Here is a 517324-nt window from a genome sequence, read left to right as displayed (position 1 = left end):
GATCTGAGGAACATCGACGGCGTCGGAAGCGTACATCTCCAACAAGCGAGTCGCTTTCTCGACGAGCTTGAGGTTCGTATTGTATAAGTTGGAGTTCCGCGAAAGGGCCCCTGAATAGACTCGAACGTAGACTAGGACGCCGCGCTTTGCATCATTGACGACTTTGAACGCCAAGGATAAGCTCTCCATGGATTGAACCAGCGCCATGGGGCGTCGTGTTGCCAGGTTTTTTGCCTTTCTCGAGCGGGATTTCTGTGCTTCAAGGTAGGCCTTGATTGCTTCCCCCGAAAGCACGTCGTCAAGGATCGGTTGGGCTTGGTCGAGCTGCACTTTCGGACTTGGTCGATCCGACGGCGCCGGAAGAAATCGATTCACGCAGTCAAGGAGAGGCTGCACTCCGATGTTTTTCAAGCTCGCGCCGATAACGACCGGCACGACGCGCTGGGGGTCATGCAACGTGCATCGTCGGAGCGCATGAAGCATGTCGTGCTCCGATATTGCCAGGTGATTCTGGTCATTGTCGAGGAAGCTCTCGACCAGCTGATCATCGAACTCGCTGAGTATTTCCACTAGCGCTTCTCTTGCTTTTGCGATCTCCATCGCAAGCACCGTATCATGTGATTTTAACGACTGCAACGGAATCGATTCGATCACACGCCCATCCGACCCTGCGACCCACTTCAATGCCCTCAGACCAACGACATCGGCCAGGCCGATGAGTTTGCCCGCACCGTCAAACCAAGGGATCTGACACACCGCTGGCCACACATGGAGTCGAGATGCAATATCGCGTACGGTACGACGAAATGAGGCGCCGTTGCGATCCAGCTTGTTGACATACAGCAGCCTCGGGATCTGGTGATGGTCCGCCTGGATCCAGACTTTCTCGGTCTGGGCTTCGACGCCCGCCACTCCGTCTAAAATGCAGATGGCACCGTCTAGTACACGAAGAGAGCGGACGACTTCAAAGGTGAAGTCGGCGTGACCTGGAGTGTCAATAAGGTTGATCCGGTGCGACTGGTTATTAAGAGAAGGAACCGAGTCGCCAGCGACCGAGTCATCGGTGGCCCGAGGAGGCCAATGCAACGTTATCGCAGCGGACTGGATGGTGATTCCACGGGCTCGCTCGGCGGGTAGGAAGTCCGTCACCGTCGAACCCTCATCAACGTCTGGTCAGGAGAAAGTAAGTAAATCGAGGAAGTATGATAGATAACAATAAAAAGACGGAAAATGCAATAATCAAGACTTGAGCCTTTTAGCCGATTAAAGAAGTTGAATCTTTGCTTTACTGACTTCCAATACGTCGCGTGTGTCCACTATAATAGAGCATGCGCTCCGTGGTTGTGGTTTTGCCCTGTCATTGTCAGCACCCACATGCATCCCAAATCCCAGATCGGTCATCCATACAGCATCGATATGGGCTATGATCCCAATATTCCTCGTCCGAGAAAGCTCCACGCCATTTTCCTGGCGACCAACTGCTCGGGAGGCATGGAAGTTCCGCACCTGGCGCAACCTGAGAAAGCCATGAAACGCCTTTCGCGGCGCGCCAGCTCTCATACCCAGAATCCCCAATGTCGCTTTCGTTTTCCTACAGTCCGACAAATTCCAAAAGCAGGTAAAGGAGTGTTGATAATAATTGGGAAAGCTGGGGGAAAAAGTCGTAAGTTCCTCCTGAATTGTTTGATACTGTCGTATTTGACCTATCAGTCACATAGGACGCTGATTGGTCGAGCAGCTCCATACCCAAGCTCTCTTCCACTCCGCCCAGCAGCACTCCGACTTCAACTACACCAACTGCCGTGTCAGTTGACCTTCACTCTGATTGGGAGTAATAGTAATTCATACCATTTCCTGCTGCTAATTTACAATTTGCACGGAGTACTTAATCGGGATTCTCCCTCCAATATCCCGTCCTCGTCATTTGATCCACGGATCTTCCGGACCTTCCGCTATCAATACCATACCGCTGACCCGCTCTGAACGGCTCCAAGCGCACTCTTCTCCAAAATGGACTATTCCTCCATAGGCCAGGATCCAGATCATCCCGCAGAGGGATCCCCGTGGGCAACCTCACCACAACATAATAAAACCGAGTTCGGCGCCCCGTCCGCCGCCGACGTCCCTTCCGCTCCTCTCCCCCCGTCACCCTACAATGCCGACGACGATACCCACCCAGGGCTTCCCCAAAGTCCGTTCCGCGGAGGCGCAAATGGCCAACATCAACGTCAGGACTCGGATGATTTGGGGGCATCCGGTATGACCGATTCAGGCCATGGGGTACCAACGCCTTCGACTGCCCCTCGCGCAGAGCAGCATTTTCATGGAGGGGATATAGCGACGACCGAGCAACAACGGCCACAGTCCTCTCGCGCACGGCCGAGCGCGCCGCACTATAAGCTACAGGCCAAGATCACCGGCCTAGAGCGGACAAGCAAAAAGGATCCGATACTTAAGTTTGACGTCTATGTAGGTGCCTGTCGTGGTGCGTGGAGCAAGTGTGATAGTTGGCTAACATCGACATAAGACCAACCTCCCGAAATTCAGGACGACCCAATTCCGAGACGTCCGTCGCACCCATTCCGAGTTTGTCAAGCTAGCCGAGCACCTCATCTCTGCGAACCCAGAAGCATTGGTCCCTGCGGTTCCCACGTCGGTCACGTCCGCGGGCGTGGGAACGGACGAGGATGAAGTGCGGATCAAAACCGCCATTCAGCGCTGGCTCAACACCGTGTGCTCCAACGAGGTGCTGAAGCGGGATGAAGAGATGGTCTTTTTCGTGGAGAGCGATTTTGGTTATAGTCCGGTCGTCCGACGCAAACAGCCCGCAACCGGGGTGCGGCGGAAGATGCTGAAGCAGTTCGCTCCGCCGCCCGACGATACCCCCGAATTGGCGGAGGCAAGACCCGTCGTGAAGCTCTTCTACCTAGGTACCATGGATGCTAGCCAGAAATTAGAACGAGTCGTCAAGGCTAGACGCGGTATGTCATGTTGCGCGACAACACCTCATACAAGGATGCTAATATTTGACAGCACTCGGTTTAGCCGAAGCCGAACTCGGCGTGAAGATGGCCCAGATGCACGCCCAGGAAATCCATCAAGGGCTCTCGAACGCGTATAAAAAGCTAGGAAGGATTATCCAAATGGCTGGGGACTTCCATGCGGCCCAGGGAACGTCCGAAGCCACGACACTCGGCGACCCCCTTGCTTATCATTCCTCCGACGCTTTCATCGTCAAGGAGACTCTCACCAACCGGCACATCCTCCTCCGCGAACTTCTCCAGGCGCAGCAGTCTGCTCGGGCCAAGACCACCGCCGCCGACCGACTCCGATCCTCGTCCAGCGTCCGACGCGACAAGGTCGACGAGGCTATCGCCGCCCTCGACGAAGCCCTCTCGCACGAGACGCACCTCGGGCAAAAAGCCCAACGCGTCACCGCGAACCTCGTCCAGGAGCGCCGGAAGTGGTTCACCCGCACCGCAGCCGACATGCGGCAGAGCATCCGCGAGTACGTGGTCCGCCAGATCGAAGCCGAGCGCCGCACCCTCGCCACCCTCGAGACCGTGCGCCCTGACATCCGCGCCATCGATGCGTCGGGCGGCCTCTCCCGCCTGGGGAGGGAAGCGCATCCGTCTCAGCGACGGGTGAGCTTGGCAAGCAGTCAGGGGCCGAAAGGGGACGCCTGGAGTGGTGTGCCGAGGCGTCAGGATGGGCTCAATCGGAGCGTCAGCGGTGGGTTCGTGCATCCGGTTCCGGAGGAGGACGAGGCGGCGGAGGCGACGCCGAAGGGGAAACACGGCTCTAAAGATTCGGTGGACGAGGCTGATCAGGATCGGGTGGACGCGCGGAATGCGGCGAGCAGATTGGCGACCATGCTATAGTAGTCGAGTAGAGTAGCCTTGGAGCACTCTGGCGTATTGCGGGAATGAAATGATTGCCTACGGAATGGAAGGACGAGATTGTATCGGATGAGATTGTATCGCTAGCGAGCCGACTCTTAGACATGGCAATGAAATCAGTAATCCGAATCATATCTTAATTACGGTACCTAGGCACCTACCTCCGTACCTACCTGTAGGTACCTACCTGCTACCATGATCACAACTTATCGAATGCCGTCCATGTGTTGTGCAGGCAAGGGGATATGATATTGTGACCTTATTGCCTTATCCCACGCCCTGGCCGAATAGATAGCACGTGACCATTGCAATCCCCTGGAGTCTGCAGTGTCGGCAAGTTCCACTCAAACTCTTTCCTCTTTCGCATTCGAACACTTCCCGTTCCTCTTTCTTTCATTCTTCTACTGCATCGATAACACGTCTTTCATTCTCCGTCTCACCCTCTCCCACTCGAACTCGTTGCATTTCACTTGTCAGCCACAGCGCACAATAGCGATCAATTTCAAGCCGCCACTCCGCCGCTCGTTTCCTGAGTGTTGCGCAATTCCAACCGTTCACCCCATTTGACCGCAGACATGGCGGGACAGCCGGATATATCGTCCATCCTGGCCGCACTTGGTAAGTTATTGTGCCACTGCTTTGTCAAAAATTTTCCCAGTACTGGTACTGATGAATTCAATAGCGGCTCAACAGCCTTCGGCCCCGCAAGGACAACCAGGCCAACCTGGCCAACCTCTTCAAAACCCGCAGACGCAGCAACCTGGGCCATCGGGTTATGGTTTACCTAACCCCGGTGCTGGTGGCTATGGGCTTCCGCCGCCGACCAATACAGGTGCCCTTGACTTGAGTGCTATCAAACCTGTCAACTCCGGCTCTGTGTCCATTGCGGATGCGATTGCGAAGGCCCGTGGCATCGCTGCAGAAAAGGGTCTCGCTTATGACTCAGGACGCGCTTCGACGGGTAAGTTATTTTCAGATGCACTTCACCCAAGCACCAGGATACTGACATTCCTCTCAGGGCCTCGGTCATACCGACGCTCACGATCCAGATCCCGGACCCCTCCTCGTCAAAGCTTCCGGGACAACTACAATCCTTACCGAGACGAACGGCGCGGCGGTGATCGTCGCGACCCTTACCCCCGCCGTGATCGCTCGAGGTCCCCCCCCGGACGTGGCCGCGAAAATTTCTCGCCTCCCGGAAGAAGCTATGGCCATCGCGATCGGGATGATGGACGCGCTGACGACAATTCGGAGGTGATCGTCATTGATTCCACCTTGGTCGGCCTCGTCATTGGCAGACAAGGGGAAAATCTGCGACGAGTGGAAGCCGAGACTGGAGCCCGAATTCAATTTCTCACCGGACCCGAATCCGCGGGACCCAGGAGACAGTGCAGGATCTCGGGAACGCCTCGCCAGCGCCAAGACGCCACACGGGAAATCGATCGCATCATTGAAGAAAGCCCGCAGGGTGGTGGAAAGCCTCGAGAGCCCAGAGGGGAGCCCGCGAGAGAGATGCCACGTGCGCAACCGCAAGTCTCCAAGGGCCTCCCGCAGCCTCTTCGAGAGGGAGAAAAGAGCATCCAGATCATGGTTCCCGATCGTACCGTGGGCCTCATTATTGGACGGGGAGGGGAAACCATCCGCGACTTGCAGGATCGCAGCGCCTGCCACGTGAATATCCTAGGAGAAGACAAGAGTGTGAACGGCCTTCGACCCGTCAATCTTATTGGGAACGCAGAATCCGCTCAAAAGGCCCAGGACCTGATTATGGAGATCGTCGACAGCGACACGCGCAATCTGTCCCAGGGTGGTCAGCCTCCCAGAGACACGGGTCGAATCGGTCATGACCTTCAAGACTCGACGGGAAAGGTGAACGAAACCATCCAAATCCCATCCGAGGCTGTCGGCATGGTCATCGGCAAGGGTGGTGAGACGATCAAAGAGATGCAGAACTCCACCGGATGCAAGATCAACGTGACGCAGCCGTCCGGTGCGGACATTGAACGTGAAATCGGCCTGGTAGGTTCAATGCAAGCTATCGAAGCCGCGAAAAATGCTATTTGGGAAAAAGTCGATGCAGTGGTAAGTTTGTTTGATCCTCACTTGTGTTGGTCCAATTCTAACACCAGCTAGCGTGAAAAGAACGGTGGTGGAGGTGGAGGTGGTCGCCGCAGCGGAAGACCGCCCAGTGATCACTTCGATGCATACTCACAACCGCAGCAATCACAACAGCAGTCATATGCGCAGCCCGAAGCCGGCTACATGATGCCGCAACAAGCACAGGCCGCTCCTGCCGGGATGCCTAGTGCCGACCCTGCTAGTGATCCGTATGCTGCGTGGGGTGGCATTCAGAACTACTACCAGATGTACTACGCCTACCAAGCGCAAGCCGCTCAACAGGGTCAGTTGCCCGGTCAGACCCCCGGTCAGGATCAGACAAAACCGCCCGGCACCGCTTAGGGCGCCTGGCTGACCGTTGCGTCTCTGGTGAGATCGTGAATGCTCCCGTCACGACGTTGAACCTTCTCGATTCGCCTGATCATACTGCCGCCCATATCCGCGCACAAGCGGACTTCTTTGATGCTATGCTATGCTCGCGACACTGACGCCGTATCATCTTCTGGTCGTAACATCGCCTTGACTACCGGACTGATGACGTTTGCGACTCCTCTCACCTGACTCGACATTCAGCTTGCCTGATGCATCTCACCTGCTTGATGAATTGTTCTCGACTCTCACGATTCTCCTTGATGGACCTCAACCACCCTTTATTTTCTGTTACCGTCACACCCCGCTCTTGATACTGCGCGATGAAATCACTGCAACGCATGGCCGTGTCCGCATCGCAACAGTCCACCAACAACGGATCGTCCGGGCCGTGTTCCGAGCCTGATTTCACTGTCATCGGACACCTATTCGCACGACACTAAATCACAGCGCAACGTTTGAGACCTCGGCTGCTCTACTATTCATTGATCGGCGCGCCCCGCCAATCACTTTCGCGTATCGCAGGCATGATCGACAAAGGAGTGACCCTGGTTGACGTCCTGTTCATTCTCGAAATCGCGGACGCCCGACGTGATCTTGACATCGGGATTTTGCATGACATGGCTCAAAATGGTTGATGGGATCGCACCTGGACACTAATCGGCAGGATTCAGCGCGTTCGCTAGTTGAGGCTTCTGCACCCGTGTGGATATGTTCAGTGTGACACTGATGAGAATGTTGCAACGTTCCTCGTTAGGCAAGGATGGCGCAGTCGACCCCTTGTCGAGCGGTTTCGGATCGGATTCATGTAATGGGCACGGTTTGGCTTCGACGCGTGCTTTCATTGATCTTCCCCCCCTTCACTGTGTGTGTATGATAAAAGTTTGGCTGTTGACGTCCGGATTGCGATTGCCCGAATGAGACATCGGTATGAGTTTAGTCGCCCACCTTAATTAGCTGGACGGACGCTGGATGCAAAGGAGCAGATATCCCCTTTTTTTATGCTATCGGAATGAAATACACGTCTTTTGTTCAATGTACGTGACTCGCTAATCCAGTCGATCATCCATCATGCCATCCATTCCATCGCTATCGTTGCTTCGTTCATAAACCTCTGAAACAAACGTGAATATATCCAACCCCCCATCGATCGCCTCCGATCCTCACTCCCACTCCTTCCACTCCCTCAAAACCTCCTTCCACTCCCTCTCAAACCGCTCCTCCGCCAATCTCGGACTCACCGCCTCCCTCCCCCTTTGCTCCATCAACCTCACCAACGACGCATGCTGCCCCTGCACCGCTGCCTCCACCTTCCTCCTCTCTCTCGCTCGCCGCGCCAGGTACTCAAAATCATCCCCCCCGGCCACCGCCTTCGCCCACACGCGGCGCATGCGCGGAGAGTACAGCTGGCACGAGGCGCCCTGGGTAGAGGACGGCGGGCGGAAGAAGACGGAGCTGGAGAGGGAGGGGTCGGGGAGGAGGAGGGGCGTGCGGGTGAAGGAGGACGCGAGGCGGGAGCCGGAGTGCAGGGCGGGGCGGATGACGTCGGCGTAGCAGGTGGGGCAGACGGTGAGTTCGGGGAGGGAGGGGATGATGTGCCAGTGGCGATTAAGGACGAGGGTGTCGCGGGCGCATTTGGGGGAGGGGTCGGGGGTTTGCGGGGGGTGGTTGGTAGAGGAGGAGGCGGAGGAGGAACTGGTGCTGCTGGCAGAGGTGGTGCGGAGGAGCTCGAGGAGCGGCTTCAGATCCACTTTTCCGCTGCGGCTTCCCGCTTTGCTGTCCATTTCGACGAAGGCATCAAGCAGCGCCGCGTACCACCGGCTGCCGACACGAGTGGCGCATCGACGACGGCGCGGATCGCTCGTCGAAAGGCGGGTGAATTGCCCTTTGAGCGAAGGGAACAGTGTCTCCAGCACCTTGCGGTCGACCGGACAGACGGCGAAGTCCCCGATCAGCCGATCCCCATCCAGCAGGCCGTACCACGATCCAGAAACCTCCGACTCGCCCGGACAGCGCTCCCCGCTCGCGTAGATATGCGCAACGTCGTCGAGGAGGTCGATCTTTGGTCGGCTGTTCTGCAGCGTCAGCAGCCACGCAAGGCGGACCCACGGGTTGTTGAAGTCGCAGCGCGTCGCGGTGCCGGAGGGGCGGCGCGGCGCGCGCTTGAAGTAGCGGCAGAGTTCGGGCATGGTGCGGTCGATGATTTGGTCCAGGCAGCTGGGGCAGACATCGAACTCGGGGAAGCTGTCGAGGATGTACCAGTCGTCGTAGCGCGAGCTGAATTCGCCGCGTGGACAGCGTGGGAGGGAGGTGGTGGCCGGACGGGCTGGGGAGCGTGACTCGGTTCGTCGGACCTCGGTGGGTAAGAGCCCTTGGGAGTCTAAGTTGGGCGACGGCGGTGCCATCCCCGCAGGAACCAGCGCGGGTGGTCGAGTGGCGGGGTCGGATAGGTACTGGTTGCTCGCATTACTCGGCGTCGGCATATTTATCGCGGGTGCGACTATGAACGGTGCCGCCGTGGGTTCGATAGGGGAGGTGAAGCTTTCGTGCGCGGGCATCAAGGATGACATATGGTCATCGGGGTATGGAAGTGGGGTTGTTCCTGAGCCTGAAGGGTATGGGGGCACTTCGTTCCGCGGAACCGCGATTGCAGGCGGTATATCAGCACGCGATGGGATGGATGATCCCAGGGATACGTTCGGTCGTTGATTCAGCGCATTCGTATCAAGTTGCGGTACCAATGTCGGTGTATTGACCGGTCTACCCTCGAGATTGGATGAAGGCGATGATGGCCTTGGGCTTGGGCGTTGGTTAAAGGAGGGATCCCAGTGCTCATCTTTGGTAACCGGAGAGGCGAGCGGGCTGTTTTGTCGGCTGTTGCTTCGTAAGTGACTAGTCGCGGTCTTGAGATTGCTCGAAGCCCTTGGACGCGCGGGGAAGAACTCTTTGGTGGTCAACGAAGGGCTTGCCGCTGGCGAGCCGGTCGGAGATGGTACCGGCGACGCTTTCTGTCGTATATATGCAGGCTCGGAGCTGGAGGCGTCATCGTACGTCGCTCTGCGGCCGCTCGTCGATTTCTCGGTCGCCGGACGGCTCTGGGTTAGGCGGGTACTTGTCTGAACGTTGGCGTAGTCAGACGAGAAGCGAACACCTCGTGGCTGCTTGCCATCCCGAGACTCATATTTGTCCTCGGTACCCAACGACTCTCTGGACGGGGCTTCGGCTGGGGTACGTATGCCTGAGCTCTTGGTGGACGAAGCACTCGACCATGTGGAACTCTTGAACGGAGCTTGGGACGAGGTGCGCCCGGGTGAGGATGAAAGGACATGCTCCGCGAGAACATACTCACCCGAGAGGCGATTTTGGGGGTTCGAAATTGTATATGGAGAGGGCTGACGCCGCGTGTAAATGGGCACATCATCGTCTTCCGGATCCAGTCGTGCATTGTGCTTTGTCCCACCTCGCCAGTTTCCTCTTGCATCGCGCCCGTTCGCGTTAGACGAGGCCGTGCCTTTCAGGTTGTTCACCAGCACAAACCGACGCTCGGGGTTCTGGTTGTCGGAGTCGGTGTCCACGTCCAGCATCAGCGGTTCCTGGTCGATCTCGCCGCGCATGCAGGCCTCGCTACCCTCCGACGTCCAGCCCTGCGGGCTGAAACCGCCAAACTCCTTCGCCAGCGACGAGGCCTCATCTTCGACGCTGGGCGACGGCGGCCATCGTCGGCGCGAGGACCTCATCCTTCTGGGGCTGTCTGCAGCTGACGATGACCAGGATGCGGGGGGGTTGGAGGCGTAGGACGAGGATCGTGGGGGGGGCCGCAGCGACGGCCTGGTGTTGCGGGAGAAGGAGGACCGCTCCTCGTGGTCTTGTCGCCTCATGTTGGACGAATAAGCGGTTCGTAGAGGATGACCCCACGACGGTGGAATAACATCGCGTGTCTGAGTGTGAAGATGCTTGGGGGAATGGGGGAGGATTGATACATAATAATGATGAGTCGCCAAAGCTTCCAGTGACTGCGGCTCAGGGAACGGGAACCCATGCACGGGGCCAACATAAGCTAGCTAACTGTCCAGACACGGAATAATGGGGATAAGTATTGAAACAGAACGCGACAGCATGCAGGTACATGAAATCCATTGCAAAATCATCTTGAACGCTGGATATGAATGCATAGGTCTGATTGAAGCATTTATGTCGGTATACGGTACGGATATGTAGTATATCGGACCATATTCTATGGGCCACTGCTTCTAACTGGAATCCGGTCACACCATTGGTGGTCTACCGTACAAGTGTTCATGATAACTAATGAGGCTGTCCAAGGAGGTGAGGGATACCGATTCTAAATGCTGACTACAATCGGGACATCGCATTCCTACCTATCAAAGGACGTCCTCGACAAGTTGTCCAACCCTTCTTTTCCAGGTCTCATGCCTACCCACTGTGGAGGCAACAGTAGAAGAAGCCGTCCATGGGACCCGCTACAGCCGGCTTGGTGCCACAACCTGCGAGATGGATGAGGTGTTCAGGTGCATGACGAGGATGACGGCATCCCATCGTTGCGCTTCAGTTCTGCCGTCAGGTGCTGTGGAGCATCCGATGAGCCAACCTAATGTGGCCGGATAGAGCCGCACTGCGTAGACTGATTGTGCCGGGCAAGAATTCCAAAATGGAAACTCGGAGTGGAAATATTGACACTGCGAACCTTGGAATAGAGAATAAAATAGAGAGTAAAAGCAAACCGAAGTGAGTGGAATCTATGTGAGTCATACATCGACGGCGAACTCGCTGATCGAAGGCTTACTATGAAAATCCATAGGTCAACTCATTGTGTCATAGCCACGGTTTTAGGATCTTAGTAGCATTGAAGAATGCGTGTATCACAGGGTAAGTACCTATAATTAGAGAGTATTGGGCTTGAGCCTTGAGGTCACATTATCTATCGGTTCTCCAAGGCAGGAGTCTCTGCTTGTCTCAGGGGTAAGGTACCGTTCAACCACCCTCGAAAAAATTCAACACACACATTTAAGTGAAGTGATCCATGTCGCTGTTCGTGATTCATTATTGTAGCTATGCTAATGTACAGGCTTCATCATTGATTTGATTCTCGCCACAAAAGATGCAACAAGCTGTATGCGATGTAGATCCATGAGGCACATGGTGGACTTGCAGTCTTCAAGTCCCACCAACTAGTGCAGAATCCCAAACCCAGTTTGGCCCGGGAGCGACCGAGACTGAGAATTAAAGAAAAGTCCTCAAGCGAGCGCTGTCAGAGCTTGGACGCCGGTATACGCAGTAGGGCCGCCAAATGAATCTCGGTTCGGCCTGTATTCTCCGCCAACAGACCCCCATGTCAGCGCATCGCCTCTTTCATTCTTCATCTTCATCCGAATCACTTGCCCGATGAGACGACTCGAGCCCTGACTCGCCCCAATACTTCTTGTATTCATGCAGCATGGCCCAGAGGTACTTTCGAAGCAGGAGATGGGAAGGTCGCGCCGTGCGAGGGAGCAACACGCCACTGGATCGGTCTAGGGGTCCGCGAAGGAACTTGTAGGTGAAGTCGAGCTCGTTGCTGTAGAAATAATGCAGGTAATTGTTCAGAGGCACTGTCTTCCACGCGTCTCGATCGATTTCTGAAGCCCAAGTCGGCCAGATCATATCTCCCTTCCCAAGCCCTGGGTCGTGTGTTAGATAAACAATCAACAAAACTAGAAGAATTAGGAGAGCTTGGTTACTTACTATCACAGATGACGTTGCCGATGAAATCGTAGGCCATGGTAACGAACATTTGGTTAGAACGGCTTTGTGCATCGAAGAAACAAGAGACATTCCCATGGCAGAAACGCGGAGGTCCTCTTGATCGATTCACGGTGTACATCGTGCTGATGCATTGGATATGATAGAATGCCCGATAGACCGCCTTGACGAACTCATCGCGGCTCAATTTAGCCACAAACTTGTAGTCGTCGGCGCTGAGAGACCAAGTCGTAGCAGCTCGTTCCTTTCCATCAGGATTACGGACGAGAAATTTCTGGCTGAAGAAGTCGACCATTCGAAAGACGGAGAGAATCCGCTCTCGGGAGTTTTGTGCTGCTAGGGATCCATCGGAATCCCAGTCGGCGGGGATAGGCACGGCAGTTCCGTACACTTGGTGGAGGCACATCTGCCATACGGCGTAGTCATTCTTGCGGTCCTTCCACGCACCGTGCGAGACTTCGAACAGAACGGACTCGCGGTAGACATCTTCCTCGAGTCTGAGGCGGGAGATTTCGCCCTTGAAGATTTGATACTGCCAGGGAATGCGATGCTTGATCGACTCATATGCATCGCGGAGCGCAGGACAAGAGAGAGTTGCGGATCGGATGGCGGCAAGATCGGGGCAGTGGCGTATAATTTCGACTCGGATCTCGAGAGGGAGTCCTTCGATGGGCGATCCTCGCATATGGCGTTGAACAGCCAGTGTTGCTTCCTCGAGCGGGCCCGACATGATGCAGAGGTCGCCCGGACTGTGTGTTGATGGAGACCTGAAGTGCAACCAGGTTTCAGAAGCTATCAGTATTGTACTGTTGTACCATTAGCTTGGAGATGATGGAGATGATGGAGATGATGGAAATCTGATGAGAGTCATAAGAGTCATGAAAGTGTGAAATGACGGGAAGAGGAGGATGCTGGGACCCGAGTTTGGCAGGCACGCGGAACAGGCAACAAAAGCGGAATCCTGCTCGCTCCTGCCGCTCGGTGGTTATGTAGTTGACACGATCCACATTCACAACAATCCTCAATGTCACGCGTGTGAGCACGTGTTCAGGATATACCTGGTTATTAGTACCGACCGTTGGTGATGTGACCGGTGCAGTGAGTGAGTGATATCCAGCTTGTGTATATCACTCCTGGTGCAGCAATATCCAAGTTGTGCGTACCACTCCTCGTCCATCAAGGTGCTCGAGATGAGGCTGGATTGGCTCCTGCACAGGCAGCTTAGGATACGGTGATTAACCCAGTATTTTTCAATCGTCGACTTTGCATTGCCTTTGATCAATAGTAACAGGCCACCTGGGAAAGGTTGTTAGGTTGCAATGTATCGGTAGAGAGCCGTCCACTTCAAAGGGAAAGAGCGCGTGTTGCATTCGAAGTCCTTGCCACAAGGTCAAATACCGCTCCAAGTATTTCCAAGGACGAATACGCCTCAAACACAATTGAAAACGACGAGTTTTCCGCAGGACGAATGGCACATCGCCGCCATCGAGGATTGCGATCAAATCTTCGAGGTGTGAGGTGTATAGATGCACGACGGTACACCTTGCATCGATCGTGGACAAGCTTTGAAATCAGACTGAAGCAACCAACTAGGATAGATAGTATTCCAGAATACGTCGTGGAGGACCTCGCACCGCTATATGCTCGAGGAGAGTTGAAGTCGGGCACCTCGTAAGCTGGCGGATATACTCCTGCTCGGATTCGACAGAGTCGGTGTGATCGCTCTCCAACAGTCAATTCGCCCAGGGCAGCTCATAACAACACCCGCGCAACCATAACTCTCTTCTCGGCAACAAAGGGATCTTGAATAGAATTGGTTGTGCCAATACGGATGCCGTCGCAGGTCAAGAGATGTCGACAAGGAGAATCTGAACGCAGCCTGTGCTCAAGTATTGGGGAAAGAGTCGGAACAGTCCAGTGGAATGCTATCCCCACTTCGCTCATGTATTCGGCTAAGCGGCGCATAGAAATGACCAAGAGGATTCGTTGCGTGTCATTGTTCCGCAAGGTAGAACAGCTTCTCTCGGCCACTCGAATGTTCTGGCTGGTTGATTTGTTTTTTTCCCGGACAATCTTCCAAACAAGATTGCATGGATGGTGAAGGTCGAGAAGGGAACCTATTTCTCGGCGCAAGCATGCACGACTCTGCCACTGCGCATCTCGAGCTCTTGCGCGGTCCATAACGCTTTCGATATGGACGCCTACATAGGTCCTTCATAGGCCGCTTTTTCGGCGAGCAGAAGTGTTGACGTGCAGAGTCCAACTAGTTCTGCTCTCACAAAGCTTCTAGGGCGATGAAAGCTTCCTGGAATTATGGGCCACTGTCCACGAGCCAGTCGTGAACGGGGAAGACGGAGCCATATATCTTCTGCGGAATACGTTTTTCTTCTCCTTCATTTTTTCGGTTGATGTTGGTTGATAGGCAGAGTGCCTGCCCAAAGCATGGCACTTTTACTCGGTGCACGGCGCCGTAGCAAGGCGGGATGGATGTTGTAATTGATCTGAACACGGCAATGTTGGTGATGATTTCACCATCCTGGGGACCTTCACCCAGGTGTATGAAGAGGCTTCACAGGGTGGACACTTGGTCAAATGGGCGTCAACCATATGGTTTTTCAGAAATGGATAGACCGTATGACCTCCAACCCCGGCAGATAGGTCTCTTCCTTGACTTGTGCCTGATACGAGGATGGATCCCACTGGGTTCTACGGCTTCGACCCAGAGTGTCAATTCGTAGCCCTTTGATTGTCCGGTCAAGGCACAACGAGGCACGAAGCAACGGTATCTCCAAGGTGCATGCAGCCCAGTTGGAATGTCAGGCATTCCTGGAGCCCTTTGATGCCCCCGACTCTCCCGAGATTGGACTCGCGACCCGTAATGAAAATTGGCAATGTCGAGCGCGACTCTTCACAGGCAGGCAAATGGAATACATTTTGAGGAATAAGACTCACTGATAAAAAGTCAAAATGATTGACCACACTCTTACGCGGTAATGATGACGGTTCTGTTTTCACTTCGGTTTTTAAGTAGTAATATCAAAGCCTGGCGAAAGGGGTACAATATATGCGGCTATGGCGCTTACGGTCCGCAACATGGGGTAGTAACTGATGGCACCATCCAATCAGCGTCATTGCGGAGATGTACTGGGAAACGTCAGATGCAATTGACACAGTTGACCAACTAATGAATTCCGAATATCCTCGCTATCAACCATGTCAAATCCACAGGATGCGTCTCCGCGAGCTTCATCTTCGCAGCCCGCCTCTTCGCGGACTTCCACCGATACTCTGTCCGCATCAGGTCCCGCTCCGCGAGCTCCCACCACCCGCCGAAATCGCGCTGCTCTCCGCGACTATTACAAGATCAAGCCAAGCGAGTCTCCGTTGAAGAATGGGACCGACCAGGCGAATCGAGATGGCGGACCAGATGACGAGGAAAGCGAGCTTGATCGGCCGGGATTCGATTCCGAGAAATATGTCAAGGACTTACTGGAAACGAAGGGGCTCCAGGACATATTACGCGTGGAAGCTGGGTTGCTGAGTGGTTCGTAGGCTAGGGTTCCGAACATATATGACGACTGTTGGTTGATCATGAAGCAGAGATCCGTGGTTTGGACGGGGAGCGGAAAGCTCTGGTATATGACAATTACTCGAAATTGATCGCTGCCACGGATACCATTCTCAAGGTGCGACCTCATACACGAACTCGACCCGACACGCACTAATGAGCTGTACAGATGCGAACGAACATGGATCCGATGACGCCTGCGACATCCACCTTATCTCCTGCCATATCGCACATCGCGGAGACAGCTTCTACGTTGTCAAACAATTTACGTTCTCGTGCAGGACAGCATCAGAGAGACGCAGCCGGAGGAGACACTCAACCGTCCGAGAAAGAGATGCAACGACAAACTGTCCAATGGGCGCTGGATACTCCTCGCCGACTGCGCCAGTTTCAGGAGCAAGGCGACATCGACGCTGCAGCGGCAGACTGGGACGAAATCCAGGCCCTCCTAGATAACTGGACCGGTGTTCAGGGAGTCGAGGAGCTCCGCGCCGAGTGCGTGTCAATCCTCGAGGCCAAAACATAAATTGCGGTCTTTCTATCCATACAACTCCCCGTCATCGTCCAGCTCGGCCTCCTCTTCGACCTCCATTTTCTCGGCTGATGGTCGGTCCGGGTCACCCGCCTGCTTCCGGTACAATTCTGCCAAAAATTCGCTGGTACTGGCCTCCTCGATACTCTTATCTTCACGGACGCGAAGAAATCGCGGAAATCGCAGACTCAGGCCGCGTTCGTCGCTGACGAGGCCGATCGCGGCGGTATAGGTCGGAGACAAGGTCACATCTGCGAAGACACATTCCCATACCTCTTGCGGTTCGAACCAGATGTCTGGTTCCGGGCCATTGTACTCAACGTACATGGGTTTGGAAGCCAGCGTATTTTTCCCAATACGTTCCACTGCTTCCAAATCATCGCTGTCATCGTCCTCCTCGTTCTCTGGGGGCCCTCCCGCCTGACCATCTGGGTCGTATTTGGCTCGATTCTCTTTGTAGAACTTATCAGTGAAGCCGCTCATGCACTTCGTCACCGCTTCGAGCAAGCCGGTCGATTCGTTGCGGACCGCGAGGAGAATCGGGCTCCACCATTTGGATTTTCGGCCTTGGCCGTGCCAGGCACCGATTGGGATCATGTCGATCGTATCAGCGGACTGTGCATAATCCTTCTTCACCTTGAGCCAGGACTCGAGTCGTTTGTCCGGGGTATAAGTCGCAAGCAGAGGTTTTCGGCGAGACGGTCTCGCTTCTGAAGCATTTTCTGCGCTTTCATCGGCCGCTTTCGATGGCTTTGAGGCTTCTTTGCCTTTGGCAGGCTTGGCCTTCTTGCGGGTGGGAATACTTGGCACATCGCCATCGATAAGATCCTCTTGCTCAGCCAGCTTAATATCCTCGTCAAGGTTATCCAAGACCTTCACCATAATCCCTTCGCACTTATTATTCGTGGCTTCTTGGAAAAACTCTCGCACTGACTCCACGTCTTCGCTTGTGGCGTCGAGATTTCGGACCCATTCAAACCGTCGAGGTATCGAATTAAACAGGCTTTTCAAAATATTTCGCCTCTCTCGCAATGGTCGTCCAAGTAGTTCGCTCCCATTCAGATACATCAAATCAAAAGCATATAAGCACACCTGAACCTTAACGTCCTCTTGTTTAACATCCTTCCTGGCACGGTTTGAGAGCGTCTGGAACGGGAGTAACTGTCCTGTTTCCGGATTCACGGCAACGACCTCACCCTCCAAGATGAAGCTGCTCACACCTTCACCTCGGAATTGGGGCACAAGGGAGACCAGGTCCGGATACTTATCCGTCATATTCTCCAGGTGCCGACTGAATATGCTCACCGTTCCAGCGTCATCGCAGTGAACTTGGGCACGCTGCCCATCATACTTCCATTCAGCCGTGAACGCTCTCCCGGCTAACTGGGCGAGCATCGAAGGAAGATCCCGAGTGATGGCACCAAGCATAGGCCGCAGTGGTACATGCAGAGAGAGCCCGCAGCGCAACAGCAGTTCCGGGGAGATGCCGACCTCCAGAAGCGCGGGCACAAGGGTAGCGTACGATGGATGGCGGGCGTATGACGCCTTCAAAAGCTCCTCTGCACGGAGGAAGAGCTCTTGGCGAGCATCTTTGGACATGCGCGCAACAGATGTTGGGTCATAAGCAGAAGTGAAGGATTCGGGGGGGTGGGGAGGTGCAGTGAGGAGGAATGCTCGCGACAGGGCTATGAGCGTCGTAGTCTTAACCGCGCCAATCCGCAAATTCTGAACCAATGTTCGAACCAGGTATCGTGATTCTTCGCCGGTGCCAGCATCTCTGATCATCCTCTCCACTGTCCCCTGCTTCATCTCGGCGCTTCCCTTCCCTGTAGATTTTGCGATCTTCCCCAGATCGTCGTAAACCCCCTGAACGGTCAATGGCTTCGGCTTCCGCAATGTCAAGCTTGCCCGCTTCTTGGCCTCGAATGCCACGTCCCCGCCGTCTCCGTACTTGTTATACAGGGTCCGCAAGGTGGCCGGAGTCAGGCTATACACTTTGCAGAGCGCCTTGCTGATGGTGCTTCCGCCTAGGTTCAGTTCCATAGGGTCATGGGGGGCGCTTATGGAGTTCGTACTGAGCCATACAGCGGGGAGAAGAGAGTCTGGGTCGGCGGCGATCAGGAGTCGGAAGGTGTTAATGAGCGTGTTCGTAGTCTTGATCCGCCCAGTAGTGCTGCCTGCAATGGTGAAGCAATGGGTCAATAGAGCATATGTCGCATTCCCACCGGTGGAGCTCCATTGGGCTTGGAGGGGGGATATATATGTCGAGAGGTCGAAAGTCAATGGATCTTCGTCGAGTGGGATGGCGAAGGTGACTTTGTCTGCAGCGGTTGTTCCGTGTTGAAGCGATAGCGTACGGATCGTCGGCTCCAATGGTTTCCTCTCGGAGCTACCAGCCTTGGGGACTTCGACTGATTTTAGACGAGACGTGGTTCCATTGGGTATTCCATCTTCCGCTTCAGAACGTGATATCCCAAGCCCTTGCTCTTCCTTGTCGTATTGCTCCTGTAGCCTTCGCGCATACTCCTCGTCTGTCTCCTGCGTGACCTCATTCCGTTCCGCACAGGTAGGTTTCTCTTCCCCCGTACCATGTGAACTAGGCGTGCCTTTATTGGCCTGCTGCTTCGCGAAGAAGTAGTCGAGACCTCGAACCGATTGATCCGCCGACTTGAAGTCATTCTTTTTGCGGCGCTTTGCCGGGCTCGGCATTGTGAACGACTTGCTCAAAGTTACGATACGGTAAGTGTTTCATCGGGAGCTTTCAGATCCTTGATCCTAGGCCGAATTCATTTCTCACTTCCGGTCACTGCGACAGTCGAAGATGGTGGCATGAAGACTGAGGTTCGTTTAGATCAGATGGCTCCGTATCGTATCAGAAGGACCAGGGCAAGCCCCACGCGTGATGTAATCACCCTGACGCGTCTCGACTCCGAAGTCCGAACACGCGAATCAATTTCTTTTAACTTAATCGTAACTTGTGAATAATACTACAAACATACTACGTTTTCGTCAGCTTGAAATTTCAACCCGCCTTAGGGATCATCATGCCGTCTTCTAAACGGTAATAAATGTAGTTACCAGTCATAAATTTCTCCGCTAAAGGCCTGCATTCGCTGTAGCCACCGCCAGCTCAAATCATCGATCTAGTACCAATTCATTTGGGGGAAGTACAATACAAAAGATGCGATGTATTGCTAGAATAACGGTATCGTAATTCCGCGATTCTAAGAATACCCAGAATATTGCTCAAAGCGTGTCTCTTAACTTTATCACCATCCCCCTATTTCTACTCCGGTATGCACAATGTCCCATCGATGTCAGAATTCTAGCACTGGTCCAAACAACTAGGCCTACAGCTTCACTTCCGCATCAGTGCTAAACCGCACCAACCCATCCTGCATTGTGGTTGCCAGATGGCAACCAGTATCCGGATCATAGTGCCGGCTCACATGCAGACAGCGCCCACCACTTGCCCTTTCCATCCAAGATTCCTGCATGAACCACTTCCGCTCGCCGGTCGAGAGACCTTCGTCCCCTTCGATCGTGTTCTGCTGGGTCTGTGCCGCATTCGGCGCGTGCGTCCGCGGTTCGTTCGGCATGAAGAACGTTTCCGGCGATGAATGGAAGATCACGGTATGGGACAGGCTAGCCATCCGCGTATATTTGCGGCTGAGGTCGAGGTGGTTGGGAATGACGTAGAGGGAGTTGCGGTCCGAGGCGTAGATATGGGTGAGGGCGTGCAGATTCGCCGCGCGAGTGAACGACAGTCCTTTATATTTTGGGGTGCGCGATTTCGTCGGGGTGGCATCGGCTGCTGGGGTTGCCGGTGATGGTAGGGAACCGCGGAGGGAGTAGAGGATGAGTTTCCGTCGGCGATGAGGTGCCAAACGGGTGTTGAATGAACTCATATCAACACTCCGGATATGCATCCCTGCCAGTGGGTTGAAATGCTCCGGATGTGCCGGTATGTACGTTTCACGGAACCAGTCTGAATCCAGACTGGGGGCGTCTGGGTGATCAAAGGGTTGTTTTCCGGCTAGTACGGCCTTGTACTTCCCATGAAGATCCAAGTTCGATTGATAGTCCACCGAGGAAAACTCTGCCCTTTTGAACGAACAGGTGCAGGTAAACGTCGCTCCTTTCTCAGCAATTTGCGTGGCTGTAACCATTCGCGTACAATAGTTACCGCCGTCTCTTACGATTTGGACGGAGTACACATAATGCTCCGAGGGTATCCCCCCTAGAACAAAATATCCTGTTATGCTCTGCTCACGTTAGTTTATATTTAGATGCATGGCATTGGATCATTCCGTACATGAATAACGAATCCTTCTTCCACGGTTTGTGCCGCAGCCCAAGCGGCTTGTGAATAGACATGACCTCCATATGTACCATTCTCACCTCCGGTCGGTGAGTATGCCTTAGTAACTGATCGATATGTCGTTTCGTCTATCTTTTCGAGTCGCATACTCTCGTAAAAAGATACCACCTCTTTTGCTTGGTTGAAATAGGGACGGGGAGCCATGACGAACTGCGCTCCGCCTGGATCTTGCTGTATAATAATAAAAAGGAGCAAGCAACCGCTTTCTGATGTTGCCCACAAATTCTATGAGGAACCTAATCCGAGGAAGGGCACAAAACAGGGCCTAGTAAATGGACGGAGAAGGAAATGATTCGTTGATTTTCAGTGGGAAAATTGATAGGCCATCTCAAACGTTGTCGATGCCAGTTAAGAAATACCAATTAAGAGATGCCAAAGAATAGATAACCTACTGATAAACATGCGAAGTCGAATTTAGCTCTCACCTTAAGACCTCGGATATTTCTAATGACCAATGATGTCGGGTTGTGGAGGCGTAAGCTATCTCGGCACTTCTGGATACGGAGAGTTACTTGTGGGGATTACTTACCTACCTAATTCCTACGATCTTCTGGTTTTGGGTCTGTTCATCGTGAGAGAATGTTGATGTCGACGAGAGGTGTAGTAACAGGCGTCGGTTTCCCGAACAGAAGCAGTGACGTCCGAACTCCGATATTGGGACGAAAATGTCTCGGCTACCTGTACCATGGATGGCTGTGGATCTTCACCATGGCGATTTCGGCTCCTTCGAAGTATTCCAACCGGCATGCAAATATGGAAGGTAACTAACCCATATGGGCGGATTCTCCAGCATCTCCCTGAATGCAAAGTCGTGTGCTCCTGCTATGGCCATCAGATCAAATGCCAGCAGCGCTTCCGTGAAAAGTCAGTAGAGATGGACGGGCAGTGGTGGGCATGCAAATCGATGTCAGCACAGCCAGAGGGACAGATGCCAGACGGACACCACTGCAGACTGAACTGCAGACTACCTGCAGTGTTCTCTCTCTTCCTGCACCCCGCAGACAAGGAAACGTTACTTCATGAAGCGACGAAGTTGTGCAATATGAACGCAGAAGCCTAACTCGGCTTAGTTCGTGTCACCGTCCCCGTATGGATATTCCGTACACGGAACCCCGCAGTCAACATAATCTCCTCTACTAAACGACGTGACAAGCTCCTTGCATATTATTTCATCGTCGTACCTCAGGAAATTAACTGCCGGAGGCTTGGTTATTCAACCTTCCTGAACACGTAGTGTTAGAATTCATTTCGACATTTCTTCTCAGGTATGCGCCTCCAGCCTTCCCCTTTTGGTCTTGCGATTCGAACTTCACTAGTCTAGACGAGAATGCTGTGTAACTGTCGCTCCGACCGAAGCATGGTGCTTGGTCTATTGTTATATGTTAATTAAAAACACCTGATCGTTTGAAATCATCCGAGAATGGGATTTCTGGTCTTCCTTATTCCCATAGCTAACCGGTCGCCATGTTAGCCCACTTAGCCGTCTTCCTCGTCTTACTGTTCAGCATGACGGTCCGGGCAGCGAAGTTCACCCCTGAGGTGATGCTGAGCGCCCCTCGTCGAAGTTCAGGCGTGCCAAACTCGGACGGATCGCGGATTTTATATAGTGTGTCCACGTACAGCTTTGAGAATCACGGGAAGAAGTCCGAGATTCGCGTCCTTGATGCCAAGAGTAACGAGTCGAAACTGGTGACCGATGCTGCCGGCGCCAGCGAACCGCAATGGCTGAACGATGAAGATGTTTTGCTCCTTCTTCCCGGCCAAACTAATTCGACCGACATTGCTGTCGGCAAGGCGGATGCTTTCGAAGCCACGTGAGTGTCTCCGGTCTCCTCCCTGGAGATGATTGTGACAATCCATCTTACCGTTCGCAGGAAAGCGATCGCTGGCAACTTTGATGGCTCGGGAACGAGCATCCGTGTTAAAAAGATATCAGATGACAAATGGACATTTGCCATCACCGGTCTTGCCAAACCAGATGGTACTCCATACAGTGCGGGGAAAGCTCCAAAGAAGCTCTCTTCTGGAAAACTCTACAAGCAAACGTTTGTCCGACACTGGGATTCCTATATTGCCCCTGAGAGAAATGCTATCTTCGTTGGAACCATCACGAAACCGTCTAGCAGCGCTGAGAGCGGAAAGCTGTCCTACGCTTTGTCACCACTTCGAAATGTGCTCGCCGGAACCGGACTGGAGTCACCCGTGCCGACATTCGGCGGGATTGACCACTATGATATCGGCGAAGACCACATAATATTCGTCGCGAAGGAGCCCACCCTCAAGGCCGGCTTCAGCACGAAAGTCAACGTGTACGTGGCAAATCTTTACGGAACGCTGGCCGCATCCGATTTGATATACCAAGTGTTGGTCCCAGGCTTCGGTGGAGCCACCACTTCGCCGGTCTTCTCCAAAGACGGGAAGAAAGCCGCGTTCCTAATGATGCAGGAAGACGGATACGAAGCCGATAAGAACCAGTTGTTTGTGATCCCGGATGTCCGAAGACCGAATTGGCTTCTGCATCTGCTCAACTCCACCAATGGCAAAGGCAGTTGGCCCTTGAGTCCGGGCGGTGTGTCGTTTAGCAATAACGGCGACGACCTCTATCTCGTTGCGGAAGATAGAGGCCGGACGAGCATTTTCACCACCCCAGTCAACCAGCCCGCGGAGTCGTCCCCCCCCAAGAAGATTTACAGTGACGGGAATGTTTCAGGTTCGTAAGCCCTGTCAACTTTTGGGATTTGATCTTTGACCCTATTATAGACCTGCGGGTTCTCGCCGATGGCAATATTTTCATCAGCGGAACCAACATTGTCGACAATTCGTTCTATTCCATTCTGTTCCCAAACCTAGGCACGGCGAAGCTCATCTCATCCAATACCGAGAATGGCAAGCTTGTGTCTCTCTCACGGTCTCAGGTCGCAGACGTCTATTTCAAAGGTGCCGAACGCGACGTCCAAGCCTTCCTTCTGAAGCCATCCAACTTCGACAGCGACAAGAAATACCCGCTTGCGTTCCTTGTACACGGTGGCCCACAAGGTGCATGGGAAGACGCTTGGTCCTCCCGGTGGAATATGGCTGTCTTCGCCGAAGCTGGATACGTTGTGTTCGCACCCAATCCCACCGGCAGCACTGGGTTTGGCCAAGACTTCACTGATGCGATCCAGGGGCAGTGGGGCGGCTTACCTTACAAAGATCTCGTGGCCGGCTATCAATGGATCGAGGAGAACCTCGACTACGTCGACCTCGACAAGACCGTGGCACTGGGCGCAAGCTACGGCGGCTACATGATGAACTGGATCCAAGGCCACGAGCTCGGCCGCAAGTTCAAGGCGATCGTCTGCCACGACGGGGTGTTCAGCATGGTGTCGCAGCTCGCTAGCGAGGAGCAGTGGTTCCCCACCCACGATCTGGAAGGGTTCTATTGGAACAACGAGGAGAAATGGTTGCGCTGGGACCCGGCGCGGTTCACGGGGAACTGGAGCACACCGCAGCTGGTCATCCATTCCGAGCTAGATTACCGGTTGACCATCGCGGAAGGTCTGGCGGCGTTTAATGTGCTGCAGGCGCGGGGAGTGGAGAGCCAGTTCTTGACGTTTCCGGATGAGAATCACTGGGTGCAAAAGGAAGAGAACAGTCTGATGTGGCATACGGCGGTGTTGAACTGGATTAATAAGTTCGTGGGATATCCGCCGTACAAAGCCGAGGATGAGGCGCCAGGGACGGTAATCAACCACTAGTAGGGAATGCAACGGAGAAGTCATGGGCTATGAGATATATGATCATCTGGTCATTTTTAGCGCAGTTATAGCGTCGAGTAACGGTCTTTCGTTCATTCCTCGGAAAATCGTTTTTGGGATAACTCTCATGGCTCCCTAGGTATCTCTTCATCATCTTAATCGAACGCCCCTCAGGTGCGCAAGAAGCCCCTCCTGACCTCTCTCCTCACCAACTGCTTTCCCCCTTTCAACCGCTTGCCCCCCTTCCCACCATTCAGATCCAGCGACCTCCCCTGTAACCATTTCTCCCGGATACTCCGACTCGCACCATTCGATTTCGGCGGCAACAGCTGGTTTCGCTTGCTCAGCACCCGTACATTCAACGGGCCCTTCTTTACATCCTTTGGCGACTTCTCCGACGCGAACACGGTCCGCTTGCTCTTCCGGATCGCCAGATCGAATCTCTTGGAGGGGTCCTCAGTCGGGGGTGTGGGCTCTCGTTCGGCCTCAAGAAGGGATTGGGGAAGGAGACGAGAAGGACGACCTCTGCTGCCACCGACGTCGAGTTCCGATGTAGCGTCGGATTCGACGTCGGATTCCGGTGATTTCGAAGTTCGCTTCCGCCGTGAAGATGTCTGCACTTGCAGACGGAGTCGGTCATCGTGAGCGCGACGCTTCTCTCGTAGCTTCGCTACACGGCTGCGGGAAATATCAGTATAGGCCTCACTGGTGAAATCCTGCGCATCGACTTACCTTCCTATCGCCTTGCTTTTCTCCGCTTCTTGTGCGTGGAGCGCTTGGGTTGCGGTTGACTTGGAGACTTCCTCCGGAGCGTCGTCGCTGTCGGATGAACTTTCCGATCCGTCTGAATCTACCATGTGTGCGTTTTCCGTCTCTTCAACTTCGGATGTGTTTTCCTCCTCGAATCCTGCGGTGCCTCCCATATTCTGGTCCTCGTCACGGTCCACGATTGGCTTCGAGGATGTCTCGTTCTTGTGTTCGCTCACTTGAGTGACCGATCTGCGCCTTTTGCTCGAGCTCGACTGGACAGCAGCATCCGCTCGCCGCTTGTTGGCTGCCATGGTAGTGGGTGGTGTAGGAATGAAACGGGTGGGGGACCGGTGGAGGGTGGCAATCGATCGTGCCTTTGATTCCGAGGGTGCTGCAAATAGTGAAGGGATAAATCTAAAACCGTGGCTCTATGGATTTATAAACTTAATTGAAGGAAATATCCGTACGGATGAATTCTTTCTGTGCTGGAAATCTTCCAAGACAAATGTTGCCCTCAGGGCAACTTAGTGGACGATGGAAAATATTTTGGCTAGCCGAGGATTTTCCGAATGGCTTCACGACTGGGCATCGAGGTTCGCTGATGAATTTATGTCAACTACCCAACTGGGTTGTCATTTCTTTTATGATGAACCACCCTCTTTTCCTGGTAGCCATGGAGTTAAGCTAACCAACCTTCACTCGCTCCCTGTTCATAACATGTTATATTGCTCTCATTGCTCTCCGAGTCGCTGCGACCATTCGATCTACGAATACCTTCCTGATACGAACCGAAATCGTACATATTTTCACAATGCCTAACCTCAGAACAATAGCTGCCTGGTCATACAATGACATCCGTACCTATCCATTGTCAGCTTTTGCTTCAATCGGAAGCCAAACCTACACCACATGCCGTCCAGTCCTCATGCAGTCGCTACCATGCACACGAAGCGGATTCTCTTCCTCCGCGAAACATCACGGCGGATATTGGAAAACAGCAAGAAGTACGCATGCACGACGTGGTCCAGACCCATCTCGGCGACCTCTCCCAGAGCTCGCAGAGAAGTTAGAGATTTGGATGCCCCATCCCGACGAATTCCAAAAATTCGGCTTGCTTCAGGAGAAGCGCGAAACCGCCCGGATACTTCAGACAATCATGGGCGCCAAAGATCGAACTGCGATCAACTTGGAGGAGCTCTGCCGGAAGGCGAGCGTCGATATCGATAAATTCGCGACGTTCGCCCATTACTTGAAGTTTAAAGATGGAGACGGGTCCGCTGGTTGGTCGGTGCAAGGGCGGCTGGGGCAGAAAGCGCTGCAAGCTGCCGCGGATGTAGGAAATCGGACGGCGGTACATGCATTCATCCATATCGGGCTCCGATCCCATGATATTCATAATGAGGTGGTTAAGCCCTACATCCCGATTCTTAAGGGACTAGCGGAGGATAACGTTGGTTCCATGATCCTTTATGGCAAGGTATTGGAAGAGCAAGGGGATCTACCGGCAGCCGAATCCGTGTTCAAGCAAGCAACCAAAGCGCTTCAAGGATGGATGAAGAAGAGAAATTACAACAAAGAGGTGACGAAAGAGATGAAGGCGGAGAAAGATATGGCGCGAATGGGAGCCCAGTGGGTTTATCACCGCCGCATCTCAGCATGGACGTCGCTGGCACTAGTCCAATTCGACCTGGGAAAAACAGAGGAGGCGAAGATCTCCCTCAAGCGCGGCGCAGATGTGGACGGGGACCCGTACGCCTGCTACTTCTATGCGAACCTGATCGCGTCCATCAAGGACGGAAAGTTTCTGCAGCCTGCCAATGCGGAGTGGCACTATTACATGACCCGCGCGGCAATGGCCGGGGACCCGCAAGCGGCGTATGCTTTGGGGATGTTCTATTACGAGCACACGTCGGACACGGTGGCGGATAAGGAGACCCAGAAGATCTTAGAACTCCCTGCCACTGCCCTTATTTCTTGGTGGCAGGTTGCTCTCAAAAAATTGCGCTCTCGCCGGGGGAAAGAGCTTACCTTTGCTACTGTTGGGCATCAGTCCGCTAGGAACCGATTATGTCGAAGTGTCGGATTCTATTGGCTCGATGTCGCGGCGCAGTCGAAATACTGGCCTGCCGTAGTGCGTTCCTTCGAGGTCTGTGATGAGGAGCCCGAAAGGATAGTCAGGCAGTTGCAGCTCCTAGTCGATTCGGTGCAGCCCGATGAACTCGCGAAGTTTCCGGATGAAATCCGTCAGGCGAAACTGATGATCAAAAACCTCAGTGCTAATCCGACCCGATAAGTCCGTTTTCCTAGATTAACACATCGATCGATGCAACAGCAGGGAAAGCGGCGCTGCGAAATAGGACGGTCCGCATACCAACCGATGCACAATATCACTAATGGCCGCCGAGTTCAAGACGTTGCAATACTATAGGAATGTTTCATCATCCTTATTTGCGAATGTTGGGACCAGACCCCGTCTTTCACTACGGAACTCTCGCCGTTATCATCCCCCTGACCGGGAACTGCGACATCCAGCTTTCGCCGGTCCGGATTTTCACTCATGCTGGTTCTATGCTGTCTTCTCGTTGGCAAAAAGATGATCCCTTAACAGGTCTGGTGCCCTCACTCCAGTCGTCGTACACGAACAGATAAGCATCTGCGTGTCCAGATGTGTGTTCGGCGACCATCCTGTATCCTCCTCATCTCGCTCAGCCTGGTGAACTTCATCCGAATTCCGGCGCTCACGACGTCCTCGATGTTGATTGCATCAACGCATACTTTGGAACCCAATGGATCCACGAAAGCACTTCAGCGATTCATCTCCATCGAGATCGGCAACTTTGGGAAAGCTCATAAGGGTTCCTTGAGAACGCAATGAGGCAGGACTGTGAATATAGTCACCTCAATGGCAAATGCCATGGATGAAGTCCCGATCTTTTCCTCGGTGAGGCGATACGCTTTGACAACGGGAAGGAGGCAAGGAGATCACGAACTTGGCTAGGTCAGTCCGGGTCCAAGACGTACTAGCACTTCATGGGATGAAGGAGACGAGAGGATCGCCGGGGGTCAAGAATACGGCCGAGATGAAGCCGTCGGTCTCTCAGCCACCGATGCTTCATCCGGGACGGTTAGAATGTTGGGCAGGATGGGGCCGCTTCCTCTTGTTCCGCATGCGCTGGACGACCCAATGTCGCCCATGTTGTATGATGAGAAAAGTCCGTTCAGGTCAATCCGATGCGACAAGGTCGGACAAGGCTCGAGCTCCGAGACGCTGGTCAGGTGTTCGGTTCAAATTTGATTCCAACAGAATGCATAAACAGCAAGGAACTGCTCTCGTCGCGCAATCCATGATTCGCAACAACATCAGGATGAAGACAGGACGAAATACAAAATTTCGTCTGGCAACCTGTTGAGCTTACGGTCTCTCCTACCCTACCTAGCTGCTTATGTGCTCAGTACTGTGCTCACTGCTCAGGCTGTTCTCAGGTTGTTCTCAGATATAGTCACATGACTATTGTCCGACTTGCTGACCGAATGACTGAGCATGCATGTGAGATTGCAACGTCTTAGTAAGACATAGATCAACCCTCCGAGTCGAAGTCAAGGCCCTAGGCTGTAAATGATTCACTATAGACCCTATAAGCATTTCACTAGACCCTATAACATTTCACTAGCTCCTGTATTAAACAATTCGCTGCCCTACTACGTACTAGACATAAATTCAGAATTGAGGACCCTGCCAAGACCATATGGAATTAAGCTTTCGGGAGCTCCCGTAGTCCCCGCGATTTTGGTATACCACACAGGCCCAACAGGGCACAGGGCGCTAATGTGGGACTTCCAGTGGGAGGCACACTCTCAACTTAAGTCTATAACATCAACTAATACACTACTACCGTAGCCAGTAATAAAAATTTCAGGTTCTATTCATATTTGTACTCAATCAAAAGTCTATGGCATTCTTGCAAATCCTTTATACCACTCTGTATTCCACCTTTCAACTCTGCCACTCGCAATAGTAGTCACAAATACAAACAGGTCAACACACACCACTATTGTCTAATTACTGCTTCTTCTGGGATTAGTTTTATTCATGCATCTGCTTAGTTATAAAGTCCATAGCCGATTGGTCCTGAGACTTTTTCCTTAAGTATTACGAGGCTGCATAGAGATGACGCGCTTTGTTGCATCATTCCGTATGGGTCTTGGGGCGGCCACCTTCAGCCCTACCATTATCTGGACCTCAACATCCTAAGGCTGAAGGCTGAACCCCTGAACCACTATACCGTATCATTACCACTTGTACCTGGTGAGTCAAGTGTTAGAGATTCACTTCAGCCCTATTGATTTATTGTATCCTGGGGAAATTCAACCTGGAAATGTCGGAAGTTCCCCTAGTGCACCAGTCACATCATACACTCCCCCAGAAAGTCCAGTGTTAACGGCTCCTTGCATCATTGAGATTTATCTAATAGAGTCTAGTTTATCAGTATTTTTCTATTATTTGTCTGTGCTTGCTCGCCTCGATAGGGGCATAGGGCGGATATCTTCAAAAGTAGCAAAGTACCATAGCATGCACATTTAGTCACTTCAGTCATCACCTCGAAGCATAAACTAGCAAGACATCATAGCTGAACGTATAGTGGAGATGAGGTCATCTGACCGCAGCATAATTGGATATTGCGAACCAACTCCATATTCTCGAGACTCCCAGTCATTCTTTGCGGAGTCCTTGGTTGGTCCCCCCGCTGGGAGAGTCCATACCATGGAAACGTATAAATTAGGTCAGCCCTACGGCCAACTCCATGGTTGATACTCGTCATGGGAGGGTCTGTACCGAGGAAACGTATAAAATTGTTCAGCCCTACAGCCAACTTGATGGTTGATACCCTTGATGGGGAGAATCTGTACCATGGAATCGAAGAAACTAACCCTCTCTCTGCCATCTGACTCATGATACCCGCTCAGCTTCCTGGTCCCTTGGGGATCTCACCAACATGGGGAACCCCGAGTAGCGAAAGCTCTCCACAGCGGCCCTGGCATCTCGGACACAAATGGCTCACCATGTATGCCTTTGATCCCGATCGTTTCCTTCACATTTCACACATGCTATGAGCTGAGATATTAAATATCGACTCTATGAACTGTGGCCATACTCTGTCATAACTCTATCCTGAAGCACAAAGCATCCTGAAACACCCACATGCACGCCCATCACACACCTCAACACACCTCGAAATGGCATTTCTTAACTTTGCCAAGGCCTTTATTGGTCGCATCCTCTCCCGGAACAAAGTTCCACGAACCAAGGAGCAGAAAGAAGTTGTTTCACTCCAAAACTTTCTCTTCTGCATCCTTGCCGTCGACTACAACGTGCACAACAACATCAAAGCACGAGTCGACGTCCAGGACTGCCACAGATACCGCTCTTTTTCTCAAAAATGGAGCGTCCTCAAATCGGCTACCCTTGAAGGCAAAGCCAAAAACAAAGACCTCGCGAGGGCTCGCAAAGAGTTCCTCAAAATCATCTACCGTCCGGCGACTGCACTGGGAATCAACCCAGCAAACATCATCACCCGCCTCCTGAACTACGACACCATCACATCCCACTATGGGGAGTACCAGAGTTGTAATGAGGTGTATAACAAGGTGCTCGGCGTCGTGGCGAGGGATTCACAGGTGAGAATGGATCAAACGTGGGTTGCCAAAGTCGCACCCAACGAAAATTCGGCCCAGATTCTGGCCGAAGCGGTCGAGAAGCAGCTAGATGAGTGCAGCATCACAAGCGAGGCAGAGCTGCTGATGACCCGTGTTCAACCGGGTATGAACGCACTCCTGGTAAAGCAGATGGTTCCGGAGGATGGGAACCTGGCCGACGAGCGTGCCCCCATGGAGATGTGGATGGACCACCATGGACGGGAACTTCGGAGGTGGATTGAGTGCATCCCCCATGATTTCTGAGGACATGGACGCACCCCACCCCAGCGCACCACCAATCGGGTGCACACCCAAAGCTGGTGCACAGATATGTCGAGTGTACACACACACAAACCGATGAGAGCAATGCTCACTGGGGAGAAGTCTTGGCTCCCCCACACCACAAACGGCGTACACGGCCTGAGAGCACCGCAAGTCGGACACCTACACAAACCGATGAGCAATACTCACTGGGGAGGAGTGCCTCCCCAACACAATCTGAGTTCACACCGCAATCGGGTGTACACATACACCCCTAAATCGAGTTCAAGGTTCACTGGAGATTCGAGGTGGATCTCGGGATATCCATCTGCAGTTTCGGAGTTCGCATGGTCACCTTTGTCATATGGAGTTTGGATTTGGGTCAGGGACTTTGTCGGCGTTTGGATCGGGTTTCATGTACTGCAATCTTCATGTGCTTTAGTCTTCATATTCTGAATCGCCATATCATCAGAATTATTCCTCTCATGCAGTGATGTCGTGTACTTCGTGTGATCTTGTGTATCGAGACTTGATGAGTGGGAAATATTCCCTTGAGAAAATTTTCGCTGCTGGTCATGGACACAGTGTGAAGTTGAATCACATTGCCAAATGAAACCAGCGTAGTAAATCTTCTAACGATCTTGTTTGGAGAGATAGAGTAGGAGATTGCCACGTTGTGATCTTCCAATCGGCCCCTGCTCCAGGCTCGCGTTAAGCTGATCTGTCGGAGTTGGGGTTGCCGATAGAAGGCCGTTGCCACATTGGGCCAGTCAACACAGCTGTAGACGCCTGGAAACAGGGACATTGGATGGAATGTTAATCCAGAGGTGAGTGAGCGGAAGCCTTGGACATGGCAGGAACAGGAAAGTGTGGACGAGAGGCCGAAGGCAATTATATTTTAAGAGAATAAGAATAACACATGATTATCATCAAAATGCTTACAACAACCCAGTCGTTGAAATATTTTCATTATTCAGACCTGCCAAGTTATCCGTGTCTAGTCAGCTTAACACTAGCTTCCGACGAGGATGAAGACACTGGCACGACTTCAGGCATCGGTGGTGTTCGTGAAATGCTTGACCCCGGAAAGTATGTAGCCTGCGCGAGTGGTCGCGCATCGACGGATCTGATATGTCGCATTTCATGCGTTGGCACCGGGACACGAGGATATTCAACGGAGGCGTTGTTATGCGCCCGGACCTGCGCTGAATCGACTTGAACGGTCATTGGACTGTAAAATCGGTCATGAGAGAGGTTAGAAAAGTGACCGGGTTGGAAGGCCATTGGCGGGCCTCGAGAAGATCGGGTAATCATGGCTGAACGTGCTTGTGGCGTTGACATTGACGCATGATAACCATCGCCTGTAATATCTGATCCATCAGGTGCGGATGATCCTAGATTGGATCTAGAAAAGGGAGAACTGGGCGCTGTGGGGACGGAGGTAGGGTGTGACAGAATGTTCTTCTCGCAGCTAGATGACACTGTTTGACTGTGACTCGTATCCCGAAATAGGTTCTTCGCAAAGGAAGTAAAAGCCCGACGTAAGGGTTCAGCCAGAGTTAGAATGAACACCACAAGTGATAGGACCAGGAATGCGACCAGTGGGTACCAATATGCCGGGACTGACATCGTGTTGATACTGAATAGCGTCTAAGATAGTTAGGAGCTGGGACATCCACCTAGGAGAGACGGACTGACCGAGACAAATATTAGCGGGACGAATACTAGCAGGAGCCAGTGCAGATGCTCTGCCCTCTGAGAATTCCATATCCCAACACTCTGACCGAGCAAGCCAAGGAGTATCCTTAGCTGCTTCAAAACGACCTCGGATGTATCAAGATGGTGATTCAGGTCAGAAAGGTAATCCTCGATACGGATCTCCAGCGCTTCTCGACATGAGCTCGTTCTACGACCTGAGATCTGTTGGAACTTGCGCAGTGCGCTGATGTGCAATCGCAAGTGCTCCTGTAAGACATAGGTGCCCGATATTTCCTTATGAAGTGTCTTGTTCAATTCCTGTGCTGTCGAAATAGAGGAACAGTAGGCTTCTTGGTCATGTGCTGTGAGCCTACAGCGTGCGGAGTCCCAGACCTCTTTCCACTCGGAGAAGAGAAATGCGAGATCCATATAGATCCACAGGGGATTGCGGTTGATTCGTTCTTGTCGGTATTCAAACGGTGCACGAAGGTGCTGCTCGATGCGGTGGGCGACATGGGAGCTGGTGCAGAACAAAAGAATAACATCATCTGGTGAATGCGCCTCGATATCCGCGCGTGGCTCTTGGAGCATGGTTGTAGAACAGATGATCGTGCCGATGGACACTGATTCAAGGTGCGAGAATTTCATCTCCTCGCCACTGGAAGCGTCCACCACAAAAGAGTGACCGCTCACCATAGGATGGGTCACGACATAGCTGAAATCTACCGTCGGTCAGTACAATAGAGACCATTTTCATAGGAAACACAGACCATTGCTGCGATGACTGTCGGGGAGCACAAGCGACCCTTTGCCTATGGCCTGCGAACAGATATGTTGAAGAACATCCGTATCAAAACCTGGCACGGTTTTGGAGAGGGCCGCAACTAGCCAGCTTCCACCCGGTTCGACTTCAAAGATTCTGGGTTACCCAACTGCCATCAGCACGATATGGAGATGGCGATACGTGGGACAAACTCACGCGATTAGGGTCCTGCCTAGCGAAGTAGCCGTATCCAAACACTCTTTCAAGTACACAGGTAGTCTGTTGGCATCGCCTATAGTGAATATCTTTGCAACGAATTGCGGGCCGGATGCAGTAAGCGGCGCATTGGTTCCGGCTCCGATATTGGCCCATAGGGCGACTTTTCCTCCACTCATTCCCACGAACAGTTCAATCCTCTGGAGCTTCTCCTTACCTTGTCATGCCAAAACACAATGCCAGGTGGTCGACGAAGAACCCAAACGACGATGGCTTCGTGTTGCTGTACCCTCACACTGTTCACGCCAGGTTAGGGTTAGGTATATATTCCATCACGGAATCCTAGAAGTTCAGTGTGGGATAGGTGTGTCAGATCATCCGAACGGAACCATGGTCATCTGCTGCAGTCTGCCTTGGCAGAAGAAAAACATTGCAAAGTAAGACCATCGTATTGAAGAGATGTTGACCATCGAGATCCAGAGCCGCTCGTCTTCCGAGACGAGTCCAACCGAGTGATGAAACTCGTGGCGTTATCGCATGTTTCCCAACGGATAAGCCTTCCACCATGCACGTCGGCGAAGTCAGTTCGGCACCTCTGCTAAACCCATTCGGAAATCGAAGTTGCTCGATTAATTTACTTATTGGCTGAGGCGCCTGTGTTTTCGTTCGGAGGCAGGATATAATTAGCAGGGTGCTGTAGTGGTGATCCCAGTCGTCGTATTCTGCCGTGCGTTGGACCACCGAAAGACAGCCTTGCCCGCGACAATCTCCACTGCTATCACAATAATAGCTCGGCTCTCGAACCGTTTCATTCGACACATTCCTTTCATCGATATGATGGAAGATGCAATCCGACAAAAGCCATGCGATGCTCGGGAAAGGATTTCGGTACGCCATGTTGAATGAACTGTCCTCGCAACTTGGAGTTTTGGTCGGGTAAGTTCCCAACATTGGGCAAAATAATTCCGGATGATTTCAAGATTGTGCACTGCAAGGTCGTCGTTGGTGCCCGGATCAGAAAGCCAGAATCTCAAAACACCTCGTCGATCTCATCCGCGCCAACCGGCTCGGGTCGATTCGAGAAAACGATCTTCCACTTCACGATCTCCATCACCTCCAACTCCTCCACAGCATCATCCCCCTCTCCATCCTCCCCACTCCCCTCTCTCCTTCTAACCACCCCCAACGGCTTCTCCAACTTCTTCACCTCCCCCGCGACCCGCTGATGCTTCCCCACGTACAGCCAGACCTTCTTCATCCACGATGCATCTTGGGCGTCGACGGGCTTGCTGGGATCATAGAGCGGGAAGGCGAGGCGTCCGAGACGCTTGTTGGAGGCGGAGGGACGGGGCGGGAAGGCGAAGGAGGATTGGAGCTCGAGGATCGCGAGGCCGGTGGGCGTGTGGAGGAGTTCGGGGAGGGGGTTGGGGACGTCGGATTGTGCATCGCGAGGTCGCGGATGGATATTAATCGTAGGCATTTTGGATTGGAAGGCAAAGATTGTCTAGTTGGTCAGTCGCATCATTGGTGTGCAAGCATACAAAAATTCGACGCGTTGGTAACAAAATTTGATCATCTTCCAGAAACGAATTGGATCCTGGAACGGGCTCGAAACGCGTAACACGTGACGTCACCATGCACTGCACTCATTGAGAGGTCGGTTTTGGACGATTCAATCATCTTTCATTAAAACCGATTGGAACTAGCAGGTATTACTATTTCGCCTGGGAGTGATCCACTCCTAAAATACATGACCCTCCACGCATTTCCTGAGCAATCATTGGGATATCATATGCTGAGATTGAAGAAACTCGGCCGTAATCCTGTCTATAGTAATGTCCTTCCCATGTTGACCGAAAGCCCGAGCGACGCTGATATGACAAATTGGATGGGAAATTCAAATGGAGAATTCATTAATAGTTGGTAGCAGGCGTCCGGTTGTATTCGTAAGGGTTGCCAGTGCTAGTACCAGTCGGGGCAGTGTGATATCCAGTCCCGTAGCTGGCGTTGGTGCCGTTGGTGCTGCCTTCAGGGAGAACATCGCGGGGCCCGCCAGTGAGACCTGATTCAGAAGCCGGAGCGTATTCCGGCTCGGCGGCGTATGCCTCCTTGGTGGTGCGAGGACCACGGTTGCGACGCCACCAGTGAGATCCAGTGCCGGAGGTGTAGTTGTTCGCGGGCGATGGGCCATATCGCTTCTCCTTCTGGTAATTACGGCCGAGCGCGAGCTGTATGAGCGCTGAGATGAGGAAGAGGCCACTGCCACACATTAGCAAATAATCAGGGGAAAGGAAAGTGATTCTACCTACGCTCCGATGATCGAGACCGCGAATGCCACCTTGTTCAATCGGCATGCGGTGGCGTAGTCGCCAGCGCCAGGAGCTTCTTTTTCGCCAGGACCGTCTCCGAACGGCGTCTTGACGTCGCCCGTGCAACTGTTTGCGCCATCGCGGGTCAAGATCGCAATGGCGATGAAGCCGCCGCAGAATAGGACGTCCAGGGCAATGGCAAGGAATGCGAAGAAGGGCTTTCCGCCTAGGAAGCAGGTGAGGAGGACGGCGAAGATCAAGTACAGAGCTGCTGCCCCCGAGATACCCTCGACGGCCTGCTGCCAGCGAGGAATATCCAGATCATTCTTGGCGAGGACGGCGAGGAAATATGAAAAGATGCCTAGAATGATTGCTGCGCAACAGAATTCGATGGCATACAGGACGGTCTGTAGGAGCTTGAGTAGACTACGACCGAGCGCCATGGTTAGAATTGTTGTGGGATTAAAGCTAAATGAAGCAAGTGGGATTGGGAGCGAGGTTGAGGAAACGAATGAGGTTTTGCTGGCAAGAAAGTTGGAGGAAAAGTGAAGGAGAGGACTATCTTATGGGTAAAAGCGAAAAGGAGGTAAGGAAAGGTCCCTGATATCTCTTGAGAGAGGCGGTGATGAGATATGAAGGGTTCACAGGCGGCACAGGAGTTTTGGCCATCGTCGCATGACGCATTTTTGGGAGACTTTCCCTGTTGCTACCAAAGGTGAAGCGTCACCAACCCCCGCTATTTGGCGCCACAGCACCTGCCAGGCCTGTACCACGACGTCATTGCTCCTTCGATGGCACGTGATGTATGGTCTGATCAGCCCCGTGCTCGAACGGCGCAGGCTGCCAGGCTGCAACAAATCTCGCCCATCAATCATCAATCATATCAATTGATCTGTGACCGCATCAGCGAACAAATCCCAGCCACCGCTCAGGCTGGCTCTATTCCTCCGCTCGCCCTGGCTGAGTATTTGGTCGGGAGGTATTTCGGATTGGCGAAAAAAAAGCTAACCTTGCTTTTTGTTAACGGGTTGAATTTCAGGAGCCAGAGCCAGCTAACAGATGGCACCCTTTATGACCTCTTGTTTGAACCAGACAGGTCGTGATGCGGTGCTTCACCCATAGTCATCATGACTTTTAGAACCATCTTCTGGCTGTCATCCTGACTTCTCGCAGCCATCTCGAATGCGTCCTTGATACTGTCGAGGCCTTCGAACCGGTGCGTGATCAACTTGGAAATATCGGGGAGATTCGGGTTGGAGATCGTTTGTTGGACCAAGGTGATGCCCTCTGGATATGTATCCGCATATCGGAAAACGCCCACGAGATCGATTTCACGAAGCGCGGCGGCGGAGATCGGGAGGGTCTGGACTGGATTCCCCATTCCTATCAACATGACTTTCCCGCCTGGTCGTGTCGCCTTGGTAGGAAAATCGCCCGTTAGTTCGAATCTTTCGGACGAGTAGAGGTGAGAGACGTACAAAGATAGCAGTCTGAAGACAAGATGGAACTCCAGTGCATTCAAACACAATATCCGGGGCGCCTAGCTCGGACCCTGAGGCCAGGATTTTGCTTTTGATGCTTTCCGCTGTTTCCTGGGCAAGAACAAGGCTCTCCTCATTTGAATTTGGCCGCCGAAGGGGTATGGGGAACCCGGCGTGAGCAAATCCATTATTCGTAGCGAACGACACTCGACCCGCATCGATGTCTGCAATCACAACGGACTCGGCTCCACGAATAATGGCCATCGTAGCTACCAGCAAGCCGACGGTTCCCGCTCCTAGCACCAGAGCCTTTTCTCCTCCTTTCAACTTGGCCCTTTTCGAGGCATGAACCGCGACGCTGAGAGGTTCAAGCAATGCCGCATGCTCTAGGGAGACATCGTGTGGAAGCCTACTTCTGATCAGCCCTGGTCCCGAGGCGTACCGTTAGAAACGCGAACGGAGCTTCCACTTACTTGTGACACCACCGCGCCGGATGATTGATTCGTTCCTGTAAGGTGCCTTGCGCGTGCGGAAACACCCGCGCGCTGCTACGGAACCTCATCGCTTCACAGATGTTATATCTCCCCTCCTGGCACCGGGCACACGTCTCACATGGCATCCCGACTTCAAGCGCCACCTGATCTCCGACCTCGAAGCCATCGACATCGCTGCCGACTGCCTCGACAATACCAGCAGACTCATGACCCAATGAGAGGGGCTCGCGGACGAGGATATCTCCATTCCGAAAATGATGGTAGTAATGGAGGTCCGACCCACATAGCCCAGTTGTTCGAACGGAGATTTGCAGGTCATTTGGTTCGGGAGGAGGTAGCTGATGCGTCTCCTATATCATCCCCACAATAGGTATATGGTAAGCAAAGCGGATGATGCGAGCGGAACTTGGTTAAAAATTGCGAAGATCAAGACTCACAATCCTCAAGTCCTTCACACCATGCAAGACAGAGGAGCGTATCGATGTCATATTGGAAGTCGGTTGAGAAAAGCAAGGTAGGATATGAGGAAAGCTTTCAGCGATATTACAGCTAGAATCTGAGGACCTGCGAAATTGCCGCCGAAAAGAGCGGTTTGAGACGCCGTTTTTGACGGAATCCCACAGAGTCTGAGAGTCGAGAGTCATGTATCGAAGTACCCAGGCCCCTCTAATGCCTGCTAATTACGTAGTCTCATTTCTGTAGGCTATTTTAGTTCTGGGGTGCCTAAAACTCGTCCTAACGTTTTCTAATTAAGTAAAATAATAATTACATGTCCATGAAGACCTATACGACTGGAAGCTGACTTACAATGCCATTTTTCTTCTGTACAACGAAAAGGGCAGTATTCCCCGAAGTAGTCGCGAATAATAGATGGTTCCGCATTCCATTCCCGGACAGCCGAAATTGCATAACTCCAGGTCGTAACCGCAGCGTATTCTACAAACCAAGGTGAAACGATCCTGCCATCCGCCCGCATTATTTGCATTTCTATCAAAATTTGCTCCCCAAAGACGATACCGTTGGCCGTCGACACAGGCAAGAAACCGAGATGACCCTGATAGGTGGGTGGATTATAGTTCGGCTGGGTCAAATCCGATGAGGAAATGGTCCGCGTATTCGAGCGGTGTCGTTCGCAATAGAACCGACGAGGGTGATTCCGGTACCACCGAGGGTTCCTCTGAGTCGGGACCTTGCAAAGATCTAGTGAAGATTAGAAGAGAGTTTATACCTGTACCTCATGCATATTCGATAGCACACCAAGCCCGTAGGACGCCGATTGTCCCATTTGCACAGCTACAGCCTATAATGACGGTTAGACCATGGGTTCTCACAATATCTATTACTACCATAAGCCTCCACCAGTGGTGTTTGAGCCGTCTGCATAAACTGAAAAGCCATTCCCTAAGCGTCGAGTAAGTAAAGTAATAAGATAAATGAGGGTAAGATATACCTCGACCCAAAGTACCGCACCTTTCGGGAACTCTTCAGGCGCAAGTTGGACCATCAATAATTTTCCCGTCCATAATCCAAACGTCCTGTCCTGGAGCCGGAGGTAGTTGGCCACTCTCATATAACTGTATGAGGAATGAGATATTCTTGTGCTGGAACGCAAGTGACTCGTCCAAAAGCATTTCTCGTAGCTGGAGTAGCCTACTCTCTGCGTTGATTATGGGGGTTTCTGTGAAGGCAGGGAGGAATGTAGGTTTTTTGGTCGGCATAATGAGGAGAGGATACAGCTATTGACTTGACTAACTAATATACGCTCTTGAGTTTTTGGCGGTGAATGGTATGAAGTCGGGGAGCACGGATATTAAATGACGGAACGGAATAGATGCGCTGGCGCTAAACCCAAAGTAGATAGACTAACCACAAGCGGTAATTAACAAGTCCATTTTTATAATTTGGAAGGAATTGTTCAATCAATAGGAAAACAAGTCGTTGACCGGACAATAATGAGGAGAGATAGGAATTATGGTTCCCGTGTAGCACCGTAACTTTTTGAAGCGTAATAGTACTTTACAGGTGTTGCTACTGACGCATGAACATACCTTTTTTAGCGACTTGAGGCTCGGCTGAGTCAGTAGTTCCTCAAAATAATGCCTGAAGAGAGAAGATGGTAAGCACATGGGAGCTCGATGGCAAGCTGGGGCCCCTGCAAGTTGGTTTCTGGGATTCATCACCAAGAATATAGGTAGTATCAGATAGGAAAGGAAAGTTGTTGCACTGAAGATGCACTGCAGCATGTTTACAGATGGACCTCTCGGTGATATTGGCATGAGGCTTGGGCAATTTCGGGTTAAGAGTCATGGTGCACATGTTGCGTTACAGTCATCTCCATTCGCTCATATTCGTCACTTAATGGACATTTCCACTTGTATGACGCTATGCGCCTTTCAGGCGTCACCGGAAGCCTCTAGCAGCTCCCATAGGACGCCTATCTGTTTGCTATTCTCCTTGACTGTGATGAGTTGCATTTCACAATATTCTGCAAATCCATCATGTGAAACAGGGCCAGAGAAGTCAGCCCTGCCGTTCGGCGACTTGAAGTCCATCTATTCAACTCTTGTGTGCATCCACGTATCCAGCCCATCACAGTATGGCCTCTCCTGCACGCTCGCCTTCGAAACCATACGCTTGTAGCCGGGTCTGCTTCCGCTTTTCTCGTTTCTTGGTTTTCTCCTCCTCGGCCTTCTGCATCAGGAAGACCTTCTCAACCGGGGCTTGTTCGTATCCGTCCGGGATGTCGTCGTCTTTATCGAGGTCCTGAATATTGTCAGCATGAGCCGATCGAAGGAGCAGTGAGTGCCGTACTATTTCACCCAAGAGTAGAATGTTTTCGCCGCGAACGAGGAATATGCCGCGCTTGATATCGGCGAAGAACTTGGGGACGAATAATCGCTCAACCGTATCTTGTAGAACAATATTGCCTGAACCGCCATTCCAATAAGCCTATGACCTCTCCGATGGCCTGCGACGAACTTACCATACTGATCCCAGCTTCTCAGCACGCCGATCAATTTCCGTCCATCGCGAAGAACGACCATAAGTTTCTCTGAAATGGCGCGTATTGCAGTCAGCCTTCCAACAATCAACACCAGTCCGTCTGCCAGGAGGGTTAGGGTCGCATCTTACTGTCGGTCAGGTCCAATAGCTGCGCTGCGGTCGTGAACATTTGCGGTGGAAGCTGAGGAGCTAGCGGTGGTGCCATCGCCGGTGGGGGTGCATTTTGCTGGGTGGAAGGACCGCCCCCTGGCGGCGGTGGATCATTCAGCGACAGATCCTCCATTGATTGCTCGGGTATTAATTGCTTTGCTTGTTCTGCCGGTCCATGATAGTAGAGAGCGCAGCGAGGATGGACTCAGCAATCGGAGCAAGATTCGATGAGGGTTGTGGAATGGTGATGCACGTGACCTGTATGTGATTGAAATGGCCAATCAGATGGCGCTAAAGGAGCCAGCCGATTTCCCTCACTTCGATGACGAACCTCTCAGCCTCTCTCTTACTTCAGTTGTAATACAGATTCTTTCTTGATGCCACAGATCCGGGTATCACTAACTCAAGCCAGGTCGATCCTATTGTTTATAGGGAGAAATATGGGAATTTGAGGAAGCTGCCATGGCATGAAGCGGTCGATGCTCCTCAAGAAGTCCTTGAGGTCTTGAAGCGTCAATGCAACCACTGAGCATGATGAGTTTCAATCTACGGCTAGAAAGTATAAATCATATCTTTTCGTTATCGTCTTTGAGGTCTACCTTAAAGTGTAATTAGTGGTATGCTAAATCAGTACTGTCGATGCTGGGAACTGATTTCTATTCTGAGTCCCATTTCTTCTTTCTTTTCTCCAGGCGAACACATAAACTTGGATATATCCTGACATATCATCACTGGGGCGCCTGATGCTATTGTTTAAGGAGCATGGAATATTGAGCTAAGTATTTTCCTGACGGCCTTATCTTTCGGCCGTGGCATCTGCCTGGACACAGTTGAAATGCGTTCACCCCGTGAAGATAGTAGGTCCTGGAGCATTATATTCGATCTTGTCCTGATATATGTTGATGTCGATGCCCGGATCACTGTTTCAAATTAGCGAGCATCCATCATTTATTGTCTGCGCCCTCATACCTTTGGGAATAGGCCCCTGGAAAGCGCACACCAGGAGGATTGGCAGACCCTCCGCCGGTCACCTTGACTGTGCTTAGAGTTAGCTTGATATTTTCCTTGGAATGGCGGGTTGCGGACCTTGGTAACAGCCGGGATAAACTTGTGCCGGCATCGAGTGCAGCGCAATTGCCTCCGCACGGACAAGATAGTCGCCTGATGCGATACTCTTCGGGACTAGGAGTCATCAGTCGCCGTCACCCATATCTCTGCCAATGGATGGTCTCACCAGCGAATTCCATTTTTCCGCAGTTCTCGTTCAGAATTTCCTTCGCACCTTGTCAGCGGATCGAGGCTGCCCGAGCCATTGTCGGACGTACTGTTCCCCACGATGCATCGGTGCCCGCATACGAATTCGAAGCCACCTTGAACCAATTACAGCCGCCGGTTGATGATGCTGCATCTGCAACCTTGCACATGTAGACCTGCACTGGACCGAAATGGCGGCCGCCTATCGCGGTTAGCGAAATAACCCAAAGTGGAAGTACCAATGCTTGAATTCCAATATCCAATATCCAAGAATTATGGGGGTTTACCAATCGCTTCTTCAGTGCACCCTCGGGTATCGTGTTGGTGCATCTCGACTGTAAGCTTGCCTCCGGCTGAATTGAGAAGTTAGGTCAGCGTTTCTGGTACTAAAAGAGCAATTGGAAGATTCCACAGTATCGTTCATACCTTGGACATCACAGACTGACTGAGCGGGTCCGCTGTTTGCATTGCATTCGATCTCGGGGGCAGTGACATCCGTCAGGGGGGAGTTATTATTCGTGATACGTGTGCATTTCGTTTCTACCCGCATTGTTAGACCATATCACGAACTCTCGTTTGCTAGTTCTACTTGCCCATATCCTGGCCATTCACCCAAAGTTGCTGCCATGTCGCGTGGGCAGAAGCGAATCCAACTAGGGACAGAATTGTTGGTAGACTGGCGTAATGCATTATGAGGCTATTGAAGACTTCAACCCAAGTGAAGAAAAATACTTATGCAAGTCGGCCTGCGCTTCCAAGATATTGATATGGTTTTATTGCCCTCACCCCTTCCACGCCTCGTCAGCGCTGGACTGGTCGCCCGCATCATAGTCTGAATTAGAGTACTACGTAGTAGCAGCACATTTATCCTCCGCTCATTTCATTTCTTATTTAGGCTCGCACACCTCGTTCGTGTTGATCGTGCAGTCCCAAATTAATGATGGCGTCGGATAATGACCAATAACGGCACGGAGGGCGTCGAGGGAGTGGTCAGGTTTTTTGAAACACGCCAATTGGATTGCAAGGTGGAAACCACCATATGAGCGAAACAGGAATAAACTCGAATATATCCCGGTTTCGACGATTAATTTATTTAACTTAGGCCCAAGGGACCTGAAAATGAGGGGAAGATCATTTTACGTGGATAAAAGTGTCATTTTCTGCCATGTGCATGCACTGTATTTCGCGTGTCCAGACAATCCCCGGTTGATCCTTCGAGGCGATCCTACATACTAGTAATCAAGTACTTAGCCGATGGCTTTTACATGATTTGTAACGAGACATGTCCAGTCGCTTGAGCCGTGATAGAGGGTGTGACCATCATCGTGCGTTTTCCCCGAGCTGAGGGTCTCCCCAAACTGCCAGAAAAGATCCCCAGCTATGCCATTCGTGCTCCTTGAGGTTTTCTGCCACGGAGCCTCAACACCACAGTGATCTTTGGTCACACCATATTCCTCCAACAGGCATGGCTTCTTCGCTGCCGCACAAGCTTTTGCATGGCTCTGGACCCAACCGTTCCCAAAATCGTTACTTACACCCCCTAGACGATGGATTAGTGACGATCGGCGAGAAGATGTACTAAAACACTTACAGCCCTCTGGATAGAGGTGAAAAGTACCGAAATCGAGCGTCGGAATGGCGAGATTCTTTACGAAATCCACCCCTTCGCCAAATTGATACGGGTAAGAGCCATCGCCCGGCAACCCGAACCCTTCATCTCCCAGCGTGACCAGGTGCTCGGAGTCCAAAGATTTAACGTATTTCGACGTCTCCGTCGCCCACTTTGTGATAACCGACGTGTCGCAGCCTTTGCACCGCGGCTCGTTCGCTAGCTCCCACGCGAACACCGCCGAGGAAGCTTTGTAGCGATTCACCACGGTGCGGATGTAAGTGCGGTATTGATTCTGCGCCGCCTCGTGCGTATACCATCCCGTATTGTCCGCGCCGTTGGCGAAGAATTTCATGTATGATTTGAAGCCACCGTAGTCGTCCCAGTTGTTAACGAAGTTGATGATCAGTTTGACTCCGCGCGCTTCGGCGGCTTTGACGATGTAATCGAGGCGTTGCAAGCCGTCGGCGCCGGTGTTGATCTGAGCTGGCTTGCCAGGCACCAGCGCTTGGAAGTAGACGGTTCCTGCCGCTACCCGTTGGCACTGCTCGAACTTGGAGAACGGGTGTCAAGACATACCTGATCTTGGTATGGCATTTACGTCGTTAAACCCCCAAATCCGCAAGATTTTTAGCCCGCTGCTCTTGAAGTCATCCAACGACTTGTCAACGTCGGCATTGTTTGTGAGGAAGCTAATCCAGTACGAATTGGTTCCTGCAAAATACTTGGTTACGCCATCGATATTGAACTTCAGTCCATTAACACTGGAAATACCCTGCGCAGAGGCAAGACCTAAAATCGAAAAGAGCGGGAGCCACCTCATTGTCAAAAACTGGGAGACGAGAGCATGAAAATTGCGTCTCGGACTCACAGGCTAGGAGGGGCATCTTTAGACAACTATATAATGTCTGGACGATTCATAAAAATGACCAGTGAACGTCGCCAGGTTTCTAAAGTCGCAGATTGGCACCGTGCAATTTTGGAGCATGATGCCGTACAAAGTACGGAGCACCGTAATGAGTAAATCTGTGAAATCGCATGAAACCGATACCCTGGTCGGCCTGGCCTAGTTGTCTAGGATAATTAAGGTATTTGATTCTCGGGCCAATGTCGGTTGATCGAATTTCTCTCCAGGCAAACGATTAAATGAAATTCTATATAACGAAGGCTAAAGAAATGCCAGGTTCATGGAAAGTCAGGAATCGAAATATCAACTGACCACAATCTTGTTCGAGAAACGGAGCACATCGAGTCCGTGCCCCATTAAGCCTAGTAGAGGTTGCAACTCAGACCATAATTGGAGCGGCGTTTCTGCGCATTGGAGGAACCGGAGGTTCCGGAGCATGCCAGCCTTGAACAAGATGATGAAACGAAAGGAATTCCACCGAGCGACTGGCCAAAGCGAGAGTAGAAAATTGAAGCCGTGTGCCCGATCTGGGGGCTGTACTGCTGCCCACATTCATGTTCACGAAACATGACTTGAGCATAGAAGAGACTTGACTGTAGGACGCAGAAATAACAGAGAAACCCGATTCGGGCCATGGCGCTGATCACCTGCAAATATATACTGTATAACGGCCAAAGAGGGCGTCAAGAAAGGTGAACGAAACAAACCAATCAGAGAAGATGGCTTGGGTATGGGAGCTCATGGTCTCATGCAGGGACAGCTCTAAGGTTTCGGGAAGCGACACAACCAGCAGGATACAACCGTACCGGCAAGAAACTGATATAAACCATATAACTCCCCTCATTTTGACGACATCTGCATCAATATGTCCTCACCGCAAGACGAAGAGCGCAGAGTCGCCGAGGCGCGGGCAGCCGTGACGGCATCGCTCGCAGCGGTGGGCAGCTCCATCGACAACGACATGAAGACTCGAGCGGCCGACCTTCACGCGAACGCGGCATCGATCGAGAAGCAAGAAAAGCAAGTCGCCAAAGCCACGGCCGCGTTGACCAAAGAGACGGCCAAATTGCAGAAAATGGCGGACACCAGCACGAAAAAGCTGAAAGAAATGGGCGACTTGCAGACATGGGCGGAGACGATCGAGCGAGACATGCTGGTTATCGAGGAGACTATGAGGCTGGTAGAGGGGAAAGAAGATGCGAATAATGCGAGCGGAACCAATATCACGTCTTCGTGAGCCAATTTTTGTCGGGCGCAATGGCATGGGAGTCTTACGCTTCGAGCCAAGTGCATGCCGCCTAGACAGTGACGGGACAAGCGATTCCGACGAATATCAGATTGAGTACAACTGTATAATCAGCACCAGAGTAGGATCAACATTTCTTCGAGGATGGGTTATCTCGGAGTTCGGCGGAGGGATTGTAGGTAGGCTGCAGGAATTCATCAATAGGCACCTGGGTCCATGATCCATCGGATTCTGGTGGTAGGTGACGCAAGGGAGCGGTATACTTGTATCTTAAGTTAGAGCGACAGAAAATGAGTTCAGTTGAATGGTCCCGGATGATGTACTCGAGTTGCCGAGCGATGTATTGAATCGTTGATATATACAACCCGATCCTCTTATAGAGTCGAATATAATGTTATAATCGAACTCTGACCGGTACGGTGTGTGTCAAACCGTTGGAGAGCGTAACTGTTGGACGTGGTTTAACTCAGGTACGACCCGTCCGCTCAGGTTCCGATGGCCCGAGCGTCTCAGTATTCCATCATTCAATCAATTGCGGCGGCAGCTTTGAAGCCTTGCAGAGGTGATGATTTCACTTCCACCCCGTTCACACAATTATCAACACAAACTCCTCCCACAAACCTTTCTCCGCACTCCTCCATCTAACCTTTTCTCCAATCTGACCTGGACACCATCTTCAGAAAACTTTGAGCACGATTTGATGAAGGAAGTTGCCTGCACCTTCGCCCTTCACCATCTCGACGTCTCCCGACCCACCTTCTGAACGGTTTCCGATATTCGCCATCCCCTTCACATTTCCCCTTCTCCAGCTATTACCTGAGTCCGTTCACACGATCTTAGAACACGGAGGAGGCTTCATTGTGATATTTGCCATCTCCAGATCTTGGAGTTTACATTAAAGACTACTTTCATCCGCCGACGCCGCGATTAGCAATCCGACCTGGAGCTTCCAGCCCTGCTATCAGTCAGGACCACGAACCCACGACTGGTGACAAAATCAACACTATTCCGGGGACTTGTTCCCTAGGTAGTTGTGAGCATGGGGAGGATCGAGAAGTCGTCGACGGCGCGCCACGATGCAACCCTGGTATGTCAAGTGTGATCGATCATGGTATGGTGTCTATATGCTAACCTCCTCCAGTCTCCGATCATAAGCAATTTCATCAGTGATATCCAAAAGTGTCCCGTCCATCAGATACCGGCGAAAATCGCCACATTCCCAGGTTTATGGCCTTTCCCGAGAGGCGATCTCTACCACTGGATTCCTGCCCTCGACCAGTTCGACTCGATCTTGGAGCGATGTGTTAAGGAATATGGCCTGGATAAAGGACCTCAATCTCAACCTTTTAGCAATCGAGTTTCATGTGGGGCAGATGAAGAAGCATCGGATAAAAAAGAGCACAATGAAATCCCCGAGGATGCCGATTTCCGCCTGCTTCACACCATCTTGCGGTTCACAACGCTGCTGCTTGAAAACTGTGGAAACCGAAGCATCTATAACAGCAGCAGCCATCTGAACAACCTCCTCAACACCACCGACCTTCGAATTCTCACCGGAACACTCGAAGTCGCCGTCCGTCTTTCTATGCGATATTTCTCATCACGACAGCGGTCAGCGAACAACTCACTTGTCCCGCCTCTTCACAACCTGGTTGCGTTCAACTTGGATAATATCCACAAACTTGCATCACCGTTTTCTACCGGTACACCGACTAGCGCGCACAGCTCGTTGCTAAGCTTTAAAGGCAAGGAATCTAGCGATCCCGTGCCCGGAACGTCGACGAAGCAAGCCAAGGTCAGCGGATCGGATCTGTCAGCTTTCGTCGGGCCAGATAGCACGGAACAACTGCGTCAACAAGATTGGACTACTGTTAGTTTGAGCTATTATGCAGAGTCGAAGTCCCACGCGGATTCGTCATCTGAACAGAGAAGGCGATCCAGAGATGATGTGGCATCACCTTCTGCTTCTCCCACGGCCCAACGAGCTTCAAACATCGCTGCACGGCAGAGTGGCACCAACGAACAAGCAATTGCCTTTGCGAATGAACACGAGGAGCGGAAACGATCTGATCAGCAGTCCATAGAGATCTCTCGCGATGAAATCTCCTCTTTACAGGTCGAAGAGCTAGTTGCCAAGCATGTCGACAATCTTCCTACCGCCAACAAATACGACTTGCTCCACAAGATCCGCATCGCCAAGGCCATATCATCCGGCCATGAAGCTCGAGAATTGCTCATAGGTGTTCGACTACTTGCCGTGGCGAATCTTGCCTACATTTGCGGAGAGTCCGTCTTCCAGCAGAAGGTTGGCCAGAATGACTCAGATGAGCAACGCCGGCTACAGTTGGCTTATCAGACCAGCGAATTACTGCAGCCCTCGGTAGATGGAAAGGAGGTCGTCTCTCGCCGCCTTCAGACTATTGCGATCCAGACCCTGGAAGCACTGACGAAGCAGCCAAAGAAGAGCCCCGAGGTCAACAATGCCTTGATGAGCAGCCAGAATCACGGCGTTCTCTTCTACATGGTCCGTAAAGTGGTCGCTCAATTAGCCGTGGAGGATGGCGAGGAACCAGATTACGAAGAAGAAGACTGGCGGGAGGCACTTCTTGCTTTGCTCGTCGCTCTTCCAACTTCTGCACATAGACAGGCTGATCATATGGTCCAAGCTGGCATGCTTCAGATCCTCGTGGACGTGCTGCAGCTTCGGACGGCAAAAGCCGATCGGTTTCACGCAAGAGTCCTGGGCTTCTTGGACTCGTTCATATACAATGTCCGCGATGCGTTCCAGACATGGGCCTCTGCGAAAGGTTTGGATGCCATTGCCGAGTTGACGCTCTTTGAAGTGGAGACAGCATTTGACGCTGCTCAACGGGGCGAAGGCATTCCAGAGAACCACAAAACTTCTCTTACCGACTATTCAATCCCCTTTTTCAAGCAGCAGACGATTCGGATGAACTTCAAATTCATCAACCACATGATGACGCATACCGGCACCAACATCGACCGACTGCTCCGGAATTTGATCGACTCACCTCCGCTTCTGAGCGCCTTGCGCACCGTCCTGCGGAACGCCTCGACCTATGGGTCAAATGCGTGGAGCAGTGCGGCCACGATCCTGAGCAACTTCATCCATAACGAACCAACCAGCTACGCTGTCATTGCCGAAGCTGGGCTCAGCAAGGAACTGCTAGAGGCAGTGACTCGTCAACCGATTGGTGACGACCCAGAATCCACAGGCGAGGTCGAATCATCGGCTGTCTCGGCTGGAGCTGCAGGTGACCGTAAAACCGAAGCGACTGGCATACTTCCGGTCGCGGAAGCAATCACAGCAGTGCCTCAGGCTTTTGGCGCCATCTGTCTGACCGAAGCTGGCATGAAGCTGTTCAAGCGGTCTGGTGCGCTCGATGCATTCTTCGATATCTTCGAGAGCGCCGTTCACGTCAAGGCGATGGGCTCGAACGATCGGGACGTTGCAAGCGAGCTAGGCCATGCATTTGACGAGCTTGTTCGACATCATCCTTCTCTTCGAACAATGACTCTAGTCGCGGTCCGGCGAATGCTTGAGAATTCGCTGCGATTGTGTTCGAAGAAAGCACGCGACGAGGGCTCGGGCATCAAGCTGTGGGTCTTGGATGAAGAACAGAAACTAGTCGTCTCTGGTGGTCGACACGCTCTTGATCTTGTTCAAGACCAGGACTCGATTGATGTCGAAATGGCCAATGCGGACGATGCGGGATCAGAGAGCGCCAAAGAGCCCGTCTCATCTGATGAGGTCGAGAAGTTTGCTGGGCGGAAAGACAATGTTGATGCATCCGAGATAATTTCGGTTGTCTCTCGCTTCCTGGTTGGCTTCTTCTCCAACTCCACCATCTGCACCAACTTTATCGACAACGGCGGCATGGAATATATCCTGGATCTCGCTACTCACCCAGGACTTGAACATGACTTCAAGAAGCCACCATTTCCCCTGCAGCCGAGCATTTCGCATCAAGCTTACGATGTCATCCGCCTCCTGCAGATGATCATGGAACAGAAACCACATTTGGGCCTTCCCCCTCTCCTGAATCGCATCCAGCGTGTCATGCAATCGCTCGCTCCTTTCACCGACTCAGCGGATCCATCCTCGTTTTTCAGCACCTTTGCCTATCCATCCATTTCCGGCAAGGCACCCGCAGATTTCACGCTGAACCAAGGTACCCTTTACGTCAAGCGTCTGCAGACAATCTATGTCCTCTGCTCCGCGTTGATGTCTGCATTGATGCAAAACAAGACCTACACGCATCGGGCGTCATCGACCATCGCCAATCAAGTAAACCTGACGGATGTGTATATCACGATCCTTGAAGGGCTCGGCAAACTCCAAAGCGCTTGTGAATGGGAATGGACGATCCTTATGAGGCGCTCCATCGAGACTCTGAAGGAAAGGAAGCCAAAGGATCCTGATAGTATACCAGGTCAGGACAGTGAGCCAAGCAATGCTGCCGCAGGCTCTAGCTCGGAAAACCCTCAAGTCGAAGTGACCGGAACAAACGGCCAACCTGAACGGCCAGAGATTCATTCTGTACCCGAGAAGAAACGGGGTCCGGCATTCAACAAGAACATCCCATTGATTGAGAGCCTTCTTGACAACGTTTCGCAAGTAATCACACCTCTACGTCTTGCGTTCGGAAAGATTCTCTTGCTTCGACCGCGAATTGAATCATATCCGAAACAAAATGCGATCAAGGTCGCCGAGAAGCTGGCTCAATGCGCAATCTCTCAGCTCCAGTACAGCAAGCCGACTTCTCAGGACGATATGGAGTTTAGGTTCAAATATTTCATCACCGTCGTTCGGTCATTAGAGGATGCCATGATTGAGGGATCTGCGACCGATGCTTCGGGCTCGCCCACGCAAATCCTTACCCTCGTCATCCAGTCGTTCAAGAACCAAGGTGGATTTGATGTTCTGCGCTCGATCCTCGAATCTTGCGCCGAGTACGCCCGGTCCAATGTGCCCGAGGGGAATAATGAAGAGGGCAAAGTCGACGGGCCGCACTTCATCCACGGTCTCTCTTTGGCCGCGATCCAAGCTATCGTCGCGTTTTATGCGCAGGTGATCAACTCGAAGAACGTCAATGATGCCACCCAAAGTCAGGCACTGCTCTCACGGGAGCGCAACCGCGACCGCGAACGACCAGATTATTTTTCACCATCCCAGTTCTTGGTGGAGCTTCGAACATTGACAGCAAAGCCGGTGATGGGTTTATGGGAGTCTGATTTCATGAATCTTGAGATTCGGGAGACCGCTCGATACATTCTTGACATCCTGCGGATCGTCCTTGAGGGCGACTCTGAGAATGGCGCATGGGAGCGATCGAACAAGATTCCAAAGAAGAGAGAGTTGACTCCTAGGACATGGTCCCCTCGAGATCAGGAAAACCTTAGACTTCTCGAGAACGACTATGGGGCCGACCTTGCAAGAGAAGCTCTATTCCGATGCAACGATAACTATGCGAACGCTCGGGAATATTGTTCGGTACGCAGGACCGACCCGAGGTCAATCAGGAACCGAATCCCCCAGGAGGAGCTCACAACTCCGACGCGAACCCGCTCCCCGGCGCAGCAGCCCGCGAACGGTGATGCCCAGCAGCCAGAGTCTCGACTAAACGAACCTGCGGCAGACAATCCACTGAGCTCATCGGTCATCATGCAGGATGTACTGGATAGCAACGACATCCACGGATCAAACGTCTCGCCACCCCAGCTGCCCGCCTTGGCTATCACTGACGATCAGATTCCGAGACTGCTCGACTTTACCGGGGCTCCTATGCCACCGCCGCTTGAACGCGATACTTCCACCCCTGAGAGTCGAAACTCGGGGGTGGAAGCTGCGAAGCAACCTGATGTCATCACCGTGGATGATCTTGATGAACTGCGTGCAAGTCTACGGACGAATATGATCGATCGCATTCTTGATGTTCTGAACGTGCATCCGGATCTTACGTTCGAACTGGCAGATCTCATCAACGCAACTATATCCAAGGCTGCGGATCAGACGTCGCTGCGTCAAGAGATTGGCACCATTCTGGTTCAGTCGCTCATTTCGCTGAAGATGGATGATGATGAGAAACCGGAGGATTGGCGTGCTCAAGGAAAGAAGATTGCGTCCTGCGCACATCTCTTGGCTCTTACGCTTCAAGACCGACAGTTCTACAATGCCGCCCTTTCCGATCTCAAGGACAACTTCGAGGCCCTTATTGGTTTCATCCGAATCTATCCTGTTGGTGCAGACGAGGAGTCGGTGACTTGGGTTGGACAGGTGCTCCTTATCCTGGAGAAGCTGCTTTCCCACGACCTTCAACCCAACCAAATCAAATGGACCGCTCCGAGCGAAGATACCGAGGATTTCGATATTGCTCCAATTTCTCCCCCGGAACAATTTCTACCGCTGGAAGAGAAGCAGAAACTTCTTCAGTCGCTCATCAAGATCCTTCCGAAGATTGGCAAAGATGCAACGCTTGCTCTGTCAGTGATCCGTGCCTTAGTCATGCTGACGAGAACTCATAAGCTTGCAAAGCAGCTTGGGGAAAAACAGAATATCCGAAGCTTGTTCCTCATGGTTCGGCAGTTGAACGGGTTGGGTAGTAACAAGCTGCAAAATGGTTTCATGCTGATTCTGCGCCACATTGTGGAAGACGACGAGATCATCCGGAACATCATGCGAAACGAGATTCAACAAGCTTTTGAGTCACGGTCGCAGCGACCGAACGATGTTGCCACATATGTTCGCCAGATGTCCCATCTTGTACTCCGATCGCCGGATATTTTTGTCGAGGTGACCACCGAGAAGCTGCGATTCACGCGGTGGGATACGCGGATGTCTTCCCTCACCCTGAAGAAGGACGAGAACACCGAAAGCGGCGAAGGCGAGAACTCCGAGAACAAGGAAGAGCCCAAGGAGCAAGCAAAGCCCGATGCATCTGCAGGGAAGTCCCAAGAGATCAAGGCCCCAGTTGTTGGGCATCCGGATGGTGTGATTCACTATCTGCTTTGCGAACTTCTCGCGTACAAAGATGTCAAGGATGCCGAGCAGAAAGAAAAGCCAGAACAGGAAGAACGACCTGCCGGGGACGAGACCGCTACGAATTCTCAACTCCTCTCTGTTGACACCGGCACTTCAGACGATGCTGCATCGGTTGCATCGGCGGATGTTACTCCGCCACGGACCGACCAGAAGTTCAAACCGGAAGATCACACGATTTACATGTACCGTTGCTTCCTTCTTCAATGCCTTGCGGAGCTCCTGTCCAGCTACAACCGGACCAAGATCGAGTTCATCAACTTCTCGCGGAAGTCCGATCCCCAAAATTCCACTCCCTCAAAACCGCGAGCGGGCATTCTCAACTATCTTCTCAATTCCCTAGTTCCCACGGGATCGATCGCTCATCCCAATGATATTGAATCAAAGAAGAACTCCTCTACATCGGGATGGGCCGTTTCTGTCCTCGTGGCTCTATGCTCAGAGACAGGCGAGACCGGGACGACACGAAAAGCAAAAGATGAAGCAGAACCCGACTCTGACCTGATATTCGTTCGGAAGTTCGTGCTGGACCATGCTATCAGAGCCTTCAAGGATGCCCAAGGTTCTTCGGACCCTCTTGAGATGAAGTACTCACGACTCCTTGGCCTTAGCGACCTCTTCCATCGAATGCTCGTGCGGCCACCACAGGGATCGAGCGCGCCTGGTGTGATTCCAGACCCATCGTCGCCAAAACAGTTGGCGAAGATGATGTACGAGAAGAACTTTGTGGCGACCTTGACGAATGCCACAACTGAGATCGACTTGAATTTCCCCAACGCGAAGCGTGCCATCAAGTACATCCTCAAGCCTCTCAAATACCTGCTTCATCTGTCTATCCAGCTCAGCCAGAGCTCGGAACTCCCACTCACCCCAGGGTCAATGGAAGACGATGCGATATCGTCCGCGTCTTCTTCTGTCTCGGAAATGAGCCATGATCGCGAAGAGACTCCGGATCTCTACCGCAACTCGACATTAGGCTTTCTTGAACCCAACCATGATGAGTTCGACGAGGCTGAAGACATGGATGAAGACGTCGAGCTCTATGATGACGGCTACCCTGACGATATGGAGTTCGATGAAGAGCAAGAAGATGAAGACGATGTTGTCAGCGATGACGAAGATGACGGCGTTGGTCCCATTGAAGGCATGCCAGGCGAGGGCCCAATCGATGTCGAAGTTGTTATGGATGATGGAGCCGGCATGAGTTCCGATGATTCGGACGACGACGACGACATGGATGAAGATGACGACATGGACGATGAGGACGACGATGAAGATGATGAGGATGACGAGGGTCCAAATGAACACATCGAAGAAGACTTCATCGATGACAATGGTAGCCTCGACGACCACGACGCGGGTTGGGAGGAAGAGGAGGCGGAATATGGCGATTTCCATGACTTCCAGGACGAGAACGGCGAGAACGGCGTCCACGGAAATGGACTCGATAACATCGTGTCATTGCTGCAAGGAGATCAACCCCCTGTCCAACTTCTTCAACAGCTCGGTGGCGATGGCGACATCGGAATCGATATGGGTGGTGATAACTACCTAGACGAGGAAGACATGGATGACATGGAAGGTGACGAGGAAGACGAGGAAGACGACTATGATGAGGACGATGATCTGGTGTATCGTCCAGATTTCGATGACGATGACTCCAATCTTCCCCCCGGCGCCATGTGGGGTACATTCCCTCCGGCTGGCATGCGTCTCGGCCACCCACATCACCACCACCATCACCATGGTGACCCTATGCGCCTCGACCATTTCCGTTCCCACGGTCGCGATCCTATCCGAAACATATACGGCGCTCCGCATCGCAGTCACCGACCTGGAGCGGATCGTGGTGCGACCGATGGAACCAATCCTCTACTGGCTCGTCCTGGCCCGGTCTCCCCGACTGGAGGGCGCAATATCCCCCATCCCGTTGCCGTGGACTTGTTGAGCGACTTCCCTTTCGACTTCGACCCCCTGCGACTTGGAGGCCGCGGGCCTAGTGGCATGGGTGGCGAGATGCCGTTTGCCCTGATCAATCAGATCCTTTCCGCCGTCCAACAGAACACGATGCTTCATGGGCGCACTGGGCCAATCCGTTTCTCTATTACAGGAACGGGACTCCCAGGCCAACGAATGCCAAACGCCTTGGAGGGAGCCTTCCGGATTTCTGGATCTCGCTCTGACCCGACCTCTCAACAGCCAACTCCGTTCACAGCAGTTTACTTTGTCCCAGGTACTACGATCGTTCGTTGGCAGGAAGAAGCCGCACTCTTGTTTGGAACCAGCTCCAACGAGAAAGCCAACAATGTGATCAACTCCATCCTTCGCTTGATGGTTCCTCCTGCTATCAAAGCCCAACGGATCGAGGCTGAGAAGGCCCGGAAGAGGGCGGAGGAAGAAGCCGCGCGATTGGCTAAAGAGGAAGCCGAGAAGAAAGAACGCGAGGCTAAGGAAAAGAAAGAGCAGGAAGAGCGAGAGGCCGCAGAAGCGGCTCAGCGAGAGGCCGAAGAACGAGCACGTGCTGAAGAAGCTGCCCAGCACGAAGAGGAACACGAGGATGAAGACGAAGCGGAAGAGTCTGATCAGGAAATGGAGGACATGGAGGCGACCGAACCTTCCGGTGTGGACCAGGCAGCGGCGGCGGACGATCAGCCTCGCGTTACCATCAATCTTCGTGGCCGCGAATTCGATATCACCGGCATGGGGATTGATCGAGAATACCTTGAAGCCCTTCCCGAGGAATTCCGCGAGGAAGCCATCATGACACACGTCGCATCGCAACGATCTCAGGCAGTTGCCCAGGGTGAAGAGCCTAGCAGTATCAGCCGAGAATTCCTTGAAGCTCTTCCACCTGGGATCCGACAAGAGATCCTGGAGCAGGAGGCACAGGACCGACGACGTCGTGAGCAGGAAGAGGAACGTCGCCGTAGAGCTACTGAAGGTGGTCCTGCCGCGCCTGGTGCTGAGGAGATGGACACAAGCAGTTTCCTGGCTACACTTGATCCCCAGTTCCGCCAAGTGCTCTTGATGGAACAAGACGATGCCACCATTGCCCAACTGCCGGCTCATATCGCTGAAGAGGCCCGATTGCTTAACGGAGAACGCCGACTCAACCAATACAACGATTTCCCACGACTCAGTCGCACCCGTGCGGCCTTGCAATTACCTACTGGTCGAGATGAGCCACAGGCCAAGCCAAAACCCCGTCCATATCCTCAGATGTTGGACAAATCCGGCGTCGCGGGATTGCTTCGGCTGATGTTTGTCCCAATGCAAGGGAGCGCGCGGCAGAGCTTGAACGACATCCTGCGAGACATTTGTATGAACAAGCAAAATCGTGCGGAAGTCATCAGCATTCTCCTTTCGATCCTCCAGGATGGCAGTACGGATATTGGAGCGGTGGAGAGGAGCTTCGCTCAGCTGTCCCTCCGGGCTAAACAGGGCGCTGCCGGTCCCAAGTCACCTCATCCTTTGAGGCGTACCTTAACTGGACAACTTCCAAATGGGAATGATCTTTCTCCATTGACTGTTGTTCAGCAATGCTTGGGGACCCTGTCATACCTCACAAGTGGTTCCAATTCAAGCATGGCATTGTTTTTCCTCACCGAACACGAGACCAGCGGTGGGATCCGTCATCGTACACCCAAGAAGGGCAAGGGGAAAGAGGTCAAGGCCATCAAGTTCCCACTCAACGCACTCTTGAGCCTCTTGGATCGCAAGGTCATCATGGACAGTTCGCAGGTGATGGAACAGCTCGCTTCTTTGCTCCAGATTATCACCAACCCCCTGAATCATCTCCTCAGGAAGGAAAAGGAGGCAGCTCAGCAAGAGAAGCCAGATGAAGGAGAAGAAGCTCAGACCAGCGGACAAACCGAAACCGAGACCGCCCCTGCGGCAGGAGATTCTGATGTGGTGATGACTGCCAATGACCAGACTGCTGCTGGAGCCGAAGCTGCAACCAATGACGGACAACAGCCAGCTGAGACCACCGCCGAACAGGGAGCTGCGTCCACATCTACGCCAGAAGAAAAGCCAGAAGACAAGCCCGAAGAGAAAGAAGCGGAGAAGGAAAAGAAGACGAAAACCTTTTCCCCACCTGAAGTTCCAGAAGCCAACCTTCGTCTTGTCGTCAACATCTTCGCGACGCGAGAATGTGGTCCAAAGGCGTTCAGAGACACTCTTGCACTGATCACCAATCTCTCAGCTATACCTGACGCGAAAGAAGTCTTTGGACAGGAACTTGTCCGTCATGCTCATGACCTTGGGATCGTCATACTTCAGGATCTCGAGGAGTTGCTGGTTAAGATCGAGAATGCCAAATCTGGTACCGACCTTCAGGGTGTTGCGTTAGCCAAATTCTCCCCGGCGACCTCCGACCAAGCGAAACTTCTTCGCATCTTCCTTGCGCTAGATTACTTGTTCGACCCCAAGCGTGCGGAAACGCCAGACAAGCCATCCAATTCCACAGCGGCCGAACTCAACTCTCAGCAAAAGGAACACATTCTGGCATCGATCTACGACAATTCAACCTTTGGTCCGCTCTGGACAAAGCTCAGCGAGTGCTTGACATCCATTCGCGTCCGTGGCGACATGTTCAACGTTGCTGCAGTCCTGCAACCCCTCATTGAGGTCTTGATGGTTGTTTGCAAAAACACTACCTTGAAAGATGCGCCTCTCAACCGACAGGTGTCGAAGGAGTTCGCAGTGTCAAGCCCCCAACCGGAAGCCGCTGGAATGGAGAATTTGTTCTTCACTTTCACGGAGGAGCATCGCAAGATCTTGAACGATCTTGTACGACAAAACCCCAAGCTCATGAGCGGATCGTTCTCATTGATGGTCAAGAATTCCAAGGTGCTTGAATTTGACAACAAGCGGAACTTCTTTAGCCGTGAGCTGCACCGTCGTACAGACGCCCGACACCCTCACTCGACCTTGCAACTCCAGGTCCGTAGAGACCAGGTCTTCTTGGATTCGTTTAAGTCGCTATATTTCAAATCCGGAGACGAAATGAAATATGGCAAGCTCAACATTCGTTTCCATGGCGAAGAGGGTGTTGACGCAGGCGGCGTTACCCGAGAATGGTTCCAGGTTCTGTCCAAGCAGATGTTCAACCCCGACTACGCGCTGTTTAATCCTGTGGCGTCTGACCGGACGACGTTCCACCCAAATGCGCACAGCATGATCAATCCCGAGCATTTGATGTACTTCAAGTTCATTGGCCGCATCATCGGCAAAGCCCTATACGAAGGCCGTGTACTTGACTGCCACTTTAGCAGGGCGGTCTACAAGCGCATGCTAGGCAAGGCAGTCAACGTCAAGGACATGGAATCTCTGGATCTGGACTATTACAAGTCGTTGCTCTGGATGCTTGAGAATGACATCACCGACATCATCACGGAGACGTTCAGCGTTCAAAGTGAGGTGTTCGGAGAGACCAAGGTTCATGACTTGAAGGAGAACGGCCGCAATATCCCGGTTACAGAGGCGAACAAGCACGAGTATGTCCGTCTGGTGGTGGAAAATCGATTGACGGGTGCTGTGACTGAGCAATTGGAGCACTTCCTGAAGGGTGAGTTCCATCAACCCCTACCCATCTACCAGCTCATGACTAATGATTGATTAGGATTCCATGAAATTGTCCCCGCAGAGCTCATCTCCATTTTCAATGAGCAGGAACTCGAGCTGTTGATCTCCGGTCTTCCGGACATTGATGTCGACGACTGGAAGAACAATAGCTCGTACCAGAACTACACTCCTACTTCCCCTCAGATCCAGTGGTTCTGGCGAGCCGTCCGATCCTTCGACAAGGAAGAACGAGCTAAGCTTCTCCAGTTCGTTACGGGCACCAGCAAAGTGCCTCTCAACGGCTTCAAGGAGCTTGAGGGCATGAATGGATTCTCCAAGTTTACCATTCACCGTGACTACGGGAACACCGATAGATTGCCCAGCTCACACACTTGCTTCAACCGTAAGTCTCGTGCATCCCAAATGTATCTACTGCAACTAACACATTTTTCAGAGCTCGATTTGCCGGAATATGACTCTTACGAAACCCTCCGTCACCAGCTCTACACGGCAATGACTGCTGGCAACGAGTATTTTGCCCTTGCGTAAATTTGAGCTCTTGCTCTTTTCTCAAATTGAAACCCGAATACCTTTAGCATTGCCCGGCGCTTGGGGTCTGCATGCTTTCTCATGGGCCTACGACACGGATGACGGAAGCGGCATGACTAGCAGCCGCACGGATGGGAAGTTCTCGTTCGGTGCTAGCGGTTCGACACGAGTTGCCCTTTTTTTCGTTTCGGAATGTATGCTTTACCTTATTATGCGCTTTGGTTTGAGATTTCCGCCGCCATGCCTACCACGCCTACACTCGAGATACAAGCGGTGGAGGCGAAGTGCAGATTGGCTCCACTGGGCGTTCTCGATGGGCTGGACCGTTGGGGACATGGGCAAAGGCAGTCTCGGCAGCGGCTAGATGGCAAAAACTATGGGATCTGGGCTGCACTGTACATAATTTTACTACATCAGATAATCGAGTGCTTCAGGTTCATGTTTCGTTGTCTTTAATTGCAGCGAATTACCTTTTCCACGTGATGTAATCCAATCAACGTCGATGGCTTGGCGTGCTTGGGCAGCCACCAGGTTGCATAATTCTATGGTCTACCATCTTACAAGCTTTCCATCCTTCATGCAAGCTTCGCCATTGAAGTCGAGGATAACCCAATCAACGTAGGCAGGAATTACGGAACCAATCACTAATCATAAGACGCACCATGCAAGGCATGCTGCATGGCCATTATTTGACAGTTAGTGATTGGCTGGATCTTACCAGTTACCCGTTTACAACGCTTCTCGCTGCAACTAATTTCATCCGACTCTTCCTACCAAAGGCGGACAGGCAGTATCCAAGCTTAGGCTCGGACCGGTGTCCAAGACAGCACTCGGGCTTATGGTTGTAATGTCGTCCGGAGAATCGCGGTGAGAATTCAAATCAAGCAGTTCCACTTTCCTTCCTGAATGTGAGTCTTGCTAGTATCAAAGTATGACCGCATTCTAACAAAGGTATGTACTAACTAAGTTAGTTATCACTAACTAGTTAACTAATTCATTATTTACTACTACGCCATGGACTTTAGCCTCTGCCGTAAGCTTATTTTACCGGCGATATATCGAATCCGGCCTTGGACGTCGAGGACAACTGACGCTAAAAGTGTTGGAAATCGGTGGACCATTCATCTGACCCACTTGGGCCACTGTGATCCGATTGAAGCAAGCCCCTCTGCGGCTCCGCCCCCAGACCACTAGCATGGAAGTTGGATGCCCGCCCAATGCCCATGCCTGGTCTGAGATAATCCTCCACAATTGAAGGAACTTGTTTCATGCACTAATATCCATGCTAACAATAGATCTCTTCGGCACCTACGGAGTATGGATTTTGTGTTCACTGGGACATACCGGCGGCACGGTTGAACCGATTAAGATCATTAAGAGGTTTGGTCCCTTTCGAGCAAATGGGTTGGTCTCTTCATGTTACACAGTCACATTGAGTCCTTCCAATTCCTGACTCCAATCATTTATGATATATGATACATATCCCAATGGCGCCATACGCGTGAAAGCGGTCGGAACATACACCAGTACACTAGCGCGTTCGCCTTATTCCACCCGTTTGGCTCTCGCAGGTCTCTAGACAGTGGCTGCACTTGAGCACCTTAGTTCCAACATTCTTACTTCTTAGTTATAACTTATATGCCGTCTTGCTCTATTTTCGGCCTTGGTCGAGCTCCTATGTCCGTGCTGACCCAAGCTGTTTCGTCGCTTCTAGCAAACCGCAAACATAATGGTGTGCGATCATTACAATTGTGTAACTCAGTTCTCCAACCGCATTGGCCTGCTTTCCTGTCCTTCAAGTTATACTTTGCGAGAGTTTGCTGTCAAAACTCCCAATCTATCTGAATGTGGTGCGGGAAGTCAACGTTTCTTTCCTGGAGATGGCCTCGCCCGGATCGAGTTCCCGTCACTCGCGCAACCGATCAAGATTCGTTGAGGAGTTTGGCGATGCGGTACCTCCCGCCGAAAATGACGGTACCTGGATGCCTTCTCCGCGACGTACTTTAATCGACAGCAGAAGAGTCTCCATGTCTTCACCAGACATTGGAGGGAACGGCTGTGCGAAGCTGAAAAGCAGGTATGAACGAAACGACCGCGAAGAGACCTAGCCTTACTTACAGCTTCAAAGGGACAAATCCAGCGCAGCGTATAGTCAGCCAGCCTTATCATATACGGAGCAAACGGCCGGTCTGGGAATTGAAGGAACGGAGAACATATCTCCAGTAGATACATTCGCCAGGGAAGGACAACCCCGACCTAGCTTTTCTGCACAATCTCCAGTCAGTCCGGTCAGGCCGGCTAGTCGACTCCAAACACCACGAAACAGCACGGATCAATTAACAGGAGTGCCCATTGTAACGAGGCGATCGACGATGGATACAGACCATCAATCATTATTACGGGCATCGGATGGGTTCATGTCAATCTCTGGCTCTCCAAACATAACATCCCCCGATACCGAAAGATCCAATACAACTCCACCGTCTCCAGGGCCCGCCAGTCCTCTCTTATTACCTCTATCCTTTAATCCTAATGACGACACATTCTCTGACAGGAGCAAGCATGACTCGCAAAACATGGAGTCAGGGCCGAATCCCCACGACAGGTCGACCCCAAGCTGGCATTTCAGCATCCCTTACGATGGAAGCGGCTATCAAGTGCCACCCGACCAGGCATTCGACGATCACTCCAGAGGTGACAACATCCAGAGCATTGGCACAACCGGCTCAGCGAATGATGGTAAGTGAAGTCACGCCTTTATAGTACGTGGGATCTAGCGGATATGTATCTGATTCCAGTACATTAGTCGACCGTAAAACCACCGATTCTTCCCAGGCCAAAAGCCCAGGTGCCGTCCAAAGTTCTAGATGGCTCTCAATAACGATCATCGTCCTTTGCGTAATCTCAACCATCCTCTCCGCAATGTACTTCATCATCGCAGCAAAGGGGCCGCGATACGGATGGATACGGACCAAGGGATCGTTGACATTCTCCAGTGCGTCCATCATCACTACTTTATTTGCGAAATTGATTGAGCTGTCGTTCGTCGCAATTTTCGTGACTTTCCTTGGGCAAGTGTTAAGCCGCAGGGCGTTTAGTCGTGGGGGTAAAGGGGTTAGTTTGGCTGAGATCGGAATGAGGGGCTGGATACTGCAGCCTGGGACAATGATTACCCATCCAAAGACCGTGCGATACGCCGGATGGTCCATCTTGGGGGTACTAAGTCTGGTTGCAGCACTCTTGAGCACATTCTATACCACTGCCGCGAACGCTCTAGGTCAGAAGACTTCCCATTAAAAGGCGGGATCATTACAGCTGACATGACACAGTTGCACCTCAACTTAAGTTTTCGGACTGGGAGTCCAAGGTGATGAAAGGTGCGATTCGGACCTCGTTCGGAAATGCACACTATCTAGCACAGACCTGCGAATCCCCACCGGCTATTCGATTGACGAGCGGAAAAGACGAAGACGTGGAGGCTAACACTTGCATGGAAATATCGTATGCCTCTCAGTGCTACCATAATTTCATCACGTATCTTTCCGAATGGTCACATTTTTCAGCCACAGGCGTCGGCAGGGTGGACCAGGGGAAGCGGCCAACGGGAGTTGGATCTCTCTACGAGGACACCACCATAAAGGCTCAATGGATCGATAACCGTAACCTCACATCCGATAGCGAGGCCTTTGGTCGCGTTTTGAACAATGTGAGCCTGGCATTCCCTCATGTCGGAGTAGTTCAATCCGCGCGAGACCAAGTCAATCAGATTCTACAACCGGAGGTCAGTGGATTTGGCAGTCATGATTGCCCTTCAAATGAAAGCTAAATTACAGCAGGATCTTGATGGAATAGGGTCGTATTTTCTGCAAGCCTCGGTCCTGTCTCCCGTCATTAATGTTCTTTGCGCGAATATGAAAGAGCGCGAGCTGGAGCCAATCGTATATGAGGCCTGGCCGAATGCGAATATATCGGGTCTTGCTCAAGGTTGGCATGAATCCAAACTGGCCAATATCACAGACTGGCCTCAGATTAATCGGACGGTTGTGGACGAAGTGTTCGGGTGGGGCCCTGAGAATGGCCAGTATCCTCCAAGTCAGTCTTGATAGCCGTCATGTGCAGCATTCAAGAGTCTAATATGGCACAGTTTTCCCAAAATATCCAGAAGATTACAACACTGTGAGTATAAGTAGCCGGCAAAATTGCTGTAGGATTGCAGAAGCTCATGGACACAGGTTCTGAATAACACCTTCCGTTACGGGCGTGACTCGATCTATTTGCTGGGACGAGGCTCTCCATCGTTCGCGACGAACCAGTCTTACGTCCTTTGTCAGTTGCGTACTTATCAGACTGCTAAATGCAGCACTACCTTCTCTGCTGCTTCCAGTGGCACCAAATTGGAGGCCGAATGTGCGGATGATAATGAGCGTGCCTATAAGCACTTCAACCCCCTTTTCCCGGCCGGTAACGCAACGGCCAGTAAAGATTGGCCGTGGGTTGCTTCAGGGATCGGAAGCGCTTTAGCTCTGAATGCAGGTATTTCGGATGCGAACGCCGCAACCGCTCGGCTCCTGATGCAACTCGCGATGTCTGATTCCATGACTACACTTGATCCCGCTCGACCGAGCCTCGCTGAATCCTTGGCTGTACTCACTGGCGCAAGCGTATTGATGGGTGCTAAAGATACCCCGTTTCACCCTGGCTTTGTACGTGCACTTTCAATCCCAACCCTCCGTCTATCACCTTCGAGCTGACATAACTAGGAATATACCCTTCCCCCGGACCTACACAACATCCTGCCGTCACCCATATACCAGGAGTTCATGGCCTTGATTCGATCCCAGCAATACGCCTCCGGTGGAACGCTTTCGGGCCAGCAAGCATTCCATGTCGTCCTCCTGCTGGTCTTTCTTTCAAACTTCACCATTCTCATCTACTTCCTCTTCCACCGTGGCCGCCTGATAAAAGATTTCTTCGATCCGACGAACCTCTTCGCCGTTGCTGTAAACTCACAACCGCCCAAGACGATGAGTGGTACCAGTGGTGACGGACCGAGTGGGGAGCAGATGAGGGCGCCTTGGTACATTAGCGAAGAAGAGAAGCATTGGTATGCCATTTCGGACGAACCAAAGGACGCGAAGCATGCATGGAGTGATGAACTTCAGGGGCGGGAACTTGAAAACGGTACTAATAAACGTAGATGGCAAGTGCCAAGCAGCAAAAGCTTAAAATGAAAAGCACGCCGTTGGATGACATTTTCCGCAGTGTTGGTATGGTTGAGGCGCTGCCGTCGTTGAGTCGGCGTAAGCCGTAACTAATATTAATAATAATTGCCAGTCATGGACATTTTCCCCTTAGTTTTGAGCACTTACCCGTATAAGTAGTTCAATTTGAAGAGATGGCACACATTTGTACAAAACTTCTAACCGAGCTTGACCAGCTTGATGTCTCATTATAACCCTTAAATGTTGTTGTTGACTCCGATATGGATGGATGGTACCAACTACCACTGAGTACATAAGACCACTATACGGAATGCATATAATAACCACCCCTACAATTACTCAGGTGCTTCGGAGCGATGAACCTACCATAAGTTCGGGCCTACTAATCAGTATTACCACATTTCGGAAGGATGGATTCCTCTTCCTAACATAGGCCCCGAGAACGCCTGAGGGCCGAAATATGCACGAGTTGGACCTCCTCCCATAGATTCCCCATAGGTCCAAAAGGCACCTCTCCACCAGGACTCATCTGTCTCAGATGAGGCGTGGGCATAATTTGGGGTCTACCTCCTGAAGGAAATACAACTGGATCATCGAAGTAACCCAACGCAGGAGGGCATACCGAACCCTATCTGCCGTCCAAGGGGAGCGCCGGTCCGATAATCAAGAGGGCCCGGATGTCTCATTCCAGGGGGGACTCCCATTGATGTCATTGGACCATTCATCCTCATACTTCCCTCTCGCGGCATGCGATCCAGTGGATGGCTGAAGGCCCTTCCGAAACTAGCCCTATTTCCGGCCATGGGATTCAACATTCGGTGGTAATGCGGCTTGAAAAAATGGTCCCCTAGTACCACAGTTTTTCTCTCTGTCGATACAATAATTTAAGAGTGATCAAGTCGTTGTTTAGAGCCCTTGCAATTCATATAGCTAAGAACAAAATCTCCAAGTGCCTGGGTACTTAGATGGGTGGGTGACAGGTATATAGTCCCCCTCGTTGCCCCTGACCCACTCTGGAGAGCGAAAATACTCGAACCAGTCATTTCAGCAACGAAATTGTGCGTAAACAAAGTTCACTTGCAAGTGTCATATATGGCATGACGCTGAATAACGTTCAATGACATTGGTGCTTCGAAAGGCACCATTAACGGGTATACTGTTTCCCATCACCTAACTCCAGCCCATGCATGATTCATACAGAAGCATCGTAACCTCAGCCCAGCTTGTCCAGCAGCTTGCGCCGTTTCCTGTCCACAATCTCCTCTTGGACTTCTTCTAGTGTGGGCAACCGCCATGCCGCTCCGTCACCAGCATCGCCTGGAATATCCTCCCAGTCGGTCTTTTTGTCGGCATCGGCCTGGGCCATGACCGCACCAAATGCCTCCTTCTCTTTCTCCGACTCATACGCCAACAGCGTTCCATCTTCCTCATCGAGATTATACCCATAATATGCCGCATCCACATTCCGCCTCAATTCCGCCCTGGTGGTCTGCTTCTCCTCGGTCTGCTCCGGTCTCGACACCGCTTCGAAAAGCTCCTTGACCCCCGGCAACTCCCTTGCCCGTCCAAAATATCTGTACCCCTTCGCCCCCGCCCCGACGATCTCCCTCCCCTGATCGTCAACCACCCTCCCCCCCCGCATATAATTTGGGCCCCCCAGATTCCGAATCTGCAGCTCCCACACGTGCTTCTCCCGCATCAGCTTGTTGATTTCGTCGTTCAGGTCGCGGATCTGGAAGTCGCTGAGCGAGTCCTCCTGGATCTTCGACACCTTGCGGGAGATCTCCTTGAGCACCTGGCCGCGCCATTTCTCGCAGACGGGGATCGACTCGATGGTGGTGATGGCCTTCGGGCGGCGGGAGCGGCCGACGTCGAGGATGCCTAGGTCGGCGGCTTCTTGCGCTCGGAAGCGGAAGAGCATGGATTGCGCCTTCTCGGCATTTCGGGCCTGGATGGTGGGAACAGGTGAGCATTTGACGTCGGAGTACTATGGGGAGCCATACCATGATGCGAGACTTGTAAGAGATGGAAACGGGTCAACGCTGGCCGGTCGCTCCAGCAATGGGTGTTATTCTTTCTGGAAAGTATCTCGAGAGTGGAAGATATGTGAATATGTATCAATTTCAGAGGAAGCTAGAGTTGCCTGCCGTCGAAAGTCCACAGCGGAGCCTAAACAAATGGATGTTCCAACTTCCAAGCAGTTCTGAAAGTCGAACCTTGCCTGGCTTGAAACCAAAATTGTTGCCTTAATTATGTTGTTTCATGTTATTCGGAGGGTTTTTGCTGCGTCGCACTGGCAAGATGTCAAGGCTGCAAGGCTGACATGGGGTATTGAGGTTGGCGCCTGAACCACTGCCCCAGTCCCAGCTCCAGCCCTGAATAATATGATCAGATACAGATGCATTGAATATATGATATTACGATATCGTCAAGCACTCACTCCATACAGGGGTAAAATAATACAGGGTCACGAGTACATATATCGTAGAGAACATTTGTAACTCCAAAATTCTGTTGGGTATTACCGTAATTGATGTTCGCTGCTATTCGCTCAGGAGTTAGATATCAGAGTATATCAGTTGCACAAAATGGATCATCCGCAATTGCATTTCATTTTGGAACACCAGAGCTATTCGTGCAGCTTCATAGACAGTCGAACCGACTTCAATCAGGCAGAAATTCGACCATCCCTTCCAAATATCACGTTGAATACCCATCAAAACTCCAGTTCAGCAGAAATCAACCCACACGCCAATCACTCATTGTAGCTAACATGGACATGATCCCTATTGTTGTAAGCAAACACGCAGAAATTATTATGCAGGGGGAACTCACCAATGGTTTGCAGTAACCGATCCGCGGTCCTCCATATCGCGCCATCCCGACCACGGCCCCTGATCATCGCGAGACGGACTCCAGATCTTCTGACCCCAGATGACATACATGACATTCATCGACGCGTGGTTCTCCATGACCCATTCCGCGATGGGTTCGCCTGCCTCAGTGCGGACACCGCCACCATCGGAGCACATGAAGTCCATGGCGCGCCCGCAGCAGTGCTCGCTCGTCCCAGGGCACGTGCAGTCGCGGGTGCAGAAGAGCTCTCGCACCTTGCCCGGGAACGCCTCGATGACTTTTTCGGCGCTAGTAACAGTCACCTGCTTGCACGACCCGGTCGCATCGCCCACCGCGGGATACTCCGGGGTAGGGTAGCCATCCTCGCCACCGGTATCGCCACCGGGTTGGCAACATTTGAAAGCGGCGGGCCCAGGGCACTGGTTGGCGACAGGCGTGCCGGTGCAAGAATCGGTCCAGCGGCAGTCGCCGTCAGTTCCACAGGCGGCCTTGGTGCAACATTTGATGTCTTCCGCGAGGTTGGGGCACGCGCCGGTGATGGATTTCCCGCCCGCCTTGCTGCAAGAGGACGTAGAAACACACACGCCTGGAGCGCCGCCTGCGCCTGTGCAAGCTCCGTTGAGCTCAGAGGCGTATGTCGCAGAGGCGAGGAGGAGGGTGTAGTTGACGAAGCTAAGGAGGTGCATTTTGAAAAGCGGATCAAAGACTGGACAGGGTTTGATGGAGTTGATAGTGGTCAAACAGAAAAGCGATGGTCTAGAGTAACATTACCTTCATACTTATACTTCGATGAAGCCTTGAGTACTGGATAGTGTAATGAGGGCATTTGAAATCCGGAATAGCAGCCATGAGCGGTTAGGCACACTCGGGACGCTAAAATGAACAATGTTTCAAGAGATCGACAAACACGACGGCGGGTAGCTGTGTGGAGGCTGGCAGATCGTAGATCGCGATTAGCACCACCTCAAATCGCATCCCTACGGTTCAAATGGAGTTCAACAGGAAGCAAGAAATTAGGTAGTAATGGACACGAAAATCCGCGGAATCAGCCACTCGTATGCTGTGAAAGGAGCTATTTCGCAGTGATCCGGACTGGAGAGTCGAGAGGCATCACAGGCGAGACGCATTCGGAGACTTCATGTTTGAGTCTTATCCCCTGATCTCCCATCTCCTGAGAAGCAAAAGAGTTGTGAGAGTAAGATGAAAGTTGTGGCATGTGGAGAGGTTATTACCTAGTGCCTACACAGGTACCATTACCTCTGGTCAATTGAAGGAAAGGGGAGTAGGGATGGGATTCGGTCGTAATGAACATAGCAAAGCAGGAGAATGGAGATGGATGTTTGGCCGCGGGACTTGGCGACGGGATCCTGAAACGCGACTGAGGCTCACCCCTGGTCTATCACGTGTCACTCCTTGGCTCCTTCCCTAACAATTGGGTCCCAGCGCCAAGGTTTCCGCTCCCTCCATTGTGTCCCGCAACTTTAAAACATCCTCATTCCCTCCCATATCATGCAAGATGATAGCTTTGATCGCCGCTGAATCGATGTTTGCTAAACCTGGGTTCTAATTCCCCGTGGTTGACTTCCCATTTCCCGGTATCCTTCATCGTCGAGTGGGACATACAGACTGCGCCACCATGCGATACCAGGTACCCTGACTGGATTTCCGGGAGACGACCTGATTTCTTTCCTTCTCGGCACCTTTAATACGAATGTCGCGTTTCAAGTGACCTTCAAGCGGCTTCAACGCCTTGAATGATCTTCACTCTTAGGCGGGTTTCTTGCCGATCTCGTGTCCTCACCTCTGAGCATGGCGTTGGGTATGCCCCTCTGTCGTGACTGCCTTCGGGCTTCAGCCTTTGAAACCGACATTTGAAACTCTCAGATCCAAATTCGTTAGTTGGTCGTCGTATTTCGTCCTTTAATTGGTGTTGATTCGATTCCAGATATTTGAACATAGAAGTAGCTCATACATGGCTGGCCCCGCCGGCATTCTCAAAGCGAGAGCCCAGAGTTTGGAACTGGTGTAACACAGGCGCCCCTACTTCATTGTGTTTCCAAATAATGCCTTGAATATTGTACAACCATATCAGACATCTCCTCCGTTCCCAGGAACTCCTTCCGAAAGAATGACCCTGCAGGGCCGCCTCCTTCACATGGCCTCCGATACCGACGTCAACGCTACCGATCAATCGGCCGACATCTCGACCTCACATAGCAACGGATCTCAGTCTCCTATGGCAGCGCGGAGTCATATTGCAAGCTAAGCGCCCGTGGGAGCCGGTGCGCTGCTAGATGACGGTGGTGCCGGCAGTGTTGTAGTGGTAATGGAAGCAGTTATTACCGGCGGAGTTGGAACTTCGGCAGAGGTCGTTGTGGAGTCATCAGGGGGGCAAGGCTATAGAGGGTGTCAGCGTCTTCTCTCAATCAGCTGGTCTCGTCGAACATACCTCAATGCCCAGAGGTAGCCCCCCGCAAGAGATCATGCATGCAAGAGCTTCCTTGGTACTACAATCGCAACTCTGAAGGCAACATTAGTCCTATGGATTCGACCAGACTGCCTTCAACACTAACCAGTTCCAATCCAGGAAACGGTCCGGCGATAAAGGGACACCGATCCGGCAAGCATGCACAAACTTGCCGCTCGTCTAACGAAGGCCGAGCAGTCACAAGAAGAGGTACAAAGGCAAGCAAGGCAAGAAGCGACTTCATGTTGATAGTATGGCGCTGCGAATAACTGTCGGCTGATGTCTGTTCGTCCTGCTTGGCAACATGATCAGCGGTTCATCCTTTTTATATCCAGAAATCTCCATATCACCCCGTATTATCCCCACAGCAACCGCATTTAAAACCTTGTTGCATAATAAAAATCCTGGGTCAGGTATCTTGGGAGAACAGTAAGCATTTTTATATATCATGATCCTCTATACCTGGTTGGGGAATCGCTATCACATGGATGCGGTTCATTAAACACCACTTGGTTCATCCATCTAGGCAGTTCGCTGATGGCCATGATCTGAACCAACAATTTTACTCCTTTGAAAGTGACCATATTCGTAAGTCGTACTGCTGTAATTTAAGTGTTCAATCCCGCAGCAAGAATAAAGGAATGCTGCTCCGTATTATTATTCTAATTTCTATAATGTGGGCCGCTTCCGATCATTTCCATATGTAGAAGCAGTGCTAATATCAAGCATTCTGCTCGGTTTCATCTCAACAGCAAAAGATGCACTAAAGCATCTCCACATCTCATATCAGCCCAATGTTCCCGAAATAAAGACTACAGTTGGTTTGCTTATGTAAAGAGCAGATCTTCCGGATATTCAGCTTTAACCAGGGTGGAGGAACGGTGAACCGGGAAAGATGCTCACGAACGAAACAATCCCTAATCCAAAAGTGCGTCTTACTCCACATTCACCGTTGCTTTCTTTAGATATCCTCAAAGGCGATTCCAGGTTTTGAAAATGTTTCTTGAATTACTATTTTGCCTAATACGTATTCCCATAAACCTCGTAAACCTCGAACTAGCACCATCATTCACTTTTTGCACTATCTTATGTGGTGAGATCGTGAAACTGAGGTACCTGTATGCTGAACTGCTAGTAAGCATACGTTGCAAATATCCTCGTCCGTAGAGTGCATAGTCCTTCATTTATCCCTTACTGCAATAACCGTAACTGAACCTTCGTGATGCCTGTTTGATAAGGCACTTATTACGAAATCGGAAATGCACCGCGTCCATTCTCAATCGGTCCATCACTCATCGGACTCTGCAGGCTCCTCCGCAGGCTCCTCTGTATCCGACATCCCTTCAGGCACATCCGACAACTCCGATTCGCTCCCATCATCCTCTTCTTTCTTCGGCTTCTTCTGCTTTGGGGGCTTCGGGCCCTTCCTCACCCCGGTCCTCGTGAGAAGGTGATCAATCGCACAGCCTTCCTCCCAGCCTTTCGCACCCTCAGATGTCGCAGCACGGCAGCGAGGGCACGTCTTTCCATGCTTGATGAACAACTGATGAAGCGGGTACTTGAGTTCATCAGGGATCTTCACTTCGCAATGCGAAAAGGTGTTGTTGCGGTTTGCTTTGCCCGGAGGCACCCAGCCAAGCCACTTGCAAAGGCGGAATACGTGCGTGTCGACAGCGAAGGACGGTCGCTGGAGGCAAAATAGGAGAACGCAAGACGCGGTCTTAGGGCCGATGCCGGGGTACTTGACCATCTCGGTGAACGCTTCTTCCGAAGGGAGGCTATGAAGATGGTCGAGGGAAAGCACGTTGGAGTTGGCACGGTCAATGTCTCTCTGTTTCTGTCCGTTGTTCAGGTACTCTGCACCAGCAGGTCCTTGGTCCGAATCTCCGGTCTGTTGCGCGACGACAAGAGCGTCCCTGCGTGCCTGACCTTCATCGTACACCATCTCGAGGATCGCTTTGATGTCCTTGCTCTTCGTCTCCGCCAGTCCACCACTCTTGATGGCTTGTTCAATCTCCTTCACGTCCGATCGACGAACATTGTCCCAGTCCACACTTCCTTTGCCGATGCCTTCGTCCAGAATGCCGAAGGTAGTAACAAGCCCTTGGAATGCACGAGAAGAATTTGTTCCAGTTGTTGCGGCGCTCAATCGCGTGCGAATAAGAGCATCAAGGACAGAGGGAACCTCGCCACATCCTGAAACAGTAGTCGAAGGTGCTGGGATTACCTTTGGAGGCACCACTTCACCGTGGACATCAGAAAGTAGCCTCGCCACTTCATAGCATTGCTCATGGCTAGGTGCCGGCCACTCAGGGAACGGAGTCTCGCCAGGCGTAAGACCGTAGTTAACCTTCTTCACTTTCTTCACTTTCGACGCTTCGTCCTGTTCCGCCTCGACTTTGGCTGCAAGATCTGCTGTGGTCTCTGGAAGAGCATCTTCGATTTGTGCTGACGCAGATTTCTTGGATTTCCGTACCCTCTTTTTCTTTGGAGCCTCGACATACTCATCTGCAGAATCGTCCTCGGCCTTCACATCATCTTCCACATCCTTGATCCCATTTATGACGGTATCTGCATCAGAAGCCTTAGATCGTCGGGTCCGCTTCTTTACTGGCGCAGCCTCGATCAGCTCCGTTGGCTCAATTGAAGCTTTCTCGGCATGTTCTTCACTCGTATCCCCACTATTAGCTTTGACAACTCTGCGGTTGTTGCTACGGGCTGACTTTTTCTTAGATGCCTCATCTATTTCTTCATCCTTCAAGGTGCTAGCATCATTCTTGCTCGGCTTCGTGGCATTCTCGGTGGCCGTAGCCCTGTCTCGACGGGGTCGTTTCTTCGGTTCTGAGAGCGGCTTGGCCACAACGTCTACTTTGACAGTTGATATGTTGCTGTTCACACTGGGCTCCGTCGTTGCAGTCTTTTTACCCTTTCTCACGCGTATCTTGGCCGGTTGGACAGTAGGAGACGCAGATGTTGAAGGCGAAGGCAAGGGTCCAAGATTATGCGGAAGCTCGTCCAGGACTTTACGCTTCTGCCCAGTGGCGGCCGGTTGGGCCTCAACAGACGCAGATGTTGAAGGTGAAGGCAAGGGTCCAAGATTATCCGGAAGCTCATCCATGACTTCACCCTTCTCTCTAGTGACGGTCGCAAGGGTGACGGGGGTGATCAGCATTGATGCCGCGGGTTCATCGACGGTGTTTGGCACAGCTTCCTTGATGGCCTCCTGAGATTCTGGAGTAATGGGAATTATGAGGTTCTTGGTGATGTGGAACCCTAGTTTGGAGACATCGTTCTGTTCGCTTGGAACTAGAGCCTTCGCTCGGCTTCGCGTTACACGTATTGTCATGATGGTTAGTTTTTGCGCTGGCGTCAACACCACGATAGGAAAGTTTAAGGCCAGTCGAGTTGCGTGAGGACGTGAAGAGTGAGAACGTGGAAAGGAATCGAAGTATGAGATAAGTCAAAGTGGCAAATCAAGGAAAGCGGGTTAAGTAGATGGCTCAATTTATGGGCCCAGAAGGTTCATTCACAAGGCAACAATGGTTGAATAATGAGCCGTTGTGAATAGAAGTTCACTCGAGGGCTCAATATATCTCAGATGAGGTATTGGCCCGAGTATTACCACGTTCTCGCAGGCCCTCAGATGAAGGCCCTCCAACAACGGGCTTTGTGAGAGATGTCTTTTCTCGGTGGGTTAATGAAAGGTCCCAAATCTCAATGCAAAGCTGCCTGTCACGCATTCATCACACACAGATTATGAGTACCTGTACCTGTGTCTGTACGTGTAGGAAGTCGGCAAAGATAGGATCTGTACGCCTCTGGTTGAAATAAAGTTTCGAAGACCTCTCCAACTCAAGGAAAGAGCGATACATCATACAGGCCTTTCGGCTTAATAAGCATATGCAGGACAGCAGGAACACCTCCACACCGGCAGGAACGACAAGGATTCCACATCCCAGTCATAATAGTCCGTGCATGGATGTCACGTGGATAAGGCTCGGTCCGCTAACTCTAAATGAACCATCATATCCTGTAGAATAAGCCTTTAGAGTGCATACTGTCATTGATGATTTCTGGAGCCCTTACATCGGCTATTTACCAAAGCCGATGCCTTTTCCATCTGATGGCGGTTGGGGCAGTGGAAACGATATCTGAATCATCGGCAGATCGGAGAGAAACCAGCGGGGACGGGAAGCCCCACTCGGCTAAACCTCGGTCCGGCATTCTCACTTCCATGTCCAGGGCCCACAGTCTGTTGTAATTGCATCTCTTGCAAGGTGCATCTTCGCTCATATCAACCCTTTGAAACTTGCTGTGGACCTTTTGGACTGCACCCTACCGCCATCCAAGGAGGCCTTGTCGTTAACCAATCGGTCTTTGGGACAATTCCACAATGTCGAAAGCCCTCGTGGTCCCCGCCCTCAAGCGGCATACTGCAACTGTACGTGTTGATTGAGGACCCTTGCCTTCAAATAGGAAGAAACTCACAAAGAATAGGTGATAGTTGCTCATGGCCTAGGTGACAGGTGAGCAGAAATACTCTGGCACAATTCTGAAGCTTCAATAACTGATATTGTGCGGCTAGTGGCGTTGGCTGGTAAGAGAAGTACGACCCTCACGCCATAGTGTGGACACTGACCCCATAGGGTTTGGCTGGCGGAGAACTGGAGAATGCGGAATAAGTTCGAGGAAGTGTCGTTCATCTTCCCCAGCGCGCCGAATATTCCCATCACCCTTGTAAGCTTCTGATGCATGTTTTTCGTGGACTCTGCTGACTGAGGATATAGAACATGGGCATGCGGATGCCTGGATGGTACGACATCGTATGTTGATAGCAACCCTCGTGATCCCTTTGATCATAGGTTGACCGCTCTCAGGCATCACTGGACGAATTGAAACGTGCGGAAGATGAGACAGGCATCAACCGCTCAAGGGCCTATTTTCACGAGCTCATCAACGCTGAGATCAAAAAGGGGATTCCATCGAACCGCATCGTACTCGGCGGTTTCTCCCAAGGGGGTGCCATGTCCCTACTGAGCGGTTTAACCTCTCCTCACAAACTTGGGGGGATATTCGGGTTGAGCTGTTACTTGTTGTTGAAAGACAAAGCGCAAGCCATGATTGCGGATGCGAACAATGCGAACAAAGAGACGAAAATCTTTATAGGCCACGGTGATGAAGATCAAGTGGTCAAACATGCGGCTGGAAAAACGTCTGCAGAAGTGTTGAAGCAGTGGGGATATGATGTTGACTTCAGAACATATGCGTACGTCTTTGACTTGGAGCTTTCAGAGGCATATCAGACTAACACTTCATGTAGGGGGTTGGTGCATTCTGCTGACCCAGAAGAGATAGATGACCTTGAGTCCTATCTCAATGACCGTATACCGCCGCTTGGAGCGTCAGGGAGTCTGTGACTATACCCGTCGACAATCGGGTTAAGTACATACTCTTTGCCCCTTGTTACCGGCCTCTTAGCTTTTCTGATTCTTGTTCTCGCTCTTTGGCGGAGACAAGTGCGCTGATCTTTGCTAGAGATATACCGATATGGCGTTCATAGTATCCATAGCCTGTTGACCAATACAGTCTGCTATGGTTAATTGTCGAACGAATTTCCTGCTTGTGATCCCCTTACCATCCTGAGAACAAAGAAGGGACAATGGGTGGAGGAAATATGTCTGCCCCTCGGGTTCGTACTGTGCGTACTGTACTGTATCGAATTGCTTCAATGTCCCCGTCCCTGAGATGCTGCTCAACATCGCGACACTGGCGCAACCGGGCGACCGGACTCTACCGCCACCCCTCATTCGTCTAGACTGGACAGTAAGTATCGCGATGATTGAATCGTGATTTATTTGTCGCTATCACTTACATCCCCTCCCACGCAGCCCACCTTCCATTTTACTCTCATCAGCAGATTTCGATCGTTTCAACTAGCATCGCATTACGTCAACTTTTGTTACTCCCAGGAAGAACATCATCAGGTTTAGCATCATATCCCCCCATCAAGCATCGTCTAAGCCCACTCGGAATGTCAGGAGAGCAACCTGGGGGAGGCAGCGCGGCCGCACCAAACTGGGTGACCGCACACTGGAATCCGAAATTCCGTCCCAGTGAGTTGATCCACTATAACTCTCCACAAACAGCATGTATGCCGTCGATGACCCGTTATGGGATTCGCCTACTTCCAAAGTCCCTACTCAAGAAATTACTAAAAATGTTTCGGTTGTCGTCGTCAATCACTGACCTGGGCCATAGACTCAATGACCGCGATCTTGGAGCTCGATGCCACCACCCCTGAAGCAACCATTGCATCTGGGGTGGCCATCTTCAATAATATCAATCTCGATGGAAATGCTACTGAGAAGATAGTTGGGCCTCATGCGTCAATCTTCAATAATGGCAAGGTCGATACCAATATCTCCAAGGGACATGTTTCGCGTCCAGTGTCAATCTTCGATAATTTCAACCTTGATGACACTACCATCGGAGACCTCCGACCTACAATGTCACCTAATAAAGGCAAGGGCAAACAGGGAGCAGATGTCCCTTTCACGGTCGAACCTCAAGGCCATGAGTTGCGTATCGACGATGCCGCCCCCATCCTTACTCATTCTAAAGGCAAGGGGAGAGCCGACGACGCCCCCGTCCCTACTCAGTCTAAGGGCAAGGGCCAAACCGGTGACGACAGCATCATCATCCGCGTCGTCCAGCGAGATCGTCCCGACAACGACGACCTGCACAAGGCATTCCAGCTGCTGCCGGTAAAGGACATGGACACCTATGACGTCGTTGCCCGCATCCTCGAGGAAGAGCGCCCCATCCCGAAGTACACTCGATTCAAGGAAACGCTGCCGGAGCCCGAAGAACTGGTGGAAGAATATGAGGATTTCTGGGCAATCATCAAGGAAGCGGAAAGCAAGCCGATGGTTCTTGGTCGTGAGTGCATGGACGACAACTACCAGTGTTGCGAACGTGCCCCGGTTGAAGGCCTGCCTGTGCCTGATGTGTTGCTCTCTGCGGCTCCGCCTCCTGCAGGGGCTTCCAACTCTGTGGATATGTCTTCTACCCAGGGTTCTTCTGCGGAGGCATCTAGCTCTGTGGGGGTATCCACCTCTACGGAAGCATCTAGCTCTGCGGACTCATTCGATCTTCCATCTTCATCCGTGAAAGACGAAGAGTGGACTGCGGACGATTGGAGCCCTGACTCTACGATTGAATGGACTGTTGACGGAGGACCTCTTGGCCCTTTCGAAGGGGAGTGTCTTCGAAAGGCGAGGGAGCGCAGGGTGACTCGCATGGAGTTGGGCCTTCACCAGGACTTCAAGGTGTCTAAGAAGCTTCTCACCACCACCCCCGGTGCCGAGTTCTTCGACATTTTGCTCAACGGACCGTTTGCCGAAGGCCAGGATCATTCTCACCCCATCATGATCTATTCGCAGGATATCTTCTGCATGAAGATCGTGTTCCTCTCAATCCACAATGCGGATTTCGAGGGGACGTTTGATTGCCCGCTCGACAAAATCTATGAGGTCTTGAGCACGTTCGATTCTCTCACCATGGAACTTTCTATTGGATCTACCTGGTTCGACCATTGGTATGCCTGGCGTCTGGGCCACGTTCCGCTTATCCCACCCCAATCCCGAGAATTGCTTGCACCGGCATTCCATTTCGACGCGGCGAGATCTTTCGCGAGATTGACCCGATATATCGTGTACTACCACGATACCTACGCCCAACAGGGCTACCAGAGGACGCGTCCCATTACCAATGAACGACTCGAATTGCCTGCTCGTATCATGCGTAAGTTCCTCCTCAGTGTCTTGGTTCAATTGATAATCCTAACGTTACTCAACAGAGCAACTTGACTTTGCCAGAGGCCGTGTCCGCAACCAGATCGTGAAAGGCCTGGAGTACCCTATGTTTATGCTTCTGACCTACGCGTGGAGTCCTGCTCGCAAGTTGACCGGTGCCGCCTCGCATGTTTACCTGCCTGATCATCGCGGAAACGACGCCAACTGCATCTACAAGAGCCAGACCGTCGGCTGCTACGTCGAAGCCTTGATCCAACACGGTGTCTTCCCGGTGCACGAAGCCACCCAGCGCATGTCGATCAGTGAGATCCTTCAGAAGCTCCGGACCTTCCGAATGCCCGCACTTGCGGGTTGCCGCACGTGTGCAAGGATGCTCGAAGACATGGTTCACCTTCTCGCCAGCCATGCCCATCGATATTTCGACGGCCTCTGCATCGATTGCATGGAAAAGGATCATGCTATCCATCCTTTTGTGGAAGATCTCAACCTTCGGGATATCTGGGTCAGGCCCACGAAGCGCATCAGGAAACTGCAGGCCAAGGTGCGCACGCATAATGATTGCAGCCTTGAATGCTCGTTCGAGCATGGAAACGCGTCTTGGTATTACTCCTACATGTGCCGTGAGGACGCTCAGTACCGTCGCCTAGCGAACTCTACGCTCCGCAGGAAGTTTAGGAGGCAGAAGACTGCTGCTACCTTATCCGCATTCCCTCCTCAGCAGCCCACTGGCTCTACGCAACCGGGCCCTTCCTCTGCCCAGCAGGCCTCTTTCTCCACCCAGCAGGCCACTTCCTCTACTCAGCAGGCCACTGCCTCTGCACAGCTGGGCCTCTCCTCTGCTCAGCAGCCGTAGGGTGTTGACGAATTGGCCGACCCATTGCTTGGGGATCTTTTCAAGAACTTTGTCTCTTGACGGCGGTGATGATCGATGAGGATCATATCAAAAAGCACACTGAGTGCACTATCACAAAAATGGGGTTTAAATGACTGGTCCAATCCTTTCCTTTGCTTTTCTTTTTCGAATAATGTACTCCTGCTTTCAACACCCTGTGGTACCACAATGGATGGCACTGCGATAGTTCTTCTTGTCCTAATTGTCTGGCGTATTGGGTGAAAGTTGGTTTGTGACCCAGCACCTGGTGGACTTTGCTCGTTTTCCCTGTTTCTTTCTGTTTTCCATTGCTGGATGAAAGTCGGTTTGCGACCCCCAAAAAGTGATTTCACTAAGTGATCTCACCCCTGCCGCTTGCTCCCTGGTGCCCCTGCGTGCTTTTCTTGTTTTTCCCTTTTAATTACTGTAGTCCATATCGCCCGCAGGTGGTGATACACAGGCTGGCTTCTCTTCCTATTTTGTCGGTTTGGCTCCGTTGAGTGAGAGTCGCCTTGCGACCCCCACAGCACTCGGAGCCAACCGGCCGTATCAACGTGATACATAAAAGTGCGATTCATTCTCTGCTTTCCCTTCCCCTTTCATGTGACTAAAATCAATTAAGGGCAGTTACCCCACACATGCGCCATCATTGACCGGTGATTGATTTGGTGGTAGTGGAGCCCATGGCGACTCCGCGATGGAGCGTTCAAAAAGGCAGGACTAGAACTAATGATGGAGAACTCAGGCACGTCGAGATGATCGCAACGATTTCATTCAATTGCTTCAGGCGCAGCATCAGATGAGCAATGTGCTTATATAAAGCGTATGGGGCCGCGAGGCCGTCGCATCTAATTGGATTATCCTGTGACCTAAATATATCCCGCCAATCATAACTTTTATCCACATGAGCCTTCGTCCCGGACGATATTCTCTCCAACAACAAGCAATCCGACAAATAGAAGCGTAAATAATATTACCACTGCCATCTAATTTTCCCCTCTCACTATTCCTGGCTGCAGGGGAAACTCGTCAAAAATCTCCCTGTCCTCAATCATAAATCCCCCTCTTCGTAGGAGACGAGGTGCCACCGACCGGCGTCGGCCCCGCCTGCATCTGCTGGAAGCTAAACAGCTGCTTCAAGCTCCCCGCACCCGCCGAGGCCTCATTTCTCCCCGTTCGCAGCGGTACCCGCTGATAGAAGATCTCTGCGTCGTCGTCGATCCCGGTTGTCGTGCTCGTGAGCGGTGCGGTCTTGAGGCTTGGGAGCAGCGCGTGGGAAACCGAGCGGGATGGGGGGGTTTGGGAAGGGGGTCGACCAGGTGTAATCGTGGTAGTCGATGAGTAGGATTTCGAAGCGGCGGAGGCGGAGTGGCGGGTGGTGAGAGCGGGTGCGGTGGAGGAGGTGAGGGAGAGAGAGGGTTGCACGAGGAGGTCAGATCGTGGATAGCTGGGTGTATGCGGGGATAAGAGGGGGTTCACGCGCGGGGGTAGCGGCCGAGCGGAGGGGCTAAAGGCTGATGTTGTCTGGTAGGGGAAGGAGAAGGCCACATTGGTTCCGGGGGTCGAAGAAGGAGAGTCGGAGAGGGATGGCGTCAGAGATGCGGACGTGGTTGAGCGATTGGGCTGAGGTCTAGCTATTGAACTGGATGATTGGAACTGCCGGAGATATCGCGCTGCTTCCGAGTCCTGACGGGAGACGGATTTTCTTGGAGACCGGCTCTTGCGTTCTTGTTCATGCGACTGCTCTTGTTCATCGGATGAGATCGATGTCTCGGAGACGCGGGAAACCAACCCAGGAGCGCGAGGTGACCGCTGAGGGACGATGTCACGGACTGGAGCCATATCCTCGAATTCGGTGGTAGAAAAAGGCGAGGCTGGGGGGGACTGGTGAACGTACGACATCCATGTCGAGTTGCAGTCCTGTTTTCGGCACCTGGATTCGCAATTGTATTAGCATGGATTCCACGGCGGTTGATTAAATGCGACTAACTTTTCTGAGCAGTACAGATAGCTGTGGTCAGGATGGACGATCTGATTTCCGCATATTGCACTACACGCCCATCTCGTTAGCAACGAACACTTTTCCGATGGTTTCATAATAATTCGGTATGTAGTAAGGAACATACCAAAAATTCAGAAAACTCATCACCATTTCGTCGTCGTCGTCGTCGTCAGGTTCGGACTGTTCTTGCTTCCGTGACGCCTTGGGTTTCCTCCCCGACTGTGCACCTCTCTGCTTCAGATGCGATGAAACTCGCGAGTGCTTCGGCAGGGCAGTCGCACCAGGGGTCGTAGATGCCGTCAGGGGATAGGGAGGCCTTTTATTTGACGAAGAGCGGTGGGTGGAAGTCATGCTGCCTACCAAATCTCGGGTACTCGCTTACAGATCGCGAATGTATGATAAAGGTCCGTATGATCGACGCAAACAAGAAGGCACGGACGGATTCGGCGTACATGCAGTCCACTGCGTCTTCACCGCGATTGTCTCACGACGGATGGTCGATTCGAGGCTCCGTACGATTGTCTAGAACCATGCGTATGTCGTAGCCCGGGATGGGTGGAGCGGTTTCGGAGATATGCAGTGGCGACGGCGCTATCGAAGCGGTGCGAATGAGGAATCAGGGAAGCCGTATCCGTAGTTCCGTCAAAGAAACGGCTTCGAGATGATAGCGAATGGCGGGGGTACGACGTCGGTGGTCGTGCAAAAGAGCGGTCGGTAGCAGGAAGGAGTCTTTGATGGGCGATGACTCGATGAGGGAGGGGATCCCTTTTCAGAAGTGGGAATGCAAGGTAAGCACCTGTCGGTACGATATCTCGAGACTGATAGGGATTCCTGGAGCGAATGTGGCGGCCGATAAGGTAACGGACACGGAGATTGATGGCTTGATCAGGAGGGGTGTTCACTCTGCAGCTGGGGATGCAGTTGACGTTGCTCACTCGACCGAGCTTATCAGATTGCGGAGGACAGAGTCCAATTGCGCCAATTGCCCCGCGTCTCTTCCAAGTTCCAAGTTCCAGCCCTGAGTTGCTCGCCGAATCGGGTTTAGCCAGGGGATTCAGATCGAGTCTTTGAGAGGGGTAATAAATGGCCTTTGTGCTTAATCAACGTCGTAGCAGCAATTCCCTTCGATTCTAAATTTACGGTCTTTGGTCTGATATCTTGACGCGTTCCTGAATCGGAGTCACACGCGGACTGATAGCAGAAGGTGTGTGCCCTGATGACAGCCGATCTGGTGGTGGTGGGGGGCGCCGATGAACCAGGATGGATTGATAAAGGGTCGAGCGAATGAAGAGCGGACAATGGGTGGTATTGGTTGATATCGATGTTGCACGAATGCTCAACAAGAAAGAACCTGGTAATATGTCGATAGGGTACTGTAGGAAGGTATAGGACTTAATGGAAGTATATATATGCCAGGCTATTGCTAGGCTTAACTGGGGGCTGAGGATAGGTGATGACTCGAAAGAATGCTTTGGAGCTGTAACCAAAGGAAGGAAACAGGAGAAGATGCGCGGTCAGGATGATTCATTATTATAACTCATCGGTATCCTCAAAAGCTAGATATATCTGTCCCCTAATCGTGATGAAGGCCTGTAAGCACGTCAAATGCCCTTTCACGGACCAGCCAGTCAGCCACATGGCATAAGGTGGGAAATCCCTCAGACTTCTCCAGTCTTCCAACTCACCACCTCATGCGGTGGAAGGTCGACCATCGACCCAATCAAAGCCGCACGCGCGTCATTTGGGGTTCTGATTACGAGACGGGCAACATATCCAGCAATAAACCACTCATCAGGCCCAGGGGTTCCACCATGACAACACCCGGTGAAAGTTTTGTTGAATGGCCCACCAAGGTACAACGGTTCTAGAACAAATCAACCTAGAACGGGCAGAAACGTGTTAGCGTCAGCTTGGGGAACAGAGAAGATTTTGTGCCCTTGGTTGTCATTTGTCAATTATTGAACTACCTTCCCAACTACCATGCATATAAGCTCAACATATGAGTCCATTGCTGGCCAATAAATGAATCTAACGACGCCCGATTTGATTATACTGGTTGCGATGTGGACGAAACCTCCTCTCCAGCTTGTTTGGAATGCTTGGACAGAAATCCCGCAGCTGTGCCATCAGGGTACGGAAATTTGCAACAGTACGCAATCCCAGCCTGAAATTAGCTACCGATATATTTAGTAGCCTACGGATTGAAATGGCGCAGTTTGTTCTCAAACGTTTGCAACCACACCTAGCTCGGTGAACCCAATTGCCCGGATTTTATCCCTGAACAAATCTACATCGATCATTATATCTCTCAATCGTACACCAGGATCATATGCTAGGTCCGCCTTGAGCGTTGCGCAATCTATTCCCATAAAAATATCCCCGATGAACAGAGGCATTTTTTTAATGTCATACGGGGCGAACGAAATCTGATGGCTATCAGATATGAACCCGTAGTTCCTTGAAACCTTCACGACGGAGCGGGGTTGCTCGTTACCAGGTTTCTCATAGCATAGTTGGATGTGGGAGCCTGGACTGCTTCAAGAATCCCCTTCACAATGTAGATGGGCTACATCTGATAATAAGGGAATCAATTGCTCCGATCTAATGGCCTGGAGCAATACGCCCCGCCCCTATTCGCTTAGTACGCGATTACCGAGGCTCTGGTGATGTGGATGATTCGGAAGGGAGCAGTCGTTGAATAGAATGGACCTTGTTGCAGATGCTCAGGCTCCGGAGTGTATGGGACGTCGGTCAACTGGTAACCCCCTTGTTCTACGCCAGAATACCAAAGTCAATGGACATAGACAAAATGCGAGCGAAATACTTCCGCGGTGACGGGGAGTACCTACCGCATCGCGCCACGAACTTCTCCAACGTTCGTTTGTTTCGAACCGACGCAGCAACTAGGAATTCCACTGTCGGTCGGAGGCGAGTCAGCTCGCGGAAGCCGTTGACTAAAGGAGTGATGATTGCATCGTCATACGTCTACATCGCATGAGCCCTACCCAAAGCAAATTGTTCGGAAACCCACAATGTCCGCCCCGATGACGAGATCGACTGGGTCATCTGCCATAATCCGCTTCTCTAGTAGAGTACCGACCAGTGACCGTCCCCATCTAAATGGGAATGATTTGATCGTGTCCGATTCCGGCATATTGAGAAACGCATTGTTCTCCAACGTTTCTAATACTCGCTCATCCCCATCCGTCGCAGTCACGGTCCTCGTGGCCAAATGCTTGGCGCACAGGATGGACAGCAGCCCGGTGCCCGCTCCGAGTTCTAGGACATGCTTGCCACGGACCCAGAGCTTCCCCGACTCTTGCCCGTTCGATGATAAATACGCGCCAAGATGAAGAGCCGCTTCCCAGGTTCGCAGCCCTGTGGTGCCAGAGGATGAGAGAATATGGCGCGACTCGAGCGTCGTGACGGCACCCCATGATGGTGACATGCTGGTTTTGGCCGCCGATCCCGAGGAACACGGCACGGGAAAGTGATAGGTGACATAAGACGGTTGCTGTGCAGCTGTAGACTCGAGAGGTGGAGGAGAAGAAACAAGGGAGACAAGCGAGGACATGAGAGACTCGGATAGTTCCTAGACACCTCCTTCAGCATTGAAGGAGCGATTGGAAAAAATCATAGAGATGAAAGTGATTCTAAGAGAGAGAAAGGCATACATCCTCGTCCGGGTCATCCATAGCCGCTTCAATGCTAGCAATCAACTTCTTCAAAACGAGCAGTCTGTATGGCTCCTGTGGCAAAAATGTGATATTCTGGTTATCGAAACAGCTCGCATGCAGCCATTCCTGTACATCGATCTTTTTCAATAACTCTTCTGACGGCCACGAAAGACTGGACAGCGGAACTCGCTGGAGATACTGTCGGCGAAGCAGTTCCAAGTCTCCAGCCATCATCCTGGCGGTTCGTGGCACCCGGAAAGGAAGCTGTAGATCGATTTCATCGGATACGCAGGCGCCACTGATTGAAACGGATTGAATTTAAATGTTATGCTTCGCTTCCAGGTGAATATATCTGAACAGAAGCAAACCTTCCCACTCGTGCCACCACATCAATTGAAGGTGACTCTGTCAGGTCTGTTCGGCCCGCTTCGTGTGGCTTGACCCCTGCATTGAACGCCACAGCCAACGCTGCAACACTAAGCCAATCAGAAGCGAGCACACGAATCTTCGCACCACTCACAGCAAAATTCGCGTGACTAAGCGCACAACCGAACTCTCTCCCCCAAGACCCTCCACATCTGCCATCACGAGTTTCACGACACTCCTCCATTCTCTCGACTTCACTGCCATCCTCGCGCACCGACCGTAATCTCCTTTACTGACTTTTTAGATTCGGGTATGCTTCCTTGCGCGTCCAGATAAATGGACAATTGATGGGAGGGCACGGGCTAACGAGCGAAAACCTTTGAAGGCATCATCCACGATCATCACGATGGCCGACTCACAAGTCACCCTCCGCACCCGGAAATTCATCCGCAACCCGCTCCTGGGGCGACGACAGATGGTCGTGTACGTCTTCTCCCTCTATCCCACCGAATCCCCCTTCCGAAATCCCCTCCAACCCCAGTCCACCATCCTGTGATCGTCCAACTAACCCGTGCCATTTTCACCCAGCGACGTCCTCCACCCCAACCGCGCGAACGTTTCCAAGGATGAGCTCCGCGACAAGCTGTCCGAGCTGTACAAGGCCGGCAAGGACCAGATCTCCGTCTTCGGCTTCAAGACGCAATTCGGCGGCGGCAAGAGCACTGGCTTCGCCCTCATCTACGACAGCAACGACTCGATGAAGAAGTTCGAGCCGCAGTATCGGCTCGTCCGGTTCGGCATGGCTACCAAGCGCGAGCGCGCGAGCAGGCAGCAGCGTACGTTTTGGATTGTTATTTTCCTTTTCGCCATTGAGCCACGATAGGGTGGAATTTCGATGGGAGCCAATGGGTTTGATTGAGAGGAAGCAATGACTGACACTGTCGTTACACAGGCAAACAACGAAAGAACCGATCCAAGGAGTTCCGCGGCACGGCGAAGACGAAGGGCGCCACCAAGAAGAAGGACAAATAGGCGCATCGCTTCTAGCACGGGGATGGGGACGGTGGCTGCAGTGGTGGTGGTCTGCGGTCACAGGGTTGGCGCAGAATGGATCATCCAAGCACACACGATATCAGGCGGTTTTCTCTACCTCTGATACGGTCATGACCGATGAAAAGGTTCATTCACCGGGGCGATGGCGGTGGGGATAGGTGTATCGTAGTTGCATCTGGACATACTGGAGTCGGGGCTAGTTCAACTCGGTGCTCTTCTCCTGGTATCGGGATCAAAATATATTGATTACACGCATTCGAATACCTTGTTTTGTCTGTTACGATTGTCCCACTATTTGGTTGACGAGTGATCTGGTCCACGGCTTGGCAGGTCACTCACTCACGCAGCGTGCAATCGTTCGTACTTTTTTGATTTGCTACGGAAGGAGAGAAATCAAAAAACCACAATGAATTGAGAGCCCTCACGCCATCCCAACCCAACACCGGTTCCGGAATCTCTCTCCCATTGCATCAGATCAAAGTCGTTATGTCCATGATGGAATTGGGTTCGGTCGTCGTCGCGAATGGAAATGAAGAAGTTACATGAAGACAAAACAAAGTGACGAGCGGCCCGGAAACCACGGCGGGGGCGGACGGATTCGTAAGAGCGAGAGAGTCTCGTAAAAACCGCGGACTAGTGGACACATGTGCCCGATGCGTTGCGGAAAAAGGCACCCTCGATGGCGAGGGAGCCGTCATGAGAAAGTAGAAAAAAACAAAAAAAACGAAGGGTACAGTCGTCCACCCACCGCCCTCCGCCCATTTCATGAATTTTGCAATCCCTTTTGTAGTATCGCCGAAGAAACCCAAAGCACCCAATCCGACAAGGAGAAACCCCCCGTGCCATGGCCCCGTCCGTCAACGCCGCCCGAGCAACCGGCGCCCGCGCGGGTAGCGAAACGGGGAACCACGCGATCGGAGGCGGGAAACAGCCGTGGGCACCGATACGATGGCGAGGTGCGTGAGAAAGGAAAGGTGAGAAAGTTCGAGACAGAACGCCACCCTGTTGCAGGGACCAGTGGTGGATGCAACATGCATCACGCGGAGAGGCGGGTACACGAGCGCGCCAGAAACATGCAAGTAGCTATCGGGAAAGGCCGTCACTTAGCGCTGGAGAAGCAGTCAGTCACCATCCTCAACTCACAGTATAGGATTCATCGACTCACCCGTCCTCTCCTCGCACCTCCCGCCTGCTGGGCCTGCTGCCCCGGCATATACTGCATCTGATACCCCGCATACATCCCCGGGCTCCCTATCATATTCCCCCCATACCCTCCCGGGGGGAATCCCGTCTGCGGTAGCATCGGGCTCCCCCCCATCGGCATCCCAGGTGCCCCGGCGGGGCTGCCAGACAGGCCGCGGAACTGGTGGGGATTCATGGGGGTAGTGGGCGTGGGGTAGCCGTTGAGGTCGACGGTGGGGTAGTAAGGCGCCCCGGGGCCTGGGCGGGGGGAGTGGGACATGTTGGGCATCATGGCGGGGGGGTAGGGCATGCCGGACTGGGGGGTCATGGCAGCGAGGGGGAGGTTGGCGGCGTTGGAGTACATTGGTCCGTTCATCGTGTTGACGGTGAGGGGGAAGGTCGCTTCGAATTGGTTGGAGTCCATGCTGCCCGTGCGTTCGAGGCCCATGGGGGCGTACCCATTCGGCGGCGCGTACATGGATCGGGTGTCCGGTGGGTGCGGGTTGACGTGCGCGCCATGGTTGGATCCCGGGCGGGTGTGCTCGGCGGGCTCGCGGAGGGGGGCGTCGCGAGCAGGGCCACCCGTGCGGGTGGACAGGCCGACTTCGTCCATGAGGCGCTTGTACCCCTGTTGCGGCTGGGCCTTGATGCGCAGCAGGACGTTGCGCACGTTGGCGACGACGTCGGCGCGGATCTTCTCGTCGAAGAACGGGGTGGTGAGGACCTTGAAGATGAGGGTGGCGCCGCACGCCTGGTCGCTGAGGATGTCGTCGAGGACCTTGTCGTTGGGGGAGAAGAACAGCGCTTGGAGGATCGTGTCGCGCGCGTCGGGCTCGTTCCGCTGGTTGATGAGTTTCAGGACCGTGAGATAGGCTACCTTGTGGGTGCAGAGGTGGACGAGATGCGGGACTAGGCGCGGAGCGAGGACGGTGCGTCGACGGGGGAACGTGCAGGTGTCCAAGAACCAGGTGAGCAGCAACGCGCCGTTCGCGTTCGTCGCCAGCTGCACGCTATGAACGGCGATGGCCGCCGCGACCATCCGCTGCTGGTCCTTGCTGGCATGGTGGCTCTCCAAGCAGGCACGCATCGCACGCGCACCGTACCGGCCTTGCGCTAGATCCCACAGCCGGCTCACCATCGCCTCGAAGATGAAGTCATTCAGTGGGGTCTGATAACGCAAGCAGCCCTGCATGACATAGTTCCCAAACTGGTCGAGGAACAACGCCACGCTGGCAGTCCGCAGCGAGTCGACGATCATGCCCATCAGGTTGGATGTACGCGCCACGTCGATGATCTTCTGCGCCGCCCAGGTGCCGTTCTTGTGCACGCCGATCTCTGCGAGGTGCGGCGCGATCTCGCGCAGCATCGCTTCCTTGACGCTGTCCGAGCAGAACTCGAAGAGCCGCTGCACCACCGTGTTACCCAGGTAGTCGGAGGCCAGTTCCGCGATCTCCGGGAGCATGGCGAGCGCAATCTCTTCCACCTCGACCTGGGAGCACGCGTTGTTGCCGATCCGCTTGCGGATCTCGCGCAGGCGCGGGGCGTCGTGGACACGGCTGTGGCTCGGTTCCGGGATCGGGGGGATCTCGCTCACGTAATGATCGTTCTGGATCGCATGCTCGACGAGCGCGGCAACGCGCATTTGCTCCTCGTCATTGGCACCGAGGTCCTTGACGATGCTAACAATGTCGCCTCGGATGTCAACCAGCGCAGGCGTGATGGGGGCGCCAGATACCGTCTCGCCAGCCCCAGAAGATTGAGTAGCGAGCGTGTCAGCGGCAACATAATCCTCGCCTTTCGCATACGGATCTGGGCTCGGGGAAGGATAGAGTCCATTCTTCCCAGGCGTGCCCGACGTACTCGGCGCTTTGGCATATCCGATCCGGATCGGGCCCGCACCGGGGAAGATTTCCTTCCCGTTCAGCTGCGACTTCGCGCGGACTGCGTTCTCCAACGTCTCGAAATTGACGAACCCGCAGTTCTTGTGCGTCAGGACGCGCGCCGACTCGATGGTGCCGAAGTTTCCGAAAATCACGTTCAACGACGACACCGTGGTGGACGACGGGATGTTGCCCAGCCACAGCGCGCGCGTTGGGCTCTCCGCGCTGAGTTGCTCCTCGCCGGGGATGTCCAGCGGCTTCATGTTGAGCTGGAGTCCTTGCACGGCCTCGGCCAGGCCCGCGTACTCCGAATGTTCGGAGATATCCAGCTCGGCCGCCGTCATGCTCGAGTCGAGTCGGGATGGAGTGGGGATATAGGAGCGCATCAACCGTGAGGACGGGGAATCTAGGACGCCAGCGGTCCTTGCACGGGGACGGTTCTGACTGGCGAAGTTGGCGAACGCTTGGACTTCGAGATTGTGTTGGCGGACGGCTTCGTGGATTGCAAACGCGGCAGCGGAGCTGGGATCGGGCGTGTTGAGGGCGCTGCCGTAGCTAGGAGTATAAGCCCCCATTTCTTCCTCGTCCGCGTATTTTTCTTTGGCGTTCACGGAATAAGAGCGGAACCGATTGGCGTTCTTGTCTCCGATGCTGCCCAGACCGATATGGTTGCGCTGGCCCTCCAGCAGCATTTCAATATCGGAAGGAGCCAGCGTCGCGCGGCTTTGTTGAGGGGTATCCACCAGTCCGAGATAGTCGAGGGTCTTGACATCTGTGTCCGCAAGCGAGTCTCGAGAAAACGCGGATTGCGGAGAGGCCGGGCCATCGGAGGATCGGATGCTCGCGAGCGTGCTGCCCCTCAGTCGGGATTGGCCACCGCCCCATTGAGAGAAGGGGGACGGGGCCCACAGCGAACCGATGGGGTTGCCTAGCCCACGCTGCGGCATGGATTCCGCACGGAGGCGCGACAGTTGGGCGAGTTTGGCCGCATTGGGGTTTATCGAGGCGGAAAACCCGAGGGGTTCGGAAGGGGTGCTGGATCCGGGCTGGAACGGGCTGGTGGATGGGGTGGGTCGCGACGTGCGAGGAAGCAGGCTCGGTTGAGAGAGGAAGCTGTTCGAAAGGCTACCGGCCGATGGGATTCGTGATGGCAATGTCCCCGCCCGTCCTCGCTTTGTTACTTGGGGTGCAGACCCGATGGGAGTGGTTTCGGCGCCGAAGGGTTGGTTGAAATCGGGGAAGCTTTCCCCGTTCGGCGACTCGGGGATCGTCTCACGGAGGGGCGTGGAGTTTCCGCTGGTCGGGGGACCCCATGGTTGGGGGTTAAGACCTTCTTGAGCCTGGATCTCGCGGGCGCTGGGGATGGTTAGTCGATGGCACAGAAATGCGTGGATACAACCTACCGCTTAGGGAAAAGACGGCCGCTGAACTCGTGAGATGGGGATCCGGAACCCAGCCGGTTCGGCGCTGGGACGGATCCCAGTGAGCTTCCAGAACCGATGGGGAATCGCAGCGATCCTCCCGAGGGCGGCTCGATGGGCGATGTCGAAGCGGTGGACGAGCCGGAGCGCGATTTGTTGGAGGACAGCTGAGGGAGGTAGTTGAGGTTGAGGTGGTGTTCAGGTCGAGTGGATGGTCCCATTATGAATTATATATTCGGGCTTATTCAAGCCAGGCGTCGTTGGGTGCGTGGTATCTCGCGCCAATAGCGCACTGGGGAATGACCCTCGACGGACGTTGGAAATGGCAATGAAACCGGCCAAAGGAGTGAACGGCAATGCGGGGAAATGCCCAGGTCGAGCGATGAAGCGCAATATTGAGGACCGAGGGATTCGAATTTCCGACCGTTGATGCCAGGGCGTCAAAACTTGCGGATCGGAGTTCGAGGGTTGTTTTCGGTCGATGCAACGTGATCAACTCGAGAATCGACGATCCGGAATCTCGCGTCAATCGGCTCGGATTATTTGAAGACCAGTTCTGCAAGGGAGATATGAACCGAAATGGGCGCCTCAGGAAAGGAGTGACGACGAAGCGATGGATGCAGCCAATGTGCCGAAACGAAGTGTTCTCGTTGCTCCGAATGTCGTTGGTCGAAGACGAGACAGGAACGATGGCGTACAGGCGGACTGCGGCGACGAGATGGTCGGAAGATGGGTCGGATAGCTACCAGGGAGCAGTCGAGTGAATCTTGGAATCGACGGATCGCAAGGGGTGAGCTGGAGAAGAAATGGAAGCTGAAAAGGTGGTGGGAATGACAGAGGAGGACGCCTCGGTGATGTAGAGCGTTGAAGTCTGAAGAGAGAAAAAGGAGAAGAAGTATAGGGAAATGAAGATGTGGAGGAGGAGAGAGAGGGAATGGGGTGTGAGAATGGAGAGAGAAGAGGGATGATGGTGATGAAGGTGAAGTTGGAGTTGAAGATGGAGATGGAGACGTTGGCGTTGGCGTTAGCGTTGGCGTTGAACGGATGGCGCAGTAGTTGGTCGATGTCAATGTCGTCCACCAGAGAGCAGTCCAAGTGAAAGTGAACTGTGCAGTAGTGAAGTTAAAGGCTAAAAGGCGTAAAGGCGAGTTTTGCAACGGGGATCCTGTCCACTCCGTATTTGGTAGATCCGCAGAACACTCCAATAGAAAGTCCTTAGTCCAGCTTCAATGAACTGTGCTGTATGGCTGTATCTGTGGACCGTCTCTCGATCTCTGGATCTTTTGATCTCTTGATCTTTTGATCGCTCCCTGCTTCTGTAGTCTATGATCTTTTCAGGAACTTCCGTCTCACTCTCAAAGCGAGCAATCGCAATCCCAATCCACCCTGAAGGAATTCGTAAACGTCGTGTGACAGGGCCGTCCAGGACGTCTAGCGTCACGCCGTGTCAAGTTCTTTTCGATTTGATTCAGTGTCGAGGGGACATCAAGTCCTAACCATCAATGGGATCTGTCTACGACAAAGGCGTGCATCTATCCGCTATAAACCCACCAACTTCCCTCATGCAACTCTTCGGCGTTTCCCACCACTGCCTCGACCCGACCGAGGCCTAGGTAACTCCGCGTCCAGACCCTCGATATATACGACCTACTCTATATTTATCTCCCCGTCTGATCACCTTGTAGGGCAGTGCCCGCGACCTCAATCTACCCTCTTCGCCCTTCCGCCCCATCGCTGAGGCCCAGATTACCTACGTTGCGCATCCCAGGTCCCATCTCCGCTCGTCTCGACTTAACCACCCCCCTCATCATTCCGATATCTCATGTCTGCCCCGTCATCCAGTACCTGACCCAATGGCCTGGTTGACAAGATTCGCCATCACCCACTGGTCCATACGCCCCCCTTCGCCAGCGCTTGTCGAGGTTCGTCACACAAACCCGTCGGCGCCCAGCTTTCATGCGTGCCTGGGTGGTGCCGGTGCTACGAGCTCGTTGGGCGTGGATGATGCACCCCCTATTTACTCTCAAACACTGGCGCTTCACTCCTTCCGTATAAACCATCCAGGGGTTCCTCCCAGCCTCGTCAGTCGTCGGTCGTCAAGTGACCAGTCTCAGCACTTCGGAAATATTGTGGGATCTAAACCATTAAGAAACGGTTTACAGTCGAGAGAATGTAGATTGCCCCGCTTTTGATGTGACGGGGTTGCTAATGTTCTGCTTGATTTGAAACCAGAGCGCTTGATTGCCGCATATATCGAGTTTTATGACGGACAGGATAGTCGATATTCCGATCTCCCATTCCGATCCTCTGATGTCTAGAGAACAATTATTCCGCCATTTGCTCTGTAGTACCACTAGCCAAAGTTAAAATGCCCGGGATCCTTACGACTGGTGGAAACACACTCCATGACTTCCCTCCCAGATAAATTTTTACGCTGGACCAACCTCGCGACCCAAAGCTGAGAGTTGCCTCAATCAATCCGGCGCACGCAGCGGGGTCTGCTGTTCACGTCGGACAGGGACCTGCACTCCTCCCTGGATTCGGCATCATTACCGAGCCATCGACGATGCTGATCCAGGCTGTGTGGTTCACCGACGTGCCTCGCTTATGGTAATCTCGAATGATGGCCTGCATGTCAACGCGAAGGCAATCAATGTGATTCGCGCCGTGACAAAGAAGGTTGAAACTTGACGATGTGGCTTTCCCGCGCCATGCTGACAACCCCGAGCTAGGCGGCCCCGGCGGGATTTAGCCGGTGTTTCGGAGAATATCCTGGATTGCTAGTGGTCCTCCATTCAATGCGTTGGAACTTGAGGACTCCGACCTCCGTAGTTAGCGTCAACTGTCAACTCTGTCTCTGTCAAGCGTGCAATGATTTAGGATTGTCTAATATGTGTGGATCTTGAGTTTTTGGCGGAGACCAGATGACGTGCCATCAATATTAGACTGGACTTAGTGGGCGCATATCGTAGATGTCAGATATGTGATATGTCCCTTGCATGAACATCGAAATGGAGGACACGGCCCAATTACCCAGGAATATTGGGAATTCAGGATGCATTCCCCCGCGATCGGTACTGATCATGGTCCAGTCGAACCGCGGAAACCTGGTGGACATGGAAGAGCATGAGCCATGAACTGATGAATCATAAACGAGTTGGACTGCTGGAGAGATGGAAACTGGGGAGCAAGAGCCGTGTTTCATGTTTCAGCCACTCTGAAACGGTCTAGTGTAGATTCTAGAATATCACGTGCAGAGGGGATCTAGCAGAGGCGCAGAGCTGGCTGAGCTGCAGAGGTGGCGTGGCTATTTACGCCTTGGTGCCTTGATGCCTTGATTCCTCGGCGCCTCAATATCGCTCCAGTTCCAGTTCCAGTTCCAGTTCCAGTTCCAGTTCCAGTCCGCGTCCAACGGACGCATTTGAACGACTTGGAGATGGCAAGCTCCCCTTCGCCTTCGATCAACTCATCCACGTTTCAATCCATTTCGGATCCACGTCACCCTCGAGCCATTTCCGAGGACGTCAACAACCTCGAACTAAAAATGCAACCGCTTCAGCGATAATTCTCCAACACAACAACTCCATTCCCTCCACATCCACCATTCACCATGTCCGACGACGACGACCGCTCCGCCTCTTCCTCTTCGGAGGAAGACAACGGCCCCTCCATGGTCGTCTCCCGCTCGCGCCGCTCCAATGCTGGCAACCTCATGTCCCGCCTCCTCGCGCTCGAAGAGTCCGAACAAGCCGCGCAGACCGAGTACGATTCCATGTGGCAAGAGGAGGCTGATGACCAGGAGTTCGGCGGCGAAGCGGCCGAAGACCAAGGCGACATCTCGCTCGAGTCGTCGAGCGATGAGGACGAGGACGAGGGCGAGGGCGACGAGGAGGCGGGGGAGCGTGAGTTGAAGAAGCAGGAGCGCGCGGAGGGGACGGGGAAAAAGCGGAAGAGGGGGACCGTGTTTCAGCAGGTGGTGCCACGAAAGAAGGTGAAAGCCGCCATGCCGCCGGGTACGGGGCCCGCGAGCGAGGGACCCGTTGAAGCGGCCGACGCGCCGCCGAAGAAGAAGCCGGAGCGCGTCTCCTGGCTGCCGACGGATGCGGACGGACCCAAGCGCGTGTCCTCGCGCAAACTCGCGCAGATGAACCGCGTCGAGACGCAGGAACGCCTCCAAGAAAAGGAGAAGCACCGTCTGCGCACCCTCGCGATCATGCAAGCGGCCGAAGCGCGGCGCGACCGGGAGAAGCCCAAAGCGATGACGCAGGCCGAGCACCTGGCGGAGGCGGCGGCTGTGGAGCGGCAGAACAGCAACAGTCTGAACCGGTGGGAGGAGGCGGAGAAGATGCGGATGGAGGAGCAGGCGGCGAAGTTGGAAGCGATGAAGAATCGGAAGTTGGAGGGGGCGTTTGTGAGGTATTGGAGCGGGCCGGCGGTATGGATGGGGGAGGAGATAAAGCATGTGGGGAAAGATGGGGATGTGAAGGCGATTGAGGAGGCGGAGATCAAGAAGCAGGAGGCGGAGATCAAGAAGCAGCAGACTGCTGTGACAGTACCGTCGGCTCCACCGGTTGCGCAACATCCGTTGGAATCCGGATCCGTCGTCGCAGGACCTATGGACATCGACGAGAATCCAGTACAACCATCCCACACGGATATCGAGCAAGCTACGACCGGGGCAGATCACGGCGCGACTGGCCCCACGCAGATTACAGCCGCCGATGAATTTCTCGAGGGGATCGAGTATTGGGCCTCACTTCCAGATAAGCAAGGACCTGTCCAACCGGTCATCGATCCTCCGCCAAAACCAGACTCGCCAAAACCAGACTCGCCAAAACCAGACTCGCCAAAGCCAGATTCGCCAAAGCCAGACCCGCCGCAACCTATGTCTCAGCCACAGAGTATCGAACGAGATCAAAACACTTTGGACGTACAGCAGCAGATGTCAAGCGCTTCTCCAATTGCTCCTCAAGCTCCCGAAGGACTGCCAGACGTATCTCTACAACCGCCTCAAGTCACGGAAGAACAGCCAGTTCCCTCCCAACCGCCAGCTCAAATCCCACAAGAGCCTTCCGCATCGACCCTACCATCCCCTCCACCCAAACAAGAGCTTCCAATCCCTCCCCCCCCACCCGCCATTCTCGCAACCCGCAACCTCATTACCGTCGTCACCCCCGACCTCCCCACACCTCCCACCCCCCCCTCCAAAACTTCCAAACCCTCCAAACACGAACCCCGCGACACCCTTGCCCTCCTCAAGCTACTCCTCTCCTACGACCCCTCCAACCCGCGCGCCCTCCCCCCCCCGACCAAACCCCCCAAACGCCCCAAAGCCACCGCCACCGCTGCCACCGCCCTCTCCGCCGCCGCCACCGACGCGTCCCATATATCAATGGAACCCTGCATCATCACCGGCACGCCCGCGCACTTCCGCGACCCGGGCACCGGGCTGCCGTATGCGGATGCGCGCGCGTATCGGCTGTTGAAGAGCGTGTTGGCGGGGGGGTGTCGGTGGAGTGCGTTGTTAGGGTGTTATGTGGGGACGGTAGTGACGGGAGGGAGGGGTGCGCCAGCGGCGGGGGTGCCGGGATGGTTTGCGGATGGGACGGTAGCGGAGGAGGGGGAGGATGGGACGGGAGGGGGGGCGGTTGGGGCGAAGGATGGGAAGAAGGAGGTAGTGGTGGCGTAGGGCTGGTTGATCTGGATAGAGAGAATACCCGAGTCGAGTGGGCTGGTGGATTGGAGTTGATGAACGCGAGCAAATGGTTGAGTTGAGACTATATCAAGTCACATGTGAAAGTTGTATAGCATGTATGGCGTTAATCATATATCATTGACGGTCGACGATCGACGATGGCTCTTGCACTATTCTTGGACACGTCGGAATCATCCTGGCAGCGATCCGAGTCCGCGGGCGCTGGGACAGCCGAAACACGATTTCCGTCGATCACCAAGCCCTAAGGTCCATGGCCCGCCCACCACCTCCACCGATCGGCGATTCGGGGCGTCGGTTGGAGGTTGATTGTTCGCCAAATTCGGAGCCGCGATGGTTTGAGAGCGCCGATTTTGGAGACTTGCGCCGATGGAAGCGGTCGTGGTGGAGGACCTCGGCCCCGAACGTGCGGATGCACGCCATCTGCCTCAAACCGGTCCTGTATCAAAAAATGCAGAACATGAGCCGGCTGGGGAGTTCGGGTGGAAGCCGAATCATGATGCGCGAGGCCAGGATGATACTTTGGGGCCACAAAGTTGTAGGGTTCTTGAAAATATGTTTTTGAAACCTGGGTAAGCGTCCGTGCGGTCTGATGTTCATGCGATTAGAGTATTCTAGAATCAACTCTTGGTCTCGAAATATTCTTCAACCGCGGCTACGATATCTGCTTTCTTGCCGGAGACTTTGATGCCTTTCTCAGCTGCGAACTCTTTCAAGGTTGCGACGGTGAGCTGCGGAGTATCACGTTAGCGGTTGTCCACCCTCGCTGTTGCGATGACACTCACGGACGCCAACGTTCCCTTCTGGAAATGTTTCGCCATGGCAGAGCTAGTCGTCCCACCGTCCTCCGCCTTGATCTTCTTCGCCGGTCCTTTCTCCGCGGTTCGATCCGCAATTCGCTTCCCCGGTGGCTTGACCTGCCCATAGCCCTGACTTGCCATCCATCCTTGATACTGTATCTCCAGCTCTCTCCCCCATTCCAGAACGTAGTCCCCTGCTCGTTTGTTGATCTGCTTGTATTTCGGGATGGTTTTGTCTTCCGGGGTTTCAGGGATGTCTTCGTCGAGTGCGAGGCATTGGAGGATCTTGTAAAACCACTGAAGCGATGGGTTGGGGTACTTCTTCTGGTCATACTTTGCGCCCGGAAGCTGAAGTTGTCGAATCACATCTCGCATGAGATCAATCAGTTTGTTGGGCGCGCGGATGAGATGCGTGTCTGGATTTTGCCGGATGTCATCGGCGAATGGGAGAGGCACTGCCCAGAGGCCAGGGGGCATGACCTGCTCCCCATCTTCATCTAGCCGTTCTTCTCCAGCGATGATCGCCGCAAGTCGAGGATGCGAGTTTCGTATGGGGATGAACCAAGCGAGACCGAATTTCTTGTCCCTGGCGAGCTTCTGGTGCAACGCGGAGAAGACTCGAGTGGAGCCGATAAAATCTTCTTCAGTCGGGTAGAGGAAATACGGGGCGCGCGTGATCGCCCAGAACGGAAGACTGTCGAGCGATTTGAAGCCGATGATTCGGATGATTGGGTCGCCAAAGTTCTTGAGCGCAGCCAGCTCCTCGGGCGTAAAAGACACAACCTCGCCACCAAACCGGAAACCTTTCCGGATCTCACTTTTATCAACAGCACGTGCCGTATCTTCTGCAATCTTCGTAGTAGACGACGTGACGATTTGCGGCTTCTCACCGCTCAACCAAATGTAGCATGATCGAACCGGCTCTTGACGTTTGATTAATGTGAATCCTTTCACTCCAATCCGGAGCCCAGGCCCCAGTTCGAGAGGTATGGTAAATTGGGCGCGTCTCGGTGCTGCTTTGGAGTTGATATTGGAGAGAAGGGACTGCAACAATGTGATCCCGTCTCCACTGACAGAAACCCTCGATTCGCCAGCAATGGGCGCAGGTGCTTCCGGATCTGCAGAAACTGGGCGATATACGATGTCCTATGTGAGTCAGCAACAGGTTCAGATCGGGCTTACGGGATGAATACATCGTAAAACTTGGTACGGTCGAACGTATGGTCCCCCCGGGATATGGGGAATAGCTCAATCACCACCCCAAGGTCGTAGAGGTCCTTCGCTCGGACCGCAGCGGACGCACGAAGTGCCTTGTCGTTCAGATGTGGATCGTCGTTATCCGTTACTAGGAATAACCGCCTCGACGCGAAGTTCGCGGCTTTGGTTGTAAATAGATTATTAGAGCAAAAGAGCACAGTGGACATAGAAACAGGCTCCGAGGATGGCTTCAGAAATTTCTCCGCCTCTTCCTCGTCCTCAACCAGGCTTTTAAGCTTCTTCACATCTGCCGCAGCCGGGACATCCAGATCGGTCAAAACATAGCAATGAGGGTAGTTCAGGGTGCTGGCGGACCCGGAATCTACAGTTTCCGTGAAACGGGATTCTTCGGTGCCAAACAGCAGCACGCCCATCATATCATGCGGATGGGATATGATCCGCTGCTGCATCAGCTGGTACGCGCATTTCAGAGCGGCGGACGCTGCGGTATCCCGGTCGGCTTTCCGGTCGCTGGAATTCGGTGGTTTCTTCAGCATGGACGGACTGACATCTATCGCGAAGATGACGGCGTCTTTGACGGCTTTGTATCCCGAATCATCCACCTCTTCATCCTCCTCCTCGTCCCCGTCTCTTTTCTCGGAGTCGTTGGTCCACCCGGGCATTTTATTGACTGAACTTCTAGACGGGTGTCCAATCCGAACGAATCTAAACGAGTGGTGTAAATCTTCCCTGTGTTATTTTCAAGGACGGTGGTATGTTTTTGACGACGACCTCGTTCCATGTCCGATGTCTGATATGCGATGTGATATGTCCTAGAGCGCGATCGACACGCGTGGCTGCCTGGCCCCTGGGCGATGATGACGCGCTATCACGTGCTCCCTTTAGAAATTGGTAAGTTCAGTAGTTCACGTGCTCTAAAGTTTGGATGAGCGAAATGCCCGAGATGGCCGATGACGCCGGACTCGCCTACACTCCGCCTCCGAGGACGAATCTTTACAAAGTCTACAACTGAACACTTCTTCCCTTCATTGCCAGTTCTGGAAACAATGGAATTGTTATAGCGTCTGGAACATATATCACTTATAATCCATCATGTCCTGTCGACTTCCGCCCGCCCTCAATTCCCTTCCGCGAGCTGCTGCTCGAGCGGCCAATCACAAGTCATCGAAAGTCAGCGCGGGACTATCATTGTCACGATGGATACCATCGCGGCATTATGCTGCTGTGGTACCGCCTGTGACGCAGGATAAGTCGGGGTCGAAAGGGCCGACGGCTATGGTCTTTCTGAACATGGGCGGTCCCTCCACGACAGGGGAAGTGGGCGACTTCTTAAGCCGATTATTCGTACGCCTTCCCTCTCTCGGACCAAGGACTACCAACTGACCGATATTGCACAGGCCGATGGCGATTTAATCCCACTGGGCCGGTTACAAGGCTACCTAGGTCCATTAATATCCCGAAGAAGAACCCCGAAGATCAAGAAGCAATACGCAGATATCGGGGGCGGCTCACCGATTCGAAAATGGTCCGAATACCAGGCCGCGGAGATGTGCAAGCTCCTCGACCGGATGTCTCCTGAAACCGCACCGCATAAGCCGTATGTCGCCTTTCGATACGCGGACCCGCTCACGGAAGATATGTATGCCAAACTGCTAGCCGACGGCTTCGGCAACGGCAAGGGCGGCCGCGCCGTGGCGTTTACACAATACCCCCAGTACTCCTGCTCCACCACGGGCAGCTCGTTGAACGAGCTCTGGAAATGGAGACACCGGCTCGAGGGGAAGAAATCGGACGATATGTCACCGGGGGGCGGATCAATAACGTGGAGTGCGATCGACCGATGGCCGGTCCACCCCGGGCTCGTCGAGGCCTTCGCACAGAATATCGAAGCGACGCTGCGGACGTACCCCGAGGACCGAAGGGATAAGGCGGTCCTGGTATTCTCCGCGCACAGTCTACCGATGAGCGTCGTCAACCGTGGCGACACCTACCCGGCCGAAGTGGGGGCGACCGTGTACGCGGTGATGCAGCGGCTCGGGTTCAAGAATCCGTACCGACTAGCCTGGCAGTCGCAAGTCGGCCCATCCGCGTGGCTGGGTCCGCAGACGAGCATGACGGTGTCTGAGTACGTGAAAAAGGGGCAGACGGATCTCGTGCTCATCCCGATCGCATTCACGTCGGATCATATCGAGACGTTGTTCGAGCTGGACAAGGAGGTCATCGCGGAAGCCGAACACGAGGGCGCGAAGGGCGTGAAGCGGGTGGAGAGCTTGAACGGGAGTCCGGTCTTCATTCGAGCTCTGGCGGAAATCGCGCTTGATCACTTGAAAAGCGGGCTAAGTTGCTCGCCGCAGATGCTCCTGCGGTGCCCCGCATGCACGAGCGAGCGATGTCTGGAGCAAAAGCGATTTTTCCAAGCACAGCAGCAGCAATTAACGGCTCCCGCGTAATATGGGAAGCGCCGCTCAATCGCAGCACCTGTAAATTAGATTCTTATATCCCAGCTCCCTAGCCAACCCTACTTTTACGATACCAATAGCTGGATCATGACATGATACTATCCCGGGGTATCGATTCAAACCAGCGCGTTTCCATCGCTACGCCGTGACCAAACTCCCAGGAACCATTCCTACCAATAAATCACCCCGTTTATCGCAGTGCTACCGCCGTAGCTCTTCCGGATGCCGCTGTTTCCACGCCTTGTACACCGCCCCTGCGACCTGCAGCAAGTCCTGCTCCGAGACCGCGTCGTCGATGCTCTGCATCACCTTGTGCACGGTGGAGATATGGTTCGCGTCCGACTTGTCGTCGCGGAATCGCGGCGATCCGTCCGACTCGCGCTTGAATCGCCACCGACCCTGCTCGGCTTTGTAGCACTCGATGATCCGGCCGTCGATCGGCTCGTCGATTCGCTTCATGCTCTCCCAATCGTCGTCCGTCACGAACAGAGGTGCGTAGCTCTGGTAGTCCTTCCCGCCATGGTACACATATAGCTCAAATGTAGGCTTTGCATCGTAGTCGGGGATCCGTCCCTCCCTCGGGTCGCTGGAGCTCATCAGTGGGAACTCGCCGAGCCGTAACCGGAAATCGATCGAGTTCTCGTGTGCGGGTTTCCATTTCAGGATGTGGTCGTCCGTGCCCATCACGTACGGAGTCTCTTTGCAGGTGAACACCAGGCCATCGTTTCCGTGCGGGAGGTTCGGTAGCTTATCGCGAAACATCATCTCGATGCCGTACGGTTTCTCCATCGTCTTGAACTTGACTTCGAACGGCATGGTCCCCAGGGCGTCGGTGTAGCGTTTGAGGAATTTCTGGTACGGTTTGAAGACGAACTCGCCAAATCGGCCGATCCGTTTGTCCAGCGGCTTTTGCAACAGCAGCTCGCCATCTAGCACGATGCAGTCGAAAACAAGGTACCGGAGCTGCTTCCGTCCATTCTCGAGCGTATCGTTCACCAGCTCGCCGTCAATCAAAGTCCCTCGGTGAAACTCCCGGAATTCCGGATCGTCCTGGTGTGGGAAGTGCAGGGTTTGTAGGAAATAGTAGTCGTTTTTCCGATCGATCAGATAATGGATCTCGTTCCCTCGTTCGTCCTCAGTGCAATACAGTAGGCAACGAATGCCATCGGTTTTCTCACACAGGTAATAGCTATTGCGCGATCAGCCACCGCACATCCCAGGAGCGATCTCGCGCGCGATTCACGCGCCTACCTACTCTCGCTTCTGCAGCTCGTCGAGGTGATGCCGCGCGAAACTCACGGGCTGCGCACCGGGGAACGAGCTCTGTCGTCGATGCAGCAGCTCCGCGACCTCCTTGCGGAACTCCTCGGCGAGCGCGGGCTCGCATTTGATCCCGGGGATTTGGGGGACCGGGCCGCTCATCGCGAGGGAAATCCGGGTTCATAGAGATGGGCCGGGGGGGAGACGCATGGTTCGCGCGGTTGGAGGGTCGCAAGAATGAATGAATGTGGTTTAAGGTGGTGCTCGGAGGAACTTCAGCTGTTGTATGTCAGATACGGGATTTGGGATCGTAAAGCTGCTGATGCTTAGTCAGAAATCAGAACAGAGGACCAAATGCACTGAATTAGCCACGAAGATCATTCATGTTATGGGAATCGGGCAATACTGAATAGAGTCAGGGAATATAATCAGGGCATGGAATTAGGTCTCCAGTGAATACTGCATCCGAGCATTGATCTCGTGAATCGTACCAGACCAACGTATGCCGCTGATAAAGGGCCAGGTCTTATATATCCCCTGGCAGCTACAAGTACACATTCCATGACAGTTACATGTAAGACTCGCTCGTCAGGCACACAAACGAGATGCAGATACCCAACTAGAGATATTGACGAAACCCGTATTGGACAAAGACCATCGTATAGTCCGAGTACATAAAGATCGAATGAGGACGAAAGGCCCAAATCCCCCATTCAACGCCATGCCTCACTCCGTTGCAGTTGCTCGAACGCTCCTACACTGTATCACATGAAACACGCTCTAGAATCATCCTGTTCACTTGACTCTGTCCTTCTATCTTCGCCTCGCTGCCCTTGCTGAGCGCCTCACATTTGCGGGTGAAACTTCTTCCACTTTCTCGGCTGCGACCACCTCCTCCTCCTCGACCACATCCTCATCTACGACCTCCTCCTCACTCTCCTGAGAATCAGCCTGGTTATCCTGGTCCTCCGCCTCTCCCTCATGAACATCATCTCCATCATCTTCATCCTCTTCATCCTCCATGGCAACATCCTCCCCTGGTCCTACACCCTTCCCCTCTCCATCCTCGTCACCAGATGACTCAGCGTAGTTCTTCGTGCCCGTGTGACGGCCGCTCCGCCGCCGCTCCGCCCCTTCCAAATCATCAGATTTTAACGCCGGACTGCTTCGAACGTGACGCGACTTGACTGATTTCTTTGCGGATTTCGCCCGTGGCGCGCCGGCGGCGGTCTGGCTCGCCCGTGACCGCTTGGCCGGTGGTTGAGCCGTTCGGTCGTGTTTGCGCTGTACAGGTCAGTCGAGTCGCTGGAGCGGGGATGTGCGGAGTTACCTTCTTCGGGCGGAGACCGGCCCGGACCACGTCCTCCATTTCCTCGTCGAGTTCTTCGGGGATGTACTGCTTGTTGGCAATGTCCTGCGCGACTTGGTGACTCGGGAGAACCGCGAACAAGGCGGCCGGCAAGCTGGGCTTCACTGGTAACGCTTGGATCGACCAACCCTTGATGTCTTCGAATCGGCGGATCACGGATTGCGCGAGGTCGGACAGCTGATAGATGTTCTCGCTCTTCGGATTGATCGCGTCGCGAACGGTCTTGATACGCTGGGCGATGGCGTATATCAGGGAGAGATTGTCCTCGTTCGCAACGCATTCCAGGTAGAACAGGATGTATTTGACGAAGTCACGAAGTGTTTCGATGCTCGGTTCGAAATCGGGGTGGTGCGCAAGGAGACTGATTATTCGTGCAATGGTGCCCTCCATCGACGTGTCTTTGGCTTTGGCAAAAGCAGCGGCACGAGACCGGATCCATGTTGTCGCGGTGTCCTTGATCTCTCTATCGGGTTCATATGCGAGCAAGAAGGTATAGGTGTAGTAGCGCTGGGGAAGTTTCGTTTGGCCCAAATATTGCATCAACTTGTTGGCGAAGCCGCTGCGCACCTGCGGAAGAGGGTCTTGAATCACGAGAGCCAGTCGGTTAAACTCGCGCAGCCCTTGGTAAGCATCAAACCGTCGGTCCGTGGTGAGTTTCAACAGGAGTTGAGCGGCTAAAAGTCGCATTCTCGATTGGTGCGCCTTTGGCGACGGTCCTGTCTTGGGGAGGTGGCCCTGAGATATGAGGGTATGCAGGACTTTGAATCCGCGGTCAGCAATGTCCTTGATGGTTTTCTCATCTTCACACGATTGCAACTGATTGACGAGGATCTTCAACGCCCACATCTTTGCCTCGCACGCTTCGTCGGGTACGTCTCGCCAATCTGGATCTGGACCAGGATCTGCGTCGGCCGCCTCGGCCGATTCTGGGTTTTGCAACACGTCTTTGATCGCGATACTGATTATCTGGTCGACCTCACTGGAGTCCAATTTATCGGAAGCAAGAAGCATCAGTTGGCTTAATGCTGCGAGTCGCGACAGAGAATGCTTCGAGCCATATTGGAAACCTGACGTGCACTTCTGGAAGATATCCCTGGCTAGCAGCTCCTTCTTATCCGTGGTCGTGAGAATGATCGTGACAGCGTGCTTCGCCGCTTTTGGCGGCGTGCCATACGTCGCATAGGCAAGGAGACATTGCATAAATTTCCGGTCCTTTGGGACCTCGTCTGCGAAATGCCGTGCAAATCCAGAACAGGCTTTGAGATTGTCGACGGCTCCCGGCTTCACCGGTGAATCGGTCGAAGGAACGTCGCTTTCAAGGGCTTGGCACAGCTCCTTCACATGTGCCTTGAAGATACTGGGAGTGTGGGACGATATCTCTTTGAGGATGTCGTGAGCGGTTTGTCCAAGACCTTTGCCGTTGCTCCGGGAGTAGTCGATAATCGAAGGGACGTGGCTCTTGTTGTAGACAAGCACGCTGACCCGATAGAGAAGGATGGTAAGGACATCGAGAAGAGAGGAATTCGGACCAGCCGCTTCGGTGATTCGTTTCGTGATCTCACGAATGGACCGAGACACCTTCAAGTAGTCGCTTTCCGGATCCATGCAGAATTTGATTAGCGCGTAACACCGCCGATCATGGATCTCGGCGAATTTCCACAGGTCGTCTGTGACTCGGGACGGTTCCGGGAGTGTCTTCGCGTAGAACTGAATGATCATTTGCAACTGGGTCTTGATCGCGGTATCGTCTCCGTCAGTCACACCACCGTTGTACTGCTCGCATCGCTGGATAAAGGCATTCATGTATTTGGCCGCGCTCCCCTGTGACGCTAGTTTTTTCAGAAGCACACTCTTTGCTCTGGATTCCAGGCCTTTGACCAGTACTAAGAAGCGCTCGGTACGTATTTGGTCGGGGCTCTCCTCTGTCGATCCGTTCGCTTGGTCGTTCTTCGCCTTTGATTTGCCGTTTTGTGCGGCTGAACTTTTGGACTTGATCGAAGGATATCCCAGCGGTAGTAAATAGTTATACGTCAACCGATCGACATTGGCTATGATATCAGGGTCATTGATGTAGTAGGTCTCGAAGAGTTTGGACGGCATCAATCCGAAGAGCTTGGCCATTCGCTCGCTCCCCTCTGCAATTGCGCCCTCGGCGACACCCCAGATCTTTGCAACCAGAACCATAGCTTCGGATCGAACATTGGGTTTCTTGTCCTTCAGTCGATCAGCCAAACGGTTGAGGATCGACCCAGGCTCATCAACCGGGCCGCTATTGCCCAGCCTCTGCACGATGGTCTTGAAATCGAACGTCTCAATTGCCCGAATCGCGCTGAGGCGAACCTTATCGTCTCCATCAACGAGCATATCGGAAAAGCACTTGAGCAACTGCCGCTCATCATCTGGAGCAAGGCCAACGCCGCCCGCTGAAGTGAGCAGAATCCGTCCAATACCCGTGATAGCTGCAGCGCGAATCGAAGGTATTTTGTCATTCCTTCGGCCGAGGAAATTTTGAAATGCTTGATAGTGATGGGACATAAAAGACTGCGGTGACGTCGGGGTGGTAAGGAAGTTGTACTCCTCTGGGCCATCCGCAGCGCTGGCAAGGCTCTGTGAGGGATAGGCTTGAGGGTTTAGGAGCGATATCGTCGGTGGCCCAGCGGCTCCGATGCCCGCCACCATATCGCCTATCGTCTCCGTCGCATAAAGGCGGAGGTGCATGTCTTCCGTCTGAAGCTCAGCATCAAGTTGCGGAATGATTTCGACGAGCGCATCTGGACAGGCTCGCCATAGCTCGCGCGCTAGGCCATGGGCCTTGCGAACCTCCTGAAGATCTTCCTCCGAAACGTGCTTGCCACCTGCTCCGTCTATGTCGTCCGAGTCTGGCGCCCTTTTGCTGGACTTGGATCTTGACGCGCTATTGGAACCTAGGTGCAACGAACTCAAGGCGTTATCGGCAATGATGGTGCTGAAATACGTCCCAACACACCGAGCCATGGGCCCAGCGCAACTGTTGCAGAGGTTCTTGGCCATGTTGTAGGCTGCGGGCGCATCTTTGATCAGTAACGTCGACTGCGTGGTATCCACTACCGAGCCCTTCTTTCCTTTAGCAGGCGCATTGTTAGATATCGTGGATGGATCGGCTCGGAGAAATTGGGCGAGGATGATCTCCACCACTTCCGTCGGGAGGGACCCGGACGTCTCATTTACCAAGGCAATGAGAATATCAGTCATATAATTCTGGACGTTGATGGACAGCTCCTCTCCAGAATCGGACTTCGACGGCCCAGACAAGACATCGAAGCAGGCACGGAAGCATGCTTCAAGAAGGTTATTAGAAGGATCGGCATCGATAAGAAGGACAATGGTCTGGTATTCGGCGAGGGATTTGAGGACGTATGCATGCTGTTCGTTATAGGAGTTGCTTGGATTGGCGAGTTCGGGGAGGATGGACGAAATGATGGCATTGAAGAGTGTCTGCGACTGTTTAGCATGTCAACTTCCCGCATAGTTCGAGCCGTCGAACCTTCAGTTGGGTTCCGCTATACGGCGCATCAGGGGCACATAGACTCAAGATGTCGACCACACAGCACAACGTCCACGCTCTTATTCCGCGATCTTTGTGGTTTAGCAGATTGGTACTCGCTAACGACTTCGCGACCGGGAGTAGAGAATCGCGGTTGATCTCGTGTTGTTCGACCGCCCGGAGCTCCGCAGAGAGAGCTTTGAGGCGCGTGAAGAGGTCGCGAACTGGAATTGTTCGGCCGGCGCGCCATGACAACTCGTCGTTGAAACGTAGATCCCGCTGGCCCTCCCATTGCTGAGAATCCATTTGCGCGTCGCTTCCTTGCGCGTCCCCACGAGCCATCTCGAACGATCGTCTGATGTATTCCTGATGTGGGGGGTCGAAAGCGAGTGAGCAGGTGAAATCCAAAGATCAGTGCATGGCATGGGCCGAAATCGGTTTCAAGTCGTAAGTTGTCACGTCCCACAAAGTACAACGCGTCCTGGGAGTCGGAGGTGGATTTGCTCGTGAAAAGCCGTGGAGTGCGCCGAGCCAGTTAACGCGACAGGACAATGAGATCACCTCGTGTTAAGCATTGGTTCGGAGAGGGCAAGTGACGTATGAATATGTCGCGATGAGATGTCAGGTTCGGAACAGACCTCCGGATTCTGGGCATGAAAAATGAATTTCGACCCCTCTTTCGAAGAGATCCAGTAAGATATCTGGACAGAGTAAGATGTCGCCAGACGTGGGATTGATTAACACGATAATCGACACTTAAGATTCAAGGGTTCACGACACGACAAGCTCTCACGGACACTCACGCTATTCCAAATCCGACATCCTTCTCCATAACGTATGGATTTTGGCATCAAGCCATCAATAGACCACTAAGACCAGTCCAACACCCCGACACGTTAAACATGCATTCGGGTATTTCTAATCCTGTTCATGGCCACTTTCTAGGCATAGGAATTGCTTAAATATACGGAGCTTACTTGTCATCCAAGAGGAATCCACATGGCTTCAAGGAACCCTCCAACATGCCCTTTAAGAGCCCACTCGATCTGAGACCGGGAATATATAAATAAATCCCACAGTATGGAACGCACAAGAGCTGTCTTTCAGCGGGTATGTGTCCTCCGCCGTTCCTTAAACTATTTCACTGATGGAACCGTGTATCAGTTACGTCCCTCATGCGTGTCATTAAGTCAGGCCGCCTTAGAGTTACGTGCCTCTGCCAGCTCGAAAGCGATACAGGATGCAGTCGTCTCTTCCTTAACTGCAGTACACCGCGAACTTGTAGAAATCATCTCCAAGGACCCACAGGCAGTCGACGACAAGATTGCCGATTATGTCTATTTTCCAATCGACCATGTTTTAGACCAGTTCCGCAAGGTTTCGGGTCGAGCCCTCGAGTTGGCATGTGCATCCGTCTTTGCGCTGCTCCAGTCGGCATGGCGGGTGAATATCCCCCCCGTACTGGCGATCCGGCTGCTTGATCGTCTGTCTCCTTTGATGGACAAGGAAAATGCCGACAAAATCACAGAGGAGCTGGTCTGTCAGACCTTGAAATGCGTCAACCTCACGTTCTCGGCCCTGGGAAGCAGCCCGGTTGGCTCAAGCATCGCGGAATCCAAGAATATTCCTCATGTTGGGCAAGCGGTATTTGAAGTGCTCCAGCAGATTGAGGATGGTCCGTCGGTTGAGATACAGAGGTTAGCTTTGACAGCTATCAATACTTTCGTTCAGATGTACCCGGATCGCGTCACCCTGGGCACGAAGTTCTTGCCTGGTATAGTCTCAACACTCAGCAAGGTACTTGCCCCAAAGGCCACCGGACGGCGGACTACGTCCGTCATTGTGGCGTCAATCCAGTTGCTTAGTCTTGTCCTTGTCCGGATGTTTGGAGAGACTGTGGAGCTCGCAGCGGCCTCGAATCATACGGAGATGACAACGTCCAAGGCACCAAACACCAAACGAGAACTGTCCCCTGAATGGACTACCAAGGCCGTATCGCAGATCAAGGTTGTCATCGGGAACGTTGTAAAATTCCGTAGTCATGAGCGTCGCGAGGTCAGAAGCGCGGTGGCAGAACTCTGTGCGGACCTGATCGAAAACTGCAGATCAGCACTGCAAGACTCGTTGCGGTTGCTGCTCGAGACCTGCCTGGCATCCATCGACACCGATGACAGTACCGTGCTGGTCAGTCGACTCAAGGGCAACCTATTACTCGACGACAAATTGTCAGGACTTTTGGAAGAGATCGCCCACGATTGGGTTCTCGCGCTTCCGAGGCTCTCACAGACATCAGACCCAGTATCACGGCTACGCTCTCTTGAAGCTATTAAGCTCACTATCGGTCTCTTTTCTGATTCAGACTCTGGAATAAGCATTCTGCAGCAGTCACTCATTACCAACCTCCTCGAGAGCACTTTACTATCAATTCCGAAGGCGCTGCCAAAGGCATCAATTTCAGAAGGAGTCTTTGGTCATGCTGCATTAGACAGCATCCCAACCAGTCATATTCGGGGCTCGACAGTGTTTAGCCCTGTATTCAGAGACTCCTCAAACGATCAAGATGCCCTCACGACGATATCAAGCTTCGTCAGCGGTTTCCCTTCATCAGAACTACTGCAAAACAACTTGGACGGTCTTCTAGCTTCAGTTGAGTATGGATCTGGGGAGGAGCAGATGGCTTCGTTCTGGCTCTCACTCAATATTCTGCGTGCGGCAATCGAATCCGATACAACCCAGTTCCTGAATATTGAATCTGAGTCTTCTCCTTTCGAGTCATTAGAGCAGTTATACGCTTTGTCTCTAGCTATCCTGGAGGAATCCGATGCAAATTCCTCCCCCTGGCAGCTCCAGGCGCTCGCGCTTGAGTGTATCGCCGAACAGGCCCACCAGGCAGGCGAGGACTTCTCCCTCGACCTGGTGGATGCGCTGTTCCCCGTGCTTCAATTGATCGGATCACCGGTCAAAGGGCTCCGAGACCACGCCGCAGCATGCCTCAACATCATCGCCGAGGCATGCAACTACACCGACGTCCGCGAGCTGATCGTCTCCAACGCGGACTATCTAGTCAACGCGGTCGGCCTCAAACTGAACGCGTTCGAGACCTCGGCAGGCGCGCCGATGGTGCTTCTGATGATGGTGCGACTGTGCGGGCCGTCGATACTTCCGTTTATCGACGATGTCGTCGACACGATATTTGCAGCGCTGGAGTCTTTCCATGGCTTTCCGGACGTCGTGGAGTTGCTGTTCGCGGTAATCAAGGTCATTGCTGATGAAGGGGTCAAGGCACCGCAGCTGGAGATTACCGCAGGCGGGGAGGATCACCGTGGTCATCCGATCGATGATTGCACGTTTGAAGATGTGCTGCTGAGTATTAAGAAGGCGGCCAGGCTGGCATCAGAAGAAGAGGATGCTATAGTCGAGACGAAGGGAAAGGATCTTTCAGCCTCCAATATAGACCACAGCGATGACGAGAACGATCCAACTTCCCTCGGGACAGAAGACGACGCCGGGAAATCAATTTCAGAGACCAAGACCTACCGCCTACTATTCAACATATCAGAGCTGACGCAACACTATCTCCCATACCAGTCCGCGCCCTTCCGACGATCGATCCTGTCACTCCTCACCATCACATTGCCTGCAATCTCAAAGCACGAGGATACTCTCCTGCCTCTGATCAACACGCTCTGGCCGGTTGTGGTCGTGCGCATCGGCGATCAAGAACCATATGTTGCCGCCGCGGCGCTTGATGTCGTGCGGACGATGTGCGAGTATGCCGGGAAGTTTGTGAAGTCGCGGATACAGGACGAGTGGCATCGGATTATTGGAGTCCTCAGGACCAAGACGCAAGGAGCCGTCGTGGGAGCCAACTCTGGAGTTGGGAAAGGTACAGACAGAAGTGGAAGAGACGACAAAAGCCTTGCGGCACTGCCGAGGGGTACATCGGATTTGTCAGCCCCCGAACCATATGTTGACCAGTCGATGAAGTCATTCAAGGATAGCGCTTCGAAGCTCATATTGAGCATTATTGAGAATGTTCGGGTCAACGACGATATCTTTGATGAGGCCCTAGCACTCTTCTCGCACCAATTGATGGACCTAGATATTCGAAGTGTTTTCGAGCAACGGAATGCCGATGCTGTGTGGCTAGCCATGATACAATTGGGGCAGAGATCGGAGAACAGTCATATATATGAGGTGTTCAAGCCGGAACTGGAGCGGGTTCAAGAGCCACCGGGTGATGGACGGTGGAACTTTATCAGAGTCGTGTAAAATGGGTCATTGTAAAAGAATCAAAATCGACGGGGTCAAGGAAAAGCGACAGCCAACTTGCTGTTGGAGTCAGAGGTCGATCTGTCATGTGGTCTATTTTCTAGTATCTTTAGGTAAATTGTAAACATGACTAGTCTGTTGACAACACCTCCCACCTCCCAGCCTTCATCTCCGTCTCCCCATAAACAAGCAAACCCAGACGCTCCAATCCATACGAAAATATAACTCTGGATACCGTATCATTGTTATCACTTGGCTTCATAAACATAGTTATCCACCCTTAACTCGGAGAACACAACCCAATTTCCCAAAGCCCCTGAACCCCTCACTATCACCATGTGCGGACAAATCTGGATCAAGCACGAGTACTGCCAATGCGAGCAAAATTCATACGGCCGATGCTCCGGCGCGTCTCGGCACATCATGAACTCCTCCACGAACCCGTGTCCGCATTTCGGTACGGGCCGGTTCCTCGTCAAGAACTTCTGCCCGGAGCATCGCACGTATTCGTCAGCCGATATCAGCCCGCCCCGAGAGCTGTTTCGTCCCGTGTGGGTGGGTCCGCCGCCGCCGCCTTGGGTCTGGGATTGGTATCATGACCGGTTGGCGGGATACGGACGTTGCGCGTCGCATGCGATTGGTAGGACTGGAGGGTGGTTGGCGGGATGTGGGCTGACATTGATGACAGCAGCGGCGCGGATGGAAGTGAATAGTCGATTACTCAATACTTTTCAGGGCGAGAGGACGAGCCGATCGAACCGCCGTTTTAATCCGAGACCGAACTGCAAACTGGGCAACAGACGTGAGTCGGAACTGAGGGATAGGGGTTTGGGATTTGCTGGGTCGAGCAAGCATTTTTTGAAGTGCAATACATGGAAGGACTTTGATAGGACAATGGCTGGGTTGGACAAGCAAGGTGGATGGAGCACTCGAAGAGATTCTGAAGGTTTGTTTGGTGTCCTAAAGAAGGTTGGTCGTAAGAGGCGACGTGACGAAGATCTCCTATATTAAGCCAATGGGCTTGCGAGATGGCTGTCATCGGATGAACGGTATGCCAACCAGAGTGCTGGCTTTGTACGCGGTGTAGTCCTTTCCAAAAAAGTTCGTCAGGAATTTCTCCTCTTCTATGTACTATTAGTGAACTGAATGAGAGGAATGTGGCAGGCGAACTCACGCTTGATCCGGTGGTTGAAAAACGCCCACAAGACCCCCGAAAACGCGATGGTGCAGAGCAGGTTTCCCAAGACCAGTTGCGTACCCACCGCATACCAAAAGAATCCGAAGTAACTCGGGTGTCGAAGCCATGCATAAACGCCGTAGGTGACCAACATATGGGTTTCTTTCTTTTTGGACTGGACAATATGGTTGAAATTGGTTCCCGCTTGAACCATGGCGACGCTGCGAACCGTCTGGCCAATTATCACGCAAGCAAGACCAAGTATCTGCAGCGCTGGTCTCGAAAAGTGGTCCTGCCAGTCCGGAAAGAACCACGCCGTAATGACCGTCTCCAGGAACGCCGACAGATGGCTGGCCTGGTACGCCTTCCCGTTGGTGAAGAGCAAGAAGCTGCTGACTTCGGCGTTCGGAACATTGGCGTAGGCATGCGTCCAGAATTCCAGGTAATGGAAACTCGAGAGTGTCGAGAGGAAGAAGAACGGGCGCCAAAACCGGTTCGATGGGGACTGAGTGAAAAGAATGATGCACGATAAGAGGCTGCAGCCAAAGACGAGACCTAGGATGAAGGCATTACGAGCAATAGCTGAGAGAGATCGTTTGCCGTTTGGAAGCAAATCAGAGTAGATAGCCAAAGGGCCTCCGGGCCCTAGTTGGTCGCTGCTACTGAGTTCGGTGTCTTCGGAATCGGTCTCCATTTGCGGCACGGCTCGGGTTCTACTCGAGTTCGAAAGTCCAGGGGCAGCGGATGTGGAGGGAGTCTGTTGTGGCCGCATCATCCTTGGATCTTTGCGTTGATGATTCCCTCTCTTCACCAATCTAGACAGCCAAGGGAAGGATGGAAGTGAGAGAAGGTGGTTAAAAGTCGGGGAGGATTGTGGAAGTTTATGTTCCACAGTGTTTGCTCACACCGGCCATATTACAAGATCCAGATTCAGATTAAGACACAAAGCGCAAACGGAACATATTGGACAACCTTGAACACCGGAATGCAGCCCTTTCATGGAAGAACAATACTAATATTTCCTTACGATTGTTCTATTTACTCAAAGAGAGGTTAAGGTTGAGGCTGTGGTATAGGAATACCGAAGTTATGCCGGTGCCCCCACGCAACCGTTGGGGTCCTCACTGCAGGCTCCTGGTAAGTTGTAATAGTACGAAGACCAGGAACGATCACCAACAATCTCACGATGCCACTGGAATTTTCATTCCTGAATCATTAATATGATAGTGGGGTTCCTGGTGAAACACATCGCATGGTACGTATAGGGATGGTGATGTGCCAATAAGATGGGTCAACCTCAGCGTGATGGTTCAGATGCTGGAACCTGGAACTCTTCGCCTTCCTTACTGTAAGCAACTCATGTAAGACTGGGTATGGATAGTTGGTTGTTGGACATGGTAGTGACTAGTCAGAAGGTCATTTTTTGAATATCGACTTCTTCACCCGGTGATAGCCAGGGAGCCTTGACGAGCACCAGTTGGCAATGAAATAGTATGCATTTTGAGATGTTTTTATGTATGTATGCATACCATACACCATTGGCAAGGCAACCTCAATATTTATTTGCATGTGGATAATTTAAAATTGGAGATCTTTGGGTTTTAAATATTCAAAATTATATAGTTAGCTAACTTTGAGAGCATATTTATTAATATTGGAGATTTCGCCCTGATACCAACTCACGTGCAAATATAATTTACGATGATGCAAGATTCTCATCCGAACGACCACTGCAATCTTCCGTCTGTATTAATCCAACAAATACAACCCGTCCGTTAGAGGAGATGTCATCATGGATATCCCATTCCGTATCAAGCCATAAGGCGCAGCTCATAACCACCGCCGTGGTCAGCGGAGCGTTTTTCTCATGCGCGATCCTCACATTTCAGAGCATTCGGCGACGACAGCGCGTGGAGGATCTAAAAGCATCCATTCCATCGATTTCGGATGAACATCTGGCGACAAAAGTAACCGCTCCCCCGTTGTCCGCATTGATTCGATGACTAATTTCGGTTTAGTTGACCGAGTTCGGCGCCGCATCGGAGGTCTTTGCGCCCAGCAAAGAAGATGAGCACAGTCGAGCGCTTGCCATCCGCGCCCAGCAAGGGGATTACGACGATGAGCTGATCCTCGAGCAATTGGCTCGCAACCGCGTCTTCTTGAACGATGAAGGACTCTCTGCGCTCCGCTCATCGTTTATCGTCGTCATCGGCCTGGGTGGCGTTGGCTCGCATGCTTGTGCTGCCCTGGCCCGGTCCGGCGTCAGCAATATCCGGCTGATTGATTTTGACCAGGTGACGCTGTCGTCGCTGAACCGACATGCTGTAGCGACGCTGGCGGATGTAGGCACACCCAAGGTGCATACCCTCCGTCGTCGCTTGGAGCAAGTCGCCCCGTGGGTGCACTTCGATTGTTGCAATGAGATGCTCACCGCTCAATCGGTAGAGCGGTTGCTGGGTAGTCTGCCGGATGGGAGGAAACCCGACTTTGTCATCGATGCGATTGACAATATTGAAACGAAGGTCGACCTGCTGCATTACTGCCATAAGAATGACATCCCCGTGATCTCTTCGATGGGCGCGGGCTGCAAGTCCGATCCGACGCGCATCTTCATCGGTGATATCTCCGCGAGTACCGATGATCCACTCTCGCGCTCTGTGCGGCGACGACTTCGACTCCTCGGCGTTGCGGATGGCGTCCCCGTGGTATTCTCATCGGAGAAGTTCGTTCCCGGAAAGGCCAAATTACTGCCGCTACCGGACGACGAGTTCGAGAAGGGAAAAGTGGGCGAGCTGGGCGTCATGCCGGACTTTCGTGTTCGGATCCTCCCCGTGCTGGGGACCATGCCAGCAATGTTCGGGCTCACGATCGCAAACCATGTCATACTAGAGATCACCGGCTATCCGCACGAGTACATCGCGAGTAAAGGGAGGGAGAAACTATACGAAGGAGTTCACGGTGGGCTCCTTGGGTATGAACAGAAGCTCGCGAGGCATTGGGGCTTTGACCAAGAGGGATTGCGAATGCCTCTCAGCGCCGCGGATGTTGGATATCTCATTGAGGAGGTGTTCCGCGGCAAGAGCGTGGTGAGCGGTCTACATACCAAACTCGCGCTGGTCAGATGGCGTCCACCACCGGCCGACTTTGTGGATACGAGCATTCCGGGGCAAAAAGTGACGAAGTTGAACATACAGGATGTCGTCTGCATGACGCGGGATGAAGTAGCAGTACATGAGAAGGAAGTCCTGAAGCCAGGCAAAAACCCAGAAGACTACTACGATGCATCGATTGTTGCACTGGTCAAGAGGAGGCATGCAGAGGAGGCGGAATTCGCGAAATTCCGATATTAAACCTTGTCGCTCATGAGACTCCATGTAATTGTACCAAAGAAACCGCTATATACCCTGTCCATGCAAGATTTTGCGAACGTGTACATCGGGGGCCTACAGGTTGGTGAGGTAGTCTTCGACTTCTTGAGAGGTGAGGGTGCGGAATCGGGGCCCAGTGGCACCGGCAACGCCTTCGTAACCGAGTAATCGCTCCTCGGGTGGACCAACGATACCTATGGCGACTAGTTAGCTTGGGGTATTGGTATGCGCGAGCGTTCCTTACCAATCTCGACGGTATCGCCGTTCATCTCGCCCTCGATGGTCTCCTTCAACGTCAACAGCGCGATGTGAATCGCGTCCTCCAGTTCCAGACTCTCATTGTATCGCTTCTCCAAGAACGTTTTCGCGCTCGTGGCACTCTTCCCGATCGCCGTTGCCTTCCACGGGAAGTAGCTGCCGCTTGGATCGACTTGATACAGACTGGGCCCGCCTTTCAGGATGCCACCCGTCTTGCCCGACTTCGCCTTCTTCTCCTCACCGGTCTCGCCTGCCTCGCCATCGTCTTCCTGCTCCGGTTCGATACCGTCGTCCCATCCTGCGACCAGCAAACTCACACCGTAAGGTCGGACACCGCCAGATTGGGTCGCCTCTTGCATGACGCGCGCAACGTCCTGCACTAATATCCGCGTCGGAGGGTATTCATTGTAGATGCGCTTGTATCCGGTATGGGAGACCTTGCGGGCCTTGTCGACTAATATCCTGTAGTCCGGACCCATGCCAGAGTAGACCATACCGATGTTCGGGGTGATGAGGCTGACTTTGGAGGAGGATTCGGAGTCGATGAGGGGAGACGAGAATTTCTTCTCGGTGGCTAAGACGATGCCATTTGTTGCTGGGAGAAGTTAGATCAACTGCAAGGGCCGTGAGTCGGATAGCAGTACCTTTGATACCCAGGGACGTAACTCCTTGGTTGACGGCATTGAGGGCGTACTCTGTGGTCGATCAGCATGAGTTCAGGTGCAAAATGGATGAGCTTGTAACCGACCGATCTGAACCAGTTTACCACTTGGGAGAAGTCAGTACATTTGTCGCCATTTTATCGGGGAAACATGTTTACCTGGGAGAGAAGGTAGTCAATGAGAAGGAATAGCGGTCCGCCATGGCCTCTTGATTGTAGCAAAGGCGTGGGTGGGAATGGCCAAGTAGTGCGAAGACAGTACCGGAATTCTGGGTATCGAAAAGTTGCTGAAGAGAGGTCTCGAGGAGTTTGAGATGTGAATACTTCTCGGGAACAAAGATGTCGGTGGTATCTTCAACGGTGTAACTGAAGCTCCATCGTCCAGGCAGAGCTCCAGCTTGACGCGGCTCCTTGATGTTCCTGCGCGCTGAGGCGTCAAGGCCGATACTGCACGTGACCCCTCTCCATACTCAAATCTTTCGACTTCATTCTTTGGAGCTCTTCGGTAAACATACCACGTTCAACATTCACTTCACCATTTGGTCTCCTTGTTTCTTTTAGACTCGCTTGATCCAATGCCGGTCCAAGGCGAAGATGTATCTATCCAGTGGCTCATGACAGCTGCTAGTTTGATTACTTGACAAAGGGAATCCCTGCGTTTGGGACGAATACACTAAAAGAGCTTGACCTACAGGTTTACAATGAGCGCATCTGCATTTGGAAGGGATCTTGGCAGCTGGGAGTGGTTAGATGACACCCCCCGACCTGCTAACAACGACTCCCGTCATCGAGCTTCTGGAGCACCCGGTCCATCCTCCAGCTCACCGGCGGACAGCGGCAACCGTGCACCACCGGAAGCTTCGGCTTCACCAAAGACGAATATCCCCCCCAAGCAACGCCAGTGGAAACCCAGGACGTGTCGGATATGTTTAGATACCGTCCATCCCACATACCATCCTCCGTCGGAGTCGCTGCCCGGCATCTTTCAAGCAGGACCGTCGGTAACCTACGACTCTGAGGAAGGGCGTCTCCTGCGCCCCTGCAAATGCAAAGGCTCGTCGAAATATGTTCATGAGAATTGCTTGCAGAAGTGGCGGCATGTGGACCCTGCATATGGTAGGAGGAATTATTGGCAGTGTCCAACGTGTGGGTTTCGGTACCACCTGCAGCGGATGTCGTGGGCGAGGATTATCAGCAGTGCTGGTTAGTATCTATGCTACAGTGCATCTCTCTGGCATGGTCTGACGATCACAGTCGCTCAAGTAGCGCTCACCATTGCGATCCTGCTGCTGGCCGTGTTCTTATTGGGCTTCATTGCGGATCCAATCATTAACCTTTACGTTGACCCGTTGGGAACTTTGTCTCAAATTAGCCGCACAGAACCCGATTGGCACGAAGTGGAGGAGCCATTCACTTGGACAGACCATTTCCTCAAAGGCATGGCCTCTTTGGGCCTGCTCGGATTCCTCAAGGTGTTTCTCAGCTCGCCTTGGAACTGGTTCAATATCCGCGTTGGGGGTGGTCGTGCGCGAGGTACCACAGGGCGGCAGAGGCTTGCTAATCTTAGCTGGATTGCTGTGATGGTCGGCATTGGTACAGTTTTATATGTGAGTCTTCTGGACCAACTGGTTGACGTCGTCTGACTTCCCACCTAGGCCATCTGGCGCGGTGTTCGTACGTTCAGCAAAAGAACCCTTAAGAAAATTGGGGAGCGTGTGATGGACGTGCAAGGTGATGATGATGACGAGGCGGATGAAGCTGAAATACCACCGCAATCGAATCCTTGACTTTTGGTCCCATTCCGACTTGCCCCTCGAGCTCTTATCGAGAACCCCGCACTACTTGAGTTGTCACGGCCTATTTCAATGCTGTGCCGATTAGTCAATGTGCGAAGAATCAGCATGTTCTGGATGTTGTTTGACTTTTGACATTCTGTCATGTCAGGCGATATACCAGGACTGACCGCGTCATACAGCGAGCCGGACCACATTGGGGCGAAGGAACTCGTTTAAAGCGAATTCGTTTACTCGGATTTGTTTACAGCGCGCGGGAAATACATTCAACGTATCTGACTTGAATTGACCAAGACAAGGTCCTTCTACACGTGGTGGTATGGTCGTCACCTGAGCAGTTGAGGTGTCGAGTATCACCTCCGAAATCATATGTATAGACCAGGCCCATGAATTCCTGTTATTGAGAGCTGTTTTGTAGAAATTCCAATTCCCCTTTACTCACCAACAGTCCTCTGATGATTTTCTAGATTGAGCAAATACGTATGTTGAATGCCCGATGAAGGCGGCACGGTGATTGGTAGATCCACAGAGTATGTATCATGCCATGAAAACCGTCTGAGATTGTCAAGAAGGAAGATAATAACTTGAAAGCCAATATCAAGCAACCTTTTTAAGACTTAACCAAACCTATAGTTTACTTCCATCGCCGCTCTTCAATACGTCAATCACCTCACTGGCAGCTCGCTTCCCAGACGTAACGGCACCTTCCAGATATCCTTTCCATTCAAATGCCAGTTCCCCACCAGCGAAATGCAAATCTCTAAACGGTGTCCTCAACTCCGCGCCGTACTTACGGAGCAGTCCCGGGCCAATTGTGCTCGTCGGTGCCCCTCCAATATACTCCTCCTTGGTCCACTCTACCTCATTCACCTCGAGCACATCTCTCACCTTATCAGCTAGCTCGGGTCCAACCAGGGTCGCGAGATGCTCGATCACCGCTTCTTCACGACGGAGCGCATTAAGCGCATGCCATTTGGCGGCGCGCTCGCCGGCGATGAAGAAGGCAAGGCTATATTGCTGATCGGGGACACTGCTAGTATCCCAGCTGAAGCAGATAGGCCCCAGCAGGGAGGAGAACTTGCCGACCAGTCCGGCGGTTCGCCACCACGGGGAGGTGTAAGAAATTACCATTTTGGCATATACGCCGGGCTTCGTGCGCGAGACGAGGGTTCGCTTTGCGGCGGGCAGCGGGGGTGAGAACTGGATGTTGCTGTAGGTGTTGGTCGGATTGGCGAGGATCACTTTCTTCGCGGTGAACGTTTGGCCGCCGGTGGTGGTGACGGTGGCTCCTTTTCTGTACTGGACGATGGTGTTGATGGGGCTATGGACGAAGACATTGCCAGGGCCAATTTCGGAAGCAAGAGCCATTGCGATGGACGATGTTCCTATGGGTCATTGTAAGAGCGTTCCACATGGCCGATTCACTCACTACTCGTACCTTTTTTGACTTTCAGGGACTGCGCGCCGAATTCACCCTCGCTAATGATGCTGGTGAGGCCACAGCCGGACTTGATATAGTCCAGGAAGTATTGCGCTCCGGTTTCGTGCGGCTCGCGTCCGACAATGGCACTCGTCAAATGTTGGCATTGTGCTCGAACGGTGGCATTATCGTACAGTCGCTTTTGCGTAACCCATTCTGCCACAGTGACGTCTTCGTGCTCTGGGAAACTGTCCCATTTTCGAATGTCCTGCTGGTTGGCCGCCTCTTCAATCAGATGGAAGAGCTTCTGTACTTTCTCGGTGGTCTCTGGGTCTGAGTCCTATGATGAATACTGTTAGCTGCGCAAGACGGTGAATGAATTGACAAGGCTATGGGTAGGATTCACATACGCTTATTCGACGCGACTGGGGATCTGGAACTTTCGTTACGCATCCGTCTAATCCTTGGAAGATTTCCTGACCCGTGGTGTACTGCTCGGCTGTCTCCAGACCGAACTTCTCGGTGAGAGCGTAGACGGCTGGCTGAGTCGTGCGGTTGATCCAGGTGGCGCCCAGCTCAATGACGCCAGGGCCACTCTTCAGAGCCAACGAGCAGCTTCGACCGCCAACGCGATGCCGAGCCTCGAGCAAGACAGTCTTTAGACCCGCTTGCTGACACTCATATGCTGCCATCAGACCCGAGAAACCTCCCCCGACCACCAGAACATCCACCTCTGCCGCAGGCACAGGGAATCGGTTGGCAACGAGAGTTTGAGCTCCGTTGGGAAGATGACCGTCTGCCAACACCCATGGCCGCGATAACCCGCCCACGCTTGCCACGGCCTCGATCTCGAATTTGGCTTCCGGGAACGCCAACTTCGGAACTGGGACGAGAGTCGTGAGTGGGCGATACGTTACCCCGTAGGTCTCGGTGAGCAGAGCGAGCACAGGAGTGACCAGATCGCCTCCGATATCCATGGACCAGTCGACGCAATAGAAGCGCAGTTGGACAACGTCGCGAGGCGCTGCGCCCGCCGCCCGTAATACATCGGCGAGGTTGGCGACAGCCTGCTTCACTTGATCGCCGAAGCTGAGTGGGAAGCTTCCATCTTTGTGCTGGCCGACCTGGCCGGAGGTGAAGATTAGGCGGCCCGCTCCGTTTATGGAGGCGGCGTGGGAGTACCACTGCGGATCCGGCAATGCGGGAGAGTCGACGAAGGTGATGTCTGGTGGAGGTATCCTAGGAGACATATTGCAAAGCAAGATACGGACTTAGGTGTAATGTTCGGACTGAAGTGCGTAGGGGAAGGCGCAGCGGGGATAGCAGAGGGGTGCAGAGAAAGATGGCAGGGTCGAGAAAAGAAAAGGTAAAGGCCACAGGCGCCTGAAGAGCATGGCCTACCTACCTACTTAATTTCAGCATCCGTGAGGATCCAGTTTTGAAATCTCCACGCCAGGGGAGAGCGGTGGCCGTCCAGGCCGGGCTTCCAACAACGCCCCAGGGGGCATCACTGACTTGTTGCACTAGACCGTAGCGCGGCAAGACGACTGCCAGATCAATAACAAAACATGAAGTAATACAAACCCTTTTGTAGCGCGGAGGTCGAGAGGAGTTGTCTGCTAGAGGGAGGTCGTATATCTAGCCGCGGTGTGATGTAAATCAAGCCGTCGACTGTACCATACCATGGTCCTGGGTCCGGATTAGCCGCCCGAATCCCTGCTACCGGGACGTGGCGACGTGCTGGCAAATGGCAATGCAAGGCACTACAACCCAATGCAGATACGCAGAGACGGATACGGGATCTGTACCTATGGTGGGCTATGGATATCGCTGCGACATGGAGACGCCACTCGTAAGTTTCTTTTAGATCAACTCTCGAGATGCTTTTATTTTGGCACTTAACCAACCCTCCATAAGCTAACTTAGTTAACTTAAAGTTCACTAACTAAGTTAGTTAACTAATTAAGTTAACTTAACTAACTAGTTAGTTAGGACACACACTAAAGTTAGAGTGTGGATCTCCACATGCCATTTCATTCGCTGTCACCACTGGGATTCCCCTTTCCCCGCGCCAGTGCTTCTCAACGCATGCCGTCGATGCCGACCTTTATGTTTGTCCCCTCTTAAACTCTTTGTTATCACCTCTCCATCGCCCGATCACCTATTTCCACGGAATGTAGACCATATACTCTTCTGTGGGCACTGATTGATCCCAAACCACCGCGTGCAGACCCCATTGTACGATGCTTGAGGATTCCGATACGAGCACAATCTTCGTTCATTTCGACATCGACCCCGCGCCTGCGGCCGCTCCACCTCCACGCGTCGATCTGTGCAGACGTGACAAAACCGAAACCGTGCGGCTTACCCACGCCAGTTCAACACCGCGTCTAATCAGCCGGCCGCTCCTGCGACCAAACTATCCCCGGGTTAAGACGGGCTGCTTTACGTGTCGTCGGAGGAAGAAGAAATGCGATGAGACGAAACCGCGTTGCGCTGGTTGTCGGCGGAATCATGAAAACTGCCAGTGGCCGTTGCCGGTAGCAGGCAGCGCATCTCACGACCAGCCCGAGAAGTCGACATCTTGCTCGGACCGGCCGCTTCAGCAACGCGAGGTTCCTGTCGAAAGCACATTAAGGGATGTAATTTCTGGAGGAGGCGAACTGATACCCACCAATACGCCCCCAATGCTTCCGCCAGGTTTGACTAACGGATTTGGACGAGCTTGCATCCTTACCCCGGACTCTAGCATGTTGCTTAGCCATTACTTGGTTCAGACGGGGCCGATGTTGGCGACAGCCCCAGTTCAGAAGAACCCCTTTGTCACGCACATTGTGCCGCTCGCCTATACGGACGATTTGCTCATGCATAGCGTGCTCGCCCTCAGTGGAACACATCTGGCCTTCCAAAGGGATTCGGATGTTCGGATCCAAACCGCAACATGGCAGCATTATTCAGTCGTTGTCCGCGGCTTGCGATCCGAATTGGGCAGCCTGGGCTCGGACGACTTTCAGAAGACGTTGAGCTTGCTTCTGGTCTTGATAGTGCTGTGCCACTACGAGGTTGGTCCCATCTGAAAATTCTTCAGTATCGCCCTAATTATATGCGTAGCTTATATCTGGAGACATTAAAGGCACAATCTTTCAACACCTGCGTGCAAGTCGGGAACTAATCCACCCGCTTTTGGCACACTTACATAACCATGGCCATCTTGGATCCAGCAACAATACTGCCTCACTAGGCCTGTGTCTAGAGCTCTACGCTTACATTCTGATAACCAACTCCTGCAAGCCTCATGGAACTGGATCAGGGTGTGCCGTTCATTATGATTCCTTTGTCACATGTCTGAGCAATCTCAGCTCGTATTCGACATTTGGCACCATGTTCGGTGACTGTCATGGACTGTTTGAGCTGATCCCTCAAGTTACGCTGCTAGCTGCTAGACGATTGGCGGAGGAGGAAGCCCGAGTTGCATCACCATCCCTGGATTCGGTGCGGATTTATGAAAGCCTAGAGAACCGGATCGACTCTTGGGTGCTCCCAACACCATTTCCAAATGACGATCCTGCCGACTACGAGGAGGCAGGATTGGCTGCCGAGGCTTTTCGATACGGCTTGCGTATTTATCTTGCAGCGGCGCTTGCGGGCTCACTAATCTCTGATCCAGAGACTCGGCACGCGATTCAATCGCACATTGATGCAATAATCGAGATTTCGCACTCCCTAGGTCCATCTCGATGGCAAACCATTATGCTGTGGCCTCTCGTCATGGCTGGATCGTGCATGACCAACATTACGGAGCGCTGCGAGTTGGTTGGAAGCTTGAGGGCGTCCAGATACCGCATGAAACATGTTTTTGCAATTTGCAACGTACTGGAGCTGCTTTGGGAGACGGATTGTGCACAAGCATTTGGACCATACGGTTTGTACTTAATGGAAAAGAAAGGATTCTGGATTCCAATGTTATAACACTATCTTGGGTCACTCCAATATACCCGACATACTAGGACAACTTTGCCCTTTCCAGGGTCCGACTCGACAGCTTCTGGATTACTTCTTGTGCTCCCCTTATGCCAGATCGAACAGCTCCCTCCATATATCCTTTCCATACCAGTGCTGTCTCCGTCCCGACGAAATGCACATTCCTCAACGGCTCTCGAATGGATTTGCCTGCATCTCCCGTCAAGGTGCCCGGCATCATCACCGCGGACGGCGCTCCACAGGCCCAAGGATCTTTGATCCATTCCTTTTCAATAATGTTGACCGCCGCCGGGACCGTCACTCCTACATCCCTTGCGGCCTGCCCGAAGTGGGCATCGAACTGTTCCGCTACTCGTCTTCGGCGCTCGGCCGCAGACCATTTCGACCATCGCCTTCCAGGATCGCCAACGATAAAGCAGGTGATGCTATACTGGCCATCCGCCTCAACACAGCTGTCTCGTGAAAAGCTTATCGGGCCTTCGTCGGACTCCATGATTCCACTCAGACCAGCTTCACGCCACCAGGGACGATCAAAGATGAAAATTGCCTTGGCGTAATAGCCCAATTGTGTGTTCTGAGAAAGAGACATCCGGGCCGGTGGTAGAGGTGGATCAAATGTGATAGAGGGCAGAACGCAGGTGGGCACCGAAACGATGACGGTTTTTGCGTAATAGGTTGATCCCGAGGTTGTTGTAACCTCACAGATATTGTACCCCGACTGCGTGATTTTGGACACAGCTGTCGATGTCTGGAGGGAGTTCTGAGGGAGCTTGGCTGCCATGCGGGCAGAGAATGCCTGGTTCCCTTCGCAGAATTAGCTTTGGTATCCGAAGAAAACGGGGGAGAATATTATCTTACCTTGTCGGTTCCGCAGGTACTGTCCTCCATCCTTCAGATCCGATGACATATTTTCAAGACCGGTTCCACTTTGGATATAATCCACCATAAATAATGCACTCACTTCTTCGGCATCCACACCGAGAAGCGCGGCTGACATCCTATTTGCGACATTGACACCGACCTCACTCTTCGATTCCGCCCTGGCGAATTCTTCAAAGGTCATCGAGTCCAATTTCAGTGCGTCCGGGCACAAATGCGGACTCTCATGATTCGCCACAGAGACGTGTTCCACCAGTGCTCCGTAAAAGGCATCCCGGGCAGCCTCATCTTGCGGTGACGCCGGGCCCGACGAGTTAAACGGAAACTTAACCAGGTTTCCGTCCAATCCCTTGGTCAGATTGAACCCGGAGGAGCGTTGTTCGACGAGGTCGAAGCCGAATTCGCGAGCGAGTTTGTACATCTCACTCTGGTTGGTGTCGTTGATCCAGGCAGCCCCGAGGTCGACCTTCCCACCTAGATGCGAGGCGGCGACGCTCAGTGTCTTGCCGCCGACGCGGTCCCGTGCTTCGAGCACGACGACCGAAAGTCCAGCGCGATGAACATCGACGGCGGCTCGGAGACCGGACAAACCGGCGCCCACCACTAGAACGTCGACGGATTCAGCGGCTGCAACCATTGTGAGAAGTCTGGGTTTGCGTCCGGATGAGAAGGGTGTTATGACGGCTCGTCGGTTCGACAGAGAAGTGCGAATCAATGTCTTTCCCGAACGGAGCATGAGGAGCGTCGGTCTTATACGCCCAAGCCGCCAGCGGCCATCCGTGGCAGCGAACAAATTAATTAGATAACTGACGTTATCCCGTATCCGATGGTTCATGAAGTCCTTCTCCGCATTTTCGGCATGCAGGGGTCGACGCTTAGTCGTAGCTGATCTGCCCTGATGGGGTTATCTACCCGCTAGTGAGCCGCGGTGTGTGCTAGCGCATTAATCGACGCGTGGTATCGTACAGGGTCTAGCAACCCCTACCTAGCGTATCGAATTAGCCGCGGTGACAGCTAGACTGACTGACGATGTAGTTTCCATGATTCCTTTATAACTAACTCGCACTCTCCAGTCCGGGATCGCCCAATTCCCCGCATTGTGAGGGGTATGGGCCCGTTGACTGGACGGTTCCCGGGACATCGCTGAAGCTTCACTGGCTGGATTGGCTGAAGGCCCAGGCGGATATTACCTCAGTATCTTCCCCTTGGGCTGTAGCGCAGACTTGACTCGCTTCGGGAGCCGTCTTCTGAGCAAGTCCACTGTCGACGTATCTTGTTCGATTGCGAACGCCCAACTACACTTGATAAGACTTGATAAGTGCCCCCCGGGCGGACGAAATTGAATAGCCTTCGCTCTATCAGTCCAACCAGTGGAAGGGATATTCACTTTCGTTCCCGAGAGGCTACATATGTATAAAAGCGGTACCTCTATGGGAACTTGCAAATTGTATTTGATCCTCCTTGAACATCCTTTTGTACAGTTTGATTCTCGGGATATCAAATCTCTTCCAGAACCATGGGGTCCAACACGCATATTGAGTTTTCTTCGTTGGGTCAGTATCCGTTATCTATGGCATCAAGTTCCCACACTAATGTCCCTGCAGAATCCGGCCAAATTGAGAAGAACAATGACGCCGCCGGACCAACCACCAGCAATGCCTCCGGGGATATTGTGCAGACGACGATGGCTGGTGGCCAGGGCCAGATGAAGAAGAGCATCGGTGCCGTGACCATGATCTCTCTATGCTTCAACATCTGCAACAGCTGGGCTGGTCTGTCCGCCAGCTCTCAAATCGCACTGATCCAAGGCGGCCCTGCAACGCTCCTCTACGGTATGATGATCACTGCCAGTGCCTACATGGCCATCGCCCTGAGCATGGGCGAGCTCGCCAGTGTCTATCCCACTGCGGGAGGCCAGTACCACTTCGTCTCGATCCTGGCGCCGAAACGGTTCAATCGCGGTCTCTCGTACACCTGTGGGATTCTCGCGAACCTTTCATGGATAGCCATCGGCGCTGCGATCATCGTTATCCCGAGCCAGCAGATCCCGGCTATAGTAACATATTACCACCCGGAGTTTGTGCTGCAGAAATGGCATGCCTTCTTGATCTATGAATCATTTGGTTTCATAGTCGTGCTTTACAACGTGCTGGCGCTGAAGAAGCTGCCGAGAACCCATGACATTGGATGTGAGCGCTTTCCTGACCCGCAACCTTTTAAAAGACTAACCTGGCCCCTTTGTTTAGTTGCAACGACCATCATCATGTTCATTATCTCGACTCTGGGGTTATTCATTCGCTCGTCGCCGAAAGCCTCACATACATTTGTATGGACGACCTTCTCGAACAGTACTGGTTGGCCTGATGGTGTATGCTTCCTCACTGCACTCCTAACGACATCCTTTATTTTCGCTGGGCTGGATGCTGCACTACATATGGCTGAGGAGGCTCCCAACCCCCGGACTTCTGTTCCCTTAGCAGGCGTCAGCGCCATTGGTATCGGCTTCATCACCGCTTTCACCTTTGGCATCGCGATACTGTATAGTATATCTGATTTTGACGAGGTTCTTGCCATTGAAGGGTAAGGCTGCCACACACTCCAAGGCGGATATGCGTTGACCATATTGTCTCTAGTTACCTGCCCTTCGAGATCAACCGCGTTGGACTGCGCTCAGACGCCGGAGCTGTTGGCCTGCTGATTGCCGGTGTCATCATGACCTTTTTCGTTCTAAATGCAGTGATTCAAACTGCATCGAGAATCACTTGGGCGTTGGCGCGGGACAATGCACTCGTCTTTTCGGGACTGTTTCGTCAGATCCATCCTACCCTCGAGGTCCCGGTATCGTCCATCCTCGTCGTTTGGGGGGTTCTTGCTGCCTGTGGGCTGCTCATTCTCGCATCGGACACTGGTAAGCCGAGTTTCCCGGGACGAATGGAACCGCATTTGTGCTGACTTTCGCATCCAGCTTTCAATGCTCTTGTGTCTTCATGCGTGACACTCCAGTTGCTATCCTTCATCATGCCAACGGCATTGGTTCTGTATCAGAGAAGATCCACGACGTACCTGCCGAGGAACCGAGCATTCGGCTTGCCGAACTGGGCTGGATGGATAATCAACGTCTGGGCTGTTTGCATGCCTTCGATATTGTGCATATTTTTCCTGTTTCCGGCGTTTGTACCGGTCACCGCAGAATCCATGAGTAAGTCCAGCGCAGCACCCACCACGAAGATCTATCTAACAGAATAGATTACAACGTTGTCATCTTAGGGATTGCAGCGTTTTTTGGAACGGTGAATTGGTTCTGTTATGCCCGGAAGCACTATCAGGGTCCAAGAATCGTCTTCCATGATTGAGGTCCTCGTTCCGGGATACTGGGGGACATGTTATACCATTTCAATAAAAATAACAATAACCCCGCCGACTGCAATTCCACTTTCGAATTATTGGCCTCCACGCTTTGGTAAACGTCAAATTTTAATATATGTCCTTGGCCGTGGAGCAGTGTTTGCTGGGGCACGGGTTGAAGCTTAAAAAAATTCGCACAATGACCAAACCCCTCAGACACGGACAGGTTTCGTGTACTTCAGGTTTCAAGGCTTCAGCAGAACATGGAGTATTAATGAGAACGAATTATGGCGCATCGCGACTCTCCTCAATTCGCAAGTAGTCAAGTCCTCAGTCCTGGCGGATATCATTACCGAGTTAGTGAATACGATGGAACCAGGGGAAACGTGCGCCCGAAGGATTCGATTATAAATTATTCGATTAATCGAGTTCCGAAGGGCTGAACCCTGGGCCTGGGGCCTTGGGGCTTCGACCCCTGAGCTACCAGCGGTCGACGTGATCGATTCTCAGGCGCGTGCTTCATCCTATTTTCCGCAGTCCGCTTCTCCAACGGCAATAAATGTTTCAATTGCTTGATATTGGATTTGGATTGCTTGCATATACACGGTGCTATTAGCTGTTTCGTTGTGTGTCTCGGTTGCCCGTGTCCTGCCCCTCACTTAACACGACGTCCCTGAGCGGTCTGCAACCCCAAACGCGCTTGTCCCTGAAGGGCTCGCCTAACGTTGGCTGTGAACCCCAACGCCAGCAGATCCATCTGTACGGAATAGCCTGGTGGAATTTCCCAGGCGACCTGGATTTAAGAGACAGATGTAATCAAATGAATAGCAAAGATGCCGATTGAGATCCCCAAACGATCCTCGAGCTACGGCTTGGGAACCCTTCACCAATCCATGGGAACCATTATCGCCGCTGATACGGCACCGACGTTGATGACGGCACCGCGGTCCCCTTCCCCACTTGCTGATCAAGATCTGGCTTATCAGAGTCAGAAAGAGAATCGATTGATTGTGGGGGTTGATTTCGGCACGACTTATTCTGCGTGAGTGCTGGTCCGATCGCGCGCCCAAATGATCTGCGTCCCCTCTTCTGACCGCCGATACGAGGTAGGGTGGCCGCCGTGTATAGCGGGTGTCCGGATGAAATTGACATAATAAAAACGTAGGTAATCATTCATGCAAACTTATTGAGTCAAAAATCTAAGTCGCTACCTTGCAGATGGCCTGGAGGGAACGGAATCACATCGGACAAAGTGCCGACGGAGATTGGATACTATGACCTCCTAGACGCCCCAGACACACCGCTATCACTGAATGATGATGGTACCGAACCACCTCGCCCACAAGGCATCAAATGGGGCTTCCAATTCAAGCCTGAGGAAACGCGCCTCCGCTGCATCAAGCTGTTTCTCGACCACAACCAGAAGCTCCCGCACTTCGTCTCGCCCTTGGAGACAGCCGCACAGCTGCGGAAATACGAGCGGACCGTTGGCGATGCCGTGTCGGACTATCTCACCCAGATCTACAAGCACACGGTCGAAACGTTGACCATGCGCTACGGCGAGAGCTTCATGGCGCGGACGAAGGTCGAGTTCGTGTTGACGGTGCCGGCAGTCTGGTCGGATGCAGCGAAAGCAGGCACACTATCAGCGGCAGAAAGAGCTGGGATGGGGAGTCGGCATGATTTGAAGTTGATTTCGGAGCCCGAGGCGGCGGCGGTGTATACGCTGAAAGCGATCCAGCCAAATCATCTCAGTATTGGCGACAACTTCATCGTTTGTGACGCTGGTAAGTAAACCTTGCCTCAGATTTGCTGCTACTACGCGGCATCTTGTCTGCGGTGGATGTTGAGTTGACTTTGTGATAGGGGGTGGGACTGTCGACCTAATAGCCTATCAGATCACCCAGCTTAATCCGCTACGAGTTGAAGAATCAGCAGTCGGCAATGGTGGACTCTGTGGATCTGCATTCCTTAATTATAGGTTTGAAGAGCATGTGAAGCAGCGCATCGGCGAAGAGCACTACAGTCGCATGCGGGAAAAGAAGCCCAAGACCTGGAACATGGGCCTCAAGTACTTCGACGAATTCGTCAAACGGACCTACAGCGAAGAAGAGCACCAGGAAGTCAACATCCCGTTCCCGGGATTGCCCGACGATGAAGACGCAGGGGTCATGGACGGGTTCATGACCATGTCGCCCTCCCAAATCAAAGAGATTTTCGAGCCCGTGGTGAAGGAGGTGGTGGAGCTCGTGGAGGGACAGGTGAGCAGTATCAGGGGGAAAGGGGGTGTCGTCTCCGGCATTGTGCTAGTTGGTGGCTTTGGGCAGTCAAATTATCTCTATCGATGTATGAAGGCCAATTTCAACGCCACACCTCCACCGCCGTACACGGAGAAACCCACGCATGCCGCCTGTACGGATTCCTCGAGCGCCATCGAGGTCATGCACCCGATGTATGCGTGGACGGCGGTTGTTCGGGGGGCGGTGCTGAGGGGGTTGGAAGGGAGTATGGTGATTTCTAGAAGAAGCAGATGGCATTATGGGACGAGTTACGCGACAGTTTTCGATGCCACGAGGCATCCAATGGAAGATCGATACTGGAGTCCGCTGTGGGAGCGGTGGATGGTCAGTGACAGGATGCAATGGCACATTGCCAAGGTATACTCATTCATTTCAGCCTGGGGAATCAAGTGCTCATTCAGCCATAGGATCAGCAAGTGTCAGAGCATAACCCCATCTCCTTCCACTACACTCGCAATTTCCGCCCCGGCCAATCCCTCATCGTCGAGGATGAGCTCATCGGCTGCAACGACGACGACGCGCCGGACGCGTACCACAAGGAGTTGACCACCGTCTGCACCCTGCGGACAGACCTCAACGCCGTCCCACGGTCCCTGTTCACGCGACTGACTACGACTAAAGGCGTGGAATTTGATAATCTGGATTTCACGCTCGATATGCGGATTGAAAGCGCTGGTTTGACCTTTGAGTTGAAGGTCGATGGCGTCCGTTACGGGGTCGTCGCGGCGAAATTCCACTGAGTCTAAGCGGCTGGGCTGCCTCTGCTTTGGTTTAGCATCGGCGTTTGAGAGACCTGGTGGAGAGTGCCTGCACAGGATTGGTATGGCCGGGCAATGAGACCGTGGAGGATTGAACCATATTGTGACGAGGTTCATGGTATTTGGATATCATTTGCATATCAACAAAAGCTCTGTCTACCAAGGTATATAGGATAAGGAAATAACACAAGCTGTAGTTACCACGAGGTCAATGGCCTCGCTAATTAGTCTTTGATAATAAAGCAGCTACATTCAGATCGAGACTTGTAAGGCACCAAGGCACTAGGGCATTAAATGCGATCCAGCCCTGTGGATCGGTGGGTCCATGTTTCAGTTCGGCCTTCGGAAGTTCACGTTGGCGCCTTCCCCATCCAGGTTGAGCCACGACTGACGTCTGCAGTCTGCAGGCTTTCCTTTGATCCATAGTGTAAATCATCATCACTCCAACTATTCAATCGGTTCCTGCTTTGTCTTCGCTCCCATTCACGTCGCTCTCTCTCCGAAGAAAAGAGACCGTTCCGGGACATCAGATGTAGCACACTCCCCGCCTACATGCCCTCCAGGATCGCCCTCTTGGTGGAGTCGAGCAACCATCTGAGCAATTCTAGATTCCGCCGATCGCGAGGTTCGAAATAACGACATGCGAACAATATACCTCACTGCTCTTCCTTCCCGATAGCGTTCTTGTGCCGCACCCACGACAAACACACCATGTCCAGTCCTTTGGGTCCCTGGGATCTTACCGACCCGACGCGTCTGTCCCCGTCCTTATACGAATCCGGCGTCACTCCTCAAGTGGTCATATCGCCTGCAAAATCCCGAGACCGAACGAATTCGGCGCAGAATGCCGACCCGGCTGTCAATGGATTAAGAAGAGTGTCACCAGGACAGGCACTGCTGGCTATACAGGCCGTGGAGTTTCGTGACCGCGATGTTGATCAAATACAAGAGAAAGAACCGGTGATAGCCGATGAGAGATTACTTGTAGCGATTCGGACAGCTACCGCGGCGGAGAAGGAGCTGGCTATTCGCGTTGCACAGGCCGCGGAGAGGTTGAGGGGATGGTGCAATGAAATCCAGAAATGGGGCTGGAGTGGCTCATTTAAGATGAGAGACGAGACGGATGACGAACATGCCAGAGAGGAAGGCATAAACAAGGCGGGCAACTTCGATACGGTCCTAAACGACAATGGTCCCTTTACCCTTACCCGGATAAATCTGCATCAAACGCGCCTCGATGACATACAAGGCTCACTTTCCGGCCTCGAGCTGGAAGACTTGAAAGATCGCGTCTTGGGCTACTATTCAAGCCGATCACGCCCAACCTCCAGTTACTCCCATGCAAGTCGAACGGAGAGTCAACTCGCGCGCCTCGAATTGATGGATGACATGCCTCTTTTGACGACACATCTTCTCATGCAATGCTTACCCGACCTCTACTCACTCCGATCATCCTTAGATACATGGTCTGTCCGATTGCGCGTGTTAAGAGGCCTGCCACAGTTCCTAGAGTCCCTCGACCATGCGACGAAAGCCATGGAGCTTGGCTGGGAAGCTATCAAGCCAGTTGCCAGCTCTGGCCTCACGGATACATCCATTACCCAACATGCCGAAGCGTTGACGGTTATCAAGGGCGTTCTAGAGCAGAAGATCACCTCGCTAGGCCGAAAGCTGGATGACATGCTCGATGCCCTGGAAGGGTTGGAGGACTCCCTGCCGGACCAGTGGATCGATGATTTTGAAGATCTTGAAACTGAATATGGACGGTGGGCCGTTGAGAGTCGGAATGGTGTGCTCGATCTGCAGATGCGGTTAGTAAAACAGCAGGGACAAGACGTTGAGCAGAGCTCTGTGCCGGATGAAACTCTGTCCCCGACCGATATACAACACCACGATATGCTGGCTGGAGGCCCTGCTATTCTGCCGGACGAAATAGCGGTAACGCAAGTACAAGACGGCGCCAAAGAGTTGATCGAGAGTGCGACCACCCAAGACGTTAATCGTGCATCATCCCTAGAACAACCTGCCGCGTCGAAAATCCATAGTGCGACAGACACTGACCAAGAAGCTGCCGATATTCCAGCGTCACCCGAACCTATTGGTGAATCCAGTACTCGGCTACCTGAGCATGAGCCAGTTAGGGAGCCATCAGGTGATGACGACGGCGGTAAAGCCGATTCTAGGCCTCCGTTTCCACTTAAGAGGGCTTCGGTAACATCTATTGGGTCCCTTCCCCGTGCTCAGGTACTGTTGATTCCCCCTTCCGGCCTATATCCACCTCTAACGTCCTATCTAGGTCAAGAGCATCAATATCCGTCGCAACAGCTCTGGCTCGATATTAGGCATGCCTCAACACACCTCTTCACAAGGAGCCTCCACGGCAACTTCACCTTCCGCTCTTTCAAACGGTCAAAGTCGCCGTACATCCGAGTCTGACCCCATCGGAGGTCCTACTACCCAACAAGAGGGCGCTCCACCTCCGGCCCCGGATCGATCTGAAGAAGAAGGGGCGCCTAGCAATGATCTGAGGCCCACCGAAGGTAGCCGATATCGAGCAGGCAGCATCTCATCTATTGCCAGCTCAGCAGCTTCTGACCCAGTCGGTGCATCATTCGCTACAGTAGAAGATTCTCCTCTACGCCAAAAGACAGATTCCCAGGCGCCACCGTTAGCACTCCGGATTAATAAAGCTCGACAACATAACGAAGGAATGCGGAACGGCTCCAATTCCAATACGGCTATATCCAATCCTAGTGATGTGGCCTCTCCGCAAGCGTCGCCAACGGAGACAGTATTTTCTAAAGCGGATCTGAACGCGCAGATATCAGATATCCTCAGCAGTGTATCTGGTAATATTAAACTACAACCCGTCCCTACCTCCGACAGAATATCCACAACACCTACCACTCCAATCGGACCTAAATCCAACGCCAAAGTTTCTACAATCAATATCGCTAAGCGACCTCCAGGACCACGCACCAGTGGTTCGAGGTCGGCTTCCACCCCGCTCAAACCCCCAATTACCCCATCACATTTACGATCTGGTAGAGCTTCCCCGTCGTTAATGCCAGAATCAGGTCGAAACTCCCCAGCACCAGATTCCGAGCCATCTTCAAAGCTCCGACCGGTCGGCGCTCCCAGCGATTCGCATCGCCGACCTGCTTTCCGCTCCGTATCCGCCGCTCCATCCACGCTAGTTCAAGTCCCCAACGCTTCCGGTTCCTCGGACTCCGACATTCGCCTCTATCACCTCCATCGGCCGGGAACCTCCGCTCCTCCGCTCAAGCTCCACATCCGTCGTATCGGCGATCGGGTGATGGTCCGCGTCGGCGGCGGCTGGGCGGACCTCGGGGCGTATCTTCAGAACTACATCGAACACCATGGTCGGCGGACGAGAGTCGACAATGCGGAGGGGTCAGTCGGTGGCGGGGTGGGGTTCGAGGTGTTGACTTCCAGCCCGAAATCCCGAGAGCCGAGTATGGCTGGCACGCCACTTAGCAAGGAGCTCGGTACCTCCACGGAGGTCTTCCCGGGGGGTGGAACGGATGATCATGGGTCACGTGAGACGACCCCGTCCGTCGGACCGCAGTCCGCCAACTCTAGAAGGAGCGCCAGCACTCCGTTCACATCTGCACAAGAAGTGGGGTTGGCGGGTCCGGCTGTGAAGAAGCTGGAATTGAGCGGGGAGAAGAAGGAATGGGTGGAGGGGATGGTGGAGCGGGCGAAGATGGCGAGTTTGGGTGGCGAGTTTGGAAGTTTAGGGAATGTGGGCGGGGTCAAGCGACTGTTTAGGAAAGGGTTGGAGTGAGATGCTGTGGGCTTTTGTGGCATGGAGATATCGGACGTCCGGTCTGGTCTGTACTTTGATGGGAGAACACATCAAATCATATTTGCAGCGGGGCGTTATGCGACGCAATGCATGGGTCGGGTCTGTTGGGCTTACGTGCAGGAGACATATACCGATTAGTGCCCATGGTGAATTCCGGGAAAATACCTATGAATATAACAGAACATTTCTTCGTTTGCCTTACTACGTAGTACGGCTCATTCTCGCTTTGCTGAACTTCACCAGACCAAACAGGGACTTTGTTCTGTGGCACGTGACATGGACCTCTTACATCAGGCATCAAGGAATCAACCGCTAGAGGCAGCTAAGCCCAGCCATCCATGTCATATCTTATGCGATTCCATATTATCCCGCCGGGTTCGTCGTGACTTTACTGTATACGCCTCTTGAAGATGTCGCGGTGATACCCTTTGGTTGGCACTACAGGTTAACCGTTTCGTACCCACCCTCATTTGTATCTCAACTCAGAACGAGAGGGACCCGCCCACAACACTTTCGCAGTCATGCAAACCATCCGCTCATTCGTGTTTGGGCCGACTCCAGAGGAGCAGCGGCAGAAGTGCAGTGCGTCATGGTCCTGAGTACTGACTCGACATGTTATGGTTGCTTACGACACGACAGATGCCCTCGTACGGAAGAACGCGCGGAAAGTACGCATTCACCCTTCCAAACGCGCCGCCAGTGGTTGACATTCACGCCAGCTAGATCGGGACATACAGAACTTAGGCCTCCTCGAGTACGTCCACACAGCTCGGGCTACCATCTTAAAGTCGACCTTTCTCACAACCAACACTAGATCGAAAACCAAGACCTTCATCCTCCAATCCTCCAAACGCGCCGAACGCAATCCCTCTCAAGCCGCCCAAGCCCAACGCGAAACCCGTACCTTCGCCAAAGAAATGGTGCGCATCCGCCGGCAGAAAGCGCGCCTCGCCACCTCCAAAGCGCAGCTCCACTCGGTCCAAATGCAAGTCAACGAAGCGTTCGCCCTCCGGCGGATCGAGGGGTCGATCAAGAAATCGACGGGGATCATGAAGGACGTCAACCAGCTGATCAGCCTCGGGCAGCTGACGGGGACGATGCGGGAGCTCAGTCAGGAGCTAGTGAAGGCGGGGATCATCGAGGAGATGGTAGGGGATTCGCTGCCGGAGGAGGACGAGTTCGAGGAGGAGGAGGCAGAGACGGAGGTGGATAAGGTGTTGACGGAGGTGCTGAAGGGGCGGTTGCCGGCGAAGGCGACGCCAGAGGAGGTGCCGAGCGTGCCGGTGCGGGAGGAGCCGGTAGAGGAGGAGGGGGAGGAGGAGGATCAGGAGGAGATGTTGGCGCAGATGAGGGGGCGACTGGAGGCGTTGAAGAGTTGAGAGGGGGGGGTTCGAGGATGGAGCGACGTGGATCTTACGAGGCATATGCGTTTGGCGTTAGGGGACCACGGGTGTTCGGTTTGGTGTGGCGTTTAGTGGTTGGATACAGCTCTTGCAGTGAAGTCTAAATGCTGGTGGGATTTATTGGTTGTGATAAGGGAGGTTGTTGGTGGCATCCATGCCATAGTATTCTCGGCACAATATCTCCCCGTCAGTACAACATTAGAATAGGTCTATGGGACATGATATTCTGCTTAGATCGTGGTATCGCACAGGACCCCAAGACTGCAACTAAACCATATCGTAGACGCGGAAACGACTATACAGTCAAGGTTGACTCAAGGCTCACCTTGCCCCAGGGCATCTAGTGCGTCTGGTGCAAGGTCAAACCAAGAGCAGCTTCAACTATTGGCCACTTTCATTTGCCAACATGATTGGGCGCTGAAACAACAACGGAGAGTAAAAGGAGAATCAGCATCGCCTCGGATTTCAAGCCACAGCCAACAAGTTGGTTGATGTGAACAGAACCCTTGTGGAAATGTGATGTGATAGTGACTGGACAACCTGTTAAGCATGGGTTGGTAAAACAGGGCGAGGGCATAGTGCTTCTCGGACAGCAACCTATGAGACCAGACCTGAGCTGGGCGGACCAGTGAAGAACTGGTGCACGTCACCAAATGTGTTTGGGTTCGTGGACGTCGAGCATTGGGCAATAATAGCAGATAAGGTGCTTGAAGGAGACGAAGTGATGCCTAACTAGCTCTGGCTTGCTGATAATCCAATTCTCCAGCTGGTTGTGAGATTTATTTTACTCATGTACATAGCCTAGACTGTAACTCATTGGTAAATCTACGCCAGACAATAAGGCTGGAACGGTGGATACGCCCGGGTTCGGAGGGAACGTAATGGCAGAACTGCATGCTCTTTGCGGAATATAGGGCGTGATAAATGAAACGATGTCCAGCAACATGGTCCACACCGGCACAAGAATACCACATGACCTGGATCCGTTACCTTGCTTCCTGAGAAGACGCGACGAAACCTGCGGAGCTCCCAAGGCATTCATAGAATAAACAGCTGTCTCCCGGGAGATAAGGGCGTGGATGCCATCTTGAATGCCCCGTGGAGATATAAGACACGTTCGTTATGGCTCTGTCAATAATCCCCGATATTTCTTCGTCTAGCCAGCGCGGAACTCTTCTTTGACTTTATGAAGAGGGGATTTGAAACGCAACTCGCAACCTGAAGAAAGAAAGACTGTTTAAAAGAATGGAACGCCTGACGAAGGATTGAAGTTGAGATGTTAGAGCCCAAACGCCAGTTGCATCGAAAGATTTAGATTCTCGTTTTATACCTATTATCCATGCGGCCTAAGAGGCGGCCACCACCCGTCGAGTGGTATATCTTCGAAGGATACGAAGTGTGATATGTCGCTTGTGGGGGCGTGTTCGTTGATTGTGATGGCAAAGAGTTATTGATTTTTTCTTCTTTCAGGTTACAGTCAGGGGACGCGAGTCAGTGTGTTTGATATTTTTCGCCTCCGACGATCTACCCGGAGATTCCAGACTTTCGGTGTCATCCTTGATTCTCTCATGTTGCACACACCTGTGATGACACCATTATTTTGCTACGGGTGAGGCGATACTGAAAGGTATAACTAGAGAAATCTGATGTCCTAACTTCCAAAAAGGCGAAATACATTCTAATATCGTCAATACATTTTCTGCCCATTGTCGGTTATAACCCCAATCTCCACATTCCTCATCCCTTTCCTACCTCTTACACGATCCCTCGACTCCCTACGGCACATTGCTGCACAATATTGACAGCATCCACCCTAAACTCTCCTGGAGCAGCTCGTTTTCCGAAATTTCCAACTGTATGCATTCTGGAGACCCGTCGAGATGCTCCGCAACATGGAATACCGACCACCTCATGCTACCGATATGAAAGGCGGCTCCCCAAAGCGGCCGGATATCTTTCAGCATTCAACGAGTGGACCTTGACCGGCCAAATGTGTCTTAATGTTCTTTTTTAAGATGGGGTGAAGCGTGGGGGACACCGGGAACCGCAGTCCCTTCATGATTCCGACAACGGTGCGGAACCGCCACGAGTGAACGAAATCGAACCTGAATTTTGTTTACTACAAACAATATACAAGCAATATGAAACTACACACACGAATAGAGAAGGAAGCAGCATTCTGCCTGCTAAGAGCATCAAGGATTTTTGAGAGGAGAAGGGAACGGCACCATAACCGCAACGAGTGAACGGAATCGAGTCTGAATTTTATTTTACAAATATACAAACCACATGAAACCACACACGAACAGAGGAAGGAAGGAAGCAGCATGCTGCCTACTAAGAGCATCAGGGATTCCAGAGAAGAGAAGGGAAAAGCACCATATATCGAAAGCAGGGAATCGGAAGAAAGAAGATCTTTTTGGACGCAAGACCTTCCGAGCGAATTGGTGTGGACATCGCTGAAAAAGTTTGGATCGGTTTCAGTCTAGATACTGGTGGTCTTGGGAAATTTCGCGGCCATGCTCATAACATTCATATGGCTGCCGAGGTTCGAAAAGATCGTCGGATATCAGGCATCGCCTGTTTAGTGGTGATAGGGGACAAAAACACGGGTTCGATTCTGACTCCAATTCTTTGGCGATGAGTTGGGTCCGTTTGTCTGAAAATCCAGCAGGTTGGTTTAGACGAACACAACTGAAGGGTGGGAGGGGAAAGCGCGTCGACCCGGTGGCACTAATTTGGTTCGGTCCCACCGAATCCGGAACTCTATTTCAATCTCCTGGTGACCTTGAAAATGCCATGACCATCGGTTATGGGAACAGAAAGTTGATGTCTTGGTTAAAGGGGAACGCCGACGAAACGCCCAACAGGCGCCTTCAAAATGTGTCTTTCAAGAGTCTGCGAAACTTGACCTGAATCGACAGTGCACATTTCCGAAGTTCGAGATGCCGTACCATCCAGGTCGCAACCTAAGCCGTATACTTCGAAGCATGATGAGGTATACGGCGCCTTCTTTTATTGCGGCACGGTTTCCCTCCCTCTGCGGCGGAGTCTCTTTTCCGCCTCACCACCGTGGACTCGAACATTAGACTGCATCGAGGGGGATCGAGTCATGTTCCAGTCCTCGTATAAGTCGCGGAACTTGACGCGAGTGATCAAGTTGTTGTTGTGGAGGAAGTGAGCGAGATCATACTCGGGTTTGCCATTCAGCTGCAGGTTGTTCCCATTCCTCAAGTGAGCTTCGATGTGCTCCAATCTGGCTCGCCAATGAGCCCAGTCGTCTTCGACCGAGAGGTTGTTCGACTCATCGCCATAAATCCTGCTTTCTGTCCAGTTGCAGTCTCGAAAAGGGCAGGATACTCGGTTGGGGGGTTGGACGAGGTGCATGGTGTGTGGATTACACTCGATGTTTTCCATATAGACGTGTCTGGTGTCCGGACTGGGATTTAATGTCCCTGGCTCGCGGAAGTGCACTAGTGAATGCAAGAAGCACTGCAAGAGGTTGTCAAATTGGCACCGCAAGCAGCCCAGGAACCAAAATGGGCAGATTGAAAGGACTTCAGCGTCTGAAGCCGGCTCTGAAATAGCTGAAGCCGACCCCCAAATGTCTGTAGTCGGAGCGGTATCTTGATCGGAAGCAGACAGCACTGCAGACATGTTCGACGAGTCCGTTTGCGACGGTGCGGACGGATCTGTGCTCGAACTGGTGGGGGTTCTCACTAGGAGCGGGCCTTCCCGTTCGTGATCGGGTGGTCTGTCGATCCCGGCTAGATCATTCTCATCAAAATGTACGATGAGTGATTCAGAATCGTCTAGCTCGCGGTTCCGCAAGTAAGCCTCATGCGGTAAAGAGCTTGGATAAATGTCAAGCCTTCGGTTTTGTCGACGCTGGCGGAGCTGGTGGTCGGACAAGGAATCGTCGATCCTGTCTGAAGAGCTGGGATTCCTGGGTGCCATGGTTTTGATCACGATTTCCCAAATACGAGTCTCAATGGGGGAGGTGGTAGGTTCGCTGGTTGGCACGTCCGCGGCCCCGCTCGATCACCAAGCTCCATGAAACCACGACAATCCCGTGCGCCTTGTTCTGTCGAAAGGAATGGACTGCACGTGATCGCGACGGTATTCAAAGCGTCAACTGGGGCTTTGGGATACCCTGTTCGGATGGTTCCTGGTGCTTGAGTTAGAGCCAATATCGTCACCGGGGGAGCGCTGCTCATGAGATTCGAAATCTTACCAAGATGGCCACGACCGGGAACAAGCGACTCTTTAATATTACGAAACACTCTCACGTTGTCAACCAGGGACGTGCAACAGTTGAGGATATTGCCGATGCTAATTCTCTCCGGCGGTTCCGTGGTGTTTCGAGGCGCCGACGTGGACCAAGGATAGCGAGCGATCGCCCACCATCCCCGAGGAAATGTTGCCCCTTGCGGCTCCAATAGGACACTTCCTGCGAGAGACGTTCAAGTAATGGAGCCGAGGAAAATGTTAGCGGCGTTCCTAGTTGAAACTGCGGACGGCCACAACTTTGCTTGCAAGAGGGAGAAGAGGATGGGTGTAAAGAGGAGTTAGGAGACAAATGATTCATGTTATAGATTTCATTGGGTGCGTCGATCGGTCTGAACAAGGCCCGTTCGGACGTATTAACTACCACACCAATGCAACAAGGCTCATAGGCAAACCCGGCACCGTGGTTAACAAGCAGCAGCATGGCATCGATGTCACTTGTCTCACTAGTGACAAAGGCTCAGTTCAACTTTGCCGCTCTATGGCCAGTCCCGAATACCAACACAAGATCCTGTCGACCGTTCGACGCCCAAGGCCGGCGGTAAGACATTTTCCAGAACTGCGGAGATTTCCACTAGACTTTTCCCACCCGTTTTGGGCCCGCGTGCTTTTTCCGAGTCAATCACACAGCTCCATTCTCTGGATTGACCGTTCTCCCAGCGGAATACTATTCTCTTACCGGTGCTACGCGTCAGGATGCGAAGATATCCGCCCATGCTGTGGTCCATCCACCGGCCGCTTTCTTAACCGAAGAAATTGGCATCGATTTATGCAATCGAAACAAACATTTCAGGGGAATAATTAGAGCCAGCAGTTTTCACTTTCTACATTCACTCAGGTAGGACATTCGGTCAGTGTGGAAATGACTGCAGCATCCTTAGGGTAGAGCCTCAACATCACACCCTCGATTCTTGTCTCTTGAGGGCGGCAAGGGTCCACTTCTAGACATGCAAGCGAAAACGGTCCCCCGTCACCATCTATTCTTAACCAAATGGTTCCTGCCGCCTCATTCTTCATAGCCCAGCGATCATGCCTGCGTCTTTGGCGCTATGATCACAGCTACTTGACCGCCTGTCCCCGTTTGAACCAAACGACACGTCTCCTTTCGTCACCTCTGTTAGACTCGATTTATTTCTCTTCTGGCCCGACATGTAGCAAGTCTCAGTCCAGCGAAGTCAGTCATACAAGGCCAGTTTTGTAATTCTATGCCGTCCAATCCTTCATTCTGTTGTCATTAAGTCCCCTTCTCACCCACATACTTGTCCGGTGGAAACATCCGATATACATCAGCGACAACCCCCCAGTTCTAATTAGTATGTCGTGTCACGCAATTTGCATCATCGGATTCAAATGGAAGTTCAACGCTCACACTCCATTTGTCGAGGCTATGATTGCGTTCAATGTCATGTGAAGCCGGTGTTTGAGACGGTATCACTCAATATGTCAAGTCTTTCACCGCAACTTGGTCTTCGATCTGATCCAGACATCCACGAGTGGAACTGCTAGGGAGTGTTTAGCTGTTCAAAGATCCGCGCTCGCATTGATGCAATATGATGCCATAATACAGTGTCAGACAAATGAGCTAGAGACACGAGATTTCTGTCAACTTTAACCGTATCATGAAGGTCAAATTCCAGGGACCCTTGATATAGGGCTCCCTGCACGTAGCAGTCCGCGGGTACATGTACCTACCCGCTATGAAGCGATTCCGCCAAGCAGTAATTCAGCTATTGTCACCCCTCTCAGATTTTATGCTCTCCGGTCCCCCTCACTTCGCAGCTACAGCAGTGACGCGAAGTCTCGACCGATGTCACCAAGATAACCCACCACAACGGCACCTATTTTCACCAGCACCAATCTCTTTCAACTATTATACCCACCCGCCGGAGCGAAAGCCGCGTGGATCAAAGCCTCGTCCAGAAAATATTTCCGTAAATGAATATGCCGTCGACTTTACGGCTAAAGTTTATCGTATGGAAGGGGAGCTTTCAAGTAACGTACGACTTCGTAGCAGAACGGCCGCTGAGAAACGAGGAAACAAAGGGGGCGACGGCAGAGAACACTGCGACCTCTCCAACACCCTGACCGAGTCGAGGTCGGGGGATGAACAGCACGGTAAAGATAATAACGGGAACGAACAATAAGCCTCCAAAAGTAACTTTCCAGTCCGGCATGGATGAATGAGACCCCTGGGCCAATTTCTACCTGCGACACCAATCGTTCTCGAGGAGAGCGAAGCCAATGATTATGGTTCTGATTCGGATGACTATCTGCCTTCGCACCAGGAGCTGTTGAAGCGCAACACGCCAGCAGTTAAGAATCCCGACCAGGGTGCAATGCGAGCCAAGACTACGGACCAAGCCAAAGGCAATCTAGGTGCGCTGTCGAAGCCTATTATATCAACGTCCGTGAGCGGCTTAGATGGTAGGAATCCAGGTGATGGTATCAAAACAGCTGGCGCAGGTAAGTCACCAAAATCTAGCATCCCTGGACAAAAGCTTATTGTAGGTATAGGACGATCTGCTTCAAGCAAGCCAGATGACTGAACCGAATACCCCCCTCAACAGTTGTGCAGATCGGACATCCACTGCAAACAACTCCCCTGATCCACCACCGCCCGGAAAGAGATCTGCTTCAGTCGAAGACGGTCCAGCCGAGCAGCTTTCGGAATCCCGTCATTAAGGCGGCACTAGTCGACTAGTCATGACGATTCATCACCAGCCTAGATGCAATGAAGCGTGTCGGTTCAAGTCTTCCACGACAGAAAGAGCAACGAAGATGTCGGTGATGATGGCAGCAGCAGTCGATCTATTCAGTTTCGTCGCTCTTCGCCTACTGACAGGCTCGACACTGAGGATTTTGGCGAGCAAGAGTTGAGTGGTTACAGCAGCAGCGGCAATGATAGCGACAGCGGATTCGGCCAAGACGAACGCCCCGCATTCTGATTCGCGACATCGCTCGCGGGCAAACGGCATGCCCGCTCATGTGGCATTCTAAAGGCGGCGACAAAGTCCAAGCCACGAAGGCGTTTCGTCAACAAGACTACAATCTCAGCCTCAACCTCCACCCCAGCCTCTATCTCCAAACTCAAGGCTTCCACTGCAATTCCCCATTCCATAGGACATGGAGAGCAAGCCCACTCCACCACGTCCGACACTCCGAACCAGTCAGCGGACATATCGGTTCGTCTCGAACCGATGGGGGTTCCGTCGGCTACCATCCAAATCGAAGTCCGGGGCCCGCTTCAACTACCTCGCAATACCGCGACGACTCCGAGGAATAATGTCATGGGCACTCTGGGAGAGTATCTACGGTACTATCGTAAAATCTGTCCAGGACTTTAGGTACGCTGCCTCTTTGGGTTTAGGGGGCTCGTCGAACCGCCTCTGACTTAGCGCTATCTCTGCGCCATCGTTTCTCAGCTGCCCATCCCCCGTCGACCCCACCTCGTTCTAGTCATTTTCCTACATAAATGCGCCGTCCTCCCTACCGCTCCCACACCCTTCTTTTCCAGATCTATCACCACTTCCTGGCCTAACTGGAACCGCCGGCTTCAACCCCGCTTTTCGAAGGCATTATGGGACCCTCCAGAGCCAACCGTCGGTACAATAGTCGGCTTCGCCTTTGGATACGAATGTCTTGTTCGGAGCCAGCCCACGCATTTCCCTTTCCCCGATTTCTCTCACGATACCGCTGCTCCTTTAGCACGGACTCGAGGGGAGGCGCTTGACGAATGCTGAAATGGCCTGGGTGGCCGCAAATACTCACTCTCTTACTGACTACCTTTTTGACCACGCACGGCACCCTCAACGCTGGAGCTGTCCTCCCCTTCGGCAACACGATCAGCGCAATCTGGCCTGGTTTACCGGTTCTCCTTGATACAGGGCAATTCCACGTCGGGCTTGCGTTTTGTCCCTCAGATATCCGGCTGCTCTGCCACGCCACGGTCCACCGCTGTGGTCCATTCACGTATTATCAACATATCCGATCTTCTCTACCCTGGATTCTGGAGGCGCAATGTTATATGAACTGGCCGCAACTGAACATATGACCTCCATCCGGATTCATGTTGGGCCACGTCGGGCTCCAATTACTAAAATTAATGCATGCCGCATCCTGCCGCACCCCCTTATCGCCAGCGACAGTACGTCTCATGAGTCGCAATCAAACCACGGTCCACGGCGAAACGGAAATAAAGGCTGTGTATTGTGCGAAGTCTCCAGCTGCCCCTTTGGAAGGCGCCTCGCTCGTCATTGCGGCAGTCGTGAGACCTGTCCATTATACGACGTGGCTGCCCTTCCAATAAAAAAATCAGTGGATATGACTGGATCCTGCAAGATTCCGCTCTATCCGGATGCTGCGCGTATCTGGATCGCCAGAATATTCGGATGAAGAAGCTGCCTGAATCAGGATGGTTATATCAGTACCCTATCCACGACTCTTCGAGCGGACTCCGCTCCAGATTCGAAGTGAATCCTCTCAGTACAACTGTCAATGAGCACTTCTTTCTAGCGCTAGGCCGTTCTAGATTACAGACACTCAGATGGTAGTAGCCAGCAATGCGACCCGAAGATTGCATGACACGGCACCCAGCTTGCGCCACTGTCGACTACCCAACTCTTCCTACATGAGGTACAACGTCTCGATGACGCGGCTCCTTATTCGGTGATTAAGCGAAGATATGAATGGGCGGTGCACAGTCACCGATCCATGTCTTTAGCCCATTTACACCGCATAGAGAGATCTTGTCTCTTCGACAATTCGGCTGGCGAATTTGCTGATGATGTATTCCTTCACGGAGTGTCATGTGATGACCAGGCTCCACCCGCGTCTTCTTATCTAAGCCCCTTTTCAGGAGGGATTTCTGTGAGAAGTCCTGCGTCACGAATAGAACTTTGTTTGAGCTGCGCTGCTCGTGAATCTGGCACGGCGCTTCATCCCACGGGAATACCAGCGTTTCGTTTATGCGGCGTGGGATTTTGGTACTCGCCCTTTATCCTCGGATACCACAGCCTTTGCCGTAAGCCGTGTCCCTGGGACGATGGTGGAATGGTAACTGGAGTGATAGGTGCACAGAAAGACTCAGAGGAACTAAGTTCGAATCTGTGCAAAGTCACTAGTTACAGGAAATCTTCTGTCACACCGCCCAGGGATGCCCCCCGGAACACTTTTCCACAAGCCCTCACGACGACTCCTCAATTGACCAAAAACAAATACAGTCAACCTTTGCTATAACGATTGAATCTGTACAGGTGAATCCAATCGGAATAACGCGGATATCGCTAAAACGAATTTTATTAGCAGCATTGATTGAGAATCCGTGCAGGGTTTCTTATCGCTATAACGCGAATATCGCTGTAGCGGTAATCGTTATAGCGGTGTTTGACTGTACAACGGACATTTTCGGCAACAGACATTTTCCAAAAACGAAAAAACCAAAGCGGAGTGAGGGATAATAACCCCAACGGACAAAAAGGGCTCAGCCAGCCCAAAAATCAACCAAGAGATAACTTGCGACGGGGAGCAATATTGCTGTATTGCTCCACCACGCCGCGGAAGCACCGACCAAGAAGGAGAGCCACGAAGGCAAAAACGAAAGGACAATTACTACCACAAAGGAGGAGGTGGGGTTTTACGTACCCATAGCCCTGGCAATGGGGAAACTTTTACCCGCGACATACTAAATAGTCAAATGTCCGTGTTCATAGACCATAACGGGAACCGGATAGCACGTTAAATTGAATTATTATTATTATTTGCCGTAAGCCGTAATTCGCCAGCAACTCAATTCAGCTGCCAGATCCGGGGTCATCAACGCGAAATTCTGTGCGCCCAAACACGGGAAAGGGATTGCAAGTGCTCGGAGAATGTCCCAAGGTCGGGCACTGCTGCATAATGATTCTCCCAACTCGTCTACAAACAGCTATAGATCATACACAGTTGCATGTTCCAAAGTCAAAACTCGCGAACGAGTTTCGGCCTCTACCATCTTCGCTGCTGCCTCGGTTTCCACGCGGAATGGTTTGATTGGAGCCTTATCGTGCAGACACCATATAATTTTTTCCGGCTCACCCAGCCACTTGATGATGTTCGTCGCACACTGTGCAGCTGAGCCATCAAAAGGCCGGCCATTGATATTGCCGCGCCCAGCGATGCCCATAACAAGAATGTCGGGTTGTGGTTCGAGCTCTTTCAGGATACCCGAATATCCGCCTAGATGTGACATATATAATAGTGTCTTTTCGCCGAGAAAAAAGTTATACATCATTTGGCCTCCGTCAAAGTTAGAGAACTTGTTTCTCTCATCCGCTATGTATTCGACAAATGGCCTGAAATCTGGAGGCATTTGAGCACGGGCGCTCAGAGGAGCTTTCGCAGCAGCCAGCAAGCCATATCGCATCCCCATAGTAATGTCGATTGTGCCAGCATATGGATCAGAGCCGCCAATGTACTCAGTTGCTGTGTCGATGAAATCGAGATGTTGACCTGGCGGCCCAGGCATGAGGCAGTGAAGACTGGGGTATACATGCACCGACAGTGAAGCTTTGGATACATCTGGCCTAGGCGGACCTGGGGGCCCGCGACTTCTTGGAAACTCCCTGAACTGCGATCGCACTTCGTCCCTGATAGACTTTGAGAAAAGAGGTATCCTTTCTCCGCCGGCAACGGGCAGAAGCTGTTCTTCTGGTACGCCAGCCGCACGCATGACACTCACGGCCTCGCCGTTTCCAACTATAGTTGCGCCGGTCTTTTTCGCTAGGCGATCAGCGCCAGGGAGACTGCAAAGAGTCAGTTCAGGGCGTCTTGCGTCAGTTCATAATTCATACTGATCGAAATGCGCATGGCTGATAAAGATGTAATCGCATTCATCAATATCGTCAATGGAGGCATATGTTGGTATGTTTGACGGCCTCTCCAACCACGTGTCAAGAAAGATTGTCAAGCCTTTAGCTCTAAGTCGAAAAGTGGTGGCGCCTTGGTTTCATCAGCAATGACGGCGATATAATCAACCCATATCAGCCATACCAAACCATTCGATTGTTTGCTTTTCGACCATTTTTTCCGAACCTGGGGGACGGACTGATGTCTATCTTCTCGAATGGTGAGCAGGATGCAACAATTTGTTCGTGTGAAGCCGACCGTCCAGGAGTTAAGAGCTCAAGATAGCGCACGAGCGCATGACATATAACTAGTAGAAGCGGTAGGGTGCTCCACTCTTGCTTGTGACAATTAACCCCAGCTAATGCAGAGTGCACAGTAAACACCAGCACGTCGGATTTTGGTGGCGTATGAACGCGAGCAATAAAGATCATACTCCCCGCCAGATATCGGCTGTGCGGGGACAGTGAGTATGCCCACAATGCCGACTTCGATATCCGACCTCGCCCCAATTCAAGGCCATCTCTTCTCGGAAATCAACCCTGGCCTATTGCCTGAGACAATGTGGATCTTGGATAGAGTAATTTGTGCTTAATCGACCGGCTCATTGCCTCCGTATGGCACCAAGTTAAGTGAGGTACGGATGATAGCTGATCGCTATGATATGAAGCGCCACAAATATTGCCCTTTTTCTATCCTTTGGCCCATAGGAATACAGAGGTGAACCTTGTGTCAGGTTAGAAGAACGTCATTAACACCTTGTACATAAACATGATATGTACCCCGCAAAGGCCGATCGCTCAGTGCTGCGGACTTGGGTCATAGAGAACATCGCATATAACTCTCGTTGGTATTTTGGCTCATTCATTCTCTTTTACCGTGGTGGACAACTTTGACTTGCCGTTACAATGGACCCCGAGAAAGAACCCAGTGTGGTCCACCAAGAGGAAAGAACTGCATCGGCAGGAAGAGATATGACCACGCGAGGCGATAGGGAGGAAGTTGCTGATGGCACTATCAACCTCTATGACTCCACGGGAACCATCCAGTTGATTCCAGTTCCATCATCGGATCCCAATGGTACTACAGCGCGGAGATACCACGATAGAATTTCAGCGACCACCATGCTGACAAAGTCTTCAGATCCATTGAGAATCCCAGAGAGGCGCAAGTGGGCGGTTCTATTCACGATTTGCCTTTGTAAGAGTATCATCATCTCTTGGGGCGCCTTTCTAATAGTCTCAGTTGCTGCTGCTGGATTGACAGCTGTGCAATCTATTGCAGCCATCTTACCAACCGTTAGTCTCTATTATCAAGACTTAGATCCGAACATGATGTCCATGGGTTCCGCTGGCATGCCGCCAGGTGGTCTTCCTCCTAATGGTCTGCCCCCTGGTGGTCTGCCTCCTGGTGTTCTGCCATCGGATGGTCTTCCTCCGAGCGGTCTACCCCCTGGTGGCATTCCGCCCAGTGGTGCACTCATTCGCCGCGAGACTCATTACGAAGGCATATCCTTTCCATCTGTGCCTGGAAAGCCGAGTCAACAGACCATTAGTCAGCTTGGGACACTTCCATCGCTATTTGTTGGCCTGGGCGGAATATTGTCGATCCTCGGGGCACAATTAACTGGTACAAGGTTGATGATGGTCCTCGATGCGGCTATCGTAGTCGTATGCCTGTGCTGGGCAGCAGCATCCAATGGCAAAGATCACGGACTCTACTCTCATATTGGAGCACGTTGTGTACTAGGTCTCGGTGTGGGAGCAGTCGAGTCACTGGCGCCGCTCATTATTCAAGACATCAACTACGTTCACAATCGTAATTCTAAACTCGCCGTCCTATGGTCCACCGGTGGGATTGTTGGGACAGGACTTGGTATTGCGTCCACGTATATCGTTTCCGCTCTATCTTGGAGGTGGTATTACTGGATTCTGGCTTTCATCGGAGCCACTGCATTAGTGTTGATAGGCCTTGTTATACCCGAGACTAGCTGGGCTCGAACGGAAGCCGACCTTGGTGAGTTACTGCAATTTATCGGCATATTCCGAAGAGCTAACATATCCAGCGGGCCTATCTCCTAAAGGAACGGATGGCTTCGTTGAGCCTGTACGTCCGAGCGGTCGGGATCGGTCCTACCTCTACAGCCTTCGACTTACTTCGAGCGAAACTGGCGCCCAGAAAATGTGGGAGACTTGCACGGACCTTCTCCGGTGTGCTCTCTTCCCGAACATCATATGGGTAGGCGCTCCTTTCGGCTTTGTACATGTACTTATCTAACAACATCGTAAGCTTGTATGCCTAAATGCATGCTTCATTGGCGTGGTTCTGTCGTCTGGTCTTGTCCTAGGCAATGTTCTTGTCATCAACTATGGCTGGAGTCCGGATAAAATTGGGCTGTCCACTATCCCCCTTGCTGTTTCTAGCTTGGTCGCGATCCCTGTTATAGGTTTTGGTGGGGATAGGGTTATCCAATTCCTAGCCAAGAGGAATAACGGGGTACACGAGGTCAGTACTTAACCTAGCCAGTTGGTCTAAATACTCCATGCTGACATTTTTAACGACAGCCCGAGCATCAACTTCCAAACTTGATCCTCCCCGTCATTTGTGGCGCTGTTGGCACGCTCATCTTCGGAATATCATGCAGTCACGCTGATCGATTCCATTGGGCTGTTCCGCTAGTCATGACAGGGGTCCAGCAGTTCGGATTCATAGCAGCTAACGTAATATCTACCACGTACGGTATCGAGTGCTTTCCAGACTTGGCTGGTCCAATAGTTATTGCCGTCGGTGCTTACCGTAACATCGTCGGGTTTGGTATCAGTTATGGCGTTGTCGACTTTGTCACCAGAGCTGGGTTCGATGGATGTTTTGGTACATATGCTGGTATTATGAGCCTTTTGGGCCTCCTTGGAATTCCATTCTATATCAAAGGCAAAGCTCTTCGCCAGTCGATGAGCACTTGGCGGTTTCGGCGCTCGCGAGGTGCGAGATTTGAATCAGGTCATGGGCAAACCAGGCGCTAGTTATGTCCTCGGTGAGACGGTTTGATCGCAGAAGTTACGAGAACCACTTTCATTTACTGCAAAGCTAAAGAAGAAGAGCTATCTACGACGCGTGCGCGATGTCGAAGACTTCGACAGTTGACTTAGTCACGTGACTACCATTCAGGAGACAAGCCACAGGCCTGGAACCATAACACTCGGAGATAATTGTAATAATAGCTTGCGCAAACATTCAAGAACTCTCTAGAGAGTTCCATCGAGTTTCATTTTCATATAACACGATATTAGTCAACTTGGTTTCCACTTCAATATAATGTTAGCGAAATGCTGCTATCGTAATGACCGCCTACCAAGGCAGCAGAATATCGGTCCAGTATTACCGTCTATATACGTACATATATTTCGCGATTCTTCCTATATTAATACTTGTTGAGATTGGAAACTAGACATCTAATTCAGTCAGATCAGTGGGCTTAAAGACTTTATGCACAAGGAAAAAAGGGATAAAGAAAATAACTAGAGGAAGACGAAAGAATAATAAGTTAGTTAGTTCCCCAAGTGGGCTAGCCGATGTTGGCCCGAACGGGTGCAGGAATCAATCAATCAATCAATAGTTAACTAAGTTATCTGAATATTATAATTAAATATATATACCGGGTTATCTGCATCTACACTCTATTCTCTTGTCTCTTCTTTAAAGATGGGAGTGTCCTTCCGTTTTACTCCACTGCGGCGAGCTCTTTGTTGCTTCCTACACACCACCCCACACAACCGAGGCACTATTTTGGAGCATGTTTCATGCTGGTTTCCAGCAGCGGATACAAATGTGTATGTTTCTTCTTCACAAAGAGGCGTGAAAATATATCTTTGTTCAATCTTTCTGAGCCATGGCGCCTCTCAAGGTAATAGTCATTGGTGGCGGTCTTTCAGGATCTCTTATTGCGAACGGCCTTATCAATCACAGCAAAGCCCCGATAGATGTCGTGGTTTATGAACGCGACGAGTACGACGCCAATCGAGGGGGATATCAAATCCGGTTAGGTGCTGCTGCTTTAACTGGCTTTCGAGCATGCCTTACTAAGGAGCAGTACAATTCTGTGCTTCAGCGTTTCGGAAGATCGGGAGGTGTCGTGCCATCCGCACCTGTGTTCTATGACTCGCAGCTCAGTCTCGTTCTCGACCTCCGCAAGTATTCGGCGTACACGAAGTCAGCCCCTATCAATCGAGCACTTCTCCGAGACTTGTTGCAACAGCTGTTGAGAGAAAGAAACATCCTACAGTACGGCAAAAAGTTTGTTCGCTACGAGGCCCTCGATAGCGTTACGCAAGGTCTATCGGGAGTTAGGGCACACTTTGCGGACGGAACGACGGATGATGCGGATATTCTCATTGCAGCTGATGGCAACCGGAGCAGCTCCAATACACAGATCGGAGCGTCAAATCTTGTCGAGTTGACTGATAGACAAGGCTTTCTATCGAAAGGAGCCCTGCCGCCGTCGTTGTTGAGCACCCTGCCCCAGCAATTGATCGAATCTGGGAGCATTGCATGCGCTTCCAAAGGCGTTATGGCATTCATGTCCGGTACGAATATACCTCACACTTACCCAAGCCCCTTAATCTGTTGCCAGCGTCTTACTGACTGCGTAGTCTATATGCCTGACAAACAAGTGAACATGGATGACCGGGGGAACGACACTGACACCTTGAAGAAGCAGTCAATTTACAATGAAGAAGAAGCCTCTATCATGGTAGGGTTCAACTGGGCATCTACACCAGACATCCCCAACCTAGAGGCAGTCGTGGATAGAAAGTCTCTGATGCTCGAAAAAGTCAAAAATTGGCATCCAGGTTTCACCGATATCGTTAACGTCGTGAGCGAAGACGACATCTACATTGTCAAACCCCGTGTGTCCACTCCTATCTCTCTAGGGTGGAGAAAGAAAGCTAAAGCTGCTTCACCGGGAAATTTCGAGGTCGGGCATCCTCAAGTGTGGCTGCTTGGTGATGCAATCCATCCAATGCTACCATCTCGTGGCATGGGTGCAAATCAGGCTTTACATGACTGCGCAGATGCTCTGGAGCCCCTTTTACAATTGGCAGAACTTAAATCGACTAGAGCACTAGAATATGAGGACTATGAGAGGGCTGTCACAGATTACGAGGATAAGATGGTTCCCCGTGCTTTCGAGTGGGTTAAAAAAAGCGGAGGGACATCTCAAAGTGTAAGTAGCAGAGCTTCATCTGTGATGAATTTGCTGACTTCATATAGTTCCCAGACACAGACTCAGTCTGCGGGAAGCTATTTCTGTACTTTATGGCGGCGGCATTGAATGTTGGAGGTGCATTCACCACGATATCAAAAGCAGTGGGCTGGTCCAAGGAGTATGATGCACCCGAGCTTCGCTGAGGACGACTGTTAGTCACTCACATAATATAGTTAGTTATAACTTAGTTAACAACAACCACTAGTTAACTTAACGTTATAGTATGAATATGCGCGCACAAGCAAACTGTAATCCCCGGCTCTACATGAATTATCCGATAAGGTACCCAGTAGGTCGCTCTGCTGTGTGCTTCACTGAGTAGCCAATTCAATAACATTGTACCTTCTCCACTCAATCCAAAATAATCTGCATATATGTAATATACTATGAAATCGTACAGCTTGAGCACGCTACCTGGTACAAAGCTAAATTCGTCCATTGCGGCACCTAACGAGAGCAGGTAGGTCGTAGCGTTCCGATCCGATGGGTTTCCGTCGCCAATGTTGGCAACTGAGGTAAGGTCGCGAGACTATTGATGTCTATGCAGCTAACTGTTCAACTCTTGGATCGAATCATGGAAGTTTGATGAATCTGTAATAGCAAGCCTTTAGCTCAAGTAGTGCTTCCGATCCTACACTAGTCTATTGGGTGACCATCTTGTTCTTGATGAAACCTATACCCGAGATAGCACACTCGACCACGTCGCCATTCCTTAGCCAAACAGGGGGTGATGTTTTGAAGGCTGCAACTCCTGCTGGAGTACCAGTCATAATCAGGGCTCCTGCTGGAATTGTGGTTCCCTGAGATAAGAATGATATAATCTTCGCAACGCTGAAAATCATATTACATGTAGAACCATCTTGCACAACCTCTCCGTTAACCCTAGTTACGAGAGCCAGATTTTGAGGATCCGGGACGAGACGAGCCGAGACGATTGCTGGACCAAATGGCAGGAAACCATCGCACGACTTCGCAAACGAAAACTGACCACCACTACGCTCCTGTTGCTGCCATTCCCGGGATGACACGTCATTGCCAACAGTATAGCCCAAGATATAGTCAATGGCGTCACTCTCAGCGACATCTTTTGCATCTCGTGCCATCACAACGCAAAGCTCATTTTCGTAGTCCAGGCTCTTACAGTGTTGTGGAACCACAACATCAGAGAAAGGTCCATTCACGGTGAGTTTCGGCTTGTAGAATAGGACTGGATAGCTGGGTATAGGGCGGTTCTATTGCCAGAGGTTACCAGACATTCAGTTGTTGGGTGTTGGGAACAAGAGCCTTACGCATTCTTTTGCATGATCTAGGTAGTTGAGGCCTATGCAAAGGATCGAATCGGGTTGATAAGGCGGCAAAAGCTTGGTACAGTGAGAAAACTGGTCATTGTGTAATTGCTTTGGGAACCTACAGCTGCAATCCTTTCGACCCGGTCAGTTCTTGCAAGGCTGAAGAGCGAAATTCCTTCCCAGACTTTGGCGTGACTGAAGTCATCTGTCGGCTCTCCAAAATGGATATTGCCTGCTAAATCCGTGAAACGAACTAGCTTTGACCAACTTGCCATCGCGTAGGTTTGAACAAGAGCAAGATTTTGTTCAGAGTGATTTCCGAAACTAGAATGTGATTGATGACTGCCAGTATGGGTCGAAGCTGGAAAGGAGCACCGAGCAGTGAAGAGCAGTTAGTAAACAATGTGCCACCCCACCACTTCCGATAGGCCGGCCCCACGCTTCCGATCCTGATTTGCTCATGGCTTACCATATTCCTACATTAGTATCTAGCCATTAGGGTCTAGTTCAAAAGGTTTGTTTTAGCTAGCATTTCTCAGTCTGATTATTTCCCTCTACTTCGGCTTAAATATAACTGATTTTTCATTCAAGATCCACAAGAATGGACAAGATCGGTGAGATTGATATTATTCTGAAAGAGTCCCCCTCAACTACTCAAGGCCATGCCCTCTATCTGGGGTTCAAACAAGAGACTGAACTCCTTACAAAGGGTTCTATTCTGAAAGATGGAGCATTGGCGCTGCCTTGCGATATCCTCTGGGAAAAGGATGTCGAGTTGAGGCTTCGAGACGGGACCACGATATACACAGACGTCTTTCGGCCACCCAATGGCGGCAAAATAATTCCTGCGATCATATCGAGTGCTGGTTTTGGAAAGCAGGGTGGCTTGAACCGCATGGGGACCGACCGCGCTCCGTGGCGCAATGGAATCCCTCAAAAGACTGTCAGTTCATTGGAGAAGTTCGAAGCCCTAGATCCGGCATACTGGTGTTTGCATGGCTATGCTTTGGTTCACCCAGGTAAGTTGCTATCCTACTCAAACAGATCAGATTCGTATTAAGTCTCAAGTAAAGATACCCGGGGTACGTGGATGTCCGAAGGTGATGTATACATCAATTCCACATTAGACGGCAAGGATGGATACGACATTGTTGAATGGATTGCTGAGCAGCCGTGGTCCAATAAGCGGTTAGTAATGACAATTCCATCATATTTAACAAAGAACTTACGACATGTCAGAGTGACTATGGCTGGCAACTCATATCTCGCACAAACCCAGTGGTGGGTCGGTGCGGAATCGCCTCCTCATCTGACCTGTCTGGCTCCGTGGGAAGGATGGAATGATTTGTACAATGACACCGTCCAACGTGGTGGCATTCCAGATGCGGAGTTTCAACAAAATCTTCTGGATAATTGCTTTGTAGGGTTAGGTCGCACGGAAGACGTGTCCGCAATGACTGCGAAGTACCCAACTTGGAACGATTATTGGGAAGACCGTCGAGCTAAGGTGGAAAACATTAAGATACCACTGTACGTTGTTGCAAGCTGGACTAATATGTTGCACACACGGGGTACATTCCGCGGATGGTCCGAATCGAGTAGCCCGAAGAAGTGGTTGAGGGTTCACAATAGTCATGAATGGCCGGGTAGATCCGCATGCTCTAACCAAGTTTAGCTTGACGCTAACGATCTTAGATCTGTACTACCCTCAAAATGTTGAAGATCTTCGAAAGTTCTACGACCACTTCATGAAGGACAAATCCAACGGCTGGGAATTTACACCCAAGGTCCGCTTGTCCATCCTCAACCCAGGGAATCAGGACATTGTCAATCGGCCGGAGCTTGAATTTCCTCTCACGAGGCAACAATCAATACCTCTCTACCTGAATGCATCGACATCCTGTCTGGAATGGGGGAATAAACCAACGAACCCGGATACAGTTAACCTAGACAGCAGGAAGGACATTGCCAAGTTTACTTACACCTTTCCCTGCAAGGCTGAGCTGACAGGTTATTTCAAACTGAAGCTTTGGGTCCAGGCCATCGGAAACGACGACATTGATCTTTTCACGAAGTTCTCGAAGTTGGACGCCAATGGCGGCCTTGTTGAAACTGAGTGTGTTGATGTTGGATATCTCCAAGATAATCCCGAGGTTGCCAAGGAGAAACTTCGAGAGATGCATGCAGCAGGAGATCCGCGTGTAAATGTATTCTTCTCTGAAGGTGCACATGGTCGCCTCCGGGTCAGCCATAGGGAACTGGACATCGAGCGATCAACGCCGCACCAGCCCCACTACACTCATCGCAATATCCAAACCTTAAAGAGCGAGGGTGAGATTGTGCCAGTGGAGATAGAAATGTGGCCACATGGAATGATCTGGGAGCGAGGCGAGAAAATGCAACTCTCGGTTGCTGGCTTCAACCTGCGACCTGAGTTGTTACCCTGGGTGGATGCTCCCAAAACACTGAACAACGGCAGAATCTTAATTCATGCTGGCGGCGAATATGACAGCCTTTTACTTGTACCATTCATTCCTCAGGGCTGATAAAGTCAAGCAGTAGGTGGCATTTTGGTCCAGGCTCAAAGGCATAGGGCAGTTACAGCAGTTGGATAGCAAAAGGGTATTGGCATATTCAATGTACGCAAGAAATTGCATTCCGTTTTTGCCAGTACAGATTTTTAAGGTTCAAGAACAAAGTTCTTATAGGATTGTTTATCTATCTCGTTACTTTGCAGCTTGGGCTGCTTCCATTTGTCGATTCAATTCTCCGGCATCAATGTCGCTGATTTCGACACCGTTCCACTCATTTAGTCTCTTCGCAGCCTTCAATATAGCCTTGGCTGCAGCCACTGAAAGCCCGAGGCCCAATGCACCTGTCATATGCGACCTCGCTTGCCTTGTCGCTCCGCTTGAGGCAATGGACGCGGCAAGAATCAACTGCGACTGGTGGGCTTCGAAAATGCCTCTATTCGTCGTCTCTGCAAGCGAATAGCCGAACACGACCCCCCAAGTCGTTAATGTAAAGTCTGCAAAACAGTTCTGGAGCATGGCTTGCACTTCGGAATTCTGCACATTTGCGTAGGTGCGCTGTTGAAGCTCCTGGCCCATGGCGATGTGTGCATCGCTCAACGGAGGCTGGGCGCGACCGTACGCAATTGAAAGCAGGTTATACTTTTCTAGGACATTTACCATGCCCAAACAGGCCGGGACACACCATGGAATGCCAATGAATGGCCAGCATATCATGACCACGGCCCTGAACTGCTCAAAGCACACCTTTGATTTCTCGATATCTTGGTGAATGGTCTGGAGTGCGGCATCAAGCAATCGTGGCACGAAATCCGCTCGATGCGCCCCAATAGCGCAAGATGACTGATACAGGATGTAATCAGCACAATTTCAATGGATGTCTCGTGGCTTGTCAAGAACATACCAGGACCGCGTCGGCTATTAGCGCTAGGTCTGGTGCCTCCGATAGCATATCTTCTTTCAACGAATTGACGAATGCATCATCATACTGCGGTGCACCTGGCCGGTTATTGGTAGTGACGTACTTGGAGTCGAAATCGGACATGGTGCTGGATGTACTTGGAGGTGGGAGCTGCTTTCAGTGCTATTTCGATTTTCGAATCGCCTGAAGAGCAACGTATCAGTACTCTACCAGTCTACCAGTCATACAAATACCTGTGTAGAGTCAATGCTAGCATCCCATCGGAAATGAACGGATAGCTGCTTCGCTCGTTCTCGTTCTTGATTGCCGACATGGCTCGCCGTTGTCGGCTCTGTGGGGGTTTGATCAAACCTTGAAGCCGGTACAACCTACGACTTGCGGCGCAGCGGGGGCCGACCTCCCCCAGACAACCGGAAATGGCCAACATGCTAATCATGACACCTCATACCTGTTTCTGAGGCAGTTTCTCAAAGGGATCCTCTGGCCTACCCTTGTCATCTATAATTCGGCTATGATTCCCGGCATCAAGGCCCTTCGGATTGTGACTGTCTTGTGGTTCCAATAGCGTTGCTAAAATTGCTCTAATCTGTTCCGTACACAACTCTCATTTTCCCAAATCTGGCTCAAAGCGGACCAGTTGCGAAGCAACGCAACCAGGCGAGCATAGTTTACTACACCACTGCATCTGGTACACGCGCGAAGTCCGCTGTGCACGCAGCTACTTGTTATCAAAAGATGAAGGATGAAAGTGTTGATACACGCCCAACGGGCAAATACCGTGCTTACTTACCTGACCTGACGAGCGGAAAATTCGAAGCGTTGCCGCATCATGACGCTCATACGTGGGCAGACGAGTTCTACAAGAACCCCTTTGCGAAGAAGCTTACTGAGACGTGGCTGAAATTATGGGAAGAACCCTACAAAGGCCTGACTTCTGACGGTATAAGTTACCCGAGTTCCATGTGTTCGCGCTAAGCAAAGCGGCTAACACCCTATTGAAGGAAACCTCGTCCCAAACTTGTACGAATATGAAGATCAAGGTGTCCAATCGGAGACCATTGTCACGGCTGCGGAGCAAGCTCTTACGTTGTGCACCCCCGCTGAGTCAAAGGCATTGACATATCCTGTCAATGCTCGACAGTGGAGGAGCTGGTCGAATCCAGAGATATATATCTCGAAGTACGGGCTTCGTTTGGACGAAGTTTCGGAGCAGCTTAGCGATGCAATCCTTGGAATTATCAAAGCTACCTTGTCACCTGCGGGATATGCCAAGCTAGTTAACGCGATGCGAGCCAACCACTTCCTCGGACAACTGACCCATGGTCCAAAAGTACTTAATCAACGATCTTACAACTTTATCCTTTTCGGAGAGCCATCCGCCGATAAAGCTTGGGGATGGAACTTCTGGGGCCACCATGTTTGCATGTGTGTTTATCTGGACCGACGTTGGATGATGGCTGCACCCGTCTTCATAGGGGCGGAACCCAACGAGATTGATGAGGGTATATGGGAGGGCACTACCATGATGCGTCCAGAAGAGCAGCTTGGGCTTGCTCTGATGCAGAGTCTTCCTGATTCCCTAAAGCGCACAGCGCAAGTGTACAAAGATCCACGCATGGAAGGTTGTGAGCCAGGGCGTTGGAACGAAGCTGATCAGCGCCACTTATGCGGTGCCTTCCAGGACAACCGCATTGTTCCATATGAGGGTATCCGGCTAACAGCGATGTCTGAGTCACAGATCTCGCTCGTGTTCTCTATCTTGCGCGAAATGCTCATCTACCTACCCGATACGGTTTGGGAGAAGAGAAAAGAGCAGATACAAAAACATCTCCAGGACACATGGTTTAGCTGGGTCGGAGGCTACGGTGATGAGGATCCTTTTTACTACCGAATTCAGAGTCCGGTAGTAGTTGTCGAGTTTGACCACCACTCTGGAGTTTTCTTGAATAACAAGAATCCGGAAAAGTATCACATTCACTCCATCCAAAGAGCTCCCAATGCTGGCGACTACGGCAACGCGTTGCGACCACGCGAAGCTAGACTGACGTAATTTTTGGGTGAGCAGTAAAGAGGTGACGCTCTATAACCCTATTTTACATCAGGGGGCCCGGAAACCAGATTGAAAGTGTGTTATTTTATGTTCGAGATATAGAACTGTTTAGAAGCATCATCGCGTTCAAATTCAAATGCTCAGACTGTCTGGTTGATAAGCATATGATGGCCAATAGGGATTGCGTGCTCAAATTTTCTGGTGATATTTCAAGGGGATAGTCCACTATCTATGTCTCCGATGACCTAAGTTAGGGAACGCTACCTATTGTAGAAAAGCTGATTGAGATAGCGTGGTGATATTCCGTACTCCGTACCATATAGGGCGTTCATTTCTCGGTCCGCCTTTGCCCTTGCCGAATGACGTCCTTCCACGCCACTCTACCGACGGTGCTCTCCCGGCACGCACCTACCGGGCGCTTTTACCCCTAGCCAAGCGGCCCGCCGCGCTGCCTCGAAGCTCCGCTCTTGCTCTCTGCCCCGTTTTGCCGAAGCTAGCCCAGTCGCTGGTGCCGCGAAGGCGGAAGGCTAAAGGTAGCCCGCGAGAGTGCACAAGCCAACAGGGGTTTATATAGTAATTCCTCGCCCTTGTCATCGAATGCATGTTACCGCCCTGCGATACCTCCAAACAAGAAATCATGGCCTACTTTGATCCACTTCCCACGCGGGATGAAAGGCTCTTCAGCAAATCGCCACTGTCTACACCTGTGCTGGTGGTGGGACTGGGTCCTGTTGGATTGGTCACTGCACTACTGCTGGCGAGACAAGGAATCAATAGTACCATTGTTGAACGGCATGCCCTTCGACTTGGGCAGCCTAAGGCACATGCTATCAACGCGCGATCACTCGAGATATTACGGCAGGCTGGCATTGACCTGGACGAATTGAGACAGAAGGGCGTTCCTGTGGAGGAAGGCGATCGTGTCAGGTTTTTAACACACCTAACGGGAGATGAAATAGGGTGTTTGCCCTATGAGAGGCAAGATAAAGCCGTGGAGGAATTGACTCCGGAACCTCTTTTCAATCTTTCACAGCCGATTCTGGAGCAAGCACTGCAAGAAGAGGTCCTTGGAACTGGCCGCGTTACGATTCATCGATCTCACGATTGGCAAAGCTATGAATACGACGCAGAAAGACAGATTGTGAGGTCCAGAATCAAGCAACGAGGGCATAACGAGGTGTTGGAAGTGGAGTCGAAGTTTGTCGTTGGAGCAGATGGCACGAATTCCACTGTTAGGTCACGAATCCCTGGAGTCCAGCTGGAGGCGATCGACGACGATAGAGGTCTGATGAACTACGTTTCCGTACATTGCACGATGGACCTCTCTTCATATACCAATGGACGAGTGGCTCAGTTGTACTTCTTTTGTTCGCCAGATACGAGGCATGGCGGTTTCATCGGATACAAAAATCCGGAATGGGTATATGCTCGGCCAGTTCCTGATATAACTCAGGAACCTTTGGGCTACTTTACCGTCGAGAGGTGCAAAAAAGAGATTAAAACTGCCATCGGTCCGGGCGTTCTGAGCGATATCAAGATTCATTCTGTGCAAATCTGGTCAACGTGGCCGAGAACGGCGAGCTCCTACTCTGATAGTCATCAACGAATTTTCCTAGCGGGAGACGCAGCGCACACATTTCCACCGATGGGAGGGCTCGGAGTCAACACCGGCATTGCCGACGCACATAACCTCGTCTGGAAGATGAGATTTGTTTTGGATGGCTTGACAGCTACTCCTCAACGTCTTCTTAAAACTTACACCACCGAACGGAGACCCGTCGCGGTGGCCAACTCTATTCAATCTGCCGTAAACGAACAACATATGCGGCAGCTGGATGCGGTGGTTCTGGAGACGGTCTCAAATATGTCAGCGGCATTACCCGAGCTTATGCTCCAATCTCAGGTCAAGAACGATATCACCACGGCGATTGAGCGGAATCGAGATCATTTTGACAGTCTTGGTCTTCAATTGGGATACGTATACAATGATGTCGAGGCTTCGAAGTCTCCGCAAGAGCTTCTTCGCAAAGATTGCTCCCTATACGAACCGAGTTTCGAGTGTGGTGCACGATTACCCCACGCGTGGCTGCTTCAGATCGATGGCGTTGGAAGGAAGGCGTCAACGCTTGACTTAGTATCCGAAAGGAAACTGACGCTTTTTGCAGTTAAATTCCACTCCTCTTGGATTGAAGATCTGAAGGATCTTGTGGTAGTTGTCGATGTGAAGGAGCGGCGAATTCCTGCGGCTTGGATAAGGGCCGCACATTTGTCTCCATCGGCGGCGCTCTTAGTGAGACCAGATCAACACATCATGGGATTCATTGGATCGAAAGAGGACCTTGTAGAGTGCTTGAGTCTCTGCGTCTAAAAATTTGTATCAATAGATTTGCTTGCCGCAAGAGAAAATCCTTTCCCGAAGTTGCTTGAACCAGTGACAAGTGCGATAGGACCCTGCCGAGTCCCAAACATGTCACTTCAATACGGCATCAACTCGACTTTACTATTTAAGACGACTCATTGAGTCATTTCATGAATTGCCAGTTATCATTTTATCTGTCTACTCTCTCTCTATCATGGGCCCAACTTGGTTTATGTATCTGGTTCAGCTACTACCAGAGCTTTTGATAAGCTAGGAAGCTGTCACGAGAAGGAAGGAGGATTGGGGACTTCGAGGTTGATAGACCTGAAAGCTTGAACCATAGATGATGTAGAATCAAGAAGGCTGGCGATATGCTGATCTGGACGTACGAGCACTGCCCGATTCCTTTGCGTGGTAAAAAGCATATCGAGCCAGTCGGTATTGTTGGTGGTAAAATGACTACCGAGAATCTTGATTTGTACCAATTCTCGTACATTTGCGGAAAGTCGGGACTCTAGCTCATGGGCAAGCACGAGGTCGGGGCATAGTAGAGTGAGGTCCGAATAGCCCACAAGGTCCAGGGATGAAGCATCAACCTTTCCACCAAATTCGACCCAAGCATGAGGCAATCGGGCTCCAGGAACTGCTTTTTGAACAAATTTGGAAACATTCTGGTCCGTCGGTCGCGGCAGCTTGTTGTAAATCATGCCAAGTTGCAGATCAAGCGAGTCAAAGTGGTCGGCATTGTGCTGGATCGCTTCTCGAACTTTGTACTGAAAGTCTTCATTCTCCCATTCTTGGCTACCATGGCCGCGTTCGCTCGCCGGATTGATAGTCTGTCCTAAAACATCCATTTTGGCTTCATTGACGGTGCTTTGACGTGCGTTCGCAACTGCTACTGTTATGCGCTCTTCGTCATATGAGTCCATCAGGATATCCAAAGCATGGCCGTTCATGACCATCAGAAGCTTCCATACCAGGTTATGGACATCGCCGAAGCCTGTGTTTTGACCCAGTCCACCGGTTGGAGAGAATGTGTGCGCCGAGTCGCCAGCAAGGAACGCATTTTTGACCAGGGAGGAGCGGTAGGACTCCACGATGCGAGGCGTGGTGGACCAGATAGTGATGCTCAAGATCTCAAACTCAACGTCTTTTCCTAGAGCTGCCTGAATGTGGCGGGAACACTCTTCTTCAGTGAATGTCGAAGGCTGAACTTTTTCGGGATTGAACCTGTAGACGAGCACCCAGTCAACCGCACCATAGCGGATAAATGTTCTCAAGCCATCGGGCTGCATTATAAAGAAGAGAATACCGGAGCGCCCACCCGACAGGTCGGCTTTGAAATGAGTAGTGACATAGTCCGTTGTTTTGCACTCGACATCGGGAAGAGGGTTGAGCTTGAACTTCAAAACTTCTCGTGCGGTAGAGCGCGATCCATCGCAAGCAATAATGTAGCGTGATTGGACTTCAAAAGACTTGTCCGTTTGTCGGTCGTACAAGGTTGAAATTACATCGCCGTTTGCGATGCTTCGAGCCGCCCTCCACTCGACTGGCTTTTGAATTATGACATACGGGGACTCGAGAGCTTCCGAAAGCAGGTACTCTTCCAGACTGGGCTGATCAATGTTGAACAGCGGCTCAGGGGTAACATCCTTGACGTCGTCCAACTGTCGCTCGTACGGAAGATTACCGAACTCCCACCCGTAAAAGGAAGAAACAAAGCGGACCAAGTCGACATCTTGTGGATGAAGTCCGGCACGACGTAAACAAGGAACGTCCAGGCCGGTCTGACGAAAAATCTCCAACGAACGTGGATTTATAGCATGGGCTTTGGGTTGACCCCTTCTTGTTACGTGTTTGTCGATAATCAAGGTTTGAACTCCGCGCTGTCCCAGAAGATATGCTGCAAAAAGGCCAACTGGACCGCATCCTATAACGAGGACATCGAAAGAGGGAATATAAGGATCCATTTGGATGGAAGCAGTCGTGATGAGCGGCAAATGACAGCTGCTCTGAAGGTTAATTTTCCTCGCCTGAGATCTGAATCGTACTACGCACCTCCTGCTGTATTTCAGCCTCACGGTGCCACACCTAGTACTTAACTCGAACTGACCGCTTATTTGCTCATGCTTTTTACTCTGCTCCACCGTGAGCCAACAATGGAATCGCCCATGCATGAGACCCCCGTTCTTCCGTAGCACAAACCGGGTCCGCTCCCCGCACTTCCGTAGCCCAGACTCACTCACTCACTAGGTCTACGTCCCACTCCGCGAGAATAAGGGACCGCCTCTCAAAGAGAAAGAGTGCACTCTCAAATATGCGCCAAATCATCCCACTAGCCTAGCTACTACGGGATATTTTCTGGCCTTTCCCATGTACATTTAGTCGAATTCCTCGAGCTGCCACATCTCCACCACTGCAACAATTAGCAAGGCATAAAATTGTATGCTACTTTTTCAACATGGCACAATCAAAGCCAACTGGCGATGAGCAAGCGGAATTTGAAGCGCGGTATGTTTCGGCGAATATCAGACCCGGGGCACCTGGTTTTTCATCGGAATTGGTGACGTCGCTAAGGAAGCGTCTGCTCTCATTTGGAGAGGACGAATGGAAGTATTACAGCTATGCTGTCTTGGTACGTTTTCACCAAAGACAAGACAACCTGCGGTGATATGCATCCCACTGACAAGGAGATATAGGCCGCGGTCTTTGTCGGCACGCATAGAGGAGACTGTGCGTCCAAGCTTTTTGAAGAAGCAATTGAAGGTACGACAGATATTGAAGAAATCAAGGCGATATTCTACAAAATAAGAGAATGTATCACGGTTATCTGGCCATTCGTTGGCATTCCATGGACAGTACCTGCGGGCCTGGGCATTGTAAATGTCCTCCAGCGAAGAAATATTGAATTTATTGGGGCTCAGAAAGTGCGGTATGTTGAAACGAAAGGCTAGGAGCCGGACTATCGTTCAACGATTCCCTGGAAAAGTGTTAATTCAATTAGGGGCGACTTGGATGCGGGGGTACATCTAGAAGAAGGAAAAGCCATGATTGCTAGGACATACGAAAAGGTCAACAATCCTGAAGTGCGGGAACTGCTTTCGATCGGGTTTCCTGAGATGAGGCTGGCTACAAACACAGTGGTATGGGGCTACAGCGTTGCAGGCGCAAATAAATCGGGTGTGCTCGCCGAACATCAAACGCAGCTATTAATTGCAACAGCTATTACTGCGAGTGGCTCCACCAGACAAGCAAGAAGCCATCTTAAAGCTAGCCTTGCAATGGGAAACGGAGAGGGTGTTGTGACCGAGGTGGCCAAAATCTGTACTGAGGTTGCGGAGTGGGCAGGCAATCCACTTCCTCACCCTCTAGACGTTGGTGCTCTATCAAATCAACTGAAGGCTTAACTAGTTAGTGGAACGAAACAAGCCTTAGTCTCATTAGACTTTAGTACTATTGTAAGGGCAATGACCGCTCGCGCTTGGACGATCAGGGTTAGGTCTTTTCATTCAATGCTGTTTGCACCTTTGCAGTCTTATCTAGAATCTGTCACACTGAGCACTATTCATACAATGAAATGGGAAGCATTACATCCGCACCCTATCATGTAACATAGAAATCCTACCCCTGGTTAGTTCGTTTATGAATTAGTGATTAAAATGACTTTGCTTTTAGCCCACTGTAAAGAGTAACGTATTCCACAAGCGAGTGGCCCGTACAAGCGAGTGGCCCAGCTCATTTTACTAGTAAATTCGACAAAATTCGACATCAATATCTCAACAACCACTGGGTAATATAGTCTGAAAACTTAGAATTAGGTTTTCCTATCGATTTCTAGCTTATTATTAGAATCTTAGAGCTTTATCTTTTATAGTTATAAAGATATAGAGATTTGGTCTCTAAATCTTGCCAAGAAGTAGGTATCTCTATACCTGTAAAAGCTAGGGTTTTAAGATTTCAATAGTAAGCTAGAAATGGCTAGGAAAACCTAATTCTAAGTTTTCAGACTATATTATCCAGTGGTTGTTGAGATATTGATATCGAATTTTATCGAATTTACTAGTAAAATGGGGTGGGCCGCTCGCCTGTATGGGCCGCTCGCTTGTGGAATACGTTAACTAATTAGTTATACATTGATAGTTAGTTGCTTGGCTTAGTGTAGGCCCCTGCGTGAGCCTCCGTGATTGCCCGGTCTGTGCCTCCCTTACCACCTGCAAGCCCCCGAACAGTCCCCCTCATCGCCTGTTCTACAGATGCCCTCATAGCCTGCATCTCCGTGACTAGTAGCCCTGCTGTCTGTATTTTTCTAGGTCCATGCCCGCATATATGTTCTACCCGTTCGGAATATGATGGTTTTCGGGTGCCTAGATCTGCAAAGGTATTTGTTGGGATTGGAATATCTGGTCATTTTTTATAAGAGGAAATATTAAATTGGGCAATCCTCGATCATTTTAGTGACGAATACTGTATGGCCACATAAAGAACTTGTAATGGCCTATTGAAGGATAGGATTGCTCAGTGTTATTTAAGGTTCTTGAAGTGTTAAAGTCCAGTTTTATTTTCCCAATCATCCTCATTCGATGGCTTTCAGCCTCGACATTGCTACCTGTAATTAGTGTTCGAAATTAAAGGTTCTAGCCCAATTAACACAGAAGTTCACCTCCTAGGTGCTTTTTAAACCATTTTGAGTAGGTTATTATTCAACACTTGCTGATTAAATCACAATAAATGGCGTCAAGTTTCATTATTCTCATATTTCAAGTTGTGAATCTGAGATTTTCCCGTTAGTTGCAACGCCTTCGTTACCAGATCGATGTTATCAACAGATTTCCAGCACCAACATGGCTAACTTAGTGTTGCATCCTTCTCTCTTCTTTCCTCCATCTCCTAGGCTATCCCAATCGGTTACATCCGACCCTGATTTACAATTCTACATTGATCCTGCCAGAGTCCACAGTCTCGACGTTTGTGCCCTCCTCCCAGTCCATCATGCTCAAGGGACCTCTCTTGACCATAATGGTCATAACCTCGTAAAGCACATCCGCAGCAGCCATGGTGGTCAGCTCTGCGTTTGTGTCATACGCGGGCGCTACCTCGACGATATCCGCACCGATGAGGTTGATGCCCTCCAAACCCCGGACGATGGTCCTTAACTCCCTCGTGCTCCAGCCCCCGGTTTCCGGGGTACCCGTGGCCGGGGCGAAAGCGGGATCGAGGGTGTCGATGTCGATGCTCAGATAAACCGGGTTCTTGGTGCCAACGCGCTCGCGGATCTTCTGGATGATGCCTTCGGTGCCGATCTTATCGATCTCGCGAGCCTCGACGATCTGGAAACCACAGTAGCCATCGTTTTCGTAATCGGACGGGCCAGAGAGTGTGGTTCGGATACCAGCGTGGATATTGGAGTCATTACGGAGAAGACCCTCCTGAGCGGCGTGGAAGAAGTAAGTACCATGGTTGATGGAGGCTTGAGACGAGGGTGCTCCACCGAAGACAGTTGGCTTCCACGTGTCGCTATTTTAAGCGCTCGGTCAGCCACAATGCAATCACATCCGGATTCAATTAGCAGGTCACTTACAGATGGCTGTCGAAGTGAATAACGCTAACAGGACCGTACTCCTTGTTGATGCTCCTCAGCAGGGGCAAAGTGATAGTATGGTCACCACCCAGGGTGATCACACGAGGAAGAGTCTTTCCATGCTTGGATGGTCCCATCTCGTTCGCATGTGTAGCTGGAGCGCGGGAGAGGATAGAGTGATGGCCCTCTTCAATCTGCTTGAGCGCATATGCGTTGTCGTACCTTCGCCAACACTGTCAGTCGATACGCTACAAGGATCATGGCCATATATCCTGGTCTAACAAGTGAACTTACGAGGTCACAGGAATGTCTCCGCAATCCAAAACCTTGGCCCAGCTGTTGAATGGGTTGGCTTCCATTGGGACATTGTAGCCTCCGCTAAACCCGAGTTTTCGTGAGCCTTCATATTCAAACATTTGTAAGCAACTTCCTCGAGCGTCCAAACGTACTAAAGATTGAGGCGCCGAGAACCTTGCCTGATTCCAGATGGGCCAAAGCGAGCACCAGGACGGTACGAAGTGCCAGTGTCGAAGGGAGCGCCTGGCTACATTAGCTTATTACCCGAAGCTTTGGGAGGGTAGTGGTACCGATGAATGCTATGTCGTACTTGGCCCTGTCGGTATTCAGGCAGGGTTGGTAGTCGAGGCGGCCGAAAGTTGAGATTCCAGAGAAGACTGAATCTGCCTATTGTTCATCACGTTAGAGCCACCGCCTACCAAGACTTCCAGCTCGCCGAGTCTAGGGTATGTCTGGCTACCTATACTCCCCAACGCCAGTCTACAGAAGCCTCATGGGAGAAATTTATCACCAGGGGGCTGTCCGCGATCATCGTTTGGTGTTGGACTTAGGTGCGGCAATGCGCCCACTGCCCCGCGCCACTGGGTTTTATTCACGTACCTGTTTGCCGCCATCACCCGGCAAGGTATTATACCACAAACCCTTGTGCGGTCCCTCCATTGGAAGTTCATGATCATCACCGTGGCCATGAGCAGCAGCAAAAGCAATCAAGCTCCCAGCGACTGCGAAAACCTTCATGATTGCTCAAAGTTCTGTTCGGAAAGAAAACGGAGCGGTTCAGTAAGACTCAGAAGAGATTGATATGGCGACGGTATCTGCGCAATCAATTGGAACAATCAAATATTTCAATAGATAGTGAGATTCTCATAAGTAGGAATGAAGAAGGAGGAAAGCAAGACAGCGAAAGCGAAGTGTCGACAACCTGTGGGTCCTAGATCAGCGCATGTGCTTACTACGTATGAGGGGCATTCCCAGCCAGTACTGGAGAGATCGAATTGTCTGGATCTTGTGTCTCGCCGGCTACGGCATGGCATGACTCTGATCACTCTGATGGCTTGCCGCAATCATCGTAGCGTTTCCTGTTATGTAAAATCGCTGCTGTAGCTCCTTCGGACCATGCTCGGCGAAGTTCTACTGACACCATTCAAAAGAACTCTCCGCAGTAGTCTTGTTGACGGCCGCGTTCTCTAGGTTACCAGATCCGAGCTTTTCTCTTTTGAATCGGAGCCGAGCGCATTAGGCATGAGTATGGCGACTCAGACCGGGTATTTCAATTGCCACAGCCTGACTCCGAACGTTCAATCTTTTCCGAGTGTCGATAGCATTCAAACGGTGCGATATCGGGGGGGGGGGTAGGAGAGGGCGAAGTTGACACGCAGCGGAGATGCGTCTTCACATTGTTTTATCCGACCACGATGCAGGCAGATACGGATTCACCTTACACTGCTGACTGCAGTCCACTTACCACGAGTACCAACCCGGAGTAGCGTACCCCACACTGAGTCGAAAAATTACGCATAAAAAGATTATGAGCTCACGCTAAGAGTTCCTTGGGCCATTAGTGCGATATGTAGCGGTTAACTTAGTGTGTGTATAGTGGGAATTCTGATAAGGATATGCCCCACCAATTGTTAGCGGAATTCTAATATGACCACATTCATTGTATCATCTCGAAATTCCGCGCCGGAGGTGGGATACGCACATGCTAATTTTCGGAGGACTTCTTACAATATTTTTATTCATTCAATATGTAGCCCAAAAGTCCTCTGATTTTCGACCTATGTGGCACCCATATGCTGGGCATTATTCAACCTGCTGACTCCTCCGGCTTGATCTCCTGATGTTGTTTATGGTTTGCTGGACGAATCAACGAGAAGAAACTTAATGGCTCAGGAGAGCCAGTCCGGAAATGATAGTCAACTTCATATTTCCAATACTTGGATTTTTGTAGTGGATGCTACTGTCAGCCTTATATGTGCGCAGTTTATTTTACTTCCTCCAAAGCCGTGATAATACTTTCATGTGGTTATCTCTTCATATATATTAAATGGATGCTCGTCTTTGTTAGAGAATAGCTGGGCAGCACCAATGATTGGTCGGAAATCGTCACTCGAGTCTAAATTCCACCGAGTTTCCACAGTGCCACCGCAGAAATAGGTACTACGTGTTTGATGACTACGTCACAGTAACAAATGGAGTCTAGAATGCTTCTATTACCTCTGGAGAGCCTTCATGGATATCAAGGAAAGCTCGATTCTCTAATTTATCTATAGCTCATAGTTCGTAACACATAAGATCCGATATATGGAGTACCATAGATATTGCCATCTTACTTCTCAAGCATGTCCGTTTACCCCGGACTCCGGATCTAATCGTTCGTCCTCTTCGGCAATTGCGCTATCAACCCCCAATGGATCATGATCCAACCTCCCCAATGCTTTGACCACCTCCTTTTCCCAGTTACTCCATGCAACGATCACCCATTCCAGTGCTCCCACCAAGTACAAAGCGATGCACTGGCCGACCCATAGCCCACCCAGTCCCCAGCCATGGAAGGCCAGATAGATCCCCAGGGGCAACGCTCCACAGTAATAGCTGAGGAGATTCACCGCCGCACCGACATGTTGCCTTCCCATTCCCCTGAGCGCCCCACCACACGATCCGTTTAACCCATCCGCGATCTGGAACAGGGCGACATATGGCATGACCTCGGCAGTCAGCCGGACTACCCTTTCGTCATCGTTGAAGATCCGCGCGTAGAAGTCCTTGACGCCCATCAGCCCAGCGAGCACGATGGCGCCGAGGATCATACTGAGCCATGCGGCGGTGTTGGCCGCTAGTGCGGCGCCCTTCGCATCGCGCCGCCCGAGCAAGTTCCCGACGCGAGAGCTAGCAGCAACACCGATGCCAAAGGGGATGGTGTTGAGGACTTGGTCGGTGGTCATGATCACTGACTGCGCGGCGAGCGGGATGGTGCCAAGTTGGCCGGCGACGATCGCCACGACTTCGAATGCCCACCATTCCGTCCCGACATGGATAATGCCAAGGAAGGCAAGGCGAGCGAAGGTTTTGAGTCGACCGATATCTAATGCGGCCTTGTTGAAGCCACCCCAAGCATTGGATCCGGAGAAGAAGCGTGTGTATAGGACAAGGAGGATGAAGGACACCCAGTAGGCAATGCCGGTTGCAAAGGGGGCGCCTAGGAGACCGAGTTTAAAACGATATATGAAGAGGTAATTGAGGGCGGCAGATAAGGGAGAGGTGATTAGGAGAACATATGTTCCAGGTCGCATGATTTCTAGAGCACTATTCAGTATTCGTTTAGAACCTGTTATTCCTGCATTCCACATACCCTGCGCCTGCAAGTACTTTTTCATGCACTCGAAATAGATATATCCTAATCCACCCGGGGCCAACACCAGCAAAAACCTCGCCGAGTCTCGCGCGATATAATCCTCCTGACCTAAGGCCAAGAATATCGACTCGGAGAACCCCCAGAGTATGACAACAGGGACATAAAACAAGGTCAACACGAGCAGGGCTCGCTGCAGAATAATCCCTAGATCCTTTGGATCGCTGCTCCCGGTGAAGCTCGCGCTCGCAATGGTATCGATCGCCGTCGTCCCTCCTAATGCGATCAGCCACCCCGTCGCCATGGCGAACATATAAGCAAATGCCGCAGTGGCGAGCGCTTCTGGGGAGAGGCGCCCCACAATCAGGACGGAGATGGTCTGTAGGCTGTTTTGGAGGGCGTAGGCGAGAATGACGGGGAGGGAACCATTGAAGAGCACCCAGAGCTCGTGAAGGACGGACCTCCATGTTGTTGTGTCCTTGTCATCATCTGAGGAGTCAGTGGGAGGGAGGAGAGGAGTGGTTTCATCGGTGTGAGGCGGCCAGTGATCATGAGGACGAAGATTGCGTGGAAGGAGATGGGCGGCTCCCGAGGCATCGCTTTGGCGACGCTCCATGGCGAGCAACGAAGCAACCGGGGTCAATTGAGACTTTAAAATGATTAGAACCGACTGAGATGCGGCGGGAGGAACGGTACTGCAAATAGGAATTCTCGAAAAGATGCAGCAAACAGGACTTGCGAATTAGAGGTATGACATAGCTTCGAAGACTTGTGGTGGATAGTCAAAGGAACAATAAATAAGGTACCATAGCTCAGTCATCATTACCTTAGGTATGCATAGCAAACTATCCATTATGGACTACGAGTCTGTGGCAAGCCGGATTCGAGACGAAGCTCTCGTAGCTCAGCAGCCGCCCACGATCCACAGCGTCCGCGGCGTCCTCGCTGTTCGGATCGCCTGCGTCGTCCATTATCCGTTGACCCATCCTAGAACCATTCCGTTTTGCTCGGCCGAATCATGGAGAGTGGGATGATGAGGTCCCCGCCATACTCCGATAGTCGGACGTTGGTGCATAAAATGTGAAGATAGAGCGTTAATCCAGGCCAGAGATTTAAGCCATGGCGAAGTTTAGTAAGCTAAGGGCTAGCGTGAGGCTTAGCAGCACATTACGCTACTTATGGCGTATGCCTGGTATCTCGGCACGATGATTGGCTAATGCAGAAGGGGCCTTAGTGGGTCTTATCACGACCACTCCATTGGTGGCCCCTGAATTGACATCAACCTATCCGTAACAACAACTTCAACTTTCGATCCGTGGTCTGTAGATCAGGTATTTACCGTATGCAAGAGATGGAACGAAGCTGCAGTTCCGAATCCATATGTTGTGGAGGGAAAGCTATATCTCGCACGCGGTTGATTTTGGGTTGAGACTCTCAATCATACGAATCGGCGAAATTGATTTGTTTTTTTTTAATGCAGGGAATAGGAACCGAGCGAGTGGGTGGAGGGATCAAACCAGAATGTTGGAACAGCTGTATTGATCCTGTGGCTTGGTTTCTGGATCAATCATCGCCATGCGGTGCCCTGGACGCACTCAACTGGACTGTTACTTTCTGGTAATACTTGGTGATTGCAATCGGCTAGTCCACTCGCAGTATGCTCGGGTAAAAGCATTGGGAATGGAAGATTGATGATAAGGATATCGCGTGGCTTTTCCTTACAGGGCCATGGACGTTGGGTTCTATGACCCTAAACAATGACCCCAGCGGATAACCCTGGACAATGATCCTGGACCATTATCAGAATGAATGGCATCCCAACTACGATAACATCAGCTTTGAAGATAAGGAGTCATCCTCAACCCATAGAACGTATGATCGAGGCGTCTGACGCTAATGATTCCTCCATTCAGCATTAAACATAGAGGGATGTGGCGCTATAAGTAAACTGAATGGTAGTGAGAAGATGATACCCCCACCCGAGCAGTGGTTCATGCCGTGAAACCGATGTGATGAAACCGATGTGACGTGCAGCGAGCATCGCCATTTGCGTTTCCTATATTCATACGATGCACATTGCCGTGGCCGACACGTCCCTCGATTGCTCTTTTCTGGATGTTTAGAACCCATAATACGATCTCTGCTCTTTGGTCACGAATTGCTAGAGGTGAATTCAAGCCATCGGTCGACTTTCCACTTACAGCCTGTGAGAATTGATTTCCATCCACATAGGAGGATATTAATTGCCAACCTTGTGTCTCTATGCCCACTTCGCATCTGTTTTCTTTCGTGTTCCTCCATCAATTGTCCTGTTCTTCAAAACATTTCCCCCTGGTCGACAACGTGCGCCCCGGACCAATTCTGACTAGAACCTTTCTCTTTTGACGAGGAAAAACAACGACAAAATGGCGAGTGAGCAGCCTAACCAGAACGAAAAGATACCCGCTCGGTCGAGCGCAGTTGAAACGACCGAAGAGAAGAAGGCCTTAGACTTGGAAAAGCATGGCGACATCGTGGTCGGGTCTTCCATCCCTACCATCATGAGAGATGGGATACGTCTGCATCCCCAGCCGACGAGTGATCCTCTGGATCCCTTGAACTGGTCGAAGTGGAAGAAGGGTCGCATTGTTGCCATTGTAATGGGACTGTAAGTCTCGACCCATCTTCCTCTGTAAACCATCAACCTAATATGGACTCACCAGGTATTTCATGTTCACATATGTGACCACCACCACCGTCCCAGCGTTCCTCGAAATCCAGGAGCTCTACAACATTACTGATGAGCAGCTTAACTGGACCGTAGCCATTCCCGCGCTAGGTCTTGCAGCCGGCCCTCTCCTGTGGTCTTCTCTTGCGGACATATTCGGTCGTCGTATCATCTTCATCATCGGCACCGTCGTGGCCTTGGCTGCCACAATTGGGGCGGGCCTCGCTCCCAACTACGGCGGATACATGGCTGCACGATTTTTCCAGGGATTGGGAACATCACCGGGCGCCACGGTTGGACTCGCGATCATCAACGATATGTATTTCGAATACGAACGCGGCCAGAAGGTCGGGCTGTGGGTGTTGGCCATCGACATGGGCCTCCTTGTCGGTCCGCTGATCGGTGGTTTCGCTGCTATGGCTGGCCAAGCGTGGGTCCAGTGGCTCACGGCAATTCTTTTGGGAGTGCTTCTCATCGCAGAAGTCTTCTTCCTGACCGAGACGCTGTATCCGCGAAACCAAATGTTGATCCAGATGCCATACACGGAAACGGGCCCCGAAACGATCGAGGTAGATAGCGAAGCCGTGGGGGCCATGGTGGACATGGAGAAGATCGAGAGGAAGAACAGTGTCGCGAACGAGGTCGACCTGAAGAGGACGACGGCATTGCCGTTCATCAACATAACGCCGGTCCCGGGAATGAAGCACCCCACACCTTGGGACAGCGCGGTCCGATTCTGTCTCACCTGGAAATATCTGCCAGTCACGATCACCGTCGTCGCGTTCTGCTACGTGTGGTACTGGTGGGTCCTGAGTGTCATCACCTTCATCCCGTTCGCGTACCCAGACTACAAGCCGCACATTCAGGGACTACTTTTCATCGGGTTGATCCTCGGAACCTTGGTCGGCGAGATCTTCTTTTCCGGCACCTTGAGCGACAAGATAATTCTGAGGCTCGCAAAGAAGCAAGGTGGTGTTCGAGTTCCGGAGATGAGGTTGTGGTTGGTGTATCCTGCCATCTTGAGCAGCTCCAGTAAGTTTCGTCCCCAAGCTCTTGCATCAGTCATCGTGTCCTAATATTTTTGAAAGCTGGTCTCATCCTCTGGGGAGTCTCGATCGACAGAGGGTATCACTGGATGGTCGGCCAGGTTGCCTTCTTCCTGTTCGCCGCTGGCATTCAAATCGGCAACACCGTAACGGCGGCGTACATCGTCGACTGCTATCCTCTGCAATCGATGGCCATCATCACGTTCTATTCCGTCCTCCTTAACTTGAGCGCCTTCATCAATCCTTTCTTCATCGCTCCGTGGATCGACGCGAGTGGGTACACATGGACCTTCGCAGCTCAGGGCATCATCACTTTCTTTGGCTGCATCCCACTGTTCGCCGGAGTACATTTCTTCGGATCGAAGCTTAGGAGGGCAAGCGGAGCACCAAATTGGGTTAACCCCGAGTTCGATTCAATCCTCTGATCCCGTTCGCCTGGGACACTTCTATTCAACGTTCATATATCTAGCAAAGTTAGTAGGATAAGTAGTGTAATGAATATCATCCAATGCAACTATATACCTAGAGCACAGTCTCGTTTGGGCGATACTTGGAGATGCCCTTAACCAATGCAGTACTAATTAAATTAGCAAAAGTCTGGGAGCTGTTTCCTGATGCAGTCGAAAATGTGAATGAGGTAATTTGTGGAATGGACCGATTCGATATTCCGATCAGTGCTGAGCTGCAGATCTCTACCTAAATGGCAGGGACTATGTATATGTAACTAAGGCAGCCACTTCCGTTATTTTGGCGGTTGTTTTGACTGGAATGCAAAGCTGCGACTGACTCAAGACGGGCTGTAGGCTTGTGGCTGGGAAGCTTACATAATCCATCTTCCTTCCCCTCCATCCCTTCCTGTCATTCCAATAATGCTTCATCTATTATTAACACTGTATTCCGTACCACCTACATGATACAATTATTGTTATTGAGGACATCTCCCCTACTTCCTCTGCGGGTATGAAAAACAGTGTACCCATCCCCCTTGTTACCGCTTGACAGATCGATGAACAGGAAATGCAAATCTTCAGATCAAGCTCGTACAATGTTCTTTATGTGTTGCATCAATCATGTTGCATCTGACTGCCGTGCACCCTTACCTGACACATTATGGAGTGAACGAGCTCGGTCTTGTCTACCGAATGGCCGTGGCTCGTCGGCCTCCAGGTCCGTCATAGGCTAATGCACGTCATCGGCATGTCAACCTGGCCAGCGGGAAGCATCTGGACTGCAATGTGTTGATCGTCCCCGTTTCGAATTGCAGCTGTCGCGAAACCCTCATCTACCAGATGCCTGGGACATTCGGATGGCTGCAGCGCCAAAAGATCGTAACTTGCGGTGAGAGAGCCGGACCGTGGATCGTCCAAACGGTCTCTACCTTGTCTAGCTCTGGGGGGACGTCCCAGACGTTTCTTCCCCGATGAGGCCATTCGTTGTACAGCTAGATCTCTGGCAACTTGGTGTGCCGGTAGATGGCCATTTCGGGCTGCAATAGCGGCACGATTTAACAATAGCGCAGATCAAGCACCGTACTCCTGCTCCCCTCTTTCAAATTTCCTCTCCACCGGTCCCGCGAGATGCTCGCATTTTGGTAATTAGTCAAAATCTAGGTCCCGAGGAGCCATGACCAAGTCTTCCGTTTGTTCTCTTTGTCCTTGTTCCGCATACCCATTCGTCGTGGTCAATCGAAACTTGCATTCCTTCGCATTTCCTCTCAATCTTTGGTCCCTTGCGTCGCCCGCCTGTCCGTTGGGGGGAACAGAAAGAATGTCTCACGACCTCCACTGACTGCTATTTCTGCACCCGCCACCCGTCTGTTCGAACAAAGAAATTTCCGTCGTACATCGTCCATAGGCCCGCTCATCCCGGTTTTATGCCGGACAATTACTTCCCACGTCCAGCGGTACAATTGCATACACGACTCAGCCATTTATCCCACGCCGATGTTTGGAACGATTAGGTGGGCTTCTTTCTTGCAAGGGACAAAGCAAGGCGATCATACTTACTTGTTGCTCTCCCAACATGAGGACCGTTCGGCGATGCGTGGCATAATAGGAACAAAGGCAACCTCTTAAAGGATGGCTCCGCTATCCTCGCCGCTCTGTCATTGCGCCTCGTCCTATTGATATTGGTCGACCACGGAGTCAAAGCCATTCAAGAAGGCTCAAAGAACATAATAGGTCAATGAAAGTTCTTTTACAGGACTCAAACTCATTATTTTCTACCTGCGATCGTTGCGATCGAGTGTATACGAAGCAAGCCAATTCAACATCGACATTCCTGCGGAGCTGCAAAAACCAAACGGAACCCGCAGGACAGGTCGTTGGTTAAACCCCCTTTCCACTTCACTAAGACAATAGATATTGGGGAAATGAGAGCCATTTCTCCGGCAAATTGCGGATATACGTCCTTCAAACGCAACCGTTCATGATAAATCAAACAGAAACCCGATCCGAAACATGTCAGCAAGATCAATAACTTCCTCTCATCACTCTTCCACTCTTGGCAAAGTTTCACCTGGAAGTATCGCTCCCACTCGACACTCGTCTCGGCGATCTCATTCGAGCGAATCCAATCATTCCGCCCGCAGCGATACGACCGAGACACCTACCCAACTTTCGTTGTCGCGGTCATTGATAGCCACCCGCTCTTCCAGAGGACGCGGGGACGCAATCTCAACAGAGTCTAGCAATGCCTCGCCCCCCCTATCGCAGTCGCCTTCGTTTCGTTTAACTAGGAAGCGAGCCGCAGAAGAATTCGAACGAACCGTGGAAAGCAAGCCGGTGGAAGTGGACGAAATGGACATGGAAGAGATCAGTCCGACACACACGAGAGCGAGCTCAGGGGACAGTGGTGGCGGACAAGCTGGACTCCATGTGTGTCTTTGTCAACCAGATCCCAAAATCCCCAGACCCAGAAATGGTGAGTCAAATATCTGTCATGTCTGTAGTCAGTGAGCTTTCTCGCTCCAAGCCCTCACATATGATGTGTACTCATTTGGTTCTATGCACAACTTCGCGCTCTCTCTCTCTCTCTCATGGAGCCTCAGGAGTCCTTGGGAGGCATCTTTCAAATTGCTGACAACGGATTAATAGCTTTCATTCTCTATCGCCAACATCATCAAGGGGCAGTCGCCTCGCAGTATCCTGGTTTACCAAATCCCGAAATTTCGAAAATAATTGGCGAACGGTGGAGACGAGAAACCCCAGCAGTGAAAAATCAGTGGAAGTTGCTTGCAGAAGTATGTACAAAGTCCAATCGCCTAGAACCAGTTTGACGATAGTCATTGCTGGTCCAAATCTATCTGCTCCACGTTTGACAGGGCCCAAGTTCAATGCTGACGGCCCATGATAGGAAGAGAAAGTTCGCCATCAGCAACAGTATCCGACCTATCGCTACCAACCTCGTCGCGCGGCTACCCGCCGTGGTTCCACAGACTTTGGCACCGCGTCAACCAATGCAAGCGACAAGTACCGCTGCAACAAGTGCGGCGGGCGAAGTATCATTTCAGCAGGTAGCCCTTTCGCAGGCAATCAACGAGCCCTAGTTCCCGCCGGACCTCCGTCGTCATCGACAAACAGCAGCCTGCCATCCGCTGGACTATCCACTCCAGGATCCGCCCACTTCCGTATCCCTGCAGGGCTAAATACTCCTCTCACGCCGAGTTTAAATACTCCAACCACCAGACTCCCTCCCATGCTTTCAAATCTGTCCCTAAACTCTCCTTCGTACTCACATGGGAACCGTCCTACTCTTCCTCCTCCTTCGCCGGCCGGCTCGGAGATGAACACTCCACCTCGCCGCGTGCGTACCCTCGCTCATGACCTCCCCGCCATCCACGTGCCGCATCATGCAATGGGGCCTCCTCCTGCTCCATCGGCCCGGTTTGCTGCACGTTATTCCACATACGATGGCGCCTTTGACGATCCAAGCGAACCACCGCCAGGACCTCTCTCACCAGATCCGAAACGACGCCGATACAACACCCAGTACGATGTCCGTCGAGACAGACAGTCGGTCTATGTTCGTGGGGATGTTGGTATTCGAACGCCATACCCGTTCCCTCAATCCTCTCGAACCACCGCTGGGCCAGGTCCTATGCACCTGCACACCACCAGTTCACCGGGGCTAGGCTTAAATGGTAGGCGCGAATCGTTGCCGCCTCCACTTACCATCGTCAACCGTGGAAGTGTTGCAGGGCCGGCACATTCAATGGTTCGAACAGCACCGCTTACAGGGCTGGATGCTGAGAGCCTCACGCTTCCTCCCTTACAGACATCGGCCTTCACCTCGAGCAATGCCACTCATGGAAAAGTACCACCATCCAACGATCGTCCTCCGCCTGATCAGGTCCGAAACAACATGCATTTCCTGAACCGAATTAAAATGCTTCATTACATTACTCCTTCAGCGCCGTTTCCAGACCACGCCAGCATTAAACCGGCGTCGTCCGTTTTCTCCCCCCCTTTACAGCCCGAGGGCGTCGCGCTAGAGAATAATTCATTGAGGTCTACTGCCACCAAGCCGTTCCGTGGTGCTCTTGTAGCCATCGAGGGCGACGACATCGAAGCTGTTGCGGCCCTTACGCGGTGGCTGGAGACCTTCCTCAGCAGCGATGGTGACTTCGAGGTGCGTGCTGCGGAGGGTACCGTCATGGCGGCCCGCCGTGGGAGCACTACCGCGGACGGTCAGAAGAGCGGTGCGTCGCTCGCAGAGTATATCACTTTGGTGCAAAATTGGCATTCCAAGGTCAACGAGATGGTCACTTGGGTGAATCGCACCGTCCCCGATATCACTGACGAAGGAAGTGGTGATGCCCCAGGGCAGCGGGGACAGCAGAGGCATGACAGTGGACAAGGGGTAGTTGAAATTGGAAACGAGACGACCGAGCGAGACACTGCGCAGCAGCCGCCCCACGAGACCAAACCCCCGATTCCGGTCCTCCTGCTCCCGACCTACCAACTCGCCGCATCCGACCACTTCGCCACGCGCGTCCCGATCCGCGACTCCTACGCCGCGCCGGACCACTGGCAGTGGATGGCCAGCCTCTGGCGCGGGGTCCCCAGTGCAGACATCACCGTCTACATCAAGGATCTGCCCCGTGGCGCCGCGTCGTCGCCGCCGGGATCGTCCAGTGGAGTGGGCGGCGCGGCGGGGGGGCTCACGCCTGGAATTGGGGTCGAGGTCAAGGAAGAGATGAGGACGGTAGTGCTGAAGCGGGAGGCGGGGAAAGATGTGGAGGAGAAGTGGTTGAGGAGGGTGGGGTTTGAGGTTGGGGAGTGGATGAGGGGGATGAGGGTGGCGAGCGAGGAGGAAAAGAGGGGGATGAAGGGACTGGACCAGGGGAAGACGGGTGTTGGAGGATGTGGGGGTGACTCCGAGCACGGTTCTGAACTAGTGTCCAATCAGGAGGGCTGGTTGAGAGAGGTTAGGGGACGGATGGAGGAAGTGGGCACGCAAAGAGGGTAGTGAGTTGGTGCCGAGATGATAGACTCGGAGAGTTCTTGTATTTGTTCGATACTAGAAAATTGTTGGATAAATTGGGGTTGAGATAATACGGGCAGCGTATGCTTGAATCAGAGCTAGCGATATCAGAACCAATCGAATTCATCGAGTGTTTGTGGGTTGATCTGGATACTATGGTATGGTGAATTCGACGTATCAATGCACTGCCACATCATGTTCCATGTTCAACAGCGTTAACACCTTAGGCACCAAATCTGACGCTGCGCCACTTGTGTACGACGTCATTGGCCGGATTCGTGGTCTAAACAAAGGACCTGGAACAATCACATGGCAATCCGTAGACATTCTTTCATACCAATCTACCCCCTCCACTCGACACTCGACCCCCCCCTCGACACTTTCTCACATGTCAGCCTGAATAATTTCCATCATGTCTTACCTGATCAGCTGCTCCAATTCCGCTTCTTCCGTCTTCGTTCCTCGATCACTTGTGCTGTTTCCGGCTCTGGAGATATTACAGTTCATGTCGACTTCTATTGTTAGTTTGGGATGAAGTAGTTTGGTTTGTGAATGGTATGGCACTTTAATACCCATTGCACGGTGCACGGTAGATAGGTGGATATGATTGGTACGTACAGCATAGAAAGAATTGCAATACTGAATGAAAGACACGCGCTGACTGCCTCGTTCTGAATAGACCACGTCCTTGGTCGTCCGTCCGTAAAGTACCGGAAGTATGAGGTGCTTGCTGCTGTCTGCTTCTGGTCCCTCTTCCTATACAAGTAGGTTGTCCCAAGACACCATATTTACGAATCGAAAGAGTGGCGCTGACCGTTTCACAGAGGCGGACCCCACGGACCACCGGTCATCCGACGTATCTCAAACTACCTCACCCCGCGGATCACTGCGTACCGAACCGTAGTTCTCACCCTCCTCTACCTCTACACCTGCCGCAACCTCGCCCCCCTCGCCGGCCTCGAGTCCCCAGAACCCCTCGCCAACCTCTACTCTCGATCCTATTTCCGCGCAACATGGGTCACGACCGCCCTCGACGCCGGGTTCTGGACCGCGATGCGCATCCGCCGGAAATGGCTCCGTGACTCGCTGTCCATGGTCTTCTCGGTGTATTACCTGATCTGCGCGCAGCAGGCGGACGAGAAGGTGCGGAAGGTGAGGGGGGCGCTCACGTTGGATCATCTGCGGGTAAGCTGGAATAAGTCGCAGACGCCGTACTTGAAGTTTTTGGGCGACTTGATGCGGCCGCGGTTCACGCGGTATCCGCCGAGGGCAATTCGGATCCCGAGGCCGAAGCAAAGTGTGTACAAGGAGCCCATTTCCGCGTGGCTGTACTTCGATGGACCCGTCTCGGCGTTGAAGAGGCAGACGAAGATTGTACTGGATATCCCAGGGGGTGGCTTTGTTTCGATGAGTCCGAGGACTTACGATGATAAGCTAATTGCTTGGGCCGGGAAGATGGGCATTGCGGTTCTCAGTCTTGATTACCGCAAGGCACCGGAGTACCCTTACCCTTATGCTCTGAACGAGTGCTATGATGTGTATCATACACTGATTACGTCGAGAGGACGATGTGTGGGCATGTCGGGCGACGACGTGCCGCGGGTTATCGTCTCCGGCGATAGTGCAGGGGGCAACTTGGCTGCAGGTATGGTGTTGATGATTCTGCAAGCCGCTTCGACGGACACAAGACGGCTTTTGGGCGAGAAAGTGCTTCCGCCTCCGGAAGGCGTGGTCCTCGTTTATCCCGCGCTTGATGTCAACGTCGGAAATTGGATGACGGACGAGCAAATGTCTCTAATTAGGGACCGCCGGTCTCGTCAGACCAACCAGAGCATTCTAAAACGCAAAAGTTCGGAATATCGGAAGCTTGCGCCAGACACGCCAGCTCCTAGCGACGATGAGGATGATGGTCCAGAAACTGACCTAGAGATGAAACCGGCCAACAAAATCGAAGATGCGGGCATTAAGGAGAGCGAAACAGCCATCCATCTCCCAGCTGCTCGCACAAATACCGATACCCAGGCAAAACCACCAGCAGATCAGTCAATCGAACTCGACCGTACAATAAAGACCAGTACTGGTGAGATACAAGCACAACCCAACAGGATCCTTCGGACCCGCGTTGCAACACCGTCTCTCCTTTCATACTTCAATGACCGCATCCTCACACCCGAGATGCTACGCGCCATGATCATCCTCTACATCGGTCCGCACAACCGCCCCTCCTTTTCTACCGACTACCTCCTCTCCCCCGTCCTCGCCCCTGAGACTCTCCTCCGCCATTTTCCCCCTTTACGCATCCTCACCGGCGAGCGCGATCCCCTCGTCGACGACACCGTCATCTTCGCCGGACGCGTCCGCCAGGCGCGTCGGGTCTGGGGTCGCGAACGACGCGAGCTCGGCCTCACCGCCCTGGCCAGCTCGTCGCAGCTGACGAACGGCGTTCGTCGCGGACGGCCACCTCCAACGAAGCCCGACATGGGATCCGAGGCGGACCGGCACGTCCGCGTGACGCTCATCCCAGGCATTTCGCACGGATTCCTGAATTTCGTCGGGGTTTTTCCCGAGGGGTGGAAGTTCGTCCACCGGTGCGCGCACTGGATGGAGGAACTATTCGCGGAGAACGACCGCGAGATGTGGGCGAGGGAGAGTGAAGCGGGGCCGTGTAGCACGACGGCGTATCCGCATCACTTTGTCAATGGCGATGGCATGGTGACGGTGACGCCGGGACCCGCCATGGGGGAGGAAGCGGATATGCAGAGTGGGTATTTTGACAGTCCTGAAGAAAGGGACCGACGGCATCACCGTCGTAAGAAAACCGAGAGCGAAGGAGAGGACGACCTCCCTCTTGAGATGAGCTTTGTGCGACGACCTGGGTCGACGGCTCCTCAGGAAGAGCCGAGGAAAGCGAATGGAGTTCCTAACGGAGTAGGAAAGAGCATCCAGGAGAGGCAGAAGGATGCGAATAGGAGGAGAGGAGGAGATGATAGCCTCGGAAGGAATAAACGCCGGAGTTTGGTGAGTTTGGCGAGCGAGGAGGACTTGCTGGGTCGGCGCATGAAAGGTCTGACGGGTGGATTACTAGGCGGGCAGGATGATATGCCGCCGACGCCTTGAGGTTGGAGTGCGTGTAAATTGCATCTAGTGGTGTTTGGTCCTAATAGTCGTCCCATGTTAGCCCGCAAGTTTGTTAGAGCCACAGTGCTTGATGATTTCCTCTAGCACGGCGCCTTTGGCAATGTCGACCGCCGTCTCTCCCGACGAGTTTCGAATGTTATAGTCCGCCCCCTTTTTGAGAAAGTACGTGACGATGTCCTCCTTTTCCAGGTGCACCGCAAAATGCAAGGGTGTCTCGGCGTGGCGATCCCGGCCCTCAAACCAGTTGTCAGGAGCACCTTCGTTCATGATTTCGTCGATCGGGGCACCCAGTTCAACCAACAACTCAATGACTTCCAACAGATCGGGAGTCTCGCGGAACATAGCAAAATGCAAAGGGTAGCCTCTACTAAGTGTGCCACCATGTTCAACTAGAAACCGAATGGTGGAAGCTGGGGCATCCAGCGCTGCCATCGATATTAAGGTGGAGTTCCCTCCAGAGCCGGCGTTGGGATCAGCCTCATGATCAAGGAACCATCTTGTAAGATCTTCATCCGGAACAAAATATCTACTCCAGGTTAGTAGTCACTCTGGACTTAATGATAGAGTGCACGTCACGTACTCAAGAGTTGGGGGCTTGGTGCTGTGAAGGGGTTCGTCGATGTCCCACCCAAAATCGAGATAGACTTGAAAAACGGCCGTACACCAAATCTCCAATTCCGCATGGATTGAGAGGGGCGGGGAATTCTGGTGTGACAACAAGTAGGCAAGGAAACCAGGATGATTCGTTTTAGCCGCATACGTGCAGGCGCTGGAAATCACGGGCTTCGCATGTTTCGGGTCCCCTTCCAATGTCTTTTTCAAGATCCGGTGGAGCTGTATCAGATTTCCTTCCCGAATATACCGCTTCAGGTAATGCAAATGGGTAGGGAATCGTGACGGGGCCGGAGGAGAAGGGTAGTTTGGTACCCATTGAAGGATTGGACCGTTGCTACTCGGAGGCGGTAACGGCAGTGGGGGAAGGCCGTCATCTTTATTCCGTCGTTGCTCTGAGCTTTTCAAAACCAAGAGGTCGATAGCGAGTTTTAGACTTTGACACCTAACCATCGCAAACTCATGCGACTGGTCGCCGGGTGATAAGCCGATGGCTTTGTTCAAAATGTAGGATAGCATTTCCTCGTCTCCACTACTCTCCGCACCAGCCAGCGCATTTAGGATGAAAGGTGCGTCTGTATCGCAGTTTTGATTGGCTAACAGATCAAAGGCTTCTTTATCTCCACGGCGTCCTGCCCAAAAGAAGCGCTATCGTAGCGGCAGTTGGATTTAGAAGTCAGGAGAAACCTCAGAACCTGATGGTACCCATGGCGGCATGCGAGGTCCACCGAAATTTTGACGGCAGCGTCCGAGACAAGGGCACATCGGCGGAGTGCATGGTCAACAATCTGGATTTGGTTGCTCCGAGTAGCCAAAGGGAGGAGACGTTTCCAAAAATTCTCTTCATCCGGGGAGGTTGAAAAGGATTGTCGATGCTTGAGGAGTAGGAGCGATGTAGAACCGTGACCATTTTCAGTTGCGGCGTTGATTGCTCGGTCGTAGAGAGAGCTTGGATAGATGACAAAGCCATCCATGCTTAATAACACCGATACAAGATCATCGTGTCCATTTCCAGCGGCCGCTTCCAAAGATTTCATCCGATGGAGCTCGAGTAAGAGTGCTGGGATATCTCTAGAGTTCAGTCGTTTGAGGAGAGATTGCACTGGGGTTTAGGAACCTATACTGGCAGCTGCTGATAGGAATTCTCCGAAGAATTGAGTCTTTGCTGAGAGAGTACGACATCTCCCTAGAAGGCACTCTACAAGGCCGCTATTGCCGGCATATATTGCAGCAATGATTGCATCATTGATACTCCCCTCTGGCTCAATTTTGATACCGCAATCCGGCGATAGCAAGCGCACAATCCGTGGAAGAGGAATCGCTCTTGCAGCCGCCGTAGCCAAGGCTTCGAAGTAAGTGGTATGAGGAGTCCCCGCTGTTTGGTGCGGCACATCGGTAAGGATTGCTACGGCTTGTTTGATTGCAAAGCAAAGAGGGCGGTTCATGGAATTTCCGGTTCTCATCCTCGTAAGGATCAATCCGGCGGTCATCCGGACGCTCATTGTGCAGTCTCGCCTGAAAAACTTGAGACCCGGTTCATGCTCACCCTCGAACGCTGGCAGGGCATAAATAGCATTCAACATGAATACATTGAATTGTCCTTTTCAATTTTAGTAGGGGTTGAAGTAGACGAAAATGAAAGTGGACTGACTACAGACCACTCGGAGTTTGGTGCCTTCACGCAGCCCAATCGTGTCCAGTACATCTTTCATGATGGCGGCCACAAATTCCGAGGGTAAAACAAGAAGCGCCATCTTCGTGAACTTGGGCAGGCAGCACCGTATCTGTGATGGGATGGAAAGTGTAGAAACTGGAAGGGATGGCTTCGGTTTGAGACTTGAGTGCTTGGATTATGTTGCGGCGTCGGATGAGTTCCATTTCGATATCCGTGCAAATACTGCCAAGGCGAGGTGCTGTGGGCCACAAACTGAAAGGGTGGTTGCATAATCCCCTTTTCAAGAATTAGCTTCAGTGTTTCCAGCACAAAACAAGGGGGCTCATAGTATCTTAAGATCCATACTAGAGGTCAGGAGCCTGTGCAGTGCAGACAGCCTCTTAGAAAACTCGATATATTTTTCGGAGTTCCCAACTGAGCATTTTCTCTATGAGTTTCCACTCCGTCAGATGACGTGCGACGCTCCGTGCCATGATTTGTGTAACCGCCTGCTTTTCACGCAGTCTGACCATTTTTCTGCACGACCTCACGTCCGCGGGATCGCGGTTCAAGGCGTAATCATACATGACCTATATGGAGCCGTGAACCGTGATCCCGGCATTGCATATCGATGCGTGATCAACCAGTGGACCATTACCCTTTTCCGTATAAAAGCGGTTGAACCCATAGGATCCCGGGTAGCCCTAAATTGGTGGTAGAGTGTCCAGGGCATCCAGAGTCTGCCCAGACTCTATCACCGTATAAGATGGTAGAAGCGGGAGGTATTTCTGCTGATCGAAAAGACTGTTGCCCTTGTCGTTCACGCAGCAATAACAGAGTCGCTCAAAGGCGAAGAGATATATGTACCCTCTAAAGTCGCCGCATTCGTAGCATGTGCATTCGCTGAGCTTATCAAATAATCCTTGAAGTGATTCTGTCAGCTGCCTTGCTCGCTCGGAGGTCACGGAGAACGTTTTGGGCCTTGGAATCAATGAATTTGAACAGTGGATGGGAATGAATAACATCAAAAGCGTGTCTGTTGGTAGCTTTCAACCCTTTGACACTAGATATATCAAGAGCGGAGATGATCGTGTTGATCTCCAGAGGCAGTATATCCAGGTTGCCCAAAGAAGTCCTGTAGGTTCCAGGCATTAGGCCATAGATGGTATGAATTTAACGGTCGTGTTTATTCCAGATCGCTGGAAGGCTCCAGTCCAGTGTTCCCAGCGTTCCGAATTTGCCTTCGGGAGTAAAGCCAAAATATGCTTGCACAGTACGTTGTAGGGGCTCCTGGTTCAGTGATGGGGTTAACAATCCATCAACGGACTTGAGGTCTGAAAGTGAGGAATTCTAAAATCCAAAGATACATAACTAAGACATACAAAATATATCAGATGCACACGATACATAAGATGCGCAAGATGCACGAGATGCACACAGACGCACAACACGTAGAGGTTTTGAGGTTGGGTCGCAGGCAGACACTTTATGCAAGTATCTCCCTGTAGAATGGCATCCTGAATTCCGAATATAATAGGAGATACCTCATGAGATAGGCAAATGAATATTGAACTGAAGGCAGGACTGGGGCTGGGATTCACATCAGATTATGTTACGTTACTTGACTGTTAACTACACGTTACAGTTACAGTTATGGTTATAAGGATGAGGCACCAAGGCACCAAGGCACCATTTGCACGTGACAGATGGTGTCTGTCACGTGCAAATTCGAGAAGCCAGTCACGTGCATCTCTCGGCGTATGCGGGCGTCTCTCACCAAATCTGCCCATTGTCACTTTCGGTCCAGTGCAACATCTCCGCCGTAAATACTTCGTCACTTTTCGTCCTCCGCCTCCTGGTATTTCTGGTGATATTCCGACTTTTACCATAACCGCCTTAGATTTGACTTTTGGAGGATCCGCTAGTTATTCAATTTGGAGGACTCTCTATCTACCCGACCCGTCCCCATACGAATTCCAATCCTCCTCCCTCCTACACTGGTCCCCTAACTGTTCGAGGCTCTGCACCCCACAACCTTAGGAGTCCACTACGGCACACCCCATACAACCGAATCGCCATCCAGTCCATCACCGCCAATCCCACTTCTTCGTCTTACTATTCGTTCGACACGCCATATCGGACTCTAGCTCCTGTCCAACTAAGCCATTTCAACGGGGTTTGTCTGCTACCTTTTGCCTCTACAATGTCTTCAGGCGGAGCCAAGAAAGGTACCTTCGCAACTACCCACCGACATGAGAAACGTATTGACATATTGCAGCTCCAGCCAACACCGCACCCAGGTATCCGGGACATGGACTCGTCGACCCATCAATCTACGACAGGCTCTTTACGGACGATGATAAGAAGCCAGTGAAGGACCTGAAGATCAAGAAACCTGCTCCAAAACAGACAAAACCAGGGAACTGGAAGGATACTGAAATCATTGGTATGTCCAAGACACTCCGATATTACTCTAGGCTATGGATGTGTGCTTACTTCGGGCTATCTAGAACCTGCAAGCAAGAAGTCTGACGCCAGCCGAGCAACCTCCCCTTTCATAAACCCTCCAGATGATCGTACGCTGGCCGCCTTTCCCAATGGCAGACCTTTGGATGACACCCCCGACATCGTCCAATGCAAACACTGCAAGAAACCCGTCGCCCGACTCTTCGCCCCTGCCCACATCCGCGACTGCCTAAAAAAGAAGCAAGAAAAACAGCAACGGAAGAAGGAAGCCAAGGAAGCCAAGGACGCCGCGGCCCGCAAGGAGAAAGGCGAAGACGACGATGCCGGTGAGAAAGGGAAAGGCGCCCGGAAAAGCGCGGTCAAGGCCAATGCTGACGAATCTGGAGCGAAGAAGGGGAAGAAGCGGAAGGCGGACGGGGATGCCGACAAGGGGCCCAACTCCAAGAAGAAGAAAAAGGACGAGCCCAAGGCCAAGGTGCCGAAGCCGAAGCAGCCTGTCGATGTCGAAAAGCAGTGCGGCGTTATCCTGCCCAACGGTGCGCAGTGTGCGAGGAGTCTCACGTGTAAGAGCCATTCGATGGGTGCCAAGCGGGGCGTGACGGGTCGGAGCATGCCGTATGATATGCTTCTCGCCCAATACCAGAAGAAGAACCAGGCCAAGCAGCAACGTGAGTTTTGGTTTCCGTCGACTATTACTCTCGCATCACTGACAACCAATTTAGGGGCCGCGATGGATGCCAACGCCCCTCTCGCCGACGAGTTCGACAACCAAGGCCCCGTCGACTCCGACGAAGAGAAGGAAGCCGTCCTCAACGCCTTCCGCCGCGCCCACCCCCGTCCGATCTACCAACCCGCCATCGTCGACATGAAGCGGAAATATCAATACAACCGCGTCAAAGAAATGCTGATCAACGCCCTGGGTGGCGCGCGAGGGTCCACGCTCTTCAACACGGCCCGGGACGACGAAAACGACGGGGGACAGGCGGGTGTGAATGAAGCAGCGTCGGGCACGGGGAGTGTTTATGATAGCCAGTCGCGGCGGCCGAGCGTGGGGATGAGCTCGGGAGGAGGGGCGTCGAGGCAGATTGCACCTCAGCCGTTGGCTCCAAGGAAGGCAAGTGTGTCCGGTGCGGTGGGTTCACATGTCTAGTGGGCGGGCTGGGGAGTTATTTGCGGTTATACCAGGATAAACAGACTGGTATGCCGATAGGATTTCAGCGAGGGGAGAAGAGGAAGCTGCCCATTATTGGATTGAGATACCCCCTCGACAAACAATGTCGAGACCTTCAGATCCGGTCTGGAAGGAGTTGCTACCACGGAGAGCAATATAGCAAAATACAATACAACCACTATTGACACCGCTACTTCTTAATTGCCTATATTTTGCTAATGTGTCCTTTGTATGCCATCTTCATCGCAATAGACAGCTGCTTACAATGGCTGGCGACATTTCATGTAACGACGTCATGTTCGGAAACAGCGCCGCTAGATCCACAGCTGACTCATGTGTTCCTGATGTCGATCAACGTCTGAGTCATTCCCACATGCCGGTGTCCCAGAATGTGTTCGGCAACGTCGAAGAATTGTCTGGACTCACTCTCCCATATCTCCTCTAAGGCTAGAATTTGCGTACTTTATAAACAATCATCTACATGTGTATTCAGCTAAATTTTCACCCTGATCATTGAGCGGATTTTCCTATGGCGTCACCGCAAAGTTCCAGGCAGGACGATTTGGTCCGGCGCCACCTCTACCGTTCAGTCTCTCATGGCCTGTTGGACATGTTCGTTGCTAACTCTGTCCAGTGTTTGATCTACCGAAGGAGCTCCTTGAGACGTTGACCTTGGCGTCCACATACACAGCAGTATCACCGACGACAGAATATCACCCGAAACCCAAAGCAGATCCCTTGAAATCGGAGGCGGCAGACCAAACAATCAAATCCACATCATGTGGACTCTGCAGCCAGACGTTCGCTAATCTACAGGAACAACGCGAACATGTTCGGTCGGACTATCATCGATATAATCTCAAGCGCAAAATCAAAGCCCAGCCTGCTATCACGGAGGCGGAATTCGACCGATTAATCGGGGATTTGGACGAAAGCATATCGGGAAGCGAGTCCGATGAGTCGGATGCAGAAGAGCAAGAGGAGGCGGACAAGACGCGGGATAATTTGAGTCTGTTGTTAAAGAAACAGGCGAAGATATCACCCGAGAGCAGCGAGGACTCCACGAATCATACCGTACGGTTAGGGAAACAGCCAGTGATATGGTTTTCGAGCAAGATTCTACCAGCGGACACCAAGCTCAGCGTCTATAGAGCTGTTTTCAGCCAGGCTGAGCAAGATGAGCCCTCACATCTAGTCGACACCATCCGCCGAAAGCAACTGGAGCCAAAACTTCCGCCCAAAAAACCGAAATCCTCAGCTACCCCGTCCTCTGCCGACTCTCCCACCTATTTCCTCTGCATGATCGGCGGCGGCCACTTCGCCGGCATGGTCGTGTCCCTCCGCCCCAAGCCCAGCGGCGCCAAAACCCACACCGGCGCCCCCGACCGCCACGCAACCGTCCTCGCGCACAAGACCTTCCACCGGTACACGACGCGCCGCAAACAAGGCGGCGGGCAATCCTCCAACGACGCCGCGAAAGGCGCAGCGCACTCTGCCGGGTCCTCGCTGCGCCGCTACAACGAAGCGGCGCTGATCGCCGAGATACGCGCGCTGCTGGTCGAGTGGAAGCCGATGATCGATGCGGCGGAGCTGCTGTTCGTGCGCGCGGCGGGGACGGCGAATCGCGCGACGCTGTTCGGGGAGCATCATGGGCAGGCGATCCGGAGGGATGATCCGAGGATACGTGGGTTTCCGTTTAGTACGCGGAGGGCGACGCAGGGGGAGTTGATGCGGGCGTTCGTGGAGGTGACAAAAGCGAAAGTGGCGAAAGTGGAGGAGGAACCCCATCGGGACCAGTTGGCGGGGCTCGGTGCGCCGCAACGGAAACAGTCACCGTCGAGGAAGCCGGCACCGGAGAAAAAGGTGTTGTCAGAAGAAGAGCAGATGCAGATGCATCACACGACACAGATCGCGTCATTGATTCGTCGTGCACGCGCGCCTGCTCTACTATCCTATCTCTCATCCAATTCTCTCGACGCGGATTACAACCTCCACCCCGACGTCGCCATCCCCGGCATCCCATCCCACCAGCGCGCTTCCCTCGCCGCACCGCTCCACCTCGCCTCCAAGCTCTCCATCCCCGCCATCGTATCAGCCCTCCTCGTCAAAGGCAACTCGAACCCCACCACCCGCAACGCCGACGGCAAAACCGCCGCCCAACTCGCCAGTGATCGCGCTACCAAAGACGCCTTTCGGATCGCACGCGCCGAGATCGGCGAGACGAAATGGAACTGGGACGCCGCGGCGGTGGGCGCTCCGCTGTCGAAAGCCGAGGTGGTAGCACAGGTGGCGCGGGAGAAGGCGGAGGCAGAGGCAGAGGAAACGGAGCGGCGAAAGGTGGAGATGGATCGGATTGAGCAGGAGCGGGAGGAGGAGGGGAGGCGGGAGAGGGAGAGGGAGGGGGCGCGGTGGGGGAGGGGGTCGACGGTGGCGGGGAAGGCAGTGGGGAAGATTGCGGCGGGGAGGAATCAGTCTGGGCAGGAGAGGAGGGAGGAGGAGATGAGGGGAATGGATGCGCAGATGAGGATGAGGGTGGAGCGGGAGAGGAGGGCGAGGGCTGCGGAGGAAAGGATGAGAAGGTTACAAGGGGATTCGTGACATATAACTACAATGTTCAAAGCGAAAAGACCAAGCAGAGGCTGAGTTTGGGACTATGATCAACGCGTCATATTTGGTTGGCAAAGCTCATATACACAGTGATAGCTTTTGGAAGCATTAAGAAAGGAATATTTGCGTCCTCGTCTCGTTCCGTATACAGCGCTCAACTATTATCTCTCACACTTATATCTTCCCGAGACCAACGCCAGCCTTCACTGTCCACGCCACAGCTTTCAATTCCGTCAGTTTATACTCGTACGGAGCTTTGGTGAAATTTCCCGTTTGCGTAATGTTAGTCGTCGCGGTACCGAAGTCGTTCTCTATCATTTGATCAGTCACCTATATCACTAGAAATCCATTTGAACGGAGTGGATCCACTCACCTGCGCCCAGATTCGCAAACCCATCAATCTCCGGATCACCGTCGGGGCTGGTGTTCGGGCTGTCGGCCGGAATCACCAGTCCATACGTGCTCAACGCCTCCTTCGTCTTCCCCGTGAACACGTTCCCCTCCACCAGCACCTGATTGTCCGACCGCGAGTGGATCGCCTGGTACAGGAAGTCCTCGTACAGATTGTTGTACACGTGCTGGTGCCCGAACCGGCCCGCGGGGCCGCGGGTGCCGGAATTCCTCCAGTAGTTGTGGTGGTACGTGATGTGAAGGTGGCCGAAGTCGACGTCGCGGAGATTATCCGCGTTGCCGATCAAAGAGGACTTCCAGTGGTCGTGGAAGTAGGTCCAGCTTACGGTGATCCAGTCGGAGGCGCGGACGATGTCGAGTTGGCCGTCCTGGTGTGGCTGTTAGTGGGGTTCGCTGTAGAAGCTAGATGACCAGACGTACGTAGAAATCAGGTCCAATTTCGGGTGAGATCCTGGATTCAAACTCGCAGTGGTCGACCCAGACTCGGGTGGTATTCTGGATAGTGACATCGTCATTATCTGGAACGTGCCCAACTTTCAAGTTCCGGATAATGACATTGGTTTGGCCGTTCACAGTAATACCGGCATTGACGATCGAGGCTCCACGCCCATGGCCAAGAATGGACTTGTTTGATCCGACCTTGAGGCGCTCGGTGAGGTTGTAATGTCCCTTCACCAAAACGACCTTCTTGTCGTCACCCTGGACAAGATCAGTTAAGACTTAAGAGGGAGTGTTGCGCTTGGAGCACCACTCACCGCCACCGCAGATCTCAATGCTTCTTCCGTGGAGACGGTGACCGTTGGTCCCCCTGCTCCTCCTGTGGTCTCGCCAAGAGGATTGTCCTTCCCAAACCCAACGAGTGGATATCGTTCTCCATCTCCATGGCCTCCGTCGCCTCCGTGGCCTCCGTGGCCTCCATCATCTCCATGTTCCCCATGGCCGTTACCTTTACCCTGTGGATGGGCGACACTCCAGCTGGTAAGTGCCACCAGGCACAGCGACACTAATTGACTTGTTTTCATATTGACGACGTTCTCTGACACGACAAGAGCGCAATTGAAAGACTGACTTGCTGCTCGAGGAGAGGAAAATGAAAGGACGCGGGAGGAATTTGAGGCAAGGAGATGCTGGCATCCATGACGAACCCGCAAACTATTATACAACTTTACTCAATTTCGTTTCAATTCAATTTCTTCCGGAGAGGATTAGAGCTTCGAACTCGGATGTACCCTGGAACTCTCCTCGTTGAAATTTCCCGGATATTAAACCTGGTCTGTGTTGATCCCTACCCGCATCCAGATGGTGCCTGGCAGAGCGCTGAGGTTCTTCCACCATTGGGATGACGAGGAAGAATGTTGGGTCTGTAAGTGTATACGGAACATGGATCGGCGTCATCAGGTACTCCGCAAGATGAAGACGTGTTTTCATGGATTATACGACGTTGACGTGATATGGTGAGTGATGAAGCTCGAACAAAGCTGCCATTTAATATCAAAAACAATATCTCAAGAAAGTTCGTTTCCGCGCGACAGGCGCTGCCGATAATCGGAGAGCTAGCATAAGTATGAATTATATATGCGTTGACATGAAAATCATATCGGAGCTTCAAAATAGAGAGACCGACGATACGGACGTATCGCCTCGACCCAAGGGGGCTCCGCAGAATTCGATTTTGACAACACGTGAAGGAACAGAAGGATTGCGAGATGTGGGGACGGGATTGAATTCCACCAGGACACAATTGAACCGAAAAGCCGTAATTGGAGCCTTTTATGAGATTACTCCAGACTAATGTATGTGCATGGCATATCGGCTAAGACAGTACAGCCGGATTTAGGGCCTGGTTGAATACTATCGCAGGCGACTCGCTTGTCTAACAAAAATGATCTACTTCGACGCAATGGCTTCCCGTTCAATACCGCTGACCGCTTCCCGCACAGCCGGACAGTAATGGTGCCTCAAAATCTCACCTTCCCACACGGTACTCGCAAACGGATTGCTGGCCTCCAGCTCCGGCTTCAGCGGATCAAAAACCCCATCACCTTTGCGTTCCTCTGTGTGCCACAACGGGGCGATCTTCCGTCCATGGGCCTTGAGGATCTGCGTCCCCAGACCGAGCATCGCCAGCGCGGACTTCTCGGGTAATTGCAGGGAGATGGTCAGCAACTGTTTGACGAACGCGGCGATGCGAACGGGCGGCACGGAGCGTAACGCAGTCTCAGGGATGAGGGTGGAGGAGAGGCACCGGATGAGCAGGACAATCGTCGTTTGGACGTTGACTTTGTCTTTGCGAGGACGGGAGGGAGTTTCGGAACCGGGGTCGTCTAGCCGGAAGGACTTGGAGCTGTACTCGATGTCTGCATCAAGTGAAACCGGGTACAAGGTTCGATAGAGATGTCCCACGAAGAAACTGAGGTCAAGTCCAAGAGATGAGGCTGAAGCCGAAGCATCTTGGCCTTCGAGGAGTGCGAACGCCGTGATCGAGCACAACAGCGACTCTCGGGTGGTATTTCTTACCGTGGCGGAGCTGACTGCCTTCTCTTCCTCATCTTCTTCGTTGTCATCCGCAGCAACCAAAGCCTCTCTCTGAGCGATCAGTTCCCGCAACACCTCCAGAATATCACCGAAGAAATCCTGGTTGATGAGATGCGCATATCGTGCGAGCCCTTCAAGAACCGCACCCATTAACCGTGATTCTCTCGTTTTCAAGATTCGGAAGTAGATGCCCAAGACAATCTTGAGCGTTTCGCCTTGCATCTTGTCACGATCTTCATGACTGACGGCAGCGTCCGCTTCCTTCATTTCATTATCGAGGGTCTTTTGCTGTTTCAACACCTTCCGTTCACGTTTTGTGCGAAACACCTCCTTCTGTCTCGGCTTCTTGCCATGTATTCTCCCCTCGTCGTCCTCCTTGTCGATCCTGGAGTTCGACGCCTTGGACGAGAATTCGGACAACAATCGTAGATGGAGAAACGTGTTGAGGATCTCCTCGTGAACGGCGTAGAACTTCCCTTTGATCATCTTGCTCAGCATCTGTACCGCCTCGAACGATTGATGGCCATCCTCGTCTTCTCGGAACAATTGCTCAAACGCATCTATGCACTTGTACCATTCCGCATCTTGACGCATCATGGCTACTTTCCGGGTCAGGATCCTGATGAGCTCCGAGCGGAAGTTGAAATGAGGAACGGAGACGAGCAAGATTGTCGAGCAGTGTATAGCCACGGCGGAAAGCGTACCCGCTGGCGTGTCCGACGCCGCTTGGGACCTTGACAGGCGGGTCAAGTCGTCGATGTATGCCTTATAGCCAGACATGAGCGACTGTTCGTACGCTCGCAACTTCCTGATATCCTTGGTGACCTTCTCTTTTCGTTCGGCCTCAGTAAGTGCTCGTATGCGGTAACCTGGAATCAAATCCTTGTATATCGACAACTGTGCCACGAGGACCAGCCGCTTCACATGTACATTGTCGGTCTCTCCTAATGCTGCCAGGGGCTTCAAGGATCCAATGTGCTCATCCGGATCTTCGTTGATCTGACTTGCAATCTTGGCCAATTCCTCCTTCGTTTGTAATATGAGCTGTTTCAACGGGATCTTTGGCTCCTCCGGAACGGTTTCCTCATCTTCTGACCCAGTCAGCACTCCTTCATCAGCATCTGGCAGATCCGATGATTCGCCTTCGGAAGCTGGTTCTGCATTGGGTTGGGCTACCCATCCCGAATCCGTCCGGATTGGCAGCCTCGCAGCTTTGTCCTTTTTCTTGAGAGCTCGCGGTCGCTGTTCGTAATCTTGTTCGGTGTTCCACAGGTTCGTGGCAAAGGAGAACGATGGGTCGCCAAGTTCATCAGGAAGGGAATCATGTGTCGTAGGTTTAGATGACTGCTTTGCGGCGCCATTGAGGCGTCTGCGCTTCGTTGATCGTGAAGACATAGTGCCGCTGTGTTATGGAGATGTTTTGTGAATCCTGTAGGACGATAAATTTGACGGCCTGAAGTTTGAGAGAGACTGATCCACACGCAGGGCCTTCACCACCTCAAAAGGGCAAAAGTTCGCGAGCTTATCGGTTAAACTTGCCCCAGTGCCTCCCCACCTAAATTTTCATGAGCAGAACCAGAAGATCGTGATGCGCCTTCGGAAGTCTGAACAACTTCACAGCACCCCGAAAGAATCTCAGACAATCGTAGTCCTATCGTTACAAGATGCGTCCCCTCACAGAATCCGAAACCCAAACCCTCTTCACCAAACTCGCCAACTACACCGGCCGATCCCTCACCAACCTCATCACCGAAACTATCACCACCCCCAACTCCAAAACACCCGACCGCCATGTGTTCCGCATCCAAGGCTGCCGCGTCTACTACGTGCGCGAATCGATCGCGAACCTTGCCACCAGCGTCGCGCGCGACAATCTCCTGTCGCTAGGGACCTGCATCGGGAAGTTCACCAAGACCGGAAAGTTCAGGCTGCATGTCACGGCGCTCGATATCATTGCGCCGCATGCGCGATATAAGGTGTGGGTCAAGCCGAACGGAGAGATGCCATTTTTGTATGGGGGGAATGTGTTGAAGGCGCATGTTGGGCGGTGGAGTGAGGATTGTCCGGAGCACCAGGGGGTGGTGGTGATGGCGATGAATGATACGCCATTGGTAAGTCGTTCTTCACGCTCAGGTTTCTTAGGGAATGGGTATTAACTATGATAGGGCTTCGGTGTCACCGCGAAGGCGACGGCGGATGCGCGTCGTTTAGACCCCACGGGCATCGTGACATTCAGACAAGCGGATAATGGCGAATACCTAAGAGACGAGGACACTCTGTTCGCGACTTGAACCATCTAACCCCGAGTTACCCGTACTTATATTCAAACGGTTCGATTCGGTGTCACACCACACCGTCGGAAGTGTCCCAACGACACCCCTCTGAAGCGGGCACGCCAGCCATGCTATATCTTACCAGGACGTACCTGGAAGCACCGCGCCTGGAACTAGATAGAGAACCTGGAATCGACGTTTTGAGGCGAATCATTACCTCGTGTGGGAGACAGATCAGCACAAGTCAGAGGAAGTGGAGCATCGCATTGTAATAGACCGCTGAATTTAGAATGCACTTGCTAGCTCTAAGAGACGCATTGCATTTTCATAACCGTACCCTATCCCTTTCATAATCGTGATTCGCCGTAACTCGACCCTTCGCGTGTAGTGGTCCCACGCCTAATATCCCCCGGTGCCCTCCGTCCTTCCATGTATTATCAACCCTCCAGCAGCAAATCCATGCGTTCCATGCCGCTGACATGGAGAGTGCCTTCAGTCGACGCTGTTCAACCCCTCGTTCGGAGCAGCTGCCGCCGTAGCTTCTTCCGAGCTTGCTCTGACCTTCCCATCCTGCGCAGAGAAAGCTTCAGTCCCATCTCTATCACCCTCGGCAGACGCATCGGTGTCGAAGCCAGAAGTGAAAACTCGTACCTATCTTATCTGTCAGTAACTAGGTTACTCGTCACGTTGGAAGTGTGATGGTGTGGTTAGAACGTACCCTCCGCTTGATGGAACGACGGCAAACCGGACACTGGTTCTTTCCCAGGAGCATAGTCCTATCGGTGTCGCGGGTCTTGTACATCAGCTTCGCGCACCACTGGCAAAGAACAAGGTGACCGCAGGGTAGTAGAACGATATCCGCCATCTGCGTGAGGCAGACACGGCAGCAGAGCGTCACGGTCATCTGCTCATCGGACTTTGGGGGCGGTCGGGCCTTGTCGTCGTCGAGTCCCAGGACCGGTGCGCTGGAGGTAGTATCGTGTCGACGATTTAGGTCGCGCTGTTGCCGATATATCTCCAGGTATTGCTGCATCCACTGGTCGGAAATGCCGTTAAGGCCGTCACCGTACTGCCGAAGCAGCTCAGATTGTCGCGTAAGCTCGGCAGACCCAGCCGTTCGCTCCGACAGCCTGTTCTGCAACTCTCGTCGACGGGCATCCAGGGTAGCAAATGCTTCGACTCCTTCTCGGTTGAGGATGGTTGTGGTGGTTGAGGTCACGCTGGAGGGAGTAGCGGAGGTAGGATCAGAGGTCACGTTAGGGGTGGCACTCGAGGCGGCATTGGAGATTACACTTGAAGTGCTCCCGGACGCAGCAATCCGCGCGCGACGCATGCTCGCAAACAAAGGGCGATGGTCAAGGGCGGGCATTGCTGGGATATCAGCGGCTCGTGAAGGAGTGACAGTTGATGAACCGAGGAAGTTCTCCGCCCTCGCATCCAACCGTTCGATCATTCGGGCGATTTCATCGTAGCCAACTCGAGGGTCGAATGGATTAGGACCGTGGGTAGTCGCTGCCCCATTGCCCGTGTTGGAGGCATTGGTGACGGCAGAAGTTGACGGAGGCGTTGCAGCTTGAGTGTTAGTTGGTGAAGTCGATGGTTCACCGTCCTGACGTTGCGCTTCAGCATCTTGGTATCGAGCATATGCCCTAGAAAACATATCCGTAATCGGACTCACGTAAGTATCCGACTGTACATCTTCACGCGTGCCGAAGACACGTGCCATCTGCTGCTGGTTGCGGTCGGGTTGAACAGTGGCTATTTCCAGCCGGTTCATGGCTTCATTCAACTGGTCGGAATCCATCTCGGATGGGTTCAGTTGTTCGATTACCTGCTCAATATCGGGGAAGGCGGCCGTGATGGATATGGAATGGCGTAAAGACTGAGAGCGACTGAGGAGTGATGTTAACCGCTGACGGAGCTGGCGGAGATGGCGGTCTTCTCGGCGAGAGGGGTGATTTACACCGTCGTTGGTTGTAGTGTTGGGATTCATGGAATGTTGAGCGGCAGACGAGCTGTTGTGGGAAGAAGGTTGTCCAGAAGATGTTGAAGTGTTAGTGCCTGAGGTTTGAGGGTGTGATTCACCATCGGCTTCTAACATCAGCTGGTCAAGTGTATCTTCGATTGAAACGCTCGGTTCTTCCGCGGCATTGATAATTTGATCTTGGTGAAGATCCGGTCGAGGTGCATCCATGTTGACGTTATGTCGTGCAGTATGAATTTCTGCTAGAGTTCGTGGAAGAAGTCCAGGAGAAACGTCTTCTAAGGATTCCCCAAGGATTGGATGGCGGGTTTGGTCTCCGTTTGGACCGGTTCTCACACTGTATCCCTGGTGAAATTCGAACCATGCAGTCAAGAACTCGGATTGATCGGGGTATTCTGGAATCCTTGATAGACTTGGGGTCACTCGAGGATGGGCGGCAGCAACTCGGTTTTCCCAAAAGACTATGTGAAGACATCAGTAAGCGAAACCATCATCACATGAGTTGATAGCTGATTAACGAGAAGTGTGCCTAGAGGGGTCCATGCAGGCTGAGTGTATTAACTGGTGCTCAAAGATATATTTCACATGAGCTGGCTGGGACGGCTGATAAGTATTCATGGAGCGATGCAAGCTCGATCCTACTGGTGTACTGGGATCGATCCTCTTGATGATGGCATTCAACCAAGAACTGCCTAGTTTATCTGACTTGTCAAACCGATCAATGCCTCCATGCGGCAGTCGGGCAAGTGAGCAATGGAGCCAGGCCTAGGAACGCAGTCGACCGGGAAGGAAATCAATGTGAAGGAGAAGTGCATGGAACAAGGTACCGGATAGGAGAAACGCTATGTATCAACTGATTACCCTCATATGGCGTGGCACGAACGTCAACCCGACTCCCATCCACGCTCGAGTGTCATCCATCCTATGGTGCGGACGATATCCTGAGCAATACCGGGCATGGGAACGAACAGAACGGCAGTCAAGGGATCGATGCTGAGAATAGTTCGCGACTAACCTTTACAAAACCAACAGTAATTCTGCCACCGCGTCCCTCGGTAGACGAATCCCACCCCATCCACGTAGATGCGGTATGATCCCGCATGGGGTCGCCGGTCGTCACAGGCGCAGCATCGCGGCGTCGCGGTAAGTCGGCAGGAGGAGGGGAGTTTATGAGGGCAATGTTCCTCGAGGCGAGGGAGACCGGCGGTCAATGTGCCCATGATGACTAGATTGCCTTCTATAAACAGTCCGAGATTCTTGCTCCGACGAAGCAATTAGATGATGGGCCAGGTCATCACCGGATAACCGTAGAGCCGAGCAAGAGCCTCAGGTGTCGAATTTGACTCTATTATGAAAAATCCAAAGCCCCGAGTACCTCAATACTCAGTATGTAGATCCTTCAAGGATAACCACACAGCGGTTGGATGTAGAATTATTGAACATTTGTGAAGAGTGTTGACTTGCATAGAAGCGCTGATGTTGGAGGGGGGAGGATTGTATCAAATGGTCCAATGAGAGCAGCGTTGGTCAGACGCCGCAATCGCATGCACGAATTAAGGTTAATAAGTGGGTCTCACGAACATCATCACATATGGTAACTTACAGGAAATATATTAACCATCCTGATGACTGGAATCAGCTGGTTGTGGATGGGAGGTATTAGATCAAACAAAAATGTGCCAGGCACCTAGATATCAGGATCGAACATCTATTTGCCGTTGTACATCTATCTCTATTTAACTTGTTCTCCCTCGCCACAAACAAGCTACCAGGTTTCCTGTTTGTATCGTCCCTCTTTCTCCATCCTTACCAGAACTGCCTCCGCCTCTTCTCGAGATCGCGCGTTTCCTCGCTGAAACACTTCTATCAGTGCCTCTCGAATAGCTTGGGGCATTTTCCCAGATGACCTTGGAAGCGTGAGCTTTGGTCGTGCGCAAAAGGAACGGAGAACTTACCCGCAGATGTATATTAACCCGTTGCATTCTTCCAGAAGCTTGTATACTAGCTCGCCTTGCTCACGGATAAGGTCCTGCACATAGACTTTCTGCCTCTGTGTCGTTGTTAGCATATTTCGGCCATGGAATGCGACCTGGTTTACCTGGTCCCTTGAGAACGCTGCGAAGACGTCCAAAACACCCCGCTCCTTCATCCGCTGCCATTCTGCCCCAAAGAAATAATCCGACCTTTCGTTTCGACAACCAAAGAATAGCACATCATTTGTCTTCAAGAGACCTGAGTTACCATTGTTATGATTCGCAAGGAGTGCCTGCTTCTCCCAGATCAGGCTCCGACATGGCGCCACTCCCGTGCCCGGCCCGACCATAATTAACGGTCTCTGCATCAGTTCATCCGGCTTGATGGCCAACGAACCCTTTTGCAGCACCACGTTGAGTTTGTATCCTGGCGGCAGGGACGAAATGTATCTCGTACAGACACCTTCTCGTATGCGACGGATCACAGTCTTGTACTTCACGATCGCCACCAAAAGCTCAAACCGCGTTCCGGTGCTCGCAACACCTGCCGGAACATGTCCCTGTGATTGCAGATACTTGAGCTGGCCGCCACTCGCGATACTGAACTGCCTCTGTCGGAGGGGCGGGAAGACCGCGCATGCCCATTCCCATGGGAGTTTCAAGGACGGGAAGTCGGCGAGAGACTCTAAGATGGAGCGACGGGGGCGGGTCGTGTAGTCGTATAGATCGTCTAGGTTGATTGGATCGGCGAATTCGAGGAGACGCTCCTGGTGGTCGGGATCGTCGGTGAAGTGCGCTAGGAGGGCAAAGAATGTACGACGGGGGATCGAGATGGGGTCGAGGTAGGAGGTGAGAAGCGTGCGGAGGGTCATGAGGGAATCGGTGCGGATGGGTGGCGGTGGATAATTTGGTGGGAGTGGGATGGAACCATTCGGAATGAATTTAAGGGACTTGTCGGCAATGGATGACCAACCTAACAGCTCTAGGAGACGGGAGACGTCCTCAGCGAAATTCTGGGGCTGAATCGCCAAAACGTCTCCTGGACCATACTCATACTGTTCGTCAGTAGAAAGAATCAGGTGTCGAACATCTTGCCAATGGTCGTCCGGAGTGACACGATCATTGGAGACCACTTCCACCGGCACACTCCCTGTAATGGGCAGTAGATCAGACACTAAGAAATTTGCCTTTCTGTTCGTCGTGCTCTCGGGTGCATCATCCAGAGCCAACAACCACTTCGGCTGCAACAGCACTTGATCGGGTATCGCGTCCACTCCGTTAGGGAGAGGAAACAGCTCTAGGAGCGTACTGCGGAGGCCAGTCAACCAGGGAACAAATGTTCCATCCACCCTGAAAAGATCCGTCAGAACTCGATCATCCCAAATCCATCATGTTAGGAGTCTACGCACCCTTCGGGGTGCTGCTCATCCGACTCCCCTCTATCATAGAGCGCGATTGCGCCCAGTTGCGTGAGGCGATTGCGCAGCTTCCGATGCGCCCAATTGAACCTGCCTTCGTCAACGACCACCAACTACTTCACAACGCGGCAGGGAGCACTCACTTCGGATAGGAAGTGTCTCCTAGCCCAAAGGAGATAAATTGAAGCGGGTAGAGACATCCCGGCTTGAGCCGGGCGCTGCGGAGCGAGCGCCAGAATTTCTGGGCGTTGGCGGGCAAGTCGCCCTGGCCGGTGGTGGAAATGGCGAAGAGGACGACCTGGTGTTTTAGGAGGTCGTTCTGTGATCGGTCAACTCCGGACAATCAATGCGGTGGTCGGGAAGGTGTCGAACCAGATTAATACTGTCCAGTTCGCATAGATGACTGCTGAACCGTAGGCGTTCGGCGGTGTCGCGGATTTGCTCGGCGACATCGTGGGCATTTCCGGTCTCTGAGCCATAGAGGATGAGGGCAGTGCGATTGCGGAGAAGGTCTTCTGATGAAGTCATCACGATGGGACCCACGGTCACGTAGTCCCAATCAACACGCGCAGCGGTTCAATTCCTTCTGCAGCTCCTTTTGCAGTTTTGCTATTGTGCTCATGGAGCAATGACGGCGGAAACCATCTTGTGAAGCTGCAGTTGACGTAGGGCAGCGAGTAGGGCGGTATTCTGTCATGCCATAATGACTAGAAGCGGATAGTCAATACTGCAATCCTCCAATTAGATCTTATAGACGCCCTCTAAAACTAGATCTGCTGTATCCGTAATTACGGAATATTATCTCCACAGCAATACTAATTATGGCGCATGGCTAGTTAGTGAGGATGGCAAAAAGTTGTGGCCTTGCAGCCTCAGGTTTTTTGGGGGTACGGGGGCAATGAGGGTAATAGCACGTGACAAGAACCAAATCCATAATTGACCCACAGACCCGCAGAATCTCGACGTAGCTTCCCTGTCGGCCTGGATTCCTGCCTGAATCGCCGCCTTCACTCTGACGCACGCGTGCTCCTGTGGACTGTGGCGAGTGCAGCCGCCCCTAACAGAAACCACCAATCACTCGCTGACTCGCCCTTCCCTCCAGCCACATTAAGGCCCGTGCGCACACTCCCTCTCCAAACAACACCGAATTATTATTTCAGTCGCCCTTCCGCCTCTCGCTCTCCTTCTCCCCTTTCTCTTCCATCATCCAAGATCCAGTACAACTTTGCTGATTCGCCAGTTTCTACTTCTGCTCTTCAAGTTTCCTTCGGGCACCTAGCTACCCACTCAAATTCCAACTCCTCCTCGACAAGCCTTTTCCCACCCTGCTTGCGGCGGTCTCTTCGGACAATCCATCCAGACCACCTTCTCAATCCTCCCTTTACCAGGCAGACCATTTCGGCTCTACCAGGACAACCCCGTTTCCTCAACCTTCCACACGGCTCCTGAACCCTGCTCCTTCATCCCCGAAGCAGCAGATCCATAATCCAGTTCTTTCAGAATCTCGTGTCAGAAAATCCATAAACGTTAATCAACATGTCCGCCGCTGTCGAAGCTGTTACCGCCCAGTTGGCAACCGCCTCCATCGAAAAGGCCAATGGCGATCATATTGACGCTTCCAAGGATGAAGCCGTCATCGCCAGCGCCGCCGAGGGAAGGCGCCTCTACATTGGGAATCTCGCATATGCGACCACCGAGGAGGAGTTGAAGGAGTTCTTCAAGGACTACCTGGTGTAAGTTGCTCCCCTCACTGATGTTTCCAGATCTGTTGCTTATCGTTCTTTGCTAGTGAGTCGACTTCCATCCCGACCAACCCCAGGACCCAACGTCCCGTTGGCTATGCCTTTGTCGACCTGTCGACTCCTTCCGAGGCTGAACGTGCCATCGCGGAGCTTAATGGACAATCCATCTTGGATCGCAAGGTGTCCATTCAGCTTGCGCGCAAGCCTGAGCCGGCTGGCGAGGGCGCCATTGGCGAAGATGGTACTCGTCGTTCGTCCCAGCGCGGACGTGGTCGTGCACGTGGCCGTGGAGGTCGTGCGGCCCGTGGTGGTCGAACCGTAAGTCTGACCCACTCACTTCATCAGATTGTCGACTAATGTCATCCAGGTCCGCAATGAGGCTGGCGAAGTCATCACCACTGAAGGCGGCCCCCAAAATGTACCCGGACAAGTCCTTCCTCTCACCGACGTCACGAACACAGCACTCACAGAATCCAAGGGTACCGAGGGCGAGGCTATCGATGCCGAGAACGCTGGCAAGCCGCGAGTCCCCAGGGAGCGCAAGCAGCGTGGCCCCCCGGAGGACGGTGTCCCATCCAAGACCAAGGTCATGGTCGCCAACTTGCCATATGACCTGCGCGAGGATAAGGTTCGCCATGATGTCACGTTCCAACATTTGAAATCGCTAACCCGTCTCACTAGCTGATGGAGATCTTCGCGGAGTACTCCCCGTCCTCCGCCAAGATTGCGCTTCGCCCGATCCCGCGCTTCATGGTCAAGAAGCTCCAGGCCCGTGGCGAGCCCCGCAAGGGACGTGGCTTCGGCTTCGTCACCCTGGCCACCGAAGAGATGCAGCAGAAGGCTTGTGATGAGATGAACGGCAAGGAGATCGAAGGCCGTGAGATTGCCGTCAAGGTTGCCATCGATAGCCCCGGCAAGGAGGACGACGATCTCAACGGTGAGCAGGTAGCCGCCGGCGAGAACGTTGAGCCTGAGGCCACTGCCACCGCCGATGCCCCGACCGAGGCCCCGGCCACTGCCACTGCGTAGGGTCATCGTCGGTGCTCGACATGTCAAGTCTCAGCTTCCATCCAAGCGCTCGTCACCCAGTCCCCTTTTCCCCACTCCCAGTCAATTTCCCACAGATCACCCACATGGTACCCCCAACGCTACGCTCCGACCAGGTTGGAGAGTGATGTTTCCGGAGTTTTCGCAGCACATGATCCACCAAAACACCATATGCTGCATTTCCTACCCTCACGGTCTGCCTTGCTTGGCGATGCAGGAGGACAGCAGATCAGCAAACACAAATATGAACGGCATGCTTTTCCCCCAGCTACTCGACAGGTTTCCAATCAGCATATCTGTAAACTAGGATGGATAGTTAAATGAGACAAAACTTGGGTGACACATGATTTCCCCATTGCGTATGTGATTCGCGTTGTTCACGGATAGAAGTGAAATTGTCTACCCGAGTCCCAGTCGTGGTGGTTGCTGTTAAAAGAGCTGTACTTGATGGCATAGCAGATAGTTGATGTGATCTGATCCCTGCATATAATACCATGATCTGAAGGATGCATCCAATCTTTCAGTAAGAAGATTGCTTTTTGCGCTTCAGTAGATGTTTCCAGTTGGCATTTCCCACGACCAAAGGCCGCTCAACAGCCCCAGGCAGTTCACACTTCACAGCTCACCGGCAGGTTGGCGGTTTGGTGGAGTGGTGAGGTTGTCCTAACCGTTGTGGCTCCGCATGACTAAGGCGAAGCACCTTTCCTAAAGCGACTAGTGCCGATGTTCCTGGTACTTTGGTCGGATGGACGTAATAATATTCATGTGCAATTGAATGCGTTAAACCTAATTGAATGCGCCTTATTATAGCTGCATCTGAATGAGAAGCATACCAACTATGTACTAATATGATTTGACCGTTGCTGTATTCTGCTATGAGGATTTATCGCGAACGTGAACGAGCATTCTCCTTCACTTTCGTCATTCACCATGCGAGGGAGACCCTTGCACCTCCATGATTCCTGTACCGTATCCACCTGGAACCACCCAAGCCGCCGCCCATGACCCAACACCATTCCTCTCGCCATTTTCTCTTCCTCTTCTCCAATCTTCCCAGGCGTACCTTTCCACCTCCCGATCCCTCCACCCCGTCGACCGCACATCTTCCACCATCCACCCCTCCATTTCCGCCAACACCCCGCGACACGTCGACCGAGATTGGAAAGACGCGTTTGATATTGCCCCGTTGCGGACCGCCGTTTGCCCACCTTCGACCCGACCCGACCACCACGCGAACCGGACGAGTTGCCATCCACGCAATCTTACCCAGACCGGTTCGGACGGGCGAGAGACATCGAGACACGACATAAAGGCGTTTGCGACACGCCAGGAGGACGCGTCGCATTCGAGACCGCGCGGGATCGTGCGCGTAGAAGCTCCTTCAGCAGCGGGGCGGGCTTGCAGGAGGCTCGCTCGCTGTTGGGGAGTCGTATGGGAGACTAGGCGAGGATGGTGAGCGAAGTGCAGACGGGACGCGGTGAAGGACTGTTGCTGATGGGGTTCGCTAGGTTCAATTCAAAAGGAAGCCGGTGCAATACGTGCCGCACCCCAAGCGGCTGAAAGAGAATGACGAGGTGCGGAGCTCATAGCAGGTGTGGAGATGCATGGAGGGCTAATGTGTGGTTAGGTGTTCTTTATTCAGCAGACGGGGGAAATCTTTCGTGATTATGAGGCATATCTACAGAGGTGCGTTCGCATGCGATGAGGTGGTGGGAGAGAGAAAGTGGCTAATACATCCCCCTCCAGGCGCGATTTCTACCTCCAAGTACGCGTGGTCCATACCCTCTTTTTCACTGTATTATGTCTCTAACCATTATTATAGAAGAAATTCACCTGCGAGATTACCGGCCGTTCCGGACTCAGCTTCTTCGATGCGCTGGAGAGCGAGGTCGGTTGCCCCGCCCAAAATGGCCACCCACGTCTGACCGTGCTACAGATGGAAGAGACACGCATCGTCGACGACAATTTCCCCGAGCCGCTTCGCGAGCCCGTTCTGCGCCGGGTCCAGTTCTCGACAATCTCCAGAATCGATGATTTAGGTGGGTTGACATGGGTTTTCTAGGGTAATGGCAAGACTAATACACCCTTGCAGTGACACTGGCGTATGATGAGTTCAAGGAAGACTTCTTCCCCGGCGAGACCGTGATTGTCCTCCTCCCTTCCGGCGACCGGACCGTCGGTCAGGTGCGCGAGAAGACTACGATGTCGGCATTGACGAATCCGGACGGCAGCGTCGAACGACCGGCGCAATCCCGGTACTTCATCCGCGTGCTCGCCAACCGACCCGACCTCCCGAAGGAGACATACCTGGACGGATCCAACCTCACGCGCGACAAGAAGTTCTTTACCAAAAACATGCTCCGCGCGTTCCTGAAGCAGACGCTGAGCCGTGCGTCGTGGGTCGGCGCTCCGTGGAACGTTAAGCCGGGCATCGCCAGAGAGTACAGCATCAACATCGACATCCCTCCCCATCTGGCGCAGTCGGAGATCCAAGCGATGCGATTCGCGGAGCGAGAGAGGAAGCTGGGCAGCAAGCGCGCGGGCATCCAGAACCACATCACCATCTACCAAGGCCCCCCAGAGGACCGATCGCCGGACTTCTCCACCCATAGCGGGAAGAGCAAGCACCGCAGCGTTTCGAATCCGAATATGCATCCGCAACAGCACTTCCACCAAGGTCATCCTATGCCACATATGCACGGCCAACCTCAATTCGTCCCCTACCAAGCCTACGGAGCCCCCCCTGGTGCCATGCTGCACATCCCTTACTCCCAGTTCGAACCTCCCTCTGTCCCCGTCCAACAACTCTACGGCAACCAATACGCCCACCAACCCATCCAAGTCCCGATCTACCAGCCCGAATCTCCACGATCGCCGCGTGTGCCGACACCGCCACGCAATCCGACACCGCCACCTCCGCCTATCAAATACCCGATTGAAGACCTGGATATCACACCCAAGGAGGATGTAGTTGCGCGACCGCAATTGAAGTACTTGACGACGGAGACGGCGGAGATGAGCTCGTCAGACTCGGAACATGAGGAGCGGACCGAGTTACAGCCTAATTCTGTCGGCCCACTCCTGGAAATCTGGAATACGCTCAACGTCCATAAAGAAGTCTTCACTCTAGACTCGTTCACGATCGATGATTTTCTAGATGCGATGGATTTTTCGTCTGACGAATTGGACTGCGAGCTCTTCGTCGAGATCCACTGCGCCGTGCTGTCCATCCTCGTAAATCCACAAGGTCACGTGCTCGCCCAACTCCCGCAGTTCGAGGAATCGTCGGACGAGTCCGAGTCCGAATCCGAGGAGTCTGATGAACCAAGCCCGGAACCGGAGCCTGTCCCCGTCCGGACCACACGAGGCAGTCTCAGGAAACAGGAGATCGAGCGATTACGAGCCCTCCGCACCCCAACGCCCGACCCCAACGCTCCCACGCACCGCGCCCCAGAACTCCTAGAGAACTACGGCTGGATCGAGCGATTAAAGGCCCGTGACTTCCGCGCCGGCGGCTGGGAAGTCATCATGATCGGCGTGCTCTGGCAGCTCTCGCTCGACGAGCGGGAGAAGAAGAACTGCGAGCCGGTCCTCCGGTACCTCGCTCCTTTGGATGTAGAACCGACGCAGGAGACCACGCGCGAGCATTACGCAACGATGGATATTAACCTACGCATCCAGGCGCTCGAGACCATCACGATGCTGGCGGTGCGGACGAAGCCGATCAGGGAGTATATGGAGCAGATGAGCGAGCAGATGACCGAGTTCCGCAAGCAGAAGATCGACTGCCAGCGGAAGCGGAAAGTATTGTAAGTGATTATTAACTGTTGAGATGGGTCGGGCTAATGGATGCAGCATGGAAGAGCTCCGGGAGGTTGACGATAAGCGGAAAACGCTACAGACGGAGATCGTCGAGAAAAATTTGGCTGCGGAAACCAACGGTGACGCGAAGCCCGTTAACGGTGCAGCGGACGAGGAGAAATCACCACCCCCAGAAATAAAGGACACCGATTCCGAGGAGACGGAAGACGAGATGCCTACACGGACGCTCCGACGCGCCGACGAGCGCAAGCGCAAGCGCGAAGAAGAAATCACGCGCAAAGAGCAAGAAAAGAAGGCGAAGGCGGACGCCAAGTCCTCGAAACAAGACACGGCGCTCGCCAAGCTCATGAAGCAAATCGACGGCAAGCGCGCCGCCATCAAAGGCTGCGAAGACCAGATCGCCACCATAGACGACCACCTCCGCGAAACCAACATCCAGCGCACCAAACAGCTCGGCCGCGACCGCTTCTGGAACCGCTACTACTGGTTCGAGCGCAACGGCATGTCCTTCGCCCCCTCCGACGACGAGTCCTGCCCGTATGGCTACAAAAACGGCCGCCTCTGGATCCAAGGCCCCGACGCCTCCGAGCTCGCCGGCTTCATCGACCTCCCCCCCGCCGACATGGCCGACTACAAGAAACGCATCGGCATGACCGTCCCCCAGCGCCGTGACAAAGAAGAAGGCGCCACCCGCCTCCCCGACGCGAACCACTGGGGCTACCTCGACTCCCCCACCGACCTCGCGGCCCTCATCGACTGGCTCGATGACCGCGGCCTGCGCGAGAAGACACTGCGCAAGGAACTCGTCACGTGGCGCGTTAGCATCGCGCAATGCATGACCGCGATGCACGCGCACCGCGACGCCGCAGCGGCCAAGCGCGCTGCGGCGAGCGAAGACGGTGCGACGCGGGTGAGCACGAGGACGAAGACGTATGCAGACCTGGGGGCGACGAGGCATCGGTGTTTGATGTGGAGGAATGGGGCGGCGGTGGAGAGGTTGGGGCATCGGCACGGGGAGCCGGGGGGGAAGAAAATAGCGAAGGGGAAGAAGGGGGAAGTGAAGGCAGTGGGGAAGAGTGCAAAGTTGGTGACGAGGGGGACGAGGAGTGGGAGGGGTTGAGGGGTTAAAAATAGGAGGATAGGATGATGCGACGCACCGTAGTTCGTCGATTCTTCGAGTCGACGATGACTTCCATCGTCGTTGACATCAGACGACACACATTTCTTGCTTTACGGAGTTCGGCGCACACACATCGGAGAGGGAAAAGTCTCACTCGTGGATCTCATGGATGATGAAGTCACCCCCCACCACATCGCATCACGGCCGCCTCTTCTAGGATTTTTTCTCGATTTGCATGACACGCGGCGATATGACGGGGCGGCTCTGGATCATCGATTGTCTGCGTTCACGAACGAACGACCGCATCTCGGGAGTGATCTAGCTACAGTTGGGTCACGTGCACGACATGACGGGCTCGACGCTGCTTCTTCGGTGGCCACGCAATTGTCGATGGTGCGGCTGGCGTTGGAAAACGGATCGAGGAGATGGGTTCCGGAGGGATTCGATATGGCGGTTTATTCACATACTGCATGCATGCGAGCGGAGGGCATCGGTGGAGTCGTTTGATTTGTAGATACTGAGACGGTGGTTCGATAGTAACTAGCCAGGCTCGGAAGCAGTGCGGACTGCGTATTCTCATGGTGTTGATATTCCATGTTCACGGTGACTGCGATGAGTTGAACACGATCAGACGGCCGTCAGGTGTAGAGCGGAAGGCAAGGCATAATACTACAGTCGTTGTTCGAGTTCTATATTGTCATATTGAGCCAACGTAATACCAGAGGCTGAATATCCAAGTTCCATGGCATAAACGCGCTAGATATCACAAATTTCTACCTATTTTCATACCATTTCCGCTCCTAACCGAGCCACCTTAAATATCGTTGCAAATTCAAGACGGAGAGATGTAGAAAAAAGAAGAGGGATGATACATCGGGCCTTTATGGAGAGAACATCCAAGATACAACTCCAACTCCACTCGATATTGAAGAAACATGTCCGAACTTGAGTGGACGCGTTGGAGCCTGACCTGGGGCCTGGTCGGCCAACCGCATCTTCCGCTCCCAAGTCAGTATCACGATGATTAGTTTTCGGGGTGACAGTGGTTGAACCCCCGGAGTGTAAAAAATCTCGCATCTTGCCCAAACTGGCTCGTATATGTCTGTCCAACCCCTACGTGGATGCCGTCCCACCACCCATGATTCCCTCCCGGCCGCCTGGACAATGGACCCCCGGAGAATGCATCGGACTTCGGAAACGGGAGAGATTCCCGCGCACCCGCAGGTGTCAGTGTCTGCAAGTAATCGTCGCCGGGGCGCGCATCTGCGGACTGGGTGGTCTTGCATGCTCCTACGCAGGGTTAGTATCACTATGAATCTAGAACGTCCTTGTGTGCGTCGATAAGAAGGCTGGAGCACAGGAGGCGGCAGGACGACCCGTCGTCGGACGATGCTCCGTCGCTGGTGCCAGATGCCCATCCGTAGCGGCAGTGCTTCATCGAAAGCACGTCACCGCCTCCCGTCACCTCAGAGTCGAATAGTACGCACGACTAGAGTCCCGGACGAAACGCAACATCTACCCCAGGTCCTACCTTCATGTTGTATAATCGCTTATCCGGGATCCGCACCGGTCGTCCTGATTCTGTTTCCCTGACCCGAAGCAAAGGCAGAGAGCTACGAAAGCAAGACATGCATATCATCAAAGGCTTGCAGCGGATCCGTGGCGTGTAGTAGGGGTACCGAGTCTGGCGCAGCGTATTGAAAGTGCCATCTGTGATACCCAGAAATCGCCAGTATCGATCCCTTGGATTCCATAAGGTGGTCCTACAGCGGAACCAATCCCTTCACTTTGACCCATGTGATCAATGGGTATCACGGTCACGTAATTCGTAGTCTACGTAAAAGTGAAATTGTTTAGTATCTGGAAACAGATCGTATATACAACTTAGGAAAGTCGTGACGTCGGACGCTGGCGTGGGCAGTGACTCAAAGACAGACACAAGTGAAGCCCAACACCCAACCCCGCTATATCCAAATCCGCTTCTATGAATGAAATCAGAAGAGAAAGGCGTCCAGAGCACTTGGAGAGTAAGGAACAAAAGGCACGCCAGTGTTGATATGAAACACCAAATTGGGCACTTTTCAAAGGCCAAACTGCGAAGCAACTGGTAACAGCCAATTTAGTCTGTCAGGCCCATTCCTTCTTTGATTAGCTTGCAAAGGGTGTTGCCCTATGTATTGTTAGAAAATGCTCAAGATCGGTCTCTCGGAAGCTGAAACTCACATGCTCATCTCGCATCATCGTGAAGTGGTTTCCTCCCATCACCCGGAAAGTTAAGGCCTCATCGCCCAATAGTTGTGCCCATCCATTGTCACCAAAATCAGTTCGATTGTCCAGTAACCACTTCATCGGTTTGGGATCCTCTCCCTCGGCCGGCGGTGGTCTTGGATCACCAGGCTTCCCACACACTCCATCAGTAGCCCAGATGGCAAGGGTAGACGGCGCGATTCCTTTCGGCATCGGCGCCGGTTCATAAGCTGACAGTGCCTTGATACAAGATTCAAAGTGCGGTAGTAGCCAGCCTGGAGTGCCACCTGCTTTGCCGGTTCCCAGCAGTCCAATGCTCTCGAAGAAATGATGCAAGCGTGCGGGAAGAGGCTCGAGTTTGACTGGACAAGGCGAATCAAGTAGTATTAGGCGCTCTACCTTCTCGCCCGCCGCCATCAGTTGCAGGGCGACCTCGTACGCAACCACGCCCCCGGCAGACCAGCCGCCGATAAAGTAAGGGCCACTGGGTTGGCGGCGACGCACCTCCGCAAGATATATGGCTGACACGCCCTCAATTCCGCAGGTGAACTGAGCTGGGGTTTTCATGAAGGGACAGTTGAGGCCAAAGACAGCGACATCGGGAGAGATGTTCGGGATACTGATGTACGACGTTGCAGACCCCGAGCCGTCAGGGAAGAGGAAGAGCTTCTTAGTTGCAATCTTGGCGTTACCTTGGAGGAGGACAGAAGTAGCGGGAGGGAATTTCGACACATCGTAGGAATTGGCGTGCAATTTACGGTTCACCTCAGCTAGCTGGGGAGAGGTGGGTGCAGCATTCGGAGGCTTGGCTTCAACTTTGGCTTGCATTTTGATAGTCCCCTTCGGTTTCGGCCGCATCCCAAGCGCGTTCTCGATGTCCTCAATGGTGGGATTAGTGGTGAGGAAGGTTGATGGAAGATCGACACCCGTCTTCTCACGAAGAGAGCCGAGGATAGTCAAGCTCATGAGAGAATCCATGCCCAGCTCAGCGAGGTCGGCAGTATCGGTTATCTCCGAAACGGTGACACCCATTTCTTCCGCAACTGTCTGGCGCGCAATGCTGGGAGCTCCGTTTGAGACCTCGTGCGTCCTAATGACAGACACTTCCACAGCAGACTTTGCTGTTGCCTCAAAGCTGGGAGCGGAACTGGCTGGAGTACTGGTTCCATCGCCCTCGCCTTCGAATGGTGTAATGGCATCCTGTTCAGAGATATCTGAGTCGTCGGATTCGATGAGGGGAGCATCACCATCGTACTGGCCGAAGAACTTCTTCATGGCACCAACGGTGGGGTAGTCAGTGAAGAGGGCTGAGCTGATCTCGAGATCGAGGTCCTCCCTAAACTTGGCAGAGATGGTGAGGGACATCAAGGAGTCCACACCAAGGTTATCGAAAGCAGCTTCATCAACAAGTTCCGACATGTCAACGTCCGTCTCCGCGGCAATAATCTTCATGACACGAGCTGTAATAGTGTTGCCACCGGAAGGCCTCTTCTGCGCGACTTTGTTTTCGACCTTGGGCCTTGGTGCGGGTATAGCTCTGACGGATGCAGATAGAGTCTTCACGGGTGCTTTTTCGGTAGCGGGAGCAGATTTGGCAGGCACCGATCCACCGCCTTGAGTCATCATCTTCCTAACAGCCTCTTTTGATGGCAGCATGATAGCCAGCGCCTTTCGAGGAATCTCTTGGAATTTGAGTCCGGTGGTCACAGCAATGATTTCATCGCCCTCCAGAATATAGACGTCCCCGACCATGGTCTTCCGGGGTCCAGGAAGCAGGCGGACGTACGACTGGTAGACACCATCAAGGGAAAAAGGCTTACTGAATCGCATGTTGCTCCAACCGTGAGAGATGAAGCCGCTATCTGGGTTGCAGAGGTCGGAACCGTTCACGATGAAGCCAGAGAGATGGCAGAGAGAGTCAATCCAGAAAGGTGCACAGAAGAAGTCTCCATCCTCTTTCGTGTTCTGGAATCGGACCTTGGCGGTTGCCTCGGTGTTGTGCGCATCAAGGATGACTTCTTCCATGCCTTGATATGGTTTCTCGTATTTGCACATCGATGCAAATAGTTTATAGGCCATGCCACGAAGAATCTTATGGGCATTTCCGGACGCAAGTTTCGATTTGAGGAGGTCGATCTGAGTCTGGACCATGAACTGTACGCGGAGCCATTCTTCACGCCACGTTTCCTTGTTTTCGTACTTCACAAGACCATGACCATGTTCCAATATGAGTTTGCCATTGGCATCAGTGCTGCGGTAGGTCAAATGGACCTCGCCAACCTCCAGGTCAGCTTTAGCCACAAGTTGAAGATGTTGGCCCGCATCAGGTACGGGATCCAATGGCATAAGCGGTTTGTGGACTTCCATAGAGCAGCAGTTGAGTCCAACATCAGAAGCACCGGGTCGAAGCTGCTTGTACAAGTAGTCCGCAGCGGTGAATGCCATGTCAGCATAGATGGATGACGGGCAAAGGGGAACGCCATTGATGATATGACCCTCCACGGCTTTCTTGAATGTGGGTTCGTGCATGTCAGACTGGAAAATGACAGTCCCCGAGTTGGCGTGGAATTCCTCATTGACAATCTTTTGAAGTGATGTGGTAGAGAGCTTCGGTTTTTGCTCGACCTTCGGAGCCTCAATTTGCTGAGCTGGCACGAAAGGCGCTTCGCCTTTAGTGAGAGTCCAGTTGTGATGATAGTCGAGCCAGTAGGTCTTGTTATCGAACGAGTAGGTTGGGAGAACATATAGCTCATGGGCGTCATTGAACTCGCGGTGATACTCATTGAAGTCAAAAGCCACACCAGCAAGGTACAACGTGGAGATATTGCTGGTGAGACTCTTCCAAGGGTCCTCATTGCGGCGCAATGAATATGCAGTGGTTGGGGGGCTGAGCAAGGACGATTTAACCATAGCAGAGGTAACCGGGTGTGCACCAATTTCAAGCCAGGTGGTTTTCTCGTTGAAGGCCTTGCTCTCTTGCCCGGCAGTGAGAGCAGTCCAGAAATTGACAGTCTCACGAGCATGGCGTGCAAGATAGTTTGGCCCAATGACCCCTTGCTCCCTAATCACCTCACCGGTGAGAGGAGACAGCACGGGTACAGAAGGTTTGTTAAAGACGACGGAGGCGGCAGCAGACTTGAACGAATCCATGATTGGGCCGACTTGCGCGGAGTGGAAAGCGAAAGGAACGTTAAGCTTCGTCGCCTTGAACCCTTGAGCAGCAACAATATCAGCGGTTGAGGCAATGACGTCCGTGCTACCGCACAGAACGGTCTCCTCGGGGCTGTTGACACAGGCGACTTCGGTCATCTTCGAACCCAGGACTGACGAAAGAGTCTCAACACTTGCCTTCACAGCAAGCATTCCATGAGTATATTCGGTACAGTTGGCGACCAAAATCTCGGCACGACGCCCAACAAGCAGGATCATGTCGCTAGCTGAGAGTACACCGGCGACGTGGAGCGCGGCATATTCGCCGAGGCTGTGGCCAATAACAGCAACAGGCTTGACGCCCCAAGAAGCCCACATGCGAGCCAGGGCAACTTGTATACAAGCAAGGCCCAATTGGACCACCACTGGGGACAGTGTCGCGACATCCGTACCGTCGAGTATAGGTATGAAAGAGGGCAGACCCTGAATGCGAGCAAGCTTGTCAAGTTGTTCAATGTCCGCACGGAAGGAACTGAGTTCCTCAAACAGCTTCTTCGCGAGGGCAGTATATTGAGAACCCTGACCAGTGAAGGTGAAAGCAACTTCGGTCGGTACCATGGCGATCGGGCTGTACGTGTCTTTGAGTTGGCCCCCGAGACCTTCGCTAACTTGGCTCATATCGGACGCGGTGAATGCAATGCGGTAGTTGTGCTGAATGCGGCGAGCAGTAGTGGTGTAAGCAAGGCTAGGTAGAGTCGTACTAGGGTTCTCGCGGAGCCAATTCATCAAATTGTTGAGATTCCTCTTCAATGATGCAATAGATCGAGCAGAAACTGAGATGAGATGTGTGCCTCGGGGATCCACGCCCTTTGGAGCCTCGCGAAGGGGGCCATCTTCGAGTACAATGGCAGTGTTACCACCCGCTGCACTGAAGTTGTTCAGGAACGCCCGACGCTTCTCTGCGCCTTTGCGTGGCCAGGCAACCTTTGATTGTGAGATGTGGACATTCCGTTCGGAGAGGTCTTTGGGGAAGGTCTTGTTGATTTCACCCTTGATTCCCACATTGGCCGGGATGGCGTTCTTTTGCATCATTAGCATAACCTTGATCAACGAATTGATCCCCGATGCAGCCTCAGCATGGCCAACGTTCGCCTTGATCGCGCCGAGATGCAGAGTTTGTTCCGGACGTCTCCGGCGGTGGCATGGGGCGAAGGAATTGGTAACAGAAGTCATCTCAATTCCGTCACCAGCTTGAGTTCCGGTGCCGTGCATCTCCACATAAGAGATGTCATGCGGATCAACGCCAGCTTCGGCAAGGACCTTCTTATACAAGAACTCCTGCGCACCAGCGTGAGGATGGGTGATCGAGATAGCCTCAGCAGAGTGGTTCGTCGAAGCACCGAGGATGCATCCAAGGATGTTGTCGTTGTCGGCGATAGCATCCTCGTATCGCTTGAGAATGACGGTCCCGCAGCCATCTCCACGGCAATAGCCATCTGCATCGTTGTCGTACGTTTTGCAGGACCCTGTCTTGGACAGGAACTGACCCTTGGAAAGGCCGGCGAAAATGTCCGGATTGGTAAGGACATTCAGACCGCCAGCACATGCAGTATCACAGTCCCCAGCCCAGAGCGAAGTACAGGCGAGTTGAATAGCGGCCAAGCTGGAAGAGCATGCGGTGTCAATGGAAAATGACGGACCGCTGAACTTGAAATAGTAGTTGATTCGCCCTGTGGCGAATGCTCGCACCCCGCCCGTGATAAAGTAGGTGTCGACATTTTCGGCCGCGTTAATTTCACGCCAGTCATCACTTGTTTGACCATAAAACGTGCCAATCCGGTGTAGCTTCGTCGATGGCGTTCGGTTAGGAACACATCCCGACATCTCGAGGGCCTCATAGGCGGTGACCAAAGCCAACCGACCCATAGGGTCTGTCTGCGCTGCCTCGCGGGGAGACATGTTGAAGAAACGAGGGTCAAAAAGACCAGGTTCATCAATAAAACAGCCGTAAGGTGTATGCGATTTGTTCTTCCCTTTGCCAGACGGGTCGCAGTGAGCCTTGGCATCAAATCGATCTTTAGGAATCTCTCGATGAACATCCAATCCTTTCATCAAAAGATCCCAGAGCGCTTCGTGATCCGCAGCATTGGGAAAACGACCCGACATGCCGACAATGGCAATCTTGTCGTTCTGTGTGCGCCCGGTGTGCTTGTCGTTCTCTACCCAGGAAGCGTGGTCTCGGACGGAAACGTGGGTTTGTCCACCAGCTTTCAAGCCCGAGAGCAAGCTGTTGGCGATATTGGTGATGCCAATGGCATGGATGGTCGCTTCTGACTTAGGGAACATTGTAATTTGAGAAACCATGTCCTCGAGAAGGTAGTCCCATCGAACTGGCTTCTGAAGAATCTCTTCCAACGCAATATGAACCAGCTCAAGGGCATTGGCCGCTGAATGACATTTTCCAGTGGCAGCAGAGTGGATCAAGCAGTTTGGGATGAACTGCTTGAGCTGAAAGGAGTCAGTTCCAAGGATATTCGCTCGTTCTGCATCACTGTAGAGGTGCGGTGCATGATACGGTGCGAAAATAGGGATTCCAACTCGATGGTTTTTGTTCAAAGCCTCAGATTCTTTGAAGATTCGCTGGGTTGTCGCAGGCGGTCCGCTTATAGTCAAGGCCATGACACTGATCGCCGATATGTACGCTCGGCTGGAGTTTGGTATGCTGTTCTCGGCATGGAATTTATCCAAGGCTTTTTGAGCGGTTTCGTGGCTTGTGCCAGTCACGATCGTGGACCAGCTTTCATTGGAGTCTGTCAAAGCGGATTTCGCAACCGCAACCAGGGTGCCAACGCGGAAGGAAATTCGCAAGACTTGAACTGATAGCGGCAAAAGATCGGAGAGTGAACGCGAGCAAGCAACAGCCGATCCAGCCAGGAGACCTGTACAGAGACCTAGGATTCGGGTGTTCGAGGCATTAGGCAGTTCAGACGGGTTCTCTCCGTAATAACTAAACTGTTGTGAGAAGTTGTCCCAGCTAGGTCATTTTAGGTTGTACTTACCCGATGAAATGCGCAAGTTGAGCAACGGTAACGAAACAACTCTCAATCTGAGGAAGTCGCACACCCTTCTCGTAGTATGCTTCCACTAGCTGGTTCATTGTGAGAAAATCGGGAAATTCCTCACGTTGACTACGTGGAAGCCGCTGGATTTCCTCTCGAAGAGCTACCGCAGCTCGCTCGAGGAAAGTAGCGAGGAGAGCATTGTCCTTCCGGGTGGTGACCTTCCGCAGGAGCGGATATTGGTCTGCTGTTTGGTCACCGAAAACAAGGGTATTCATCGTGACGACTACCGTGCTCGTAACGGTAGGAAAAGGAAAGGAAGAGAGGGCAAGACGAGGAACAAGACAGCTTGACTTTAATTCATGAGTATGGACTCGATTCTCAGGAGCCTACCTCGAGTGTGGTATCCCGGTCAGTATGAGGTATGGAAGGAATATCCAATATATATGCGGCTCTTGTCGGAAGGTTTTGAGAGGAAAGAAAATACGAGTCTAAGATAACGAGGGAGGTGGTATGTCTATACAGAACAGAATGATGAACCAGAGCATTGATGGAGCAGTAGAGGAGAAGTGATAAAGAGAAAGCATTGGCGACGGCGGATGAAGCCGAGATATTTGTAGATGTGCTCGAATAATAGTTAGATCACCAGGAAAGGTACAATAGCAGTGGGATGGTAACAATGGCATTTCCCAGTGCATCCGGGTCGAGACTCTGCAGAGCACTACGACGGGGGACCTTGTTTTGCTCATTCCGAACGCGCACCGTAACCGCATACTGACGTTACTGTGAGCAAAGTGGATTCGCGATAGTATTCCTGACAATGCGCTCAGCCATGCTTCCGATCAGAACTGGTCCTAAAGGTCGATACGGCAAGCAGGTTGACTATTTTGAGACGCCATACAGTAAAGATGCCGCACCCATTTGAGCGACGTGTCCAAATCCCCGTACTGGAAGATCAAGAGTTCAACCGATGAGTGAGCGTCCTCTACGGATGATAGTGCATCAGTCTCAAAGTTCCGGCTAGACTTGTCGGGTCCCCTCGATTGTCCGTGGATATGGAGAGAGCTGGGATTAGGTCAGCTTCAGGTCATGAAGCAGGTAACTAAGGAACGACGAACCGTAGAACACACTGCCGCACTCTTTCCCGATTTGCATCATTTAATCGGGCTTTCCGATTCTGTATTACGGCGTAGGAAATAGTTAAGCGTCGAAGTTAGTTGAAATCGACCAACTTGGTTGGTTACTGTGGTGGTACACAGGCGAAGAGCCGAAGACTGAAGGTCCGCGCTCCTACCCATAGGTGCCCTCTCGGATACGGAGGTTACACAATACTTAATGATTAGATCGAGGAATGAACCGCCCCAACGAACGTTTCAAACAAACGTTCGAGAAGTACAGAATGCGTACTGACCGGACGACGGTGGATCGAAGATGGGGAGTCCGAGTACCGGGACAACGCAAATCCGAGCCTGGTTTCTTCGAAGAGAGAAAACATTTCATTACCGATTCCAGCTTGCAACTGTCGTCGGCGATGCTCGTATAACTGATGGGAATAAGGCACGATTACCCGCCCATCGATATCTTGAACGAGGAAACCTCGCCACGGGGCGGCTCATGGCGGACGTCAACAAAAGTTGGGTCGCTGGCGGCTGGCCCAGCAAGGCGGCCCATAGCGCGTAAGCTGTACCTAGAAATGCGGATTATTTTCGGTTTTGGGGAGAATCGGATCCAAGCATCTAGTTCATGGTTGGAAGGCCTAGACGGAATAGTGTAAGGGGTCCAAATCTGGTTCCTGGTAGAGTAGATATGGAGGGATTTCAAGAGAAGCTGTTGCAAACTTGCAATTCATATTTTAGTGAGATTCGCAGGTTCCTCAGAGAGGAGACTTGGCGGAGAGGAGATGAAGCCATTGAATAGCAGTGAGGTTTCCGCCAAGATTTACACCAAGGTTTCCGGCGGGATGGCACGATGGGTGCTGGGCGGGCCATGGCCCAGCGGTGAGCACAATTAGCAGCACGCCAATTCCCGAAGTACACCCGCACTCACACCAAATTGTATACAAGTCAATGTCACTTTACAATAAGTCATCTGAAAATGGATTTAACGCGAAATCAAGCTCGAAAATATGCTACACAGCCAGAACACCCTAAAAAGCATTATGATACACCTAAAAAAGCCCGTATACGCGGGGCTGTGGAGTTCAACATTGCACAGAATCGACTCCTGTTAAATTCTGGTGTGCTGCTAATTTTTCTCACCGCTGGGCATGGGTCGAACAGTCGTATTGGCCGGGAACTGCCAAGCGGCCAAGTGTATTTCCCAACCCAAGTCCGAGCCAATCAAACCACCAGAAACTTCATAAATGACTCCCGGCACGTGGCTCTCCAGATCGATTGGAATTCCCCGTTAATATTATAGGAAATGCTTCATGTACATACATCACTATTCCCTTCCGCATACATCCCATTTCGCCTCTGCATACATCCCAATCACGTGTAGTAGGAATCTTGCGCTCTGATTGGTCCTTTGGGATGCAGTCATTAGCACGTGACATATTTGAATAAAGTTCCTGTAGAGCGGGCAAGCCCCCGCCCGTCTTAGGCACCCTCTACCACCCATTTTAGGCACTCTCTACCACCCATTTTAGGCATCCCTATCACCCATACCACTCCACTCATTTTAGGCAGCTCTAGGCACCTCTACCACCCTTTCTGATACCCGTGCCCAGAAACCGGTGGTTGGAGGTGCTCAAAACGGGTGCTGGGGGGCGCCTAGTATCGGTGGTAGGGAGCGCCTGAGACGGGCGGTTGGGGTGCCTAAGACAGGCGGTGGGGGTGCCTGAAACAGGCGGGGGCCTGTTCACGCTGCAGGGACTATATTCAGATAAGTCACGTGTTAATGACTGCATCGAAAAGGACCAATCAGAGCGCAATATTCCTACGACACGTGATTGGGATGTATGCGGAGGCGAAATGGGATGTATGCGGAAGGGAATAGGGATGTACATGAAGCATTTCCCTAATATTATATTATTCACATAATGAGAATTCAGCATGAACATGGACTAAAGGCTTTCGTTGCAACATCATGAAGGATGAACGGGATTGAGTTTGATTTGGATTATCTTCTCCCTATAGAACCACTGGGGTGTTCGCAAGCTCGAATTTTCAGCTTTGCAAGCAATCGAAAACGATGACGATGAGACTTTGACAGGGATGATGCTCCCGAGTCACGTGAACCGACCCTCCGAATTATTTCAGCCTTAAATCCTTACGACTTTCTCCTGCTCTCTCCTATCTCCATCACTTCTATGTCTCTCCACATCCACTCCCTCTCATAGGAACTTGGAATAGCATTCAGTCCAATGATATTTTTGCTCACCCCCGCAATTGTACTATACGCTCTAGCCATATTGATATTTCCGGAGCGGCCTATGGAGGCCTAAGCGCTAAATCAAGCGGATCACCAACACCATTCGGGATCCCTCTCGGAACCTTGGCCGAACTCAGCCTCCACCACATTCCCGGCCTGTTCTCTGGATTCCACCGGGCCTTGCTGGGTAAAAGTGTGGTCGCCGTTCGCCAGCGTGTTCCGCCTTCGGTATTTTATATAAGTGAACAACGCATACATGGTGCTATACTTGTCCGCCGCATTGAGAGCCCCAGGTGCAGTCCATGTATCGTACCAGATTCGTCAGAAGAAGGCTCGCTGGCTCATGAGATGCATGATATGATCTAGACTAGGTCAGACCTGCAAGGCAAGATGCCGCCCTCCTTCAGCTTGGTCAATGTTGGTTTTGGATGATAATTCATTCAGTTAGTTGTGGAGGCCTTTTGGTCCCCTTTGCCGAGAATCTGTTCGTTTTCAGGGTAGTTATGCGGCACTGTTTGGCACCTTAGCTCGTCTTTTTGCAGATGAAGCATTCAATCGGCTTATTGACGTCTATCTTTGCCTTTCTTGTCCTGGGAGACTGTATTTTTTGTAGCTGAGGCCATTATGCGCTCAAAAGAGCCTGCTATAAGGCAGTGGCTCTCTCCATTAGCTGGAATCTTACTGCTCCAGATGATTCTTCCCGTCTTATTTTCTCCGTTATTAGGCGTGTTATATTCACCTTATCGAGTTGGTACTGAGTCCATTCGCCGAGCTTCATCTTCGCTATGGCCCCATCGGTTTGGAAGACTATCAAGACAGGCGGCAGGTTGATCGCTACAGTGTCTTCTGCCCAACAAAATGGTGCGACTTCAATATGCATTCCATCCTTAGGAGTGGAGCATTAAGGTTTCATGGGCAGGGAAATCCTTCTGGGGCAACCTAGATGCACCACGATTCCCGTCGGCACTTACTAACAATGTATGTTCACTCAATCTGGATCTACCGGGCGGAGTCTATGCGACATTTGTCGTTGGTGCCTCCGGAGGATCTCCTATATTTCGATTCAGATACAGACGCTAATAGGGCCACTAGCCCATCCCCGATGGGTCTCCGTGGGGCCCCCGGTACGCAGTTGATGCGGCTCTCCTCCGATGGCGAGCATTTGATAACCCTTCCATGCAGGACCTGCGAAAACAGCAACCCCGCCCATCTGCCCGACGTACCCAATACAGGAATCACCAGGAAATATGATTTCACTGTATGCCAGTCCGGAGTTAAGCGGCTGAAAACACTATTAACAACCTAAGGTTGCCCGTGCGGTTATTGCTCCGGATGGTGTCGAGAGGGATGCGATTTTAGTCAATGAACAGTTCCCTGGGCCCCAAATAGAGGCAAACTGGGGTGATTGGATTGAAGTTACCGTGCATAACCAGATTGAGTCACCAAAGGAAGGCACGTCCATCCACTGGTAAGAGATCGTACCCAGCCTTGCTGTGTAATTGGACTAAATTTTCCGTCAGGCATGGATTCCTCCAGACAGAAACGCCGTGGTTTGATGGGGTTTCCGGAACTTCTGTACGTCCTCCACCTTTTCCGCAAGAGTAGCCCGCGATCCTGACCACGCTTCCTTTTCAGCAATGTCCGATTGCGCCTGGCGCTTCACTCACATATCGCTTCCAAGCCGAGGAATACGGAACTACATGGTGGCATGCTCACTTTTCTGCTCAGTACAATGCTGGTGTGGTCGGTCCTATCATCATCTATGGTCCAACGCAACACAAATATGACGAGGATGTCGGCCCTATCATGCTCTCCGATTGGTACCATGCACCTTATTTGTGAGTTAAGTGCGTTATACGCACAGATTCCGCAGCACGAGTCTGACAGCACCACAGCAAGATCGTCTCAGATATGGTCGGAACGGATGTAATCTACTAAACCACCCTTTAAATTGAAACGTTGGCTAACAAGCGTGTCAGTTATCTAGAATTCCACCGAAGAGTGACAATAATCTTATCAATGGCAGGAACAACTTCGACTGCAACAATATTCCTTTGAATTCAACCCAAAAATGTACCCCAAATGCCGGGCTCTCAAAATTCCACTTCGACAAGGGCCAATCATACCGGCTTCGCCTCCTGAATGTCGGATCGGATGGCGTGCAGCGATTTTCCATCGATCAACACACAATGACCGTGATTGCCGAAGACTTTGTTCCGATCAAGCCATACGATACTGATGTTGTCACACTTGGCGTAAGTTTCATGCCCCTAATTCCAATTGGAACTGTCATTCATCTTTCTTCAGGTTGGCCAACGTACCGATGTCATTGTTAAGGCTACCGAGGGCAATCGAGACTTGTATTGGGTCCGCGCCACTCTTGTTGGGGGCAAACCTTGCGGGGAATCCCGAAATCCGGAGGCGCTCGCGGTCGTGTACTACAACCGTGCAGATACCGAGCAGGTGCCTGCCAGCACAGCCTCTCGTATTGACACCACGACCTGCAATAACGACCCCCTGATGTCGTCTGTTCCAATGTTCCCCATCGTGCCTGGAGAACCTAGCTTCACCCAGGAGCTAGTCCTGTCCCTGGCCGTAAACCAGATGGGTCAATTTGAATGGCGCATCAACAATCAGACTTTTCGCACGAATTTCAACAAACCAATCCTCGACCTCGCTTCCCAAGGCATCACTTCTTACCCTGACGATCCTCAGTTGAATGTCTACAACTATGGCACCAACACTTCCGTCCGCTTCATCATTGAGAACAATGCTCCTGCGGTCCATCCATGGCACCTTCATGGCTACGACTTCTTTGTTCTTGACAGCGGCAAGGGCAAGTGGAACGGTAGCATTGTGAACGCACATAACCCCCAGCGCCGCGACGTTCACATTATTGAGGCGAACGGATATGCCGTCTATCAAGTCACTACTGATAACCCGGGTGTTTGGCCATTCCACTGCCACATCGCTTGGCATCTCTCAGGAGGTCTGTCCATGAATGTCATGGTCAAACCTGGAGATCTGAAGCCGATTCCGGAAATGATTTCCCAGACTTGCGCGAAGTGGCAGGCTTACATAGATACCAACCCTGGCGGCCCCATTGATACGGCGTGAACACCTCCCATACCCTGTTTTTGAGCGTCTTTAATGCTTTTGTCAGTCGCCTTTCTTCCTACCACGCCTACGGGTCCCAGTAATAAGCCTAGCGATTTAAAAGAGCATCGAACTGAGTCCTGGACTAGTCACCTTGGTGCCATTTATTGAGTATTGGTTTTTGTGAGCCCTGGAGTTGGGGGTCGTTGCAGATGTGGATTCCACTAGCTAAACAATGCTTAAAGTCATTCCAAAGTTACTTACTTCTTTTGAGTCTGGAGTTGTACTGCCATAGACAAGTCTCCAAAAATTCCCTGAACCTGTCCAGGCATGTCTTTTGAAGAACGGTCTAGGCTCATGTCCGCCCATCCTGCAGTCTTGAGATCTAATTGTGCTACGGTAATCAACACCAGCTTTGCTTTCCTTCCAATTGGGACAGATTCATTCGAAAGGCGTTCCATTAAGGACGAGAAGTCCGATTACAGCCAGCCAGGCCCTCCGATGTAGTACCATCTAAAGCCACCCTCGCACCGCAGGGCAGAGGGTTACTTGGCAGGCAGCAGCAGCTGTGAAGCCCTAGTGGAATGCTACTACGACTCACCGTCGAGTTCGTCGTGTCAACTTGTCTCTCGGTTGCATTTTACTTGTTGCTTGGTTGCTATCGATCTTCGCAAAGGTCGCGGTTCTTCCCCTCATAGATTGTAAAATTTTATGCGTCACAATCTCAAGCGCTTCTAAGATTAATTCAACGCCGAGTCAGTATCCGTCACTCTATCTGATTCTTCTTACGAGCATCACAGAATTAAAACATAATCATTAGATGTGATGGAGGCGCCACACATTCAGTATTTTTTTATTCACCTAGGTAGATTTCTCTAACCACGCCTAGGCCCACGAGATGACCGACACTCAAATACTGGAGTAAACACCGAACGCCAGTGCAGGTTCTTGCAGTGGACAATATCTCTCCAGCATAGCCCTCACATGCAGGCACCACCGTCAATGCCGAGGACCTTGCCGTTGATCCAGGCACCGTCCTCAGACGCCAAAAACGCGACGACTCGAGCAACGTCGTAGGGCTGGCCAACACGGTTTACTGGGGACCAGGTAGCAGCATACTCGTCAACTTCGTCGTTGTTGAGCTTGTCGCCTCCGGGAATATACTCGCGGCAGACAGCGTGGTACATGTCAGACTTGATGCCCCCTGGGGCAACGCAGTTGACAGTGATTTTCTTGTCACCACAGTCTAAAGGTCTGTTAATAATTGAACAGCCATACCCGGGAGGCGAGTGTGCGGGGACCTACCGATGGCCATGCAGCGAACAAAAGTCTCGATGGTGCCCTTAGAGCCGGAGTAAAGCGCATGCCTAGGAACCCCCTTGGCCTGGCCGGTGATAGATCCCATCATGATAATGCGGCCGCCGACCTCAAGGTGCTTGTAGGCTTCACGAGCGACGAAGAATTGGCCACGGGTATTGGTGGCCATGACACGATCATACTCCTCCTCGGTGACATCCTTCAGGTGGCCGAAGGAGACAACCCCAGAGTTGGAGCAGACAATGTTGAGCTTGCCGAAGTGGGCGACGGCTTGGTCCATCATGGCGATGGTCTCAGATACGTTGGCGACGTTAGCCCTGACGGCCAAGGCATCGGACCCCAGGTCTCTGATCTCATTAACAACCTTTTCAGCCGATTCGGCGCTGTTAGCATAGTTGACGACAACCTTTGCTCCACGACGCGCGAGCTCTATGGCCATCTCACGCCCAATACCACGGCCTGTTAACTATGGTTAGAAATACTAATGCTTTACTTGATCCAGTATCTTACCAGAGCCAGTGACAAGGGCGACCTTCCCCTCCAAGCTCCAGCTTGGGATGCATTCGGAATCACGGGTTGTCTCAACGCCAACAGCCATTGTGTCGAGGCTAGATGGTGATATGGAGGTTTAAATGGAGGTCTGAGAAATTAGCAGTTTAAGGTTTGTGGAGAAAGAAATGAAGTAATATGACTCTATGAAGACTTATCCCTATGGATCCCATTTATATACGTCGGCTTTGAATTGTCTATATTCGAGTCTCTTAACATCGGCCTTTCGGACTTCGCTATTTGAGACAGGGTCCATGAGATTCGCTCTATTGGCCTCGAGAAAATTGCGAGAAACCATCTGCAGTCTGAGATGGATTGCTGAATTGGCTGAGCGGCGGATCTTGGACGGATAGTAAAATTGGGGCCCGATTTGGGATATGAGACTCCTGGTTGATACACAGGGGGCAGATTGGGGCATTCCGGCCGTGGGGCTGGGCCCCCCAGTTTCTGATTTTTGGGGCATTCAGTAGGCAAAGGTTCTATGAGCTAGGTTCTCTAATTCTTCCGTATTCAAGCTTCAGTATTCTGCTCTCCGGTTCCCCAGTCTTGGGGGCTATACTTAACTTCGGATCCCCACCAGCCGTTATTTTCGTTACACGGCTCCACCACCTGCATGTAGTACCTATCCAAATCGCTATATTCCGTCGCATTTCACATTTACCTCCGGAGAAAAGAGGGGACGAGTAACATTCCATGTCCCGAGACCTTCTCGTTCCACCAAGGGCAACTCACTGCTTCGTGCTACGAGGCTCGAGTCTCTACGTTCCGAGATCTCCCTTGCTCAGATTTAGTTGTCCTCACCCTCTAATTGGGTGCTGCCAGAATATTCCAAGCTGGAAACTCAAAGGTTGCGGTATATTGGGGGATCCCGGATTCATGACTTGCTAAATGGCGGTCTTGGTAAGGAATCGATGGGTTGTACACCACGGCTCGGTGGATCTGGTATTCAAGTACCTATTCCTGGTATGTACTCTATCTATGTATGGGAATCAGACTCCGCTACCGTCATGTTTAGGACATGCGTTTGCAAGTTCAGCTCCTGTACCTCTAAATGATACACTGGTAAGGCCTTCATGTTGCCCCGATGGTGTTCAATTCTTGTCTCCCCAAGCAGATCTTCTTCAAGAATCGGGTGGTTGAATCTCCATCGGACATTGGCATCTTGTTGTTTCTCATAATACTCCCAGAATAGTCAATCATTTCGGCCTATCACCACAGGAATGGCCCGGACTTCAGTAAATGGCCTGACTCCTAGGTCCAAGTAAATTTCCAGTATCTTACATGTCCCCTCCATTCTTGTTTTTTTCTTTAGGATTAGGTTTGCCTCAAATATCTCAATTTTACGACGTGTTCCCGCCTAAGTCAATGCTTCTTTCGCCAGTGCCCTGTTGTTATGCCGGCTGGGTGGCTGATACTTTATAGCCAGCTTGGTGGGAGGCCACTGAAAAGGGGAAGCGGAGGTCTTTAGCCTCCCAGATATCCCAAAATCATTCCAGCACCTCATTATGTCCTCGCTATTGTTTTAACTGAGCCCTTGGAATTCTCATGACGGCAAAGGAGCATCCATTAAAATGAAGTGACGAAGGTCTCCGGGCAAAGTGGCTGTTTCGCCGTTACTCCTGCATCTTTCTGTTCCCCAAGACATCTCGAAACGGTGTCTTGGGAAGCACCGTCAGCTGCTTTTGGGATCAATTTGCACAATAATGTGGTTAAAAATGTCAGTCCTTTTCATTACTTGAACATCCAGGCCGCTGCTTAACTTTTCAATGAGTGTATTTGCCGTGACAGAGGTCAAAATTATCCACCACTGTCTTGAGTATGATAATGTCCAGTGGAACGAAAACGAGCAGAAACGGCAGTATGGCAATACAAGCCTTGATGGTTTATTTCAGTCATTTCTTTGAAACTGGTTAAGATGTCGTCACAATAACGTCCTCCTTAAATCTCCTTACTAAATACTCCGATGTCCTTGTTTGGATTGAACTTGATCGCACTTGTGTGACTGACAGCCACAATTTCCTTGTTTTCCATATCATTGAAGTTATATTATCATGCATCCCTGATGCTTCTGTCACTCACTGCGCTTAAGTCACCTAAATCGGATGTCATAGCTCCTACTATGGCTGCGGCGAGCCAGTGAAATCAGTTGTTTACAACATAATTGGGTAAAGAGTTGTACCTGTAGCCCATCACAGAGGGAGTGCTAGGAAAAAGTGGTCGTGCAATTAAACGGCCGTTACTGTGCCTGCATTCCCCATCTCCGCTCTTACAGACTTTGAGAACCGAATTGCTGGAAATGCGGTCCTCGTGGATACGAATATCCCAAATGCATCGTGATGGAAGCACGGTGATAGGCCAAGCCTCTTGCAGAGCCGCGTCAACACATGGCACAGCAGACACGTTGTGGGTGTATACAAGGGTATATGTTTGGTGAAGCTCAAAGCAATGAGCGTGGAGTTCCCACTGAACGCACTGGTATCAGAACAGACTAAACATGGTACAATCCCTGATGCAACAGGGGACGCATGCCAATTTCCCGCCTAAGAGACTGGTACAAAAACAAGCCATTCCACATTCAATCGCTCTTCCTCTTAACTTGATATATTCTTCGGTCTTCCCTCACAAATGGCTATCAATTAATTCCACCGCTCCCTCTGATCGAGATAAGATCTTCAATCGACACCATCGATGGTTTCAGTGAATGGTCCGCATGTTGCTATCAGCAAGGCTTAATAACGCTCACAAGGAACATTTACAAGACCATACATGTTCTTTGAGGTATGCCGCATCTTATGCGTGATAGAATCAGACTGGTTGACATCGTATCATGCAAGAAGGATTTAAATACTACCACCAGGAAATGGTTTTGAATCAGCCACATCTCCAGAATGGGATATATCTATCACCTGATCTCCTCGTCTCCTCATACACGTCATATGTCGGTTTCTCATCTACGATCCAATCATCTCCACGCTCTTAACCCGATCCTCACCTCTTCGACTTCTATCAACGCAGCCATCGATTCAACAACTTCGCTCTATAATCCCCAACTCTGTTGACCCATATTCAATATCAGGAGCCACGACCGACTATGTCTTATTTTTTATCGATTCTCAATATCATCGTGGAATCATACTGAAATGACGAGGTTGGGACGATGAAAGTTGGTTGCGGACCGGAATACAGTTCGTGACATCCTGTCCACTCCTCCACCGCATGAGTGAGGAGCCATGATGATGGACGACGCGTCAACGCTGGACTGTAATTTGGCCCAACATGGAGAACTCTACCCTGTACGGTGTACATTCGGGATTTTTCTTCAAGCTTTGAGTCTGGCGGTGCCGTGAACATGAGATCGACCGTAATGACTGAAAGGCGTTCACTAACTTAAGCACTCACGGTCAGCAATTGGTGGGAATTGCGAGACCTGAACTTTTGAGTTGTGATGAGAAATCAGCCATGGCCCTCCAATGTGTAAGGCCACCCTGACAAGACTACTTTTTGGCCATTTGATGAGCCCGCAGAACAAGAAATAGCTGACAGGTAATCTAGGATCATTATTATGTTCCGCACACCACATCAGCTGTGGTATTCCGCGACGACGTCGCCGAAGGACTCTATCTTTGTCCCTGTCTGGGCTCTCCAATTTCCTGTATCTCCTCTGACTGGTGCCGGACAAATTAACCCGTGAACGGCCGTTACCTAAGGCAAAGGAGCGTTTCAGTGGCACCCATATCTCGACGCAAAGTTCGCCAACCCCTCCGATAGCACGGCATTATCCCATTGCCACCACTCTGCCGTCCCATGAAAGAAATATGGTCGAGAGTCATAGGAATCGTTAATAAGGGTGCAATCCCCCTCTAAGTCATCCTTCCCTGTCCTGTCATTGATGGGATCTTTCAACCTCGAGAGAGTCTCTCGAGCTTGTTCCTGAGCCCATCTCCGAATCGAGTCGATACGCCCTCGTCAATGATGTCTACGCAATGCGTTAGTACTGTGTATGCATGATCCAATAGCACAGTACTGCCGTCGCGCTTTGTCAACGCCGGCATACCTTCACGCTTCGTCAGGTATTTTACGACAAGCGGATGTTCCAGAGAGAGGACATCGACAGCAAATGTTGATCCTGCCACGCTAGCGAAGATTCCACTGCTTCCTAGTGTAGTTGTCAAACTGTTCTCCGTGTGGGTCAGACTATCCGCCCACAGAATCAACCCCGCCCGATAGACAGCAGCCTGCCACCACATAGGGCGGATTGCGCTAGGCATTCCTCGAACAAGTCGTAGCACTTGTCCACAGTGGACTATGGCCTCTTCGACGTCAAATATGCACTGTTTATGGTGCCAAACAAGCTGGGCATATGTTCCGTCGAAGGCCTCTCGGCGGGCTAATTTCTCAATCTCGTGGAAGTTGGTTATCGCGTTGAGAAAGATAAGATGGAACAATACTAGGTTGGCTTGCATCACTGGGCATAGTGGCTGCGATTTGACGTATCCATTGGCTAAGTCGTACCATCTCTGCAAGAGCGATTGGACCTCTTCTAGGCGTCCGTGAGTCGAGGCTGCAGACATTGGACGACTGTGCCGCCGTTGGCCACTTAAACTTTCCGAGGAGAAGTAAGAGAGCAGTTGACAGTATTGGCTCACGAGCCCTTGCAAGGGATGCAGAAGGAGACGGAAGTGTAGAGGCGTAAGCTCGCAGCCTTGCTGTAGCTCGTCGTCTAAGAACTGGCGAAATACGTCTCGAAGGCTTGAGGGGCGTACGCCAGACCCCACGGAAGAGTACCCGCCACCAAAGGAGTGAACTTGCTCAAACAACGTCGACCACTCCTCCGCGGAGTTGGCGCGCCAGAGATGCTCTGCATCTGGCATGGCGGCCGCGAACTCGGTAACATTGAAAAGAGGAGCAGTATCGTGGAACAGTGACAGATCTTGGTCAATCATCGCCCAAGAATACATAAGTCTGGATATCGATACGACAGTCAGCCTCAGAAGAAAAACAATGCCACTTGCGAAACGCCGGAAAATATGGGGGCGAACACTCACCTGCTTCTGGCCTCTTGCTCAAGCCAACCCTTCCAAATCGCCTCGACATCCATTCCTTGAATGGATGGGCTAACCGGAACAGCGTCCAAATAGCCGCTGTGCCTCAACATGGCGGTATACATACCACGTTGACCCATAGAAATATCCATCTGCCATTTGTCGCCGGACCATGCGGCTTGGCTGGTGAAAAGCAACGCCGAGTGGAGCACTGTTAAGTCTCCTGCCATGATGATGTTCTTCTCAATGAGGTCGAAAAGACTAATGCGACAAGCTTCGACGAGTCCACCAGTAAGAAACCGAGCTTCTGGGTTAGGCAATGTCGAAGCGCCGGCGGAGATCATGAGGAGTAAAAGCAATGCAGAAGCCTTATCTGGGGTTTCCTGACGGGATAACAATGCATTGCAGTCGAGAGTGGAGCGAGGAGTCAAGGGAAAGAAACGTTCGACACTGTTAGAGTAGCTGCGGAGCAGGTGTTCAAGTATTCGACCCGGAGGTAGAAGAACGAAGTTAGAAGTGCCGGGAGCCGGAGATGCCGCGCCGTTGAGGTTGATGTTGGATAGATTGGGAGTCCCTGTCGGGTCTTTGTGAATTTCGAGTGCCTTGTGCAGGAAGCTTTGGGTGATCGCGAGAAGCTTGTCCCGAGTGCATTCATGCAAGCCAACGGCCTGAAGATAGTCCGAGCAACCACCATACACCTCAGACTCATCCCAACTAGGGCCCCATTGGCTCCAAATTTCTGGATTCTTAAGGCTTTGCTCTAGCTTTTCCAGATTCAGTCTAGCTGTTTTCGGACAATTATGGTGTGGGGTGGTGGGGAGACACCGAAAACAGGTCCAAGAATCTTGAGCCGCGATGATAGCAGGTAGTTCAGAGGATGAGGAAGAGTTGGATCCAGGGGTTGAGTTGGAACTGGCATCGGTACCAGTGTTCGAAAGTGAAGGAATCATCGGGCCCGGAAGTGAGATGGAGGTTTGACGCGAGGTGGCGTGAGATTGTGAGCGTGAATGAGTGTGAGGCGTTGAAGATGCATAAAAAGCCGAACCGGGACCCGAGCTGCCACCGCCGACGGTGTCCTGTTCCGAAATTGACCCCTCAAGTATCGGAGGGGTGGTAATCGGCGTTTGCACTGATTGGAGTGCTTGGGTGAACTCGGGGATCATGGTATACATCCCATCAGCTGCACTGGTGCCGGTCATTCCGTGCATATCCAGACCGATATCTCCCGTCAACATCATGTTTCCCGTCATTGGGTCGAATCCACCCGGGATATGCATTCCAGATGCCCAGTCCAATAGGAATGGAGGGGATGAACCATCCCCGGAATCAGGGCGAGTTGTGCCGATAAAGTCTTCGTATCCTGAGAGCGGAGTCTGTTGAATAAAGCCGGACGTGGGTGTCGGCAATGGGGAGAGTACACCAGCAAGCATGGCTGAAGTCGCCTCAGGTGAATCGGTGTCGAAGTATGTTGGCGCACCGTCAATCGTCCCTTTCCCTTCCTTTGGTGAAGGCAACGTATTCTCCGGACGGGAATGTGATTGGTGTGTCTGAATTGCCTGCATAATCAGAGGTTGGGGGATGGCTGTCTGTTGAGATGGCGGAGAGCTTCCAGAAGAGTAATTTGGGGACCCTTTTGATCCGTTCTGGGCAGTACTTGACCCATCTCCGGGTGGTTGAGGCTTCTGGAGCATCTGCGAGGTTTCTTCGCCCGACGGGACTCGGGGTATATTCTGACGAGAAACTCGGCGAGTCGGTCTTAGAGTGCACTTGAGATTCCTTCCAGCACACCGACTGCAGGGGAACTTCTTGTCACACTTGGTCTTAGTTTTTGCACAGTTCGAGCAAGCGATTGGTGTCCGACCAGCGGTCCTTGGCATCATGGCCGTGTTTGGGAGGCCTTCTTGATTGTTGGCATCCCGTCCATGAACGGTATAATGCCTTTGAAGCAAGTCCCTGCTCGCACATGTCAACCAAGCTCATATGATCCCCTAGGCTTTCGATCGGGGGATGAAATCATCAAGGTGGAAACCAAAGCAAAGAGCTAGGCTATCAGGAATATATGGCCGCTTACCGTCTAGCGAACGACATATGGCAAGTGAGGCATTTGAAAGGCTTCACGTTCGTATCTGTTCACCCTTAGTTAACCCTGACTTAAGGATGCGAGCTAGTTCGACTAGCTAGTTGGACGATGGGGCAGTCTGAAACCTACGAGTGAGAATGTGCCGTTCGAGATGTTCGTCCCGAGTAAAGGACTGTCCGCAGTAGGTACAGAACACCATGACGGGCAATCAAGCCGGACGAAGTGGTTGTTTTCGCACGCGGAAGAAGGTGGACGTTCAAAGAAGGGGGAGGAGAGCGGCCCAAAGGTAGGAGATCGGCAAAATATTAATGGATTAGATTTCTTGCTGAGCAATCCGAAAATCGGCAATTCCTATTTATTCTCAGAGGCGAAGCAGGGTGGCACCGATCCAGGACGGGATGCAGGTCATCGGGAGGGAGATTATAATGGCATATCAGACGCCATTATCGACATAAATGGACTGCAACGAGAAAACAGGGCAGGGCAAGGCGGTCATTGATATTTTCATATTGAAACAAACGAGAGAAGAACATGGACGGGGCTTCCAGTGCCCGGCTGGGGAGATATATGTTCTGTTTGTTCCACGCCCAAAAGGCGAAAGGCTTACAGATTCAAGCACAGGCAGCCTAGAACCCTATGGTTGGAAAGGCGGAAACGAAGCAGCTGTGATTATGGGAGTGCAAAAGACAAGAGCAGAGTCTGAATAGGTACTAAGGGGGGAATTGGCGCGGCGGTAACATTGGGGGCGTGCATTTGGGGGTGTAATGCGACTGTGCGGGACGAGGTGCAGTGGAACACGCCCCAGAGGTAGGCAAGGACAGCCAGACGGGGAACGTGGAAGAGGCGCATCATAATCGAGAAATTGAGAAAATAAGGGGACCTGCTGGATCCATTTCAGAACACAGATATAGATCCAAGAAAGGTGCTGATACCAATGTCGCCTCTATTCTTACTCACGTAAACCTGATACCCGTGTTCAGGGCCAGCGTTTCCACGCCCATATTAGAATCAATCCTGCCAGAATTAGCAAGTTTATCGAGGCCAGCGCGCGTCCCTCTAACTAAACTCACGCAATCTTTGGGCGGCCTGAGACACATGGGGTGGTACGACGAGAAGAAGGCTGACGAGCTCAACTTTTCTTCCGCAGTCTAACTCGAGCACTTGTTCGATCGCACCCTTAACAGGTTGAGCACGTACGGTGGCATCTTCAATGACAGCATAAGCATTCCTGAGACTCGGGTTCCTATGTAGTATGTACTCAGTGCCCTGGCACGGAGTAATGTACCTGAATCAATTCAACTTTCTAGCCACTTGCTCGCACTACCCAGTGGTTCGCGCAACCAAATTAATCAAGAGGTGGGTGCAGATGGAATTCTAATAAGGAGGAACGAGAACGGCGGTCCTCTCCCAAACCCTTTCATTCTCTTTCATCTTCGCCAATTTCCCAGTCGTCCACTTCCATAACTCTCGGAACATATCCCCCGGCTAAGCTGCCAGACAAATCATGATATATGGTTTCTTTGTCTTGAGTTTATTCAATATACGGTCAACAACCCATCTATTCTGAGATTTTGGCAAAAGAAATTCAGTGACCCTGAATGAAGGCTGAAGCTTATTTTGGGGTCGAGAGCACCAGGTCAGGCCCCTGGGGCCGGCGGAAGCACGCCTGGCGCGCAGAGCTATGGGATGCCTCATGATGCCTCAAGTACACACTGCACTGCTGCATGAACCAGTATCGTATATTATACCTACCATACCCAAGTTCTGGAGCAATGGAGATAAAGTGCGGTTGATAATGCAGAATTCAAATTCAAAAACTCAGAGATCCCTAGGGGGTATAAAATACTGGTATCTACATGTATTATTCGATCCTCCGCGATTTCAGAAGGAACAGTCTTGCAAGGATTCTTGATTGTCGAAACAAGGGCTTTGAGTCTCCAGGCTCTCAAATCGACCCCAATTTCGCTCGCACAATCCTCCGCGGAACTATTCATGCCAGTGATTTGTGATCCCACTGACGGAAGGGCTCGATCAGGAAAATGGTGATGCCATGCATAATCAGGTCATCGTCAGTAGTCCAACTGCGAAGCAAGTTTCACCCGTAGCCTGGAAATAAGACGTTGTCCAAACTCAAGCATGCGGACTAGTCGCTCAGATGAGTTCCAAGAGATTAGGGGACATCCTAGAGTCATGGTCCTGAAGGCCAATCGATTTCGAATTTGTCGATCCGACTCCGAGACAGGACAATATCGTTGGGACGGAGCTGTCTTAAAGAATGATTGACGATCTCCCGAATCGTCGCGGATCCCCACCTAGGAAGAAACAACCGTGACAGAGGAGGCGTCCGCGTTTCCTCTTAATATCGTAACCATACTCATAACTGTGAGCCGAGTGTGCTGCCAATGCCTTCCCAATGAATCCAATGCGGGGATATATATTAATGATCGGGACGCTTCCACTGATACATCCTGCCGTCGGATAGGGAATAAGTGGTACCGATATTAAGAGACGCCCTGGAAAAGTCGGGTACGGAACAGCATGGATGACTGGTGCTTGGGACAGCTCAGTCGGGACGCCTCCAGAATAGCTCCGGCTCGATTGGGACTCCTCATCGTTGTACATGATACACCTTGATTGCTGCTTACAAACATGGCGCCGTCTCATGGTGCTCAGTAAAACCCGACAAAAATGGAAGTGGAAACAGGTTGACATGGCGCCCTGGAGAGCGTCCGAGAGCCTGGATCCGGTTAGTGGCCTCGGAGGATTTTTCTGGAATCAATCCCTACCAACATCCTAGTAGCCATCCTGGTACCTAGAGGGCTTGACATTTGTTGGTACTTTGGATTCACGAACACCAACTTCCAGCAGCGGTTGACGTCACTCAGCGTGGCAGTAGAGAGCTGAGGACTAGGAGTTTGTGGGAAGTTGACTTGTCGATCAGCCAAAGGTTCCTCGCCGGGCATGGGACATCTGACATACCCATGCAATTCGAGAACCGATTGCCATAAACAGTGAACAATACGTACACAAAGCGCCACGTTGAAGCCCTAGAACTAGCATGCGAAAGGGAAAATGAGGACGACACCCAGTCAGGGGAAGGTTGGAGGTCATTGTCTGGGGTTGCACCCAGATCAGGACGAAGGGCAGATAGGAAGTCCACCTTTGGGAGAGATCGACGCTTCGGCTAGGTAACTGGAACCTTTTTAGGAAGTTTCGACGTTCATCTTCTCTGCCGAGCGTTTGTTGTCTGTAAGACGAAAGTCTGCGAGCCAATCGAAATACTAGCACTGTGCGCTTGTCATTGCATGTTCACCAATCTTCAAATCCAGCTCTTATCATTCGCGGAGAGCTTTCAAAATTCAAGGTCGGTACACTGCCTCAGCTCTCGCGCTTGTTTGTTGATGGAACCGGCAATGCATTGGGTGCGGGGAAAGTCCTGCTCTTCCTGCAAGTATCATGTACACATGGTGTGGTTTCTGACCATCCGAGCTACCCAGCCTGCCCGCAAAATCGGATGAAGTTCGCGATATCAGAGTTCACTCGTGCGCCAGGCGTTCAACGTTCTGCGAGACGCTTCAACATCTAGGCCACTCCCTCGACCGGATTATTCGGAGAGTTGGCTACGTGATGAGTGATTTTATTAAGCATGTTCCCTAGCTCCCAAGCTAAGATAATTAGCGTACCAAAAACCGCACTGTATGCGGTTAATTTAAGAGGCCATCATTAGCGTGGTGCGGCCCGAGGCTTGAAATCGTCCCGAATGGAGCGGCACTGGGACGCTAGCTTGCTAGCTCCCGGGTTTTATTTCTAGACCTGAAAAGGGCCATCGTTATTATTATTCCGTGCATATATCCTTCAAATCGCCCTGTTCATCAAGGGGATACCATCACGACTTTGGTAAATCAGTTTCTGCGAACGCTTGCTGGCAAATTCTCGAAGTACTCTCTACCATAGACGACATCTGTCGCGTGCGTCTTTGGCATAACCGAACCTGCCTGGTTAATGCCGTACCAACCACTAGGTAGGTATCTGGTATCGCTATCAGACAAAATTCCCCCAGCCACTCCGCCTTGCGGAATTCAATCCTATGGATTCGCTTCGCCATCCCAACGTCTTCTTGCTGAAATGTTCCAGGCCTTTAGCAAAAGATATAGTCTGTTACAGCTGCTGGTGCTAAGGCACGATTTATTGAGTGGCGAATGCATCCGTCCATTTGCAGCCTGGAACGTAGCAGAGGGGTGTCTGTATCCTTATCTTCCACCTAATTATTGGTTGCTCCAGCCTGAATGATCGCGATTGTATTTTCCGCTTTGGACCATGAGAACCCAGGAACGGGTTGTCTAGCTCTAACAGGGAACCCTCTCGATATGCGAAACCAGGATCCGTGATCCAAACCAGTGCATCGTCTAGGACAATGCAACAATGCTAGTTGTCTTGCAGGCTGGTGACGGGATCCCAGGAACTCGGATACGGGATTGGACGGTGTCCCCGACCCAAAAACCAGGCCACAATCTGTTCGTTTGAGCCACCCGATCGAATATGCGGATAGATATACTGTACTCCAGTGCCAGCATCATCAATTGAATTCCCTGGTCGCAGGAGAGTTCCCACCAAACAAGGTCAAGGATGATTCTGCGCGTTGGTAAAGCTGTCAAGCAACATATATTCGCATGCGCTTTTGGTTGGACCGTCTCGGTCCGCTGCAGTAGGATATGATTGCAGCTTTCAAAGCACCAAAGAAACAGGAGTCCAGCACAGACACGGCATGGTGCCCATGACCACAACTCTCCCCGATTCTACATCAGGTTTCGTCATCCTCGGACCCCCTTGAGCCCCCCAAAACCAAAAGTTTCTTCAATATCGCCATGGAATTGTTGATATCTGAAACTTCTAGGGTCACATAGTTCCGATCTGGAGGGCGTCATAATGGTACATCTTCCAGGAATACCACGATATCCGTGGATCGGTACCAGTCCCAGAGCTAGTAACTCCCTGCACTTTACCATTCGACATACCACCCCACTACTGATCCATGTCGGTTTCGTGTGCTATCAGGTGCATACGATGCGGGGCAGCTGCGGAACTTGAGCTCCCACTTCGCGTATTCATCACGAACTCGAGCTATGACCGCATATTGATATCGTCACAACACTGAGTCGACTGGTTACCGCGTCTCGCCAAGCTTAGGCCCGCTGACTTGTCTTCATCCGGCCCTCCGGCAGAATAATGATCGTTGAATGTTGAGACGCAGTATCATTGCACCCCGTGAGTAAATGTCCCAGCCACCTCAGCATCTTGGATAGAAATCCCGGAACCGCATTGCAGCAACCTAGTTTTGAGGCGTCTTTGCAAGTCGTACGTACCAAACAAATATTCTAATGGAACCCCAGAAACCTGGCGTATATCATATGTGCCACCAACAGGTACAAGCATCTGGTAGGGCTGCTAGGTTGATGACTTATGACTGAGGCTCTTCACTGGAATCCCAGCCTCCTAGGTAGGGTCTCACGGGGTCAGGGGGTCAGGGGATCAGGGGGTCTGGGCACGATGTCGAGAACAAGCGCCTGGATCTTCTAACCTCAAACAGGCACATTAATCTCGCGTTGACAACAAAGCTCAGCTAGGCGTTCCTGAAGTGCGATGGGCTGATGTTAGCTATGCCAGTGGTGTGGGTTAAAGTGGGTAAAATTCAGGACGGAGCGATGTCCGAAAGGTTGTATGGGAGAATGGATATCAGTAGTGCGCGGTACATCAACGCCATAAAGGCTTAGGCAGCCGGGTAACACCCAGAGCTTCCTTCATGCACGACACTGCGGTCCACAGCAGGTTCCAGACCGTGGCGTAACCACCACTGGTTTCCAATTGTTAGGTACTCAACTTCAACATTGTCCAACGTCCATATTTCCAGCATTGGACGGTTTATTACTTCTCCTCTACACCAGCGCCACACTGCCTGATATAGATCGTCGCACCTTTCATGGATCTCTGCTGTCAATGGCTCTGTCAGCATGATCCTGCATGCTTGCTACCAGCCCCTCGTACGGGGTAGACAGTGGACCCAGCTCGTGCTGTGAGGTTGTAGTAGTGCATCGTATACGGCTGTATCCTACATTATACGTGTGGTACCATTCGTCCACGTAAGGGACTTCGTAAACTTGGTATGAGGAATGGATGGACTTGTGAATGGTGCGCAAACTACTTCTTGAATTATAAACTTCCCGGAACAAACATATTGATTATATGCAGGACACCGTAGAGTATCCAATAACCAATCCCTTGGGGCTTTCCGGATATGTTTGACAGCCTTGAGCTGATTCTCCCATTGGCTTGGGGGATATTCGAAGTGTTTCGAGCAAGCCGAGTGTCCCCCGCGATGTAGTTTAGGCAAGGTCCCGCCAGAGATACCTCAGGTATTTCTATGACATAATGTAGCCACAAGATACATATATTTCTTTCCTTGCACCTGCCCTCCACTACATCTTGTATTCATTGATAGCAAATCAATACGTCCCGAGTTTGAGAACAGTGCACTCGTTGCGTTCGGGTCCTTCGATGCAACAAGTCTGTCTTGCATCAGTACCGGAACAGGAACCGAAAGTGACTTTTCCTTGCTGCGCAAACCGACAGATCCATGATTGGACTGTGTTTGTGGCTATCTTTAACCTTGATTCCAGCTTAACTCTGACGGGCGACAGCTGATGCCAGCACGCCTAAACGGCAAAGGTGGTTGGATATTGTGTGACGCTTTTGGATCACTTCAATCGCTCACTTCTGTTCCCGGTTTCAAACGGACTGGATGAATTTGATAGATTCATAATGCCATTGTCTCTTTTAGTGCATTCTAGCACCCGGCCCTTCGAATAGCGCGGTGAGTCTCGTACCTGTAGTGGTCTAGATTCCATCTATTTGCAAAGAAGTTGATCTTCAGGGGGTTCTTTCATTCTGCCAAACCAACTGTTCCGTTTCAATATGTTTGTTCCTAGATTACATTTCTCAGCTTAAAATGCCGCGCGGGAGTCTCATAATCCGTACCTCAGTCAAGACATTGGACCCTGTTCCATAAGTCAACCTCTTCTTTGCTTGGCTAGGTCCTACTCAAGTCACGATAATTGTCAGCACAGAATTTGAGACCGGAAGGAGCGGTACTGGCATGGTTTAAGCTAGATAACGTCTTTCCCAAGATCGAGCTCGTACATTTGTGGCTTTCTCTGGGGAGTAACGTCGCGGATTGTCTTGTATCACAGTACAATACTTAGTGTTGGTCCGGCCGATTTATGCTGTGCGCTGATGTGCTACGCAATGGTCCAAGACCTGGGGTTCCCTCCTCCCGGTTCGCTGCCTAGTCCTTGGTGTTTGGCATGCGGTGATACTGTATCGTCGTGTGTGTCACCATCGGAGGAGTCATGCTAGGGAGGTACCGAGATATACACGACGCATTGGAACGTCACTGACAAGCGGTGGAGGTATGGAGGCACAGCGTCAATACTCGGGGCGCAAGAATCCGTCGCGTTACGCGGGAGCTTGCCAAGCAGTCATCACGAAAACGAGGTGAATGGAACCTTGATGTTCAATGAAATGGAATTCAACTTGCAATACGATGACCACTTATTCGAGACCTTCTAGACCCTGTTGCAAACGGTACACCAACTATGTCTTTTGCCGAAGAAATCGTTCGGCAAGATTTCGTTGCATATGCAGATGCTATGGTTCTCCCAATAACCGATTATGTATTTCCTTTTCCGAGAGCCCATTCCCAGATCAAGGTAGGAAATATGATCATGTACTGGAAATGGGGTTTGTATAGGTTGAAATACCACGGGCAACTCCACCCATGAGAACAAGAAAGTGGTGCATCTGCACTAAAATTCTTGTAGAAAATATAAAAATCGAGAGAAAAAAGAGTCCATCCGAGAAACGAACTCTGCACCCGGGGCTGCCCCAGCCGACAGATATTGAGGAATGGCTAATTGACCCCTATTGACAGGTTGTATAGGCACAGTGAACGGATGTGCTAGATGCACCACGATTGCATGACTACACTAAGAACTCCTGATTTAATAAACATAAGTGCATTGAAATCGAGTACAGGAATTCAGTCATATAGAAATTGCAGCAAGACCACTGCTGCTGGTTTCACACATTGTCCTTGGGATATCAATCATGAAAACTTGTCGTCGTTACTGAAATCTTGAAGGATCGATTCGTGAGACGTGATCGGACATAGGCACACCTTTGATCTATGTCTCCCCGGGTCAACCAAGGCGAGAAGTTGCAGGACTACGCGGTCAGCTACGGACTTGTAGATTGAAGTTCAATGTACCCCTATATACCGGCTATAGTACAGGAGTCTCTTCCGCGTAGTGCCAGTTCCGGGACTCTGTACTGTTGCAGGCAGGCGATATGATGCAGCGCCGAAAGTGAGCCTGTAGCTAAAGGTCGACTGATCAGAAGCAATTCAAACCGAAGTTTGGACTGGAGTAACCCGTTATCCGCTTGGTGACAATCAACATCATCGCTAAACTTTGCATCAGTTGAACCCGGGCAAGGCACTTGATCTTATACGAGTTACAACAGAATCTACACAAGTGCGGGTACAATTAACTAGCCATATACACAACAGCCCTACGGAAATTGCGAAAGGGAAGTACTGAACCCACCCACATTTCTCGTCATCGGCAGTCGTCTGCTCAACTTCTTCCATGCCTCTGGGAAAATTTCGATACAGAATGCAAGGTAAAACCATATGTTTGCCTCAGCGCAATCTTACCTAAAGACACCCGTCTTGTACTTCTCAAGTAGTTGCAATGCAACGGAAGCAGAGAGAATCCAGAAAGATTCCAGCTTTCCCACGCCTTGCCACAGAGTCCCTTTTTCTTTCGTACTGGCCCACAAGCACGCGAGCGCACGACGGAGAGACTCCAAGGTGTACTCCGGATGTTCCACGCCCTGTTCACCGCTGATGATCCAGTCGCGAATCCACCAGCACTCTGAATCGTACGCCTGCCGAAGTTGGATGGTCGTTTCTCGGACGACCCGGCCTTGCTGCCCATCCGACCTTCCGAGAATCTTGCCCGCAACGATTTCGAATTTGTTTAAGGGGGTGGATGGCGACACGGAGAAGGTGAGCATGAGGTCAACCACCATTTCTTCGTAGCTGGAAGGAGTATTTGGTCAGTCACTGTTGCTACGAAGGCTGGCAAGGGGATGCCGGGACCTACTATTCTCGGATTTCTCGAGCCAAGTCAACATGGCGGCTAAACATCAAGTATTTCGTCTCTTTTCTCATCAATTCAAATAGCTTTTCTTTGAGCGTGGCCTGCTTGGCTGGAGTAAAGGCATTCTCGACACGTTGTATGGACGCCTTCTCATTAATAGGCCGAAAGAGTTGGCCTAGAACTCGATCGCTTGGGTAGTATCGAAACCGTTGTGTTTCGAATTCAACCAAATCGCTCGGCTGTTCCTACACCCCTATCTCGATCGCCTCTAGCAGGGTGACATCGCTTAGCAGTCGTATCGGGGGAGCTGGTTGCATGAAATCGGGTCGGAACGATGCGAGTTTGTTGAGTCCTCGAGGGATTTTCCGCATCTCAACCTGCCAAATGTCAGTTTCAGCAGTATGCGGTTGACAATGAACGTGAACTGTGGCCTATCTAAGGGATTATCCCCACAGCATATATTCATCAGACTAAAATGACGCAGGACCGCTCCACCGCAAAGGATACCCAAAAATAGAACTTACAGGAACTCCACTCTTGCTATAGTCAACTGCATCGGAATGTAGTTTGGCGAGCATCTCACAGTATCCATGGCGGCTTCCTTCAGGTTTCTGATCGCAGAGAACCTTATGCTTCGTCGCGATGCTGCCGAGTTTATCACTGGTCATAAACCGGACAAAGAATTCGGCCATATCCTGATTCGTGACCTGTTGAAGATCGTGAGCAATGGCTCTAGGGAAGTCCGCCGGTTGTTCGAGCGTGGGTGGTATCAAGTGAGAGTCCCAGAACACGGTGAACTCGTCGCCATCAAGGTCTCCGCCAGAGAGCATGCTAGGAATATCCCGCGCGCCTTTCCGTGGGAAGACGATACAGTTAGAGAGCTCTCGAAGTGGGCAATCCTCTGGCACATCAATAGCGTCGACAACTTGGATGTCTCCCGGAAACAGTGTCGGTGCGCGAGTCACAACGACTGGGACACCGCTAATTACTTCTCAGCCGGTATTGGGACTCTCGAACACCACATAAACCTGGCCTTCCTCCAGGACCCCGTACTCATCCATAATGCCAAAAACGTGAGACCCTTCTTTGACCGGAATACGTCCACGATACTTCATTTCGCGGACCTCGAAAAGGATCGCAAACTCGATCAACTTTCGGAGCGTTGGGTCCTCGCCGATTTTACAGCCCATGACTTGGCAGGTCTCGAGAAGAGTCCGGACGCCACCGGCCTCCGAGAATGACCGTTTCAGCCAAAGGTCGGATGCTCTCCAGGCAGTGCAAGCCACAGCCTGGAGCTCGGCCATCGCGTCGGACTGGAGCTTCAGGAAAGAAGCAGTGGGAACACCCAGATCTTCCAGAATTTTGATGGTCTGATGGTTCAGAAAGGCCGGGCCGGGCCTGAAATTTCCTTCGCAGATTTCGATATCCCAATCGTGAGGTGCATCGAATTTCCACATTGAAGGCCGAAGAGTCAGCGTCTCTTGGGGGTTCGATGAGTCGAGACTGACGACACCCTTCGCCCCTTGCGACGGCATTAGTGGAGTGTACTCGACAACTTGGGGGCAGACATACCGTTGAACCGAATTTGAAGAATCGTGGGTTTGACGGGCTGCCTCAGACCGTACGTTTTCCAGACCTTGGAAAGCAAAGACGGAGATATGGTACCGCACCCGTCACTAAAGCAGTACCCATTCCGCTTTACGTCAAGGGCGCGAGAGTACATTGACTTAGGGAGTGTGAGAGCTTTGGTGGTGTCTGAAAATGCCTGTCCAATTCGACTTGCGCATTTCGCAGGCGATCGGAGTTTGGAGAAGTCGCCTAGCTGGGCAATGATGTGTGGTGTATGGATCAATCCTCGATCATGGATGAATGGTGCACTGAACCAGCACGAAGCAGCCCTGAGGGATGAATGGGAGAACCCAAGGAATTCATACAAGCTTCCGCCCCAGATCTTAACCCCCTTAGTCATAACCGAGAGGAACTTCCCGGGGATATCAGACCTATCATCGTAGTCTGGGTCGACCTGTATGCGCCCTCCGTCTTCATCACTGAAGACGACCCGTAGGAAATGGTTTGTCGACTCAGCATACTTTCGCAACACTCGATTGGACGGCTCCACAAATGGCCCTTCGAGGTATATGCCACTGGGCGTCACTCTAGCGCGGTGAATCATGAATTCGTTCTTTGCTCGGGATACCGTTCGACTTCGAGTGCTAGTGGTTTCTTTAGCTTTCTCTTCCATGCGTTCGATCACCATGTTTGTTGTTTTTTCTCTCGTCACACGCTCTGTGCTATTGGGTCTCGGCAGCGGCCAGGTTCGATAGATGTGATGCAGTGCGTCTGCCACGGCATCGGCACCGAACTGGTTCACCAGCTTAGGCATAGCTGCGACGAGTTTCAAAACAACCTCAGGGTGGAGGGTTCCGTTCATTGCAAGCTTTTGGATCTGGAAGCGAACGGTGACTGGAAGGGGATTGGACTCCACTGCTTTCTCAAGACGGCGCTCGATCATCGCAAGCAGTTTGTCCAAGGAAGAACGAGGAGAAATATGTACAAGTTTTACACTGTAACAGTCTGGCACACCAACATTCCTCTCTAAGATCTCCTGGATTGTGAGCCTGTCTTGTGCGGATCAAAGGGAGATGCGATATACCATGCACATTCCGGCTACGGAAGCATGTCGGTTATCAATGTTTGTCATGCGTGAGGGACGGGGTGCTCGTGGTTTTCGCATTTTAGGCTCGATCGATAGGAAACTCATTGTCGCCTCCAGAGCCGCCCGGTCAACGGGAGCACTCATGCCGAGACTAAAATCAGGGGTTACAAAATGTATCTGAGGGGCGCATTTCAGGGATACAATAACCGACGGATCTGCACGATCCGGGTTGAGTATCACACAATCCACACTTTGGTAGGACATCTCGATGCGATACACCGACCCACGGACATCCTGATTCAGCTCCAGTCTTAGGGAGGACCTCCCGAATGCAACAGATCCTGTACGATTGGAAGCATAATGGTCTTCGAAAGTCATTCGATCGGCGTCGCCAAACTCCAGGTAACCACACGCGAGGGCTGTGAGAGGGAACTCGCGGTTTTTCGTGGGTTGATTTTCATGTCTTCCCGTCGTAGACTCGAATTCTCCACACCGTATTTCCAGCGGCGTCGTGTCATCGTCCGAGACTTTGGCCCGATTCAAGAAGACCCGGAACTTTCTTGTGTCGGTCCGAAGGTCTAATACCGCATTTCTCCGTGGACGATTGATAGTGGCGGCCGTCCAGGTTCTTAGGAATTCGTTGCCTCTGTTGTCATCGTAAACACAGAATGTGGCGGACGTCCCATTCGAGAATCTGGAAAGCTTCCTGCAGTCGATGCCAAAGGGTCTCAGACTGCCGTTGATTGCCTTCTGGAGGTCCTCATTATGGATGTCCGGTGAGATAGAACCGAGCCACAGCTTCATCTGTGCCGAGTGAAGTGATAGGTGTATAGATCTGTTATAAAGACCAGGGATGGTTGATGGATTGAAGTACAGCGAGCCAGTCGAAGGAAAAAGAATGAATAGTACAGCATAATGACAAATACTAAAGAATACTGAAGGAAGTGACAGCAAAAGTGAAGCACGAAGCTTCTAGAACAGAACGGCTTTCTACACCCCTATAGTGAACTGTCACGTTTCGCCGATCTTCCAAGGTGAAGTGCCTTAAGCTCATGGGAATACGCCTTCAAACGGATACAAATGACAGTCCACATGCAATCCAGACATAATTATATTTGCCCAATGAGAAGAGCTTTCAGGTTCAATGTGAATCCGGTCATGCTCATGCTGCAGCTAGGCTACGAGGACAGGCCGTGCCAAGGAGAATAGCTGTTTGCTACTTTGATATGGAAGTACGAGAGATGAGCATTGCTTAGTAGCTGTTTCTCCCCTAGTATGCTTACCTAATTCGGTATTAGTTCAGCATGCTCTCTCAGTCCTAGGGGATGCATTGACGAGAGGATATAAAAAGTAGGAAAGGATGAAGCTGTGGAAGTGAGAAGGTTCAGGCACCAACGTAGTCAGGGCAGGAGTCAGGGTGGCGGCTTCCCCAGCTCCTCCGTGCAACCTCCGTTCTCCCCACATTCACAAAAGACCAGAGATCCTCTATCACCTCTTCTTTCATTTCCACTACAGCTAACCTTTCTCCCCTATCCATCCACCGATTTTCCTCACCATGGATCAATCTCGAGCTGTGAACGCCCTCGCTTCCTACCTGGCCCTCGCCAAATCCGTGACAGCTCCTCGAGCTGCGGCAGATATCATAACCCAAGCCACATCCGCCCTGAACACCTATGTGTTTGCCGAACTGCTCCACTGCCAGTCAATACAGGGTCTCCAAGGGACGCAGTATGAAGGTCATCTACGCCTGCTGGAGCTGTTTGCATGGGGAACTTTAGCGGAGTATCAAGGTACATGAGCATTTGGTAATTGTCCATGGAACGGGGAAACATGGCTAATGCGTGTTTCAGAGAAAGCTACTACCCTCAACCTCCCCTCCCTCTCCGACCAGCAGACACGCAAGCTCCAACTATTGACCCTCCTCTCATCATCCCACCGACATTCCTTTCTCACCTACCCCGCTCTCCTTCACTCCCTCTCCCTCTCCTCAATCCGAGACCTCGAAGACCTCGTCATTGCCGCAATATACGAAGATCTCCTCGACGCGAAGCTCGACCCGGCTTCCCAGCGCGTGATAGTCAGTTCCGCCAGCTGCTGCCGCGATCTGCGACCGGGGAGCTTGGGCGGTGCACCTCCCGGCACGGAGGCGATGGACGTGTCCAACGACACGGCGACGCCCTCAACGATCACCCCACAAGACACCATCGAAGTCATGAGCGAACTCACCGCGTGGCGCGAGCGCACGCAATCGGTAACCACGAAGCTGGAATTGGAGATTCGGGCGGTCAAGGTCGCGGCGGCGCGGAGGCAGGAGGCGGAAATGGCACGGAAGGTGGCGGTGAGTGAGAAGATGGCGGCATTGGATCGGGAAGTGGAAACGCGTCGGTTTGGGAAGACGAAGGCGAAGGCGCGGAAGGCGGGGGAGGGGATGGAGTTGGATGACGTGGACGAGGGGATGGAAGTCGATGCGAGGGAGACGGAGACGGCGAGAGGGGGGTTCAATGCAAGAGGGGGGAGAAAAATGCGGGCAAGGGGCAGATGATTGCAGGCTGGAAGCTTGCATATCGATCTCGACACCTTCGCTATCCGGATATCTAGTAGGTCGTGGTAAAAGTCGCGAGAGATCGCCATCCTCCCGTCTACAGGCAACTTCATGACCGTTCCATGCCGCCATGAAGAACGCGAGCACCGGACCCCAACCGGCAGCGTTTTATGACCACGCGCATCAGCGATGATGGTAATGAAGAAACGACGATAAGACACGCCGCTATCCGGCCATGTCCTAAAATGCGAAGTAGAATCACAGCTCCTCCTCACTATCCAACTGTGATTCGTCTGGCTTCCGCTTCCTCGTGCATGCCAGCTCGCCCATATCCTCCCACGCAAGTCCATCCCTGCCTAAAGCCGCCTCATATGCCCATTGACGTGTGGTTCGGAGCTGCGGTGGTGTCGGTTCTTTTTGCTGACGCGTTATGGTGCGTCCGCTAGACTCCTGCTCCTCGTCATCGGAGATCGGGATGAACTCGCCCTTGGCAACAGCCACTGAAATCTCGCTTCTCCATTGACACCCCGATCTCTCTGCGACGCCCGCATTCTCGGGGTTCCGATCTCCCCTGCTGGCCTGTATGATTCCCTGGCCCTCACGTTCGTTCTCGAGGACCGGGCTCGAACTTTGGTGCCGTTCTTGTGATGTCTCCCGCAGGCGCTGTCTCTTACGGCTCTTATCAATCCGATACTCCTCCTTTTCCTTGATCCGCGCCCTCATTTCAGCGTCGGCTCGGAACTCGGCGCCGTCGTCATCGCACAGGTGGCCGAAGAGGGCATCGATGCAGACATCTTCCGTCCAGGCCGCCAGTTCCACCGTGCATGGGTACACTTCTTCGGGCCGGAACGCAGAGACGAAATACTGCAACTCCGAAAGGGAGCTGTGTCGAGAGTATGGGAAACTGATCGTCCTTCGCTTCCGTGACTGTTCCCCATTGCCTCCTGTTGAAATATTTTGACCTTTCTTTATCGCATCCCCAACCTTCGTAACGCCTTCAAGCCCCGCTTCGACCGATCGTGGGATGATCTCAACAAGATGCTTGAGAGGCATACCGTCCAGCACCAGTCTATCTAGCTCGATTTGTGTTGTCGATTCTTGGAAGATGCGGGCCAAGTCGAGCTTCGCTCTTCCATCAGGAAGCTTCTCCAACGACTGCTCAAGGAGTGCGAACACCTTGAGCCTCTTGCTTTCATTCTTAAGCTTCTCTGACAGGAGTTGTCTGAGCTTGTCCAAAGATCCGGCATCCAACTCAACTTCCAAGTTTCCTTCTGCCTCCTGATCCAGGTCCCCTATCCCGCCGCCTGCACCCACTTCCAGAATCTCGGACCCTTCATCTATCCGAGAGATAATCGGCACAATCCCCACCACTTCCCCGCTGTCTAGTTTCTTGCGAATAGCGCAGCTATCCATACCAATCTCGCAGGCATGGATTCGTACTCCATCCGTCGTCCTTGTTAGACACCCCTCCACCTCATGATTACCGAGTCGATATCCTGCTAAACAGGGTGCTTCGTTAGTGGCGATGGAAGCCTTGGAAACAGACGTGTATAGATTGTAGCGATATTTGTCCAAGTGAATCCTTGAGTTGAGCGCGGTTGAAAGAGCCTGGAATACATCCTCATAACCAAATGTCCATGCTCGTAGATAGAAGATGGTTTTCGGAGGGAACTCTGCACATTTTCGGAGCAATTCAGATATCCCGGAAGCTTTAGATGGAAACTCTCGATAGAATGGCAAACTCGTGGTCGCAAACGTCGTGTCCAGATACAGTGTTGATAGTATATTCGGTCGATATACGGCTGCCCCGTTTTCTGGGTCAGCAGCATCATCCATAATTTTCCGGTCACTATGACGATCGTTCGTCGGTCGACCAAAGGACGGCGATATATAAGGAATCATGTACGGCTTTCGCGCAAGTGAGTCGACCCACCACCGCTCCGCGCGTACATCTCCCGAGTATAGAATTGTCTTCCCGGCATCCTGGCCCAGTCCTTCGATCAGAAAACCGACGGCACCGATGCAATGATTGGCATCGAAGAGGGTTACCCGAATCCAGATTTGGGGGGTCAGTTGGAGCACGCACGACGTGTCCAGCGGGATCGGCTTCAAGAGCTTCTTCAAATGACCATAGCTCTGTAACCGCTGCTCGAGTATCCCCTTTGCAAAGTTCAGCCGATGAGGATATTTCTCGAGCCGAAGAAGTATCTAGACCATGTTAACCAATGCGCACCGCATTGGTATGGAATCCAAGGGGGTCGGTGCTAGGAATGGAAATGAGGGATGTTACCTCTCGGGTTGCCGGCGAGCAGTAAATGAAGGGGGCTTTCAAACTCTCCAAGCCAAGGAGATGGTCTGAATGCACATGGCTTAAGAAACATGCGAGAGGAGGTGAAGCGTCAGGCCATTTCCGGAAGTTGTCAATTCGGATATATGGGAACTCTGTTCTGAGTGAGCAACATAGTTCATTTCAACACCATCATGTTAAGGATAAATACCAACCTTCGACGATTCCGTTGAACGTGGACATTGAATCTACTTACAAGCATACGTCAAATATAGGTCAAATATAGGTCCAATATCGTGGCGTTCAGGCCTGTAGGAATTAGGATTCGAGTCCTATGGTTCCTGAGAATTTATTTAAGAGCTCAACATTCACAATTTCCTATTGGACGACTCGAAGCCCTAACATCTAAACCTAGAGGCTGATTCTCGGGGCTTGAGAAGAAATATTGCACTTGGTGAACTCCGAAATTTGCTGATCTATTGTCTTGAGAGTGAGTTGAGGACACGAAAGGGATGGTTCAACTCGATCTAGAGAGTACGGAGAATGGACAGGCAGGAGGTTCAAACGAGTTTATCCAGTGATAAATCTTAAGGTAGGTTAGCATATGACTGCGCATTGATATCATCTACATAGTTTCCCTCTAGATTTAAATTACGATTAACCGTTATCATATTGCACGCCTTGCCCTAAACTAGCCATGCCTACCACAGCAAGTAGGTATGTACATACAATACAACAATCTCGATCTCTCCGTTTGACCCCGAGTCGTCTCAATCGCTCTCAAGTACCCGAACAATTCGGCTCACCTCCATGACTCAATTCTCATATAACCATACGGCTATAAACATGCCAGCCACAAATGAAACCGCTGAACTAATTGCATGTCAGATTCAGTCTCAAAGAATTGGAGTTCAGTCGGTGTGGTGTGTGAGCATCCCAACCCGAAGGTCGGATAAGGTGTCGATATAAAAATAGGAATTCCCCTGCCAGGACTGGTATAGAACTCAGTGCGGTATACTTAGGCACTTGGGCTATGTTAGGACATGCCAAAAACCGTATCAATATAGAAACCCGCCTCATCCGTCATTTCATCATCCACCACCGGGAGGACGACATGCCGAACCGTTCGCACTTGCTTGCCTTCCGGCAGATGAAGTCGATGGAGAATATGTACCGCACTCATTTCACACGTACCATATGGCCATAATGAACCACGGGTCTTCTCCTTCATAGAACCATGGCACCGTAGAGGCGCGTCTCCCACCGATCGGCCGGATATCTGTCGCATACGATCCAGGCACCCTGAAATTCTCTCGTTCACCCAGTCGTCGAGGTGTTGCATCACTCGAGGTGGTCCTTGCCTCGGACGTTGATATGCTGGGCGGTTTCGACCACAGCTCCGACGCTGGAGAATCGACTTCATCGGTGACTGCTCGTATGCGTCAATCGAGAGTCCCAACCCAATCCTTCAATGAACTCAACGTACGCCTCCTCGCGACAAACTCGCACGCCTTCAGCTCCGTCAACGCTCCCGTCTCCGTATACACCTGCGTCGCCACACGACAAGTGATCGCTGGTGGTACGTGGTTGAAGAATTCGCACGGACTGGCCGCACGCGAGGGCGTCTCCGACTCGACGATGAACGCGTCCTCGAATCCCAGCTCGAGCGCGTTCGTGATCGCGCGTTCGATGATGAGTTTGTCCACGTGGCCCTGTAGGACGATGGTTGCTAGGTTTTCGGTGTCCATGGCGGGTGGCTAGACGAGGGGGATGATAAGGTCCATAGGGAGAATCGGGGGAATCGATCGAAACGACGAGGATGAAGACGAATAGGACTGGAGGGAGTGGATGGGATTTGTGAGGTGAACGGCGGAGTCAGAGTTGATCGGGGCGTTTGTATGAGCGCTAGGCTTCCGTGGGCATTTTCACGCATGCGTAGCTGGAATGCCAGCTTCAGTTCATCAAGTGAAGTAGATCCTCGAAAGAACGACACCTGACTTACATTATTACCCTGCAACTGAGCGCTGCAAGACCCAGCTTCATACATGTGGCAATAGCCAAATTCCAATCACGTAGCTCCACGCTGTGGACCAAATCCGCGTCCTCCCTAAATCCTATGATTTCCAGATATCCTAACGACACCCACGCGGATCCACGATCCCGCTCCAAACATTCCGATAAGGTACTTTTACCGCCGACCGTTCCTATCGCTGTCCTCATTGCCCCATTACCCCGACCCACCCCATCCCCCCCTCCTCCAACCGATCTCGCAACGCCTGTCGCTGCACCTCGTCGACGCGGTTCATCTCGTCTGCGGTCAGCGGCTGCAGCGGCGAGGGGAGGTCGGCGCGGTTGATCTCGCCGGGGGCGGGGGTGGCGTTGGCGGGAGCGGTCGCAGGGAGGCCGAGAGGGTGGAGCGGTGGGTGTTGGTGGGAGTGGGCGGCGGCGGGGCTGGGAGGAAGTTAGTTTCTGCGGTGGGTGCGATGAATGTTGTGGATGCGAGAGGACGGCGGAATGCGAGCAAGGAGATGGAGAAATCAGCAGGAGGCCGGGAGGGGAGGATCCAGAGACGGACGGCCAGAGGAGGATCGCTTGCCGGGGCGGTTGAATGGTCGGACGGATAGAGGTGACTGCAATGGCGGCATTTTCCAAATCGGAAGCGAAAGGGATGAATGTCAGAATTTGGACTGCGAGGAAGATGGAAAAAGGACAACGTGGAAAGTGGGAAGAATCTAAAGGCGACGACGCAAGCGCAGAGCCCACACAGCGCAGGCAAAGAAGTGGGATCGGCGACGCGGATCCGCTCGAGGGGGTTCATCGCGAAAGGGAACCGGAAAGCGGAAGTCAAGGTCAAATGAACGGCGTAATTCAACAACGGCAGACAAAATGGACTGAGAGAGAATGGTGAAAACGATAGTAGCACCCCAGTTGCTGGTGTGGTTCACGCTAGTTACATGCAATCGACCTCGTTTTTATTCCGCGTCGTGGTATCTTCCCCCATGAGAGTTGAGAGGTCCACCATTCCGTCGGCGCCCCTCATCGTGTCGGATAATTGAAAGAAAGAAAAGGGGTAGTGGGGGAGGGGGAGGATCTCGATAGTGTGATGTGTGTCCTCCGTCGATCCGAGAAACCATGAAAAGCATCGCTGCCTGCCCAGCATATGAAAGTAAGGAAAACGGGGAGGCTCGCCCTGATTGGTATGCTAGAAATCCCTCGCCACCTGCCACTTGTCGGACCGTTCGTCTTGCACTGCGAAAACCGTCGAAACGATCTCCGCCGCAAATTCGACCCGGCGACTGTGGAGGAAAGAGAGGGGAAATGACATGATCAAAAAAGGGCATGAGGATTGCTCCCTGCATCGATATTGCAAACCCCGGGATTCAGCGCTTGAATTGGGGTATAACACGGCCGTTAGGAGAGGAGGAAAGTAAGAAAAAAAGGGGCTTTTTTCCTTCACTAACTGGAATTCAATTGGCTGAACTCCTTATACACGCCATGTTGCTGGCCCCTCAAGTCTAAGCTATGAGTGTGTAAAGAAAGGTAGGGTTGCAATCGTGTGTCTGTGTGTGTGTGTGTGTGTGTGCGAGTGTTCTGATCCGGGTGTCATGGGTGTGAAAGTACAGAAGAAAGTGAGATGAAACAATTGGTGAAACGAAAAAGAGGGGAAAACCGAAGTGTGAATGCGGTGCGCCATGAGGATGGCGCGTGCTTTTGCTTCCAGGCGCTCGGTGGTCGTGAGGGCCGTGAAAGAAAGGGTGAAAAGCAAGAAGGTAGCAAATAATGGGAAAATAGCAAGGTGCAGAAAACGAAGAGAAGGCAAAGTAAAAAACGACGAAAATGCAGTCACCGCCCATCCGATCCAACCGTTCGAGCGTATCATAGCGAGTCCGGACGTTCGTCATGACCTGGGGTCGGGAAAGGGAACTTGAAAGGAAAGGGAGGGCATGGGGCAGTTAATGTGTGCTGTGGGGGCCAGGGGAAGTGCGAGTGGCGGGGTTTGCAAAAGAATCAGCATGGTTTCGCCCTTGCTTCCACGCGAATGGGAGCGAGCAGGCAAGGGAGGGGCATCGACGGAATGAATTGACGTTGTGCGCTTACTGTTAAGACATCAGCATGATATTCACCGGTTGGGGCACGGGGTGGTGCTGATACATACCTTCATTGGCGCAAAGCTTCCATAGGGATGCTGGGGAGCCATGCCCATGGACGGATAGACCGGTGGGGGAGGTGCCGGACGGTAAGGGGTTCCGGCCGGACCGCTGTTGTTCTGGGAGCGTCCCCAGCTCAGGCGAACGCGAGAATTGCCAATCGGATAACCTTGCATCTGGTTGATCGCCATCTCGGCCGCGTGGCGTTGGACAAACTGCACGAACCCGCAACCCTTGCCCGGGGGGATCTTGACGTAGGTGATCTCGCCGAATCCCTGGAAGAATGAGCGCAACTCATCTTCGGTGACGTATCCCGAAAGGCCGCCGACGAAAACGGTGGTGTTATTGGGATCGGTGAACTGGTTCATCGGCTGAGGAGCTCCGTAGTATCCCATAGGCGGGGCACCCATCTGGTACATGCCGACGGGACCGCCTTGCATTCCCATGGGTGGACCTCCGGGACCGCCGGGACCACCGGGACCGCCAGGACCAGGCGCAGCAGGACCGCCCTTGTTCTTGGGGGTGGCGGTAGAGATGCGCATGGGTCGATTGCCGCAGAAGACGCCTTGCATCTCGGTGAGCGCGCTCTGCTGATGCTTGGGGTCAGAGAAGCGAACGAAGCCGTAACCGCGCGACGAGCCGGTGATGGGGTCGGTCATGATTTTCGCGGACTTGCAAGAAGGATACTTCTGCTGGAAGATTTGGAAGAGCGAGTATTCGTTGACTTCCGGGCCGAGATCACCGACGAAGATGGAGTACTCGGGGCTGCGGTCATCCCTGTCGCTAAATCGTTAGATGTGACCACGGGAATGGGAATTGGCGTCGGATAACTCACCTGCGATCGGCAAGACCGCCACCAGAGGCCCAGTTGAGCTTGAAGGTCCGGTTGGAGTTGGGGATGACAGTGCCGTTCAAGGACAAGGCCTTGGCCGCAGCTTCGGGGCTGGTAAAGTCGACGAAGCAATAGCCCGCGTTGCTGCTATTTAAGTGTTATTAGAAATGATATTTCATCGCATTATCGACAGTAAACTCATCAAGGGCGGGGCATGATGAGTGGGAAGAACGTACCCCGAGAACTTGTCGCGGATCATCTTGACATTGACCTGCTCGCCCATGCCGAACCACAAGCTACGCACGAAGCTCTCATCAATCCATGGTTCAAGTTCGCCCATCCTAGACAGCACATCAGCATTTCCTATTTGCGCGCGGCAATTCCGACCAAGTGGGCCACAAGAACCTACCAGAGAGTGGTTTTGCCATCGGCAACCGGGTTGCCTTCCGCACCGGGTCCAGTAGGAGTCATGTTGGGAGCGCCAGGGAATTGACCAGCGGCGCTCTCAATCGGCTGACCGACTTGAGGTTGCTGAGGCGGCATGCCAACAGAACCAGCAGCAGAACCGTCGTCCATATTCTGCTGACCTTGGAAGGGTGGAGCAAAGCTCATAGTAGGGATATTCGATGGTGAAGAGCGATTGGATGATGGGACGCGAGGGCTGAATGACAAAAGAAGTGGAATTCTATTGTCAGAAGCGGAGCAGATGCGCAAAGTCAATGACTGATTGCTGGTGTCTGTGATGCGGAGAGGAAGATGCAGTTAGTAGAGGCGCACAAAGAGAAAATATTGGAAATCAGGAACCGGGGAAGAATGTCGAACGGAAGTAAAATATTCAGTTGGGGATGTGGAGGTGAATGGAACAAAGGGTGATGGATTGGGGGGCACTCACTTTTAAACCGACAGGCACCGACGTAGATAGGCTACGATGATAACAAGCGCACGTGGCCGAGGATTCCTCCTTGAGAAAGTGAATTCGATGCAGTAGTAGGACCGAAAATCGCTGGTTCGCAATGGCTCTTTGCACGACAGACTCCAGTGAAAGGACCGAAGGGCAGGCGCGCAAGAAAGACACCGTCGAGGGAGTTCTGCAAGGAAGAAATATTCGCTGGTTTCAAGACCGATTCGATCCAGGAAGTGAAGGGAAAATTGCCGATGACGGAACTCCGGGATTGCACACGGTCGTAGACTTCGTGAGAGTGAGAGCGAAAGATGGAGAGAGAAGGATCTGCGTTTCAGAATCGGTGATGAGCGGGAGTTTGTTTGAAGAGCGAGAGTTTGTGGATGTGAAGTACCAGTAGCACTCGTTCAACCTAAAATTTTCCGAAAACAAGCCACAGGTCAGCGGGGTAAATTCACGAGAACACACGGATAACAACAACAACAACAATGTCGCAAATCACATGTTCAGGGTAATGGTGGATTTCACATGGAGGTTGATGGGAGTTGGGTAGGGTCCTGGGGGATCGTGGAACCAGATGCTCGCTGAGCGCACCGTTGCGCGGTTGTGGTTCTGCTGCAAGGCCCAGCGGCGCGGTGCGGATGCGGAGACATGATGTTTTGGTGATGGATTTTGGTGGTGATTTTGGACTCTGCGCCGAGAGTTGCGCCGAAGCGCGAAAATCAATGTGAGAGCTCTCTCTGCTCGGCCTCTGCTCCCACATGGCTCCACGCGCACACGCGTCTCAAGCGGAAGTACTAGGACGACCAACAAGAGAGCACGATGGCATGGCGTCAAGTCATGATCGGTTACGGTGGTGTATCGGGTCGACGGCCGTGTTGTCTGTCTTCGGCTGGACGGCATGGCGCATCGGAATGAATGGGAATATTGAAGTCGGGCGTGGTGCGCGCTGGGCCAGGCACATGGGGAAAGCATCAAAGAAAGTGGGATGTCACGTACCTTAACCCTGATGACGAAGGCAAGTAGTAGATTCGGAGCACCGAGCGGAAGCAGGTAGGTATGATGTAGGAAAGCCCGAGGGGAAATCCAGAAAGCAAGCAACACCCGCTACAAAGTCAAGACGGAATGCGATGTGAGAGAGCAAGTGCGCGAGAGTGGGAACCGGAAAGCGATGAAGAGGGAAGGGAAAGACGGAGGATTTAAAAGAGCAGAGGGATTTGACGATGGATCGGATGGGTTGTGGCCTTGTGTGGGAGGAAGAGTGGGAAAGGCTGGAAAAGGTGGAAGAGGGAAACGGACAGAACGCACAGAATTGGTCCTTACTAGGCACTGTACGTACCAACCAACCTGCAAAACTATGGGAGCTTAAGTCCTGGTCGACCACCGGGAACACACTCGCCGGTTGGGCTGTGGGCAGGCCTTCGGTAGCGTCGCCCAGAATCCTAGTGTTCCTAGTTCCCTCCTCTCCCTAACTATTAGAGCGTATCTGTCACCTTCGTCTACAGTTGTCTCATGTCTGTTGTCTGTGTGCGCTTAGTGAGGTAGATCGGTGATGCGTGCAGACCTACAGGGAGCCTAGTCTGTGGTTTGTGGAGCAAGGCGAGTGGCTGGCTAATGGCTGGCAGTCGGGTGTATCGGGTTCCCTTGCCTTAGTGATCGTGACTCTTGAGACTTCCGTTCCAGTTATCCCCGATCAAGTTTTGTGCGGTTTTGCGCGTACTGTGGACCCCTTGACTACTAGCCTGTTTTATGCCAACCTGCTGAACCTGGACCAAGAGCTTACCTCAAGTTGCAACACACGTAGAGAACTGACGAACTGTGGTTGGGTTGACACGGCTGAGCGTTTGGATACCATAGCATCTACTCCGAAGCTCGCGCCAAGACGCTGAAAGTTTGGAGCGATCGCTCAGCTACGATTTCGGCTGCTCTTGAGAATAAACGAACACCCGTGGAGATTCAGATACAGCCATCGAATCCCCTACGGTATATCATGGCAAAGTACCAAACTCCCTCGACTTGGCATCGTGATGTCCATGGACCATGTATCCAGCCGACCTATACACAACCGCAAAGCAAGGCAAAGTACGAAACCCCCGTTCCACCGCATCCAGTGCTCCTTGTCTGATCCCACCCCTCCTCGCGAGATGGTCGATGGCTTTCGACCGTTCCACCGCAGGGTCTCCTCTCCGATTGCTCTCGTAGTCCTCAGACAAGATGCCGACGAGCTCGTGAGTTGGCACCGGTCAGTCATCCTCGGTCGTCAACCTGGCCGGGATAGGCTACCAGGGCATCGCTCCATCAACCATTGCTTCAGCCATTCAGCTGGCCTACCGTTCCAAGCCATTTGACCATCAGCGGACGGGCGGACGGGTTGTGGGAACGGCATCGGGCACGACGAGCTGACAAGTCACACCCAAATCCAAATCCAAAAGGAAAGAAAAAAGGAAAGTTAAACGATGCTCAATCCGGGAAAAACCTAGCCGACAAGGACTCAAGGTTCGGCTTTCGCTTATTGTGAGGTTATGACATGACCAAGTCGATCTCGCGTCTGCCACGCGTTAGCCCTGCAGTTGGGGCAGCCTCTTGCATCTGACGCCGGCTATCCGTCCAATCATCCGTCGCTGGAGCCCAACCCTTTCCTTGTCCACTCGGATAGCCTGGGTGATGCTGGGAAAGGGTCTGTGGAGGCTCAAGCCCTAATCCGATGGTGATTGGTGATGGAGACTGAGGGAGCCGTGGTATGCCGAGAGGATGTCATATCAGGGATCTATATCCGGGATAAGAGGATTCCTCAAGAATACATCATTGATGAAAGCCTTCGATGGTGACAGATCTTGATCCAGGCTTTGATCCAGGCCTTCAGGTCATTTCAATTGCGCCACAGGACTTGGTCGGGATCACATGTCATTAAGCTAAAACGTCATTTTCCTGGCCAGGAGATCTGTGCAGTTAAGAAGCGTTTCAGTTAACGGATTCCCGATCGTCGGCTTGCTCGAACGTGGACGTTGGAGGTTGGACACGATCACACAGCCTTGCCATTAGGAACCCGAATGATGAACCGCCGAGGTCGATACGATTATATGATACACTGGGAATATGGTAACCACCACACCTTACGCGCCCAAAAATTCCTCGACATCCATCGGCTGCTTTCCTTGACGCAGTTTCGGTCGTTTCCGCAACGAGTCGCCATGAGGATTCCTCTCAGGAACAATCCCATGTATGACTGATCCTTCATTCCTTCGCGCGTCGAATTTTCGCACATACCAGTCCCCAAGGGTTAAGCTCAAATATCTTTCCCCTCCCCTATATCCGAGCTCGGATCGGAAACCCTCTAACGATTTATCGTTCCATTTCACCACCGCCATCGCTTTGTCGAAGTCGCGTGCCCAGTCCTCCTCCGCTTGCAAGACGTCTCGGTTCATGTCCATGGCGCATCTTGCAAATGCAACCAACTCCTCGGACAGCGTGTCTTCCCTCCACCTGAGGTCACGGTTCCTCTGGGATGAGTGAGGTGGGAGGAATTGGGAGTAGTCTTCCTTATGTACCGGCACCCAGATGTTCTTGGTCGCGGCAGCGCTCACTGGTGGCTCGTCCCATGTCTGGTAATATAGGTACAGGCCGATCAGTTTTGGCAGCAACTGGAGATTTGTGAGGCCAAGTGAGGTCACGCTGTAGGGACTCTGTAACAAGAAGACTCGCAGTGATGGAAAACCGCGTGATTCTTGAGAGGATCTTGCCCAACCTGTGAGGACACGGTCGTCGATCAGTCTATGGCCGCTACGGATTCTAAGAACCAACAGGTTCGGCAATTTTGCCAGTGCTTGGATGGTCTCACTCGTTCCATGGGGGAGTGTGGATCGGAGCTTAAGGTCCAGGAATGTCATAAAAGGAAAGCCTGTAATTGGTGCCAGGCTAGCTAAGACCATCGGAGATTGGCATGATGGCCGGGAGGCTGCTTTGAATATCGTTGCCTCTGGAGCAGTTGAAACATCTGTGAGGATGCGACATATTCCGCTCAATACCAAACGTAAGTCGATAGAACGATCAAGTTTCTCGGCTCTAGTCCTTGAGATACCATCGAAGCTGCCATAGGCGCTGATGAATAAGGCCCATGTTCGAAGAGAGTCGCTATCGCTGTAAAGGCACAAGATCAGTTCCCAATGGACATGGTGGAACGTATCCAAGCTGCCAAAACGAAGCTTACCTTTTGGTCGCACACTCCCATACGGTCCGCACAAGGTGTTCCGGCATGGCTTGGAGAACTTCGAGATCCAGGTAACGTAAATTGGCCGCCAGGCAGTTCGCTGCCAAGGCAGATAACGTATTTACCCCGGTTTTATGCGCTGGTTTCGCATAGAGCGAACCATAGCGGCTCCCCCAGGACTCATCTATCCATGATTCCATTCCATTCATCGTTGTAGGGGCGAGGATTTCGGTCTCGTAGTACACAGTACCCGATTCCTTGTCATAACTTTGCACGCCGGAGGTCTCCAGATTTGGACCACGATTGGAGGTAGATGGGTATCGACGCCTTCTCTTCGTCTAAGCGTCAGCCGCTTGTGTATCAACGCTGCGATAGTTGAACTTCCAAGGGGCTAGGGCGATATGAATAAAGAAGATTATGGTGTATCATACCTTGCGTGATGGTCGATTGACATCCCTCAATGAGGAGACATGTCCCCCTACCGTACCCTAAACTACCATTCAGTACTGAGGCCATAACGGACGGCATATGTGGGAAGACCGAACCTTGATCATCTCGCCTATCGAAGGGTTCGCCGATACCGCCGCAATTCCAACCAATGAGGGGCTATCTCATTTATGTCCACGATTGAAGGCGATTGTCGCCAAACCAGCGAATTTGTTCATGTACAAGGGGTCTCGGCTCCGCGTAATGGGAATGAATTCACACCCTGCTGCCAGAGATCGAACGTGTAGCGGCCCCAAAACCATGCTCCTATGTTTATTACTCGGATTGGGAAGCCATTGACGACACCTTTGAAAGAATAAAACGCGTCATTCGGGTTTAGATTCGCTCGGTCTCTTTGCTGGCAGCACTGAAAGACGCGTCGAAGATCCGAAAACTTCAGTGTGGCTGATAAGAGGTGAGAAGGCTCATCTAAGACCAAACCATTGCTGCCTAGATATTATTCATTCGGATTACTGAACAGCTAACGGCGACTTTGGTCCAGAGCATCGAAGCAATTCGTATGAGGGAATTGCTAGTGTGGGTTTGGTTACGAGGTCAACTCCACGATGTAATGATACGCTGTAATTACGAGTCAGGGATATGGCGCGCACGGATCTCTGGGGGAATCCTTGTCAGGCAGTGAGATTACTGATCTTTTCCAGAATTTCAGCCTCCAACATCATCGCCAAGCATATACGGAGTAAAGGAGTATACGGAATAATATGCATCGTCTTCATTTTCTGAAGCATTACGCAGAGAAGACGAGGATTTCCTCACGGACCCCCCGCGGTCTATGGCCTCATATGGATCTTATTCGTTCGTGCCGGTTCTTGCATTCTTGGCCCTGGAGTCCAACCATTTCTAGCTTCGGACTGCGATTAATGTAGCGATTAGCTGAGAGGGTGGTAATGATAACACCGGAAGGGCAAGCATCTCTGTCCTGGCTCACTCTTCATAAGGAATTTGTCAGATAAGCTTCGTTTTGCGTCGTATTAGACTTGGCGTATCGCTAACCTGCAGGAAGTTACAATGTCCTCTCTCACATCTAGCTGGAGAGTCGACGGCGAGTCAAAATATCGCTTCGTATTCAAAGGAATGGTGTGGTCAGGCCGCGCAATGTATGCAATAGGTGTTTAGCTCATGACTTGGCAATAATATGTCGCAGGTGTTGTTTACTCTCTCGTATGTGCTCATTCAGATATACTGCCTCCTGTCAAGTATATAAAGATGGCCGTGCCATCCCCTTCAGCATTGATATAACATCATCTGTTCTCATCAGTCTCTCAGCAATAGCCAAAAGAGTCCAATCTTTCTAATATAACACTTGCCGTCTTCCTTTATCTACCCACCCTCTTCAGAAATGTCTTCCAAACTCATCACAGTGTTCGGCTCCACGGGTGCGTATCAATGTCGAGTTACTTCATCCAGAGATCACTAACACTGATCATCTGATCAGGAGCGCAAGGAGGTTCCGTCGTCAAGTCCATTCTTCAAAACAAGAGCGGCGCTTTCAAAGTCCGGGGCATCACCCGAAACCCCAACTCTGATGCAGCGAAGCAGCTCGCGTCTGCCGGCGTCGAAGTGGTCAAGGGAAATGGCTTCAACAAGGATGAGATGTTGGCGGCTTTCAAGGGAAGCTATGGTGTCTTCGTGAACACTAACTCGGATGACCCAGTAAGTCCTCTCGGCAAGAGAACGGGACCGGCCACTGATTTCTCTAAGGCGTTTGATGACCCTAAGAATCCTACTGAGTTGGACTTGGGGAAGCTTCTTGTCGATACGGCTGCCGATGCTGGTGTCAAGCATTTTATCTACAGCTCCGGCGCATCTCCGTCTGCTTTGACCAACGGCGAACTTATGATACCCACCTTCGAAAGTCAGCTTCGATGCATCCTGTAGTATCAGCTCATTCTAACAGCTTTCAGACAAGAACCAAGTGGGGACCTATGCCCTGACCTCTGGCAAATTTGACTATGTCACCATCGTTGATGCAGGCTGGTATCTGGAGAATTTCCTCGTCCCAGACTTGGCTCCAGTTCTAGGCGGTTTTCCATTGAATGCCGACAACGAAGGTTACATGTCCTTGGTTTGCCCGAAGTGGGGTGGCAAGGAGGATGTTCCCTTCATTGGCATGATGGACGACTATGGTGATATCGTCCATGGCATGTTCCTTGACCCTAAGGCATGGAACGGGAAAACAATCCAAGGAGTCAGTGAGGCAGCATCCTTTGACAAGGTTGCGTCCGACTTCGAGAAGGGTATGTTAACCCAACGCCCCTTACCGATCTTGACTAACCTGTAATCCAGTGACTGGGACCAAGTCCCGCTATGTTCCGCTGCCATCGTGGAAAGACTTGCCAACTTTCGGAGTGAAGTCGCTAGAGACTATCCGGCACATGTTCGGCTATTGCCAGATCTCTGGCGGGCTGTACTTCGGCGAGCCAACTGAAACCCACACCGCAGCGACCTTGAAGAGGATTGCGACTGAAGCTCAAGGCAAGATTGGAAGTGACGCGGAGCTGATGACAGTGGAGAAGTTTTTTGGAACTCATTTTGCCAAGTAATGCTTGGTTGCTACTGTAACATTCTTTTCTTTTTTTAATTATTGGACAGGCATGATGTTGTGCGAGGTTCAGTTATCATATACAGAGATACGTCTTCAGAACACTGCAGATGGAGCCATAGCTAGTGAGTGGGCTTCATGAAGTTCTTCTATGGACAGTCGCTTCAGGCTCTTTAGCAACGTTTCATTTAGTGATGTAATGCAGCTTTTGATTTTATAATTTTATCCATGTATTTGTGACAATCATTGCGCAGCGTATCAGCGGAGCATTCATTACGACCAGAAGACTATGTTTCCAGACTCTAAGTAGGGACAGAACCTGCTTTATACTGATTGGCGAACCTGAAGCCTCTGTGATTAAATTTACAGGTTTCGTCAGATCGCACACGTCAAGTACCTAAGGAGGCAATATTATCATGCAAGAATACTCCTAGCCACGCTGTGCTCTCCTGAGGCCCATTCATGACCCTCGGCGTATTTCAGTAACCTCATCTTTGCAACGCCCGACCATCCAAATAAGTGGTCTGTGGGTCGTGTGAACAGAGGGAGTCAAAAGCTTCGATTCATATACTGGCATTCGGTAGAGAGCAGAGACTCGTGCCGCATATCAGCCGCCTACACTGGGTTGAGGCACTGTCCAAGCAGTCCTGGCGTCCTGGCTCTCCTTCCCCCAATCTACAATGCGTATTCACAGATCATCGAGAAGCACAACTTCTTCGGCGAAAACACCCCGAAATACTTCAATATATACTATGTACGTGATTTCAAAGACTTGGCGTGGTACATTTGCCTAGACGTCAGGTGGTCCCCCGTATCCATGTCAACACCACGAGCCATATACACCTGTCCGAGAGCTACATGTCCAGGAAATAATGAACTAACGATGCTCCATACGGGGAAAGGTGAGGTATCCCAATCCAGTCGCCCTGTAGTCAACTGCATATACGAATGAGTCCCAAGCTGATAACCTGTGCAGACCCCTGTACCGCACGAATCAGGTTAGCGCGCCGCCAAGCCATCGCGGCCTCCGTCCCATTATAAGAGCAAAGCCCCCCACTCCGACATCCCTCCATCCTTCTGGTTTCTCCTTCTTTCCTCTTAATTTCTCTCCCATGAAATATCAACTTGTTCGTGCATCTAAGTCTCCGAACATTTGGAGGCCATTCGAACCTTCAGGGGTCCCAAGCATCACGTGCAGTCATGGCTGAGCCATCCACTACCCCCCACCGTCGCTGTCTTGGAGAGGAGCAAGCCAACACCTCATCGTCTTGTTCCACCTCTTCACCGTCCTTATCAACCATATCACATTCCTTCAACACAACCACTCGCACATCGCTGTCGGACCCATATTCATCGGTTGGGTCGAAGTACGATTATGCTAGCCAGTATCGCCGTCTTGAAGTACAAGACGGCGATATAATCCGCGTTATCGAATCCATTCGACAATGTGAGCGTCGTCACTGGCTACACCATGATGAGGTGCTGTTCCCAGATGAGAAAGATGATACTGCCCACTGGCAATGCCACAACGTCGCTGTTGCCAAGACGCCGTCGAAGCGAAGGCTTCCACGAGACAGTCGATGGTCGGCAAAACCCGTGCCGAAGCCTGTCATCGTGCAGGGTAACGACCAAAATGGTTCGGCTGACAGTGCTGAAATCTTAGAAGGGTTTGACGTGTCGCCGATTCAGAGATTGGAGGTGCCGCCAACGCCAAGGATTCAGAGGCTGCCCACTCCAGACTTCGACAACCAACGAACACAGCGACACGACTTGTGCAACTGCTACACAAGTAGATATTCCGTCGAAGATGACCATCTTCTATGCCAGCGAAAATACGCTTGACAGTTGCGTACCAGTTTTCGTGAAGTGGCTGAGTTGTCAGTCACGTGACGGATGACGGAAATGGAAAGCGGGAAATATGAGTTGGAGCTTTTGTGGCTGGCGATGATGACTCGGGAATGAGGGCGGCTGTTATGAAAAGTCCCCCTCGCTCCGGATGATGATTTGTTCTTTTGGCGTTTTTAGACGGAGGCGTTAAGGATCAGAGATTCCCCCATGATGTAATGTAACGATAGCATGCTCCTTTTGAGTTGAGTCTGTCAGTCTAGAGCAGCTGCAGAATGTTCACTATTTAGCTCCATTGACAACGAAGAATCGGTTCGACTTGCGTGTCGCGCACTGCAGGGGGTCCCAATCCTCTGCTTCTTTCGTTTCGGCTAAGGTTGAGGGTCGTCGTCGGATCCGGACATAGTGTTTGCCAATCCTCTCTTCGCTATCGAAGTTCTCTTGCAATGAGTCTTTTGTGATCTCGGCAGCTGCCCCTGCTTCATCGGATTCGTCGCGCAGTGACCGTAGCGGACGTACGCCGATAGTGTCCACGTTCCGGATTGCTTGGACAAAGTGCAGCTGTGAAGCTAAAGTGCCAAGAAGCCTGGACTCTTCGTCTTGGTCTTTTGGTGGAGGCAGGGCGGAAAGGCGAAGCAGTTTCCGGAGTTGAGTGGGAGTTATCTCATCCGCCGTGGTTGAAACTCCAGAGGATAGCAGGTCTTGGGCCGACCACGAGGGCTCCCCCAGTGCCTTATCAATGACATCGTATTCATTGCCGCTGTATTCACGCAAATGCAGCACGCTGTAACTGCTCCGTGGGACAATCCTAGCTCTTATGGACCGGAAGGCCTGGTGGCGCATATACGCTGCCATCATTGAGTCGAAAAGTTGTGATGGTCGACCCGACCGGACATAAATTGTTGTTCAGAGGTAACTCGGCCGTACCAAATGCTCAATACGTCCAATTATTGATAAACACTATCGAACATAGTGTTAACCATTGTAAATATAATAGTCGAAAAGAGAGTTCCGATGAAGTGATGTTGAATGTGGGTCGTTGTAGCTAAGCTCAATTAGGTCTAGTCTACCCGTCGTCGTTTATCGGCCGACCGCGAATCCGCGATGGCCTTTGGGTTTTAGCCTGTGTACATCAAAGTTTCAACTGTCGGTTTCTCAACTTAGAGAGAGTTCAAATATTCCCACCATAATCTTGTTTATTACACAAAGGCTCCAGCTATCTTGACCACCTGCGATATACCGAACCCAAGATCAGGCATCCGCCAACCCCCTTCTGCATTTCCTGAACCATGGCTCACAGCAAGCGGAACACGACGCTCCCATTCTCCACGGCCCACGAGCGGGCGTTACTGAAGGCTCAATGGGGGACCAAAACCACTCAACTCACACGCGAATCTTTCCTCCCTCTCCATTTCTGCCGGCTATGCCTGAACGCTCTCCGAGACCCGGTCGCGTGCCCCTCCGGTGACCTGTTCTGTCGCGAATGCGCGATCACCAATCTACTTGCACAGCGCAAAGAGAAGGATCGATTGGAGAAGGGGAGGGAGCGCGACGTGGAGCAAAGGAAAGATGATGAACTGGAGCGGGAGAAGCTGGCTCAGGAAGAAAGTATAAAACAGTTTGAGCGTATACAGCAAGGCTTTGGCAGTTCGAATGGTCCCCGCAGCGAACCGGAGGAGCGCCGATCGGAGAAAGAGACGGAGAGAAACCGAGGAACCAAGCGTAAGTTTGAGCTGGATGAGTCGGAGCTCTTGCGGATCGCAAAAGAAGATCAGAATCGGATACAGGAGGGGATGAGAGCGGAGAAGCGAGCCAAGAACGCCAAAAGCCAACTACCCAGCTTCTGGGTGCCGTCACAGACGCCGGATGAGCTCGATCGAGTGCGAGGTGGCGAACATGAAGCCGCTCCAGACACTAAAGATCGTAAATGGCACGCAATATGCCCAGCTTCGGCATCGAACGCCAAACATGAGTTCTCCCTCAAGACGCTCACGCCTGTCCATTTCCAAACGGACGATAGGGATAAAGCACAATCCGGTACATCGAACGATAGAGAGGCGGCGCCATCGTGTCCGAGCTGTAAGAAGCGGCTCAGTAACGCTGCGAAGGCGATGATAGCCATTCCATGTGGTCATGTTGTGTGCAAGCCCTGCGTCGAAAAGTTTGTAGATCCGACGGGCAAGGAGGCGCGGGACCTCTGGGATCACAATGGTGAATCAGGAGGACTTCTGAGGTGCTACGTTTGCGACGCGGACCTGAGTAGCCAGCAGCAGGAAGGCAAGAAGGGGAAAGATGGAAAGGGTCGGAAAAAGGACAAGGGTCGAAAACCGGGTCTTGTGCTGATTAGAAGCGAGGGCACGGGTTACGCAGGTGGAGGAAAGAACACGGTCAAGAAAGAAGGGGTAGCGTTCAAGTTCGGATGAGACAGTATCTTAAGGCGGAAATGCACGTGCCAGACGTATGCTCAAATCATGATACATTGGCTCTATCAATCCATATAAACTCCAAGTGTGTTGGTGGGTATACGCCCTTTTCGCCTCTATGATGATGCCTTGAACATATCTGCAATCTAGTCCTCATCCCAATTCGCGTTGGGTCCCGGCGGCTTAGGTCCACCAGCCTGTCTGGCGACGATGATCTGGTCGACGCTCAAGACAGTCCGCGCGGCCTCGGTCGCAAGCTTGATGGCCCAACTCTTCGCCACAAGCAAATCCAAGATGCCCTCATCGGCGGCATCAAGCGTTCCCGTTCCATCTTCGTTCTCGATATCGACACCGACGGTCCAGTCTTCGTCGTCCTCCTCGGCCTTGGAGGCGTGGGCAGAGTACAACCGACTGAGGACCTCCGTAGCATCCAAGCCCGCACTTTCCGCAAGCGTCCGTGGAATGACCTCGAATGCTTCAGCATACTTTTTGATCGCATACTGAGCCAGTCCCGGAGTTTTCTCGCCAATGGCTCCTATTCTCTCAGCAAGCTGCATTTCTGTAGCTCCCGCGCCAGGCACCAAGCGAGGATCTTTCGTGATAGCCTTCACCACATTGACACCATCATCGACCGCGCGTTCGACGTCGTCGAGATGGTTTTGGGTCGCACCACGAAGGATCAGGGTAGCGGTTCGTGTCAGGTCGTTTTCTTGGCGGAAGACCGTCACCCGATCGCCACCAATCTCGAGGGTTTCGACAATGTCGATGCTCCCCATCTCATCAGGCATGGGGGCCCCAAGACGGGCCAACGGGGTCGCTCCAACCACCCGGCAGAGGCGCCGGAGCTCGAACTTGGACAGGATTTTGATGATCAAAATGCCGAAGCGGTTCAGGTAGTGCATCGCAAGTTCGCCGACCGTAGAGCCGGCAATAACGACGCGAATACCGGAATCGTAGAGCTCCTTGACAATGGCTTCAACCTGCGTCTCCTCGCCCTTGGTGAAATCCAAGAGTTCTTTTGAGTTGTGCAGCAACACGGTCCCCTTTGTCTCGGTCTGGCTGATGTCAACAGGACAAGTGTAGACTCCGACTTTGGCCTTCTTGGCCTTCTTGACATTGCCCTCGGGTTCACGACCGAATACCATGCCTTTGACGACCCTGCTTTGTTCGAGACTCCCTCCCATGATCTTCACAACACGGACGTTGTCAACGTTGAAATTTATGGGATCCTTGGGCAGGACGGCAAGTACGGCCTCCGCAACCAAATCGGCGAGCAGGTCTTCGTTTCCGGACTGCTTGGATGCAATAACGGTTCGGATGGCTTTGCTGAGCTCCTCTTGGGATCGGAGGTCGGTTACCTTGTCGATTTCAAGATCTTCCAGTATATTAGCGACGTTCCTGGGTATCAACGGACGATGATGCGCTCACCTTCGAGGATTTTCAAGGCCTGGTTCTGTGCCTTCTCGTATCCTTGAACAATGTCGCTCGTTTTCAAACCCATCCGAATCAGTTCTTCGGCTTTCTTCAACAGCTCGCCAGCCAATACAATGACCATATTAGTGGCATCACCCATCTCCGCCTCTTGCTGCTGGCTTGCCATGACCAGAAGCTTTGCTGCTGGGTGCACAACCTCCAGTTCCCGCAATATAGTCGCCGCATCGGATGTGAGGATCATCTTCGCGAGGTGGTTGATGACAATTTTATTCCGTCCATAGGGACCTAGCGAGGTTTGCACCGTTGATGCAATCGTTCTGCATGCGTCTATGTTTCGGATGACGGCGCCATCTTCGGCGTCGTAACTATTAGAACGGTTAGCCTTCCGTCGATATTCGAGCCGCTTTCTGTTGCCTTGTACTTCTGGTAGCCGGGCTTGAATAGCCCAGCATTGGGAGCATTTGGTATGGTGAGCGACATTATCTGTGTGTTCTGAGAAAGAAAATGGCAGATGGACTTCTCAGAGTGAAAGTATATTCGACTTCATGGAGGTATGGTGGAAGCTCAAATGTTGTCGTGCTGGGTTGAAATAAATTCGGAGCTCAAAGCGTGTTCCGCCCCACCCCCGACAGTGCGGAGCGGAAACCCCTGCCGGAGTATGGAGGATGACCCAGCGGAAACTACATGAGCTAACTATCATACAGGTACTCAACCGAATATTCGAATGAAATGAGAGAGGATTATTATTCGCATTTCTGGATTTGAGTACTATATATTCCGATTGCTCATAGTATAATAAACATGGTCTTCGCCTCAGCTTCTCAGTCGCAAGATATCACAGAGCAACCTGATTTCGTCGTATCCTCGAGCATCTAATGCGATCCCACCAGCCTTCCTCGCTCCTGCGATGCCCAAGGAATCCCAGAATTCATCAACCGTCCTCAATGCAGCAAACTGATGGTGTGTCATCTCACGGGCCGGTTGATGACGTAGTATCTCGATGATCGAATTCGCTGGAATACTCCGATCAGGTTCGCGATCTTCAATGGTCTCCGAGTACAGGCAAATCTCAACCAACAGTCCTCGACCATGCTCTTGATTCGATCCGCGTGCCGTCTGGCGAAGGTCTCCGACCCGAATCGTAAAATCGTCGAGCTCCCAGGTCGATCCATTCGCGAGCGCCAGACGTGGACCCGCGTCCCAAAGAAGCCCGAACTGCCGCCTGATCATACCGATATAAGAGTCCATCTGCGGTGTCGGAAGGAAAACAGCCGCGGAATTGACATAAGCTGGATCCAACGGGGTAAAGGTACCAACCTCACTGTCTTCGCCATTCTGTGCAAGATGCGGTCTGGAGATGCAGATGAACGCTTGATCCGGAAAGTGGCTCATGGAAACGATATGCTGTACTCGAGCATTTTGATCATCGGCTGGATTCCGTATACGCCGAAAGAGATACTGTTGCAGATGCCAGGCTCCAGTAGGGGTTGCATTACGGGTCACGAGAGCGTCGGTGACTGTCTGTAGCCGGTTCGACTCTACAGTGTCGGGCAAATGTAGAACTCTGGCGTTTATTAGAGGATGGTCAGATCCAGCGGTATCTCATCTCTCACAATATTGCCGCCATCGACTACCGTAGGCAAGCTGCCCGACAAAGACTCCCCACACACCCGATGTCACGATGCGAATTTCGAACTACCTCACATTTAAATCGTGTTCCATTTCCGTGGATCCGCAGAACGCTGAATCGCTGAATTGCTAAATCGCTGGAGGCTTCTCGAGTCGGTGATTGCGTTGTGTACTAAACTGTACTTCGGCTCTCAAGATCCCAATTCGATATGCTGTGCTCTCGGAGTCTCGGGACCATCCTCCTCTTGACTCGATGCAGTGCACACTGGATGTTTTGAGAACTTGGTTTTCGACCTTAGTATAAATTGTGTGATGATGGATTGGCAGAACGTAGGGTTGGTGTTCCTACGCTGATCCTAACTAGATTTAGTCAGGGGGCGGGGCTTTCCCCATCTGCTGCCGCTTCGTATTTCGAGTTGGCAGTTGTACGTCAGTGACATGTGGATCCTTGCCTCATTGTGCTTTCAACTTTATCGACGCCACGCCCATCAACAAATATCACCACAATTCTGTCAATGCGGGTGTAGGATTTCTCCAGTTATTTGTGCCTGTTTCATCCATCTTCCTTTGTGGTTCGGTTCAAGTTTATCCAAAGTCGCCATTTTTAAGCATTGATTTACCTTTCCTTGCTTCAGTTCGCATTGATATCATATTGTCGAGATTTCCTGAGTTCTTCGTATTAGCCTTGATGGTCACCCCTTATTTCTTTCCGTTCCTTGTCGCTCTTGCTCCCATTGCCTCGGGATCGCTCCGGTCAGAGCTCCGAATGGACGGCCTACAATAGAAGTGGTTCCTTTCATTCCAATCTATGTGTATAACGTAGGTATCTTACGCAATTCTTGGGTCACACGAGGCGTTGAACCAAGATGCTACCCTTCGGTCGTCGGCGTGCTGCTGTCTTTTTCATTGTCGTTTCAGGACTCCTTATCTTCTCCCAGCTTGTCCGCTTGGACCAATGGGATCTCTCAAGCAGTCTTTGGCAAACAGAGCCACAGGCCCCCGAGCGAGCAGAACCGCGAATTCACTTCCAAACGTTTCCGGAGGTCTATCCAGTGTCGTCACTCATACAGCTACCAACGTCCACGCCCTCTCCGATCCCTAAAATTCAGCACGATTTCGAACCGGAGACGGCAAGTCAGTCGAAAGAGCGTTTAAAGAGGTTGGGCGCGGTCAAGAAGGCCTTCTTGCATTCATGGAAGGGTTACAAGGCTCATGCGTGGCTGCAAGATGAGGTTGGCCCCCTTTCCGGCGAATATAAAAACGATTTCGGGGGCTGGGGCGCCACGTTAGTCGACAGCCTGGATACATTATATATCATGGGCTTGCACGAAGAGTTTGTGCGTTCTCTTCGGGCGTTGATAACAATCGATTTTTCCGCATCGAATCTGGCTACGCTTAATGTTTTCGAGACCACCATCCGCTATCTTGGTGGGCTTTTGAGCGCGTATGATCTCAGCGGAGGGCAATATTCGCTGCTGCTGGACAAAGCCCGGCAGTTGGGCGACATCTTGTACGGAGCTTTCGATACGCCCAATCGAATGCCCCTCGCTCGCTGGGACTGGGCAGCGGGTCAGCGATACCATGGTCAAACGGCGCAATCACACATACTTGCTGCGGAACTTGGGTCTCTATCCCTCGAATTTACACGCTTGTCCCAGCTCACCGGGGAACCGAAGTACTACGACGCGGTACAGCGGATTACCGACGCACTTGCAGAGCAGCAAAACGACACCCATATCCCTGGACTTTGGCCCGTGGCGCTGAACGCCAAGAAGTTACGATTCACCGAAGACCGCAGCTTCACCCTTGGTGGCATGGCAGATAGTTTGTACGAATATCTGCCGAAAGAGCACCTCCTTCTCGGTGGAACCACGCAGCAATATGCGCAGATGTATGAGTTCGCGATCGAGGCCGCGAAAGAGCATCTTTTCTTCCGTCCGCTCACCCCGGGGAACCAAGACATCTTGATCTCCGGAAGTGTGAGGAAGAGCTCGTTCGGTGCTCTAAAGCAAGATCCCCAGGGCCAGCACCTCACCTGCTTCGTGGGTGGCATGGTTGCTCTTGGTGCCAAGATCTTCTCTCGGCCTGAGGAGCTCACCACTGCTCGCCAGTTGGTGGACGGTTGTATCTGGGCGTATGAGTCGATGCCCTCTGGAATCATGCCGGAAACGTTCCGAGTCATGCCTTGTAAAGATCCGCATGACTGCGAGTGGTCAAGGGAGGCGTGGCTGAAAGGCATCTTTGATATGAATCATAAGGCTGCTGGTCCTAAGGATGACGAAAATAAGGTCGCATTCGCCGAGAATTGGGTCGTTCAGGCCAAACTCAGCCAAGGATTCACGGAGGTTATGGACAAGAGGTACATTCTTAGGTGAGACCGCGTTTTCTTCTTCCTCTCCCTTTTCAAATCCTCGGACTTGCTAATACGTCATAGGCCGGAAGCGATTGAGTCGATCTTCATCCTTTACCGAATCACAGGAGATCGCAGGCTCCAAGACAAAGCATGGCAGATGTTCCAGGCCATCGAAAAGGCTGCGAGGACTCCCATATCGTATGCTGCCATTGCGGACGTCACCGTGAATGATCCCGAACGGCTCGATACATGCGAGTCGTTCTGGACAGCGGAGACATTGAAGTACTTCTTCCTCATCTTCAGCGAGCCCAGCATTGTCAGCCTTGATGAGTTTGTCTTGTGAGTTAACCGCCAACGGGTGGGAGTCCTGCTTCTTTCTAACAATTTGCAACAGTAATACTGAGGCTCATCCGTTCCGACGCCCAGCCTGACGGCTGTTGGAGCCACCAGCTACGGTCAGCTAAAAGGCTATCCACGAACCTTTTTAAACTTAATGCATCAATTCGGCGTTACATAGGCAGAGGCATATCAGGCATATCCTGGCGTTTGGGTAAACTTTGGACTCTTGAAGGTTAAATAGCTTTGTTCTTTTGGATAGATTATAGTATATGAAGATAGAAACCCAGTAGTACCAATACAGCATCTACCATTTTACTCGATTGATTTATCCAAAGCATCCCATGATAGCTGATACCGTATCTTCGTTCATCACTAAGACCGCCAATCCAATGCCTAAGGGCCGCTAATACAGGGATGAAATCTGTGGGGGCGCCTGCACCGGAACGTCACTCCACCTGCGTCGCGTGTTCAACGCTCCAAAGTCCAGTCACAACTACATCTAATCAACACCAACGCAAGCCATACGTATCGCACCCACCATTCTATCCCGCAGCCTGTCCCGCGTGCCCACGGCGCAAGGCGCATGTCTGAGACATGATCACCTAAACCCTAAGTGGTCAAGACACTGGGCCTTATCTTGACGCACCCGTTCGATCCCCACCCCCCATCAATCGGATCGTCATATTAAGGTTCGGGCTCCCCGGACTTCCCACAACTGTTGTGATGCCGGATCGGGAGCCTGGAGCATATAGGAGCATCATGAATCGATTAAATGATGCTCTATCTCGGCGGAAGTCGTACGAGCCGCTGATGGGGAGTCAGTCGGAGGTGTTGGACACGTCCGTGGATGAAGACGATACGGGTCTAGATCCGTTTTCGTGGGTGGACTACAGTATATTCTTCTTGCTTGGAATCGCTATGCTATGGGCCTGGTGAGGCACTCATTTCCAAGGTCCGCACAACAAGGACTAACTTCCATAGGAACATGTTCCTCGCCGCCGGGCCATACTTGCAAGTCCGCTTCGCCGACAACGACTGGCTATTGACCAACTTTCAATCGGGCGAACTCACTGTGTCTACAGCCACGAACTTAGGAACGATGATCATCCTTTCGAAAATACAATCGAAAGCCTCATATCCTCGACGTATCGTCATCTCCCTCCTCATCAACATGCTCGTCTTCACCCTCCTCGCGTTCTCGACGAAGCTGTTCCTCAACATATCCCCGTCGGCATACTTCGGTGTCCTGATCGTCATGGTGTTTTTCGCAAGCCTGGCCTCCGGGTTCTGCCAGAACGGAGCGTTTGCATTTGCCTCGAGCTTCGGTCGGGACGAATACATGCAAGCCATCATGACGGGGCAGGGGGTTGCGGGACTGCTTCCCTCGATTGCCCAGATCATTCTTACATTGTCCGTTCCAGATGATGATGCGGATGAAACCGTCGGAACTGGCTCCTCATCCGCTGCTTTCGCCTACTTCCTAACGGCAACCGGTGTTTCGTTGGTCACGCTGATCGCATTCGGATATTTACAAAAACGACACCACAGAATTAAACACCTACGGCGTTACCGTAAACATCAGACCCGGCACTCCGAAGATAGAGATGACCTCTCGATCGAAGAGCATGACCCTCTTTCGTCCTCCATAATGGCATCTTCGGTCATGTCCCGAAGATACGTTCCTCTCTCCCGGCTCTTCCGAAAGCTTCTGCCGCTGGCCCTCGCGGTCTTCACGACCTTCCTCATCACCATGTGTTTCCCCGTGTTTACCCAGCAAATATTCTCCGTTACCGATCCAGCAAAAGCCGGCCCGCTATTACAGAATGCTGTTTTCATCCCCCTTGGCTTCTTGGTCTGGAATATCGGCGATTTCCTTGGCCGCGTATCATCCGGGTTCACTGCCCTCCGCACACCACTGGTGACGAGGCCATACATGCTCTTCGTCTTGGCCCTGGCTCGAGTCGTCTTTATTCCGCTGTATGTAAGCTGTAACATCAACGGACGAGGCGCGTGGATCGCTAGCGATGCGTTCTACCTGCTGATAATCCAGCTGCCGTTTGGGTTCACAAATGGCCTCCTCGGAGCATCTTCCATGATTGGTGCGAACGAGTGGGTTGATGTGGAAGAGAGGGAGGCCGCGGGTGGGTTTATGGGCATGTGCTTGGTTGGAGGACTCACTGCAGGGAGCTTATTAAGCTTCATAGCTGCGAGAGCCTAGGTCCGGGCCTTGAGTACGAAGATCTAGCTGAAACGTAGAGCATAAGCGGGCGACATGGGTATTAGATGCATCGGATGGGAGCATGGCGTTATCGAGGAACCGGCTTCTCCATGCCATCGGTAGAGTTTTTGATATCAGAATCCGGAGCTACGATATAATACCACATGACCATTCACTAACCTTATTCAAAATTCTCTGGTCCATATCCATCTGACATAGTGCTTATTAACTTCGATGAGTTCGCCTAACTGGACTATTCCCCTCTAGTATGTTTACGCGAATTGCCTAGGTACTTAGCCAAATCCCGTACCCGCTGCCATGGCGAATTCTCATGGATGTTGGGTCTACCAAAGTACCTGTCCAATGCGTCCATCAGAGAGCCACGGCCAAGCTCAAAAAGGATACTCTCATAGGCCTTGATACAATGATATCGATGCTAGCTCTTCGTAATACTCTCGAGTAATATTTCCGGCCTCATCACGAACTTTTGTAGCTCCCATTTTGTAGACGGAGAGCTTCTGTAAGCTGATATCTTCCACCCACACGTGGTCTTTGTATCGTTCTATCCACCCAGTTGCATCCAACTGGATCGGGCGATTGTGCCGTGACTTGGGAGTCCCGCTGTCTTTCTGCGTGTTCACTAGTGGTTTCCCATCGACTTCCGCGGAGGATTCGGGTTCTTCATCCTCATTCTTGCTGGCCATTGGCCCGCCTGTGCTTCTATCCTGAGAAGCTACTTTGCCACCCGCTCGACCACCGTTGCGAGCATAAATGGTATTGACCACCGTTGCGTGCAACTTCAAGGGACGGTTTTCGTTGGCTATCCGGCCTGCTTCCATCATTTTCTTTTGGATGGCCTGGCAGTATCTATATAGGCGGTCCGCTGGGTCATACGGAGCTGCGTAGAGGACTGTAGTGGCATTCGGTTTCTGCATAGCATGTAATCCGCGAAGTGATACCACCAACGGAGGGTCCCCTCCAGAATTGGGCGGGCTATTTGCTTCTGCTTCGGATGCTGAACGTTCGGCGGACCCAAATAGATCGGACCATAGATGGCCAATTGGAAAGCCGTCCAGGAAGTTCTTCGCTTCAGAAATTTGCTCATCGTCCTTTAGGGTCATCATTCCCAGCGTGAGGTGCAAGGTATCAACGGGTCGAATTGCTTCTGAGGGAATTTGCGTCCACCCTTTCGGGGATTCATTCGACTCATTTTGCTGAACATCGCTGCTGATATCCGTGTCGGCCCTCTCACATGACCGCTGGGTTTGCTCTCGAAATAGATTTAGAGATTTGACAAGCTGGGGTCTTGAAGACTCGGTGATCAGGGGAACGCAAAGGAAATGTGTAAACGGTTCTTTTTTGGGTTTGGAGATGTGCCCGCCTCCTCTCCCCTTGTTACGATGCCTTCCTTTGGTCATCGTGTCCAGTCGTCGAACGAAGAACGGCTTCAGGCTATTTGGTAGAAAACAACGAGCTGAAAAGGATGGTATGAGAGTAACCCAAATTTGATGGCGCATTTATCACCTCATAGCAACATAACTTGGGCACACTGGATCTAGAAACGTACGAGAAGTCAATCGGGAATGGAGTCACCCCCTTAGCCCTTGGGGTTTGATAGTAGATACGATACGATCGTGATATCAGACTGATGCGAACTGTGGGGTCTCCGCAGTTCGCAACCCCCCAGCCACCTCAGGGTCCATCACTCCGCGTTCTTGAGTCTCGATTTCTGGATCTCTCTGACTCGTCGACTTTCATGTTCCAATTCAATTCCCAATCAGCCTTTAACTTCTCAAGCCCAATACGCTGTAGTAGCACTTGGCGGCTGGACAACACCTTATGGATACCCGAGGCTAGATTGGGAGTACCTTACCAGTTACTACAGGAATGGACAAAGGCCATTCGATATCGCAGTGCCCCGTAATGGCCATGTGATGCACCCTTGAAGGGCCGAGAGGCGCGAACGAGGGAATACCGTCCCTGCGGCCCCTGTGAAGCAAGCTGCAAGCATAGTAAGTATCTGGCCTCCTCGCACCGGAAGCTCTGAGTTCCTTGGTTCCGAGACCCGAGTCGAGTGCTTATAATACTGCTCTGAGTTTGAAGCAATTGAGCGGACTTCGTATTGAATATTTTCTTGTTACACTTAATCTTTAGATTTACGCCCGGCTATCTTTGGAATATGTCCTCTTGATGCCCTTTCCTTCTGTACAGTACATACCCAATGTATTGGTCTGCCTCGTGCTTAGCTGGTAAAATAACATGGAGGTAACCCATCCATATATCGAGTCTCTCCACTCGCTTTATTCTATTTCTCGGTCCAAAGCTCTCCAGATCAGCAGCCCTGTCTTTACTGAGCTAGAGTTGCTCTCCAAGTCTGTCGATCCGTTAGTGTTGCGCGCAGGCGCATTTGGGATTGCCGCCTTGGTTGGGGTAAGCTGGGTGTTCATTGCGCGATGGCTTCGTGCACGCCAGCTCCAACGGTTTCAGAAGGAAGACGCCCAATTCGAAGGCGACATCTACCAGAAAATGAACTATAAGAATGCCCATCCGATTTTGAAGCGCGTCTTCTTCCAGGAATTCCCCTTCAGCGCCGGCTTCGGCACGCAATGGGCCCTGGTCAAATCGTATGCCGTGCCTGCCGGGACCAAACTCCTCGTCAAGACCGGTCTTCTCGCGTGCCCGGCAACCGCTGGAAAGCGGGCAGAAGACACTGGCGCAATCATCGGCGAATTGATAGCGAACGGTTTGGACAGCGACCGGGCGCTGAAAGCGAATGCCAAGATGAACTGGCTTCATCAACGGTACGGCACTAAGATCACAAATGGCGACACAATCCACACTATGGGCCTGTTTGTCCTAGAACCGATCCGATTCATCGAGGAGAAAGAGTGGCGACCACTGAGTTATGTTGAGAAAGTAGCCATCTTCGTTTACTGGCGGGAACTCGTCCACCGCATGGGTGCCCACGACGTTCCGGAGACCATCGAGGGCCTCCAAGAATGGATGGATGAGTGGGAGCCAAAGAACATGTTCTATGATGAATCGAACAAGCAATGCGTTGACGCAACCTGGGCGCTTTTCCTGCGGGCGATACCTGGTGCCTCTCTCGGGATGCATTCCTTCTTCAAGAAGTTTACCGCCACTTTCATCCAACCGCATGTCCGCCCTATGCTCGGCATGCCCGACCCCCCGAAATGGATTGAGGCTGCTACGGATGGGGTCTTTGCCATCCGCCGTTTCCTGACCAGGAACTTTTTGCTGGTTCGAACGCACGACATCATCGCTGAAGTCATGGAGGAAAAGAACGGACGCATATATCGAAAGAAGTTCCTGTTTGAGCCATGGTATGTCCCGGAGACAATGCTCACGAAAATCCTCTCCTACCTTCCATTCGCGTCAAAGAACCTCCCTGGTCCACAGTTCAAGAGCAATGGGTTTTCGCCGGAGGAGTTGGGGCCATTGGAGTTTGAGGAGAAGTCTAGGGAGCCTGCGCTGAAGCAAGCTGAGGAGTTGAGGAAGTATGCGATGACGGGCGGAAGTCAGGCACATGGATGTCCGTTCGGAAAGCCGTTGAAGGATCAGAGCCCATGGTATAGGCCGCCTCCGGGTGCGGAGCCTGTTGCCGCGTAGATGTCACTTACCGAAAGACATGAGGGTCATGTACTGGCAGGTAGACTTGGAAGTCACGCCCGGATTTTCAATGCAACTACACGAGAAATGTACATATATTTACTTAAATGTACGGAGAGATGAATCTCCTTGTACTTTGGCCGAACTCTCATGTACTAGTATGCCAAGATTTATGTGACGTATATCTGCGAAGACATCATCAACCTTTCCACGTGTTGGCCACGTCTCTTTGTCGATTAACGCAGCATGTGTTTCTTCCTACCGATATCTTAGTGTTCATAAATGACAATGATCTGACGGACTTTGGATATCCTCTCCCACACTTATCAACTGAAACCCTTTCGGTAATATGCGATTAGTCGTTTCACTACAACAAAGCTGGCCACAGCAGGTCAGACCATGTCGTCACCGATTCCAGAAACACCATCCACTATAGCAGAACCGTCGTCACTACTAAGAATAGAAAGCGAATCAATACTAGGCGGTGATGCGGAATGGAAACACGCGGAGCTTGATTTGAGCGAATTACGGTCTATCCACGTTCTTCATACCCATACCACGACCCTGGAATTACATGATCTGGAAGACAAATTGCTCGAATGCAACGCGCCGCTGACCTACGATCCTTCTGAGACGAGAATATTCCTCACCAAAATTCGATCCAAACGCCGAGTAGAACTGGAGCTTCGATCCCGTGGAGTTTATATCGAGTCAGCAGAAATAGCGCACGATGAGCCGCCCAAAAAGCGGACGAAGTTAGATTCTCAGGCGACGCTATCTCAGCTCTCTGTGGACCAGAGCGAGGTGGACGAAGGTGTTGAATCCAATCAGGACGACTATGCCCAAGTGCTGAGAGTCGATTGGTTGAAAGATTCTCTCGCTGCCCAGCGACTTGAAGCGTTTGAGCCTTACCAGATATTGGCAGGACGCATTGGACGGGCCGCTGAGCACGATATTGTTGCTGGATCATCTTCTTTAAAACCCGCACCAAAGCATGCGACGCAATCGATACTAATACGTGCTCGGGATGACGCCCCAACCGCTTCTGGGAGAGAGCATCAATGCCCCTATCGTGGCGGACATTTTCACTCCCGAACCAAACCTACTATATCACAAAAGCGTCCTGCCCCCCCTCTCTCACTCACTCAATCCACCACTGGCTCCGATGACGAAGCAGCCCTTCCTCCCGCCCCTGACTGGGTCAGGGAGAAGCTCATCTACGCCTGCCAGCGGCGCCATCCACGCAGCCCGCCGAACACCGAGTTCATCGCCCTCCTCAAGCGGATCAAGCTCGCACGGATCCTCACATCCGACGAGATCGGCGTGCGCGCCTATAGCACGGCGATTGCGTCCATGTGCGCCTATCCGCATGTCATGCGGCGGACGGCGGAGGTTGCGCGGTTGCCTGGGTGCGATGGGAAAATCTCCGCCTTGTGGCAGGAGTGGCATGATACTGGGAGCTTGCAGGCGGTGCAAGAGTTCGAGAAAGACGAAGAGATGAAGGTAGTGAGGCTCTTCTATGACATTTGGGGGGTGGGCTCAACGACAGCGAGGCAGTTCTATGCGAGAGGCTGGAGAGACTTGGATGATGTAGTGGAGTACGGATGGAGCACGTTGACTAGAGCGCAGCAGATCGGAGTGAAGTTCTATGACGAGTTCTTGATTCCCATTCCGTATGAAGAGGTGGAGCGGATCACGGCCGTGGTTTTGGAGCATGCGAAGAGAGTGAGGGATGAGGGAGTGGAGGCCATCGTGGTCGGGGGGTATCGCAAGCGGAAACCGGACGTCATGGACGTGGATATCATTCTGACCCACCGAAAGCTCGACGTTACCGCTGGCCTTGTTACAGACGTGCTCGCCAGTCTCGAGGAGTCCGGTTACGTGACACATACGTTGGTTCTAAGCGAACATAATACCTCCAGAGGCCAATCGACGCTCCCATTTCGAGGAAACCGTGGCACCAGCGGCCCACTGGGAACTGGTATAGGATTTGATACCCTTGACAAAGCGTTGGTCGTTTGGCAGGATCCGCATGCTGCACGTGAGGAAGGCGAAAGAGACGAAAGAGTCGTGGAATCGGCGGACGAGAAAGTTATAAAAAACCCCCACCGTCGAGTCGATATCATCATCTCGCCTTGGCGGACGGTCGGATGCGCGGTTCTGGGATGGTCGGCCGACACGACCTTTGAACGCGACCTCCGGCGATACGCCAAGAGCAAGAAGCACTGGAAGTTTGACTCCAGTGGCATACGGAGCCGAGAGAACGGCGCCGTAATCCGAGCAGAGGGACCAGAAGGAGTTCCGGATGGCTTGGGATGGCTGGATGCGGAGAAGAGGGTGTTTGACGCGCTGGAATTGGATTATATACCACCTGAAGAGCGATGCACTGGATGAGGCCAAGGGAATATACGAGACTGGTTACATACCGAATCTCGAAGCCCAATTTCGAATGTCCTGTGGTGTCTCCTTTCCCTGTGCCATGAGTGGTGAGACGATTGGGCGTTCGCCTGTTTGCGAGCATCCATGAAGACGGAAACTGGCGGAGTAGATCAGCCTGATCAGGATAAGAGTCACATTAACCGTTTAACCAGCAGAAGACATCTCCAGTTCTCGGACCTTGCTCCTTTTCCCCAATGCCGTATTACGGTGAGGCCTACGGAGTAAGGTACTACCTAATCGCTCCGGGCATGGTTGTCGACCGAGCCTCGGGACCTGGATTCCTTCAAGGGGGAAATGCAGTGGTCGCATGGATGATGGATTGAAGAAAATACATTTACGCCTTTAGGGACTCCATTTTCCAAGCATCCCATCACCTATGTAACCCGGTTGGGACCTTGAGATGTTTAAGTCCTTGCTTGAGTTGCTTCGCGATGTTGACTGCTGTACTTAGTGCTGAGCTGCTTTTGATTCAATATTGATGTTACAATATTATTACTTAAGTTCCTCAGGGAATGTGGTAACCTTGGATCTTTACTGGGGACTGGGGGGTGGGGAGGCCTGGGAAAATCGAATCATATGCCAAAGCCGATCAATTTCCCATTTGCTCCAAGCGAGATGGCTCTCCCGAATCCCGATGCAAGCGCAGATTCCATGCACGCTTTGGCCTCCATTTCCTAAATCCTCCCGCTTTTATTGGTGTGGCGGAAAATCAGTGGTTCAGTGCGTGAGAGAAATGGCGTCCAACGCCTGGGGTTTGACGTTTGCGCTATGTTTGATGAGCAGGCGTCCCGTCGATGCTCTAGTTTCTCCACTGTCACTGTAATTACATTTATTACTGGCATCCGAATTCGTCAGTCGAATTGTTGATGCGGCGTGGACGTTGAACTTGAACTTCAAGGGAGTAGAACTCCTTCCACAGTTCGCCTTGCCCCGAAGTCTTATCCTGTCTGGGACAATGGTATTTTGATATTGGAGTCTCGTGTAGGTGCGATGTGGTGCAAGGCACATGTCCAACGGTCCAATGCAGTGCGTACTGGGTTTCGTCGTCGACCGAGAACTTAGGAGTAGCACCAAACCCAAAATTATTATTAGTGCTACCACTTCGGAGCCGTTTACGGAATCCTCTGTACGCGTCAAACTATCTCCACGCCGCCTCGCGAGACACGCCCATAACTTCATCAAAGTGATCAGACAAAACCGGCTCGAGGATAGGAACGATCAGCGCATTGGGCATAAGTCTGGCACATCGGTCATAGCGCGTTTCATCGTTCCGTTTCCTGTTCGCCATATGGTACGACGCGGACCCAGCAATCTGAACATTCCGAAGCTGCCAATGGCCTCAGCGTTCTCTCTTATAATCCTTTGATTGGGTACCCAGTATTGTCGGACAAAGTCTGGTCACTAGAAGGGGACGGATTGTTCTTTGTGCAAATTGTAAAATATTAGGTGTGGAATTGTGTTCCACCAGTGATTTGGGACTTTGGGGATCTCCCTTGTGGTGGACTCTGGTCTCATCCATGCTTGCATTTTCGCGATCATCATGCAGTGGTTGATCCAATCCTACAGATGAATCTGACATTCTGACTGGACATTGTACACGGTAGAACTGCCCTTGCGGAGAAAAGAGACAAAGAGGGGCGTGGAGGGAGTTGTGGTGCCGGACTTCCTAGCTGACCATGTCCATGGCTCTTTCATCAACTGGGTGTATACAATTATATTCGAACTCCAATATAGACAGGTTGAATCAAGCACCGCTTAATGAAGCTGCAGGGCAGTAACGATGGGGATTAGGATCCTACCAAGCTCAACGATATGGTACCAGAAAGATCATAAATCATAATACATATTGCAAATTCGAGGGAGCCCCTAAAACTTAGGAGTGGCCTGCTCGGCGTAGTGCTAGTGACAACTGGGAAGTCGGAGGTGACTAGCTATTCCCAGCAAGATCATCCTTGTTTCCTTGCATCTGATGGGCCATCAGGCCAGAAAAAAAGCCCATCCAAGACCAAGGCCCCTGGGAAAGTTGCACACTCATCACCAAGGTGCGACAAGCCTCCTGTTTTTTGGTGGTCCTCTCCAACACGTTCCCACACATCTAGGCGGGCGGTTTGTCAGGCACTCGGGCATTGTCGTGGAGAATAGAACTGGAGATACTATCTCCCCAGCTCCCCAGGCTTTGCTCATGTCCACTGCTCTCTACACCACCTTCGTACTCAGATTATTGTTGTCTATAGTTACCTGTTGATAATCGTAACTAGCCTTTCGTTTGAAGATCAGTTGCCATTCGTTTTGGTATCGCACTCGTCGGGTTCGATTGATTCGAGCTATATCGTAACCTGGTTGATCCGGTGCCCTCTCCGCGCTGTCGATCCTGTTGCTCATGCTGGTTTTGGGCCTTTAGATTTCGTTTCTAATCTTCTCGCTTCTCTCTACCTCGAAACCGATTTAGTCCATTCCTCGACGCTTAAAATGGGAAAAAAATTGGGGTTGAGCCTTCCGGGCCTTGTAAGAGCATCGATTTCTGTACTGGTTGCTAGAACGCGACCGCTGATCTTTGTTCTGTAGAAAGTCTCCGATCGCAAGAACCCTAAGGTCGTTTCCAAGGCCGACGAACACTCACCTATTAGTCCTATTATATATATTCCCCGATTGCTCGATCCACAAACAGAACAGGAGCTGCGAGCGGCCTGCGCTGCTATCGCGAAGAACTATGAGCCCGACGACATTGACAACCAAGTTCTACGTGATCTCGAAGCTTACACGAAGATTGTGCGAGACAAGAACGGGTTGTCTTCCTCCGAACCGCAGCTATCAAACCACCCTCCCGCACCATTAGCCATTTTCCCCAACGCGGGACCTAAGCCGACCAAATCGGCAGCCAAACCAGGTCCATCTGCGAAAGATCTCTTAGAAGAAGTAAACAAGGGGACTGCCAATCTCCGTACTTTCGGAATCGAACCCCCGCCGGAGAAGGAGAACGGGCCACAACAGGCCCAAGTTCCACCAACATCGAAACTCTCAAGGCCGCAGCCATCCGGCGCTGCTCCACCCATACGGCCAAAGACGGCGCCTACGGCCGCCATAGAGTCGAGCGAAGATAGCTATGCGACGCCGGCGAGTGGCTCGACCAAAAACGTTTCCACAGCAATCACGTCGTTGGCGATAACGCCGGCCAGAAGTTCGAATCGTGGTTCGGAGCAAAAGCCCACGGACCCGAACGCCACGTCGAAAGCCGATGCCGCGGCGACGGAATGGATGCAGCAAGAGCTGGAGAAGAGACGGTTAAAGCTGCTAGAGTTGATGCCAGATACAGCGGATCCGAAGCAGACCAAGCAGCCTCCGCCGAGCCGATCAACCAGCCGTGTTCGTACCATTAGGGATGAGATTAAAGAATACATCCGACCACGTGGTGAGAGCCGCCCTGAGTCCCGTAGCTCTGGTCGTGCGCGTTCTCAATCACGCACCCGCGGGGCCTCCACCGAAATCGATCGCCCAGGCTCTGCCCAAGGTTGGCGGAGCTGGAGTCTGCAGCGCAAATCCAGCACTAGCAGCCTAGCGGGAAGCCGACCGGCGAGCGCTCGCGAGCACAACGAACCCCGTGATCGCGAGACGGCGAAGAAGGAGATCAACCTGAACCGTAAACTGCCACCCCTCCCAGGCTTGGATCAATGGGATCGGGAAGAGAAGAAAAAGGAAGAGAATAAAAAGAAGGCCATGGGGCTCCACATCGCAAATCTCATGCAGCCGAACGTGGACTCGAAGGGCAGACTCGATACTTCTCCGTCAAATCACAGGTCCGGTGATGCCAAGCCAGAACCGCACAATCGCACGTCTGACACCGAGGATGCCTCACCCATCACCGACGTGGAATCCCGCCCAAGAGGCCGTTACTCACATTCGAAATCGAGCTCGCATTCGACGCAGTATACCAACGCTACCGCCGACGACTCCTCCGCCTCCATCGCACCTCTTCCCGAATCTGTCTCATCTCTCCCGACCACCCACCGCGATGCCTCCCCCTTCCCCGTCCGCAAGTCCTCTATCGCCCACCGCAACGGCACCGTTCCCGTCCCCCTACTACTCTCACGCCCGAACCCCGGCACGCGCATGGAGCCGGTCTCCCTCACCTCCTCTCCCATCGACCGCCACAAGTCCCCCAAATTCCCCCCGTCGCCCCACAAATACACCCTCCAACCCAAGGAGCAAGTCCATCGCACCGTCCACCAAAAACCCCGATCCTTCACCCCCAACCCCGTTCCCCCGGGCCGCAAGTCCGAAGGTGACCTTCTGCGCCGGCCGAACCTCGGGTTCGGTATCCGTTCGCCCACCACGCTGGATATCACGGCGCTGCCCCCGCTGCGGGCGGACGGGACGCGACCGACCACCGCGAAGGGCAGGGAGGGCGGGTTGAAGAAGATGTTCAGCATGCTAAGCCTGGGCGGGCGGCGGAAGCGGGGACATGGCGAGGGAGATGGGGACGGGAGTCGTGGCCAGGGAGCGGAGGCTCCGGTGGTGAAGTTCTAATTGCTGCTGTCGGCGGACGGATGGATCGGAGGCTGACCGAGAGGCGTCGTTTCCCCCTCTCGACCGAAACGCGTGCTCTACCGCCCACGATCTGGGTTGGGTTATCATTTATCGTCGGATATTTTCATGTGTTTCTACGCTGGCGTCAATGCAGAGGAATCGGCTCATCGCCTGGTGTCACGGGGCGTACTCAAGGAACAACTGCAATTGAGGATTTCGGGAATACCTTCCGGCCTGGACAAGGTGTGGGCGCCAGGGGAATGGAATGGTCCATTTTCGTGAGGAATCTACTGGCTCTTGCGTAGGCAGACTCTGCCAGATCCCATTTTCTCTCAGGGGCTATCATCATCGTTGAACGACTTGGTCATCGATGTTTTTCCCCCATCACCTGACTGGATTGATCGTTGAATATTTACTGCCAACGAATTTAGCAGATAGATACCTTATCTCCGCAATAGATACCGTCCTCGACTCCAGCCTCCCTTCCAGGAAGAGATCGTGATGTATACTTCGGTTGGATACAACCAGTGGGAGCTTGTGTGATTATTGATCCTCACTTTCGCGAGCAAGCTGTCCTCTCGGTCCCTATGCCATACCCTACGCCACCTTACTCTTCATTCACCATCTCCATATCTGAGTCATGTTTGCTGGCTAGCGGATGTCGCCATTGCTCGGTCATCATTCCACGCAGTCATCATCATTCTCGTGGTCACCGGACGTTGATTCAGTTTCCATACACTGATTCCGTCACATGTCAAATGACAGGAGACCTGAGTGACTGAGGAGAGGTTCCTCTTGCTGCCTGCCTCTTGCCGAGAATTTCCATCCCGACTGCGACTCCCTTCCTTAGCAGTTCATGTCGTACCCGGCCATGACAGGCTCTCACGGAGCAGAGTCTCCATCAAACACGTGATGGGATCCAAGGTCTCCAAGACACGGACTTTGTAGTGTCAGTGCCCTTTCCACGTTTTTACACACTTCACCTCATATTATCTCCCTCGCATTACGCTCGGCATAGATATACAGCCTTCGGTTCCTCTTCCTATGTGAATCCTTTACATGGATTCTTGGTTACTTGCTTCCATGCCATTGCTATTGGCCCGGTGAGACCTCCCCCTCTATATCTGCAAGTCACACTTCCTGGGTGGCATCTTGCTCGTGACGGAGCCAGGCAGTAACTAAGCCCCCAGTGCAAGTGAACGAGAGAATGATCGATACAATTACTTTATGAAAGCCTTTATCAGAGCCTTGTCTCCCCGAACCCCTTCCACGCAGTGAAATCTTCCTGGTTGCCCTCATCTTCCTCTCCGTTTCGCCTTCATCGCAAGTGATCAAGAATCACCAACCTCACTTTCTTCATCCTGCACTTCACTGCTTAAGTGTTCGCTTTTCTTCGTCCTTTGCTTCCTAAATTTCATTTGTACTCTCTTCACTTTACTTCTGATACTCGTTCTGCCTTTTCTTTTCTTCACAGCGCTTCAATTCGGCGTTCAGCGTTCTCATCCTCGTCTAGTGTACTTGCTCCTGCAGACTAAAATTCCCGCACAATCATATGCGATCCGCGTTCCACACACTAATCGGGTTTGCTCACACGCCTTCATCGCAAACCTTTAGTCAGAGCAGTGTACCTCGGATTAGGCCTTGAATCGCCAGTAAGTTGCTCACAACCCCTAGGGCCAATACGAGAAGCAATACATAATTGGAGCTACAGAGGGACAACTGGATTCAGTTCGTAACCCGTTTGACTTCATCAAGTGCCTTGAGAGTGAGTTGAGGCCACATCTCACAAGATTGGTGGTGACTCAGTGCTGATTATCAGTTAAGCTTCCCAACCGTCTAACCAACCCCCTTTCAAACAAGGCACCATAGTCCCAAGAGCCCATCGCGATGTGCAAATACCGCTGGCACATCTACTCCTGCAACCACATCGTCCGGCATCGCATCTCCTACTGCCTCGACCATGGCTACAGCCAGAAAGGGTATGGTCCTTGTCGCGGTTGGGATGACCCACTAGAGATCCTCTTCCAAACCAAATGCGGCCCTTGCCTCAGGGAGGACTGGTTCGACTTTTGGAACCAAGTTCACAATGATCACACCAAGACACTCGAGGATCTAGATGCGGAAGCGAATACCATTGCGGCTATGAAAGACGACCCCCGCCTCGCAAAAGGCACCACCCAGTTCAAGCTCCTCGGGTTCAACGCTCCAGAATTCAAGTGCAACCTCTGCGAACTCTGGAAGGTCGAGGGCGAGTTCTGGACCAAGGAAAAGAAGCGTGGATATGCCACCGGTTCCTACGATTTCGAACCTGGCAAGCCGTCTCCGTTGCGTAATGAGGTTACCCCTGAGGACCTGCCAGAGCCGGAACCGGTCAAAGAATTCGAAGAATTCAATGGATTCAGGCCGGTGGCGGAGGATGAAGACTGGGACCTCAAACTGGCGAAGGAGGCTCACCGAGCGGCTCGCCGGGCAATGATGTGAGGAGTTGTGGCTTGACATTGTTGCTTATATGCTCCCTCGATGCATGCAACTTTACGGAGGCTAACCTTGATGGATGCCCAATTGGTGCGTCCTCTTGTGATATATACTGATTTGACAGATGCTGATTTGACAGATGCTGGCTCGAGGGATCCTGATGTGATGAGTATTGCTTTCACCAAGGGCATCTTGCGGAACACTTGCGGGATCTGATGATATTGAGTTTGAGACACAGGCGGCTTTCCCCTATCAACGCCAACTCGTTGGAGAAGGAAACTATTGGAAGGGCGTCGACGTTAGCGGTTCTCGGCGGAGCAGTTGAGGGATGGATTTCGCGATAGTGTTGTCATGTTCAATCGATCACAAGTTCCTCAGGGCGTCGTTCTTGGTTCGATTTTTATAGTATCGTAGCCACTTTGATGACTCATTTGTTTCACAACCCAAACTTTCGATTCCCTCGGGTTGACACCTATGAAAATACACTAGCGAGAGTTTCGGAGGATTCGTGCATTAGACCCAGGGGTTATGATGTACGGATCAGGGCACATACTGCTTTATCGTGCCGCTTATCAGCTCATATATACTACCATCATATCACCATGGACGCTCATTCATTGGGGAGTGCGATTTGAAGTGCATCTTTATTCCCTTCTACAGAGCAGACCGTTGGTCTTCAGGACCACGTTCGATTCTATAAGAATGTTACGCCTGCAATACTAGGCAGAATGCTCGCTGGTAGAACCTCTCAACGACGAGCAACTCATGAATTCCCATCATTATTCGTCAACGTCATGTGAGTCATGCTCCCTTCACGTCGGACTGTCGAATGCCGTGGACGGCAGTTCCTGTAGACCCTGCATCCCCGACCCCTTCCGTCCAAACGACCGACCAATTTCCACCGCCGCCACTTTCTTGCCCATTTCGCGGCTCTCATTGATCGACTCGGTCACCTTCGCGAGCAGGTCGAGTAGCGTCACGTCTGTGCGCTGCTCGGATACTTCGCGCTGGAATTCCACGGTGGATGGTGGCGGGAGGATGGGCAGGCGGCGGATGAGGCCCGAGATGGAGCGGAGGATTTGATGGTTTGGGAGCGTCTGGTCGGTTTCGGGGTCGGAGGAGGTTTGGATCGGAAGCGAGGGATCGGTGAGGTAGGAGGGTGGTAGAGACGAGACGTACGATCCGAGGAGAGAAATGCGTTGGTGGAGCATCTTGCTCGCGTTGAGCTTTGCGGTAAGGGACGAGATGACTGTGCTGTGTTAGCCTCGGGAATCTCAAGTTCGGAGCCAAGACCAGCCATACGATCTTCTTCCGCGGGAGAAAGCTGGACTTCCGGTGCCTGTTCTGCTCCGTTTACCAAGTCGTCTACGGAGAGCGCTTTCCCCTTGCCTTTCCCGCTCGACTCACTCGCCGGCTCGTTGGGCCGTTCCACAGCCGTGGCATTCCCTCCACCCTTAGCTACGAAGTCGATCGCGATCATTTCCGCCTCGCTCGTCTCGATCGCACACTCCAACCCCCTAAATCTCAGGCCCTTCGCTCGATCACCGCCGTCGACATCCATGGCGTTCGGTTCGTTGATAACGACGCCTTCATATACCGAAACTGGGAGCTTCCCCATAGCCAATTCGGGTTCGCCGACCGCGGTAGGGTGAAAGAGGAGCAGTAACGCATTGTCGTGTCCCAGTCGGTGCTGGAATTGATCCTGGATCACGGAGTGATACAACGCGGGTCCAGATGGGAGCCCGAGGCCGAACCAGCCCACCAAATCGAGCTGCGGAGACGGATAGACTTCTCTCACTTCATGTTGAATTAGTCATGGTTCCTATCTGTCCAGAGTATCCGGTCACTTACAGTGATCGAGCCGCACCCTGAGATACTCCTCGTCGAACAAGACCGTGCCCTCTGTGGTAACCGTCTTACACTCAAACGCAGCTTCCATGGTGACTTCACGGCCATTCTGCTGGCCAAGGATGATTCCCACGCTTAGCTCCTCGCTGTCGCGGAGATTGTGCCGGGTGATGGTGTCGGAAATCGTGAGGAGGACAAGAGGATGGAGCTGGACGCGGGGACTGGTATCCGATGCTGGAGCATTGTGTATTAGAGGATTCGGGGATTCGGTCTGCATGATGGGTGTACGTCGGCCGGAGTCGTGGCCTTCTAATAGAATGAATGGTTCATGCCCATCTTTTGTTTATTACTGCTTGCCTGGAGAGACTGTCAGAGAGCTTGCGTTCAGTTGGAGGTTGAACCAGATATTGTGGCCTCAGGCATATGGATATAAGGCTAATATCAAATTAGTTAACTAACTAACTTAGTTAAGTTAACTAACGTAATCCACCAGCGAGTCGCCCAAACCACCGAGTCGCCCACCTCAACCGTGGCCCACTACCGTAACCTGAATATCTCAACAACTACTGAAGCAATTTATTAATTAGGAAGTAGGCTAGGATCTACGTTTTCTGGTATAGCTAATTGAGGCATTGTACAGGTCTCAACGCGATGTCCTGGCTCGCGACAGCGTCCGCAACGTCGCTGGCGCCTTGCGGGAACGTCATTAGAAGTACCATTTTCACTGATTATATCTTGATCCCGACGTTGTACAGCTAATTCAAGCCCATCAGTAATTGAGCGCGTATTAGCGCCCTTAAGCACCTTTTTTTTGCGTTGTTTGCGCTTTGATAGCGTCTCGTTTGCCTTCCGAAGCTTTCCTATCTCGACCTCCATGATTGAAGCTCCGTGCGCGACCATTTGAACACCCTTTTCAAGGCTTGAAAAGCTTTCTAAAAGCGGTGTTGGGGAGGTATTTTGATCTCTTTGAAGGCGCTGTCGTATGTACTCTGTTTGGGACCTTATTTCAGCGACGTTGCGTGGTGTTTGCGACTCCCATTGAGTGATCTCTGGTAATGGCGTCGGGGTCTGTAATCGGACATCAAGCTTTGAAATAACAGCTTCTGGATCGAAAGGCACTAATCCTGCGCCTTTGAAGGCGCCCTGGATATTCTCCGTAGCAATTGCTTTTTCGAAGGCGGTCTTGAAAGCAGGTAAAAAGTCCTCTTTCGTGATGTGGTTGATGCGGCACCGGATAAAGTCCTCAATCTCCTTGCTATACGCGCGCTTTAATGGCCCAAAACAGCCAACGTCGAGGGGTTGTAGCAAATGAGATGAATGCGAAGGCATGCAGAGAGTAATAATCTTCTGGTCCTTGCAGAAATCCTGGAATTGGATAGTGTCATGGCTGTTATGGCCATCCATAATCAGAAGCCGATAGGCGCCAGTCGTACGGTCTTCTGTGAAGCGATTAAAATGCTTTAACCACTCAAATCCATGCTCAAGGGACGTCCAGCCCTTCTCGCTAACTGATAGAACCCAATCAGGCCTATCCGCAATCGCCTCGTACCAGGTATTGTAATGTCGAGCGCTTTTGAAGATGATGAAGGGTGGGACAATCCAACCTTGCGCGCTGGCAGCAATGATCGATGTCACCCATTCTGTATTGCCTGGCTGCAAGGTTTTTGGAGTCTGACGTCGTTCGGTACCCGTGATGACCATGCGCGTCCCGATTACGCCCATTTGAAAGCCAACTTCATCAAAGTTGTATGTATCTTCATCCAGGATACCGTATTTTGCCTTCACGTTGCGTACGAGGCGAAACCACGCGCCAATAATCTCTGGATCTTCGTTCAGGGCTCTTTTATAGTCGTACTTTCGATTAACACGTGTTTTGAGCTCTGGAACGCGTTGTACGAATCTTGACGGCCAATTGATACCAACGTGAGCCTGACCGCGATCGCTGAGTAGCTTGTTGGCTATATCTCGCAACATATCGTAATTGAGCTGAAATCCGCGCGCGTCGACATCGAGGCAGTAGTCGATAATCACCCTTTCTTCCATATTTGAGAGCTTTTTCGAATTCGGGACACAATCGCTTCGTGCAGTCATTCCGTTGCGGCGGTCACGTAAGGTACTCCACGGGACGTTGTAAGCTTTTGCAGCTTCTCGAATTGATTGAACTTGGTCTTGTTCGATAGTCTGGATGGCTAGGTTCATTCTAGCTTCATTTGAAGGTAATTGAGGGCTCTGTTGTTGAGACATTGCGAAAAAATCGTGATGATCGCTGTTACGGAGATGAAGTGGGCGACTCGGTGGTTTGGGCGACTCGCTGGTGGATTACGTTAGTTAACTTAAGTTAACTAAGTTAGTTATCAAATTGTTCTATTAGCTCTCTCAGCCCCCACCAAATTCACACCAATTTCACAGCACAGCAACTTCAACTTCTGCACACTCGTTGCCAGACGATGGTGGATTTAGGTGATTTAAAGACTAATAGTGCTCCCCTTTGATGTAGGAACCGTGGATTTATCCATGACCCAAAAATCGTATGGTCATGCCATTCCTGTCATGTTCCACCTCACTCCATGTAGCGCACCAGTCTGTTTCCTTTTTTGTAAACCGAAATGTCCAATTTCTTTCCCTTCAGCATAATGCTCCCTTATTCCGTAAACCCAGTTCCATCTATTTGTTCGAGTCTATTCCTTGATCTAGTCTTTGTTGATTGAAGCTCAATCCCCGCAACTTCTGTCATTAAACCGTCTTTACGACAACCTTCAGAACCAGTCGACCTTGGTCGTCCGACGTTCTCCCAGCCAGCTCAAATGCCTCTTTCACGGTATTCAGCCCTTCGAACCGATGAGTCACCAAGTCGTCAAGACAAGGGATTTGGCCGCTTGAGAGTAGCTTGATACCGGTGGGATAGGTGTTGGCATATCGGAAAATCCCAATGATATCCACCTCCTTGAGGTGCGCAGCGGACATTGGGAGCGTTTGGATGGGTGTACCCATACCAACCATCACAAGCTGTCCTCCTGGACGAGTCGTCTGAAGTCGTTAGCTTGGTCTTTGACATGTCGGTATCGTCGCGCTTACATGTAGCCCGGCTTGCATGCATATCTCCTTTCCGGTACAATCAAAAGTCACATCAGCCCCCTCAAAGTCCATTTCGCCCGATGACGCAATTCGCAAGACCTCGTCTGAAACGTGTTTGGCCGCTTGGAGCTGCTCTGATAGATGGCATGCATCGCTGTACTGATTCACGACGACGCCTTTCGACGCGAACCCCTTCATGAGCGCGTATGCAACACGACCACTGTCGATATCTGCAATGACTACATCGGCGCCACCTAGCTTAGCCATTGCTGAGACGAGGAGTCCGATCGTGCCCGCTCCGAAAACCACAATCGTATCTCCAGGTTCGATGGTGGCTCTTCTTGTTGCATGGATCGCAACAGACAGAGGTTCTAGCAGAGCGGCAGCTTCGTCGGAGACGTGTGGAGGGACACTGACGGGATTAGCTTTGCATTGCAATATTCAAGGGGATACCGTACCGGTGACACCATTTCGCCGGGTGATTTATCCGGTCCTGGAGCGTTCCTTGATAGTGTGGAAATGACTTAGCACTGCTTCGAAATCGCATCGATGGGCAGAGATTATATCGACCACGCTGACATGACCGACAGTTGTCGCACGGCACTCCCACTTCAAGTGCTACTCTGTCACCGATCTGGAAGCCCGAGACGGCGCTCCCGATGGAAACGACGACACCACTCGATTCATGGCCAAGAGTCAAGGGTTCATGGGCCTGCAGGTCTCCGTTGCGGAACTTGCTATAATAGGAGCAATCACTTCCACAGAGGCCAGTAGCCTTGATCTGGACCTGGAGTTCGTGGGGTGCGGGATCGGATATAGTTCGTGTTTCCTAACGTGGAGAATGAGCAAGGTTGACGCAGGTACACATGACAAACCCCCACGAGATCGATGCATGGGATTGGAAGACGAATGTTCACGATGGGGTAATACATACCAGCGACAATTGTTTTGGACCACTTAGCACCGACGCTTGGACTTGATTTTTGTTGTAATGCCGGGCTGGGATTGGATACAGGTCAGCGAGAGCTGTGGGAGCCATTCTGAATCGAACCACGCCTAAGCGACTAGAAGGAGCGGGCCGCAAAAAGAAAAGAGGTAATGCGGAATACAAGAGGTTGAATTCGACTTACGACGTCCAAACCCCACGGAGGGCGTGGGAGCAGATGATATAAATTCCTGTTGGGCTCAACGCAATGACACCGTGCGAGCCTTCATTCTGAACTCCATTTCTCATTCCCCTTTCCTTGCTTCGATGAGCCTTCGGGACTTCGGGAGGATAGCGGGATTGCAGACGAGGACCAGCGTTCGCGCAAATCTACATGGTCCATCCAAGCTCCCTGGCAGGCTGGAACGCTACAGGATGTAAGCGGGCTCAGTATTGGCCCGATGCTGGTCTCTGTCCGCTGCTCTGGGAATGAAATCGACAAGCTTTCCACGTTGGCGAGGATCTGAGCTGACCTTGTTGTTTTGGTAGTAGCATGCATTGTACATCCGACGAGGGCAGACCCGGCAGAAGGTGGCTAACTACAGGGACTTCTCGGTGGTTTCGGCCCTCACTTGCACTTGTCTATCAGTGTTCTTTGTGAAACAGCGATAAGGTAGTGTTGCATTGGACAGCGCTTTCGGGAGCAGCATAAACGAAGCGAAGGCTAACTCTATTGGCCTGATAGTTCCTCCACCATACAAGAGAAAAATAACGGATCTTCCATGAATGCCACCAATATTTCGATGGTGGAACTCTTAGAGTGTCCGTGTCACTACGATGACGATCAAAGCCCACTCAATTAGTGGAAACCGACCGCCTTTTAGCGTCTTCGAGGCTTCGGCCGTTCGACGGTTCAACCGGTAACACCCGCCGGGAACTCGGTCCTGCTATCGGCGGTGTTTCGATTCGTTGCGTCTACAGTAATGTTCCCATCGATACACGTCTAGAAACCGACATATAAGTGAAACGCATTATGCGCTAGGGAATGCTAAGATGGGTTCCTTCGGCCTCACGACAGGGACTTAAAATGGTCATGTTCGAGACCATTTGGCTTTGTCTTGGGTGCTGAAGTAACTGATGAGAAACCGATTGCCGAGGCCCTCCAAGGCTCAAACCAGAGGCGAGTAGCTCCCTAATTAGAAACATCGAAGTCTGATTTGGCAGAGACAACACTCAGCAAAGTCAGTTGTCGACAGTCAACGCTTCGACCTTATCATCAAATCAGAAAACCCCAGTTGATGGACCAGGTTATCGGGAGACATGCAGAAGCCACGGTAGCAAACCCCCCATGTCGAAACCCGCTACACAAGAACATCCACAAGGTCTTACTACTGGCTGCTGTGTACTCTGTACAGAGAACCACTTGCCTCGAGCTACAGGTTGACCCGAATCAGATTTAGTCCACGGTTCGATTTCATGTGAATCTGGCGCACAAAGTACCTAATTACTACCGTGCCTACTGCGGCTATAAGAACATCGAGTGGCTGAGAGCCGGGCCGTGATTCCCATCTGCCCGTGTAAACCTGCAGGATTGGAGTACAGGATGCCGCCATGAATCCGCAATTGGACCCTTAGCATTGGAAACGTCAGATCTTTCCTCTGCGATTGGGAGATAGCGCAGTAATACATCGTGACCCATCAATGACCTTGTCGATAAGGCTCGGTGAGATGGCGGAGAGGGATCGCTGGGGAACAAACGGTGGACTCTGACACAGAATCCACTTTCTATCCCAGAGCATGGCGCTCACTACGGATTGCGAAACTAGATGCTCAGGACTCGGGAGTATAATGGATGATTTTCCGCCCAATGAACGGCGACTCCGAACTGCTGGCAATAATGTCAAACGAGGCTGCCAAAGAGAACGGCTCCACATGTGGTTTCGAAATTACCCGGACCAATCTGGACAGGGGGACTCCAATATTCCGTATCAGGGCATCCCTTGCAACAAAGCTTCCAGAAGTTGCATAACCTCAATAACCCTGTTGCCAGGTACGCGAAACGGAAGACCGCTCCGAGTGATGCGAATTCGAACTGTTTCGAGCCTTGCCTGCGTTGGAATGGCAAGCTAAAAAGCTGATATTGCACCATCGTCATTCCGTCCAGTGCTTCCCGTTTGATCTCGAATCTCAGCAACATGAATTAAGGTATGCCGCCGAGGCATGGGAGCTGTCCCACTGTTTGATACTGCTCTAGAGGAAGATCGTCAATATCAAGTTATACTTCTTCACTTCATCTATCGACATTCCGCAGCGATGAGGGCAACGGGGCTCCGTTTGTCATTCCATCCTCAACAGAGGAGAGTACCTGTCGGACAGCCTGGCGTCAGATACGATCATGATGTCGACTTAGCTTCGCGGCACCACGACATAAAAAAAGACCTAGCGACCATTCTTCCGCAAGTCTCGCATGCATTTGCATCGGCATGCGTCAATCGCTGCCTTTCTTAAGCTAAGGGACTGCCAAGCGCTAAACCACGATCCTCTCCGAAAGATTGACCGCTACGGAATGTATTCGAGTGCTCCCAGACCGCTCCCAGATCCTTTTTGAGCATGTTTTCTAACCCCTGAGGAAATCTATGATGCCGCCTAAGGTACATGCCCCAGCTTCGCTAAGCTTCATTCTTCACGAACATTATCCTTCAGAGCGAACCAACGGTGAATCATGATCTACTACAGAATGTTTGAGCTCCAATCAGCTGTCGGACTTCTACCATGAGGTACCATTATTCTACTATATTCTCGAGCCTCGCTCCTAGCCCCCTATTAACCCGACATCGCAGTACAGCACGGTCATTCGATACGACCACGTGGAAAGCCAACACACCGTCCGTTTCCTTGGTACCACAGGGCACAGGAATAAAGTAGCGGTACCTGGTCGTCGGACCGCAGGCCTCCCTGTTTGACTGGAAGCTCTGAAGCTCTGAAGCTCTGAAGCTCTGAAGCTGTCAAGGTCTGTCCCTAGCTTGGTGAGTATCCTGCATTGGCACATGCCATTCGCTCTTACGAGCCCCCGAAAGTCGAAGGGGTCCACAGTCCACCGCATCCTACCGCAGATTAAGACCGTTAGAACTCTACTCAAGCCGATCATCTCGCTCTCTATTGACGTCACGGAGATGGAGATGATTACCCCCGACCACAAAAGCTCACCGTCACCGCTTCGTTTCTCGTGGTCCACCGGACGTGCGCGTGTCTATGGCAATCTGTGCACCACCGGCGGAAGCCGGGAACCATAACTGCCACACGAATGAAAGAGGTTGGAGCAGAATTATGCTCATCGTGGGTTATACAAATCAGGCCGACCGGCATCCTTCCAACATCGACCTCAACAATTTCAACAGCTTTGTTGGGAAGTTTAGCTCTCAATCCAAGTGGTCCGGGTTCAACCATTGGTGCAATGGGAAGCTTCCGACACGGATTTGGACGGATATTATGACAAATGCAGATCACGGAGATATCTGTATTGGCACGCTGCATTTGCACGGGGAGACAAGAGTATCTACGATATCCCCGGCCCGAGATGGGCTCCTATCCTAGAGCCTACTTTGCTTCCCGAGCACGACCTCCTGGATCCATTGCTTGATATGAGCATTGCATTCATCCGCCTTCTGCCACAACGCCCAGTGCTGGGCCTTGACCTCCCGCATAGTGAGGTTCGTTAAACTCCTGGACATGTTCTTCGCCATGGCCGGTGTGAGGACGGCATCCCTAACGCGGTTTTCAGCAGCCTGCAGTACGATGGTTGTTCCATGAGCCACTTACTGTGTCGCACTAATGAATAGAATAGGCATGTCCAGTGTAGCTTTTTCCATGCTTCCGAGATGTCAGCGAATTCAGAGTTACCTTAGCTTCTTCATCCGAGTCGCCGCAAACTTACGACAATTCGTCTCTCCAGTTTGGTTCCCGCGTCCTTTCAATGCATGTGTCAGATATCATTTTCTTCCTGATGATGAGCTATCTCCAACTCACCTATACCAGCTCACAGGACCATTGAGCCCATGTTTGGAGTACTCTTGCGTGTAGTAGTCCATTTCCTGATATCACATTAGCCCACCATGCTTTCATCATCGATCTATAACTCACTCGGTCCGTGAGCAGCTTCGTCTTCCCAACCTTGGGAAGGTTTTCGAACGAAACTCCGGTGACAGGGTCAAACGTCGACTCGCGGTTCGGCCCACGAGCACCGTACATGCCATTCAAGAATTGGCGGATGCCCTCGGGCGTATTGATGTTCTTTTCGATCTCTCCAGAGGCGAGATGGAGCTGGTAGCCAAACTGCGGGAGGGGTCCCTTCACGAACTCTTCCGTCGACCAGAACGTCTTGTTGGGACGCTGGTAGGGGGTACAAACCGAGAAAAGATGCGAGATGAGGTTTGGATACCAGTTCGCAAAGCGGTACACGATCTGAAGGACAATTTGTCAATCTCGATTACTTACGCCTCTCTTGATACCTGCGAAAGGCTAAACTAACCATTCCACCCCTGATGGTCGGTTAGTCCTGTTGTTTTCTCCAGGGGTTCATCACAGGCAGAAGACATACCAATCATGACCTCCAAGAATGATCTGGGTTTCTCTCAATTGCCGCGCCAATTCGGCCAAATCATCTGCGGCTCGTTTGTACGTATATTTATCTAGATTGGGAGGAACCTGGGGAGCATCGGTTCCACCGTAGCCCATCATATCTGAATCACTGGTATTAGTCTAGGTGTCGCGGGAGCACGTTACTGAGGTTGGTCTAACCTGGCGCAACAACGCGCAGCCCCAATTCAAGCAGGACCGGAATCTGATATCGCCATCCCATAGAAATATCCGGGAAGCCATGGATCTGGTTCGCCAATCAATATATTATCGTCTTTTCCACGGACAGGAGCCTGAGGTTATTGCACAATGGGCCATTCCACATACCAGAAAAATAGTCCTATGCCATTTCCCCGACTTTGGCACTCCATACAGATAGTGATACCTCTGCCCGTTCAGCTGCGCATATTCATGGGTAATGCGCGGGTCCGAGAACGGATCAATCGGCTTCACGCTCATGATGTGGAACTTCAATGAACTTGCTGGCTTTCGATGCACGTCACGCAGTCGATTCAAACTCGACTTGTTCCGATTAATTGATAAATCGGGCACTAAGAACTTAGCTTTCTACAACAGCGATTCGGTGGTCTTCTAAATCTTGGTGATCACCGCAATAGCTGCAACCGAGGTCGGTTACCTTTTAAGTATTGCGGGGCATTGGAGATGTCGAGGGAGATTACAAATATCTTGACACTTTCCCTTGTGATTCGGACGAGCAGTTAACCGCATCGTTTGGCCTGATTCTCTTGCACGGACGAAATACGAAGCTCTCCAACTGCCTCGAAGAGAGCTACGTAGATATGCACTGTGAACATCGTGATCCTACCGGTACCTCGGGCTATGTGGGGTTAGCTGGGTCTGGTTGACTCCGTGTCCGGGGGAATCCGACTGTTCCAGACCCCAAGGTCATAGGTATCGCTATCAGAATCTAAAGTACTTTGATAAAAGCGTGTGGTTGTAAACTCTGTAACGCGAGTGAGGTATTGATATTGCTTTTGGCCTTTCGGGTTCGCCGGCTCAATGTAGCGTCCACCATTAGCCCGCCCCTAAGCTGCTAGAACTAGGTATGCTACAAGAATCTCCAAATGGACCATCCCCCTGCGATATAAAGCCGGCCGATGCTGGGGTATCTATTAGTATAGTACGGTATCTTCTTCACCTTCCATTATCTCCTCATCGTCGTCATGCTCGTGTTTCGTCTCTGTCTCAACGACAGCCTCCAGCTCAACTTGCTGCGGCTGCTGCGTGTCGAACTCCACGTGCTCCCCTGAGTCCGCTTCAGCACCCTCGTCGTTTGGCTTCTCGGCACTATCGTGGTCTGCGCCAGTTAAAGGGTGACCATTCTGCTGACCTGGCTCTTCGGTTTCTAAATCGGCCTCTGCCTTTGTTCCGGGAACGCCATCCTGGTGTGACCCGTTCTGTGGTTCATCTTCAGCAGGTCGACGGGCCTCAAACTCCTCCAGCTCCCGGTCAATGGTGACTTCCACTTCGGCAACTTGCGACGCGATTATGTCCTCCTCCTCCGCGCTCAGTTCCCATGGCTTGTAATACTGTTCTAGTCAGATACTGTGACAGCCGTGGAAGTTGAATGACCTACCAGCCTCGGTTCCGTCTTTGTCTGCAAAAAGTGTGCCATCGCAAGCATATTCGAATGCCGTACCCTCATCTTCAACGTAGAAATTAGCGCCTCTTCTGCATGTCCCACCCAATCATGATAGACCAGCGTGCCCAAGAGCTTACCGATTGCTCTTCGAACTTCCCCTGCTCCCGCTTGCGCGCCTCCAGTATGTCCCCCAACCGTTCTTTCCGCCTCTGGTCGAAATCCGCAGCTTGCTGCCGAAGCTTGGCTTGCTGCTTCTTGTCGATATCCGCCCGTCGTCGTTGCGCCGCCGATGCTGAGTTTTGCGACAATGTCCCTAGCAAGGCTCCAAACAGCCGTTTCCCGCGCCCTTTCTCTGCCTCTAACCCGGATCTTCGTCGATTTAGCCGGTTGTCGTCGGGTTCATCTGTTGGCGTCGGCAGCCCGTTCGCGGCTTCGGATCCGTCCCGCCCATTGCGACGTGGACCGGCGTCGCCGTCAACGGACAGTCGTGGACGCTTCGATGAGGTATCGGAGATGGATGATTGGCGTCGTTTGAGGGTTGGAGAACATGGAGGTTCGGACTTCGGTGTGTCGAGGTGGTTGGGGGCGTCGGGGACAATGACGGCAGAGGCCAGTAGGCTGGGAGGATGGTTAGAATGCGGAGGCGGTTTCAGGAGGATTGAGCAATCGCCGAGTGATGGGGACTTACGGCATGTCGTCTGCCATACTGACTAGCTGGCCCGAGAATCGAGATGTAGCGATTGGGCTGCTGCAGGCGTTTGGAAAATTCGAGAATGTTTAGGTACGGAAATAATGAAATATCAGGGTTTGGGTTGAAGCTCGAAAGTTGCCACGACGGACTCCTGCAGGGCTGAGTCCCCAGCACGTGCGGTGGCACTTTTTCTACATTCTATTCTACTTCGCTTGTCTCTTCACGAACATACACTTGGCAATTCTTGTATTCCTCTATATCCTTTGAAGAAGGACATAGTGTTACGAAACATCTTTTTCGCACTTGAAAGCTCCCGCGCGCGGACGTCAGGGCATCCTTCTCCGCTTCACCATGTCTCGCCATCATCCGTAAGCTGCTCTCTCATCCTCCGATATATCCAGCAGATCATTAACACGAAACTCCTAGCGACCTCGTCATGTGCCGCAAGCAGCCCGGAATCGCCATCGGCCGCCTCTGCGATAAATGCGACGGTAAATGCCCCGTCTGCGACAGCTACGTCCGCCCCACCACTCTCGTCCGCATCTGCGACGAGTGCTCCTTCGGCAACTACCAGAACAAGTGCGTTGTGTGCGGCGGTGAGGGTATCTCCGACGCCTTCTACTGCTTCGAGTGCACGCGTCTGGAGAAGGATCGGGACGGGTGCCCGAAGATCATCAATCTGGGGAGCTCGCGAACGGATCTGTTCTATCAGAAGAAGAATTTTAGAAATCATTAGGGGAAGGGATGCGGCGCGGTTATGAGCCAGATTATCCTCTTTAGGAATTAAGAAGCGGCGTGTTTTCGGGCCAGATCACTCCTAAGGGAGCGAGAGCGCATAAGAACTTCGACCTGTGCGCCTGGTGGTCTGTCGGAATCGCCTGACAATGCGCAGGTCACAATACGAACCTCGGAGGAGTGTCTAACGGTTAGCTACAAGCTTCGTGGAGGCCCGCATGGAAGGAGAAGAAGACGAAGAATACAAGGAGGAGGAAGCTTAGGTTGAATGAGCCTACGTCACGATTTCTACGAAGTGAACGGAAAAATGGGTTTGAGTCTAGATATTCGCCATGTTAGACTATCGACAGTTGTCTCTCAGTTTATGGCTGCTTCATTTCGAGACAAACTACGCTCAGTACAGGATATGTTAAAGGGAGCCATCCCAATGGAATTGTTGTACAGAACTCGTAACACCTTGCAAATGCCGCACGTCTAGTCCATCAACCCCTGATTCGCACCGAACTCTCCGTAGGAGCATCCCCCATAAATCCTAACGACGTCTTCTGCCTCCTCCCTCTCCGGTCCCCATATTGTTCGTCGAACTTCCGAATCGCCTGCACGCTGGACATGTCCTCGCTGACACTCGCGCTGATCTCCGCGATCGCCGTCTCGAAATGCCCCTTCTTCAGCACGCGCTTCTCCGAGGTCTCCGGTTCCTGCTTGACGCACGCCATCGCCGCCGCGACGCAGAGGTTCTTCAGATCCGACCCGGAGTAGAACGCCGTCTTGGACGCGAACTCCGTGAGCGAGACGGAGTCATCCAACGCTTCATTTTTGAGGAGGATCCGAAGAATCTGCTCGCGGCCCTCCTCGGTTGGCAGGTCCATGAGCATCTTCCGCGGGAGCCGCCGCATCACCGCGTCGTCCATATCGAACGGACGGTTCGTCGCCACCATGACGAACACGTTCGCCCCCTCCATGCCGTCCCACTCCTTCAGAAACTGATTGATGATCTCGCGGTGGCTCACGCGATGCCGACCGCCGGAGCGCGAGGCGAAGATCGCGTCCGCCTCGTCAATAAAGACGATGCAGGGGGACAGCTTACGCGCGAGGGAAAAGATCGCCCCGACGTTCTTCTCGCTTTCGCCGACGTACATTTCGTTCACGCTACTTCCGCTCACTTCCAGGACGGTGGCCCCGCTCTCTTTCGCGACGGCTTTCGCGAAGAGGGTCTTGCCGGTCCCTGGAGGGCCGTAGAGAAGCAGGCCGCTTAGTTGGTTGTGAGCGAGCACACCATATTGGAAGGCGTCGGGTCGGGTAAGTTGAAGCGAGGTGATGGTGCGCAAGGCATCCTTCGTCTCGCTGGGCGCATGGACATCGTTGAAGGTTGTATGAATGCGGTCGGGCTCAACGACGCCAGCCATGAGCTTCTTTTCATATCGGTTAGCGGTCTGCTTGATCCGTTCAAGCTTCGCATTGTTGATCTTGTTGGCACCATCTGGCTGACTTCTCGATTGCAAAACTGGCTTCGCGTTTTGCTCGCTGGCAAATTGTGTCATCCATGCAACTTTCTCCACTTCGGACTCCTTGAGGAGAGTCACGGCCGCTAGGACATGGCTTATTTGTACCTTGTCTGTTGTGATGGAGGATGTTCCGCAGATGCCCAAAGCAGTGATGAGGATCTGTTGTACCTCATCCGCCGAGAGCATGCGATGTTGAAGTATCCGAACATCCATAGGTAATGACGGATTAAGTCCCTTTGCCCATTCCACTCGATCCGTCAATTCCGAATTGGTTGCCAAATGTTCGAGCGACTGGTGCAGATGTCGTAGATTTAGATCCAGAATCCGATCGGCCTCATGATTATCCCACAGGCTCTCTTGACCACGAATGCCTATTCTCCCACCGGTTTCGCTTTCCGGGGTCGCCAGGGTCGACTTAATTTGTTTCTGATTCTGTTCCTCTGCCGCTGTGGGCTTTGGAAGCTCTGTAGGCCCTGTTTCCGTCTTATTGGGCCATGGTTTCGAAGTATTGTCGCTCTGTGGACTGCCGCTGGCTTCCTCGTTGCTCCATCGGGTCTCGGAGCTGACATGGTGAGGAGTCAGTAGCATCTGCCTAAAAAGTCCGAACCGCACGTCTTCAGTCGGGGAATCCAAGTTTCGAACCGTGGCTTTCATATCGCCCTGGACAGGTCCTTTGAAGCATGAGGTTCCGACGATCAGGATCTGGTGGCCTTCCTGTCTCCGTCTTTCCACCACGTCCACCAGCTTGGTGACAAACTGTTCGCCGAGTTCGGTCATGGCAAGTTCTTTGATGTCTCGGACACAGATGACGGTGCGCGGACCGCGCTTATCCAGCGACGGACGGAGGGAATCGAGGCCTTGTCGATCGGTGATAAATGATAGTCCCAGTTCAACCTTATTGCCTCCATGTTTCACTACACGTTGGTGAAAAACTGTTGGCCGTGGAATGCCGTTAGAAGATTGCACTGTTTTGCTAGAGAAAAAGGTATTCTCGGTTGCGGGGGGGGTTTTCCGCTTCGATCGCTTCTCGGCCGCCCCGTCTAGCATCGCCTCAATGAACGCCGTCAGTCGGAGGTCGGCACTTCTTTGGTTCATATCAAACTGCTTTGGCACACCGAGTGCTTTGGGTCCCTGGCCAGAGAATAGGCCAGACTGCAGTTTCTTGCCCAAGTCGGCAATAGATGCAGCAGAAATGGTCGCGAAAGTGGGCATCACCGATCCAAATGGGGATTGCGCTCTTCGATTCGATCGAGATTGTCCGGTTGTGTCGTCGCGGGCAAGCCTTGGGTCCGAGGACTCGTCCGATTCTTGATCGTCCTCCAAATCCTCGGTTTCTTCCTCCTCCTCCTCCAGGAGCCGCGAAGCCGAGTAAGTATCATATCCCAAGTTTTGAGCCGCGGCGATCGAGCGGGTGTCATTGGGGTCGAGGAACATCCTGGCCATTTGGGAAAGGTCCAGCGCATCCAAACGAATCATATCTGCGCCGAGGATACAGGCAGCATCCGTGATCTCCTGTTCCAAGAACCATCCCCCACCTGGATGGGGGAATTGTGCAATAACGTGAGCTCTGACGTCCTCTTTGTACCTTCCGTTCTCTCTCCGGGCGATAGCAAAGGAGCCTTCCATGGCCGTGCGTAGCTCCAAGGCCTCGACAATCGCCGGAGGTTGCCAATGTTCCCTAAAATCTCCAGGCCATTCATAGACACCAGACGTTTCCGGATATATACGATCGTCACTGAGCGGAGCGTCCTCTTCCTTCAGCATGTTTTTGGACACCCGAATAGGCATCTGGGAGAGCATGAGTCCCGGCTCGTTCAAATTATGGCCAACGGTTAGAACGCCTAATCGTGCATCCTGGCGCCGTATAGGATCGTTGTCTTCCCGTAATGTGACGTTCCGCTTCCAGAACCATTCCGGAAACTCCACCTTCGACACCTCCTGGGCCCACTCATCGTTTCGGAGGGACCGCCTTAGAGCCGAGCCGTGCACTCGAACTCCACGCCTCGCAGGTCCATTCCTCTCCAATGGACTGGGTCCTTCTCTTTCTGAGGTATCCGCTGGTGTGCTTTCCGGTGCTGCCTCGCTGTTCGGAGATCCTGATTTCGGTTCTGACTCCGTTTGGTCGACTGCTGAGCTACGCGGTTCGCCCGGGCTAGGTGTAGCCGCTCTCCATGATGACAATCTTGAGAATGATCGACGGGGGTATATGACGGTTCGGACATGGTGAAGTGCTATCGGGACCAGAGGTCGCGGCGCGAGGGTAGGCATTCGGCACCGTGGAGGGGCAAGGGGCGCCTTATAATCTGCCAATTGGAGATAACATCGGAGGATAGCCCAGGCAGAGTATATTAAACAGGCTCGGGACGTCGCGTTTTAGACAGGTAGCAAGAATTCAGGAGGGCCAAAAAACATTGAATTCGTTGCGCGCATTTGCCATTTCTTTCTTTGTCCATGGAGGATTGAGTGCACGTGACTAGGGAATCTTTTGCCTTAGGCAGTAAGGCAGTAATTCAGCATATTATGTCAGCACGGCAGCTGTTAGATACCGTCTCACGTCTGGGGCATGGGGATATTATTGCTCATATTAGCAAGTTCAGTTCAGTTGGTCTCCATCTCCAAACATTCCTTGTCCTATTATCGCGGGAGGCTTGCAGCGTCGGCTCTAGTTTTAGTCTTACATCTTCTCTCTTAAGGCTCTGAACATTTCAGATTCTCGGCCATGGATTCCCACGATGCCCGTCCAATTAAGAGGGCGAGACACAGCAATGCTGGAGAATCTGACGGCGATAGCTCCGATTCATCGCATTCATTCCTGGAGCAAAGCAGGTGAGTGGCTAGGGATTATGGAGGGTGTCACCAGCTAGCCGTGTGTGTGTCCTTGTATCCCGTCACCTGTATACGGTACCTGCATCAGCAACCTGATTGTCTCTGGTTTCATTGGGAATCGCATGGCTGCCCACTCCCCTCCCACATCTTTCAAACACCCCGATCGTATCGCTTGCCTTGAACTTCACTTCGCCCAGCGGCTCCATTCACCACTTCCTGACTTTGGTCACTTTGCAAAATCTCACCCACCCATAAAGATAGCGATTTCCGTTGCACTTCTTCTCCGTCGCAAACAGCTCTCGTCTCATTCTACAGTCTATGCACAGCCCTCTCTTCATTTGGAGCTCTTAGACCACGCATCCAGACAAATGTCGTCTCGACAGCTTCGTTCCCGTCCTGAGCTAACCTCAAGTGCAACATCCAGCCGTCCCCGACGTGGTGTAGCAGGTCCGTCAGCAAGCATCGAGCGAACCAACCCATCATCCGACACCTCTCGTCAATCCATCAGGCTAACCGTCAAAGCTCCCCCGAGCAAGTTAAGACAGGTCATCAATGGCGGGGACGTCGACGCCGGGCCCATCAACCGGCCCGTCCGTAACGGACGTCGGAAAGCGATCGTCGAGTCGTCGGACGAAGAAATGGACAGCGAGCAGCCGACCGATGTCTACGGCGGCGAAGACGGCGATGAGGACGATGCGGACGACATCGAGGAGAAAACTCCCGACGACGACGATGAGGATATGGAGGACGCGGAGGGCGAGGATGCCGAGGATGATGCAGACGGAGACGACGTGGACATGGATGACCTTCCACCCCGGCCACCCCCATCCGCACGATCTCGAGCTCCCCCAGCCAAACCGACGGTGAAGGTCACTCCACCGGACGCGAAAAGTGCAGTTCCGAATTCACGGGTCGTGCCTGATGATGACGATGACGAGGACGAGCTTTCCGAGTTAGACTCCCAAGAAGATCTGGAGGAAGAGGATGACGAGGAGGAGGACGACGCGGAGGGTGAGGAAGCTGAAGGCGATGAGGATCTAGCCGAAGAAGATGTCGAGGGTGAAGACGACGACGACCTCGATTCGGACGGCCGAACGCCGGCATCGAAGAGTAGGAGCAATACCCCAGATCTGACCAAGTTGACACGTCGACAACGGGCCGCTTTGATCCCCGACGGCGTTTTAATGGCCCTATCCAACGGTAAGTTCCGCCCCTACCCCATCCCACACCCCCGCCTCTCACACCCCCCCCAGAAGCCCAAAAGAAAAAACATCTCACCGCCGAGGAGCACGCCATGCGCCGCGTCGAAATGGCCCGCCGCCGCAAGAACCTCAGCGAGAAACGCAACGAGGAGGAGAAGATGGACACGATCAACCGCCTCCTCAAGAAGCAGGCCCCCAAGCGCCGCAACAAGTCCGCCGCCGAGATCGCCGCCGAGGCCGCCGAGGAGGGGGGCGAGTACGTCGTCCGCGCACCGCCGCTGTACGCGCGCTTCGTGCAGAGCGCGACGGGGACAGCGGTGGCGGCGCCGGATGAGTGGTTAGAAGCGCCTGTGGGGAGGGTCTTTACGGGTCCGAGTGGGAGGGGGGTGAGAGGTTTGAGTTCGCGTATGGTGGAGGAGGTGGCGTAGGAAGGAAGCGTCGAGAGTGTCCGTTATTTGAGCGAACGGCGTCAGAGTTCAGACAGGCAAATGGGGTGGACGGTACAAATCCAATGCAGAAGCGATGACTTCGCTATTCCCAAGTTTGTCTAGCCTGGCGTTTTCTATAGTAGTATGCTTGCACAAATGATGCGTCCATTGCTTCTATGGTCTGCCCATCGAATCCCAAGCCTTCTGTTTTAAGCACATATCGCCGATACTATTGTCACCGGGCTTTTATCATGATATTGTCCTCTAGGTAACGGTATTAAGTACTATGAAACTGGAATTCGCTTTCAGCACCTGTCATACTGTTCATCATGTTCGTCGATTCGGTGCGTGACTTCGTAGAGATAGGTATCTCTTACCTCCCTTGATGAGGAGGTTCCAGCCATGCAATATAGCTGCGAATAGTGACGATTTACAGGGTCATTCGAGGTAGTTTTAATACTATAATTCCATACCGCTCCCTCTCAGTATACCTGCCTACCTACTACATACCTATAAAATCATACCTGTAATAAAGTAAGAGGATTTACCTGGAGAAGACGCGTTGGCAGCGAAACCCTTATTGTAGTGACGTTTATGCTTCCGCTTTCAGTCGGGGGATCCATGCCTTTGATTGGCTGCGCCAAGCCCTGAGCCCAACCTCCGCAACATAATCGGTCAACATGATCCATCGCATGTGCCTGTTCCCCAACTTGATCATTCCAAGACCCAGAATCACAATCACATTTAAGTTATCGGAGAGAGAATATTGTATAAATGCCACTTGAAGGCCTTATATAACACCAGCTCTCGACACACCTGTACCACCCTCGACCAACCCCGATCTCCCGCATTCCCCGAGCCAGGCAACCTCTCCTCCCTCGGACAGCATCCACCTTCCCCAGACGCCTCTCTACCGAACTAAACCGAGCAGATCCTCATAATGTCAGGCCTCATCGACTCCGAAGCCGGTTCCGAGCTGTTCGCCAGCTATGAAGCCGAACTCAAGCTGGTCCAAGCCGACCTGAACCAGAAACTCGACCAGATCCCGGAGCTGGCGGGCGAGCCACGCAAAGCCGCCATCTCCCATGCGGAGCGGTCGCTAGAGGAAGCGAAGGAAATCGTGAGTCTCTCCTTCTCTGCTGGCCGGGCACTAACCCGGGCCGGTCGACGTCTGTGAAATGCCCAGGACAACCCGGCATGCTAACGTGACGCACCCAGCTCGACCAAATGCGCATCGAGAAGCAAAACATCCCCGCGCCCGCAAAGACGAAAGTGAACACCCGCTTCCGCAACTACCAAACCGACATCGACGGGCTGGGCGCGCGGCTCAAGCGGGCGTCCTCCGACCGGCAAGCGCTGTTCGGCGACCGGTACACGGACGACCCGACGGGCGACGCGCACGTGGAGCAGCGGCAGCAGCTGCTGTCGGGGACGGACCGGCTGGAGCGGAGCAGCGGGCGGCTGCGGGACTCGCAGCGGGTGGCGCTGCAGACGGAGGAGATCGGGGCGAACACGTTGGCAGATTTGAATCGGCAGCGGGATACGATTATGCACACGCGGGATACGCTGGGGGAGAGTGAGGGGTATACAGACCGGAGTATCAAGACGTTGAGGTCGATGGCGCGTAGGTAATGGACCTTGGTTCCCTAATTACGAGGAGGGGTTTGGATGCTAACGTTACGATAGGATGGCTACGAATCGGGTGATTACGATTGCGATCATCACGGTGCTGGTGCTTTTGATTATTGCCGTTATTGCCAGCAAGTTTCGGTAGACGGGTGGAAATGGCTGCATGGCGTTCTGGGACGGGATGATTTGGTCGGGATATTTTGCCGGGATAGCAGGTTTGATTAAATGGTGCTTTATGCCCAGCGATGCCATAATACATGAAGTCATCTTACTCCGATGCTGGAATCCCACTCGATTCCCGCACGACCGTAACACCTTGCTATAATACATACCCACACCCATCGCCCACGCCACTCAACTCGTAAGCTTCACAAAGCCAAACGCCAAATTGATCATAATCCCCGTAAACACCGCAATCCGCTTCCGCTGCGTCCATACCCCCTCCTCCCGAAAGCCCCACACCAGCGCCCCCATCGGCCACACGCACCCCATCACCGTCCCTCGCAGCAGATCGTCCAAACCCCCGCCCTCCTCTTCGCCCGGTACCTCTGTCGTCGCGCCCCCTGCCCCCGCCGCGCCGCGCCCGAACGAGTCCGTGTCCAGCCATCGGTCCTCTAGGGATCTCAGCGCGTTGCCGGTGGGCATAGTGTCGGGCGTGTGGGTGTGCGAGAGGATGGTCTGGAACTGTGAGCGGAGGGAAGCGACTTCGGTGGGGGAGAAGCCGGCGGTGAGGAGACGGTCGAAGCCCTGCGGCGGGGAGGTGGTGATATCCCCCGGTGTGGCTGTTGTAGGGGTCGCGGCTGCCGCAGCGGAGGAGCCCTCTGAGTCATCGCGAGTGGATTTGGAGTGGGAGGCGGCGGTAAGGGCGGCTTGGGCAGTCGCCTCGTTCGTGGCTTCCGCGGCGAGCTCGGAGACGGATAGTACATCGCCCACGGAGCAATGAATGTACACCCTCGCTACATCATGCGATGAACCCGAACCCGAACCGAACGGATCCGATAATACATCCAGATGTACATCGCGAACGGGCGCCTTCCCCTTCCCCCCGTGGTCTGCCCTCCGCCCTAGAACCCGATCGTTCGGCGGCGGCGCGGGAAGCGAGGAGGCGAGTGGCGCGGTGTCGGAGAGGACGCGGCCGGCATGGATCAATCGGATGCGGTTGTGGGCGAGCAGAGGCGGTAGATGGGAGCGGACGAGGCGCTTTAGGGCGAGGCCGGAGGTGGAGTGCGGGAAGGGGATGGTTAGGGGGAGGTCGGGGATGGAGGCGGAGAAGCGGACGACAAGATGCATCGTGCGCGGGGGGGAGGCATTGGGGTTAGGAGAGAATGGATGTTATCGCATATTGAGTTGGCGCTTTATGGTTGCATCTTCTTTCTTAGTTGGTTGGAAATATCACAGAATCGAGATGCTGAGGGGGATATCGACTTTGTTTGACAGGGGATAGGTACGAGATTGGTGATACTCCCATGTCAGATGCAAGGTCGATCTTCACAGCCAAACGTCTCCCGCGCTGCTTTGCGGGCATCGCCGCATTCCAGACTTGTCCCCACTGCGCTTCTTTGCCTAGTTTGAGGTCCCTGCCGTTGTTGCGTCAGTTGCTCTGCTCCTGGAGTTGTGTATTTTTGGATTGGTTACCGTATATCTACTTTACATAAGCCACCGTTTGTTGAAATACCGCAATCCTATTCTTACATAATTCGATATGCCCCTGAGATTGGTCACGATTTGTTTTAAAAACCGCCCGTCCAACATCCAGATACCGCAGGATATCTCGTCCCTGAGGAGCAACAATCTGGTGTCAGTAAACATACCGACACAGCGCTGGATATATTTTTACAGCATGCGGGATTGCCATATTCTGTACTCAAACTAAGCAGATCCTCTTTCGTTTCGTGAGTGTTTCCCAACTGTCCCAGCCACCCTTGATGCCAGCTTCTCCAAAAGGGGATTCCAAGTATCCAAGCCGTCTGAATTTATCTCCGTCCAGATCCTCGATGACCAGACCGCAAAATGTCTTATGGATCTCAGCTCCTGATTCCGATTTCTTGGCCATCGATCCAGCGAAAACGAAGAATATCCTCTTGCCATCCATGTGACTCCAGTCATCAACATAGTCGACCCTTGGATCAAGAAGAACTGAAGATTGGTGGATTGGGCATTGGAGAGATTCATCGTCGTAGCCTCCGCTTGAGTAAAAGAATGAGCCCCCGGAGACACGAAGTGGAATTATGTTCCCTTCGATGACAAGCCAACCGCTGCCAGGCCCGTATAGATTGGTTCCACTGGGATGGAATTTCGCATCCACCACCCTCCAGAACCACCGAAAGTTACGATGTAGGTCAACTCCTAAGTACATGACCGCACCGAAAACGGATGCCCATGACCAAGATGGAGCATAGTGATCTCCTAACTTGTATGGAGTCATGGACGTCGAGGCCTGCGATGAAGGTCCGTGGTTGACTTCCCAAGAACTGGACCAAAGTAGGTGGGCGGTAAGATTGCTTTCCCACATGCCAGCAAGGTATTCACCTCCTACATGATGGTTGAACGCCTTAGCTAAACCAGACAATGCCGGAAGACGGTCTTTTTGATAGGACAGATCCCTTTTAGTGAACTGGTGGATGATTTCTCGCCAGGTTCTCATCCATTCAGACGAGTCATGTTCTGCTGAAGAGGAAAGACATACCGTCGGTTCCATGAAGGATTCGCGTTCCAGGGGGTTGCATTCGCATGCACAGCTTTTCCAACAAGTCCATCCAAGCTCGCTCGATGTAAACCATAGCACTCTGGTGGAGAGGGTTAGCTCCTGCAGAGTCCAGCCTCGAGTTTGGAGTATGCCATCATTCGGGAGAATGTCATAATTAGACGGGTAGCCGTGTATGAAGCCTAAGCCTAACCTGCCGCGTAATCTTGTTTCTCGAACGTACACATGAGCATTCGAGTGGTCTTGCAACTGCACATTCATTTCCACAGTTCGTCTGAAAGCGGGCGACGTGAACAACCCACTATCACTGCTCGGCGAATCCACGGCGGCAAACGTGACCAATGCATTCTCATATATATCACACATGTTCGCAGCTTCAAACTCCCAATCCGGGGTGGAATCTTGGAGGATACATAAGGAGTCGATCCAAAGATTAGGAATCGATAAAGCTCGGGCGACGAGGACGGCATCGTGACATGTTTTGGGGAGTTCTTCGATGGAAAATCCCGTCTTTCTTTGGGAATACGAGGAAATCGTCGTGATAAATGTTCTTGCCGCTCCCCAGCAGTAACTAAGAGTCGCGTAACAGCCAGTTTCCCCAGGAGCTGATTCGTGCAAGTAAGGACGGGTAGAAGCGTCGCCGACTTTAATGACCCGGGTAGGGAGTTTGGACCTGGTCCCTGATCGACACAGTTGGAGACCGTGGTTCTGAATGCAATGGTCCAGCCACTTCCGAGCTTGATGGAGACATCCGGGTGAAGAGGAGTCGGTAGAGATATGGGAAGCTATGGGGATGAGCGGCCAACGATGAGTTATTCTAACTTGGGGGTCATCAGCCTCACACCCACGGAAACATGATGTAACAGACGAAATTGCTAACGAAGCATACCATCTGTACTATAGAATTCCAGGTTTGTGTCATCACCATTGATATCTCTTGTTGTGACACGCAATAGCAATCGTTCTCCGAGTCTCTCCTCCTGATGCCTCTCAACCGAAGACGAGATGTCCAGGTCCACGATATTGGCTACATGTTTGAACGAATTAATACCACTTTCGATTAAGAAACAGGCCTGACAGCCAAGCAAGACGGAACTTTGCAGCCCTGTAAATAAAATATTGTCAAGGCGGAGCACGTCGGATGGGGATTCTACTGTGAGATCGTGACAGATTCGACATGGCATTTTCGTTACTGCTGAAGCATCAAATGAGAGGGGAATGGAAAAGAAACTACTCTCCGGTGTGCGAAACCTAAGTCCGTATTATCTGGAAAGGTCGTGGAAAGGCAGCTGTAGGGTGAATAAAGACTTGCAGTTGAAAAGCGACTGAACAATTCCAAGGTTGAGATATCTAGCACTACGAATGTTTCCTTACAGGATCACAATAATACGGTACTATCCATGTACGTTACTATCCACATGCGGACTTCTGCTGCTATGTAGCTATTATTGATGTGACGTTGCACCTGACGGCTGATAACTGGAGATCGAGATCGCCTCCATCCAATGATGATGTCGCCAATCCATCCCACCGCCGCTAGAGACGGCACAGATAAGGCTAAAGACAGCCATGAAGTCCAAACCGAGCCCATATTGAACTTTTGGAATAATAAGATGGTGCCGCCTCCTCCAGATTGATCGGGAATTCTTCACCTTCCTTCTATCGCTTCATTATGGCCCCGGGCATCGTGATAGAACCAGATCCTGCCGTGCAGCAAGACGTAGCACGTAGCTTGTCCACCGTGACGGGCAAGTATGACGACACCCTGCGATTCTACCTGAATGGGACTAAGGTGGTCCTGGACGATGCGGACCCGGAGGTTACCCTGCTGGAGTACCTGAGGGGGATTGGGCTTACAGGAACGAAGCTGGGATGTGCTGAGGGGGGCTGCGGGGCTTGCACGGTGGTAAGTGGGTGGTGAAAATTGGGGGTGAAGAAACAATTACTGATGGAAGGGAAGGTGATCTCACAATACAACCCCACCACCAAGAAGATATACCACGCCTCAGTCAATGCTTGCCTAGCTCCGCTGGTGAGCGTAGATGGCAAGCATGTCATCACCGTCGAAGGCATCGGCAGCGTGAAAAGGCCTCACCCCGCCCAAGAGCGCATTGCAAAGTTCAATGGCAGCCAATGTGGTTTCTGTACCCCTGGCATTGTTATGGTGCGTAACCCGTGCGAAGATATGGATTATGAAGACTAACAGCCGGATAGAGTCTCTATGCTTTGCTTCGAAACCACACTGATCCGACTGAGCACGATGTGGAAGAAGCTTTCGACGGCAACTTGTGCCGATGCACCGGATACAGACCCATCCTTGACGCCGCTCAAACCTTCAGTGCTTGTGGCAAGTCTAGTGCCAAAGGAGGAAGTGGGTGCTGCATGGAGAAAGGAGGCTCAGGGGGTTGCTGCAGAGCAGATGGCGCCGATGGCATCAACGGAGACAGCGAACCGAAGAAGAGATTTACACCCCCTGGCTTCGTCGAATACAACCCAGAAACCGAACTCATCTTCCCTCCGGCCCTCCGTAAACACGAATTCAAAGCCCTGGCCTTTGGCAACAAGCGGAAGCGATGGTACCGACCGGGCACATTGCAGGAGCTTCTCGAGATCAAGAGCGTATATCCCTCCGCAAAGATCATCGGTGGAAGCACTGAGACACAGATCGAGGTGAAGTTCAAAGCGATGGACTATTCAGTGTCAGTGTTTGTTGGAGATATCCCCGAGTTGAGACAGTACTCACTCGAAAAAGACTATTTGGAGATTGGCGGCAATGTCATCCTGACTGACCTTGAGGATATTGCAAAGGAGGCGATGAAGCATTACGGCGAAGCAAGAGCCCAACCATTTGCTGCCATCCTCAAGCAACTGCGGTACTTTGCTGGAAGACAGATCCGAAATGTTGGAACACCCGCGGGCAACCTCGCGACTGCGTCACCCATCTCTGACCTCAACCCAGTGTTCGTCGCATCGAACGCGATTCTCGTCGCGAAGTCGTTGGACAAGACGGTTGAAATCCCCATGTCCGAATTCTTCAAAGGCTATCGTGTAACCGCACTTGCACCTGATGCCGTCATTGCGAGCATTAGAATACCCGCTGCGCAAGAGAAGGGCGAGTACCTACTCGCATACAAGCAGGCCAAGAGGAAAGATGACGATATCGCCATTGTCAACGCCGCCCTACGCGTCACGATCAATGATGCATATGTTGTTGACAGCGTTGACTTGGTCTACGGTGGTATGGCCCCGACCACTGTCGCTGCGAAGAATGCGAAGGAGTTCCTCACTGGCAAGGAATGGACGGATCCTGCTACCCTCGAAGGGGTCATGAATGCTTTAGAGCAAGACTTCGACCTTCGCTTTGGTGTACCTGGAGGCATGGCAACCTACCGCAAGACGCTTGCGCTAAGCTTCTTCTACAAGTTTTATCATGAGGTCATGAATGAGCTGAAGGATCAAGAAGCGGAAGTCGATAAGGAGGCGATTGGAGAAATTGAACGGATGATATCGACCGGACAAAAAGACCACAAATCAAGTATCGCCTATGAGCAGACACATCTCGGAAAGGAGCGGACGCATGTTGCGGCGATGAAACAAAGTACAGGCGAAGCACAATACACCGATGACATCCCAGTGCAAAAGAACGAGCTCTATGGCTGCTTGGTGCTCTCCACCAAGGCTCATGCCAAATTACTCAAGGTTGACCCTTCTCATGCTCTTGATTTACCCGGAGTGTACGCCTGGGTGGACCATAACGATTTGCCGAACCCCGAAGCCAACTGGTGGGGTGCGCCCAACTGCGACGAAGTCTTCTTCGCCGTCGACGAGGTCTTCACTGCCGGTCAGCCGATCGGTGTCATCCTCGCAGACAGCGCGAAACGAGCCGAACACGCGGCCCGGGCGGTCCAGATCGAGTATGAAGACCTTCCTGCCATCTTCACGATCGAGGAGGCAATTGAGAAGGAAAGCTACTTCGACCATTACCGATATATTAATAAGGGAGACGTGAATAAGGCGTTTGCTGCGGCGGATCATGTTTTCACGGGTGTTGTACGGATGGGTGGTCAAGAGCATTTCTACCTCGAAACCAATGCTTGCGTTGTTGTGCCGAAGCCTGAAGATGGGGAGATGGAAGTCTTCAGTAGCACCCAGAATCCGGCGGAGACGTAAGTGAACAGCGCTAGGTATTCTACCCTGTACTAACTGCGATACAGTCAAACCTATGTTGCCCAAGTCACTGGCGTCGATGCCAACAAGATCGTGACAAGAATCAAACGAATGGGTGGCGGCTTCGGAGGCAAGGAGACAAGATCGATCCAACTGGCGGGAATCTGTGCTGCTGCTGCGAAGAAGGCCAACCGACCGGTCCGATGCATGCTAAACCGTGATGAAGACATAGTGACCTCTGGCCAACGCCATCCGTTCCTTGCGCGATGGAAAGTCGCCGTGAACAATGACGGCAAACTCCAGGCGTTTGATGCCGACGTATTTTCCAATGGTGGCTGGAGCCAAGATCTCAGCGGTGCTGTCGTCGACAGAGCTCTCTCGCACAGTGATGGCGTCTACAAAATCCCCAACGTCTACGTGCGAGGCCGTGTCGCGAAGACGAACACCGTCTCAAACACCGCCTTCCGCGGCTTCGGCGGACCTCAGGGCCTGTTCATCGCGGAGTCCTACATGTCCGAGGTCGCGGACCATCTCAAGATGCCAGTGGAGAAGCTGCGGGAAATCAACATGTACAAGCGTGGCGATGCCACACACTTCAACCAGGAGCTCAAAGACTGGTATGTACCGCTCATGTACCAGCAAGTACAGGAAGAGTCGGACTACTGGCGCCGCAAAAAAGCCGTCGAGGAGTTTAACAAGACTCACAAATGGAACAAGCGCGGGCTGGCTCTCATCCCCACCAAGTTCGGCATCTCCTTCACCGCCCTCTTCCTCAATCAAGCCGGCGCGCTCGTCCACATCTACCATGACGGTTCCATCCTCCTCGCCCACGGCGGCACCGAGATGGGCCAAGGCCTGCACACCAAGATGATCATGGTGGCAGCGGAGGCGCTCAAAGTCCCACAAGACGCCGTCTTCGTCGCCGAGACGGCCACCAACACCGTCGCCAACACTTCCTCGACCGCCGCGTCCGCCTCGTCCGACCTGAACGGCTATGCCATCTGGAACGCCTGCGAGCAACTGAACGAGCGCCTGGAGCCGTATCGCCAGAAACTCGGACCGACTGCGACGATGAAGGAGCTCGCGCACGCCGCGTACTTCGACCGCGTGAACCTGTCCGCGCAAGGCTTCTACCGCACCCCGGATATCGGCTACGTCTGGGGCCCGAACACCGGGCAGATGTTCTTCTACTTCACGCAGGGCGTGGCGGCGGCGGAGGTGGAGATCGACACGCTGACGGGCGACTGGACGTGCCTACGCGCGGATATCAAGATGGACGTCGGGCGCTCGATCAACCCGGCCGTCGACTACGGCCAGATCGAGGGCGCCTTCGTGCAGGGGCAGGGGCTGTTCACGACTGAGGAGATGCTCTGGCATCGGGGGAGCGGGCAGATTTTCACGCGGGGACCCGGCGCGTATAAGATCCCGGGCTTCCGCGACATTCCGCAGGAGTTCAATGTGTCGCTACTCAAGGACGTCGAATGGGAGAATCTGCGGACGATCCAGCGGAGTCGGGGGGTCGGGGAACCGCCACTGTTTATGGGGAGCGCGGTGTTCTTTGCGATTCGGGAGGCGTTGACGGCGGCGAGGAAGCAGTTTGGGGAGGAGGAGGTGCTGAGTTTGAGGAGTCCGGCGACGGTGGAGAGGATCAGGGTTAGCTGTGCGGATCCGATTGTGAAGAGGAGTATGGTCAACGCGGAGGAGGGCGAGAAGAGCTTTTTCGTTTCCATCTAGATTGGGATATCTTGGTCAGGATACGATTTCAGGGAATTGAATTGGCCTATTGGTGAGGGGGGTCCGACACTGTTATTTGGACTAAATTTGTTGGAATAGCTATGCGTGAAGGGTATCTCGCAGACAATCATTTCGGCATAAAATCATAAACAAAGCTCCCAACGACAACCCCCACCACTCTTCAACTTGTGAATCAGTTTGCTCTATGCCACTTAGCCCCTGAAAATTGGGAGCCAATCCAAGATAATAAAGGGCCCGCTTCAAGAACCAACGGCCACTGCTTTCGGCTGTCCCTCCACCCCCGGCCTCGCTCTCCTCGTCCCCACGAACCCTCTCCGATTCCTCCCCGTCCGGCCCCTCCCCAGCCAATTATGCTTCAACTCCTTCGTCAGCCGCTCCATCTTCTCCTGGCTGTCATCCCCACTCTGCACGCTCGCCAGCACGCTCACGCACTGCAGCATTCGCCCCACCATCTCCGTCACCTGTGTCGAGTCCATCGGCGGCGGCGGCGTCGGCTGCGATTGCTGCGGCGTGTTGGGCGCGGGCGACTGCATGCTGCTGGCGAAGGAGCCCGCGGACGTGTTAGAGGTGGCGCGCGAGCGCGCGCCGAAGCCGCCCGAGGAGCTCGCGGACTCGAGGTGGCTGGAGCCTTGGGAGTTGAAGGAAGAGAACTTCGGGTCGAGCGAGCTGGCGGTGCCGGGGCGAGCGACGGGGCCGAGCGCTGGGGGTGGTTGGAGTGGGGGAAGGTCCGGGGGGGTCTCGGCGATGTAGGCGTTGATGTTTTCGAGGGACAGGCGGGAGAAGATGGCCATGAGGGCATTGTGTCGCGGTAAGATGACCGTGTCGCGAAATGTCAACAGCGTCACACGGCGGACATCGAGTTCCTCGCCGAGGGTGGGAATGTTGCTGTTGAGCACTTCGGACGACTTCGGGCCGCCCTGGGACTCGGGTAGCATGGCACCCCAGAACTCAGCCGCATCCTGCGGTGTCATAAGCGGGCCGCGCCCTTTGAACTCCAGGTCGAGTGGTAGGAACGCGGCTTGCATGAAGGGCAAGATGCGCTGGAAGACCACAAGCCACATGTCGACGAGACTGGGAACGAGACGCTCGTCAGGCACGGCTCTGAGAGTTTGGTCGAGGGATGCAAAGCCGGTCTGCAAGAACTCGGTGAGATCTTCGACGAGAACGGAGGGAGCACGCCCCTGAATACAACGCCGCATATGTACCGAAACCAGCGCGTTGAAGTCCTCGATGGGCGTGCGGGGCTCCTCGCCTTCGAAAATATATAGGAGGCGCGCTTTGAGGAGCGGCCAAGCGTCATCAGACGTCATGCCGGGAAGGCCGAAGGCAGCGGCAAGGGCGTTCATGCCGGATTGGGGGATGGAAAGGTCAGAGCCGAAGGATACGGTCTGAGAGATGGAAGAGGGGCCATGGTAGGTGCTGACTGTGGTGGTGCTTTGCCAGAGGTCCGGTCTCTCGGAGCTCAAGGAGTCTTCCCGACCACGGAATGGCGGCTCCAAAGTGGTGGTGCTGCTATTGACCAAGGTCATCAGCGATGCTGCCGCGGCTTTCCCTTCTTTTCGCTTTTCTCGCAAAGCCTTTCCGCCGTGGCGCAAGTCGAGGCCAGATACCGACTTCGCAAAACTGCTCGAGTGGGATGGAGAGGGAGGCACCGCGAAGGAATAGAGCGGCTGCGGAGCACTTGGATCGGTCGGTCGGGAGTTGCTGTTCGCAGATGACAGTGCCAGACCATGATGATCATCCTTTTCCTTCAGCTTGTGCTTCTGTCGAGACAAGAAATGGTGCTTATGTTTCTCCTTCTCCCTTCCAATATCGAACGCTGTCGACCTGTCTGTCGGCACGAGCGTCGAAGTTGACGCGTTTGCCGACGAATACAAGGATGCCGAGCTGCTGGATATCGATGGGTCGACCAAACTCGTGGTAGATTGGTTCACTAGCTTCGAGAAGTTTACAGGCGCCTTGCCGGGAGACGGCAGGGCGGGCAGCCGCTTGTCCAGATCCTTATCCTTGATGATTCCAATGCTCTTCGGCTTGGAGAACAACTTCATCTTCGACCGTTCCTTGCTCGGCCGGTACTCCTTCTCCGGAACGGTAGGCGAGCCATGTTGCTCGGTTGCCGATCCCGGCGGATGAGGAGCGCAATATCCCGGGCTTCGGGGGAACGCAAGATTCGCAGCCGTGGCAGCCGTTCCGCGCTGAGTTGTCGTTGAGCCCGTATAGATCGAAGGTGCGTTTCGCGGGATCTGGAGCGCTGGAACAGGTGGCGGCGGGTTCCTGCTCCCAGATTGATTCCCCGAGGCGGACGGGTCTGGAATGGTCTGGGATCGTTTGCGCATATGCTGGGGGTTCTGCACATGCATGGCAGCCTTTGCGGCAATTTGCGATGCCGTTAGATTTGTAGGAGGCGCCATTTGAGGGGACGTGAGAGTGGAGGAAGCGGTGGGTAGAGATGGCTCGAAGAAGCCTTGCGAGTGTTGTCGGGGACGGTGCGTTTGCCAATGGGAGCGGTCCTTGTCGAGGGCAGGCGAGCGACGTTGCGACGGAGGGTCATCGAGATAGATGGACGATGGAGGAGGAGGGTGGCGGGATGCGGGATGGAGGCGAGGGCTCGAGGTAGCGGACACTTCACGGCGTCTTGGTGGCTGTTGGAGAGGAGTAGGAATGAGGTGAGAAGTATCGGATCCGGACTCGGAGGAGAAGGAGGAGGGATTGTGATTTCGACGACGGGAAGAAGGATGAGGAGGGGGAGGAGGAGGGCGCGGAGGTGAAGGAGGAGAGGACATGATTGTACAACTCGTGGTCTGTTTGATGCTAATAATACCACAGGAACCCTACTATCAGGATCACTTACAACCGCGTCCACATCCATGTACAATTAGGTACTTCATCATGGTATCAATGTATGGTATCAATATATCGGATCAAATGTATTATATGATGCTGAAACATGGACGAACACAAGAGTGAGATGAAGGACGTCGTGTAAATACCAGGCCCCGCAATCCGCTAGGGAAATGCCACAGTGAAGAGTGGACCGGAATGATGTATCCATAGGATCCATCAATAATTCCATCGTCAACGTCACAGATTACTCTTACCACTCTTATATATCGTTTCATCACAATCAAAGTCCATCAAGTCCATCAAGTCCATCAGTGTCCGTTCCCCAATCATGCCCTCCAAGGTCACAGCCACCTACTCCGGCCCGTCCGAGGCCAAGGACTTCTCCGCGCCGCTTCTCACGATGCCAGACGGTCAGGAAGGATCCGCCGAGCTCTCCGACTATCTCCAAGCGGCACGCCGTGAAATCGGCAATCTTCAGGACCAAATCAACACGTTCCTGACGCAGAAGATGGCGGACGAGGCTGCAAAAGGCGTGACGGTCGATGCGAAGGAGGAGGATCTTTATGGGGAGGAGAATGTTGAAGATGAAGGATAGAAGACCTCCAGTGATCGAAGGCAGCGGAGGTCGTGTCACTGTCCCTTCACGTGTCATTTCTTTCTATCAAGGAGCACCACATGTACAAGGAATCGTGCATGGTATTCTCGGTTCTCTACAGCATTATAATCCCCACCGCTGCCCCCGCTCTCCACCCACCCTCGCCGCTGCCGCCCCCGAACAGCCATAATGCACCACCGTATTGTTCGGATACACCCGAATCGCACTGCTGCCAAACCGCTTATGGCAGACACTACACAATCGCTCCTCCTGGATCACCACCCGCCGATTCCGCTCCCCCAACAGCAACCGATCGTCCACCGCGACCTTCTGCACGCCGCGCAACCGCGCCGCCACCCGCTCTTCGTTCGCCAGCGACGTATCCGACCGGATGCGGCCGCGGAAATAAGATTCGAGCTCGTTGACCGGTAGGGAGGAGGGGATGAGGTCGATGGTCGACGCCGCGGGGAGCCGCGCGCCGTGTTTGGAGACCAGCGCGAGGGCGGGGCCAAAGTTGGGTTTGTGCGGCGGGGGAGGGGTGAGGTAGAGGGCAAGGAGGACGTGGTAGATCGATATTTCGGGGTTGTCGGCTTCGGTGCTGGGGATGAGGGGTTTGGAAGGATGGTCGCTGGGATCGGCTTGACGGGAAAGGAAGGTCTGGTTGCAGTATCTGAGGGTGGGTTAGCCAGCGTTGAGGAAGAGATACGGTGGACGACTTACTCCTCAGCTCTGTCGTGGTCTTGCATCTGGAAGACGTAAATCTGGAGGGCCTGCTTATGCTGTCCCATCTTGCTGAGGACTATCGCGCGGCATTCAAAGAATTCCGGATCTGTACACGTCAGAGAAACGAACATTTCTCAACATCAGAATCACACTTACCATCCGTCGGCAAATGTTTGAACACCCGTGCCTTGCTATATTGCGTACTTGTTCTGAGGAACACCTGCAACCGTTCCACCCACTCCGTCCTCTCCTCCTGCGACGCAAATTCCTCCTGGCCCTCCCCATCTTTCGCCTGCAGCCTCTTCAAATACAAATCGATCAGCTGCTGGTGGAACTGGCTGGTTTGGTCGTCCAGCTCATGGATCACATGTTCCAGATACCGCACCGCGAGGCTCGTCGTGATCCCCTTCAAGAACTCCACCACTCGATCTCGCGGAAGCGTCTCGGCGTTCTCTGAATCCGCGAGGAAAACTTCCATCCCGAGCTTTTCGTCCGCACGGATGGGCCATTCCGCAAACTCGAGGATCAAATCGATCATGGATGGCGGGAGCTGCTGCAGATATGCGACAGTGCGGTGCGGCCCTTTGAGCGCCGGGTTGACCGCCTCGTCGGCCTCGTCTTTGCCGAATTTCTCGAGCAGCTCCAACGCCTCGCGATGGAGGCGCTTGCCGTGGAGAAAGTCGATGAGGTCCCCGTACCGTCCGCTCTCGTATAGCTTCTCCTTGACCACGGCGGGATCGCACCAGTTGGGCAGCCGGAATAGCGACCCGGCGAGGCTGGGGCTGGCAAGCATGTACCCGCGGAAGAGAGTCGTATCGACCAAGATCGCCGTCTCGTGAAGCTTGCTTTCGTACTCGGATGGTTCGAGCTGGTCGAATTCAAGGAGTAGGTGACGGAAGGGGGGGCGGCGACTCACGAAATCCGCCGGGGATTCGCCATTTTCGCGCCGCAGCGTGCCGTTCGTGTGTAAATATTTGGTAATTAGTTGGCCGTGAATGCCGACAAGGAAGCGACAGAGTTCCTTTACTGCCACGACGAGGTCCTTGCCTTCGAGGGACTTATCGGTGGGAGATCCTTTGCTCTTGTAAGGAGATTCGCTGGCCATGGATTTGACTGAGCTGGTGTCAGAGGAGTCGGGTTTCCGTTGCAGCCGCCCTAACATGGATTTGTTGGTAGAAGATGACGGTGTTTGACTGGGTACTGCCTTTGCGGCAACTTGGGTCGGCTCCGAACTACCATCAATGGTAACAGACCCCCCATCTGCTTCGTCGCTACCTTCGGGTTCCTCTTCAGCGAGGTCCGCAGCAATAGACTTGGGAAACGGCGCGATCACTCGCTGCGGAGGAGCAGCCGCCTCGCCGAACAGCTCAAATGCTTCGCGGTACTTGCGCCGGTTGAATAGCCCTTGGGCCTTCAGTATTTTAAATTCGCGGATCCGACCCTCCTTATCCTTGAGCAGCGTCTCTTCAAGCATGCCCAGTAGGCTGATGGCCTCGTCATATCGTCCTTGGCTCGCGAGCTCGTCGATTTGGGTGTCGTAGCTGAGCGCGCTCATCCGCCAAATTGTCCGGTCGCTGCTCACGAGGAACCCCTTCCCCGCGTGTGCCAAGCTGATATTCGGTTGCGGTACGTGCAGAGTCGATGCACTGGGAACCTGGACCGACTGTAAGAGGGACAGCGTATCGGGGTTTCGAACCTCCATGATTCCTTTAGAAGGGCTCTGCAGAGCGAGGAGATACGGGTATGAGTAGCCGATGGCTTCGGGTGCGTACGCCCAGGGCACTTGTCGCTTTTCCAGATCTTTCCCGGTTTCGTCGATGAAAAGCGTATTCACATCCTTCGACAACAGTAGCTGCCCTTCCCCAAGCTTCGTCGCCAGAGGCTTGGGCACCCAGCTACTCATTGTCATATAGCCCATTCCAGAAGAGCTGATGCCGCCAAACCGCACACCCTCTTGTACTTCACCGGTCGCGAGCGCATTGCTTCCCTTGATAATATCCAGGATTTCCATCGACTCGACATTAATCAACACGAACCCCGCATCCATACCCGCAATCATCTTTGACCCTGTCGCCCACGTCAAGCTCTTGATCGCATTCCTTAGCGTTATCTCCACCACCTCTGCTTCAAGTTCCATGTCCTGCCATATCCAGACCAATAGCTGCCTCTTTACCGCTACCGCGAGCTTCGACACGATGCTTGGAATTCCCGTGTTTGGATCCTTGACAATGTTCGATGTCACCGCGAAGCAGCTGGCGCCTTTGGTGCGCTCTAGCCGCTCGGAAAGCGTGTATGTCTGGAGGTCGTAGATGGAGACGTAGCTCTCCGAGAGGGAGACTAGGATGTTCGCCTCTTTGATGATCGCGAGCTGTTGCACGGGCTTGCGGGAGAATTTCTCTTCCTCGCGAAGGAGATCGACGGCTCGAGGAGTTGGATGAGCAGTATCCGGCTCGTTGGCTTCGGAGTTCGTGGTGGTAGGGACATTCTCGGGACCGGCATCATTAACGCGGTAGATGCGGAGACAGCCTGTATTTAGGCCGACAAGGAGGCGGTCACCTTCAGATGGTTAGTTAGAGCTAGCATATCCAAAGCATAATCCGAACCATAGGTTAATATCGATTCGATTTTGGACTTATCGCGCTGCTTGAGCTCGACAATCGGTCGAGCTGTGAATGCATTGAGCATGGTGGAAGGTGGGGATGTCGCATGGCAATGTCATGTATCCTCCATTATTCATGGACGCAGATTCCGATTATTCCAGCAGCGAGCATCATTTATATCGTACAGTTTCGATTTATGAGGATCGTGAGTTACAATTATGAAGAGTGAACCGTGACGTCCGAATCCCCGGAGTGAACCACGGCTGGAGCTCCATGTCCTCCACCCTTGGCCCTTGCAGTTCCCTCTCCACACAAACGACAGCGACATCGTACAGCATCGTACAGTCCAATACCTATCAGCACCAACCCATTATCTTACACCAATGTTCCAACCCGGTCCATTTCAAAACAGCATGCTCCGTATCATCAACGTCGACCCTCTTGTGGCTGACCAAAATGAAGATCATCGGCTAGGGACCATGACCTTCTCATCTATGATCTAGGACTTGGATCTGGCGGTCTTCGGGACCCAAACCAAATCCACATGGAACCTCGACACATCCCCAGTGCGCAGGGCCTCCTCCAGAGCCACCACCTGATCCGCTGGCAACGGGTGCGCCCCGACCTTGAACGCCGTTTTCCAATCCGGCTTTTGGTACTTGTCGCGATGCATCAGTCGCATATGCGTAGCCATCCCGTTACAGCCTCGGAAATGTCGGAGAGCACCATTCAACCTTGCACAGTGTCCGGCGTTGGCTCCGCATTCCGGACAACGAACCTCGTAGTAGACGCCATCTTCCTTGACAATGCATGGCCAGTCCTCGAGGTATTCCGGGGCAGTACGAGCTTTTTCGCCAAGAAGCTCAGGGGAGGCTCTCGATGATGGGGCCGCAGATGACAGGTCCCCGGATGAGGGGGCTCTAGAAGAAGGGGCTCTCGAAGAGGTGCTGGCGCTCCCACTGGATTCAGACCATGGAGCAACGTGCTCGAAGATTACGCCAGATCCATCGTTCTGGGGGAGGTTGAACGTATGCCCAGAGGAAGAAGATCGGTCGGTCAGGGCCGCATTTGAAGCGAGATCATTGTGATCGATATTGTTGTGGTCCAGATGGGTTCCCACGGTAGACTCCCGATCACCGTACTGGTAAACATCGGTGCCAGATTGAATAGCCATGGACAAGGCTCCCATCTCAGCGCGAAGTATGTCCTGTTATTGTATCACCGGTCAGTGGCTTTTCACCGCAAGTATATGTCTTACATACCTCGAGTTCTGCCATCTGTTCCACCGTCTGCTGGGCTCTCTCCCTCTTCACTCTTGCCACTCGCTCTTCCTCGGCGTATCGACTGATCTCACTCAGGGCCAACAATCTCGCCTCAACTGCGGCCTGGAGCTGTCCTTGCACGCGTCGGTGGCCTTCCATCCGGCTTACATCGTGAGATGCCATCGTTGATGCAGTTGATGTTTTCAGGTTTCTTTTTCTGCCGCGAAATCAGAAGTCAGCACCTAGACGTGGCTTTCTATGGCTAGAGGTAAACACCTCAGACTTGTTGCTGGTTTGTATTTGTGAGTCCCTTTAGTCTTGTAAAATTCAGTCCTGGGATGACTTTGGGTTCCGGTGCTGAAAAACGACTGAGCGACTTCGAGATGAAAGAGAGGAGTGCTAAATACTCACTGGACAAAGTAAGGTCCTTGATGAAGGTCCATGGAAAGGTTCCACCTTGCATTCATGGGGTGAATACTTGGTGAGATGCGGAAGTTGACTGTGGGAAAGGAATCAACAAAACGGGAAGAGGAGGAAAAGGGAGTCAACAAAACAGGAGGAGGAAAGGGAGTCAACAAAACTGGAAGAGGAAAAGGGAGTCAACAAAACAGGAAGAGGAGGAAAAGGCAGTCAGCAAAACTGGAAGAAGTAAACAAAACTCGGCAAGGCTTTATATCAGAGGGATGGTGATAAGGCCAATACAGACTGATGCCCAGGTGTTGAGTTTTGAGTAATAACACAGATCGCTGTGTCCCACGGCGATCGAGCGACACATGCCGACGAGATGATCGTCCTATGAAGTAGCTATCAGTAGTCGGCCGCTTGAGTGGTCTTACTCTGTTGTTTATACGTTGAAGAATATTACGGTGTGGTCTTGGACTGGCGGAATGATAGTTACATGATCTTTAACTATAAGGTAGACTCCAATTCCCGGAATAACGACGATTAGAAAGCATATAATGCTTAGGCACGGCAAGATACCTAGGTGGTCTCGATGACCTTGATCACATCATAGTAATTGTTTAGTATTAAATCCATATCTACATCGCTCATAGCTCGTGTTCCCACTCCCTCGTCGTGCAACTGACAAGCTAACGAATACCAGAACATGAACTGGACGTCCTACTGCCCTCTATCAGTACTTACTAGTATAGCTCACCTCCACCTTAAACTTCGACCTCTCCCCCGTCCTCAGCGCCTCCCACAGCGCCTTCATCGTCTCCACCGACAACGGCGTCCCTGTGATCATTACCACATGCTTCATATTCATGTACTCAAACTTATTGGCACGCATCTTCCTTAAGTACGTCGCCATGCCCACGCACCATTTTATATACCGAATCATCTCGCCGTTGAAATAGCGCGCGTTGACTTGACATTCAGGGCAGCGCAGTTCCTGGTAGAGGTCTTTGGTGATGATGGTAGGGGGATAGTCGAGGACATATTCGGGGTCGTAGCAGCCTTTGACTTTGACGGAGCTGTTCATGTAGGATAGCCCGGTGCCGCAGCGCATGGTGATCTGCTGCGGAGGGGACGCCGCTTGGGTGTCCACCGGCGGCGTCTCCGGCGACGATGGGGGTAGGTCGCCGCTCTAGATGGTGGTCGCTTGAAGAGTGGATGATGGGTCGACTGCGGTTGTCGATTTTCCATGATCTCCATGGTGATCGGCTAAAACAAAGAGGGCGGAGTCGACTTTAGTTCTCGATTATGGATGATCTCGATCTCAGTGTCCATGTCCAAATCGTCTATCTCGGCACGGATCCTCTCCTATGGTAGCCAGTCAGTTTACCGTAGCCGTGCTCGAGGACGGGGGATATTCCTACTTCGCCCTGTGCCATCCGGTCCGCCTTACGCTGCGCACGTTCTTTCCTCCTCTTCGCGTCCGTCTCTCCTTTGGCGAACTGATCCACCTCCACCAGGGCGCACTGCTTCAGCCGGATGGTATAGTGGAGCTTCTCGAGGAGCGCTTGCTCGACTCCCTCCGACTTGAATCGGGGCGTGACATTATGAATACGTAACTCTGATCGGCAAATTGGATCAAAAATAGACGGCCGAGGGAAATATACGCTGAGAATACGGGTGTGGACGCGAACTAAATCGAGCTAGATGCGGGAAGGAACTGAGCAAGACGGTAGATGATGAGCAGGGGGATGAGGTTGTGGAGATAGCCTCACATTGAGGAAACAAACCTGAGGCAGAGTAGAAGGGATCTCCGCTTCTGAGCACATGCCTAGCATACGCTATAAGAGTGCCCACCAGTGTCGCTATGACGAAACGGATCACAATCAGGGTCTCAGGGGCTCCCAAATGAAGCTTAATATGTCCATTAGTCCATCACTATCCCACAGTTACGCGAGTACATAGCATACAGTGAATCAGGCTGTGCGTTAGATATAGCTAACCTTGACCCCCATCCCGACGGTCTGGCGGAGTCGCTGCCACGCGTTCGACACAATCCGCTTCACCCGCTCCCGAATCTCCCGATTGCCAACGGCCAGCGCGAACGCCAACAGGAGCAGTAAGGTCTGCAGCAGAGCCAGCGGTCGGGCTCGTAGTCCTTGCGCGGTGTTGAGGAGAAGCGTCTGGAGCGCACCAAACATGGCGCCGAATCGCTTATAGAGACTCGGTGGTGCCTTCCTCGGTCTTCGCGCCGGTCGATCTTCCCTTGCGGCACCCGATGATCTTGATATTGGATTGGGTCTGCTCTCCGGCCTGACCGCGTCCGGCTGCACGGGCGCTCGTCGTCTCTTCTCATCCTGCCGCCGTCGCTGCTCGTCCTTCTCCAGCTGCTGCAGCCGCTTTCTCTCCTCGTCGGCCTCCTTCTCGGTTTCGCGGCGACGGGCTTCCATCTCTTCTTCCCGGGATTGCTCGAGCTCGCGCTCCCGTTCCTCGGCTTGCTCCCGTTCTTCCTTGAGGGAGTGGAGCGCCGCGAGGAAGGCTTCCTTGCGTTCGTCGTCGAGGACCTCGCTCATCATGATGAATTCGCGGGAATACTCCCATTCGCCGTTGCGCGGGAGGACGTGGAGGGTGTACAGTTCGAGCAACTTTAACCGGGTGTTGAGGTCTCGGGGCGTCGATGTGCCTCCGCCGGGGGTTGGGGGAGAGTATCGCTTGGGGATGTGGTGGAGGCCCTGTGACGAGGATAATCGGGAGGTGATGTCGAAGGTGGGATTTGCTGTTGCGGAGAGATATGTCTCCAACCGTTGTTGGTTGAGGGTCTGAGCCGGGCAATGTGTCAAGAGAAGGGTCGCACTGCAGAAGGGTCAGTCAAACGCCGCATATGAGTACAGTTCGGGGGCATTACAGATTGATGACCACATCCGGATCAACATCGCTTTCACTTCCCCCATATCCATTCTGCACCACCTCTTCCCATACGCTGCCATCTCGCGCCTTGGCGACCAATGCGCGCCATTTGCTACTGCCGAACGCATGCTTCCCCTCCTCGTGTCCCAGCTCCACGACCGCATTGAGGAAGGTCAGATAGAAGCTCCATACTTTGATACGAGTCCCACGCGAGGCCGACGCAATGGGAGCCACCGCCCTCGGCTTCTGCGAGTCCTCATGTGTATCGAACGGGACATCGGCCGAGCCCTCGGGAAGCTGAGGTGTGATGACGGGTTCGATGGTCGACAACGCTTCCGGCAGACGTCGAGTCAGGAACAGCTGAGCGGCTTGGCGATAGGTCTTCGCGATCTGCGACTGCTGATGTCGGGAGGAGGAGAGGGAGCCGACGGAGGTGGAGAGCATACGGGAGGACGACAGGTCGTCAGCGGGAGGGTAGTGGTTCGCGTATCCAGGCATGGCGCCGTTTGATGCAGTGGGAGAGGAATCAATCTCGGAGGTCATTGTCAGTGTACGCGAGCATTATCCCGGATCCATGTTATAGGCCGATGGTGGTGAGTTGGTCTTTACTCCTTTGTCGGCATTCCGAAGTGAAGGTGTTGGACGCGGAGGAATGAGGATTCGCGGGAGGTGTGCATGGAGGTGGAGGTGGAAGTGGAGTGGCAGGTGCAGTGAACGTGGTTGCCGCCAGTGGTGCAGCGGTCCAGTGACATCGGATCTTACGGGAGGAAGGAATCACCGAACCACAAGCCGAGGCAATCCATCGCCTCCCGTCTCACAAGCCTCAGGTCCCGAAGGGTTCAAGGGAAACGTACTCTGACGTCCACTGCACATGCATTTGCTCATCCTAGACCTTTTCAATTGAATGATTATTTCTTATAACCAGTCAGACATTTCCAGAGTTCAGAGTTGTTGAGAAATTCTAGACATAATCGACATGGCATTCTCCAAGAAAGACGCCGCCGGTATTCCGTCATGGCAGCGTGCCCAACCTGGGCATTCCGATGGTGAAGCAGCTGTGGCATCTTCACCAAAGGGCGATTCTCCGGAAAAGAAAACTGCAGAAGTTGCAGTTGGGGATGTGGATGCCGCATCCGCCGAAGCCAGTCTCCGGGACCAAGCTACGAAGTTCCTGCAGGACCCAAGTATCCAGGATGCATCGCGAGAGCGGAAGGTGGCTTTCCTGGAGTCGAAGGGGATTCCGCGGTCCGATGCAGAGACGTTATTGGGTCCAGAGGTTCAATCTGTGGAAGAGGTCGTGAAAGAGGCAGATAATCAGGTTAGTGCTCGTAGTATCTATTTTCAACGTCGTTTATCCTAACACGCTCCAGCCCTCGGCGCCGGCTGCGAAGATACAGACACCGGTTGCGAAGGTAGAGACGCCGGCTGTGAAACAATCGACCAAAGATATCCCTCCCATCATCACATATCCCGAATTCCTTACGCATTCGGCCAAGAAGCCTCCTCTAATCACTGCCAACTTGCTGTGGAACATTCTATATGCCTCCGGCACCACCGCCGCAGTCATATACGGCGCGTCGAAGTTCTTGGTCGAGCCGCTGGTGGAGAGCCTCTCCGAGACGCGACATGACTTCTTCAACCATACCCAGGAACATCTGACGACTCTGAACGACCGGTTGACCGACACTGTATCCACAGTACCGGCTATGCCCCTAACGCTCAAAGACCAAGTCAACCAGCTGGTCGAGGCGGATCAACTATCGGATTCCTCCAGCGATTCGGACCCCACCGAGCTGTTTCACCGGGATATTGGAGTTCAGACATCGCCGGCGCTGTCCCGTCGCGGCTCGGTTGGCCCCGACAGCCTAAGCGGTCTTCCCGAAGCAGCACGGGATGCTGTTACGGATCAGGAGGCCAAGTTGCAGTCGATATCGGACCGTCTCCAGCAGATGATCGAGTCGGCCAAGACGTCCAAATCCAGCAACGACGCGATGGACGAGCAGGTCCGGGACTTGAGTAGCTACCTGACTGGGATCACGTATTCCAGCCCCTACTACGGCATGAGCGGCCTGAACACCTTCAACTACTCCATGAACTCCACCGCAGGATCGGGGACGGGCAAGATCGATGCGGTCGACGCGGTGAAGGCGGATATACGTGGCGTCAAAGGCGTGCTACTGAGTTCACGCAATTTCCCATCCGCAAGAGCCGCTGTGCGATAAATTGGGTCGTCACTACGTATCATCAAGATCCGGATCGACCTTCGTCCCTAAATCCCGATCCTCCAGGAATGTTCGGCCCCGGATCGCCTCGGGTAAGTACTCCTGCTTCACCCTGCCATCCTCATAATCCGGGTTGTACTTATACCCCACCCCGACCCCCATCTCCTTCAGCAGCTTGCTGACCCCCATCCGCAGATGCGCCGGCACCTCCATCCCCACCCCATCCGACCCCACCTCCTCCACCATCGCCATCGCCGCCCCCAGCCCCCGATACACTCTCGTGCTCTTCGGCGCACGCGCCAACGCCACCACCGCGTGCGCAAGATTAATTCTCGCCTCCGGCATCCCGACCTTCTCCACCGCCGCGTGCGCCGCCGTGGCTAGCGGCAGCATCGAGGCGTCGGCAAGCCCGACGTCCTCCGACGCGACGACGATCAGCCGACGGGCGATGAAGAGCGGGTCGTCGCCGGCGTGGAGCATACGCGCGAGGTAGAACAGCGCGGCGTCAGGGTCGGAGCCACGGATGGATTTGTGGAGGGCGGAGATGGTGTCGTAGTGCGAGTCGCCCGCGCGGTCATAGAGGACGGTTTTGGTGAGGGATTGCTGGAGGGTGGCACGGGTGACGGTCGGTTGTTTGGCGAGAGATAGGGCCAGCTCAAGGAGGTTGAGGCCGGTGCGGGCGTCTCCGCATGCGAAGCGGGCGATGTAGGTTAGCATTTCTTCGTCTAGGAGGGCAGCGCTTGTGCCGTCCGGGTCTTCCTGCGCCATCGCTCGATGCAAGATGGAAAGGATATCCGTTTCCGAGAGTTTCGAAAGCGTAAATACGCGACATCGGGATAGCAACGCATTAATCACTTTAAAAGACGGATTCTCCGTCGTCGCTCCGATCAACGTAATTTGCCCTATTCCAATCAGCCCCATCCACCCACACATCCTCCACACCACGACTTACCTGCCTCCACCGGCCCCAAAAACACATCCTGCTGCGCCTTCGTAAACCGATGAATCTCATCGCAAAACAGCACCGTCCGCCGCCCCGTCATCGCCAGCTCCCCTCGCGCCTCCGCGAAAATCCGCTTGCACTCCCCCACCCCCGAGCTCGTGCTGTGGATCTCCACGCACCGGCCGCCCACCCCCGCCGCCACCAGCCGCGCGATCGTCGTCTTGCCTGTCCCTGGCGTGCCCCAGAGGATCATCGACGGGACTTTACCTTCCTCGAGGAGACTGGGGAGGATGCCGTGCGGGCTGACGAGGTCTTGGCCGGCGACGTCGGAGAGGGTGCGCGGGCGCATGCGGTCGGCGAGTGGGGCGACGCGGTCGAGATTGGAGAGTTTAGAGCGCTTGGTGGCCGTTTCGGAGGGAGAGGGTTGGGAGGGGGCGGCGGCATCGTCGAGCTTGCGTTTCGTGCCGTTGGGGGGACCTTGCGGGCCGGTGTCTGTCGACGGGACGCCGTTTGTGGGTGGAGGACTTTTGCGAGGCGGCTTTGCAGACGCCGGAGTGAAGAAGGTCGATACGGGGGTTCCGGCGGGCTTGGGGGGCCCGTCGTCGGATGGGTCGTAGATGAAGTCGGCGCAGTCGGAGTCGAGGTGGGCGTTGATGTCCTTTTCGCGGACGGGATGACCACATATCGGACAACCTACCATTATGAATTCGGTGAACCAAGACTAAGGACTCCGGGTATACAAAATTCAAAGCAGCAATATTAGGTAGTGGACGAGAAATAGGTGCAGGGTGGGCGGCGATGGTGATCTTGGAACCATTCTGTCGGATACCTGCATCTCGCGCCTTGCGCGCGAATCCCTGGAGTGTAAATCCAGGACTGGACGCGACGCGACCGAGAAGCGCCATCGGTTCCTGGAGCCGACTGGAGCCAATGCGGGAGTTCGGAGTTCGGCAATACCGGCACCAGCAGAGCAGAGGCTGGGTGGCTGGGGCAGGAGATCATCACATGCATTCATATTTCCGTGTTGTAACTTGTAAGGAGTACGTAGTAACGTTGTGCTACCGAAATTGGCTCCAACAACGGGGGATTCTAAAGCCGTTTTCAGAGGGCTTTCCGCTTAGGCGAAACGCTCTCACTTCGTTACTGGCGATATTACTCCAAAGCACTCTGACGTAGTGCCAACCGACGGCCTTGCACGGGTCGGACCCTTGCTCCATCGTCCATACCTACGGGAACGCAGTCTTTCCCAGGACATTTAGGGGTTCTGATTTTGGACTTTAATTCTCTCAGTCTTCAGTTCTCTGACCTTCGAATTTCAATGCCTCCACGCTATTTTCAGAAGCATGATGCTGTTAATCGCTACGGCTCCATAGTGGAGCCACCGTCCATCTTTGAATTGAATTTTAAGACTAACTAGATATATCTTCTTCTAACTAGAGCTCGCCTTGTATCATAAGCCAACTCAGTCATTCATGTTCAAATATATTTCGATTACATCGGAGACAGGGGCGCTGCGATTCGCGTAAGGACATGGGCCAGGAGGGCTCTTCTGATTCATCAAAGGAGCAAATGTTTCCGCTTAGGTTTGGGCTCCATGGGGCATATCGATGGACCGGAAGCGATGCGATATTTATCACTCAAAAAAGGACAAGTCCAACGAACCCGAGGGTCTTCTGTTGAACAGATATGATTGCATATGAATAATGTGTCGGCGCCATGTGCTCCTTTGCATAATAAGCAACAATCATCCCCCTTAGGACCTCGCCCGAAACTAAGTTGTGCCATACTCCTTCCACGGTTAGTATCTTAAAAACCGCTTTCATGACCAGAATAACAGAGGACTAGCCAGGTCAAAACACTCTAGTGGTCGGTAGTAACTTCCAACTGTCGGTCAAGAGTTATCTGCATTGACAGTGTTGCTATAAAAAGCGTCCGCAAGAGGGGGCCAAGGCTGCGGAAGACGGGGAACTAAATGATCAGAACTCAAGGGTTCGAACCAGAGGTACCAGAGGCCGCTACGGAGGGCCCGGCAGTCGGAGCAGTCGGAGCAGTCGGGGCAGTCGGAGCAGATGGAGCAGATGGAGCGGTCGGGGCGGTCGGAACAGTCATCGCGCCAGGCGTTTGAGCAACGGCTGAGGGCTGAAGCTGAAGGACACCGGGATTGATAGTCGCCTGGTGCGCTGCTCCATTATGGAGCAATATTCCAAGAGCATGGAGTCGTGAAGCATTTGCAGCTCCTCCCATATGCACTTGCCAGCCGAGCCAGGGAAGATTGCTAGGGGGTCGCGAGTAGCCAAGCGCACAATCAAAGCGACCGATAATAGAGGGCGGTTCAGGATAAGCTCGATGACGCTGCGCAGTCGCTGCAACAGGAGGAGGCACAGCAGCTGTGTTGTTCAAGTTGTGGTCCGCATTGCTGCCCGGGAGCACGAACTCAGCGCCGTTCCAGACGAATCCATTAAAGATCTGGCCAATGTGCAAGTTCGCCACACTCCCAGCAGCGACATTGCCGTTGGCTGCAGGAGGAACAGCAGATTGTCCGTTGGAGCTGAAGGTACAGGCGTTGTTGCCATTGGACGCAAACGAAGCCGGGTCAGAACCAGTTGATGAGACATCTGCTTCGATTCTGAGCGCATTCTTGACTAGGTGATTGCTCTTCGCGTTCTTCTTAGGCTTGGACGTCATGGTCAAGTTGCCACTATTCACGCTGCTCTCATCTGTGGCGTTGAGTAAGTGACTGCTTGCTTTAAATAGAAAGAGTGGCTTACCTATCACTGAGTCCTCCAAGTCAGTGTAGCCAGAGTCACGGTAGTACTTGATAACATCGTGGGCAGACATTGTGGTTGACTTGATGGATTCATCAAAGTCATTGAGGTCGGGCTCCACGACGCGGATGAGTTTGTGGTCTTCATTCACCTTGCAGATTTCCCAACCCATCATCTCTAGGTAGTCGTCGGGGTGGATGATCCCAATGATAGGAGCAACCAATTCCATGAATTCGGTGAGATTTGCATTCTGCTTCCCAACTTTGTCACGGATAATCGAGTAAGACTTCCCGACAATGGCCCACTTGGCTTGGAAGAGCTCATTGCTCCACATCTGACGAAGGAAGCTAGAGCGCTCTTTCTGAGGCACTCCATCAAATATGGTGCAATAGAAGGCTTTCATTTATGGTTAGCGATAATTCAAAACGAGAGTCAGAGTCGATGTACATCGAAAAGCCAACCAAGAATTCATGGGCCGTTTGGCAACCTGATCATCCATCGCTGCAGACGGCATTTCGGTAACAAAGCAAGAAATCGATTGAGGAAGAGTTGAGAGTTTGGTGATGGTAGGCTTTCGGGTTCCCCTGAAAGTCACAGCTATGCCTGGAGTAACCTATGTGAGTTAGTGTGTCAACTTTCAGTGGAGATGAGAAAAGACAAACCTCTTGGAATGAGACTTTGTGGTACCACAATTGAATTAACTTAGGAAGCCTTCTCCAGATGATGTTAACTTGTTAGAGGCGAGCGGACGTGGTATGGAATTTTGAGGTGACCGTGGGCAACGGATGAAGGTGGAGGACTGGAAGTGGTGGAGAGGAGAGAGCCGAAGCGAAAGGGAAGAAAGGGAAGAAAGGGAAGAAAAGGAAGAAAAGGAGATAATGCTCAATTCACCCAGCAAGAACAAGGTTGCCTAGGGGAGTGAGTGGTTGCCTGGGGGAGTGAATGGAAAACCAATAATAGAAGAAGTAAGTATTGAAAGCGGGAGTATGAGTGAAAGTAAGTAAGAAGTGATCTGAATCGCAGATTTATGTAGAGGGGTGACAGCAATTCACACGCGGAAAATCGAGTTCATGTGACCAGAGCTTCCATACGATACCCAGTATGTGTTTTAGTGTTTATGATCTTTGCTATCACTCAAGCTTCGACACATGATAACACACCGTTGCTCTAACCATTTGGGTGTAGCGAGTCGAACGCGAGCATCCGCCATGATCCTTATGTAGATACCCGTGAACGACTGGAAATTGGATTCGTCGAACTAAATCAGATGACAGAGAATTTCCAAGCCCATGTGAACCCCCTAAAACACCACAGAACAGCCAGCTCCAGATTATCAGGGCTGGTAGCGAGTGATCAACTGGGCCATTTGCAAGGCGCCTTGTACTATAGGGGTTTGAATGAATCTATACGTGCAAAAGACGAAGCTGGATTTGCAAACCATTAAGCCGATTGAGTACACTAACTCACTAAGAATTGATACTGTACGACAACCATAGTACAAGGACGGGAGCGAGACGGGGATTTTGATACTGCACAAAAGGAAGTTTTGAAGGAAAGCTCAAATAAGTGGTGGGTCCCTCGTGTGCAACTGATCTGCACGACCCATGGCTGACCCGGCTCGGTCCGCCGGAACTAGAGCCCCCTACCCTGTAAACGGAATTTACTGTGTACACGAATTGCGAGATTGCCTAAGCGAAAGAAAACAGAGAGTTCACCTTTACCGGTAGCAAAACGAGTCCCAGCTTCGATTTATCCGGAGTTGGAGAAGAAAGCGATACAAACCCGGGTAAGATCGCGTGGCTTATCGCGAACCTCAAGCAGAAGGGCAATTGGACCCATGGCCCTTCGAGGCGGTTCGAGCATGCATGGATGAGTTGCGTGCGGGAGCGTATCCGGGAGCGGTCACACTGCAAAGCCTTCATGGATCAAAATGCTTCGCCGTCATCGTCGCCGTCAATGTTGCCGGTATCGCCGAATTTACCAGGCTCAGCCTCACTGGATCCTTTGAAAGGTGTTGGGCTGCGCCTCGAAACTTTTCGTATGAATAGCAGGGTCCAAGGGCCCGAGGCTGGCGTCTTCAATTCCAAGTATTCAAGCCAGAAACCGACTGGCGGATAGTTGTCCACTCCAAATTCCTATTCAATCATAGAATGCCCATGCCAGTGTCCGTATAAAACCACCGTCGATTCGAATAAGATAAAGGGATCAGGCGATCACGTTCATCATTATGCGATCATGATCATGCGGTGCACGGGGAGATGTGGCCGAGCATCAAGGTTAGCCGGTTCGAGAAGGTGCGCCTCCTGTCTATGATTGGTGTAACTTGATTGATGATGCGGTCTGAGACGAAAGCGACGAAAGATCCGGAATAGTCGAGGCTCGAAGGTGTGTGTATAATGCATAAAGTAACGAGTAGGGGAGAGGGAGGGCGGTGGCTATAATCTATGGCATAAGCTCAGACCTCGGAGGAAAAGGATAGAGAGAAGCGAGTACGTTAAAATGAGTGGGGAAAGGGTCGACGGATTAAGCCTATCGAGTTTGACGTTCGAAAAGCCATGGAAACAAGAATGTAGAAGCGATTGTGACGCGCTAACCACTACGCTAAAAGGACACCAACATGACTAAACCAAAGTCGGTGTTGATTGAGGTAATTCAGTATATAAAGGTCCTCTGTCGAGGTAGCTCACGAGTGCCGTAGCCAACTCGTGACAGCGATGGGATAGGCCTTAGGAGACGGGGACGCCGAGTAAGGGATGCGCTCTAGGGACACAGATCGTGATGGTACTGTTAGGTTAAGCGAGGAGCTCCGATAATCTGTGAGGAAATGTAACATCAAAGGGGGAAGAAAAACCGCATATATACTCACTATCTAGAGGGTGCTATGAGGAGTGAGTGGTCAAGTATGGAATAGAATAGGAGGGAGGGTAATCTTGCGTAGGGCGCAGTGCAGGTCGGCAGGTGATTCAGCTGGTAAAAATGATGCAAGCAAGGGCCCGATTAGTAGGCAGGGCGAAGCAAGAAGAAAAGGAAACCGAAAGGTAGAGGCAGAAGAGGGTTATCAAGAGATTAGGAGGTAGGTAGTAGTATTTATATTTCGAGGATTTGAAGATTTAGAAATGGGAGAGCGCTATGCCTGATATGGCGCGCTATACCGTATAGGGAAATTCAGTAGCACACAGAGTACGAAGTGCATCCCATATGTAACGAGGTTCCCCGGGGTTATCGGTCCTATCAGGTAGATATCAGTACTTGATGACTACTGTACCGATTCGGAGAAATGCTAATTGAGCGAGCTCATGGTTTTCTTATTTAACATTTACTTAAGGGTTAAGACCCCTGGACTGTTGACTCATCATCTGTTGCGCTGATTTGGCGTCAGCACGTCATCTTATCATCTCGGTTGAATTATAGACTTAGAATTATACCCGAACCTCACCGTCGTACAGCAGTCGTCACCACTCATTTATCAGAGCTTGACATTCATCTTTTCATACCTTTTGCCTCGCTTATCAATTCCGGTTCATGCTCCCCCATCCACACTTGACCAAATCCACACCCCAGTCGTAATCCGTAACCACCCCGATATCGGGAGAGCCCAGAACCATCACCAGTTGATTCGATGCGACTGCGCTCAACCCGTCCCTTCAACCCTCTCCGACAGCCAGCACGCTCGAGCAACATCCGACCGTATCGATATTCCAGCTTCTTCACCACCATGCCGCGGTCCGACCCGTTCAAACCCGCTGCCCGCGTCGCGAACCAACCTCAGGATGTCTGGTGAGTCGACCGATCCCCCTGGAGGCTCGACGCTGATCATGCAGGTCCATAATCAATGAAGCGGCGGCGGCGTCGCCGGTGCAGCCGATTGTCAATATGGGACAGGGGTTTTTCGGGTATAACCCGCCGCAGTTCGTGCTCAATGCTGCCAAAGAGGCGCTGGATAAGGTCGAGTGTAATCAGTATTCTCCGACGAAGGTATATTGCCTTGCATCGTAGCAGTCGTGAGCGCGGCTGATTGAGATGTCAAAGGGGCGTCCAAGGTTAAAGAAGGCGATTGCGAAAGCGTATTCGCCATTCTTTGGCCGTGAGTTGGATCCTGAGAAGGAGGTCACCATCACCACTGGCGCAAATGAAGGTAGGAATCTTACTCCCATCATGAATTTCTCTAACTGGTACGACGTTAGGTATGCTTAGCGCTTTTATGGGGTTCTTGGAAAGCGGGGATGAGGTGATTGTCTTTGAACCGTTCTTTGACCAGTAAGTTCCCCTTGTGATGTGGCATTTCGGTCTCTCATCCACGATACAGGTATGTCAGCAACATCGAGATGCCTGGAGGGAAAGTGGTCTACGTTCCCATGCACCCGCCGGCTCGGGGAGCATCTGAAACCACTTCCGCTGGAGACTGGACAGTCGACATAAAAGCGTTCGAAGCAGCCATCACTCCACGAACGCGGATGGTCGTGATCAACACCCCGCACAACCCCATCGGCAAAGTCTTCTCCCGGGACGAACTGCTCGCGATTGGCAACCTCTGCGTGGAGCACAACATCATCATCCTCTCCGACGAAGTCTACGACAAGCTCTACTACGTCCCGTTCACGCGGATCGCCACCCTCTCCCCGGAAATCAACAGGCTCACGCTCACAGTGGGGTCCGGCGGGAAGCTGTTCTACGCCACCGGCTGGCGCGTGGGCTGGTTGATCGGCCAGGAGCATCTGATCAAGTACGTCAGTGCGGCGCACACGCGCATCTGCTACAGCAGCGTCAGCCCCCTTCAGGAAGCCACAGCCATCGGGTTCGAGGAGGCCGAGGGGCACAATTTCTGGGAGGAGTCCAAGAAGGAGATGAAGGGGAAGATGGACCGCTTCAACGCCATCTGGGACGAATTAGGGTTGCCCTACTCGGACCCAGAAGGAGGGTATTTCGGTATGTTTGCTACCTCCCTTGTCTACTGCATGAGCCTATACGCTAACCCACCCAATTAGTGCTGGTGAACATGGCCAAAGTGAAGCTTCCAGAAGACTACGTGTTCCCGCCGCATGTGGCGAGCCGGCCGCGCGATTTCAAACTGGCTTGGTTCCTCATCGTGGAACTGGGGGTGGCCGCCATCCCGCCGACGGAGTTCTTTACGCCGCAGAACGCGCACATAGTGGAGGATTGGCTGCGGTTTGCGGTGTGCAAAGACGACGAGATATTGGAGAGGGCGCATGAGCGGCTGCGGGGCCTGAAGAAGTACATTCAGTGATAGTGATCGAGGGTCATGGTCGGTGGCAGGTGTTTGGGGACGGAAATTGGATAGAGTAGAGTCTAAGATTGGCAGGATTATACATCATAGATGGCAGTGAACTCGGTGTCTATCATATTATCAGATCATCAACCAGAATCGAGCATATGGAGGCAGGTATATCATCCTGATTGAAGAGCGTGAATGCCTCCAACTCTCTATCCCAGCGAGCTTCCATGTCCTGCCCATCTGTACAGGGGTACTGTCGCCTCGTTGCCTAATCTGGTGATTAATTAGCCTTTCTGTGTTCGCAGTCCCTGCAGTGCACGTGACTCCTGCATGTGATCTGACATATTGATGCAATGATGCATTGATGCCAGATGCCGTCTGATGCCTAGATTGACCCCCGCACGGACCCAACAAAGTGACGCGTGGAAAACTAGTTGGAGCGACCAGACGCGGAGGGACCATTTTCAGCCGAGTTTTGGGGGAGGCTTTTTTTGTAACGGTGGAGGGGTTCAGTTGTCAGGCAGCGAAGCCCAGGCCCTCAGGCACCCACCATGTCCAGTTTCACTTGATTCTGTTGATTGATTCACTAGATCTGAACCAAGACCCGAAGTGATTTGTGAATGATGAATAAGACTATGGCTTTCAGTTGAACGTCCATGTCAGGTTCAGGTTGTTCCAATAAAATCTATTTATCAATTCTTCCCACTATTCCATCCATCCTGCAGCTCTGCTAGTTAGCTCCCTCTAGCATCATCGCCTTGCCGAACTTCGTCTCTCCTCTTTCATCCCCTGGACCTCTTCCATCCTGCCTTTTCTTTCTCTCCCCGATTTGGTCTTCTTCTGGTAGTTTCGGGGCCGCGGTTGACCTTGTGTGCGTGTGGGTTGTTGGTGTTTGTCGCTGAGAAGGGCTTAGAAAAGGCCAAAAAGGCTGCAGCCTACCACCATTCACGGTCTGCGCTCTGCCTCAAGCCACCCCATACCTCACGCTGCTCTCCAACTTCAACCGCCCCAAACACACAACACAATAATTCTATGCACTTTTTTTTCTTGACAGGATTGATCCGACTCCATCATTCACTTCCTACGCCTTTTCCCGCCATGGCTCTCAATCTTTGATTGCAACCCATTTCCCTCCCCACTCGTGCCGTGCCCCGCGTTGCACGTCGGAGCATCCCACATTCACTTGAGGCCTACCTACTACTATGGACGGATCCAGCGTGGCAGATTTTGAAATACCTCCAGTTCCTCCGGCTCCCAGCTCGGAGCCTTCGTTACCGCGACGGGATTCCTACGAAGATGCCAATTCATCACTAACCAGAAAGCGACCCAGATTGGATAGTGGGGGTCAGCGTGCAAGGAGCATGTCCGCAGACCCCGTGTCCATCGCCATGGACGATCAAGGAGAGAAAATTCAACCCCATCAACCGGAAGAGAAGAGAGTGCCCGAGCCAGCATCTGAAGAAGTCACCATGTCCCCGCCGTTGGCAAATCAGGTCACCATGACCGTTCGCACCCAACAAGGCTCGCCCATGGATATGTCCGACCAGCCCGAGCAACACGCGAGCAACGGCAAGGCCACCGAACCCGTGAACGGCGAGAAAGTAGGTATTGAGACTGTTTCTCAGAAAGAGAAGGAAGACGCGAGAAATGATTCCCCTCTGTCCCCCAAGCCGAGTCCTCCGATGGAGATCGAGGCAGACGAACCAGAAATGATTGATAACTTCAACGAAGGCCAGTTCATCCAGATCTCTGGGGACGAAGGTTCCCTCTCGGCCGACATCCTCGACCAGTTTCCTTTCGTTGACCGTTTTGCTTCCTGTGTGGAGGCTGCCAAAGCCATGGCCACCCATATTGATCGTGGTGAGTGCTCTCATCCCCCCAACCGTCACCCACGTCATCAGTTCTGATGTGTTTTAGACGATCAAATCATGGGCGATTTCTTCGGCTCACTCGCCCATTGGTTTGAGACTCAGGTGACAATCCTGTCTCAACATGGCGCCGACTGGGATGAGTTGTATCTCAATGAGAGGGATCTCTGGGAGCAGGTCGCGACCATCTTTATCAAACTATTTACGCGCAGGTAGGCCAACGCATCAAGCGCGGCGAAGAGTGAACACTAATGTCACCACAGAGTTCATTTCGGGACCAGAATCAGCGTCATCGACGCGGAGTCCGGTCTCACTCGACTTCTGCGGAGCTACGTGAAAATCGTCGCACGGCTACTAGAGACCGATGTGATCCTGATTCGAGAGACTCCATTAAACTGTGTCCAAAAGCCGCTGTTGTTCAGCCCCCGTCATTTGAAAGCCCTTTGGTATTTCTTACACGACCAAGAAGAACCGGTGCTTCGAGATGTGCTGGATCGTGAGTATCGGCTCTCAGTGGACGGCATTTGCCAGAAAACCCTATTCAGCTTCCTTGAGGACGGCACCGACGGAATGAAGTACCTGGCAAACCTGTGCCAAGAGTGCATGGCACGTATCTACTCTTGCCCAACTTATGGCCACAACGTCCTCTTTATCCTGCGACTTGCTGGAGAGACTAATCGGCTTGCCAGCAAGCTGTACCGCCCACGCTCGTTTCCAGTCGACGCGGCGATCGGTCCGTATCCGTCACAAGCGATTGCTCTTTTCCGAGCGGTACACAACAACCTCTTCGGATCCGTTCACAAACTTCCTTCATCAACGTCAGCAGACCTTCGTCGACTGTTCTACCTCGTACCTGGAAGGGTTCTCCATACTGCCACATTTCTCAACAAGGATATTGCCGGTCAGACGTTTGATGACTTTGTCGGCGTGCCTGGCGCATGCCAGCTGAATGACCGGGGCACCGTGGCCATGTATTTTTGGAAAGTGCGGTTCCTGAAGGAGTACATCTGCGGCGGGAAGATGGACACTCGCGTGTTCGGTATCGAGACCATGAGTCAAGAACTCGTGGACTTTTACAAGACGCAAGGCGAAGGTCCTGGTTCACAGGGAGCACTGATGCAGCTCGTTGCACAGCTTCTCCTCGATGAGAAAATCATCGAGTATATAGTTGGGGTGGATTCACACCCTCAGCTCATCCAACGAAGCAGCAATATACTCGGGTTCCTCGTCGTGACGAACAAGTACACGAACGAGACGGCCGACATTGTCTGGCAAGCCCTGGCGAAAAGTCAAGACCCTCGGGTAGCAGCAGCGACGGTCGAAATGCTCTCACACAGCATGCAGCTGATGCCGATATCAGACTTACTCTATCTATTCGGCAAACTGGATGAATTGCCATCGGATGCATTTCAAAACGAAATCCTAGGGTTCATGACTAGTCTGGCTCAGTTTTTCCCACAGCGACAGCCGGAGTGGATGCGAGACACGTCGAGGATGGTGCCTTTTCGACTGCTTGTCCGCCTGCTACAAGACACCAGTGCACCCAGCTGCCCCATCAAGAACTATCGGGAAGTCCATGAAGAAGCTTCGCGTTTGATTTGCCTTCTGGGTCGAGCGACGGATAGAGAAGCTCGTCGTGAGCTTTACACGAACTGTGCAGCCCGAATCAACACCAGCAACGATGGCGCAACCGGCGAAATCCAAGCGCTTTCCCATGTTGCCCGTCTATTCAAGACAGACCACACGTTCCTTACCGGAGATCTAGGTCTTTCATCACTGGTCTTGAAGGATCTGCAGCGCTTCCAGCATCAAGTCCGCGAAACCTCGAATGAATCCAAATTGGGACCTATGCAATCCCAGATCATGAAGCATTCGCTCAACCTCCTTCTCACCCTCCTTCTCCACGATTGCGATTCGTTGCCGCTTGAAGAATACAACGATCTTTGGGAAACACTTTGCGGATCCGGCGCCGTTAATGACGACGCCCGCGATCAAGTTTGGTCCAGGTTGGCCGATGTAGCTCGGACGTCGACCAGTACTCATCCGTTTATTGATCGATGCATAGAGACCCTCTTGCAGGCGCTTCAACCCGTTCATTTCACAACTGGAGCGTTCGATTTTGTTCATCATGCGGCGTACTACGCCACCCGCGCCTCCCCGGGCCCTCATTTCCTTGAGAACGGAATACTCACCGTTCCTTGCGAAGGTATCCTCTGGCGAATGGTCCTTTTGGCACGTGAGCATGAAATCGCGGAGAATGTTATGCGTCTGTTGGCGAAGTTGTATCTCAATCCTTTGCAGTTGCGTTCGGTTCCGAAGCAACAAATCGAGGCCATGCACGTCTCCGTTGTCAACCGGTGCCTCACATTGCTGTTGGAATCATGCGGACGAGACGGGAGCATGACCGAGTTCGAACATACGGCCATGCCATTCGACATCCCTATATCGGAGGAACCAACCCAATCCTTCTCCCGCGCGATTCAGTTTCTTGGAATCCTTCTCCATCAAGTACGGACCAACAAGGAGTTCGCGTCCGCTCCGCTCACGGCAGTTGGCGTGGGCAGGGTGAGTGACGAGATTGTTGGTGACCCCGTCACATTCAGCTACCAAGCTTTTGGAGACGATGCGAACCCTCCCGAGATCCGCACTGCGCAAGTAGGCGACTTAGAAACCCGTCGAGACTTCATCCAGCGTCTCGCGAAGTTGACCGGGTTCTCGACGTTCCAGCTAATCTGCGCCGGCCAGAAAGTTGAACCTGGCGCCTTTCCGACGCAGACGTTGAGGGACTGGGGCATTTTTGGAAAGGGGCTTTTACTTATCCGGAGAACGGCGGATGCCCCGGCGATCATCGAGCCGAATGCGCCGATTGGCGTCTATTCGTCCGCGATCGAGGCCGAAATCTGTAGCCAGCTGAAGTCGTTCTATCGATTCCTGGAAGCCGACGACCCCATCGCAGGCGCGACGTACTCGTTTCTGAAGAAGTTTGTGCCGACCGAACTCGCCTGCATAGAGACGATCCATACGGATCCCAGTCACGTCTTCGTACATGGAAAGCCCTTCAAGGTCCAGTATTCACTTTGGTGCCTTGAAGCGCATCTGAATCGCCAGAGGAACATGGGCCTCGTGGAGCAGACGTTTGTCACTCACGCCATCCAGCTACTGCTCAGTTTCATCCTCGATTTCCCACAATATCCCGCCATCATCTCCGGCAGCGAAGAGGTGGAGCAGCTCTGTCAAGTTAGCAGCCTTTGTCTGCGGTTAACACACGAATATAAACCGGACGGTGACGTGGGCATCAAAGTCCAAAATCCCGAGAAAATCACCTCGAACATCCTCCGCGCACTCAAGGCGGTACTCGCGAGTCCATTGGAAATGGCGGATGTGGCGGCGTACAATTTCTACAATTTCCTCGTCCAGTCGGTGAAGTTCTCGGCGGACATCTGGCACGCTTTTACATCGGCATCTGACGTTGAGGATATGCATTACCTGCTCTTAGTCCAGGATAACCGCCCCGGTCTGCGGTCCGCCATCGCCAAAGTGATCAAGATGGTCTCCGAGCAACCTTCGCCAGGATCGCGCGTCGATATCCGAGAAATCGCCCAGTTGTTCTGGAAGATGGCGTTGTCGATCATCCCACGGACGGTGGAGTCTCCCAAAACCTCGACGGATTTCTACGGTCTCGCCCGTGACCTTTTCGCCATTGTCATGCAGCGGCATGCTGATGTTGTCGATAAAGCCTCTCTTGCCAACCACATCGAGACTTGGCGCACGATCCTAATGAGCCATGCGCATGAAGAGATTGTCGGGCGCGACCTTCCCGACATCCTGATCTTTGGACTTGCTACGTTGATCACATACGGAATACAATGCCTGAATCGGCCAGGGGATCAATACCGAGATGACGAGTTTATGGAGCATGTCTTCTCAAGCTTCCTGTTCCCGCCGCATGCGTTCTTGGAAGTTGTTAAGGGCGGTGTACCTCTCAAGATCAATCATCCGGTGCTCGAAAGCACAACGCGCATGGCCCTTTATCAACTAGTGACCACGTTGGCCCTTGAACGCAGCCAGTTTCAGCGCCTAGTCAACCTTGCTGAAGGCGCTATGCTCTCCGAGGAAGGTCGGTACTACCTCTACGACCGATCAAGAACCCTTCGATCATCGACCGGCCATGTTGGGATTCGGAATCTAGGCAACACATGCTACATGAACTCGCTTCTCACGCAGCTCTTTATGAACCTCCAATTCCGACGCTTCGTCCTGAGCCTCCCGATTTCGCAGACGAACGGATCGCAGAATCTGCTAGAAGAGACGCAGAAGCTATTTTTGAAAATGCAGAACAGCTATATCAAGGCGGCCGACGCGGGGGAGTTGGCAAGGTGCATCCGGACGTACGATGACGCACAGATCGATATTGCCATCCAGATGGACGTAGAAGAGTTCTTCAACCTGCTGTTCGATCAATGGGAGGGGCAAATGGTTTCCGCGGACGACAAGCAACAGTTCCGGTCCTTCTTCGGCGGGCAAACGGTGAACCAGATTAAGTCGAAAGAGTGCGAGCACATCTCGGAACGATCGGAGAGCTTCATCGCCATCCAATGCGATGTGAAAGGGAAAGCCAATCTCTTTGAGAGCCTGCAGGCATACGTCGAAGGCGACGTCATGGAAGGAGAGAACAAGTACAAGTGCGAATCCTGTGGCGGAAAGTTCGTCGATGCGGTCAAGCGTTCGTGTCTCAAAGAAGTCCCGGACAACGTCATCTTCCATCTGAAGCGGTTTGATTTTGATCTTGGTCTGATGCAGCGGAGCAAGATCAACGATCTGTTCGAGTTCCCGATGACGATCGATCTTTCCAAATACACTGTGGAACACTTGAATGACCCCAGTCAGCCAATCGAACCAGATATCTTTGAACTGGTGGGTGTATTGCTGCACAAAGGTGTCGCAGAGCATGGACACTACTTTTCCTATATCCGCACACGGCACACCTCACAGGACGTGGAACCCGAGTGGCTGCAATTCGACGATTCGGATGTCACGGTCTTCAACCCGGCGGAAATTCGCGAAAAGTGCTTCGGTGGCCTATCGGACGTCAAAGAGTCGCACTTTGGGACGGAATACCACACGCCGATGCTCAAGGGCTATAATGCATATATGCTCTTCTACCAACGGGCCTCCAGCATCAAGAAGGATGAAGAAGAGTGGAGCGGTCGATGCGAGAAGATTCCCCCTCACGTCCCAGGACCCCCGGATTTGGAAGAACAAATGGCCCACGAGAATGAGCTGATATTACGGGAATATTGCATGTTCGATCCCAACCATGCGGGGTTCGTCAAGTTTCTCTTGGACCGGCTCCGTGGCGATGCACCGCACGACGAGGATCCTAACAGCCATGGTCTGCATATGCAAGTCATCGAGCTTGTTGTCTCCCATTTGCATCAAGTGTTTGGTCGGACTAAAGAAACCCCCATATTCGAGGACATGGTTACGCTGCTCAAAGATACACTCGGCGATTGCCCCACGTGCAATGCGCTGGCGTTGAACGCCTTCATGAAAGACCGAAACGGCACCTACGCTCTCACGGATCTGCTGATTCGCTCTACACTCCCTAAGGTCCGTCTCGGGATCAGGCAACTGATCATAGACCTGCTTAATTCTCTCCGAGAGTCGGATCCGGTCTCCTACGGGCTTCCTGCGGAGGGGACCTCCACACCTGAGGTCTCTGACGATGGTATATTGCCGATGGTCGTTCAAGCGTTGCACTCCTCTCTTCCCGGACTTTTCTGGAACGCACGGGCTTGGGAAGATACGTTCGGGTTGCTATGCGACATATCGAAGCGCGGCATCTTCGAGATCAGCGTCATCTTCCGTACTGGCGTGTTCAGCTATTGCTTCGACATCCTCGTTGCCCATCATGATTACAGGATCAGGGAGGATCTCGAGCGGCTGCTTCGGTGCATAGAGCGACGGAGCCCTCCTCAACACCGACTCTTCGAACTTTTCTATCATGTCTTGATGCAGATCGACCTGGACGCTGACCCGGTCGATACGGAAACCGAGCGAGTCCAGGAGTATGACGCCAACACTCACATGTTCCCTCCCACGAGTCATGATATTGAACGACTGCAGATGTGGGACCCGAAGGAGAAGTCGCTGATCTTCTTCAACCGCATGTTGGACAAATGGGACACGGCAAGGGGTGACGAGTTCTTCCTTGGCGAGCTTGTGCCCTTTCTCCTTGACGCACCAGCGCATCTTGGGATCACCAACCTTCTTTTCATGACCATCTTTGAGGGCATTGAGCAGGTTGCGCACATATACGTTGCCCCATATCTATTGGCGGGACTTCGCTTCTGTCAGTATGCCCGCGAGCCGGTTCCCGTCGTCGAGATCATCCGCGCAGCAGCACGAAGCACCGCGTCCCTCGACGGACAGGGCGGCGAGTTCCACGTTCGCTTCTTCAATGAACTTCGCAAGGTATCCAATGAACATCTCACCGCCTCAATCCCCGATGGCGAGCACATCATCCTCGACACAATCCTGGAACTAACCCCGAACTGGGGATACCGTCTATTGAGCTACCCCGATGTCGGCGTCCGCGAAGAATCCGTGCAGCTGCTCTCCGAGCTCCTCTACGAAACGGCCGCGGTTCCCGAGATCGTCGACGGCCCGGCCGACGGCGGTAATGTGGTCGATCCGCTGTTCCTTCGGCGGATGTGGAAGACGCGTGAGCTTCTCAAAACCATGATGCACAAAGCCGAGAACGTGATCTCGTCCGAAGTATTCTCGAAGCGGGGGATGCAGGAGCTCATGGAGGTAATGAACGGCATGGCGAACTGGCTGCACTTGGTGCATCAGACAGCGGTTGCGATGGAAGAAGACGGGCATGAGTTGGCTGCGGAGATTGAGAGATTCAGAGCGGATGATGAAGCCTTGGTCGAGAGGTGCATGAGTAGGCGCTCCCTCCTCAGTTGATCAGTAACGTATGGGCTCGTTTGCTAACCGGACGGGTCACAGACTGTACAGGCATTTATGAGCAGTGGCCGAATAGCGATGAGCATGAGGAGATACAGTCTGGTGGGTGACCACTCCGCAATCTACTGGCGACCGCAAGCGCTTACGCAACTCAGATAACGCCGAGTGTTGGGGAGTATCAGACATGTCTGGCGACAGCGACGATGGTGTCGAGGCGGAGACTTAATCGACCCTGAAATTCTCGTCTCTCCCGCAATACAAAATCCACCTGCGCCCGAAAACCTTCTTCCTTCGGATGCGGTTCTTTCAACCGGACTTTTCTCACTGCAGTCATCTTTTCCTTTTCCTTCTTCTTTTTCTTTTAGTTCTTGCTCTGCTTCCCATCCTCGCTTTTGTGGACAAACATGTACTAGGGAATGCAACGGAGTGAGAGGAGTGTGACGGATCATAGACAGGGTCGTTTACACGCTGGTTCATTGCCGGGGACGTAGTCAAACCTTCCAACCATGGACGCAAGGCGCAGGATATCAGCAGCAGTCACAAGACCGCCTGGGCTGTAGATGCAGGTTTACGCATTCTGGGAACTGCGCGGTGTGCATAGGGTATGATAACGAGTCGGGGGATAGGACACACCCGCCACGAAAGATGATACGTTTTCACGACTGGGATACGACACAGGAGCAATAAAAGAATTTGTTCGAGGAACACCACTGGGTACGGCTATATCTCATAGGATCAGCAATGGTTATAAATGGCACGGTATGAAGTGCTATCATGTGCTCAGGTCCGTGATAAGAGAAATCATGATTTACCGATGTCGTCCATCTCTGTTCATCCTCTAGAAGCAGTGGATTCGGCTGTCGCTCGTTCAAGCCCTTTGTGTCCCTCTTCATCTTTTCAGAACGGTAACATTCGTCCAATAAGCAATGGGTGAGATACAGCGTAGGCGAGTGATTTCAAATGCTTCATCAAGCCCGTATAGACCGCTCGAATATGCCTCACCGTGGAATCCACCACTAACCAGTGGTACCAGAGTAAATAGACTGTCTTATCGTCTTTATGCCTTTCTCACCGAACCACCTCAGATCTTAATGGTGAGTTCATCATAATTTGAGTTGCCTGTCCCTGTAGCCCAGTATCTGTTGAGTAGGAGTCTTGCATTGCTCCACCATAAGCCGACGAGATGAATGCACTTCGAAATCCTAGCCAACGGTACCATCGCCCTCCAGATGTCTGCGAAGGTAGTCTATCCTACCTTCTTTATACTTCGTCGCTAGAGCGTGTACCTTTCCTCCCAACAGCGTCGTATTGGACGAATCCAAAAGCATCACCCCTCTCGCAACGACGACATCCTTAACGAGGATTTTTCCGCCCATCGGCACATCGACGTTGATGCCCTCGATCGGACCAACAGTCACGCCATGCACTTGCGCTGGCGGATTCTGCGCATCGTGCAAATGGAGTTTAAACGGGCCTTTTGGCGCCAGCGCCTGCGAGCGGCCTTGCCCTATCGCGTTCGCTGGATGCGTCGCCTCGGCGGCATCATCGCTGTCGGCATCGGCCAGCCCGACGACTTTTTCTCTCCCCTCATCGCGCTTCGCCTGCTCCCATTCGGTGAGTTGACTCCATTTGCTCTTGCCGATGTCCTCGACCCAGGCGATCTGGAGGACGAAGGGTCCAGCGAGGTGGCGCTCCTGTGCGGGCAGGTCGTGCGGATTGCTCCGGGTCAGATCACGGGGGAGGAGTTGATTGGGGGGAGGGGAGAGACATTCGCGGATGTCGGCGTTTAGGATGCGGAAGCGAGCGGAGTGGCAGACAGCGTTGATGGGAAGATTGCGCGTCTGAGATGAGATGAATGAATGGAGAAATGATGGAGAGGGGTGAAGATTTAGGCGGACGAGGTGATCAGAAATTGCTTGGCCATTGATGGGAGGATGTGTTGTTGGCGGCATGGTTTAGAAGTCGCATTAATTAGGAGTCGCCATGGATTGATTCGTTTGTTTCGAGGAACCATCCGGTTTATATTGTTTGATAGAGTTGGTGTGGAAGTTGTGTTTCCCGGTGGTGAAATTACTCGATTTAGGTTTTCCCCCAGCAAATGTCTAGAGAATGAAGATACAATTTGCAATCTGAGCATGCAGAAGTAAGACTCAAATCCCAAGAAGGGACTTGCAGACTACTGAATATTTTTAGGTCAGTTCATGAGGGAACTTAAATTCATAATTTGATTCATTTGTCCATCTGTCCCTCTGTTTCTTCGTAAAACAGGGCTCGATGTCGCTCGCTCAAAGATATCAATTTCATACCTTCCATATTAAGCCCGTAGAAATATTGTCTAATGAACCCTAGCCACCAAACTCCTTTCAATCCGATAGGTTTCGTACTTCCTCAGTCGTTAGAATGGCCTGTCCATCCAACACAAGCTCCCGGAGAAGGATTGGAATAACGCCAGCACCCTACACAGTTCCTCGTCGCGACATTTTCCGACTCTCAACCTTTGAACCCAAATTTTGCTCCGATAGGCCATCTCTCTTCTCGGAGACGCGTTCATCGCGGCTTTCGCGTCGTTTTGGGACCCAGCTCGCAGTCTGTCGGCGGCTCCGCACTCGACTGATCAGAGACCGTGGAAGTTTCGTTAATGGGGCCAGTACGCCGAAGGTGGCCTCCCTTGTATTTCCCGCCTTGCCATCATGTTCTGGCCAAAGCGCATCAAATGAAGTGAATCGGCTCTTCGATGGGGAGGAATCTTGAGACAACTTCTTTTCGATATCTGCATCCGCAGTAGGTGATTCATACATTCCCGGCGCTTCGTTGTCGACGATGTCGTCATTCACCCGTCTGAGAGAACCGTATATTGCACCAGGTTGACCCGCCCAAATAGACCCATCGGTGTCTTGGTATGTATAGATCTGGGTGTCAGCATCATAGGCGATGCGCTTCATGCCTTCGGGGAGACGATATTCATCCTCGTCTAGATCGCCCCAGCGGCCCATGATGAAGGTCCGAATAGCTTGGGTGATGGATGCCTAGAGTATCAAGTGTTCGATCGCAAGGAGTGGATGGGACGTCCTGGAACGGAGTATGACAATTGAGTAGAATAGGTAGTTGGCAGAGATGATGCCGTATAGAGAATTTGACTTGGCAAGGCAGGATGAAAGAATAAAACACTGAGCTCAGAAGGAGAGGAAAGAATACATCAAGTTATAATGGTTACCAGTTTCAGTTTTGTTCTCAATGGAGGGGCTCATGTTACATATTAGACAGGAAGGCAGGAGGCACAGCTGGGGCTCTGTTGGCGGCCTTAAATTAGAAGCCAGCTGATTGACAACCAAGAAAACACATGATTTACTCCAGTTGATCTGATCCTAACAATCCATGTAGATTTATTCCGTAGATTCCTCAATATCGACATGAACCAAGAGGCATGCATGAGTGAAAGAGGAGGTTGAACAATCGAAGATAACCAGCCAGCCACTTCGCAGTGGAGCAGAGTTCCCCTTTCACTTCAGTTCTCCACAACACACACAGTTCAGTGTTCACTCGTTTCACACGTCTCACTTTCATAGCGATGGTTCCTAGTAGGAATTAAGTAAGGCCGTTAAGATATGAGATGGTACTCATATCCATACCCTAATAAGGCGTAAGCGTGAACCTGAACCCTGGTTTCTGGTTGCTCGTGGCGCGCTTGTCCATTCAACATTCGCCATCGCCGCAATGAAAGTCTGACATTGGCTTTGCGCCGTTCTAGTTCTCTCAATGCCTGATAGGTAATTGCCATATCCATATCGCATCAACACGGTGATCATGTCTCATTCTTCCCCTCAACTTGTCCACATCAAGCGGCGAAAGTCAGAACCGCACGTCGACCTGCTTTGTACGCCACGTCCCTGAGATGCGGTGTTCAACGCTAACCTTTAACAGATGTCGAACGCCCGAACAAGAAGAAGTTCACCGACCAAGGCTACTACTTCCGGCGTCTCGACCAGGAATCAGGCAGCGCATTTCCCCCGTCGGATGGCATCCTCCAGAAGGGTGTGTTCCGTCCCACTCAGCCCAGGAGTCCGGCTCCCGATCGCCCTCCACCCGTCCGAGCAACCGCGCCAGGCGACGAAGATCGAGACCCCTTTGCTCTCAGGGTGCGGAAACATCAGGGCGCGGATAATAGGAACCGGCTCGATGTTCCAGGTCGGCAGGATGCCGTCCTGCCAACACACCCGATTGCGCGGGAGCGTGTTCGGCGATTTCATCTTATGAGGCATCGGTCGCTCACACCCAGCGCTTTAAATCCGAGTAAGAAACGGAAGTCGGAAATTGCCACATTCGTAGAGAAAAGCGACCCTTCTGGCCAAGCGACCCCAGACGACAACACCTGGACCTCCCCACCAGTTCCCGAAGCAACTGCAACCGAACAAATGGCTCCGTCGCCGAAGAGGAAGAGACCCAACGTCCGAGCGCTGAGGGACCGAGTGAGGGACCAGAGTATCAAAAACGCACCGCCGACCGAGAACCCGGAAGAACTGCGCCAGCTTGCGGAGGAGATGTCTCGCTGGGCGCAGGAGGTGGAAACGGGGGTTGGACTAGTTTCGGATATCCGGCAGGAAGAGCCACAAAACAACGCAATGCAGGTGGACATGACTACATCTGGCCAGCAAGAGGGGGAATATGTATATGATACCTTTGTTCAGTATGAGGCGACAGATAACTTGGGTCTCTCGACGAACAACGTTGGTATCCTTGTCATTGAGGAGGAGGACGAAGAGTATTGGGAAAGCTACATGCATCACGAGCAGGGGGAATACGTGTATAGCGATGAGGAAGACGAGAACGGTGTGTGACCCAACTTCGCCACTGCTAAGGGGCCAAACTGACAATTACAGCCGAGGATTGGTATGGCAACGACTATCCCGAAGACGAAGTGGATTCCGACGACGAGTACAACGTTGATCCCTACAAGTATCGCGATCGGGGCTCGGACGATGAGCAATACGATGTCGATACATGGAGCGACGAAGAAGGCGAGCGGAAACGGTTCGAGGCGCTTCTCAAGAACGAGAGAGCCTTCTATGAGCAACCGCCTGCGTCGTAGAGTAAAGGTGAGGAAATAGATACCACTTGCCGATTATCAGATCGGTATAAATACAGTATACTCCGTTGCTTCATGGGGCCGCTTTCCGCAACGTAATGCCGCCTAGTATTTTATGCGGTTTTATTTCCCTACGCCCATATCATATCACATTAAATCCCCGGGGAAATCCAGCACGGTAAGCTATGGCAGTCCCCATGATGCTCCCTTGCAAACGTCCGTTACCCGCTCATCATGTAGCATCGCCGCGAGCAAGCCAAGCGAGCAGCCCTGGATTCTCACATCACGCTCTTTCTCGAGGTGCAATCACCAGACACCGGCCACGGTATCAAGCCACTCGGTGGATTGGAGCATACACATCCCATGGTTGATACCAGAGGAAGCGCTTGGACTTCAAAATCTTCGCTGCTTACCCGGGTATTTGCACGTTCAATTCGCTTTCTACAGACGCTACAAATTGGTCTCGCCTCATCACACTATAGAAGAGATGATTGGTTGCATAGGACGTAAGTTGCGGACGCTTTTCTCACCTTTCGTTTCCGAACCTTGCACTCAAAGCAGCCAGTCTTCGAGCGCGAGTTGGCATCTGGGTTGGTGGACTGAGATTTCGAGGATTTCGCACTGGCTTTCGGTGCACCCTTGGCAGGTATTGAGGCCGGCTTTGCGCTGCCGGGTATTTCTTGATTGGCAGATTCGAGTCTTTCAATGCTAGGGGGAGCAAAAGCATTGGGCTGTCCGGTTTTCGGTTGACTGCTACTTTTCTTCGGCGAGGTTTGAGGCTTGGATCTTGACGAGGATGGTGATGTTGCATCCTTTGATGGGGCCGACTCTCTTCCGTGGCGTTGGTTCCTGTGCACTGAAGCTGTTCATCCTCCGCCGTTTCACGGCCGGTACCCAAATGAATGGTACTGCCAGTGATGCGAAGGCAGAGAGGAAAACCGCCGTGAAAATCGCCGTGAAAACCGCCGCTCCCGAGCCAAAAGTGCTGTATCCTTGTGAATCCCTGGACCAGCTCCAGTTGTTGCTGGAGCATCTTCACCAGAATGCGACTCAGAGTTTAATCCCCGAGAGCGTGCTGTTCCAGGCATCCTTTACTACTGAGGTCGTGTTCGATGCCAGCAACCCGGCTGCAGAGGCAGCATCAACCACCAAAAGCCCGGACGGGACACCTAGAACCACATGGGACTTCGACATTCCCCCATCAATTTCGGTGGAAGATGTGGTCTCCGACTTCAAGAGCGAGGAACAGAAGCTTGAAATGCGGAAAGCAGTCTTAAAGTCGTTGATCGCAGGCATAGATAAGGGGGATGATTTTGCCTACCAAAAGTCGCACGAGTGGCAGAACCAAGCCATTAGCGCTTTTTGCTACAAGTTTCTATGCAAATCATCTCTAGTTGCACGCTCGAGGACCAGGAGGGCTAAAAGAACAGAGAACGGAGACTAATCTTCAAGATGGTGAGGAATACGGGGGCTTGGATAATACATATCTAATTTCATGGAATCGAACCCGGGTGACAAAACACTGTAATTAGGTGAAGGAGATCAGTTTGACTGCAAAGGAATCGTGGTCATCAAATTTCTTGAGCCGATGCAAAGAATCGATGTCATATATTCTCATATTCCCATTCATCAGGAAGAGGCGCCGGTCGGCACCCCCACAGTTGAGGAAACTACACTAAATGGAATGCCCCTTGAGGATCCTAGCCCGGACGTACCTTCGAAGCCAACCCCTAAACCCAGGAAGAGGAAATCTGTGAAAGCCGATCAAGATGAAGGATCCAAAGCTAGATTCTTCTCAAATACTGTGGATGCATGTTCGAATTCGGTAGAATACGCCGCATGAGGTTGGAATCGGCGCATTGGGAGTCAGATTCCTCTAGGTTTCGGACTTTCGGTGGGAAACTACGAAAGAATGCGCTAACGAAATCGATGCACGTGACGTGGCTGTGATTGTGGCTTGCCCCACTTGCCTATACTGTAGCAGGAGCCTAGAAATCCCTGTCAGTCACGACTCATAAGTCAGTCAGTCCAGTCGCACTTCAGGTTTTAAAATCTTATCGCCTTGTGGCCTTCCGGTTGCATTGCATTCGCTGTTAGCGCATCCAAATTCCCCAGTCGCAAGGACGCGTCGCATTGCTGCATCATGTATTAAATTGTTGGCTGATGCATCCCTCCACGCAGTGATTGATGCTCAGTGCTTTGTACAGTTCAGACACAATTTCTCATCTCTACCGTCAACAAACTTAGCATTTCCCAAAGGCCCAGATGTGGCACCCTTCGTCCCATTTCACATCCCTCCAATTGGAGTTTACTTGAGCTTCGTCATGTCCGGTTACGCAAAACTCACCGTCGTCAATCTCCGCGCCGTCCTCAAGGATCGTGGCATTCCTGCCACCGGTCTGACGCGCAAACAACAATTCATTGACCGCCTCGAACAAGACGATCGTGAAAAAGCCCCGACACAAGTCGATCCCAATGCGCCGCAGCAGCCGGACGAGGCTGTCGCCGCAGAAGCTGCTGGCTCGACCACCAAGGCTGCTGAAGCCGGTCCCCAAGGCCCGGAGGGAGCAGCATCTGCAGCACCAACTGATATCGAACCTCCTGCGGAGGTCCCTAAGGAGAGAGAACTGCCCGGTGCTGCGCAAAAACAACCTGCGGAGACTACTTCAGCTCCACTAGAAGGGAGTTCACAGCCCAGTGATGCTCCACGGTCAGCCTTGTCGCAAACTCCACTACCGAGTCTAGAACCACCGCCTACCTTACCAGAAGATGTGAAAGAGCCGCATATCCCTACGTCGTCAGCGCAAGCGTCGGATACTGAGGAGAGTCGGAAACGAAAGAGGAGAAGCGTAACGCCACCCATCCCTGCTGAGGTCGTCGCCAAGAAGCTCAAGCAGAGTGATGAAGAAACCGGCGCGGTTCATCTTGCTGAGGACAAAGTGGTGGAGACGCAGGTCGATTCCATGGAAGATATTCAACTTCAAGAACTGCAAGAAAACATTCCAGCCGGTCCTACACCAGCCGAACATGTCGAACCCAAGGCATCTGACGAATCGAAGGAAGCCCAAAAGGAACCCACCCCCCAGCCAGATACTTCTACAAAGCAACATGTGGATACTGCAGAAGAAGAACTTCGAAAAGTCGAAGACTTTGAGACCAGTACATCTCGTCAAGCCCTAGAAGAATCACCCAGAATGTCTGGGAAGGATGCACGTTATCGAGAGCTCTTCAACGCCCCTGGGGACCCTACTCTAGCTCCAAGCGTGGAACAGGATGAAATGGAGATCGCACCCGCGCTTCACCCGGCCACCCCGGCCATCTATATTCGGAACCTGATGCGCCCATTACAGCTGCCAGCACTCAAGAATCACCTCATCCGTCTGGCGACACCGCCATCCCATGGAGAGGATGTCCCCTCCGAGTCGCCATCAGACATTATCGTCAAATTCCATATCGATCCCATCCGCACGCACGCCTTCGTCCTGTTTTCCACCTCCAACCAAGCTGCCCGTGTTCGTGCGTCACTCCATGATCGGGTCTGGCCGACCGAGCGGGATCGCAAGCCCTTGTGGGTCGACTTTATTCCTGAAGACAAGGTCGAGCAATGGATCGAGATGGAGATTGCATACGAAACCGGCGGTGGACGAGGTGCCAAGCGGTGGGAAGTGACGTACGAGAGAAGTGACGACGGGACAGTGCATGCAGAACTGCAGGATGCTGGCGCAGCACCTCCACGAAGACATTCTGATCTCCGAGATCGCCTTCCTTTGTACGGAGCGGCACCTAATAAACTTAGCCCTCTAGGTGAACCCTCTAGTTCGAGGTCGGCCGCACCGCCTCAGCCAGAGGCGACCGGGAAGAGCTTCGTTGCTCTCGATGCGCTCTTCCCGTCGACCACTGCGAAGCCAAAGCTGTATTATCATCCAGTCGACGAAGAGCTGGCGCAGAAGAGATTGGACGAGTTTGATAGGGCCGAGAGCAGTCGTTGGGCTAGGGGACTCCGGGATTCCCCAGAAAGCTTGCGACGGTACACCTTTGAGGATGGCGACACACTGGTCGACTCCGGCGAACATCGTCCTCGATTTGGGGATCGAGCACCGGGCGGATTCCCTCGTGGTGGTGGTCGTGGAAGACGAGGACCTCCACACGGAGGGTATCGAGGGAGGTAAACCGCACGACTACATGTATCCATAGCAGCCATGCATTCGATCACTGCCTGTAAAAACAAAATGAAATTCAATCGTGCGATCTTAGAAAGTGGATTTACTCCTCCGCATTTGCGTACCGATGGTCTGCTGTTTATTTGCGCATTCGTTCACACGTCGTCGACATATTTGTATCTCTTTTATCTTCTAGTGATCCTCGCATCATGGCATGAATACACTATTTTTAGCTGGCATAATTGGTTATTGATTCTCACTGTTGCGCCACTTGACTTGTGGTGCGACTCATCATCATTTTGACAAGGTTCTCGGTCCTGAAACTTCCCCGAAGCACAAGCCGAAATGTCCAGTGGTTGGCAGATGAACGTGCCACCGGTCAAGTTGGGGTCAAGGTGCTGGTTGTCCTTGAAATTGCTCTGACTCCTTCTATGAATCATCTATTATCAGTCTATGATACCTACTGTGGTCCGTTCGAAGAACGTGAATTTCTTAATTGAAGTTGCATCTCGTACCGGCCCAGTATTTTGCGTCTCCGTCACCGACACGACAACCAGCGTTCAAGATGCAGCGAATGCAACGGAAGGTGGGCGCTTTCATGCCGCGGACAGCGGGCGACGCGCAAGTGAACATTTTAATTCATGAGTTTGAAGAGGCGGATCGTATGCTTACTACTGTACGTGTTTCCATCTCTATTAAATCGTTTTGCGATGGTGCTGACCAGCAAATAGCTCATCGATGCATCGAAAGCATGGCGAGATGCATGGTCCGACATCCTCATGCGACAATCGGCGATTCTAGCAGAGCTGGAGGCCATATACAAACCCATTGCCGCTCCAGACTGCTCCGGCCAAACTCACATCCCCGCCGAAACGCTGGAGGAGCAGATGGGGCGAACCTCGACCCTAAAGGAAACATACGCCGAACTGCGGCAAGAGATGGTGGAGGAGCTGCAGATGGTGGAAACCAGAATTGTCAACCCTGCCAGGGAAACGAAGGAATCGATCAAATTCATGAAGAAAGTCATCAAAAACCGGGACAATAAAAAGGTATGTGGCTACGTCGTCATATTAAGTCATACCTGGAGCTAATGCTCCTGCAGCTGGACTATGAACGATACAACAGCCGGTGTGAGTCTCTACGAAGCAAGACCAAGCGATCGGATCGAGAGAATGTTTCATTACAGAAAAATGAGGTTGATCTGGAACGAGCATCCGCCGTGAGCAACCAACCTTCTCATATATTGTTGGTGAAGTGCTCACATTATCCAGGACTATGAAGTCGCCGATGACAGGCTCAAGAGTAGCCTCCCTGGGGTCGTCCATGGGGCGTTCTCGATGCTTCCACACCTTCTCAATGCTCAAATACTGGTCCAAAATGCGCTTCTAGGCCACCTTTACACCTCGCTCCACAACTTCTGTCAAGATTATGGATTCGAGTCTCCACCCCCAGAGGTGGAAGTGATCCTCCGGGCATTCCATAGTGCATTCACGCCGATATGCAGGGAAATCGAATCCAATCTAATGATGATCGCTCACGGAAAATCGGTTCAGACAGGAAAGTCCAGGTCACATGAGAATGAAAGGGGAAAAGGTGGCTTCAACATTCGGAATGGCTTCTCGCGAAAGCCCAGTGACCAGCCTGCACAACCGTCGCCGCCATTGAGCAAGGTGAGCTCCTACGGCTCGCAGTCCGCTCCATCGGAACCTGGACCGAAACCAAAGATCCCCTCCTTATCGAGACAGGCATCCAGCAACCTCCTTTCACCGACGACTAGCCACCAATCGCACGCGTCCACGGGCACATCTCCTTCCACACCGTCCACGCTGGAGCAGCTGGGATCGTATGGCAACTATTACGGCCGCGTCCCGTCCGCTGCGCCCATCAACCGCATTCCTTCGGCCTCTTCCGTAGGCTATTTCCCACCTACCACCCCCGGAGCCACGACGTCGGCCGCCGCCGCCATTGCTGCGGCGAAGAAGAAGCCCCCACCACCCCCGCCGAAGAAGAAACCGAATTTACAGCAACCGGCGGACTATGTGGTCGCGCTGTATGATTTCGACGGTGATGGGAATGAGGACTTGAGCTTCCGCGAAGGGGATAGGATCCGGGTTTTGAAGAGGACGAAGAGCAATATTGATTGGTGGGAAGGAGAGCTAGGAGGCGTGAGAGGGAGTTTTCCGGCCAATTACTGCAAGTAACGTGGAAATGATACGCTGCTAACGCCTCGACTGCAGCACAGTCCTCGATGTTTATGAATGGCGGTTTAGGATATAATGTTTGGTGTATTCAAATCTAGGATACGTTGTTTGAGAGGGGGAAATAGTATCTGTTGTGTTTCAAGCTATTATGTCCATGCTGCTTTCTTATATTCATTTCCTCCGTTGACCGTGTGCTTGGCTTATTGCGGAATTTTCTTCCCCACATCCAGACATGGAGCGCCTTGAATCGTGTGGTTATCGAGCCATTGCAGAATGATGTCCATAATCTGCGCAGCATTGGTATCCAGCATCATCACATGTGAGTTTCCCATGATTCCAAGCTGGGGAAGTACTAACTCCTCTGCGGTGTTTGACTTGTAGCCGCTCTTGACCCGATCCCATGCAGCCACAGACCCTGGGAACTTATCCACCAAATCTCCCCAAATTACCAGTGTTCTGCCAATACTCGATGATTGCTTGAGCATGTCTCCGTCCCCGGTTGGACCAGGTTCCACCAGTACCACGTCTCGTACTAAGACTTTGCTGTCATCGTTCATCTCATCCATCATTTTCAGGGCGATCAGTAAAACCACAGCGCCATGACTATGAGCCAATACGTCACATTCGCCTATGCGGTTCACCGCATCTATAACGGCTCGAGCTTCCAGGTCATCTACACCAGGACCTCGCCTCCGCGCTGCCTGCATAGCTACTAAGTCGTCAAAGGCTTCCCCAGGGAACTTGCTCCGCTCCCACGTTTTACGGGACGCGAGACCTTCCGCCGGTCCGAGGCGAAACATGGACCATGCCTCCGCTGCCGTTCGATGCTCTAGGGGTCCGAAGCCTTCCTCAAGCGTGCGGAACTTGGACGGCGGCCGCTGTGAGTGGCCACTATCCGGGAAGTCTAGGAGATATGTTGGCCGGCCTGAGTCGGCGGACAGCGTAGCCCATGTCTGCGTCGAATGATGGAGTGGCGTTGTATAAACGGTAGATGTAAGCCCTCCACCATGGAGAAATAGCAGTGGACGCTGGGGATGTGCTTCATCTGGAAATGATAATGGCGTGGTAGGGCTGATGAAATGAACATAGCCTTGGTTTATAATCATGTACGAGTCTTTCTGCTCAACCTGGTTGCCAGGAGTTATGAACGAAAAGCATGGTCGCACCAGCTCAGTTACAGGTTCGTCCATACGGGGGGATGAGCGAGTCTATTTAGTTCTAATAGCCCACTATGTCAATCTTGATTCGTAATGCAGGAATGAACCCGAATTCTGTACTATGTAGCTACGTCCTCACAGCCTGATATATATGACGTCACATGACGGCTCTCAGCCGTGGTCACGTGCATGGCGGACTTCCGGTCCGATATCCGTTCGTTATACCGAGGTCCATTTCAAAAGTTATTGCTCGCCAAGGAAGTGGCGTGATTATATAAGCAGCTTCGAGAAGCCCACGGGCATTGGACTGCCTATCAACTGGGCATTTAATTCAGATTTTATAGAGCCTAATTCGAGGCAAGGGCGCCGGACATTCGATTTACCGCGTGTAGTACCCGCCCGTTGGCTAGGCACCCTACTGCCCGTGCACGCCGTGCTATCGGCTTTCGAACGGCTTATATAATCAAGCCCCTTTCTTGGCGAGCAATAACTTTTGAAATGGACCTCCGTATGCCTCCCCGTCTGCCCTCAATGAAACCGAAAGGTATGAGTAAAAGAACCCGACGATCATCTTTTATCCATTAAACGGCTCCACTGCTGTCCGCAAAATTTTTAATGATATATATATGGCGGACGCGATAGGTGGAAGTCCAGAAGAGTCCGGCGGCCGTACATATTAGGTGCGCCCTCTGGATACCCTCGGAACGGTTTCTGCTACCCTTCTCAACCTGTCACTGTCCGTCCCGTTTTGAGCACAGTGCAGTCGTTCTTTTGCAGGAGGTTGGGCAATCAAGCCCAATACGCTTGGCTTCGCAATCTATCTCTACAGCGAACTCTACTAGTCTCGCAAACTACGATCTTCCTATTCTTGATGGTTGTCTCAAATTGATCAAAGGTACCTATTGAGGTCTCTTCTACTATATACTACTAATAATTCATTAATTTCATTATCTACTCATAGAGAACACAAGATATTCTTTCTCTGTTCTGCTGTACAAAACGCGGCAGCCCTCTAGTGTCTTTGGTCTTCCGCATCGTGTACTACGATGCCACCGAATCATTATCCTAACCGTTTGGTGTGGACTGGAGGAGATATTATTCAAGTTTAACTCTTGTCGTCAAACGACTTCAGTGGTTTCCATCGTTGCGCGCACACCCCAGCAGTTACGCCCACGCCGCAACCAAAGACATTAAGAAAGCACCCAGAAATACCATAAAGAACGCAAAGCTACGTCGAGCCCCTCGCAAAACACGCCAACTTTCGTCGCTCAAAAAGTCTTCGGACAGAAGCTCGACGAGAGCAGCATAGATCAGGAGTCCAGATGAAATAGCATTGAAGATTCCGACCAAGATGAGCCCGGTGTCTGAGCTTGGGTCATACGCTGAATGAGTGGCTACTCCAAGTGCCTGGCCGACCGGCGCACTAGAATCATGAGTGTCTGGACGATGTGAAAGTGTGAAGCAGGGGAAGACTTACGTTGCTCCGTATGATAAACACATCAACCACGGCTTTTTCGAACCTTTCGGCCACGGCAATGCCGCGATTCGTGAGCCTAGAGCCAACCCCTCGAACAATTGGTGAAACCCGAAGGCAACGAGGAACATGTTAAATTCCATGCCAACTGCGACACTGAGAGACATTCCGATGAAGATCCCATGGAAGAGAACACCCATCTCCAGCATCGTGACTTGGACTCTCATCCTTTGGAACTTCTGCTCTGGTGACAATGGGATCGACTCAAAGTTGCTTTCAACCTCCGTAACCTTTAGCTTTCGCTCATTTGGCATCTCTTGTGGTTGGACCAGGTCTTCTTGGCTCTCGTTTATAGCTCCTTGAAACCTAGTTGACTGGCGGCTCTTCCTTGCCTTCTTAATTTCGTCCAATTCATAATTTTGTCTCTTCGCATTTTCTATAAAGTCATCTAGCCCTTTTCCGATGCTTGTTGAGTTCCGATTGAAGTTGCCAGTGCCAAGGCCACTTATCGGGGCCCGATGGGTGTGGTGGTGGCTCGATCGAGGAAGCGGGGGATGATAGGCTCCTCCGAAACGCGGATGGTAACTGTCACGCCATGCTGTGTGACTTTTTCGGATCCCAGGACCATGATTGATCCTGCTAAATCGAGGAAGCTCAAGGTGACCTCCAAATATGCCGCTGCTCCTGCGGAAAAAAGTTCGGCGATGGTGCGTATGATGCGTTCCAGCTTCATTTGCATAGCTTCTAAGATAGTCCGGAATTTCGAGTTTGTGACCAATATTGATCTCTTTTAGACGAAACACCGCCTCGTCCTGGCTGGATCTCGATTCATCAAGCTCCTCGATGTATTGGACTTTCTCTCGGATGAGATGACGATTCGGACTGAAGATCATCTCTACGAGTGTGACGAGAAGAATCGCCCCAAGACAGACGGCGCCTGCTGTTGAGGGGTACCTCTTGGTCCAATAGTCGGAGAGACATTTGCTTGTCAATGAGACGAACGCTTCGGTGAGGAGATGAACAAACGCCGCTGCGAGTAGCACTCCGGTCCCGAAGTGACGAGCAAAGAAAAGAAAAGACGTGGGAACCCGAAGTCTTGGGTATGTCTTCACAATCATAGGGAAACAAGCAGAGGACGTGCTAATGGCGAAGATGATCCCGACAGCAGCTATATGCCACGGCGTATCATAGTCAAATTCGTCCTCATCGTCATCATCATCATCATCGCTTTCTCCGCAATGTCCATGGGCTCCACCACTTCGCCTGATGCGGCGATGGGCAGCTGCAGCCTGTTTTGCCAGATCAGAGTCTACAAAGGTTAGCACCCATCCACACGAGGGAAAAGAAATCCATACAAGTGGATACCGTCTGCCTTGTTTGCTTTCCAGCAGCATCCAAAGCTCCAGTTACCCATAAGCAGCAGAATACGCCAATCATAAAGAGGCAAAGAGCCGGCCATGGTGATGCGGAAAAGGAGATGGCTCTGTGTAACCTTCGGCTCCACCTCTCTATGGTAATGGTGAAGCCAGTCGAAGTCGAAGGATCCCGCACTGTCATGTGGCCCAGGGTGGAAGAGGGATAAACCGAAGCTTCATAGGATGAAGGAGGGCAGTGGTGCTCTGCCTCTTCATCTTTTAAAAAGCAAGTGTTGCTGGGACTCACTTCCACAGTCGGTTTGTTCCAACGGCTCGTGATTAACTTTACTGGATTAGATCCGAGAATTGAAAACATGATCGACACGCCGGCGCTTGGGGAGAAGAGAAGGCCCTCTTGGAAAAAAAGGTGGCCCCTTGAAAAACAACCAAAGGCTCTGCCAACGGTAAACTAACAACTCAACGTCTATGGAGAAATGAAAGTCTAGGCATGAACGAGGAAAGTCTTGGAAAGGCCAGGAGAAAGCCAACCTGGAGCAATGCTAATTATCAGGAGATCAGATCTACTAAAGATGCGATGGCATCACTAAATGCAAAGCATCTCCCCCATGGCTTGTCCCCGTGTCCGTGAAGCTTGACCCGCAAAGCTTAACCCGTAAAGCTTAGCCCTCGTCCATCTCCAGATCACCGTAACGCCGTACCCACTGATGGATTCCATCTTCATTCTCCAGTTATTGCTGCATCAACAAAACATCAAACGTTCCGCAGATATATTCGGGCATAGCCGGCGAGACCTGGCCAAAGTACCATGCTGCGCATCAGGAGAGACATATGCTGCGGTCTTGGCTAATGTACTTGAGGGTTATGTATCCGTTCGAATGAGACGAAGCATGCCTAATCCTTCTAGAAGAACTTCCGAATCAGGTATAAACCCTGAGACCTGGCCTGTACAAGTGGAGGCTTGCCAAGAAACAATTGACCTCATGGTGGCCTTTCTCCACTACCGTCAACTTCAGTCACGTCAGTCAGGCAGTGTAGGAAGTGCCGAAATGGCAAGTAGGTGCTGTCCGGCGGGCGACAGGGGCGCGAAATGCAGCGATCCTTGGTCCGAGGCACGTGACCTTGTCCTCAACTCCCTCCTTGAGCTCCTTCAAATTTCAATCCACCGTATTCCCTCGTGTAGATGAAAGATCTACCCGAACATAAATTGCCATATATTATGGTCATTCTATATACAATCCCGCAAGAATCAAGCTATATGGCAAAAGCATGTGTTCCTTGGTACTACAGGGCATCCTGGCCGGCCTTTCTCTCGTAGGGTTATCCTTCTCGGCTGTTTCGTTCATCGAGCAGTAGTTTCGGAAATCTGGAGCGATCTAGACTGGTTGCCGCCTCGATGACACGATGATGCTGGAGAATACAGCTGGAATAATCGTATTGTCTCAGATTTTTCTAAAGAAACAACATCAGCAGAAGATTTTTGTCGGTACCGCCAGTGTTGCTTCAATATGTCTCTTAGATCGCATTTTCTTTTTCGTCATCAATGAGCGTCTATATTTAACACCGAGATCGTCGTCAATTGTGAAGTGTCACTCCTGAAGTTAGAGTCATGATATGCTTATCTGAACATGTTTCTGGCACCCATGGTCGCCTGCATGCGCGCATCGCGTTGTTGTTGTGCCTTCTCGCTTCCAGCCCTTGTTCTCGGGTTTTGGAAGCAATCACTCCCAAACCATCTTGGCCACAGCGTAAACAATAAGCTGAGGCTCCTGAACACAGCTTACATTGACCACCAGGGGTGGGAAGGGCGAATGAGATGCACGCACGCCAGCACGTGGGCTCGCGCGACTGATAGCCACGGAAGATTTATGTTGCCATCCTGTTGCTCCGACGTGCTGAAACATACGTCTCTAATCCGCAGATATATGGCCCTAGAACTTAATCTCATCGCTAATCTCACCGATCTCTCGGAATATGCATCTGCAATACATATACTAATCCATGGCGCCCCCACAGTGCTAAATCCGGCACCATTCCACCAGCGCTCGGAGCAACTTCCATACAACCATACCTGCCTCTGATCTCAGCCGCTAAACAAGCCAGCTGGCCAAGGCGGAACGAGAAAACTCGTATCCAGCGAGGCGGCATTACTGAGCAATAAGCATTGTCGCCGTGACGAGATTAAGCAATATTAAGACTAGGCGCCCAGCATCGTCTCGCAAAGGCAGATATATTTTGCTGGCCGAATTTCATGTACCTGGTACATTGTGTTATCTGTGAGGACTGCCAAAAGGTAAGTTATAGGAAAGGGTCAACTGACTGACGCCTGGTACAGATGAGGATGGATCTGACGTCTGGGATATTAGTGGTGCCCCCTATTTCTCCGAAATCGAAGTGAAACGAGGTACTACTAGCATACTGCAAATAGAGAAGCAATAACTACTCGAAGTGAACGGTTGCATCTATTCAATGTCCCTACGTTTCCTCGCCGGATCCTCCTCTAATCTACCTTGCCATCATTCACCGACAAGCACACGTCCCCTTTTCGCGCTATGAGCGTCTTCCCACGCTGTCCTGCCAACCCTGTCAAGGCTGTTCGATGCCTTTATATCGCTACGAGATGCTTGCAGATAACCACGACCAACTTCGAAAGACAATGCATCGGACATCACAAGGCCAATCCGTCGTCCCACAAGCACTCTCGACTACTCAGAGTCCCATCTTCCCTGCCAACATAGCACGTGGAAGGAATCGCTGCGTATCTCTGCGCTCCTTGGCTTCGTCACTCCATCTACTCCAGTGGAATCCCCTCGTACTCTCCGTAACCAAGCGCCAAATTCATATTTTCTGTACGAAGCAGGGGGGTCAGTCATCATATCCTGTAGGTCCGCATATAGGGGGTAGCGGAAGGTATCCTATGAGGTCAAACTTACGCAAACATTGTGTCGCCGCCCCCTTGAGCAGGTTGTCGATGGTCGCATTCACCACCACGCGCTTGCCCGAGCTGTGCACGGCGAAGCCGCCGATCTCAACGCCGTGCTTGCCGGCGATGTTCTTCACCAAGGGCGACTCTCCAATGACTTTGATCAGCTTCTCGCCGGCGTACCGGTCCTGGTAGAGTTGGCGGATATCACGGGACTTCATCTCATGTTTGAGGGGGATGTTGATGGTGTGCTAGAGGGGAGAACTGTTAGCCTGGTACAAGCGCAGGATCCGAAAACATCGGGAGGAAAGTCAAGGAGAACTTACGTGGATTCCCTGGAACCAGACTGCGACGTGAGGGATGAACGCCACCGGGGTTCCCAGCTGATAAGAGATTTCTCGCTCATGGATATGGTCCGTCAAGCTGTACGGAATAAGGTTATTCGTCAAGTTATTGACGTCGTTCTTGGAACTCGGTTTCGTTCCGGCGCCCGAGTAGCCCGAGACACCAAAAGCCGTCGGCTGCTCCCCGATGAAGTCCAGGATGGGCGCCAGGCCAATCTGCGCCGCGGTGGCGTAGCACCCCGGGTTCGAGATGCGCTTCGCCTCCGCGATGTTCTTGCGATCGACGAGTTCCGGAAGACCGTACGTCCAGGCCGAGTCGAAGCGGTAGTCGGCCGACAGGTCAACGATGACGGTGTCCTTTCCGGCCTCGTCGATGGCCTCGACGAACGGTTTGCAGACGCCGTTGGGGAGGGCCATAACCCAGCAGTCGATCTCCCCCTTGTCGGCCATGCGGCGGCAGTCATCGGGGGAGAGATTCTCGTAGACGATCTTCCGCTTGTTGTAGCCCTGCAGTTCCTTGCCGGCCAGCTCACGGGAGGAGACATGACGCAGGTCCATGTTGGGGTGGTTGTTGAGCAGATCGATGAGAGCTTGGCCGGTGTAACCACGGGCACCGATCAGGGCCACCTTGGCGGGCCAGTCCCTGGACTTGTTCTTAATGCCGTAGGGCGGGTTGGGGTTCGTGTCGCTGGTATAGCTCCGAACTCCGGACATCCGTCCTCTGACATTTCGAGGTAGTCGCCGAGACGCGAACATGGTGATTGGGGTGGTAAGAGAAGCGCTTGATCGAAGAGAGGATGCAGTGGTGGTAGAGTAAGACCGGACTTGTTGAACGTTGGCCGTATTGTTCTTCATGAACTGGCTAGCGGCCTGTGCAGCTCGTGCAAGCTGAGCCTCCAGGTTGAGGTCGCCGAACATCCTACGGCCGTGAAGGGTGAATTCGGTCATGAGGCTCTGCACCTCGTTCAGATCCTCGATGCCATACCAGAAGAGAACCTCGCCGTCTTTGCAGACGCTACCGTCCGCCTTATCGAAGAACCATGTCAGGTTTTCGTCCTTCTGGCTCACGGTCCATATCAGCTTGGGGTAGTCGCGCTTCAAATTAATGAACACGTTTTCGGCAAGGTTTGTGAGCCAGCCGGACTTGGTGATGGTGAATGTGGCGAGATGGGCAATTTGACCCGATTCCTGGGGCGGGAGGACGATAGCGAGAGCTTCCATGGCATCATCGTAGTATGCGTTGAACGGCCGGCTCGACAGGGTTTGTAGGTAGCGATCGACGATGCCTTTGGAATCCATGCTCTCACGGTCACGGATGAGAACACTCTTGAGCTTGTCGGGATCAGGGAATTCCGAGATCTTTGTGGAGACGTTCAGCTTGTTTCCCCTGCGGATCAAGGTGCCGGCGCCAGAATCGGTGAACAGCTCTTTCTGCAAGTCCCGTGGGTGTATTATGGCGACGCTCGATGCCTTGGGGAGCTGGTCCAGGAGGGTTTTAATCTCCTTGACCTTCAGCTTGGTACCATATCGGACCCAGGGCTGTTGCATGAGGTGGTCGAACTCTTCGTCGAGGTTGATCGCGGAGATGAGATCCTTCTGGTTCTCGTAGTAAAGACCGCCCTTCTCTGCTAGGTAGATAATTTTGATCGGCTTCAACGCTTTCGCGATCTCGCTGGCGGCGATGTCGGCATTGACATTGAGCACCTGTCCTTCCTGGTTTTCGGCCATGGTCGTCAGGATGGGGAGGTAGCCTTGGGCAATGGCAGTCTCAATGGGTCGGGTATTGACCTCGTTGACTTTCCCGACGAACTGATATTTCGGACGATCCAAGTAATCCGCAAAGAGGACTCCGGACGTGATCGGCCATGCGCGAACGCCTTTATCTCCAAGCTTCTCGACGAGTTTCATGTTTTCTTCCAAGAACAGCTTCCTCGCAATGCCCAATGTTTTGGCATCGGTGATCCGAATGCCTTCGTCGTAGTCCGAGGTGATACCGGCCGCCTTCAACTTGTTGTTCAATTGCGGACCCGCTCCGTGCAGCACAACCGGATACAACCCCATATGGAACAGAGTGGCCAATCCTTGCACCAAACTGTCCATATGGTCTTCCAGGACTCCGCCACCGACCTTGATTACTGCGAACCGCGGCGACGAGACGGAAGTGAATTGTGCCAAGTACTGCTCGATCTCCCGCTTCGAGCTAATGTTCCGCAATACGTTCATGATGGTCGAGCGAGCGAGCTGCTGGGTCTCGATGGGAACGTAGTTGCGCTTCTGGACCGGCACGACCGATGCCAGAGCCGTCGCTCGCTTGACCGTCGATGCAACATGAGGTCGACGTGCTGCGGTTCGGCCGACCGCCGTCGCGGCCGAATTGCGAACAGCGGACTGCATGATGGAATGGAGGGTAGAGTCAATTGGGAATGTCTCGCTACAGCACGGTCTTCCTGTCAGCGGCTATTCAAAGGTCCTTCTGGGATGGACGGTGTGTAGGCGAATTGTGTAGGTCTTACGTGAAAGGATATCAGGGCAGGCCAACCAGCAATTGAGGTGCGCTCAGTGCATAGTATGGCCCGAGGAGCTTGACTGGAGCTCTGGGGAGGATGGGAAAGGGAGGAGTAGAGAGCGGCCGAGAAAGGATTGCGACGGGAAGATATAGGAAAGGAAGGAAACCGGCACGAGGGAATTTTGACGAACAGGTTGAGGTTCGGTGAGTGATTTTGATCGGATGGAGTGATGGATGGATGGAAGGGGAAATTTTCCCTGTGAGAGTCACAGCGATCAGGGACCGGGTTTTGCTCTGACGCCACTCTACAGAATGACTGAACCGTGGGAGTGCCACTCCGCCGTTATCGCTCACGATTTTCCACTTCCCCCACCCGGTTTCAAGGAATTAAGATTTCCATCAAGTCCAATTGACAATCGGTCCTTGTCTCTGCCTCTCTCCTAACTGCCAGACCTTTTCAAGTTAGTGAGGGGCTGTTTGGACCCTCTTCTGAGTCGCTTCGTCCGATCGTGCCCCCAAGTCATACCCCGCCAATCAAGAACCATAGCACCCACGAGACTTGAAAATTGCAGGCTACGATTTACGATTTCGTATTTTGTTCCGCCTCCCATACTAACTATGCTTCCATATGCGTCATCGTAATAGCTAAGTTAAGAGGGGATCACTATTCTAACGCGCTTCATTCGAGCATGTTCCACAGCCAGGATGAGATGACAGATAGAGGCACGGCGCCCTCAGTAGTATAACTTTCATATCGTCCCCCAGACATCCGCTCGAAAACAGTGCATGGCCCTTTAGCCTTTCGTCTGATTCTTCTCCTGCTCTATCTCCTCGACGATGTCCACCATGAAGCCGCCTCCAAGCAAGATGGCCGGCTCGTCGATACTATGATGCTCGTAACTAATCGAGTCAACGACGACTCCCTCAATATCCAGGCTAACAACCATGACTCACCTCAGGGTTCCCACTCCGCCGGCCTCCATAATTAGAGACGGATTGGTCGCTACATCTCGCTTCACCCATCGAGCCGCAAATGCCCTGAGAATGTGTCCGTGGGCAACGATCAACACATCGCAAGGGCCGGCTTTGCCCTTGGGCTTTCCAATCGCATTAGCATGGAACCTGGACCGCAGATCATTGATCAGTCGATCCAGCCGTTCCGTGATCTGGTGGGGAGACCTGAGATGTTCAGCAATTGCTCCTCTTCGGTAAGTGAGTGCGAAACTCACGCGCCGCCTGGGCACCCATCTCGCCAGATATCCCAATTCTCGCTCTCCCCTCCCCGCAACCGCATCTCGCGGATCTGCTTGGTCGTCAATCCTTCATAGGCACCGTAGTCCCACTCTCGGATATCCTCCGTGATTTCCACTTCCGCCTGCGTCCGAATCGCGCCGTCGCTCTGCTCACGCTGCTCGTTCCATGGGTATCGCTCCTTGCAGCCGATCCGAAGCAACTCGAGCGTCCTTTGAGCGCGTTTTCGCGGCGATACGTAGCTGGGTCGCCATTAAATGTCTGTGTCTGGAATAGTGTCAGGAGCCGCGAAACGTACATGTGGGCAAGGTTCTTGGGTACGATCAATCGATCGTTGCCGACCAATGCCTTCCCCGTCTCCAACACACGCTTTTCGCCATTGGCAGTGAGTTCAAGCTCAGTGGTGCCTGTATGTTGGCCGTTCAAGCTCCATTCCGTCTCTCCATGTCGGACGAGAAAGACTCGGGGTGTTGTCATTATTTACGGTTACTTCCAAGCTCTTTCGACACACCAAAGAAAAGAGGAAGGGAAAATGTTCAAGAACGGTTATACAAATATCAAATGTGAGGTAATAATATACAGGTCTAAAATTGAACCCGCGAGATCGTTCTGATGCGTCCAGACCTCCCAGTCCTTCGCAAGAGCTGATATAAATGACGTGTAGATGAAGCGAAAGCGTGGGGCTAAAAGTCTCTCTGATTGATCATTGATGACAGATGCTGACCAAATCTTGTCGAATTTCTCAATAAGGCAATTATTAGTACCAGGTTTTAAGCTTAACCAATACGTCAGCAATCTTACTGGTAAGGGAAGTGTTTACAAAATTATTTCGCTGTTGAAGTTGCTGTTGGGTTGGTTGTCTCACTGTTGAATGTTGCGTTGGCGCATGGGTGGCTAATTAATTAGCACTCCAACCAGTTTCTTACTATTAACCCGACCTGGATTCATCAGCGTCCCGTATTTTGATGGAAGCCCTCTCCATTGTTTCATGCTTCCAGTCGTTGATTTAATCCATTTCATCGAGTGGCACACTATTTTCCACCCAAATTTCGCCCTCTCTCTCTCGATCTCTGCATTTAGGGAACTAGCTGAGATAGTTCTAACAAGGGACGACACATCTGATCACCAGGAGGAAATGGAGGTTCTATTTCCTCATCCAGGAGCTCGATGCACAGCTCAAAAACACCCAAGTGCCCCGTCATGCTCACCTGTCATCTCCGGCATCCGTCCTCTCTACACTCGTAAATAGTGTCGAGTTGACGACGTCATGCCACGGATGAACCTCCAGAAGTGGTCTCAGTCCTATATCAAGGCAGTGAATGGACATCTCAATCGTCTGTGATCACTTGCTTAGCATGTCTCGACCACGATAGCCCTCGTGGCAGATTCAAAGCGCCAGCTTACCGGATAGAGCAACGACCTCAACGAATGCGCGCTCCGGATGCACAGGATCGCTCCAGGGCGCATCTCCGCCGCGAGATTCCGCACCAAATTCATCTTCTCGCCCTGGTCCATCCCGACTAACGCGGCCATGAGCACGACGTCAAACGTCCGAAGGCTCCCACACTCTGCCGCCGATGCATGAGTGAACGTAACCTGATCGTATCCGAGCGCATTGGATAGTTTCTCGGCATGGCTGATGGCGGTCACGTCGTGGTCGATATTATTGATTCGCGCGGCGGGAAATCGGTCAGACAGACAGAATGACGAGAGAGGAAGGGGACCGCATCCAATGAATGCAATGGATGTTGGATCCGAGGGTAATAGCGTAACGAGATTGGCGCATTCGAGGCGGCTGAGCCTGGCATAGTTGTCGTAATAGGGGAACGCTCGCAGCGTCTCTTGTGCTGCGGAACTGTCCGTCAGCAGATGGCACTTGGAAGAGTGTGTATGCACTGTGCTTACCAGACTGGTTGCTCCCAGCACCAGAATTGACAATGCGTCCAGCCCAAGACAGTTCCAGCTCTGTCTCTCCAGCAGAGCACAGCTTGAGCAGGCTCGAGGCAATCTTGTTCAGGACCGGATCCGACAAGACGAGTTCGACGGTCTGTTTGCTGCGAGGCTCGATGCATGCACGCACGAGACGACCGAACGTTTCGGAAACCTCTGCACTTGGAGCCAAGGATCGGTGTGCGAGCAATTGGTGATAGATTCCAACCAGCCGCTCTATTATATCATGAGCCTCCTCTCGAGCGCTATCGTCATGCAGTGTCGGCGGACTGCCCGTGTCATCCGGAGGGGTAACAAGGCCAGAAGTCTCCGCCACAGATCCTCGATACGGCTTTTGAAACTGCACTGGAACCGTTGCGGTTCGGTCTGTTGGGGTAGTCATCGCTGGCGATTCTCTCCACACTACTGTCCAATGAAGGGAAAACGTTCGGCTCGATTCTGATACCAAGTGAAGCCAGTCCCAAGATACTTACGGCATCCCAATCTCCAGTCGTATAATAGGGCAACCTGGGGTGTCTCCAGCGTACCTTGATGGAAACCTTGATGGTTCGCTGCCGACAAACAGAATCTTTTATAAACAAACTTGCAAACGGTACGGTAAGACATTCCCATTATTCTGCTTTCATTCGGCCTTACTTTTACTCCGGGTGTCTTATTATTTTTTCAAAACCATCCTCGCAACCGGTGTGAGTCTACCAGGTGAATTTTGACCATGTCTGTCTTCGAAACACTTACTCCGTCTCCTTTCCAATCCGTCTATCCTCTGTGGTCGCTTTTCAGTCTTAAACCTCAACATCATCTTGCGGGAGTCTGCAGTGGTGCCGGTTCTGCTTGTATAACTCGTCAGATAGTAACACATGTACTGCAGATTCCTTACCGACAGAATCTTGGGTGCCCTAAACCCTGGGGGGATTTGAACACAGAAAATACCTACACTACATCGGTCTCACTAGAATTCTTGCATGGAATAGTTGTACAGATGTAATGAATCTCGCACCAAGTGATCGTTACTTTTCCCAGTGAGCGCTTCCCCAGCAGGTCATCGTGCTGATCACCTCGATTTGTGTCTCCTTCAGCGTCAACGCCAACCCCTGCCAATCCCAACTAGATTGACCCAAACGTTTGAAACGTAGCTTGGCACGTCTCGGAATATATCTATTCACTTTGAGCCGCAGCAAGTTGATAGGCTTTACTACGAAGTCCTCGGACCGTACGGAATATATTCTCGCCGTTCTCGGTGGGTGTTTCCAGCTTGTACAGCTTCCCTGGTTGCATGTTATATCAACCTACCTCCATCCACCTAGATGGGAGCGCTGCTATGGCATCGCGCTCCAATGCATTTCCTTTCTCAACTCATTCTTCGCTATGAGGCGGTTATTGTTTTCAATCTTTAGTATTTCTTTGGCAGTCAGCCCGGTCGTTTCGCAGTGTCATTGGAATGGCAATATAGAGTCTGTTTTATCCGAATTTCTCGAATAATCAACTCGCTAATGAATTCTAGATACTGTGAAAGGCCTACCGATCTGCCGCAAGTCACGCCTTCTGCAAGACCAGATTGCCATATTGAGGGGGGCCAGCTGTAAGGCAACAGCTCAGGGGCGGCTAATATCTTGACTGATTCCTCTTGTAGATTCTGCCTTGTAGATGGTTCCACTCCAACAGCTGCGTCCGCTCCGGGCCAAACAGACAGTGTACCGTCTCAAATCCAACCAGGGTAGGTCCATAACTTTCATGAGATGGAATGTAGCTGGACGGAAGTTGCGGAACTCCGCGAAGCTCAGGTTCTAAGAAATGACGATGACAGACACGTGCAAGATACTAGCCACAATGAGTCTCCTGAAGCTCCAGGCCACAGCCATGAGCCGGCTCATGGCGGACACGGTGCCGGCGAAAGCAGTAATAGAGAAGGGTCGTCTTCTATGGAAGAGAGCTCTGGAGGACACGGCCATGCCAAGATGGGTGGCATCGCAAAGTGTGATGCAGAACGAGTTGGAGACTCGGACCTTACCTTTCGAGTGGCTAGCATCTTCATCGTCCTAGCGACCAGCTCCGTCGGTTCGTGTCTCGATGGCCAGCCAGAAGTCTGTCCGCTAACGAGTTCGACAGCCGTCCTGGGACCTATCGGGATCAGAAAGTGGACCCGTATACGAAAAGATGGTCTGGTTTTCACTGCTATCAAGCAATTTGGGACGGGCGTTATTATTGCAACGATTTTTATTCACGCAAGTATACCTCCTGTGCCCCTCAACTCCCAGTACTGACAGTTGCAGCTCCTTTCGCATGCATTCTTACAATTCCTTAACCCCTGCCTTGGAGAGCTGTCATTTGAGAGCACAGCAACCGTTATTGCAATGGCGGGCGTCTTCATTTCGTTTTTGGTGGACTATGCAGGTCTTCGGTATCTCTCGTCCAGGGCAAAACACGGGACATCCACGGATATATATCCATCTCGCATCCTGGCACCTCTACAACAACGCGATATGAAGAGTCCGAGAGCGATTGAGCGGGACCTAGCAATATGGGACCAGGAAGGAATCGCTCAGCATGAGAAGGAAAAGCTACATGTTATGATCATGGAAGCGGGAATGATTTTCCATTCGATCTGTGGGTTGCCATTTTCTCTCACCACGAAGCGATAGACGATCTGACATAAGTATATCTAGTGCTCGGTGTCTTACTGACTGTGACGCCCGCCGCCAACTTTACGGTCCTCTTCGCCGTCATCCTCCTCCATCAACTCTTTGAAGGTCTGGCGCTTGGTGCCCGAATCGCTACGCTCTGGCATCCGACACTTCTCAGCAAACTACTCTACGGAGTGGCGTTTGCGGTGACAGCCCCGATTGGTATGGCTATCGGTCTCATCGTCCGCCACACTTTCAATGAGAACGATCCGAGAACGATCCAAACGGTGGGGGCGATGGATGCTTTGAGTGCCGGAGTTTTAATCTGGGTGGCAGTGGTGGAGATGTGGAGTGAGGACTGGCTACGTGGTGAACTGAGCAATGCGGACTGGAAAGAGGTGTCAGTGGGACTGATTAGTCTTGGGGGGGGAGCTGGAGTTATGACAGTCCTTGGAATATGGGAATGATGCTAAAGTGCAAAGGTTCTCTGTTAATTACCAGAGCGCTGCGCAGCTGTACGCGCGATCAATTCTAAATCCGGGTTGCAGCATTGCTCGACGTGATGGTGCTTCTGTATCCGTCAGAACTAGCCACTAATAATCAGTTTTCGTCAGACGCATGTTCATCCCCAATATCTCGCCGGGGCATGTTACTTACCATTCGGCTTCACATTCACTGTCCGATGCAGCTCATCGCACCGCTAATAAGGAAGAAGTGTAGTGCGTGTGAATTGTGCCACCATCCGTGCAACCTCAATTCACGCCACTGCCGGGGCATCGAGATCTTGATGTTCAAGACACCCGGATGGAGGCCAGTCTCTTTCATCGCGAGTCGACGCCACAAAATCAGGAGTAATACCCACCAGTTAATTAGAGTTTTCACATACCATCTCTCTACTAAGTAAGAAGTTTGGCGGCATGAAAATCCAGGTCCGCAAAATTGGACGTGTCACTTTCTTAGCCAGATGGCTCGTTTTGCAATTCGGATGCTATCCCATAGCTTCTGTACGCAGGCTTCCACACCCCTTGCGCTCTACGGCTTGCTGCATATCGGGAATACTTGCCTGGCCTACCTTTGTGCTTGACCTCGTGCGTTCATCCATATGCTCTCCTCTTCTTGAATCAAGCTTTTCTGCCATTCAGCCGTGCCTTTATGTAGTGGTACTTTTGCGGGGGTTTCTACCCCTCCTGCAATCGGTAATACATCTCGAGATGCCTGGGCAAGGGATGGATGGTTTTGGCGAAGCACAGCAGGTTATCCAGGATTCATCATATTGGTAAAGTCTGCATGTCCGAGGAGGCTATGTAACAAGACCGCTCAGCGACTTGATAAATGGCGACCTGCGTGTCTTTCCTCGTCCTACCTTGACCTATAGAAAGTTCCGCAATCTGACTACTTCTTTGATTGCAGTACATCTGTGTGAACGACGCTCTAATTGTGGACATTTCTAGCCTTGTTCTTCAACGGCTTGTCTATTGGACAACGATCCGTCAGCTCGATATAGTTCGGGGCGACGGCTTTTGTACAGCATTGTTTCTTGACATTCTTGCACTTCATGAGCCTTGACGCAACATTACGGCCTCTCAAAGGGGATCTTCGACCTCTACTCGGTGGCTCAGACGGATTGAAAAGCAGGTCTCAGAGTCCCCGATCCAGTCCGTTATACCATCGGCCTCCATCATCACTGTTGCGCCGTCGATCTTGGGCCTCCTTCTCAGAGCAGAACCATCGCCTCTTTGATAACAAGATGTCATTAGTAGATACTGGGAAGGACGCTCAGGTCCTCGCTCTGCCCATGTCCAATCCGTCTTTTGATATGGCGTACTTCTTGAAGAACACGGGACCACCAACGAAGCCAGGGCCAGAACCAAAGACACAGCAGAAGAGGGCTGCTTCTCCTAAGACTGGGTTGAGACTGTTCAGGACCAACAAGCATAGTCCTCGCACCCGGGTTCGCAGAGAGTAAGTTTCCGTGTATGAATTCGTAAATTCATGCTACCTTCTAACTTAAAGAAGATCAATCGCTCGAATTCCCGCAGATGGTCTCTTTATTCCACATGACGGTGTTGTTCAGAAAGTGTCCCAAGACGGTACGCTCAGAAAATGTCATTCACGAGATCCATAAGCAAGACACTTATTCGTACCGCACACTTAGGGAATAAGTATCTTCAGATCATCCCGAACACGCAAGGGTTTGACCAAAGATTGGTCGATTCCAATAACTTCAAGTGAGTGGGCAACCTCAAAACTTGGTGTGAATATAGCTTGACCAGGCATTAGATACAATCTAGCGGCCCCCACAACATCCCTCTTCTCATCCACGACGGAAGAAGCTGATATCGATGGATTTGATAGTTGGCTCTCGACCCTAGAGATGCAACAAGCGCAGTTCTCCGGGTCGACCTTACGAGCCACTGATGAACACGGTCACGAAAACACTGAACCTGGGGAACAAGGAGCTCAGAGTCGAGGAGAGTATGTGGACGTCTGCACTAGTCCTGGTGGATCGACTGGCGTTATGTTGAGCGATGATCGAAATTCTAGCGTACCGACGCCGTCACAGTCGTTCGTTTCCGCCAACACTGATAACCAGTCACTCATGGAAAGCCATTCCCTTCCGCGGAGCTCGGGATCTAAGGAAGCTGAGATGAATAGGGATAGCCTCAAACACAAAATAAGCGCATCGCACTTGGTGGAAAGACAAAATGGGGAGCGGCTCGCAGGCCAAGGACTACGACGGCCCAGTCGCGATCAGGCCTCATCCCGAGCCAGTGAGGATGGTACTGTTTCTACCATCGAGCCTCCTCTTCGGGATGGTCAGGAGCCATTGTACCAAGTTGACGCAACACATGAAAGCGCTAGCCGTTGCGAACTATTCCGAGACGATTCTCGCTCGGCGTCTAATAGACAAACCCGGAAGAACCGAGAAGAGAAAATCAGGGCTCGAAAGCTCCGAGATCTGCGTCGAGTGCGTGACAGCATCGATTCAGTTATGGCCCGGCCCCTTGACCTCACCAACAAGACTGATGCGGCAACTGAGTCGATTAAGATACCAGAAAAATCGCCCAAGAGGCTCGGATTGTGTCTCGGTCTCCCATTCGAAAATAAACCCCGCTGTCCGGGTTACCATGATGCTTCCATGACCCCGGACAGTATTGGTGGGTTGGCATTTACCACGGGACACGACTCGTCAGTCTTAGCCATTGCTGAGAAGGCCACTGTTGTTCCCGCAAGATCTCTCTCGACCTCGAAGGCACCGCATATCACTGCCTCAGGAGTTGAAATTGCTGGTCCTAGGCCATATTGCCTGGCCCCATCACGGGTTGATACACCTCGCCCTGGTGCGACGTCCCCGATCAACACTCTTTCCAGTTCACGCAACAGGCCTTCTCAGAAACATATATCGTCGCCCATCAATGCCTTAACCCACCCCAGCGCCCATTCGCACCATCCCAGCCCCTCTGACCCCACCCAGCCCGGTGCCTGTGCAAGTATCGGGACAGAGTCTCCACCACGTTCATTGAAAGGTAGTATCCTAGATGGAGAGAAGGATACAAAGATTGAGCGTTTAGAGAGGGAGAATCGTCTTCTAGAGGCAGCCTTGATGGCTGTCTTACGGACGGCTGGGAGACTGAACGGATGCCCTTGTGGTTCCGATAACGATGGGAGGGCAGGTGGCGTGCAGGTGAAGAAAGCGTTGGAGGCATACTTAGAGACGAGAAGGTGGACGGATTTTTCTGCTTGACTTTGAGCTTTGAGATGCAGGCATATTATTCTGGCAATAGTTATTCTTATGACACCTTGGGGAATTTATAAGTTGATAGCACAAAAAAATGATTAGATCTCTAGCCACCCGAATAGCCTCAATGAGTGAACAGGTCTTACCAAGAGGTTATTCTGATGTTCGTTGACAAGTTCAGGAGTGTTGGCTCTGATTATCCATCATCCGAATTGACCCGAAGACCAAGCTATCCTTTGATCAACAAACTTGTTCGCTTTCACACGGGTATAGGTCTTCTTCATATTTTGAATGAGAGGCTCGAATGAGACTCCAACTTCAAATCAGTGACTTGATAAGGTACATCGCGATATACTGCCACTGCGGGAAGCTAGCACAGCTGATGAAGGGCACACTTAGGCAGACTAACTTCGCCATCACGTATTGAGGAGGCCCTCTTCACCATGATGCACACACTACAGATCTAGGCCAGTGGTACTTTAGCCCCCGAGAAAAGTAGTTGTCTTTCCCATTTCAGCCTGCTGGGGGGGTTCAAGGGCGCCATCTAGTAGTCACCAAGAGCGTGGAGAGAAGCACAAGAAGGAAATATTGACTTATTGGGACGCTGATGGATGCAAACTCAACCCCACCGGAAGAGCAAAATAGGGAGTAATCGGATTCGGCAGCTTAGGAGGTCAAATCTCAGCTCTCAGAACTAGACACACCTTCGAGGTTAGCCCCTTAAGACACTAGTGCATCACAAATGAGGGATTGAGTGTAGTAACGAGTTCTTGACCCAGGCTCCTCAACCAATCACCGCCTCTTTGTATGCCCTGCTTCAATATAACCAGTTTAAATCCTATGACACTTCCTGCAGATGTCGCTTACGAGGTATGTATGTATATGCTAGGGGCGTGTGGCAACACTCGGGAATACCATGCGTCTCCATCCCGATGCTGTCTGGACATTCGGATGTACTTCCCGCTATGAGAATTAGCCCAGTAGGGGGCTAGACTTTGCAAAACACACCGAACTCGAGCGGCTCGGTTGAGGGAACGGATCAAAGAAACGCGAAACAAGGTCCTCCCTCGTAGGAGCAGATACGTCTCCCAGAGCGACCGCCTGGGACATTCAGTATGGTAGTTAACTGGTAAGACTGGACGAGCAAATGCTAATTTCAATTCGAAGAATAGACCGGACTGTCCTCGGGCATCCGAAATAGTCATCAATTGCATCGTATACATTATCTGACGGTCGGTGTCCCCACGCTCATCCACTGAATAGTCCTCTCTTTGTAGCGATGAGCGTCCTTGTTGCATTTTGCATGTATGAGGATGTAACTAGTTTACCCGTTGAATTCATCGAATGGCCTAGCTCAACCATGAGCTTTGACTATATTATGACATGATAAGGCTGACTGTTGTGCCTCTTCATTAAGGCAGCCGTCCTTGAAGCACTGAACCAGCACTAGGCTGGCCGATCCAGAGCACCAATGTGGCACGGTGGCAATTGTGGGCGTCTCCAAGGCGAAGAAGTTTTAAATCGTGAAGCGAGTTATAATACCTCTATCCTAAATTAATATCAGGCCATATCACGGTAAGTGGAAGCAAGAGTCTATTGAACGGGATATCCCCCGGCTGTCATACCGATGCTTATGTGTACAGTGTAACTCATCCTTTGTCATGAAGGTTGATAGATTATTTTCATTCGGATTTCAGTTCAGGACACTCGAAATTTGGGGGCATAGTGGAGCGGAAATGGGAAACTATTGAAACACCTTGCCAGTAGATTGAAGTATTTCACGACCGGCTTATCGTTCGTTTGACAGCAGAGGTTGTGGTTGTAGTGATACTGACTTGCTGAGGAGTGGTGAAGACACACAGTTAACTGTCAAAGCCACCAGTGAAGGGTATCCCTGTTGAAGGGACATAAAGGTCGTTTTGGCCAAATGCCAAACCGGAAGCTTGGGTCAGGGTCGCCAAACCTCGTAGAGAATGAGTACCAGAGCGAAAAGAGGCCATGGAAGGGAAATGCATGATAATTATCCTGCTTGGGGTCAATGCTGCCTTCATGTACAGCAGCGGCACGGAATTATTGGTCACATGTATTGTATCCCCAGTCCGTTTATCGGAGCGAATTGGCTTTGGCCACTACGCAGCACGCACCTCGTATTGCGAAAACATGAATGCAGAATTGTAGATTCTCAAAGCTGGTCTGGCCTGTCTTTCTTCACGACATGAACAAAGAGAATAGGGAGCACATACGTATCACGGAGAATTGTTGGTAATACGGTATGTTCCTAGTCTCTTATCTGTACGTCCGCCCCCGCCATCACCGAGTTTTGAGACCCCACTCCCCAGTACTGATTTCATCAGGTATACCCACCTTGTTAGTTGTATGGAGCTTGCCGATCTCGACGATCTCCGACACTGCCATGACGTTGAGCCTTGAGGAATTAGGAGGGCACCGAAACTCCAAGCAACATGAAAGGTACCTGCACCGTAGGGAGTCCGTGAATTGAACTCTGATCCAGACTTGCGTAACTGATCTCCAACAGCTGCCTATCCAATATATCGGTTATCTGTAAATTCTTCGTACGGTATTACTAATACTCCGTATTTCCCTCCTTTACAAACAGAAGGGGGATAATGAGCGGGAAGCCGGGAACTTACCAGGGTGTGGAGGAGCCACAGCACATTCCACTAAATGGATTATGGATTCTTTCACCAGAAAGACGGGAATATTGAACCAGGTTAAAGTTCAGCCAACAAGCGGGAGAGGCTTTTGACTGTTAGCCCCTCAAGGAGTAGCGAAGTTTGCCAGTTCTCACTGGTCGGTGGGGATGGACGCACGCAGGGGCCAGATAATTGCTTAGCACCCTCGAAATGAGCACGGTGCGACAGGTAAGGTTTGGACCTTGGAAATTGGAAAGGCGCTGTCAGATCCTGGTCGATCCATCATGTTCGCTTTGTGTTGTTGCATGGAGGTAATGAGGGAGATCGGATGCTGAAAAGGTTTGTCGAAGGTTGAGACAAGATTAGAACCAACGCTGTGAGGAGGAGAGAGTTCGCAGTGATGATTATCATAAACTGCCTCAGAAGTCAGAGCTAATTTCCGAGGGAACGAAATACATTGTAAAGACCTCCGTTGAACTTAGGAGGTACCTCCGGTACCAATTCCGGGGATCTCGTCTCCTGTATGCAATTGGTTATTGGCTAACCCTTGATGGGCAGGTTCAAAAGAAGCGAAATATCACGAGCGGCTGAGGCGGACGGCTGGCTGACCGACCGTCGCGCAGTAGTAAAGTGATAGCCAGGGTGGGCCTGGTTGTGATTTGTAAAGACAACAGATCACACAACGGAGAAATCCAGTGGCACTTGCGCTGACTTTCTCCAACGGCCAGGAGGCAAGAAGTGCCTTATCATTCGCTGCGGTCGAGGGATGGCCCAGAGTCCAGACCAGTCACCACTCACCAGAGACCAAAGTCGGAATCGCGTGGCAGCCTTGCGGCTCTCCACCATCCCCATTCCCCAGGTCCCAATGGCAAGTGCAGCAGCCAGCAGGCTTGAAAAAAGCTGAAGGCTGGAGAAAGCCATGTCGATCATCTGTTGATGCTTAATTCTTGCTCCTCCACTCAGATATGGGCGACTGAGAAACTTGAGCTGTGAGTCTGTGCCCAAGGCTTCAATCGTGCAAGAGCAGGTCGGAGATTCTCGTACAACAGCAGAGTCAGAGCAAACCCAAAATAGAACTGCCATTTAGATCATCAGAGTGGATCCCAGGATGTTGCAAAAGTCCCTACTCCAAAGAGCTACGTACTGTACCTACCAGTAACTTAACCAGATTATGTAGTTAACTAACTTAACTTAGTTAGTGTAGTTATTAGTTAAGCTGGAAAATGCTCTGATCCACTGTTGAGGCCTTGAGGCCTGAAGGGTCTCCTTTAAGCAGATCAACATACATACGTAGTACGATAATCCTTATGATCCGATACAGGGAAGCTGCACTGTGATACGGAATCGGGCACGACATGCTCCGAGACATTTACATGATAGTCAAGCGCTGGTCAACCAGATCAAGATATGCCTGCAGAGGAAAGACAGAGGAAGAAAAAGCAACGGGAACACGAGTGGACCAAGAAAGACTTAGGCGAATCTTCGAGCAAGGCAAATGCCGTTGAAGTGAGTTGAATAAAAGAGAATTGGATCAGGAAACCTCCTCCACGCAATCCCGACCATGGGAAATTAGGTGAATTGTGATGGATTGACGGTTCAAGCTCATACAGGAAGAAAATATTGGGAAAATCCTTGGTTAGCTGCCAGGGTCTCGCTTACCTCCCGGCTCCATTGGCGGATGTCAACCAGGATACGCGCTATCCCCGTCGTATTGTTCGCGCTTGTCCTGCAATCCTTCCATTGCAAATTAAACCAATCCGAGATGCGAGATGCGCGATGGGAACTTTGAAGGAAGGGGTGGGAATGTGACTTGTGATTTTTTAGCAGTGAGAATGTGAGAACTCAGGAGGAATGACTGAGGCCATCGTTGACGGTCTATCAGGCTGTCACTACTCATGCACACTCGGCTCATTTCGATACCATCCCGTCCATCAGTAATTCGGTATTTTCATCGGTCAATGAATCCATCCAAGTAGCGTTGAGGCAGCTAGCCGCGATGGGGCATTTCTCCTAAGTCGACCAAATTCGCGTGTCTTTGTGGCATGTCCTCTTTGATTGATTATATTTAGATCAAGAAGGGGCTAGATTAGAGGGTGTTTGCATCGGACGGAGCATCCATAATTATTTCCTAGGACTGATACTGAAGGGAAATCCGGAGGTACTCTGGCAAGCCCGACGGGTGCACCCAAGACGCCATTTCAGACTCAAGTATACCTCGACAGATTTGGGCGTACCTATTACAGAGTAGTGAATACTGGGTATCGCAGCCTGTCAAGACTCAAGAGGGATGGATAAAGAGTATCGGGCAATTCAAGACTTGAAAGTTGAACGAGAGCCATAGTGGACGCCTCACCCGTGATTTTCTACTCTTGACCCCAGAAGCGGCCACACGACAGCACTAGGTGCTTGCAACCAGAAGTCACTAGTCAGGGACCCCATGGCCTCCACCATCTCATTTCCTCCTCGGTCAGTTCCGGGTGACGCCACCAGCTGCGAATCTGATGGAGTCATGGAGGGTCGGTATCCTTGATAAACGAGCCCATGTCTGAATTCTGATGGGCTCCTGCATAGTGCATAATGCATGCTGGGTATTGGGGAAGGGACCGAGTTCGCTCTCTGCACCCAGCGCTAAGCAGCCCGAACCCACAGCTGTGTATCTCGTAGGCGAGGCGTTCCATGGCGTTATATTGGCGCTGGATTAGTGCCCAGTGGACCGTCTGTGGAGAGTATGATTTGGTGCCATCGCCAGCACTCGTCCAGCACTTCCTTTTCTGTCTGTGGGAACCGTAGACCAGGCCATCGGATCGCTGTCATGAGCATCGCCAACTTCACTGGAGTCTGGAGACAGAAAACGGGAAACAGATCGGGTGGTTGCAGATGCCCTCGTTCATCACCACCGGAACCCTGTTGTGGCATCCAGTGCCACCACTCTCCATTGACTCGGGTTGTGCATCCACGATCGCGAAACCACTGTTGCTGTCATCAGATCTCTGCGCAACACGCATTTCCAGTCCAACTCCATCCCGAATTCACGGTTTTGAGAAGCCATATGCGCCTCGTTGCACGGGCGAAAGTATTCATGAACGACGTGCGTAAGAATCGCCAGGCTCACTCGAAAATGAAGCATAAAACTTGTGGCGATATCCGAATGTTAGATATCGGACTTGGAACTCGTATATCTATGACTTTGATCCAATTTGTGATTGTCATGAAGCAATAATCTAGTCTACGAAAATCAACGGAGAAACTGTGCCAGCATGATGTTTAGTATTGGCGCATTTCCGCATCTCCACACCAGACATAGGTACCACAGCTGGACATTTGCAGGAAGGTCATTCTCAAGGCAACCCTCCCAACAAAGAGAAACAGTAATAATATCAAAATACTGACCAGGTTCAGGATTTCCCGTGGTCGGTGGAGAGAAATCGGAGACATTTGAGTTGCTGGGATGGATTTCGGAAAGTTCCGTGATTTGGAACCGCCCATCTGCTCATCATCCATGCTGATTGTAGCCCTAGCACTGTACAATCTCATCTGAAGTCATCCTTTTCTGGGCCCCAGTGAATTACTAGCAGGTATTTGACTTATTATTGAGAGCTATCATTACCGTTATTATTATGGATAACCATTCGTGATCACGAATCCATTGATTGTTTGGGCTTGGCGGCAAGAATGGAACGGTGGTTATTAGCGCAGTCACCGAAGTATTACTCTATCATTCCGGAGACGCCACTCATCATGTCAGAACTTCGAGGAGATCCGAAAGTCATTTCGTATTTCCTGGTGGCTCCTGCTTGAGCTGCAACATTACTGGTTATGGCCTACGGGGAAGCGAAAGCAATTTGTCGTCGAAGAATATTATTTGCTCCACAGCCTTGTCGGTATTTTCTTAGCACGCTTAATAGCTGACCCCTCCCTTGGTCGACTTTCGTGTCTCCCGAGCACTAAGCAGTCGGCTGTCGCAGCCGCCAGCACTCAACAATTTAGCATGCCCCATCCATATCGGGAGCATTGCGTGGGGCGACGATCGGATTCATCCTGGGGACAGCGCAAGGAATATGGGTGGATGCATCGCTCCTGTGCGCGACGATCAAATAAGATGAACGGGCGATGAACATTTGGTCCATCCTCACGTCCCTCAGATCAAATATTACATGATACCAATTCCCAGGACTGTGATGCCCCCGCGATCGGGTCCGGTTCAGGATCATCAGACCAATGATACTAAAATGCGCACCTGTATGGTACGCACTAGGGGTTTCCTGGGAAGGAAGTCGGCTGAATTCTCCAAATCTCCATGCACGACGAGATGGACTGACGTTTTGGGAGCGAATCATCCTGCATCTGTTGCCGCATGGATGGTTCCTCTCATTGTTCACAATCTGGGCGACTCTCGCTTATGCTGGAGGCTGCATGGCAAGCGGTAAAGCAATTCTTGACCTCTGGACCGGTCACAAAATATTCGGTTTGCACGAGGGCAAGGAACAAGAACCTCGAAAGTTCGTTACTTTGTCACAGGTGACAGGACATAGAACTCAGAAGCACCTCTCCAAATCGATCAAATACAAGAAACCTTAGCGGCACAAACCACCTACAATAGGTCTCTCCCTAATACCCTGATCCCAGGCGGAATACCTCAGCTCACACGAGACAAAGATGGACCTGGACCACAGACCACCGTACACCACTCGCTTGTTTTTGGCTCCCCCTAACCGGTCAACATCGCTCGGCGCATTTTCTAAGGTCTCTGAATTCTGACACCCTGTAAGGTGTAAGCCGACCTAACAGTCCGATGACTGAATTGTTGGATTCCCCCTCCGAGCCGGTCATTTGTTCGTTCAGCGACCCCCAGAGCCAATGATGAGCGATGGATCCGAGGTTAACGGAACCAAACTATACCCCGAAAACGAATGCATGGTCTTGATTTGGTATACTTGCTGTCCACAGAGGTGACTCTGCCCTCTAGGAACCTATTTTATGATCTATATCGGTCCTACGATAGGCAACATTCCGAGATCATGGTCGGTTGAACCTTCGCACCGAGAAGAGCACAGTGATCCTCATGATCGTTGCATGAAAGCCAACGCAAAGCCGGCCCGGTTAGGACAGGCGACTTCGATGACAAGACTTATTTAAGCCGCCCAAAGGCAGTTCCCTCGCCGTCCCAAGCTCCTGGAGAGTGGGGATGGCCGTCTCGTCTGGAGCTGGGGTCGAGGCAGCGACAGGGGAGGAAATACAGTTAAAGCATAACAGGGGTTTTGGGACCCAGGACCCTGTCTGTCCCGGAACCTGGACTGGGCTGCCACGGAGCCGCTGACGGTACCAGAACTAGCGGGGACCGGTTGACCCCCCGTACTTTTGCTTTGCCCCCCTTTTGGATTTGGCGCGTTGAGAAACACCACTTTCACCCCAATATGCTCCCGCTATTTTACCCCCAGTCCCATAATATCGGAGTGGGCGGGACGACTTGCCTACATCATGTCGAGTACTGGGTGTCCGCTATGAGAGCGGCGCATGGCTCAGGGCTGGTATTACGCCGGTTCCATCAGAAACCTCCCCTTCGCCTCTTCTCGTCAAAGACGACTGCAGTCCAAAATCTCCCTAATTTTCTGGAACCGCAGACATCCCTTCTCTATCATAATTTCTCAAACCCTGCAGCTGTACTTTGATCCTTATTTGGGGTTTGAATGCGCTTGATCAAAGTGGTGTGTTGTGTCATGAATCAGCCCTTTGAGGAGGATGAAGTTGTCCACTAGGTTGCTGTTGATAGTTTGCTTCTTCCATGCGGTACCTTGGGTCGAGTCTTTCCCCATGCACTATTATTCTGTTTTTGACCCTAGAAACCTCCCATGTCCATTATCCGAACCATTTGATCAGGCTTGAGCCATTTTAGTATCTCATCTTCCCAGATCCAGATCCCCTATGCCCGCACCCCAGTCTTTTCGCAAGCACGGACGGGACGAAGGCCAGCAACTGCCCTAACCCGTCCAAGAGCCACGCGAACAGTCCAACCTGCACCCCTAGCCCGGTGCACATTGTAGAAGCATACATCAACACTTCACTTCCTTCTCATCCACCCAGTCCACCACTGAGACCGCCCCGCTGTCTATCCCAACATCATCAACATCGTCGCGAATCCGCGACGTTGCCTTTTCATACGAATCGACTTCTTAGGGTGTCGCTTTCTTCGTCTGCGATCTTGTTCCGGTCAGCTTTGGATCCTGTACACCTCTCGTCAGCGGACATTCCTAGCGAAACCATCTTTAGCTGTCTCGATCACGCCCCACTAGGCTACCAGACTGTTGTTTGGATCGACACGCTTCTTTGAACTTAGTCCTACGTCAAACTAGATCCTCTTCATTGCGTCCTCTGCCTTGAAACTCCGGACCTCCCATTCAACGATCAAGCTCGTTTATTCTATCTTAACCAAGCAGCTGGGAGAAGAGTCCACCCAGAGCAGGCCATTTCCAAAACCCGCCTTCACTAAAGCCTCGTGCGACCTGAAGTCGCACAGCTCCCTAAGACCACAATTTCGGGACCTTACCCAATTACTGGTTCTATCTGCGATTCAGGGTCCTCGTCGTACGGGTGAAATCACACTGGTACCCGATCAGTCCGGCCTGGCAGACCAGATTCCTATTTTCTCACAGGACTTGAACCTAAGAAGCTTTAAGGTGAAGCTGCATCTTCAGTACCACATCCAGGTGGGCCTAATAGCGAGCGTTGTCGAGGAACCCTCGTGAACGCCCTGTCCGCCTATTGGACTCATCCTAGGAATTTGGGAGAGGGTCATCCAGGAGTACGGTTGTCGCTTCATTCATATGCCTTGCCATCGCCCCCTTCGGCTCTGAACTATCGACCATCAGCGAAGCCATCTGTCACCTTTCGAATTCATTTCAGTCACTCGGTACGACAGGAGACCCTGCAAAGAGCTTGGGAACATTCTTAGACGCCTCTAGATTGTTAGGGAGACGTCTCTACCTCCTGCTTCCAGCGTACAAGGTAGCAGGTCGGCGCTGCCTTTTGCTGTAGCAACTCCGACCGCTTTCCCGCTCATCTATCTCCGGCCGCCGGGCCCGTGTCGCGGAAAACACCGTCATCGTGGCTGCCGCAGTCGCTCATCCGACCCTTATGCATCCTGGGCCGGATCAATTGGGCGGCACAGCGCAATCGAGTTTCGCCTCTCGGCGGCCGAATGCTTCCAGCCTCCCGAACTTCGAACTACCCACGCCTCACATGTCGAGCAGCCAGAAGTTTCAATATTCGAATTCGCAGGCGCAAGGGGTCCCACCGGTGTCGAGTGTAGGGAACCTTCTGACTCCTCCAAGCACCGTCCAAGGGGATGGTTTGAGCCCCGCATCTGGCGTTGCGACGACCGGCTCAACAACAACACACGGCATACAGCAGACATATGCGCAAAATGGCTATGTATGGCCACAGTCGGGACAAGGAGCATCGCACCAATACACATATTCGCCAGCGTCAGCGCACAACTTCGGCCGTCCCATGGCATTCCCCCCTTCGATGCATTCCATGGTGCGCGGCAACGCACCCAATTCCGCCGATTCAGCACCGGGATATGAGGTTAACCCTCCACAATTTCCCGGATCCACGAATATCACGACCTCTTCCAGCATGACCACTATGGGACCCCAACAACCAGTAATGGCAGTTTCCATGGCACGGCCACATTCCCCACAAGTAGCGCCGCATCAGTCGCCCCAACAGTCGCAGGGCGAGTTCCACACCCCTCGTCTCCCTCCAACACCAACCTACTATCCCCCCAACTCCGCGCCACCTCAATATGCCTACTCCACTGGACCGCCTCCCTCGCAGCAAAGCCCTCTTTCCAACGGACCACGAATGTCACCCGTTTCAGCTGCGCATATGCCTACAATGTCGACCCCGACCGGCCAACCCCACCACACCTACCAGCGGCCGTATGGTTACCCTCTTCCTCCAGGACCTGTCCTCAGCAACATCCAGAACCCGCAAGCAGGACCTACTATTATTGGCGGGTTTCCTCCGGGGATGATGGCTCCGCCATATAATTCCGGGCACGCCGCGACCATGCAGCACATGTATGGAGCGCACCACCACGCCCCGGTCTCGGCGCCGGTGAACGATCGACCGTTCAAGTGCGATCAGTGCCCTCAGAGCTTCAACAGGAACCACGATTTGAAACGCCATAAGCGAATTCATCTGGCTGTCAAGCCGTTCCCGTGTACAGATTGTGACAAGAGCTTTTCAAGGAAGGATGCGTTGAAGGTGAGTTAATGAGCCTGATGACAAGGATCGCGACATAGGGCATCCGTTGCTAATACACATCGAACAGAGACATATTCTTGTGAAAGGATGCGGAAAGCCGGTCCCCGACGGCGAGAAGAAAGATCCCTCCAGCGATCCACACATCTCCAAAACGAAGACGGAGAAATAGGCCGGTGCCGTGATAATCGATCCGATGGACAAATCGATTTTTGCTCCTTCGCTTCATTTAGCGACTGTATTATATATCTAGGCGCTGCTAGGTGCCAACCATCACCGGAAAATAATGTGTATGTTGGAATGGGTTGGATCTTGGCTCGGAGTCACTGGATATCTTTGGCCTCATGGTTCTATGCTTGGAAGATTTGGGTCGATGTTTTATGGGTGCTCGTGGTTTGATTTGGCTTGCGTTTCTGGGTTTTATCATCTCGGCTTGGATTGGAATCATGCGACGGATACCACTTTTGCGATTGTCACAATGGGACGCCCCTGGACTTCTTTTGCATCTGTTTTATAACAGAGTGTCAGTTCACCGGCTCTTCAATGTTGCATTTCTCTGATTATGGCACTCTTGGTTTCTATCGGACGTCATCCTATAGTTTTACCTAGGGTTGGCAGATTCCTTGTTCTTTGATGCAATTTCCCCATCATACTTCTTACGTTCTGCATGTTTCCCCTGTATGAACAGTAGCAGACTTCTAGTTTCAGGAGCGGAGATTGTCAGCTGATGGACGAAGCTTCGTCCACTGGCTTTGGGAAAGGGGGAAAATCTAACGAATTAGGCATGCTTCGAGCTCAACGGAATTAAATATCTATATTGCTCTTTCTATCTATAGAGACTCGCATGCTCATTACTACGGAGGACATTGGTAATCAATGGCTCTGGTTACTACCTGACACTGCTCATAAAAGCGACTTTCGACGCCTAGACGGAAACTGTTTTGGGACTTCAATGCCTACACAAAGATTCCCTCCTGCTACTCTTTGGATGGGGAGCTAGATTGTAAACAGAAATGATTCATGCAAATTGGTTAAGTCTGTTAGTCCCTTATGGTATTTGCATACCGATTCCTTACAATGCCAAGCATATAAGACTTCATCTTGATACACATTAGTTGCAGCACTCACCAAAGGGAACACAACCCAAACCACGATACTGCAGCAGTCCTTGTGAAATCGTGTGCTGTTCTCCCTTGCTTGTACTACGCCCATCTCGCCTCTTGGGAACCAATCCATGCACCTCCCACTGAAAGAAGCCAATTCTCCTCTCCCACCGCACCACCACAAATCAAAGATCTGCACGACTGAACCGTCCTGTTCCCAGCCATCCATTTGGGCTGCCGAGTCTGATTTCTGGGCGGTCCCTTTGTTCCGGGATAGCGGCAGTCAGAACCATGGTGTCCTATACTGTGGTCCGGATGCTGGGATAGTTTTCTGCGGTGTCTATCCGATCGAGTTGTATGGGACGGAGTTGCATCTGGCTACTGTATGGGAGTGTGCAGAACCGCAGATCGGTGGAGTTCATGCCTGTGGGGAAGAGGACCTGGGTGGCGGCGCCCAATTAGTGCGTTCAAACTTCAAGCGTTATTAATGCGTTATGTTAAATCAAGAAAGTTGAGAGTCGATCACCACCTATCCTTGAACTAGGGACGGAAGGGAGCTGCACCAGGATCGGATGATGCGATCATGCGATCGCCGACAGGTAGGAAGGGTGTGCTTTGGCTGACATAATCGGCCCACTCTCCAGCCTGAGCTTCACTTTCCAAGTTTAAACCGACAACCATCGTTGCCTGAAATAATACCATTGCTCTTGTTGGGTCTGAACGCGCTCAGTTTGATGTTCCTTTGCCTTTCACAGGTATTAGCTTCGTATCCATGATAACTTTGAGAATTACTATGTTCGCTGGTCGCGGTTCGATCGACCACAGCCAATTCAGGTTGCCATGGTCTGAGAGAGCAGCGCTGTTGGGTTGATGGGACAATCCTCCAAGTAGTACGCTGGTTTGTGAACGTTGCCAAATAATTTGACTGTCTTAAAGTACTTAGTTCTCGATGTATTGCCTGCTCGGCCGGTCAGAGCGGATACATGGTCTGACAGTTGTCCCGTCTAGATGTGCTTCATCATTACCATCACTGACTGACATGTGGAAGACCTGTGCAGAAATGTAAGCCATCGGAAGTTGAATGTCAACTCTACCAATCCAGACTGAGTGAATTTCTTATCGATAATCTTGTGGAAAGAAGCCGTGGTGCAAACTGATGGTCTTTAAGTGCAGACATGCCTCTGAAGCTGCCTGGTGGCGTTCATTCCAATCATCTCAGCTCGCCTTCACTGCATTCCTTCACCCAATTCTGGCAATCAAAACAACCCTCCCTTTTCTTATTTTTGATCTCTTTCTCAGTTTAGTGCGTTGCCAATTCACTTCGGCACTAGACTACTGTTTATGGTGTGGCCCACTATCTTGTTCACGCTTCCGTTCGCTCTGCTCTTTCTGGACTTCACGATCCTTGTGCCCTCTGACCATTTCCATGCACCCACAATCACCTCCTCTCACGATACGTGACTGATCTCCAGCAATTGGTCGATTATCAAGCTTTATTTGCGGCTTCTTTTCCAATTGGCTTCTTGATACAATTTTTGAGTTTGTGGGCCGTTCAGACCTATCTCGGATGCCTCACATCTCATTGAACCTCCAAAACACCTTGGACTTTGGACTGGGTTTCTTCTGCACCATATCCCCCATATCCTAATCGCCCAAGGCTTGGCCTATTGAGTGTCCACAAGCTCTTTCTGACTCAAAATCGATCCAATATCAATTCGACAATGTCAGGGTTTTGCACCTCCTAATCCTCACTAGCATCTTGCAACAACCAGGTAGCTCTTCACTCTTTTGTCATGTCACCCACCTGTCACAAGTTTTAATTTTGTTATGTTCGAATTCTAGGCCGCAAACGCGTCGTCAAGCTCTGATCAGAAGCATGGCACACTTGGGACCTCAAATCCAATCTTCTTCCGGTCGGCGCCCACTGGAAGACGCGCCTCATCGAGCAAATTTAGCTGCACCACCTCGATCGGCAACAAATGGACATGTAAAGCCCCTGTCTCCGATGAGCACCCAGTCCAGGCCTTCGTCGCGTGTGTCAGCACGTCCCCCACACCATGAGAGTCCCACACCCAACGACTTGGCTATCCAAAAACCTTCTGCTCCCCCGGAAAATAAGAGGCTCTCTGAAGTCGTAGCTCAAGATGAAGCCAATGCGAAACGCGTATCCTTGTTCTCCACCTCTTCAGCGAGCAACAGGAAGACCTATGTCGGTCCATGGCAACTGGGTAAAACCATTGGCCGAGGCGGATGTTCCAGCGTTCGAATGGTTCGGAACAAGTACACGGCCAAGGTCTGTGCTGCCAAGATCATTTCCAAAGTTGCGGCCGAGCAAGCTCGAGCAATGAGCCTTGCAAATTTAGAAAAGACTGCCGGTGCGAAAGGCGCAAAAATGATTGCAAGTGGGAAGGTCATGCCCTTTGGTCTGGAGAGGGAGATTGTTATCATGAAGTTGCTGGATCATCCCAACATCGTTCATTTGTATGACGTGTGGGAAAATCGGAATGAACTGTATGTTGTTATAAACGGACGGATATGCATCCTCCCGCTATCAGACACGCTAACACAACTCAGGTACCTTGTCATGGAATATGTCGAGGGTGGCGAGCTATTCGACTTCATACAAGCCAATCCCTGCATTGATGAGCAGTCGGTCGTGTATATCTACCGCCAACTCGTCGGAGCACTCCTGTATTGCCACCGGATGAGCATCTTCCATCGCGACTTGAAACCGGAGAATATTTTGTTGGACAGGAACACATACCAGATCAAGCTCGTTGACTTCGGAATGGCCGCATTGCAACCAGAAGGCCGGTTCCTCAAAACCCCTTGTGGAAGTCCGCACTACGCTGCGCCGGAATTGTTGCAATACAAACCTTATGAAGGCACGAAGGTGGACACTTGGAGCAGCGGGGTCATCCTGTTTGTCATGCTGGCCGGCACGCCCCCATTCAACTATCCACCCAACGCTCGAGAGATGACAGACAGTCAACGAATGCACGCGCTCTATGATACGATAATTGCCGCTCGTTACAGAATCCCTGTGGGATTCAGCGCTGAAGCGGAGGACCTGATCAAACGCATCTTCGTGGCGGACCCGAATAAACGTATTTCCCTTGCAGAGGTGTGGGACCACCCCCTCATGCACAAATACGACGAAGCACTGGGCTACAAGCCTGATGATCTCGAGCGGTTAATGGGCCCACCTCCAAGCCTTGAGGCTTGGGTTCCTCTCAATCGTCACACAATTGACCGCGACCTTTTCCGCAACTTGCGAACTTTGTGGCATGATGTAAAAGAGAGCGAGCTTGCTGCCAAACTTTTGAACCAAGAGTAAGTGCTTATATTGTCACGTTTGGCCAGCTTGACTGATTCGAATCAAAGAGCAAACATCGAAAAGTACTTTTACTTGAGGCTCATGGAGAGTCGTGAGGAGCAGTTGGAGAACTATGCCGGGTATCCTGACGGCATCTCCTATTCTGCATCAGATTACCATCATCTGAAACCCTCCTATCCCCGTAGCCCGTTCATCCCGCCTAGTTCTCAAAGTTCTCAAAGTTCGGTATCAAGGCCAGTGCGATCAAAATCTCAGTATTCAATCTTGAATGATGAGCACCTGAAGTCGCGCCTCAGCCTCCACAACAATCCATCATCCGAGGCCAGCTACGACCCTTTCCGTGCTTCTAGGGATCCAATTGTGAGCTGTCATGGCCCTGGGCTCAAAGTTACTCTCCATCGAAACGATTCCAATACTGGTTCTGCAAGGAGCGGCAATGGCAGACCTAAGGTTCCGGTAATCAACTCCGGCCATTCGGGGTCTCTTCGTGTGGAGGCACTTAGACGAGGAACCCGCACACATTCAAGTATTTCCATGTCGAGCAGCTCCATTCGATCCACACAGAGACGTTTCCATGGCCCTGGCAGTTACAATAGCAGAAGATCGCACACTCGCAGCTCCCTGGGCAGCTCTCTCCCACCTAGCAGCCCTCCAGTCTACCCTGCACGACCAAGCAGCTTAGCCAGGCCAAAAGTGAGATTTTCTCACGTTCGCAGATCCTCCACGCTTAGTGCGTTGACGAAGAACTCCACCGGTCTCTCGACTTATGCACATGATGGCAATGAAACCCGACGGGGCGACTGTAATACTGAAGAGTCAGTCGTTGATTCTCCTGGCGCAATTTCAAGCCCGGCCCTTCCATCCAGCTGTGTGATGAAGTCGAGAAAGGAGGGTCATGCGGCCCCGCCTCGTCTCAAAATCCAAAAGCCAGTCAATCCCCAGCTAATCATTGCGAAGGAGGCCCGCAAAGTCAGCACAGAGCTTGAAGCTGTCTGCGACCAAGCCTTCTTCAAGTCCTCCCTTAGTTCGAGCCATGTAACCACTGCCACATCAGGCAGCCCATATTCTGATACTCCACCGTCATCTGTCTCCAACCATCCGGAACCTTTGACCACGGACGGGGATAGGACGGGGATCAACGGCGCAATCTTCAACCGACCACTTCCACCTGTACCCATGACTACACCTCGAACGTATGCCAAGAACGAAGTCCGACATACCCGTGACCGGTTGGCAGCGCGTGTTGGGGAAGATGGTACCGAAATGCCGTACTACAATGAGGTGATGGATCACTTGAACTACTTGGTGGGCCGCTCAGGTTCTACGTCAGGTTACGGACCCCGTGCTACCTCTGCGCCAACTCATTTCACGAAATCATCTGGAGATGCCCAGAAATTACCGGTCATCAATGAGGAAGACCGATGTGAGAACCCTGAGGACGAAAAATATGCGCAACTGCGCAAACGAGGCCACCGTGGAAAGAGAGCCGCGACTGAGCCATCGAACTTCGAGCGGAACGCGAATACGAAATCTAGCTATCAACAGGAGACCATCAGACTCGTCACTGAGACCTCGCCCACTCCCATTGCTCCCCTCAACATTCGCAAGAAGAGTAGTGCGAGCACATCGTCGAGGCATGATCAAAATGATTCTACTACTGCCGGGGCTCAAGGTTCTTCTCGAGCGGCATCAAACGTCCCTCAGCGCCCTGCCTCAAGGGTCAGCAAGAGCTTCGCTGGCCTGCGAGGGAAAACTTTCAAAGAACAGGATGCCGATGATATTACGATGACCAAGGCACCAGGTGTTGCGGTGGATCAGAATGCTGCAGATCTCCAAGTGAAGAAGAAGAAGAGTTTCTTCTGGCGAAAATCAAGCAAAGAGCTGGTGAATCCGACAACTGGCTCTCCTTCCGGATCCCAGACGGATGTCGACCGTCCGCAGAGCGCCGAATGGGAATCCTTGAGTTCAACTCCAGCTCGACATGGAAGACAGGAGACTGGGTATTACAATACGGCAGATCTGAGAGGCTTTGCTTCACAGACTACATCCGATAGCTCCGAGTTCGAGCTTCGTCAAGCGGAGGCGAAGAATCCGAGGAAGGGAAAGTTTATGGACTTCTTCAGGAAGAAGAGTGACAAGAGCTACATCAATACCAACCCGTCGGGTTTGGAACTTGGTTAGTTCCCAAATATTTGTTGATGAGCATACATCTGACAGTACCTAGGCTCCGACCCATCCAGCTCTACTATCTCACCCTCCTTCGAGATCTCGTTTGACGAGGGAAATGGGAGGGGTCTCACAAAGCGTCCATCCGAAGTCAACTGGTTCGCTAAATTCTTCCACATCAAACCAGCCACCCGTGTCCTCTGCTTCCAGATCGGCCGTGGCCGCACTCGGTCTGAGGTTGTGCGCATTCTCCGAGGTGCGCAACGAATCGGAGTCAAGGACCTGAGGTTCAGCCGGGAGGATAACATAGTGTCTGCTCGCATTGGGAGACACAATCGTAAGCCATCCCATCCTTGCGATGTTGACCTCCTACTAATCCAGCTGCAGAGCTCAAGATCAAGCCCGTTACTGTCGTCTGCGAGATCTTTGCCGTTCTGGAACGCGGTCACCGCGCTCAACTTTGCGTTGCCCGCTTCACCCAGACCAAGGGCGCAGCCAGCAGCTTCCGACATGTCGTCGGCATTATGGAGACGATTCTCAACACCAAGGGTCTTTTGGTCGAGGACGAAGAGCGTGCACGAGAGATGTGTGAGATCCTGGGTTGAAGGCTCGGGTTTGGCAACAACCCAGTGTGCCATTAGCTAAACGAACCATGGCTTCCTTATTCGGCCACAGATTTCATGCTGTATGCAGTGGGTGTGGCGGGATTTGGCCAGTTGCTGTTTTTCTTATATCTTCTCGCATCAGCATGCATGGCGCATTTCAATCGATCCGCTTTCTAGAGCAGGCTACTTCGTTGAACCCGTGGATGCTCACGGCATGATAGAATGCACTCCTCCCCCCCTTACGTACTGGGCGTTCCTGTACTTGATATGTCACTTCTCGAGATGCGGATTGATAGGGTTACTGGTTCGCTCGGAGGGTTTCTGAATTATAGATGCGGAATTCTCAAATGATGAATTCATCCAGCGTGGGTTTTCTTTTCTTCCCCTTTCGGCGCTGGTCTATATAGATAAAGCACTACTCCAGCGGTGACGATAGGATGGCATGTGGAGTTAGGGTATTAACCCAAAAAATTGAGAGACTTCAAAGTTATTCGTGCGCGAGTCTTGGCCATACTGTTGATACGAAATCTCGGGGTTAGTGACAGGCCTGCAATCGGCCGACACCTTGAAGGGTATGACTTTAATGTTGTCTCAATCTCGGAGACGTGGATTCATTTTATAAGCCCTTTGATGAATAACAGGCCATGCAAAGACGCCGATACCCAGTTGATACCCAGTTGTTCCGATGCATCAGCAACCGCTGTACGATCATGTAGCTTTCATCCCCACCACAACCCAAGCACGTCCAACCTTAACGGGTCTTCGCCTGCACCTTCGGTGCCGCGCCCTTCGCACCCTGCTTGCTCTGGAGTCGCTGTCCTTGGCCCCTCGCGGCGCCGGAAGCGCTCTTGGCCTTCTCCAGCTTCTTCTTGCTCTCGGTCGCAGCCTTCTTCTCCTTGGATTCCTTGATGGCGGCGGTTCGGGCAGCGGCACGAGCTTCGGGTCGCATGGAGCGGCGCTCCTTAATGACGTCGAGCGAGGCACCGACGATGGCGCGCTGGTGCTTCACGGTTCGGCGGGTGCGCTTCTTAGCGGCTTCCTATTGGGAGGAGAATGGTCAGATCCGAGAACAGTCAAGTTGATTGCGGCGATGCAGGATCCGCTCGTCTGGTGCATGGCGTCGGAAACACGATCGGGTGTCTACGAACCTCAGTGATGCCCTTCTTGTGCTGCCTTCGGAACAGAGTGGTCCAGGCAATGCGACGCGGGTTCTTTCGCTGGAGGAACAAGCTCTCGGTCTTGCCATTCTGGAATCGGAAGATCTTGCTGTCGCCGCGGATATACAGCTTCCCCTACAAGTGAAAAATGCCTCATTAGTATCTCCCATGTCGTTTCGTTCAGGCTGTCTTTGGGATTCGGAAGCCGTTGATGGGATGCCAGGTGCGGTACGAACCTTTCCAGGGTAGATCCGCTGGCCGGAGAACACGTCGTCGTATGTCCTCATGTTGACCGGATATGGGATAGAAACGGTGACTATGTGGTTGAATTGGAGAGGTTGAAACCGGTATGTCGTCAATTGGAGGTTTAGTGATGTGTAGGCAAAATGGGACGTTGTGTGCCAAGCCTACCCTTCGCTTCAATCGAGCTAATCCTCTTTTGGGAGGCGGGTCGTGCAATAAGGCAATAAGGCAATAAATGAGTCAGTAAGGCATAAATAGGCACGTGACTTAGATTCTGTGCTGCCCATGTGACGCAATTCTTGTTTACATTCCAACGCCATGCTCCTATCCGACTGCCAGAAGGCCCTAGGCATGGTCAAAAGACCGCAATGGAAAAAGAATAAACCTCTCCAGGAGATCTTCCAGAAACTAGCAGAGGCTAAGAAAAGAGGTTCACCTTCACCTTCCATTGGGTGCCAGCGCACAAGGGAATACAAGGTAACGAGAGAGCCCACGACCTCGCCCAACTCGCTACTACCACCGGATCTGGACCAGAAGAGCATACCATAGTACTGAGACACGCGATCAAGCAAGGAAGGAGCCACCCAGAAGCAAAGAGAAAGGTCTTCCTAGCCAAAAAGACCGGACGCCTCGCGAAGGACCTCGACAAAGCACTACCGAGCAGACATACAAGAAAGCTCTACGACAAGCTATCGAGAGCCCAAGCAGCCCTACTAGTACAAGCCAGATCAGGATACTGTCGCCTCAACAGCTACCTCTACAAGATCGCGCAGGCCGAAAGTAGCGACTGTGAATGCGGAGCAACAGAGAGCGTCCACCACTTTATACTAGAATGCACGAAATGGGACGAACAGAGACAGCAACTGAAGACAGTGGCGGGAGCCCGAGCAAGGGACCTGCCTTTCCTCCTTGGAGCGTACGAATCAGAACCAAAGGACGGCCCGATCAAACGATGGTCTCCGAACACGGAAGTAGTTACGGCAACGATACAGTTCATCCAGGACACTGGAAGACTAGACCCAGGAACATGATATCCCTCTACACCTTCTCTCCTACACCTTCTCTCCTAGTTATACATGCCCTTCTACTAACTATATGGTCTCAACCCTCCGATCCGACGCTGTGCCCGAGTAAGAGCAGCGTCACTCTAGTCAGAACCTAGAAGAACAGAGGCATTCAGCAAACTGACCATCTTATTCCCTTAACACAGTTATAATATTTCCCTATGTTAGCCGCAGATATAACTAGAAGCTAGTTAGAAGACCGAAGATAGAAAATCGTGAATGGGGGCACAAGGCCACAAGGCACCAATGTACGTAATTAGTCAGCTTAGGTAGTTCCCCACATGGGCCTCGCCGAGAGGCCTGACGGCTGACGGGCGTATGAATCTCTCTCTCCCAACGCCATGCCCACCCATCCTCGCCACCATCCTCAATCCTCAACTACCATCATGATTTCATTCGGTACGGCACTTATCACCTAACCTTTAGAGTCGGGGCTCGAGTGGAATTTTCTTTGAAAGCGCCCTCTTCTCATCGAACGATCGCAGGTAGAGTTGTCCTAAACATTCATCCACTAGACCCAACTGCATTACATGTGTCCTTGTCGCCCCTTGGAACCCAAAATATATGGGAACGACGCGTCTTCCTTCCCGTATTTCATTGCATTTTTATTCTTTGGCTACTGCTCCTCGAGTGGATCTGAGTCGTTTGGCCGTGCTTGGATTCCAGTACCATTATGGTCGCTAGGAAAATAACGTACGAAATATGTTATGTCGATTCCTTGCACGCCAGGTTCGGCCTTTCCTTGCTCTGGCCGTAGCAAGAGCGTGTCATGTTGGCTTTGTGTCTGCTGTCTTATGGCTTGCGAGGTGTTTGTCTAGACGGTGTTTTCCCAGATGGTGTTTGTCGACCCACAAGCATAGCTCAGTTTGTCCACATTCCGAACATTTGTTGGGCTTCGGTTTCTGCTCAGCATTCAGCTTATGTCCAGCCAGTAATCCTTGCGCCCTCGCCTTTGGGTACGTGTTCTTCGACGATTCCGATGGTGCTGATATGCAGGTATGATGTTCTACGATGCATCTCCTCCCAATACCGCAACCATAGACTCGTACGCTGTAGTGCATAATCCATGCGTGAGGGATGCGGAAAGATCCTCATATTTGTTGCCTCCCAACCCTCCGCAGCAAATCATACAGTCCCGGTTCTGTGTGCTTTAGACGTAAGCTCCTCCCTGCGAGTGCTCCTTGGAATCGCAAGTGGAGCAGGGAAGGCTTCAACATCGTCGTTTCGAAAAACAAAATGGCTTCCGACAAATGCGATGCCCAGGTTTGAAGAATGCCGTTCAACCCGTGTACTGCATACAATGTCCTTCAACGGGCCTGCGGAGGGTCCCCTGGCCACCAAAAATGACAGAGCCTTCTTTAGCCGAACCAAAATCAAGGGATTGTGTCGAGACTTTCTTGTCTAGGTGCTGGGCACGGTAGCAGACTGGTCCATGGTCGAATTCGCATGGTTCAAACAGCTTGCTTTGGGGAGATGGGACGCAGTGGTGGAACTCGGACAACTTGGGGTTGTCTTGAGAACACTTTCGCAGAATGCAGGGGATGCTGGCTAGGAGTAAGAATCGCTGTTCCGGGAGGGGGTTCCAAGTTCGACATAAACCGTGTGAGGAGGCCGGCCGTATTGGTTGCTTCAACCCTTGCGTGAACAGGACAATCATGCTTTTGTCCACTTCCGGTATAGTTACCCAGTTCCCGCTCCTGGTCGGGTCAACGTCGACAAACTTCCTGGAGCTTCCTCTGATGCCGAGCGCAACGTCGAATAAGTCCCATCCATACAGACGACGTCCGCTTCTAAGGAATGTTCTAACCCTTGCACCTTCTTCTTGACTCGAGAGGTTACAATCTTTGCGAAGTTCGATCTCGTCCATGATGGCGTGTACTTGATCGGCCACATGCACATCCTTTTCATTTCCCAAGCCTTCTACTAGAAGGGCGCCCCTCGATTCAAATATCGCATTGTATGAAGCATTCCCGCCATCTGGCGAAGGAGTTGCACGTGGGATAATTTCCAAAAGCGCCTCATCCTCCCGATTTTTGGCCCAGATATGGAGTGCCTCTAAAACGACACTGAGCTCTGACACGTAATAGGCTTGCTTCGTGCCAACATCTACAACGATTGTGTTGCGGTTCTTCGCATTTGTTAATCGATCCAAGAGGTTTTGGCGAATTGTTGAGAAGTGCTTCGTGCTCGTTGCTTTCGAGACAATAAATTTTGCTTGCAGATTAGCACCCAGAATACCCATACCTGGGACAACGAGGGTCGATACTGCCTCCCTAGCTATCCAGGTCGATTTATCAATGCCAGCGTCAGTCGGTCGGATAGTGCCGCACTCTGTTTCTCCGGTTTCGAGATTCCTGGCACCGAGGTACACCAAGGAGCTTGTGCTGTGGCCAAGAAAGGCTCGTTTCGTTGAAAAGTCGACAAATAGAGGATGATATCCATCCCTTCGAGGCGGTATATTCACACGATTGGTCTCGGGGTCGTAGGGAGACACATTAGTGCATTCCATCGGTTCCTGGACTGGGTTCCTTCGAAAGGCATCTTGGAACTGATCCTCGACGTCGGTAATCATGAGCTCTCCTTGTTTGGGATCTTTGTGGACGTAGTGCCATTGTACTCCGTGCCGTGTTTCCCGCTGAGGGATGAGAATAGAAGAGTAGCCTCTCATCGCCAACCCTTTCGGGTACTCGAACATATATGACATGCTAGAGAACTCTGTCATCATGTCGAACGGCAGTTCGAGGCCAATTTCATCACCGCGTTCAGGGGCTGGAAACCCGCGTGCAACCACACATCCATCGAACAGTGAAGCCCAGCATCTCCTTTCAGTGGAAGGTATTTGTACAGTGCTGTTGACTGTAATGCTGAATTCAGCTGCTTCGTCAGGGTCGCGCATCTTAGGATCACGTTCGGCTCGCTCGAACCCCTTCCACCACCTCTCTTCTGGAGACATCTGCACGTCGGAGTAGGATATCTCCGTATTAGGGACACGAAGTACTGCAGCAATCCAGACTAGTTGTTGCGCAAGTGCAGTAATATGTGCTTTTGGGCCCGCTGCCCATACGATGCTATAGCACTCTTCGCTACTCCAGGGATCCTTTGGAACTAATCTCAGCAAGAGTGTCTGGAAGGGGCTATTTACGGCTATGAAACTGCGTCAGCAATCTATATTTGTGAAACAAAAAAGACATCCACTGAAATAACTTCAGACACTGGTGGCCTGCTTGTTGTTGCGCTTGGAACTGTTTTTCTGAGGGACGCCGTTTGCACTGGTGGAGGTATCCAGTCAGTCCGGGTCATCTTGTCGTGGTCGTTCTTCGAAGCAGGGAGTGGCCCCGAATGTGTGAAGCTGTGATCATCTCTATCCATGTCTAGCCGTATTGGTTCGAGGTTCGAGGTTCGAGGTTCTTCACGCAAAAAATAAAACTCCACGAGGCCATTGTATACGCTATTCCTTTTGCCCATGAGAGCAGTAGTCATCCTAAACAGAAAACGCTACTCACCTTGAGCTTCATAACTTGACATTACTGCAGATGCCTTTTTGATTATATCAATAAGACTGGTACCCAGCTCGCTCCAGGCTTCAACCGATGCCATGTATTGTACACAGCTTGCTGCATATGCTTCATGCATTGTTCCGGAGATGGTCAGCCATTTATCCAAGTTCTCAGCGGTGCCATCCAGTTCCTTGCCGATGAAGTTTGTCAGATCCCAGTCGATACTAAAATTCGCATAGCAGATACCACCGGTGTCTTCCAACAAGTAGGATTCTACAACTCTCTGGATCTCTTCCCAGCTATCTCTACGCATCAAGTACATCTCAATGCTCGAACTGTCCACTACATTCTTGCTGTTGCGATGATATGACATCGTAACGTAATCGCCTGGATCTGTGGGGAGAGAACGATTGCCCAGATCCACTTCGGGTTTGCTGCTATCGCGATCTGTCAGCCTGGGAGTGACAGCTATAGTAGGTGTTATATTCCTTCCTCTCCAGTTCAGCTGTTCGGATGTCTCGTTCCCGAATCGTGGAAGTAAGTCGCTAGGCAATGGCGGCGGAGATGCATTCGGATATTTCTCGGGGCCGGCAAGGTACTCCTCCGAAGTGAGGGATACAGTTTCCCTATAGGCCAGTTAGAGTATTATTAGAGCATAGAAATAGATCCAGAGATATTCATACAATCACAGACAAACCGGCAACAATATCATCCACGGTCACATTCGTCCAATCCTTCCTTATACCGATATCGCGGATCCTTCTTCTGCCCTTTGTACTTTCCGGTTGTCTTCCTCGACCTTTCGAGTACTGGCTTCGCCTATGCGTATTTAACATTCTGAAGGTTCAACTAGACGTACTATATACCTATTGAAAGGACTACTGTTGAGCCTAACCTGGTCGAAAAGCAGAGAGAGGGTGTCCCAGCGCTGATGGATTAGGCCAAGATGTATGTCGATGCCAAAACAAGTGCCATGACTTCAGTCCCATGTATAGTAACCGAAGAGGAGGATGAAGACAATCTTCCCATTATCAAGCTGGGTACACTAAAGTATGATATAGGCGTTCGGGATGTTTCGAGGGGCAGTGGTTGGTGTTTAGTAGCGTGAGAGGGAGGTGTCCAGAATATGTCTCTCACCGATCAAGACGTTGGCAAGCAGGGCTGACTAGGTAGGTATGCCGTTAAGCCAATGAGGTCATGCGACCAGAAATGACTGACCGACCACCTTTATCCGGAATTCATTCCCTCGGGTAGCAAAGTGCGCATATCGCTATGAGTCGAAGATGATCCCAACCGAGGCCGTACATGATGGAGTCTTACAAGACACTGCATGCCAGCAATTGCACACCCTGATGATGATCACATGGCTGCGAATGAGTGGACTGGAGGTCATTCGTGCCATTTCGCCCGCGATATATCGTGTTTTAATGGTTGAATTGATGAAATCAAAACCGAGATGAATGTTGATAGATGCATCCACGGCCCATCTGCGAAAATAGGCCACTTTGGCGTTCGGCTATGCTGCATGCGATTTCTATTGCGGTAGGATAGGTACGTGAAATCGTCAGTAAGGCGCGGAATTCAAATCTATTCCGCCATAATGCGAGTGAACTTATCTAACATGCAATATATTTGGACGCTGACCGTTTTCGAGATAAGTACCCACGCCACCGCACCCGAGAGTGTCAGTGATTTGAGGTACTGACGCGGATTAATCTGCTCTTGGACTGGATGTTGACTTTGCTTGATTTCATATATGGGAAATGTATAGGTAGAAGGTCTCGTTGGCAGCGAGGCTGGACGATATTACCCACTGTGGAAGGGGAGGGTATCTCCAGGATACCAAATAAACCAGAATTGACGTCTAGAACCAACCAAATCAATAGATGAGGCGCAGAAATCAGAGGATCGGATGAAATTAGAGGGCGCGTTGTGGCTGTCAAGATCTGGAGCAGCACGAGGCAGAAACTCATGAGAACCGGTCTCCTAGCTCGATGTAGACGGGCAGTTCGATAACATATTACCCTCGTCCAGCCCACCCCTAGCTAGAAAGACGACATGGCAAGATCCTATCCGTATGCAACGTCTTTTCATGAGTGAGAACAACTGAACAAGATGTCAAATTGTCGATGTTGTCGTATTGAGCGATGATGGGAGGGTAAAAAAAGCGCCTCGCAAGCTGCACCAGCTCGATGACCAGGTGGGGTTAAGGGAGGCTGCTGGCATGGGTGTCCTGGATGGATGATCATGATTGGCTACATCGAGCTGATCTCCCGGCTGTGGGGGCGATTGCGCCTCATCGATCTATTTTCAGTTCCCCCTCGTACCCTTCCATTAAGTTTCCAAGGAACTTCTGACCTACATTCAAGTATTTGAGTTCCCTTCCACCACCTCAATCCTTGCCACATCATCGCTCGTAGCATGCCTGACGGTTGGTATTCTGACCTCAGAGTCACTCTCATCATCCGGAATTTAGTAAGATACATCATGCTCCATAATACCAGGACGTTTTGTGGCCCGCCGGCTACAGATCCCATATCTGGCTGTATCTCACCTCGAAGGCTGTACCGTAGCGTGGAGTTGCCGTATTGTACTACCATCATCGGTCTCTTTTTAGCCCCCGCTGCCCTGTCCGAAATATGAATCCGGCCCTCTCCCTCACCTTCCATGCATCTGATCTCGTTTTTGATATTGCGTCTGCCACATATCTGGATTTACATTTGCTTTCCGAGTCTACAACCAATGATCAGTCTGAATTCTGTTCGATCTTGCGTTCGCATGGTCTAGCAATCCATATCCTCTCGGCCTCTTGCGTCCCCTCTGTTTGCCTTGCCGTATATGAGTCTTTTGGTGGGCGAGGCACAGCCTGCTTTTCAGTTTATCCGTTCTATCCTCTCTTCCTTATCGCGTTATTTCTACCGCATAATATCTCGTTAACCATGGAGCAAGAAGGAGACTCCCCCTTTGCTCCTCCTCAACCGTCTTCTCCTATCCAGCTAGACAGCAGGTCGATTTTCAGTCAGCGAAGAGCCACCACTCCCGCTCCGATCCAAACAAATTTCGTCATGGACAACCTGCGGCGGTCACAGATCCATCCGCCATCGCGGAGTAAGTGGGCATCGAAGCTTGGCAAGAGTCACGTGGAATCTAAGACACAAGGAACTATTCTGCGAGCGGTCCCGAAAGCCGATATGAGGCAAACCATATCGGCCCCTCTCTACAACACACTAGTAACCCCGTCCAGTGGTTCGTCTAGTGGTTCGGATCCGCTCTCTGCTGGAAACCCACCTTTACTGGATTCCTCGTCGTCTCATGGCAACAGAACAACCCATTCCGAGCCGGACAAACGATCATTTTCTTTTAGATCGAAATCGAGAGATCAAAGCTGCGAGCCGAAACCAAACGTCATTGGAGTTTGGCGGGATGGTGCAGCCCATTGGGACGCTAAACAGGCTGAGCAACGGCCGCGTATTACTATCGCGCCTGCCACTCATGCAACACCCACCAACATCCCTGTTTTTGTTGCAGACGTCAATGAGCCTGAGCTACCACCAATTGTTCCCGCCAAGGATCCACCGAGGAGCGCGAGTGCAAAAGCACAGCGTCCTCGCATCCAGTTGGTCATCCCACCCGATCGGTATCAAACCCCCCTCCCGGCCTTAACATATAGCAGCCAACCGTCCGTCACCCAAGCCCCAAAGTCGGCACCTGTCGTCGCCCCGCCGTCCTTCCAGCCGCCAGCTCCGGGTACCAAGACGATGAACGCCACCCCACTAGGATTATATACTCCAGAGTCTCAAAGGTTGATGCAGACAATCACCCTAATCCCCTCTAAATTATTCAACAACCCTCTAGAGAGGCCATTGCGGCCTTCCTTAAGCAGCTCGACTTCTGAGGAGGACGTGAGGTCAGATGACGATGATACGTCAAATTACAGCCATCGTTCGTCAATGACAAGTGTTGAGGAGACTGCGCCTATTATTCCTCCAAAAGCCGCCCGGCCATTCAACTTTTACAATCGAACTACGAGTGCAGCATTCTCAATTGCAAATCCGGTGGATGCAGGAGTGTTCGAGAACGAGACTCTGTCGATAGCTGGTCTCGAATATTCACAATCATCGGCGAAGCGACGGCCTATACCTGCTGCGCAGCCAGTACCAGCAGCAGAGCTTACATACTCTCCAGCGGTGTCATCGGCATCGACAACCAGTGCTCCATTTAGCGGCGTTGTATCGCCCCTCTCCCCGGTCGCTCCGAGAATAAGGCGAAAGCAGGTGCCATCCAGTTATTCTCAACGGCCCTTGGCCAACACCAACACTAGCAAGAATTATACCAGAGGCGTCCCAAGCCCGACATGGAGCGAAGCGCAACACGATCTTGAAATCCACCTTACAGCCATCAGCGAAGTTTCGCCGTTCCAATGGGACGATTTTGTGCTCCCTGAACGCCAGAGCATCATGACGCCGCCCATGACTCCCCCAAGACGGTCGAGCAAGCGACTCAGCCATCCCCTCCACCTTGCGGAACATTTGCGTCCGCAACTGGCGACTCAACCTCCCAAGTCATGCCCAAGCCGCTATGAGGTAGACCATCGTCATCATTCGCATACTTCTATAGGAGAGTCGACGATCATTGGGTTCTATGAGCAGACCGCTCCGTCAACAAGATCCTTGATGCTTCAAGACAAAGTAGCCCAGCACGAGCGGGTGATCACTCCACCGGCTGCAGAGATCATTATCCAAAAAATCATGGAAAATCTGGACGACTTGGGCGACTTGTTCGCCGCAGCCCTAACCAACAAGGGCTTCTACCGCGTCTTCAAGCGCCACGAAATGCACCTCATTCGCACCGTCCTCCGCAAGCAGTCACCTGCTGCCTGGGAATACCTCGAGACGTTGACACCGGCCCACCCTCCAGCGGGTACGACGGAAGTTACTCATCCTGACGAGGACTTAATGTCTCCTATCTCGGCCATTGACCGCAATCAAGGATCTGAACCTGAAAGTGCAGCGCATAAATCCAAACACACCCCTACATCCTATATTCGCTTCTTCACTCGCGACACATACATCATTGCGGCTCTTAAGCTCCTGGTTCTGGAGCGCTGCCAATCCTTTCTTCGCCCGACGACTGTTGCCGCGCTCTCCAATCCGAATCCGTCGGATGCAGCAGCCATTGCGAATGCTCGCGCCATTAACGACGCATTCTGGCGAATTTGGACCTTTTGTCGAATCTTTGGTCGAGGCCGTGGTCGTGAAGATGACATCATTGCGCAGACGGACTGGCTGAAGGGCGGCGTCCTCGCACACCAGGTGACTTGTACTAGCTCCATCGTCTCTAACGATTCCTTCTATATAAGCTCAGTGCTACTGAGCGCAGCAGAGCATTTTGGCAAAGGAAATGTATCCCAATTCAATTCAGAGGAAGGGTTGTCAGCTGAGGAATTGTACAACATGACGGAAATCTGGAATTGTCTGGGAACATTACTCCATGGTCTTCAAGGGAGAACTGAACAAGCGAGGGGGTATGGTGTGTTTGACCCAACTGACGTGCGAGGCGGAGATATTGATGGCGAGGAGGCGATGCTTGGTAAGTCATTGACAAATTTCAAAAGGCCTACTCCTAACACGGCCCTCAGAAGAGTTCCAGTATCACCTCCTTACCCTCGGCCTCTCACCGCTCCTTACGTTGGCCACCTGCCCTCCAACTCCCTCCGCACAAGCGTTTGCTGTCGCGAAAGTGAACGGGTGGACCCGATGGACGATCCCAGCTCCTGGTGGCTCACGCTCGACCTTTCTGAAAGAAGCCGTCTCTCGCGTATACGAAGAGAAGCTCAGCAGCGTACTCACTCCTGCTGATAGCTTCCGTCGCGAGATGGAAGAAATCCGGCGCTTCCGCGGTAAGAACCTCGCCGTGGAGCTGCGCGACAGCAAGCGTAGTGTCGGTAGTTCCGACGGTGCTCCTTACGCAGCGTCACTAAGTTGGTCGAATACCGGATTCGAAGAAGAGCGACCAATGAGCGAATGGGAAGGGGCTTTGGACAGGTTTGCCAGCCCTATCGCCACCTCGCCTCTGCATCCTGTCTACAAGGTCAACAATGGGCACAACTCCCTCTATGGCAGTGAGCGGCACTATACGCCAGCTCCCCAACCTCCTAGCCCACCTTCTATTTCCTCTTCATCCCAGTCGCTCTCTCATCCCTCCGGAAACCCATCGTCTCCACCTTCTACCCCCCAGATTTCCCAGCTGCACCCTGCCTTCCGCTCCCGCCCAATTGGTCCTCCTGCCCTCCGACACATACCTCCACCGCTTTTTAGCCAGCAACAACGCATCCCCCGTAGCTCCCCAACCTTCACTCCGCCTCCGGCCTTCCACTCGGCGTGCCTCACCCCCCCTTTTACCCCCAACCCCACCTCCAACCACCCTTCAGCCGCCGGGCCACCCCACCGCTCACCACCGCCCACCCCGCCGGTGCCTGCATTACAACATCCACTGCAGCTGGCCATGGCACCGGACACGGATCCGGCGGCGAACAGTGCGGAGCGTGCCATCTTCCGGATTGTGGAGATGGGATTCACGGCGGAGGAAGCGAAATACGCGTTAAGGAAGACGGATCTAGGGGATGGTTTGAGGATGGATCGCGCCGTGGAATTGCTGTTACGGAACGGCGGACAGGCGTGATATGATTCTTGTCCTTGGCGTATATTGCATTGTTTTAGATACCCAATCCCTTGAGAGCCTTTTCTTTTGAATGGACAGAATCTGAAGATAACATTACTGTGCAACAAATCGCAGATTGATTCTGGTCAGTGAAAGCCCAAAATTTTGTTATTGCCAATTTGCGATCGCATATTGAAAATGGCCATATCGGACTCGAAAACGAATACAGTGGAACGTGGTTCAAACGTAGGAAGGCTTCATCCGCTTGAAAAGAGGCACAAAAATGGGAGACCATCAATGAGATCGAACGAACTGAGAATAACACTGCTGACACTTCAAGTCAAACGTAGACAAGCTCGCTATGCTTTCTCAAGCCGATCTCAGGTATTAAAGGGCACTTGCAGGCCAAGTCAAAAAGGACTCCAAGGTCTATGGCATGGGATGAGCTTAACGATGATCCTTGGTCTATAAACATCAGGCTCCTTCATCAATAGAAATGAAGAATGCAGATCTAGATCTTTGCTCTACTACATGTTGTAGTCTTGTAGAACATGTAACAAGTTTGAAGGCGGACAGAGCATAGTGATAGCTGACGCGTCAGACGCGTTCACGCATGCCCGACTTAGAATGGAAGTGACGGAGACCGTGAGGAACATCTGGGCCCTGGCAGTCTGGCTGGTTGTACCATAGATCCCAGACAACCTACGTCATCACCTGCCGCGAGGTGCATTCTGGACCTCAAATGATATAAAGTATCATCCAACCTACGTCGGATGGAAACGAAAGCACTTTCAACTTTCAAACTTCAAACTCCAAATCGATAAGTAACAACAACCTCGTATACAATCAGAAAGTTCTAAGCACCACCCCCGCAACCATGCCCATCATCCCCGATAGCGAGATGGCCAAAGGTCGGTGCCGATCAGTCAACGCGTCCCGGATGGCTAAAGCTAACAGGATGCGATAGATGTCAAGTCCGCCACCAACCCGGATGCACAATCAGCAAAGGACGTGCATGCGAATGCCCATCGAGCCAATCTCGGCCCCGTCATCCCTGAAAGCATCGAGAAGCCGGCGTCGAAGGAGGAGCTCAAGAAGAGGGCGGAGGAGTTGAACAAGAAAGAGAAGTGAAGGGTGACATATCATGTCTTCACGGTCATCTCAAGATGCGAGTTGGGTGTAATGTTTTACTAGTCACTGCCAGCTTTTCCGCTGGTCACGAATGCAAGAAATGACGAGATATCATTCCGATGTCCCTAGATTCGGTGCCGAAATGCTCCCCGTGAACAATCCCGCGCACCACAGCAACTATGGGAGTACCTCATCCCCTTTCCAATCCCAACACCGCCCTCTCCCTTCAATCCCTATCCTCCTTCCCCTCCCCTTCTCCATCTCCCGCCTCGACTTCTCCCCCACCTCACCACCATACCACCCCGCATCCTCCGCCCGTCCATCACACAGCCCCACCAGCCTCCCCGCAACCCACGCCGGATCAAACAACTTCTCCCCCCTCACCCTCCCCCAGAACTCCCGACTCAGCCCCGTACGCACCGTCCCCGGATGCAGCGCCACCGCCATCGCCCGGTCCCCCGCCGTCCGCCGCAGCTCCAGGTCGAGCGTCTTCGCTAGCTGGAATATCGCCGCCTTGCTCATCCGGTAGCTGTACCAACCGCCGGCGGAGCGGTTGTCGGAGATGGAGCCGACGCGGGCGGCGAGGAAGGCGATGGTGGAGGTGCGTGGTAGATGGGTGGATGCGTCGTCCGAGGGAGGCAATGAGGTCCTCGACGTTGGGAGGAAAGGGAAGAGATGTTTTGCGAGGAGGAGGGGCCCCAGGATGTTGGTTTGGAAGGTTAATGACGCGGAGCTGGCGGAGACGCGAGTGATCGTCCGTTCGGGATCGAGCCGGCCAGGGAGAAGGAACGCTAGCTGGAGGCGGTGGGAGGAAGGGGGAAAAGTAGACTTGAGGGATTCGCTGAGGGACGAAATTGAAGCGTCATCTAGATCATTGTATTCAGGCATTAGCTCTCGTCACTCAAGGATGATATCCTGGTAGGAGCCAGCATACCAAGAACGTCGACGTGATGCAAATGCAGCCTCTTTTCTAAAGCATCCTTCCCAGAACCCTCTTCTCTGGGACCTAGTCCTTTTAACAACGAACTCTTCACTTCCTCCAAGTTAGTCCTCGCTGTCACTACTACCGGCACATTTGTCGTCTGCAGAAGGTGCCGGGCTATTTCATGTCCGATCCCTCGAGAGGCCGGCGAGACGAAGGTCCAGGGCGTCATGTCCGGTGTTCGAGCAGCCTGTAGAGAGGACCGACCATCGATATCATCTGCAATGTTCGCTATCGCTTGGTTAAATTGTTGTTAATGTCCGTTCATAGTCCTGACCACAGCCGATTCTCTCCCGTCAGTGCCCAACAGTGGGAGATTTAAACTTCGGTTCCGAACGAGTAGACCGAATAGATGATTCTATAAACTGGCTTTGAAGGTAGCTGCCATCCCGTGCAGGTCAGAATCATAACAGCCCTTCATCATGGTTAAGCATTTGATGTTACACTTCAATGATTGATTCTAATGATGTTAATGGCGAAAGATGCGAAGTTGGCACCACTCGTAGTCTAGTAAACAGACACGAAGATATAACTAATAAGTGTATAGTTAGTAGCGGAGCAGGGATCCGAAATTAGAGATTCCGGAACGGTCTTCCAGACAAGAACCAACCAAATGTAGGCGAACTTGAGCCTAAATTTAACTTTAACTAAGCCATTATATCACCGCGTGCCAATATGTTGCATTTTTTACAAGTTCAGCGAAGGAAATTGCATGAGACGGCCTCTGTTTCACCGGAGGTGAAAGATGGCCTCACAATTCACAAAGGATGTTGTCGATCTGATTGATCCCCAGCGGCGGGATCATTCTAGCCTCCTCACTGCGGCTGCGGAATCCTATCGGTTCCGAGTTCCCTAGCAACAATCGATCCCCATCCATAAAATCCAAATAACGCCATGATGCGCCTTCTGATTCTTCGATCCGCCCGTTGCACCCATTTCCCATAGAACCTAGAAGTACTCGCCCGTGGGCACAGCACAGAAGATGCCCGTCGCCGCTCCACCGATGATCAACCCCCCAACGATGGCTTGGAGGAAGATGGTATCCTGAATCTGCCGCAACGCCGGCTCCTTGATCCATACCTCGCGATCGAAGACCTTGCGGACGACGGTGCGCTTCTCGTACTTGGCGACCCACGGCTCATCCTCGTACGAGTTCGAGTAACTGGACGTCAGAGACACGGACGAGATGCCCAGCCTTTTCTCCGATGCGGCCTTGACCTCCACGACGCCTGCAGCTACCATTGGTTCGTAGAGTTCCGCGTCGCCGAACAGCTCCCAAGGTCGGAGATGACGGTGATGCATGCCATGAAGAACCTGCGTGGGTTCCAGTCAGTCACTCCTGTTCCCTCACGCACACGGACGCGGATTGCGTGCGAGGGAAACTTACCACGCACATGCCCTTCCACGCAGCGATCGAAGTTGCGATTCCAATGAAGAATCCCACGAACGAAAACACCCTCCACGCCTTCCCTGCACTGCTCAGAGCGAGCACCATGCCACAAATGATGCCCCCAACAATCCCACCTACCCCCAGACCCCGCGCGAAGGTGATGCGCGGGGGGTTTCCATTGTAGATGCTCCAGAGAATGAAGTTCGGGTGCGCCTGGCAGCGGAGCGACCACTCAACGGTGGCGAGCACCTCACGGAACACCGTCGGATGGGTGGTGACTTTCAGTGCGTTGAGCAGGGCAGCACGCTCGCGGCCGGAAAGGTTGAGCTGGCGTGGTGCATCGTCGGCGATGTAGATGGTGATGATGCGGGTAATTTCTTCGCGGAAGGGCTGCACGGTGACTATGGAATCGAGATTAGCGAAGGTGCTTATCGCCATGGCATTCTGCGGTTCCTCTCGTGGAAAATGCCTTACTTTTTGGTGCTTAAGATGGAGGGCGACAGTGACTTACAAGGCTGCAGTTTCACGTCAGCTTCTCCGTACGCCGCCTCTGTTTTCCTGTAGATGCTCGTGCGGCTTGGAGCGGCGCTGTTTCCACTGACGTTCTCATTGTATTCGCTCGACGTGGAATCTTCAGCGCCATGGACCGGACTGTGCGAAGGTGGGTTGAACGGATTCACGGCGCTACAACCAGCGCCCATCGTAGGCACGATCGCGAAGATTGTGCTGTCAAAGGCCAGAGCGGCATCTGGGGATATATTCGTTTTCCGGGCAGTAGTAGCAACAGTAGCCTTGTAGGCGGCATCCTCCGCCTCTGCCTGTTGCGCGGTCCATTCCGGGGAGAGGACCTTCTCGCTTTCGGGAAGAGCGCTGAAGCGCTGGATGTAGGCCTTGAACCACAGGAAGAACTGAAGGTTCTCTGCGGAGCGCTCGACGTATTTTAGATAGTTGAGGAAGTCACGGAGGGTGCATGGCTACGCAGACAGTCAGCTGAGCCAGTTTAAAGTCCGGATGGTGGACTCACTGGGCAAGTTCCGTCGTTGATAATCTTGTCAAAAGACAAGGCGTCTGGAATGCCACGTACCAAAGGGCTCCGAGAATCGATCGACTCGTTGATGGGCTTTCGCTTCTTACTCGCGTCTATAGAATCGACGGGAGAGGAAACGTAGGAAGGCCTACGGTACGACAGTGAGAGTACCATGATGTCTAAAAGTTCTTGAACCCAGTTTAATCTCAACAATTTTAGTACTACAGAACCCAAAGGCTCGGTGTTGTATGCCTTGGACAGTTGGCCGTGGCGGTGAGGTGTGGGAGAGGCGACGAGAGGAAATGGAAGTGAAGTGGAAGTGAAGTGGAAGAAGAAGTGGGGATGTTCAATGAGTGAGAGAGGTAAGCCGATGATGAAACTTCATGAACAAAGCATACCGGTAGGGTGGAAGTGAACGTCGTAGTTTCGGAGGCTCGAAAGAAGTGGCCTTTGCATCAAAGGGAAGCATCGGGCCAGACAGTGAACGACAAACGCATTGCTCCATTCGGGGAAAAACGCAACGGAATAATGGTAGTGGAAATATTTGAGCATAGAATCAAGAACAAGCAACCCGTATTACCTGGAATCGGCTAGGGCTAGCATCATTTTCATGTTTGACGATTTTCAGAAGTGGCAGAGGCCTGACAATGAGATAAATCGGCTGGTGTCATGCGAGCCAGTGGACTTGGAACAGAAAGAAACGAGACTTGTTGGACTCAGACCCGATCAACAAGCCTATAGACTTATCAACAATGGTTTCTTTTCATCATCACATGGGTATATCAACACCAGTGCCACTGAGACATTGTGCAAATAACGAAGAACCCCCGCATTTTGGCCTGGGTTCTGAGAGACCAGTGCTACCGCATTGGAGAACAAGGGCTGAAGTTCAACATCTGCATCAGTGAATATGGGCTTCGATCGACAAGCGCCTCTAGGAGGATATGCCACAGCATGGTTGAAGGGCTACTATGGCTATTGAAAGTTGAACCCCTAGAGCCTCCCAGGGTAAGGTAAAGGACTGGCTATCAGGTTGCAAGTGGAATCAATCCTTTCACTTGTCCAAATATCCTTTGCACTTCCCAAACTGGACACAAACCTTCTTGCGGGGGCACAGGAGACGACAACCGTGTTGGCCATAGTATGTAGATCTACATGCCCTTCATTGTCCTTTTGGTTCCCATAGGCAAAGAGATATGAGGTTCTTTTGAATACTTCTCCAGGAAGACGTGGAGTCCTGGAAGGCGTCGAACCAGGCCGGATCACACATTAGACGCAGGGCTCCAAGCCACATCCTTGAGGTCCGTACATTGTAGAGAGCTAAAGGAGAGGCATTGACTTGAAGAGTTGAACAAGACAATTGAAAATAGGTACCAGTTGGTCCTCGAGAAACTTGGGATTGCTTGGGGTGAACATTGACATATCCATGGTTCATCAATCTCAGCAACAGATTAGCCAGTCCATAGCGTTCTATGATCCGACACCCCTTTTCGGCCAGATGTTGATTCTTCTCGACGGTCGACCAACAGTCGGGTCCCCCCAAAGGGAACATGCGGCTTGTCAAGCTGTTGTCGTTTGACGCGACTTCCTGCATCCGCCCACGATGCCGTGCTGGCCCCGGTGGATCCATTCATCTATCCATTACTCCGTATGGGAATATGACTTGCGTCGACGATCAACAAGGCTCGGATCGGCGTGGTATGGCCTGTGGTGCGGATCATGACACTGGCATCTCGATTTCGAGGATGAAGCTGAGAAAATCCTGGATCGGATCGGCGACCAGCAGAGCGATCTAAGGGTAGAGTTCTCACCGCAGATTGGTGCAAGGCGCAAGCCACTATCCCAAATCAATATCATGATATTGGGGTGCAAGTTCATGGAATCTGGAATTCTGGATATTTGAGTTAGCCAAAAGGTCGGGACATGAAGTCCGGGGTACGGGACGGGATATGTACCGGTAGTAAAAACAGGGTCTCAAATCCATTGTAATAAGGGCCAAGGAGTGAGGCTAGGAGCTGAGGACTGGACAGGGGAGCTGGAAAAGGGGCGAGGAAAATTCAATTGTACGACATCACATTCTTCCGCTATTAGTCCCGACTTTTCCAAACATATCAATGCTGCTAAACTACGAGAGAGTTTCCGGAGAACAGCCATGCCAATACGTGAGTGAGGGGATCTGCCAACCACCGGTGTTATCTTGGAGTAACATGAGACCGCGACAGCTTGGGCAGCTTGCAATTTTTGTCATGGTTATTGCTTCATGGCTAGTGAGGCTTAGGTATATTTACAATACTCTACATGCTTGGTGCTCGATATTGACGAGCCACTTGGGGTGTTTCATGATCCATCATCCCCCATTGGTGTTCATGAACATCGTTCTCTTCCGTCCTCCATCGTCTTCATGTTTTCGCCGAAGGTAGAAAGGGCGAAGCGCTTTTCATCCGAGTGGATGGTCGCACTACTAATCGACGGACTGGGAAAGTCCATTGAAATTCTCCGTGCTAAGGGGCGGATGTGATGCCACACATCTACCTGATGCGTTGAAAAGAAAAGAAGGGGTTTCATCGATCCCGGATCGATGAAGGCGGTGAGAACGCCGATGTGGTTGTGTTTCCTAACGTCCCCTTCATGTCCCAGAGTCCCCATTCCGTTGGCCTCCGGATATGGACACGCATCCCGGAGAAGAAAGAGGAGAGGGAAAAATCCACCCATCAGTCGTGGTATCTACACGCCGACGGTGTTCCTAAAATATGTTGTGATGCGAGAAATCCGGTCCAGGAGAAAGAGATAGGAACTTGAATGGAGCGTGTGGAATGAGTCGTGGGTGTGAGTAAAGCCCGGGCTCGATATGTTGAAGTCGAATCAAAGGGGAGCGAAGAGCGTGAAGTAAGGGACCTGTCCGACGGCGTAAGAGATCCATTGGAATGGTGGATCAATAATAACCTCGACGGGTCTCCTTCACATGCAGGAGGTACCGTACCCGGACCTGCGCAGCATCATAGCAGACGTACTCATTGAAGTGGAGATCCGATTTCGGAACATCCGTGTCCCCAGGCGGTTCCGATGTATCAGGCATCTTGACTCCTTTGAGCTCGTCCCACACGCCCCCGGCGTCTTTCCATTTGCTTGGGCCTTTCCTGCCTTGGCCCCAGGTCGACTGGCATCTGTTCGATTTTGCGACCTCAGCGGCATCGTAATCATGAACGGTACGCTCTCTCATCTTGCCGAGTTCCACTTCGCAAAGGAGCAACAGCATGTTGCCCCGCGCGAGTTGGGCATGGCAGTAATTTCCCGACTTCGAAGACATGTCGGCCAAGTACACCCCCTTTCCAAACATGTATCCGTTGACTGGAGCTTCAGGCGGTGCGATTCGAAGGCCTTGGCGAAGAATTCCAGCAAAGTTGGTGCAGCGGGAGCCATGCCAAAGGAGACGTCGATCGGAGGTCTTCATCGTTTTGCAGAACTTACCAAACCGTTCTTTTTCGCCGATACGGGAGACGCGGAAGATTGATTCGATGTTGAAAGAGACACGATGAACGCTATCCGAGGTAGCCACGAGGTACTGTCGAAGTGCGTCATATTCTGACTCGGGATCATCATCCTCGGGGACAAGTGACATTTCCTCCAGATTCAGTTCGTTGTACAACTGTTGCATCCGTCCCACGCTCCTGTCGTCCTCGTCTCCGCTAGCCATTATCCTTACGGTGTCGGCCATGCCTTCGAGACTCTCCATGAGCCTCACTTCGCCCTTCAATTGGACCATGGTACTGATGACTGGGGGTTTGCTGCGCCCGAAACTGTGAGGGATGAGGGTGAAATATCGGTCGGTGAGCATCTTGACCGCCTCATTGAACGTCGTTCCATATATGTTCTTGGCGAACTTGGGATCATCTTGTCGCTTTTGGATCAGTTCATTCAGACCTCTCAGCTGCTCGTATCCCTGGAGCATGATTTTTTTGCTCAGGTTGTCCAGGGGCAACGCCTTAGAATCGTACTGGAGATCTTTCACCACCGTGGCGAGTATCTCAGCGTTGAAAATCAGCTTCAGAACGACGTCCGTGTGCTTCTCGAGTTTGATCTCCAAAGCTCTTTCAACTTTTTGGGGCGACATGGGACTCAGGCTCTTCCTGTCGACATCCCTTTCATCGTCATCCGCTTCCTTGGTTGAGGACTTGTATTCCATCTGACAGAACACGTACTTGTTGTTGATCGACGACTCGTGGCGTTCATTCCATCGGAGGCCAGTCTTCTCTCTGAATTTGGTCTGGAAGCGTTGAATAGCGTCTGCACGACTTCCATTTCCGGCGGCTTGAGTCTGCCCGGTTTCACCCTGCCGACCCCATCGAAAACACACCCTGAAATCGTCCTCCTTCCACACCACCTGCATGCGGTAGAATTTGTTGCAGTTCAAATCGCTACGGGTGAGGTTCAGGGTCGCATCGAAGACAGTCTTGCTGTCGTTGATATAAACGACATACCCAACGAAAGGACACCCGTCATCCAGTGGAATTATTTGATCATGGGATCCAGCAGTCTGCTCATCAGTGATATTCTCGTCGATATTGTCACCATCGTCGTTGAAGGGTTTGAATCTTTTTTCTTCGGGAGACTCAGAAAAAGAGCTAGCCGACCTTTTCAGACCGAGAGCAGAAGTGAAGGAATCGCTTGGCTTGGGGGAGAATGCCGTTGATTCCGTGACGCTGTACAGGTACCTTTGATGGTCCACCTGTCGTCCAGCTTGAATACTATCATCCAGCCAGTCAAGGTCGACCAGAGGGATTTTAAGCTGAATAGCTTGCCTGACCTTCGAGGTCCTTCTGTCAAACTCGCACTTGGTCGTGACCAGGTGAGTATTTCGACGAGTGATGGACGACGTAAACTTGCCGCCGGCTTCCTTGGTGATCTCCGCGGCGATTTGAGCATGGGTGCGACTGCCCGTATGACCAGTTATAGCGATGATGCACCCTTTGAGAGGCGAATTGGTTTGCGTCATTGCCGCTTTGTGGTATGATGAGAATGCTCCACGAGCTGAGGCATTTGATTGTGCGAGATTATATGAGGAAAGACGGTGGAGGGAGAGATGGTCGAGCTAGTGTTCTAGAGGAGGGAAAGAAAGGGAAAGTAGGAGAAGAGCGAGCGAGAAGTGATAAGCGAGTGTTCAGAATTCAAACCGAATCTAAAGTGAAAAAGGAACATTAAGAACAGCGTGAACATGAAGTGAATGTGAAATGAATTGGCAGCATCATACTATTCCATCACGATACGTGAAACCCATACGGAATTCCGCTGTTGTTGAAATGATGCTTTATCACTTCTGGAAGCGGTGTTGCATGGACTGACCAACCAGAGACTGGGGATAAACCCACTAACAGGCAGTTGCGGGCTTTGATTGGTTCTAATGCGTTGGTGCCTGGCGGATGCCTGTATACAATCCATGTCAACTTCAACATCGCATAAAGATGTACAGAATACCAGAAGTTGAGAAACGGAGAAATACGGGAGCATCGGAATATTCATCCAGTTGATATCGAAAGTCGAATGATTTTCAGCCTCAAATGTCTATGATACTCGCGGAATATTCTCCTCCAGAAATTCATTCCTCTCATTAGTATTAAAGGGGACTGGTCCCTGTGACTGTCCAGTCTGTCCATCCATGGTCAATCTACCCGCACATAATTCACTTCCCGTTACCGTTGTTACGCTGTAATCACGTTACCCAATTGGGGCGTTTGTTAACGCCGTCTCCGCCTGCGCAGCTCCCATCCCATCCGATACTCCGCTAAAGGCTTCTCCTCTGAAGGCTTCTCCTCCAAAGGCTTCTCTGCCGATCCTCCCATTTGCGACGAAGGGGACGTCTCTCTGAATGTCGAATCCGTATCGGAGGCCACTCCTGCTATCCTAAGCATGTACCGACCAAAGAATTCCATCGCATCGAGCATTTCCCGGCCCGTCGGCACAATGTTCTCCTTCGGAAGCAAAAACCCATAACTCCCCGTATCCCGAAGCCGGATCTGGTACGCGTACCGGACGCCAAGCTCATGGTAAAACCAATCCAACGCGCTGCCTCCGCCCGACTCAATCCGCGGAAGTATCCCACCCGCATTGACATTCCCTTCACAAGCTGCTCGGACAGTGTAAGCCTGCCCGTCCTTGGCCAATCTTATTGCCTTGGCGAGGCCCAGCGCTAGCTCTTGGAGGTTCTCCAGGGTCGGCGGAGGGGTTGCGCAGGTGTATGAATAGGGGTAAAGAACTTCCTGGGAGTATGAGTGCAGGTCGATGATGCCCACAAACTCCACGCCGCTGTTCTCCGTCTCGTTCTTGGCCCAGTCGCGAAACGCTTGAGCTTCAACGGCGTCGAAGGGCTCTTCGCCTCCATAACTCTCCGAGCATGGATTCATCTGTGGTGCATCGCCGCCCCATTGGAAGGACCAGCTCCTGTCAAGGTCGATGCCTTTACAAAACCGTAGTGAGGTTGGCTGACGGTTCTTCCGCCACAGTCGATCGTTCTCCCAGGTATAGACATATCCATCAGGGTTCAACGTTGGAATAAACACCCAATCGAAGGCCTCCAGCAGTGAATTCCACACGCTTGATTTGCCGTACGACGTCACGAGGGAGTACGCAAGGTAGTTGACCGTGCTCGTGCCGATCCACTCTCGCGCGTGTGTACCGCCGGAGATAATTATTGTCTTCCTGGGACCCGCGGCCTTCTCGTTATTCGTTGGATGAACCCCCACACGCATCGCCAGGATGTCCCGGCCTTCATATGATGTGCCGATGCTGACAAGCCGGACGTGCGTAGGAAACAATGATGCAAGGAGCCTCATCCAGGGATGGATGACCGACAGTGGCTGGTAGTCGCTGAAGAAGATGTTCGATTCTTGCGGGCCCCGCTGTTCGAGGGAGAGGCGGAATGTGTTGGTGGAGGGGTGGGTGTCATGTTGAGGGGGGGTCGGGTCGCGGGCGGAAGGGAATGGGTAGGAATTGGAGATGGCGCGGGCCAGACCAAGGTCGAACATGAGAGGGCTATGTGCATGTTGTAATGACTTGGGGAGAAGTCCAAGGAGTGAAGGAACCTGAGGAGAGGATTAGCTCACAGTCCCATAATGTATCAGGCAACAGCCCCAGGAGACGGTTAGTATAAACTTACAACATCCTTTGCTATTCGAATATCTACCCAATCCTCCGTAAATGCCCAGACGTCCAGAAAAAGGACATTCGAAGCTTCCGCGAGCGCGACAGCCTCCTCTGCGGTGGTGACATTAAACCGCAGGACCATGTCCTGTCCGTAGCGCGCGAGGAATTTCGAGGCCACATCGTCTCCTTTCGATCGCGCGAAGTCCTTCCCGGCCGTCTGCGTCGGGTCTTTGGGATATCCCCAGATGGCGGAAATTATGCTATCAGAGACGGACCGCCATGCTGGCTGGTCGCTGCAGCCGGCATTGCTCGACGACGGGAAGAATCCCCACCCGCCGGCGGCCGCGAGAGTCCCCGAAGATAACAGCACATGCAGGATAAGGGCGAAGCGGGCTGTTAGCATGATAACGGCGACGTTAGCATGATGGTGGAGAAGAGAGAGCGGAAGTGAATCGGATTCAGATCCTCATAGAATTGAGGGCAATAGGATGCGTTGTGGCTATGCAGGCGATAATATCTAGATGGTCATTGATATCATTACGGTCCACGATATTAATAAATAACAACTAGTCCAGATGGATCAATTGATACGAGACCCAGGCGTTTGTAACTTTGTACTACTTTGGTAATGACTCCAAATATTTTGATTATCAATTGTCTTAAAAGGTAGGAGCTAGTCGTATGGGGAGTCATAATACGACTCCAACCAACGACCAGCCCCAAATTCTGTCCGGACTCCAGACCGCAAGTGACATTGGAGCTTACCATTCCTTTCAGATAAGACGTGGCTGCAAAATTGCTCCAGCTCCGAGTAAATAATATACGTTGCTATTTTGATCATTACCTCCTGGTTATTATCCTGTGCAGTGCAGGAAGTCACTCACTTAGACGGAGCTCGCGACAGCCGTTGCGCTTTCACCATTTCTTCCGTCTTACACGTCAGCGCATTGACTGCTCTGCACACACTACTCTATTCTACTGGGTCTTTAGGTATTAGTAGGACTTACTGCGCCGACCAAGTAATACAGTGGAGGAATCCAAACTAGCCTTACGATTTACGAACGACTTACGACTGCTCCAGACCGCATTGTGAGATCCGCCTTGAGCTGTCAAATCACTCAAATCTCACCAAATCCCTCCTGTCTTTCCTATTTCGCATCATATATCCTCTCGCCATGCCCATGAGCTAGAGTCGTGCGTCCCAGGCCATCAGTGTGTAGATGGTCCCGCCATACTCACATCGTCGCAATGCCTCTCAAAGGCCTCAAGTCCAACCGCAGTCGTCCGGATCTGGGACGGCGAAGCACACTGGACCCCTCGGAGCTCTTCCAGAATACCCGTAATGCTCGATCGGCGACTTCCCTCGACGCACCCGACTTCCGTTCGAGGGCTTCATCCCACGATGCCCGCCCCGAGCAGTCAATCAACGCCTTTAAAAGGATGTCCGCCTTTGTGGAACCACCTCCTTCGCCTCCCATTCAAGAACCCACAGCGAATACACGAAGGTTCAGTATACTTCGATTCCGAAATGCGTCCGACAGCCAGTTGTCAATGAGGGCTAGAGAACACCAGCGCGCCGAGATAGGGAAACAGGCCGTCCCTCCTGTTCCAACCATTCCAACCGGTGGGTAGTCCCGAGCATATCGCGACCTGTGCTTCAGCTAATTGAAGCAGATGTGAATGCGGATACTCCTTCGATTGTCATGACTGCGCCGTCTCCAAGCCCCCCGATCCCTCCACCGCCAGCGAAGAAGCAAAAACTTCGATTGTCCCCCAAATCGAAGCCCAACTTATTCGCACCACAATTAGATCGGGAAGAAGGCAGGAAATCTATGGACGACAGGTCGCGGAGACGATTCTTTGGCAGTATGCGAGGTTCCAAAGGTGCGGGGCCCATTATAGAATCCAATCACATTGAGAACGGCGGAGATGGTTCGTCAGTCGCGGAGGGCAGCGAAATAGACCCCGTCCATCTGGCACCTCCGACGCCTGCACCGGCCGACGATGGGACCGGTGACAAACAGGCGGGATCAAAGAAGGTGCTAAATCGCGGTCGCTCCTCGAAGTTTGCAGGCAACCGAATGTCCAAAGTCTTCTTGCCTCGCCGAAGTAGAAGTCGGACAAGGGTGCAGCCCGTCCCTGTCACGATCGAGCCGCCACCTGACGACAAAGACTTATCCAACACAGCTGTCGCAAGCCCTCGGCCTTCGACGAGCGCCAGGAGTTACATGTCCTCTAATGGATACTCCGACTCTGCTCAAGCCGACCATTGCGACCCTACTAAATCCCCTCCTGCTGTGCATGGCGACCATGGAGCCGCAAATTTCCCCTCCTCGCCAGCAACCCTCGCTGCAACTTCTGTGATCTACGCCGCCCCGGGCGCCTTTCTGCGTAACGATTCCATACAATCCGCACGATCCTCCCCGACCCTGATTCCTCCGCATTTCCACCGACTCCGCCAGCGCTCGTCCACCATGGGATCGACTCGGGCTGCGTCAGAGGATGGCACCCCTCCGACCCCGCTATTCCCACATGGCGGAGGCAATGCCGGCAGCGGACGAACGTCCACGTCCACTGCTGGTAGGAACAGCTTTAGCAACCTTTTCGGCTTAAGCCAGCGGTTCCGCCAAGGTTCCGAACCGCAATCCCCTGCTCATGGATCCTTGATGCACCGAAGCGAGACGAGTACCGGATTCGCATCACATGGGAATTCGTTCAGTATCAGTCGTGAAACCCTTCCCTTGCCGGACAGGGAGGAGGGAGAGTCCGCTGTCAAATACCTGGAGCGAGTCGAGAAAGTTATTGACTTCCGAGATATCGCGAGTATCATTTCGAAGAAAAGCGACGACTTCTCGCTTGCCGTGATGCGGAGTTTCATGCGGAAGTTTGCTTTCTTTGGCGAGCCTTTGGATATGTCGGTTCGTAAGCTGTTGATGCAGGTTGATCTTCCAAAAGAAACGCAACAGATCGATCGAATGTTGCAGGGGTTTTCTGATCGTTACCATGAGTGCAACCCGGGGATATTTGTTTCAGCTGGTAAGTTTCTCCTTGGTGCTTTAGGATGGGGAACGTTACTAATGCAGAGTAGAAAAGGCATACTTCATATCCTTCTCGATCCTGATCCTTCAGACCGATGCTTTCAACAGAAATAACAAACGGAAGATGTCTCGTGTGGACTACTTGAAGAACTCATCGATAGAAGGAGTGTCGAATGATGTACTTGGATGTTTCTATGACAATATCGTCTATACACCGTTCATTCGAGTCGAAGACGACGAAGATATCAAACAACTCCACTCGAAGAAGAAGAAAAACGTCGCCAAGAGTGTTATCGCGGAACCAATAAAGAGGACAACAAACCAGCCTATCGATCCTTATACCCTCATTCTCGAAACCCGCCTCGACACGATTCGACCTGCGATTAAGGAAGTCCTGGGCTTGGATGACCCTTTCGCATACACACAGAACTTCGACGTGAAAAAGCTACTGAAAAGCTCCAAGACCGGAGTTATTCAGATTGAATCGTTAAGATCTCGGCCTGATGCGTTCATGTCGCCATCTACCATCGATAATCCCGAAGACGCCCAAGTCGGTGTCGTGGATCTGCCTGTCGACAAAGTCGGCATTCTCTGGCGGAAGGATCCGAAGAAGAAGACGGCTCGTTCCCCCTGGCAGGAATGGGGAGCCATCCTCACCGGATCCGGCTTATGCTTCTTCAAGAACGTCGGATGGGTGAAAGGCTTGATGCACCAATACGACGCTCATATCAGGCAAGGAAATGCAGGAGCTTCGGTGACATTCCGTCCCAGGCTACAGAGCTTCAAACCGGACTATATGGTTTCGACTGAGCAAGGTGTTGCGTTGTTGGACACCAGTTACCGGAAACACAAGAACGCTTTCCTTATCGTGCATCAAAATTCTGCCGAAGAAGTCTTCCTTGCCGACAGCGAAGTGGATCTAAACGACTGGATGGCGAAGCTAAACCATCACGCTGCGTTCAGGACGGCCAAAATCCGCCAAAAGGGATTGGTGGGTGGCCACTACGAAGGACAGCGACAGAGGGCTCTGCGACGCCTCGACTCGGGTACAAACGCACAGTCTGTGCAAACAGCAACCGGCGAGGTGACGATATCAAGCGGCAGGATCGACCACAATCTGGCATTGCAGATCAGCCAGGCGCGACAAACTGATATGCAGAAAAAGATCGCTGAGGCGGAAGATCAATTGAACCACGCAATCAAGCGAATCGACGACCACTTGAGGGATGCAAGACATCTGATGATCCTGGCTCCGATTCAGCCGAAGACTAGGGACCAGCTGGTCCACAGCGCTGGGCGGATTGCGGCGCAACTTAAATGGTCACGTTATGAAATGTGGCGCTTGAAGTGCCATCGAGATATTCTGGTCGCCGCGCTTGAGGAGGAAAAGACAATCACCAGCGATGCCGCATCGAGGCTAGAACGGTCGGCCAAACACTCCTTGGATCTGTCATCATTGACCCCGGTCATTTCCAGGTCTTCAAATAAGTCTTTGCCTACACCTTTGAACGGCGCTCAATCAGATGTGAACGGAGCGCATATCTCGGAGGAGCCGCAGTCCCCTGTGGTGTCTACTCGGCCCGAGACTCAATCTTCAATGATCTCGTCCACGGATGCAGAAGCAGAGGACGACTTCCGCACCCCTCCCGAGAACACCCCACAACGCAGTCCGGCATTCCATCGTGGATCCCTCGGCCCTCTTACCATTTCCACTCAGGCAAATCGTCGCAGCTCCGCTGTCAGTGGCTCAGGCAGCCCAGCGCATCGCGATTCGTCCTACATGGGCCCCGAATCACCCCGATTATCCACCTATCTCACTCCAACGCTTGGGGACAACGAAGCTGAGCAACTGCGCGAATCCGACCCGACTCAGCCTTTCGATGGCCGCCAAGACACCGCGAGCGAGTCAGAAGTCGACTTGTCCTTCATCGCCGGGAGTCCCGACTCCAAGTCTAAGGTTCGACGCAGTCTCCACCGGTCCCTCCGCGAGCCACGCGACATCAGGTCATCCCAGAGACACCGCAAAGCGAAAGATTCCGTTTCTAGCGTCACCGCTGCAGACAACGCACCGGCTAGCGAGACCGAAGGCCTTACACGAGCATCAGGGAGTTTCACCGTGCATGGCAAGAAAGCAAGCGTCATTACATTCGGGTCGGAATGGGCGAACATGTCCGCCGAAGAGCGGCTGCGCTCGCGGAAGCAGGCAACCACGTCGCTACCGGGTCAAGGCGCATCTGCTTCAACCGACCCTGGCGATGAAACAGGCGGTTCGGTGGAGAAGGGGCGCTCGGATTCCATCGCGAGCTCCAGCACCCGAAATACATTCCAAGGAACCCCGAAAGGGCGATTAGGAAGTGTGGGTGACGCTGATAAGGCGTCGTCGGATGGATTCAAGACGCCTAGCACAATCCGCGAAAGGAGAATAGCAAGGAAAGGATCGACTTCTCGGTCTGCGGAGAGCCCGGCAGCCTCGCTGAAACAGGCGGCCGGGTCGACGAACGGTGAGCAATTGAAGGGAGATGATATCGTCACAGAAAAGAGTGAGAGTGAGGATGACGGCACGACGGGGATCGGGGCGGATCGCATTGATCGCGGTATCACGCCGCTTCAGCGGCCCGTCGAAGCATGAAAATAAAGAGGGCGTTTGGATCACAGTTTCATCTGATCAGGGAAAGCAACGCTCTACTGGATAGAGCAAACTGCCAACATGGAGTCACTATGAGAATTGTCGGAGTGCTTCAATGCACATCACCATAGTCTGACACGTCTTTACGGTGCCTTTCGGCTTCCCAGTGGCAATCATGGATGACAAGACGGGTAAGAAAAAAGGTGGACGGAAAATCGCAGCCTGTTACAGTCTTTTGATATAAGGGTTCGGCCATGAAAAAAATTCCTTCTTTGGGCACAGGTTGGCAAGATACGCATATACCACGACTCTCATGCTGTCATTTCGATATTGGGCGCTTAACAATATTGTCGGATCGGTCTATACTAGAAGGCAACGCACGATGCTTCCAACTTTTCACTCTAGGCCTTGTATTCGTCGCTGTGATATCGCCATCGTCTAGCCCCTTCATCGTGACGGCCAAATTGTCAATTCGCTCATTTGGAAAGAGATGACTGATTTATCGAGTCTATCCTACTTGATGTAATAGATGCCTAATCTTTTCCCTTTTCCCTTCGTTTCGTCGATTCATTGTGCTGTGCCCCAGTGCACACACGATATCATAGCTAGACTATGCGAGCGGTATCCTCCGTTTCGACGCCCAGAAATGGGGTTGCCAGCCAAAAGAAACGGAAAGTCAAGTGCAAGCAAGTATCAAAGCTTCATTCGAGGTTATCGCTACGCTAGCTTTCCCGCTTTGGGTGATTCATTGGAAAACGCCAAAACAGAGACCGTCATTCCATGAACCTAAGGTCCAGTCCAAAACCAAAGTACCGAACATGCCTTGCGCGCTTCCATATGCATAGCCGAACTGCTGTAACCCTTATCCCAAGCGGAAGACTGCGCTTTCGTAGATCCGAATCCGACGCCTTGTGGTGTGATCTAAGACATGTTGTTTTTGTTTTCGAAGCCCGTAGCTTTGACGCTCGTCCCGTTCAGGCGGTATGGCCATGAACCAAATCCAGGCACTTAGAGACCTTGTCGGCAAGTTGCTAGATATGAGTATGTCCCCCGCCACACATAGCGGCGTACAAGTAAAGAGCAGTGCATCAATTTCAGATCCGCTCGCTCTCAGAATCCCCGGTTCCGCTCCGCTCAACAGGCTATACCGACATGCACGTCGCTTATCCTCCTTTCCGCTCCTCCTCGTTCGCAGGCAGCGGCTCGATCCTTCCCGGTTTGGGTTCCGCTCCGCTTCTACTCCGTTTTCTCGGCTTCTTCTTTTTTCCTGCGCTCTGCCATGACGATTGCGGCTGGGGTGGCATGGCACTCGACGCCGATGATGGCTGCGTCTGCGGGGCAGGCAGCTGCTCACTGGCATGGTTCGTCGAACTGACCCCTTCGCCGCCAACGGTCGGGTTGGGAAGAGGCGTGGGTGGTGCTGGAAAGGGTGTGTGGCCATTGACCCCGGATGAGGCCGGTTGACGAGTGGTAGTCACCGAGAAGGGGGTAGCCGCTTCAGTCTGAGGCAAATGACTTCGAGTGGTGGTGGGCGAGGGGGTGACAATCTCGCGGACAGGGGAGAGGAACGGGGCATTTTTAATCGGGGTCTCGCCGATCGTAGGGCGGTTTTGCTCAGTGTTGGCGTTCTGAGATGACGGACTCATGAGCGGGGAACGCTTCTCTGACGGTGGAGTCGTGCTAACTCGCAAGGTGTTCGATGAAGCTGTTGCCGCGCCATCCCGCTTCTGCCTCGGCGGCGTCATGCTGAAGCGATCGTGATCCCCAAATCCATGCTGGTAGGAACTGCTTGGTGGATAGTCATTCACAGCCGTGAGTTCTTCACCAGGCACCTCAGGATGAGGCGGGTGGATGATCTGGCTATCTGAAAGGAGCGGTGTCTCGGTACCGTCAGACCAGCGGATAGGCTCATAGTCAAGTCCAAGTCCGTTCGGTCCGCCAGGAGAGTTCAAGTCCTCGATCCAATCCTGAGGGTCGTCTTGGGTTGCACTTGGAGCATAGGAACCATTGACAATGAGGAAATTACCATCACTCGGTTGCTCGAACCTTGATGTAGCATTTCGAGTCGTCGAGCTGGTAGGAGGAGCAGATCGAGGGCCACCAGAAGTCTCACTCGGCTCCTGGCTTAGTGGTGAAGGAGAGCGGGACGATCGCCGTCTTGAGCTATTCAGCAGCGGTTGCACCAGCTCTTGTGATGGACGTTTCCGTCTTAGCTCGATCTCCGAATACGGTGGGATAGGAGCAACTTGGAGGCTCGAATACGGGACAGGATTGTGCGCTGTACCGCCAAGAAACCATCCGACATAGCCCTTCGGTACGGCGCGATTGGACCCCTCGGGCATGTATCCCTGACCTGCTTGTGGATATTGTTCCACCGCTAGCATGTTGGGCGGCACGTCGCCGCTCATAGTTATGAATTCCTGGTATCCCGGTGGCACATTACTGGCCGCGGCGGGAAGCGCAAATGTTGGCTGTCCCGAGGAATCGGTATGCGGTCGTGCCGGTTGCGACTGCGAACGGGTAGTGCTGTTCTGGATGCCATTTAGAGTATCCGTCCGTTGTCGACGAAAAGCAGGAGTGCTTTGTGACAACGACGGAGAAGATGGGTTTGTTCTGGTTCCATCAAAGGAGGCTGACGGAGTAAGTGGCTGGGACTGTTCCGCACCATATCCGTACGGGTAATAGTTTTGCATGTTGCCTCCAGCAATGTCTGCTATTCTCGGGCTTGATAACCCGCTGGAGGTAGGGAAATAGCCTTGGGGTAGAGGGGTAGAATTTGTTCGGGGTTGACTCCCCATAGAAGCATTTGACATGGGTGGTAGAGGATAGCCGTACGGCTGTGCCCACGGTAATGAGCTCGCTGGTATCGCATTTTGGCCTTGCATTGGCAATTGTCCACGGCCTTGGGCTCCCGAAGGATGAAGGTAGAGCGGCGTTTGGCCAGCTTGATTCCGCATAGTGTCCTGCGGCTGCATTACGAGCAGGTTGAACGATTGGCGAAGTGCATCCAGATTCGCCTGGCTGTAGTCGGTGGAGGGGTAGCTTAGAAACGCGCCGTTGGGATATGGAGAGCGGAAATTGCTTGGGAATGTCGACGTCGATGCTCGCCTATATCCTTGCTGGGACTTCGAACTGTTGTTGTGACGATTTCCACGACCACCCATTCCGCCTCGACCGCCTCTCGTGCCTTGGCTGGGAAGTTGGGGTTGCAAAGCTGCTTTTGGCGCCGGTTTCCTGAATATATGAGAGGACTTCTCTTCTACTGGAAATTTGAATGCGACGCAGCATCCGTCCAGATCCGCCTTGTTGGCCAGGAAGTCAAATGCTCGCCGTAACTCGAGATGAATCCCCCGAAAAGCCGTTGAATCGGCCGAATTGCCCAGGTTACGCGATGTATTGAATGGCTCCTCAATGCAGAGCCGCCATTGACCTTCTTTTGACGCCCCGTCCCATCCCTTTTCTTTCCGGGTCAATACCCTCCCTTGTCGAACTGAAATCACCGACCTCTCGTAATCGAGCTCGTGCGCATACTTTCGGTAAAACCCAACGAGAAGTTCAGCGAGGGACTCTTCATTTGAGCTCTTGTCTTGAAGCTCAGCAAGGTCATCAGCAAACCCTGAGTCAGTGCCATCATTCGAGACGGCTTCTTTGTGCGGTGATTGATGTAGTGTAGGGAGGACAGGAGGATTCCGCGTTTGAAGGAAGTTAATGATCATGCAAATCCAAGAGTAAGAGCTTAAAGTGCCGCCGATACCTGTTCACGTTAGATTATGGTCCTTGCCGCTTCGTGTCAAGCCGTCTTACCAGCATCATTGAGGATTCTCTGTTTGGTCCAGTATTTGATAATCATCGTCAACGGCCGAACCCTCTTGTCAATCTGGACGTAAGTTTTGATCATACGAGTGTTCTCCAAAGCAAGGGTGTTGTTGACGTTCATGTCGCAGGCAAGATTTAGTTCCGGATCCCATATCTTAACAATCGGGACTTTGGCTGACGCAACGCATATTACTTTTTGCATGCCATCTGCCTTCGTGTCAGGAAATACCGAGCAATCATTGCGATGAGGCAACTTACTATTTGCCAAAGCTTCCGCTAAGATGTGCATTGTTTCGAGTTTCTTCATAGACGTTTGAATGCAGATATCCACTATGTCAACAGTTAGCTCATTGATGCCGACGACAATAGCATCACACATACCGTCAGAATCGCTTGTGCATAGCAAGTTTCCAGAAGAACCAAAGACGTGGACCTTGAACTCATTTCCCGGCCATTCGCGATGCAGTATTTCCTCTAGCTTCTCTACCAGCCGCTGTCTTCTTTGCTCGCTTTCCTTGGACGGTTCCAGCTTTCGGAAAAGGTCGGCCATGTCATTTTCCAGTCTCCGTTCCTCCTCTTCATCCAACGAGCGTTTGACCCCCTTCTCTTTCAGCAAAAGTTCATCGCCGATGTTGTACGGTATCCGCCGCCGGCTGAAAGCCGAACTGGTTTCGTACTTGCATACCGGTCGCGATCTCGGCAGCGATGAAAGGTATCCATTCGCCTCGGAAACGACAGATCTGGGCGAATGGCTCCCCAGCGCGCCCGTCGGTGAAGGTGTTCTTGATCGTCGGGTAAAGTCACGCGCGTACTGGTGCGGTGTGTTCGGAACGGAGTTCGAGAGCTGTGCCACGAGGGGAGGCCGTGAAGAGAGGGGAAGTTGCATGTCCTTCATGGGTCGATCGCCCATAGCTGTCCTTTCGCCGGTCGTCATCGGCGCTCTGCCAACGGGATTTGAGGTTGACGGCGTATTATTCCCATCGAGCTTTGCTGTAGAAGCAGCCACTTTTCCAGATTTCAAGGTGTCACCCGCGACTTCTGCTTTTTGGGACAAAGCGCCCAACGAATAGAATATTCGAGGCTCGAGGGATACGCGTCAGTGTGCGAAACTTTTGTGCAGGATTTCCCACGGCTTATGGAAGATTGGATGTTATCCGGTATCGAGGATCGAAGACAGGGAAGGGCGGGGGGTGCAGCTGGGCCGGCTTCGAACAGACAACGGAGGCGCTCAAACGATAGATGTTGTGGTACAGGATCGGAGGCCCAGACTGACGGGAAATGGAGATACACGGGTTATCAAGATAGCAGAGAAGCAGATGGTGAAAGAAGCATTGGTAGTGGAGGTGGCCAAAAGTTCCAGTACAGAAAGCCTTAGCGTATATCGGGATTAGAGGCGCGATTCATTCTCCACCGTGCCGCTGGTACTGTGCCGGTACACACTCTATTACTGTATTTTACTGCCAGCACATTGAAATAGATGCAAGAGACAATAGCGATACCATAGGCGGAATACAGGGCGGGAATTCGATACCAGGAATTACTCCAGTTGCTTTTCATCATCGCCACATGCGAATAGTGCAGGGCCATAAGATTGGAGAACCATAAATGATAAATCTGACAGCGCAATCTACCGCATTCGGTGTCATCCGTAAGTTATTAAGTATGTATCTGTATATTATTTAGGGTGAGCCATAATGAGCCAGATATGGTCTATAATGCTGTATAAATACCAGTAGTTATCCCAAGGTTTTGTCCAGTCCCCGCTTCATACCTTACCAATCCTAGCCGCAGTAATACAGATTTCTCGATGCATACACGCAGTAGTCTTTCCGGTTATCACGATCATATGTTTCCATTGTTCTCAGGCTCTAATACTTTCCCCAGAGGCCCAGAGACACGTGCTTGGGTAGTGAAGTCAGGTTAATTAGCCCAAATTAAACCCTCCTCGATATCCATGCGGGCACGCGCCGAGGCGGATACCCACCATAGTACCCGGTACATGTGTACAATTTCAGTATTTCACGCATACCCGTCCGTGTCTAAGTGATTCCGATAGTCTGATCGTGCTGGCAACCTGCAAGAACTGAGAAGGTGTTCAATTTGTTACACCATGACCTTTATTTAGAGCATATCGTGTTAGAACCCAGAGCATCCAGACTTGTCGTCCAATACCATATTGTACTGGTAGACTTCATAATCACGAGCAAGGAACAGAAACACACATCGAGCAGCTCCATGAAGTAATGGACTGGTCCTGGGGATAATAAGTATCCAAGTACTAAGTACTAATGTCTAAATGTCTATGTATGGTGAGAATGGTCAACGGAGATGCTGCCGCCGCTAACTAAGCCCATCGGGAGACCGTGTCGGGTAAGCGGGTACAAATACATGGACTTGACTCTTGAGCTTCAACAGCGGTCTTCTGATGGCTGGCATCTGTTCTAGACCTCATTGATCTAATTCTTTCAACTATATTGATCGTATAAATAACTCGATTAATCCTCTAACTTCTCGCTTCTTGATCAGGGTTTGAATTCCGATATAACCCTAATAATAGCCATGGCGAGTCCTAGCCGACGATTGCGTATGTCCAACCATCATGCAACATTCACTCCACTAACGCTATTTTAGTAAATCCCATCCTGTTGTAAGAGTAGACCCAAGCGCAATCTGAGGGATATATATCTAAGCAGCAGTAGCGTTTGTGACTTGCAGGAGAAGTTCAGGCCCGCGATCTATCAATATCCCGCCGTACTCGCTACGACGCAGAAGCTACTGCAAGCCAGTATGTTCTTCTACCTGCCATCCAATCTCAGGGGCACCTCTTTGTTCTCATCCACTCGGGGTAATCACTTACGAAGAGAATAGGCAAAATCCTGAATTTCCCCGTCGTTGCAACCACGCAACTGAAAGGCAAGCTCGGCGAGACATGTCCTGAATTGCAGCTTGATTGTCCCGGAGGCATCCAGACACTGGTTCATGCAGACAAATCGTTGTTCTCTATGTGGTATGGAAGATCCTGTTCACATCTCCGATTGAAATTGATGCTGAGACCGTTATGTAGGACAGATGAAGTGAAGGAGGCTCTGAGAAACGCCGGGAAGCTTTCGCCGGGCGGGCGCCCTCTGGAGGTCGTTATCGTGGGCATCGAGTCCCACATATGCGTGGCCCAGACGACGTTGGATCTGCTCAAGGATAACCACAAGGTATATGTGCTAGCCGACGGAGTCTCAAGTTGCAACAAAGAAGAGATTCCAATTGCACTCGCGCGGCTTCGTGCTCAAGGAGCTATCGTTACAACCAGCGAGAGTTGGCTGTATGAATGCATGGGAGATGCAGGTATCCAGGAGTAAGATATTCCTAGTCGAAACTATCTAGCCAACTAACACTTTTGTAGGTTTAGAGATATCTCCAAGCTAGTCAAAGACACGAAGGATAGCACGAAGGAATCGATGCAGGCATTGTGCAAGATGTGAGCTTAGCCCTCGTCTAGAAAGATATAGCCATAGTATTGAATATTTACAAGTCCCATTGATATTGAACAGGGCGACAGATCTTGCTACCTGCATTAATAGTGATTGACTGGGAGGGTAATTGGAGCACCTCCGCGGATTTCTAGTGCTTTTTGAGACATAAATCCATGGACTAGGCTTTGATCAAAGACCAAGATGCAATTGAAAAACTTGGCTATATAGGAGCACAGTTCAGAGTATAGTTATCGGGTATCACGGTAGGTACTTGAATGTTGTACGATTTATCCATGGCCCTCGACATGCGGATCGGCCAACCATGGTAGGGGACTCCATGTGATGATGTCAACATGGCAATTGAGCCCTCCCTCCCATGATGGAAACTTGTCATAATCACGCATCAAACTTGAAAATCATGTGTTCGGATTTCTTTCATTATAATGTGATCCTTTCAATCATTAACCAATCTCTGAAACATCTGTGGAAGAAGTGCCTAATAATTTAATTCTCCCACCCTCATAGTCTAGTTCCATCCCCGGCCTAACTAAGTCCCACGATGGCTCCCCAAACCATCTTGTCAATCAACGCCGGCTCAAGCTCCGTGAAAGTAAGCGTCTATACATATGAAGAGCGTGGAAAAGTCCCATATCAAGAAGCGGAGATTCAAGTCAGCGGACTGACCGCTCCGCCGGCAAGCCTGAAATACAACCGCGGGGAGCATGCGGAGAAGAAAGAGGTCCCAGGGGTGACATCGCAAGAAGATGCATTCGAGATCATTTTGAAGCATCTAATCGGTGATGAGGGGTTGCCGATGATCGCCAGCCACAACGACGTGGGATATTGTTGCCATCGAGTGGTCCATGTCCGTCTCCCTCCAGTCCTCCCTAGCTTCGTTGAAAAGGGGCTTCCGTTCTAACCTCGCATCCACCAACAGGGCGGAGATTTTGACGACGCTCATGCGCTCGATCAAGTAACATTTCGTAGGGTCGACGAGCTATCCGACCTCGCGCCACTGTAGGGGAACGACTCTCTCCAACTGCGTTTTGCGACTGACCGAACGCAGTCACAATGCGGGAGCTCTCGCGCTCGTGCGAGCCGTCCAAAAGCAGGTTCCGCAGGCCAGGAATATTGCGTTCTTCGACACCGCCTTCCATTCGACTATCCCTACCTACATCTCCACGTATCCCATCGACCCCAAGGTGGCCAAATTACACAAGCTGCGGAAATACGGCTTCCATGGCATTTCGTGAGTGCACGGCCCTGCGTTTTCGACGCCTGCCTCCCTGACATATCCAGCTACGCGTTTATTTCCAAATCCACCGCTAAGTTCCTCAAGAAGCCGCTTCAGGAGCTCAACATCATCGCGCTCCACCTGGGCAGTGGCGCATCCGCGTGCGCCATCCAGGGCGGCAAGTCGATGGACACGACTATGGGGCTGACGCCGCTCGCGGGGCTTCCGGGCGCGACACGGAGCGGGAGCATTGATCCGAGCGTGGTGTTCCACTACACGAACGACGCGGGGACCTTGTCGCCGGAGAGCACCAAGGATATGCATGTCACGCAGGCGGAAATCATCCTGAACAAGCAGAGTGGGTGGAAAGCGTTGGCGGGCACGACGGACTTCGGGGTGATTTCGGAAGGGAAGAGTGAGGGGGCGCAGCTGGCGTTTGATATCCTCGTGGATAGGATTTTGGGGTATGTCGGGAGTTACTATGTGAGGCTTGGTGGGAGGGTGGATGCGTTGGTGTTTGCGGGAGGGATTGGTGAGAAAGGCGCGAGGTTGCGAAAGGAGCTGGTAGAGAAGGTGAGATGTTTGGGGTTTGAACTTGATCCGGGCAAGAATGAACAGGAGCTTGAGGACGAAGTGGTGGACATCTCAGCCAGTGGCGCGAAGAACAAGGTGCTGGTTTGCCAGACAGATGAGCAGGTAAGAGAGAACTCCGGTGAACAAAGAAGGAGATGTTGACCAAATTCAGCTCCAAATGGCCAGGGACTGCGTAGGAAAGTTCGCAGCTTAACTGGTGACGCGGTATGCAGGCAGTCAAACAGGGAGAAATTGGCTGAGGTGTGCTCATCAGTCAGATACGGTTACAATTAGGGTATTACGCTATAATGTTGTTGACAAGGGATCCCACGAGAGTCTTCTTCGCCGTCGCTTCCAGTCCACCATGGGATCATCCAAGGTATGATCGAATTGAGTGATTCCTCTTCGCCATCTGGGCGGTGGAGCTTCGATAGGGGGAGCATTGGCCGGAGGGGGCTCCTGTGGAGGAGGCGTCGATCCACCTCTGCTGCTGAGTTTCAGCGAGAGCAGGATAAACATCCCGGCCACGACGATGACTAGCAGTAGGATGGCCTTTCGCTTGATGCTTTTCTTCTGGTATCCCGTGGCGACCGTCAGCTCTTTATCCGCCGCTTTGACCTCCACCGCCATCCGTTCGACGTTGTAGTCGATGCGGTCGAGCATGGTGCCTTGGTCGATGACCATGCTCTGGATGTCTTGGAAGATGTTAGAGAGCTCGATGATGCCTTGGGCGATCTCTTCGATTTCTCGTTCGCGTTGCGCGATCACGGCTTCGTTGCCATGTTGTGCCATGCGCTGTTTGCTTTGGAGGAGGGTCGATTGAGAAAAGTATTTGTCGTTTTCGGATTCCTCCAGGGAGGGATCTGTGTAGGAACCGGCCAAGGGTGTGGATGAGCGTGGCATTGGCGACGCAAACCCACCAAGCTGACGGAGTTCTAAATGACGGTTAGATTGCAGAAGATTAGACGCTGCGTTGCTCGTAGCACTTACTCTTCAGATACGCAGATTGCTTCTTCCTAAACAACGCACTGACATCACCGACCTGTGTTGCCATCGAGATCTTGAGATTCTTCGCGAGCGTTTCTTCCCCTTTGCTCAAATTGCTCTGTTGCTTTGCCTCTCGCACCATCATATCCAAGCGCTGCAGTGACTTCTGACAGTCCTGGAACCGCCTCGTGATCTGCTGCGTCAACTGCTCAATCTCCTTCTCCTCCGACTTCTTGACCGATTCGTCGTCAAATCCCGGCAGCACATGCTTTTGATGCAGTTGTTCCAGCCGCCGGGTTTGGGTTGCGATCTCAGCCAAGTACTCATTGATCTCGTCCTGGATGTCCAACCACCGTGGCGGCAGGAGATCCATCTCTATGACCGCATCGCCGGTATTGTCGAACGCTCCCTCCGACATAAGCCCGCGGCGCTCCTCCGCCAGGGACGAACTGTCACCGAATCCATTGAATGCTGGGCCGCCATATCGTGATTTCTTTGCGGGGTGATGTGAGTAGGATTGTCGATAGGAGATGTACCTGTTTGGCACAACATGTCAGTGTCGTGGACAGTTGAATCAACAGGGCAGGCAACCAACAGGTTTGTCCGGTCTCGCCACATGGCGACTCCAATAGCTCAGACGCTCATCAAGTTCCCTCTATGTTGGGCGGAGATGTCGACCGCTGGAGGACAGCGGCCTCTGCCGCAGGGCTATGCGAACCAGAAGCTCCCTTGTGATGACGTTGCAGAAGGCTACAGTCAATGGAGTGGGTTTGTGAAAAGGAATATACCAGGTATGATTGTTTGAACGGTATGGGACAATGGGGCTTCAGCAACAGTAGTTTTCGCTCCTTAATTCGTATATATCGACAATGCCAAACGTGTTGTCAGTAATACATACAAATAATAATCGAAGCTTGATGAGTGAGAGCCTCAGCACGTGACGAATGCTTGGTGTCCCAAGTACCGGTACATCCGTATCTGGGCCCGCCAGATCGCCCACCAAATGGCCAGGCAATGAGGCAAAGTACCAGCTGAAACATGAACGATAAAGCTTGATGCCCAACAAACTGACTCCCTATCCACGTGACGGCTACGTTGCAGGCACTCATCAGATCCAGACATTCCCCACCTACAGGCGACAACATCTGAACATCAGGACTCATCTTCCCCAGTCTAACAAGTTCCTACGACTTCCGCCTTTCAACCTTTCGCCTTTGTACAGCACTGAGTATCCTCTCAATCCTACGAAAAACCCGTCTGTTACCACGATTATCCCCCCGCGGCCATCCCAACTCATTTCCTTTGGAACATTCTTGACCGGTCAAGCTTACCAAAATGGTGTGAACCCCACCATGACCCCACGAAATCTGTCTCCTATGCTATGATGGTGCTGCGATGTTGTCGCGCTCCGAGGCTGACTGTCAACTAGGCTGACTCCCTAACCGAAGAACAAGTTTCCGAGTTTAAGGAAGCATTCTCCCTCTTTGTAAGTCGCAAGTGCCTCAAGGCCGCCTGGTTATCTCAAAGCCCGTCTGCGATTGGGAGGCTGACACAGTCTACTGCGATATAGGACAAGGATGGCGATGGTGAGTTGATCATCCCTGGATACGAAACTAGCAGAGTGTGTGCAGACGGTCCATATGAAACGGTTGATGAATGTCATGGGAATTCATTCTTCGAATCGTCCTGTTGAATATCCCTGCGCGCTGCATTGCATCAGGTTGAAATTGGACGTCAGAATTGACCGGTATACTAGGACAAATCACGACGAAAGAGTTGGGCACCGTGATGAGGTCGCTTGGCCAGAATCCCAGCGAATCCGAGCTCCAAGACATGATCAACGAGGTGGATGCCGACAACAATGGCACGATCGACTTCCCTGGTCCGTATATTAAGCGCAGCGGAAATCGATTGTCGATGCTAACGTCTACGACTAGAGTTCTTGACGATGATGGCAAGGAAAATGAAGGACACCGACTCCGAGGAGGAGATCCGTGAAGCGTTCAAGGTGTTCGATCGTGACAACAACGGCTTCATCTCAGCTGCCGAATTGCGCCACGTCATGACCTCAATCGGAGAGAAATTGACGGATGACGAGGTGGATGAGATGATCCGGGAGGCCGATCAGGATGGCGATGGCAGGATTGACTGTATGTTCCCTGTTCCGTGGTACGATTCCCTTGCTGACACCCCATGCCAAGACAACGAGTTTGTGCAGCTCATGATGCAGAAGTAACCGCCCCCGTGTTTCGAGCGGATAAGTCTTTGATGTGGAAATGAAGTTGAGATCCGGTGGTGAATGAAGTCTGTTGGTACATGCGGTCAGACTGGTCCAAGCTGCTCGGTGAACTGTCGGGCTTTCCTACGTTTCACTGCTTTTGCGAGATCGGTCACCTACCTTCAGCCGAGCGGAGGACATTGGTTCCTCAAAATTCAGTAACGAATCAATTCCCTTGCCCGTGTCAGCGTGTTTCGTCTCAGCTTATCCCTGGTCTCGGGAGTTTATGTCGTTCTCGTCCTCGCCCACTCCTGCTTGGATCGCCGCAGAGATCCTCACAATCGCTCAAGAAGAAGGAGACTACTCCCCGTGACCTTTGGCCCTAGCCCTCCTTCAATGCATATGCCCTATTGCTTCAGCGATAAGATCGCTTGGGCGGCTCTCTCAATTTTCGGACAATACGGGACTTGACCAATTGGATGTGGTCACGGCACGTCTGAACGTACTGGCGAAGGTGCGGCGTCGAGGGCCTTCCATTTCTAGTTACCAGTGACTCTTTCCCTTTTTGAACGACATCCTCACGCACCTACGGTATGCGAAAAATGGCGATGAGCGGGTAATCAGATGCTCATTTCCATTTACTGGACTTCCAATTCGACGGTGCACTACTGGATGGCGTGTGATATACAGCTCTACTTGCTTCAACGAGTCGGTTCTATCAATCCTGAGTCATTGTTCTATCAGAAGTCACCGCTCCATCTCAAGATGTTTCATCGTAGTACAGAGAGAAACCGTTCTCCTATGCATCTCCTGCTGGTCTTTCCATCCAACACTATTGAGACTACTTACCAACTGGTAGCGCACCTGCACCTCTGCCTCGTGTCTATAGCTTTCTTTCCTCTCCCTAAGTCTAAGCAATCTCTCGGATTGGACCAACCGACCGCTATGGACTGTTTCGACTGGTTGATCTTTCGGGTCCTGCCATCTTCTCGTGGATTTCCCCTGTCTCTACTTCCCGCCCTGTTGTATCTCCCTACGATTCTGAACATTGTACATGCTTTCTCTCTCCAGCCGATTGAAGATGTCGACTGCTGGACTTGGATTGTTTTCAGTCCGTGAACGGGAAACAGCGAGGTCCTTATAAACATCATAGGGTCTCTCGTCCTTCTCCCAGTTTTGTGTTTCTTCCACTTCACAGCACCCATCTTCAGTTACTCGTACCGGGTGAGTTTGAGCTCCGCAAAGCCCCCTTCTCCCCACTTCATCTTCATCCACATTTGCTCGAGCTCGAGATCCGGCAGGGGACCATGATTTTTCTATGGATTCCTCCGTTTCACGAACTCCAGCATCTCGCGTCAACTCGTGCCCAGTGATTGGCAGCAGCTGACCTTTCTAGATATCCGACTATACTTATCGAACTGATATCACGCCAACATTCTTCTCTATCTTCACGGGTGAGTGTTGACCTCATGAATTCCCCTCGTGGACTGACGCTGACATCACTGAAGGTGCTGAAAGAACATTCTCTCACCAGCTAGACGAACATCAGTCGCCATGGTGAAGAAAGTCATCGTGAGTTGTTTCTGTAATCGTCCCTCACACTTCTTTTTCATTAACATGTACCATCAAGATCTTTGGGGCTTTTGCCTCCCTCCTCTGTCTTACCGACGCCCACCACAGTGTTCGGGCCCATGTCGAGCTCTACAGTGAGCCAAAATGCACGTCACCTCGGATTGCCGAGAGGGAGCATATCAAGGAGGGCCACTGCAAAGACATCGACCATCCCTTCTGGAGCTTCGCGGCATTCCCGAGACATTGGAAGGGCGACACCTACAAGTCACATTGCTCCATCACCACTTACCGGTCTCATGGCTGTGCCGGTGATGCCATGGAAGTCTACGAGCTTGCCACTCGTTCCGGGAAATGTAACCCTGCTTCACCGTTGAGCGACCAGGCTGCTTCCTCGGTCAAGTTGGACTGCGGCAAGAAAAAGAAGCATCACAAGGAAAAGAAGCCAGAGAAGGAGAAGCCCAAGAAGGAGAAGGAGAATAATGAGAAGCCCAAGAAGGAGAAGGAGAATAAGCATCATGATAGCAGCGATCATCACGATGATGACAAGCATGATGACCCCAATGTTCATGTCCACCATCACAAGCACAAGCACATCGGCGTCTTGCCTTCCTCCGATCACAAATCCAATTGGGACAAGTCCTGCCACACCAACCCTGGCTGCAATTGCAAGCCTGGTCCTCACCGCACTTGCCCGCCCTGCGATCCTTTCGTCTGTGGCGCGTTCACCTCCACGACCAGCTGGTGTGATCCGACTGTGATCGCTACCGCGGTCATCTCATCCAAGACTGTTCCCGCCTGCTTCACCAAGGAGATCGTCGTCACTCCCACCAAAGCCGAGTACATCTGCTACGATGAGGCCTGCTCGCGTACCTACGGTGGCATTGTCAACGGAAATAAGCGTGGTGAAGTCCCTGCGGAACCCACGCCTTCCCAGGCGCCGGTCATCCGCGCACCCCCCTTGTCTCCTGCACAGCCGACGCCGATTCCTATCCACCATCCTTCCGAGGTGGTCTTCGTGGTCAAGACGGACCTTGAGACCATCAAGAAGTTGAACAAGGTTCAGGTTGCTCATGAGAAGCCACATGCCAAGGTCTAGCTCAACGGACATTGAGCGCTGGAGAGGAGGTGGTTGGTTTGCAGACTAAGATCCGACTCTCTTGCTTTCCTATGGGCACATGGGTGAATGGATTGGAGCAACGGCGTCTTGAGGATGGTGAATGGCACCTGTTTGTCTCTTTCCTCCGTCATGATTCTCCCTGTGGCGATGGATTTGAATGGTGGATTTTATTTTCTCTTTCCCTCCTTCGATGTACCTTTCTTGTCTGACATGTTTTAATTCGATTGCTGTTTGTGTTCTCCAAACTCTTCTTTGTTGTGATTACACCTTGACACTTGCATGGCAGCGATCCATCAGATGTGTATTGTTCACCGATGTGATAGAGTAGACATTGAGTAAAGTTGAAATAGTATTGGATCTCAAAACGCCGTTGCTGATATGACGTTGAGGAGGCCTTCCATCTCATCTAAACGGAGTGGAAAGATGAATTGTAGCAATCGTGATCCATAGCACATCAATCTCATCATGATCGATGCAAAACAGTCCCACAGGTCAGAATATTGCCGAAACCCTGACCCTTTCCGACCATTGCATCGAAAACGCCGGCAAATCTATATCCCGTCCAAAGATTGAACAACAATCAACCATTTTCACAGTCCCATCTCCTCATGCTCCATCTCCCCAAATGCCCACCACGGCCATGACCAACCCGGAACCCCACAGTGCGCCCTTAATCCCCTGCAGCAACCGAAACCTAATCAACCCCTCCCGCACCTCCTCCCCATTCAACTCCTCCTCCTCCTCCGAATCCATCTCAACAATCTCCCTCCGCTTTGCTGCGGCCTCCTCCCGCGCCTTTCCGCGCGTCCCGGCGCGCCCGCCCGCACAGCTCGCGACGCAGCTCGTGACGCCGTCCACGCTGGCGCCGGCGCCCGTGGCCAGCAGCACCCAGAGGATGTAGGGGTGGCGGCTGTGCGGCGGCGAGATGTAGTAGGCGAGGAGAAGCGAGGAGGAGGCGAGAAGGGTGAGGGCGCATTGGTGGAAGGTGGTGGCGGCTTTAAGGGTGGTGAGGGTGGTGTTGGCGGTGGTGGCGGTGGGAAGGGTGAGGAGGGGGGGGATGGCGACGGTGTGGAGGGAGTAGTTGAGGCCCTGTGGAGATGGCTGTCAGTATGGATTTCTATATCTTCGATGATATTCGGAGTTTGATCTTGGTCGGTGGGATGGGCGGGCTGAAGACGTACCGTTAAGAGCCCGAGACTCACAACCCCGACGAACTTTAGGTTAGACGCAAGGAGTGAGGGCATGGTGAAGACGATCCTGCGATCCTGCGATCCTGCGATCCTGCGATCCTGCGATCCTGCGATATCGACTGATCTGGTGCTTTCGAGCGATCTCGCGATGAGGGGTTTGGGTGTGGACGTTATAGCAAAGGTCTTGATGGTGATCCAGATACAAAAACTTGATGTTGTTTGGTGTCAAAGACGATATGGGAGCAAGCTTAGAGGCGAACTAGATGGTGAAGTAGCTGAAGGGCTGCCGGATTTTGCCGTAGATTGCTTGAAGCTTCGATTTCTTGGCCCTTTGGTTCCTGGCCAACGAGTGTTACGTAACAGGTTTAACGAGCTGCTTAAGGACCTGCTTAAGAACTTGATAATTGATTAATTATTTGTCGTTAATTCCATGAGTTCAAGACCTGGATATCGAGCTTGTTCGTGCCAAGACCAACGCTCTTCCCTCGTCGGTGATTGGTTCACTCTCGTCTGCCGGTTGCGTTGCATATGAAATCATTACCAGAGGAAGCATGGTTACTCACAATAGATAGACATGCTTAGAAAATAGGTGTAATGCTCTACTGAGGGTTGTATATTTACAGTCTCTTCAAACCTTTAATTGAATTCTTTTTTCCTTCCCCACTATTGTCCTCTCATCTCACAAGCAAGTTCTATAGCGGCACCATTGGTGACCTCGGCAACGCCGTTGGGCGTCCTCCGCTCCTGCTGACATCAGGACCGAGAATCGTCCCGCAGGCCGCAACACGTTATTTCCACTCTAGACGTCTAGTCTCGACGAGCAACTTTCCTTGATGAACTTTTAAGTGATTTAGACTCCGGAACTCTGCCAGCGTCTGCACATTGGAAACTCCTGGGAGCAAGTGGAATATCGGTCGAGCGTGCAGTTATCACAAGAGCTTGGAAGCCGTGGGTAGCCGGAACCTAATATTATAATATCATCGCCTCGTTAGGCTATCAATTCACCAAGATGCCGATGCAAAGACACGAATATGTCAGTGATGTATGGAGAGATGGAATCTTTGGTACGTCAAGCACTTTCATCTGGCGGAGGTATTCCTCTCAACCCGGAGCGCCATGATTTCGAGCCATATCTTTCCTAGCTAGCAACCACGCACGACTGCGATCCGTTGTGTAGCTCGGAATCAACTCTCCGACCCGTGAGGCATTACACCTTGCGGTTACTCATCGTCGAACATAGGCGGTGAATCCTTACTAACGCCGCCTCCAGAGAACAAGGTGGTCTTCTGCACCGGCGGCGCCGGCTCCATCTGCAGCGTGCAAGTGCGCGCCATGGTGCATCTCGGCGCCAACGCCGCCATCATCGGCCGCAATGTCGAGAAGACGGAGAAGATGGCCGCCGACATCATGACGGCGCGGAAGGGATCCAAAGTCCTCGCTCTGGGCGGCGTAGATGTTCGGAGCATCGAGAGCTTGCAGGCCGCGGCGGATCGGTGCGCGAAGGAGTTAGGGAGCATTGATTTCGTGATGTGAGTGTTTCCAAGGGGTTGACAGTCGAGGGACGCTCTTTCAGGGGGGGAAGGGGAATAGAGGCTAATATTCCTGTAGTGCGGGAGCAGCGGGAAACTTTCTAGCACCGTTGGAGCAGATTTCGTCGAATGCATTCAAGTCCGTTATGGATATCGATGTCCTGGGCTCATACAACACCGTCAAAGCCACCATCGGATATCTGAAAGAATCGGCAGCCAAGTACAAGACCGACGGCATCACTCGTAAGTATATCATTGCTTTCACCGGATTCTCCCCCTAATCCTATACCCCGACATTCAATCTCCCCTAATACTTACTCCCCACTAGCTCCTCCCCGCGGTACCGGCGGCCGCATTATCTTCGTCAGCGCCACTCTTCACTACTCCGGCACGGTCATGCAAGGCGCCCCCTCAGTTGCGAAAGCCGGTGTCGATGCACTGGCTCACTCCGTCTGTCTCGAATACGGGCCCTTCGGCATTACCTCCAACGTCATCTCGCCTGGTCCCATCTCCGGCACGGAAGGCATGGAGCGACTGTCCAAGAAAGAGAACGCCGCCGCGTCCAAGCGCATGATCCCGTCGGGCCGATGGGGGACCGTGAAGGAGATTGCGGATTCGACGGTCTATTTGTTCTCGGATGCGGCGAATTACGTCAATGGGGAGATCCTTGTCGGTAAGTTTTTGACGTCCTTTCGTTCCACGACCTTCCAGAGGTGGGAAATGGATGACTGACTTGCTTTCCTGCATAGTGGATGGAGGTGCCTGGCATACATCTGGTGTCGGCTCTGGTGGAGCGTTTGGGTATCCCGATTTCCTCTTCACGGGGAAGCCTGTGACCGGTGTCGCAGGGGGAAAGAAGTCGAAGTTGTAAGCGGTCGCTGTCCCGTTCAGAGCGCACTCGATTATAAGCACCTTACAACAGCGTTGGCTCGTTTGGAAACGTTATCCAGTCGGCGTTCTCGAGGTTGCGGTTGCTATGGCCATTGGCGGAAGCGATATTATTGATCGGATACTAGTATACAGAGCGGAGTATTCACCATGTTTAACGGAACACATTCTTGTGTTTTCGGAGCCCCCGGCAACATAGGAATTTAGAGCATACAAGTAGTATGAGTGTATGACGACGTCAATAACTTGATTATACTTGCGGAGCTACGGCTTTATAGACGGATTTGCGGGTTGTTCGTTCCATCGTTTCTACAGCAAGTGAACGAACATAATTTGCTTTAACTTCATTGGTATTGTTCTTGACGCCTTGCGATATTCCAGTGGTATCTCGTGAAGCGTCTACAGTACGTACACATAAGCCTTAGCATTCCCCTGATGACATCACGTTTTCCTCTTCCGTCCTGCATATCATCATCTCAAAAATGAGGTCAACATGGCCTCCCAAGGCCAAGATCCCAAATGAAGAGAAGCGGCTCTTCGCCACTTGGCGTGAACCCTGTGGCTTCTACTACAAGCTTCGATAGATGAAAATATAAGGCACCCCTAGAATCCTGTGAAGTCATTTGAACTATTGTTATCATATTAGCCATGCCCGAAGGAATCGCAGCCCATGTGAAACACCCTATCCCTCAAGGGTTTCCCGTGTTTTTGAAACACGCAGTTCTGAAATTCTAGTGTTGGTTTCGATGTGGATCTCGAATCCATCGAGGACGACAGATTCACGATTCTGATTGGATGAAAGACGGGAAATCGCCCAAGTTATCGTGTCAGGGGGCAGCGGCTCGGGGCATAGCGCTCGAGCGTTCTAGCGACCCGCTCGGTGATTGGGATCCGCATGACATGACGATATGGGCGGGAAGGATTTGGCCTTTGGGCCTTGGGATCGAGACTCGGGTCGAAGGGGGAGAATACCTGAATCAACTCTCGTGTGTCCTGTCAAAACCCAAGTTAGGTAACAAGTGATTGTTAGGAGAGATCATTTGTCTCGTCGTACAAGGAGACAATTCCATCTCGTGGGATTGGACCATTTGAGACCAAGGAGGATAAGGGTTGAACAAGGGACGAGATTTGAGTATTATTGTATGGCCTATTGTGGTATGAGTGACGCGCGAATTTGAGGAAATGTCACCATTCTCTTCGAATATGGCTCAAGTTTTCCATCGGATCGAAATCTGACGGAACTCGGATTGATAACCATATTCATACTTCCTCTGGTATGGTTATCTGGTATTTGATAATCCAGCGCCCGATGGTCCGAAGCCGCGTGTCGCTGGATTCGTGCTTCTCATGCTGTACAACTCCACGTCTTTCGAGTTCCGTTCAACACATGGCCAGACAACGATATGCCTCGCCGAAGCATCACGGGGCGGATTTATGCACGATTCCGTTGGCATGTCGAAGGGATCATCCACCACATAGATTCCAGACGGGTCTTCTCGTCCGATCTTTGGAATGTGACGCAACTGACATCTTTGTGCTCCTCGACTGGACGTCCAGTGTCATGTGTTGGAGACCGAAGGACGTAACCATGCGGTTTTGGCTCGTCTCCGCATCGTATCACGGCTCCTCAAACCGGCCCGACGCTTTTGGCTTCCGGTTTGTAGACTTCGTATGACCTCCACGAGACGATGGCTGAGGGTACAACGGATCAAGGGCCTCCCTATTCCTCATGGTTACTAGGATGACGACGATGCGAATGCTTGTGATCGTCATGATTTTCCCGCGTTTAGCCCACCGCAAGTATCACCATGGGAGACTGACGGCAGACGGGAATCGACGAAGTGGATATTGTTGACATCGGATCGGCAGCTACGGAAGCGATCGTAGCCAGAAGCTTGGAACTTGGAAGTGTTAAGTATTTCAGCTGCAAAGATGGGAAGTCGAGTTGTAGATCTGTAGAATCGTGGATGTCTCTTGCTGCCCTTGTCGTTAGCTCGTCATCTAACGACCGTATCCTCGAATCCCTTCCGATCCATCGCTGTTGAATCAATCCACTGCCACGTAGTTCGAAATTCCAATACTTGTTAGAACCGAATTAAGCCTGCAAAGTGCAAAGTGCAAAGCGCCAGGCGTCAAACCCCGGTAACTAGAGGGTTGATGTATCCGAATAAAGTAGCCGATACGACGGCAATCGATCTTTGGTTGACCAATTTATACCAATCCGAGCTTTGTTTGTTCTCCATTCGGCATTCCCCAGAATTCCCCATATACGTCCCCTGTTTTCTGGATGCCATTTGTTGCACCAAGGAGAGGGATTCGCCGAGCGAGGGTTCAATTGCGGTCTCTCAAGGACTTCGAGAGCCTCTATTAATGTTTTCATCCGTTCATTAAGACTTGATCCATGGGTGGATCCCTTCTTTCTCTTCGGTATTTCTTTCCTTTATACTTGGATCTGGAACTTCCGAGCTCCATTCTTTGGCTGGTTGAGCCAAGAGCAGTAGCGGAGCTGGGATTGTTCCCGCCCGACTAGAAATGGATTCGTAGTTCTGGCTCTGTCTTCACTCAGCGCGGAAGTACCGGATGACGACCCCGTGGTCCAGCTGTATGCAGCATTTGCGGATGCGAACTAGTAGTTGATGATTCAAGTGATAAATCCAAGTGACGAATCCTTTCCCAAGTCGCCGCAAATTCGGAACCGGAGACCGGTCGGGAGAGACATTTTCATAAAAGAATGATATATAAACTCCGGTCCCCCCTCCAACGCCTCACAGTGTAGATCCGGCTTCGTCTTGCGTTTCTTATGACTGTCAAGGGAGATATTGCGTGTCGCAGGACCGTCGCGAATAGTCACGGATGGGATTATGATCGTATTATCGTGCACTCGGGTGATCCGAAGGATTACACAGCATTGAAGTTTAAGTTCTGCGCCCGCATCATGGTGGTCCACGCTCATGAGATCCCCGTCAATATCCACATTGGGAAATGCTTCAACTCAGCTACTTCGACGGCCTCGCAGCCTCGATGCGAGAGAGACCAGGCATCGATGACTAGTTGGATGGTGATTTCATAACAAATGAGGACAAGAACAAGTTGGTGGCCATCTTCTTCCACCGCCAATCTCGAGATTCTCACCTCCATCCTCCATCGTTGACGTCCCCTTCCCAAAACAACTTTTAGCTGAGTGAGTGTAAGCACTTCCCTCCGACCCTATCACTATCAGCTCCAAATTCGACGACGAGACAGTGCGGTGTCAGGAACCCTTGAGACTTGACACCGTAGCGCTGCATCGACCACGATCATTAGCGTGGTTGGGGGAGTAGCGCCTAGCGAGATCCGCATTCATCGCATCTCCGCCACCCAACAACCTTAAATTCTTGGTAAGGATTTAGTATCATTTAAGTACCTGTAATTTTCTGCGGGATGATGAAGGATGGATCCGGCCCGAGCGTCCAATTGTCCAAGAGTCGGACGGAGCATGCAGGTTTTCAGCCTTTCACAAATTGCTAGGAATGAAGAACGCTTGGGATGAAGAGTTGGTTGTCTCGGTGAATTGCGAAGTGTCAAGAGTTGTTCGTCACTCCGTCGTGCCACCAAACCTTCCTGTTCTTAGTTGTTCTTAGTTTGGTTTTCATACTGTACATCCATCGCATCCCCCGAGACAAATCTTGCATTCTTCCTTCATTCCCGATCTCCACTTCCTTAGTACTGACTAACAATCGGACCTCTTTTCTCTTTTCCGATCTACCTATTCCACTCTCCTCGCCCTCCTCAGTCCTCCTCTCCCTCCATCACTCATATCCTATTTCTTTTCCTTGTTGGATCTTCAAGTTCCTCCTCACGACGCCTCCCGTCACCGATACTTCTGTTCTGCTCCCTGCACCAACCACCTTATCCATCCCCTGCCCCTACCAGTCTGCCCTTGCCTGCCTCCCGTTGACATCTGCTGCAAGCTTGCCAGTTGCATCATTTGTCCATCGAGATACCACTATCCAACAGAGGCGGAGGGGCGGGAGATTTCCCCGTTTCTTTGTGTCCTTCCAATGTCGGCAGCATTCATAGCCTGATTGTCTGCCGGGAGCAGAGGTATTGATTTCATCCATTTGCTCGGTCCTGCACCAATTCATCATGTACCCTTCGGTAAATGGCGGTACTATGAGCATAGCTGACTTGCATATCTTCAACCTAGATCAGGTCTTGAGGAAGAGTACCTTCCACCGCCTCGACCATGCCGACAAATCCTCGTCCTCCTCTTGGCCAGCCTGCTGGTCCAAATTACCTTCAGATTCTGATTCTCTTCCTCTTTTCCTTCCCGGTATTCACATCAGCTGTGCTCTCTCAGTCCTACTGTAGCCCCGGAAACACAGGATCCGACTTTACTTCGATCCCAAGCGATTTCCAATCCAATGGCTTTTGCCATGACAGCTGCACGAAGTATGCATTCGCCATCGTGCAGAACAAGAATTGCTGGTGCTCCAACTATGCTCCCGCCGACGAGCAACCCGTCAGCGACTGTGGTGAGAAGTGTCCTGGATATCCCGCGGACAAGTGTGGGAATGAAGGGAAGGGCCTCTTTGGCTACATTGTAGTTGAGAACAACAAACCATCTGGAACGAAGAGTGGAGACGCTGGAACTCCTTCGACTTCGGTAAGTTGCCAGACTGCTATTACTTCGGCGTATGCAACATTGCACATTGCTTGGCACTAGCACCGACATTGGCAATGACTTATGATTGAGCGACAACACTGGCCCTGAGTTTCTGCCTGCACACTTGAGGGGCCCTTTGATATCTCCCTCTATTCAACGCAACTCTCAAATCCTCCCTACACCATTTTCACACGGTTCAGACTTCTATCCTCATGCACATGGGCCCTCATGCACATGTGCCATTTCCTTGGAGCTTTCCTTTGAGTGTTTTATGATGCATTCAGAATCACAAAACCACCTGTTTCTCCTTCATATCCTTGATTTTGACAATAAATCCTGTACAGACTTCGACTACCCAGGAGCCATCGACTGTTACCGTCACCCCATCAACTTCGGTGAATCCCTCTCTTGTACTCAGTCCAGTATGCTGGCATTGAACCCCTAACGGCTAACTGCACTCAACACTGACCCTCATACTAACGTATCTGTTTACTCTAGTCCTCATCCTCCGAAATTTCTTCGCCTGTAATCGACATCCCCACTGGCCCTACCGGCTCGGTCATATTGACGACCGTGTCTGGCTCAGTGGTGACGCAAACGGTAACAGCGCCCCCCACCCCGCCGATGCTCCCCGCGAAATCCGCCCGATCACCCGGATCTACGGCCGGTATCGTCATCGGAGCCGTGGGCGGCGCCGCCCTCCTAATCGGCATTGCTTGCTGGGCCATCTGGAGACGACGTCGCCGCCAAGAAGAGACCTCGGACAACGAAAAGTTCCAGGTGGAGAACCGACCCTCGCGCAACTCCAGCACGCTCAAGAAGGGCGGCTTCCTGTCCAAAGTGTATCACGCCAACCAGGGCGTGCCCGCGGGATCCGGCGATTCCGGCAACAGCGGAGGCGAGAATTCAGCGTCCAACGGGATCACCCCGACCTCCGAACGGCGGCTCAGCAAGCCGTTGGTGTACGATCAGCGCTTGAACCCCGTGACCTTAGCGGCGAACAACACCAGCAGGGCCAGCTTGAACACGTTGCAGGACAATCAGGATTATTCTGCGCGTATCCTCAACGTAAGTCCCTCGATCGCTATGCTCTCTATACTCTCAGACAGTGGTACTAACCAGTCTCGACTAGGTGCGAAACCCTGACCCACCCACACCCAGCGAGTCCCTGCAGAACATTGGCAGGTCTGGATGAACCGTCTCCAACGACCTACAAATAGCTCGACGAGCACTTCTCCCCACCCCCCTGATACCAACGTCACGCGAAACCAGTACATAGACGGACGTTTCCTTCCTTGATTCAGATTTTGTTTTTCGAGCCACGGCGGTCATCGGCAGCGAATCCTGTCGCTCTATGGCTCGCGCCTTGATCGACCGCTCATAGCAACGGCGTACGGGACGAGATACACCCCCCACTGGTGTCACCGCGACGCCTGGGATTTTGCGGTTTTCATCGATGATCCAGCGAGCGATCATCGCGCAGCGGGCGATGTGACGAATGGTTGATTATCGGATTTGAGTATATGCAGGCCTTCCCACGAACGGGGTGACTCCTGTGGTGGGTTAGGTTCTGTGGAGTGGGTTGGAATCGTCCTGGTCTCGGAGACTGCGAGGATGCATCCCGATCTGGACGATGGCCTAGAACTTAGGATGCAGATTCGATATAAAAGCACGCGCAGCGCTAAGAGGGATTGTATATTACTTCTTAGACTTGAAGTAGTCTGGAGAGAACATGATGATTATGGATACCCATTGAACTTGCTTCTAATATTAGTGATATTTGTCTCAGAATTCAGGGTGATATCGTTGCTTGGGGATGTTCTGTTGAATTCACCAATCACATGCTCTCTGCAGCCAGGGCATCAAGATCCCTGATTCCTGTCCAGCCCTCCTACGTCTCGAACGACGACATCCCAGCGTTCAATTTCCTTCCTGGAATCTTAAACGTCTAAAAACTGTCCCTATTATCAATTCTAACTACCGAATCGGCCGTGCTACTGCTCAACATATTCCGGATCTTCGCTGTTACCGACCACCTACATCGCGATATCCTGAACCTTCTCGTATCGCTAAGGTTCCGCATGCTAGGCGACCTGAAGTGACTACGCCGATATCGTCCTTCGATCCCTCTCTCCCGTTGAAATTAAACCGCGGCATTCTTCTCATCGTATAAATCGAGTCCCTGGACGAAACCCCATTGCAAGGGAATTCACGAGCAAAGATGGCGGGCAAGATGTGGGAGGTGGATCCGGAGACAAGGAGCAAGGTCAGTCGCCTTTAGACCCCCTTCGGTGCAGTAGACGCTTATGGAGAATTGACTGACATGGCGTTGCGAAACACAGCTCCTCGAGATCCAGAAGACGAACAACAACAACGTGTGTGTCGATTGCCCCGCACCGAGTCCACAATGGGTAGGTCATCTCTCTACCCCCCAACATCCTTATCGGCCCCTCCGGGGCACCACCACTAACTCTCCCAGGCTTCCCCCAAACTCGGCATCTTCATGTGCCTCACCTGCTCCGGCATCCACCGCGGCCTCGGCGTCCACATCTCCTTCGTCCGCTCCATCACCATGGACGCCTTCAAGCCCGCCGAGCTCGCCCGCATGTCCCTCGGCGGCAACCAACCCTGGCGCGACTTCTTTGACCGCCACCCAGACAACGTGGCCCAGGCCCGCACCTTCGACGACTGCACCGTCGCCGACCGCTACGATTCCCTCGCCGCCGAGGAGTGGCGGGAGCGCTTGAGCTGCAAGGTCGAGGGGCGCGAGTTCGTCGCCGGCTCCGTGGAGAAGGAGCGAGAGAAGCGGAGGAAGACCGCGGCGGAGCGCGCACAACAGCGGGCTGGCGCTGGCGCCGCGATGGGTGGGTCGTCCGGGCAGAGCAGTCGGGCGGCGACGCCGGTGGCGCGGACGCGGGTAGCGGAGGGGCCGGCACCGGGGAAGGGAGGGTCGCCGGCGCTGGGGACATCGAGCCTGTCAGCAGCAGCAGCGCGGAAAGCGCAGAATGAGGCGTATTTCTCGAGGATGGGGGCAGAGAACGCGGGGCGGTCGGCGGACTTGGCGCCGAGCGAGGGGGGGAAGTACGCGGGGTTTGGGAGCGATCCGTCGTATCTAGCGGGGCCGGCGGGAGGGTCCGGCGGGGGTTTGGGGTTGGATGAGTTTCAGAAGGATCCGGTGGCGGCGTTGTCGAAAGGGTTTGGGTGGTTGAGTACGACGGTGGGGAAGGGGGCGAAGGATGGGTATGAGGGGTGGGTGGTGCCGGGGATGAAGAAGGTAAGTCGAAAAACCACCCGTCTCGCTTTGGGCCGGACTTCGCTGGACGCAGATACTGATCGCGCTGTATTAGTTCGCCGAGTCCGACCTTTCCAAAGCCGCCAGCCAAACCGCCCTGAACCTCGGAGCCGGTCTCCAATCCACTACCCGCACGGCCACCGAATCCTTCGGCCGCTTCGTCGAAGGCGAGGACGGGAAGCTCCATCCCGCCAGCTCCACCGGCCCGGAACGGAAGGATTTCTGGGATTCGTTCGGCGGAGAGGAACCGGCTGCTACAACGAGCAAGGTCGGGCCGCCGGCGGAGAAGAAGGACTTCTGGGATGAGTTTGCGGCGGCGGGGGAGACGACGACGCAGGGGCAGGGAGGGCCGGCGAAGAAGAGCGGGGCGATTGGGACGGCGGCGATGAAGAAGGGGAATGAAGGGGGGAAGAAGGACGGAGACGATGGGTGGGGGGATTGGTAGGATGGATGCATCTTGGGTGTTGGAAGTGGAAGGGATTGTACGATGACGAGCCGGAGTTACGAAGCATTGGCCCTTATTTTTATATCTTGGATAGATTCTCAAGATGCAGAAAATACATGTTGCTCTATTATTCAAAAATCCTCCCGCATGCTGCTGGCATGCTACCTAGCCAATCTATATGAATTTTGTAGATGTTACCAATTATAGCGCTCCCAATTCCTTCAACTTTGCAATCATCCCATCGACATTCTCCACCTTCACTCCTCCCTCCCTCGCCGGCGGCTCCTCCACGCTCACCGTCTTCAACCGCCTCTCCACATCTACCCCCATCTCCTCCAATGAGCGCTTCACCACCGGCTTCTTCTTCGCCTTCATAATATTCGGCAAGCTCGCATATCGCGGCTCATTCAACCTTAAATCCGTCGTGATCACCATCGGCAACTTCCCCTTCAGTGTTTCCTGGCCCCCATCCACCTCCCGCACCACCTCCACGCCCCCTTCTACCCCCACCGTCACCTGTGCCGCCTGTGTCGCCTGCCCCCACCCCAACAACCCCGCCACCATCTGCCCCGTCTGCCCCATATCCCCATCAATCGCCTGCTTCCCGAGAATCACCAAGTCCGCCTTCTCCTCGCGCGCCACCTGCGCGAGCAACTTCGCTACGCCCAGCGGCTCCAGTGGCGGTGCGTCGTCGGCGACGGTGACGTGGATCCCGCGATCCGCGCCCATGGCGAGCGCGGTGCGGAGCGCGTCGGCGGCCTTCGGGGGGCCGGCGGTGAAGGCGAGGATGTCGGCGATGCGGGGGGAGGTGGTGGGGGATTTCGCGGCGCGTTCGCGGAGGCGGACGGCTTCTTCGATGGAGAGCTCATCGAAGGGGTTCATGCTGTGTTTGACGCCGGCGGTTTCGACGCCGGTGTGGGATTTGTTGATGCGGGGTTTGACCTGGGGGGGTTAGTTCGAGGATGGTGGATTGGGGAGGAAGGGGGGAGGGATTAGGGGTGAGCTGGTATCATAGAGGTAGAGTCTCCGTAGGTGCGGATTGTCTCTACTGTCCTTGGTGGTGAAGCGGGGGAAGGGAAATCCAGATTGTTCCAGGGGGGAGACATACTGCATAGTCGATCACCCGTTTGATGGGGACAAGTACCCGTAGCCCAGACATGATGCAAACTCCTCCTCCAACTGCACTCTAAAAGACTTGAAAGGGGTTCAATTGGGAGGATTGGGGACGGTTGATGGTATTTCGAGAGAGCAAGACTCGGGCGAAGTCGCTCCATGTCCAAGTTGCGGGTGGCTGATCTTCGGTTGGCTTCGGTTTTCGGGTGAAGTTCCCGTGTTGGTGCCTGATGACGTCTGAGGCAAGCTTTCGTCCGATCCCCCAGCGGCCCAGCCCCTGAGACGGATGTCCTATGATTACTGTATCTCGACTTAAATTACTTTTGCAATGTAATTGCAAGAATAGGAAAGGGGGTCACTGTATTCCAGTGTAAATTATTAATATAGTCTTTTCCTCTATATTCCATACAATCAAGACGTCTAAATCTGCGGGTATCTAAGCATGATTCACTCCGTCCCGCCCTTCCACCTAATCGGCTAGATACACAACCATAAACCCTAGCCAACTTCCCACCACCCCCAGCGCGGAATACGAGCTAATGAACATCAGCGGCAAAAACTCCAACCGCGTCCCAAATACCAGCTCGTGCACGACCGCGCAGTAGCAGATCAGCGGGATCGCCACCGCGAGGTACAGCACGGAGAAGCGGTCCAGGAAGAAGACGCGACCCTTCGGGGAGCTGCGGACATGTTAGCGATGATGTGTCGAGGGCGCGGAGATACGTACACGGGCGCCAACCGATCGAAGGCGAAGAGGAACAGCACCAGCCACAGGACCGTGTAGACGACTTTGATGGGGAACTCGTGCGGGGTGAAGAGGAGGGGGAACAGGGCGACGTGGCCGGCGACAGCGAGAGGGCGGAAGGCACCGAGGTAGCGGCGGTCTTTCAACGCGAGCAGGCTGAAGGGGATGAGAACCAGCAGGATGGCCTTCTCGTGCACGTGCCAGCCGAAGAGGAAGGAGGCGTAGCCGCAGAGGATGAGGGCGCCGTGGAAGTTGGCGGCGGTGGGTTGGGCGAAGAGTTTGATGAGGGGGATCTAGGGGTGGGGAGGTTAGACTTAGGAGGGTGGGGGGATCGGAGGGGGGGGAGGCTTACGAGCATGAAGGTGAGGGTGAGGAGGAAGGTCGTTCGCGGATGGATAGGCGGTAGGACTGCGAACGCCGTGTCACCGACTCGACCGCGTGTGACGCTGTTGACGGCGTCAGGGTCCACTTGGAGGCCTAGGTACGGTGCAACTGTAACACGGGAGTCAGCATATATATCAATATTCCACCCGTCATTCACGGGTTGCGGCATCGATGCTCCTGGTGTCCCGTCGGGTGGGATAAGCACGTACCGAAAATCAGGACTCGATCCGTAAACGAGTACATCGCCCATACATTGGGCGCCCAATACGCGTGACACAGGCCGCGGGAGAAGGGGAACAGACGCGTCAGCAGCTGCGGGATCTGGCCATGATACGCGAACGGACCGAACGCCGCAGCGAAGACAGCCAGCAACCCCGTCCCCAACTTCACGGCGTTGGCGAGGCGGATGCGGACGACGGAGCCGGGGTGCAGGACGTAGACGCGAAGGAGATAAACAAAGTAAGCGGGGGCGAGGTAGAGGTAGATGTGCTTGAAGCAGAGGAGGGCGGCGAAGAGGAGGGCAGAGGGGAGGAGGGAGCGGGGGCGATGGGCGAGATGGAGGGAAAGGAGGAGGAGGCCGTAGAGGAGGGAGTTGTATTGGAAGTGGAGGTGGTCGATGAGGAGGAGTCCGGGGGAGAGAAGGATGGAGAGGGCGGCGGTGTGGGTGGTGGGTTTGGTGGGGGAGGAGGCGGTGATGCTGTTGGGGGGGGTTAGTATGGGTGACGGGATTGAGTGACGATCGGACGTACCGGTGGAGCGCGTAGACGAGGACCAGTTCGGTGAGGATCACGGTGCTTCGTTGGAAGGCGACGGTGGACCAGCTATCGTAGTTCAGGTTGTCGATGCGGAGCATGGCTGGGTCGACCCAACGGGCACATTGGGAGAGGAGCCATTCGAAGTAGGCGAAGAAGGGAGGGTAATCCAGAGTCCATTCTGAGGTGTCCTGATATCATGGTAAGCTGTTGGACCAAAAGCTAAATGTCTCGCCCGAAGACAGAGATATCGGGTGGGGGTACGTACCTCGTAATACCAGTTTTGGATGGGGAGCGAATGGGTGATCGCTAGCCAATTCCGATGCACTTCAAAGTCGGTTGATTTACTACTCCAGGTCAGATCTTGGGTGTCAAATCCGATATATCCATCAATGCAACGCATGGATCGTGGACTTGGATCTCACATACTACGCAGGGAACAACAGGACCTTGAATGCGCCGGCGACGATAGCGCATTGGACGAGGGTGGGATAGATGGCCTCAGGCATGGCGGCGGATGGACAGCATGTCCACTTGACTGGACCCGAGTGCGACGAAGCCGATGCCTGTGACACGGCCACACGTCTTCACCTCGACGCGGGATGTGGTTGGGATAGATGATGGGATGGACTTTTTGGGAGATTGAAACTTGAAAAGATCCGAGCTGCATGGATCGACGTTGGGAAAGTTCACAGAATCACAGCTCACACGTGTTGCGGCTCTCGCCCCGACCTCCGTTAGCTGCAGCTCCCTGCGTCCAGCGGCCGGCCCTGTCTGTCGCCCTGAGCTATGGACCAGCCGTCAACCGGGCCCACGAGGCGTTGAATGGAGTTGCTCAAGGCGCACCCCCGATCGGCAGCCAATTCCACGCGGGCGGGTTCTTCGGCTACAGATGAAAGAGCACAGCATGACAAGATTGACAACAGGACTACAGGAGACTTCTGTGAGGTGTGCAGGCTGCACTCTGCACTCTGCACTCGGCAGGGCACAACTCGCCAGCGATCCACCCGATCCACATGCACGTTGAAGTCTTGAAGGAAGCCAAGATGCAATTTGAACCGGAGGATCCATCGTTGGTCGATCTCCTTTTCCCGGGACAACTGGCTCGCGGTAATATGCCACCATCCCCAATACCGGGGACCATGATTGGGTTGATTAAATTGATGGAAATTGAGATAATACTTAAACGAGAACATCCTCTTGCGTGACCATTGGAAAAAAGGATGCCAGTAATATTAATATCGTACACAGTGTTTCTCTGTACTTTATTTACTGTACACCTTCACCAGCCCAATGGGATTCTGGCTTCCATCCAGCAAATTACAATAGACGGCGTTGACTATTTAGCGTCAGGCATTCAAGGCATTCATCCAATCATCCAATCACAGTAGATCCTCATACCGAATCGGGATAAGCGCCAGGTACAACCGACGCCCAAGCTCAGGCCAGCCCTGGGTCTGGCCTTGTGGCCTTCTGTTAACCCTTGTTACTCCTTGTGTGAGGGTCTGTTTTGTGTCACTCCTCTCCTTGTCTCTCACTCTCCATCTCATCCTCGATTCATTCATCGCTCTTCTCACTCTCCCCATTCACCACCACCTTTTACTCTCCTTCATTCATTCAATCCATATCTTCATTCGCTTCACTTCCTTTTATCTCCAGTCTTTCGAAGTATTGTCTTCACTTCTCTCCTTCTCATCTTCTCCCATCTGTGTTACCTTGAATAGCTACCTAGCTCGGTTTAGCTATTCACTCCACACCCTCGCTATTGATTCTGCCATCTATTCCCTTAGGCTTGTAATCCGTTTACATCTATTCTTCGTTCACTCGTTCAATAGCTGCCGATTCACTTATAATAGTGTTATTCGCCTATTCATTGTTTCGCCAATTCGACCGTGTTATTCCATAATTCCCTCCATCGACCGCCAGACACCCCCGAATCCACACCACCATCCTTTGGTTCTGTATTCATCCCCCAAGCAATAGTGCTTATTTACGTCGACTGTCCCTCGATCATTCCATCACCTGTACATTGTGAACAAGAGATTGTCAATAGCGGAACGCCCCTTCGCATTGTCCGCCCTCAAATACGGACACCAGATAATCACCCACAGCTCTGGTTCAATAGTGCAGTTTGCGTCGCGTATTGTCCGACAACAAGTGTGAATAGTAATCGAAGCTGCCCTCGAATCGGTGCTTGATGTGCAGAGAAGGTTCACGATAAGTCGTACGTCGTTTCCAGACCCTTCGTGTCTATAGAACTCGTAAGTCTCATTCCTCAGTCTTGATATTTCCGCATTCCGCTTCCACTCAGAAGAATGCCGATAATGGAATTCTTGAAGCTAACTCATTCGTCTCGGTTCTCCAGAGTCCCCTGATCGTAACAACATCGATCGGACTCCAGTTTCAGTGCCGATTCCTGCCCTCGACGTGGTTTAGGCCCGTCCCCGACCCCCTCGCTTGTTTCCTTCGTCGGTCGTGACCTTTCGTGTCGACCCTCCTTGCTTCTCCCCACGCGATACTTTCGGAAACTTTCAAGGACGATCTTGTCCCATTGCTCGATATGCAGCATCCTGACTCCGCGCCGAATGGCCCTGGTTCGAACCGTTTCCCTCCATACGGCAAAGCGAACATGAATGGCGCGAATATGAACGGTGATGGTACCGGATTTTCTCACGGAGCCTTTCACGGGAACCAGCCCTCGTTCGGAGATCGTCACTTGCAGCGCCCGAATATCCCCAATATCAACACGGGGCGAATGGGAGGCGGCAATCAACACGGTCATGCACCAGGCAGCAGCGACATGCAAACGCCTGGAACCGCATATGACATGAATTTCACCCCGCTGTTGCCTTCCCAGCTCCTTCTAGGCAGCCCTTTTCAGCCTGGATCCCCGAACGCCTTCACTCCTCAGTTCCAGAACTTCTCCACCTTTCCGAATCAGGGATCTGTCACTCAATCTCAGCAACAGACCCAACTCGGTAGTCCGACGCAGGGGCATACCAATCTTTCGCCAACCATGTATCAGAACCTCATGCAACCCGCCGCTGTCGGTGCTGGCAACTTCTATGGTGCTCCACAGTCTCCCACTGGAGGATACGGAAATCTCGGGAACCACACCCTTGGTGGTTATGGCAATCCGTTGGGCTTGTCCCCAGGATTGATGTCCGGGACGAGCCGAACCGTCTATCTTGGCAATATCCCCCAAGACACTACCGCGGAGGAGATCCTAGGACACGTTCGAAGCGGCCAAATTGAGTCGGTCAGACTCCTACCGGACAAGAACTGCGCTTTCATTTCGTTCCTTGACAGCAGCTCGGCGACTCACTTTCACTCCGATGCCATCCTCAAGAAACTTGCCATCAAGGGGCAAGATATTAAGATCGGTTGGGGAAAGCCATCGCCGGTGCCTACTTCGGTGGCGCTTGCAGTCCAGCAATCGAATGCGTCCAGGAACGTGTATCTTGGCAACTTGTCCGAGGATATCACCGAAGAGGAAATTCGAGAGGATCTTGGCAAATTCGGACCGATTGACACCGTCAAGATTGTGAGGGAGAAGAACATTGCCTTTGTACACTTTTTGTCCATCGGGAATGCTGTCAAAGCCGTGGCTCAGTTACCGCAAGAAACCAAATGGCAGGCTCCACGACGTGTGTTCTACGGAAAGGACCGTTGCGCATATGTGTCGAAGACGCAGCAGCAGAACGCCGCTCAATATCTCGGAATCGCGCCGGGTTACGCTCACGTGCTGAACGGTGCGGATCGCGACCTGATTTCGAATGCGTTGGCTCAGCAGTCTGTTGCAGCGGCAGCGGTGGCAACATCGGCCGGTGGTGTCAACAATCTGGGAAATCGGACGGTGTACCTGGGGAACATTCACCCTGAGACGACCATCGAGGAAATTTGCAACGTGGTGCGTGGTGGATTGCTCCATCACATTCGGTACATTCCGGACAAGCACATCTGCTTTGTCACTTTCATCGATCCCACTTCTGCGGCTTCTTTCTATGCCCTTTCGAACGTACAGGGCCTGATGATCCATAATCGGCGTCTCAAGATCGGCTGGGGCAAACACTCCGGTGCGCTTCCCCCCGCAATTGCACTCGCCGTGAGCGGTGGCGCATCTCGAAATGTGTACATCGGCAATTTGGACGAATCGTGGACGGAGGATCGACTAAGGCAGGATTTCTCAGAGTTCGGCGAGATCGAGCTAGTGAACGCGCTTCGGGAGAAGAGCTGTGCATTTGTCAATTTCACGAACATTGCGAATGCCATCAAGGCCATCGAAGCGGTGCGTGGAAAGGATGAGTACAAGCGATTCAAAGTGAATTTCGGCAAAGACCGCTGCGGCAACCCGCCCAGGCAAATGGGTCAACACAATCAGCAGCAGCAACAGGCGCAGATGAACAACGAAGAAGTTGGCTCACCCAACAATATGCTCAACGGCCATCATGCTCCCCCTCCGGTTCAGGCTCAGGCCCCCACTCCTACATCGATTCTCAACCTTGGCAATAACAATCCATTGTTGATTTACCTGCAACAGGCACAGCAGCAGCAACATCAGCAGCAGCAGACTGCTTACGACGCCAACACCTCCGGGCACGCACCGACTTTCCCGACCGCTGGCAATGCTGCCTCCTTCTACCCATCTAACTCCCCGAGCCCGCCCCAGGGCACCTCGACCAGTTCCAACCCGTCTCATGCTTCCCACGGGCCTAGCGCTTCTTTTTCGCTCGGATCTTCCATGAATATGGGCTCAAACTCGATGGCTAACCACCAGCATACCCACTCCCATGCACCCATTCAATCTTCCATGGCCATGTCCCCTCAACCCTACATAAACGGGAACGGAACTGCGAACGGAGCGTCCGGCGCAACCACCGTCAACGGTCTTCTCGCGCCCACGAACTCCGGCGCGGGTGCACGGGGCCAGCACGCTCGCGCGGTGAGCCTTCCGGTCTTCACCCAGGGCAACGGCCAACACCCCGCGGCGACCCAGCAGGGACCGATGATGGCCGGCTCGCAGGCCGGCATGATGCCCATGGGCAATCCCTTCAGCGGCATGACGAACGGCGGATACGGCGGCAATCATTACGGGCTCGCGATCCAAGGCGACAGCAACGGGGCGGGGAATCTCCCGGGTTGGGCGGAGGAAGAGATCGGTGGCGGCGGCATGGCCATCGGCGTCAACGGCGGGATGTGAGCATCCTCCGAATTGGCAAGTCACTCGGGCGGATGAAGGAAGGACGAGTGAGATGACGGACGGCGAACGTCCGACGCAGAACATGGATGGAGAATCACCATCCAGGCATTACGGCGATGGGGCGACACATTCACGGCTCTTTTATTGCAGTTCAGCTGTGCAATATTTGATCTTTTTTCCCTTTCTCTTCTCATTCCGCGTTTCGAAATCACTTTGCGCTACATTAATACCCTTCCTTTCCACTCACTCGCTCTTCGAGTGGAATCAGAGCTCACGTCGACGGTTCGGCCACTGAGCGATCTCGGGCTACTGCCTACGGACTTGGAGCACATCATCAATCACATCATACTCATACATCAGGAGGGTCCGAAATCTTTCGACTGCTCCCCTCACCACTCACATATATCTTAATCCCCACCCCGATCCCAATTCTGCGGATCCTCCTGAACCATACCTGCACCTCATCAACCTCATTTTCCTTCCCCTTTCTCTTCTCCAACTAGCATGTAACTTAACCCTTACCCTAACTGAATCGGCCATACTTTAATAGCTTCCCCTTCTCTTGCCTTCTTGCGTGTGCTTATGGTTGCTTTGTTTGTTTTTCGCTCGTTTCGCAGTGCTTGGGATTGCTCTACTTCTTGATCATTGAACTTCTGCTTTCCCTTCGGTTCCGGTTCCGGTTCCTCGTTGGCCTTTCTGGACGGATCTTTTTATCATTTATTATACTCGACCTCCATTCGCCATCCGCCTGCCTTTCAAAATCCGCTTCTTGTGAATCTCCTTGGAATCTGCATTTGCCGGCCGCCCCGCGATCGAATGGGTTCGAACGGGACGGGCCTTTACCGGTTTATACTGGGCTTGGGTTGGACGGGGGACGGATCGGGACGCGCTTCTGGCTCATTTCGGGCAATGGATAAGGAGGAAAACGGAGGGCATGGATGTCCGGAACACCTCTCCAGTTGCTGGCGTCAGAGATAGGTACCTTGCGGGCTAGTAGCATGGAGGCATTTGTCAACCCTATCCGGGCGGGATCGAATTCCAACGTCTACCGCTATCACATCGCAACCCGTTGTCGAGCCTGAAATACGTGCGTGATTTGAAATCTGAATTATAGAGTTCAACAAGCTCGAGGAGACACCACTATGTTCCGGGGTATCGTACAAGTATCCAAAGCAACCTATCCAATAAACGCCACGCCTATGTCGTGATTCCGGACCCATCTTCCACAGCATATCCAGCAAACGCCGTTCCAGACACATCTTCCAAAGCCCTCAATGAGCACTTGATCAGCTTTGAACGCCCTCGCATCCCGCGCCAATTCGAAAGATTCCCGCCCCCGCAACCACCCGGCCCTCAAAGCGACTCCAAATCCTTCTCGCTCGACACATCTGACTTCTCATCCTCCGACTCCGGCCCCTCTCGCTCATGCGACACCTCCATCTTCACCATAATCGCCCTCGACAGCTCCCCCGGCCGCACCGGCACCGACCCCCGCCTCCCCCCGTCACCAAACATCAACTCCTGCCCGCCACCGCGCTGCTCGCGCCCCTGTGACTTCGAAAACTTCACAGGACACTCCGACATCGGCTGGGCGGCGGAGATGGTGACAACGTTCCCGAATGCGGGGTCGCCAAGCTCGGGGTCGAAGGGGCGGGCGCCGGCGGGGCGGGTGCCGATGCGGGAGACGATCCAGGACCAGCGGGCGGAGGGGGAGGGGGAGTGGTTGGTGGTGAAGCCGGATACGAGGGCGGGGAAGAGGCGGAGAAGGGCGGGGCGGAGGGTGGGGAGGCAGACGGAGATGCAGGCGAGGGCGCCTTCGATGGCGGACCAGTAGAAGACGGGGGTGGTGTGGTCTAGATAAGGGGAGTTAGAGGGAGGGGTTAGAGGAGATGGGAGGAGGGGAGGAGTGCGTACAGGTAACGTCGTCGATGTAGAGTTCCATCTTCGCGCCGACTTGCAGGAAGATGACGAGGCGCGCGACCGACGCTGCAATGACGAGCGAGCCCGCCAGGAACATGCCGCCGACGGCAACACGCTGCTTGATCGGCATCTGCAGCTTCCAGATCATCGGGATCGGCAGAACCATGATCAAGAGGTCGGTCACGGCGTCGGTGACCCCGATGGCCCAGTAGAACTTGACGACGTCGAAGCAATATTGCGCGTACTCCCGCTCCCAGCGCGTCCAGATAGTATTGACGGGCGTGCATTGGAAGAGGCTCGCGAGCCAGAAGCCGAGGAGCCAGGCGGTGGCGATGGCGATGGAGACATCGACGACGCGTTTGAACGGTTGGGTAGAGAAGATGCGGCGGAAGAGGAAGAGGAGGGAGAGCTTGCACAGGCCGACGGCGGCGATGTTGGAGAGCTGGATGGTGAATTTCACTTGCTCGTAGATTTTCAGGGCGTCGTGCATGACCGGTTGGCTATCCGGGCCGTATTGTTTGCTCTGGTGAGTACCCAATTCTCCTAGTACGCCGTCTGGAAACATGTTAGCAGGTATCGATTGAATGGAGCCGCAGCTAACCTACCTATTATAAGAGCAGCTCCCATCCCGACAGTCAGCAACTCTAAGATGTCAGCTTCCTATGGACACCATTCTCCTTCTCGTCACCACAAGGGACGAGCGAACGATCGTCGACTTACCAAGGCGGGTAGGATGAGCCAGTCGTCGATTTTGAATCCAGCCGGCGTTAGAGTACGGGAGTAGAATCGCAGGGCAACGAAAGGAATGGGCAGTGCACCGCAAACGGCGCCCAGTGCGATGACCTGAGTACTTGAGTAACCCATATTGACAGTTTGTACCGGAGCGGTTGGATGAGATGGCGAGGAACCAGATATCGACCCTTCGTAGACAACTCGTGATAGATGATTATAGGCCCTTCATCCGCCTCATCTGAATTCCACTGGCCTCTTCAGGACTTCACCACACCTTATAGCAAACTGTTTGCGAGATGAAGTCGAAAATAGAAGTAAATGAGGGTTAGATTGAAATCGAAAGCGAAGGATTCAGAACACAAGTTTAAGCAGACTTGGACGACGGCATCGCCATTAAAGAGCGGCTTACCGTTGACTACATATTCGGGTACCTATTCAAAGGCCTGCAGTGGCAACCACCGGGAATGGTTGTCGATATCCGCTGCAGAGCGCAACCGATACACGTCCCACATACGGCGAACTTCCGTTTCGAGATTCGGCAACAGCGAACATGACGTTTGATTTGCCCTGCTATGCAGGCAGTCAATCAGGCCTGTGCATATGGGCCACCACGAGGGCGCTTAACCCGCACAACGTGGTTTTAGGTGGCTCAAGTGTCCAATGTGGAGCGTAGGGAAACACTGGTCGTGAAGGGTGGGAGGTTTGTCCCGTGGAGGAACGGATCAGAGACCAAACTGGTCGGATCGTCAATCCAGGCTTTACTGCGTAGATGCGATTATTGGAGGAGGAGTTTCGGACACTCGGGCTTGACGGTCGATGTCAAGGATCTCGGGCTGCGAAGATCTGTGATGTTGCCGTGGTGGTGTTGAAGATACAAGGATGGCGGCTAGCTTTAACCGGAACAAGTTAGCGATTTTCCAAATAGCTATCCCAACTTCACTGCGCCATGCCACCCAAAGGCTCAATATACTAAGAAATGCTGGTAGTAATGGTCAGTGAACAGTCCTCGAAGATCAATCTAGTTGTCATGATGTACTTTGGATCCGACATTTACTTTCCCATTCTTCTAGGGCTGTACGGTAACGTCGTTCTGAGATCGACGCTAGGCCTTTGGTAGTTTCTATATCGGGTCATTGGTATGAGGGATATTTACCTGTCCCTAACTAGGCGATACTCGAAGTTGCCATAGTAAACATTGCTCCATTATCGGCCTTCAATGCACGGGAAGCCTCTGGGAGTTCTGCGCCTAGATGATTGTCCACCGTGGCACACTCCACACGTTGAATCCCCGCTCAAACACGAATGGCTCGTCCTTTCTTCTTCCGATATCAGTGAGTTCTAGCTCGCCTTCATGGCGATTGTGGATTGCCCTCCCTGTGATTGACTTGTAGCATCCACCTGCCACCACTCCTGACATGGGCACGCGCCACGTAGGTTATACACCGAACAGTGGTCTTACTGACCAAGGGGACTTCTGCCTGATACCAAACATAGCCTTGTTGTGAGATAGACTGAGGAGCTAACACCTTCCAAAATCAATTGCTCACCAGATCATCATGTCGAGGTCGCAGATCCACGCACTGCAACTTGGCCGTGTGCCGTACCAGAGGTGCGCCATCTGGAGAGGACATTGGAAGGGTTCGACATCTTTTCTCCCTTGGATTCATTGCTATCGAATGTGTCTCTGCATGCCCAGAATGTTGTAGATCCATTTCCCAAAGAAAAGATTGGTCCGGGTATGAAGGATGGGGTCCACGTCCGCCGTATTTCCTCTAGACTGAAGGACCAGTTGCCGGTCGCTAAGAATGGGGCTGCGATCCTAAAACTGGATGGGCAGCTTTTGTGGGAAGAGAAGGACATCCCACTGCTCTCGCCCCTTCCACAACACATGCAATTTAATGAAGCTCTTAGACCGGAAACTGAACGGAAATGGTCAGGCAGTGACACTGTGGGTACGCGCTGGATTCTCCTAACCATCCAGTACTGATGTTATCGATCTGTAGGACGTCTTTTCAGAGCGTTGTCTATTTGACAAGCCGGGGATACTACCTGCTACAAGTTCGACGACCATACGCTTTCTCATCCAAGCTCTTACCGGAGACATGAGTGTGATAGAATGGAAGACTTGTAGACAGGTTCTTGAAACCGTCTCGAGAGATGCGGCAGCTACTCAAACGAGCATCAACAACGGTTGCCGGCTTGCGTGACTTTATGTGTCGCTCGGGGCCAAATAACTATTTGCTAGAGGATCTGAAACATGTAAATCGTCTGGTGTGAGTAGATGAGTAAAAATATTGACTGGCTTTGACGGTTCTCCCCATTATCGATCTAACGGGGCAGGTTTAGAGGGAGCGAGTTGATCTTGGCTGGAATAAGCTGCTGGAGAACGCGATACTTCGCCTGGAGGAGAAGATTTGAATAAAAAGTTGCATCAACTAACTTAATCAAATGGATTCAAACTAAGTTAGTGCCCGGAAAGAGATTGATAATAAACTGTTGAGGGTCCCACTGTGCCCAAAATGCATCCATCCCAAGGCACAGCATAGGACTGTTAGACCAGGCAAACGGAACACAAACAACATGGACTATAATGATAAACCATTTCTATAGCGCCTAATAAGGCGATGAAGTTAAAAAATGAATATCTAAGCGATGAGAAAAGTAATCCGAGCATCAGGCCATGAAGACTTGAGGTTGAAGGCAGACCACGTGAGGAGACCAACGGAACCAAACTTCCTCTTCTTTTCTGGTAGACATCTTAACTTCCACTCGCTACAACGGCAAAAGAAAGCATCGTTTATGCGATCAAATGACCTTCCCCACGAGATAATCCATCAAATGACTGTATTTCAGTTGTGTCCGACCGATATAATGGGCCTCGAGACTTGCAAACGATCGGAAAAATAGGACCGTGGTCGATCGACTTGTTTCATGCCATCCTTGGTCGAAGTCACTCCAACACCAGATTGGCATCTAGCCCATCACGGTTTCGCTTAACCTCATCTCCAAATGGAGTGTTTCGCTGGCATTCGCATGTTGCCGAAGTGTCCTTCCTAGCTAGAATCGAACTACAGTGGCCAACGAGTCGGACACTCCACTCTGACATGGACCGAATCCGATTTACCCACGAAAACCGACAATACAGATGATGAGAATGGAGGCTAAATTTCTTTCTGCGCGAGAGGGTCGAATACGAATACCTGGGCTACTGGACTAGGAACTCTCGCTGCCTTGGAAGCATTCTAGATAAGGTGTAGTCCTCACCATCATGGTCAAGATGGCACTGGTAGATTGTAAGAGAACGTATCTGGACGCAGTCAGGATGTCCGGTTCTTGGTGGGATATATACTCAATTGCCAGAGTAAGCCTCCTCACTTGACTCAGGTGGACCGGCCAGCAACGATGCTTGGAGTTAATCCAACTTTGTGGGCTTTCTTTCAGTCAACTGTCAAACTCCTGGAATTTTGTGGATTTGTACCCGACTCGCCCATATTCCTCCTGATTTCGCTATTTTGAGTATGCGCAATTCATTAAGTCGCTCGTCATATCGCCCACGGGGGAGACTTTCAGCAATGATATTAGTCGATTTGCTCTTCGGCTGTTTGTCGTACAACTATAGAAGTGTCAAGTTATGTTTATACATATCATCAGCATTACATCTGTTAGCAGCATGTCGGCAAAAGGGAACCGCATTGATTTAAAAGAGCTTGGATTTGCACCCGGCACGGGGAACGGTTATGGACGCAGCGTTAGTATTGGGCAGACAGGCTCCATTGAACGTATTGGACACCGAGAAAGCCGACGCAACTGAGCGTAGGTAGTTTGCAATTCGGATGTTCGACGGACGACGTGGACATGATTCATATCAACAGCACTAACATAAAGCCAGGGAAATACTGAGGCCATCAAACGCCGCCTCTCAAGGCAAGGCCGATGACTGCTATCTCGTCTATGAAGAAGCCTCTACTCCAGATGAGCGTACTTCAGATGGACGCGATTCATTAATACATGACTGTCTGAATATGAATAGTCCACCGTGTAGATGCCTCCGGGCATCCAACAGCGAAGAGGCCATTCTTCAATCCGTCTTACGACACGTTCTTCCGAACTAGGGAAAGCAGACGCACGCTGAGCAGCGTCAGCACGAGTGGGAGAGATGGCGCAACTGAGCAAAACATTGAAGGGTCGAAGTGGTGATGATGTGCCTAGGCGAGCCGCGACCGGCATGGGCCAGCCTGATGTCAAATGTGGCAGCTCGGACAGCATGACCGTTTTGGTCAAGGTTGGGTGACCCGACAGCCAGCTCGGCGGGCGGGGGGGCGTGTTTACGGAACGGACCAAAAGTGCACTGCGATGCCGCACACCATTGTCGCTAAGTCTCATCTATTTTCTATTCGTGGAACTGATATCTGCTTAATACAAGCCGTTTACAGTATGATTCCTCAATAGACTTCAATATCTACTATTGTCGCGCGCTATTCATCGTCCAAGTGGTTGGCAACTGGTGATAGAAAGGGTTATTGTCGCGTCGACTCCATGTCACGTGCATTCAGAGCTAAGAGAGCGACCGGAAAAGAATCCATCTGACGTTCATTCACCACCACTTCACCCTTCTTCACCTTCACCTCCCCCAACAACTCCCACCTTCCAACCATCTTCCACTTGCTTTCATCAACCACCTGTTTCTTCCATCAAATCTTCACCACAAACCTTCGCTTCTCATCCTTTTCCAATCCCCCACCAACTAGCTTCATCGAATTCATTGCAAAGTCATCGCGACATTGTACTCCCGAGTGGTTCTCACCCAGTAATCAGCTTGCACTCTTCACCGAATTGTTCTACACGCGTTCCACGCATCATGGCCGAGGAGGTCAAGCCTGACGCTGCTGTTGCAGCTCCTGTTGCAGCTCCGGTGCCCGAGGAGACCATTGCCGCGCCCGTTGCCGGTTCCGACGCGTCTAAGGAGGATCCGTCCACCGAGGCCAAGGTTGATGGCACTCCCGCCAAGACAGACCAGACCACCGATAGTAGGTTCATCAAGAATGTCGCGTCATTTATCAAGTTGGTTACTCACACTCTACTCTACCTCTGTAGATGCTGTCCCACAGACCGAGACCAGCTCTGCGGAGCCCGCCGCGACCAAGGAGTCGGAAGCAGGTTCTCAAAAGCCTGCAAATGAAGGCACCAACGGAGCTGAAGGTACGCGTCATGATAACTTCATTTTAAAGTGGCAAAAACACTGACAGCTCCTTGCTTTAGCTTCCGCTGACACGATCGAGCCATTGGCCGCGACAACAAACGGCGCAACTGACGCGACCAAGAGGGACAGGAAGCGGAAATCGTCATCCGGGGTGCCTGAGCACAAATCCAAGAAGCTCAACCGCAAGAAGAGCATGCCTCAGCTCCAACTGGACGTTGAGCCGGGTCAGTTCTGGTTTGCGCGCATGAGAGGGCACCAGCCGTGGCCTTCCGTCATCTGCGACGAGCAAATGCTACCCATCTCATTGCTCAGCAAACGCCCTGTGAGCGCCAAGCGCGTTGATGGTACATGGAGGGCAGACTTCGAGGTCGGCGGGAAGAACGTCCGTGATAGGCGATATCCGGTCATGTTTCTTGCCACTAATGAGTTGTACGTGCATGATTATGTGCTAATGTGACTTTTTGGCTAACCCCAATCATCTAGTGCGTGGCAACCAAACACGGATCTGCTGCCTCTCGACATGAATGAGATCAAGGAGAAAGTGGAGAGCGGAAATCAAGGCAAGATGCCGAACACGCTCTGGGAAGCTTACAAGACTGCTGCCGGCGAGCATAGTCTCACCCACTTCAAGTCTGTTCTCATGGAACATGAGAAGGCCATGGTGAAAGAGCAAGAAGACCGTGAGCAGGAGGAGGAGCTCCTCAAGCAGCAGATTGAAGCCGCGGATAAAGCTGCTGCTGAACAGGCGGAGAAGAAAAAGGAGAAGGCGGAGCAGCAGAAGAAGAGCAAGAAGAAGGGCAAGAGTGATGATGTCGAGATGGCGGATGCAGATGGTACTGCTAAGGCTTCCAAGTCGAAAAAGCGAAAGAAGGGCGAAGCTGCTGACACTGATGCAGAGGAGGGCACTAAGGTGAGCAATTTGGCATATCTACAATTCTTGCATTTATGCTTACTCTGTACAGCCCCCGAAAACTCCCAAGCTGAAGCTCACAAACAAGAGCACTGATACCCCAGCAGCCGCCTCTGACACGAAGTCGAAGAAGGCTTCCAAGCCTTCTGCGAAGAAAGCCGCTTTCAAAGATACGGCTCCAAAGGAGGAGAAGAAGCAGGAGACGGAGGCGGAGAAGCTCGAGAAGCGCCAGAAACTGGGTAAGAATCGCGTATTTCGTTGTTTGCATGATCATAACTGATGCGTGGACAGTGTTGTTCCTTCGCCACAGGCTTCAGAAAGGCTTCCTGGACAAGAATACCCCCCCTAAGGATGAGGATATGCCGGACATGTCGCTGCGACTTTCCGATTTGGAAAAGCATGAGAATCTCGAGGTTTCGATCATCAAGGCCACGAAGATCAACAAGGTCCTGAAGCAATTGCTTCGAATCGAGTACATTCCGCGAGATGAGGAGTTCCATTTCAGACAGCGAGCGACTGATCTTCTCGGGATCTACAACAAGTCCATGGAGCTCGAAACCCCGACTCCGGCACCTGCTGCATCAACCGGAGCAGCTGCGCCGAAGAGCGAGGAGCCCGAGGTGAAGACCAACGGCGTCAACCATGAGGAGCCTGCCAAGGAGGGCGCTTCACCAGACGAGAAGAACGAAGTGAAGTCGGTTGAAGCGGAAGAGCCCAAGAAGGACACCCTGGAAGTCGCTGAAGGAGATGGTGACATTTCCATGACAGACGCGAAAGCTGATATGGTCGCACCAGAGGAGGCCCCCGAGCGGGCAGCCGAGACCGCCGCGGACGCACCGGTCGCAAGCACCGAGGAGCCCAGCTTTGCAACGTAGATCCGTCGCCGCAGGGTGTCATTTCACCATTCACGTTTCACCTTTTTCCCTCTGGTGTTCCCTCGCGATGCTAGCGAGGTTGTACCATGGTGAATCCCTAATTCTCATCGATTCTCTGGTAATAGCGGCATCGTGGCGGATTTTCTCACAAATTGTGGTAGTGGATTAGTAGTCCTTCATTCGGCGGTTGGGTGGGAAGGATGGCTGGCGCTCTTGGCGTCATGGGTCGTTGAGATTCTCCTTGATTAAGGTTCGACATGAGGAGGGGACGGTCTATAGTGAGCGTCATCGCGACGGATGATTGAGAAGTACTACAACACAGAGGACAGCTACAGTTTCCTGCGATCCAGCAGAGACGAAGATATGCCCTCCATGGTGTTGATGCTCGATTCAATCAGGTAGTTTCATGATCTACAGTTGCGGTACAGGTAGCTCCAAAATTCAAAATGTTCATTCAATATCATATGCGGCTGCATCTTCTCTAACCTTATTTCTCAATTTCGAGTTGAAAGAGCTTGGTGGGGAATGCCGTGATGTCCGTCTGATGATGGCAAGACACTAGCGCTGGACCTTCGGAATGGGTGATGGATGGGATGGTGAGGCTGATGAGAGGACTACCCAAACCCCTCGAGGAGAAAGCATCAGGCACTCTACACTGCCAAAGTGAGGATACAAGCATTTCAATGATCATATCCGGTGCGAAGAGCCACGAAGAAAGTTCAATTACATAGCAATATTGCTAACAATGACTCAGAACATCGCCTGAAGCGCTGTGTCTTGGGCGTACACGTCGAGTCAGATCGCGAGTATGTGACTATCACTTGAGGTATTGGTGGTCAATCTTCTAGATGCACTTCTTCGCTCTTAGAGCAAAGAAAAGGTCGGCTGTCAAGATTCTATATGTGAGGAGTATATCTCACCCTCGCCTTCCAATGGTAGATAAGAAGGGTGGCTGCTGCTGATTTCTTCCTATGCGCCGAATATTGGAATAGACGCCCCGAGCTCCAAGTCCTTCCGCTGCCGATGAACCCAGTCGCATTAATAATAGCGCTGTGAGATCCCGGTAGAGCGTCTACTCAAGCCCGTTCCGCTCCGTTTGAATGAATATGGCACAAACGGCTCGGGGGATTTCGTGTCCACTGCCGGCGTCCGAGACAGACCAACACGTCCTACGTCCCCAATGGTCCGTTTGACCGCTCCAAATGGCCGGGTGATGGTCTTCCATACATTATCCAACTCTCCAGCCCACCAGAGCGAGATAATGACGATGAGTAGGGTCAACGGCACACCGGCGGACCAAAACACCCACTGGCGCTGGGGCATGTCGCGAACGTCGGATGTGTTCATTCCGAGGAACCCTGCGACGAAGGAGAGTGGGAGAAAGATGACGGTGACGACGGTAAATGAGTAAATGGCGGCGTCTTGGCGGTCTTTGTTGGATTCGATCATGCGTAAGTTCCAGGACGACAGGTCCGATGCACGCATGGTCAGCTCCTTGAAGCTGTGGAGGCGCATGGCGACGAGCGCGATGGCGTCTTTGATAACTGGGAGGTCGAACGGCTCAGGAGACTTGATTCCGCAGAGTGGAAGGTTGCTGTGAGCGTCTTGTTGTAAGATCTGCATCTCGATGCCCCGAAGGACACGTTCTTGGTCCTCGAGGGTGGATAGGACGGCGGCAACTTCCTGATTGAAGAAGGTGATTCTGTTCTGATGTGCACGTTTCAAGGGATCACCTTGTATTTCGAGCTCCTACCTTAAGTTAGCGAGGCGTTGGCTTCGTCGTTTAAAATCGCCCTACAAGTGTTCTGAAATACTCCCAGTAGACGTCGAGCATGTCCCGGGGAGAGATGTCTCGAACCAAGCGAGCAGCGATAAGAGTCTGTAGCGCAGGAGGCATAGTCGCTTCAAAGTCACCGAGAGTTTGTGGAGCCAAAGTCCGTAGCAGCGATCGTTTCCCTTCCGCGAGGAGGTCCTGGCATTTGATGAAATGGGTATATTCTGCGGCCCCTGCATCTGCTTTCACGGAGATGAGATAGAGCAACACATGAAGAAACAGACGCTGCCACTCGTCAGGAATCTTCAGCCCGCCTGGGGCTGGGCATTTGCTGTCCGAAAACAAAGACCTTGCCTGGGTCAGTCTGAAGGCCAGTATCCGCAGTCGATATGGTCGGTTATTCTTGTTAAATTCAGTCGAGCTTGCTAGAGTTACGTGGCCGATCGCCCCCCAATACCGGCGGATGATTGGGGCGTCAGTGTCCAGAGGTACGAAGAACTGCAATATCTCCTCGGCTGCATTCACAGCTTGTTCTATCTTCGGATAGATAGGGACCTGTCTCCCGGCATTTTCTCTTGGTCGTAGATCCTTCAGCAACGTATAGACATCTGAGAGCCTCATCTCAGGTGTAGCCGCGTAGCTTAGGTGGCCAATGTCCTTCTTCCGATCCAGAAGAAACTTATGCGCCTCTGAGAGGCAGATGGAGATGTTTTCCGAGGGCATACTCTGTTCCGAAAGAGGTTTCGCACTGTTTGGTACCCCGGGCCAATCCCCCTTATCAGAACGATTCAGTTTTGAAACGTTAAGCCACCGGAAGAGGTGAAAGTCGGATGCGAGTCCAGGTAGGGAATCCGACTCTCGTCCGTATCGACTAGGTGCCCTGGACTGGCTTGTGGGGACCGCGCCGGCTGCTGTCGTGCGTTCATCGCTCCTTAGGGACGCCTGAGCCGCTGCTTCTGTATCAGACTCTTCGACGAGAGGGCCATCATCACTATCGTAATCCGATGGCATAAAAGGTTGTCGCAGATTGCTTCTGCTCAGGACAAGCCTAAGAGGGCTCGACCGGCTTTCCGCCACGACACTGGGCCAATCTTTAGCTTCGATTGACACTCCGAGCAACTTGACGGTCAAAGTGTACTCGAACTCTTCCCCGTCATCTAGCAAATGTCGGAAGTGAGCGGTGAAAGCTAGCCAAGTTTGGCACCTTGAAAGAGGCAAGAGCCAGACATGTCTTCCATCGTCTGACACTTCGATGTAGTCTCGCACTGAAGACTCTGTCTCTGGCCGAGTTGTGAGACTGAAGCTCTCACTGGAGATATCACGGATAGAATGTCGAGAGCAGGTGATGAGTAGCCGGTCGTCAAGTACCATGCTCCATATCTGGGATACATGGAAGCAACTTCCTTTGCGGGTGTCTGGCAGTTTGCAAATCGCCTGTTGGAGATCACGGTCCTTTCTTGCGGAGGAGTAGAGGGTCTGGAGGAGCGGCAGGCCTGTATGCAAAGCTGCATTATCAGGCAACGCTACAGCTGCATATCTTTCCAGGGAGAAGTATGGAAAACAGTTTATATAAACTGATTTTTCTTTTTCCCCAGGAGAGGTGTGCTTTCGTTGTATCCCGCGGTAAGACAGATTCGGGAGATGCCGTCCCGCTACGCCATTTGCTGTTCGAAGGGCCTGCTCGTTCGTACGGACATGCTCTAAAGACTCCGTTATGAGACTTCTATCGTCGTCATCTAAAGATGGGGCTTGGAGTGCTGCCTTGATGAACTCGGAGAGGCTCATGAGGGACGCCTCAATGTGGATCCAGACATACAGAGGCGACGGACTCGACACATCTGAATCGCTAAGAATTTGCTCCGCAACGAGCGAGGCATTCTCAAGGCCCACACTGAAGTTGTTCGGGGGAGTTTTTGAATGGACAATCCCATACACCAGCTTCCGATCCTGGTAGATGCTTGGAGGTGCGTTCGTACCCAGAGTGGCTGGCTTACCTACAGAACCTGATTCATTGTCATAGGATCCATCATCCTCGGCATTGTCGTCAAGGTTTTGGGGAAGGGAGAAATCAAGACTATCCTCAGAGTCTGTTCCATCTAGTCCAACATTGATGGTGTCCGCGTAGTCGACTGGATCCGAGGTTCGCCGCTGGCGAGACGCTAGATCAGGGTACGATGACAATCGGGACCTCCGATAGCGAGACGCTAGATCAGGGTACAATGGCGATCGGGACCTGCGCCTAGAGTTGGCCGAGGGGTCGCCATAATCCAAGACATATTCCAAGATGGCGGTGCCCGTCTTGCGATTCGGAGAGCTACTTCGATTACGTCTTCGGCGTCTACCTGTTGGGGCGCTCCCAGCTTCGAATCGTTCACGCTCTTTCTTTTGAACATCTTCTTCCCAGTCTGAATAGGCACGGTGGTCTCTTGGGGGTGGAGGTGGAGGTGGACTCCACACTCGCTTGAGTACACTCTCCCTTGGCGGGGATGGGTAGTACAACGGTTCGGATTTCGACGACTTGGAGTCATACCATTCATACCCGGCTCTAGGCCGCGAGTAGGACCGATCTCCACCTCTTTCAGACAAAAAGTCATCGTCTCTGAAGGAGTTTTCACGTCGCCGAGACCTCCTACGAGACCTCAATTGATCGTCAATCTCTGGATCTTCCCTTGAATTCCCAAATCGACGAAGATTTCTGCCGTCATAGGCCTTCTCATCGTCGCCGTCATTGAATCGGGAATATGGCCCACGACCCCGGTAGCTGGGGACTGAGCTGTAATCTCTTGGGGGGTCGTTGACCTCTCTGTCTACTCGAGATGTCGAAGGGACCGAACGGTAAGGCAGACGGTGGATAACTATATTAGACTTGGGTACTGAACGAGAACGCGACGAGCGCCAATCGTCATCGGTGGCAAAAGAAGGGGAGCGGTCGCGTTCTTCGACATAATGGCTGATTTTTACATGACGCGACTTGCGCTTGGGTTCGCTCGAATCGGACATTATTGCGAGGCGAAGGAAATGGGTCAAAATGTCGAGCTTTTCCTGGAGGAAGAGCGGCTAAAATATCAAGAGCCAAATAGAATTGCAACCTGGTCTATTAGATCCAAAATCTATATCAGGGACGCATTAACAGAGTTGATTGTGGTTGAAGGACGCAACAGAAATGCGAGGCTGTTCAGCCCGATGTCTTGTAGCGACATTGGGGCGCAGCGCAGCCTTGCTGGCGTTGCCGCCAGGCTCATGGCTGGATACTAACTTAATGACCTTCATGGCACGAACCATACGCTCTCAAGATATGACGACTTAATGGGATTACAATTGTTCCAAAGCCAGAGGAGATTTGATGTATAAAAACCGTAGGGAACTTTGGCGTGCTCAAGCACGCCATGGATCATGGACCCAAACTTCGACCAGACCTCCACCACGTGCAGCGAATATAAGACTGCGAAAATTCCCGCCTCGCCCAAGCATCGTCCAATAGTGTACAAACCGAAAAGGTTAGGTCATGTCCTGACGCCCGCGGATAATTGGATCAAGATACAAGTTGTCGCATTCGCCTGGGTTCAAAATCATGGCCGAACAAGCCACCCGTGGCTCGTCCACGATAAATTACAAAGATGGGGGAATGAGAGACAATAAAGAATATCAAACCCGACTTCGACAGACGCTCGAAGCTGGCGAAGTCGAGTTGCTGTCCCCGGAGATGTTAATATCCTCTCGCGATGCCGAGCATCCCGCAAACCTCATCCCGTCGCTATGTGAAGCGTTCTACAAGCTTGGATGGGTGACCGGTACGGGAGGAGGGATATCCATCCGCAAAGGTGCCCTGGCCTACTTCGCCCCGAGCGGCGTGCAGAAAGAGCGGATTAAGCCCGAGGACCTGTTCGTGTTGGACTTGCGGTTGGGAACGTACTTGCGGTACCCGCTGCCGTTGAAGCCTAGCCAGTGCACGCCATTATTCCATCTCTCGTTCATGAAGCGAGGCGCGGGGGCGTGTATCCACACACATAGCCAGTGGGCCGTGCTGGTGACGCTCCTCGTCGAGCAGGAGCTGCAGCAGCGGACGGCAAAGGGTGGTTTTGCGACGTGGGATGACCGGAGCATGGGCGGGATTACCGATCTGACGGGCGCCGAGCGAAGTCTCTCAAAAAAGCGCTGGGATGCAACGCCAGGCCGCGACGCCGTGCTGCATCGACCATTCCGCATCTCGCGCCTCGAGCAGATCAAAGGCATCCCCGCCGGTCAGAAGCACACGGACGGGTATATCGATGATGTGGACCTGTCGAAGATCGAGCCCAGTCGGCCCGGATACCTGTCATATTACGATACGCTGGCGATTCCGATTATCGAGAACACGGCGCACGAGGAAGATCTCTCCGCGTCGCTAGCGGCGGCCATCGAGATGTATCCGCACTCGAGCGCGGTGCTGGTGAAGAGACATGGCGTATACGTCTGGGGGGAGACGTGGGTGAAGGCGAAGACTGTTTGTGAGAGTCTGGACTACATTTTTCAGCTGGCGATCGAGATGCGCAAGTTGAATGCGCCATGGACGGAAGATTGAGTGGATGAATGAAAATCGTCAAGATGATGGTCGGGCCGAGATATGGATTCGGGGGGTGGTTAACGACAATGATAGGATGCTTAATGAGGGCGAAATCGATAACAGGGATTATCCCGATGGTTGAGGAGTCAAACTACAAGCACCGTCGCCAGTGATCATCTCGTTTAAGCTACTACTGTTAATTACTTCTTGCATAATAGTGCTATCATATACCATGAGTTTTCATGGCGAATCAGTATCGTACAATTCAGAATATGTTAAATCTGAGGCCGAGCCCTTCCCGGCTGGATAGAAAGATCCTCCTTGAAACCCGACCGCGCCTGATGGGAATCGCCCTACTAAGTTCCAGTATTTCCTATCCGAGTGTCCATGCGAGCGCCTTAACACATACCCACGCCAAATCCGGTGGCAATAACGAGGCTGATGCGCATTTCATTAAATGCGCGCTCGACCGATCACGAGAACTTCCACCGGTGACCGCAGTTCATGCACTCGCAAAACGTCGTCATCGGTTCGTCGGCACTCCTCGTCTGCGCTTGACTGTAGCTGACCTTCTTCTGACTGCATTTGCCGCACGTTAAACTTGTGCTGATGCTCTTCTCCTCCTGCGCCACCATGGCCTTGTTCAGGTTCTCCTTCTGCAAGGCCGCATCCTCGGCTCGTCGCTCGTCGGACTTGAGTTCGTCGTAGGTCATGACCACAAATCGCGCGGGCGTCACGTTCCCTGAAAGGACGCGCACGCGGAGGCCGGGGTTGGATTTGTTCTTTAGGTTCTGGTAGAGGGACCGCATCTTGGTCTTATAGGCATCCGATGTCTCGGGTCCGAACTCCTTGTACGCGGCCTCTTCGACCTCCCTGGCGATGCGCAGAACTTCCGATGGCACTAGAGCTCACTATTAGCGATGGGGCACCTTCAGTTGATGCTCCCGGGTAAACTCACACTTTTCAGACATATGCGCCAGCCCATCGTACATTAGTTTGACGCAATTGTCGCGCGTCGAGTTGCCGGTAACCTGGGTACTGACGTTATCGGACTTCGAGTTCCGCTTGTCTGGCGCAATATCATGCTTCTGTTTCAGTTTCGGCTGCGAGGATGATGGGGGTGGTGCGGGGGAAGCGGTCCCGTTGGAGATTTTGGGGGTGGAGGGGCCTGAGCCAGCCTTTTTGATATCCGACTTCCATTTCGATACCAGCTCAGAGGCTTGCGTCGCAACGTTGGGGTCCTTGTTCTGCCGTAACCGGTTGATGGTCACGCCGATCTTGGTGGATCGCAAGATGTCTTCGGTGGCTTCCACGCCTTTCCGAAGCTGACTGAGGATGTCGATGACGGTGGATGGTGCATCTTGTCCCGCAACGGCCTTGTTGATCGCCTTGCCCTTGAGTTCAATCTCCTTCTTGTCCATGGCTTCCAAGTCGCCTGCAGAGGGCAAACGAGGGTGTCAGCGGGGTTGGTCAGGAGATAGGAATGAAGGAACGAAAGAGGGAACCTGATTGCTGTGACTTGGTAGATGTGCTGTGATAGATTATGGAGATACAGTAGATTCTGGTGATGGTTTGCCTTCCTTGATGTTCTACACTTGCTAACGTGTGTTGTGGTTGGTGGGGAAAGAACGACCCATGTCTCATGCGTAACTTCCACTTCGCGTATTGGTGCCTTATCACTGCTTTATTCTGGCCTTGTCGCCTTGCGGCTTCTCAACCGCGTTTGTTCATCACGTCCGGTTCGCCATCCGTGTAACAACTGTATATCAACCGTCTAGTTATAGAACACCTGCGCTTGGCTGGGAGGTTAGATGCTTGTTCGGCTACGATAAAATTCCAAGATGTCGGAAAACGCGCCGCCGACCACGAACGGCTCCACCGATGCGTCGCGTGGAATGCCATACTATGAGAAACTGAGGCGAGAGTTGCGAGGAGCTCTGAACAAGAAGCGATCGTTAGATCAGAACCTCGTGAGTTCGGGAGGCCTTCAAGGGTCACCGTTGCAACTCCAGAAGCTAACCGACTCCCAGCAAAGTCTCGAGGAGAACATCTTCAAGGTCGAAACGTCCTACCTGGAAGAAACGACCGCCGGTAATATCATCAAAGGCTTTGACAACTACATCAAAGGATCGTCCGGCGGTGGCGTGGCATCAACAGGAGCAGGCACCGCAACGCGGAGAAAAGGCGGTATCACAGAGCAAGATCGCGTTTTCAGTCGAAGCTCGGCCGTATACAATCGAGTGAGTTGCAGCCATGAGATGCTCACGCCGATCATTGCGGTTACCCCGTGCTAATACGCGCCATCTTCGGCGACACCAGGACTCTCCAGCTCCATCCACTCAGACGACTCCATCACACGCCGCCACACCAAACTCTAGCTTCCCGCATAACGCACGAGAGAGCAACCATCCCACTCCGACCAGTACTGGTGCCGGCAACAAATCTGGCACGAGTAAGAAGAAGAAGGCTGCCACGGACGACGATGATACCGATAGCAAGCCGGCGAAGAGGGGAAAGATCACGTACGGCCGGGACTGACGGACAGTGTACCCCATTTATGAGAAACGTTTGAAAAGCACAGCGGTGGCGTTCGGTGTTTATCGGCCATATACTCCTCTAGGCGGTTCTTCTGAAGACTCCTGACAAAAGCCTTTGTTGTTGTTATATGGGAAGAAGGTCTCCTGGTTCAGTTCACATGGTCCTTGAAAGTTTGAGAGGACCTTCATGAAGGAAATAGGACGGATTGCATCCTCTAAGTTGTGCCTCCACAACCATTCTCCTTCGACCTTCTTAGGAGGGCAGCATATTCAGAACTTAGCATCGTTCGGACTTTCGTGCGACGTCCTGGACCGACATACTCTTTCCCGATCGCCAGAGCTGAATCGAAATTCGAGATTTCTATATTCTACGTCTTAAACGAGTCCTATATCCCGCTATCTCTATTCCTCTTTTGAGACTCAGATGGGACAACTTTCATGAACGACTCGCTCTCAAAAACTCGAACGGCGTACTGATGGACTTCTGTCATCAATACGTTCAGGACACGTCGGTTCCTAGGCACCAGGGCACCAGGGCACCATCTCTAGAGTACCGCACAAAATCCACATGCCAGCAGCGCAGGCACGGAATTGTGCCTTACCGAGTTCTATCTTCGAGGTCGGTATCCTATCGAGACGTATGGCTACCAATGCGACTGCGGTTTGGTGTCCAACTATTATCGGGGCTAAGTTCCTGTCTGGATTTGTGAGATAGAGACCGAGGATTGGGACTTCGGCTTCGAAAACAGGTCCGAGGGGATGCTTCTCCCCAAACATATCAGAGCAGGCTCATCAACGACGACAGTGCACGGAAACATCGAGTCTAGAGGGACCGCGGCTGGCGACTCGAGAAAACCCCATAGCCTGCAGAGGACCCAATTTGAGAATATCAATGGCGCCATCCGCTCTCCCGCGATGCACGTACGGAGTGGAAAGAGAGTACGAGGGAAAATCTAATGCCCGAGGTGTCTAGAGGTTATTATGGGAGGATATCGATGTACGTAGAGAGGTCAAGGACGCCAACCTTGGTTAATAGAGAATGGAACAGGTCGGATTACTGCGGACAACGATTGGCATATATGCAAAGGCAGAGCCCGATGATATAACAGTATGCCTAATGGAGAATCATTGCCAGATTTTCTGAATCGAATCAAAGGAACCCATTGCCTACTGTCCTTGTCTCACGAAAGCTGTGGTGAGTGCCAGCTGGGGAAACAACACCTTCCTTCCAAATATCACAGCGCAGGACGTCCGAAATGACCAGCCTCGTCTCCTGTAGCAGTACGAATGGTAAAAACGGTTCCCCGTCGTTCGCGTGATAATCTAGCCAATGCTCCATGAGTGCCACGCGAACAACATCACGACTCACGAGAGCGAGAGCTGCCCAAGAGTCAGTCCAATGAACTGCTTCTATCAGGGCTCATCTCCTGCTCATTTACATCTATGCTCAGCGATTCCGAGCACTCACTCAGTTCATCAGAGCAGGCACAACCGTCAATTTCGCGAGCAGTCATCGCCAGGGGCAGAATGCCAGTGGCATTCCTCAACTGTAGCCCTAGCTGCATCCGAACCTGGCCTCTGCGGTATGAGCGGGCTGCACCTTGAACAAAAAGCAACATAAAAACGACCTTCTCAAAGTTGATCGGGACCAGCCAGTCCGCCCTTCTTTGAGCGCTGCCGCCTTGAACTCGAATTCTCAATGCGTCGAGGAGGACGCAACGGACCACAAGGAGTAATCATATCAAGAGATCACGCAATACTCCTCGTCGCCGTGAAGTCGGCCTTCGAAGGTGGTCCAGCATGGATGGAATAAGACCCAGCGGCTAGCAGTCAGCAGTCAGCACACTCAACCCTAGCCGAAGCAGGCTGTGTGGAAAGGGGCAAAGAGAAGGACCTCAAGGAAGTCAGCATGCGAGATTCGAGCCGTCCGACCATCAACTATGTCCCTCGGCGATACCTCTAGGCTGAGTCGCATAAGGTGCCAGAGAAGCCCTAGTTACAGTCAGATCATGTCATCGCCACTATTGAGTATCTCCATTCTTTGAGTTCAGCGCTATGGAGCGGCCAGCATTTGCCACGCTATCCATTCCAGAGGCAGAGCCCCGGCCCGATAATGAGGTATATTCACTCATTCAACTGAACTTGACGATTCGCCCAAGTCTACATTGTCACGGAGCACATCATGCCCTCTCTCTCGACGGCATACCTCAGATATGCGGTATTCTATCGCAGTGTAGACGGTGAATCACTAAGGGTGCAGACCGCAGAGGGCATACGCGCATCTCTCGTGATCTAACTTCTGCAGAGATCCAGGGAAGCATGGCACTGGCTTGATTGGATTCTATGCGGGTATTGGTCCCCGCCATGTAGGATGAGGATATTAAGGAGATGATCGTCGCTCGAGATCGCAGTCATTGGCGCTTGTTTCCCTTCGGCTGCAGATCTTGACCATGTTCGGTGCCAGGACCCTGCATTATCGCGAACTTTCTTCATGGTTTGATGATGTTATGCCTTTCGTCATTTAGACATGCTTGTAGGTGTCGAGTTCGCAAGCGCTGTCAGGTGTGAGAGGAGACATCTGCGATGTAACCTGCTTCCAAGTTTTCCAGGTATACGAATCCAGTCAGTCTGGTTGCGAGATCGAGAAAAGGAGAAGCTCCACCAACGATAGGTTAACTAGACGACTGTTAGGAAGAGGTGGAGACCGAGTTTGACCGAGGACTACCGATCACAGTCTACTATGGTTGTAATTTTCTGCTTTCCACTCGGGATACACTGTGCTGGGAATAGGACTTGCGGGATAAATGGACAAAACAATCAATTAGTAGGAAAAAGGGAAACAGGCTTGTAGTCCTCGAAAGTACGCTGGCAAGGTCGAATGAACACAGGAGGAGGATCTGGGCCTTAGAGTGAATATGATTCTGTGACATTGCTGTGCAGTGACGTTTGAGGGGAGCGGAGCCAAAGCTCCGCTCCGCCTGTGCAGAGCGGAACCGACCTCGCACGCGTAGACATTCGGACACCAAGCTTCCATCTCGACCCTCAACCGAATCATTAAGTATTCTATCACACGGCCAAAACAAGGAGCGCGATTCCGAAGAAGAGGTCAGAATTTCGGTTTCCGCTCGTCGTGTGCTACCATCCAAATTATACGCGTAGCGCATCGATATGCTGTGCTCTGCGCTTGCGTTGATGCCCAGCGGGCTTCTGAAGCGAAGACATTTCCGAGCGGAAGTTGTCCCACCTGCGGAAACGCGAGATGTGACATGGTTCCCGCCCAGCAAACGGGGATTCCGATTTCTGCCTGCAGGCCCGATGGGCGGTGAGTGCTGACTGGCCGTTGAATTACGCGAAGGTGTCGTGAAGGGCTCGGGAAAAGGCAAAGGGCGCTCTCTCACAATCTTATCTCAGAAACGTGACCTGAACTAGGTCACGATGACACTCGACCTCCTGAACTCTGCAGTCATCCCCATTCCCTAACCATTAATTCCGCCCAGCTTGATAGAGAGTGAGTGCTTGTCTGCCTAAGTTCCTTGGTCCTTGCAATGCTCACGGCAATTCCGCAAGCTCGTTTCGCCGATCAGGGTCTACCCACCAGTCCACCACTGAAATAGTGAAATCCACCACCCACACAGCCCTGCCAGCGTAGCGTCGGACTAGCTTGCGCCATTGACATCAGCAGCAACAGGGTCCTGCACAAGGGTGTGGGACGGTGTGTGCACGAACCCATGGGTCCGCTCCGCGGAGAGGCGGTGATTGGCGGGGTGGGAGAGGAATTGGTGTTTGAGGCGTTGGGGGTCGGTAGGGATTGTGGCTGGGGTCGGCAATTGCCAACAGAAATTCTAACTGGGCAGCAGACGCGAGGACGGGAGGTGTGGGAGTCATCAGAGGCTGCTGGGACTTCTGTTCGTTGTCGCTTCTGTCTGCACTTTGGGCATGCTTGGCGGGGTATATGATATATGTGTGACTTAATCGATGTTACAGTACTATAATACTGTACACTACCTTATTATAAGTACTTACATGTACCCAGTACACAGTGCCCAGCAGCTGGTGTGCGCAGCGAGAGTGCCGGAGAATTGATCACTCCCTCATCACTGTCAGTCATCGGTCATCAAACTATATCGTGGCCTGCAAACAGCTTCAGTCCGGTCCCCGTTTCGACCTTGTTCGTCGACCCAGGTCCCAGCCTGCTCCCCCGCGAATCCACGGGTCCCAAAGTGCTGTCGCCTGTCCCAGCCTCCAGGGGGGTTGGAAAGAATACGGCCGACCCGCATCCCCTTTTATTCGCTGCCACTGCACATAGGACGTCACTAGATGACAGGCGACGGGGATAGGTTGGAGTGGTGTGCGTCCGTGTCGTGTTTCAGCTTAGTGGAACGGGTCGAGGATTTTTTGATGCGTTGTGCTTTTTTCGTCCCCGTATTATCGGGGTCCCGCCTGACGGATGCGGATTTTCCTCCCGGTAATACTTTCCCCCCTATCGGTGAGACTTGAGGTGTATATTTGAGGCCGTTGTGGGGAATCCGATCGTGTTGTTTCGGCTTGTCTGTAACATCGCGGGAACCCGAAAAAGAAATCCTGACGTCCAAACTCCAAAGGTCCACGTTGATGACGACAGTGGGACCATGGAGCAGGGTGCAAGTCTGTACGTACATAGTAAGAAGGCAAGGGTGAAGGGATGTATGTGCGATTTGCCTCTATCCCTTATCCCTAAGTCACTATCCAGGATCCAGGATCCTCAACTCTTCGCAGGGTTCATCAAGCGTCAACCAACAACCCAGCAACCCCTATTGCGGATAGATAATTCATTAATCCATCCCCAAGCTCCACGGCGTCCAAGCCCCAAGGACGGTCGCAAAAATTACAGCCGAAGCAATCAGCGGTATCAGCCTGAGCGGAACCGTGAACGACCCTGCATCGTGTTAGCCGTTTCGTCTTGTCCTTCGTGCTTCCATCAGTCCATCTCCCTTTTCTGGAAGGGGAGATAGACCCGCAGGTCCATGAGGGCATGAGTCCACATTCCACAAGTTTGCTAGCCCTCCTGCCGAGGTCGCGGACGCCCGTGATTCGCTTTTAGCCGGCGCGGTGGTTCCAACTTCCAAGGTCACGATGACGATGGTTGTGAGCGTCGGGAAAAAGACGACCCCAATGAAGGCACGCCGCCATGTTTCCTGGATATTGCTCGGAGTATTAGTTAGAAGTTGGGCCTGTCAGCGTCACGCATCAGGCTGTAGGCGCCGTTGCCGTGAAGAGTAGGAGATTTGTACCGATTTTTCGGGGTCCAAGCAATGATAGTATCAATTATTAAGTGAGAGTTCAGTTAAAACGCCTGGCGTTGCGCGGTTTGTCGGTTGTCTGGCACAGTGACTGACGGTACGCTCAAACATCGTGGGACGAGGGTATTCCCCTCATCGTGGCGAATTCTTCGGGAGCCAGCGATTGTGTATATGATGCAGACCACGACTCCATGATGAAATGCCTAGTTGCCCAGCACATATGTTGTGGAACGAAAATCGATGACCGACTTGGTGTCGCAGACGTAGATTGCAGAATAGATGAAGTTGCAGTTGGATGTGGGACGGACCGCGTTGTCATAGAGTGCCATTATTATTCTCAAACGAGTGTCGACAACAGGGAGGCACACTCTCCTGTCGTCCATAAGTCGCCGTATCTAAGGTAGCTTTGTAACAATCATAGTGGTGCTACTCCATCTTCCACGAATTGACCATGGTCCATGAAGCATCATCCGCAAGCTTTTTGATGGTCAAGCAGGCAGGGTACATGCACCACTCCACCAAGCGACGAAACCAAAAGATCTACCGCCATTTGTTCCCTATCGTACAAAAGATCTTTAAGATCGAAAAGCCTCTTCTCGGCAGAAAAAAACAAACGCAAACCAATGTAAACCAAAAATGCACGGTCCAAATTCGGGTGCAAATTCGAGGAGACGGTCTCCGTCTTGCGACCTGCCAAGTCCGTCGTTCGGCAGCCGCGAACGGACGGGGTCCCTTCCCATCAGTGAGAGACTAGAAGTACAATTGTGCCGAGCACAGAAAGCCATCCGATCGTCCCATTCTTCGACGCGACAACTCCTTGCCCTGTCAGGTCTAGAAAAAAAGTGTACATGGAAATGTCCGGGAATCCCGATCTCCTGGGCGTCTCCATTGTCCGTGTGAAACGCAAAACCATCTGAGTAGTAATACAGGGGTGACAGACAAAGCACCCGGTAAAAACCGTGACCAAGGCCCAGGAAGTAGTCCGACGGAAAAAGTCATGTCCAGTCGTTGCGAGGTCCACGCAATGAGAATATCCGTCATCCAGAAATGAGTACTAGACCAAATAAGGGGGTATCAGTAGCGACCGGTCGAGGTTCAGTCATATTATGACGAGGCTCCTCTATTAGTATATGTAGCGAGAGACATTAGGTCGGAAGTCATCAAGACCTCCAGTCTATTATGAAGATCCAAAACGGGTCCTCGGGGGGAAACAATCGTAAAACAGTTGAGCAAAAACAGTGGACGATTACTCGTCCGGTGAGGGATGGTCTTGGTCATCTTGGCCCTTGTGGACTTTCCTGTGTCGTCGTAGATTGGAAACGACGGAGAAATGACGGCCACATCCTTCAAAGTCGCACGCAAATGCTACACGACGATTAGCTTCAGAGTCATGATGTGAACCAGGAAGACGTACGCTTTTCACCAGTGTGGCTATACATATGGGTTTGCAACGAACTCGGGCGCGTGAATCGCTTGTCGCAGACCTTGCACTTGTGCTTCTTCTGCGAGCTCGACGAAACCTTCGAGCTGAACTGGCCCATCATCGACTGCGGTGCTGGGGGAACATTGGTGCCGATCATGGCCGACGGTCGCGGCAATGTCCTCGGGTTCATGTCCACCGACTCGGAGGCAGAGCTGTAATCCGTGACGGATGATTCGGTGACAGATCCGTTGTAATAAGACGGATTGTAGCTGGCCGATGAGATAGAAGAGTGGGTTGAGTGCGTGGAGGGGAAGCCATAGGAGTCCGTGGAATTGCGGTGGCCGTTCCCACCATAGATGTTCCGCGGAGTAATGTCACTCTGGCTCATGGCGAGCATGCCTTGGCTGGCATCCAGCGCTTCACTGAAGCTGTTTCGTTGCCCTTGGGCGTTCAACCTGGTCAAGTCAACAGATGTCCTGGGGGGGCCACTGGAGTCCGGGTCGACCGTGTCCAGGATGGAGATGGAAGGTACTGACGGGTTGGGCGATCGCCTTGCAGGGTCTTGGAATCCGTAAGGAGCAGCAGAGGTCGAGCCATAATTCATGGGATACGATGCGGGGATGGATGATGGAGCAAAGGTGGACGATGAGGCAGCAGCACTATACTGCCCCCCGTACGCCCTCTGACTATTGAGGAGATGATCTGGGGTGGTTCCCAGTGAGCTTGATGAATCGTAGAGGCCGTCGGAGAGAGGAATACCTGATCCAATTGAAGGTGCTGGGACAGGGAGGACGCTGTACGGCAGCGATATCGCGGTCGGTCGTTGGGGATTCGAAGAATTCGCAGCCGCCGAATGCTGCGGGATCGATGTGTGATAGAGATGAGACGAAGGGGCGGCGGCCGACACCCACGGGTTGTTGAATTGAGGTTGAGGGTAGCGCATGTTCTCATAGTCCATCGCACTCATGTGCGACTGTTGTCGGTTGTCAACAGCCATCGCCATCATGTATCAATCGGGAGTCCCAACTCGCGATCGATTGCCAGAACGTCAAAAAAACCGTTGGTTTCAAAATCCCATGCGCTCTAGAAAGCAAAACGTGGGGATACAAGGTTGATCAACGATGGGAGATGGGCGGGATCAGCAGGATTCTTAAACGTCTTGCCAATACGGTAATGCCGACGTGAGACGACCCGACCAGGAACGAAGCCAGCGGGACCACGAGTGCTTCTTAAGAAAATCGGAATGCCGATCTTTCTCGGACTGCTAGGTTGCCCCACAGGGAAGGAGAGTTTCCAAGACGGAGAGTTGGCGCTTGGGTTGGGTCTTGTGAGAGGGAGGGAGGAGACAGGCCCAAGCAGGGTGGTGATGACGAGGTGTCCCTGTTCGGCGGTTTCAAAAACAGGAGCGTGGGATGATGGTCTCCCGTGCTCTCGTCGGAACCGGAAAACGTGATTCGTGAGCGGTCGAAGCGTAGCACGATCAATGGTGGTGCAGCTTGTCCTGTTTTTCGGTTGAAAGCGACCAACGGACGCTGACTACGGAGGAAGGTTGGGACCCGTAGGATGAGCGGGAGGACGCTTTGCAGGATGAGGCAGTGATCGGACGGCCAGAGAGGTGAGATGCGGTGGGCGCAGCAGGAATCGGGACTACTTTGAAACGTAGTTGGATACGGTATTCGAGAGGGCAAAAAGCTATGAATGCTGATCTTTGCTATGATGGTCGGGAATCAAAGGTGACCTTTATTTATGTTGGAGCGAAGAGATGCAAGAAGACACGAAGATCTGAGGGAGGGAATAGAGGAGGGGAAAGGCGAGTTAGATAAAGATAAAGATGGGATCATATGTGGTATGAGGGCAATAGTATGGGACTGGGTATTACAGTTTGGGACAGTTTGGGACTTGGGTTCGAGGATTCGGTCATTCTGGTATTCGAGAGAGTGGACACTGGAGCATTTGCGCGGTGTGGACGCTGGATACCGTAGCAGTAGTCGGTACAGGTAGAAAGTAGTTACATGTAAGATGTGCCGATACGATGGAGGTCGGAGCAGGGATGGACCAGGATTGAGACAGGGCTATTCCCATTCGTCAACGGCATTTGAATTGTTTGGGGACGCCATGGGTGGTGTTGGGGGCTTGAAGAGAGTTGCAGGTTGAGGCTTGTGGGATGCATATGGCACTAAACAATAAAGGGAGAAGGGCTGAGGGAGAGGGAACCCGGAACAGGGACTCAGGGAGGGATTTCAGGGAGGCGACATCGCGACCGAGACACCGGCCAGCGCGAGAAGAGAGATATTGGGGACTGGAGAGGGAAAAGCTAAGGAGCACATCTTACATCATAGGCTTGAAGCTAATGCACACTTCCCCCCGACAGTGGCGCTTTTAGCTCTGCAATGGCCTCCATTAGCGGCTTTCGGAATACTGCTTCCCCAGTCATTCTTGTACCCAGTTACCAGTATGGGCATGGGCACTTGGGCAGTATCTCCATCAGCCAGTTAAGCTTTGGAGCCAGGAGCCTAACTAGGGGAAGGGAAGCCAGTGGCCGCCTGTACGGCAGTGGTGGTTGGACCCTCATTAGAATTCTTTTCTTTTCCTTCAATGAAGCAATGAAGCGAGTGCTTCAACTTTCTGGGAATCAAGGGCGATTAAGGCCGCTGCATCCACAGCCCACAATATAGGCCCTAAGTGGGAGGCTAACTTAAGGAGTCAACCAAGTCATCCCCCAGTCCATCCTTCCATGTCGCTGCAGAGTGCAAAGACGCCAGAGTGTAGACACAGCATCAGTAGTGGCCTGCACCACTCACAACAACCAGATCATTAAACGAGACACAACCATCCACAAGCCCGCACAGCGGAAAAATTCCTCTCGTCACAGCTCCCGCCCTTCTGAGTCCGCTCCTAACGGGTCGAATACCTCACCTCTTTCTCTCCGCGACTCCGTATCTCCGTAACCCACCTGAAAGCACGGACGCCGAAGTCTCGAAAAAATCCGAAGGGCAACCAACCGCAGCACCTTTCCATCTGCCGATCTGCTCTTCGCGGCCCGTTGGTGGGGACTGGGCCACTGGAATGTGGAATCGTTCTGCTAGGCTGGTTTTCGCCTTTTCGATGGTGGCGCTAGATATTACGCTGCTTTTTACTCCGTAGGTACAACTAAGAGTAAATAGTAAGTATTAACTAACTACTATTTACTAACTATGTATGATTCCATCATCACAAAAGAAAACAGTGCCCGAAACATGATCCTGGATTAAGCCCGAGACCATCGCTTTTAGCCCGATCTTGTGACGTTGGGGACTTAGGGTTTTGCAGGTGCCTAGTTGATTGACTGGGGAAATATTCTACGCGTAGGAAAGACATCAAAACATCAAACTCTTAATTCCTGGAATCATAAGGTGCACAAGTTGTGTAAGCCGAGCCAGTGAGCAGTGAGCAAGGTAAAAAGGCTGATAGCCTGCCTCAACAGCAGGATTTCCCCTCCATTCAAGGAAAAGTCCCAAACCAGCATGACGAGCAGTGAGCACACCACCACCCTGACCTGTCATCCTGCATCCAACATCACCAGTTCACCACTAAGTGATGGCGTCCAGCTCCCTGCAGAGTTTCTTGTTTAGCTCGCTGTTGTACCGCTTGGCCACATCACTCCCGCCCTGCTTGTTTTCCACCCGCCCTCGAATCAGATGCACAGTTCCGCCATCGCGTCGCCGGGGGCTCTCCACGGCTCCCCGACCGAATCTCTGCCCCGTCTGCCGACGCAGTCTTTCTCTCCCACCCCCGCGTCTGGCTCCATGACTCCATTTCCTAACTGAGCCCGTCGCCTTGTTTTGCGATCAAAAGCGGATGCGCCACCGTTACCCCGCTAGTCCGCTTTCGGGCGTGACGGGATGCAGACATGCAGTTTATCGATGTTACCATCGACGCGGAATTGATGCTGGCTGTTTGGACGGTTGACAGTCTTACAATTCCGCCTCTTGGGTCGTCGGCATATTTGGATCGAGGAATCCTTGCGCTGCTCAAGAAACGGGGACTGTGCGCCATACACTGATGGACCGATGGAGGGATGGCTGCTGTCCAGATGGCACTTGGCAGATATCATTTGCGGAGATATTGACCAGTAGACCGGAAACAAGGCCTGATAGACTAATCACCCGGCCACCGGCAGTTTTGATGTCCCTCTGGTGACTAGGGTATGATGCATTGCTGCACATATGTGCTGTGCTGTACATTGCGGATCCAGACTGCGCGGGTATCTCGACTCGCAAGCGAGCTGCTTTGGTGCCATCCGGCACCCCAGAGTGGCCGTGAAGACTAATATTTGAGGCGACACTTATGTCTACGTGACTTAGACGTGGTGTGCTTCAAAAAAAAGCTTCCTATGATAAAAGTATTGTGGCTGTCGCGTCGTCAAGTCAGAACAGGGACACTGATATACGCCTCCCATTATTGGCAGTGTTTGTCCACACTCCACCAGTTTCCCCGATAAGATCTCAGAGCGCGGAATATCGGTTCCACAACGCTGGCGATCCTCTGCCGTTTGATCATCCTGTTGGCGGCTGGCGCACCGCTCCCGCAGTCCTGCAGTCCTGCACAGGCCTCAGCATACAGTATCAACTCAAAAGCATATTGACGCCTCTTTACTCGTTAGGCTACATTTCTTAGCGTGCGACGGTTGTGGAAGACAGCTTATGCCAATTGCTAACGGTCGACCTTAGGCTTGACCACTTCATGCGTCGGGCAACTGTGATTCCGTTGCGAAGCACACTATGATTCGCGGGAGCATCTCCTTCCGCATGTAACCATGAGCTCATAAATGTTGCAGACGCGCTTGTTTGACAAATCTTGGGTCTTGACTCTTGAATTGAAGTTTTATGTCGGAAGAGGCAAAGGTCATGCAATAGCGCACAATCCATTTGATAGCAGAACCGGCCTGCTGGTCCCTGTCATCAGGATTCAGCATCAGAAATAGTCCATGCTTGCATTTTAACGCAAAAGACCAAGCAACGATTGGCTCCAGGATAAGAAACTTGCGCATCCCTTTTCGGACGGTGCATTTCCCCAGGCTGTCAGCGGTGTGCGCTGTGTTGGGAGTTGGGAGTTGGGCAGACTGGGGAGAGGCAGGCCGACACTCGCCCGACAGGGACCGAGTCGTCGAAATAGTCTCCGAAAAGCCTCCAGCGACAGTTCGCGACTCTGCACCAAACCGTCAATTGACCATTCACCGGTTTGCTTGTAAGCCACTCCGCAGGTGCCCACTATGAGTTCAAGACGACGGCAATGGTGCAGCCAAAATCGAGATGCTATCAAGCCTCCCGGCCCTCTGGTGTTTGAAACCACCAATGGTGGATGCGCAAAGGAGATTGCGGGTCAGAGCTTCCAGTCGTCTCCTTTCCCATTTTCGATTCTACCCCCATGTTGATGTCCGCGGAGGCATTCTTTGGTTGGTTTGGGACTTGGGGCGCATTGGGTCGACAGGTCGCACGCCAGGGCGCTTTATGCTTACTCGTAGCTTGATGCCCTGTGCTCCTTTGATTCTTGGGCCAAATGTCAATGGCCATTGCGCTAACGTTATCAGCATATTCCGTACACTCTGCAGGAAACGGTATCAACTGTACCTATGCGGCCTCTGTACATACTTACCTTTGTACAGTACATATGATCAGATTCTTTAAATCATAGTAATGCTACTGTACTGAGCAACAGTGGAGTCCGGAACGGCAATGTTCGTAGTGCCGAGTGTCAAAACTCAAATGCCCACGGACCAGACGATCATGATCGCATTCGGTCCGTATGCCAGTCCCACTTCCCAGAAAGGGGTGAACTGTGGTCTGTGAAGTGAGCTACGTGAGATCGACACTCAGATCCTTACACCAGATCTGACGTCGCCCTCCGGCTCCCACAGTTGCGGAACACATCCATGATCTATCCGTCGACGTCTCGACGATTCAGGGATCGGATGATATTGGAGAGTACGAGTTCGTAATACGGTAGGGTCTATTCCGTAAGGAGGGCGCAATTAAAAGGCTCATTGTATGCCTCCGGCTGCAACAATGCCGTGTATCCAGCAATCCTTAGCAACATCGCATGGCTGTCTCATTCGGTGGTGTATTGGTGTGTCGACCTAGTATGTGGACCGGCGAAGCTGGTCTAATGTTAGTGGCCCAAGTCCTCAGCATTCGCATTAGCCATCTGATATCCCTCTCCTCATTATTCCTGGGATATGGAGACATAACAGTGAAAAAGCGAAACATGAAAAATCAATGCTTGACTTTGAGAAATGATTCGCAAAATACGACCGAAATGTCGAAGACCGAAACATTTGAGGCGCCTAAGATATCGAGCCAGATTCTCAATGACTTATGCGGCTTGGAGTTGCATCAGTATTCCGGTCTCCGGAACATCCACCAGAGGCAAATGTCGCCATAAAATATATAATACCGCTCGCTGTTATGGTATTGAGTCTCAGTTCCTTGAATAACTTTGTAAGTTAACGATGCCTAAGGTATAGGTATTTAACCTATTAATTTATTCCTTGCCATATCCCGAGCAATGCCCAGGCCAATCTCCGTGAAACTAATCGCGCTGAGGAAGTTTACATAGTACCTGTACAGAGGCATACACGATGAAAGCCTTCGATATCTACCTATCCCAACTCTTCTATATACAGCCAGTTGAGCACACATATCAACTTGCAAGTCGTCCACCACAAAGTTATGAATTACGAATCACGAAGCAGACGCCAGCAGCTAGACAGGATTTTTACCACAAGCCAACCCCGTCTTGCTGTACTTCTGCTCGCACGACCCAACATGGTATCTTCTTAGCTGTGCCCGCTGAGCCAGCGGCTGTCCCGGCTCGGAAAATCGCCCATCTAGCGCCGAGAATTATATCCCGAATTTCCCGATGATGTTCCCGGATTTTCCTCGCGCAACGCGAGTCGACAGGCTCAATATATTGCTTGGAAGGGCGTCGTCATGACTCGGTTCATGTGTCTGTATCCGTGGTGAACTATGACCTGAACGTATCGGCGACTTTTCAGGCTCTTCGATCTTCCCAACTCGTCGAGTTATTCGGGTTGGCAAAGCCCAGAATCAACGCCACCGACTTTTGTTTCTCAACTCGATATTCCGTACCAGGGCGCTCCATAATTAACGATGAACTAGCCTCCAGTGCTCAAGTCTTGGAGACCCGCCTGTAACTGTCAAGATGCAAAGCTAATTTCCAAAACATGTCCACGGGCTTCAGGGTGGCACGCTCTCGATCACTCGATTCCCGATCCCCCCTTTTTTTTCTTCAGGCTTAGCCTACGCCAGCAAAAAGCCAAGTGAGCCAAGACCAGCCATCTCCGCACTTTTGCAGGGTGTTCGACGTCTGTGCAGGAGGAGCGACCGTTTGTTCTTTGTTGCTCGTTGCAGTGGGTCGAGGACCCTGTTTAGTGTATTTACGTATGATCTTGTGATATTGTGATAGGAGTCGTGGGATAACCTAGACCTTTTCTAACAAAGGTAGAAGTATTAGAGTAATCTTTCTGCGAGTCAGGGGCTGGTTAGAGCGTGGGGATAATGGTTCCAGCCAATATCACCATCGAACCACGAATCAACGGGCTCGATGTGACCGGGAGGGTTGTCGATCACTGACCACTGTTTACCTTTCAATATTATCTTCATACTTCGTCCTTGTCCGGCCAACGTTAGACCATTTTCCTTTATGCCAAGTCTTGATACTACAGCACTACTCGTTTAGGCCTCGGAGAATTCCAATTACTCGATAAGCTGTGGGCTGCTCGACATTCCTTGCTGGGTATGAACAGATGAATGTTGTTCGGTATGCCAGCAGAGTCATTTTTCCAAGAGATATCTGAATGCTCGGACATTCATCGGTGCTGACTACTGACCCAGTTTCCATGAACCATAAACATGATGCGGAAAGGAGAGCATTGACTCCGATGTTCCGGACCATGTGACATCACTGACAACCTTTGGCCACGCTTGAATAACTTGCGGATATCCGTCAGTTTCAAAGCATGTCTCAAGGAATAGGGGCGACGCATGGCAACGGCGATCCGATCGCTATCCACTGATGCTCAACATCGTTCTACAGTATCCAATGTTCTGGTTTTTAACAATAAGGCTAACCATGATTTCGGGAAGCACATGGATAATAAGCCTCGATCGTGTAGGTACCGCACTACCACTGATATGTTTGCAGCGGCCAAAAGACATACTCACAATCTCCTATATCGCCAGTGTCTAAGTCACTCAACAGTACAACATGACGAGTTATAGTTACTTCGCAACTTTTCATCTCTTCTTGCAGACCTCTTTCTCCACGTTTCAGAGTCGATCCCACTTCAGATGACGCGCGATGTTAGTTGCATTGAATATCATAAGCACCATATGATCATCGTGAGAACGGCCCTCGACAACCCAAGTCGATAGCGAAGTCCACAATATGTCTAGAGAACCGCCTAGCTTATCTTCATATAGATATGGCGGGACTGTGAGTAATCTTGAGGTGCAACTAGGAGTTTCCTATCACCACCCCAGTGTTGAGGCAAAATAGATTTTGAGAAATACCTATCCCTTCGGCTGTTAACATGTGTTCGTTGGTGCCTGAGGCACTAACTATACCATAAATATTCCGCAACGACTGCAATCTCTCCCAAACAGCTAATATACTTGAAGAGCAATATAAGACGGCTATTTAGGACTAGGAGATTATACCATAATTGCACGCAAGTGCTCAGCCCAACAGGGGCCTGTTCTACAAAAGCTTAAGTGACATACTGGACACCCATAACGTGTTCGAGGTGCTCGTTGCTCTAGTCCTGTTCGCCTAGGGATTGAATTGACTGAAAGGTTCGAGAGAGGTTTTCGGTGTTGAGCTGTATCTCTCCCTCTCCTAGCTGCTTTACAGCTCGTACAGGAACCGAGCATATCTGAGAGCCAAACTGGCTCTTTCCCATGCTTCTGTTTCTGTAGTATGAGGGGAGAGACACGATACTTCGAAGCGATCGAGAGCAGGTGATTTGCAAGCTTCTGCTGGAAGCTATGATGGGCATGCTTTTGGGGCCAGCCAGGAAGATCGAGGCTAGTAAAAAGCTTATAGCAGTTGACGGCAGTAATATCAAGGAGGAAGTGCCACAGCGGCTTCCACGTCTGTAGATGGGTTCGCTGGGTGGAATAGTAGCAGCGGAGCTGGTCGGCTTGACCGACGCCCTTCATGAAGTGATTATACAGGGCGATAAACTTCGGGATAGCCAAAACTTTGACCACGTCGTGTCCGAAGACTTTCCTCGTCTGTAACGCACCTGTAGCAGTTACAGCAGGCCGCCGACGTCGCCTCTCAACCGTCTCGACGCCCGTGTCGACAGTAGACATGAATAGAACAATGTCAGCGTCCTTCCAAGCGAATTGAAAAACTTTATGGTCGTCCGAAACCTCCCCATAGAGTTCTCCCCATGGAATTTTGTTAGCCCACTCTAGCTTCAACTCCGAGAGGCTCCTTTTTAGGCCACGATTGTCTTCAGCAACAACAACAGGAGCCTTGCACTTACGAGCCAAGCGAGATCGTGGCTGCTGGGAGGCTTGCTGGGAGGCTCTTTGCGTGTCGGTCTCGACGAGCTCAGTTTGCTGCTCAACAATCTCACTAGCTTGAGATGCAGGAATCCCCTGCTCGATAAGCTCACGCTTCGTTTTCGTCGTACGAACAGTGCCAGCGGCTCCAAATCCCTTATCACGAAGGAATGCTAATAATCGAGCTGAAGTGAAGAGATTATCAAACCATATAATATACCGGCCGTCTCGGCCAGTCTCGGGGAGCTGGTGTACGAGATCAAGCACGACAGACTGGATCTTACTAAAGCCTTGATTAACAAAGAAGCTATCCAAATCGATGGGTCCTTTGTTGTCTCCTTTAGCATGGAATAGCCAATCGAGGATATACCCCTGATCGGCTAGTACCCATATTTTGAAGCCTTTGGGCGTTGGCTTTGAAGGGATATTAACAATCTCGGCCGCTCTGCCTGTGAATCGTGCCATAGCTTCGTCAACAGCGAGGTTGGTGCCAGGCAGCCAAAATAGCTTGAATGTGGTCTGAAGATGCTCACTAAGGAAGAGCACTTTGTCAAATGGTGTTGGCTTTCGCGAAAGCGGGAGCTCCTGTTCTCGTTTCCTCTTTCTCGTCTGCGACGATTCTGGCTGGTCTGGCTGGTCTGGAATATATGGCTTGCGCTTATGAGGTGTTCCAATATATCGATCAATATTTTGCCAGCGACTTAGCGCCATCGCGTCCTGAACGATAGGGTGAAACGAGCCACGGTCTCTCCGTGTATTCCAATACTGTTCGTGACGAGCTTCTGGATGTATACCCATATAGATTGAGACACCAATATACCCATATATCTCGGAGGTTGTTACTGGGTGCCATTTGCGGCCGGACGGGAGAGGTGGATTAAGACGTGCGTTCTCATTGGTTGTATCGACGAGATGCTGAACGATTTCGGGAGTGAAGAATAGGCTAAAGATATCAAACTCGAGCGTCTCGGACAAAGGGTTGATGTTTTCGGGGAGCTGTGGCTGGCTGTTCTCACGATACTGGTGTATCTGGAAGGGTTCAAATGCGGGGAGAGGTTTTGGCTGTGGCGGCAAGCCAGCAACAGTCCGACGGCGTTTAGGCTTGTAGACGAGGTCAATATCGTTCGAATACTTTATGATTGGGGCTTGTATTAGGTGGCTTGGATATAGTACGTGTCTATGTCCCAGATATCTAATTCAAGGTATTAAGTCTCTTGAGCTCAAAGAGCTTTGGATGTTCGTCGCACGAACCAAGTTGACTCCTAATATGCCTCAGGCATCAACGAACACATGTTAACAGCCGAAGGGATAACAATATAAAATATCCACTTTCTAGTACATACGGCCACATCAACCTGAATATAGGGCATCCCGTCCGCTCTGCCGTACTCAAGCAGGTTAGAGATGGAATAGTACTACGGTGGGTGACCACGTGGGAACTCCCATTGCTGTATGTTTTTGTTTTTGTTTTGTTGAATTTTGCAGATTGCTAGGTTGATATTGTGAAAAGTTTCACTTAATGCTACATACGGCCACATCAACCTGAATATAGGGCATCCCGTCCGCTCTGCCGTACTCAAGCAGGTTAGAGATGGAATAGTACTACGGTGGGTGACCACGTGGGAACTCCCATTGCTGTATGTTTTTGTTTTGTTTTGTATTTTTGCAGATTGTGGTGTCAAGGCCCAAACCACGAAGGATTTGTAAGCTAGTAACGCTGTTGAATTGCTACAGAGAAAAGGAAAAGATCTCTCTCACTACGATTGCTATTTACATCTGTGAGCAAACGGTCTACCTATCACGGATCGCCCGCAGAGCGTTTCAGGCGTTGCGGCGGTATGGATCTTACCAGCTGAGTGATATCGGTTTTGAGGTTCAGAGCCTCCTCCTTTTCGTCTACGATCTCATCTACCGCGTTCATGAAAAGAGTCACGGGTGCAGCATGCGGATTATCGCGTGGACTCAGGGAGATTTCCAAAGATCCACAGAGTTCTCCCGATACTGAGATATCCGCCATCGGAAATATTAGCAACCTAGAGTTTATTAGACGTTGGATCTAACTAGGCATAAGGGCACCACCGGATGGTGTCCACCCTAATTCCATGAACTCCCATTCCCTCCATCCCAGTTCCAGAGCGTTCTAAATACCCCATACTTCTATCCTAAGTCGAACCTTGCAACCACAGCAACAACGCCCCGAGGGCGAACTTATCGTGTTGCTTGCTAGAATGCGTGAACTCCTCAAAGGCCCACCCCGGGGTACCGGCAGATATAACCCGCTGTCCTGGCCTTTGGCAGGACTCGAAATCGATTAATACTGGGCTACGTCGTCGTCGACCGTAATGTTCTCCGGGTTGAAGTCATTGTGGGCGAGATTGAGAGGGTGTAGGTAGATAACTGTAGATGCCAATGGCGTCATAAATTTCCAAATCTCGATCTTTCCCCCATGCTTGAGGTAACTATGTCAATAGGTTACTTTTCTGCCGATTCAAAACGATTGCAGTTATCCTGCAGTTGTGAACCTGGACGCTGTGATAGCCGATAATGTTTGGGTGTGGCACTTTGCTTATTTGTTGTATAATCTGGCCTTCATTATGAAGAATGGCTCCTAGATGGGGAGTGTCTTCGACCAGCGTGTAGATGGACAAGTTGCGTCTTTTGATATAACCTGATTTTGTTTGGGTACAACGGTAAGATCCAAGTCCTACAGAATCTCTAAGTATATCTCTTCGTCGAGGACCATTCTCAACGCCTCGCTGTATTCTGGAAGTTTGATGGAATGTTTTGGCTTGAAGATCTGGCCGAAGTACTCATAACCATCATGAAAAAGCTCGCAGGTTGGGTATCGGACACTTCCGGTTTGGGTGTCGATATACTCGGAAATGGACTCGAAATCATCGAGAGAACTGAGACTAGGCTGGCTCATCTTGTTCGTGCTGTTGGAGGATACGGAAGATGCGAAGGGACTATTGAATGTAGAGAATGGCGTAGCAACCAATATATATATATATACACGTACTGGTATCTATCCCCTTGATGGCCGACAGGGATTGCAGCGCTCGAATATTTTGGTGATTTTGTTTGAGGAAAGTTGAGCACTACAACCCCTCTCGGCCATCAAGGGGGCAAATTTTCAATATAGACTTGGAGTTTAAACACGAGCGAGGTTTGTGAAATGTTTTTGGCATCGTTTCGTTGTCTCTTTCAACTGCGAATTTCGAATTTCGAATTTCGGATTTTGGATTTTGGAAATTGCTGTTTTTGGCTTAGCGTTTAACTGGTGTGTGATCTGTCGACAAATTATTGGCTGCAGCCTGTGTCCTGTCCCAGTTGAGGTTCTCATCCCCACTTTTGCATTGTCTTTGTCTCGGACATCATGTTGTTGTTTCGACTAAGTTGTCTCACACCTTTCGCTAACAACAGCAAGTACAGTGGCATAAGTATGAGCAAGCATTCGCTTATCAAGAAAAAGAACCAAATAAGATTCCGCTTAGCCGAAAAGGCTGTAACGTTGAACGACCTGTAACTTAACGCCACAACAGCCATTTATTCTGACGTTGATGTCTGGTCGGAGTATTGATATGCTGCAGACGCTCGTTTAGTTCTCGGCTCGTTGCATGCAATACCAGTACACAATAATGCGGGTCATTATTGAATGGATATAAATCCCAGTGCTGCTCTCAATTCCAAGTGGACCTCATGATTTTCATCATTGTTCCTTTGCCAGGTCCAAATCGATGTGCATGCCTCCTAGATCTCCATCTAAATCGGCATCAATGATGATAATGGTGTTGTCAGATATATCCCGTTGAAGTATCCTCCCATCGTTGTAAAGGGTCCGATGCCCTCTGATGAAATCGTGACAGGCTTCGAGAAATTCTACGACTGGACGGAATTCACGGAGCGGTCGTCCGGAGGTGAAATAACGGGCAAGAAGGTATCCAATTCCCAAATGACCCATCGTCCTCAACTTCGACAGCCGCGAGACTGTTTGGGTTTGATTTCTCGGCGGCCCGCTGGTTGACTTTGGCGAATCAATCATCTCCGCTTTGATCAGGCTTCAAGGATTTAACCGCTCCGACCGACTGCATGGAAACGATTCGTCCTCTCTCCTCCGTTTCCCTCCAGTGGATGAGGCGTCGATAGTTGCCATGGTTCCTTCAAGCGTATTCGCTAGCATGCTGCAATGTATCCGTCATTTCCTCTGGCCGATCTGAAAATTTTAGCCTGTCCAACTGCACTCGTTTGGGCAAATCTGCGATCGATTCAAGGTCAAGCAGGCAAGAAATCTTTGCAACACCCCCTATGTTTCTTCCTTTCGCCAGCTGCAAGAGTTCCCCCTTCTACCCTGCTCTTATTCGATCGCCACGCGAACTTGACAACGAAATCCCACTGTTTGGAATCATCTCTCGTTGCTGGATAATAGATAGTCCCTCTGAGCACAATTACCCGCTGAAATGCAATAGGTGTGGTTTCCAGGTACAGTCGCTCCTCTTACCGTCCGTCCTCTTTGAGCATAGCCAGCCATAATCTTAATGAATCGCCTTGGATCTTGATGGATGTCGAATGGCTCGCGGTTGTACAGGCTAGACCTCTTGACGAGCCAAGGCTCTATAGAAGATCCACGGATGATGAATCCAAGGAGAAAACGACGTGTAGGGCGGCTTGCGAACACCTCTCGAGCATAGCCGCAGAACTTGACTAACTCGTCCGTCTGTCTTCCTGGTATTTTGCTGTGTTTTTGCTCTGATATTACTTGTATACCATTCCGGTTGTATTGCCTGTTGCTAGTGGAAGCACCAAGAGAATCCATGAAGACATCAGGCTTGCGTCTGGACGCGGAATTTGCGGATAATCTGTCCAGCGCTCGCCAACAACGTACTGATTCACCACATCAGGGATCCGCTGGGCCTCATCCGATTATGGCTTTCCTCAAAGTACTTCTCATAGAAGACTCTAGTATCTGTGTAAGCTGTTGATTTCTTGAAGTATTCGTTCATGAACATCGTCGTGAGTCGCTTCTTGGGAACTTTGGGAGGAGTTGGACTTGCAAGGCGTGCTGAAGGGATGTTTATCAACTACACTTGGAACCGTTAATGTGTGCGTAGTTCGAAGCAAACAGGGGGGCTGTGCGGATTTCTTGATCCGTTCTATGATAACCAATCTGCTTAAATGGTGGAATAAATGTGTCGGCTTTGAAGCTGCTGGACTGGATATAACAGCCGAGACTGTGGGAACTTCTAGAAGGGTTCCGGTGCCCCTTTGGATGCGTTCTTGGAGAGTAGAGTAAACGCCATAAGCCTCCGCGCATTTGCGAATTGATGGGAATTCTCGATCTCGAAAAGCTTGTATAGCTTCAGCAATTGCACTTTCATTTACAGGAGGCATATTGAAAAAGAATCCATCGTTGTTGGATTTATTTGCGTTGCCAAATTAATCTATCTATCTAGCCATAGTTATCGTATATCTTGAGGTGGCCGGAAAGTGGGGTGACCGGCAAGAGGGTGCTTTGACTTATAATATAGAGTCCTACCATCTCAGACCACTCAGATTCGGAAATATAACGAGCAATATTAAATTTTGGTACTCGAATATCCTCTTCATCACATACTGGACAGTTAAGTACTCCAAAGAGTTTTCCGAAGTTATCTTCCATCCTGCTAGCGTTTTGATGCCTTTACAAAAAGCAGGGCATTAAGACACATTCTGCAAAAGAAGGAAAGGAAAGGTATTCTGCAAAGGTTATGTGTTCCCTATAGCACATTGCCATCTAGTCACCTCTACTCCGTAGTCTAGGAGCAATCAGTGCAACTAGTGAGTTTCAACAATCGATGAGGGCTGCAATAGTTGCTGTTATCTATTAAAAATCATGGTTATCTAAACGAAATTCTACCAAGGCAAAGAGGTGTAGAGAGCGTATGTATCTGACGACTTTGTAAGGGCTGTCCTAATTGAGTAATATGAGGGTTCCAGTGAAGACTTTATCCTATCGGTATACTGAGGAGCTAAAGAGAGCGGTGTTAATAAACAACTGACTTCTCGTCCAACTGGCCTCCTTCCTTATGACTCCGGATCCGTTGGGAGCAAGTCGATGTCCAGTGAGAGCCGGATGGCAGGAACTATATATGGCGCACGATGGTTGGCGTTCCAATGGAACTTGCGCCAATTCGAGATTTTCTGGCTGTCAATGCAATTTCCATCTTCACCTCAGCCTGGATTCCCCTGAGCCCAGCCTGGATGGTAGGAGGTGATAAGGAATGTACCAACAACGAATTAATGTCAAAAGGCGAAACCAAGGCCAACCCAATAATGCCACTGGTACCTGATACTACGAAGAATCGAATGTAAACGAGTAGTGATCACTTGAACCGGATGACTTGAAATAGAAATTGGTTGTAGAGAATGTTGATTTTGGTGCGGTACGTTACCCCTGACTACCATGGTACATATTAACCGCCCCTCGCTGCTGGACGGAAGGGGGCAGTGTAATCTGGCGCTCATTATGGATATGGCAGACGTGAGAGGGACTAGTCTAGGTATGGACTGGAGTGGACTGAACGTGAAATCTAGGATGGCTTAGATGTCTTACCGTCCACAAACGGCATCACATCAAGGAGGCCGCCGCCGCTTGGACGTGTTAGTCGTATCCTGCCTTGGATGTCGTGGTGACCTATACTCGTAGGGAGGCGTGTATCGTTCTGATGTAACTGCTAAAGAAAGAGTCCCTTTAATGTGATCCCCAAGCGTAATAGGAGGGCGAAGTCAAGTATCCATTGAATCTATAATACAAGATCGACATGCAGACTCGATTCGCCATGTGACGGTATGCATGTGCACCATTGAGTCTGACCAACGCCTCGCGAAACTCGCCATGAAATACGTGTAACAAAATGAAAGGACCCCGGGGCACACCGATGTGCTGGTATGTCCCACCACTAATTGTATTGCATATACGTCGCCGTCGAGTTGAACTTCAAATTGCCCTTGATCACTTTATCCACCGCGGCCAGGAAATCCTTCTCCGTCGCCACCTTTCTCCTCGCGCGGATCGCGAACATCCCCGCTTCGGTTGCCACGCTCCGCAGCTCCGCGCCTGTGGAGTTGGGGCACAGGCGAGAGATGAGCTCCCATCGGATGTCGCGCTCGACGGACATGCTCTTCGCGTGGATACGGAGGATGTTCGCGCGGCCTTCGTTGTCCGGGAGGGAGAATTCGATCTTGCGGTCGATGCGGCCGGGACGCATTAGTGCCGGATCCAAAGTGGATGGGCGATTGGTTGCGAACATGACCTTAATATTGCCTCTTGAGTCGAAGCCGTCGAGTTGCGTGATCAGCTCCAACATCGTCCGCTGCACTTCGTTGTCGCCACCGGCTCCGTCGTCGAAACGCGCTCCACCAACGGCATCGATCTCGTCGAAGAAGATGATGCAGGCCTTCTTTGTACGGGCCATCTCGAACAGCTCTCGGACCATTCTGGCACCCTCTCCAACGTATTTCTGCACCAGTTCGCTACCGATGACTCGGATGAAGGTTGCATCGGTCCGATTGGCGACAGCTCGTGCACAAAGCGTTTTGCCGGTTCCGGGGGGTCCATAGAGAAGAGCGCCTTTCGGGGGGTCGATGCCCAGATTGACGAATCGCTCCGGCGAAAGCAAGGGCATCTCGACAACTTCTCGTAGCTTCTCAATCTGCTCTTTACATCCTCCGACATCACCATATGTCACGTCGGGCTTGTCCTCGACCGTCATCATCGTCACGCTGGGGTCGATCTTCGGTGGCAACGGTAGCAGAATCTGGTACTTGTTCCGATCAACGCTGTGATGTTGTCAGTTTGAGCGGAACGTCTGTTAGGATAAGATGAACGTACCCTACGCGCATGCCTTCTTCGATATCTGTCGGGCTCACCCGCTCCCCGAGGTTCACCACGAACTTCGCTATCTGCTTGACGTTGATCACGTATTTGCTCTTTTCGGGGTCTTTCTCGTCTTGTATGATCTTCGTGCATCGTGCTACCTGAAGAGGCTGCTCTTCCTGCATTCTCTGACGGTCCGCTGCGATGTCCCATAGATGTGGTGGTGCAAGACCCGTGTCGGATTCCTAGTGGTGATGATGTTAGTTGGATTTACTTGGGCTATTCAAAAGCATTTACCTTGACACCTGATTGAGTTAGCTTGATGGTGGTTGCAATAGGCAGCTTAGGTACTAACCGATCTTCTCATTCACGCTCGTTTGCCTCTCTTTGATGTCCTTCTCCAACTTCTTGATCTCCGCCGCATATGGAGCGGCGCCGTAGGTCTTTAGAACTTGGATATCCCTATGATGAATCAGCCTCAGCCCATCGATAATCGCCATATCCACTCACTCATCTGATAACGGGGTGATCTTCTTCTCCGGCTCCTCATCGTCCGCGAAGTTCTTCTTGTACTTCTCCCAGCTCGACCCGGTTGCGCTAGGCATGTTGGGCAGAGGTCGCGGTTGTCGGATTCGGGATTCGGGGGTTTGGGGATACTGTCTTGGGAAGGGTTCAAAGATGAAAGGGTCGACAACCAGGGATGTAGAGTGTCGAAGGATAGGGTAAAGTCGGGCGTGAATGAAGCAGTACTGTAGTTGTTGTTCGAGGAGGAGCTGTCCTGTTAGTAACAGTCGTGCTAGGCTTCACATGAGTGATGAGGCGACAAGGATCACGTAAACCAATGCCAAGCCTGCGTTCCTGCTGTTCGAACTTATATCACGTGCATTCTACGACATTCCTCGCGCTTAATGGAGAGCTTGGAGCTTAAGCGCGCGCTTGTAAATTTTACTTGCGGAGTTCAGGCTACACACTCGAACAAGAGTCCAACCTCAACCACATCTCATCCTCCCCGATACACTCTCGTTTTCTTCACAGTATTGGGACTCTAGTATTCTATTTCCCCAAACACAACCGTCAAAATGGCAACAGCTCAGGTTGCTAGTGGTGGGAATGCGGCGTTCAAGGTATGTACACGACTGGATGGGCAAGGAGCTCGACTGATCGGTTCTAGGACAAGGAAAAGCCGACGGCAGTACGGACGTCGAATATATTGGCTGCTCGAGGTAAGAAATGGTCTAGGGATAGGGCACTTTGGAACTGTACTAACTCCAATGCCAGCGGTCGCCGATGCCATCAGAACGGTAGGGTCTTCCACACCATATTGAAATTGGTCACATTGATTCTGAGCTTTCCAACAGTCTCTCGGTCCCAGAGGAATGGACAAAATGGTAGGTGGCATCATGTCGATCTACTCTCCATGTGCTAATACATAGTAGATCCAAACGGGAAAAGGCGAGACGATCATTGTAAGCAGCGAGTTATTCTGCCAACCATGGACATTTACTCAACATCCCATCAGACGAACGATGGCAACACCATGTTACGAGATATGAGCGTGATGCACCCCGCGGCGAAGATGCTCGTGGATATGGCGAATGCACAGGATATCGAGGCGGGTGACGGAACCACATCAGTGGTGGTAATTGCAGGAAGCTTGCTGGGCGCGGCGGAAAAGCTCCTATTGAAAGGAGTCCATCCTACACTCGTATCCGAGGCCTTCCAAAGGGCAGCAGGAGCCGCCGTCCGAGTCCTACACGATATGTCGCTGCCCATATCTCTTGCTGACCGAGCCACCCTCCTGAAAGCGGCCTCGACTTCCCTCTCCTCCAAAATCGTGGCTCAAGAACCGAAACTGGCTCACATGGCCGTGGACTCGGTGCTGAAGGTCATCGACCGCAAGACTGCTGAGAACGTGGATCTCAACAACATTCGGATATTGAAGAAGCCCGGCGGTACCATCGAGGACAGTGAGATGGTGGACGGACTTGTTCTGTCGCAGCCAGTGATTAAAGGTGCTGGAGGCCCATCAAGGATGGAGAAGGCCAAGATTGCCCTAATTCAGTTCCAGCTGAGCCCGCCAAAACCCGACGTGCGTATCCTGTCGAAATACATGGATTGGAGGCTAACAGTGCGTAGATGGAGAACCAGATCGTCGTCAATGACTACAGGCAGATGGACAAGATCTTGAAGGAAGAGCGAACCTACCTCTTGAACATGGTGAAGAAAATCAAGAAGGCGAAATGCAACGTCCTCTTGATTCAAAAATCGATATTGCGGGACGCCGTGAACGAGCTCAGCCTGCACTTCCTTGCCAAGCTCAATATCCTTGCGATCAAGGAGATCGAGCGAGATGAGGTCGAATTCATCTGCAAGGTATGTATCGTAACGTGATTATGAGTTGATGCAATTCTGACCTGCCACAGAGTACCGGATGCAAGCCCATCGCGGACATTGATTCCTTCACGGAAGACAAGCTCGGCTCGGCCGACCTGATTGAGGAAGTGTCCAGCTCAGGAGCTCGATACGTGAAAGTCAGCGGCGTCAAGGCTGCAGCCCAAACGGTGTCCATCGTCGTCCGTGGTGCCAACTCGCTGGTGCTGGATGAAGCGGAGCGAAGTCTGCATGACGCACATTGTGTCATTCGATGCCTGGTCAAGAAGAAGTAAGTTCTCTCAAGGTTCCCGCGTTGGCCGTATCACTAATGTACGCAGGGCATTGCTTGCTGGAGGTGGCGCTCCGGAAATCGAGATCGCCCACAATCTGGCCAATGAAGCCCGGTCGCTCAGCGGAACCGAGGCGATCTGCTGGAGAGCCTTTGCGGACGCGATGGAGGTCATTCCGACTACGCTGGCGGAAAATGCCGGGTTGAGCTCGATCAAGGTGGTCACGGATCTCAAGCACCGTCACGCATTGGGGGAGCAAAATGCCGGAGTCAGCATCAAGACTGGCGGCGTCAAGAACAACATTGCGGAGGAAAACGTGCTGCAGCCGCTGCTGGTGAGCACGAGCGCGATCGAGCTGGCGGCGGAAACGGTGAAGATCCTGCTACGTGTGGATGACTGGGTGTTGTCGAGATAGGTTCAAATAGATCCACGGGATGTGTGAGCAATAGATCGATACCCCAACAGTGCACATCAATGGAACCGATCTCAACATGCAGAGTCCTTGAACTGGATCATCGCTTTTTGTTCATTTTGCTACCGATAGGAATCTAATGACAGCTTCGTGCCGTCAAACTCAACGCCTGAATGCCTCCGATGCAGCTAGAATGACAGATAGGAAATGGATCGCTTAAGAAGACGCAACAAGATCCTTCTTGAGGGTCCCGAGGTAGTTGCGCTTCTCGGCGGGGGTTTGGTAAGCACCGTGTCCGAACTTAGACGATGTGTCGATCCATTTCAACTCCACCTTCTCCAGCGCCCGTCGGCTGGTGTGCGTGAACATCGACTTGCGGAGAGTCATGACTCGCTTCCGGACACCGGGAATGGAGCCCTTGAGGAGAACGAAGTCGTTCTTGACCTCACCGTATCGGACGAAGCCACCCATGCTATAAGGATTGTCAGTAGTTATTCGAATGCATTGATGCACAAAACTTACGGAGTGATCTGCTTCTTGGAAACGTCGAAGTCGGTTGACGCGTTGCCATCATCTGTGCCGTTGCCAACACGGTAGACCTTGTGGTTGACGGAGGTACGATGATGGTAACCCTTCTGACCGGCACGAGCGACGGTCCACTGGACGTGGGACGGATGCCACGCACCGATACACGCGACCTTTCGGAGACCCTTGTGCGTCTTGCGTGGCAACTTCTTGGTGCCCCATCGCGACGTGACGCCGCTGAATCCATCACCCTTGGTGACGGCGATGCAGTCGATCATCTCGTCCTTCTCGAAGATGGAGCCGACCTCGACGGGCTTCTCGAACAGTCCGTGGCCGAAGTCGACCTTGTCGGCGATGCTGCCGCCGTTGATCTGGATCTCCATGAGATGGGCCTTCTTCTGCTTGAGCGGGGTCTTGCCGATCTGGGTGTGGGCGAGGACGCGGACGACGGTGCAGTACTTCTTGATGCGCTCGAGCTCGCGGATGACGGATTGGCCCTTGCTCTCGGAGTGCTTCTTGGCGTACTTGGTGAACGCCTTCTTCTTGCTCTTGTACCAGTTCTTGTAGAATCGGCGGCGGAGCTCCTCGCTGAGATGCTCGGCCCAGACGGTGGTGAGGGATCGCAGGCCGCGGGGAGTCTCAATGTAGCCGACAACACCGACAACGATCATCTAAAATTCGCAATTAGCCATGTCCTTATCCTTGACCGCGACTTGACCGCGAGATGACATACCGGAGGGGTCTCAACGACGGTAACGGCCTCGACGATTTCCTTCTTGTGCAGCTTCGCACCGGGTCGGTCCAAGTCTCGCACGATGGTGGTCATGCCAGCCTTGTAGCCCATGGTAGCGGTGAGATGGACGGGCTTCTTGGGATCATCCTTAGGGAAGCTGTCGATGACTCTCGTTAACAATTGCCCATATCAACCAATCTTTTCATCTGGAAGCGCACCTCTTAACCCGTCCTCTATGGCGGGCTGCTCGCTTGCGCGGCAAGAATGCCAGCGAGCCATGACGAGGCGCCTCGAACTTCCTGTGAGACATTGCGAATTTACCGTCTCGAAAATTGGGTGGGAGAGGTTGTTCACGATGGAGGAGATGCGATCGAAGCGTTCAAGATTCGACAGGTGTGGGTGGGAGTGAAATTCGCTAACATTTTGGCGGGCAAGGGACTGAGAGGGATTATAGTTTTTCCGGTTGCTCTCAGTGTGTTAGCACAGCCGCCTCCCGCGCGGCTGAAAATGTCCGATGATTGGTCCATTTGTCCTGGTTCCCGCCCACCACTTCCGGCGAATGGCGCTATGGTTTAATAAGGTTTAATACACAGACTAAGTGTGTAAGTTACTGTACGGTACGTGCGATTACCGCGATACTTGTCTGCCAGCTCTTCCTCCCCAGTCCCCACACTGTCACCGCTGCTACATCCATCTTCGCTGGAGCTTCTCAAAGTCTCACTTCTGCAAACATCCCTTACTGTCTTGCATGTTCTCCGCTCATTCGCTACCGTTCAGTTCGAGTGGAATCTCCGGACGCCAAACTCCATCCTCGAATCCCGCCCTCTCATCGGCCTTGCCGCCATCAGCCCAGATTTGCGTCACATCAGCCGCCGCATCCAAACAGCTCCCTCCTGGCGAGCAACACGTCCTTCCCCGAATCTCTGAGAATACGGAACTGTGGGAGTTCCTGCATCACTGGTGTTAGCTTGTGCATGCTTTGCATTGGTGCAGCTTAAGGGCTTGTTGGTGCCGCATCGGGCAAGATGGTCGAGACCGAAGGCAGTCCCACGACGTGGAAGTTTACACAGTACGTTCTCTCAAGCATCACGGTTCGACGGCATCACCATGGAAGAGATTGCAGCTTGTCATAGGAGGATATCGATATGGGGCTCCTTTGTTTAGTCACCATATTACCCCCACTTCTTCATTCCGGCGATATTTCTATCCAATATCGCAAATGTTTGGACATGAGACTGACAGTGGCCCAGATGCTTCGGTGACAAGGGCGATGTTGAAGATATCACAGAAGGTATAGCACTTTGAACTCTACCACTCGGATGGTCTCTGACTTTATTGGACTAGCTGATATCATCTCAACGGTTGAATTCGACCAGACCGGCAACTATCTAGCCACCGGAGACAAAGGAGGTCGAGTGGTCCTATTTGAGAGGAACGAGACGGTATGTGTCAAATTCCACCGGGCACAAGGGATAGGAGCCATTTCTAATGTCTTGTATAGAAGAAAACCTGCGAATACAAATTCCACACCGAATTCCAGTCACATGAACCTGAGTTTGACTATCTCAAGTCATTAGAGATCGAGGAGAAAATCAACAAGATCAAGTGGTGCCGTCGGCAAAATGCATCGCATTACCTCCTATCCACCAATGACAAGACCATCAAGCTATGGAAGGTGTTCGAGAAGTCCCTGAAAGTGGTGGCGGAGAACAACCTTTCTCATGACCTAACCCCAGGCAGTGTGACCGGTGGTGGAGGTCCAGTCCGAAATCCTACGCAGCAGTTCCGAGCGGCTTCTGACCTGAAACTTCCTCGACTTACCCACCACGATACTGTCGTCGCCGCGGTTCCACGGAAGACGTATGCCAATGCACATGCGTACCACATCAACAGCATATCAGTGAACAGCGATGGCGAAACATTCATCAGTAGTGATGACCTCCGGGTCAACTTATGGAACCTTAATATCCAAGACCAGAGCTTCAACATCGTCGACATCAAGCCGGCGAATATGGAGGAGTTGACTGAGGTGATCACGGCGGCGGAGTTCCATCCGCAGAGCTGTAATTGGTTCATGTATGCCAGCTCCAAGGGGACCATCAAACTTGCAGATATGCGTGAAAGCGCGTTATGTGATCAACATGCGAAACGTAAGGGTTGATTCCTCATTGAAGCTAATATGAGTACTAACTTCGCGCAGAGTTTGAACAGGAGGAAGATCCCTCCTCGCGCTCCTTCTTCTCCGAAATCATCTCCTCCATATCTGACGTTCGATTCTCCCATGATGGCCGATATATCCTTTCCCGTGATTACCTAACAGTCAAAATCTGGGATGTCAACATGGAAAAGACGCCGATCAAGACCATTCCGATTCATGAGCACCTCCGACCCCGCCTCTGCGACACGTATGAGAATGACAGTATCTTTGATAAATTCGAGGTGGTTTTCTCGGGCGACGCCAAGAATGTCATGACCGGCAGCTACAACAACAATTTCATGATCTATCCATCCGACCCCACGGCAGACACCGAGGTGGTCCTGCAAGCTGACAAATCAGCATTTAAGGCGAAGAAGGTAGGCATTCCGACACCGATGAACTCCACCAGCCCTTCAGGAGGGAAGAAAGGCGGGTCTCGGGCAGGAAGCCCGGCAGCTGGTGCGGTTGGACAAAGCCAACGGATGCGCAAGGAAACCGACGCGGACGCAATCGACTTCAACAAGAAGATTCTCCACATGAGCTGGCATCCATTCGAAGATAGCATTGCCATTGCGGCAACTAACAATGTAAGATCCCTGATGATGTGCGACTCCTTTTCCTGGCCTCTAACCGAAGCAGCTGTTCGTCTTCTCCGCGCTGTAATGTCCTGCATGAGATGGCACTACCGAGACAGCATTCTGAAGTGGCCTCGCCCGCTTCCCTGGCTCTCATGGCTAAAGCTCATATACCACGAGGTAATAATGTGTCGGCTGCGAACACTCCGCATATGTTTAGAACTCGAGATTCGAGGCTCGGACAGAATGAAGTATTCGTCAAATGGCTATCATGCAAAGTTATGGATGCGTCCAAGAGCCATGTCTTTCTGGGGATAGAGATAGAATGAACCGTTTGAATGAAGCCAGATGAAGTGATATCAGTGATGATCTGCGAAACCCTGCCAGATGTTCTGACATGCAGGACCAGGTATGAGCCACGAGAGTTCCTGCATATTCGTTAAATCTGCCCAATGAAATATCCATAAGTATCTGTGAAGGTTAATAAGCTAATTAATTCTATGGATATTTATTGTTTTCGCATCTTTGGCAGTGTGTTCCGCAAACCAGGAGGGTCTAGACTCTGGAAGTGATGAAAGGACCAAACCACACCCCATGTGGCAGCGATAAAAAGTCCGTGTCATCATCCACTTTGCCCAATGCCCCCCATGTCCGGTCCACCCTGAACTACATGTCCAGTCACGTAAACACATCGCCTTTATTAATCTTACACCAATTTTTTAGAGGTTACTGGTCACCTCCAATTGACTTTCCAATGGGTTCTTGGAGATAACTTAGGCAATTTCTGATTGCAATGAGATCTGGCGAGGCATTTCCTAAGGAGACATAAGATCATCGGGGCATAGCTAGAAGAGATGGCAACAATAGCGACTTCGTGCGGCATCATTGCCCTAATATTTGGTGGCTGCTGCTCAAATGTATGAAACAAGATCGTCCCTAGGTTTCGATCATTTGTTGACGGTGTAATAGGTCTACGCCCTCGAGGCAATCCTTAAGTATGTCTTACGCTCTGGTTTCGGAAAAACTTACTAACGGCTCGATGTAGGCGAGATCCCGAAAGCGGTAATGCGCATCTACAGGAAATTTGACAAACAGAGCTATTTTTCTAACATTGGAGGATCTAGGTCTTCTGGTCACGTTGATGCAATTCGTGATCACCGCGCTTGCAGCTCTCCCAACCCAATATGATCCCAACAGCAGGTTCTTCCTCAAGAAGACCGCGGCGCCGATCCGGAAATGGGCCATGAGTGCGCTGATGTTCTTTGCAGTCAACATGCTCAACAACTGGGCTTTCGCGTTCAACATCAGTGTCCCTGTGCATATCATTCTCCGGAGCTTCGGAAGCGTGACGACTATGGGTGCCGGTTGGGTCAGAGGGAAGAGGTATTCTCGGATCCAGGTCATTTCAGTCCTTCTATTGACTTTCGGGGTGATCTTGTCGGCGTGGGCCGATGCGCTGTCCAAGGTACGTGCAATTGCCTCTCTAATTCTCGGCTTGTATTGACATTCGTCCTAGGGCAATAGGATGGACACGGCTGATATCAAGGTCACGGATACATCATTCGAGATGGGCCTCCTCATCCTTCTGGTGGCGCAAATCCTCTCCGCATTCATGGGAATCTATGTTCAAGAGACGTTCAATGAGTATGGCAAGGCTTGGGACGAGAATCTCTTCTACTCCCATTTCTTCAGTCTTCCCCTGTTCATCCCGCTGCAATCCAGTCTCATGACGCAGTACGCGACGCTCGGCTCATCCGCACCGATGGCCATCCCCCCATCCATCGCGCTCACGATGCCGTTCTTCCTCCAGAAGATCCTCCTCCACCTGCCGCGGTCGGTCTTCATGCTTTTCCTCAACGCCATCACGCAGCTCCTGTGCATCAGCGGCGTCAACCTGCTGAGCGCCAACACGTCCGCCGTGACCGTGACCATCGTGCTGAACATCCGCAAGCTGGTGAGCTTCATGCTCAGCATCTGGCTCTTCGGGAACAAGATGAGTGGGCTGATGATGCTGGGCGCGTTCGTGGTCTTTGGATCGGGGGCGCTATATGGGTGGGAGACGAGCATCGGAATTCCGAGACGGCGGGCCAAGGGGAGACCTAAGGTAGCGGGGAAGAAAGAGCTCTAGAGTAGAATTATAGCACAGCATCATAGAATCATAGAATCCGACTGGTCCTGCAGCCGCTATCGAGGTTCCCCAACCTCTGCATCCTATTGTGCTGTGTATAAATATGAACTGATGCCTCAGGCACTAAGGCAGGGACATATTCATACACCAATTGACGGAGGCGGACATGTTTACAAGCTCACAGCTGATTAGGTAGGAAGATGGTCAGTTTACAAGAATAGATCTCCATGTTGCCATAAGAGACACAAGGTAAGAATATCGAATTGTAGTGAGCTGTATGAATTTCCCGTATGAATTTCCCGAAGCTGAACATGTGTTTGGACGAATACGAACCACCTCCTTGCAGGGAAGTCGCCAGGGGTTGACGACGTCGGTCAAAAAAGTCAGGAGCGGCTCACGTTCTGACCAGATCGCACCTTCCTCCACTTCCTCACCCTCTGGCATTTATTCTTCCATTTCATTCATTGCCTTCGTTCATTTCATTCACCTTCTTTGTTTTAATGATTGGGTCTTTTTCGATCTAAGTTCCTAGGAGGTGTGCCAATCTCCATTCCCTGGGACTGCTTTCAAGCTAACCGGAGCAGCTAAGGTTGACCCTAACAGCTGTCTATCCATTGCCGTCTGCTGCCTACGGCAATGTCGTCGAATACAGACACTCTTCGACATCGAGGCCCGCAAGGCTCTAAGAAGCGGGGGACAACTCCCGTTCCTACCACACCTCGCCCTTCGAAGGATGCTGAGATCGCATCAAAAGCAAAGCCGAAGGTGGTGAAGCAATCGGTCGGGTCGGAATGGGACTACAAGTTGGCCCTGACGCTGATCACTATACTGGCGTTCATCACCCGCTTTTGGCATATCAACCATCCAGATCAGGTGGTGTTTGATGAGGTCCATTTTGGAAAGGTGCGCGAACTTGTCATTCAAGGAGTTGAACATCCTCTGGCTAACCAGAACAACAGTTCGCATCCTACTACCTCCAACGCACATACTTCTTCGACGTGCATCCGCCATTTGGGAAACTTCTATTCGCATTTGCTGGGTGGCTGGTGGGATATAAGGGCGAATTCTTATTCGATAACATCGGCGACTCCTACATTGCCAACAATGTCCCCTACGTGGCATACCGTGCGATGCCCGCAACAATGGGAGCGCTCACGGTCCCGACAGTGTTCCTCATTATGTGGGAATCGGGATACTCGCTCCCTGCGTGCATAGTTTCGGCCGGGTTGTTGCTCTTTGATAACGCGCATATCGGCCAAACTCGCCTCATCCTCCTTGATGCGACGCTGGTGTTCTTTATGGCAGTGAGCGTTCTTTGCTACGTCCGATTTTACAAG

At 52.2% G+C, this 517324-nt stretch overlaps 193 protein-coding genes across 193 annotated transcripts in view; 88 read left to right on the top strand and 105 right to left on the bottom strand.

Moving 5' to 3' along the window:
• P152DRAFT_397134 (elongation factor G) overlaps positions 1–1560 on the bottom strand; it is a gene marked incomplete at both ends in the record, with an annotated part of 2787 nt that extends 1227 nt beyond the window's left edge. The window contains 3 exons of the mRNA XM_033676396.1: positions 1–1169; positions 1294–1354; positions 1408–1560. The exon at positions 1–1169 is cut by the window's left edge and continues 1227 nt beyond it. Coding sequence (XP_033534256.1) covers positions 1–1169; positions 1294–1354; positions 1408–1560 — 1383 coding nt within the window. The remainder of the gene's footprint in view (positions 1170–1293; positions 1355–1407) is intronic.
• A 234-nt stretch (positions 1561–1794) lies between these two features.
• Positions 1795–4101, top strand: P152DRAFT_458445 (vacuolar sorting-associated protein). The gene is made up of 3 exons (XM_033679464.1): positions 1795–2469; positions 2528–2981; positions 3034–4101. The coding sequence occupies exons 1-3, from the start codon at positions 2011–2013 to the stop codon at positions 3879–3881; spliced, it is 1761 nt and encodes a 586-aa protein (XP_033534255.1). The 5' UTR covers positions 1795–2010; the 3' UTR covers positions 3882–4101.
• A 373-nt stretch (positions 4102–4474) lies between these two features.
• P152DRAFT_473767 (uncharacterized protein) lies at positions 4475–6359 on the top strand (the record flags this gene model as incomplete). Its single annotated transcript, XM_033681272.1, has 4 exons — positions 4475–4517; positions 4582–4860; positions 4918–5981; positions 6033–6359. The coding sequence occupies 4 exons, from the start codon at positions 4475–4477 to the stop codon at positions 6357–6359; spliced, it is 1713 nt and encodes a 570-aa protein (XP_033534254.1).
• Positions 6360–7549: 1190 nt separating this feature from the next.
• P152DRAFT_396641 (uncharacterized protein) lies at positions 7550–8791 on the bottom strand (the record flags this gene model as incomplete). The annotated part of the gene is made up of 1 exon (XM_033676368.1): positions 7550–8791. One exon carries the CDS (start codon positions 8789–8791, stop codon positions 7550–7552), a length of 1242 nt encoding a protein of 413 aa, XP_033534253.1.
• Positions 8792–11756: 2965 nt separating this feature from the next.
• On the bottom strand, positions 11757–12876 carry P152DRAFT_449333 (uncharacterized protein; the record flags this gene model as incomplete). The annotated part of the gene is made up of 2 exons (XM_033678104.1): positions 11757–12064; positions 12129–12876. The coding sequence occupies 2 exons, from the start codon at positions 12874–12876 to the stop codon at positions 11757–11759; spliced, it is 1056 nt and encodes a 351-aa protein (XP_033534252.1).
• Positions 12877–15359: 2483 nt separating this feature from the next.
• P152DRAFT_397058 (uncharacterized protein) lies at positions 15360–16240 on the top strand (the record flags this gene model as incomplete). The annotated part of the gene is made up of 3 exons (XM_033676393.1): positions 15360–15690; positions 15744–15832; positions 15884–16240. 3 exons carry the CDS (start codon positions 15360–15362, stop codon positions 16238–16240), a joined length of 777 nt encoding a protein of 258 aa, XP_033534251.1.
• On the bottom strand, positions 15889–19067 carry P152DRAFT_458440 (ATP-dependent DNA ligase). The gene has a single exon (XM_033679463.1). It carries the CDS (start codon positions 18953–18955, stop codon positions 16253–16255), a length of 2703 nt encoding a protein of 900 aa, XP_033534250.1. The 5' UTR covers positions 18956–19067; the 3' UTR covers positions 15889–16252.
• A 270-nt stretch (positions 19068–19337) lies between these two features.
• On the bottom strand, positions 19338–21108 carry P152DRAFT_416840 (acyl-CoA thioesteras-like protein). The gene is made up of 2 exons (XM_033677074.1): positions 20562–21108; positions 19338–20511 (listed from the first exon to the last, which is right to left on the bottom strand). Exons 1-2 carry the CDS (start codon positions 20769–20771, stop codon positions 19597–19599), a joined length of 1125 nt encoding a protein of 374 aa, XP_033534249.1. The 5' UTR covers positions 20772–21108; the 3' UTR covers positions 19338–19596.
• A 760-nt stretch (positions 21109–21868) lies between these two features.
• On the top strand, positions 21869–24538 carry P152DRAFT_458438 (uncharacterized protein). The gene is made up of 3 exons (XM_033679462.1): positions 21869–22441; positions 22502–23337; positions 23388–24538. The coding sequence occupies exons 1-3, from the start codon at positions 22092–22094 to the stop codon at positions 24362–24364; spliced, it is 2163 nt and encodes a 720-aa protein (XP_033534248.1). The 5' UTR covers positions 21869–22091; the 3' UTR covers positions 24365–24538.
• Positions 24267–25600, bottom strand: P152DRAFT_458437 (uncharacterized protein). Its single transcript, XM_033679461.1, has 2 exons — positions 25097–25600; positions 24267–25042 (listed from the first exon to the last, which is right to left on the bottom strand). Exons 1-2 carry the CDS (start codon positions 25423–25425, stop codon positions 24535–24537), a joined length of 837 nt encoding a protein of 278 aa, XP_033534247.1. The 5' UTR covers positions 25426–25600; the 3' UTR covers positions 24267–24534.
• On the top strand, positions 25089–27593 carry P152DRAFT_344138 (uncharacterized protein). Its single transcript, XM_033675356.1, has 2 exons — positions 25089–25707; positions 25948–27593. The coding sequence occupies exons 1-2, from the start codon at positions 25584–25586 to the stop codon at positions 27405–27407; spliced, it is 1584 nt and encodes a 527-aa protein (XP_033534246.1). The 5' UTR covers positions 25089–25583; the 3' UTR covers positions 27408–27593.
• Positions 27594–30215: 2622 nt separating this feature from the next.
• P152DRAFT_344023 (uncharacterized protein) lies at positions 30216–31293 on the top strand. Its single transcript, XM_033675352.1, has one exon. The coding sequence runs from the start codon at positions 30350–30352 to the stop codon at positions 31070–31072; it is 723 nt and encodes a 240-aa protein (XP_033534245.1). The 5' UTR covers positions 30216–30349; the 3' UTR covers positions 31073–31293.
• Positions 31294–31965: 672 nt separating this feature from the next.
• P152DRAFT_344083 (uncharacterized protein) lies at positions 31966–33597 on the bottom strand. The gene is made up of 3 exons (XM_033675355.1): positions 33538–33597; positions 32768–33482; positions 31966–32719 (listed from the first exon to the last, which is right to left on the bottom strand). Exons 2-3 carry the CDS (start codon positions 33461–33463, stop codon positions 32057–32059), a joined length of 1359 nt encoding a protein of 452 aa, XP_033534244.1. The 5' UTR covers positions 33464–33482; positions 33538–33597; the 3' UTR covers positions 31966–32056.
• A 251-nt stretch (positions 33598–33848) lies between these two features.
• Positions 33849–34834, bottom strand: P152DRAFT_344044 (uncharacterized protein). Its single transcript, XM_033675354.1, has one exon. It carries the CDS (start codon positions 34695–34697, stop codon positions 34116–34118), a length of 582 nt encoding a protein of 193 aa, XP_033534243.1. The 5' UTR covers positions 34698–34834; the 3' UTR covers positions 33849–34115.
• On the bottom strand, positions 34807–35226 carry P152DRAFT_381078 (uncharacterized protein; the record flags this gene model as incomplete). Its single annotated transcript, XM_033675727.1, has 1 exon — positions 34807–35226. A coding segment is annotated over one exon (420 nt), but the record flags the coding sequence as incomplete, so codon positions are not given.
• Positions 35227–35513: 287 nt separating this feature from the next.
• On the bottom strand, positions 35514–36614 carry P152DRAFT_343991 (uncharacterized protein). Its single transcript, XM_033675351.1, has 2 exons — positions 36056–36614; positions 35514–36005 (listed from the first exon to the last, which is right to left on the bottom strand). The coding sequence occupies exons 1-2, from the start codon at positions 36496–36498 to the stop codon at positions 35660–35662; spliced, it is 789 nt and encodes a 262-aa protein (XP_033534241.1). The 5' UTR covers positions 36499–36614; the 3' UTR covers positions 35514–35659.
• A 413-nt stretch (positions 36615–37027) lies between these two features.
• Positions 37028–38935, bottom strand: P152DRAFT_343976 (GroES-like protein). The gene is made up of 5 exons (XM_033675350.1): positions 38838–38935; positions 38468–38765; positions 38010–38380; positions 37534–37945; positions 37028–37472 (listed from the first exon to the last, which is right to left on the bottom strand). Exons 2-5 carry the CDS (start codon positions 38672–38674, stop codon positions 37125–37127), a joined length of 1338 nt encoding a protein of 445 aa, XP_033534240.1. The 5' UTR covers positions 38675–38765; positions 38838–38935; the 3' UTR covers positions 37028–37124.
• On the bottom strand, positions 38557–39854 carry P152DRAFT_344026 (uncharacterized protein). Its single transcript, XM_033675353.1, has 5 exons — positions 39481–39854; positions 39390–39431; positions 39288–39330; positions 38838–39230; positions 38557–38765 (listed from the first exon to the last, which is right to left on the bottom strand). Coding segments are annotated over exons 1-5 (600 nt in total). The 5' UTR covers positions 39601–39854; the 3' UTR covers positions 38557–38763.
• A 765-nt stretch (positions 39855–40619) lies between these two features.
• Positions 40620–41202, bottom strand: P152DRAFT_396787 (Sm-like ribonucleo protein; the record flags this gene model as incomplete). Its single annotated transcript, XM_033676377.1, has 4 exons — positions 40620–40793; positions 40842–40957; positions 41014–41082; positions 41163–41202. 4 exons carry the CDS (start codon positions 41200–41202, stop codon positions 40620–40622), a joined length of 399 nt encoding a protein of 132 aa, XP_033534238.1.
• Positions 41203–41555: 353 nt separating this feature from the next.
• On the bottom strand, positions 41556–42987 carry P152DRAFT_435896 (uncharacterized protein; the record flags this gene model as incomplete). The annotated part of the gene is made up of 7 exons (XM_033677545.1): positions 41556–42103; positions 42153–42219; positions 42270–42365; positions 42418–42457; positions 42509–42639; positions 42725–42790; positions 42864–42987. 7 exons carry the CDS (start codon positions 42985–42987, stop codon positions 42025–42027), a joined length of 603 nt encoding a protein of 200 aa, XP_033534237.1. The 3' UTR covers positions 41556–42024.
• Positions 42988–43608: 621 nt separating this feature from the next.
• P152DRAFT_507439 (putative mannan endo-1,4-beta-mannosidase A) lies at positions 43609–44933 on the bottom strand (the record flags this gene model as incomplete). The annotated part of the gene is made up of 4 exons (XM_033682534.1): positions 43609–43977; positions 44029–44571; positions 44626–44838; positions 44918–44933. The coding sequence occupies 4 exons, from the start codon at positions 44931–44933 to the stop codon at positions 43685–43687; spliced, it is 1065 nt and encodes a 354-aa protein (XP_033534236.1). The 3' UTR covers positions 43609–43684.
• A 724-nt stretch (positions 44934–45657) lies between these two features.
• On the top strand, positions 45658–46547 carry P152DRAFT_458429 (uncharacterized protein). The gene has a single exon (XM_033679460.1). The coding sequence runs from the start codon at positions 45819–45821 to the stop codon at positions 46188–46190; it is 372 nt and encodes a 123-aa protein (XP_033534235.1). The 5' UTR covers positions 45658–45818; the 3' UTR covers positions 46191–46547.
• Positions 46548–46779: 232 nt separating this feature from the next.
• P152DRAFT_482087 (uncharacterized protein) lies at positions 46780–59809 on the top strand. The gene is made up of 4 exons (XM_033681864.1): positions 46780–47286; positions 47341–58828; positions 58883–59227; positions 59279–59809. Exons 1-4 carry the CDS (start codon positions 47239–47241, stop codon positions 59371–59373), a joined length of 11976 nt encoding a protein of 3991 aa, XP_033534234.1. The 5' UTR covers positions 46780–47238; the 3' UTR covers positions 59374–59809.
• A 996-nt stretch (positions 59810–60805) lies between these two features.
• On the top strand, positions 60806–64746 carry P152DRAFT_514211 (uncharacterized protein). Its single transcript, XM_033682848.1, has 8 exons — positions 60806–61450; positions 61502–62112; positions 62180–62650; positions 62703–63154; positions 63210–63465; positions 63518–63549; positions 63606–64076; positions 64134–64746. Exons 1-8 carry the CDS (start codon positions 61254–61256, stop codon positions 64602–64604), a joined length of 2961 nt encoding a protein of 986 aa, XP_033534233.1. The 5' UTR covers positions 60806–61253; the 3' UTR covers positions 64605–64746.
• A 1062-nt stretch (positions 64747–65808) lies between these two features.
• P152DRAFT_435881 (Isy1-like splicing factor) lies at positions 65809–66852 on the bottom strand (the record flags this gene model as incomplete). Its single annotated transcript, XM_033677544.1, has 2 exons — positions 66599–66852; positions 65809–66543 (listed from the first exon to the last, which is right to left on the bottom strand). Exons 1-2 carry the CDS (start codon positions 66599–66601, stop codon positions 65809–65811), a joined length of 738 nt encoding a protein of 245 aa, XP_033534232.1. The 5' UTR covers positions 66602–66852.
• Positions 66853–67350: 498 nt separating this feature from the next.
• On the bottom strand, positions 67351–68137 carry P152DRAFT_449315 (uncharacterized protein; the record flags this gene model as incomplete). Its single annotated transcript, XM_033678103.1, has 2 exons — positions 67351–67381; positions 67431–68137. The coding sequence occupies 2 exons, from the start codon at positions 68135–68137 to the stop codon at positions 67351–67353; spliced, it is 738 nt and encodes a 245-aa protein (XP_033534231.1).
• A 1576-nt stretch (positions 68138–69713) lies between these two features.
• P152DRAFT_449314 (uncharacterized protein) lies at positions 69714–70162 on the bottom strand (the record flags this gene model as incomplete). Its single annotated transcript, XM_033678102.1, has 3 exons — positions 69714–69848; positions 69901–69972; positions 70025–70162. The coding sequence occupies 3 exons, from the start codon at positions 70160–70162 to the stop codon at positions 69714–69716; spliced, it is 345 nt and encodes a 114-aa protein (XP_033534230.1).
• A 756-nt stretch (positions 70163–70918) lies between these two features.
• On the bottom strand, positions 70919–73733 carry P152DRAFT_458425 (DNA glycosylase). Its single transcript, XM_033679459.1, has one exon. It carries the CDS (start codon positions 73262–73264, stop codon positions 71207–71209), a length of 2058 nt encoding a protein of 685 aa, XP_033534229.1. The 5' UTR covers positions 73265–73733; the 3' UTR covers positions 70919–71206.
• A 459-nt stretch (positions 73734–74192) lies between these two features.
• P152DRAFT_343312 (acyl-protein thioesteras-like protein 1) lies at positions 74193–75392 on the top strand. The gene is made up of 7 exons (XM_033675347.1): positions 74193–74359; positions 74416–74444; positions 74504–74515; positions 74565–74655; positions 74706–74741; positions 74796–75184; positions 75239–75392. The coding sequence occupies exons 1-7, from the start codon at positions 74312–74314 to the stop codon at positions 75333–75335; spliced, it is 702 nt and encodes a 233-aa protein (XP_033534228.1). The 5' UTR covers positions 74193–74311; the 3' UTR covers positions 75336–75392.
• A 557-nt stretch (positions 75393–75949) lies between these two features.
• P152DRAFT_473745 (uncharacterized protein) lies at positions 75950–78585 on the top strand (the record flags this gene model as incomplete). The annotated part of the gene is made up of 3 exons (XM_033681271.1): positions 75950–76067; positions 76177–77721; positions 77777–78585. 3 exons carry the CDS (start codon positions 75950–75952, stop codon positions 78583–78585), a joined length of 2472 nt encoding a protein of 823 aa, XP_033534227.1.
• Positions 78586–79376: 791 nt separating this feature from the next.
• On the bottom strand, positions 79377–81116 carry P152DRAFT_343413 (uncharacterized protein). Its single transcript, XM_033675349.1, has 3 exons — positions 80730–81116; positions 80594–80653; positions 79377–80536 (listed from the first exon to the last, which is right to left on the bottom strand). The coding sequence occupies exons 1-3, from the start codon at positions 80954–80956 to the stop codon at positions 79651–79653; spliced, it is 1173 nt and encodes a 390-aa protein (XP_033534226.1). The 5' UTR covers positions 80957–81116; the 3' UTR covers positions 79377–79650.
• Positions 81117–83257: 2141 nt separating this feature from the next.
• Positions 83258–84635, bottom strand: P152DRAFT_458420 (uncharacterized protein). The gene has a single exon (XM_033679458.1). It carries the CDS (start codon positions 84177–84179, stop codon positions 83607–83609), a length of 573 nt encoding a protein of 190 aa, XP_033534225.1. The 5' UTR covers positions 84180–84635; the 3' UTR covers positions 83258–83606.
• Positions 84636–85032: 397 nt separating this feature from the next.
• P152DRAFT_458418 (uncharacterized protein) lies at positions 85033–85854 on the top strand. Its single transcript, XM_033679457.1, has 3 exons — positions 85033–85131; positions 85237–85484; positions 85601–85854. Exons 1-3 carry the CDS (start codon positions 85055–85057, stop codon positions 85678–85680), a joined length of 405 nt encoding a protein of 134 aa, XP_033534224.1. The 5' UTR covers positions 85033–85054; the 3' UTR covers positions 85681–85854.
• A 1000-nt stretch (positions 85855–86854) lies between these two features.
• Positions 86855–90405, bottom strand: P152DRAFT_396959 (uncharacterized protein; the record flags this gene model as incomplete). The annotated part of the gene is made up of 2 exons (XM_033676387.1): positions 86855–90119; positions 90167–90405. The coding sequence occupies 2 exons, from the start codon at positions 90403–90405 to the stop codon at positions 86855–86857; spliced, it is 3504 nt and encodes a 1167-aa protein (XP_033534223.1).
• Positions 90406–93592: 3187 nt separating this feature from the next.
• Positions 93593–96012, top strand: P152DRAFT_343327 (YL1-domain-containing protein). Its single transcript, XM_033675348.1, has one exon. It carries the CDS (start codon positions 93795–93797, stop codon positions 95871–95873), a length of 2079 nt encoding a protein of 692 aa, XP_033534222.1. The 5' UTR covers positions 93593–93794; the 3' UTR covers positions 95874–96012.
• On the bottom strand, positions 95826–96535 carry P152DRAFT_458415 (uncharacterized protein). The gene has a single exon (XM_033679456.1). The coding sequence runs from the start codon at positions 96318–96320 to the stop codon at positions 96132–96134; it is 189 nt and encodes a 62-aa protein (XP_033534221.1). The 5' UTR covers positions 96321–96535; the 3' UTR covers positions 95826–96131.
• P152DRAFT_435862 (ATP-dependent DNA helicase II subunit 1) lies at positions 96518–98701 on the bottom strand (the record flags this gene model as incomplete). Its single annotated transcript, XM_033677543.1, has 3 exons — positions 97891–98701; positions 96683–97843; positions 96518–96628 (listed from the first exon to the last, which is right to left on the bottom strand). The coding sequence occupies exons 1-3, from the start codon at positions 98575–98577 to the stop codon at positions 96518–96520; spliced, it is 1959 nt and encodes a 652-aa protein (XP_033534220.1). The 5' UTR covers positions 98578–98701.
• A 163-nt stretch (positions 98702–98864) lies between these two features.
• Positions 98865–100453, top strand: P152DRAFT_458413 (ferrochelatase-domain-containing protein). The gene is made up of 2 exons (XM_033679455.1): positions 98865–99259; positions 99313–100453. The coding sequence occupies exons 1-2, from the start codon at positions 99008–99010 to the stop codon at positions 100363–100365; spliced, it is 1305 nt and encodes a 434-aa protein (XP_033534219.1). The 5' UTR covers positions 98865–99007; the 3' UTR covers positions 100366–100453.
• A 122-nt stretch (positions 100454–100575) lies between these two features.
• On the bottom strand, positions 100576–101796 carry P152DRAFT_396928 (mRNA capping enzyme, alpha subunit; the record flags this gene model as incomplete). The annotated part of the gene is made up of 2 exons (XM_033676384.1): positions 100576–101563; positions 101630–101796. The coding sequence occupies 2 exons, from the start codon at positions 101794–101796 to the stop codon at positions 100576–100578; spliced, it is 1155 nt and encodes a 384-aa protein (XP_033534218.1).
• A 766-nt stretch (positions 101797–102562) lies between these two features.
• On the bottom strand, positions 102563–107274 carry P152DRAFT_343267 (uncharacterized protein). The gene is made up of 2 exons (XM_033675345.1): positions 106527–107274; positions 102563–106477 (listed from the first exon to the last, which is right to left on the bottom strand). The coding sequence occupies exons 1-2, from the start codon at positions 106866–106868 to the stop codon at positions 102779–102781; spliced, it is 4041 nt and encodes a 1346-aa protein (XP_033534217.1). The 5' UTR covers positions 106869–107274; the 3' UTR covers positions 102563–102778.
• A 332-nt stretch (positions 107275–107606) lies between these two features.
• Positions 107607–110798, top strand: P152DRAFT_435848 (uncharacterized protein; the record flags this gene model as incomplete). Its single annotated transcript, XM_033677542.1, has 2 exons — positions 107607–108593; positions 108726–110798. The coding sequence occupies 2 exons, from the start codon at positions 107607–107609 to the stop codon at positions 110796–110798; spliced, it is 3060 nt and encodes a 1019-aa protein (XP_033534216.1).
• Positions 110799–110880: 82 nt separating this feature from the next.
• On the top strand, positions 110881–111866 carry P152DRAFT_343274 (uncharacterized protein). Its single transcript, XM_033675346.1, has one exon. It carries the CDS (start codon positions 111135–111137, stop codon positions 111807–111809), a length of 675 nt encoding a protein of 224 aa, XP_033534215.1. The 5' UTR covers positions 110881–111134; the 3' UTR covers positions 111810–111866.
• Positions 111834–112669, bottom strand: P152DRAFT_466461 (protein-S-isoprenylcysteine O-methyltransferase; the record flags this gene model as incomplete). Its single annotated transcript, XM_033680693.1, has 2 exons — positions 111834–111922; positions 111973–112669. 2 exons carry the CDS (start codon positions 112667–112669, stop codon positions 111834–111836), a joined length of 786 nt encoding a protein of 261 aa, XP_033534214.1.
• A 956-nt stretch (positions 112670–113625) lies between these two features.
• P152DRAFT_435843 (uncharacterized protein) lies at positions 113626–115325 on the top strand (the record flags this gene model as incomplete). The annotated part of the gene is made up of 2 exons (XM_033677541.1): positions 113626–113942; positions 113994–115325. Exons 1-2 carry the CDS (start codon positions 113760–113762, stop codon positions 115323–115325), a joined length of 1515 nt encoding a protein of 504 aa, XP_033534213.1. The 5' UTR covers positions 113626–113759.
• Positions 115326–115418: 93 nt separating this feature from the next.
• P152DRAFT_397012 (N-terminal nucleophile aminohydrolase) lies at positions 115419–116465 on the bottom strand (the record flags this gene model as incomplete). Its single annotated transcript, XM_033676390.1, has 5 exons — positions 115419–115537; positions 115588–116196; positions 116246–116296; positions 116350–116369; positions 116422–116465. 5 exons carry the CDS (start codon positions 116463–116465, stop codon positions 115419–115421), a joined length of 843 nt encoding a protein of 280 aa, XP_033534212.1.
• A 498-nt stretch (positions 116466–116963) lies between these two features.
• On the top strand, positions 116964–118010 carry P152DRAFT_379187 (uncharacterized protein; the record flags this gene model as incomplete). Its single annotated transcript, XM_033675693.1, has 3 exons — positions 116964–117465; positions 117517–117869; positions 117918–118010. Coding segments are annotated over 3 exons (948 nt in total), but the record flags the coding sequence as incomplete, so codon positions are not given.
• Positions 118011–118547: 537 nt separating this feature from the next.
• Positions 118548–121087, bottom strand: P152DRAFT_435833 (uncharacterized protein). The gene is made up of 3 exons (XM_033677540.1): positions 119886–121087; positions 119494–119815; positions 118548–119440 (listed from the first exon to the last, which is right to left on the bottom strand). The coding sequence occupies exons 1-3, from the start codon at positions 120723–120725 to the stop codon at positions 118683–118685; spliced, it is 1920 nt and encodes a 639-aa protein (XP_033534210.1). The 5' UTR covers positions 120726–121087; the 3' UTR covers positions 118548–118682.
• A 631-nt stretch (positions 121088–121718) lies between these two features.
• Positions 121719–123444, top strand: P152DRAFT_397202 (uncharacterized protein; the record flags this gene model as incomplete). Its single annotated transcript, XM_033676400.1, has 3 exons — positions 121719–122096; positions 122253–122537; positions 122587–123444. 3 exons carry the CDS (start codon positions 121719–121721, stop codon positions 123442–123444), a joined length of 1521 nt encoding a protein of 506 aa, XP_033534209.1.
• A 34-nt stretch (positions 123445–123478) lies between these two features.
• P152DRAFT_473727 (amine oxidase) lies at positions 123479–124972 on the bottom strand (the record flags this gene model as incomplete). Its single annotated transcript, XM_033681270.1, has 2 exons — positions 123479–124260; positions 124315–124972. The coding sequence occupies 2 exons, from the start codon at positions 124970–124972 to the stop codon at positions 123479–123481; spliced, it is 1440 nt and encodes a 479-aa protein (XP_033534208.1).
• A 1068-nt stretch (positions 124973–126040) lies between these two features.
• Positions 126041–127688, top strand: P152DRAFT_396775 (amino acid transporter; the record flags this gene model as incomplete). The annotated part of the gene is made up of 5 exons (XM_033676376.1): positions 126041–126524; positions 126582–126915; positions 126969–127243; positions 127301–127534; positions 127582–127688. 5 exons carry the CDS (start codon positions 126041–126043, stop codon positions 127686–127688), a joined length of 1434 nt encoding a protein of 477 aa, XP_033534207.1.
• A 924-nt stretch (positions 127689–128612) lies between these two features.
• Positions 128613–130720, top strand: P152DRAFT_396909 (actin-like ATPase domain-containing protein; the record flags this gene model as incomplete). Its single annotated transcript, XM_033676383.1, has 5 exons — positions 128613–128722; positions 128791–128841; positions 128899–129467; positions 129547–130337; positions 130388–130720. 5 exons carry the CDS (start codon positions 128613–128615, stop codon positions 130718–130720), a joined length of 1854 nt encoding a protein of 617 aa, XP_033534206.1.
• A 637-nt stretch (positions 130721–131357) lies between these two features.
• Positions 131358–133466, top strand: P152DRAFT_342933 (uncharacterized protein). The gene has a single exon (XM_033675343.1). It carries the CDS (start codon positions 131450–131452, stop codon positions 133172–133174), a length of 1725 nt encoding a protein of 574 aa, XP_033534205.1. The 5' UTR covers positions 131358–131449; the 3' UTR covers positions 133175–133466.
• P152DRAFT_458405 (uncharacterized protein) lies at positions 133397–134726 on the top strand. The gene has a single exon (XM_033679454.1). It carries the CDS (start codon positions 133449–133451, stop codon positions 134544–134546), a length of 1098 nt encoding a protein of 365 aa, XP_033534204.1. The 5' UTR covers positions 133397–133448; the 3' UTR covers positions 134547–134726.
• Positions 134727–134977: 251 nt separating this feature from the next.
• Positions 134978–136352, top strand: P152DRAFT_342758 (SNF7 family protein-like protein). The gene is made up of 4 exons (XM_033675342.1): positions 134978–135149; positions 135207–135235; positions 135287–135321; positions 135382–136352. The coding sequence occupies exons 1-4, from the start codon at positions 135089–135091 to the stop codon at positions 135944–135946; spliced, it is 690 nt and encodes a 229-aa protein (XP_033534203.1). The 5' UTR covers positions 134978–135088; the 3' UTR covers positions 135947–136352.
• Positions 136353–138985: 2633 nt separating this feature from the next.
• Positions 138986–139927, bottom strand: P152DRAFT_449290 (uncharacterized protein; the record flags this gene model as incomplete). Its single annotated transcript, XM_033678101.1, has 1 exon — positions 138986–139927. The coding sequence occupies one exon, from the start codon at positions 139925–139927 to the stop codon at positions 138986–138988; it is 942 nt and encodes a 313-aa protein (XP_033534202.1).
• Positions 139928–142192: 2265 nt separating this feature from the next.
• Positions 142193–142512, bottom strand: P152DRAFT_458398 (uncharacterized protein). Its single transcript, XM_033679453.1, has one exon. It carries the CDS (start codon positions 142429–142431, stop codon positions 142246–142248), a length of 186 nt encoding a protein of 61 aa, XP_033534201.1. The 5' UTR covers positions 142432–142512; the 3' UTR covers positions 142193–142245.
• P152DRAFT_514187 (uncharacterized protein) lies at positions 142193–142993 on the top strand. The gene is made up of 3 exons (XM_033682847.1): positions 142193–142633; positions 142694–142720; positions 142788–142993. The coding sequence occupies exons 1-3, from the start codon at positions 142438–142440 to the stop codon at positions 142937–142939; spliced, it is 375 nt and encodes a 124-aa protein (XP_033534200.1). The 5' UTR covers positions 142193–142437; the 3' UTR covers positions 142940–142993.
• A 1815-nt stretch (positions 142994–144808) lies between these two features.
• Positions 144809–145862, top strand: P152DRAFT_343039 (uncharacterized protein). The gene is made up of 2 exons (XM_033675344.1): positions 144809–145509; positions 145562–145862. The coding sequence occupies exon 1, from the start codon at positions 144968–144970 to the stop codon at positions 145490–145492; it is 525 nt and encodes a 174-aa protein (XP_033534199.1). The 5' UTR covers positions 144809–144967; the 3' UTR covers positions 145493–145509; positions 145562–145862.
• A 170-nt stretch (positions 145863–146032) lies between these two features.
• On the bottom strand, positions 146033–147440 carry P152DRAFT_507417 (Metallo-hydrolase/oxidoreductase). Its single transcript, XM_033682533.1, has 3 exons — positions 147284–147440; positions 147085–147232; positions 146033–147036 (listed from the first exon to the last, which is right to left on the bottom strand). Exons 1-3 carry the CDS (start codon positions 147312–147314, stop codon positions 146181–146183), a joined length of 1035 nt encoding a protein of 344 aa, XP_033534198.1. The 5' UTR covers positions 147315–147440; the 3' UTR covers positions 146033–146180.
• A 604-nt stretch (positions 147441–148044) lies between these two features.
• Positions 148045–149653, top strand: P152DRAFT_473720 (MFS general substrate transporter; the record flags this gene model as incomplete). Its single annotated transcript, XM_033681269.1, has 5 exons — positions 148045–148216; positions 148280–148336; positions 148382–149152; positions 149202–149374; positions 149426–149653. The coding sequence occupies 5 exons, from the start codon at positions 148045–148047 to the stop codon at positions 149651–149653; spliced, it is 1401 nt and encodes a 466-aa protein (XP_033534197.1).
• Positions 149654–150793: 1140 nt separating this feature from the next.
• Positions 150794–152601, top strand: P152DRAFT_482058 (FAD/NAD(P)-binding domain-containing protein). The gene is made up of 3 exons (XM_033681863.1): positions 150794–151719; positions 151786–152360; positions 152408–152601. Exons 1-3 carry the CDS (start codon positions 151026–151028, stop codon positions 152543–152545), a joined length of 1407 nt encoding a protein of 468 aa, XP_033534196.1. The 5' UTR covers positions 150794–151025; the 3' UTR covers positions 152546–152601.
• A 286-nt stretch (positions 152602–152887) lies between these two features.
• P152DRAFT_435818 (Fumarylacetoacetase-like protein) lies at positions 152888–154040 on the bottom strand. The gene is made up of 3 exons (XM_033677539.1): positions 153814–154040; positions 153692–153763; positions 152888–153634 (listed from the first exon to the last, which is right to left on the bottom strand). Exons 1-3 carry the CDS (start codon positions 153964–153966, stop codon positions 153044–153046), a joined length of 816 nt encoding a protein of 271 aa, XP_033534195.1. The 5' UTR covers positions 153967–154040; the 3' UTR covers positions 152888–153043.
• Positions 154041–154292: 252 nt separating this feature from the next.
• Positions 154293–156237, top strand: P152DRAFT_507413 (hydrolase CocE/NonD family protein; the record flags this gene model as incomplete). Its single annotated transcript, XM_033682532.1, has 4 exons — positions 154293–154710; positions 154765–154879; positions 154931–155337; positions 155387–156237. The coding sequence occupies 4 exons, from the start codon at positions 154293–154295 to the stop codon at positions 156235–156237; spliced, it is 1791 nt and encodes a 596-aa protein (XP_033534194.1).
• A 122-nt stretch (positions 156238–156359) lies between these two features.
• P152DRAFT_458395 (uncharacterized protein) lies at positions 156360–157344 on the bottom strand. The gene is made up of 2 exons (XM_033679452.1): positions 157127–157344; positions 156360–157065 (listed from the first exon to the last, which is right to left on the bottom strand). The coding sequence occupies exons 1-2, from the start codon at positions 157265–157267 to the stop codon at positions 156418–156420; spliced, it is 789 nt and encodes a 262-aa protein (XP_033534193.1). The 5' UTR covers positions 157268–157344; the 3' UTR covers positions 156360–156417.
• A 290-nt stretch (positions 157345–157634) lies between these two features.
• P152DRAFT_435813 (uncharacterized protein) lies at positions 157635–159345 on the top strand. Its single transcript, XM_033677538.1, has 2 exons — positions 157635–158084; positions 158146–159345. Exons 1-2 carry the CDS (start codon positions 157880–157882, stop codon positions 159192–159194), a joined length of 1254 nt encoding a protein of 417 aa, XP_033534192.1. The 5' UTR covers positions 157635–157879; the 3' UTR covers positions 159195–159345.
• A 486-nt stretch (positions 159346–159831) lies between these two features.
• Positions 159832–161562, top strand: P152DRAFT_473715 (uncharacterized protein; the record flags this gene model as incomplete). Its single annotated transcript, XM_033681268.1, has 1 exon — positions 159832–161562. The coding sequence occupies one exon, from the start codon at positions 159832–159834 to the stop codon at positions 161560–161562; it is 1731 nt and encodes a 576-aa protein (XP_033534191.1).
• A 102-nt stretch (positions 161563–161664) lies between these two features.
• Positions 161665–162909, bottom strand: P152DRAFT_458393 (uncharacterized protein). Its single transcript, XM_033679451.1, has one exon. It carries the CDS (start codon positions 162846–162848, stop codon positions 161835–161837), a length of 1014 nt encoding a protein of 337 aa, XP_033534190.1. The 5' UTR covers positions 162849–162909; the 3' UTR covers positions 161665–161834.
• A 924-nt stretch (positions 162910–163833) lies between these two features.
• P152DRAFT_482052 (uncharacterized protein) lies at positions 163834–165103 on the top strand. Its single transcript, XM_033681862.1, has 3 exons — positions 163834–164188; positions 164253–164485; positions 164558–165103. Exons 1-3 carry the CDS (start codon positions 164015–164017, stop codon positions 164958–164960), a joined length of 810 nt encoding a protein of 269 aa, XP_033534189.1. The 5' UTR covers positions 163834–164014; the 3' UTR covers positions 164961–165103.
• A 1218-nt stretch (positions 165104–166321) lies between these two features.
• P152DRAFT_458391 (Arginase/deacetylase) lies at positions 166322–168447 on the bottom strand. The gene is made up of 6 exons (XM_033679450.1): positions 168029–168447; positions 167719–167815; positions 167581–167671; positions 167426–167509; positions 167132–167353; positions 166322–167067 (listed from the first exon to the last, which is right to left on the bottom strand). The coding sequence occupies exons 1-6, from the start codon at positions 168086–168088 to the stop codon at positions 166476–166478; spliced, it is 1146 nt and encodes a 381-aa protein (XP_033534188.1). The 5' UTR covers positions 168089–168447; the 3' UTR covers positions 166322–166475.
• Positions 168448–169644: 1197 nt separating this feature from the next.
• Positions 169645–171717, bottom strand: P152DRAFT_458390 (putative MATE efflux family protein subfamily). Its single transcript, XM_033679449.1, has 2 exons — positions 170781–171717; positions 169645–170726 (listed from the first exon to the last, which is right to left on the bottom strand). The coding sequence occupies exons 1-2, from the start codon at positions 171394–171396 to the stop codon at positions 169765–169767; spliced, it is 1578 nt and encodes a 525-aa protein (XP_033534187.1). The 5' UTR covers positions 171397–171717; the 3' UTR covers positions 169645–169764.
• A 1256-nt stretch (positions 171718–172973) lies between these two features.
• Positions 172974–174958, top strand: P152DRAFT_507409 (MFS transporter; the record flags this gene model as incomplete). The annotated part of the gene is made up of 3 exons (XM_033682531.1): positions 172974–173427; positions 173483–174519; positions 174576–174958. Exons 1-3 carry the CDS (start codon positions 173186–173188, stop codon positions 174956–174958), a joined length of 1662 nt encoding a protein of 553 aa, XP_033534186.1. The 5' UTR covers positions 172974–173185.
• A 1770-nt stretch (positions 174959–176728) lies between these two features.
• Positions 176729–177591, top strand: P152DRAFT_342635 (uncharacterized protein). The gene has a single exon (XM_033675341.1). It carries the CDS (start codon positions 176993–176995, stop codon positions 177488–177490), a length of 498 nt encoding a protein of 165 aa, XP_033534185.1. The 5' UTR covers positions 176729–176992; the 3' UTR covers positions 177491–177591.
• Positions 177592–177747: 156 nt separating this feature from the next.
• On the top strand, positions 177748–180135 carry P152DRAFT_458387 (uncharacterized protein). The gene has a single exon (XM_033679448.1). It carries the CDS (start codon positions 178230–178232, stop codon positions 180000–180002), a length of 1773 nt encoding a protein of 590 aa, XP_033534184.1. The 5' UTR covers positions 177748–178229; the 3' UTR covers positions 180003–180135.
• A 230-nt stretch (positions 180136–180365) lies between these two features.
• P152DRAFT_458386 (alpha/beta-hydrolase) lies at positions 180366–183322 on the top strand. Its single transcript, XM_033679447.1, has 3 exons — positions 180366–180627; positions 180697–180781; positions 180842–183322. Exons 1-3 carry the CDS (start codon positions 180621–180623, stop codon positions 183132–183134), a joined length of 2385 nt encoding a protein of 794 aa, XP_033534183.1. The 5' UTR covers positions 180366–180620; the 3' UTR covers positions 183135–183322.
• On the bottom strand, positions 183222–183809 carry P152DRAFT_375484 (ankyrin; the record flags this gene model as incomplete). Its single annotated transcript, XM_033675604.1, has 2 exons — positions 183222–183681; positions 183736–183809. Coding segments are annotated over 2 exons (534 nt in total), but the record flags the coding sequence as incomplete, so codon positions are not given.
• A 942-nt stretch (positions 183810–184751) lies between these two features.
• On the bottom strand, positions 184752–185857 carry P152DRAFT_342601 (uncharacterized protein). The gene is made up of 3 exons (XM_033675340.1): positions 185788–185857; positions 185419–185718; positions 184752–185367 (listed from the first exon to the last, which is right to left on the bottom strand). Exons 2-3 carry the CDS (start codon positions 185519–185521, stop codon positions 184877–184879), a joined length of 594 nt encoding a protein of 197 aa, XP_033534181.1. The 5' UTR covers positions 185522–185718; positions 185788–185857; the 3' UTR covers positions 184752–184876.
• A 1373-nt stretch (positions 185858–187230) lies between these two features.
• On the top strand, positions 187231–189250 carry P152DRAFT_458384 (SCA7-domain-containing protein). The gene is made up of 4 exons (XM_033679446.1): positions 187231–187649; positions 187700–187867; positions 187932–188555; positions 188610–189250. Exons 1-4 carry the CDS (start codon positions 187625–187627, stop codon positions 189035–189037), a joined length of 1245 nt encoding a protein of 414 aa, XP_033534180.1. The 5' UTR covers positions 187231–187624; the 3' UTR covers positions 189038–189250.
• Positions 189251–189472: 222 nt separating this feature from the next.
• On the top strand, positions 189473–191831 carry P152DRAFT_435795 (uncharacterized protein). Its single transcript, XM_033677537.1, has 2 exons — positions 189473–189642; positions 189693–191831. Exons 1-2 carry the CDS (start codon positions 189588–189590, stop codon positions 191654–191656), a joined length of 2019 nt encoding a protein of 672 aa, XP_033534179.1. The 5' UTR covers positions 189473–189587; the 3' UTR covers positions 191657–191831.
• On the bottom strand, positions 191520–193383 carry P152DRAFT_482047 (polysaccharide lyase family 1 protein). Its single transcript, XM_033681861.1, has 4 exons — positions 192832–193383; positions 192497–192775; positions 192039–192444; positions 191520–191976 (listed from the first exon to the last, which is right to left on the bottom strand). The coding sequence occupies exons 1-4, from the start codon at positions 193096–193098 to the stop codon at positions 191840–191842; spliced, it is 1089 nt and encodes a 362-aa protein (XP_033534178.1). The 5' UTR covers positions 193099–193383; the 3' UTR covers positions 191520–191839.
• A 123-nt stretch (positions 193384–193506) lies between these two features.
• On the bottom strand, positions 193507–196061 carry P152DRAFT_458383 (nucleolar complex-associated protein 3). The gene has a single exon (XM_033679445.1). It carries the CDS (start codon positions 196004–196006, stop codon positions 193964–193966), a length of 2043 nt encoding a protein of 680 aa, XP_033534177.1. The 5' UTR covers positions 196007–196061; the 3' UTR covers positions 193507–193963.
• Positions 196062–196250: 189 nt separating this feature from the next.
• Positions 196251–196872, top strand: P152DRAFT_458382 (putative 60S ribosome biogenesis protein Nip7). Its single transcript, XM_033679444.1, has one exon. It carries the CDS (start codon positions 196276–196278, stop codon positions 196765–196767), a length of 492 nt encoding a protein of 163 aa, XP_033534176.1. The 5' UTR covers positions 196251–196275; the 3' UTR covers positions 196768–196872.
• Positions 196873–197596: 724 nt separating this feature from the next.
• Positions 197597–197851, bottom strand: P152DRAFT_377113 (uncharacterized protein; the record flags this gene model as incomplete). Its single annotated transcript, XM_033675644.1, has 1 exon — positions 197597–197851. A coding segment is annotated over one exon (255 nt), but the record flags the coding sequence as incomplete, so codon positions are not given.
• Positions 197852–198469: 618 nt separating this feature from the next.
• P152DRAFT_369335 (uncharacterized protein) lies at positions 198470–200088 on the bottom strand (the record flags this gene model as incomplete). The annotated part of the gene is made up of 3 exons (XM_033675480.1): positions 198470–198642; positions 198850–199329; positions 199884–200088. Coding segments are annotated over 3 exons (858 nt in total), but the record flags the coding sequence as incomplete, so codon positions are not given.
• Positions 200089–200583: 495 nt separating this feature from the next.
• Positions 200584–203052, bottom strand: P152DRAFT_458378 (NADPH dependent diflavin oxidoreductase-like protein 1). Its single transcript, XM_033679443.1, has 6 exons — positions 202632–203052; positions 202403–202578; positions 202251–202349; positions 200967–202191; positions 200824–200918; positions 200584–200775 (listed from the first exon to the last, which is right to left on the bottom strand). Exons 1-6 carry the CDS (start codon positions 202785–202787, stop codon positions 200634–200636), a joined length of 1893 nt encoding a protein of 630 aa, XP_033534173.1. The 5' UTR covers positions 202788–203052; the 3' UTR covers positions 200584–200633.
• Positions 203053–203795: 743 nt separating this feature from the next.
• On the top strand, positions 203796–205030 carry P152DRAFT_396762 (RNA-binding domain-containing protein; the record flags this gene model as incomplete). The annotated part of the gene is given in 4 exon segments (XM_033676374.1): positions 203796–203992; positions 204049–204349; positions 204369–204629; positions 204683–205030. The coding sequence occupies 4 exon segments, from the start codon at positions 203796–203798 to the stop codon at positions 205028–205030; spliced, it is 1107 nt and encodes a 368-aa protein (XP_033534172.1).
• Positions 205031–206324: 1294 nt separating this feature from the next.
• P152DRAFT_342432 (uncharacterized protein) lies at positions 206325–210073 on the top strand. Its single transcript, XM_033675339.1, has 8 exons — positions 206325–206500; positions 206557–206622; positions 206676–206734; positions 206795–206813; positions 206871–206936; positions 206985–207087; positions 207141–208857; positions 208904–210073. The coding sequence occupies exons 1-8, from the start codon at positions 206498–206500 to the stop codon at positions 209988–209990; spliced, it is 3120 nt and encodes a 1039-aa protein (XP_033534171.1). The 5' UTR covers positions 206325–206497; the 3' UTR covers positions 209991–210073.
• On the top strand, positions 209947–210767 carry P152DRAFT_458376 (uncharacterized protein). The gene has a single exon (XM_033679442.1). The coding sequence runs from the start codon at positions 210156–210158 to the stop codon at positions 210495–210497; it is 342 nt and encodes a 113-aa protein (XP_033534170.1). The 5' UTR covers positions 209947–210155; the 3' UTR covers positions 210498–210767.
• Positions 210768–212109: 1342 nt separating this feature from the next.
• On the bottom strand, positions 212110–218724 carry P152DRAFT_473700 (polyketide synthase; the record flags this gene model as incomplete). Its single annotated transcript, XM_033681267.1, has 3 exons — positions 212110–212160; positions 212214–218394; positions 218447–218724. The coding sequence occupies 3 exons, from the start codon at positions 218722–218724 to the stop codon at positions 212110–212112; spliced, it is 6510 nt and encodes a 2169-aa protein (XP_033534169.1).
• Positions 218725–222603: 3879 nt separating this feature from the next.
• On the top strand, positions 222604–225116 carry P152DRAFT_514165 (multicopper oxidase; the record flags this gene model as incomplete). The annotated part of the gene is made up of 10 exons (XM_033682846.1): positions 222604–222679; positions 222738–222796; positions 222911–222942; positions 223001–223076; positions 223126–223286; positions 223339–223393; positions 223454–223656; positions 223714–223744; positions 223798–224073; positions 224126–225116. 10 exons carry the CDS (start codon positions 222604–222606, stop codon positions 224933–224935), a joined length of 1779 nt encoding a protein of 592 aa, XP_033534168.1. The 3' UTR covers positions 224936–225116.
• A 778-nt stretch (positions 225117–225894) lies between these two features.
• Positions 225895–226829, bottom strand: P152DRAFT_466427 (1,3,8-naphthalenetriol reductase-like protein; the record flags this gene model as incomplete). The annotated part of the gene is made up of 3 exons (XM_033680692.1): positions 225895–226160; positions 226220–226690; positions 226742–226829. The coding sequence occupies 3 exons, from the start codon at positions 226827–226829 to the stop codon at positions 225895–225897; spliced, it is 825 nt and encodes a 274-aa protein (XP_033534167.1).
• Positions 226830–230679: 3850 nt separating this feature from the next.
• Positions 230680–234101, bottom strand: P152DRAFT_396890 (uncharacterized protein; the record flags this gene model as incomplete). The annotated part of the gene is made up of 6 exons (XM_033676382.1): positions 230680–231742; positions 231826–232734; positions 232915–233427; positions 233536–233778; positions 233894–233948; positions 234032–234101. The coding sequence occupies 6 exons, from the start codon at positions 234099–234101 to the stop codon at positions 230680–230682; spliced, it is 2853 nt and encodes a 950-aa protein (XP_033534166.1).
• Positions 234102–242665: 8564 nt separating this feature from the next.
• P152DRAFT_473696 (RdRP-domain-containing protein) lies at positions 242666–245500 on the bottom strand (the record flags this gene model as incomplete). The annotated part of the gene is made up of 5 exons (XM_033681266.1): positions 242666–243056; positions 243367–243494; positions 243642–244098; positions 244135–244639; positions 244690–245500. The coding sequence occupies 5 exons, from the start codon at positions 245498–245500 to the stop codon at positions 242666–242668; spliced, it is 2292 nt and encodes a 763-aa protein (XP_033534165.1).
• Positions 245501–245808: 308 nt separating this feature from the next.
• On the bottom strand, positions 245809–246824 carry P152DRAFT_342310 (uncharacterized protein). The gene is made up of 2 exons (XM_033675338.1): positions 245975–246824; positions 245809–245924 (listed from the first exon to the last, which is right to left on the bottom strand). Exons 1-2 carry the CDS (start codon positions 246575–246577, stop codon positions 245901–245903), a joined length of 627 nt encoding a protein of 208 aa, XP_033534164.1. The 5' UTR covers positions 246578–246824; the 3' UTR covers positions 245809–245900.
• A 504-nt stretch (positions 246825–247328) lies between these two features.
• On the top strand, positions 247329–248315 carry P152DRAFT_482037 (uncharacterized protein; the record flags this gene model as incomplete). The annotated part of the gene is made up of 2 exons (XM_033681860.1): positions 247329–247563; positions 247624–248315. The coding sequence occupies 2 exons, from the start codon at positions 247329–247331 to the stop codon at positions 248313–248315; spliced, it is 927 nt and encodes a 308-aa protein (XP_033534163.1).
• Positions 248316–248590: 275 nt separating this feature from the next.
• P152DRAFT_514162 (uncharacterized protein) lies at positions 248591–250904 on the bottom strand (the record flags this gene model as incomplete). The annotated part of the gene is made up of 3 exons (XM_033682845.1): positions 250818–250904; positions 250606–250757; positions 248591–250523 (listed from the first exon to the last, which is right to left on the bottom strand). Coding segments are annotated over exons 1-3 (2112 nt in total), but the record flags the coding sequence as incomplete, so codon positions are not given.
• An 882-nt stretch (positions 250905–251786) lies between these two features.
• P152DRAFT_473693 (uncharacterized protein) lies at positions 251787–252350 on the bottom strand (the record flags this gene model as incomplete). The annotated part of the gene is made up of 2 exons (XM_033681265.1): positions 251787–252031; positions 252089–252350. The coding sequence occupies 2 exons, from the start codon at positions 252348–252350 to the stop codon at positions 251787–251789; spliced, it is 507 nt and encodes a 168-aa protein (XP_033534161.1).
• A 2346-nt stretch (positions 252351–254696) lies between these two features.
• P152DRAFT_449260 (RNA-binding domain-containing protein) lies at positions 254697–256194 on the bottom strand (the record flags this gene model as incomplete). Its single annotated transcript, XM_033678100.1, has 5 exons — positions 254697–254699; positions 254759–255527; positions 255586–255729; positions 255819–255923; positions 255992–256194. The coding sequence occupies 5 exons, from the start codon at positions 256192–256194 to the stop codon at positions 254697–254699; spliced, it is 1224 nt and encodes a 407-aa protein (XP_033534160.1).
• A 311-nt stretch (positions 256195–256505) lies between these two features.
• On the bottom strand, positions 256506–257556 carry P152DRAFT_342147 (uncharacterized protein). The gene is made up of 2 exons (XM_033675337.1): positions 257012–257556; positions 256506–256895 (listed from the first exon to the last, which is right to left on the bottom strand). The coding sequence occupies exons 1-2, from the start codon at positions 257456–257458 to the stop codon at positions 256818–256820; spliced, it is 525 nt and encodes a 174-aa protein (XP_033534159.1). The 5' UTR covers positions 257459–257556; the 3' UTR covers positions 256506–256817.
• A 1915-nt stretch (positions 257557–259471) lies between these two features.
• On the bottom strand, positions 259472–261697 carry P152DRAFT_458363 (uncharacterized protein). Its single transcript, XM_033679441.1, has 4 exons — positions 261236–261697; positions 261122–261178; positions 260691–261022; positions 259472–260620 (listed from the first exon to the last, which is right to left on the bottom strand). The coding sequence occupies exons 1-4, from the start codon at positions 261242–261244 to the stop codon at positions 259597–259599; spliced, it is 1422 nt and encodes a 473-aa protein (XP_033534158.1). The 5' UTR covers positions 261245–261697; the 3' UTR covers positions 259472–259596.
• Positions 261698–262300: 603 nt separating this feature from the next.
• P152DRAFT_341997 (NAD(P)-binding protein) lies at positions 262301–263788 on the top strand. The gene is made up of 5 exons (XM_033675336.1): positions 262301–262573; positions 262633–262850; positions 262899–263052; positions 263102–263434; positions 263484–263788. Exons 1-5 carry the CDS (start codon positions 262537–262539, stop codon positions 263738–263740), a joined length of 999 nt encoding a protein of 332 aa, XP_033534157.1. The 5' UTR covers positions 262301–262536; the 3' UTR covers positions 263741–263788.
• Positions 263789–264815: 1027 nt separating this feature from the next.
• On the top strand, positions 264816–265724 carry P152DRAFT_341976 (uncharacterized protein). The gene has a single exon (XM_033675335.1). The coding sequence runs from the start codon at positions 264940–264942 to the stop codon at positions 265579–265581; it is 642 nt and encodes a 213-aa protein (XP_033534156.1). The 5' UTR covers positions 264816–264939; the 3' UTR covers positions 265582–265724.
• A 142-nt stretch (positions 265725–265866) lies between these two features.
• Positions 265867–266427, bottom strand: P152DRAFT_396863 (DUF726 domain protein; the record flags this gene model as incomplete). Its single annotated transcript, XM_033676381.1, has 1 exon — positions 265867–266427. The coding sequence occupies one exon, from the start codon at positions 266425–266427 to the stop codon at positions 265867–265869; it is 561 nt and encodes a 186-aa protein (XP_033534155.1).
• A 288-nt stretch (positions 266428–266715) lies between these two features.
• Positions 266716–268095, top strand: P152DRAFT_507392 (uncharacterized protein). Its single transcript, XM_033682530.1, has one exon. It carries the CDS (start codon positions 266874–266876, stop codon positions 268005–268007), a length of 1134 nt encoding a protein of 377 aa, XP_033534154.1. The 5' UTR covers positions 266716–266873; the 3' UTR covers positions 268008–268095.
• P152DRAFT_507391 (t-complex protein-like protein 1) lies at positions 267896–270004 on the bottom strand. The gene is made up of 3 exons (XM_033682529.1): positions 269863–270004; positions 269436–269806; positions 267896–269382 (listed from the first exon to the last, which is right to left on the bottom strand). Exons 1-3 carry the CDS (start codon positions 269919–269921, stop codon positions 268154–268156), a joined length of 1659 nt encoding a protein of 552 aa, XP_033534153.1. The 5' UTR covers positions 269922–270004; the 3' UTR covers positions 267896–268153.
• A 174-nt stretch (positions 270005–270178) lies between these two features.
• P152DRAFT_458359 (uncharacterized protein) lies at positions 270179–271382 on the bottom strand. Its single transcript, XM_033679440.1, has 2 exons — positions 271055–271382; positions 270179–271005 (listed from the first exon to the last, which is right to left on the bottom strand). Exons 1-2 carry the CDS (start codon positions 271066–271068, stop codon positions 270255–270257), a joined length of 765 nt encoding a protein of 254 aa, XP_033534152.1. The 5' UTR covers positions 271069–271382; the 3' UTR covers positions 270179–270254.
• A 170-nt stretch (positions 271383–271552) lies between these two features.
• On the top strand, positions 271553–274068 carry P152DRAFT_458358 (class I alpha-mannosidase). Its single transcript, XM_033679439.1, has 3 exons — positions 271553–273441; positions 273505–273762; positions 273818–274068. Exons 1-3 carry the CDS (start codon positions 271937–271939, stop codon positions 273852–273854), a joined length of 1800 nt encoding a protein of 599 aa, XP_033534151.1. The 5' UTR covers positions 271553–271936; the 3' UTR covers positions 273855–274068.
• Positions 274069–274247: 179 nt separating this feature from the next.
• P152DRAFT_458357 (nucleoside transporter family) lies at positions 274248–276236 on the top strand. The gene is made up of 2 exons (XM_033679438.1): positions 274248–274694; positions 274744–276236. The coding sequence occupies exons 1-2, from the start codon at positions 274522–274524 to the stop codon at positions 275978–275980; spliced, it is 1410 nt and encodes a 469-aa protein (XP_033534150.1). The 5' UTR covers positions 274248–274521; the 3' UTR covers positions 275981–276236.
• Positions 276237–276462: 226 nt separating this feature from the next.
• P152DRAFT_374107 (uncharacterized protein) lies at positions 276463–277341 on the bottom strand (the record flags this gene model as incomplete). The annotated part of the gene is made up of 2 exons (XM_033675575.1): positions 276463–277166; positions 277233–277341. Coding segments are annotated over 2 exons (813 nt in total), but the record flags the coding sequence as incomplete, so codon positions are not given.
• A 703-nt stretch (positions 277342–278044) lies between these two features.
• P152DRAFT_458356 (uncharacterized protein) lies at positions 278045–279785 on the top strand. Its single transcript, XM_033679437.1, has one exon. It carries the CDS (start codon positions 278240–278242, stop codon positions 279608–279610), a length of 1371 nt encoding a protein of 456 aa, XP_033534148.1. The 5' UTR covers positions 278045–278239; the 3' UTR covers positions 279611–279785.
• Positions 279786–279814: 29 nt separating this feature from the next.
• On the top strand, positions 279815–282099 carry P152DRAFT_341920 (Nucleotidyltransferase). Its single transcript, XM_033675334.1, has one exon. The coding sequence runs from the start codon at positions 280010–280012 to the stop codon at positions 282002–282004; it is 1995 nt and encodes a 664-aa protein (XP_033534147.1). The 5' UTR covers positions 279815–280009; the 3' UTR covers positions 282005–282099.
• Positions 282100–284097: 1998 nt separating this feature from the next.
• On the top strand, positions 284098–287050 carry P152DRAFT_482023 (uncharacterized protein). Its single transcript, XM_033681859.1, has 2 exons — positions 284098–284554; positions 284615–287050. The coding sequence occupies exons 1-2, from the start codon at positions 284519–284521 to the stop codon at positions 286571–286573; spliced, it is 1995 nt and encodes a 664-aa protein (XP_033534146.1). The 5' UTR covers positions 284098–284518; the 3' UTR covers positions 286574–287050.
• A 1410-nt stretch (positions 287051–288460) lies between these two features.
• On the top strand, positions 288461–289054 carry P152DRAFT_473679 (uncharacterized protein; the record flags this gene model as incomplete). The annotated part of the gene is made up of 1 exon (XM_033681264.1): positions 288461–289054. One exon carries the CDS (start codon positions 288461–288463, stop codon positions 289052–289054), a length of 594 nt encoding a protein of 197 aa, XP_033534145.1.
• Positions 289055–289626: 572 nt separating this feature from the next.
• Positions 289627–291263, bottom strand: P152DRAFT_458352 (uncharacterized protein). Its single transcript, XM_033679436.1, has 3 exons — positions 290900–291263; positions 290351–290845; positions 289627–290297 (listed from the first exon to the last, which is right to left on the bottom strand). Exons 1-3 carry the CDS (start codon positions 291171–291173, stop codon positions 289861–289863), a joined length of 1206 nt encoding a protein of 401 aa, XP_033534144.1. The 5' UTR covers positions 291174–291263; the 3' UTR covers positions 289627–289860.
• A 2071-nt stretch (positions 291264–293334) lies between these two features.
• Positions 293335–295093, bottom strand: P152DRAFT_341683 (sorbitol dehydrogenase). Its single transcript, XM_033675333.1, has 4 exons — positions 294906–295093; positions 294430–294800; positions 293972–294383; positions 293335–293923 (listed from the first exon to the last, which is right to left on the bottom strand). The coding sequence occupies exons 1-4, from the start codon at positions 295008–295010 to the stop codon at positions 293630–293632; spliced, it is 1182 nt and encodes a 393-aa protein (XP_033534143.1). The 5' UTR covers positions 295011–295093; the 3' UTR covers positions 293335–293629.
• Positions 295094–298431: 3338 nt separating this feature from the next.
• P152DRAFT_458349 (alpha/beta-hydrolase) lies at positions 298432–300269 on the bottom strand. The gene is made up of 9 exons (XM_033679435.1): positions 299859–300269; positions 299694–299778; positions 299494–299635; positions 299425–299434; positions 299037–299357; positions 298923–298987; positions 298831–298863; positions 298716–298766; positions 298432–298661 (listed from the first exon to the last, which is right to left on the bottom strand). Exons 1-9 carry the CDS (start codon positions 299988–299990, stop codon positions 298487–298489), a joined length of 1014 nt encoding a protein of 337 aa, XP_033534142.1. The 5' UTR covers positions 299991–300269; the 3' UTR covers positions 298432–298486.
• Positions 300270–300441: 172 nt separating this feature from the next.
• P152DRAFT_416653 (uncharacterized protein) lies at positions 300442–301930 on the bottom strand. The gene is made up of 4 exons (XM_033677073.1): positions 301823–301930; positions 301272–301752; positions 301129–301197; positions 300442–301081 (listed from the first exon to the last, which is right to left on the bottom strand). Exons 1-4 carry the CDS (start codon positions 301837–301839, stop codon positions 300665–300667), a joined length of 984 nt encoding a protein of 327 aa, XP_033534141.1. The 5' UTR covers positions 301840–301930; the 3' UTR covers positions 300442–300664.
• Positions 301931–301966: 36 nt separating this feature from the next.
• Positions 301967–303026, top strand: P152DRAFT_458348 (PHF5-like protein). The gene has a single exon (XM_033679434.1). It carries the CDS (start codon positions 302262–302264, stop codon positions 302559–302561), a length of 300 nt encoding a protein of 99 aa, XP_033534140.1. The 5' UTR covers positions 301967–302261; the 3' UTR covers positions 302562–303026.
• Positions 303027–303042: 16 nt separating this feature from the next.
• Positions 303043–304101, bottom strand: P152DRAFT_396614 (AAA-domain-containing protein; the record flags this gene model as incomplete). The annotated part of the gene is made up of 1 exon (XM_033676367.1): positions 303043–304101. One exon carries the CDS (start codon positions 304099–304101, stop codon positions 303043–303045), a length of 1059 nt encoding a protein of 352 aa, XP_033534139.1.
• Positions 304102–307259: 3158 nt separating this feature from the next.
• Positions 307260–308521, top strand: P152DRAFT_473671 (uncharacterized protein; the record flags this gene model as incomplete). The annotated part of the gene is made up of 2 exons (XM_033681263.1): positions 307260–308091; positions 308145–308521. The coding sequence occupies 2 exons, from the start codon at positions 307260–307262 to the stop codon at positions 308519–308521; spliced, it is 1209 nt and encodes a 402-aa protein (XP_033534138.1).
• Positions 308522–309461: 940 nt separating this feature from the next.
• P152DRAFT_397040 (vesicle transport v-snare protein VTI1) lies at positions 309462–310295 on the top strand (the record flags this gene model as incomplete). Its single annotated transcript, XM_033676392.1, has 3 exons — positions 309462–309641; positions 309740–310149; positions 310208–310295. The coding sequence occupies 3 exons, from the start codon at positions 309462–309464 to the stop codon at positions 310293–310295; spliced, it is 678 nt and encodes a 225-aa protein (XP_033534137.1).
• On the bottom strand, positions 310241–311720 carry P152DRAFT_458346 (uncharacterized protein). Its single transcript, XM_033679433.1, has one exon. The coding sequence runs from the start codon at positions 311438–311440 to the stop codon at positions 310505–310507; it is 936 nt and encodes a 311-aa protein (XP_033534136.1). The 5' UTR covers positions 311441–311720; the 3' UTR covers positions 310241–310504.
• Positions 311721–313143: 1423 nt separating this feature from the next.
• P152DRAFT_416640 (uncharacterized protein) lies at positions 313144–314160 on the bottom strand (the record flags this gene model as incomplete). Its single annotated transcript, XM_033677072.1, has 2 exons — positions 313744–314160; positions 313144–313675 (listed from the first exon to the last, which is right to left on the bottom strand). Coding segments are annotated over exons 1-2 (825 nt in total), but the record flags the coding sequence as incomplete, so codon positions are not given.
• Positions 314161–314401: 241 nt separating this feature from the next.
• Positions 314402–318923, top strand: P152DRAFT_458345 (xanthine dehydrogenase). The gene is made up of 4 exons (XM_033679432.1): positions 314402–314760; positions 314815–315018; positions 315069–317020; positions 317069–318923. The coding sequence occupies exons 1-4, from the start codon at positions 314527–314529 to the stop codon at positions 318753–318755; spliced, it is 4077 nt and encodes a 1358-aa protein (XP_033534134.1). The 5' UTR covers positions 314402–314526; the 3' UTR covers positions 318756–318923.
• A 92-nt stretch (positions 318924–319015) lies between these two features.
• P152DRAFT_396696 (HbrB-like protein) lies at positions 319016–321187 on the bottom strand (the record flags this gene model as incomplete). The annotated part of the gene is made up of 1 exon (XM_033676370.1): positions 319016–321187. The coding sequence occupies one exon, from the start codon at positions 321185–321187 to the stop codon at positions 319016–319018; it is 2172 nt and encodes a 723-aa protein (XP_033534133.1).
• A 536-nt stretch (positions 321188–321723) lies between these two features.
• On the top strand, positions 321724–322215 carry P152DRAFT_473666 (uncharacterized protein; the record flags this gene model as incomplete). Its single annotated transcript, XM_033681262.1, has 2 exons — positions 321724–321739; positions 321968–322215. 2 exons carry the CDS (start codon positions 321724–321726, stop codon positions 322213–322215), a joined length of 264 nt encoding a protein of 87 aa, XP_033534132.1.
• P152DRAFT_341522 (uncharacterized protein) lies at positions 321992–325886 on the bottom strand. Its single transcript, XM_033675332.1, has 4 exons — positions 325542–325886; positions 323095–325494; positions 322936–323044; positions 321992–322885 (listed from the first exon to the last, which is right to left on the bottom strand). The coding sequence occupies exons 1-4, from the start codon at positions 325621–325623 to the stop codon at positions 322339–322341; spliced, it is 3138 nt and encodes a 1045-aa protein (XP_033534131.1). The 5' UTR covers positions 325624–325886; the 3' UTR covers positions 321992–322338.
• A 151-nt stretch (positions 325887–326037) lies between these two features.
• P152DRAFT_473664 (uncharacterized protein) lies at positions 326038–326983 on the bottom strand (the record flags this gene model as incomplete). Its single annotated transcript, XM_033681261.1, has 2 exons — positions 326038–326745; positions 326801–326983. 2 exons carry the CDS (start codon positions 326981–326983, stop codon positions 326038–326040), a joined length of 891 nt encoding a protein of 296 aa, XP_033534130.1.
• A 798-nt stretch (positions 326984–327781) lies between these two features.
• Positions 327782–330649, bottom strand: P152DRAFT_449235 (uncharacterized protein; the record flags this gene model as incomplete). The annotated part of the gene is made up of 4 exons (XM_033678099.1): positions 327782–327891; positions 327947–328391; positions 329203–330052; positions 330105–330649. 4 exons carry the CDS (start codon positions 330647–330649, stop codon positions 327782–327784), a joined length of 1950 nt encoding a protein of 649 aa, XP_033534129.1.
• A 433-nt stretch (positions 330650–331082) lies between these two features.
• Positions 331083–332328, top strand: P152DRAFT_466406 (uncharacterized protein; the record flags this gene model as incomplete). Its single annotated transcript, XM_033680691.1, has 2 exons — positions 331083–331424; positions 331477–332328. 2 exons carry the CDS (start codon positions 331083–331085, stop codon positions 332326–332328), a joined length of 1194 nt encoding a protein of 397 aa, XP_033534128.1.
• A 24-nt stretch (positions 332329–332352) lies between these two features.
• Positions 332353–334153, bottom strand: P152DRAFT_416623 (putative AAA family ATPase; the record flags this gene model as incomplete). Its single annotated transcript, XM_033677071.1, has 2 exons — positions 333281–334153; positions 332353–333230 (listed from the first exon to the last, which is right to left on the bottom strand). Coding segments are annotated over exons 1-2 (1569 nt in total), but the record flags the coding sequence as incomplete, so codon positions are not given.
• Positions 334154–335254: 1101 nt separating this feature from the next.
• Positions 335255–336550, bottom strand: P152DRAFT_473660 (uncharacterized protein; the record flags this gene model as incomplete). The annotated part of the gene is made up of 3 exons (XM_033681260.1): positions 335255–335988; positions 336040–336432; positions 336484–336550. 3 exons carry the CDS (start codon positions 336548–336550, stop codon positions 335255–335257), a joined length of 1194 nt encoding a protein of 397 aa, XP_033534126.1.
• A 2711-nt stretch (positions 336551–339261) lies between these two features.
• P152DRAFT_458336 (kynurenine-oxoglutarate transaminase 1 mitochondrial precursor) lies at positions 339262–341507 on the top strand. The gene is made up of 6 exons (XM_033679431.1): positions 339262–339813; positions 339858–340011; positions 340066–340171; positions 340221–340293; positions 340343–340962; positions 341022–341507. The coding sequence occupies exons 1-6, from the start codon at positions 339752–339754 to the stop codon at positions 341279–341281; spliced, it is 1275 nt and encodes a 424-aa protein (XP_033534125.1). The 5' UTR covers positions 339262–339751; the 3' UTR covers positions 341282–341507.
• Positions 341508–342630: 1123 nt separating this feature from the next.
• P152DRAFT_473658 (uncharacterized protein) lies at positions 342631–350335 on the top strand (the record flags this gene model as incomplete). The annotated part of the gene is made up of 5 exons (XM_033681259.1): positions 342631–343129; positions 343187–343349; positions 343401–350086; positions 350152–350211; positions 350265–350335. The coding sequence occupies 5 exons, from the start codon at positions 342631–342633 to the stop codon at positions 350333–350335; spliced, it is 7479 nt and encodes a 2492-aa protein (XP_033534124.1).
• A 599-nt stretch (positions 350336–350934) lies between these two features.
• Positions 350935–352295, bottom strand: P152DRAFT_341288 (uncharacterized protein). The gene has a single exon (XM_033675331.1). It carries the CDS (start codon positions 352059–352061, stop codon positions 351312–351314), a length of 750 nt encoding a protein of 249 aa, XP_033534123.1. The 5' UTR covers positions 352062–352295; the 3' UTR covers positions 350935–351311.
• P152DRAFT_341176 (uncharacterized protein) lies at positions 352250–353414 on the bottom strand. The gene is made up of 2 exons (XM_033675330.1): positions 352416–353414; positions 352250–352288 (listed from the first exon to the last, which is right to left on the bottom strand). Exon 1 carries the CDS (start codon positions 353100–353102, stop codon positions 352566–352568), a length of 537 nt encoding a protein of 178 aa, XP_033534122.1. The 5' UTR covers positions 353103–353414; the 3' UTR covers positions 352250–352288; positions 352416–352565.
• A 93-nt stretch (positions 353415–353507) lies between these two features.
• Positions 353508–355298, top strand: P152DRAFT_458332 (uncharacterized protein). Its single transcript, XM_033679429.1, has 3 exons — positions 353508–353983; positions 354031–354936; positions 354987–355298. The coding sequence occupies exons 1-3, from the start codon at positions 353914–353916 to the stop codon at positions 355193–355195; spliced, it is 1185 nt and encodes a 394-aa protein (XP_033534120.1). The 5' UTR covers positions 353508–353913; the 3' UTR covers positions 355196–355298.
• On the bottom strand, positions 353649–354122 carry P152DRAFT_458333 (uncharacterized protein). The gene has a single exon (XM_033679430.1). The coding sequence runs from the start codon at positions 353891–353893 to the stop codon at positions 353708–353710; it is 186 nt and encodes a 61-aa protein (XP_033534121.1). The 5' UTR covers positions 353894–354122; the 3' UTR covers positions 353649–353707.
• Positions 355299–355795: 497 nt separating the features above from the next.
• Positions 355796–357043, top strand: P152DRAFT_458330 (uncharacterized protein). Its single transcript, XM_033679428.1, has one exon. It carries the CDS (start codon positions 355989–355991, stop codon positions 356634–356636), a length of 648 nt encoding a protein of 215 aa, XP_033534119.1. The 5' UTR covers positions 355796–355988; the 3' UTR covers positions 356637–357043.
• A 387-nt stretch (positions 357044–357430) lies between these two features.
• Positions 357431–359639, top strand: P152DRAFT_341121 (uncharacterized protein). The gene has a single exon (XM_033675328.1). The coding sequence runs from the start codon at positions 357517–357519 to the stop codon at positions 359359–359361; it is 1845 nt and encodes a 614-aa protein (XP_033534118.1). The 5' UTR covers positions 357431–357516; the 3' UTR covers positions 359362–359639.
• P152DRAFT_341122 (SH3 domain signaling protein) lies at positions 359640–361681 on the top strand. Its single transcript, XM_033675329.1, has 4 exons — positions 359640–360028; positions 360084–360401; positions 360455–360571; positions 360624–361681. The coding sequence occupies exons 1-4, from the start codon at positions 359918–359920 to the stop codon at positions 361551–361553; spliced, it is 1476 nt and encodes a 491-aa protein (XP_033534117.1). The 5' UTR covers positions 359640–359917; the 3' UTR covers positions 361554–361681.
• Positions 361635–362812, bottom strand: P152DRAFT_514128 (uncharacterized protein). The gene has a single exon (XM_033682844.1). It carries the CDS (start codon positions 362741–362743, stop codon positions 361754–361756), a length of 990 nt encoding a protein of 329 aa, XP_033534116.1. The 5' UTR covers positions 362744–362812; the 3' UTR covers positions 361635–361753.
• Positions 362813–363874: 1062 nt separating this feature from the next.
• On the bottom strand, positions 363875–365377 carry P152DRAFT_372076 (Zinc/iron permease; the record flags this gene model as incomplete). The annotated part of the gene is made up of 3 exons (XM_033675535.1): positions 363875–364133; positions 364188–364632; positions 364981–365377. Coding segments are annotated over 3 exons (1101 nt in total), but the record flags the coding sequence as incomplete, so codon positions are not given.
• P152DRAFT_458327 (uncharacterized protein) lies at positions 365333–365950 on the bottom strand. The gene has a single exon (XM_033679427.1). It carries the CDS (start codon positions 365913–365915, stop codon positions 365487–365489), a length of 429 nt encoding a protein of 142 aa, XP_033534114.1. The 5' UTR covers positions 365916–365950; the 3' UTR covers positions 365333–365486.
• A 2472-nt stretch (positions 365951–368422) lies between these two features.
• Positions 368423–371218, bottom strand: P152DRAFT_449221 (bifunctional acetylglutamate kinase/N-acetyl-gamma-glutamyl-phosphate reductase; the record flags this gene model as incomplete). The annotated part of the gene is made up of 2 exons (XM_033678098.1): positions 368423–368731; positions 368807–371218. The coding sequence occupies 2 exons, from the start codon at positions 371216–371218 to the stop codon at positions 368423–368425; spliced, it is 2721 nt and encodes a 906-aa protein (XP_033534113.1).
• A 906-nt stretch (positions 371219–372124) lies between these two features.
• On the bottom strand, positions 372125–373058 carry P152DRAFT_396839 (phosphoglycerate mutase-like protein; the record flags this gene model as incomplete). Its single annotated transcript, XM_033676378.1, has 4 exons — positions 372125–372230; positions 372285–372509; positions 372560–372823; positions 372880–373058. 4 exons carry the CDS (start codon positions 373056–373058, stop codon positions 372125–372127), a joined length of 774 nt encoding a protein of 257 aa, XP_033534112.1.
• A 431-nt stretch (positions 373059–373489) lies between these two features.
• On the bottom strand, positions 373490–374913 carry P152DRAFT_503946 (Nicotianamine synthase; the record flags this gene model as incomplete). Its single annotated transcript, XM_033682353.1, has 3 exons — positions 373490–373917; positions 373986–374456; positions 374518–374913. The coding sequence occupies 3 exons, from the start codon at positions 374911–374913 to the stop codon at positions 373786–373788; spliced, it is 999 nt and encodes a 332-aa protein (XP_033534111.1). The 3' UTR covers positions 373490–373785.
• A 1119-nt stretch (positions 374914–376032) lies between these two features.
• On the top strand, positions 376033–377759 carry P152DRAFT_458321 (Zip-domain-containing protein). The gene is made up of 4 exons (XM_033679426.1): positions 376033–376586; positions 376638–376753; positions 376802–377135; positions 377195–377759. Exons 1-4 carry the CDS (start codon positions 376268–376270, stop codon positions 377617–377619), a joined length of 1194 nt encoding a protein of 397 aa, XP_033534110.1. The 5' UTR covers positions 376033–376267; the 3' UTR covers positions 377620–377759.
• An 810-nt stretch (positions 377760–378569) lies between these two features.
• On the top strand, positions 378570–380897 carry P152DRAFT_514122 (uncharacterized protein; the record flags this gene model as incomplete). Its single annotated transcript, XM_033682843.1, has 4 exons — positions 378570–379114; positions 379169–379242; positions 379308–379380; positions 379433–380897. The coding sequence occupies exons 1-4, from the start codon at positions 378708–378710 to the stop codon at positions 380895–380897; spliced, it is 2019 nt and encodes a 672-aa protein (XP_033534109.1). The 5' UTR covers positions 378570–378707.
• A 9779-nt stretch (positions 380898–390676) lies between these two features.
• Positions 390677–391982, top strand: P152DRAFT_449216 (uncharacterized protein; the record flags this gene model as incomplete). Its single annotated transcript, XM_033678097.1, has 2 exons — positions 390677–391813; positions 391881–391982. 2 exons carry the CDS (start codon positions 390677–390679, stop codon positions 391980–391982), a joined length of 1239 nt encoding a protein of 412 aa, XP_033534108.1.
• Positions 391983–394889: 2907 nt separating this feature from the next.
• Positions 394890–399021, top strand: P152DRAFT_481992 (Pkinase-domain-containing protein; the record flags this gene model as incomplete). The annotated part of the gene is made up of 6 exons (XM_033681858.1): positions 394890–395424; positions 395488–396246; positions 396298–396610; positions 397208–398426; positions 398475–398753; positions 398804–399021. Exons 1-6 carry the CDS (start codon positions 394919–394921, stop codon positions 399019–399021), a joined length of 3294 nt encoding a protein of 1097 aa, XP_033534107.1. The 5' UTR covers positions 394890–394918.
• A 342-nt stretch (positions 399022–399363) lies between these two features.
• P152DRAFT_416584 (uncharacterized protein) lies at positions 399364–400491 on the bottom strand. The gene is made up of 3 exons (XM_033677070.1): positions 400415–400491; positions 400170–400313; positions 399364–400060 (listed from the first exon to the last, which is right to left on the bottom strand). Exons 1-3 carry the CDS (start codon positions 400463–400465, stop codon positions 399773–399775), a joined length of 483 nt encoding a protein of 160 aa, XP_033534106.1. The 5' UTR covers positions 400466–400491; the 3' UTR covers positions 399364–399772.
• Positions 400492–402626: 2135 nt separating this feature from the next.
• P152DRAFT_340487 (uncharacterized protein) lies at positions 402627–404709 on the bottom strand. Its single transcript, XM_033675326.1, has one exon. It carries the CDS (start codon positions 404436–404438, stop codon positions 402765–402767), a length of 1674 nt encoding a protein of 557 aa, XP_033534105.1. The 5' UTR covers positions 404439–404709; the 3' UTR covers positions 402627–402764.
• On the bottom strand, positions 404648–405538 carry P152DRAFT_340388 (uncharacterized protein). The gene is made up of 2 exons (XM_033675325.1): positions 404989–405538; positions 404648–404939 (listed from the first exon to the last, which is right to left on the bottom strand). The coding sequence occupies exons 1-2, from the start codon at positions 405353–405355 to the stop codon at positions 404857–404859; spliced, it is 450 nt and encodes a 149-aa protein (XP_033534104.1). The 5' UTR covers positions 405356–405538; the 3' UTR covers positions 404648–404856.
• Positions 405539–406433: 895 nt separating this feature from the next.
• On the bottom strand, positions 406434–407130 carry P152DRAFT_458312 (uncharacterized protein). The gene has a single exon (XM_033679425.1). The coding sequence runs from the start codon at positions 406953–406955 to the stop codon at positions 406668–406670; it is 288 nt and encodes a 95-aa protein (XP_033534103.1). The 5' UTR covers positions 406956–407130; the 3' UTR covers positions 406434–406667.
• Positions 407131–407540: 410 nt separating this feature from the next.
• Positions 407541–411755, top strand: P152DRAFT_340342 (uncharacterized protein). The gene is made up of 2 exons (XM_033675324.1): positions 407541–410571; positions 410621–411755. The coding sequence occupies exons 1-2, from the start codon at positions 407622–407624 to the stop codon at positions 411661–411663; spliced, it is 3993 nt and encodes a 1330-aa protein (XP_033534102.1). The 5' UTR covers positions 407541–407621; the 3' UTR covers positions 411664–411755.
• A 754-nt stretch (positions 411756–412509) lies between these two features.
• P152DRAFT_458309 (uncharacterized protein) lies at positions 412510–413083 on the top strand. The gene is made up of 2 exons (XM_033679424.1): positions 412510–412553; positions 412610–413083. Exons 1-2 carry the CDS (start codon positions 412520–412522, stop codon positions 412771–412773), a joined length of 198 nt encoding a protein of 65 aa, XP_033534101.1. The 5' UTR covers positions 412510–412519; the 3' UTR covers positions 412774–413083.
• A 95-nt stretch (positions 413084–413178) lies between these two features.
• Positions 413179–414252, bottom strand: P152DRAFT_416583 (short-chain dehydrogenase/reductase-like protein; the record flags this gene model as incomplete). Its single annotated transcript, XM_033677069.1, has 2 exons — positions 413708–414252; positions 413179–413639 (listed from the first exon to the last, which is right to left on the bottom strand). Coding segments are annotated over exons 1-2 (681 nt in total), but the record flags the coding sequence as incomplete, so codon positions are not given.
• A 172-nt stretch (positions 414253–414424) lies between these two features.
• On the bottom strand, positions 414425–416822 carry P152DRAFT_514115 (uncharacterized protein). The gene is made up of 4 exons (XM_033682842.1): positions 416170–416822; positions 415657–416119; positions 415143–415546; positions 414425–415069 (listed from the first exon to the last, which is right to left on the bottom strand). Exons 1-4 carry the CDS (start codon positions 416344–416346, stop codon positions 414704–414706), a joined length of 1410 nt encoding a protein of 469 aa, XP_033534099.1. The 5' UTR covers positions 416347–416822; the 3' UTR covers positions 414425–414703.
• Positions 416823–419104: 2282 nt separating this feature from the next.
• Positions 419105–421298, bottom strand: P152DRAFT_435653 (PARP-domain-containing protein; the record flags this gene model as incomplete). The annotated part of the gene is made up of 1 exon (XM_033677536.1): positions 419105–421298. The coding sequence occupies exon 1, from the start codon at positions 421163–421165 to the stop codon at positions 419105–419107; it is 2061 nt and encodes a 686-aa protein (XP_033534098.1). The 5' UTR covers positions 421166–421298.
• A 717-nt stretch (positions 421299–422015) lies between these two features.
• P152DRAFT_367262 (uncharacterized protein) lies at positions 422016–423589 on the bottom strand (the record flags this gene model as incomplete). Its single annotated transcript, XM_033675447.1, has 2 exons — positions 422016–423248; positions 423323–423589. Coding segments are annotated over 2 exons (1500 nt in total), but the record flags the coding sequence as incomplete, so codon positions are not given.
• A 728-nt stretch (positions 423590–424317) lies between these two features.
• On the top strand, positions 424318–429102 carry P152DRAFT_340306 (uncharacterized protein). Its single transcript, XM_033675323.1, has 3 exons — positions 424318–424933; positions 424984–426345; positions 426398–429102. The coding sequence occupies exons 1-3, from the start codon at positions 424558–424560 to the stop codon at positions 428974–428976; spliced, it is 4317 nt and encodes a 1438-aa protein (XP_033534096.1). The 5' UTR covers positions 424318–424557; the 3' UTR covers positions 428977–429102.
• A 2845-nt stretch (positions 429103–431947) lies between these two features.
• P152DRAFT_466391 (Nucleotidyltransferase) lies at positions 431948–433675 on the bottom strand (the record flags this gene model as incomplete). Its single annotated transcript, XM_033680690.1, has 5 exons — positions 431948–431994; positions 432134–432727; positions 432778–432996; positions 433048–433119; positions 433171–433675. 5 exons carry the CDS (start codon positions 433673–433675, stop codon positions 431948–431950), a joined length of 1437 nt encoding a protein of 478 aa, XP_033534095.1.
• A 473-nt stretch (positions 433676–434148) lies between these two features.
• On the bottom strand, positions 434149–434407 carry P152DRAFT_458303 (uncharacterized protein). Its single transcript, XM_033679423.1, has one exon. The coding sequence runs from the start codon at positions 434374–434376 to the stop codon at positions 434161–434163; it is 216 nt and encodes a 71-aa protein (XP_033534094.1). The 5' UTR covers positions 434377–434407; the 3' UTR covers positions 434149–434160.
• An 828-nt stretch (positions 434408–435235) lies between these two features.
• P152DRAFT_481982 (Isochorismatase hydrolase) lies at positions 435236–436337 on the top strand. Its single transcript, XM_033681857.1, has 6 exons — positions 435236–435373; positions 435421–435436; positions 435489–435574; positions 435658–435796; positions 435854–436138; positions 436187–436337. Exons 1-6 carry the CDS (start codon positions 435349–435351, stop codon positions 436263–436265), a joined length of 630 nt encoding a protein of 209 aa, XP_033534093.1. The 5' UTR covers positions 435236–435348; the 3' UTR covers positions 436266–436337.
• A 316-nt stretch (positions 436338–436653) lies between these two features.
• Positions 436654–438325, top strand: P152DRAFT_416564 (acetate kinase). The gene is made up of 4 exons (XM_033677068.1): positions 436654–437121; positions 437194–437273; positions 437323–437505; positions 437556–438325. Exons 1-4 carry the CDS (start codon positions 436816–436818, stop codon positions 438223–438225), a joined length of 1239 nt encoding a protein of 412 aa, XP_033534092.1. The 5' UTR covers positions 436654–436815; the 3' UTR covers positions 438226–438325.
• Positions 438326–438546: 221 nt separating this feature from the next.
• On the bottom strand, positions 438547–439668 carry P152DRAFT_383110 (t-SNARE affecting a late Golgi compartment protein 2; the record flags this gene model as incomplete). The annotated part of the gene is made up of 3 exons (XM_033675774.1): positions 438547–438998; positions 439054–439586; positions 439646–439668. Coding segments are annotated over 3 exons (1008 nt in total), but the record flags the coding sequence as incomplete, so codon positions are not given.
• A 763-nt stretch (positions 439669–440431) lies between these two features.
• On the top strand, positions 440432–441286 carry P152DRAFT_473632 (EF-hand protein; the record flags this gene model as incomplete). Its single annotated transcript, XM_033681258.1, has 6 exons — positions 440432–440437; positions 440480–440536; positions 440621–440636; positions 440807–440932; positions 440988–441200; positions 441252–441286. 6 exons carry the CDS (start codon positions 440432–440434, stop codon positions 441284–441286), a joined length of 453 nt encoding a protein of 150 aa, XP_033534090.1.
• Positions 441287–442822: 1536 nt separating this feature from the next.
• Positions 442823–443936, top strand: P152DRAFT_473631 (uncharacterized protein; the record flags this gene model as incomplete). The annotated part of the gene is made up of 2 exons (XM_033681257.1): positions 442823–442840; positions 442899–443936. 2 exons carry the CDS (start codon positions 442823–442825, stop codon positions 443934–443936), a joined length of 1056 nt encoding a protein of 351 aa, XP_033534089.1.
• A 627-nt stretch (positions 443937–444563) lies between these two features.
• On the bottom strand, positions 444564–445201 carry P152DRAFT_473630 (uncharacterized protein; the record flags this gene model as incomplete). Its single annotated transcript, XM_033681256.1, has 2 exons — positions 444564–445046; positions 445139–445201. 2 exons carry the CDS (start codon positions 445199–445201, stop codon positions 444564–444566), a joined length of 546 nt encoding a protein of 181 aa, XP_033534088.1.
• A 478-nt stretch (positions 445202–445679) lies between these two features.
• Positions 445680–447800, top strand: P152DRAFT_340238 (sporulation protein SPS19). The gene is made up of 5 exons (XM_033675321.1): positions 445680–446211; positions 446418–446676; positions 446756–446919; positions 447005–447349; positions 447426–447800. Exons 1-5 carry the CDS (start codon positions 446157–446159, stop codon positions 447545–447547), a joined length of 945 nt encoding a protein of 314 aa, XP_033534087.1. The 5' UTR covers positions 445680–446156; the 3' UTR covers positions 447548–447800.
• Positions 447801–451834: 4034 nt separating this feature from the next.
• P152DRAFT_363831 (uncharacterized protein) lies at positions 451835–453283 on the top strand (the record flags this gene model as incomplete). The annotated part of the gene is made up of 2 exons (XM_033675399.1): positions 451835–452209; positions 452708–453283. Coding segments are annotated over 2 exons (951 nt in total), but the record flags the coding sequence as incomplete, so codon positions are not given.
• An 838-nt stretch (positions 453284–454121) lies between these two features.
• On the top strand, positions 454122–456314 carry P152DRAFT_514104 (ArfGap-domain-containing protein). Its single transcript, XM_033682841.1, has 4 exons — positions 454122–454475; positions 454552–454620; positions 454689–455483; positions 455557–456314. The coding sequence occupies exons 1-4, from the start codon at positions 454431–454433 to the stop codon at positions 455944–455946; spliced, it is 1299 nt and encodes a 432-aa protein (XP_033534085.1). The 5' UTR covers positions 454122–454430; the 3' UTR covers positions 455947–456314.
• On the bottom strand, positions 455916–457182 carry P152DRAFT_339889 (electron transfer flavo protein subunit beta). The gene is made up of 3 exons (XM_033675320.1): positions 457055–457182; positions 456463–456888; positions 455916–456405 (listed from the first exon to the last, which is right to left on the bottom strand). The coding sequence occupies exons 1-3, from the start codon at positions 457103–457105 to the stop codon at positions 456148–456150; spliced, it is 735 nt and encodes a 244-aa protein (XP_033534084.1). The 5' UTR covers positions 457106–457182; the 3' UTR covers positions 455916–456147.
• A 227-nt stretch (positions 457183–457409) lies between these two features.
• P152DRAFT_458293 (dolichyl glycosyltransferase) lies at positions 457410–459825 on the bottom strand. Its single transcript, XM_033679422.1, has 7 exons — positions 459370–459825; positions 459209–459287; positions 458938–459131; positions 458398–458885; positions 458157–458296; positions 457787–458097; positions 457410–457739 (listed from the first exon to the last, which is right to left on the bottom strand). Exons 1-7 carry the CDS (start codon positions 459447–459449, stop codon positions 457529–457531), a joined length of 1503 nt encoding a protein of 500 aa, XP_033534083.1. The 5' UTR covers positions 459450–459825; the 3' UTR covers positions 457410–457528.
• A 1335-nt stretch (positions 459826–461160) lies between these two features.
• P152DRAFT_339150 (uncharacterized protein) lies at positions 461161–464150 on the top strand. Its single transcript, XM_033675319.1, has 2 exons — positions 461161–461201; positions 461306–464150. Exon 2 carries the CDS (start codon positions 461501–461503, stop codon positions 464138–464140), a length of 2640 nt encoding a protein of 879 aa, XP_033534082.1. The 5' UTR covers positions 461161–461201; positions 461306–461500; the 3' UTR covers positions 464141–464150.
• A 1343-nt stretch (positions 464151–465493) lies between these two features.
• On the bottom strand, positions 465494–466924 carry P152DRAFT_449194 (uncharacterized protein; the record flags this gene model as incomplete). Its single annotated transcript, XM_033678096.1, has 4 exons — positions 465494–465993; positions 466055–466615; positions 466666–466720; positions 466781–466924. 4 exons carry the CDS (start codon positions 466922–466924, stop codon positions 465494–465496), a joined length of 1260 nt encoding a protein of 419 aa, XP_033534081.1.
• Positions 466925–471366: 4442 nt separating this feature from the next.
• P152DRAFT_338937 (uncharacterized protein) lies at positions 471367–473980 on the top strand. The gene is made up of 5 exons (XM_033675318.1): positions 471367–471991; positions 472052–472421; positions 472476–472902; positions 472955–473141; positions 473194–473980. The coding sequence occupies exons 1-5, from the start codon at positions 471784–471786 to the stop codon at positions 473775–473777; spliced, it is 1776 nt and encodes a 591-aa protein (XP_033534080.1). The 5' UTR covers positions 471367–471783; the 3' UTR covers positions 473778–473980.
• Positions 473981–474815: 835 nt separating this feature from the next.
• Positions 474816–478551, bottom strand: P152DRAFT_449192 (uncharacterized protein; the record flags this gene model as incomplete). Its single annotated transcript, XM_033678095.1, has 2 exons — positions 474816–475526; positions 475576–478551. The coding sequence occupies 2 exons, from the start codon at positions 478549–478551 to the stop codon at positions 474816–474818; spliced, it is 3687 nt and encodes a 1228-aa protein (XP_033534079.1).
• Positions 478552–478820: 269 nt separating this feature from the next.
• P152DRAFT_458287 (Methylthioribulose-1-phosphate dehydratase) lies at positions 478821–480360 on the top strand. Its single transcript, XM_033679421.1, has one exon. The coding sequence runs from the start codon at positions 479123–479125 to the stop codon at positions 480110–480112; it is 990 nt and encodes a 329-aa protein (XP_033534078.1). The 5' UTR covers positions 478821–479122; the 3' UTR covers positions 480113–480360.
• P152DRAFT_458286 (transcription elongation factor S-II) lies at positions 480269–481671 on the bottom strand. Its single transcript, XM_033679420.1, has 2 exons — positions 481053–481671; positions 480269–480995 (listed from the first exon to the last, which is right to left on the bottom strand). Exons 1-2 carry the CDS (start codon positions 481513–481515, stop codon positions 480568–480570), a joined length of 891 nt encoding a protein of 296 aa, XP_033534077.1. The 5' UTR covers positions 481516–481671; the 3' UTR covers positions 480269–480567.
• Positions 481672–481935: 264 nt separating this feature from the next.
• P152DRAFT_397146 (NuA4-domain-containing protein) lies at positions 481936–482632 on the top strand (the record flags this gene model as incomplete). Its single annotated transcript, XM_033676398.1, has 3 exons — positions 481936–482064; positions 482125–482334; positions 482414–482632. 3 exons carry the CDS (start codon positions 481936–481938, stop codon positions 482630–482632), a joined length of 558 nt encoding a protein of 185 aa, XP_033534076.1.
• A 6524-nt stretch (positions 482633–489156) lies between these two features.
• P152DRAFT_473617 (uncharacterized protein) lies at positions 489157–490336 on the bottom strand (the record flags this gene model as incomplete). Its single annotated transcript, XM_033681255.1, has 2 exons — positions 489157–489275; positions 489325–490336. The coding sequence occupies 2 exons, from the start codon at positions 490334–490336 to the stop codon at positions 489157–489159; spliced, it is 1131 nt and encodes a 376-aa protein (XP_033534075.1).
• Positions 490337–495205: 4869 nt separating this feature from the next.
• On the top strand, positions 495206–495851 carry P152DRAFT_338830 (uncharacterized protein). The gene has a single exon (XM_033675317.1). It carries the CDS (start codon positions 495412–495414, stop codon positions 495751–495753), a length of 342 nt encoding a protein of 113 aa, XP_033534074.1. The 5' UTR covers positions 495206–495411; the 3' UTR covers positions 495754–495851.
• A 3396-nt stretch (positions 495852–499247) lies between these two features.
• On the bottom strand, positions 499248–499436 carry P152DRAFT_376104 (pea pathogenicity protein; the record flags this gene model as incomplete). The annotated part of the gene is made up of 1 exon (XM_033675616.1): positions 499248–499436. A coding segment is annotated over one exon (189 nt), but the record flags the coding sequence as incomplete, so codon positions are not given.
• Positions 499437–501064: 1628 nt separating this feature from the next.
• P152DRAFT_503882 (uncharacterized protein) lies at positions 501065–502130 on the bottom strand (the record flags this gene model as incomplete). Its single annotated transcript, XM_033682352.1, has 4 exons — positions 501611–502130; positions 501425–501557; positions 501221–501351; positions 501065–501191 (listed from the first exon to the last, which is right to left on the bottom strand). The coding sequence occupies exons 1-4, from the start codon at positions 501826–501828 to the stop codon at positions 501065–501067; spliced, it is 609 nt and encodes a 202-aa protein (XP_033534072.1). The 5' UTR covers positions 501829–502130.
• Positions 502131–502157: 27 nt separating this feature from the next.
• P152DRAFT_338810 (uncharacterized protein) lies at positions 502158–502529 on the bottom strand. The gene has a single exon (XM_033675316.1). It carries the CDS (start codon positions 502446–502448, stop codon positions 502242–502244), a length of 207 nt encoding a protein of 68 aa, XP_033534071.1. The 5' UTR covers positions 502449–502529; the 3' UTR covers positions 502158–502241.
• P152DRAFT_338809 (uncharacterized protein) lies at positions 502530–503075 on the bottom strand. Its single transcript, XM_033675315.1, has one exon. It carries the CDS (start codon positions 502942–502944, stop codon positions 502612–502614), a length of 333 nt encoding a protein of 110 aa, XP_033534070.1. The 5' UTR covers positions 502945–503075; the 3' UTR covers positions 502530–502611.
• Positions 503076–505549: 2474 nt separating this feature from the next.
• On the bottom strand, positions 505550–507554 carry P152DRAFT_416519 (proteasome regulatory particle subunit Rpt1). Its single transcript, XM_033677067.1, has 5 exons — positions 507265–507554; positions 507110–507216; positions 507052–507059; positions 506770–506999; positions 505550–506717 (listed from the first exon to the last, which is right to left on the bottom strand). The coding sequence occupies exons 1-5, from the start codon at positions 507357–507359 to the stop codon at positions 505838–505840; spliced, it is 1320 nt and encodes a 439-aa protein (XP_033534069.1). The 5' UTR covers positions 507360–507554; the 3' UTR covers positions 505550–505837.
• A 279-nt stretch (positions 507555–507833) lies between these two features.
• On the top strand, positions 507834–509832 carry P152DRAFT_435588 (putative t-complex protein 1 delta subunit; the record flags this gene model as incomplete). Its single annotated transcript, XM_033677535.1, has 9 exons — positions 507834–507878; positions 507926–507977; positions 508033–508055; positions 508113–508142; positions 508191–508220; positions 508274–508843; positions 508891–509127; positions 509178–509416; positions 509466–509832. The coding sequence occupies 9 exons, from the start codon at positions 507834–507836 to the stop codon at positions 509830–509832; spliced, it is 1593 nt and encodes a 530-aa protein (XP_033534068.1).
• A 102-nt stretch (positions 509833–509934) lies between these two features.
• On the bottom strand, positions 509935–511397 carry P152DRAFT_503874 (uncharacterized protein; the record flags this gene model as incomplete). The annotated part of the gene is made up of 4 exons (XM_033682351.1): positions 509935–510301; positions 510352–511025; positions 511088–511244; positions 511306–511397. The coding sequence occupies 4 exons, from the start codon at positions 511395–511397 to the stop codon at positions 510046–510048; spliced, it is 1179 nt and encodes a 392-aa protein (XP_033534067.1). The 3' UTR covers positions 509935–510045.
• A 352-nt stretch (positions 511398–511749) lies between these two features.
• Positions 511750–514232, top strand: P152DRAFT_458274 (protein phosphatase 2A regulatory subunit PR55). Its single transcript, XM_033679419.1, has 6 exons — positions 511750–512156; positions 512338–512378; positions 512432–512529; positions 512589–513237; positions 513288–513871; positions 513924–514232. Exons 1-6 carry the CDS (start codon positions 512113–512115, stop codon positions 513945–513947), a joined length of 1440 nt encoding a protein of 479 aa, XP_033534066.1. The 5' UTR covers positions 511750–512112; the 3' UTR covers positions 513948–514232.
• Positions 514233–514540: 308 nt separating this feature from the next.
• P152DRAFT_514087 (UAA transporter) lies at positions 514541–516038 on the top strand. The gene is made up of 5 exons (XM_033682840.1): positions 514541–514776; positions 514829–514854; positions 514905–514921; positions 514984–515324; positions 515376–516038. Exons 1-5 carry the CDS (start codon positions 514714–514716, stop codon positions 515985–515987), a joined length of 1059 nt encoding a protein of 352 aa, XP_033534065.1. The 5' UTR covers positions 514541–514713; the 3' UTR covers positions 515988–516038.
• A 747-nt stretch (positions 516039–516785) lies between these two features.
• P152DRAFT_364647 (glycosyl transferase) lies at positions 516786–517324 on the top strand (the record flags this gene model as incomplete). The annotated part of the gene is made up of 2 exons (XM_033675410.1): positions 516786–516890; positions 516947–517324. Coding segments are annotated over 2 exons (483 nt in total), but the record flags the coding sequence as incomplete, so codon positions are not given.

This window comes from Eremomyces bilateralis (genome assembly GCF_010015585.1).
Source record: "Eremomyces bilateralis CBS 781.70 unplaced genomic scaffold P152scaffold_9, whole genome shotgun sequence".
Lineage (NCBI taxonomy): Eukaryota > Fungi > Ascomycota > Dothideomycetes > Eremomycetales > Eremomycetaceae > Eremomyces > Eremomyces bilateralis.
This window is presented reverse-complemented; position numbering and strand designations above follow the sequence as displayed.

Bases quoted from the DNA above. Each gene is read 5' to 3' on its own strand.
- P152DRAFT_458445 (XM_033679464.1), top strand. From the start codon at position 2,011: ATGGACTATTCCTCCATAGGCCAGGATCCAGATCATCCCGCAGAGGGA. The intron at 2,470-2,527 runs GTAGGTGCCTGT...CATCGACATAAG, and splicing joins TACTTAAGTTTGACGTCTAT to ACCAACCTCCCGAAATTCAG. The intron at 2,982-3,033 runs GTATGTCATGTT...AATATTTGACAG, and splicing joins AGTCGTCAAGGCTAGACGCG to CACTCGGTTTAGCCGAAGCC.
- P152DRAFT_458440 (XM_033679463.1), bottom strand. From the start codon at position 18,955: ATGCCGAGCCCGGCAAAGCGCCGCAAAAAGAATGACTTCAAGTCGGCG.
- P152DRAFT_416840 (XM_033677074.1), bottom strand. From the start codon at position 20,771: ATGGCTCCCCGTCCCTATTTCAACCAAGCAAAAGAGGTGGTATCTTTT. The intron at 20,512-20,561 runs GTACGGAATGAT...TAACGTGAGCAG, and splicing joins AAGAAGGATTCGTTATTCAT to AGCATAACAGGATATTTTGT.
- P152DRAFT_458438 (XM_033679462.1), top strand. From the start codon at position 22,092: ATGTTAGCCCACTTAGCCGTCTTCCTCGTCTTACTGTTCAGCATGACG. The intron at 22,442-22,501 runs GTGAGTGTCTCC...TACCGTTCGCAG, and splicing joins GCGGATGCTTTCGAAGCCAC to GAAAGCGATCGCTGGCAACT. The intron at 23,338-23,387 runs GTTCGTAAGCCC...ACCCTATTATAG, and splicing joins CAGTGACGGGAATGTTTCAG to ACCTGCGGGTTCTCGCCGAT.
- P152DRAFT_458437 (XM_033679461.1), bottom strand. From the start codon at position 25,425: ATGGCAGCCAACAAGCGGCGAGCGGATGCTGCTGTCCAGTCGAGCTCG. The intron at 25,043-25,096 runs GTAAGTCGATGC...TATTTCCCGCAG, and splicing joins AAAAGCAAGGCGATAGGAAG to CCGTGTAGCGAAGCTACGAG.
- P152DRAFT_344138 (XM_033675356.1), top strand. From the start codon at position 25,584: ATGAATTCTTTCTGTGCTGGAAATCTTCCAAGACAAATGTTGCCCTCA. The intron at 25,708-25,947 runs GTTCGCTGATGA...TCAGAACAATAG, and splicing joins CTTCACGACTGGGCATCGAG to CTGCCTGGTCATACAATGAC.
- P152DRAFT_344023 (XM_033675352.1), top strand. From the start codon at position 30,350: ATGGCATTTCTTAACTTTGCCAAGGCCTTTATTGGTCGCATCCTCTCC.
- P152DRAFT_344083 (XM_033675355.1), bottom strand. From the start codon at position 33,463: ATGGTGAGCGGTCACTCTTTTGTGGTGGACGCTTCCAGTGGCGAGGAG. The intron at 32,720-32,767 runs GTCAGTCCGTCT...TAACTATCTTAG, and splicing joins TCCCGCTAATATTTGTCTCG to ACGCTATTCAGTATCAACAC.
- P152DRAFT_344044 (XM_033675354.1), bottom strand. From the start codon at position 34,697: ATGTTGGGAACTTACCCGACCAAAACTCCAAGTTGCGAGGACAGTTCA.
- P152DRAFT_343991 (XM_033675351.1), bottom strand. From the start codon at position 36,498: ATGGCGCTCGGTCGTAGTCTACTCAAGCTCCTACAGACCGTCCTGTAT. The intron at 36,006-36,055 runs GTAGGTAGAATC...AATGTGTGGCAG, and splicing joins GCGGTCTCGATCATCGGAGC to TGGCCTCTTCCTCATCTCAG.
- P152DRAFT_343976 (XM_033675350.1), bottom strand. From the start codon at position 38,674: ATGACTCTCGACTCTCAGACTCTGTGGGATTCCGTCAAAAACGGCGTC. The intron at 37,946-38,009 runs GTAAGTGGAAGC...GATCAGAAGTAG, and splicing joins CCGGCGCGGTGGTGTCACAA to GCTTCCACACGATGTCTCCC. The intron at 37,473-37,533 runs GTACGTCTCTCA...TTTCCTACCAAG, and splicing joins GTCTTCAGACTGCTATCTTT to GCGACACGACCAGGCGGGAA.
- P152DRAFT_344026 (XM_033675353.1), bottom strand. From the start codon at position 39,600: ATGAGAGTGGCCAACTACCTCCGGCTCCAGGACAGGACGTTTGGATTA. The intron at 39,331-39,389 runs GTGGAGGCTTAT...CCGTCATTATAG, and splicing joins AGACGGCTCAAACACCACTG to GCTGTAGCTGTGCAAATGGG. The intron at 39,231-39,287 runs GTGTGCTATCGA...AATCTTCACTAG, and splicing joins ATCGGCGTCCTACGGGCTTG to ATCTTTGCAAGGTCCCGACT.
- P152DRAFT_458429 (XM_033679460.1), top strand. From the start codon at position 45,819: ATGTCCTCACCGCAAGACGAAGAGCGCAGAGTCGCCGAGGCGCGGGCA.
- P152DRAFT_482087 (XM_033681864.1), top strand. From the start codon at position 47,239: ATGGGGAGGATCGAGAAGTCGTCGACGGCGCGCCACGATGCAACCCTG. The intron at 47,287-47,340 runs GTATGTCAAGTG...AACCTCCTCCAG, and splicing joins CGCGCCACGATGCAACCCTG to TCTCCGATCATAAGCAATTT. The intron at 58,829-58,882 runs GTGAGTTCCATC...ATGATTGATTAG, and splicing joins ATTGGAGCACTTCCTGAAGG to GATTCCATGAAATTGTCCCC.
- P152DRAFT_514211 (XM_033682848.1), top strand. From the start codon at position 61,254: ATGGCCTCGCCCGGATCGAGTTCCCGTCACTCGCGCAACCGATCAAGA. The intron at 62,113-62,179 runs GTAAGTGAAGTC...CCAGTACATTAG, and splicing joins AACCGGCTCAGCGAATGATG to TCGACCGTAAAACCACCGAT. The intron at 63,155-63,209 runs GTCAGTGGATTT...AAATTACAGCAG, and splicing joins ATCAGATTCTACAACCGGAG to GATCTTGATGGAATAGGGTC.
- P152DRAFT_458425 (XM_033679459.1), bottom strand. From the start codon at position 73,264: ATGACAATACGTGTAACGCGAAGCCGAGCGAAGGCTCTAGTTCCAAGC.
- P152DRAFT_343312 (XM_033675347.1), top strand. From the start codon at position 74,312: ATGTCGAAAGCCCTCGTGGTCCCCGCCCTCAAGCGGCATACTGCAACT. The intron at 74,360-74,415 runs GTACGTGTTGAT...CACAAAGAATAG, and splicing joins TCAAGCGGCATACTGCAACT to GTGATAGTTGCTCATGGCCT. The intron at 74,656-74,705 runs GTAAGCTTCTGA...CTGAGGATATAG, and splicing joins CGAATATTCCCATCACCCTT to AACATGGGCATGCGGATGCC.
- P152DRAFT_343413 (XM_033675349.1), bottom strand. From the start codon at position 80,956: ATGACTTCCACCCACCGCTCTTCGTCAAATAAAAGGCCTCCCTATCCC. The intron at 80,654-80,729 runs GTATGTTCCTTA...ATGGGCGTGTAG, and splicing joins ATGAGTTTTCTGAATTTTTG to TGCAATATGCGGAAATCAGA. The intron at 80,537-80,593 runs GTTAGTCGCATT...TTGCGAATCCAG, and splicing joins TATCTGTACTGCTCAGAAAA to GTGCCGAAAACAGGACTGCA.
- P152DRAFT_458420 (XM_033679458.1), bottom strand. From the start codon at position 84,179: ATGTCCTCGCTTGTCTCCCTTGTTTCTTCTCCTCCACCTCTCGAGTCT.
- P152DRAFT_458418 (XM_033679457.1), top strand. From the start codon at position 85,055: ATGGCCGACTCACAAGTCACCCTCCGCACCCGGAAATTCATCCGCAAC. The intron at 85,132-85,236 runs GTACGTCTTCTC...ATTTTCACCCAG, and splicing joins GGGCGACGACAGATGGTCGT to CGACGTCCTCCACCCCAACC. The intron at 85,485-85,600 runs GTACGTTTTGGA...GTCGTTACACAG, and splicing joins GCGCGCGAGCAGGCAGCAGC to GCAAACAACGAAAGAACCGA.
- P152DRAFT_343327 (XM_033675348.1), top strand. From the start codon at position 93,795: ATGTCCGACGACGACGACCGCTCCGCCTCTTCCTCTTCGGAGGAAGAC.
- P152DRAFT_458415 (XM_033679456.1), bottom strand. From the start codon at position 96,320: ATGGCGTGCATCCGCACGTTCGGGGCCGAGGTCCTCCACCACGACCGC.
- P152DRAFT_458413 (XM_033679455.1), top strand. From the start codon at position 99,008: ATGTCCTGTCGACTTCCGCCCGCCCTCAATTCCCTTCCGCGAGCTGCT. The intron at 99,260-99,312 runs GTACGCCTTCCC...GATATTGCACAG, and splicing joins ACTTCTTAAGCCGATTATTC to GCCGATGGCGATTTAATCCC.
- P152DRAFT_343267 (XM_033675345.1), bottom strand. From the start codon at position 106,868: ATGGCTCGTGGGGACGCGCAAGGAAGCGACGCGCAAATGGATTCTCAG. The intron at 106,478-106,526 runs GTTCGACGGCTC...AAACAGTCGCAG, and splicing joins ATAGCGGAACCCAACTGAAG to ACACTCTTCAATGCCATCAT.
- P152DRAFT_343274 (XM_033675346.1), top strand. From the start codon at position 111,135: ATGTGCGGACAAATCTGGATCAAGCACGAGTACTGCCAATGCGAGCAA.
- P152DRAFT_435833 (XM_033677540.1), bottom strand. From the start codon at position 120,725: ATGTCTCCTAGGATACCTCCACCAGACATCACCTTCGTCGACTCTCCC. The intron at 119,816-119,885 runs GTATGTGAATCC...TATTCATCATAG, and splicing joins CCCAGTCGCGTCGAATAAGC to GACTCAGACCCAGAGACCAC. The intron at 119,441-119,493 runs GTACGAGTAGTG...AATGACCCATAG, and splicing joins GTCCCTGAAAGTCAAAAAAG to GAACATCGTCCATCGCAATG.
- P152DRAFT_342933 (XM_033675343.1), top strand. From the start codon at position 131,450: ATGTCCAGTCCTTTGGGTCCCTGGGATCTTACCGACCCGACGCGTCTG.
- P152DRAFT_458405 (XM_033679454.1), top strand. From the start codon at position 133,449: ATGCGGAACGGCTCCAATTCCAATACGGCTATATCCAATCCTAGTGAT.
- P152DRAFT_342758 (XM_033675342.1), top strand. From the start codon at position 135,089: ATGCAAACCATCCGCTCATTCGTGTTTGGGCCGACTCCAGAGGAGCAG. The intron at 135,236-135,286 runs GTACGCATTCAC...CATTCACGCCAG, and splicing joins TACGGAAGAACGCGCGGAAA to CTAGATCGGGACATACAGAA. The intron at 135,322-135,381 runs GTACGTCCACAC...AACCAACACTAG, and splicing joins CAGAACTTAGGCCTCCTCGA to ATCGAAAACCAAGACCTTCA.
- P152DRAFT_458398 (XM_033679453.1), bottom strand. From the start codon at position 142,431: ATGCCGGACTGGAAAGTTACTTTTGGAGGCTTATTGTTCGTTCCCGTT.
- P152DRAFT_514187 (XM_033682847.1), top strand. From the start codon at position 142,438: ATGAGACCCCTGGGCCAATTTCTACCTGCGACACCAATCGTTCTCGAG. The intron at 142,634-142,693 runs GTGCGCTGTCGA...GTAGGAATCCAG, and splicing joins CCAAGCCAAAGGCAATCTAG to GTGATGGTATCAAAACAGCT. The intron at 142,721-142,787 runs GTAAGTCACCAA...ATCTGCTTCAAG, and splicing joins TATCAAAACAGCTGGCGCAG to CAAGCCAGATGACTGAACCG.
- P152DRAFT_343039 (XM_033675344.1), top strand. From the start codon at position 144,968: ATGTCTTTAGCCCATTTACACCGCATAGAGAGATCTTGTCTCTTCGAC.
- P152DRAFT_507417 (XM_033682533.1), bottom strand. From the start codon at position 147,314: ATGGTCGAAAAGCAAACAATCGAATGGTTTG. The intron at 147,233-147,283 runs GTATGGCTGATA...GATGAAACCAAG, and splicing joins GCAAACAATCGAATGGTTTG to GCGCCACCACTTTTCGACTT. The intron at 147,037-147,084 runs GTATGAATTATG...GACTCTTTGCAG, and splicing joins AGCCATGCGCATTTCGATCA to TCTCCCTGGCGCTGATCGCC.
- P152DRAFT_482058 (XM_033681863.1), top strand. From the start codon at position 151,026: ATGGCGCCTCTCAAGGTAATAGTCATTGGTGGCGGTCTTTCAGGATCT. The intron at 151,720-151,785 runs GTACGAATATAC...CTGACTGCGTAG, and splicing joins CGTTATGGCATTCATGTCCG to TCTATATGCCTGACAAACAA. The intron at 152,361-152,407 runs GTAAGTAGCAGA...GACTTCATATAG, and splicing joins GCGGAGGGACATCTCAAAGT to TTCCCAGACACAGACTCAGT.
- P152DRAFT_435818 (XM_033677539.1), bottom strand. From the start codon at position 153,966: ATGGCAAGTTGGTCAAAGCTAGTTCGTTTCACGGATTTAGCAGGCAAT. The intron at 153,764-153,813 runs GTAGGTTCCCAA...CACTGTACCAAG, and splicing joins GGGTCGAAAGGATTGCAGCT to CTTTTGCCGCCTTATCAACC. The intron at 153,635-153,691 runs GTAAGGCTCTTG...CTCTGGCAATAG, and splicing joins TAGATCATGCAAAAGAATGC to AACCGCCCTATACCCAGCTA.
- P152DRAFT_458395 (XM_033679452.1), bottom strand. From the start codon at position 157,267: ATGTCCGATTTCGACTCCAAGTACGTCACTACCAATAACCGGCCAGGT. The intron at 157,066-157,126 runs GTATGTTCTTGA...ATCCTGTATCAG, and splicing joins TAATAGCCGACGCGGTCCTG to TCATCTTGCGCTATTGGGGC.
- P152DRAFT_435813 (XM_033677538.1), top strand. From the start codon at position 157,880: ATGAAGGATGAAAGTGTTGATACACGCCCAACGGGCAAATACCGTGCT. The intron at 158,085-158,145 runs GTATAAGTTACC...ACCCTATTGAAG, and splicing joins CAAAGGCCTGACTTCTGACG to GAAACCTCGTCCCAAACTTG.
- P152DRAFT_458393 (XM_033679451.1), bottom strand. From the start codon at position 162,848: ATGCAGCCCGATGGCTTGAGAACATTTATCCGCTATGGTGCGGTTGAC.
- P152DRAFT_482052 (XM_033681862.1), top strand. From the start codon at position 164,015: ATGGCACAATCAAAGCCAACTGGCGATGAGCAAGCGGAATTTGAAGCG. The intron at 164,189-164,252 runs GTACGTTTTCAC...AAGGAGATATAG, and splicing joins ATTACAGCTATGCTGTCTTG to GCCGCGGTCTTTGTCGGCAC. The intron at 164,486-164,557 runs GTATGTTGAAAC...TAATTCAATTAG, and splicing joins ATTGGGGCTCAGAAAGTGCG to GGGCGACTTGGATGCGGGGG.
- P152DRAFT_458391 (XM_033679450.1), bottom strand. From the start codon at position 168,088: ATGGAGGGACCGCACAAGGGTTTGTGGTATAATACCTTGCCGGGTGAT. The intron at 167,510-167,580 runs GTACGTTTGGAC...ACTCGGGTTTAG, and splicing joins TCTCGGCGCCTCAATCTTTA to CGGAGGCTACAATGTCCCAA. The intron at 167,354-167,425 runs GTAAGTTCACTT...GTGTTGGCGAAG, and splicing joins GGAGACATTCCTGTGACCTC to GTACGACAACGCATATGCGC.
- P152DRAFT_458390 (XM_033679449.1), bottom strand. From the start codon at position 171,396: ATGGAGCGTCGCCAAAGCGATGCCTCGGGAGCCGCCCATCTCCTTCCA. The intron at 170,727-170,780 runs GTATGTGGAATG...ATAGTGCTCTAG, and splicing joins AAAGTACTTGCAGGCGCAGG to AAATCATGCGACCTGGAACA.
- P152DRAFT_342635 (XM_033675341.1), top strand. From the start codon at position 176,993: ATGTCAGCAAGATCAATAACTTCCTCTCATCACTCTTCCACTCTTGGC.
- P152DRAFT_458387 (XM_033679448.1), top strand. From the start codon at position 178,230: ATGCTTTCAAATCTGTCCCTAAACTCTCCTTCGTACTCACATGGGAAC.
- P152DRAFT_458386 (XM_033679447.1), top strand. The intron at 180,782-180,841 runs GTAGGTTGTCCC...ACCGTTTCACAG, and splicing joins TGGTCCCTCTTCCTATACAA to AGGCGGACCCCACGGACCAC.
- P152DRAFT_342601 (XM_033675340.1), bottom strand. From the start codon at position 185,521: ATGGCGCTTCTTGTTTTACCCTCGGAATTTGTGGCCGCCATCATGAAA. The intron at 185,368-185,418 runs GTCAGTCCACTT...AAAATTGAAAAG, and splicing joins CAAACTCCGAGTGGTCTGTA to GACAATTCAATGTATTCATG.
- P152DRAFT_458384 (XM_033679446.1), top strand. From the start codon at position 187,625: ATGTCTTCAGGCGGAGCCAAGAAAG. The intron at 187,868-187,931 runs GTATGTCCAAGA...CGGGCTATCTAG, and splicing joins GAAGGATACTGAAATCATTG to AACCTGCAAGCAAGAAGTCT. The intron at 188,556-188,609 runs GTGAGTTTTGGT...CAACCAATTTAG, and splicing joins GAACCAGGCCAAGCAGCAAC to GGGCCGCGATGGATGCCAAC.
- P152DRAFT_435795 (XM_033677537.1), top strand. From the start codon at position 189,588: ATGGCGTCACCGCAAAGTTCCAGGCAGGACGATTTGGTCCGGCGCCAC. The intron at 189,643-189,692 runs GTTCAGTCTCTC...AACTCTGTCCAG, and splicing joins GGTCCGGCGCCACCTCTACC to TGTTTGATCTACCGAAGGAG.
- P152DRAFT_482047 (XM_033681861.1), bottom strand. From the start codon at position 193,098: ATGAAAACAAGTCAATTAGTGTCGCTGTGCCTGGTGGCACTTACCAGC. The intron at 192,776-192,831 runs GTGAGTGGTGCT...GATCTTGTCCAG, and splicing joins CATTGAGATCTGCGGTGGCG to GGTGACGACAAGAAGGTCGT. The intron at 191,977-192,038 runs GTGAGTGGATCC...ATCAAATGATAG, and splicing joins GTTTGCGAATCTGGGCGCAG to AGAACGACTTCGGTACCGCG.
- P152DRAFT_458383 (XM_033679445.1), bottom strand. From the start codon at position 196,006: ATGTCTTCACGATCAACGAAGCGCAGACGCCTCAATGGCGCCGCAAAG.
- P152DRAFT_458382 (XM_033679444.1), top strand. From the start codon at position 196,276: ATGCGTCCCCTCACAGAATCCGAAACCCAAACCCTCTTCACCAAACTC.
- P152DRAFT_458378 (XM_033679443.1), bottom strand. From the start codon at position 202,787: ATGACTTCATCAGAAGACCTTCTCCGCAATCGCACTGCCCTCATCCTC. The intron at 202,579-202,631 runs GTTCGACACCTT...GACCGATCACAG, and splicing joins AACTGGACAGTATTAATCTG to AACGACCTCCTAAAACACCA. The intron at 202,192-202,250 runs GTGCGTAGACTC...GGATCTTTTCAG, and splicing joins GATGAGCAGCACCCCGAAGG to GGTGGATGGAACATTTGTTC.
- P152DRAFT_342432 (XM_033675339.1), top strand. The intron at 206,623-206,675 runs GTGCGGAGCTCA...ATGTGTGGTTAG, and splicing joins GGCTGAAAGAGAATGACGAG to GTGTTCTTTATTCAGCAGAC. The intron at 206,937-206,984 runs GTCGGTTGCCCC...ACCGTGCTACAG, and splicing joins TCGATGCGCTGGAGAGCGAG to ATGGAAGAGACACGCATCGT.
- P152DRAFT_458376 (XM_033679442.1), top strand. From the start codon at position 210,156: ATGGATGATGAAGTCACCCCCCACCACATCGCATCACGGCCGCCTCTT.
- P152DRAFT_342310 (XM_033675338.1), bottom strand. From the start codon at position 246,577: ATGAAGCTGTGGCTCGGTTCTATCTCACCGGACATCCATAATGAGGAC. The intron at 245,925-245,974 runs GTATCCCTGAAA...CCCTGATTTTAG, and splicing joins GTGCAGATCCGTCGGTTATT to TCTCGGCATGAGTGCTCCCG.
- P152DRAFT_342147 (XM_033675337.1), bottom strand. From the start codon at position 257,458: ATGCTTTCCCCATGTGCCTGGCCCAGCGCGCACCACGCCCGACTTCAA. The intron at 256,896-257,011 runs GTGAAATCCACC...GGAAAATTTTAG, and splicing joins CAACTCCCATCAACCTCCAT to GTTGAACGAGTGCTACTGGT.
- P152DRAFT_458363 (XM_033679441.1), bottom strand. The intron at 261,023-261,121 runs GTATGATACACC...GCTTAGACGAAG, and splicing joins TCAATCGACCATCACGCAAG to AGAAGGCGTCGATACCCATC. The intron at 260,621-260,690 runs GTAAGCTTCGTT...GTGCCTTTACAG, and splicing joins TGGGAGTGTGCGACCAAAAG to CGATAGCGACTCTCTTCGAA.
- P152DRAFT_341997 (XM_033675336.1), top strand. From the start codon at position 262,537: ATGTCTTCCAAACTCATCACAGTGTTCGGCTCCACGG. The intron at 263,053-263,101 runs GTCAGCTTCGAT...AACAGCTTTCAG, and splicing joins TATGATACCCACCTTCGAAA to ACAAGAACCAAGTGGGGACC. The intron at 263,435-263,483 runs GTATGTTAACCC...CCTGTAATCCAG, and splicing joins TGCGTCCGACTTCGAGAAGG to TGACTGGGACCAAGTCCCGC.
- P152DRAFT_341976 (XM_033675335.1), top strand. From the start codon at position 264,940: ATGGCTGAGCCATCCACTACCCCCCACCGTCGCTGTCTTGGAGAGGAG.
- P152DRAFT_507392 (XM_033682530.1), top strand. From the start codon at position 266,874: ATGGCTCACAGCAAGCGGAACACGACGCTCCCATTCTCCACGGCCCAC.
- P152DRAFT_507391 (XM_033682529.1), bottom strand. From the start codon at position 269,921: ATGTCGCTCACCATACCAAATGCTCCCAATGCTGGGCTATTCAAGCCC. The intron at 269,807-269,862 runs GTACAAGGCAAC...CCGTTCTAATAG, and splicing joins TTCAAGCCCGGCTACCAGAA to TTACGACGCCGAAGATGGCG. The intron at 269,383-269,435 runs GTGAGCGCATCA...ATATACTGGAAG, and splicing joins GGCCTTGAAAATCCTCGAAG to ATCTTGAAATCGACAAGGTA.
- P152DRAFT_458358 (XM_033679439.1), top strand. From the start codon at position 271,937: ATGCTACCCTTCGGTCGTCGGCGTGCTGCTGTCTTTTTCATTGTCGTT. The intron at 273,442-273,504 runs GTGAGACCGCGT...AATACGTCATAG, and splicing joins GACAAGAGGTACATTCTTAG to GCCGGAAGCGATTGAGTCGA. The intron at 273,763-273,817 runs GTGAGTTAACCG...AATTTGCAACAG, and splicing joins AGCCTTGATGAGTTTGTCTT to TAATACTGAGGCTCATCCGT.
- P152DRAFT_458357 (XM_033679438.1), top strand. From the start codon at position 274,522: ATGAATCGATTAAATGATGCTCTATCTCGGCGGAAGTCGTACGAGCCG. The intron at 274,695-274,743 runs GTGAGGCACTCA...TAACTTCCATAG, and splicing joins ATCGCTATGCTATGGGCCTG to GAACATGTTCCTCGCCGCCG.
- P152DRAFT_458356 (XM_033679437.1), top strand. From the start codon at position 278,240: ATGGAGGTAACCCATCCATATATCGAGTCTCTCCACTCGCTTTATTCT.
- P152DRAFT_341920 (XM_033675334.1), top strand. From the start codon at position 280,010: ATGTCGTCACCGATTCCAGAAACACCATCCACTATAGCAGAACCGTCG.
- P152DRAFT_482023 (XM_033681859.1), top strand. From the start codon at position 284,519: ATGGGAAAAAAATTGGGGTTGAGCCTTCCGGGCCTT. The intron at 284,555-284,614 runs GTAAGAGCATCG...TTTGTTCTGTAG, and splicing joins GGTTGAGCCTTCCGGGCCTT to AAAGTCTCCGATCGCAAGAA.
- P152DRAFT_458352 (XM_033679436.1), bottom strand. From the start codon at position 291,173: ATGCAGACCGAATCCCCGAATCCTCTAATACACAATGCTCCAGCATCG. The intron at 290,846-290,899 runs GTAAGTGACCGG...TTCAACATGAAG, and splicing joins CAGGGTGCGGCTCGATCACT to TGAGAGAAGTCTATCCGTCT. The intron at 290,298-290,350 runs GTATGGCTGGTC...AACACAGCACAG, and splicing joins TTCTCCCGCGGAAGAAGATC to TCATCTCGTCCCTTACCGCA.
- P152DRAFT_341683 (XM_033675333.1), bottom strand. From the start codon at position 295,010: ATGGCTCCCACAGCTCTCGCTGACCTGTATCCAATCCCAGCCCGGCAT. The intron at 294,801-294,905 runs GTATGTATTACC...TCTCCACGTTAG, and splicing joins GTCCAAAACAATTGTCGCTG to GAAACACGAACTATATCCGA. The intron at 294,384-294,429 runs GTACGGTATCCC...TAATCCCGTCAG, and splicing joins CCGGCGAAATGGTGTCACCG to TGTCCCTCCACACGTCTCCG.
- P152DRAFT_458349 (XM_033679435.1), bottom strand. From the start codon at position 299,990: ATGAGCGTGAAGCCGATTGATCCGTTCTCGGACCCGCGCATTACCCAT. The intron at 299,779-299,858 runs GTATGTGGAATG...TTGGCGAACCAG, and splicing joins GGCATAGGACTATTTTTCTG to ATCCATGGCTTCCCGGATAT. The intron at 298,988-299,036 runs GTGAGTTATAGA...ATGTGATATCAG, and splicing joins CGAAGCTGCTCACGGACCGA to GAAATGGACTACTACACGCA.
- P152DRAFT_416653 (XM_033677073.1), bottom strand. The intron at 301,198-301,271 runs GTAAGCTCTTGG...TCTACGTTGAAG, and splicing joins GGAAGTTCGAAGAGCAATCG to ATGAGGGTACGGCATTCGAA. The intron at 301,082-301,128 runs GTAGGTCATTCA...TGACTAGAACAG, and splicing joins CAAAGACGGAACCGAGGCTG to TATTACAAGCCATGGGAACT.
- P152DRAFT_458348 (XM_033679434.1), top strand. From the start codon at position 302,262: ATGTGCCGCAAGCAGCCCGGAATCGCCATCGGCCGCCTCTGCGATAAA.
- P152DRAFT_458346 (XM_033679433.1), bottom strand. From the start codon at position 311,440: ATGCATCTTGTCGTCCGCTTCTCCGCCTCCATCCCCGACCTCCCCCTA.
- P152DRAFT_458345 (XM_033679432.1), top strand. From the start codon at position 314,527: ATGGCCCCGGGCATCGTGATAGAACCAGATCCTGCCGTGCAGCAAGAC. The intron at 315,019-315,068 runs GTGCGTAACCCG...ACAGCCGGATAG, and splicing joins GTACCCCTGGCATTGTTATG to AGTCTCTATGCTTTGCTTCG. The intron at 317,021-317,068 runs GTAAGTGAACAG...ACTGCGATACAG, and splicing joins ACCCAGAATCCGGCGGAGAC to TCAAACCTATGTTGCCCAAG.
- P152DRAFT_341522 (XM_033675332.1), bottom strand. From the start codon at position 325,623: ATGCTCAATGCATTCACAGCTCGACCGATTGTCGAGCTCAAGCAGCGC. The intron at 325,495-325,541 runs GTTCGGATTATG...AACCATCTGAAG, and splicing joins CGAATCGATATTAACCTATG to GTGACCGCCTCCTTGTCGGC. The intron at 323,045-323,094 runs GTAAGTGTGATT...TGACGTGTACAG, and splicing joins CAAACATTTGCCGACGGATG to ATCCGGAATTCTTTGAATGC.
- P152DRAFT_458336 (XM_033679431.1), top strand. From the start codon at position 339,752: ATGCCGCGGTCCGACCCGTTCAAACCCGCTGCCCGCGTCGCGAACCAA. The intron at 339,814-339,857 runs GTGAGTCGACCG...CTGATCATGCAG, and splicing joins AACCAACCTCAGGATGTCTG to GTCCATAATCAATGAAGCGG. The intron at 340,294-340,342 runs GTAAGTTCCCCT...TCCACGATACAG, and splicing joins TTTGAACCGTTCTTTGACCA to GTATGTCAGCAACATCGAGA.
- P152DRAFT_341288 (XM_033675331.1), bottom strand. From the start codon at position 352,061: ATGCCGCCAACAACACATCCTCCCATCAATGGCCAAGCAATTTCTGAT.
- P152DRAFT_341176 (XM_033675330.1), bottom strand. From the start codon at position 353,102: ATGGGCCGCTGGGGCGATCTAGACGAGGATGAATATCGTCTCCCCGAA.
- P152DRAFT_458333 (XM_033679430.1), bottom strand. From the start codon at position 353,893: ATGGATATGGCAATTACCTATCAGGCATTGAGAGAACTAGAACGGCGC.
- P152DRAFT_458332 (XM_033679429.1), top strand. From the start codon at position 353,914: ATGTCTCATTCTTCCCCTCAACTTGTCCACATCAAGCGGCGAAAGTCA. The intron at 353,984-354,030 runs GTACGCCACGTC...AACCTTTAACAG, and splicing joins ACCGCACGTCGACCTGCTTT to ATGTCGAACGCCCGAACAAG. The intron at 354,937-354,986 runs GTGTGTGACCCA...TGACAATTACAG, and splicing joins CGATGAGGAAGACGAGAACG to CCGAGGATTGGTATGGCAAC.
- P152DRAFT_458330 (XM_033679428.1), top strand. From the start codon at position 355,989: ATGGTGATGTTGCATCCTTTGATGGGGCCGACTCTCTTCCGTGGCGTT.
- P152DRAFT_341121 (XM_033675328.1), top strand. From the start codon at position 357,517: ATGTCCGGTTACGCAAAACTCACCGTCGTCAATCTCCGCGCCGTCCTC.
- P152DRAFT_341122 (XM_033675329.1), top strand. From the start codon at position 359,918: ATGCAGCGAATGCAACGGAAGGTGGGCGCTTTCATGCCGCGGACAGCG. The intron at 360,402-360,454 runs GTATGTGGCTAC...ATGCTCCTGCAG, and splicing joins AAAACCGGGACAATAAAAAG to CTGGACTATGAACGATACAA. The intron at 360,572-360,623 runs GTGAGCAACCAA...CACATTATCCAG, and splicing joins ATCTGGAACGAGCATCCGCC to GACTATGAAGTCGCCGATGA.
- P152DRAFT_514128 (XM_033682844.1), bottom strand. From the start codon at position 362,743: ATGGACGAACCTGTAACTGAGCTGGTGCGACCATGCTTTTCGTTCATA.
- P152DRAFT_458327 (XM_033679427.1), bottom strand. From the start codon at position 365,915: ATGTTTTCAATTCTCGGATCTAATCCAGTAAAGTTAATCACGAGCCGT.
- P152DRAFT_458321 (XM_033679426.1), top strand. From the start codon at position 376,268: ATGGAATGTAGCTGGACGGAAGTTGCGGAACTCCGCGAAGCTCAGGTT. The intron at 376,587-376,637 runs GTTCGTGTCTCG...CGAGTTCGACAG, and splicing joins CCTAGCGACCAGCTCCGTCG to CCGTCCTGGGACCTATCGGG. The intron at 376,754-376,801 runs GCAAGTATACCT...TGACAGTTGCAG, and splicing joins TTGCAACGATTTTTATTCAC to CTCCTTTCGCATGCATTCTT.
- P152DRAFT_416584 (XM_033677070.1), bottom strand. From the start codon at position 400,465: ATGAGGACATACGACGACGTGTTCTCCGGCCAGCGGATCTACCCTGGA. The intron at 400,314-400,414 runs GTTCGTACCGCA...TTTCACTTGTAG, and splicing joins AGCGGATCTACCCTGGAAAG to GGGAAGCTGTATATCCGCGG. The intron at 400,061-400,169 runs GTTCGTAGACAC...TCCTCCCAATAG, and splicing joins ACAAGAAGGGCATCACTGAG to GAAGCCGCTAAGAAGCGCAC.
- P152DRAFT_340487 (XM_033675326.1), bottom strand. From the start codon at position 404,438: ATGTCTCCAGAAGAGAGGTGGTGGAAGGGGTTCGAGCGAGCCGAACGT.
- P152DRAFT_340388 (XM_033675325.1), bottom strand. From the start codon at position 405,355: ATGTCATATCATCGCAACAGCAAGAATGTAGTGGACAGTTCGAGCATT. The intron at 404,940-404,988 runs GTGAGTAGCGTT...CATGGGCAAAAG, and splicing joins GTCAAGTTATGAAGCTCAAG to GAATAGCGTATACAATGGCC.
- P152DRAFT_458312 (XM_033679425.1), bottom strand. From the start codon at position 406,955: ATGAGTTTCTGCCTCGTGCTGCTCCAGATCTTGACAGCCACAACGCGC.
- P152DRAFT_340342 (XM_033675324.1), top strand. From the start codon at position 407,622: ATGAATCCGGCCCTCTCCCTCACCTTCCATGCATCTGATCTCGTTTTT. The intron at 410,572-410,620 runs GTAAGTCATTGA...CACGGCCCTCAG, and splicing joins TGGCGAGGAGGCGATGCTTG to AAGAGTTCCAGTATCACCTC.
- P152DRAFT_458309 (XM_033679424.1), top strand. From the start codon at position 412,520: ATGCCCATCATCCCCGATAGCGAGATGGCCAAAG. The intron at 412,554-412,609 runs GTCGGTGCCGAT...AGGATGCGATAG, and splicing joins CGATAGCGAGATGGCCAAAG to ATGTCAAGTCCGCCACCAAC.
- P152DRAFT_514115 (XM_033682842.1), bottom strand. From the start codon at position 416,346: ATGGTACTCTCACTGTCGTACCGTAGGCCTTCCTACGTTTCCTCTCCC. The intron at 416,120-416,169 runs GTGAGTCCACCA...CTGTCTGCGTAG, and splicing joins TCAACGACGGAACTTGCCCA to CCATGCACCCTCCGTGACTT. The intron at 415,070-415,142 runs GTAAGTTTCCCT...GAACCCACGCAG, and splicing joins CGTGGAAGGGCATGTGCGTG to GTTCTTCATGGCATGCATCA.
- P152DRAFT_340306 (XM_033675323.1), top strand. From the start codon at position 424,558: ATGCCTCTCAAAGGCCTCAAGTCCAACCGCAGTCGTCCGGATCTGGGA. The intron at 424,934-424,983 runs GTGGGTAGTCCC...TAATTGAAGCAG, and splicing joins TGTTCCAACCATTCCAACCG to ATGTGAATGCGGATACTCCT. The intron at 426,346-426,397 runs GTAAGTTTCTCC...AATGCAGAGTAG, and splicing joins GGGGATATTTGTTTCAGCTG to AAAAGGCATACTTCATATCC.
- P152DRAFT_458303 (XM_033679423.1), bottom strand. From the start codon at position 434,376: ATGGCCCTGCACTATTCGCATGTGGCGATGATGAAAAGCAACTGGAGT.
- P152DRAFT_481982 (XM_033681857.1), top strand. From the start codon at position 435,349: ATGGCGAGTCCTAGCCGACGATTGC. The intron at 435,575-435,657 runs GTATGTTCTTCT...CGAAGAGAATAG, and splicing joins GCAGAAGCTACTGCAAGCCA to GCAAAATCCTGAATTTCCCC. The intron at 436,139-436,186 runs GTAAGATATTCC...ACACTTTTGTAG, and splicing joins GGAGATGCAGGTATCCAGGA to GTTTAGAGATATCTCCAAGC.
- P152DRAFT_416564 (XM_033677068.1), top strand. From the start codon at position 436,816: ATGGCTCCCCAAACCATCTTGTCAATCAACGCCGGCTCAAGCTCCGTG. The intron at 437,122-437,193 runs GTCCGTCTCCCT...ATCCACCAACAG, and splicing joins GTTGCCATCGAGTGGTCCAT to GGCGGAGATTTTGACGACGC. The intron at 437,274-437,322 runs GTAGGGGAACGA...GACCGAACGCAG, and splicing joins CTATCCGACCTCGCGCCACT to TCACAATGCGGGAGCTCTCG.
- P152DRAFT_340238 (XM_033675321.1), top strand. From the start codon at position 446,157: ATGCCGATGCAAAGACACGAATATGTCAGTGATGTATGGAGAGATGGA. The intron at 446,677-446,755 runs GTGAGTGTTTCC...ATATTCCTGTAG, and splicing joins GGGAGCATTGATTTCGTGAT to TGCGGGAGCAGCGGGAAACT. The intron at 446,920-447,004 runs GTAAGTATATCA...ACTCCCCACTAG, and splicing joins CAAGACCGACGGCATCACTC to CTCCTCCCCGCGGTACCGGC.
- P152DRAFT_514104 (XM_033682841.1), top strand. From the start codon at position 454,431: ATGGCGGGCAAGATGTGGGAGGTGGATCCGGAGACAAGGAGCAAG. The intron at 454,476-454,551 runs GTCAGTCGCCTT...TGCGAAACACAG, and splicing joins ATCCGGAGACAAGGAGCAAG to CTCCTCGAGATCCAGAAGAC. The intron at 455,484-455,556 runs GTAAGTCGAAAA...GCGCTGTATTAG, and splicing joins TGGTGCCGGGGATGAAGAAG to TTCGCCGAGTCCGACCTTTC.
- P152DRAFT_339889 (XM_033675320.1), bottom strand. From the start codon at position 457,105: ATGTCTGGGCTACGGGTACTTGTCCCCATCAAACGGGTGATCGACTAT. The intron at 456,889-457,054 runs GTATGTCTCCCC...TAACCCCCCCAG, and splicing joins AACGGGTGATCGACTATGCA to GTCAAACCCCGCATCAACAA. The intron at 456,406-456,462 runs GTGACGGTGGGG...GATGGGGGCCAG, and splicing joins AGGCGACACAGGCGGCACAG to GAAACACTGAAGGGGAAGTT.
- P152DRAFT_458293 (XM_033679422.1), bottom strand. From the start codon at position 459,449: ATGCCTGAGGCCATCTATCCCACCCTCGTCCAATGCGCTATCGTCGCC. The intron at 458,297-458,397 runs GTACGTGCTTAT...CCCGTGTTACAG, and splicing joins GGATCGAGTCCTGATTTTCG to TTGCACCGTACCTAGGCCTC. The intron at 457,740-457,786 runs GTACGTATCTCC...ACATGTCCGCAG, and splicing joins TTCGATCGGTTGGCGCCCGT to CTCCCCGAAGGGTCGCGTCT.
- P152DRAFT_339150 (XM_033675319.1), top strand. From the start codon at position 461,501: ATGCAGCATCCTGACTCCGCGCCGAATGGCCCTGGTTCGAACCGTTTC.
- P152DRAFT_338937 (XM_033675318.1), top strand. From the start codon at position 471,784: ATGGCACTCCCGCCAAGACAGACCAGACCACCGATAGTAGGTTCATCA. The intron at 471,992-472,051 runs GTACGCGTCATG...TCCTTGCTTTAG, and splicing joins AGGCACCAACGGAGCTGAAG to CTTCCGCTGACACGATCGAG. The intron at 472,903-472,954 runs GTGAGCAATTTG...TACTCTGTACAG, and splicing joins ATGCAGAGGAGGGCACTAAG to CCCCCGAAAACTCCCAAGCT.
- P152DRAFT_458287 (XM_033679421.1), top strand. From the start codon at position 479,123: ATGGCCGAACAAGCCACCCGTGGCTCGTCCACGATAAATTACAAAGAT.
- P152DRAFT_458286 (XM_033679420.1), bottom strand. From the start codon at position 481,515: ATGGACAAGAAGGAGATTGAACTCAAGGGCAAGGCGATCAACAAGGCC. The intron at 480,996-481,052 runs GTGAGTTTACCC...AGTGAGCTCTAG, and splicing joins GGCGCATATGTCTGAAAAGT to TGCCATCGGAAGTTCTGCGC.
- P152DRAFT_338830 (XM_033675317.1), top strand. From the start codon at position 495,412: ATGGCTGTCTCATTCGGTGGTGTATTGGTGTGTCGACCTAGTATGTGG.
- P152DRAFT_338810 (XM_033675316.1), bottom strand. From the start codon at position 502,448: ATGGCTGTTGTGGCGTTAAGTTACAGGTCGTTCAACGTTACAGCCTTT.
- P152DRAFT_338809 (XM_033675315.1), bottom strand. From the start codon at position 502,944: ATGATTGATTCGCCAAAGTCAACCAGCGGGCCGCCGAGAAATCAAACC.
- P152DRAFT_416519 (XM_033677067.1), bottom strand. From the start codon at position 507,359: ATGCCTAGCGCAACCGGGTCGAGCTGGGAGAAGTACAAGAAGAACTTC. The intron at 507,217-507,264 runs GTGAGTGGATAT...GATTCATCATAG, and splicing joins ATCACCCCGTTATCAGATGA to GGATATCCAAGTTCTAAAGA. The intron at 506,718-506,769 runs GTACGTTCATCT...ACAACATCACAG, and splicing joins GAAGAAGGCATGCGCGTAGG to CGTTGATCGGAACAAGTACC.
- P152DRAFT_458274 (XM_033679419.1), top strand. From the start codon at position 512,113: ATGGTCGAGACCGAAGGCAGTCCCACGACGTGGAAGTTTACACA. The intron at 513,238-513,287 runs GTAAGGGTTGAT...AACTTCGCGCAG, and splicing joins ATGTGATCAACATGCGAAAC to AGTTTGAACAGGAGGAAGAT. The intron at 513,872-513,923 runs GTAAGATCCCTG...TAACCGAAGCAG, and splicing joins CCATTGCGGCAACTAACAAT to CTGTTCGTCTTCTCCGCGCT.
- P152DRAFT_514087 (XM_033682840.1), top strand. From the start codon at position 514,714: ATGGCAACAATAGCGACTTCGTGCGGCATCATTGCCCTAATATTTGGT. The intron at 514,777-514,828 runs GTATGAAACAAG...ACGGTGTAATAG, and splicing joins TTGGTGGCTGCTGCTCAAAT to GTCTACGCCCTCGAGGCAAT. The intron at 515,325-515,375 runs GTACGTGCAATT...CATTCGTCCTAG, and splicing joins GGGCCGATGCGCTGTCCAAG to GGCAATAGGATGGACACGGC.